The 573,943-nt window shown below is 39.7% G+C and overlaps 32 protein-coding genes, 1 long non-coding RNA gene and 1 other non-coding gene across 73 annotated transcripts; 16 read left to right on the top strand and 18 right to left on the bottom strand.

Moving 5' to 3' along the window:
- Positions 1 to 48,835: 48,835 nt before the first annotated feature.
- On the top strand, positions 48,836 to 70,960 carry tbx21 (T-box transcription factor 21). The gene is made up of 6 exons (XM_074619618.1): positions 48,836 to 49,589; positions 62,700 to 62,854; positions 67,772 to 67,893; positions 68,180 to 68,338; positions 69,679 to 69,740; positions 70,014 to 70,960. The coding sequence occupies exons 1-6, from the start codon at positions 49,096 to 49,098 to the stop codon at positions 70,825 to 70,827; spliced, it is 1,806 nt and encodes a 601-aa protein (XP_074475719.1). The 5' UTR covers positions 48,836 to 49,095; the 3' UTR covers positions 70,828 to 70,960.
- Positions 70,961 to 75,556: 4,596 nt separating this feature from the next.
- osbpl7 (oxysterol binding protein-like 7) lies at positions 75,557 to 90,493 on the bottom strand. 8 transcript variants are annotated; one of them, XM_074619615.1, is made up of 23 exons: positions 90,390 to 90,468; positions 85,949 to 86,102; positions 85,373 to 85,516; positions 85,231 to 85,284; positions 85,039 to 85,152; positions 84,814 to 84,960; positions 84,610 to 84,727; positions 84,069 to 84,187; positions 83,868 to 83,975; positions 83,650 to 83,673; positions 82,104 to 82,251; positions 81,830 to 81,936; positions 81,552 to 81,720; positions 81,304 to 81,450; positions 81,082 to 81,218; positions 80,636 to 80,773; positions 79,977 to 80,040; positions 79,782 to 79,860; positions 78,277 to 78,421; positions 78,033 to 78,183; positions 77,726 to 77,852; positions 77,482 to 77,604; positions 75,557 to 76,134 (listed from the first exon to the last, which is right to left on the bottom strand). In XM_074619615.1, exons 1-23 carry the CDS (start codon positions 90,413 to 90,415, stop codon positions 76,026 to 76,028), a joined length of 2,652 nt encoding a protein of 883 aa, XP_074475716.1. In that variant the 5' UTR covers positions 90,416 to 90,468; the 3' UTR covers positions 75,557 to 76,025. The 8 variants fall into 8 exon arrangements, with proteins under 8 accessions (XP_074475716.1, XP_074475717.1, XP_074475715.1 ...); XM_074619616.1 differs by having other exon boundaries at positions 83,877 to 83,975; XM_074619614.1 differs by having other exon boundaries at positions 83,868 to 84,187; positions 85,949 to 86,105; positions 90,286 to 90,493.
- Positions 90,494 to 92,173: 1,680 nt separating this feature from the next.
- mrpl10 (mitochondrial ribosomal protein L10) lies at positions 92,174 to 96,672 on the bottom strand. The gene is made up of 5 exons (XM_074620215.1): positions 96,517 to 96,672; positions 94,091 to 94,260; positions 93,812 to 93,976; positions 93,147 to 93,291; positions 92,174 to 92,769 (listed from the first exon to the last, which is right to left on the bottom strand). Exons 1-5 carry the CDS (start codon positions 96,554 to 96,556, stop codon positions 92,531 to 92,533), a joined length of 759 nt encoding a protein of 252 aa, XP_074476316.1. The 5' UTR covers positions 96,557 to 96,672; the 3' UTR covers positions 92,174 to 92,530.
- Positions 96,673 to 97,346: 674 nt separating this feature from the next.
- Positions 97,347 to 101,092, top strand: pnpo (pyridoxamine 5'-phosphate oxidase). Its single transcript, XM_074619768.1, has 7 exons — positions 97,347 to 97,556; positions 98,668 to 98,792; positions 98,882 to 98,981; positions 99,700 to 99,753; positions 99,834 to 99,962; positions 100,039 to 100,109; positions 100,241 to 101,092. The coding sequence occupies exons 1-7, from the start codon at positions 97,374 to 97,376 to the stop codon at positions 100,404 to 100,406; spliced, it is 828 nt and encodes a 275-aa protein (XP_074475869.1). The 5' UTR covers positions 97,347 to 97,373; the 3' UTR covers positions 100,407 to 101,092.
- Positions 101,093 to 102,080: 988 nt separating this feature from the next.
- On the bottom strand, positions 102,081 to 108,600 carry prr15lb (proline rich 15 like b). The gene is made up of 2 exons (XM_074619767.1): positions 108,429 to 108,600; positions 102,081 to 102,969 (listed from the first exon to the last, which is right to left on the bottom strand). The coding sequence occupies exon 2, from the start codon at positions 102,946 to 102,948 to the stop codon at positions 102,610 to 102,612; it is 339 nt and encodes a 112-aa protein (XP_074475868.1). The 5' UTR covers positions 102,949 to 102,969; positions 108,429 to 108,600; the 3' UTR covers positions 102,081 to 102,609.
- Positions 108,601 to 110,319: 1,719 nt separating this feature from the next.
- cdk5rap3 (CDK5 regulatory subunit associated protein 3) lies at positions 110,320 to 118,594 on the top strand. The gene is made up of 14 exons (XM_074619766.1): positions 110,320 to 110,467; positions 110,736 to 110,781; positions 112,389 to 112,520; positions 112,870 to 112,970; positions 113,121 to 113,169; positions 113,677 to 113,855; positions 114,081 to 114,217; positions 114,341 to 114,482; positions 114,760 to 114,867; positions 116,078 to 116,159; positions 116,268 to 116,356; positions 117,735 to 117,940; positions 118,027 to 118,198; positions 118,456 to 118,594. Exons 1-14 carry the CDS (start codon positions 110,462 to 110,464, stop codon positions 118,519 to 118,521), a joined length of 1,515 nt encoding a protein of 504 aa, XP_074475867.1. The 5' UTR covers positions 110,320 to 110,461; the 3' UTR covers positions 118,522 to 118,594.
- A 1,701-nt stretch (positions 118,595 to 120,295) lies between these two features.
- On the top strand, positions 120,296 to 130,630 carry nfe2l1b (nfe2 like bZIP transcription factor 1b). 2 transcript variants are annotated; one of them, XM_074619755.1, is made up of 6 exons: positions 120,296 to 120,537; positions 121,520 to 122,332; positions 123,648 to 123,869; positions 126,365 to 126,454; positions 126,555 to 126,713; positions 127,181 to 130,630. In XM_074619755.1, the coding sequence occupies exons 2-6, from the start codon at positions 121,775 to 121,777 to the stop codon at positions 128,555 to 128,557; spliced, it is 2,406 nt and encodes an 801-aa protein (XP_074475856.1). In that variant the 5' UTR covers positions 120,296 to 120,537; positions 121,520 to 121,774; the 3' UTR covers positions 128,558 to 130,630. The 2 variants fall into 2 exon arrangements, with proteins under 2 accessions (XP_074475856.1, XP_074475857.1); XM_074619756.1 differs by lacking the exon at positions 120,296 to 120,537 and adding an exon at positions 120,620 to 121,432.
- A 134-nt stretch (positions 130,631 to 130,764) lies between these two features.
- LOC141758401 (chromobox protein homolog 1-like) lies at positions 130,765 to 135,142 on the bottom strand. 3 transcript variants are annotated; one of them, XM_074619763.1, is made up of 6 exons: positions 134,905 to 135,142; positions 133,484 to 133,649; positions 133,041 to 133,206; positions 132,738 to 132,891; positions 131,592 to 131,686; positions 130,765 to 131,463 (listed from the first exon to the last, which is right to left on the bottom strand). In XM_074619763.1, exons 2-6 carry the CDS (start codon positions 133,620 to 133,622, stop codon positions 131,322 to 131,324), a joined length of 696 nt encoding a protein of 231 aa, XP_074475864.1. In that variant the 5' UTR covers positions 133,623 to 133,649; positions 134,905 to 135,142; the 3' UTR covers positions 130,765 to 131,321. The 3 variants fall into 3 exon arrangements, with proteins under 3 accessions (XP_074475864.1, XP_074475865.1, XP_074475866.1); XM_074619764.1 differs by having other exon boundaries at positions 133,041 to 133,204; positions 133,494 to 133,649; positions 134,905 to 135,136; XM_074619765.1 differs by lacking the exon at positions 133,484 to 133,649 and having other exon boundaries at positions 134,905 to 135,136.
- Positions 135,143 to 135,957: 815 nt separating this feature from the next.
- Positions 135,958 to 139,381, bottom strand: LOC141758400 (uncharacterized). The gene is made up of 5 exons (XM_074619762.1): positions 138,868 to 139,381; positions 137,884 to 138,129; positions 137,050 to 137,295; positions 136,534 to 136,628; positions 135,958 to 136,439 (listed from the first exon to the last, which is right to left on the bottom strand). The coding sequence occupies exons 2-5, from the start codon at positions 138,106 to 138,108 to the stop codon at positions 136,298 to 136,300; spliced, it is 708 nt and encodes a 235-aa protein (XP_074475863.1). The 5' UTR covers positions 138,109 to 138,129; positions 138,868 to 139,381; the 3' UTR covers positions 135,958 to 136,297.
- A 1,202-nt stretch (positions 139,382 to 140,583) lies between these two features.
- snx11 (sorting nexin 11) lies at positions 140,584 to 150,605 on the top strand. 2 transcript variants are annotated; one of them, XM_074619757.1, is made up of 7 exons: positions 140,584 to 140,777; positions 142,835 to 142,869; positions 143,142 to 143,228; positions 145,908 to 146,008; positions 146,232 to 146,327; positions 146,420 to 146,644; positions 147,181 to 150,605. In XM_074619757.1, the coding sequence occupies exons 1-7, from the start codon at positions 140,639 to 140,641 to the stop codon at positions 148,745 to 148,747; spliced, it is 2,250 nt and encodes a 749-aa protein (XP_074475858.1). In that variant the 5' UTR covers positions 140,584 to 140,638; the 3' UTR covers positions 148,748 to 150,605. The 2 variants fall into 2 exon arrangements, with proteins under 2 accessions (XP_074475858.1, XP_074475859.1); XM_074619758.1 differs by having other exon boundaries at positions 140,614 to 140,777; positions 142,830 to 142,869.
- Positions 150,606 to 150,776: 171 nt separating this feature from the next.
- skap1 (src kinase associated phosphoprotein 1) lies at positions 150,777 to 187,778 on the bottom strand. 2 transcript variants are annotated; one of them, XM_074619760.1, is made up of 13 exons: positions 187,522 to 187,778; positions 185,112 to 185,217; positions 184,514 to 184,542; positions 183,705 to 183,821; positions 169,173 to 169,253; positions 168,886 to 168,969; positions 168,674 to 168,798; positions 166,988 to 167,051; positions 164,207 to 164,410; positions 160,196 to 160,249; positions 159,963 to 160,072; positions 151,823 to 151,925; positions 150,777 to 151,508 (listed from the first exon to the last, which is right to left on the bottom strand). In XM_074619760.1, the coding sequence occupies exons 1-12, from the start codon at positions 187,559 to 187,561 to the stop codon at positions 151,833 to 151,835; spliced, it is 1,107 nt and encodes a 368-aa protein (XP_074475861.1). In that variant the 5' UTR covers positions 187,562 to 187,778; the 3' UTR covers positions 150,777 to 151,508; positions 151,823 to 151,832. The 2 variants fall into 2 exon arrangements, with proteins under 2 accessions (XP_074475861.1, XP_074475860.1); XM_074619759.1 differs by having other exon boundaries at positions 150,777 to 151,490.
- An 11,904-nt stretch (positions 187,779 to 199,682) lies between these two features.
- On the bottom strand, positions 199,683 to 202,158 carry hoxb1b (homeobox B1b). The gene is made up of 2 exons (XM_074620390.1): positions 201,417 to 202,158; positions 199,683 to 200,523 (listed from the first exon to the last, which is right to left on the bottom strand). Exons 1-2 carry the CDS (start codon positions 201,967 to 201,969, stop codon positions 200,213 to 200,215), a joined length of 864 nt encoding a protein of 287 aa, XP_074476491.1. The 5' UTR covers positions 201,970 to 202,158; the 3' UTR covers positions 199,683 to 200,212.
- Positions 202,159 to 202,624: 466 nt separating this feature from the next.
- Positions 202,625 to 207,289, bottom strand: LOC141758746 (uncharacterized). Its single transcript, XM_074620391.1, has 2 exons — positions 206,753 to 207,289; positions 202,625 to 205,094 (listed from the first exon to the last, which is right to left on the bottom strand). The coding sequence occupies exons 1-2, from the start codon at positions 207,003 to 207,005 to the stop codon at positions 204,523 to 204,525; spliced, it is 825 nt and encodes a 274-aa protein (XP_074476492.1). The 5' UTR covers positions 207,006 to 207,289; the 3' UTR covers positions 202,625 to 204,522.
- A 10,356-nt stretch (positions 207,290 to 217,645) lies between these two features.
- hoxb5b (homeobox B5b) lies at positions 217,646 to 221,398 on the bottom strand. Its single transcript, XM_074620423.1, has 2 exons — positions 220,567 to 221,398; positions 217,646 to 218,597 (listed from the first exon to the last, which is right to left on the bottom strand). The coding sequence occupies exons 1-2, from the start codon at positions 221,222 to 221,224 to the stop codon at positions 218,350 to 218,352; spliced, it is 906 nt and encodes a 301-aa protein (XP_074476524.1). The 5' UTR covers positions 221,225 to 221,398; the 3' UTR covers positions 217,646 to 218,349.
- Positions 221,399 to 222,536: 1,138 nt separating this feature from the next.
- hoxb6b (homeobox B6b) lies at positions 222,537 to 226,958 on the bottom strand. The gene is made up of 3 exons (XM_074620424.1): positions 225,648 to 226,958; positions 223,115 to 223,147; positions 222,537 to 223,030 (listed from the first exon to the last, which is right to left on the bottom strand). Exons 1-3 carry the CDS (start codon positions 226,117 to 226,119, stop codon positions 222,774 to 222,776), a joined length of 762 nt encoding a protein of 253 aa, XP_074476525.1. The 5' UTR covers positions 226,120 to 226,958; the 3' UTR covers positions 222,537 to 222,773.
- Positions 226,959 to 233,326: 6,368 nt separating this feature from the next.
- Positions 233,327 to 249,080, bottom strand: ttll6 (tubulin tyrosine ligase-like family, member 6). The gene is made up of 17 exons (XM_074620157.1): positions 248,907 to 249,080; positions 246,248 to 246,419; positions 243,306 to 243,460; positions 243,063 to 243,101; positions 242,393 to 242,511; positions 241,786 to 241,916; positions 241,534 to 241,690; positions 241,297 to 241,440; positions 240,267 to 240,352; positions 239,946 to 240,171; positions 238,848 to 239,026; positions 238,547 to 238,735; positions 236,966 to 237,128; positions 236,350 to 236,622; positions 236,122 to 236,181; positions 235,108 to 235,249; positions 233,327 to 234,102 (listed from the first exon to the last, which is right to left on the bottom strand). The coding sequence occupies exons 3-17, from the start codon at positions 243,457 to 243,459 to the stop codon at positions 233,831 to 233,833; spliced, it is 2,334 nt and encodes a 777-aa protein (XP_074476258.1). The 5' UTR covers position 243,460; positions 246,248 to 246,419; positions 248,907 to 249,080; the 3' UTR covers positions 233,327 to 233,830.
- Positions 249,081 to 251,992: 2,912 nt separating this feature from the next.
- calcoco2 (calcium binding and coiled-coil domain 2) lies at positions 251,993 to 264,227 on the top strand. Of its 6 annotated transcripts, none has more exons than XM_074620062.1 (15): positions 251,993 to 252,111; positions 253,166 to 253,336; positions 254,618 to 254,720; positions 256,230 to 256,390; positions 256,673 to 256,798; positions 256,902 to 257,027; positions 257,100 to 257,207; positions 257,931 to 258,040; positions 258,135 to 258,204; positions 259,812 to 259,979; positions 260,075 to 260,263; positions 261,472 to 261,588; positions 261,671 to 261,830; positions 262,699 to 262,724; positions 263,155 to 264,227. In XM_074620062.1, exons 1-15 carry the CDS (start codon positions 252,016 to 252,018, stop codon positions 263,314 to 263,316), a joined length of 1,893 nt encoding a protein of 630 aa, XP_074476163.1. In that variant the 5' UTR covers positions 251,993 to 252,015; the 3' UTR covers positions 263,317 to 264,227. The 6 variants fall into 6 exon arrangements, with proteins under 6 accessions (XP_074476163.1, XP_074476161.1, XP_074476164.1 ...); XM_074620060.1 differs by having other exon boundaries at positions 263,152 to 264,227; XM_074620063.1 differs by having other exon boundaries at positions 253,163 to 253,336; positions 257,943 to 258,040; positions 263,152 to 264,227.
- A 5-nt stretch (positions 264,228 to 264,232) lies between these two features.
- Positions 264,233 to 269,813, bottom strand: snf8 (SNF8 subunit of ESCRT-II). Its single transcript, XM_074620065.1, has 8 exons — positions 269,386 to 269,813; positions 267,841 to 267,891; positions 266,765 to 266,903; positions 266,569 to 266,673; positions 266,258 to 266,330; positions 266,022 to 266,163; positions 264,897 to 264,971; positions 264,233 to 264,694 (listed from the first exon to the last, which is right to left on the bottom strand). Exons 1-8 carry the CDS (start codon positions 269,437 to 269,439, stop codon positions 264,557 to 264,559), a joined length of 777 nt encoding a protein of 258 aa, XP_074476166.1. The 5' UTR covers positions 269,440 to 269,813; the 3' UTR covers positions 264,233 to 264,556.
- Positions 269,814 to 270,915: 1,102 nt separating this feature from the next.
- On the bottom strand, positions 270,916 to 272,904 carry gip (gastric inhibitory polypeptide). Of its 2 annotated transcripts, XM_074620057.1 has the most exons (5): positions 272,827 to 272,904; positions 272,524 to 272,606; positions 271,309 to 271,446; positions 271,137 to 271,224; positions 270,916 to 271,054 (listed from the first exon to the last, which is right to left on the bottom strand). In XM_074620057.1, exons 2-4 carry the CDS (start codon positions 272,598 to 272,600, stop codon positions 271,137 to 271,139), a joined length of 303 nt encoding a protein of 100 aa, XP_074476158.1. In that variant the 5' UTR covers positions 272,601 to 272,606; positions 272,827 to 272,904; the 3' UTR covers positions 270,916 to 271,054. The 2 variants fall into 2 exon arrangements, with proteins under 2 accessions (XP_074476158.1, XP_074476159.1); XM_074620058.1 differs by having other exon boundaries at positions 272,524 to 272,900.
- A 2,477-nt stretch (positions 272,905 to 275,381) lies between these two features.
- msl1b (MSL complex subunit 1b) lies at positions 275,382 to 282,509 on the top strand. 4 transcript variants are annotated; one of them, XM_074620142.1, is made up of 9 exons: positions 275,382 to 275,529; positions 277,391 to 278,085; positions 278,169 to 278,368; positions 278,562 to 278,923; positions 279,024 to 279,088; positions 279,203 to 279,270; positions 279,486 to 279,610; positions 279,700 to 279,772; positions 280,838 to 282,509. In XM_074620142.1, exons 2-9 carry the CDS (start codon positions 277,486 to 277,488, stop codon positions 280,926 to 280,928), a joined length of 1,584 nt encoding a protein of 527 aa, XP_074476243.1. In that variant the 5' UTR covers positions 275,382 to 275,529; positions 277,391 to 277,485; the 3' UTR covers positions 280,929 to 282,509. The 4 variants fall into 4 exon arrangements, with proteins under 4 accessions (XP_074476243.1, XP_074476247.1, XP_074476245.1 ...); XM_074620146.1 differs by having other exon boundaries at positions 275,403 to 275,529; positions 278,562 to 278,881; XM_074620144.1 differs by having other exon boundaries at positions 275,405 to 275,529; positions 277,396 to 278,085.
- A 768-nt stretch (positions 282,510 to 283,277) lies between these two features.
- Positions 283,278 to 287,973, bottom strand: chmp2a (charged multivesicular body protein 2A). The gene is made up of 6 exons (XM_074620148.1): positions 287,836 to 287,973; positions 285,933 to 286,100; positions 285,154 to 285,333; positions 284,936 to 285,066; positions 284,239 to 284,300; positions 283,278 to 284,144 (listed from the first exon to the last, which is right to left on the bottom strand). Exons 2-6 carry the CDS (start codon positions 286,098 to 286,100, stop codon positions 284,023 to 284,025), a joined length of 663 nt encoding a protein of 220 aa, XP_074476249.1. The 5' UTR covers positions 287,836 to 287,973; the 3' UTR covers positions 283,278 to 284,022.
- Positions 287,974 to 289,151: 1,178 nt separating this feature from the next.
- Positions 289,152 to 290,522, top strand: mrm1 (mitochondrial rRNA methyltransferase 1 homolog (S. cerevisiae)). The gene has a single exon (XM_074620147.1). The coding sequence runs from the start codon at positions 289,266 to 289,268 to the stop codon at positions 290,439 to 290,441; it is 1,176 nt and encodes a 391-aa protein (XP_074476248.1). The 5' UTR covers positions 289,152 to 289,265; the 3' UTR covers positions 290,442 to 290,522.
- A 1,990-nt stretch (positions 290,523 to 292,512) lies between these two features.
- On the top strand, positions 292,513 to 311,814 carry fbrs (fibrosin). 7 transcript variants are annotated; one of them, XM_074620135.1, is made up of 19 exons: positions 292,513 to 293,384; positions 293,587 to 294,965; positions 298,772 to 298,948; positions 299,259 to 299,285; positions 299,430 to 299,459; positions 299,624 to 299,672; positions 300,049 to 300,397; positions 300,501 to 300,727; positions 301,830 to 302,125; positions 302,263 to 302,307; positions 302,516 to 302,614; positions 303,807 to 303,890; positions 304,094 to 304,132; positions 304,588 to 304,659; positions 304,780 to 304,933; positions 306,042 to 306,122; positions 306,374 to 306,457; positions 308,007 to 308,223; positions 308,814 to 311,814. In XM_074620135.1, exons 2-19 carry the CDS (start codon positions 294,633 to 294,635, stop codon positions 310,390 to 310,392), a joined length of 3,942 nt encoding a protein of 1,313 aa, XP_074476236.1. In that variant the 5' UTR covers positions 292,513 to 293,384; positions 293,587 to 294,632; the 3' UTR covers positions 310,393 to 311,814. The 7 variants fall into 7 exon arrangements, with proteins under 7 accessions (XP_074476236.1, XP_074476240.1, XP_074476238.1 ...); XM_074620137.1 differs by having other exon boundaries at positions 293,286 to 294,965; positions 303,822 to 303,890; XM_074620136.1 differs by having other exon boundaries at positions 293,286 to 294,965; positions 308,010 to 308,223.
- Positions 311,815 to 313,883: 2,069 nt separating this feature from the next.
- On the top strand, positions 313,884 to 354,189 carry srcap (Snf2-related CREBBP activator protein). 3 transcript variants are annotated; one of them, XM_074620356.1, is made up of 35 exons: positions 313,884 to 314,125; positions 316,512 to 316,588; positions 318,580 to 321,722; positions 323,606 to 323,647; positions 323,991 to 324,257; positions 325,491 to 325,676; positions 325,779 to 325,919; positions 326,178 to 326,382; positions 328,200 to 328,369; positions 329,188 to 329,275; positions 329,419 to 329,508; positions 330,145 to 330,318; positions 330,477 to 330,694; positions 331,776 to 331,953; positions 332,124 to 332,260; positions 332,500 to 332,669; positions 335,370 to 335,699; positions 335,802 to 335,988; positions 336,080 to 336,249; positions 336,549 to 336,700; positions 337,397 to 337,612; positions 337,866 to 338,030; positions 338,773 to 338,904; positions 340,085 to 340,414; positions 341,755 to 341,930; positions 342,077 to 342,390; positions 342,488 to 342,690; positions 343,597 to 343,766; positions 343,966 to 344,162; positions 345,088 to 345,202; positions 345,751 to 345,879; positions 346,022 to 346,198; positions 346,381 to 346,464; positions 346,608 to 349,924; positions 349,967 to 354,189. In XM_074620356.1, exons 3-35 carry the CDS (start codon positions 318,819 to 318,821, stop codon positions 352,869 to 352,871), a joined length of 14,439 nt encoding a protein of 4,812 aa, XP_074476457.1. In that variant the 5' UTR covers positions 313,884 to 314,125; positions 316,512 to 316,588; positions 318,580 to 318,818; the 3' UTR covers positions 352,872 to 354,189. The 3 variants fall into 3 exon arrangements, with proteins under 3 accessions (XP_074476457.1, XP_074476455.1, XP_074476456.1); XM_074620354.1 differs by having other exon boundaries at positions 346,608 to 354,189; XM_074620355.1 differs by lacking the exon at positions 323,606 to 323,647 and having other exon boundaries at positions 346,608 to 354,189.
- A 1,589-nt stretch (positions 354,190 to 355,778) lies between these two features.
- On the bottom strand, positions 355,779 to 360,692 carry stx4 (syntaxin 4). The gene is made up of 10 exons (XM_074620357.1): positions 360,473 to 360,692; positions 359,951 to 360,055; positions 359,009 to 359,108; positions 358,747 to 358,821; positions 358,591 to 358,661; positions 358,369 to 358,477; positions 357,350 to 357,423; positions 356,815 to 356,952; positions 356,612 to 356,722; positions 355,779 to 355,920 (listed from the first exon to the last, which is right to left on the bottom strand). The coding sequence occupies exons 1-10, from the start codon at positions 360,500 to 360,502 to the stop codon at positions 355,840 to 355,842; spliced, it is 894 nt and encodes a 297-aa protein (XP_074476458.1). The 5' UTR covers positions 360,503 to 360,692; the 3' UTR covers positions 355,779 to 355,839.
- A 3,485-nt stretch (positions 360,693 to 364,177) lies between these two features.
- On the top strand, positions 364,178 to 444,123 carry LOC141758051 (rho GTPase-activating protein 44-like). Of its 7 annotated transcripts, none has more exons than XM_074619120.1 (22): positions 364,178 to 364,474; positions 409,035 to 409,074; positions 409,541 to 409,660; positions 411,000 to 411,076; positions 412,488 to 412,599; positions 412,939 to 413,015; positions 415,290 to 415,407; positions 416,799 to 416,867; positions 416,968 to 417,049; positions 418,242 to 418,369; positions 419,280 to 419,391; positions 423,204 to 423,285; positions 423,382 to 423,462; positions 425,545 to 425,658; positions 426,294 to 426,388; positions 426,484 to 426,664; positions 430,790 to 430,807; positions 431,604 to 431,798; positions 432,999 to 433,526; positions 434,317 to 434,423; positions 435,412 to 435,795; positions 438,015 to 444,123. In XM_074619120.1, exons 1-22 carry the CDS (start codon positions 364,422 to 364,424, stop codon positions 438,170 to 438,172), a joined length of 2,931 nt encoding a protein of 976 aa, XP_074475221.1. In that variant the 5' UTR covers positions 364,178 to 364,421; the 3' UTR covers positions 438,173 to 444,123. The 7 variants fall into 7 exon arrangements, with proteins under 7 accessions (XP_074475221.1, XP_074475217.1, XP_074475220.1 ...); XM_074619116.1 differs by lacking the exon at positions 432,999 to 433,526 and adding an exon at positions 436,051 to 436,103 and having other exon boundaries at positions 364,179 to 364,474; positions 438,015 to 438,155; XM_074619119.1 differs by lacking the exons at positions 431,604 to 431,798; positions 432,999 to 433,526 and adding an exon at positions 436,051 to 436,103 and having other exon boundaries at positions 364,179 to 364,474; positions 411,003 to 411,076.
- tex47 (testis expressed 47) lies at positions 443,777 to 448,851 on the bottom strand. 2 transcript variants are annotated; one of them, XM_074619124.1, is made up of 9 exons: positions 448,665 to 448,851; positions 446,955 to 447,027; positions 446,418 to 446,521; positions 446,272 to 446,336; positions 445,983 to 446,061; positions 445,641 to 445,778; positions 445,392 to 445,539; positions 445,181 to 445,237; positions 443,777 to 444,345 (listed from the first exon to the last, which is right to left on the bottom strand). In XM_074619124.1, the coding sequence occupies exons 1-8, from the start codon at positions 448,695 to 448,697 to the stop codon at positions 445,203 to 445,205; spliced, it is 675 nt and encodes a 224-aa protein (XP_074475225.1). In that variant the 5' UTR covers positions 448,698 to 448,851; the 3' UTR covers positions 443,777 to 444,345; positions 445,181 to 445,202. The 2 variants fall into 2 exon arrangements, with proteins under 2 accessions (XP_074475225.1, XP_074475223.1); XM_074619122.1 differs by lacking the exon at positions 448,665 to 448,851 and adding an exon at positions 447,410 to 447,944.
- A 254-nt stretch (positions 448,852 to 449,105) lies between these two features.
- On the top strand, positions 449,106 to 449,177 carry trnac-gca (transfer RNA cysteine (anticodon GCA)). Its single transcript has one exon. It is a non-coding gene; the product is annotated as a tRNA-Cys (tRNA).
- A 553-nt stretch (positions 449,178 to 449,730) lies between these two features.
- Positions 449,731 to 466,146, top strand: LOC141758054 (uncharacterized). Its single transcript, XR_012591806.1, has 5 exons — positions 449,731 to 449,849; positions 451,331 to 451,502; positions 453,285 to 453,396; positions 457,807 to 457,892; positions 465,730 to 466,146. It is a non-coding gene; the product is annotated as an uncharacterized LOC141758054 (long non-coding RNA).
- LOC141758052 (plexin domain-containing protein 1-like) lies at positions 450,741 to 467,166 on the bottom strand. The gene is made up of 13 exons (XM_074619121.1): positions 466,584 to 467,166; positions 460,113 to 460,273; positions 456,710 to 456,853; positions 456,538 to 456,607; positions 455,200 to 455,322; positions 454,994 to 455,112; positions 454,104 to 454,203; positions 453,836 to 453,931; positions 453,660 to 453,741; positions 453,519 to 453,579; positions 453,310 to 453,433; positions 452,485 to 452,645; positions 450,741 to 451,510 (listed from the first exon to the last, which is right to left on the bottom strand). The coding sequence occupies exons 1-13, from the start codon at positions 466,657 to 466,659 to the stop codon at positions 451,385 to 451,387; spliced, it is 1,443 nt and encodes a 480-aa protein (XP_074475222.1). The 5' UTR covers positions 466,660 to 467,166; the 3' UTR covers positions 450,741 to 451,384.
- Positions 467,167 to 482,622: 15,456 nt separating this feature from the next.
- LOC141758705 (dickkopf-related protein 3-like) lies at positions 482,623 to 485,175 on the top strand. The gene is made up of 4 exons (XM_074620331.1): positions 482,623 to 483,428; positions 483,644 to 483,818; positions 483,943 to 484,144; positions 484,887 to 485,175. The coding sequence occupies exons 1-4, from the start codon at positions 483,276 to 483,278 to the stop codon at positions 484,945 to 484,947; spliced, it is 591 nt and encodes a 196-aa protein (XP_074476432.1). The 5' UTR covers positions 482,623 to 483,275; the 3' UTR covers positions 484,948 to 485,175.
- A 3,982-nt stretch (positions 485,176 to 489,157) lies between these two features.
- On the top strand, positions 489,158 to 496,782 carry tectb (tectorin beta). Its single transcript, XM_074619111.1, has 11 exons — positions 489,158 to 489,233; positions 489,316 to 489,391; positions 489,656 to 489,846; positions 492,172 to 492,323; positions 492,433 to 492,505; positions 492,651 to 492,754; positions 492,847 to 492,930; positions 493,704 to 493,866; positions 494,703 to 494,781; positions 494,974 to 495,006; positions 495,327 to 496,782. Exons 2-11 carry the CDS (start codon positions 489,325 to 489,327, stop codon positions 495,398 to 495,400), a joined length of 1,020 nt encoding a protein of 339 aa, XP_074475212.1. The 5' UTR covers positions 489,158 to 489,233; positions 489,316 to 489,324; the 3' UTR covers positions 495,401 to 496,782.
- On the bottom strand, positions 496,768 to 509,419 carry gucy2g (guanylate cyclase 2g). Its single transcript, XM_074619104.1, has 22 exons — positions 509,090 to 509,419; positions 507,042 to 507,390; positions 506,854 to 506,963; positions 506,512 to 506,694; positions 506,280 to 506,424; positions 504,965 to 505,100; positions 504,766 to 504,869; positions 504,466 to 504,632; positions 503,522 to 503,662; positions 503,309 to 503,392; positions 502,754 to 502,858; positions 502,165 to 502,233; positions 500,940 to 501,108; positions 500,686 to 500,841; positions 499,421 to 499,598; positions 499,009 to 499,149; positions 498,689 to 498,881; positions 498,277 to 498,451; positions 497,890 to 497,988; positions 497,210 to 497,301; positions 497,009 to 497,116; positions 496,768 to 496,903 (listed from the first exon to the last, which is right to left on the bottom strand). The coding sequence occupies exons 1-22, from the start codon at positions 509,417 to 509,419 to the stop codon at positions 496,823 to 496,825; spliced, it is 3,315 nt and encodes a 1,104-aa protein (XP_074475205.1). The 3' UTR covers positions 496,768 to 496,822.
- Positions 509,420 to 512,249: 2,830 nt separating this feature from the next.
- acsl5 (acyl-CoA synthetase long chain family member 5) lies at positions 512,250 to 526,580 on the top strand. Of its 4 annotated transcripts, none has more exons than XM_074619106.1 (22): positions 512,250 to 512,401; positions 513,963 to 514,037; positions 515,873 to 516,038; positions 516,129 to 516,240; positions 517,376 to 517,440; positions 517,526 to 517,627; positions 517,715 to 517,814; positions 519,123 to 519,301; positions 519,395 to 519,427; positions 519,517 to 519,568; positions 520,400 to 520,473; positions 520,591 to 520,668; positions 520,770 to 520,904; positions 521,305 to 521,439; positions 521,533 to 521,628; positions 522,134 to 522,206; positions 522,866 to 522,954; positions 523,719 to 523,835; positions 524,084 to 524,227; positions 524,320 to 524,421; positions 525,271 to 525,342; positions 526,427 to 526,580. In XM_074619106.1, exons 3-22 carry the CDS (start codon positions 515,883 to 515,885, stop codon positions 526,562 to 526,564), a joined length of 2,052 nt encoding a protein of 683 aa, XP_074475207.1. In that variant the 5' UTR covers positions 512,250 to 512,401; positions 513,963 to 514,037; positions 515,873 to 515,882; the 3' UTR covers positions 526,565 to 526,580. The 4 variants fall into 4 exon arrangements, with proteins under 4 accessions (XP_074475207.1, XP_074475208.1, XP_074475209.1 ...); XM_074619107.1 differs by having other exon boundaries at positions 515,870 to 516,038; XM_074619108.1 differs by having other exon boundaries at positions 512,304 to 512,401; positions 513,934 to 514,037.
- Positions 526,581 to 573,943: the final 47,363 nt, after the last annotated feature.

Genomic DNA, 573,943 nt, shown 5'->3' with positions numbered 1-573,943 from the left:
TTTAAAGAACTACATCCTGAGGTGTACAATACAAACTTCAAGGCAGTACGGAGGTACTTGACCATTAAATCGAAGAGGGCTTTAATGACTCCCGATTATTCTATACTGTATGTATGTTCCTATATCACGCTATGTAAAAAAAATATTTAAAGTTGTGTACAGACAGGTATTTTGCAAGTGTGTAAGGCTAATGCAACATGTACTCTATTACTCAACAACTTCAAATTGGAGTGTCTGTAAATCAGTATATATAATCCTAGCCGCCACCACAACTACCAACACCACACTACGTATGAATTATATGAGAGTTATATACAAGTACACCTTTCCTCTTTTACTCACTACGGAGTGGTATGACCTCTAGTCAGCTAATATCCAGCTATACAGCCTGGTGGTTTTAAGTTGTGGGATGTGTGACGGTGGGCACTTTCAGGCTTCGTCACGTGTGACATCAAATGATCCCGACTACGAGTACACAAAGAGAAATCTAAAATGAATGTTTGTCTGAAGGTTATAAAGAAGAAATAAGATGCATATTTTTCTGGTCTGATTTATCGTGCAGCAAAGAAAGAGAGAAGCACAACGATCAAAATGTGTCTTCACTGACGATGATGTAATGTTGCATCATAAACCACAACTGTATTCAGAAACTTTTAAGTTACAACGATGTGCTTTTTTTTCATTTAAGGAAACATTTAAGTGCAGCGCTTTAATATTTAACAATATGTATTCCCCCCCCCCCCCTATCAGAGGACCTACGTTTGCTCACAACCAAAGACAACAAATGATTTCCTGTATTTTGAAAAACACGGTTTCTTGTTTATGTCAGTGGCAACATCCTGCACTGCGGTCAAAGGTGGTGGGAGGTTTCACAAACCACAACCTGTTGGCCGGCATTGATGCACGCTGATGTTTACGCTGCAGACGCTGTGCTGAGGTCCATCACGTGAACAAGATTATTTCCTTTGTGGTAACCGACTGTCAAGATCTCATTTGTTTTTCTTCTTTATTTTTGGTGTCCATACAGCAACACGTCTCTTTGGTTTAAGATTAACAGAGACACAAACCCAGTAGAGGAAATATCTCTCAGCGTTTGATTAATATTTCTTTATCATTAAATTTCACTCAAAATTTCCCTCAGATTTACTCAGGAGGCAAACCGCTAGGTCCAACAAAGAGTATCAGTTTAAAAAAAAAGAAAAAGCCTGATTTTTCATTCTTATATAGCTCCTCTCTGTCTTATAATGCGAGTCAGGTTGTTCTCCTGGGTAAAACTAAGCGCACATGAAGACCTCAGCACTAATGAGAAGTAACGTCTACAAAACTGCTGGCATCCAAGGACTTTTACAAGTGTGATAAACAGAAAGAAAGCAGCAACGGAGGTATATAAAGAGTCACCTTTTCTTTCTCTATCTGTTTGTAAATATTCTAATAAATAAACTGGAACATGCACTGAAATGATGTGTGAACTGCCGTCTTTATGCACAAATGATGATGTCATTTGCTGCATTTCACATCCTCTTTCTTTATTGATTTTAGAGCTTGTGATGCACGTGAATAGAAACTATTTCAGGAGTTACACAGTTTGTGTTGAGAGAATTTAAAAAGCACAGATCAGGGAGAAAATTTAGTAAAATATTTCAATTTACATGCTTTTAAAACTTTTAGAAGCACAAATATTGTTTACAATTACCTTAACTACAACAAATAACAGCTGTTTTTATTTTTAGATATTCATGTTCACATGCTTTTAAAACTAGTTGTAGAATAGATGACTAAAAAAAATTATCAAAAGCTTCAAATTCATGTAGTAAACTCCTATTTCTAATGATTTTTTGGGATGAAAAATCACCTAAAATGAAATTCAACCCTGAAATGTATCCACACATTTCAGTTTTAGAATGACCTGTTAATAATATGTTGTTAACAGACATCAGTCACCACTTGACAGATATTAGACAGAAGTAGGCATTTAAATTAGGTTTGATAACAATATTCAATCTGCACAATGCACACATGATACCACCACTCACACACACACAGAGGCTGTGATGGACGTGTGTTGTGGCTGCAGAGTCCTGAGGAGCAGTAATCATGTTGTTAGTTTCAGTCACCCGAGCTCGATGCTGCTGCTGAGATGTGCAAGCTGCTAGGTGTGCAAGAAAATATTTATACGCTTGCGTATCACGATATTATGTTTTGTGATACTGTAATCGATTCTCAAACTAAACACTATCGATCTTTTAATTAACAGTTTACATGCAAAGATTTGTTGCAGACAGCGGCTCAGATTGGACATAAAGTAGTGTTGTGCTGTTGGATGTTACAGGGAATGAGATCAATAAAAATGCAGATCCCTGTTCGGCATGAAAAATAATATTAGATTTTATGCAATTTTACAATTTTCCTAAAATTAGATTATTTTTAAAAATCGCAATATATAGCAATATTGAACGGTAACCCCTGTATCATGATACGTATCGTATCCAGATTTTTGACAATGTACAGCCCTACAGGTGCTGCTCACAAATCAATTAATTTGTTAACAGCTAATAATAATGTTTTATAGATCAGAGATAAAGATATTGCGTCAATAAAAATCATCTTTAGTTTGCCAGATTGTGAGCTCACATTGGAGTGAAGTGAGGTGGTTGATGTATAAACTTTGGGTTGTCTTCGTAGCTACTTAGTTGATTAATTACATCAATTAAATATATTAAAATCTGCACCTAAAGTGCAGTGAAGAGGATTTTCTTCTCTCTGTTAGGGGTGTAAATCACAAGTTTCATCACAATACGATATTATATAAATTCTTCGGACAACGCTACCGTATTTAATGATATCATTAAGTCTGCCACGATACAATTTTAATTCAATTCAGGGGCCTGCGATCGATGTGAGACGATATCATATACCCATTTAACACAATCAGTTACATAACTCACACAAAAAAAAACTAAAATATGATTTGACACATTTATTAATGGGCTCTTCCACACATTTAAATGAAAAACAATCTTTTCTTTTTAGTAAAAGAATAAAAATAGACCTGTTGTTCACTATAAAGTGCCACATTTCTCATGTTTAAGTGCAAATGTTTTTTTTTTTTTTTTTAAATCAGTTAAGAATTTCAAAATAAGGGCGTATCTTAAAGATGATGATATGTATCAATGTTTTCACTTTGCATCCAGATCGATAGATCATTGCACCTCTACTCTCTGCTTTGTTTAGTTGTTGTGCGTTTATTATATAAAAGATTATTTTAATGTTTCATCGGCATCACCGTACCGATCGATATCATAAAAAAAGATTACAGGTTACAACTTTAATAATGAAAGATCTCATGGACTACTTAACCTCGTCTTATGAATGTATAAAACATTTATTGCAGCAGGCTTGACGGCTATTTTTAACCCCAAAAGCCCCTCAACTATTTACTGATGATTTACTGTAATTTAGATCTGAAACTTGATGGTTTTGACAAATGAAACCTCGTCGGCTCCTTTCTTTAAATGTGTTTTATCGAGCTGAAAATCCCCAAAATTGTTTTTATTAGTCATTAGACATTTAAAACATTAAGTATTTATTAACCGTTAAAGGAGCCATCAGCAATGACCCATGATCTTTTTTTAACTATGTCTTTTTGATTGTTTCTGTTGCTCTTTGATCTGCACACAAAGCACGTCAGGCAACATGATTTCAGAACAGATCAATTCACTGAAAGTTTTTTTTATCATTAAAGCAAGGACAACATTTTCTAAATATTGAATTTTGGTGCACATACAAAGTAATCAAAGAGCAGACCAAAAAAAAAAAAAAAAAAAAGTCCCCCGACCCGCTTTGTGTGAAGTCGAGGTCGTTTTGTTTACCTCGCATCATGGCCTCCCTCCCTCAGCCGTCGAGCTTCAAGTTAGTTTCCTCCATCTTTAGCTGTGTGCCGCTAACCTCAATGCGTAGCCTACCTCAGGAAAAAGAAAAACGCACCCACCCATCCGGGCCACAAAACCACAAACCCTGCACTTATATATGAGACGTTATACACAGGCATCACATACTCAGCAAGTACTAACAGAGAAAAACCACACAAACTAAGTCAATAAGGGGTGAAAAGCAGCACTTACTGCTCACTGATCAAAAACAACAACTCCTCTGTAACTCACACACACACTGGAAATACACACATGCATCATCTTAAACACACACAATTCTTAGAAGTCACGTTTTTTTTTGTCATTTCTGTATTTCCAGTAATCCTCACCACATCACTTCGTGCCTGCAGATTTTGGCAACAAGGTTACTGCTTAATAAATCAAGATAACTTGTTTTAAAATGTGCATAATCAAGATTACATTTAAATTAATGCACGTTATCAATATAATTTACATGCAAAAAGAAGACTCCTTAAACATATTTGTCACCTCACATGCACATTAATATGTAAACATACCGTGAAATTTTGCATGAACCAAATACTGTAATAAACTGTTCCATGTTTTACAGGAATGACTCAGCTTGAGCTTCACTGTGTGATGAAAAACAAACCTGAGGTTAACGTCGGTGAATTTTCTTTGTGTTGTGGTCCGTCAGCGTTTATACACTGTTGTCACTAATAGTGAACTACTACAGGACCATCAGGACCATACTACAGGGCTCTTTACTTTGTTAATTCTCTTTTAAACTGGGATGTATCATGTTGATTGCAACTTCTTTAATCAACTGTTTTTGTTCTCAGAGCAGTGGCCATTCTCCAGCTGAAACATGGACCATGTTTTGAATGTGACAGTACTGGATACGCGTGATCAGCCTGTTCTCATTACGAGGGCGTTAAATAGTGATGCTTTGTCATGGCCGTCGGTGTGTGTTAACGCAACACAAGGCACCCTTTAACGCCAGCAAAGAACGTATTGCTAAGAAGTGAAAGTCAATTGTTCGCTCCATTGCAACATCAGTAACCAGCAGCAGAGCTACACTTCCGCCATTCTGGACTGAAAGCGACTACCGGATGCCAGTAATACGTCCGCCTACAAAGTGCCGTGCAAAAGTAAAATTGAATTATTTTTATTCTATTGTCATAATTAATCTCTCTACTGAAATGACCTGTGTTGAACAATAAAAAATATTCTAAATACTACATACTATTATAACTATTTTATTTTATTTAGTGATAGTTATACGGTAAGTTGCTGTATATATATATATATATATATGTATTGATTTAAAAATATTTTTAGAAGGATAAATAGAATTTGTTTAGACAGAAAGTGAAAGTCATTCTGCTTGCAGCTTGTTTTTATCTCTTTTCTTGGACATGAAGTGACAGCATGTCATCAGTATGGAAGCTGTGTAAACATATTTAAAGTTTCACCATTTGCAGGAAAAGAAAAACATTTTCCATCCCCGGTTTAGTTTCCATGTGGGAAGTGTTTCAGCCGCCCACTAGATGGCCACATAAACCACATAAACCACAGAGCTGTTTCCAACCACAGCAGGCCAAGTCATATTTACATGTTGTTTGTGAAAAAGTGAAAAAAGGCAGAGGCCATGTGGAAGTGGACTGTTCTGGTCCTCCTCATACATATTTACTTGAATTTTAAGTTGGAACAAATCATGATAGAATTTTATAAACAACACACACACAAAAACAAACATCCACTTTCACTTTCCATGACTTGACTTTGACTTCCAAATTTTTTTTTCTAAAAGTGTCTTTCAAACAGATGTCCTCACTGTCCAAAAGACGTTCTCACCTTCCCAAAATTTCCTCACTGTCCAAAATGTCTTCTCTATCCAAAAGAAGTTGTCACCTTCCCAAAATGTCCACGTTTTCCAAAAGGTTCCTGACTTCTAAAAATGTCTTTACTGTCCAAAAGATGTCCTCACTTAGCAATAATGTAGATTCCACTTTGACAGTCAAGCTCTTCTTCACCTCTTAGACTACGTCCACACCGAACTAGCTACTGTACATTTGAAAATGCATGTTTTTCAATTGCTTTTTGAAAACAGTCTTTAGAGTGAATGAATCTGAAAACACTGGCATTGTGTTTCAGTGTGTATGAGGAAAACACGGCTGGGGGCTTTCTGTGATCACTTATTTGAACCACCACCTGGTTTAACAGGTGGTATTTATGAGCCACATTCAACAGAAACAAGGAAATGTTTGAATGAGAAGAACGTCATTGTGAGTTTGTGTGTATTAGAACACAGTAGAGGGGATAACAGAGAGCAGGAAGCAACAGAACGGAGGTTAAACCAGGTGAGACTGCAGAGTAATCAGACCGTCTTTATCAGAAGTTGGCTGTGAAGAAAAATGTTGTTGTTTGTCTACCAAAATAGGACAAAGAAGAAGAGATTCAGCTTTTTTGGCTGGACCACAGAGGGCCAGCACTACAAACATAAAAGTCAGTCACTGAGTGATGAAGTTACACGATTGGTCGGCCGAATGTTGGATCGTTTAGACTGAAAAACAGAAAGTTTACGAGCGGACTGCCATGTTGTTTCCTGTTTGAAACGGCAAGCAGCAAACCAGCAACCAATCAGGTGCATGAACGGCCGGTTGAGTGGAGCAGTGCGTCCCCTAGTGTCCTCTCCGGACCTGGTGGACATGTACTGCTGGATTTAACATTATAGACATGACCACTGACTATTTGTGTTAGCCAGAAATTCACAGACTGACCAGACACGGTCCAGACAGATACTCAGTTTTGACAGTCTTGTTCTTATACTGGAATGTCTAAACTTTAGACATTTCAGTGTGGATGGAGATCTTTAAATGGTAAATGGACTTGCATTTATATAGCGCTTTTCTAGTCTTCTGACCACTCAAAGCTCTTTACACTACATGTCAGCATCACAACTGATGGCAGAGGCTGCTAAGGTGCCAACTTTGCCAATCAGGATCTAATCTAAATACTCATTCACACACCAATGGCTATGCCTTCGGGAGCAATTTGGGGTTAAGTGTCTTGCTCAAGGACACATCGACGTGTGACCCGGAGCAGACGGGGATCGAACCACCGACCTTCCGATTGGTGGACAACCTGCTCTACCCTCTGAGCCACAGCCACCCGTTTACTGAAAACCATTTCCACAAATTGCATTTCCAGATTGAGCCAGGTTAGCGGATACAGACTTGGAGCTGGAAATGTGTCACATGGATGTGCAGAAAGATACTCAGTGAAAGATCAACCAAGATGACTACTACCACAGTATTGATTGTTGCGTGACCTTTTCCTCTCAGTGACTGAGTTGTTCACAGCGATACAGCTGATCACAGATTCACCACCTGCTGTTCCAGTAGGAATCTGTGCTGGTCGTCCCACATGGACCACTGACAACATGTTCATTATGTCGACTGGCAGAAGGCCAAGGCCAGAGATCGAAACCCTCAGCGCTGCGGCTGAGTGAGGAAACACGCAAGCCAAAAAAATACATACAGGACGATGACACACACACACACACGCATACGCACACACTCTGACACTCCAATACACGTAATCTGCACGGGTAGAGGCACAGCGAGTGTCGGCGTGGAGCGGTGAACTGCGTTTGAACCGGCGACCTCTGTAACTCACCCATATTGATGGCGAGCAGTGCGTTCGCTCACAGCACAGCGCTTCAGCAAGCACAGCATCGCCCCAGGGACTGTAGGCGTCAATGGGGGGAAGGGAGGACGGAGGGAGGGAGGGAGGGCTGGATGGATGGATGGATGGATGGAGGGGTGACAGGCCAGTGAAAAATATCACCAGTCAAGTTTATATGTCAAGTTGTTAAGGTGGAATAACAGACACACAGAAGAGACTTACAGTGTGTTATGCCCAGTAGGTGTGTTTAGTGAATGGTGATGAAGAGGTAACACTGTGCTTTGTGCTTCATTGTTCTACTCTTTATCATCAGAGAAGAGGAGGAGACTAAATGTAATTCAGCAGCCCAGTCGCCAGGAAAAATTGTTGGCATTGTACATTTCTGCAAACCACGGATACGTTGAATGTCGATGTTTTTGCAGTCGGTCCATAGACTGTATAGAAGAAGAGGACTCTTGGTGGCTTCACATGAAACTTGTGTTTACAACATGGAAAGTCGTGTACACAATATGCTTGGCGTTCAAGTGGTTAAGTCGTGAGAACACTGCTGCTAAGTAACAACAATATTAACGTTACTGTCAGCGTCTAGAAGCCACAGTGGCTAACAATTTAGCAAGCCAGCAAGCGGGTAACATAATGCAGTAAATGCAAAGACATAATGACAGAGGAAAAAGATGAGGCCGTTGGGAATATCAACATTTTCCTCAGACATGTAAAATTACAAAGAATTACAATATACGACTAAAATTACTAATACATTAATGTATTATGCACCTGCTTTATGGTCTATCTGACTCTAAATGGGACCATAATTTACTAAATGAACATCATGCTGTATTGAAGAAGACTTGAAACTAGTGATCGAGATCATAAACTCACGTTTACAATGTTTACTGAGGTAATAAATCAAGTGAGAAGTAGACTCATTTTCTCATAGACTTCTATACAATCAGACTTCTTTTAGCAACCAGAGGAGTCGCCCCCTGCTGGCTGTTAGAAATAATGCAAGTTTATGACACTTCAGCATTGGCTTCACTTCTCAGACCCAGAGATAGCCCACTAGATAGAGCTAAATCTGAATTTTTCCCAGTTATTTGACCTCTCCAAGACCCCACATATCGGTCTCCCACCAACATTCGGGGTGACACAGAGGTAAGCCACCGTCTCCATAATTCATTCTCATGTATAATTGTCTAATTTTGCATTAGCGTTGCACTGTAAAGCCAAGGACATCCTCTACAATCCGGTATGAAATATTTATCTTCATGCAGTGTCTCAATGCAGAGCAAACATTCCTATGTTCTAATCCATGACACATGATCCATTATGGATGTTAGAAGGTTACTACAGTCAGTGTTAGGGTGGAGGTGCCAGTTCTTACTGTCAGCACTGCCTTCCGCTTTAATATTTGATCAAGAACAGGCAGCCGCTGACGTATATCACAAGGGTCTTCAGCAGGGTATCCACCTACATGAAATACCTCTCAGATGCCTGACACACATCTTTGTCCCACTGACATGGCGGGCCGGGTTACTATCATCCCTGCTGAGATCACGCTGGCTGAAAGAGGATGTTTTCAGAAACTAAAGGTATTGTTGACAGCAGGTTTCCAGGTAGGACACTACAAAACATTCAGGTATTAATACAATATAATATCAAAAGTTTGAGGACACCCATATGTGAAGATAGGGCTGCTCGATTATGGCAAAAATCATAATCACGATTATTTTGGTCAATATTGAGATCACGATTATTTAACTCAATTACTCATGGTAAACTAGACAGGGATCGTGTTTCAAAACGGATCAGGTGGTTCTGCTGACATTGCTGCTGCACTGAGGACAGTCCGCCTCGGTTGATAGTGGCACCGCGAGCAGGGAAAGAGGGCACAGCAAGCACTAAGCGGCGAGGTCCGGGCGAGGGGTGCTGCAAAGTGCCACCTTCACCCCGGACCTTTCCAAGGCGACCACGAGCCGACCCCGACGTAGGAAATACGCCCAACGAGGGCAAGCCAGTTTCAGTGAGAGTTCCCACGAGGGGATCCTCCCACACCGAGCGGCCGTCCATGACCCACTGAGCAGGGCAACCGCTGTAAAGGTAAAGGGATGTTTTTTTTCAGCCGAGACGCTTTGGTTGCGCCTGGTTGCTATGATACGGAATATCGCGCTCGGCATTCCAGTTCATCCCAAAGGTGTTGGATGTGGTTGAGGTCAGGGCTCTGCGCAGGCCAGTCAAGTTCTTTCACACCCAACTGGGTAAACCACCAATTCTTTATGGAGCAGCTTTGTGCACATGCAGGATGATTGGCAGGGCCTTCACCAAACTGTCGCCACAAAGAAGATATCATTGTATGCTATAACATTAAGATTTCCTTTAATTGGAGCAAACGGTCCATTAAAAACAAGCCAGACCAAAAGTACACTCCTGTAGACACCTAGTGTTTAGAAAGCTCTAGACTGATCTTAACCCTCCTCATCCTCATCTGCAACCGCTTATCCCGTTAGGGGTCGCGGGGGGGGGCTGGAGCCGATCCCAGCCGACATTGGGCGAAGGCGGGGTACACCCTGGACAGGTCGCCAGTCCATCACAGGGCTGACACATAGAGACAGACAACCATTCACACTCACATTCACACCTACGGGCAATTTAGAGTCCACAATTAACCTAATCTGCATGTCTTTGGACTGATCTTAAACCTTAAACCTAAAGAAATAATACAGTCCGTAGGTCGTTTCATTTTGTTCTAAGTGTTTTTCAGCTACACCTGCCAAGCTTCTAAAACTAGACCTATGGATCTAACAGCACTGGCAGAAGTGTTCTCTGTACTGCCATTAGTGATTATTAATTATAGAAACTCTGAGAACAATATGAACATTTCTGTGGAGCAGTAAACTTGACTCCGATCACTCGTTCTGCTACTCAAACAAACACTTCCAAATCATCTTTGAGGCAAACAAACGGAGGCAGGTGCTTGAGAATCTGCCAAATCAACCATATGGCCCCGGAGGTGGAAGTAACAGGAGTGAGTGCACAGAAGCTCTCGTTTCCTCTCCACAGTGAAACATTCAGCTCAGCAGACTACATCCAAGCTGTGGGTTCTGGTAACCGACGTGACAAAAGGTGTTGCAGCCCCGGAGCAGCCCGCTTGACCTCGGCTGCTTTGGGTGAGAATGTCTTCTTCGAAAAATAGTGTTGATCGCGTTTCAACACTTGTAGCTTTTATTGTCAGTTACAATATGGAGTAGAGCATCACTCTGGTGGAGAGTGAGGCTGCACTGGGCTCCACTGTGTGACAAGAGATGGAAATACGTCTGTCTGCACACATATCAACTCAGTGATTGGTGGGCATATTGCTCGACTCGGGGACTTTTCATCATTAGCCTGCACTGCATGGCAAACGGGTGGTGTGGCCCCTTTTTTTTCCCCTTACAGGCGGCAGTATCACAGCTCTGATCTGTCACCCTTCGCCTGCCTTAATGTGTGAAAGCAAGACGTGTTGCGCCTATTAGCACTTCTTGGCAAGGCTGGCATGCTGATCCCTCATCCCCGGGGAGCCCGGCAATATGGTGCCGCATGGTGACCGCCCGCCAGCCCTGGCTCCCGCTGTCACAACACATCACACATCCCCAACAACCACCGCCACCACCTCCTCTTCCACCACACCTCCATCACTGGGGCTGGATGAGTGACAGGGACGCCATACAGCCAGAGCCGGGGGTCCACTGGGTGGGATAAAAACAAAAAGTTTTAGGGAGAGGAGGGAAGAGGAGTGGACTATTTTTCAATTACTAATTTCATGTTTGGTTCAATGGAGAGAGTGTAGCTCAAATTAACTTAGATGAGGGACTGCAGCTCAGATCAGTCATGCCAGATATGTTTGTATCAGCTAAAAATTGCATTCCCATACAGCAAAACTGCATTGTTATTACATTTCGAGGGATTTTGTTGCGAATTACATTTTTGACGTATCACATACGTTTCTAATGATAGTCCATGGAAGACCATGTAGAGAGGAAGTTGGGGTGGATGGGTCAAACAAACACAGGACCTTCACCCAAGAGAGCGCTGTTCGTGTCCCGTGTGAAACTAAAAGTCAACGTACACTTATTTTTATTTGCGTCCGTAGCTTAATAACGTAACAAATGTAGTCATTCTAAGCCAAACCATGTTTTTTACCCTAACATAACCAAGTTTTAATTTACAACATTAACACCGGGCGACTCCGGGGTCTGAGAAGTGAAGCCAATGCTGAAGTGCCTTAAACCTGCATTCTCTCTAACAGCCAGCAGGGGGCGACTCCTCTGGTTGCACAAAGAAGTCTGATTGTATGGAAGTCTATGAGAAAATGAGCCTACTTCTCACTTGATTTATTACCTCAGTAAACATTGTAAACATGAGTTTATGGTCTCAATCGCTAGCTTCAAGTCTTTTTCAATACAGCATGATGTTCATTTAGTAAATTATGGTCCCATTTAGAGTCAAATAGACCATAAAGCAGGGGATGCTTTAGGGCGTGATTGACAGGTTGCTACCACGGCGTTGTCCGGTCTGGGAGTTGTCCGTGTTTTCGTCTTACAACTTTAACCCATTCACAGTGTGTTTTCAGTTCATGAAAGTTAATTATAACATTTTTGGTTACCTAGAAATGTCTTATTCAGCATTCAGTTGTACTTCTCGTGTCACGCCTGGTTGCAAATAACCAAGATGCAATGCAACGGTTTAAAACTGCAGACCGGGAGAAAATATGTTTCCCTCGAAACGTAATTGAGAATGCACTTTAGTTGTACGGGAACGTAATTTTGTAGGAGACAGGGTTGGTTTGTGTATGATATGCATCAATGCCTCCATTTACTTCTCCTTACCTAACCTTCTAACTTCTGGTTTGGAAACCCAACTGTTAGACTTATGACTCAAATTCTTAGTTTGGTAAAGGTGGAATGGATGATTATGGCGAAGCCCAACCACAGGTTTTTTGAAAAAAATTAAAATCTTTTTTTTGCCTTAATTAGCTAACAAGAAATGAGGGCAGAGGGAGATAGGTGCTCTGTTAGACTCGATCCGGGGATGTTGCAATTACATGGTCGGAAAGTTTAACACCTACACCACCAGTACACCACACTTTAACAGCGGGTATGTTTTTGTGTGTAGTGTGATTCATTTATTATTTAATTCTGGGCTGGGGTTTTGAAAGTGTGCTTTTACTGAGTATTTAATTGTGACATGTTTTTTTATGCAGCAATTCCTCTTTTCTTTTCTAAGAATATTTCTCTGACAGGAGACAATAAAAGCAACCTTAACGTTGACGTGCTGTAAGAAGTCAGCACGAAATTTAGATTTGGAGCAAACAAAAGATAAATGTGTGGGTAGATTTGACCCCAATCCAGCAGGAGAACATATACAGTTCAATAATCTTAGGTAGATAAGAGTATGCTACATCTTCAAAGGCAAAATAAATCACCAATATACTGTACAACCTGCAGGATAAAGGCTTGAGACACATTTCAGTCCAGTCTTTCTAAAACAGCGCCATGTAGGGTTGCGTGTTGAATCGCAATACTTTTTTTTAATACTGATCAAACTCTGTGTGTAGCACCAAGAATAAAAAAAGGTTGAGTACAAAGTGTTGGCATCGAATGTTTGGTCGAAATTACACATTCAGTATGATTTAAATCTGAATTTTGCCAAATTTAGACTATTTTAATTCAGGCAAAGCTCTTGTACTGCTGCTTGTGTTTCAGTGTCTGGCATGATGCCTGGCACTACTGTGGTTAACATACGCCCTCTGCACAACAGTATGATTCATGCGTAGAACACCGAGAGTTTACTGCGTGCGTTTTGGTCATAATTTCCATTTTAATCTAACTGAAAGCTTTCACTCCACGTCAACAACAAACCAGATTTCGCTGCCCACATCTGAGATTTATCTAGTGTTTACAATAAATGAATGCAGTGAAATTAAATGGTGTGATTATCAGACTAATTAACCATCAGCAAAAAACTGCAGCATCCAACCAAAGACACCATCTCCTCTCATGATTAACCCATTCATAACCAAAACACACTGCAGAGGTGGGACACCCACAAAGAGCCGAGAAGCTTGTTTGTGGGATGATGGAAAAACACTATATTTGGAGAATTATACATAGAAACTGCAAGTAAATACAAAAATGGCCAGATAGGAGACACTAGACAGGATATTAATGATAGTTTCCACTCTGTAGTCGCGACAACTATTACACAGAAGACTGAGGCCGAGTTGATGACTGTGCTGCCCTGGATGTGGACGTGATGATGAGTGGTCTCTGCCTCTCAGTTAGTGGAGATAATGTCGACTCTGTGAGTCATGAGGCTTCCACTGACTAACTTTGAGTATCCCCGACCACGAGATAACATATCAGCCAGTCGTGTGTGGGGGGGGGGATCCACCCACGATGTCTGTGTTTTTGTGGTGAGTAGATACTTTACAGTACGGGGAAATGAAACTATATTTAATTTTGAACACAGGTAGCTTATAATTTGTGAGTTTTACATTACAAGTTTTACTTGAATACCTAATGAATCCATCGGTACCAACCATGTCATACTAGTTTGTCGCGAAGGAGGTGAAATAACACTCCAACCTTGTGCTAAATTTTGGCGAAGAAAAACTGGCATGACCATTTTCAAAGGGGTCCCTTGACCTCTGACCTCCAGATATGTGAATGAAAATGGGTTCTATGGGTACCCACGAGTCTCCCCTTTACATCACATATGCCCACTTTATGATAATCACATGCAGTTTTGGGGCAAAAACCAAGTAGTTGTTTTTTTTAATGCAGCATAAATGTGTTATTTTCTCCTATTCTAAAATGGTGTATTTGAATATTTCTGCATACTGGGGTCCCTAAACGTTCTTGAATTACATAAATTGGGTATCACAGTAAAACTGAGACTCTTGTGGATCCAATGAGTCCAATTGTATTCATGTGTGATGATGTTGGTCCCCATAGTAGCCATTTCAAACCCGGTGACTTTTTTTTTCCTCAGATTTTATACATATGGTAGTGTGTTCATATTACTATGACAGTTTTCTTAAAATTAAATTTGAAAAAAGAGAAAGAAAAAATCACAATATATTGAATCATTACCCCTGAATCATGATACGTATCGTATCGTCAGATTCCTGCCAATACACAGCCCTACATATTAAACTGAATATCTTTGAGTTTTGGACAAAACAAGACATTTAAGGACATCACCTTGGACTCTGAGAAACTGGGATTTTATACGATTATACGATTAGTCTAGTCTCGATATTGAAAATAATCGTTGGTTGCAGCCCTACTTGAATACATTAAAGATCTGATCATGTCCGACTATGAAAACACTCAATCATTAAGGGAGTTTTGCAGATTTCACACTGTGATCCTCAGATTTTCATCACTGATCAACTCAAACTACCGGCTCAGATTAAGTCAAACAAATCAAACATGTTTAATACGATGTGATGGCTCCGACTGGTCTGAGGCCCCAACCAAGAGGTGGGAGTTTTTTGAACCCCGCTCTACAAGACTGCTGGCGTTCATGATGCCATATTTAGATAAGTACTAACTCGATCTACAAGATCTGTTATCACTGCAAAATCTGAGGTCTGCATCTGCTCCAGCGTTCAAACATTTTCACATTTCAGCATCACGAGAAGCATGAGAGAGTCTCAGCCACAAAGCCACGATATTTACTGTGTACGTGATGCTTTGCACACGTGAAAAGGTCAGCTTAACGGAGGGGCTCGCTACACAGCGTCAGCACACTGCACACCTGCATGTCACAACTACCCACACTGAATCTATACCCACCATATACGTGCTGCTGTACGAGTTAACGCCACAGGTTAAAGCTGCTGTGACTCTCATGGTTATCAGCCATGAGTGTGACACGGCTATCACCGCTGATCCTCTCTGCCACCCCGCCGCTGCCCACTGGGCGTCCTCCGGCGCTGTGATGCATCGCAGCCCGAGCACCAGTGACGGACAGGTTCTGACCTGAAATTAAATAAAAATCCCGTATGATGCCAGCGGTGATGCCTGGACAGTAAAGGATATTTAATCCATGTGCTGAAGGCAGGGACGCGAGGGGAGAGGTGGAGGCGGGTGGGGTAGCAGGGGTTCGTCTGCTGATCTGTCACAGCTCCACGCCTGGCTGGCCATGCTCACATTAACACTGACAAGACAAAGAGGTGACATATCCCGGCCTGCAGGGGCTCGGGTGTATGGACACGTTCATGCACATGCACATGCAGGCATTTACTCACATTCACATGTGCACACATGCATTTACAGTATATGTCAGGAAACAGGAAAACTATGCAAACTTAAAAAAGCTTTTTAATATTGAATTATAGTAGGGCTGTCTGTCTTAACGCACATTTGTTTTAACGCCACTAATTACGGTTGTAGTTGGCTCAGTTTTAAAGCTAGAGTGAAGATCATTTGAAACTACAAAACCTAATGAATCCATTGGTATCAACCATGTCATACTAGCTTGTCGGGAAGGAGGTTAACTAACGCTCCAAACTTAAGCTAAATTTTGGTGTGGAAAAACTGGCATGGCCATTTTCAAAGGGGTCCCTTGACCTCTGACCTCCAGAAATGTGAATGAAAATGGGTTTTATGGATACCCACAAGTATCCCCTTTACAGACATGCCCACTTTATGATAATCACATGCAGTTTGGGGCAAGTCATAGTCAAGTCAGCACACTGACAGCTGTTGTTGTCTGTTGGGCTGCAGTTTTCCATGTTATGATTTGAGCATATTGTTTTATGCTAAATGCAGTACCTGTGAGGGTTTCTGGACAATATCTGTCATTGTTTTGTGTTGTTAATTGATTTCCAATAATAGATATATACATACATTTGCATAAGGAGCGCTAACGCAGGTCCTTCCTTCCTGCAGCTGTCAGACTCCATAACCAGCACTGCTCCCAGTAGACCACTTACACACCAAGAACTGACAATAACTGCACTATACTGTATACTAACTGTGCAATATCATTACTACTCAGGTGTAATTCATACTGTGCAATGTTGTCAGGTGGAATTTCATTTCATTCTCACTGTGCAATATCATTTTTCCACTTGTGCAATTTTTTAATTACCATGTTTATTGTCAATACTGTATATACTGCTCCTATTTTTATATTTCCTTATATTTAAATTGTTCATATTTTGTTACACTTTGTTTAGCTTTTTTTACTGTGTTAGCTGATGCTTCTTGTTTTTTGCACTATCCTCTTTGCTGCTGTACACTGCGAGACTAATAAAGGAATATCTTATCTTATCTTATCTTATCTTATCAAGCAGCATATTTACCCACTCCCATGTTGATAAGAGTATTAAATACTTGACAAATCTCCCTTTAAGATGCATTATGAACAAATACAAAATGGGTGATTAATTTGTGATTAATTATTAATTATAATTATTATATTTATAATTCAATATTGTCATAGATTACCAGCCTTATCCATGTGTCTGTTGTGTTAATCCTCCCTCTTTGTCCCTCTCATCTTCATTTCTTCTTCATAACAGAATTGTTGCCGTGATTCAGAAGAAGTCAAGTGGAACTTTTGACACCCATAGCAGCACATTCACAGTATTATGCAAACATTACCACAAAAGAAAACACCCATATTTACAAGCTCAAAAACACTCTCACACACGTCTCTATGAAGCACAGATCACACGTGAAGTACAGAGGAGCACATTATGGTTCACAAGCGGTTTGGCTGACGGATGAGTGGTGGCAGAGAGCGATGCCAGAGCAGATTGAACTTTGGGACATCTCTGCTTTGGACAGCTTCAACAAGCAGAGGGCACGCGGCGGTCACTGGGGGCAAGGCACCGGTCAATGGGGGTTGGCACAACATCCTGAGGAGGGTGTTGGGCGGGGAGGCGAGGGGAGGTGAGGATGGCGGGGGGGGTGGGGGGGGGGCTGGGGGGGGCTGGGGGGGGCTGGGGGACGTGCGAGGCGTTGTGGTGTCACCCTAATGTCAGCCCGTGTCAAGTGGAATCATCGTTAGCTGTAATTTTCTGAGCAATTAGAGTGCTTATATTGAGAACGCTCGCCAGCTGACAAACACCGGGAGTAGCTGAAGGAGTTCCTCACAGCGACGCTGGACACACACACACACACACACACACACACACACGCTTCCCAAAACACACACACACGGTCTGAAAGGGCTAAACACACACTGAGACAACCGCTGAACTACAGCCAGCAATCAACACTTTCCTGCACTATTTTTTCCTCCATTGACATCAGCTCACATGAGTGTATTTACACTTATATTAACAATCTGTCATACAACTAGTCGTTTTCCAATACATCTTACCGAGCACTCCGATTCATGTATACTACAAAGTTACACTAAATTGAAGTCACTGAGTCACTGTAAAAATGAATAAGTTGGTTCAACTTAAAATAATTTGTAACCTGGCTGCCTTCAAATTTTGATTTAGGCAAGCTAAGAAACTTCAGTTGTTTGCACATATATCTGAGTTCCTTAAACTTGGAATACATAGTTGAGGTGACAAAGGTGAAGCTGACAAAATAGTCCCACCAACTTTATACTTTAAGTTTAATCAACAAGTGATTTAGTGATACAAACGACACATTTCAAGTTGTACAAACCTAAATCCTAGTTGAGACAACATATGATGACTAGTTAAACCAACAAACTTGTATCAATATCTTGAGTTGTACAAACATAATAATAAAAGTTGTATCAACTAAGCATCTTGTTGAATTAACTCATATTTTTAAGGTAACTTTTTAAGGTAATAGTTAATCTTACTTGCAATATTAAGTTAATTCAAAAAAATAAAAAAACGCGTAATTTGCCCACACAACTTAAGCTTACATTTTTCTAACAGTACTACATAAAAAAGAGGAGCGTTAACTTAGCAGCCACGGTGATGCGTGTAGTGTTGCCGTCATGCAGCCACTTTCCCAGTAAAAGTCTCCACCGCACATTTAGTTTAGTTTAGCAGGTTGTCAGTTGTGTGTCTGCCCGGCGTAACGATACTTTGTTTGCCCGAATTAACCATAGCGAGTAACCGACAAACAGTGTGTGTGTTTGTGCTACATTAGCATCTGTAGCTCTGCTGGTAGCTTCGTGTTCAAGGGAAATAACTCTGGATTCAGCTATTAGTGCGTTTTACAACTTTAAAAACTTAATTTTTAAAATAAGGGCTATTTAGGTGTTCGTACTGGGAAGTTGATTCACCCCAAAAAAAAATATCCGCTGAGTTACAGGCGTCTCTTTCCCAATGTAAGTCCATGGAGAAAAGTCTTTGTGGATCCAATGACAACATTGGACATTTCTTTTAACCGTTTTAACCAATAGTGTTAATCGGTTAAAATGCTTAATGTTGGTTAACGGTTAAACGGTTAATTATTAACATACCTAGAAAACACTTATCGGTCTCCTTTAAATTTTGCAAGACGATTTCAAACTCTTTTCAGGTTGGTTGGGAATAATAAACTAATCCTAAATCTGACAAATTAATGCAAGAAAACAAAAGGACAATAAAGCAACTTAAACTACTAAAATTAAATCAAACATTGCTTAAAGTGCACAATGTCCTCGTAAATAAAGAATATTTTGGTATAAACAAACTGGAGGTGTAGTTTTTACGGTGCAGTGGCGCTGGTGTCTGTGACAGGGACATGATTTGGAGAGGCCACCTCGATCTGACACAGTTAAAAGAGGGCCATGTGGTCCCAGTCCTCTCACTCACAAACTGGGTGATGACTGACTGACCCCCCCCCTAACCCTCCCATCATCACTTCAACCCCTACACACACACACACACAGTCACCTACAGTACGTGTGAACACACAGATACAAAAGCATGTGCAGAATTTGCACGACTCATTCACACCTTTGAAGGATAAACACTCACGTGCACAACTGCACCACATGACAGTTTATACTCACTGATCAGACATCAAATTGAGGAATTCATGATGTAAACTAGGGATGGAAAAAAAAACTTGATACAGTATAGTACTGCGTTATTTTGTGTGGCAATATTTTATCGATACACAGACATCAACTATGGATCTTTTATTAGATAAACTATAGGAGTGGGGGAAAAAAACGATTCACCTATGTATCGCGATTTTTTTAGGATTTTTTAATGATTTTTTTAATGCCAGAATCAATATATTTGCTTCGTTTGAGTCTATACGGAGGTAGTAGGAAGTTACTGCTTCTATTGTTGTAGTCTGAGTAACGTGACGTCATATCTGTTCCGTATCCGTCAACCAAAACAAACCAGCTGGCCGCTGCGAGCCGAAACGAAAAAGTAGAAAACGGCGGAGGGTCCACGTGGATACGACCTGCACCCTCACATGTTAAATCCAGCGTGGTAAACACTACACATCCAGTAAAGGATGGAAACACTTTGGGTTTCACACATTGACAGGAAAAGCAGAGCTAGACATCACGGCTAAAGCTGCATGCTAACTCTGTCACGGACAGGAAATGTTATCGTATCGCGGTAACGTGCGGTCCAGCCGGCCATCACTCTCATCTCCGTGGTCAAATTCTCCAACGCTACAACTGTAGAGCACCCAGATACTGACATTTATGTTAAATGAATTGAAACGGCCCCGATGGAGCTGACCATGGATGGATAAAGAGAACGGAGCTGACGGGAGAGCTAGAGACCACCTTGGAGAAGTTAGAGGAAGTAGACACGTGGGACTACGTCCGGTTTTCAAAATAAGGTGTTAACAAAGGGAACTGTATATACAAAATATACATATGGAAATAAGATTGATTTGATTATATTCACCAGAAGTATAAAACATTACATGTCCCTTATAAATTAAAAAGAAAATACCACTAAATTGTGAAGGAAATATCTTTATTCTTTGATTTTTGGGTTGCTGGAAATAATGTAATAAGTAATTCCTGACAGTCACTGATATATTTGACTTCAGGACATCTCTGACTACATACATGCTGAAAATCAAACATTTTTACTGTATTAATTGAAATATTTTCCAAAGTAAAAGTCCCTAGAAGTGTATGATTCAACTTTTCCCCAAGTGTTAAAAAAGTTTACAAAAATCACAGTAAATTGTAATATCGAATCGCCATACTTGTAGAATTGTAGAACAACGCCTGAATGTATCTACAACCACTGGTGAGGTCATCCTGATGAGGGTATATACTGTATGTGCTATGGATTAAAACAGATATATTTCAGTCTAACTCTCACTTTCTCTCCGTCTCACCCTCTCCCTCTTTCAGACTTTCAGAAAGCTTTAACATCTCCCACCACATGGGCATCCTCCCATGTCACCCACTGTTTTACTGACACGCGTCTATCAGGGACGAGTCGCTGCCCACATCCTGTCTGCTCACGTTGGCTGGTCCCTCGTCACCGGCATCCGTCTCTCCACCGACCTCAGATAGAGAGGGGGATTCAGGATATGACACCAGGCCGAGCCACCAGGCCTCACTAACGCTGCTGCTGCTTCAGAGAGTGAAGTGTAACTGTGATGCAGTTGTGGTTTTGCTCAACAGAGATGGGCAGCAGTCCAGGAAACAAGCAGCAGATAGATGCGGTCAAAGTGTGTGTTTGAGGCAGAGAAAGATCTCATGCACTTATATTTAGTATTTCTATTTAGGTTTAGCTCGGGCTGGGTACAGAAATGTGTCTGTTCCCAACACATTCTCACTCCAAATTCATCAAATACCGCCGCTTGGTCAGTGCCCCTCGGCATCGGAGACCGACGCACGGGGTACCCCTCTTGCGTTACTTTTGGTCGGACCAGGGACAGCGTGTCAATATACGATCGTTACATGCACAGTGTCCTTTCAAAATAAACTTTAGTTTTCACAGTAAGTTAGGTTTAGGCAACACAACCACTTAGTTAGGTTTAGGAAACGGTCGTGGTTGATGACTCACGTGACTCACAGGACTGACGATACCGCAGAGACACTTAACTAACGACTGATGCTTCTTATTTTATTGAAATTGCAATATGGTCTCTGCAATTTTCAAATCGCAATATTTGTTAAAGGTGAAATGTGTCAAAATAGCATTTTAAATTAAATATTGTGGTGCTGCAGAGACGTCCTGGCCTACACATCAGATACTAAAGACTTAAGAAAACATCTTTGTTTGGTACAGACCCCTGCAAAAGTCACACCATAATCCCTTTAATGGTTTGTCAATGAAAATGAGAACAATGATGTTAAAATCATCCTGTCATTCCCTCTAATAACACAAGTTATATCGCAGATGCAATATCAATTAGATATTTTTTTATAGAATGAGCCGTTTATATCTACATACAGAGCGGGTCCTCTTAACGGAGCTGGCCGCCATGTTTCTACACTACCCCGGAACGGACAAACCAAACACTGACTCTAGACGTTCTCATTTTTACGTTTTCGTGTCGGCCACCATAGTTCTCCGACACGCTTGGCACACGGGAAAGTTTAAGTTGGTTGCAATCTGCAACCTCACCGCTAGATGTCGCCAAATCCTACACACTGTACCTTTAAACACTACTGGTGATGCACAATGTGTTGACTTCCTGTTTTACTTTTGTGATAAAACCTCTGAATGGATTGAGATTAGCAAAATGTGTCGGTGACTGCTTACCAATAAAATGTTTTATTTGAGATTGTGCTATTTCTTCTTCCAAAAAGTTACATAATTTTGCTTTAAAAGAAAATTCAAAATATATGTTTTAAGTAAAATCACAATTGGAGGGGTTTACTCTCTAATCTGTGATCGTTTGTCTGATCCTGTATTTCTTAATGTGACAGTGAGGGAGGCAGAGAGACAGAAATAGAGAGACGAGCGGGACAAAGACAGAAGGAGGTAAACAGAGAGAAAGATTCCGGCCTCCTCCTCCTCCTCCTCCTCCTCCTCCCTCCATCATGTTTAGGTGCCGGGTGTATAAATACCATGCTTCCCCCCCAGGGCCAGCTCAGCCCAGCAGGACCCTCTCTGCCCCCCTGCTAGACCACCACCCCCCTCCCTTCTCTCCTCCTTGTCCAGCTCCCTCTTACCCCCCCACTCACCTCCCTCTTACATCGTCTAATTAGGATCTTGGGCCTCGTTAGGGCCAGCAGCCCCCGGGGGCCCGCGGATACAAAAGCTGATTCTATCTGACGTAACAAGTCAATGCCAAGGGGACAGATGCTAATTTTAATTAATTAAATGGAAGGGTCAGCTCGTGACAAACGAGGGCCAGAGGGAGGGTCGGTCGCCGGTGTGCTCGGACCAGCCAGACCGCGGTTCCTCTGGAGGGGCGGATCAGCCCCGTTGTTGTTATCGCTGCTGTTGTTCATCTCACAACGAGAGAGCTGCGTTCCCAGATGAGAACTTTACAGGCAAGTCATGGCTGGTAGGCAGAAGGTGATTGGAGCGGGGAGGAAAGAAGTTGGCATTCAACCTTGTTAGCGCAAATTATAAACACGCATAACCCAGTTGTGTGTGTGTGGGGGGGGGATATCAGAGAAAACAACGCTTTATCTCGCTACAGTCTCCCTTGCTAATTTTCATTAAAATGACGATTGTGGGCAATTATATTTTCTCTTTTTTATGACTCAGTTAAGTAAACCAATACAAGGAGAAATCTATGCTGCAACTACAGAGAATATTTCCATTAGGGCTGAAACGAGTTATTATTTTCATTATCACTTAATCTGCAAAGTATTCTTTTGATTAATCGATCAGCATATCGACTTTCTAAGATATGCCCATCACTGTTTTCTAGACACCAAGGTGAAGCCCAAAGATATTTAATATACGATGATATAAAACAGAGAAAAGCAGAACATCCTCAGGATTTTGCTTGATAAATGATAAATCGATTAATTGATTATCAAAAAGTAGGGCTGTCAAAGTTAAAGCCATAATAATGGGTTAACGCAAATCTGTCGGAGGTTGTAGCGGGTTCAGTTTCAAAGGTAGAGTGAAGATGCTGGCATCATATGAAACTAAAAAATCCAAGGAATCCATTGGTACCAACCATGTCATACTAGCTGGTCGAAAAGCGTTCCAAAGTTGCACTAAATTTTGGTGTGGAAAAATTTTCAAAGGGGTCCCTTGACCTCTGACCTCCAGATATTTGAATGAAAATGGGTTCTCTGGGTACCCACAAGTCTCCCCTTTACAGACATGCCCACTTTATGATAATCACATGCAGTTTGGGTCAAGTCATAGTCAAGTCAACACACTGACAGCTGTTGTTGCCTGTTGGGCTGCAGTTTGCCAAGTTATGATTTGAGCAGATTGTTTTATGCTAAATGCAGTACCTGTGAGGGTTTCTGGACAATATCTGTCATTGTTTTGTGTTGTTAATAGATTTTCCAATAATAAATATAACATACATTTGCATAAAGCAGCATATTTGCCCACTCCCATGTTGATAAGAGTATTAAATACTTGACAAAGCTCCCTTTAAGGTACATTTTGAACAGATAAAAAATGTGTGATTAAATGTTTTAAGCAATTAACACCCCTAATGCCATCTTTCGGTACTTCTTCTCTGATGTGTTCTGGATGACATCCCGCAAAACCTCTAAATGATAAAACTCTTCACATGCTGCCTTTGTCAGTATCAGTTGCCCTTTGTTTGTGTGGAGGATCTGCAGAAACAACCACAGGTGCCTTCTCAACAGTACGGAGCAAACCAACACTGACAACAAAAACCACAAGACTGTCATTGTCTTCTGGCTCCTGGTGTTGTCTATCTGATAAAACTGTCAGCTTTGACTTTGGTACAAATGCTTCAAAGTGGTGGATGATAATGGCGTATTTGACTTTATTCTGCTTAAGGTGTTGAACACTAAAATATTTTTCTAAATATTAAGAATCCCCCCCTCCCCGTCTCTTTCTTCCTCTCTTCCCACTGACCTAGTTTTGGCATTTGATCCTGACTGGAAGATCAACCCCTAGAGGGTGCACAGTGTCAGCCTTGTACCATGTCAATTCCCACACAAAGGGCACCCTTTGTCACTTCATATTTTCAAGGCTCCAAAAGCCTGGCTTTTTCATTGTTGTTTGTGGCAGGGGTCATTTGCTGGTGGTGGCCCTGCCTCCCCTGTTGTTCTTCCCTGTGGTGCACCTGCTGCCGTTGTTGACCATCACACCACGGGGAGCCAAATGTCTCCGTTCACAGATTATAGATCTGAACTTGATCCATCTTAGTGTTGGCTAGATTGATTTATATACGATATAAAAACAAAATATAGGCATTACAAGAAATTCCCATTCTCAAAAGTGCTGTAAACTTAGTGTAAAGTCTGACCTTTCAAAGCCAAAATAGAGATTTTGTAGCTGTCAGAATTTTTTTAATTTACATCCAATACTTAAAGGAGCAGTGTGTAGGATCTGGCGGTATCCAGCGGTGAGGTTGCAGATTGCAACCAACTGAAACTTTTCCCGTGTGCCAAGCGTGTCGGAGAACTATGGTGGCCAACGTGAAAACCTGACTGTCACTCTATAGGTGCTTACAGGACTAACAGTGAAATCAACGGCGATGCTAAGAGTATTTACCTGGGGGGGAACCGGAGGGTGGGTGCTACGCTTCCGCAATGGTGTTGTCGGTCGGGACGGCGTTATCAGCTGTAACCGCTGTATGAGCGCAGTGCAGAGTGGCGGACGTGAGATAGCCAGAGGGGCACGCTTGCATGCACTAAAAGACACAGTTGGCCCGCCCGGCTATGTCAACAAAGCATGGAGAAACTCTGGTTACAACACACACGGAGGGAGAGTGACTTCATTCTCTGCTCAGGTAGACATTACTCCACTATATCTTTACATAGACAATAGTTGTTTGCTGCTATATTAATGCTCTGGATATCGCATAGAGCACCTTTAAGCGATGTTGCCGTGTGCCCAGATTTTATCCTGGCTAGTAGTATATCATCATAACTGGTAGAATCGGTGACTAAATCTACAAGAATTAGATCCAAGTTCTAATAAATGACCCTTTAATTCTCTCTAGAAAGTGAGGAAATGTTTGTTCCAACTACTTTCCCGACACTCCCTCCCTGTCATCCATCTCCTGCGTGGTCGATGACTCAGACACACGGGGCATTTTAACAGGGTGTCCTTGATGAGGCCCTGCGCAAATTACCCAAAGTGCCATCTTTGCCATCGCCACTTGCTATTTGACATCAGGAGAGTGAGGGCTGCTCCTGGCAGGAAGTGAGCCCAGAACCTGGCGTTATTGGTGCCCAACACCGGCCAAACCGTCACGGCCAGCGCTCCGCCGGGGGTCAGCAGCCATCACACACGGCGGCCTAATGCTGCTGATGAGAGAGAGCCCGCCTCGCAGGCCTGCACGCCCCCGAGGTGTGGCCACTCAGCGTCAGCTTAACCTGAGCTGACAGACCGTCCACCACTCGGCACTCGCACAGGCGTGCACGCACTCACACATGCACCGATTCATAAAAATACACGCATGCACACACACAAATTCATAAAAATACTTATGGCCACACAAAACCTCCTTCTTTTACACACAAAAACTCACAGTCACACACACACAGGCATACAGTTCAACCATTAAAAGGACTATGAAGCAGTTCTACATATCAATATTCTGATATCACTTTTATAAGAGACATAATATGTTTGCATAGCGGTGGTTTGAGCTAAATGCAACATGCTCACAATAACAATGTTAACATGCAGGTATGATGTTTACCATCTTAGTTTAGCCTAATAGCATTCTATAACATTTGCTAATTAGCACAAAACACAAAGCACAGTTGAGCCTGAAGAGAATTAGTTTTGCAGGTATTTGGTCATAAACCAAAGTATTTGCGAAATAGTCAGTGTAGACTTATTTTACGTGTCCACAGGGGCGTTTTTTATCGCGAGGGATCGCCTCAATTCCCAGCATTGGGACGCTTGATGGGCTGCCACTAGACACAAGGCACCTGATTGGATGAACGCTTTCCCTCCGTGGACTGCTGCTCCAAGTTTTCGAACCGGAACCAACATGGCGGCTCATTTGGAAACTTTCTTCTCTTATATCACGAAAATAGTTCACCGAAATGTGTTTCTGAAAACATTTTATGTGAGAAATAATCTATGCAGTTACTGAATCTGTATTTTGGATCGACAACCATTGGTTTAAAGGTTTCCCTGGAGTTTCCAGAGGCGGCGAGTCGCGTCGGACGCCCCTGATTTGCATAAAGTAGCCGTGACCTCAACTTTATGCAAATAAGGAGCGGCCAATGTGACACCCCGTGTCTCAGATCGCGTCGCCACACTACCAGAATGCATTGCACAGCAGCTTACATAGACAATGAATTGGAAACGTGGAAAGGACGGAGGCTGTGGACACGTACCATCAGATTCCACTCCTACTACACGGAGTTATTTTTCCGACTCTTGTGATCCAAATAATTCCAATAACTCCGTCTAAAATAGATGTAAGCACTTCCAAAGTCCATGACATGTTTTTGTTCAATGAAAAAATCAAGTATCAAACCATATCTGTTAGCCTTTACTCTTTCAAAACAAACAAAAGAACTTTTCGCTTTGCCGCTGGCCACACACAATGGGAGGCACACACCTGAATATATGGTGCGGGATATGCCTTTCTTATGGCTCTACCTATACACAGTGCAATACTATGCAATTAAAAGAAGCAAATAAACTACAATTAAATAATGTAACCCCGGTAATATCTTGCCTACAAACAACATGACTAAATTAAATTATATTTATATTAATATAACAATAACAACAAAAAATCTGTTTTGGCTCTCACAGTCAGAAAATCAGGGGATCATCAAAAAATGGATCCTGAGGGCACCATGAATATCTGCACCAGATTTAATAAAAACCCATCCAATAGTTGTCGAGACTTTTCACTCAAAACCACAAATGTCAACCTCATAGTGTCAGGGGATCCCCAGAGTCTGTAGGTTTCATCCTCTTCCCTCCCTTTCACAGAAATCCATTCAGTATTTGTTGAGATATTTCAGCTGGTGGACTGACATTGCTATCCCTAGAGTCATTAAAAATACTTCTATAATAGTTCTATTTAAGTTTAAGTTAAATAAAGTTGATAAAATGACAATAATTTTATATATTTGCCTCCATCTGTTGTCTTGCTATTGACATCACCAGTAAACATGCACTCACACATTCACACAAATATAAAAGAGGGCAAAGGTCTGAGGGGATGTGATGGTTTTCACACCCAGCATGTTCACGTGAGCAACATGTGTGGTTAGAAACCAAATTAGAGACATACTGTACAGTGGAAACTGTTTTAGGTCAAACGTTTCTCTAGTAGAGTGCACTGTATTTACAATCTGACAGTTTGCAATGACTCCTCAAAAGGACAGTAGCTAATCTGTACATTACAGTGGATGATTTAAATATGGCACAATCTTATTATTTTTTAAAAGATCAAATCGACTGTGTTTAACATGGGGGAAACCTCTTTGTATGTCTTTCACAGATTCCTGCTGAAGGCACACAGATAATATTCCCTTACACACATCCTTTTACAAGCCCCACAGCAGGTTGAGCATCAGAGCTTTTGCTCAAGGGCACCTGCGAAGGCCAAGATGTAACACCAGACGCATGGCGCATAATGTACCCTGAAGTTTAAAATGTCACTTCAAAATGTCACTTCAGATCAGATCCTGCCGTCTGACTCATTAGCAAGCATCGATGTTCACACATGAAAACATTCAGGTCTGAAACTGAAATGTTGACGCCGACATCATTGTTGGCGTTTCCACCGTGTTACAGAGTCTTGCCTGAGCAGCAGGTCCTGACAATTAAAGTAGATTTGGTTTATTTAGTAGAATAAACCAGTGTTTCCCCAATTTATTTTCTGGGGACCCACTTTTTAAAACTGACAAATGACCAAATTCACAATAAGCCTTATCTATAAATCGTGAGAAATGTGAATTTGTGCATAAATCACCTTAGATTATCTTAAACCAGCCATGTCAAAGATAAATCAAATAAATATACTTAGGTGAAGTTGGTCTAAATATAGCATAAACTTAAACAAATATGGATTTTTTTTTAGGTCAGTACTCCTGTCTGGGGGCACAACAACTGTCATTTACTGCAATTAATACACCTACTATGGATAATACCTCATACAAACACACTTCAAAACACCCAAACTATCCCTTTAAATAAAAGACTATGGAAGAAATCCTGCAAATGTATTTGGCGACCATAATAAAATATCTTGTGACCCACCTGTGGTCATACTTTATATGATAAGTATACTAATATCAATGTACTAGTAGTATACTTGTAAGTGTACTACTTGAATACTTCTTGGGACTGAATTGGCCCACTTCTTAGTTTAAAGTTTTACTTTAAATGTAAGAGTACACAACTAGTTTACATCCAAGTTGTATTTTGTACTGCAACTATAATATGAACTATACTGCAAGTGAAATTATAGGTATACTGTATATTACGGTATTTAAGTATACTCTCCGTAAACTACTAGTTTAATAGTTTTTACTGCAAGTACACTTGTAAGTTTTCTTTAAGTGAACTTATAGTACTGTGAACTTTTCTGTATAAGCCAAGTATACTTAGACTTTTCTGTATACTTGTCAGAAAAAGCCATGTATACTTTTATAATTTTGTTAAGTGTATCTCTGATAAGTACATCAAAAAAATAAACTGAAAGCATACTCTCTTATTTTAAGTTTAAAGAGGTATACTAATAACACACTTGAATTAACTTACTTTTTGTAAGACTGGAATACACTAATATACAGAGTGATGTTCGGTGTCATGGCTGTAATGCCGTCAAACAAACACCAAGATCAGTAGATTGGTAAAAACCACATTAGATACAGAGCTATGAAATCTACTATGCGTGGTCGTTTCCAGACAAAGTACTTCAAACCATTACAGTAATATCTGCTATCTTGTGAGATAACATGGAAACATCCAAACCCAACAACCCACCTGATAAACTGCAGCAAGTTCAGACACATCAAAACCGGCACAGCAGCAGGTAATTAGTTGCTAACACATTAAATTCACAGGGATCCATCTCTTGAATGTAGTGTTGATAAGCAGCACATGACTGTCAGTATGTAAAGTGTAAATTTAGCATTAGCTGTGTGTAACTCAAAGAACAGATGCTATCACTGTGTGGATGCAATTATAGTAATTGGAATAGTAAAGCAAGTTCACACATAAACCCGCAGCTTCTAAATTTAAATTAAGCTTCAAATAAATGTAACTACGTTTAGTGTGACAAAAGCTATGAAGAATGAACTATGTGAACAGTCAAGACAGGTTAGTTTATATTTCTATAACCAATCCCTGCAGGAATAATTAGTTTGCAATTAGCAGTGAAACAATGTCAACAACTTAAAAGGGAAAATATATGCAATGCCAGCTCAGTATAACCATATAAGAGTATTAAAGCATCACAATGCACATGCCAAACAACAACCAGATGAAAACAAAGTGCAGCCACCACAAACAAATTAATGCAACAACCAAATCCAGTGCAAATATTAATGCACTTTGCAGCAGCATAACAGCAGACAGAGACACAAAAGCCAATAAAAGCAAACACTTAGCTTGACGAAGTGAAGCAGTGATGTCCGGCATCTCAGTGAAACCTTTCTGGAAGAGTCTCTGGTTCAGGAAACTCTAGCTCCAGGCTTGAGGAGTTTGAGGCTGAACTTTACAGCTAACATGACCAACAGGGTTGATAAATCCAAGCACCAGCAGCAGCACAGACTCCATTAGTTCCTCCACCAAACCATCCAGAAGCGACAGCATCGGCCTGTTGTGTGCAGAAACACCACATGATTAGCCCTAAACTATAGCGGCAAGTTAGTACAGTTAGCTAGCTAGCAAGGGAGCAGTGGATGACAGCAGTACAGCAGAGTGGGCAGGTCATTTCCATCTTAAATAGACCGCCTTGTGACAAAGGGTGTGTTTGATAGAAACTACAGGAAGTAGACTGTCATGTGTGGGTGTAGAAGCAATTAGTCTGTCTGAACTATTTTGCAGGTTTCAAAGATCCAGAGGAGTGATGTCTACCTGTGTGTTGTAATCCCAGTTTCTCTGTGCTTTGTTTATGTAGCCGGTCTGGCTGCATGTTTGTGCATTTCATGGTGCCTTCAAATGAAACTCGCGAGCTTGTGTTTACAGCATGGGAAGTCGTGTACACAATATGCTTGGCGTTCAAATGTGGCGTTCACTGTTTTTTACCTCCACCAAGGCCGAAGGCCTAGGAAGGAGGTTATGTTTTCACCGGCGTTGGTTTGTTGTTGTTTTTTTGGTTTGTTGGTTTGTTGGTTTGTCTGTTTGAACGATTACTCCAAAAGTCCGCAATGGATTTGAATGACATTTTTTGGAGGGGTGGGGTGAGGCACAATGAACAATGCATTAGATTTTGGTGGCGATCCAGGTCATGATCCGGCTTCAGGATTTTTTTTAATAACTCTGCGCAGCCTGTGCATTAACACCACAGGCTTTAAGACATGCACAGTTCATGAAACCTGCCTTGGCGGAGGTCTGCGCTCTCTGAGTGCACCTTTATAGTCACTTCTTTTACTACTTGACCCAGTGCAGCACTCCCAATTTTTTCTTCAAAGTATTAAGAATATTTGCATTGTTGGAAATAGATTTTTAAGGCATAATGAGGAAAAGCTGAACCAAAATCCTTCATTATAAACTGAACTGTGATAAAAGACAATATTGCGGAAAATTACAAGATGGGTAAGGACTAATGAACAGCGAGCCAGTCATTGTTGTGAAATAAACCCAGACAGTCTTGCATCACCCTGAAGGGGTTTATTTCACAACAATGACCCGCTAGCTGTACATTATCCCGCTTATTACACAGCGATTTACTTAAGAAATCAAATCATTTGACAGAATAACGGTCTGTTATAAAGAAATAACAGACCGTAGAACGCTGTGATTGACCAATCAGAATCGTGTATTCAACAAAGCTGTGTACCAATTAATGAGAAAACATAGTGACCAAGAACAGACAAGTCATAAAGTGAAACACACTCAGTCACGTCAATGTTGCACAACAATTTAGACTTTTAAAAAAACGGTGTATTGAATTGAGGAAGGATGAGTTTTATTGCTTATCATTTCTTCTTTTTATTTATAAGAGAAACGATCTTATCTTACTTCTTCTGTCAATAATGACATAATGTCATTAGTGTGTTTAATTTGATGAAGCCTGGGTGAACATTGGTCCTGTATTGCAGTGGTTCTCAACCGGGGGTCCGGGGACCCTCAGGGGTCCTTGAGGGGGTTTATTTTCACTATTTAATTCATGATAGAAGTGAGCCCAGTGTGAGTAAGAGTAACAAGAGTGACTATTCTGATGGTTTCACTTCCTCCACGGTTATCTCCTCAACTGTAAAAATGTTCAGATGGAGGTCCTTGAAGAGAATTCTTATCAAATGGGGGTCCGTGACCTAACGTGTATTCATTTAGGAGTCCTTGACACAAAAAAAGGTTGAGAACCGAAGCTGAATTGGACTCAGTATCTGGACCACTCTCCACTGTTATGGTAGATGTTTGTTGTTCAGATGATAACAAATTATAGTTTTTTTCTTGTTCAATAAAGATTTATTGAATAAAGATGGTGCTGGGTATCGTGGTGGGCTGCAGGGTGGTGGATGTGAAAGGAAACACCATGGCGTTGATCTCCTGGAATGCGGCATGTCAGAAAGCTGGCTCGACTGGCACCAAACCAAATACCTTCAGCCCCCCCCCAACACCACCACCACCGCCAACACCACTCTCACTCTCATGAGCGTCATGTCCCCAGTCCAACTCCCCCTTTCTCTCTCTCTCTCTCTCTCTCTCTCCCTCTCTCTCTTCCACAACCTATGAAACAGGAGAGCCGCCATCTCCGCTTCCTCCGACAGGATCAGCGTTCACTCTGCTCAGGCCTCCGGACAGACGGCATTCCTTCCCCCCGCTGCTGTTGCTGGCCGGCTGTTGCACCGGGATCCAGAATAGATCTCTGACGTCAGCCGGGTTACTAGAATACGCCGACGTCCCGAGAATCAAAAGAACACAGAGGATAGACACATACGCTTCACTTAAAACGCCAACAGATTCATTTATACAAGACAAAGGTCCGTTAAAGCACCGTAATGCTGAACTACAGTGTGATGCTGTGATGACAAACCATCATGACAACATCACACAGAGTGGCAGCCTTCAAATAGTCATGTCAGGCATCCCGGGGAGAGGGGGGGGGTGATGTGGTCTAAATAGTGACCAGAGTTTGACCTCATATCAATACTATCAATACAACAAACGGCACCACACAAGTTGAGCCGAGGTCCTCCATAGCTGATGCATGGATTTTTTTATGCCTGGTGTAAATGTCCAAACCGTGTTATGATGTGAGAAAAGGACGCCAATATCTATGTTTATGTTCTTGTATCCAAATTGTTTTTAGCCACACAACGCCAATATCGGTCAGTCCACCACTTTAGTTCAGGTTGAACTATCTCAACAGTTTGGTGCAGATATCCTCCATGATGCCCAGGGGGATGAATCCTCATGACTTCGGCGACCTCCTGACTTTGTATCTAGCGCCATTAGCAGGACAAATTTAACCCCTTTTGCTGAATTCACAACAGAGATCGGCAACCTTTGGCCGTTTGATTCTACGGCCAAACAAAAGTTTGGAAAAGTTCAACTTTTAGCGGCGAAGTGCAGCCAGAGAGGCCAACCATTAACCAGATCCTGTGATTCGTTACATGTTGACCTATGTTACAAAGAATTCCCGTTATCCAGTGTAATATCTCAACATCTATGGAATTTGGTACTTACATTCATGCTCCCCAGAGGATGGACCATACAGACTTTGGTGACCCCTAAACTTTTCATTTAGCGCCAACAAGAGGTCAAAAGTTTAATTTATCCAATTCTTTAGTTTCTGACCAAATAGGCTACCTGCACAATGAATGGCATTCTTTCAGCCTCAGGTGTAATTTGCATTTTTCACCAATTTGAAATGGGCTGGCGCCACCTTATCTAGCGGAACTCTTGCACCTTCATACTCCAGTTAGAGCACTGAAGTCGACCAATCAGATGCTCCTGGATGTCCCCAGAGCGAGGCACAAAAACAGTGGCGACCGAGCTTTTGCGGTGGCGTCCCCTAATCTCTGGAACACATTCATATAAAAACTGCTCAGACTACAGAAACATTTAACTCGCTGCTGATGACCCACCTCCTCTCGTTGCCGTTTGATTGAGTTAAGCTTGACGCTTTGACATCATCTTCTTTTGTGCTGCAATTCTTTTACTACTATTATGTTTATTGTTTTTCTCTATTGTTATCGTTGTTTGCTTTGTATTCATTTGTGTTTTGTGCCTGTTCAGCACTTTGCTCCACTGCAGTTGTTTTTAAATATTAAATATGCTATACAAATACATTTTGCCTTGACTTTTGTGCTGATTAGTAGTATTATTATATTAATAGGCTAAACTAAGATGGTGAACATTGTAAACATTATACCTGCTAAACATCAGCATGTTAATATTGTCAAGCATTTAGCTGTGCACCCTCACAGAGCTGCTAGCATGGCATACATTTCACAATCAGGTTTTGGTCATTCAAGTTAAATGGTGGAGGGTAAATATAGTGCACTATATAGTAAATATGAAGTGGTTTCAGACACACACTTAGTCTTCTTCATCAAGCAGTGATAATGAATCCATCAAACAAAATACAAAAAGCTGCTCTGGCTTTTATCAACAAACTTTTAAAAGGCTTGGGAGGAAACGAGGGAGGTTTTTTTTTGCAGTGGACGGCACGGTTGTCACTTTTGCTGGCGTCCATTGGCGTGATTCATGTTGACTGAAGCCCTGCGTTTGTCAGGGGAGGTGTCTGCAGTAAAAGTGCCACAGCCCTCCAGATTGACACTCATTAGTGAGGGGCTCCGAGGCAGAGGGGGCCCGCAGGGGGGCAAGAGGGCAGCGAGGAGGGCGAGAGGCCACATCCCACTAAAAATAAATGATTTCTAATGATTGATACAGATAGCAGTGGACTGATAGGGCCGGATGAATCAGAGGGCTGCGGTGGTGGCGGTGGCGGTGGCGGTGGCAGGCAAGACCTCTGGTTGGCAAGCTGTTGTCAGCTGAAACGCCGCTTAAAGCCAACGTGTCCAGCTAAACGTGTCTGATCTTAATCCCAACACACACACATATATATACACACACACCACCTCAGTACCAGTACACCTCCCCCCTCCTCCTCCTCCTACACTTGTTGTGTTTGACCACCGCTAGCAGCGCCCCTCTGCCTCCTGCCAATCAAGCCATATACACAAATACATTCACATCGCACACAAATGCCAGCGCTCGCCCAGGAGCAACTGAAACCAACAGCGGCTATACCGGACTCTTGTGCTTTAAACCCTGCTGTACTTTCCACGGCTTCACGTCCCCTAAAACCGCCGTGTCCATCACTGTGTTTGTGCACGGAGTTGGCGGCTCAGGTCATTCATCGCACATGTCTCAAGCTGCCAATCATTCAATCAATCCCGGCTTCATTACAGTGATTGTAATATCGAGGCCCGCAGCATCGAGCTCGCAGGACGTTAAGGAGCAAAGGGGGCAGGATTATTTTAATACAGCGTTCAGATCACATTTCCTTCAAAAGTAATTTTCTGCTGCACCTTCTCGGGCGCTGTTCTTCAAAGAGTGAGAGTTCGGGCGCAAGTAGGGGGGGGGGGTCAAAAGTTTTATGTGGATCTTCATTTTGGAGGCAATAAAGTTGATTAAATCTCTTGAGAGAAAGTTGGAATCTGACTATATCCGTTTCTCCAAAAATTACTACACTATAACACAATAAAAATACAGTTTCCCCGTTTCCAGTCTTCATGCTAAGCTAACTCTCTTTGCTGTAGCCTCCAGGTCAAAAAGTGTATTTATATAGTATATTTTATTGCTTAACAGGATCAAAATACCAAATAAACAAATATAAAACTAAAAGAAAACAATGAACTAGGGCTGTCAAATTTAACGCGATTGTTTTAACGCCACTAATTACTTCAACGCATTAATGCAACTTCAGATTTGAGATTAGGTTTTAGTGGGCTCAGTTTTAAAGCTAGAGATGCTGGCATCATATAGATATCATATGAAACTAGAAAACCTAAGAAATCCATTGGTACCAACCATGTCATACTAGCTTGTCATGAAGGAGGTTAAATAACGCTCCAAACTTACGCTAAATTTTGACGAGGAAAAACCGGCATGGCCATTTTCAAACAGTTTGATAGCTGTGGCGTGACCCACTAGCATCTCAACATGCAGTCATCTCAATATGTTTGTCTTCCTTTACCTCCACCATGTGAGATTTAAATGCATTTTCCTCAGTTTTACAGTCTTCTACGACACATGCCCTCCGTTAGCTCTCAGTTTGAGAACAATATTCAAAAGAAAATAAGATTATAACAGTGGTTATAAGTCTTAAAACTTCCTCTGCATGTTTTTGGGAGACAAATCAAATATTACATGTGTGTACACGAATCAATTCATTAATAGTTTGTGACTATTTCACAAACTGCTGTGCGACTGTGCTGAGAAATAATATGATGAAGCTGTTGCCATGACACAAAAATCACCATGTCGGACCACAGAGACTCAACTGTCCACAAGAGGAGCAGAGGATAGAAACCACTGTATGCATCCTCACATGATCTCTTCTCTGCTTCTCCCTTCATGGACCCCAGTGAAGTGACTAAATATACCAGGTGCTTAGCAGAGGTGTCGGAGGTAAACAGTGAAAATGTGGGTCAATGTGAATGTAAGGACGACGGAGTGGCTGCTTTGACGACCTGAAGCTGAAGTCTGGTAACTCACTATTCCTGTTTAGACAGGCTGAGGCTGACTGAGGTTTGGTTAAGACTTAAATCCAGTAAAAAAAACATCAGTTTTTGAGGGGACTGTGATGTAATTCACCAAAAATGTCATCTCATATTCCTGCTGGTTTCTCGTGAACGTCCTCTCAGTTAAGATACGGTAACTTTAAGGATAATAAAACCATTTCTCAAAGTGTCAGTGTGGGATTAAGAGGACATACAACTCAAACCATGTAAGGTGCCCTGAACCTGTATGAGGGTCCATCCATTATTAAATGGACAGACGTTGCCTTTGTCTGGATAGGTGACAGGGACCCGTGGAAATCCTCGGCTGAACTGAGAGCACCTGACACTTTGTCCTGCAGGATTTATGGTCTGATAATGAGGCTTTAGAAGAAGCGCCCATCAGCTGCCTCTCTGGATAGACAAAGACAACAGAGCTGGTTACTGGAAGGGAAACATCCTGTGTTTCTCCATGCCCTAAATAACTTTATTAAGTCAGACAGGCAGCATCAAATAAGCACACAGTTGAGGGGTGGGATGTACAGTTTCTTTAAACTTGGTTAAATACAAAACGTTAAACTTTCAGGAATTTCTTTGCAGATTTTAGTGGATGAGCAGAGATCATGAAGACAAGATGCTGCAGGACTCAGAAATACCAACACATTCTCATCTCAAATCGTCACATACTGACGCTTTGTCACACCCCTTGGTGTCACTTTTCGGTTTTAAACAGTTAAACAGTTTTAAAGATAGAGTGAAGATCCTGGCATCACCTGAAACTAGAAAAACCTGATGAATCCATTGGTACCAACCATGTCATAGTAGTTTGCCGCGAAGGAGGTCAAATAATGCTCCAAACTTGTGCTAAATTTTAGCGAGGAAAAACGGTCATGTTCATTTTCAAAGGGGTCCCTCGACCTCTGACCTCAAGATATGTGAATGAAAATGGGTTCTATGGATACTGACGAGTCTCCCCTTTACAGACATGCCCACTTTATGATAATCACATGCAGTTTGGGGCAATATTTGTCATTGTTTTGTTTTTGGTAATTGATTTCCAATAATAAATATATGCATACATTTGCATAAAGCAGCATATTTGCCCACTCCCATGTTGATAAGAGTGTTATATAGAGTGACAAATCTCCCTTTATGGTACATTTTGAACAGATAAAAAGTGTGCGATTAATCTAGATTAACTATGGACAATCATGTGATTAATCGTTATTAAATATTTGAATCGATTTACAGCCCTACAATGAACATAATAACATAATTATAATAAATTAATTCAGCACAATGAAAGATGAAGTTAAAGTGTCAAGTTCAACTCAAATTTAACGAAAACGAGAAGAGGTGGGTCTTTATCAGTAACTTAAAAGTGTCTAGGGTCTGAGCAGCTCTTAATGTACATGAATGGCATCAATCTTCTCATCTAACTCTCAGTAAGAAACAAGTCTTTCTCTCTTCTATCATCTCCTTTCTTTCACATTTAAACAGCTTCATCGAATAGTTTCTGTTTGGTTGAGTTCGGCACAAAATCATGGAAACATTCACCCTCATATTCTCTCTCTTACTCACATGAACACATACATCACAACCTGGCAACAAGCCCGGCACATACTCCGGGCCACCGGCCAATAGAAACGCGACCGCACAACCACAACCACTCATTCACAATTTCAGTCATAGGCAGAAAACGTCGAGGTGGGGGAAACTCAAGCTTTGAAAAAGTCAGTAACTCTGCATAGTTTCACTTCACAATGCCCTCCATGCTCAACCATCTATAAGCCTCTCATTCAGATGTAATTAAATCCCCGACAGTAGCTGCAGCCGTGCAGCTGACCCTGGACCAGCTGACCTGACAGTAGCACTTAGTGTAGCGGGGTCAGCTTGAACCTGACAAGGGTGATGATTTCTTAATGTAGCAAGAGGGCAAGTGGACGGCGGCTGAGGTGGCAAGTCTGTCTGCATATGAGGTGTGTGCAGTATGGGGGGTGTGTGCTGGAGCCTGTAAGGGCAGCCTGGCAGTGTTTTGGAGAGATTGATGAGAGGGGGGGTGATGTGCGTTCATGGAGCAGGCCAGAGGAATGTGTGGAAGTGCACAGCTGCCCTGTTTTGTCATAGCTGTGCACTGCGCTGTCCGTCTGAGTAACATAAAGCTGCCAGTGTTGTGTGCTCATGTGCAGGACCTCCCATGTATCGGCGGGCCCCAGATGCACAGCCCAGCATGAATGAACCTACATGAGCAGCAGCTAAACAGCGAAGGACTGGCATGAAAGCAACACCAGCCATCAGTCAGAACCTAGTTTATTTTAGTTGTGGCTCATCAGTCTGTCAAATCTAGTAGGTGCTTGTATGATGTTAACTTTCCCTATATGCATCTCTATTTTTCTGATTATACTGTTTAGATTCAAATTATCACAGTAATTAAAGGGACTGTATGTAAGTTTTTACACGTATAAACATTTTTTATTATATTTGTATTTCCAATATGTGAACAGGTTGTAACCTAACCTTAAAAGTTAGACCTTCCATGACTTTCTGGGTTTCTTCTATCAGCCTGTAGACTGCTTTTAATGTAAAGAATGCAGGACTTTTTTGCAAGAAAATCCGACGCATACGCGCTCATGATTGCCTTTACTTTCTTCAGCTCCGCTACAGGGCTAACAGTGTGCAACGATAGCTAACGTTTGGTTAGAAATGGAGTCTGCTAACGACAACAAACGACCAGCCTCAACCACAATTCAGACTCCAACACAAACTCCACGGTAACACAAAAAAAAAAAAATTATATCTTGTGTAGCCCGTCTTGCAAAACAGGAATGTGACCGACATCAGGCAGTGTGGGAGTGGCGTAGGTCATTTGGAGAATGTGGGAAGTGACTGGTGAAGCAAGAGAGAGAGAGCGGCGGCAAGTGTATGAGAAAACGAGCGAGCAACGGAGCAGAAGTTAGTTTTGCTTTGAGAATATAAGTGAATGTTTAGTGGAAGTTGCAGTTTGTGCAGAAATAAATGCTGCATCTCCTAAAGACCATCAGATGTTTACCGTGTTTTGTTTCCCTGCTGCTGAGTGGAGTGACGGGGGTTAACTCCGGAGCGAGTAACATTATCGACTCCGGCCCAGGAGACCACAACTACGGTGTTTCCCCTCTGTCTTCTGACCACGGTCAGGAGGCTGAAGAAGGAAAAGTTGCCATTCGGCTCAACATCGGCCGGGCCTTCGATTCATGAAGGGACCTTCGTTTGGTGAGCTAACATTACTGCCGAGCATGTTAAATATATTAGTGATATTGTGGGTTTTAACTGCTGATTTTGCTAACGTTAATCAATATGATGCCTGTCAGTCACGTTCAGTCTTCTGTGTGTCACCTCACTGTTTTGATCGATGCTCACTTGCGTCCACTAATGCAAGCGCAAGTGCGAGCAACAGGACGCTGACTATCGTTGACTTAACAGCCACAGGTGTCACTGTTAACAAGCAATTTCTGATTCTTACATAGAGTCCTTTTAAGGAAAACCTCACAGATTTTACTACTCAGCTGGTAAAAACACAGTTTATCTTCTCCTCACAGGTATCTTGGCTTATTGAGCTTGCAGACAACAGATTTGTTTCAGAAAGTCTGCGGTAAAAACTGGGGGTGTGAAGTTTGAAAGATGTGGACATTTACCAGGCAGGGAGGGTTTACTGAAAAGGTTGCATTATGGGAAGTGTAGGATCCAGTGTTTTTGGAGCTTGATCCATATTAGGATGTAATATTTAGGAAATTTCTCTGCTGCTTTAACCATTCCTATTTCTGAATTCTCTAACTTTATAAAAATGCAATACTAAATCACTGAAAATGAAAGCGGAGTATAACTTAAACACTATACTTCATACTGAATATCACTATATGTTTTGCATAGTACATACGTATGATGAAAGACCTGGTAATTTTGGAGGAAAGATGTGTTTTTAGCTGACATACTGTAAGTGGTTCTTCTGTGGAAAATAAGGTTCCTTTCAATTGGTTTGAAATTAGCCACCGAGGATTTCTTGAAAACCTAGAGATTAAATGAAATGCCTGATAGTCATAGTGAGAGTTCTGACATACACAAACATTCAATAGCTCATGTCTGTTATCACTCAGCATCATGAGTCAGACGGTGTGCAGACTCAGCTTCCTCTGAAAATGTGGCTGATGTAACATTGGTACAGTCGGTGTGCATCAATCACATAATAGGGTTTTTAATACTGTATCTGACTGACTACTAGATAGGAGTGCATTTAAAAAGAAAGATTATATCCCAAAACTACATTTTGCAAACTTGGAAAGTGACAAAGGCAACATGAGCATCTCTTTGAACTCATTAGTTGATCACTGGTGCAGCATTAAGGGGGACATATCGTACTCATTTCCCAACCGGTTCTCACTCCCAACTCGTCAAATACCGCCGTTTGGTAAACGCCCCTTGGCATCGGATACCGACGCACAGAGGCGTCCTTTAGCGACTGAAAGCAACAAACCGGGCTTTCAACTAACTCCAATGTAAACCCACCCACGTTACTCGACGGTCAGAGCATGTGACGTAGTATTAATAGTGTGAGAGTCCGCTCAGCGAGGGCGGAAGGGGAGGTGGATGGGTCATATATAAACACAGGACTTTCACCCAGGAAACCACCGTTTGTGTCCCGTGTGAAACTAAAAGTAACGGCTGCCCTGTGAGTCACATGATCGCGAGTCACATACGTCAGTGAAGTTAACGTCAATCACGACCGTTTCCTTACCCTACCTAAGTGGTTGTGCTTCTTAAACCTAAGTTACTGGAAGGATACTATGCATGTATCAAGCGTATATTGACACACCGTCCATGATCCGTCCAAAAGTAACGCAAGAGGAGTACCTTGTGCATCGATCTCCGATACCAAGGGGTACTGACCAAACGGCGGTATTTGACGAGTTGGGAGTGAGAATGTGTTGCATTTCCAGGTTCCTACTTGTATTTTGTGTTTCTACTAGAACATGTTTACATGCTTTTAATGTTCAAAAAACACATTTTTCTCATCCTGTCTGTCTGAATATACCTGTATTCACCCTCTGTCTCAATCACCTGTCTCTTTTTTAAAGCCTAAAAAGTCCAGTATGCTCTTAATTACTTGCAAGGAAAATATGGTGCACCTTTGCAAAGTTGTCAAGCTGTGGGTGGTATATTCTAGTGAGTCTGCATGTGACATAGGAAGGGGAGCCAAATCTGATTGGCTTGATGAATCACATGTTATCTGATCTAGACATCCCACAGCCAGTTTGTGGGTTGGTAGGAACTCCAGATACCCAAATGTATGTACACAAGCACTGAAAAAGTGATTTTTTTTCATGATATGTCATCTTTAAAGGTCAAACCAGACTTTGATATTCAACTATGATAGGTGTTGACCTTGAAAACTAAGCTAGTTAAAGGAATATGAAGTTGAGTCAGGTTTTAGGAGTTTGATATTTCCAGGCTGAAAGGTCACGTACATATCTGTGGAGTGTCAGCGCCGGAGAGCTGCTGCTTGTTGCCTTAAGCTTACACATAGCCTCTCTGTGTTTATAGGGGTTAGCGAGGGTTCATAGGCCAACTAGAGAGTGCACGCTGCCCCATTACTCTCCCACCACAACACTCCCCTCTCTTAAACAAGCTCCTGGAGAAAGTGGCAAATGTCTGGAGGAGTCACATGTTGCCAATGGAGATGTCCGTGAACTCCACTGGGGATCGGGGAGCTGGTCGTTTTTTTGCAAAATATTCTCAAAAGCTCACATACAAATATAAAGCTGCGTGGCCTTACTTGAACTTGTATGAAATTGGTTCATCCTGTTTCCATGTTTTTTCAGGCCCCGATAAGCAAAGGGACACTTTCCGAAAACATGGCTCAACGTCCTTTATGTTGGATTGTCATCCGAGACCTGAGAGTACAGCTGCAGGTCTAGTGTTGCCCCTCGATGGCTGGGGACGTCTGACAGGACAGAAACCCACCCAGCATTGATTACCAGCTAATTATAGGCTAAGGAAGTGGCAGCTTGTTTGTTTCTGGGTTGCTGAGGAATACATTTGCACTTCACCAAGAGTTCATGAGCTATCGAGTGCGAATTCCGCTGAGCACTAAGTGCTACCTTTTTCTATCTCACTCTGTCTGGAGCTCACAAGATTTTTCTCCATTTCCTCACTTAATTCCGCCACCCTCTGTTTTCACAGCCGCAGCGGGTGGTGCCTCCTCAAGCCCTCTTTCACACCCGTGCGGAGATTTGAATAAACATATGTTGCGTTAATTATGAAGCAGTGCCGCGGTGCGCCTCAGACAGGAAGACGTTCTTCGGGAGCCGCTTTGGAGCTCCAGCTAAGTCGGTCTAATGAGAAACGTTTACACGGTGATTATGAGGGACGTCCACACGCCTGCTTCTCACGGCGCCCAAACACCTGCTCCCAGCACTGCCTCGCAAACTACAGCCAGGCTTCATCACATTTTTACCAGGTTTTTAATAAACTTGTCAACGCCTCAACATGGTGCAGCATAAGAACTTCCTCTCGTAAAGTGGGTTTACAGTGTAATCTTGTATCAATCGGGTACCAATAAAGTTCTTAACGGTTCCTACTGGTACTTAAATGTAGATTCAGTGGAACCAAACAAAACTTTGGAGAATAAAGGAGTAACAATTGAGCATTTTAGACACAAGGAGAAATAAATTACACTATTAAAGTTACTACAAGGAACTTTCATTTAGTGTTGATTTTGGCGGTCCCTGTGGACAAAAGCGGTAGTGTTTCCAAGCACCAGAGTCCCCTTTAGAAAACCTCTCATTTTACCGCAGCAGGGCTCTGACAGTCTTCCCTGTGTAAACCTGGTTCTGGTTCTCCCGTGCCTCCTTTCCCTCCATCGAGCCCAGCAATACGGCCTTGGTCTCCAGCAGCGCGGTGGCGGTGTTGGCTCCCAGCGGCGACCGGCGGAGCATCGAAGCTCTGCTTTCAAATACTTGGCAGGTGATTGGATGAACAATCTGTCCATCAAATTAATGAAAGCGAAACTGACTGAAGGAGAAAACATCTGCTTCAATGCCGTTCTTTGCTCTTCTTTCCTATAAAGAAATACTCTCCAGTTCTGATGTAACTGATGCTATTACAGCATCTACGCTAACCTCTTCAGGAGCCACCATAGTTGTCTAGAACAAACAGTCGCATCTTCGTGCTGGATCTGCAGTAGCTCATCACAGGACGCTGATTGGTCCGTCGTCTGGCTTGCCGGACACAAACGCATTACTTGAAGCCTAACAAGATGGATTTTGGTGTGACATTTCTCGTGACATCGCGACAATCCAGCTGCTGTGCAAGGTTAGGTCACGCCCCCTCCTTTAATCTAAAATGCCCAATCATTACTCCATTGTTCCCCACAGTCTTGTTGGTTCTGGTTTGGTTTAAAATAATATATTGATGTCATTGAGGCTTAAAAATAAGAGTAGGAGTTGTTATACCAAGGTATAATATTTCCCTGCATATCAATAACAATTTTTCCAAATATATGAGGGCCAAGAGGTCATAGGATGAATCTGAAGGATTGTGAGACAAATTCTGTTTTATGTCTCGGACCTTTCTTTCATTTTCTGCTGTTTTTGGAATACCTGATTGTTTGACCTCTTTAGGCCTCTAAGAACTCTTCAAATGTGAAAAGAACATCCCTCATATATGCAACCTATGACAAGGAATGGGGAGTAAAACAGGTTAATAAGCAAAAATGTTTGGGAACAACTGCCTGATAACCTCAAATTATCAAGGTCAGGAGAAGTTTTACTATGATATCAAGACTGCTGAGTCGTTTTCACTTGTAAGCAATAAATCTCTCATCCCATATGAGGATAACGTCATATTTATTTTATTAGCCTGCTTGCTACGAGCACCAAACTGGAGCTTGGGTGAAACGAATGCCTCGGCTCAGCCTGTACGTTGGGTTTGATTTGTGAACCGTGTCAGACATGCCATGCCCACCCACATCGGCGAGATGTCAAGACGCGGATATTTATGGCCGTGAGGTTATGCACCCAAACGGCACAGTTGACTTAAAAAAGAAGAGCGAGGAGGATAACAGAAAAAAATTACACAAAAACACAACAGTAATTATTGTTTTGAAGCTATGAGGAGGTTTTCATTCAGACGCTTGTTGCTGAAATACGGTATATAGGAAGTGCATATTAACGACGAGCATCTATGAGTTTGACATAGTGAACATTGTGGTCATGAGTTAGAGCAACATGTAGCCTCCTCAGGTTTCAAATGGGGGTTGGTGGGCCTTCCCAGTGCAGATTCAGCGGGAACAAGCTGTAAACTAAGCGGTGTCGACCTCAAAACTTTATTCCTGCCTGAAGGGTACAGTTTGTCTCAGAAGAACTCAAATTATGTAGGAAGTCTCATCCAAAGACATCTGAAAGGAGAAAGTGTTTGTACGAGACTCCCAAGAAAAAAATGAGGGCATCAGAAAACGCTCAAAAAACGACGTTCAAACAAAGTCAGTTAGCAGTTGTAGGAATTCTGAATTTTGGAAACAAAGGAGCAGCCCAGACGCCAGGAAAAAATGGTTTTGGTTTTTGCATTCGGTCAGAGCAGGTGGCGTAGTATATAAAACAACAGTTTTTGAAAGTTACATTGTATAATCATCCATGGTTATAATAAGGAGTATAACAAGCCAGTGTGCAACCTCCGGTTCTGAAAAGTGAAGCCAAAGCTGAAGTGCCTTAAACCTGCCTTCTTTCAACCAGCCAGCAGGGGGCGACTCCTCTGGTTGCTAAAAGAAGTCTGATTGTATAGAAGTCTATGAGAAAATGAGCCTACTTCTCACTTGATTTATTACCTCCATTACCATTGATTAAAACCCAAGATGGCCACTGGCAGAAACCAAGATGACTAGAGCCAAAAACCAAGATGGCGATTGGCAGAAACCAAGATGGCGATTGGCAGAAACCAAGATGTTGACGGCCAAAAACCAAGATGATGTCAGCAGAAACCAAGATGACGATTGGCAGAAACCAAGATGGCGATTGGCAGAAACCAAGATGGCGATTGGCAGAAACCAAGATGGCGACAGCCAAAAACCAAGATGACGATTGGCAGAAACCAAGATGACAACGGCAAAAAAACAAGATGAGGATGGCCAAGGATGGTCCAAAAACTTCGAACTTTAACTGTTTCCACACACCTGGGCGACTGCTGCTTGTATCAGCGATCTTGTGTGATTTTTGGGTTCTGAAAATTACAGTAGTTGCCCCCAACTCCAACATCAGAGCGGTGTTTGGGTGGAGGAGGTTTCAGACACCGTTTGACCCTCTGACAAGCACTTCATCTGAAGTACACTGAGACCTTTAATGTAAACCACAGCGTCGCTTATAACAGATCAAATAAAACTTTAGTAATATGTCAAACCAGCTGATGAGTTCCTTCAGTCTCGTAATCATCACCACGTCTCACTTTTCACAAAATATCATCCATTTTAATAGAGCGGCCGGGTGTTAATGAAGACATGTTAAGATGTCCGCCGATGTCTATCACGTCTAAATCTGTGAACCCACAGAAGGCGAGCCAACTGCTCTTGCTTTTACTGCTTCATTTTACAGTTGTCAAGATTTTACATCAGTGTCCAGTTGCGTCTCATGTCTCCACGTATGAAGGAGATTATAGTTCATAACTGCTGCTCACACAGATTGATTTACAACACAGGCAGCAGCAGGAAGGTTTGATTCTTGAGGAATCAGAATCAGGAGCTTCATCAGGATTATTTGGATCATCCAGATTAAAAATGCTTCATCCTGTTCAGAACACCTGCATGTTTCTGTTTCGCCTCGGAGCCAGCTGACCTGCTAATAACACCACCAGGAGAAAATGAGAGCTGATTGTGCTTCACAAGGTGATGGCCTGGGGCTGGAAGCGGTGACTCCAGCCAGGAGGTGGAGGTGGTGGAGGGTGGTGGCGGTGGTGGTGGAGGGGGAGTGAACACGCCTGGCTGGCCGTGGCGGCGGTGGTGTCGCTCACACTGTTGCCCTCTCGCCACCCGTGTCAACACTGATGACTTCAGCGTGTGCCCTTATGAGCTCACCTTGCTAGGAGAGACACAGGAAGTGGGATGTGTCGGGGGGGATAACTGTGTCATACCTGCACTGGAGGGGGGGTTCAGCTATTAATGTGTGTGTGTGTGTGTGTGTGTGTGTGTGTGTGTGTCAGTCACACACATGCAGCTGCTAATACCTCGGGGTTATATCTCTTCTCTACTTGAGTTTATGAGTTTATGATTCAGTTAAACAAGCTGATATTTCTGGCCTAACACAGGCCTGTACTGGGAGTAATTAAAGGACCATTCTGGTGTTTTTCTGCCTGGATCTTCTTCTCATGTCTGTTATGACTGTCTGGGACTTTGTACTCAGTAAAAGAAACAATCTGCTTCACTTAAATAAACACATATCTTTGTTTAAATGACTTAGACACACACTCCTCTATTGTATTATTGTATTAACATTAAATTCTGACATGAATATCTGTACAAGGGATTTTTGAAGTTGTTGTTTTTTTAACAAATAAAAGAAAGCAAGAAATATTTTAAGTTATTGTAAATAAATTTATTTTTAATAAATAAACATTTTATATATGATATATAAAATACATAACTATAATATTTAATAAATATAAATAAAAAATAAATAAATGCTTTTCTTTACATGACTTGAATCATAAATAAAATAATTTAAAAAATAATGATTAATTAATTAAAAATTAATGTAAAAAAAGTTAAGTTTGAGTTTTATTTCCTAAAATGATATTTAGCCTATAAATTACAATTATTTTATTTTTGGGGTTAATTTCCACTTAATGACACAACTGTAATAACCTAATAATGAAATTAAAGCTATTTATTATTGACCCCACACAGCCAGCTCGGTCACAAGGCGTGTGTATTAAAAACTAACAAGATTACAGTTTTTCATGATTCAAATGGAAAATGAAAATAAAATCACATTGATGATGCCACGTGACACCTGGTCTGACAGAAAAAAGCTAAAACGGATCGATTTCATGAGAAAACTCTAAATATCCTGCGACATTAAAGAGGGGACGATGTTTTATTTCATTTCTGACTAAATAACAACAGACTGCAATATGTTGTTATCGAATAAGCTTTTAAAAGTGTCATTTAGTGATTTTTATGACGGGCTATGAATCATTTAGCGAAAATAAACAGCCATAATTAATCAATCTACTTGATAATTAGCTACATTTACAACATAAAGAATCGTCTGATCGGAAAACACATTAACCCAACGCCTAATACTCTGTTTTATTGTTTAATTATCAAGTGAATTTAATGTATCAATTATCATATTTAATTATTAATTTTAATTATAATATTAAATTATCGGCCTAATTAATTATGGTTGTTTTTAAATCACCTAATTGCAGCTTATTTTACTAACTCACCATCAAATTTATATAATACACAACACCATAATAACATTAATTATTCATATGTGCAACGAAAATGCAAAAAAAAATATATTCCCATATAGGGAGTTTTTTACATTAATAATTATGCATCAGTTATTTTCTTATATTTCTAATAAATATGTTATATTTCTAATAAATATGTTAAATATTCCCATATAGGGAGTTTGTGACATTAATAATTATCCATTAGTTATTTTCTTATATTTCCTGAATTTTAAATAATATTATACTAAAAAATATATTCAAGCAGTGTGTGTTTTACTGTGTGTTTTACTGTGTGATTGAGGAGGACGTCTCTTTCTTTATATCTAGAGCCTATCACGTCCTCTCCTCTCTGTGTGTCAGACACACCTCCAAAATATGACCGCTGGTTAGAAAACACAGCGTGTGTTCGGGTCACTGGAAGCGACTCCAGGCATCAGAAATAAGACAATCAGCTGCTCTAGTATAATAAAAAAGTTTTATAGATAAACAGTGTGATGAGACAGTGTAAGGGATGGTTTCAGATCTGAAATTGCAGGTTATTATACTAACTCACCATCAAATTAATATAATAAACAACATCATAACATTAATTATTCATATGTGCAACGAAAATGCAAAAAAAAATATATTCCCATATAGGGAATAATAATTATCCATCAGTTATTTTCTTATATTTCCTGAATGTCTTTATTTTAAATAATATTATACTAGAATATATTTAAGCAGTGTGTGTTTTCCTGTGTGATTTAGTGTGGGACGTGTCTCATATCTGGAGCCTATCACATCCTCCCTCTCTGAGTCAGACACACCTCCAAAATATGACCGCTTTACTAAATGTATATATCATAGGTTAGAAAAACTGAGCGTGTGTCAGAACACACAGCATCTACGCATGTCAGAAATAAGACAATCAGCTGCTCGAGTATAATAAAAAAGTTTATAGATAAACAGTCTGGGGGATTTTTTTTAGATCTGAAATTAGAGGCTTCAAAGTGACATGTGAGTGAGAGGTGAGGACAACACTGTGGTGACTTTTTTATTTAACTTTATTCTACATGCTGTTATTGAGCTGGACGCAGGAGTGGAGACTTATGCCATTACGCACAGACGCAGTGCAGGAGCGCGTCTGCAGATGGGCGGTTTAGGTGGCAACCTCCACCTCAGCATGTTGAATGGGACTGAAACGCAAACTTTCGGAAAGAGGGATCTAGCAGAGTTTAAAATGGGGATTCAGGACGCCAGGTTTTACTACCCGGACTCTGTTCCAGGCGGACAGGACTCTCTGGCTCTGCAGTACCACCACCACCAGGACCAGACTGGAGGAGGATACGGAGCGCAGACCGGCAGGTTTTACGCACAGAGCCTCAGTGGAGCAGCCGGGCAGGGTTACATCCAGACGGCTGCTGGAGGAGGAGGAGACGGGTTTCCTCCGGCTGGTAAAGACTTGTACTCTCCTTCACCGGAGAGTTACCCGGTGAGCTTCCAGCACGGCTACCAGCGACCACCTCTCTACCCTTTACCTGGCCTACAGGTGTGCGGCAAGACGCAGGCGCTCCTCAATAACTACCCGCTCTGGGCCAAGTTCCACAAGTTCCAAACCGAGATGATCATCACCAAACAGGGCAGGTAAGACTGACACACAACTCGCACTTATTTGTCCACTCTTTTTCCCCCCTAATATGTTTATTGGGTTTTCTTATTTTCACAAACACAATAAGATTTTAGGAAAGAAATAACAAATTACGCACAGCTGTCTTTTTGGTTTTACGCACTTTCTAGGCAAAGCAGCTTTATTTGTCGAGCACATTTCAACAACAGGGCAATTCAAAGTGTAAGACTGACACACAAACTCAACAACAACTCGTCCACTCTAACAAAAAGCTGGTTGTCCTCTCTTAAGGTCAGATTTTGGGAAAGAAATAACAAATTACGCACAGGTGTCCTTTTGGTTTTACGCACTTTCAAGGCAAGGCAGCTTTATTTGTAGAGCACATTTCAGCAACAATATATTTTAATGCTGAAAAATAGGATCTATCATTAAGTGTGTAAAAATGCAAGAATATAGTAAATAAATAATAATATAGATTAAATGCACAGTATAAATAAATGCAGTATTAATGCCAGAATAAAGCAGAGTATTGCACAGTTGGAGATTATTATGGGGTTACAGCTGCTGATAAGAGTGAAAAATAATAAATAAATATATATGTTGTGTAAGGCAAGGCAGCTTTATTTGTAGAGCACATTTCATTAACAGGGTAATTCCAAGTGCTTTACATAAACATTCAAGAACATTGCGACAAAGTGCAAAAGAACATCAAGACATAATTAAATCAGTTATAAAAACATTAAAGATTAGAAAATAAAAATAAAAGCTAGGATAGAAGCTAAAATAGAATATAACACACAAGAGTAAAAGCTCTAGTGCAGTATATAAGATCATTATCTGGGTTAATAAAAGGCAGCAGCAAACAGGAACGTTTTTAAAAGAACTCAGAGTTGAAGCTGCAAATTATGCACCGGTGTCTTTTTTGGTTTTACCACTTTCTACTTAAAAAAGTACCAAGCAATAATAGATTTTAACAGGTCAAAGATAAGCACAGTTCATAGTATATTTGTGTACACTGTTAAGAATGTCCAAGTAAAATAACAGTAAAGACCTGATGGCAGCAGGGTTGCCTTTATGTTACTGTAAAATTAACATTATTATACTGTCAGCTTTGTACTGTTAATGAAATACAGTTTTTTTTTATTAATTTCACAGTATTTTACTGTTTAAAGATACATTATATAGCTGTTTTTCACCATTCTTTTACATTAAAAAAAGAACATGTTGGTCAACACCAACAAACACTTTTACAGAAGCATTATATTTTAGCTGCAGTAGAAAATGATGCACATGCATTAACACCATCTAGAAATTTAAAACACAGATGCAATGAGTGCAGAGAGACAACTACAGCATGCACATTACAATCTGCTCCTTAAATACTCTTAATTCAATTCCCTGCACAGACAACCACAGCTGCATATAGAGCCTATATTGAATACCATTTTCCTGCCTTTTAGTAAGAGATGTTGTGAATGAGGAAATAGAGTGATTTAATATGACATTTGTCGTATTTGTCATATTTGTCAGTCTTATCTTAACTTACAATTTAAACTTGAAACAGTTTTTTCTGAGAACTGAATACAACATTGTGTCATGCTGCCTGGTAGTGATAACCGATTAGAGGTCAGAGTTTACTCATCTTTATTTTGCAGTCATCACCTGCAACACCACATCACATCGTCAGGTGACGGAGGTGTTATTAGTTGATGAGAATGACTTCTGAACAGGTTTAGCAGAATGTTACGCTTAGCTGCTTTTGCACAAAATTGGTCAGAGCTGAGTCATAATTAGACTGTGAATTTATGAGTTAATGTACTTACAGTGATTTATTTGAAATGCTTCTCAAGAACGGTGCTGCAGAATTTAAAATATTTCATTTAAAATGGTCCTAATAAACATTTCTCTCAGTAAACTCCAATATTTTTTGTTATTTCTTTTTGTAAAAAATAAAAAAAGCTTAGGGCAAAAAGGTTTTCATGAGGCAGAGACATTATGAAGTGGAGGTAATATCAGTTGCAGGCTGAGCTGATGGAAAACATTTTGACACCTCAGCTTGACCTCTAAAGTCACAGGGGTCCTTTCACTTTAACGCAGCAGGAATTTAACCCTAAAAAAGAGGCAAATCAATTAAATATTACCTCTTTTGTGGTGATAAAACACTTTATTATTACTTCATACTCCCTTGAGGCACTTTGCTACAATAACTAATAACTCTTCCTATGAAAAGTCATTTATTTCTCGTCAGATATCTGTTAAACACTCACTTTCTTGTGATTTAAATAGTTAATAAGCTCCACAAAATCTAAAATCAGTGCCAAATATTCTTACATATCTTATCTGCTCAGACTGAAAGAGGGCTTTTAAAAAGGAGAAACTTTTTCATAGTTTAACCTCAGTTATATCTCGAGTAGGTGACTGAAGAGAGGATGATAGTGAGATAGAGATCGGAGAGGAGAGGAGAGGAGAGGAGAGGAGAGGAGAGGAGAGGAGAGGAGAGGAGAGGAGAGGAGAGGAGAGGAGAGGAGAGAGGAGCTGCTGCTGCTGCTGGCTCCTCTTCTGGGTCACCGAGCATTAACACACAGTCACGTCGATGAGCATTAATTCACTAATACGCGACACTTGTGTTTGACAGAAGGTTTCAGGCCAGAGGTTTCTCATGAGCAGAAAACAAGTGCGCCGTCACAGAATAGGACACTGATATTTACACCTCACTCTGTCTGGCAGCCACACATTTATTTTATTTTAATTTTAAATTGAAATAAGCTCATATTTAAAACTTATTTTTACATATTTGTTTTGTGTCTTTCTAGTTTTAAAACCAGAATGGTTCACAGATTTAGAACAAGAATTTAAATTTATCAGCTGCAAGTTAAAATCTTGAAAAATATTCCCCTCTGACCTGCATGGTTTATTTACTCTCTGTTTAGGTTCACCTGCTGTTATATTATATATATATTATATATTCTGAGTGCAGTTAAATTACACTTTTGCTTCTTTGAAGTCTTGAAAAAAAATGCAATAAGGCTGTGTTTCCATGCTTCGCCTTATTGCATAAAAAATATTATTAATATTGATTATTTTTATATTGCATAAAGCACATTTATTAGAAATGTAAGGGTGTGCATGTGTAGATGTTGTGTGTGAGTGTTTGTCCAAGCTGAACGCAGAACGTTTATGGTGTTTCTAATTTTTTTCTCCAAGTGTCTGTGTGTCATTTGACATTAATCCTGGCAGTTTGCTCTCATATAATTATTAAAATTTGACAATTTCTTTTTAATACACAGCTATCCTCAAACACACTTGTGAGACTTTTCTGCACTAAAGTGTAAAAACTAGCTGCAGTAAGAAGAGGATGGGTGAACTGGGCGCGGAGGTGTTATCCTTCCACATGTGACAAAAAGAAACATTTTCATGTTGTGCAAAAACCACAAACCTCATGTTACCAAAATTTCAACATATTCTTTCTCTTTTATCTCAACTCGCTCGCTCACATGCAGAACTGCAGCACAATAAGTGATGAAGACTTCTTTTTTCTTTTTTTTTAAATATAACAAACTCCTGCAACATCTTTGGAGGAGTTGAGCAGAGGAGCAGTACAAAAAAAAAAGTTTTCAATATCAGAGGTGAAATCCTTCTTAAATTTTCATCTTGGGTTCAGGCTCCTATAATAATGTTGCTGTGATTTTAGAGAGAAGCCTGAGGGTGTGCAATGTTAATCAAAACCCAGGTATCGGGAGGTGAAAGAAGCTCCAGAGGAGAGTAGAGAGAAGGGTCAAACACCAGCGAGCCTTCAGATGGCCACGCTGAGGAGGTGAGGCACCTTTGAAGTTCAGGAAGTAAAAGACTAGATTCTCTCTTTCTTCAGCCTGCGCTGCACAGCCTCACTGATCTCTCAGAAGTTTTGCTCATGTACCACACCTGGGCTTTGAAATCTTAGAGATGGCCTGTAGCAAAGGGGAGGCGGGGGGGCGAATTCATCTGCACATCTCGTGAGCTAAATTCAGATCACCACACTAGTTGAGACCATTTCAGGCCCTGCTGTGTTTTAGACTCCGAGGCAAAGTTCATCGAGGCTGTTGCACACAGCGAGGAGTCAACGTCGACATAAACACAGCATCACTTTCTGTCCGAGAGGTCGAACAAATGAAGACAGAAAAACAGCAGAAAGATGCAAAAATAATGGGATTTTTCTGACATAGTGAAAAAGGAAATCAAGTGACTAAAACTGAAAAGAGAAAGTGAAGCTTTTTCATCTGTTCGACCAAAGTTCTGATCCTACACCTGGGCTGTGCTCAGTGGAGATATGAGTCAAACTTTTCCCTACAGTGGTTTCTAAGAAGCACATTTATTTAAAAAGGGACTTTTTTCTGGAAATTACAACTGAATTAGGGCTGTCAATCGCTTAAAATAGTTAATCACGATTAATCTCACATTTTTTATCCCCTCAAAATGTACCTTAAAAGGGAGATTTGTCAAGTATTTAATACTCTTATCAACATGGGAGTGGGTAAATGTGCTGCGTTATGCAAATGTATGTATATATTTATTATTGTAAATCAATTAACAACACAAAACAATGACAGATATTGTCCAGAAACCCTCACAGGTACTGCATTTAGCATAAAACAATATGCTCAAATCATAACATGGCAAACTGCAGCCCAACAGGCAACAACAGCTGTCAGTGTGTCAGTGTGCTGACTTGACTATGACTTGACCCCAAACTGCATGTGATTGTCATAAAGTGGGCATGTCTGTAAAGGGGAGACTCGTGGGTACCCATAGAACCCATTTACATTCACACATCTGGAGGTCAGAGGTCAAGGGACCCCTTTGAAAATGGCCATGACAGTTTTTCCTCACCAAAATTTAGCGTAAGTTTGGAGCGTTTTTTAGCCTCCTTTGCAACAAGCTAGTATGACATGGTTGGTACCGATGGATTCATTAGGTTTTCTAGTTTCAGTTTCTTTAAAACTGAGCCCACTACAACCTAAAAATCACAAGTTGCGTGAATGAAATTAGTGGCGTTAAAACAAATTTGGGTTAACTTGGACAGCTCTATTTGAGCTAAATGTAGATTATTAATAACTCACAAGTCATGCCAACAAAGTTCTGCATGATCATCTGAGTTCTAGGAAGGAGATAAGACCGAATTTGGTTCTCACCACATGAACACCTTTTCAGGGAAATAATGCAGAGCAACACTTCGGACTTTAGAGGAATCATGCTCCTCTGCTCTCTCTGCTCCGCTGAGTCCAAACTGTATCAGTCTGATGATGTGTGGTAGTTTTCAGAAAGGAAACAATCCTTTGATTTATTTTGCTCCCAAGAACGGTTATTACGAAGTTCTGCTATGAGTAGAAGTTAGACAGAAAAGCAGATCAATCAACATTAATGGGGGAATTCTAAGTTTCTGCTCTTCTACAACATATATTAGCACTTTTATTCTCTTAAAATGTATATCAGTACATCATTTAAATAAGAATATAGTATTTTTTAAATGGACTGCATCCGCTTAGTCCTAACTTTAACATTTTTGTACTTCAAGGATTCACCTTTTTTATACCTGTATTTAGGTGTTTGTAGTATTTACTTGTGTTTTTTATTATCTTATGTGTCGAGCTGTTGTTATTGCTTCTGCGGCAAAACCAAATGCAAATAAAGGTCTTAAACTTGAACTATATTTATACTCATTGAATAGTCAAGTTTCTTTCCAAAGTAGGTACAGTATGTCATTTTTTGGAAATTATCACTTCACATCATGAAGGAAATTAGAGTGGGCGTCCTCTCTGTTGAGACGTTTCAGTACAATGTCATCTTAAAACATGTCAGAGAACTAATTTAAGAATTCAAATTTCTTATCACAAGACGTCGTTTTAATAAATGTTTGGCGGTATATTAATTATCCTTCTGTGTGTGTGTCTAAAAGCAGAAGTGGGACCATTTCAAGGTTTTGACAGTATGACTTGTCACTTCCTGTTCAGCTGTTTATGTGTGCCTGTGCAGCTTTTCGCAGAAACATCTAGTGCCAATTTATTCTGATAGCTACGTGTCCTTCCTCTTCTCGTGTAAATAACCTTTTCTAATAAATGAGAAGAGGTCCACCGCTGTATGAGCCACAGGCCAATCCCCGCTGGCCTCAACGATGGTATTTTATCACCAGTTTCTCTTTATATTTGGTTTCTGAAAGGTTAATAAAACCTCTGAGGCTGAGAGGACTGAAACAATAGTCTGATAATTTATTGTGTGATTATTTAGATACCGAATATGAAGCCAGTTTTCTCACGCAAGTTTTTTTGTCAACAAATCTCATGAAAAGACCAAAACTAACAATTAATGCATCTACTAACAAGTATTGTGTGTGTATCACTGTGCCATAGAGCTCCATTGTTGTCCACAAACTAAAAACACATCAATGAGCCTCACTGTTCAGGCTGTTCTCATACATCATTCGTAGCTATACCTACGAAAAGTAATGCACTGTTATTTGTATATATCACACAAAATCAGTTTGTATGTAATCCACGTAACCGTGAACCAGGAAGTATAAAGAGCAACAAACTCTGCGTAGTTGGGTAAAAAAAATACCGGACTTTCGCCCAGGAGGCCGATGTTCGTATCCCGTGTGAAACCAGAAGTTATAGTTATTTTAACCCAAACCACGATCTTTTCCTAAACCTAACTAGGTAGTTTTGTTGCCTACACCTAAAGAAGTTGTAATTTTATTGCCTAAACCTGCCTGTTTTTTTTGCCTAAACCTAAAGAAGTTGTAGTTTTATTGTCTAAACATAACTGTTTTTTTTTTGCCTAATCCTAAAGACGTCGTAGATTTGTTTCCTAAACCTGAAGAAGTTGTAGTTTTGTTTCCTAAATCTAAAGAAGTTGTAAATTTGTTTCCTAAACCTGAAGAAGTTGTAGTTTTGTTTCCTAAACCTGAAGAAGTTGTAGTTTTAAATTATAAATTATAAATTATAAATTTCAACATATCTAGTCACTGAATTCCTCTGCAATAAGTCAACACAAGAGCGTCTGTGTTAAAGAGTGCTTGTGTCCGGCAGCAGCTGTAGACTGGCATGTTTTCGTCACAGACGATCAAGCGTACGCACGGTGACAAAAACTGGACCTGAACTCCTGTCTGGATGAATCAGCGGGTGCGCTCATGTAGAAAAGTCCTCTCCCTGGTGAATATCCAGTTCCTCTTCTCCTGCTTCTAACGTGCTTCCCCAGGACAAACCCTCCACCCCTCCCTCCCTTCACTCCACCCCCTGCTCTTTCCTTTTCCTTTCTCTAACCTCCGTTTCCCCCCCGCGGTTTCCCCTCCTCCGTCTACCCAACCCTCCCCCATTCCTCTCTCTCTCTCTCCCCAACATCCACACAGTTTATTTTGATTTCTTAAATGTCACCACCAGTAGCACCGTCTCTGTATTACTGGCTGGTTCACCACACTCTTTCATTGGTATTTAGTCTGAAGAGGAGACTACCGTTATGAGTATTCATGTGCGTATACACCTGGATCAGGCGGAGGGGGCGCCAGCCAGCCAGCCGGCCGGCCGGCCAGTTGGCGTTGCTGTCAAGGTTTCCAGTGAATCAGAGTGGCAGCTCGGTTAGGGAGTCTGTCTGGTAGAGCTGCGGGTTTGATTCCCTCTGGTGTTGAAGCAAAGTATTCATGCAACAATAAAAATGTGTGTCAAACTAGCCAGAAAGCTACTGTATGTCTCACTACCACGCCGCCACCACACTGGCAATAACTGCACGCCATTATGTGTTTTGTGTTTTTCAGCTCTCTGAACTCTGTACATGAAGCCCTTAGTGCCGCCCACACATGCAAATACCCTTCTGTGTTGTGTTTTCTATGGTTTCCCCCACTGCAAAGTTGTGATTTCCTATAAAAGGCTTTGTATAAGTGAATCGACAATATCAGTGGAGCAAAATCTACTTTCTAGATCTCGCTCAGCGTAGGTGGGTTGATTTGTTTTTATATGCCGAACAGTTTCTGTTTTCAGTTGTATTAAAACGCTGCAGTGGAAGAAGAGCCCTTTCACCTGTTCTCTGAGAGCCACTAAAGAGCTGCTGCCACGATTCGGTTTCAGCGAGAACTATGATTGATTGTTAAACTGGACTCGCCATGTAGCCAGAAAGACCCGACTGGGAGCACTCATGGCAGGGTTTTGTCTTACCACCGTGTGTGTGTGTGTGTGTATGTGTGTTCAGTCCACATGCATAAAGAGCCGTCATTCAAAGACACAATCCAGAATATATTTGACCGAGTGAATCTTCCTTCACAAAAGTCTGACACATGGAGCTTTCTGAGGAGTACGCACAAGACAAACTTATGTTGAGAGCATATGTTGACATATGCAATCAAATTTCTTCAATTCAATAACCCAAAGTATTTTATTTTATTAGATAGTTTTTTAATAAATATAGCAGTGTTAATATTTGTTTGTTTTCCTCTGCCTACAAAACCACTGGACAACCAGCCAATAGGTCAATAGGTAGGCTCTGGATAAATTATTTTGAGCGTCACAACCCCCACAAAATGACTTGTTTCACTATCAGAATTCGATCACTAGAAGAGCCGCACGATTGAATTATTTTATCCCAGTTCAAGTTAGCGTACAGCTAAACCGGGCTAAACCAAACTAAAATGGCCAGCGGAAGTCTAACTAACTCTTACTGTAGCATTTATATGCAGATGGGTTTACATTACAGTCTGTACAGGTCACATGGCGTACAAATGACATGTGAAACTCAATAAAGGCGTGCTTATTGCAGGCTAAACGACTTGTGCGTTATCGTGGCATTTATACGCCTTTTCATGCGAACAGGCTGCAATATGACATCTGCAACACATTCGCTCTTCTAGCGACTCCATGAGACTACAGATTTAATGTGACTATCGACTCATAACACTAGCAGGACTGACAGTACTAATGAGTGACTAATGACTGAAGTGACCAAATAAGTCAACGTTTTAGTTTCACACGGGACACGAACAGCGGTCTCCTGGTTGAATGTCTTGTGTGTCGGAGAAGTACGGTGGTCATAATGTGAAAACATGAAAGTCTCTCTCTAGAGTCAGTGTTTAGTTTGTCCGTTCTGGGCTACTGTAGAAACATGGTGAACTCTGTGAAGACGACCCGCTCCCTAAGTAGATATGAAGGGCTCATTGTAAGCTAACAAAGTGATTCTTAGTTTCAGGTGATTATACACTAATGAAAACATAGTTATGAATATTATATTTCATTTCTGCTAATAGATCCCCTGAAATGTTACACACTGGTCCTTTAAATGTTGTCCAAAAACAAAGAGCAGTATGAGAACTTTACCTAAATAAAATAGTCTACAATTGGCAAAAGCTTTATTTAAATCAGGTAAATCAAGTAAAAAGATTATGAATACAACCAGACGTTCAATGCCAACTTTCTTTGATTTGCGCTACTGATGCATTTCAGTCGCCACAAAAGACGTATTGAGGTTTGATACCCAGCCAGGCTCTTGTAGAGATAAAGACTAAACTGATCCATTATAACAGCATGTGTCAATGCACTTGTGTCATTGCTGTACAAACATGCATGTACACACACACAAAACAAATCCTCATCAACAAAAGACGCCGCTAGCCTGCTGTCGGTAGCCTCGAACGCATCGTCTCTTTACACACCTCACTAGTTTTTACACCACTAAATGACCAAACTGCTTCAGGGAGGACACGCTGAATATAAATGAGATAAATCTCCCTCCAGACGAGAGAACCGTTCTTCTACTTCGCCTAAACAGCTTAACCTGCACGTAGGACCTTTAACATGTTTCAGACTGAATTATTATTAGAAGTCCAACCCTTGTTTTTTGACCAAGAAGAGCATCAGCAGATCAAACACTTTAGACATTGTAGATCTTATCTATTTTGTTCCACCCACAACCACACGTCTGAGAAAAGAAAGAAGAGGGCGTTTTTGAATTGGAAGTTTTTCGTGTACAGTCTTTGCACTCAGTCTTTACAGTGACTAATTTAAGCCGAAACACAATCATCACTTCCATCTCAACTCTTTCAATGCATTTGTATTAAAACATTTAACTTATTCAACTTGAATTTAAAAACATGCAGTTGAGCTGCAAACGTCCTGCAGACAGGACGTGTAGTTTAATAACATAAAACTCACACTGAACTGATCACAGGGATGGAGGAGGGCGGTGCTGGATGCTGATCACTCTTTACAAATGCTCCATAGCCTCAGGTGCTATTAGCCAGAGTAAACCAGCTGGGCCAAAAGTCAAACATGTTGCCCTGATTTATTAACACCAACTAGCTGTGTTGGTGGCCTCATATAGACCCAGAAGTCAATGTAGGTTCAAACACATGACATTAATTATCAATCCTCTCAACTCGGGCTGGGCAATAAAACCATCTCTCAAATGTTCATGATAAAATCTTCCATGATAATGATACATTTATGAGATTTATCTTTATTTATGAATTTGTTTTGCTCTCCCTACAAACACACCAGACAACCAGCCAATACGTCTCTGTCGTAGTCTACAGCTGCAGCTGGAAAACGGTGGAGAAACTGTTTTGAGCGTCACAACCACCGTGAAATGACTCGTTTCACTATCAGAATTACATCAATTCAGTCTGATTACATTTAGAAAGTCTAGAAGCCGCACGATTGAACTATTTTATCCCCATTCTAGTAAGCGTACAGCTAAACTGGAAGTTACCAGCTCTGATAATAAATAATTGTATAAACGAAAGTTAACCTTCTGGTTTCTTTAAAACAGTAATATTATTAAATATTAGGGCTTGCAAAGTTGACACAATAATAATGCGTTAAAGCAAATTTGTGTTAACGGCACTAATTTCTTTAACGCATTAACACAACTTGTGATTTTTAGGTCGTAGCGGGCTCAGTTTTAAAGTTAGAGTGAAGATACTGGTATCATATGAAACTGGACAACTTAAGGAATCCATCGGTATCAACCATGTCATACTAGCTTGTCGCCAAGGAGGTTAAATAACGCTCCAAATTTATGCAAAGGTTTGGTGAGGAAAAACTGGCATTGCCATCTACAAAGGGGTCCCTTGACCTCTGACCTCTAGATATATGAATGAAAACGGGTTCTATGGGTACCCACGAGTGTCCCCTTTACAGACATGCCCACAATGCTAAATGCAGTACCTGTGAGGGTTTCTGGACAATATCTGTCATTGTTTTGTGTTGTTAATTGATTTCCAATAATAAAAATAAACATACATTTGCATAAAACAGCATATTTTTGCGATTAACTATGGACAATCATGCAATCAATAACGATTAACTATTTGAATCCACTGACAGCCCAATTAAATATACAGCTATATCATGACAATTATCAACATCCATCAATATGAAAACATATTGTGATAACACTTTTGGTGTTATCGTCCAGCGTATTTCCAAAATGTCAAACTATTGCAAGATGCCTCAGCCTCCTGCATCCTGCAGCACTAAGTGCTTCTCTATCAACACTACATATTCAGTGTATTCATGAATAAGTAGACCGTCACAAGTGTCTGAGGTTGTGTGTTCTCAGTGTCCATGTCTTCTATCTGTGTGTCTTTTTATCTCTCGGTGTAACCTCTCCTCTCCTTCTCGGGGCCGCCGTGGCGCCCGGGGACGCCCTGACCTCCCGGTTACCTCGTCTCACTGAAGCCTCGACTAAGTTCAACATGTAAAGCTGCAGCAATCAGGAGCAGCTTCTGGAGGCATCTTTTATTAACAGCAGTATTAAATATTCACCTACAGTATGTACAGTGGGTTGGGGGGGGGAGGGAGACTGCTGAACCATCAGGTGCACAAATAAGGACCAACGAAGCTCAGTGATTTACAGGAGATCACTGTGAGAAATGTGTCAGACTAGTAGTGCCTTAAATAGGCCGGTATGCTATACTGGCACTTCCGATATTTGTCTAGGTGTGAACCCCTAAACACCCGCGGCGTAATGCTGAGAAAACAGCTCTGAAAATGCCTTTGCATTTCTTCTCATATGCAAATTAGTCTGTAGACCAACAGATTCATATTTTAACTTTGTTTTGGAGCATAAATGCAATATTATATTTGTGCACAATTTTGATTCAAAAGCTACCTAAAAAGTTTTAATTAACTAAATATACATTAATTTGCTAACTGTGGAAATGTATGTACTGTAATCAATTAAAATATTTAATCACGATTAATCGCACATTTTTTATCTGCTCAAAATGCATCTTGAGGGGAGATTTGTCAAGTATTTAATACTTTAATAATACATGGGAGTGGACAGACATGCTGCTTTATGCAAATGTATGTATATATTTATTATTGGAAATCAATTAACTATACAAAACAATAACAGATATTGTCCAGAAACCCTCACAGGTACTGCATTTAGCATAAAACAATATGCTCCAATCATAACATGGCAAACTGCAGCCCGACAGGCAACAACAGCTGTCAGTGTGTCAGTGTGCTGACTTGACTATGACTTGCCCCAAACTGCATGTGATGATCATAAAGTGGGCATGTCTGTAAAAGGGGAGACTCGTGGGTACCCATAGAACCCATTTACATTCACACATCTGGAGGTCAGAGGTCAACAGACCCCTTTGAAAATGGACATGACAGTTTTTCAATTCACAATTCAGCCACTGCAGACTAGGAAAAGTTCTCATAAAAGAGTATTCACCACTGCACATAATATTGTCACAGTTTTAACATCGTGGTTCTCTTTGCTTTTATATAATTTGTATTTCTTTAATTTTTCTTTTTTAATTCATCAATAATAATTTATGCTAGTAAAAAAAATTCTACAATTTCAGTAGGTCAAATCCTCCTGGTAGTACATGCATTTTTTATCCCCATAAATTCACAAATACTTTGAGCATCAAAGTCTGTTCCTCATCTATTCACATTTTTAGTACAGCTATTTTAAACCAGTTGTACCGCGTTTAACAACTGTCAACTTAATCTACATTTTTGAGGCAACACAAAAAATTGTATGCAAAATGTTTTGGCATGCAAATTACAGCTTAATGATGTTTTTCTTTAGATGTATGTGAACAAAAGCATGTTGGATTAATCATATTTTCCCCCTGTGTGTTTACCCAGGAGGATGTTCCCCTTCCTGAGCTTCAACATCAGCGTTCTGGATCCGTCTGCCCACTACAACGTCTATGTGGACGTGGTTCTGGCGGATCAGCACCACTGGAGGTACCAGGGCGGCAAGTGGGTCCAGTGTGGGAAAGCGGAGGGCAACATGCCAGGTACACTTTAACTCATAACACAAAATAATACATAACACATATTTTCCATTGCTGCTGTCTTTATGATGGGAAACATTTCCAGGATCAGAAAATATAATTATTTTAATTAAAATACACTAAAACCCAACTAGAGAGTGTTGCAGTGGGTTTTCGAAAATTACTTTCAAATATGATTTAAAAGCTGCAGTAGACATGTTTTATTAGTAAAAATTAAACTAAACTAAATGTAACCATATTAAGAAAATACTAGAGAGCAGTGGCAGAAAGTAACTCAGTAGTTTTTTCACATACAGTTTGAGGAATTTGAGTTAGTATTTTGAGGTACTTTCCATTTATGTTACTACATTTTGGAGGCAAATATTGTACCTTAAACAAATCAATTATTTATATATAAAAATAAATTATATAAAGTAGTTCAAATTAACTCCACTTTTACCAGCTGCAACATTAAAGTAATGTAACTATAATGCATCAATAATTATAATCCAATAATATGATATATTATACTGTTTATTATTCTGAAATGGGCCTTCTGACATAATGAGAACTTTTACTTTTGATACTTTTAAATCTTTATATTTCAGTGCTAATACTTGTGTACTTTTACTAAAGTAAAATGTGGAATAAAAGTATATCTTCACTGTGTTATCGCTACTTTTACTTTAGTAAAAGATCTGACAACAGGTCTTTTTCCTCTTTCATTTGGTATTTCTTCATTTGAAGTGATTAGCTGAGAATGCATTTGTTATTAACATCAAATGGAATTTAATTTGTAAGTTTTTCTGTCACCCGTTTCTGCTATTTGGAACCACAAACATGCAAAATTTAATCAGAATGTTTCTCCATCTTTTACAAAATACTTAAGTTCTCCCAAAAATGATAATCACTCCCCACCAGCAGCCATAAATGATAGACAATAAAGTCCATGATCATCTTTCTGGAGCTTCCAATAACAAATACTGACACAAAATAGATGATCGAACCAAAGCTGATGAGAATAAAACCTGGTTCGGTCAATGAGCCGGAGACTCAACACGTGCAACATGGGAAAGCTTGAGGAAGTGGTTTATTTAGCAAACCTATATGCATACAGTAGAGAAACCAAGACATGCATCATGATGCACATCTAGTCTGTCTGTGAGGTTTCTGTGGACGTTCATGTGATATTTTTTTTGCTGAAGTCAGCAGTTTCATCTGTCGTTCTGCAGGGAGCGAGTAAACAGTACAGAAAGTCTAGATTAGTGGGTGAAGTATTCCTTTAAAGACAGATTGGCTTCACTTCTGATTAACGATGGAGCTTATTCATGTCCAAGAGAAACATCTAAAATTACATTTATTACAGTTTACAGTAGATTATATTAGTTTTATCAAACAGAATATTTATAGCAGCACTCCTAAATTCACAGGACGTTAATGTGTTTTAGGTTTCTTACATTTCTTTTTTTTTTCAGTCTCTGTACAGTACAATTTGAACACATTTTCACATTCACACGTCAGTTTTTCTTGATCCGTTTTGCAGCTATAAATCCATAAAAACACTTCAAAGAACCCAATATATATTAAGTAACGTATAAGGGGGGATAATTTACTGTATGCATGTAGGTGACACGATTAGTCCTATAGGGCGGAAGACTCAAACACAGGCAAGCAGGTAGGATGAAGGGAAACTTACTCACAGGTTTACAGGTTGGCAACAGGATGGCTGATGTCCAGACAGTTAAAGAAATCCCACAGGGGCACGACAGGTGAGCAGGTCAGGATCAAGAAGCAGGAACAGATCAGATTCATATGGCTGGGAGCAGGAGGAAATGGGCTGGCTACTGCAGGGCTGATGAGGGGAAGTGGAAACAGGTGGGCAGGTGAGCAGGTGGGCGGGGCAGTCAGGTGACAGGTTGGAAAGTCTGAGGGCATCTGGTGGATGGATGGAGAATGGCAATGCAGAGGGGGGTGAAGGGAAGGACAGAGCTGCAGAAAAGAAGTGGATATCATGAGAAGATGTTGGGCTTGGAAGGAGTTTAAGAGCGTGTAGGACGGATTCAATAACCTGATTTCATCAAAGTTTGGCTTTTTAGGTGCCCTAGTGCAGATGTTATCTGCTCTATCTCATAAAGTTGACTTGTTGATGTTGTATGAGGGAGGATCAGATTTCAACAAGAACTAGACTGATATATCGACCCATATTAGCTTATTGCAGATTAATCAGCATCGGTCTATATGTCGGCCGATAAGTGACAAGAAATGCAGGAGAGAAATACCAAACTAGGTTTGTTGTCAACTTTAAAATGTTCATCTCAGAGTGTATCTTAGTCGCATTATTGCTTAAAAAACAAATCTACAGGATTTGTATCAATGTTGTTTCTTTAAATTGAAAAATAATATCAGCTTATATATTATAATCTGCATTTTTTTTAAGCTTTTAAATGTTGATATCAGTCTACAAAATCTAATATCAGTCGGGCTGTATGTGTTTCGATGAAAATCCTGTATCTCCAATTTTTTGATTTTGCAGTCACACTGAAGGTTTAACTGTTTCTTTACGGGTCTTTTATTTCTTTAACCAAATAAATTATTTATGAACATACTGGATTATCTAAAAAAAAAATGCATTGTCATGTTGACATTTTGGAGATACATGGTTTTAATAGCATCCCTCGAAGCGTCTTGGAACGGGACATGTGAAGAGCTGCATTGGGATCGTTGGGAATATCATGAAGGAAGACGTCTTTAAGGGAACTGAACACGTCTTTACAATCGTTATAACTTTAGACATTAGCTGAACATTTTAGTCTGACTACTAACATTTTCTTTCGAACATGTCTGAACTGGTTTGGCTCCACTTTGCCGTCATCTGTGGTTGCCACAAGTATCTTGTTATTGCTTTTTTTTCTATTGGAACTCACATTAAGTGTTCAAATTGGTCACTGAATTGGGTTCTTATGTATAGACTACATTGGATTTGACTTTCAGTTTCTTAAAAGAACATGGATTAGGTTTTTACTCCTCCCTGTTCTCTCTTCCTCCATTCACTATTATCACCTCTCTTCATTATTATTCTTCCTGTTCACACCTCAGAGAGTAAAAAAAAAAACACAACAGCAAGTCAACCAAGACGATATTTAGTGTGTGATTGATGATAGACTAACCACAATAATATAAATGCTAGGTGTTGTCACACATGTGCCAAGTGTTGTGGAAAGGTGACTGCTGATGTGCTACAGTTGTGGAAACTGTGGTGAAACAACTTTACTCAATTAGATTTAATAGTGCACTTATGTGGTGCGCTCGTAGAAGGTTAACAGGTCGTTGTGGTGAATGCTGTGAAAAATCATGGCGCCGAGATTGTATCCTGCAATAAGAACACATCGAATATAAAAGGGATGGAAACAAATATCGTTCCTGTTGGCTGAAAGCAGTCGTTCATCTCAACCACAGTTTTTTTTTTTTTTCTTTAGGTTAAATATGATTTTTTTTTACAGCAGTTTCTCACCTCCCACTTGACCGCCACATAAAAGAGATTAATTGTTTTGAACAAATATTATCAGTAACATCCACAATATCTACAGCTGTTGAATGTACTGTGATTTATATATTTTACTGCTTGCACTGTGACGCGTTAGTTGCCAGTGGTGTAAAGTAACTAAGTACATTCACTGTACAATTTTGCGATACTTTACTACTTTACTTGAGTATTTCCATTTTCTGCTACTTTATACTTCTACTCCACTACATCTCAGAGGTAGATATTGTACTTTTTACTCCACTACAATTATTTGATACCTTTATTTATTTTGCAGATTATTAGTACAAAATGTAATCAAATAAATGATGATGTATTATTATGGATAAAGACGAAATTCACAATAATAAAATAAATATAAAATATATAAATTAATGAATGAGATCCAACTTAACCAGCTGCAACATTAAAGTGATGAAGACACTAATGCATCAATAATTATGATCCAATAATATATCTATGAATTATTCTGTATAATAGTACTTTTACTTTTTGTACTTTAAGTACATTTTGATGCTTATACTTTTATACATTTACTTAACGGTACAGTGTGTGTGTGTGTGTGTGTGTGTGTGTGTGTGTGTGTGTGTGTGTGTGTGTGTGTGCGTGTGCGTGTGCGTGTGCGTGTGCGTGTGCGTGTGCGTGTGTGTGTGTGTGTGTGGATTTAGTGGCATCTAGTGGCTTGGTTGCAGATTGCAACCAACAGAGTACCCCTCCGCTCACTCCTCCCTTTCCAAGACTGCGGTAACGTGAGCCGCCGAGTGCAACTCAGAGGCCATCCTCACAATAATAACAGAAGACAGACGGCGGCTGGCGGTACCACGGTTTTACACTCTGCGGCTCACGTTACCGCAGTTTCACAAGCGTGTTGGTGACGTAAAAATGCTAATGTCTCTCACTAGAGTCCGTGTTTGGTTTGTCTGTTCTGGGCTACTGTAGAAACATGGCGGACTCCGTGAAGAGGACGCGCTCCCTATGTAAATATAAACGGCTCATTCTAAGCTAACGAAAACACAACGATTCTTAGTTTCAGGTTATTAGGTTATAAATATTATATTCCATTTCTGATAATAGATCCCCTAAAATGTTGCACACTGTTCCTTTAAGTTAAATATCTGAGTACTTCTTCCACCCCCGTTAGTTGCAAAGAACATGCAATGAATCTCACAAGAAGGACAGTTAATAAACTAAACTGGTATTTTCTCTTCTTATCTAAAAAAGGAGCAGAAAGATTAATTTGAACATTATTGTGGATGATACATTCAAATATGCACAAACATTTGAATGAACGCGCGGGTTTTTCAGATATGGATGATGTTAGATTCAAGTGACCGAAAGTGTAAATAATTCTGGTTTTAGTAGTTTTCTAGGTTCCTCATGATGTGCTTCTGCTCTTACAGGGAACAGGATGTACATGCACCCCGACTCTCCCAACACAGGAGCTCACTGGATGAGACAAGAAGTGTCTTTCAGCAAACTCAAGCTCACCAACAACAAGGGCAGCACCAATAATGTGGCACAGGTACCGCTTCCTGTTTCCTGTTGTCTTTCCTGTATCCGGGCATCATATTAAGAGCTTCTGAAACCACTGCTTTGCATGCATTCAGTGCATCATGTTTCTGACATAGGCCAACTCAAAATTAACTTATTAGCTAATTAACTTATTAACTATTGTGGAAAAGTGCTCCAAGATGCATCTTCAACACCTCCGGTTTGATTCCAGCCAAACATCAATTCTCTCTGCCGTCGCATTTCCTGTCTGATTATTTACTTTAAGTGTGAAACATAACTGTCTCTCTTCTCTCCAGATGATCGTGCTCCAGTCGCTCCATAAGTACCAGCCTCGTCTTCACATCGTGGAGGTGAAGGAGGACGGCTCCGAGGATCCCTTCCTCTCATCCAAAGCTCAGACCTTCATCTTCCCGGAGACTCAGTTCATCGCCGTCACCGCTTATCAGAACGCAGACGTAAGTCGCATCATTCACAGGAATGTTTCTCTGCAAATTATAGTCAACCTCAACTCAGTTTTTTTATTATTATTATTAAACTCTGACTTGGGAAAAGCCTGAGAATTGGAGGTAAGCTAGGTACGTTTTACTGTATCTATTGTACATTGTTATCTTCATAGCTACGCTCCTATTACTGTGAAATAACGCACCAACGTTGGGGAATCGGCTCGTGGCTCAGCATCAACTGTTTGAGAGCCTGTGGATGTCAGAAATTCATCTGACTGTCCGACGGCCGGTCGGGAGGAGTTCATTGGTCCTCGGTCCCCTCCGTACACTGCACAGCACACTAAAATCTTGCTGCACAGCTTCAGTTAGGTTTAGGAAAAAAACATCATGGTTAGACTTAAAATGACTCAGTTTTTACAATGCAAACTCAACTTGACGTTATGAACATGGGACACGAATGAACAGCTGATTTTAAAATGAAAGTGAAAGTTAACGCAAGGCCAGAACATAAACAGCGGTATCCTGGATGAAAGCTTTGTGTTTGTTGGACCCCACCGCCCTGAGTGTGTCTCTTTCGCTCTTTAAACTACGTCACCAGCACTTTCTCTGAGCGTTTAATATTGATCCGGATGGGAAAACATTGTAGTTAATGGAAAGCCCGGTGCATCTCATACCGTCACTAAAGGGTGCCTAGTGCGTCGGTATTTGTCGCCCTGGGAATAAGAACGGGCTGGTATTTTTATCACATTTTGCACTAACGAGTAGGGATCTGTTACTTTGATTTATTTTAATTTAAGAACTACTGATTTCATAAGAGCATCTCTTATCCAGCCTCTTAATGAGGTCTCGACTTCAATGATTCATGCTTCAGATAGAAGCTTTCTGGTTTATGCATGCAGCGTGCATCAAAAATGCACACGCACTAATTTACATCCCTACAATCTACTGTAAGTGTTAACGTGAGTTACTATACAAGTTCAACTAAGAGTCACCTCACCTCAGCTGACCTGAGTACCGCAGCTCACTCTGTGCTCTATATAATATATCTATAACAGCTGTTCAAATACATTGTGGAAGAAGAGTTCAGAAGAATCCAAACACACTCACTCTGTTTGCATGTTTAGTCCATCATTATATATATATACAGTATATATGTGTGTGTTTGTGTGTGTGTGCCCACTCTATGGTGCTAAAGATGAATTCTTTCCAACAACAAGAGAACAAATTGCATGTAATGCTCATTAATTATTAGTCAGTGACCTCCTCTCTTGTTTCTCTTACGTGGTTGCTCCCTCCTTCTCTGTTTCGTGTGCCCACGTTCTCTCATTGCCCTCCTCCTATTCCTTACACAGATCACTCAGCTGAAAATAGACCACAACCCCTTCGCCAAAGGTTTCCGCGACAATTACGACACGTAAGTGAATTATTTTATTTGTAAAAAGAAACTACAGTAAATCCTCTCCTGTTAGAGAGAACATTTGATTTTCTCACGTTAAATAGTGAGCGTGTATTATTGCTGGATATTGGAATAGATGCAATGACTGCGCTGCTCGAGCATGCTGCAGTGAGAGGGTGTGAGGGGCTGTGAGATGGTTGATAGATTTGAGTTTGAGGTTTGGGCAGGAAATAACACCTTCTTCTGTTTTTTTTCTCTTCTCACACTCTCTTCTCTTCCCCTCCTGCCTAGGCTGTACGCTCCTCCCGACTCTGATCGCCTCACCCCCTCCCCGACAGAGAGCCAGCAGCTGCTGCCAGGGAGCTGCTACCCCCAAGGCTACCTCTCTGAGCAGTACATGAGCCCCCTGCCCCAGGGACGCTTCTTCAGCCGCGAGGCCATCGGCATGGGCCAGCAGCACAAAGACCCGTCCTCCAGCCCCGGTCCTCACAGCCGCTGGTACCTACCGCCTCAGCAGGGTGTGGCCGCCAACCGGCTTGACTTCACTTCCTCCTACGAAGGGGACTTCTCTGGAAACGGGTTCTATAAGCCCTTCCCCTTGCAGACGTCCGCTCACCATGCCCTCAGCTACTACCCAGATCACCCTTTTGCGTCTACCAGCGTGTCCGTATCAGGAGCCACCTCAGCGGGCTGGACCACCAGCCGGCCCACCCCTCAGTACCTCAGCCACCCGAGCAAACCTGGCCCCAGTCTGGGCTGGTTTCGACCCATATCATCTTCTTCATCCTCCTCCTCTTCTTCCACGTCACCTGGCAACCCTCGGCTGCACGCGCCTTCGCTCCTAGAGCCGCTGCAGCCGCCCCTGCTGCAGGAAAAACCCAAAGACACTGTGGAGGTGGTGGTGGAGGACCCATGGCTCGAACCCCCCTCTGTGAAATCAGCAACCTCGGCCGACTCGGGCCTGTTTGAGGGCGGCGTGGGGGACAACAAGAAGAGGAGAGTGTCGCCGTACACATCCAGCACTGAAAACTCCCCGCCTCCGCGCAGTGGAGAGGTCTGCGAGAAGGACAGCGATGCAGACTATTATGGTTATTACACCCACTGAAGTCTCCCACAGCGTCTTTCCATACCACCCTCATGAACATGCATCAGTCTGTCCAGTTAAGGGCTGGAACAGAACCAGAACCACACACCAGAACGTCACAGTGTGGCCAGCCTCTCTATAAAGCCCCCTTCTCAAAGTGTCAAACGATTACAGGAACAACTTCGAAGGTTACTGTCAAAGTTTAGAGTTGAACAGAAGTGGATGTGACTGGAGATCTGCCCTCGAGTCATATAAACACCATACAGACAAACAGACCTGTGACTTTAAGCCTTTGAAACATCTGGATCTGCATATCTGCCTGCTGACAGACGCCTGCAGGGATTCTGTCTGTTCTTTCTGCATGAAACACTCCGTCTTTGTCTCTGTCTGTCTCTTCCTTCTCACCCTCAACCTTTCACACATACTCTCACAATATGCTCACGGTCATTTTCCCCCTGATGATTCGGAGCAGAAATCACATTTCACACACACAGTCAAATCTGGCCCAAGAGGTTTAGTGCAGCGCCCACCGGTGGTGTTAAAGGAGCGCTGCAGGCCGACGGTGCCGAGGCCAGAGTGAACTGATGTCAGGAGGTTAAGAGGGTTTAACAAGCACATGTTCTACCGCTAATCTAATTCAACCCAGCGAGGACAACCAGTAACTCAGCTACCAACAGCAGAAATAGCAACTGGAGACAATCCAACATATCTCACAGGTGTAAGAAGAAGAGTTTATATCTGTGAAGTTCCTATGAACTTTCAATCTGGGATTACAATTTACATTTCATACTAACCTGCTGCCCATGTGGGGGTTTGCAAATCTATTTCTGTTTGCACTGTAATGGGATTAAATCCTTGCACTATATGTCCCAAACACAGAGACGATTAACATTAAAATGCTGGTTAACACGATGAAATCTCCCCTCAGACCTCACGAACAGATGTTTATATCATATAGCTTCATTGGTAGCTCCATATAGCTTCAGCTTTGAGGTCATTTAAAATACATGAGCATGTATTTGTAATGATGACATGTAGCAAAGCCAGCTGTACCAACACGTTCACATCCCAACTCGTCACATACTGACGCTTTGTCAGGACCCCTTGGCGTTACTTTTTAACACACTGGGAAACCCAGCTCCACTACGGTTACAGTAAACACGTGGTTAAAGGTGTGAATTCAAACGAAACCACCGGGTCGCGGGGCAGCAGCAGGCTTAGCGGGGAATTACAGACGTCCCTCTCCCCAGCAACGTTTTCCAGCTCTTCCCCCCGATGCGTTCTCAGGCCAGACGAGATATATAATCTCTCCAAGCGTCCAGGAGGCATCCTGATCAGACGCACGGACCACCTCAGCAGGCCTCTTTCGACACAAAGGAGCAGCGGCTCTACTCCGAGCTCCCTCCGGGTGTCCGAGCTCCTCACCCTATCTGTAAGGCTGAGCTGCATACAAGCGGCGGCGGGCCACTTAGTTAAGTTTAGGAGAAAAAAAACATCATGGTTTGGCATAAAATTACTACGTTTGTAAAGAGGAAGTGAAACTTAACTACGGTGGTGAAGTGAAAGTGAAACTTATCGTTGTGACCACAAAGACAACACGTTGTTGGTTTCACACGGGATATGAACAGCAGTATACGAACAGCGCCATCCTGGATGAAAGCCCTGTGTTTGTTGGACCCGTCCACCCCACTTCCCCACCACTTTCTCTGAGCGTTTAATATTGACGCCGATGGGCTCATATTGGAGTTACTTGAAAACGTGGTGCATCACATACAGATGCTAAAGTGCGTCGGTATCACACGCCAAGGGAAGTCACAAAACGTCGGTATTTGACGCGCTGGGAATGAGAACGGGCTGGCTGGACGCTCCGATAGAGTGAAAAAAGGCCCCATTATAACAAAGCCAGTCAGTCAGTGGATGTGAAAACGCTCCTGTCACCACACACACACACACACAAAACCCACGTTCAATACCAGCATCGATAACGACGTAACTGGAAAACAGTATTGGCAGAGGGAAGTGTGACAGCTTAATAGCACACACACAAACGGACTGCACCCACTGGACATGAACACATCGCAGTATTCAGATTAGACTACAGTCAATTTCCCGCCATCACTTCAGCTCAACATCTTAATATTCTTGGTGCTGCAGGTTTTCCCGAACACGCACAGTAGCAGCGGAGCAACAGTGCTGTAAAAAAGTGGGTCAATCACAACAACTACATGCACCTGTACAGGTAAACAGACGAGGCACTGTCACCCTCAGACCGCCACCATAAACAGGAAGCACAAAGTGACCAGACAGACACTCTGAATTTCCCCCCTGGTCTTCGGGCCTATCATGTCGTGACACCGGGCTGACAAGAGTCCCGGCTCCCGGCCTCGGTGACAGAAATGAAGAGTGAGGCCAACAGTCGGCGCTGATCAGAGATCTGCTTCTCATTCCTCACCAGGTGTGCTAATGGCCTCAGACAACACTGGAGGCGACAGACAGGCACTCGCTCGCTGCAGAGCAGGGTTACTTTAGTCTTTTCTGAGGGAGGAGATGAAATTGAAATGCCTAAAATCAGCCATAGCTCATCAAGAAATACACATAAGCTGTCATGAAAGCACAAATTGTAATTTTTACACTGTACAGATTAAACAAAGAAGTTATAAAGTGTTAAAGTGTGAGTTTAGAGGTGCTTTGGACAGAGCCAGGCTAGCTGTTTCCCTCTGTTTACAGTCTTTGTGCTAAGCTAAGCTAACATCTCCTTGCTTTATTTCCCATTTTATTGTACAAACAGAAAACTTTTCATCTAACTCTCAGCAAAAAAGTGAATATAAGCATATTTCCCACAACTATTTTAAAGTGATCAAAGCACATATCAACTTGCCGCAACCAAACATCTCATATGAGGTCACTGAGGTCACGTTGTCTGGACTTCTTCACAGAATTTGGGGGGTTTTAGGGACCAGTGGGTGTTTTACTGGTTGGAGTGTTTTTAGACTCAGTATATTTAAATTTGACGAGACTAGGCCAGCAAAAAGGCTAATTAAGAAGTCAGCGTGGAGGCAGTGGGGAGAGGACCTTTAGAGGACGTTTCATGTTGGGAAATTAAAACAGAAACCGTTAACTGAATTGGAAAAAATGAGAAAAAAATCCAAATAATTAGACAACTTTCCAGCTTTTGTTTTGCTGTCTGTTGAATAATTAAAGGTTGTGTTGGGGGATTGGACTCCTGACATTGTTTCACTTGGCAAAATGGTCTTAACAATGATGTTGGTGCAAAAAAGGACAAACTGTGTGACAGCTCAGTCCTTTACCTGAACATTTAAATAACAAAAATGGCAATGAAGTATTAATTTTATGCTGAAAACAGAATGGATATATTGTATGATGTTGTAACATTTCCAAAAAATTTACTAATTAATGTTTATGTTGACATCCGTCAGAGGAAATGATGATACGATGGACAATTCTTGTTTCAAGTGCAATTAATATAGAAAGTAAATTAGAATTTAAAAGACGGCATTGCAAAAAAACAACAATGAGAGCTAAGTTTAATGTGATCACTGGCCTGTGGACGATGTCAGTTATTTATTTTTAATGTGCTGTGGTTTGTTTGTACGTGGTTCACTCCTGCACCTACGGGTGCAAGATCTCACAGCAGAAGAAATGCTTTTCAGACGCCTCAGGAACGCCCCCTGCTGGATATCTCAGCTATTACAATCAGTCAATCCCTGATCCTTTAACCTTTAATACCTCCGTTTCCCATGAGTCTGTGTTTCCCTTGAACACACATTTCCCCTCAGTAAGAGAATAAGACTGTGTGGGAACTGTATTTCCAGAGATTTTACTGTATAATAAAGGAATAGAGGAGTGAAGAAGGGAGACCAGACAAGCTCAAGCATGTTATTTTTTTTTTGTGTGTGTGATCCATGTGCACTGTTTATGTCGAGGGAGCAAATCCTCCTTCGACTCTTTCAATAAGAGCTTATAAATTGCAAAATAAGACATGAACATTTCTGAATGGGGAAAAAATTTTATTTATTAAAAAACAAAGTGGCATAATTGTGTATTGTATTGTTGTTTTTTTATTCATGAAATTAAAGCTTACACATGACAAATCTCTGTTTTGATGATTATTTAATGTAGGTAGAACTTTTTATCCCAAAAAGAAAAGCTGCATATAATTTAATAAAAAAAATTATCAAGAATTAATTTGTGCTGTAATATCATTTTTAATCAACTACACATTCAAGTGCAGTTATAATAAATTAATTGATACCACAGAAACCAGTAGTGATGTCGACAGTTTAATGTACTGTATAAATACAGTATGTACATGTTTCCAACCAGCTGGATATTCACTATAAATGACATAAAAATACAGTTTAATATCTTCTTTTAAATATGTATATGTTGGTTATTGCTTTTTTTTAAATAATAAATTACAAAAAATCAAATAGACGTCGCACCACTTTCTGATCGATGTTAGCAATGATCAAAGTATTTAGACAGATACTGTCTTAAAGTTTATCATTACCTCTTTTAAGTAGGTGATAATCATCTTCATACTCAGTTCTCAGTAATGTGAAAGTCACAGATACCAAGTTGGAGTACTTCATATGCATTACGTCAGTACTAGATAAGTAGTAAATATACTGTAGCTGTGTAATTTTGCATATTCCCAAACAAATGTGCAATAAATCAAATTACCACAAACCAATAGGACCCCTTGCGGCTGTTGCCCGCTTTTGCCAAACAGTTGTACTCATCATAGGAAGAGGACATGATTTGATTGAATGTTTTTACATTTAACACTCTAATGTAATAGGCCTCTTACTAACCTGATAGAGAAACGCAATTTTCATTTCAAAGTCTGCAGAGTGTGCGTCACACATTCACTCTTTTCTGCAGAAAACTGTGAAATCCTCAAAAATATAAACATGTTGATTAAAGTAATCTAAAATTTCTCTTTTAAATGCATTAGAAAATTGATCGTGATGAGAAAGTTCTTCACCGGTGCTGGATGGTCTGATGGGACGACCAGGTGCCGAGCGTTCCCATGAACCAGTCATGGGAGCACAGAAGGAACAAGAAGAGACCAGCAGCACCATCTCCACTCTGCACGTTAGTCAGAGCGGTTCATACATGCTGTCAAAATATCCACCACGGATACTTATCAATCTGTCTCTCTCTTGTGTCTGGTGTTGATTGTCAGTGTCGTCTCATCACCACACAGTTATGTTCTCAATGTTAGCAAAACCTGGATTGTCTCTGAGCTTCCAGTACGTCTCGTTAGTCAACCACACGTCCCGTCCACAGGAGTCTTTGGCTTTCCTGAAGAAGAAGAAGAAAATCATTATTTACAAACTTTGATGTCGCTACGATTCATGTATTTACACAGGAACATCGTGAGAAAACCTGACAACAGAACATTTGTACAGCTGTTGCTTTAAAACTATGGTATCACAAAGAAATCAACAATTTGGAGCAAAGAAGAAACTTGCTATTATATTATTAATATTATATTAAAATCTATTTTTCAAGAGTGACCTGGCCAAGACACAAAGAATACCAAGAGACAAATACAACTGTTACACAATACAAGTGAATGAGCACAATATCCAGTTGATATGCAATAAAAAAAACAGTTATTATGCATTTAACGGGTCAATTTTAAAACAATTTCAGTGAAACATTTAAGAGCAATCATATTGACCAAGAGTGCTATTTTCTCTATCCTTTAAAATGGACTTAAATTCCCCTGTACAGTAGCATCAGCTCTGATAATGTCAGGTCCTTCTGTACATTATTCCAGGAAGAAGGAGCAGCGTATTTAAAAGCTTTTTTGCCTAGCTCCGTTCTAATCTTGGGGACCAACATCTGTAGACTATTGTGAGAGCGCAGGCCATATTGATTTAGTTTTTTACACATGTATGTGAACGCCAAACTACTGTTTATTGATCGATGATTTTTTTTCAAGCATAAATGCAACATTGATATTTCCAGGGTCTAAATTGTGATAATTTGCAACTTCTCTTGGTCTTATATTATAGTAAATTCAACATTGTTGGGTGTTGGACTTTTGGTTGGACAAAACAAGACACTGCATGAAGTCACCTCGAGCTCTAGGATACTGTGATGGGCATTTTTCACTGTTTTTCTAATCATTTATAGACCAAACGATTAATAATCAATAACAGAAATTGCAGCCATAATTGTATATTTTGTTTGTACTCCATACCATGTCATCATGAAATACAATTTCAGCCCACAGAGTTAAAGCCCAGGCTCCGATTAACAACCTGACGTCATGATGTGACGTCATGATTGACAGCTGTAATTGACAGCTGTACGAGAGAGTAGATGTAACCTTTACTTTCCATAATCGTCTTTGTAATAGACGGTTATGGAACGTTAAAGTGTCAATTTGATCATGAATGTAGTTATTAACAGCTACTGTGGTGCTAACACAGCAGCTAGGTGGCTCACGCTAACAAGCTGCAGCCGTGCTCGGCTCGTGATTGGCTCGGGCGGGTGTGTGGGCGAGACCTCGATACCGCAGCTGCCATATCCGGGATATTTAGGCTTCACTTTTGTACAGTGGGAGGAAGTGAAGACGCATCGTCCATCTTTATATCCGGTCTGTGGTAGGAACTAAGATTATAACAGACATGAACTTACTTGAAAAAACGTGGAACATGTTCTTGCCCTCTTTTGGCGAGCTCTTTTCTCCGCTCCCTCTGAAACTCCTCTATGTCATCTTTCTTTCTGTCGGCTTCATCCATCTCTCCCTCCTCCAGCATCCTATTAAAAAGAGGAAGAATTTAAAGAGTAACGTAACACTAAATCCAGTAAATTACATGTACAGTCACTTTATCATAGCCTATGCATATTTCTTTGCACCAGCGTCTCCAGCTCAGCTCACCTCTGGTCTGGGCGCAGGCGGCTGTCTGAAGGAGGCAGGAGAGGCTCCAGGTCCGGGGTGAGTTCATTCAGCTCCATGGCGAAGTCGGAGAAGCCATAGTACAGCAGGTAATCCTTTGGCTGGGGATCTGTGGGGTGACAGAAGCCTCTCAGGTGAGCTGCTGCACAAACGTGACGCCTGGATTTAACGCTGATTAGCAGTTTTGGCAACGGGGAGCGCTTGATCATTTCACGTCATTTTAAAGCCTCGACCGACACATGAAAAAGCTCAAGGACAAACACGTCGGTGAACACGTCTTAAGACTCACTTGGCTTCCAGACACACTTCGGAGTTGGCAGAGTGTCGCAGAAGATGCCTTCATGCCACAGACCTCCGAACCGGTGAATGACGCTCCCACTCTGGTCCATCACCGTGCCCTGCACCTCATTCCTGTTCATGTCTGAACCCCAATAACGAGACTACAACAAAATAAACACGTGTTTGTTAAAACCCTGAGATATGCTGTGGAACCAAACACATAATAAAGAGGAAAGGGAAGTCGCTTCGTTCACCTTGACGAAGGTGATCTTGCAGGTGCAGACGTTGCTTTTGAGGTTGCGGATGGTGACCTCTCCGTAATGCTCCAGATAGCGTTGCTGACTGAGGACGTTGTGGATGCAGGTCACTACTTTGTTCCACTCATAGTGGTCTCCAAACCTGGACAAAAACAGAAAATTCAGCAATTTATCAAGCAAAAATGCCAAAATAAGTTTGTCAAATGTGAAAGATTGTTGTTTTTCTCTGTTTTATTCTATTGTAAACTGAATATTAGGGATGCATCTGTATCTGTTCAACCAACTTAATGATCTGTATCCGTTTCCACACTCAGAATGGGCGGGGCTTAAACCTGAAGTTATTTTAAGTGAGAGCTGCGAGCTGTTAATCCCTGTGGAAAGAGTGGCTGGCTGTGACGGTGGTGAGATTGTGTCTGTGTGAGTGGCTGGCCGATACAGCTAGTACCCAAAGAGGATTTTCCTTCATCACGAGTACGGACATTGACACATTTTAGTATTCGGCTAAATCCTACTAATTATCTTTGGGTTTTGGACTGTTTGTTGGACAAAATGAGCAATCTGAAGACGTCACATTGACTTTTTGGAAATTACGACGGACATTTTTCATAATTTTCTGATATTTTTAGGGCAAAAAAGCAATAGACAAACAAATCCACAATGAAAATGATCATTAGTTGGACGCCCGGTAACCTAATGCTGTGTTCACACTACAAGCTACAAGTCACAAGTCATTATCAACTGATGCCTGACACTTGTTGCTGCATGACGGGCATAACGCTTTGTGCTGGTATAAACATTCAGCGCTCCAATGACACGGTGAAGCGTCAACCAATCATGTTTTTTTTCACCCTGTTCCATACAATGCCAGTTCCCAGTGCTTTTTAACGACATATCTGCGTCAACCAGTGCTTGAGCAACACTTCAACGGTGACTCAGCGATAATGTAGTTGGCCACGCTTGGCCGTTTTGTTGCTTTTGTCACTTGTAGTATGAACATAGCATAATGGTAATGGTTTTATGGTAATACCATAAAATGTCCCTTGTTACATTCAAGCCAGGGTCATTTGTTGCATGTCATACCCCTCTTTTTCTCTCTCTCCCCCGTGTTTTCTGTCTCTCTATACTGTCAATTGTTAAATAAAGGCAAAAATTTCAACAAAAATCAAAGATAATCATAGATTCAAGGCAGAATTCAGTTAATTCTTCTAATATTAACACACATTTGGGGGAATTTACTTCTACGTATTTCAGTATAAAAATGAAAGCCTTCATTGTGCATCAGTTATTACATCACATCATTATGTATACACGGTTAAATGTTGTGAGTCTGGAAGCCAACATGAGCAAAATATAGACGTTGTGATGTTTTAAGGTTTGTCCTGTATTATTTTAAAACAATAATATTCATGAAAAAGTCTCAATGATCTGATTTAACCTTCATCTCTTCACATAAAGTATGACGTTCACTCACATGTAACGGCTAGTGTGTTGTGACTGTTTACCTTGGAAGAGTGACGTTCACCATTCCTGTTGGCACAATCTCCAGCGACTTCCCCCAGAATTTATTTTTCCATCGCTGGTCTGTTCAGGAATATAAATAAATAAGTCAGCTGATCAGCTTCTCAAAATGCATTTCCAAAGGACCAAAATATATGTAACACCACTAACTAAAGAACACGATTAAAGAAGAGTCTCACCTTGCCAAAAGGAGAAGTTGTCTGAGTGTGCATGGCAGGCAGAGATGGGGGGATGATGGCAGACCTGATAGAAAACAAGAACCTCAGCTTTCAGATCTTCTGTCTCATTCAGTCAGAATTATAAAACAGATACTTCCAGTCTTTATGAGCGTGGAAGAAGAAGTGCTGAAGAGACTGAAAGCTGCTTTGAGATGTATTCTATAATGCATCTTCAATCTGCTGCAAACATGAAAGAAACGCACAGTAATAAGTGAATAAATATCAACGTGCCGACCAGAAATCAGATGTTTCCTGAGGAGCTGCATCGCTAAGATACTGCTCAAGAGATTAATTGCTTTGTCGAGGACTGGGATTTAATTACATTTCACTTAATTGCTATCACTTCAAAATAACATTCATTTTGATAACTCGATCAGTTGCCGTGATTTCATTAAAACAATAAATCACTGAGTGTTGACTCGTGCAGCTCTGTGTGGCCGAGCTGCTCAATTACACAAATGGGTGAGCCATCTTAATTCACCAGGAGGGGATTATGGGGGGCTAAATCCCTCATTGTCTTTCCCCAGTCTTATCTCTGGTCCCCTGCAGGAGCCACTCAGAGCTCTTGGAGATATCCCTGAATAAAGTATCGTGTAATAAATGTGGTGTTTGTGAGCTACCTGCTCACTGATGAGACGGAAGCCGCGGTCCTCTCTGACACACTCGTAGGTCTCCCCCAGCACCGGGTTAAAGGGCTTGTAGCGGCTCCTGAAGGTCGCCGTGGAGTAACCAGAGATAGCGAAGGCAGCAATGTAAACCTGTAAGAGATAAAATGACATGGAGCATTTTGTCTAATCTTTATTTCATCGTTAATAGATTGGTGTGTGGAAAACAAAAGGGACTCTAGCTGTTCCTAATCTATTTTTCTATGCCCACTTTGCTTCCATTGGAAGATGTTGTCGCTCAGTTTGCTCCACCCAGGTCCAGCATTTTTAAATATTATTTAAGTCCACAAATCAATGGGTGACGTCACGGTGACTATGTCTACTTCTATATATGAAGAACACAATCTAAGCAGGTGCAGATTTATAAGGGTATTACCATGTTACTGTCTGACTAGTCTTACCATCCTCTGGTAGGGGTCCTGTGTGTTGTTGGCCGTATCCAGCAGCTCGCTGTACTCCAGCTCTTCACACAGCCTCTGCAGCAGGTTGACGGGCTCATTGAGAGGAGCAGGCATGGACACTCGAGCCAAGTCTTTACCTGAGAGAAAAAAACACAGCAGATAAGAAAAACTGCTATGTGTCAGAAAATAATGTGCATGTAACTGCAGAGTGGTGTGACTTGCCTATGTTATTGTAGAGGATAGCCATGAGGCCCACGTGGCTGTTGTCAGGACAGTGAGCCGGCAGTGTGGTTCGCCGGCCGTTGCTCTTGGGAACAACGCTGTCAGGAGTTCTGGAGATGCTAGCACGGTACTTCCGGGTGGCTGATGCTGTAATGTTGGAGAAAGGAAATTAAAATGACATATTTCACTGACATTTTGTGCCTCTATGTCTATTGCATAGTTGAAGTTACTCCTGTGCATGTACCCACCATGTCCTTCCTCTGGCTCAGAGTTGCTGGTGCTCCCATCACTGAGTCCTGACTCATCAGACAACTCAGAAGAACTACCACAAAGGATGTCATCGCTGGCGTCAAAATACTCCGCCGCCGAATCTGCTGCTGAGGAAGGCCCTCGGGACGGATGCCTCCCTGCTGCAGGCTGTCGACGGAGGAAGAGGGAAGAGGAACAAGGGAAAAAACAGTCATTAAAACCCACAAGGGAATAATGAGCCAGAGGATCCAGACAACAGGTGCAGCATGAAGCTTACCTCAGCTAATGTGTTCGACTGGTGGATGTTGTTAGTCTCCCAGACTTCCTGCAGCTTCTGCCTCTCCTGGGACAGAGTTTCATGCACTGTCTTCAGAGAAGTTAACACTGAGGAAGAATCAGAAGTTTCAGGATGCATATTCATTTCAAATTTATCTGGATGTTTATAATATTTCCCCTCTTGCATAATCATCTCTGTGGACTCTCTGATCTTGAGCTACAATACTACCTTGTATGAACCTGAGTGTATACATGCATGTGTCTGTTTTCCTGACCTCGTAGCGACATGGCGCAGATGTCCTGCTGGATTTTCTTGCCCTCGGGCGATGTGGCAGTAGGAGGGGACAGCTGGGAGTAGACGTAGTCGGGGATAGAGGGGACGGATGCTCCGTGAGCCGAGCTGCCCAGGTGACTGGAGGACAGCTAGGAACAGAGGAAGATGGAAGATGATTTAACTTGTTATCTACCAATTTGCGTGTATTAACTTCCTGGAGTCTTCTTGTTCAGCTGAGAAATACTCCAGAATATAAACCCCCCATAAAACCGAGAGTGGTGTCAATTTTCTCATCTAATTCTCAACAATAAATGAGCATATTTCCCAAAATGTTAAAACTCTTGCTTTAATGCAAAGCATTTTTTGTCAATTTATCAATTTTGTGTTGACAGGAAATTATACCAAACGTGCACTGACTTCAATTTCACATTAAAAATATGATTTGTGAAACCCAGGTGTAATTAATTCATGTGTACAATTAAAATGCGTCGAGGCCTGTTGGATCCCCGGTACAGTTTTAATCATTTTAGTGTTATTGTGTGATGATTGTCTTGGTAAAAATCTGTTAAATTGAACTGACCAAGATGGAACGGAGTGATAATTAATGTTAATTAGTTACACCTGTGCTTTCCAAAAACCAGTGCTGTACTGTAAAGATACATCACTGTGATAGTAGTCATCTAATCAGGGACTTCTTTACACTTAGGAAACCTGGACCCCTAGTACCACAGCCCTGCAGGTTGTCTGTTTCTTTGGTAAGAAAGAAACCGTCAGAGCTGCAATACTCCAACTAGCTGGCAGGACAGACAACCAACAGCACTCTGGTCATTGCTATGCTCTGTTCACAAGATACTCTAGTATATAAAATGTGTTTATGTCTACTACGAATACACCACGCTGGAGCACACAGAGACACATTAATCAGTGTAGTTAAAACAAAACATATTTAACATTTAAAGTTACTACGAGGAACTTTCATTTAGTGTTGATTTTGTCGGTCCCTGTGGACAAAAGCGGTAATGTTTCCGAGCACCGGAGTCCTTTTAGAAGAGCTCTCATTTTACTGCAGCACGGTCTCACGGTACGTGTCCACAGGGGAGTTTTTTATCGCGAGGGATCGCTTGACTAGACACAACACACTCGGCACCTGACTGGACGAACGTTTTCCCTCTTCTGCAAGAAATAAGCCATCCATTTTATTTTGGATCGACAACGTTTAGTTTTAAAGTTGTTCGGGAGTTTCCAGAGGCAGTGAGTCGCTTCGGACGCCCCTGATTTGCATAAAGTAGTCTAGACCTCAACTTTATGCAAATGAGGAGCGGCCAATATGACGCCCCGTCTCTCGAATCGCGCCGTCACGCTACCAGAATGCATTGCACCGTTCATAACCAGTTAAAAGTTCCTTGTAGTAACTTTAATATGAAAGAAACACGTTCTTTCATATCATTATTTACACAGTTAAAACTCATTTTCAGGAAGCAACAGTGTGTTAATGGAGAACATTGAATAGTTTTCATGAATCAAGTCTCTGCCTTTTAGTAACTCACCGATTTAGTAATCCCACGAATAGGCTTTGGATTAGAAAATGTTACAGGAGGGATGGGATGTCAAATACTTGAACCCAGAATGTTCTTATAGAAAATTACCATTTATAAGACTTCATTTAGGATTTAATTTATTTCAAATTAAAACACTGGTATTGACTGATGTTGAATATTTTGTAATATGTTACGGTCTAAACACTAACAGAGAGTAAGTTACGGACCATTCTTACCATTCCCAGCGCCTCCACTCTGGATAGCGTGCGAGAGTGGCCCCACATCTTCGCTGACCTCGGCTTCTTCGGCTTCTCAGGCTTCTCAAGTGACAGATTCTGGATCAGAATATCATCATTAATAATAAGTATATTTTCATGTGGTTCTGCTGCCCAGAGAGGAGCTGCTCCAGACTGAACAGCCGTCTCTACCTGTATGCTGATGATGCGCTTCAGGTCTCCGTTAGTGACAGTCTGGCCCGCCTCCAGCAGCTGCAGCTTCTGGATTAGGCGGTTCAGCTCCGAAAGGTCCAAATGGCAACGGTTCAGCTCTGGAAGAAAACACATATATGTATTTAGAGTTTCTGTGTAATAAATCAGATAAGATTTGTGTGGTCATGATCACATTTTACGGTGAAAAAGGAAGTACGTAACGAAGTAAAATGTGTACGTGAACACGTGACAAACGTCACTAACGTAACTTAAAAATAACTCAACCACTCTTTGGGACACTAACACCGGTCTCCTGGTTGAAAGTCCTGTGTTTGTTGGACCCATCCACCTCCACTCCCGCACAGTCTTTCTCCCTTTTTATTCTACGTCACTAGCTCTGAGCGTAGCATATTTACACAGATGCGTTTATATTGCAGTCAGTACAGACTACATGGTGTACACATGAGATGCCAAGAGCAACAAAGGCGTTGTTATTGCGAAATGGTTTGGTGAGAGTTGGCTGATAATATAAGACACATACCTTGAACACAGGTGTCCTGGTTGTGACTTTGCTGCAGCCATGCCGACACTTTGCTGTTCACAGCGATGTTAGCGGAGGGCAGCACTCCTGCTGGAGCTCCAGCTGAGCCTGAAGAGCTCTGGTAACGTAAATATAGAGAGAAGTTAATCTGAGTTGTGAAGATTGTTGAGTTACGTTTGATTGTATTGCTCATTTAATAGTCACCAAATCTCCATTTCTCTGAGGTTGTCCGGCCGCGGTGCCAGGGAACAAAGTGTGGAGGAAGCCGCTGTGAGCCGCCTCATTCTTCTTGTACACGCGGTGAGCTTGTAGCTTGGTCACCCAAATGTAGAAGAGTTCATGACTCTTTGCCTAGGAGAGACAAGAAAGGTTATATATATATGACTTTATAATGTGAATGAACACTATTTGTTTGTTTGAAAGATTTACCTTCATGTGATAGAGAATGTCCCCTGCGTCCAGGTCAATCCGATTTGACTTCTTGTTTATGGACATGACTGCGAGGCCAACATCTAAACAGCCCTGGACTCGTCCTCTGGAAACCTTCAGTGGAAAAACGGTACGTTTTAAGTGTTTTAAAATCTAGAAGGTGAGAAATCCTGTTATAATGTTTTAACTTACGTCTTGTTGACTTTTGGAGTAACGCAGGTTCCCTACTTCCAACACAAAGTATCGCTGGAAAAGAAATCAAACATCAAGTTTTTAAAAACTTTATTCATAAAGTCAACATGTTGACACACAAGATGACGGACGGATCTCTCACCTTGTGCCAACCTTTCAGCGGCCACTTCCTCCTCTTGAGCAGATATCCTTCACAGATACCCGGAGTGGTCATATCGGGAGGATTGTCACCTCCTGCGTTGATTTCTCCCTGAAGGTCGTCGATCACTTCCCAGTCTTTGATAATCTATGGACAGCATTAATGGGAACAAAAACAACAGTAAACCCAACAGTGAAGTCCCATTTTTTTCTCCATTATACATACTATGATGACAAAAACCTTGAAATATTCTGGTGTTAATGCCGTGGTAGACGAGTGGTTATAATGCATGCCATATAACCGCAACGTCCCGGGTTTAATTCCGGCCTTGGGACCTTCGTTGCATGTCACACCCCTCTCAATTCAATTCAGTATGCTTTAGTTCCACTAATCTCAGTGTTTTCAGGTAAAATAACGACTATAATTCATAATGAAAACAGAACAATCTAAAACAAAAGTCAGACGTTGTTCTGAGGAAATCTTAACTGACACAAAGCAAAGACTTCCCTCATTAAGAAGAACAACAATGTACATACATAATACCCATAATCCCCTTTGTTCAGGTGAACTGTGACATACCTGTCTGGAGGATGACAGAGTGCTGCTGCTCCGAGAGTGGGACGGCTTCCACGTTGGCGAGGACTTCTCCAGGCCGCTCGCCAGCGAGTGGCTGCGGTTGAGTGAAGCTGAATCCATCTCAGAGACCTCAGACCCCCCTCCCCGCTGTGATCGGCTGCTTGTTGAGAGATTAGATTATTAATATTAATATCCCGTCTCCAGTCTGTATTACACACATCAGAGTAGCTTTCAAAGATGGAAAGAGAAATGTTAAGATTTCTGAGGTAAAGCAGCAGGATTATCTCATAATTACATTTAAAATTATGCATTTATTCATTTCAATTTACTAAAAATAAATACTTTTATTAACATACATTTATTAATAATTATAATGTCTTTATGTAGAGCTGGATAATGACCCTTGAGGACGAGCAAGAAACCAAATTGAAAGTGTTAAACAGGCTCAACAGAGCAGGAGACGAGATGGACTCGGTTTAATCCAGTTACCTAACAGAGCTACCCGGATACACGTCGTCCATCCTGGATCCTCATCTAGATCACTCTGGATCTTAAAGTCACTTCACCCAACAGAAAACTAAATACACTTCACGAATTCAGACAATTGATGTGAAGAATATTTGACATTTTAAACGGTATATTTCAAAATGAATACAGCTTAATTGAAGATTGTTTCCAGATTATTATACATAAGCAACTGAAGCTTTAACGTCTCTGTTATAAAAGTAACACACAGAGAGAAAATGAGTTTCAGTTGCCGTGATGTTCCTTTATAATACACTAGAGGTAAAAACAGGAACATGAAATGTGGAGTCATTCTTGTGGTTAACGTGTCACAGAATAATCTGTTAATCTTGAGTTTTTGAACATGGGTGGGGCGGTTAAAATAACACAGGAACACCCAATAACATGCTCCAATCTAACACAATAACCTGCAGTACACATACTGTGTTTTTGATGGTTATAATGGACATCTTTGAGAACATATTATTTACATGCAACATATTGGTCTTTCAGTTATTTTGATTCCTGGAGGCCAAAGAGAAATAGTTCAACATTGTTGAAAGGACAATTTGGAAATATTTGAGATGTCATTATCATTCTTTTTCCTGTTATAATGTTGATAAATTCAGTGGTTTAAGCTCTTATAGGCTCTCATATATATATATATATATATATATATATATATATATATATACGTGTGTGTGTGTGTGTGTGTGTGTGTGTGTGTGTGTGTGTACTGTACATATATATTAGGGTTGTCAATCGATATATAATATTTAATTGCGATTAGTCGCACGATTTTCCATAGTTAATTGTGATTAATCACACATTTTTTATCTATTCAAAATGTACCTTAAAGGGAGATTTGTCAAGTATTTAATACTCTTATCAAAATGGGAGTGGACAAATATACTGCTTTTGCAAATGTATGCATTTTTTATTTATTTTATTTATTTTATTTATTTTATTTATTTTATTTATTTTATTTATTTTATTTATTTTATTTATTTTATATTTATTATTGGAAATGAATTATCAACACAAAACAATGACAAATATTGTCCAGAAACCCTCACAGGTACTGCATTTAGCATAAAACAATATGCTATATTCTCTCTATTATACATATACTATATATATATATATTCGTTTTTCATGTGTTTATTTGTTTTTATTGGATTGTTTTCTACTGATTGGTTAGTTTTTCTGCTTATTTTGTGCTATTTGTTGTCATTTATTATGTGTTGTATTTTTCTAAATAATGTTAGCTTAGTTTTTCCTTTTTTGTTATTGTTTGTTTTTCTCCTCATGTTGAGGGGAGGTTCGTAGTAGAAGCCTGTAGCTTCTTGACCTCCTGTCACATTTCTTATTTTTTCATTATCTGGATTTTATGAAGTCTTCTGTATGTCCAAATAAAATTAAAATTAAAATACTGCAAGGTTTTGCACAAGCTGGTGTAACAGCTACTGAACAGTATGTGACTCCACGGCCAACACCGCCTGCGAGGAGAGGATTACTAACCTCTGCTTAATTGGTTTTTCAGGAGATGTTTTTAGCCTCTGGGACTTTGAGGAACACGAGGCAGAGAGCACCGACGCAACAGGACAAGTGGAAAGGAAACTGACCACAATCACAGTTATAGAAATGTAACCTTGTCCGTTGGATTGTTATCAAAACACCTTTAAAGTACCCGTTTAGGTGAATCTCAAATGATAATAGCTAGGGCTGTCCCCTCTTGGTCGATTAATCTGTTGTTGATTAAGATTTCTTTAGTCGATTAGTTGTTTTTTTATGCTTTTTCATACTGAATGACTTATTTCTAAGAAACTCACGAGCACATCTCTGGTAAACACCAGATTTAAAGAGGTGCTTTTGTGTGATTCTTTGTGGAGAAAATCAGTTTTACATCTCTGTCGATTAAATCAATTAATCAATTAGTCGACAAAATCATGAGTGTTAGTCGACAGAGTTTCTTTGCTCGAGGACGGCCTTAATAATAACAATATTCACTTTTAAAAAACAAGTTTACGGACATAAAAACAGAAAATATGCATTGCAATTCAAGTAGTTAGATGTCAAAGGTTTCTTTTTAAAAATGAAAACCTGATGCCTCCATAAAAGCTTGTTTGTGAGACAGTGACCAAGTTTGTCTGCATGCAGAAACTTTAATTTGCAGCATTTTCGGTGTGCATTTAACTTGCTTTTAGTTTGTTATTCACAAGAGGAAAGTTCAGACAGTCTGTATTTGTAACAACAGAAAATAATCACTGTGATGACTTTAGCACAGTGAGAATAGAATATAGGCCATCATCTCAATGGATCCAACATGGATGGGGCGTTACGTCCAAACTGACGTCCCTCTGAAACTGTGCAGAAGCAGCCCGGTCTGCTGTTATGTAAAAGGGCAGGAGAGGATGAGAAACTGACCTCAGTGAAGACAGCATGTGGTGGAAACAGGATGAAAGGATTTGCAGGTTTCTGAGCTCACTTACTCAGGAAGCAACACAAAGAGTATTCTACAAACTTTGTTTTGATCTCATTTGATGGCGACAAATGTTATGTCACAGTTTCCACATCTATTATTTGAAGTATAATTATCATAGTTAGATGCAGTTGAGGTCGTGCACTTTTAGGAAATGTAGATCAATCCCACTCCAAATAATTTGAACTTTTAAGATGCAATAAAGCATTTAAAGGTCTGTTCAAAAAACAATCAAAATAGACAATTCTTTGGTCAGAATTTTACGTTTCCTCATGTTTGACTAGAAGAAAGCAGATATGAGCTCATTATAAGGAAACGGGAGCCAACAGAACAAGTCGACCGAGGTGATGGATGCATTTTTGGCAACAGCCATCAAACTGCATTGTGCCAGTGGATGGGGTTAAGATGCAGAGATTATGACAGCTATAATCTCACTTTTGTTTTGGAATAAAAGCTGCAGCCAATAAAAGATCAGTTGAGGACAAAATATTTATGAATGAGTGTGGAAATTTCTCAACCTTACTCCATTTGCAGTACAGACATTTTAAAGAGTCTAAGTGAGGATTAAATCACACTACAAGGACTCAAAAAATCAGAGGTGAGAAAATAATTTATGTCTATTTAGAGGGAAGATTATTGTCTTCCTACAGCTGTAAAAGTGTGTGATTGTTAAAGGAGATAGGAGAGGATGTCTGCTACACTTTGACAGAGTATTCACTGACAAAGCACAATCAGGAAGCAGCTACACTGATGTGTTTTAGTGAAAATGTTCAGTCTGATTTCACAGGTCTTGTAGGGCCCATGTGGACTATTCAGGACTCCACAAGCTCTTATCTAAAGCCCATTAAGATGACACTGTCCCAGCACAAATTCTATTTTAACAACATGAACATGATGCATTCAAAACAGAGATTATCGTAGGTCATGTCACATATAATATCTAATATTCTGCTGGGTTGGTTCGGTAATTTGCATCAGAATTGAACCCAAACTGTCTGGCACAGTACTGACAATCAGGAAGCAGCTACACTGATGTGTTTTAGTGAAAATGTTCAGTCTGCTTTCCCACATTTCACAGGTTCTTTAGGGCCTATATGTGAACTACTCAGGGCTACACAAGCTCTTATCTAAAGCCCATTAAGATGTCACTCCCAGAACAAGTTTGGACTATTTCAACCAAACATTTTATTCTATTTTAACAACATGAACATGATGCATTCACAAAATATATTATTGTAGGCCATATATCATATAATATCTAATATTCTGCTGGTTTGGTTCGGTAATTTGCATCAGAATTGAACCCAAATTTTGTGCTTTCTGAATGAGCTAATGTTTAGGAAAGAAGTCTTACCTGAAATCCACTCCCTACTCTCATCATCTGTTGAGATCCTCTGCGCCTGATAAACTCCAACAAATGTCTCATTTGGTGTTAAAGAAACTAGAGGAGAAAATCACCTGTTTTTTCCTCTGAAAAGAGACATGTTCCATCCACAGATAATCACCAACTCTGATCACATAATCTCACCGGCCGTGGCCTCTCTGCCGGTGGGTGACACGAGCTCTCTGGCTCCAAATCCAAGGAGGCAGGCGCAATGTGTCCTGGACATTATCCGCATTAGCTGGAATTACGCAGCGTCTACAGGGATGTAGAGGAGGGTCAATCTAGCCACTATACACACCTAGTTCACTCTGTTTTAAAGCAAAGGGTGGCATCTTAAATAAGGCCTTATTATCAAGAGGGGACTTTTAAAATGTGGTATTATAAAGGGAAAGTGTGGGATTATATCTGTGCGTAAAACATAAATATTTGTTGATATTGGTTCTTATTTATCAGTCAGTAGTAGTTTGTAAAGGTGTAAAACATGTCTGCAGCTCCTGTCATTTTATGATACATATCAAAATAAAAGTAAATTATTTTAATTTATTTAATATGTCAATATAGTGACATCATGCACCTTTACTGCTGAAAAGTCAAAACTAAAATAAAATAAAAACTAATTGACTTTTGTTTGCTCAAATTAAATTTTCTTTTCAGGGTCATAATTTTTCTAAAGAATATAATTAATGTGCTGTAAAAAGTGGTCAAAATGTCCCATTGTGTGGTCTGAAATGATGCACAAATCTCATCTTAAATAAGGCCTTATTATCATACTAGAGGGGACTTTTAAAATGTGGTATTTTAAAGGGAAAGTGTGCGTAAAACATAAATATTTGTTGATATGGGTTATTATTTATCAGTCATTCAGTGCAGGTCATAATTTACCCTTTATTTACCACCATACCAATAGTTTATAAAGGACGCCACATGTCTGCAGCTCCTATCATTTTGTGATAAATATCAAAATAAAAGTTATCTGTCAATATAGTGACACCATGCACCTTTACACCTGAATCAAAATGTGTTTTAAGACAGATTTGACCCTCTTTTGCAGAACAAACACTCTGAAAACAAACTAAATAAGTGAAATAGAAAAGTCAAAACTAAAATAAAATAAAAAATAATTGAAAATTCAAAACTATTATAAGCTTGGTATGGACTACACAAACTGATATATGGCGTTATATTTGTATTTTATTTGAGAACAAAATAGACTTTTGTTTGTTCAATTAAAATTTTCTTTTCATGGTCATATTTCTTCTACAAAATATAATTAATGTGCTGTAAAAAGTGGTCAAAATGTCCCAATGCGCGGTCTGGAATGATGCACAAATCTCTTAAATAAGACCTTATTATCATACTAGAAGGAATTTATAAAATATGTTATTTTAAGGGGAAAGTGCGGGATTATATGTGTGTGGAAACTATACTAAATATTTGTTGATATTGGCTCTTATTTACCATCATACCAATAGTTTGTAATGGTGCCACATGTCAAAAATCGCAAAATAAAAGCATATGCAATTGTTTTAATTTATTTAATCTGTCTATATAGTGACACCGAGCATCTTTACTCTTGAATCAAAATGTGTTTGACATCCCCCTCTTTTGCAGAGCAGTGTGGTGTTGAAGCGAGTAATGTCCGTCTCCCTCAGAAAGGCGGGCCGTAATAGACTAACTGACCCAGATTAACATGCTGTAATCTGCAGATTAACGTATCAGGATCTGTGACCACTTGTGTTTATTTTGGCTGGAGTGGTTTTCAGTTGTGCCACTGCAGCTACTTTAGGCAAACCTCAAGATAACAACAAAAAAACTCACATTTTAAATGCATGTTTGACAAATCCTCCAACAAAACAGATTGTGTTGAAATAGTTTATTTATACATGACAATATCCTTAAATAAAGGAACTGCTTGGAACACTGACATCTTTGCAGCACTGTCCATCCAAGGCTTCCATTGAGAGATTGAGGTGCACTGAAAACGGTCCAAGTCTGCAGACTCCTTCCTTCACAAGAAGCCTCAGTGCTCCTCTGGCTGGATGCACATTAAACTGAATTTAGCACCAATTCAACTGCTCCAGTCAGATTTTTAAGATTAGATGAACCACCAACTTCTTTTTTGTCCTTTTTTGTAAATATGCATCCAACCCAACGGTCCCTCGTCATCCCAAGCAGCTGGAAATCTGCAACAGTCCCAGTATTTTCCCCTGCAGCTCTACGTGGCCTCCTCTGCTTTAGGAGCTCCCTCCGTGCCGACGTCAGGGCTCTGCTGTTTGACGAACTGCTGGAGGAGGGCGGACAGGTGGGCCGGGTGGCGCTGCAGCAGGGAGGCTGTTTGGGAGGTCAGCATCGTCAGCCCGCTGACCAGTTCACCCTGGACCACGGTCACCGACGGCAGTTTGGAGTAGCTCAGCACCCCCTGTGCACTCAGCAACGTGTTGTCTATACAGGCTCCTGTTGACAGGAGAGCAATGCATTGAGATCCAGGTGTATTAAATCTTCTTGTGCATTATTGCATTATATTATAAAACAAATTTCAACAAGAAGATATTAAATTATTCAAGTTGTGGTTACTCTCAAAAACCTTATTAGTTTTAACTATTCAACTGATGAAAACACACCCTTAGTGTACAAAATAAAGTTCCTATTTACTGGTATTTTACTACATTGTTATTCAATTGTCTTAGAAATCAGGATCAACACCCAAATCAAATAAAGCATTTCTTGTGTAAATCAGTTTGTTGCTGAGAAATCATATCACGCATGTGTGACCTTTGTCTGTAGCAAACATTATAAAATGATCATTCTGCAGACACAGACGATAAACGTACCCAGGAGAGTCATCTGTGGGCTGGACCTCAGAGTCACCAGCATCTCCTTCGCCTTCGGCTCTTTGCTAACAAACAGAACTGTAGGACCGATGAACAGAGGAGCCATGTTGGAGTAGAAGCTGTCTTTCAGGAACGACCGCACCGCCTGAAACAGAGCAGGATTAAAGATTAGAATAAACTAAACTTTGAGTGAATAACACAGAGGAGATCTCAGTCACGTTCTTATCAACTTTGAGAGGTTATTTTATTAATATGCAGTAGCTGTAGAGATGATGCATGTTTCACAGCCTGGAAAACTAAATCAAGAGTAAAATCCTGTGATAAAACAAAAAGCAATATGGTAAACGTTACGGTCCTTTATGACGGTGGAGATTCTCTCTAGGTAATATCACGTGGTTCCAGTCCATTTGTTGAAAAGAAATGCTACACTTACTGGATTTTATGGTTTAAAAATGCAAATAAAACACAAGATTGGGGTTCCCTGGTGGCCGAGTAAGGACCTTTGTTGCATCTCTCTCTCTCTCTCCCCCCTTAATTCCCCATCATCTCTCTACTGTCTGCTATCTAATTAAATAACTTCACCTGAGCTACAGAGAGAAGGCAGAAGGGCTGCTTGCATGGTGAAAGGGAAAAAATAGCCACAAATATTTTTTTTTTAGCATTACCTGGTTGGGGAAGAACTTGACAGTGATGCCATGTTTATAAAGTCTGTGCTTGAGAACCAACATGTCTTCAGCGTTGCAGGCGTTGTTCTGGACCACAGCAATCATCTTAGAGTCCTGAAACACGTTCTTCAAATTCCTCTTAATGACCACCATGAAGGCATCGTCCTGGTGGAATAAAAGAGAAGAGTTTATCTCACAGTCAAGTGGAGCTACTAACTTTTAAACAAGAAAAAATGTGTATCTGAGAGAGGAGGGGATGGATGGATGGATGGATGTTACCTCCTGGACTTGTCTGCTTTGGTGCGGATATGCTCCTGGAGGAACGACCCGTGCAGGAGGTATATACTCTGTGACAGCCATGAGCTTCTTCTTGAGGATGTGCATCGGTCTCCTGTGTCGGGTCACAGACTTGGAGCCGTGTCGAACCGTCTGCATCAGAGGAAGCCATCCTGAAAGACACACACAGTCTGTTAAACACCGGGGCTACGTTCCAAATTGCATACTTTTTCTTTTTACTTCTAGTAGGGGAGAGTGGGGTAAGATGAGCCAGTGGGTAAGTTGACCCACCCCCTCTATCTTGGCAACTGTGATTATGTTTTGTCATGTGACCATTATTTTAGGAAGTACCCATCATTTCTATCTTGCTGTGATGGAGTTAAGCACATGGGAGAAGTAGTAAGTACTTTTTTACACCAAAAACAGTTTTTTCCCATCAAAGTAAATTTTCTGCATGTCAGGAATAATGGATGTTAGGTCAAAGCAAATGTATCCAGGTCTAAAAAAATATATGATACATGTTGGTGATTTACTAAGATATAACACCATGTTAATCCCTTCGCTAAAGATTAGCCTGAATTGCTAAACTGGGCCATTTTTTCCAAAATGGTAGCTATGGGGCAAAGTGAGCCAAAGGCTATGGGGTAAGTTGAGCCACTGGCTCACTAATATTCTACTATTATTCCGAGCCACTGGCTCAACTTACCCCACCATAAATTAACCAAATGAATTCTCTGATGTATAAAATGGTATTACTGTTGAGTGTTACACAACTTGGTTTGATTTTTTTATATGTTAACCTTTATAGAAGAGGGAGATAAAGGAAGTAAAAACAGTTGGTTATAGTGGAACAGCAGAGGCAAAGAGGGTCCTCACAGAGGAGGTAGAGAAGGAGCTTGCAGACCATATCAAGAAGCTGGCTGAACAGTTCCACGGCCTTACTCCAAAGAAATGCTGTGAAATGGCATTGGAATTGGCAGAAAGAACAACCTTCCTGTCCCCAACAACTGGAAAGAGCAGGGTTTAGCAGGTAGGCCTAGGTCAAACCAAAGACCAAGACGAAAATCACAGCGTACAGCAGTTCTGAGGAGAGTGTGATGCCATCCCATTTGATGACACTTCTGAGCACGAGAGTTCTAATGATGAGAGAAGTGAATCAGACATCACAGATCTGTTAGTTGGTGACTTTGTCATAGTAAACTTTGTATCCAAAGGCAGAAGCTACCATTACATTGGCTTGGTTGAGAGCCTGGAGGGCAACGAAGTGAGTGCAAGATTTCTCAGAAGAATCCGGGGGAACACTTGACGTGAGAAGCCCACCTTTGTATTCAAGGAAAAGGATGAGGCATCTTTTCCACTGAGTGATGTGCTGAAGGAGCTACCTCAACCTCAAAAGGCTGGAGGAACTGCAAGGAGGGAGCAACAGTTCATATTTCACTGCAACCTTGACGACTGGGATATAGTCGAATATTGAATGATATTTTGATTGTTCAATGGTCTTGAAACTCACTGGTGGTTTGTTCTCACAAGTTCATAACTGTGAAACTGTTTGTTAACACACTTATGCTGAGGTTTAAACTTAAAAACTCAGATGTTCAGTTTACCTCACGATGGCTCAACTTACCCACTGACTCGGATCAACTTACCCCTTACCTGGGGCAAGTTGAGCCACAGGAGCACTTTTTTTGGGAAGGTCATTTTATCCAGACAGCTTTGTGATGGATGCATGCTGATCATTTCATTTGATAGGAGAGATCCTGAATTTAAGGTTCAAGTTTTCATTCTTCTTCTGTCTCATTTTTCCTAACCTCGAGGACAGCATAAGTACAAATTGGCTCATCTTACCCCACTCTCCCCTACGTACTGCAGCTGCCCTTACAAAGTGCGTACTGTTTCATGCAGTACGCATACTACTTCCTCATAACATTGCACCTTGAACTTTGACCCTCTTGCTCATGTATCCCCTGTGCAGAGGATTGTGGGTCAGAAAGGCATGCTGACTTGCATACTGCAAAATGTGAGCAGATGTAGTCATGATATTTTTTGGCATACTGCATGTGATATATTATGTATTGGGACATACTAAATCTTTTTCTGGCATACTAAACAGTATGGTAGTCTGTGTATTGCAACGCACAGTACGTACTAAAGGCACAATGTGATGCATACTGCATGCAACACTACACAGCTGCAGTATGCACTACAAGTAAAAAGAAAAAGTATGCGAATTGGAACGCACCCCATGTTAGTCTAGAGGATGCTCTAACACCGGTTAGCTGTCTATCACTATTATCCTCTCTGAATGCTGTTTAACTGAAGAGCAGCTCACACTGAGAGCTTCAGATGGTTCTAGACAAACAGGTATTAAAGTACTAACTCGTTACAGACAGATAGGTGAAGCTAGAAGAGCAGTATTAACTCAACTTTACCTTGTTTAGGTAGGAATCTAACACACAAGGTCGAAGCCATCTTTAACAGGAAACCTTATTCAGGAAGTGACACAAATGCTGCATTCAATGTCCTGTCGGAAGAAAGAGAATCACAACAGATTATTGTGGAAATCAACCCTTTAGCCAGTGGTGGAATATTATATTATATTATGAGTGTTATACTATTATATAATTATATTATTTGGTTATTATTAGCCTACTCATGCATTCATTTAAAAGTGGGATTTTATTACTATTTATTTTTACTATTAACTAATGATTATTTTCATTATGGATTAATAAAATAAAATATACAACAAAAAAGGAGTAATTGGAAAAATAAATAAATAGAATAGAATAGAATAGAATAAATAATAATGTTTGCCAATTTAGAATTTTTGAGTTTAGGTTTTCAATCATAGTCAAATATGTTTTAAAATCAGGATCTTTAAAAGTATAAAAGGAGGGTATTATTTCAAGTCATATAATTTTATGGATATACTATTTTGCTATTATATTAATAAAAAAATAATTATGTAAATTTCATCTACCGAAAAACTGGGATTGTTAAAAGCTATAATGTAGAACTAAGTGGTTGGTTTCCCCACTTGGTTACTCTAAATTACAGATATGACGTGAATGCAGCATGACGCATCGACGTCATCGCTTTTCAGATTTTATTTTTAAATAATATCTTCTGTTCACACAATCCTATATTTATCCCTAAATAAAGCCTACGTGTGAAAATATGATTTAAAAAAATATATATATAACATTTTTTGGTCCAGTTACAAAACATTTTGTAACATTTTACGTAAGAGTGGATACGTGGTGACGTCACAGTCAGTGTGACCAGCATGAGGCGCATAGTCAGTGTGGGTTTATTGAGGCAGATCAGTTTATTAGGTAGAAATCTGCCTTCTCAGCTGACAGCAGGTCAACAACGAGTCTGTTCTCTGAACTTCTGCAGGAAATCATCGAGAGACAACAACAACATGGACCTGAGTGACATGAGGAAGAAATACAAAGGAGACGAGGAGGTGAGAGGAGTTACCTGGTGAATTACACTGTGTTATATACTGTATATCTGCAAGGTTATTATAATTTAGTCCAATATTAGGTGTGCAAATACTGCTATATGTACTGTTGTTAAAATGTAACCTGGTTTCATTGAATGCAGCATGTGATTCAGCAGGTATCTGGTGTTTTCATGCTTCCAGATGTTTCAGACTTTGACTTCTGGCCTGTGCAACCTACCTAATCACTTTAACATCATCACACATGAGGCTCACTGGATCCACAAGAGTCTCAGCTTTACAGTGATACCCCATTTATGTAATATTAAGACTATTTAAGGACTCCTGCTTGCAGAAATATTCAAACACACCATTTTTATTTATATATTTATACTGCATGTTTTTTGCCCCAAAACTGCATGTGATTATCATAAAGTGGGCGAGACTTGTGGCTACCCATAAAACCCATTTTCATTCACATATCTTGAGGTCAGAGGTCAAGGGACCCCTTTGAAAGTGGCCTGCATAAGGTTTATGTAAGAATATTGTCTGTTTCCAGTGGTGGAAGAAGTATTCAGACCCTTTACTGAAGTAGAAGTACTAATACCACACTGTAAAAATACTCCTCTAGAAGTAAAAGTCCTGCATTCAAAACCTTACTGTATCAGCAACATATACTTAAAGTATCATAGTAAAACTGTGAAGTGTTTTAGTATTATATATATTGGTTCTGGATTAATATTAATGCTGCATTAATGTGTATGTTGCATTTTAACTCCTTTATATCCTGTTGGGTAGTTTAATCTGCAGCAATGCATCATGGTCTATAAGATCATCATGTGTTTGTAGCGTCGCTGTCCTGTGAAAACCACAAATCTCTAAAAAGTCCGAAAAACAGCCTGTTTTCAGCTTTGTGACGATGCATTTTCCAGCTGATCCAAGAGGTTTTTTAAAGAGTTTATTTAGATTAAGGAGGACGAGGATTTTCTCAACACATGAAGGAACACTTCATCCTTCAGTTTATCACAATTATTCAACGTCTAATTTCTAATTTGTAAAGTAAATTAAGCTGTCAGATGAATGTAGTGTTCTTTTTCTCAGTGCATTCATAAATGATTGATTATTTTGTCCCCAGTGTTTTGAGGAGAGTCAGCTGGTATCGCTGGACCCAATCAAACAGTTTGGGGACTGGTTCGATGAAGCCACAAAGTGCCCTGAAATCGGAGAAGCCAACGCCATGTGCATCGCCACAGCCACCAAGTAGGTCACAAACACCACGATCCACCTCTTGAAATTAAGTTTATCTTCAGTTTTTCACTAATGTCAACTTTATTGCTGTCTGCGTACAGAGATGGACGTCCGTCTGCTCGTATGGTCCTCCTGAAAGGTTACAGCGACGAGGGATTCCGATTCTTCACCAACTACGAGAGCAGGAAGGGTTCTGAGCTGGTAAATCACTGTTCTTCTCTCTCTGACTGTCTGTCTGAGCATATGTGACATAAAACCCACTAAAATATACTTTATATACTTTTACTCTTACTTTTATATACTTTTATACTACTGCAGGAGTGCAGAAGTTAACATTAATTTACATTTGCTTACATATGATGTTCATACTTACAAATACCTATCATCATTCCTACAATGTTTATACATTTTATAGTGAAAAACTATAAATTACAAAAAAAAATAAAGAAATAAATAAAAAAACAAGCAAGGAAAAAATTAAAGGATAAAAAAAAATAATAATAATAATTATAAAATCAAACAAAACACCCAGAAAAAAACAAGACAAGAAATTAAATTTAAATTAATTAATGATTATGATTATTATTATTAATGCTAATAAATAAATGATAAATATATAATGAAAATAACTGACTGGTTGTTGTTTGATCTATTTGAACTTATCTTATTTTTTTATCTTTCTCAGGTTTTTATATTTATTCTATATATATATATATATATGTATATATATATATATATACACAGTGTAATTTCCTCATAGTTCATTGCTCTTTGTAAGGTTCTACTTGCATTATTAGGCTATTATATTATCACATCAGGGGCATGAAATGGTATTAAAATAATCAAGTGTATAAATGATTACATTAGTAGGATATTGTTTTTTTACTTATTGCCTCTGATCTGTTCTTTTTGTCCTCAGGAAACCAACCCATACGCATGTCTGGTCTTCTACTGGGAACCCATCAACAGACAGGTCAGCGTCTTCCATCTGCTCATCAAACTCAACTGATTTTCCCACAATAATTATTTATACATTTTTATTTCGATGTGCAGATTCGCATCGAGGGCTCAGTGGAGCGAATCCCCTTCCAGAGCTCCAGCGACTACTTCCACTCCCGACCAAAGAGCAGCCAGATCGGCGCCGTCGTGAGCCGACAGAGCACTCCGGTTCCTAACAGAGATGTAAGAAACTAAACTTCACTGTGTTATGTAGGTAAATATCATAAAAGGCTCAATCTTCACTGTCTTTTCTTTTTAGTTTCTAAGGCAGAAAAATGCAGAACTGGAGGAGAAGTACAAAGACACAGATGTTCCAATGCCTGATTACTGGTATGAAATACCTTTTGTTTATAGTATATATGACAATCTGTCAAATTGTCCCATTGCACGGTCTTAGCAAGAAAGCGAATATGTTTCCACATTAAGACTTTCCTTCATGTTGAACTGTCCTTTGTTAACAGGGGCGGCTACATCGTCCGGCCTCACCTGATGGAGTTCTGGCAGGGTCAGACAAACCGGCTCCACGACCGCATCGTGTTCAGCCGGCCGAAGGACGGAGAGTCGGAGCTGGGGGAGTTCCAGCACGCTGCAGAGGGAGGCTGGGTGTACCAGCGACTGTCACCCTGAGGACAACCTCAGATATCAGACTGTCATCTGCAGGAAAAATCATACTTGAAGTAACCGCTCATCTCTACGTACTGAATCAAATAGGTGCTGCTGTGTGTAGATTCATCAACAAGCCGAACGTCACTGTGTTCTTGATGTTAGTCCACATTGTTCAGTGGTTACCATGGATACAAGAGGTGTGATGCAACCTGTACAACTTTATATGTTCCTCACATTATGAAGCAGAAATATGCTGTGTAGGTTTACAGAAAGATCAAACTCCACCTGGTCCTGTTAAATAATGACTGACAGTGACGTTGGTTATTCAACAGTGTTCTTGTTCTTGTTCTTGAGTCTTAATTCTTTAAAAGCACAACCTGTCCTACTGACCGTCCCCCACTGATGCAACTCTCTCTGGTCCATTTTACATGTTGAAATAATTAGTAACACTTTGATTTTACAGGTCTGTAATTTCCTAATAAGTTGACTAGAAATATAGTTTGTAATTTTATACTAATTACAAAGAAATAGAGACAAAAGTCCTGAGACAGCTGGTTGTGTTGAGTTTATAAATTATTAATTTTCAGAGGAATTGATCCATTTAATCCCAAATATATACACTGAATGGCCACTTTATTAGGTACACCTGTACAATCTAATGCAATCCAGTGTTAATTCAGTTGTTAATTTAATTGTTCAGTTGTGTTCATTTTGTTATCAGGCACTGTTTTCCATTTTTGTTAAAAATAATAATTGAAATAAATTGAATAAATAAAAAATAATAACATTTATATCAATGTATTAAATTAATACAAATAAAAAATATATTAATTCATTAAATTGATTAAAAAATAATAATAATAATCATAAAGAATTAAATTAAATGGTAAATTTAACTCTTGACAAATGCTGACCTGCTGAGCAGTTACTAAAGATTCTCCAGGTTATGTTATCATTTAAATTGAATGAATTAAAAGCGAATTGAACAGCTGTCTCCATTTGTCTTTATAATTAGTACAAGATTATATACCAGGAATCTTCTTATGAATTTACAGTTATATATCAGTATCTTTCTAGGAAATTTTAAGGAACTATAGGAGCCATAAAATATTAGTGTTACTAAATTATTCTGACTTTTTGATTGTAGCCGTCTTAAATGAAGACAGTGGGTCTAACTGCCTTTTAATAATGAGATTGAAAGAGCTGATGTGAATTGTGCCAACTGCCATAATTATGTGTGTGTCTTGTACTATTTGTGAATAATATTGTTGTTTATTTTGACTTGATTTAACAGTGGAATAGAGTAATAAAGTTTCATTTGTAACTGAGGACTAAGTGCATGTTTGTCCACCAGATGTCAGCAACACAACACCTGCAAACAACAAAACAGAATAACTTCAACGGACAAAGTCAACATCAACATCAACCTGCTGGTTATTGTTCTTGAATGACTGAGAGTCGGTCTGTGAACTGACGTAAGGAACATTACAAAACGTAGAAGCGCGGCGTATCAGATGTCGGTGTCTGCTTACTGTCACCATGACAACACAACCAGCACACAACACAGGCTCAGGTGAAAAAAATACACCTGTAACCTGAAGCCAAGATTAACACGCCAAGTCACTTAAATCATTGATCTACATGTTCAAATGATTGTGACACACCTATAAAACCTGCACAAACACAAAGCACTCCTTTTATATTAACTCATCTTACTACATTTATTAAAAACAAAATAAATTTTCTTGCTTTAAGATTCCAGAAAAAGATTATATAAACTGTATTTTTTTAATTATTAACCATACATGTAGAGTATCCACAATATTTCAATCAAAAAATCTCATAAAAATGTAATAAAAATTGTACTTTGGTTGCACTGCACACTTTTCTTTTTGTGTTTTGATTGTGTAAGACATAAAATAAAAAAATCGACATCCTTAATAATAAAAATAATTTACAACAATGTTCCTGTTCATTCGTTAGGATGTTTGCACAAGGTTAGGCAGATTGTGAAGATAAATAACAACAGTGTGAGCACAGAAAGAGAGACGCAAAGTCTCCGGTGCTTTGTTTAATGGTTTGCTGATACCAGTTGTTTGTACTGGTGTGAGTCCCCTGGTTACACTATCTACTGGGTGTGGAGCCACGGTGCACATGTTGTGCCTCGTGGTTGTGTATATTTAATCCTTCATCTATAATAAGTGTGATATTATTATTTTTTCTGCTATTTGTCAGTCTTCTTTTTATGGTTCTCGTCGCTGAGGTTGTGCTCCGCGAACAGGTTTGGGTTCTCGACCAGCGTGGCCCGGACCTTCTTCTTCTCCTTGAAGCGTCCAGAGTGGGACACTTTAACGTGGCGACCTTTGGTGGCAGATTTGTCCACAATCTTCTCCAGCCTGGCGTTGAACTGGCTGTCCATGTGGTCCGGAGGCGGGTTAGTAGCGCTCAGGTGCTCTTTGTTCCCGGTGTTGCTGCCGTACTCGGCCGGGATCTCGTACAGGACCTTAGACTCGGACTTCTTCTTGCGTGAGAAGGTCAGCTTCCACCAGCTTGGATCAGCCATGATGGGACGGGGAGGACTGACCTGAAGGGCACAGAGCACAGACTGAGAGGACTGAACTTTATATTTACACCTGCTATTTAACATGTTAGTGAGCAAACTGCAAAAGATGCATTAAATGTAAGAACAGCAGCAGTTTGAGAAGGTTCCTCCTCTGCTTGCATCTTTATTGTTCCAACACATTTCAGATAACTGGAGGAATCGAGGCCTGTAGGTGACGGTCTTTGCAGAATTTGGAGATTTTAACAACTTGAGGTGCACACAAATTACTCATGGTGGGGTTTGAAGGCTGATTTTAATATTCTTTTGACTAAATATCTTTAAATTTGAATGTTTTTAAGACCAAAAATATTTATTTTAACATATAAGAAAGATATTTTGTATTTCTTCACCAGAATTATCCTGAAAAAAAAACATCATTTATACCATCATGTAGAGAAATAAAACATTAATGTAAACATAAAGTGGACAGCCAGAGAAAAAACATTGTCCATTTTACAAAACTGCACATCTTAGCCAGGGAATAGAGGCCAGGATTTACTCAATTTACACTTTCGTATGTAGAATTTGGCCTTTAAAAAAATTAGATTAAAAGTATTTATTTTAATCATCCTCTTTGTAAATAAAGACACCAAAGAAAAAATGGTTAACACCCCATAAACAACCATAAACATGAACCTCCATCCACTCATGAAGGTCATAAGAATGTTTTTATTATTATTTTATCAAATAATGTGTCAATAATAAACCTTCAACCTGAAGTAGACTTAATATAAATGAATAAAATAATCTTATCTACATTGACCTTGACCTTAATTGTAGTTTCAAAATCAGCTGTAAATTTGGGTTTAATACATTCATGATTTGAGCTGCAGATATTGATATTATAAAGTTATTTAATGTGACATCTCTCTCTCTCTCATTATTGATCCACAGGTTGATCTTATTATTAAAGAACAGCACAGTTCACATCATGTATCAGAGCTCAGAGAGCAGACCGTCACTACAGACGGCTTCTGTTCATCGTCTCCGTGAGGAGGAGGTGTAACCTAAACCTGACACTCCGCTCTCAGCTGATAAATTAATGATCATCTGTAGAGTATCCTCTGACCCTCCATGTGATCTGATATGAAGTCAGAGAAGACTGATGAGGAAACAAGCTGTTGTCTTAATGCTGAACCAGGAGATCAGTTATATAACAGCAGAGTGAAGGAGACTCTGTTGTCAGAGTCACAGAATAACCTCTGGATCAGCTATTTATGAGATTTCAGTTACAGTAATTCATGAGTTTATCATGTAGGCACACACTTTATTATTATTACTCAGCTATTGTGATTCTCAGTCACCTGGCAACCGTACGGCTAAAATAACTTCCTCATGAGATGACTCATTGATGAGGACAGTCCTTGGATCATAAACAGGTTTATGATATGCTGTATAAAACATCATATATAAACATGCCCTCTTTACTCAAGGTCTACTTACTAGCTTTCTCCAGAGCTTTCAGCCAAATCACAGTAAATTTCTTGAACGGACCTGCCTACAGTAAGTATGACAATAAAGTCGTATCGCATCACATCATATTGTGTAGTATCATGTTGAATCAAATCGTATCGTATCGTATCGCATTGCATTGTATCGTGCCATGTTGTATCATATCGTATCTTTTCGCGTCGCATTGCATCGCATCGCATCGCATCATGCCGTGCCGTGCCATGCCGTGTTGTGTCGCATCGCATCACGCCATGTTGTATCGTATTGTGCCGCCTTGTATCATGTTGTATCACCTTGTAACGTATCACGTCTCATTGCATCGCATCGTGTCATATCGCATCGTGTCATATCGTATTGTGTCGTGCCGTGTCATGCAGTGCCGAGCTGTGCCGTGTCGTGTCAAATCGCATCATGTTGTATGATATCGTGTCATATCATATCGTATCGTATTGTGTTGTATTGTATCATGTTGCATGGTGTCGTATCGCATCATATCATGTCATATCACGTTGTATCGTTTCATAACGTATCGTATCGTGTCGTATAATAATGCATCGTATCGTATCATAACGTATCATAATGTATCGTGTCGTATAATAACGCATCGCATCGTATTGCAAACACGTTTTAGAGTTGCAACAATTAGTCGTTTGACAGAAAATTTATCAGCAACTATTTTGATCATCATTTAATCATTTCAGTCATTTTTCAATCAAAAATGCCAGAAAATGTGAGAAGTTGCTGCTTTTCTTGGTCTTATTTTATAGTAAATTTAATATTTTGGATTATTGTTTGGACATTTTATGAAGTCACCTCGGGCTCTAGGATATTGTAATGGGCATTTTTCACAGTTTTCTAATCTTTTATAGACCAAACAATTATTAAAATTTAATCTAGAAAAGAATCGCAAGATTAATGTATAACCAAAATAATTGTTATTTGCAGCCCTGACACATACGGTACCATATAATCACACAGCTGCAGACCTTTGTTGCATGTTCATCTCTGTCTGTCTCTGTGTTTCCTGTCTGTATCTGTCCAACGTCTAACAAATAAGGCAAAAACAAGCCCAAAACATGTACATTTAAAAAAACTACTCTCTAATTGTAACTTCCAAAAACACCAATAGATAAATAAGACAGTTTATAATTACAATTGTGAGGTTAGCTTGTAATTTCTTGTCTTCTTTCTCATAATTGTAGAATCATTTTAAATGCATTTCAAACTGGGATAAACTTCAAATGAAATAAAATAAAAAATTGTAGCTTATAAACCAGATTTATGAGTTTCATAAACGCTGTGATTTCTACTTTATGAGGGCTGACGGGAAGCAGAGAAGCACACTAATCCTCCTTTGGTGTGGTCATTTTATCGTGCAGCACCTATGCAAATACACCACCAGAGAGTCCATGCCCTCTGCAGAAACACTCATCTTACTCTTATCTGAACCACGTGATGTTTGGCACCTGGCACCAACCAGCAGCGCCAAGGTTCAGGAGAGACGCCGCAGAGTAGGAAACAATTGATTTAGTTTGAATAGTAACTTTAAAACTGTAATCTAAGCACACTTAGAGGAACATTTGATTACATAAGAGCTCTTGTGCTTTATTATTCTGGACCTAATGTTACTTCTTGGCTCTGTGGTGCTTAATTACTCTTATGTCAGAGCAGGTTGTGCACAGAGAACTCAGGTATCTGCAGCACCAAGCTCACATTTTACTAAGTTAAGTCTCTTTTCTAGGAAATCCAGCAGCGTGGATTAGGAAGAGACAGGTTCCTCTATCACTAATGGTTACAAAGCATTTACATGGTGCTGTTGACTTTTCATATTTCTGCAGAACAAAGTAGCTTAGAGGCAGCACTTTCTCACTGTGTTAAGTCAGAGAGAACACAGGCTACAATATGCACACATATTTCTTTTAGCATGCCATGTTTGACTTAGATGTGACCTTTGAGACAAAAAGCCCATGTTGACATAAAGGAGGCCCTCCATAGTTCTTTTTAATAAGTTACTATGTTCTGTTATGTGAGGGTGAAGCCTCACAGATCACAGCAGGAAGGGAACATGTTCGGAAATCACTAACCAGCTGCGACCAGCCTTTCAATAGCACAATGTTTGGGAGACGAGGCTCCAAGGGCACCGTGCGGTCCTCATAATGGAGCCGAGGGTTCATTAGATTCTCAGGTTTCCTCCCTTGTGCCAGCTTCACTGTTGACCCGTAACGGCAGAGTTAATGAAGAGCCCTGGGCGTTCTCTCCCTGGTGTTTATAATAATGCAAATGGGCTTTTTTATTATTTCATTTGCAGACATAGAAGTCACAGAGAGACGACTTTTCTTTGACGCTTCATGTGTGCTTATAATGGGACATTAAGTCAACAATCGTGATACGACTGCAAGGTCCAAAAGGTTTATCAAATTCATGACTTTATCACTTTCATGACTTTGCTTGCAATCTGTTATTAAGGAAGGTTTATTCCCACGCAAACGGTGCCACCAGCTCAAACAATCAATTTTCTACCCTTTTATTCCTATTTTCTAATATTTCTGAATGTCAGACGTTGAACGTCTCCATCTTATAAGAATCCGACCACACTAGGGTATTCTTTTTCCATTAATCAATAAATCATTTGTTCTATTAAACATCAATTTAAAAATGCCTCGCCTCTTAAAATATCTTGTTTTGTCTGACAAACAGTCCAAAACTCAAGAATATTAAATTCCCGCTAAAGTAAAACAAGGAGAAGAAGAAGTAAATTCTCACATTTGAGAAGCTGGAACCATCAAATGTTTGGCCTTTATTGCTTAGAAATGGTAATAAATTGTGAAAATAGTTGCAGATTAATCGACTAATTGTTGCATGATTAAATATTCTACTGTTTTACTTCCTATTTTCTAATATTTCTTGATGTCAGACACTGAACGTCTCCATCTTGTATGGCTCCAACCAGACTGTAGTATTCTTAATTAATCAATGAATCATTTGTTCTGTTACTTAAACATCAGTATTTCAAATGTCCATCACAGTCTCCTGTAGCTCAAGATAACATCTTAAAATGTCTTGTTTTGTCTAACAATAAGTCCAAAACCCCAAACAGGTTGAGAAAGAGCAGTAAATTCTCACATTTGAGAAGCTGGAACCATCAAATGTTTGACCTTTTTGCTTAATCAATCATCAAAATGTTTGCAAATAAATCAAAGAGATTGTTGGACTGTGAAAACACCAGGAACATCTGGCTTCATGTGAGCTTATTATGGGACATTATGTCAACAATCCTGCTGCAAGGTCCAAAAAATGTTTATGACTTTACCACTTTTATGACTCAGCAATCTTGAATTTAAGGAAGGTATATCCTCATGCAAACGGAGTCACCTGCTCAAACATCACACAAGCAATGACAATAAAATGAAATAACATATAACATTGTTTAGTCATTAAATGTTCTACCATTTTACTTCCTGTTTTACTTCCTTGTTTCTTCCATCTTGTAAGGCTTCAACCACACTAGAGTATTTCTTTCTATTAATCAATGAATCATTTGTTCTTTTACTTAAACATCAATATAAAAATGTGCATCACAATCTCCTGTAGCTCAAGATGACATCTTAAAATGTCTTGTTTTGTCTGGCAAACAGTCCAAAACTCAAGAATACTCAATTCACTGTAATGCAAGATGAGGAAAAGCAGCTAATTCTCACATTTGAGAAGCTGGAACCATCAAATTTTTGACTTTTTTGCTTAAAAACTGTGAATAGATTATAAAAATAGTTGCAGATTAATCAACTGATTGTTGCAGCTGCATTGAAAACACCAGGAGCAACAATGGAAATACGTCTTTAGGACTTTATCGTCCTCTAACAAAGATAATAAATATATTAGAAAGTTGTCATTTACTGGATCTATTCTGGGGTAAATGTGCATTATATTGTCAAGCACATAAAACCAACAAGAGCAGCATGTTAGAGACATAAAATATATATTTTTCTAACCTTGTTAATGACGAGCTGGCTGAAGGAGATTCTCTCAGAGGTGAAACTGTCCCTCCATGCTTCCAGATTCTTTACCTCCTCTCTGTTTTATTTTCTTCTTCTTCTTCTCAGGTGATCATGCACAGGTGCAGCATCTCTCTCTCTGCCTCTCTCTCTGTTACCTCTGTACTCCCCCCTCTGTAGCACACACCCTCCTCAAACACACACACACCTCTCTAAAGCCAGCACTCAAGTGCATGAGTGAGTAAATGTTGCAACCATGTGATTTAGTTGAGGCCGTCCCAGTCCACATCAAGATTACTGACATCAGAGGTAAAGTGAACTTGAGAGGCGAGCAGCTCTCCAAAACTGCAAATAAACCCCCCGTTATCAGCCTCGCTTTAAAACCCAGTCTGGTCTTAATGTGGAATTTGGACGCAGAATAAAGTTTGTATATGAGTTTCTCATCCCTGTTATTTAACTACAGAGAAAGAGAGAGATTGAGGAAGAGATGTAGAAGAGATGATCATCTGAATGAGGTCAGTGTTCCTTGATGTTTTGCATGAGTTGCGTGAAATCACAGACAGTGAATGGACACTTACTTTGCAAGTTTGGTTTACATTCAAATGACCTGAAATTAGGTCACTGGAGGAGGCACTGCTGCTGCGGCTGTACATGCAGGGATTTAAAAGGCAGTGTTTGAGCCTTTTTGTGTTCACTATAGTTGCCAAAGTGTTATCTTATCTTATTCCTTTGCTTTTGGTTTTCAATGAAAGCACATGACAAGAATGTGAAATAACAGAAAAGTCCCCTTTAATCCCTTCACAAATAGCAGCCTGCTGGTCGACCAATGATTAATGAAACCTTAAGAACTTTATCTTAAGTTCTTGTGGAGATCCTAAAGTTTCCAAAGACACCAAATAAGTCAGGTTGAAAATGATTCACAAGACATATAGAATCTGTTTTAAATAGTGTGGTTAAAGATAATTTTAACAACTTTAAAGCAACTTTATGGGGAAAAAAAGGCAAAAACTAGATGTTAGGAGGTTAAGATGACTGGAAAGTTGACTGTACACACATGTACACATGTGGCTTTAAAATGGTCTATAGAGAATAACCCAATTAGTGTTTTAGACATGCTGTTTCTATATAAGAAAATGTATTTCTGAATTATTTAGTGAAACAGTGGGAATATAGCTAATGTAATATTCAGTAGACTAATAACTTCTAATATATTAGCTTATTAACCCCATTATAATCAAGAGATCTTGAGGGATCAATCCATTGCAACATATTACAGTAAAATATGGTACTTTTTACTCCACTACTACTATACTATACTACTATATATATCACAAAAATGTTAATAAATAAATGATAAATAATGAATATAACTGACTTGTTGCTGTTTGATCTATTTTAACTTATCTTATTTATTTATTTTTTATCTTTCTCAGGTTTTTATTTTATTCTACAGAGCTCATTACATATTTTTATAAATATATATATTATTTGTAAGTCACAGGGGCCACTTTTCTGCAGAAAAAGTACTTTTACTTTTGAGTAAAGTACATTTTGCTGGTAATACTTATTCTTAGGATTTTGAATGCAGGACTTTTACAGGATATTATATATTGTTAGTATAGTAGCAGTATATTGTTTATATTGTTTGTTGTTAGTATATTGGTACTATTACTTAATGATCTGAGTACTTCCACCACATGCATAAATAAAATGTTCTTGCTTTGCCTTATAAACTCCTGATTCTCATCTCAGCTACAGGACGCCACCGCCCTCTAGCGGCGGACTGCTGCACTGCACCATCTGACCCATCCACCAATCAGCTGCAGGAATCAGCATACTGAGCTCTCATTGGTCCGTCCTTTAGCGGAAGGCAACGTCCTCTCTTTCTATTGGCTCTCCTTCTCGTAACGTGTCATAAACAGTGAAGTCTGTTTTTCTGACAATAATCCTGAACAAAAACGTGTTAAAACAACACATAATGAAGCTGTAACGACTTGGAATTGCTTTTGTTTTGAAGAAGTGAAGAAACAATGGAGGTAAGATGATATAAAGTCTCTCTGACACGGTTTTTAATAGCTTTAAATGTAGCTTTACCAGCTAATGTTAGCCAGCTGTCACAGTCAAAGTCCAGCTGACTGAATAATAAACACTTATAAAGCATAATAAAGAAGATAATCTGTCCTTTATGTTTACTGTTTAGCTGTTTAACGTTACATATTTTCTCCCTGTGTAAGGTAAAGCTGCAAAAATGATGTAAAAAAAGTGTAAATGAATAATGTTTTGACTGTTTTCTCACTTCAACAGAATATACAAAACCTCCCCATCGACATCCAGACCAGCAAGCTCCTGGGTAAGAGACAACTATATAACCTGTTGCTGTTAATTCAACATAATGTGCAGTTACTGAAGTAAAAGTACTAAACCACACTGTGGAGATACTCCACTAGTTAAAGTCCTGCATTCAAAACCTGACTTAAAGGTCCTATAAGGTCCTTAAAGGTCCCATATCAGGCTCATCTTCAGGTTCATACTTGCATCACAGCATACAGCATAAAAAGTAAGGTTCAATTACCTCAAAAAGTTCAGTACTTGAGTAAATGTACTCCACTACTGCTGAAAAATAACTGTTAGATAAATGTAGTGGAGTAAAAAGTACCATATTTTACTGTAATATGTTGCAATGGGTTGATCCCTCAAGATCAAATTAGTTATAATGGGGTTAATAAGCTAATATATTAGAAGTTATTAGTCTACTGAATATTACATTAGCTATATTCCCACTGTTTCACTAAATAATTCAGAAAAACATTTTATAGAAATAGCACACAAATCTAAAATACTAATTGGGTTATTCTCTATAGACCGTTTTAAAGCCACTCGTACATGTGTGTCTGTGTGTGCAGTCACCTCTCCAGTTATCTAAACCTCCTAACATCTATTTCCCATTAAGTTGCTTTAAAAGGTCCCATATCGTGCTCATTTTCAGGTTCATACTTGTATTTTGTGTTTCTACTAGAACATGTTTACATGCTGTAATGTTCAAAAAAAACTTTATTTTCCTCATACTGTCTGCCTGAATATACCTGTATTTACCCTCTGTCTGAAACGCTCCGTTTTAGTTCATTTCAACAGAATTGCAACGGAATTGTGTTGCTAGGCAACAGTTTGGGTGCATGTTTACTTCCTGTCAGCTGATGTTATTCACATACACTGCAACAGGAAATAGACTGGGACACATTTAGAATGTTTACGTTTAAAACCGCGTAATGATCTAAATATTGTATATTTGTGACATCACAAATGGACAGAAATCCTAACGGCTTGTTTCAAACGCACAATTTCTGAGTACGGGCTGTGTGTGTTTCTCCGTATATTGAGTGTTTTGATAGTTTAACAGTATTTATAAAACTATAAAAATTTAAACCCGCTTTATAATATAAAAGACATGAAAATTGCACCTTTTACAATATGGGACCTTTAAGTAAAAGTATTAATCAGCAAAATGCACTTAAAGTATGAAAGTGAAAGTATTGATTGAGCAGTAAAATGTTCCCTGTCAGTGTTTTACTATTATATACAGTATGATGTTTCTGGATTAATATTACTGCTGCATTAATGTATATGTTACATTTTACACAATATATCACAGACATTCAAAATCAACAAGATATGTGGTTTTCACTAGACAGGAAGGGATGAAAAAGTATCATCTAAAAAGTAGCTAAAGCTGTCAGATAAATGTAAATAAATAGTATTGAAGCACTCCGTAAAAAATACTCAGTAAAGTACAAGACCTGTAAAGTACTTGAGTAAATGTACTTGGTTACTTTCCACCACTGCTTATGTGTAGGGTCTTATGTTTCTTTTCCATCTACTGTTGCCTTCAACAGATGAATCAAATGATGTCAAACCCTCAGATATTATTATGAATGATGTTGAATCATTGTGTGTCCACAGACTGGCTGCTGGATCGACGTCACTGTAATCTGAAATGGCAGAGCGCAGTGAAAATCATCAGAGAGAAGATCAACGCCTCCATCCAGGACATGCCAGAGAACGAGGAGATCAAGCAGCTTCTCTCCGGCTCCTGTAGGTCCATTATAGTTACAGTTTGCCTTACTTATCGGTTTCGAATTTATCTCACAGCTCCAAAACAATAAATCGTGATCTGTTAGGAAGTCACATTAAATTAGGATGTGTAGCATGAAAACATAACTCAAAGGATATAAACAATAAAACAAATTGGCAGAATAATTTCAAACAAACTAACATAAACACTTAGACCATGCATTCTTGTTGCAGCTTTAGCCTTCAGCTGTAGTAGTATGTGTATTGTTATGTAGTGAAGCGTACTTCCTGTGTAGTAACCGTCTGTCCTGCTCCTCATCCTCTGTATAAATGCTTATACTTTGTTTTGTTTGTTTGTTTTTATTGACAGACATTCACTACTTTCACTGCCTGAGGATAGTGGAGATACTGAGGGGAACTGAGGCTTCCTCCAAGAACATCTTTGGCAGATATTCATCTCAGAGGATGAAGGTGAGCAGATTCAAACAAGCTGATGTCTTCTGTCTCGCAGCAGGTCTGTCGGAGTTTCTTATTAGTACCACAAACAAAGTGGTCCGAGGGGATTTCTTTGTGTCATGTTCCTCTGCTCTAAAACTGTCCTAAAATGTTTTGTTGTCACAGGACTGGCAAGAGATTGTGTCCCTTTATGAGGCAGATAATGTCTATTTGGGTAAGTGTAATATCTCTGTGTATATATATATACAGTATCATAGCATGACAACATCTGCATACAGTATTTGATTTATCATTCCTCTGTATTTTATAGAGACAATACCTGTTGTCACTGTTTCAAACCAGAAAGTCTAAAAAGATTATCACTTATTCTTAGTAATAAGGGCAGCAATAATTAAACAAATTACAAGGAATTGGTTAAAAGATGATAACTTCATTAACTCCAAATGGGCGGATCTTTTACATGAAATACGTAAAATGGAAAAAATAACCACAAAAATTAGAAATCAAGTTCATATCTTTAAAGAAAGATGGGAAAATGGGTGAGGTATACAAAACACAACATTTCAAATTTATCAGCTATCTGTCAACTATATCTTATGAATGCTGCTGCTCTCTGCATCGTTATTATTATAAAATATTGTGAAACAGCATCCAATTATAGAAACTAAATAATTGCATGTATAGAATTGTTTTAATAATAGAAGATGTTTGTGTGTCCCAGCGGAGGTGGCCAGCTTGCTGAGTCGCAACGTGAGCTATGAAGGCCCAGCTCTGAGGAAGCAGCTGGTTAAAGCTCAGCAGCTGCAGCAGGAGCTGAGCAGGCGGGAGACGGAGTGCCAGAGCTCGGCTGCAGACCTGAGGGAACGCTACTACGTCGCCTGCAAACAGTACGGCATCACGGTAAGTACAAGAACATTAAAACACTGAAACTTACCAGTCTCAGTGTGTAGACGTTTTTCATTCTGTTGCTCGATGTTGCCAGGGGCGGTTCTAGTCCAGCAGGGAGAGCAGGTCGTTCTTTAATTGCAAGGTTGCCGGTTTGATCCCCGGCTCTTACTGTGTGTTTATATGACAAATGTAATAAAGTTTGAAGTTTTATTTAAATTGATGTTTTTCCTCCGACAGGGAGAACATGTGGCTCGGGAGCTTCAGGCTCTGGTCAAAGATTTACCGGCGGTTCTTGACGAAGTCGGGAAAGATGCTGCGAAGTTAGAGGAACACATCCTACTTTATACTGCTTTCACAGACTTTGTATGTGACTGGTGAGTATGTCATCAAAATACACTCTGCTTTTATTCACGGCTTCCACGCAAGACGCAGAAAAAAAAACAAACATGGAAAATGTTCACTTTTTGTCACATGAGCTCACCTGTCCTGATCTGTAGGTCTGAACCCATCCTGCACATGTTGACATTCACCCAGAAGAGAGGAAACGCAACGTTCTACGAGTGGAGAACGGGGAACGTCCCCACAGTCGTTGAGAGGCCAGTGGAGGAAGCTCCTCCTGATACACTCACAGAGGATGCGGTTGGTTTTACTGTCTATATATTGAGTATAATCAATAGAAACTTCCTCTCACTTAAGTACATGTTTTTTACTTTTTTCACAACTGATAAATTGTTATTAAATCCGTCTTATTTTTCTTATACAACACATTTTTTAATTCAGATTATCACGGTTACTAAATGCATTTAAGAGTCCCTCTCATGTGAGATATTCAACAAATACCAGAATAGTTCAAATAAATATATTAATGTTTCTTTTCGCCACTGACTTTGATGTTCCTGTATTGTCTTTTAAACAGATTGACTGGGGTAGCTTTGGCAGCAGTGCAGACACTCAGGGTGTCAACTCTGTCATCACAGTTGAGGATGGGATAGACTGGGGCATCAGTCTGGAGCCGAGCTCTGAGGTGAGACACCTGGACACACCTGCATTTTGATTCTATATTAACATAATTAACTATTAATGTGAGGATATTTAGATAAATTAAGAACAATCTACAGAAATTATATATTAATACCTAGTTTACATTCAGTATTGAACAAGGGGTTGAAGAGAAGTTTGTGTTCTTGGTGCGCATACCTTTAGTTAATCCTTGGTCGCTGGCTTCTTCTTCCGTCTTGCTGTAGTTGTAGATTGCAGACTGTAGTTTCTTTAGCTGTGTTACTTGTGTAATATTTAGAATCTAGCTTATTGTTTTGTGTCACTTAATTGTGTTAGTTTTTGAGGAAAGAACCATGACATCTCCACATCCAAACACACTGAAACTACCCAGCTGTGTCTACTTATCACTTGATTGTGTGGCGTGATCCATCATCAACATGTTTACTGCCCCCTTGTGGCACAGCATACTATTATCCACAAAATGTAAACTAGTCTTTCAAAAACAAACCAAAAAAACACCCATATTGGCCACTGATGCACCATGGGTATGTGGTTTACACAGGCAAAAGAGTCCGTTGTCCATGCAAAATGTATGTTTCTGATGATTTATTTATCCAAAAAGCAAGCAAACGAAGCACAAAGAAAACATGGATGTCGCTGCTTCTCTTAACCATAAGCCTGCCCAGGTGCATGCTGGTCCTACCTGACTACCTACCAATATAACCACTGGTGCCCACAGTTACACATAAACAAGAGAAAACAATTTGCGTACCAATAACGAAATATACTAAACAAGAAAATAGTTAAACTAAACTAATGACTAGCAAAAGAAAACACTAGCAAATTTGAATCTAAATAAAGTAAACATCTAGATAATAAATCAAACAATACTAATTATTATTAGTAAAACAAAAGCTAAATAATAATAACAATAAATAGCTCTTACAGAATCCAACGCAGTTTAAATAGTTGGCAAAAAGTAGGAAATAAATGGTTGAAATGAGCAAATTCTGCTCCAAATGGTCGACAAACTTTAACAAACTGACCTAAACATTGACAATTCAACAGCAATATACACTTTTATGTAACTAACAGTGTTACGCAGTTTAAGAATAGTCATCATTGGTGATGAAGGGGTACTTGAGTTCATCTGTAAGGGGTGTAAAAGTTTTGGAACTTCTGCTCTAATGTTCCACTTTCTTTCGTTCTTTCTTTCTTTCTGCCTCCCTCAACAGGACGCTGGTGCTGGTGGGATCGACTGGGGTGACGGTGAAGCAGCTCCCATAGAAATTGAAGTTGTGGACACGGGCGCAGACTGTAACCACTTTACTTTTTATAAATCGCCATTATAGCTGCACAGTTTATCACAATCTCAGCTGTTGAAATATTTCTGTTTGCTAAAGACGTGGATGTGTCATGTTGCAGGTCCTGACGGTGTGGCCAGAGGCGAGGATGCTTTAAGCGTACTGGAGAACTCTCAGTCACGAAGCCAGTTCATTGATGAGCTAATGGAGGTAATGGAGGTGTATCCACTTGATCTTTATGTTTAAGGTTCTGGGTACCATAATTTGATTATAGTCCTAAATTGTAAATTTGTAAATTGTACATTTTATTCTTATTTTATTCTACGTTTTTATCTATTCTTTTGTTATTATACTGTTTGACTGCACCAACAAAGCCAAAGAAAATTCCTAGTGTATACCTCTTACACCTTTCTGATTCTGATTCTGATTAAAACAAACAAGCTTTTAAAAGCCACTGTACGTTACCTGATAGTCAGAGACTAGCTGGTGAACATACTGTAGTAGAGCATTTAGCTGCTAAAGAGAGTTGAGTTGACCGAACAAAGCTAAAAGGAGAGTGACAGATGGACTTATATTCTCTCTAAATGAATGATAATGTTTCTCTGTGTCTGCTGGATGTTTAAATAAGCAACTATTTGCTAACAAGTTCTACTGCCCCCAAGTGGTAAAAAAAAAACAGACTTCACCCACCTTTTTATCACAGTAACTGAGGAGAGGGGGATAAAGTGGGCATGTCTGTAAAGGGGAGACTCGTGGGTACCCATAGAACCCATTTTCATTCACATATCTGGAGGTCAGAGGTCAAAGGACCCCTATGAAAATGGACATGCCAGTTTTTTCTCGACAAAATTTAGTTTTAGTTTGGAGCGTTATTTAGCCTCCTTCGTGAGAAGCTAGTATGACATGGTTGGTACCGCTGGATTCCTTAAGTTGTAGTTTCATATGATGCCAGTATCTTCACTCTAGCTTTAAAACTGAGCCTGCTGCAACCTAGAAATCACAAGTTGTGTTAATGCGTTAAAGAAATTAGCGTTGTTAAAACGAGTTTGCGTTAACGCGTTATTATCACGTTAATTTTGAAAGCCCTAATATTTAGTTTAAGTTTGTTTTGTTGGGGTCGGGTATAATGTCTCAGAACTATGTAGCTACATATACAGTACATACAAAATACATGGCTGAAGAACTATGTAGGAATGGCCCTAATGTTTAATCTTCGCGCTACTTTAGTGTCCGATGTGAAGCAATTGCGGCATCTCCTGGAAGGTCAAGTCCGTTGAATTTCTGTGGTTCAAGGTCACGAGAGTTGACGGAATTTTGTACCGTCTCCTTTTTAGTGCTATATTATAACTAAAAAAAAATAAAACTGAAAGAAATTTAAATTCATTTTTATTAGTTTTTAACCAGATTATCGTTTCAGTTTCTTAAAGGATAGAGTTTCAGTTTACTAATAATATCTTTCACTGCTTATTTTCATTTTAGTTTCAGTTTGAGTTTACTGTAATAACCCTGGTGGGGTGCTGTTTACTGGAATAGATCACGTATCAGATTCACCCCAAACATGTGACACTGGTTTCATGTGTTTGTACAGCTGGAGGTGTTCTTAACGCAGCGGATAAGTGAGATGGGAGAGGAGGCCGATGTGGTCGCTATGAGCCAGTTCCAGATGGCCCCCTCTGTCATCCAGCGCCAGTCCCGTGAGCACGTCCGGGAGATGCTGTCAGAGGTGCGGGACCTCCTGGGCCGCCTCACCTCCCTCCGCATGCAGCACCTGTTTATGATTCAGGCCTCGCCACGGTACACTGCCACAGCTGATCCTCACAGTATCAGTTTCAGTCAGCATAAATCATCATTATTTTCATGTATGAAATGTGTTGTTTTAGGTATGTTGAGCGTGTGTCAGAGGTGCTGAGGCAGAAGTTGAAGCAGGCTGACATTCTGGTGCTGAAGGGCGTCACGATGGTTGAGAAAAGGCAGGAAGCCCTGGAGGAGCAGTCCAGACTGGAGCCACGTGTCGACCTGCTGGCAGGACGCACCCGGGAACTCCAGAAAATGGTATTGGATTACTGTTTCAATTTATTTATGTTCACGGGGTCGGCAGTTTTCCAGCTCACTCAAGGTTGTGTAGGATTTTTCTCACAGTAAATATTTGTCACAAGATCTTTAAATCCATGTTAATATATACTGAGAATTAAACAATTACGGATTCATTTAAAGTAATATAGATATATTACACAAAGGGCTCGTCATGAAAGATCTCAGTAATAATAATGAGTATTATTGACAGTAATTCTGATTGTTTGTTTTTGCAGATTGAAGCCGACATTTCAAAGCGATACAACAAAAGACCCGTCAACCTAATGGGGGTTAATATATAGTGAACGTTGTGACATTCACTATATTTAATTTGTCATGATCTACTTGGAGAAATAAAAGTGGTATTTATGTATAGGTCTTGTGTCTTCTTTACTTTTGACATTTAAGAAATATGTGTGTATGCTTGTCGAACCAGATTAATTATATGCAGACATTTCTTATTGTTGATATATTTAAAAGACAATATCATTTCCATATTAAGTAATGAATAATTCATATTATGAGAGAGATTTAGAAAACTTGAACTAATAGATATAAAATCTACCAAATAAAACTAATAAATTCACAATAACATCACACACTTTCATTCTTCTTCATTCTTGAATGTAATTACATGATATTTTTTTTTAAGATAATCCTCCAGTTTTTTCCAGATTACTATCAAAGAAACATAAAACATTTGTAAAATGATGTTATGTATTTTTCTTAATTTGTTTGGAATAAAAAATTAAAAAATACTGAAGAAGTTGTTTTTTTGCCACATAATATCTTTAAAGTGTGATTAAATCAGTCAGTGGTGGAAAGTAAGTAAGTACATTTACTAAGTACTGTACCTGAGTACTATTTTGTGGTACTTGAACTTTACTTGAGTATTTCCATTTCATGCTACTTTATACTTCTACTTCACTACATTTCAGAGGGAAATATTGTACTTTTTACTCCACTATACTTATTTTGACAGCTTCAGTTACTTTGCAAATTTAGATTATTAATACAAAATATAAATAAACATAAGTTTATATTACTATAGGTTAAGCTATCAGCAATATATAAATAATTTATGAGCTCCATCTTTACCAGCTATGACATTAAAGTGATGTACATATTAATTAATCATTAATTATTATAACCCATTAATATAATATATATATATATATATATATTATTCTGAAATGGGCCATTCGGCATAATGAGTACTTTTTGATACTTAAAGTATAGTTTGATACTAATAGTTTTGTATTTTGATTTTAACTTGTAACAGAATATTTCTACACTATGGTAGTACTACTTTAAGTTAAAGATCTGTATACTTCTTCCACCACTGCTATTATAGAATCATAAAACATTTGTATTATTGTGAGATATATTTTTTCTTAATTTATTTGTAATATAAATATTGAAGAAGCTTTTTTTGCCACATAATATCTAAAAAATTAGACTATATTGGTCAGTGGTGGAAAGAAAATAATTATATTTACTCAAGTACTGTACTTAAGTTCTATTTTGAAGTACTTTACTTGAGTATTTCCATTATATATATATATATATATATATATTACTATAGGTTAAGCTATCCGACAATATTTAAATAATTATAATTAGCTCCACCTTTACTAGTTACAACATTAAAGTGATGAACACATTAATAATTATAATACAATAATATAATATATATTATTCTGAAATGGGCCGTTCTGCATAATGATTAATTAATTTAATTACATTTTTCCATTTAATTTTATTTCTACGATTTTGAATGCAGGACCTTTACTTGTATTTTACACTGTATTATTACTATTGTAAAATGTAATTATTATATTTTATTATTATTATTATTATTATTATTATATATTATTACTGATATCATAGAATCATAAAACATTTGCAAAAAAATTTTGACATATTTTTTTTAATTTATCTGGAATAAAATAAAATAGAAGAAGTTATTTGTCACTGTATATCTTTAAAAAGAGTGATGCTATTCCTGTGTAATATCATCAGTTGGGGGATTTTCAGTCTTGTGATGACAGCCTGCTACTAGAATGTTCTGCGCATGCGCAGTGTGGCAGCGTGTTTTGGTGTCAAGCGGTGCTCCATGCTAAGCTAAGCTAAGCTAAGCTAGCCGTCCAGCTAGCTGTTCTGCAAGTCATGGTGGGCCATTCAGTGAGAGGACCGGCTGGAAGAGGCATTATCACCAACACCCTGCAGCTTTACATCAAACAGGACTGTGATTACTGCTGTTAGGAGCTGGAGGACGTTTTGTTATGAATGAAAACACAGTTAGCAAACCTTCATGTGTGAGTATTTCATCATTTAACTAGTAATAACAGCGAAATAACAGCTTATGCATGGATTATAATGATGCACAGTGTGTGCTAATGATAGCAGACACATGCATTAATACGTAGTATTAATGTGTGAATGATGACAGTCTTATTTTAAACATAAAATACTTTTAAAAGTGCTAAAATAGAGCTAGCTAGGTTAGTTAGCTTTCAATGCTAGCACAGCTGTTGAGTTTTTCCCCTTTAAGCCCCGCCCAAGCCTCGCTCCTATTGGTCAGGCTTCTCTGGAGTCATGTGTCGTCACCGCGCTTGAGCTCTGCGATTGGCTGTCGCGATGTGTCAATAATTTTTTTCACCACTTGTTGCTAGGGAGATTGATGGGAGAGTTTGATGCTAGCCAAAATATACCCAGTAAGAAAAGAGAGGTACATGTTTGTCACTTTGTGTTGTTTTTAAGGGGTAAATAAGGTATTATATAATGCATATTGTTATGTAACGAGGTGGTTATGAGTGTGGGGTGTCAAAATATAAGGTAGCTAATGGTTTAAACGTCATAAAAGGAGGAAGATAGAGAGGAGGAGAGAAGAGGAGAGAAGAGGGAGGTACCCAGCCTGCTACCTAATGTTGGTGTTGGTTTTGCTGCTAGCCAGCCAGCCAGCCTTCTCTCGACTCTCCCATTCACCTTCAGCAGCACCCACAAGAAGTAGTTTGTCCTGTCAGAGGGTGGGGTGATGCCTAAAGCTCTCTGTGCACCATCTCTGGGCTGCTGAATCTTCTGAGCCGACATCACTTCTTCTTCTAGTCTTTGGGAGGATGGAGATGGAAATGGAGATGGAGATGGAGTGGTTGCAGTGGGCTAGCAAGTCCTGATCTTTTTGTGTTTCATTAACATGTGTTTCATGTGTAGGTAAGACTTGTGTGGGGCTGAAAGCTGTGTGATTATCATGTATGAACTAATTTTGAAGTAATAAAATGTCTCACTTTTTGTTGTCAGGAATGGGAAGATGAGAACCGTATGAAGAAGAAAGCTTTGGACACAAACTGGACTCTCTCATCAGAGTGAACACCCCCGTCGTGGATCTTATTACATGCCTTTTAAACACATCCTGTTGAAGACCCCCCTCACTATCTTTCAACCACTTTTTTTAATCTTCATGTCTCCGGGTACAAGTACAGATCCAAGCTAGTTGGCCCCCCCGTTTTTGTTTTTAATTTTTTTTACTTTCACCTTTTGTTCCTTTGTAAAGAAATGCTTTACCTGAAAAAATACTTCACAGAGGGCCTGATTCAGTTCACCATCCTTCTGAGCCTCATTGGGGTGCGGGTGGACGTTGACACCTATCTGAGCAATCAGCTGCCCCCACTGAGAGAGATCATCCTGGGCCCTAGCTCAGCCTACACCCAGACACAGTTTCACAACCTGCGCAACACGCTGGACGGCTATGGCATCCATCCAAAGAGTGTGGACCTCGACCAATTCTTCACCACTCGGCGGCTGCTGAACCAGGTGCGCCAGCTGGATCGCCTCTCCGTGCCCAGTACCGAGCTCAACACCTGGCTAGTGCATCGTGACTCAGAGACTGTGGTGTCCACCAGCAGCCAGTCCAGCCCCAGCATCACCCTGGACAATGGGGGCGGCCTAGAGGACGTTAACAACCCTGACGCTACCCCGGCCATGAGGGGAGGAAGCGGAGCACCTGAATCCACGTACAACCTGAACGCAGCGGACAGCAGCCTGGGAGCCGTGGCCCCAGAGGGCAACCAGGAGCAGGGCAGCAGGGATGGCAACGACGACCTCACCAAAGAGGTACTGCAGCTCGTTTCTACTTTCACTCTGGGGAGCAGCTGTCAAAAAGAGGGGGCAGACACCTCCTTTTGACAGCTGCTTGGGCTGTACTCAATCAAAGAAATTCTTAGTCAACACTCGACAGATCTGTAAAACTGAGTTTTTCCACAGAGAATCATAAAAGCACCACTTTAAATCTGGTATTTACCAGAGATGTGCTCATACGTTTCTTAGAAATAAGTAATTTAGCGTGAAAAAAGAAAAAAACCCACTAATAGACTAAAGAAATCTTAGTCGACTAAGACCAAAACAACCGATTAGTCGACTAAGCGGGGGCAGCCCTGCACCACATTCACCTGCTGTGTCACAAAGTCATTGGACGAGCAGCATTTTTTATGTATTTATGTTGAAATAAACCCAGCACAGTTGAGAAATTCAATGTTAGTTTGGATGTACATTTTTTGAAAGGCCTAATTTAGTGGTAAACTAATCTTTCAAGTAGCATCATAAGCCACAGAAATAAAGTATATATTCAGAAAAGCATTTTTGTACACTTAAAATACCGTAACAACATAATCAGTTAATCATAACTACTATAAGAGTTAGTATCAGTTTCATAACTATTTGGGGGCATTGCAGCATATAATACATTCCAAAAACTTTAAACATATACACTGACTTTAAATGGATTTACAAATAGTATTCATGGTCCACACGGCCTTGGTCTTTAATCAGTGTCAGATATTTTTAGTCAAACCAGTTGAGTCACATTCATTACAGCTGTGATTCTTGTCACAGTCCATGTTGTTTATGAAAGTGAAACTTTTAATCCACAGTAAACAGTAACCTAACTTCATTTACTCTCTTAAAGCGGCCCAAAATAAAAATTTTTTTTACATTTGCTTGTTATTATTAACAACATTTCTGTGTATGATAGCGGTTTCTGTTTATTTTTAGTTCTTTGAGAGAACTTGCACATAATGGTGATATTGATGCAGCGGAGTTAGGTGTCACACAAAGTCATTGTTGGACTGTAATGAACTGAGACTTGTTCCCGATCACATGTTAACCACCATGTCAAAGTGTTTCTGTCATGGTTGCATCATCTGACTACATTTCTGTTACATGATCTGTCAAAATTACCCACTCTTGTATAAACCAACTGCTTGTTAAAAAAGATACAGTACAAGTACAAGTTTATTATCATATATAAGTAAATAATTCAATCATAAATGGCCCACATATAATACATCGAATGCAAACATGATACCTGGTTATTAAAGTAACTTTTCTCTGCACAGGGCCATTTCTCAATGGTTGCTATATGTTTTTCCAGGACATTGACTTGATTGACATCCTATGGAGACAGGACATCGACCTCGGTGCAGGAAGAGAAGTGTTCAACTACAGCAACCGGCAGAAGGAGAGCGAGGAGGAGAAGCCCAACCCACATGAGAACAAAGACGGGAATGAGGAACAAGAGAGCTGGAGAAATGGAGTAAACTTGCAAGGTGCTCAGCCGGTGGACGGGGAGACTGGAGAGAGCATCCCAGAGCAGGTTTGTACACTAAATGGATCTCGATATCCTAGTGTTTCATCCGGTGGGCAGGCGGTACATTTAACTGCCGTATAGTGCATAAAAAGAAAATAGAAACTTGGGAGCTGCACGGTGGAGATAAAAAATAATTTAGTCTGCTGAATATGAGTTTTTATTCATCTGGAGACATTTCCAGTTTGTCTCTTTCACCATTGAATAATTGTGTTTCATCTGTGCTCAGTTTGAATGCAAGAGATTCATCTCGTTGTGTCGCAGCAGTCAATGAGTTCAGTCTCAGACAGAGGAGGAAGAGATCAAGCTGTTAATTTTATGAGGTTAAATTACTATTAAATCACATTTTATTTCAGGGCTTAATAGAATTTTCCAGTAGTTCAGTGGTCATTCAGATTCATTAGCCGCCATGACGTATAAATGTAAACCTACAGATGCACACACGTGCAGCTTATCCAGTGCTGGTATTCGTTGCATCCGTGACGTTTTTATGAACCTAAATGTTGTTCTTTTGTTTATATTGTATTAGACAGAATGCTCTGTTTTGATCACAGTAGTTGAGCATTAAAAAGGCACAAAGAGTTTGATTTTCCTAAAAAACAACGTATGGACTGATACAAAAATAATCCCTCTCATCACTTCTGACCCACTAGAAGTGTTTGGTGGTGTCTGTATCTGCAGAGACCCTGCAGCTCTCTGTCTGGATTTTCTTATGTTGCTGTTGTTTGGGACGTTTCTGGGTGTCAACCTCTATAAAAACGTAGCGACCAGGAGTCAGATCGTAAGCAGGGAAAGCAACGAAAATGGCGGACATACAGTAGTGCCGAAAAAAACACAAATATTTCAAAACTAGAGTGAATCTGGGGTAGTTTGTTTGTGGTGTGAAAGCAAAGCAGACCAACCACAGGACTGTGTGAGAGGAGATATATGATTTTAGCATCAAATCCATCTGCTGGTCATGAGAACTGTTAGAGAGTGATCACCCGATCTGTACAAGCGATGTATAGTCTATATTTATGCAAGAGACCTTTTGCACGGCAGACATTTTGACATGTCATAGTAGGAAAAGTACAGGTGTATTCATAATGATAGCAGCATTCCTCACTGGAAAAGCTAACTGGGACACTTTTATCAAATTTTATCAAAAATTTATATGACCTACTGCAATTTTCAAATCGTAGGAGGCGTAATATTCGTTCAAGGTTCTCAGGTTCCTTCAACGATGCTCATAAAATATGTATAAATGAAAGGGTAAATGTAAAAGCAAAATGATAATCTAAGGCTTAAAATAGTGCAGTTAAAATAAATATAAACATAGATATAAAATAGTACATTTGTAATTTAGTTGAAGACAGTATTTCAGAAAACTGGGAGCTGGGATGTAGTGTATATATATATACATGGTGAGAAGTAATATATGTACACAGAGGTGTAGACAGGAATGTAGTGTGTTTGTCAAAGGTGAAATGTGTGTCAAAACACCTGTTTTAGGTGTAAACCTGGAGTCTAGGGACACCAAGTATCGGACCTGAGGCACCAGAGTTAGTGACCTTAGAGCCAGCAGATTCCACCAAAAAGGACTTTATTTTGACATGCACATCCCCTTTAACTTCATCAAGTGGTGGGCCTGTAATAAATACACAAACAGAGAACGATGAATGACATTAAGATATCAGCTCCATGTCTTCACTCATTGTAACCATCTTAATTATCAAATCCTCATTGGCTCTGAACAAAGTTATATAATATTCAAACAACACCTCAGTTTTACACTGGAATTAATCCTACATTTAATTAAACAAACACATGGCATTACCAAACTGATAAACCTTGAAGAATAACTCACTTTAGATGCTCTTGACCAGCATGAAGGTCCACAGGTCTGGTCGGTGGCAGCAGAGCAAACACAGTAATCAGGCAGATTAAACTCACCTGAGTCTAGAGTCTCTAAATCATATTGCAATATCAGTCTAAATAATCACAATTCGATTTTTTTTTTTAAAGCCCTATAATGGAACTGAGTCATCGTTATCAATTTCATGTGTGCTTTTCCTGCTATGACAAGTCAAAACGTCTGCTGTGGAAAAGGTCCAGGGCAGGATTTTTTCCCAATCAGAGTTAAAAGAGAGGCGTGTTGAGTAATGGTGTAACCACGCGTGTTCCAGGGTGTGTCTGTCGCACCCAGAGAAGCAGCTGGCTCACCCAAACATCAGGTGCAGAATGAATTTTTAGTTATAGCCTCACTAAAAGGAGTTGCTATTAGTGATCAAAACAACCCGCCATTATCCATCTGCAGACGTTTTATATTTCTACTAGCAGGAAAAAAAAACTCCTCGAAGCTTATATCAAACAAAAACGAGCCAACGAGATGCAGCAAGTGAAACTGGGTGTTCCTCAGACTAGCTTGTGTAGTCCACTCAAATAACAGTCATGATGTGATCACTATAAGAGGTTTACACTTTACCTTTGACTGTATTTCTATCTCTTCTGTTGTTGTTACGCAGCTCCCAGGTCTCGGCTCTCAGACTTCACTGTCTCTACAAGAATGCTTGAGGCTGCTGGAGGCCACTTTCCCTTTTGGAGAAGAATCGGAGGTAAAGACGTGTTGTTTCACCTGCATTGCAAGTATCATTGGGTTAGATAAAACGACAGTGAAGTTATTATAATGTCTTTGTAATGATTTTTTTCAATCAGTTTCCAGCTCCGGTTGTCACCCCGGAAACAGTTTCCAATGAAGGAGTTCCTTCTACGTCTCAGGGTCTTCCTGTGGCTCCACCGCTGCCCCCAGCGGCGGAGCCACAGTTAGACCTGGAGCAGCAGTGGCAGGACATCATGGCCATCATGGAGCTACAGGTATGGCCACTTTTTAAAAAAACACATCACTTTTAAACTTGTGAGATGTATTTGTTTGTCCTGACACCATTAATATAGTTGTTGTCTGGGAACTCACAGAGGTCATAACAAAACCTTCTGTATTTCAACACATATATGGAAGTATGAGGGTGTTTTCATATTAGGTACGATTGATCCGTACCCGAGTCTATATCTTAAGGAACCTCTCGCCTACCCATGCCCGAGTACAGTACGGAGCGTTCACACTAATCAAACGAACTGGACTTTAGGGTCAAGTGTACTCCGCTCCGGGTCCCTGATGTGAAAGCACCATGAAAAACTGCCTCTTTACTACGTCAAAGTGTGAAATAATTTCACCTTAAAAAGTAGAGAGAAATACAGATTTTGTCTCATAATAATTTTGCACAAAAACGTGCTTCGTAATCTGAGAAGTGTGTGTATATTTAACAAAATCTCTCTGTTCAAAGGCAATGGAAGTGAACAGCAGTTCGCCCCACAGCAACTCCAGCAGTGACAGCGGCTCAAGTGGGACGACTGAGTCAAACGATGTGGGAAACTTTGGAGTCTCTACTCGCCCGACGCCGGTGAACCAGGATGTCAGCCTCCACCAGGCCTCCCTCCCCAGCTGCAGCCAAGACTTCCCCCAGATTTTCACCCCCCAGTTGGACTCTACTAGCATCCCGCCGAGAACCACCATGCTCAGACTATCCTCCAGCAACTCCAGCAACATCAACTCCACGTTTGGAGCCACTAACCTGACCGGGATCTTTCTGCCGCCACACATTAATAGTTCTAGTACCAACATTACATCCACGCCTATCCTGCCCGATCCATTCAGCAACCTGCTGGAAGAGTCCATGCTCGATGAGATCAGCCTGCTGGACCTCGCCATGGAGGAGGGCTTCAGCCAGGCCCAAGCTTCCCAGCTGGAGGATGAGCTTGACTCAGATTCTGGTCTTTCCCTGGACTCCAGCCACAGCCCGGCCTCCCCAAGCAGCTCCGAGACATCCTGCTCTTCGGCAGCGTCTTCGTCTTCGACGTCCGCCACCTTCTCCGAGGAGGGAGCTGTGGGCTACAGCACGGACTCTGAGGTCGCCACCGCGGAGACGGAGGAAGGTGCTGTCGGTGGTTATCAGCCCGGGTACAGTAAGCTCTGCCGCATGAGCTATCAGGACCCCTCCCAGTTCCACGGCCTCCCTCAGCTCGACAGCATCGGCCACAATCATACCTACAACCTGCCGCTTTCCTCTGCGTTCGATGAGCATCCGGAGCTCCCCCTTTCAACCGGGAAGAAAACCGTCCGCGACAAACACTCCAAGCTTCAGCCTTCTCAGGACTTGCTCGACAAGCACTCGAGTCGCGACGAACGCCGAGCCCGGTCCATGAAAATCCCCTTCTCCAACGAGAAGATCATCAACCTGCCCGTGGAGGAGTTCAACGAGCTTCTCGCCAAGCACCACCTGAGCGAAGGCCAGCTAGCGCTCATCCGCGACATCCGCCGGCGCGGCAAGAACAAGATGGCGGCCCAGAACTGCCGCAAGCGCAAGCTGGACACCATCATAAACCTGGAGCAGGGCGTCCATGACCTGCGGCGCGACAAGGCCCGCCTGCTGAAGGAGAAGATGGAGTTCATCCGCTCCATCCGGCAGATGAAGCAGAAGATGCAGAGTCTGTACCAGGAGGTGTTCACTCAGCTCCGGGACGAGGAGGGCCGGCCCTATCCTCCCAACGAGTACTCGCTCCAGTACAGCGCCGACGGCAGCGTGCTCATCATGCCCCGCGGCGTGACGACTGCCGAGCAGAACCGTAAGCCCGAGAAAAAACAAAAAGACAAAAAGAAGTGAAGGGGGAGGGAGGCAAACTGCTGTTTATTCTATCACTTTGCTAAATCAATAAGAACGATTTCTGCAGATTGCAAGAGAGATGTCCTTTTTTCCTTTAAGAAGATTCTGGTGAGTAGAAAAAATGGCATTGTTGACTACTCTTCCTGCATTAGTTTCTCCCCTTTCATTCTGTTCCCACATTTTTTCCCTGGAAACAACTTTGAAGCAGAAGTAGCTCTTCGTTTGAGTACTGATATTTCATTATTTAGACGGGGGGGGGGAACGATAAGCGAGGAGACGAGGGACGTAAAAGGACATAAAATGAGCTATTAGAAAAATTTTAGCTGCTCTTGATCCTTTTGCACCGAAAACCGCTGAGGATGGATTTGTAGGGTAAAAAACGAGGGACTGGTGACGTGAAAAGTGGGAGTAAAAGAACACTGTCGACGAGGACGGTTGGAGTACCTATGCACCGAAGGTTTTAAAGGACAGATCACATCCCACCCTGGAGACTTTTAGTGATTTTTTTGTCACTGAGGCTTTTAAGTTCAGGCAAAGAATGGTTGTGAGAGTTTAGATACCAAAGGCTACAGGAAGTCCATCATTTTAGGATTAACACCTATACTAACCAAAGGTTGTATGGTGATCTGAAAACATCTTAAATGCTCAAACGCTGAACTCCAATTCTGTCGGTTTGTGCGTCGCAAAATCCACAGTTTTTGAGTCAGTCTGTCGGCGGCATCTAAGTTTAGAAGGCCCTGAAGAGATTGGGTTTGATGTGTGGATGTTGAGACGAGAAGGAGTTCAGAGGATGAGAGAGTGTTGCTGGGCCGGCCACTGCTAAAAGAGGCCCGGAGGTGAAGTCCTGCGAGAGGAGCAAATGGGATGTCTTAGGGAGGAGACGCACTGCATTGCAAAATGTATCAACTTCCTTATAAATTATACATAGCACTGTAATTTGTCTTTAAAAAGGCTTGGCTATATGCATTTTGCCGTGTCTGTCGCTGTTCCTTCGCTGCAGGTTTAAATACGGGAGCTGCGTTTAGGAAGGCTCTTATTAACTGTTCATAATCTGTAGTATAAGCAAGGTTATAGGTCACATCAGCTTCATGTAAAAGTCTACACTCTTTTTTTGTTGGTTTTAAAAAGCCTGTAATCATAAAGAAGATGATGGGCCAGGAGCTCCAGAGGTTTCCACCGACTCCGGGCTGTCAGTTCTGGATCATTATTTTTTGTTTCCTCTTTGACGCCTCGTTTTAAGCACTAATTTAATTGTCGCTGTGGTAAAGCGATATCCCGTTTAATTAATTTATTTGCCAACGTTACCCAACTGAAAGCCACTTGAGGCACTTTTTATTTTTAACTGCTGTAAAAGCCGAGTCGTTGGCTTAAATATTACGAGTCCTATGTTTTTAAGTTGTTTTGTGTTGATGATAACAAAGTGAGCCAAGTTATCAAATGAGATAAAAAAAAAAGGTTATTTGAATGTGTGAAATGACGGTGTGTGTCGTGGCCACTTTGATTTGAATGCCTTTTATTTCACTCATTATCTCTCACTTTTAATGTTTTGAGAAGTGAAGGTTCTCAAAGTAGAAGTGCTATTACTCGTCTATTTGAATGAGGTTCTGTCGGTACATGTTACATCGCCCTCTTTTAACAAAAAGAAAAAATAGGTCAGTTGTTGCAGCTGCGATACGGTTAGGCTAGAATATTTACGAGAGGCTGAACAGAACTCGCAACATTAAGATGATGTCCAAAAAAATAGTTTTTTGAAAGGAGAAGTGTCCTCATTAAATGTGATATTCAGGCATGAAACTCTGGTTAACATTCACGTCAGTGTAACCCAGTCGGTACGACACCCAACTATTTAGTACTGCTACTACTTAGTGCACTTTTCTTTTTTTTTTGTCTGTCTTGTTATGTAAATATTTTCATGTTTGTGTTTGTCATGATTTATGTAGTTTGTCAAATGTCTCCATAACGGTCTCACCCTCTGCTTTCAGTTTGGATGTAGTTCCCTCTGTTTTGAGATATTTGCCGGCAATCAAGAATTGTTTTTATTGATTAATAAAGTGTTTTTATTTTCACCTGTGACTCTTGTGTTCTAGTTGTCATGAATGTTAAACTGCACAATAGGGGCTCCAAAAAGCAGCTTTCTTAAGTTATCTAGATAACTTTATAAGCAAAATAAGTCCTCTTTAAAAGTGACACCAGCTGAAACAGCAGAGTAACAAAAAAGTGGTTTATTCTCCAAAACTGACAAGCAAGACGTGACAATGAAAAACACTACAAAGATCATCAATGACCAAATGAATCACTGAAAAGGGTTCGTAGCCATACACCAAACAAGTCCTACGGAAACAGCTGAGATGGACACAGTTTGGCTCTCAAAAGCACCGTTAAACCAAGTAAACTAAGTAAACCAAGTAAAAACAAGGCACACGAATGAAATAAACACATCACCTCACTGATACGATGTCACAGCAAGATGACCGAGCACTGGAACAAATGTTGAGAGAAATTCATACTGAAGTGGCCGAGAGTCGATACTGAAAATGAACACTGCGTTTCAAATGTCAGTTGGGCTTCGTCGAGCAAACCTGAAGCTTATATACAGTTAGATTATATCCAGATAAAAGTAGAATCAGATGAGTGATACTACGCCGAGACGAATGAGTCCAGAGGTGTCTTGCTTGTCTCTGCTGCCCCCCCCCTCTTAAACCCCCCCTGTCGACAATGAAGTTCAAAACTACACTTTCTTCCCCCCTGTCCCTTTCGCCCTGTGTTAGTTCTTGTCATCTTTTTTCTCGTCTTCGGTGGGATACGAGTGCCAAGTGAGTCTCTCTTCGTAGAACGCGATGACCACCTGCGGACACTTCACGTTGGCCTCCTTCGCCGCCACCAGGTCAGCTTCGTCGGAGTTTTTCCTGCGAACGACACAAAAACAAATACAGCTGACTTGCTTTTGGCGCATACAGACAAATATTTAACACTCAAGTCAGTATAATGTTCCAGTTTGAACAGCTGTTACGGTGCTATATGGTGCTATACAAACCATTTCATGAGGAACATGAGTTCTCCTGTAGAATCTGTGGCACCAATAATCCTTTCTGGATCCAGCGCTCGAGCAAAACCCCGTAGCTTCTCTGTCTGAGGACCAAACAACAAAACACAACTTCAATCAAGCATACAGAAAAATTCAGCATAAATACTACCTACCTACAGTATGTCACGGTTCCCGGCTGAATTTAAAAACAAATTGAGACGAACAGAATGCCATAAAAGCACGGGGGCTTTTGTGGAAACTGTGTGCAGCTTTTTTCTTCTACATATTTATAGGGCTGCAACTGACAATAATTTGCATTATTGATTAATCGTTCTATCAAAATCTTCCTTTAAGGTACATTTTTAACAGATAAAAAATGTACGTTTAATTTGCGATTAATCGTGATTCAATATTTTAATCAATTGACAGCCCTATTCCTTACCTTGATGTAGTTCAAGGTTTACCTAAACTACAATAAACACCTGCAACTCTTCATCTCACCAACTTACTGTAGCTGCTGTGTGTTTAATCATGTTGACCTAGTGATATTTTAAATTGATCTGCACACAAGAAAATGCAGAACATGTGGATTAAAAGAGTTTTATTTTGCCTTTTCTTTGCAAGCAGCAGACTGTGGGCAGACAACACCAGAGCAAAGCAAAGAAAACAGCTCAACAATGCCAGTTGCAACTTTTTACACATTATATATTATTACTGATGAGACTATTTAATCTAATTTAAGTAGTGTCCTCATGCAGGTGTAAAACATACCTGCATGTCGGTGGTCAGCTGGCCATTGGCTGTAGTCTTTGTGGTGCGTTCAATTGCAACTTTTAACAGAAGAATAAGCCTGTATTTGAGGTTGGCTTGGTGTGTCAGGGCCCTTAAAAGGGAACTTTGCTATTTTTCAACCCTTATTTTCACATGTTTTTGTGACTAACTGACTAACGAGGGTGACAATTTCTGAAATTGGTCCAGTATTGAGGGATAACGCTGTAACCTTAGACTGTAGGCTGTAGTCACTTAGACCCAAAATATGGGAGAATAGGTTGAAAAATACCAGTTACCCTTTAATACAGGAGTGAATCTTACAGTTATGCATATTAACCGCAGACCATTGATGGACTCTAACAAAAACAAAGAATATGGACTTACATCGTCTTTTTTCCTCTTCGATTTACTGTCGTCGTCTCCGGCGTCTCCGGCCGCCTTCCTCTTTCCTTCGTGTGCTGATTTCTGCGACTGCAGGAATTCTGCGATCAGATCTGGACAGTCCAGGTTGTCGGCTGGCTCCCACGTGTTATCTCCCCTGCAGACACAAGCACATACAGTATTACATTTATAACTTAGTCGTCTGTTAAATATGCCGGGGTCTCATTCTTCTGGTTATAATTTGGATGCAACATCAGATTTAGAGGACTGTAAGAGAGGATGAAGAGAGTGGATGATGTGACTCACTCAGAGAATCCTTTCCACTTGAGAAGATACTCTACTCTCCCTTTCACCACCCGCCGATTCAGGACCCTTTCCACCACGTATTCTTCCTCCTCCTCCTCTTCCTCGGCCACATCATCTGGCTTCTTGTCCTTCTTCTCGACCGTGGTCATCACTTTGCTCTCTGACTCTGGTGGGTTAGAACAGAGCAGATAGTTACTGATCCTAAAGATCTCTTTAACCCTTTCAACGGCTGCTGAGCCTTGAAACTGAAAACGTGTTGATATTGAAGACGTTCACACGTGTTTGGGACACGTAGCGGTAAATCATTCTGCTGAGAGCAGTTTCAAATGGGTTACAAACATTTACATTTGTCAACAGACATTATCACACACCTGACAGGGTGGACAAAGGACAAAGTGATATCACAGAGACATTTATGTTGGAAAATAATGATGCTTTTAAACCTGTAACAGCCTCTGTAACAGCTTCTGTAACTGCTTCTGTAACAGCTTCTGTAACCGCCTCTGTAACCGCCTCTGTAACCGCTTCAGTAACAGCGGGAACATCGTTAGGGGGGGGTTCTGTAGTCAGGCTCATACTCATCAGGTAGACCTGGGAACCAGCAGGTTCCTGGTCAACGTTGTGTGGTAGAGAGGAGAAAACAACATTGGAGATTGGGATTTATTGAGAAGATACCAGCTACCAGCAATCAAGATGTGTTCAACTTTGTGATATTTAAAAAAACAAAACATTATTTTTATAATAAAATGTGACTACTTATATCATTACATTAATATAAAAGCACGATTTTGCTGTTCTATCGGATTGCAACTAGTGATTATTTTCATCATGGATTAATCTGCTGATTATTTTCTCCATTAATGCAACAACTCTGCCATAAATTCTACCTTGACAGAGTTTATATAATGATCAGTAAATAATGTAAATGTATTATATTTCTATTCATATACTGGACTACATTATATTGAGAGGTGTTCCTAATTTTATGTCCTCCCTATTTATATTTTTTGTAACATTACAGCATGTAAACATGATGTAATAGAAACATAAAATAAAAGAATGAACCTGAAAATGAGCACAATACGGGACCTTTAAAGTATTACAAGTAAAAGTACTCAATGCAGAAAAATGTGACTGTACTATTATATATTATATCATTACATTCGACTGTTTGGTTTGTAAATAAATGGACAAATAGTGAAAAATGTCAAAAAAAATATATGTTTTGTATGCAAAAATCTTAATTTTTATGAGCTGTCAGATAAATATAGTAAAATAAAAAAATGGCATGAAAATAAAAGACTCAAGTAGCTCAAATCTGCACATTACTTAGTTACATTTCACCAGTTTCTTAGTGTTGCAAGTGTATAAAATATGTCCCCTGACCAAATTATTACTGATCACCTTCAACATAATAATAGCAGAGGGTCAATAATTGATCACTTCACTGATCAATAACACAGAGGTAGCATACAGAGCCATCAACAACAGGAGCTGTGCAACACCTGAGCACAATGTGACGTCAACATGCAGAGCTGATGATCACATAAACAAAGATTTGACCTACTTTAAATGAGCTCTGTAGTGGTGTAACATGCATCTCATTTATGAGTGTTTTTATTGATAACTGCAGAAACACAGATGAAAACAACAACGCCTCAGAGGAGCCTCAGCTAGCTGCTGCTGTCTGATCCTGCATGCTGATTTAGTGTTATCTAACTAATGTAGGATTATATAGATCATTATTATTAATGCATAATGTGGACACGTGTCTCCTGAACTAGACATAAAGCATGCACATGTATGCACAATAACAGCTAGCTCAACATGCACAATGAGGAGAAGAGATGAAGATCAAACTCACCAGTTACTATTTATTATGTTTTATAAACCTCAGCCCGAGAAGGAGATAAACAACAGGATGTTCTGAGTCTGCTGGTGATATATAATGTGGTAATGTAGCTGTTTGTTGTTGAATAGAGAGACAGAGCTGTTAGCTTCACTACAGAGGTAGATGAGTCGTTTCCTCTGTCTGCTGCTAGAGAGACAGAGAAGAAGAACAGAGGAGGCTGGAGGACCGACCAGCTGAGAGAGAGAGAAGAAGAAGACAGGAGGCTGGAGGACCGACCAGCAGAGAGAGAGAGAAGAAGAAGAGAGGAGGCTGGAGGACCGATCAGCTGAGAGAGAGAGAAGAAGAATAAACTGTTGCTAAATACATTAGTAAATACAGTAAATAATTAAAGTATTTTATTGATCCCACTGGTAAATTATTTGTGACACAATAATCCCTTAAAAATACAGTTAATTAATCATTAGTTAATCCCTGAAAAGACCCTAAAAACCTTTTATCTTTTATTATTATATTGTCATTTTACCTTTATATACTTTGACTTATTGTTTACATCTCCACATATACATGTATATATGTATATATGTATATATATATATACATATATACATATATACATACATGTATATATAAATATATGCATATATATATGTCCACACATGTATATCTACACATATAAGTATATATATATACACAGCTGTCGATTAAAATATTTAATTGTGATTAATCATATGGTTGTCCAAAGTCACGGTTAATTGTAAATTAATTGTAAATTTTTTTATCTGTTCAAAATATACCTTAAAGGGAGATTTGTCATATATTTAATACTCTTATCAACATGGGAGTGGACAAATATGCTACTTTATGCAATGTATGTATATATTTATTATTGGAAATCAATAAACAACACAAAACAATGACAGGTTTTGTCCAGAAACCCTCACAGGTACTGCATTTAGCATAAGAAACATGCTCAAATCATAATTATTATAAAATGTGATTATCATAAAGTTGGCATGTCTATAAAGGGGAGACTCGTGGGTACCTATAGAACCCATTTACATTCACATATTTTAAGGTCATGTTTTATTTAAAGTGACACCAGCTGTAACAGCAGAGTAACAAAAAGTGCTTTAATCTCCAAAACCGAAAAGCAAGACGTGACAATGAAAAACACTACGAAGATTACCAATGACCAAATGAATCACTGAAAAGGGTTCGTAGCCGTAACCCAAACGAGTCCTACGGAAACAGCTGAGATGGACACAGTTTGGCTCTCAAAAGCACCGTTAAACCAAGTAAACCAAGGCACACTAATGAAATAAACACATCACCTAACTGATACAATGTCACAGCAAGATGACCGAGCACTGGAGTCTTTCTTTCCCCCTGTCCCTTTTGTCCTGTGTCATTTTTTGTCTTCTGTTTTCTCGTCTTCGGTGAAATACGCGTGCCAAGCAAGTCTCTGTTCATAGAAAGAGATGACCACCTGCGGACATTTCACTTTGGCCTCCTCTGCCGGCACCAGGTCAGCTTCATCACAATTTTTCCTGCAAACAAACACAATTCAACTGATTTGCATTTGGCGCACACAGACAAATATTTAATGACACATTTTAATTCCCCAACACGGTGCATACAAACCATTTCATGAGGAACATGAGTTCTCCGGTGGAATCGTTGGCACCAATAATACTTTCTGGATCCAGCCCTCGAGCAAAGCCCTTTAGCTTCTCTGTCTGAGGATCAAACAACAAAACACAACTTCACAAAACAAAATTTCAACAGAAATACTAACTACAGTATGTCAAGGTTTCTATCTGAGTATTAGGGCCACATTGAGGGAAAAAAAATCGAATATTTCGAGAAAAAAGTCATAATATTTCAAGAATAAAAGTCGTAATATTACAAGAATAAAGTCATAACTTTATGAGGAAAAAAGTGATTTCCTCTTCCACAAAAGAAGCAATTTCCCCTTCAGGTCGGTGGTTCTTTCTTTGGAATAAACGCAGTTTCTTGCAAAATCTTTTCAGGACATTTTATGGCCTCAATGGAGTCAAAGTCCCGTGCAATGTGTTTGGATAAGCCCCAGATTGAGGAAAAGATCTATAATAGCATCTAGAGGCTGTGATGGGATTGAGGGTTAAAGGTCAATCCTACCAGAGTTGCAGCATCCTTTCTTCTCTTCCTTATGTTGCGCGCACGCGCTGCGTCGCTGGCCAGGCGCGCCGATCGCATCTCCGGCGTTTCCCTTGCCCTTATGTCAGCCATGCGCGCAGCGTTGCCTGCCAAACGTACAGCTCGTGCTTCGGCTGACTCAGCTGCACGTGCACGCCTCTTTGTCTCGCGCATCTGCTCCCGCTTGGAACGGGTACTTTTAGGCATGTTGGCATCAGCAAAGGTGGTCTGCAACAAAGATTAGATGTGACAGTCTGTGGTTAGTTTACATGCAGAGTTATTTTCCTCGGCATAATAAACGTGCATCAGACCCAGAGGACTCCAGAGGACTGCACCGCCCTGCACCGCCCCGCAACGCACCGCAACGCAACGCACCGCAACGCACCGCCCTGCACGCTCATATGACATATCCGGTTCTGCCAGCTTCCTGCTAGCTGTATGCGTCTGTAATAATGGATATATTGGCTGTAATTCCTCACTTTTATTATCTTATAATACACCCATTGGCTGTATGCTGTAAGCCTGTATCGTGGTGGATGTATTAACGTCTCTGTTCCCAAACAACTGGCTATCGGCCAGTAGCTAGTAGTGCTAGTAGCATGACATAAACAGAATTTAATGGTCTAGTTGTGTCATGGTTGCGTCCTCTAGCAATGCTACAGTCTACGCATCACTCGTGTGCAAAAGCTCCCACTGACATTTTATGGCCCCAATGGAGTCAAAGTCCCACGTAAAGTGTGTGGATAAACCCCATATTGAGGAAAAGATCTATAATAGCACCTGGTGGTGGGATTGAGGGTTAAAGGTCAATTTTACCAGCATCGCAGCATCCTTCCTTCTCTTCCATAAGTTGCGTGCACGCGAAGCGTTGCTTGCCAGGCGCGCCGCTCGCATCTCCGGCGTTTCCGTTGACCTTACGTAGGCCATGCGCGCAGCGTTGTCTGCCAAACGTTCGGCTCGTGCTTCGGCTGACTCAGCTGCACGTGCGCGCCTCTTTGCCTCGCGCATCTGCTCCCGTTTGGCACGGGTACTTTTAGGCATGTTAGCATCGGCAAAGGTGGTCTGCAACAAAGATTAGATGTCACAGTTTACATGCGGCAAGCCTATAATTTAATGTCAAATGTAATAAAATGGTTTTATATTTCAAGAATTGCTCGATAATGTTTTAACATTTTAATGTGAACTGGGTGACGTTATGTAAGGGAAAATGCCCTGCGTGTTAGCCTACAACTACATTCAATTCTGTTTATGTCATGCTACTAGCACTACTATTTACTGGCCGATAGCCGGTTGTTTGGGAACAGAGACGTTAATACATCCACCACGGTACAAGCTTACAGCATACAGCCAATGGGTGTAATATAAGATAATAAAGTTCAAATCAGGGCGATGTAAGACCGGTCGGGGTTTATTTCACAATAATGACCGGCTCGCTGTACATTATCCCGCTTATTACACTGCTACTTACTGAAGAAATTAATAATTTGACACGAAAACGGTCCGCCATCAGAACGGTCTGTTATACATAGCAACGGTCCAATATACATAGCAATGGTCCGTTATACATAGCAACGGTCCGTTATACATAGCAACGGTCTATTATACATAGCAACGGTTCAATATACATAGCAACGGTCTGCTATACATAGCAACGGTCTGTTATACATAGCAACGGTCGTCTGTTATAAAGCAATAACAGACAGTAGAACACCGTGATTGACCAATCAGAATCGAGTATTCAACAAAACCGTGTAATAATTAATTCATTATTAGTATTTTTTGTTGTCATGGCAAACTTACACAATTGGAGTTGCAATGGCAGAGTGGTGTTGTTCCTGCAGGCTATCCGCTCGTTGGCTCCAGGTGAGTGAAGAAGAGGTCGGTTGTAACGTTGGTAACGTTGGTAACGTGATGTCCAGCATCCAGCAGCCATCCAGCATCCAAGTGAGCTGGAGTCAATGAACAGTGGTGGAGATGAAGGTGAAGATAAGCTCCTCTGGACTCAGTCTGCAGAGCCCTGAAGCTCCACTGCTGCACATACTATTATTATTATTTATTTATTAATATTAAACCTGTTACGTATCCAAATTGCACCTGATTCTGCACTGCACGTCCTGCACAGGTCCTGCACCCTGCACAGCATGATCCTGAGCTCAGCAATCCTCTTCTTCTATGTTTACTGGAGGCAAACCAGCTTACAGGTGCATTACCGACCCCTAGTGGAAGAGTGTGGAGTAGTACATTGGCAGGAAAATAAAAAAACAAATAAAATCTCTCTATTATTACTGTTGCTCTAAAGTAATTAATTAGAAGATTGTATACTTTCCTTTATGTCTTTATGCCCAGCAAATTACCAAATGTAATATTGTGTTTTCCATCAAAAAACACCTGTTGTGATGGAACCTGCCAATATCAAAAATAAATAAATGACTTGATAAATAAATAACTATGTCATTAAATGTAGCAAAAAAATATTAAAATTTTGCCATTAATCAATTGATAACATGTGACATAAATTTATATTTCTGTTTTAATTCTCGTTTATTTATCTCTTTGTATTAACTCCACTATTTATTTACTCTTCTGTTTAATTTTCCCTTTTATTTATTTTTATTATTTTTTAAATGTATTTATTTATTCATGCATTTTTTTAATTTATTATTTTTTTGCATTTATTTTGTTATTTTTGCATTTATTTTTAATTTATTTTTTAAATGTATGTATTTATGCATTTATTTATTATTTATTCGTACTTTTCTTAACACATTTCTTTACATTTTCTTTATGCATTTCTGCCTCATTGTGCAAATGAGTGGGCTTTGGGGAATAAATAAGGGGTGAAATGCAAAGAGAAATTCGTGCATAAATAAATGCATAAATACATTAATAAAAAATAAATACATAGCTTTAAAAATAAATATAAAATAAATAAAAAATAAATAAATAAAAAATGCAAAAAAGAGACACATTTAAATTGAATAAAACTGCATACATAAATAAATAAAAGGGGAAATTAAACAGAAGAGTGAATACATAAGGGAATTCATACAAAGATAAATAAAAAAGCAAATTAAAAATGAAATATCAATTTATGGCTACATTTATTTTAAATATTATTTTTGCTACATTTAATGATATATTCATTCACTTATCAAGTCTTTTATTTATTATTATTTTTTCTCCATAAGTTTCCAGTTTATATCATATATTTTGACATAAAATCTCATAATTTTGAGTTGCCATGAATAGCCCTTTTCAAAGCATACTTACTGTACATTTTCAGGAGCTTTCAGGCACATTTTCTCCTCCATCACTGAGCAAACACCATCCGCTGATGTCTCAGTGAAACTTGTACTTAGCATTTTTTTTTTTTTTTCTGGCGTGAATTCAGTTGAAATACTATAGAAAATAATAAATGTTAGGTGAATTAAAAAAAATAAAAATAATAAAAATGTTCACTTCCACGCCCCTTTCCCGCGCCCTTTACAGACCGGAAGCAGATATTACGTCAGGCTGTGACGTATGAGCAGCTGACGCCTGTGACTTGCTAAATGGAGACAGGACATGAGACATGCGACAGGAGCTGCAGCTGCTGGAGGAAAACAAACCTCTTTACCGGAGGATTCGAGCTCAAATAAGAACAGCCACATCGACCACAGCTGGCTGGATGCCAACATTACCAACAGAAGACCACATTTCACCTCCTGAAAGTGAGTAGTTTAACGACTAGAGGTAGCGTCGAGCTCATGTTTCCTGTAGCCAGTGTTTAGAGGTGTGATCATTCAGGACAAATAATTAAAGATTATGTACCTTAGAAAGTCTGTAGCTGCTTTTAAATGACATTAAGATACCTGTGAATTAGTTGGGTGTTTAAATGATACACTATCTTTGTTTTATTGTGTATTTCTTTGAGTTTCTTGTTAGGAGTCTGGATAATTAGCTTCATCTACAAGCTGTTTTCTGAATTATAAACAGTTTCAGGACATAAATCACTAATTTCATTACAGAAAACATACATCATAGCTTGAACACTTGGAGAAATAGCTGTTAAAAGTATTAGTAACAGTGGTTGGTAAGATAGTGGAAGAAACGTGGTGATGGAAGTTAGTTTCTCTGTGTTATTGATGCTATTTTGACAATTATTACATTTATTTATAAAGGGAAATGCCACATATCCTCTAGAGGATTTGCTCTGTTTCCTTATTTATATTATTGTAAATTTATTTATTTATTTATTTATTGGGGGGTGTGGTCAGACAAAATAGCAATTTGGAGACATCACCTTGGACATTTTGTTCTCTATTTTATGACTTTAATTGTAAATACTTGTTATTGTAGATACTTCCACTGTCTAAAGCTGACTACACATGCTTTATAATTCATCCACTTCCCATACATTACATAAAAGAACTTTATCATTATGCAAGTTTAACAAAATTGTAAATTATAAACAGTTTTAGGACATAAATCACTAATTTCATTACAGAAAACATACATCATAGCTTGAACACTTTGTCTGTTTAATGGAGAAATAGCTGTTAAAAGTATTAGTAACAGTGGCTGGTAAGATAGTGGAAGAAACGTGGTGATGAAAGTTAGTTTCTGTGTGTTATTGATGCTATTTTGATAATTATTAAATTTATTTATCAAAGGGAAATGCCACATTTCCTCTAGTGTTAAGTTCTTAAATGTGAGGATTTGCTCTGTTTCCTTATTTATATTATTGTAAATGTATTTATTGGGGGGTGTGGTCATACAAAATAGCAATTTGGAGGCATCAACTCTGACATTTCTTTTCTATTTTATGACTTTATTGTAAATACTTGTTATTGTAGATACTTTCACTGTCTAAAACTCACTACACATAATTTATAATTGATCATTATAATTCATCCACCTCCCATACATTGCATAAAATATTTTTTATCACTGTGCAAGCTTAATGAAATTGCAATGGTGCATTATATTAAAAGGCTTAACACATATTTACAAGGAATAAATAAGGCATGAGTGAGATAAAAGATTGGTGATGAATATAAATGATAAAAAGTGCAGAATCTGAGCAGTATAAGTACACAAATATAAGCAACAGGAGTATAATACAATACTGATAAAATACAACTAGAGTGTGCAAACATCAGCAGCAGATATATGTGCTGATTCTAAAACTTACTGATAGGTTGTTTGATTGTTTCTTTTGTTAAATATATCATTCTATAGTATGCGATATATTATATTTGTTAGTTGCTTTCTGGAGCTATAGGCACAAAAGAACTTCACTACACGTTGTACTGTGTATGATTGGGCACACAAAACAGTACACAGATCACTTGATAATGAAAAGAACCGTTTGTTGCCGCCCTAATTGACATATCATGCCCGTCCTCCTTACTGGTGTGCCACTCCTGATTATTGGTATGTGTTGAGTGAGTTAGACTGAGGAATCTTGATGTACCAGCTGTACACTTGATCTGACTATAAGCTGCTAATGGAGAATTTTACAAAGCTGTAAAGAGACTCAACAAACTGCTAGAAGTCCAGGAGAGGTTACTCTGCTTTAAACTCTTTGGAACTGCTCTTAAGAGTCTGAGTCACTGACCATAACCCCTGAATTGCCTGCCAGTGACTCGGTGGATTTTCGCTGACCAGCTTCTCTTTTTGAGAATGAGTCATCATGCTCATGACAACACGATAGAAGACATGCATGCTGTTTGATCTACTTTATTGAATCCCCTCCTCATTGATTTCTCCTCTCTTTGCAGTGCAGCACACGGTAGGATGATCAGCAACCAAGAAGAAGATGTAAGTAACCTTTCCCTCTTTGTCTACATCTACTCTCGTTGGTGAAATCTAAAACTCCCCCTTTGAAACTTCCTGGTAACTAAATGTCAAAGAACAACACCCCATTGTGTTTAAAAGCATTTGGGGAACTTGGATGTGTTTGAAGAGGAGGCATGTGTCACGTCTACAAAGTTATTAACTGTAGATCTCAATCTGTTGGTTTAACCACGATGCAGCAAAACACACACACCACACTTTATATCTAAACTTGTGACACTGTTTTTGTTCTTCAGGAGTTTGTTGCAGTGCGGGTCCAAGATCCCCGCATGCAGAATGAAGGCCACTGGAATTCATATGTGGATTATAAAATATTCCTACATGTGAGTATTAACACTTAAATTACAATATATCTGTCAATTTTCAAGCATAAATATCAAACATTTTGTGGTTTCAGCTTCTCCCCATGTGAAGATTTGCTGCTTTCTTTGTGTTATTTAATTGCAAATTGAATAATGATGATGAATTTAATGTATACACTCACCGGCCACTTTATTAGGTACAACGTGTGCCTAATAAAGTGGCCGGTGCTAGTACCGGCTGGTCTTCTGCTGCTGTAGCCCATCTGCTTCAAGGTTGGACGTGTTGTGCGTTCAGAGATGGTATTCTGCATACCTTGGTTGTAACGAGTGGTTATTTGAGTTACTGTTGCCTTTCTATCATCTCCAACCACTCTGCCCATTCTCCTCTGACCTCTGACATCAACAAGGCATTTCCGTCCACACAACCCCCGCTCACTGGATCTGTTCTCTTGTTGGGACCATTCTCTGTAAACCCTAGAGATGGTTGTGCGTGAAAATCCCAGTAGATCAGCAGTTTAATACTCAGACCAGCCCGTCTGGCACCAACAACCATGCCACGTTCAAAGTCACTTAAATCCCCTTTCTTCCCCATTCTGATGCTCGGTTTGAACTTCAGCAAGTCGTCTTCACCACGTCTAGATGACGTAATGCATTGAGTTGCTGCCATGTGATTGGCTGATTAGCTATTTGTGTTAACAAGCAACTGAACAGGTGTGCCTAATAAAGTGGCCGGTGAGTGTATATCACACTTTAAAATAGAGTAAAATCTCAAGGTGCTTCATATAAATGGTAGAACAATCATAAAACAAGCTTTAAAACAATCAAGCGATTAAAAGCGTTGAAATACGATAAATAAAATTTATAGAGAAAATATTTCAAGAAGTTAAATTATAGTAATTAAAAACTCTAGGGGAAGGCTAAGATTAGATTTAAAAACGACAAGTGAGTCTGATATTTGTAAGTTTTGGACTGTTGGTCAGACAAAAGAAAGACATGAAGACATCATGTTGGTCTATGGAAGGTTTAGAGGGTCATTTTTCACTATTTCCTGAAATGATTTCTGGAAAATAATCAACAACAAACATAAATGTTGGCTTCTGATTACGTAGAATGTGATTTTAAGACGTGTTGGTAATGACTAAAATCCTGCATCACCCTATGAGTAGCCTTTGTGGTTGAAAAGTGCCACACAAATAAAGTAGCCTCACCTTAAAGCTAGACGATGTGATGATACTTAGAAAGAGTTTGTCGCCAGATAAGAATTACTGCCAGTTTTATACCAGTGTACACTAATCTACAAACTTACAGTTTTCTATTAAGCCTGTCTCATACTACAGAATACATTTGAAGGTAATAGGTAGGATTCAATCGCCTGGAGCTTTAGGTACAATACCAGAAGACGTTTGAGACCATTTTCAATTTCAGAGTTACCCAACTCCAATCTATGGAAACCACTGAGTTCGCAGCAGCGTGGATTCCTTACACTGTTTGGACAGGAGTTGATGTCGTTGTCTGGGCAGCGGCCGGTGTCGAGGAATGCTGAGTCAGCAGCGAGGCTATAAGCCCAGACGGATATGTTGTGTGGGTGTTGAGTCATGAGATTGGCAAAGATCATGTGACCTCACATGATTTGATGTCCTTTTGGGTGTCATCAATATGCTATTGTTTTCCACTGGTAAATGAGAACAATGTATGAATTAAAAACAAACAAGTAGCTTTTCTAGATATTTCATCTCCACACACACCTTCTAGAAAAACTCTTCTCACGGCTTTTGTTGGCCGTCACTAAACCAAAACTATAAACCTGCACAACATTTAACTCTTTCAACATTTTCAACCTAAACACTTGGACAAATATTTGTATAATATATTTTAAAACTCCTGAAAAAGACACCCAAATCCTGGAGATTATTTTCTCAATAAACTGATGAATTGTTTTGTCGATAAAATAGTGAAAAACTGTCTTATAATTTCCCACAGCCTAGTGGGACATCTTGTTTTGCCTGACCAACAGTCTAAAAACCCCAAAATATTCAGTTTATTATCATATACGACAAAGAAAAGCATCAAATGCTCAAATTTAAGAAGCTGGAACCAGCAAATGTTTGTTATTTTTGCTTATAAAAAGACAAAAATAGTTATTTTCTGCTGAAGAATCGAGTGAATTGATTGAAACAGGGGAGTCACGGTGAAGACGTGATGCTACTGAGGACTTTAAACCCTCTAATAGAATTTGTTTTAATGATGAGAACTTGAGCAACGCTGCTTGTGAATTGATCACAGGCCGTCAGAGCTTATAATGCAAACATCAGTTGACACGTCACTGGAACAAATCTGACATGTGATAATGTTTTAGTTCTGCCATAAACTCAGCAGCAGTTGAGTCATTCCAGTTACAACGTTATGTTGGCAAGAGTGTGAATACAATGTAATCCATTTTAAAATGAAAGGATACGGCTGGTGTTTTTATTGTCAACAAATCCCACGGATGGTAAATGGACTAGCATTTATATAACGCCTTTCTAGTCTTCCGACCGCACAAAGCGCTTTACATGTCAGCATTCACATTCATACACTGATGGCAGAGGCTGCCATGTAAGGTATCAACCTGCCCATCAGGATCTAATCTAAATAAGAAAACTATAAATTGCCTCATACTTTGGCTCTGTATAATAATCTCGTATTGTTTTTAATTCCCAGACCAACAGTAAAGCCTTCACAGCCAAGACGTCCTGCGTGCGTCGGCGCTACAGCGAGTTCGCCTGGCTCAAGAAGAAGCTTCAGAAGAACTCCGGTTTGGTGTAAGTTGTTGTGAAGAGTGAGAGCAGCTAGTCCTGTTCTACTCTTCTTTTAATGTATTTTCTTATGACATTGTGGTGAAAGAGAAACATATTGTTGTCACAAATTTGTCTGCATTTCACCATTGTTTTCTATCGTTGTTTGTCTGTTCGTTGTTTTGTTTTCATCTGTTTCTGTATCGTATTTATTCAAGCAAATATCTCACACCTGTTTTCATCCCTGTAGGCCGGTCCCAGACCTTCCAGGAAAGTCCTTCTTCTCCTTCAGCAACGAGGACTTCCTGGAGAGGAGAAGGAAAGGACTTCAGGTCTTCTTGGACAAGTAAGTTCTTGTTCTTTAAAAAAAAAAAAAAAGTATTTGATGTGCTGTAAAAATGCAAACTACCTTGATAACACATACCTTTGTCCTGGCAGCGTGGTGAACATGACAGTATGTCTGTCAGACAGCCAGCTCCACCTCTTCCTGCAGACGCAGCTGCCAGTCGGTCACATCCAGGACTGCGTGCAGGGCCACACGCCTTACTCCGTGACGGACGCCATCCTCACCTACGCCTCGTCCAATCGGGGCTTCGCTCAGGCTCAAGAGGACGATCCCATCAAGGAGCCGAGTCTGACTGTTTCTTATGAGTCCATGGAGAGGTACGAGTGATCTAAACTATTGACCGAACGGTGTGGAAATTACCAGTTACCTTTGCTTCATCCATTCTATTTATTTAAGATTATTCATGTGGTATCTGTGTCTGCCATGGTAGTGAAAGATCTCAAATGTGCTGCATAGTCGTATGTTGATTCTTAAGGGTTCAGTTCTACCACCAACCCTTTCACATTGCACAATCATTAGATCCAATGTTGATATAGAAAATATTGCTTAATGTAGGTTTTAGACCATCACATTGGCGTTATTTGTTTATGTATTGAATTAAAGAAATAGTTATATAGGCTCTCAGACAGAGCCAGGCAAGTGGTTTCCCTCTGTTTCCAGTCTTTGTGCTAAGCTAAGCTAACCAGCTGCCGGCAGTAGCTTCATATTTAACATGAGTGGTATTGATATCATCTAACTCTTGGCAAGAAAGTGAATAAGCACATTTCTCAAAATGTTGAACTACTTTACAAGTTCCTGTTCTGTTTTTGTAACTGTGAGTTAAAGTGAATGTTTTCTCTTTCCCACTCCGCAGCCCGGCTCCTCATCAACCTTTCCTACAACCTAAAGAGATCTTCAACCCCGAGCTTTTGACAGGCTGTGACTCTGATCCTCCAGAAGAGCTCTGTGATAAAGACACAGTTGAGTTTCAGCACAAGGAGAAGTCCTCAGTGAAGGTCCTCCAGAAAGACAACCACCTAGAGGCCGTCGTTGAGGACTGTGGCCCGACAGGGGTGACCTTTTTTCTGGGTGACGGCCAGGACATCCCTGAGAGTCTCAGCCTTGGAGAAGAGACCCAGCAGAGGAGCTGTCAGATACAGACACCGGTGGAGGTGCACTCGCCCATGGGGACCGGCTTTGAGGAGAACAGGGTGGACAGCCTGTTTGAGGAGGAGTGTTCAGTAAGAGAGGAGAGCGTTAAGACATTAGATACAGAAGAGGAGGCGGCTGCTCCTCAGGCTGATCAGTTGGAAAGTTCTGGGGAGGCAGAGATGGTAAAATGTGTGGATTCTGCAGTAATTTTAGATTTTAAGGACAGTGACCATAAGGAACAGGGAACAGAAAGCGACACCGGTTCACAGGAGGGTGTTCTGGAGGTCGTCTGCTCTGAGGAGCAGGTTTTAGAAAATGTAATCTCTGAAGTTAATGCTCTCGAACATGTTGATATCACTGAGGTTCACATGGAAGACGTCAGCTGTCCCGAGGAGTTTGAGGTCACAGAAGGACAAAAAGAGGCAGAGGCAGAGAAGGAAAAGGTCGACTTTGAGCCAGAAATATGTGTGAGTTCTGCAGCAATTTTAGATTTTAAGGTCAGTGACTTTAAGGAACAGGGAACAGAAAGCGACGCCGGATCTCAGGAGGACGTTTTGGAAGTCGTCTGCTCTGAGGAGCAGGTTTTAGAAAATCATATAATCTCTGAAGTTAATGCTCTCGGACACGTTGATAGCACTGAGGTTCACGCTGAAGACGTCAGCTGTTCGGAGGAGTTTCACGGACAAATAGAGCCAGAAAAAAGTGATGAATCTGAGGTCAAAGACGAGACGACACTTCAGTCAGAAATCCATGAAGAGACTCACAACGTGCTCAGTGTCCCAGAGGTGGAAAGCAGAGGCGGCGACGATGACATTGCTCGACAAATGGACCAAGTCGAACAGGAAGTGGATCTGGTTGGGACCATAGATGATAGTGACGAGGACAGTCACTCATCTTCCAACGAGAGCATCGTCAAGGTCAGCGATGAAGAAAGCGAGACCGAGACCGAGGACTCGATCCCGGCAGCAAACGGCTACATAAAGACGTCTCCCGAGGAGGTCGCTCTCTGGCCACAAGTAGAGGCCTCCACTATAAACATTTCAGACTTACACATGAACGCATGTCCTGTGGAGAAAGAGGACATTTCCGCCCTGGAGGACGAAGACCTGCACTACATAACAGACATCAGTAAATCTCTGGATTTGAACTCAACTGAAAATAGTGACTTCAGCATCATAGAGAGCAGCTGCACGCCTGGGTTAGCGGATAGTAAATGTACGGAGCAGGAAACCTTGTCCTCGCTGTCTTTGGACGCCTCAGAGGAAACTCATGAGGTGGAAGTGCATTAGTTAGACGGCTTAATGACACCACACCGCTGCACCTTCACAGAGCCAGAGAAATGGATCATGGGAGTCTGCCAAAGACATTCGATCACACTTACATAAAAAAATCTGCTCATTATCCACAGTCTTCATAATGTAGATGATCCGGTCTGTCACACATGTTGTAGGTCTTTTAAAAACATATTTTAAAATGTGCATCTTCATTTACACTCAGGTAAACTAAATATTGGCACTGTTTTTCTCCTCTGCTGTGGATGATTGGCTTTCTGTGAACAGCAGAGGGTGCGCAAGTTCACAAAAGCATCTTTTTAATCCATATAATGAGGATCTAATGGTTTTATTCTTGTGAAGCTGTTGATTTTAACTTTAATGTGATTTCCCCTGAAATCTAGTCATGGTATTTTTTTGGGGAACTTGTACAAATTATGTCAGAAATAGACACTTGAATTAAAGGATATGTTCTCATTTTTGTTTACAAGTCTATATTAACACTCTTGTGTACCTTTTTTAAAGAGCTTTTGGTTGTAATTGATCCTACTGTCCATACTGACTGTCTAGAGATGCTTTCTGTCCTCTAATGTGAGGCTTCAGTAGTCTATTTAGTACCCATTTCAATCTGTGTTTCCTTACGGAGCTCCAGTGGAGGGACAGTAAGGAAACAAACTTGAACCACTTAATTTGTCTAACTCAGACTACGGAAGCCTCATATTAACTGTAGTTAAACTTTGAGGACTACAACGGAGCTCTTTAATGGCCAGTAGAGACGGGAGAAACAATCACAGCGACCAAAAACTGTTTGAATTTACTCTGGAGAATCACACACATGTTATTCCCACTCCCATTTAAAGCCTCATTTAATGTGAAACCCTTAAAATCACTGTATATTTTGAGTCCACTACTGAATCCTGATAATGATGCATTTAAAACGTAGCTGGTCTTCAAAATATAGACCTGCTGCTCGACAACAATCCTGTTTCAATTGGCACGTCCTGTTTATATTTGTCTAGAGATGAAAGACCCGCTGTATCAGAGATCAGCATTGAACTGGTTTAGTATCCTGTTTTAATTGAGGCCAAGCTGGTATTTATTATCAGAGAGGGAAAATAAAATATTTTAGCCCAACAAAGCACAAATAAATATTTAGTTTTGTTGATGAAATTTGTTGTAATTATAGTAAATGATCAGAATAATTATAGGAACCCCTGTGCAATAGATACCATCACCTTTTCAGTCCTGTTACCCTGATAATAATGTGCATTCTTGTAATTTCAGTAACATTTTCTGCTCTTTTACTGGATTTTTTTTAATGATCATAACTCCCTAAAGAGGAAACAGGGTGACACCGTGGTTTACATACACTAAGCTTTATCATTGTTAGCCTGGACGGCAGTTTTCATGTTATTGGGTTCATGTTAGGGGCTATAATACTGCCTCTTTGAGCGTTGTTTTGTTTTTGTTTAGTCACTTCTGTGAGCACAGCCTTAATTCCAATTAGTCTGAAACTTGGCTTCAGTTTTACCTCCACGTTGTTTTCACACACTACTGCTGCTGCTTGTTGCATTTAAAAAAAGGGACCCAGAGTTTTATTGTGCCGTTGCACATAGAAACCAGCCTCGTCACAGCTGTGGCATCAACTAGGTGGATTGTACAGTACTGGGGTTTGCTTTCTTTCTACACTATACATGAGAACAGGTATTTTTTTTTTTGCAATGTTGCTTGTAAAAAGTTTTTTAAAAGAATAAAATTTCCCCCTAAGAAGGAGACCTCTATTTTATAACCTGGATCTACAAGGGCAACGATAACCTGGGAGACTGTGTCTATGTAACTGTAATTTTATTTCAAATAAATAGTTTTTCTCCTTTTACTGTGTTACATGTGAATGTTTATTTCTGTGCTTTCACCTTTTTATTATACATGTCTTAAGGAACACATCTCATGGTTTTAAGACATGATATTGGAGCTTTTGTGCCGCCTAGTGGCTGAAAATGAAACAGTTAAATGACCCCACACAGAAAAATCACACACAAGCAGTAAAGGCTGTTGATATTTTTAGGTATTTCTGTGTAAAACTCCAAATACAATGTAGTTTAAAATATATTTTACATAATTTACACAACACCTGCTGATTTTTTTTAAATGTATGTCAGTGATGAAATGAGAAAATAAGCGACTAACAATTTACATATTTCTAATTTTAACCAGTGAATTGATAAATGCATCACTACAATAATTCATCAATTTGTACTAGAGCTGCAACGAACAGTTATTTTCATTATTGATAATTCTGTTAGTTATTTTTCTGATGAATTGATTAATCTTTTATTCTATAAAAAATTAAAACACTCGTACAAAGTCTGAAAAATTCCCGTCACAATTTACCAGAGCCTAATGACGTCTTCAAATTACTTTTTTGTTAAACCGGCATTTAAAAACACAAATATATTCAATTTATAATCATACAAAACAGAGAAAGGCAGCAAATCCTTACATTTAGGAAGCTTTTCTTGATAACAATTATCAAAATAGCTCAATTTTCTGTCGGCTGACAAACTGATTAATCGACTAATTGTTTTAGCTTTGTACATTAATATACCTTTACCAATGATTTATAGTGTACATGAGTAAGTACTACTGCAGCAGATGTACATGATATAATTTACAGTCTTATAGCAGAATAATTTTCAAATGACTAGAGATTATTTTACGGGGCAATCTGTGAAATTCATGGCCGGACGTGTCAGCAGCAGCACTGTAAAATAAGAACACACTATCAGAGAAACATGCATTAATAATTCAGTATTCATTTCAAGCTGTGCTTATCTAACTGTATTAGGGAATCATTTTCTTAAATAGGACAACCGACGCTGTAATCACGCTTTTGTTGCACATATTTATTCTCACCCATTGCCCCGCTCAGATTGCTCTACGCAGTACTTTTTCCAGCCAGCAGATGCCATAAATGGCAGGTCAACGACTGAATATACCTCAATGGCAATCTGGATGAGTACCAGGGGGACCGTTTCTGTGTATTAGGCCACAGTAATGGTCCATAATGCTGATGATAAGCGAGTGCCTCGGTACCTGTTGGAGCTCAGAGGATGTAGGCAGGGTGCAGGAAGTCCTTGGGGACGATACCCACGGTGCCGTTCAGCTCGCCGACCCACCAGCCGTGAATGTTGTACTCCTGTTTGGGCCCGAAATGAACAAATAAAACAACCGTAAGTCCACGAGGGGCTCAAGGACAAGTCAACACAGCACCAATCTCACATTTTTATTTGATTTGAGTGCACTGTTTGTCTCATGTTATTAACATTAGAACAACCATTCGAATGATTTGAACTGCAATTACATGTGGCGCTGATCCCTTACAGTGGCTGCTACGATAATAAGGTTAAAACGGTGTGAACTCAACTTTAGTGAAGGAAATCCAGGAGAGTCTAGATCCCACCCACGAGACAGCCATGTACAATATTCTAATAGACACTGGGGCGCACTAGCCTCGAGGGTTTTTACTCAAAAATGGGAGAAAACAGTAAACAAGACTATTAAGAGAGTGTCTAAAATAATAAAGTTCTTTTTTTTTTACTGCTCAGAAGCCAAAACAACAGCCTGTTTTCCCAGACTAATTATAACAAGACTTCATGTCTGCACTGTGATTACAAAGGAAACAGGAGTCGTCCATTTATGCCTAGAAAAACTAAGATTAAATGCTCTGGTGACTTAAAAAAAAAAAAAAGACCTCAATGAAGTTAATAAAAATTCTCACTTTCATATCACCAAAAGTGGAATACCTTTAGGGCATAAAAGAAAATAAGCAGCTTCAGCAAATCAGTTGTTTTTTTTGTAACTCCTCGAGGGCATTTGCAATAATTTTGGACATTTTATAGACTAAATGTTAAAGACATAAAAACAACAAAGCATTATGCATCCATTTGAATAGTTTCAATCGATTAAGTTCGGAAAATAAAATAATTTCAAGTCATAAAAAAAACACTTCCACCTGACTTGCTTACGTAGTTAATAAATACAATAAAACCCTGGTTTGACTGAATTAAAAACACATTTTTGAGTAGGAGGAAAGTATGTATCCTACAAAGAAAATATAATTAAACACACTGAGCTGCTGTCGTTTGAGGCTAAAATTTGACCTTAAAAATAAATGTCACTCTTTTAAATAGAGCCTTATCATTTAATTATCGTTGGCTGAATCCGTAATGTTGCATTTTACAATTTACATTTGTGTTAATAAATGTCACTCTTTTAAATATAGGCTTAATGCAATGTTTAATTATTGTTGACTGAATCCGTTTTGTTGTATTTTACAATTTATATTTGTGTTTTACCTTTTTGGAAGTATCAAAATGAATTGAATTAAATTGTGGGTGAGATTTCATGTTGCGTGTAATCATCAGTGAATCACAATCAAACCCATGTTAGATCAAATTTATACTCTCCTAATACACAATTAATTGCTTATTAGGTTAAATAATAAAGATATTAATTGGAAGTGAAAATATTCTACAGTCACGGCCCATAAAGAATTAAAAACATGCAGATATTTTGTGCATTTTCCAGATCTAAAAAACTCTGTAACAACATTCATTCTTACATTTTAGGAACTGGAGTCACATCAACAACCACATGATCATCTGATCGCAGCAGTTGGGCTCTAACTAGATGTGTACTAGATCAATATTTGGCCAGAGACCAGAGGGGCGTTGAAGCCCAGCAGTCGGAGCAGAGGAGGCACCAGCCGGCCGTCATTTTCCTGCCCTGATGGAGCGAGGAGCCTGGCCACTCGTCTCTCCTCTGTTCTCCAGCAGATTGAGAATGGCTGCGTGAACAGTTTGTCTCGGCACTGAGCAGAAGACGAAACGCTCAACTACACACACATACTGCGTACAATAAGTTTTACATGTCTGAGATTGGAATCAGACTTCTTGCTCTGACAGGTTCTAGTTGTGAAAACACACACATACTCTGACATGACGAACGGCATTTTGTCAAAGGTTCAGCCCGTCTTCCAGACCTGACACCTCCCTCCGTCCAGAGGAATGAGGCCTGCAGCTAATGAGAGGTGTTTGGACAGCGACGATGAATGGATCGCTTAGAAAGTGATAAACCTACAAGACTCAAGTGTTCTTACAGCTCAAACAGGTACCCACAATAAGCAGATTGTCCATCCAGGCCTCATCGTTTTCCCCTTCGAGCCTCGCTGACAGCTCACACTGGGACGCTCCAGTGTGTTTGGCTGTCTGACAAACTCTGACTGACAATTCGGTGTGTGTTTGAGCTCATAAAGCAGGGGGAAAGTTAAGTCCGAAATGGCCTTTTTATGCTCCCCATAAGACGGTAAGAGGGAAAAGCCCAGTTGCGGAAAGCTGGCTCTGGTTCCCATTCGTGATAGCGTGAACAGAGGAGGAGGAATGGGGGAGACAGACGGACGGGGGGGGAGGCATCGGAGAGAGGGAGCGAAACAGTTTTTCTCTCCCTTGGGGGCGTCGCAGCACTATTCCACCAACCGTAGTGACAGAGAGTTTTATTTATCTCCGCGGCCCATCTGTGCAGTCGGTCTCAAATTCTCCCTGAGAAAGGTCTTTTGGATTATCAGCGCCGCCATTTTAATACAACTGCTACATCACAGAGTGGGTGCCAATGGCGGTGGAAGTCTGTCAGGCGTGCAGAGTCCATCTTCCTCATACTTGAAATGGGTTCATCCAGAGTACACCTGCTGTAATAGGGACATTCCAAGAGGCGTGGAGAGTAAATTATCCAAATGACAAAAACTATGCAAACTCCTCAATGTCCTCTTCCTTCTGTTTGTTTTCCCCCTTTTTGTCTTTTAGGTTGATTTGTTTTTGTGTGATTTTGCATTTTAAGCTCCGAAACGCCAACGCCGGGGCAAAGAACGGGCATATATCGGCTCATTGTGGCACTTTGTGGTTGTCTGAAATGGAAGATGTTTCCTCCAGGATGCTCTGGGGGTGATGGAAATCAAGCGTCTCCCGAGTGGCTGGGAGACGTCTGGTTTCATCTCATTAACAAGATGTAGCAGGGTACACAATGTGTTGTCTGAGAGGTGACACATATCAGAGCCGCTGTTTGCTGCAACCTGGATGCAGATCAGATCCACTCTGTGAGGGGGAGCAGAGGGAGGAATGGAGGGATGATGGGGTTGAGGGGGGGGTGCCAAACAGCGCCGTGTCGTGGCGGCTGGTTGACTCGTTGACCTCCCGGTGACTCCTCCGCCGAGAGAGCGGGGAATGAGCGTGGGCGGGGCTGGCACTGAGAGTGGGTTGCCATGACAACACCTGCAGTGTACCGGCGCGATCGTTTATTTACCACTCAGGGGGCTGGCTAATGGTGGCATTCTGATAGGCCCATCGCTCATGTTCCCGACCGGAGGACGGATTGACAGCTACCCGAGCCTGAAGCGGGGAGAAGGTGAGTCGAGGTTGGGTGGATGCGGTGAAAGACAACGGGGGTGAGGCGGGTGACGCCATCATCACCATCACCATCACGCACCTGAACAAAACACAAGCTTTAAAAATCTCTGGCAGGAAATAAATGCACCTTTTTTTGGGGGGGAGAAATGTAAAATTCTGTAGAGATTCACCCTCTTCTTCACCTCTTTTCCTTTCTCATCTTGTTCTCACACACATGCACACAGATGAAACACACACACATACACACACACACAATCCCAAATGCATACAAACTATGGGGAGTGCTAATAAGCCTGACACATGAGGCATCTTTCCTCGGCCACCAGCTGACTGAGGCAGGCCTTGGGCGTGATGGAGCGCAGGAAGTCTCTCATTGCCCTGCCGCTGAACCCGCCGCCTGGGTGTTACAATCTCTCCCTCCCTCCCTCCTTTCCCATCTCCAACCCCCTCCCTACTTTCCTCCCCTTCCTCTCTTTCCATCTCTCCTGTAGCAGCCTTTCCGCTTGCATCCTCTCTGTTGTTTTTTTTCTGCATCTCTTTCTCCTCTACATCGACTCATCAGATACACTGCAGCTCTCTGCAGTTCTTCCATCACTGGTCACTCTAACAAAGAAACATGGACACCTCTAACCAGAGATCTGTAACCCCACTATTAGGTTAGCGAGCTCTCCTCACTGCTCACACAGGTAACACCTGATAATACCTGAAAAAAAGGCTTATTTTGGGGCAGTTATAAGGATTCAGTGCCAACAGAAATCTTGTCGATATCCATCCAGAAATATGGAGGATAATTCTGCACAACCAGAGATCGAAATGGCTACTTAGTGTCCATTTTTTTCCAAGTGGGCTTTTAATTAAATCAGTGAATTGGCTTCAAATTGGAAACATGACAGAGCATGAGAACGTTTGAAAATATCTCAGGGACGATGAGATTTAATAAAAAGAAAACCTACTCGCTCCTTTCTAATGCACGCCTGGGATTACAGATAGCTCCTTAACTTAATAGCAATTTAAAGTGGATTTGTGTATGCCACTGAGTGTCTGTAATGATGGCTGTTTACGCCGCCCCTCATTTATAATAATTAAGCAGAATGGATTGGGGGTGGGTTGCTCGGACGCGGTTCTGGGCTATTGGCTTGGGCTGAATAATGACCTACTGTAGTTGACCGGGGGATGACCGCTGCCTCCTGCATGACCCCAAACCCCAGACTCACCCCCTGCTACTTTGGGTGGTAAATAGGATGTCTTGCCTGTCTATAGCGTCTTGGTGTCTATGGCCACAATAGCAGCCAGGGGTCTTTAAATGGGTGTGTGACAGAGAAAAGGAGAAAGGAGAGGGGGGCCAGGGTTCACACAAAAGAATAAAGGGATCCACCCTCTTTGTCTCTCTTGTTTGACTTTTCCCATCTGATTGTTTGCCCACTTTTCCTTTTCTTCAGCTGTATTCAGCCGGTGTGACCTGTGGGCAGCGGCCCAAACCAGCTTGTTAAACAGAGAAGAAGCCGGTTATGACCCTAAAGAAAGGCCGTCACAGGTAGCCGGGACAGAATACGAACACAAAATGAGGTTTAGAAAACTATTATTTAAATTTTTATACCATAACTTGTATTTATAAGAAGCTATAAATCACAGTATGTAAATCTATAAGGCTGTAAATCAGCTTTTGGGTTATAAAAATCGTCCCGTTACAAGACTCTGATAGAAACGGCCACAAGGTGTCAGTGGTGTCCATGTTCTCAGTGAGTCTAACAAGCAGCTGCAGCTGAACACTTTGGCCAAATGTGATGTGACGCTCCGCTTTGGGAGACGCACCGGATTGGCTGGCCCGTCTCCCCTCTCTGGTTGGACGGCGAGTGGGAGAGGGGGGAGAGGTGAGCAGGGCGATGGAGAGAAAGAGGAAGAGGTGGCAGCAGCGCTTGCCAGAGTTTTAAGGACCCTGGATGGGTTTGTGCCATAAATCTCTTCCCACTCCATCCCGCCGTTCTCCATGAGTGCCTGTGGGAATACAGGAATGTGACAGCTGACCTGTAGAGCCCGTGTCTTTTGATTCTGGACACATAAATTAAGAGGGCAAGAATGCAGGACAAGCGTACGGTTCAGTGTGGGACATGGCCGACAAAGTACACAGGCATTACACGTGTCGGGGAGAAGTGAAACAACAGCTTTAAGCCCCTGTGATAAATTAACCGACCACACATTGTAAATCCTAGAACAAATATCTGGTTGCATGTGATGATGCAGTGAAAATGTGTGCGAAACATCTCAACAATTTAAATAGAAAAAATCAGTGTGTGATATTGCAGAAAACCGAGCTCACCGGTATTTGTCATACGCACACTCTAATGTCAGCGTAAAGCTATAATGCGCATTAGAAAAATGCAAGCTCTCAGAAATGAAATGCCAGAGCAAAAAACTCACAAGATGGATTTAACGGTGTGTTTCTACCTCATGCATCAAGCGGCCGAGCATCGCCATCGAGCTCTGCGGAAAGCAAGTTAGGCATCGCTGGAACCGGCGGCGGAGGCAACACTACGAGATTAATTCCCTCGAACTAATGGGATTCATATGAGTTGTGAGGTTCCTAATTTATTTACTTTGTCAGGGATACACAGATATGCACACACACACAGCAACACACAAGGGAGAAAAAACACAAATACAGTAAAAATGCCCCCACTTTACAGTAAGTGAGAGATCAATAATGATGGATGAGGGCCTTTTATACAATCGGCATGTTCTCCTCAGTTCACAGCCATATGACACCGCGCCTGTGGCTATCCCATTCTGCACTTCAGCAGTCAATCACATCCCAGCTTTAAAAATAACAGTTTGTTAGCACCATTGATTTAGCACTTAGAGCGTGTCCTTATTACCTTGTAATTATGGTCAGTGTTGACATAACAGCACAGACAACCAGGCCTCCCACCCTCTAAGAGAATTTATGGGCCCTGGTTTTATTACGGCCATTTCATGTGTCTGGGTCCCCAGTTAAGCGACTGACTTGAGTTCTAGCCAAGGGCCCGTATTTCACTCATCGAGGTCAGGGTTCTCAGGAATCCCCCCGTAAAAACTGAACGCCGTCAGGGGCCTGCGTGTACACACAGAAGACGCAGGGAAGCCCTCCCCAAGGGCTCATTAAAACAAATAGCCGATTACAGGCTATAATCCAAATAATGCTATTCATGGGGGGAAATGTGATGCTTTTAGGACGCAAAATGGGACACGGGTGGAGTCGTGTCGTCACGCAAAACCAAACAGTAGGTCCGGAGATCACCTCTAAATAATTTACAACCAGACCCTCGCTTTAAATCCATTAGAGGATAGTTAGAATACTCTCTCGCAGTCTGTCACGATGTTATGACTTCGGCGTACAGCTTGACAAAACAAGAGTAATCTGTGTCATTAAGATTGGGAGATACTACAACCTAGACTTGCTTCCAACCTGGACTTAGTTTGCTTTAAAGGTCTTCGGTGAAGCAGTAATCTGATCCATACAGTGAAAAGTAACACGCCAGGCAGCGCTGGGGCTGTTTGAGGCGGATCTGTAGCACAGAGCCAGGTCCCCTTTGTTTCCCCAAGTACGCCGCCTTTGTCATCCTTACGTGAAAAATGGACGTGGCTGTTTTGACATTTTCCCCCTATCAACCAGCACGCACAAGACAGAGAAGGCTGGCATCTCATTAATCTGGCACTGCCAAGAGAACCTCAATTAAAAGTCCATCTTCTGTGAGGAGCATATTTCACCTGTGCCATATCTGCTCTTACGAACAAAAGGCTGCATTTCCTTCAATGTAAACTGATGCTGTTTGTTTATCCATCTAAACCTTGATTTCTTTAATGTACTATAAAAGTGACAACATTATTATTTTCTAGTTTGAGTGCAGAAACATCGCAAATAATTAAAATTCAGTGGCTGCAGCTACTGATTAAAGATGCAAGAAATCATGAGGTTGAAGACATAATTTGTCAATCTCTCCACTGCATAATTACCAACAAAAAAAAAAAGCTGAATATACTGTAAATTCTTCCTCCCTCCTCTCTTCAGATAATTTAGCCTAAACACAGAACATGATGGTTCAATTTCAAGCCGACCAATAGAAACGGTCTGGGAACAAGTCCCTGCACGCAGCAGAGTAAAAGTGCCCAAATTACAAGCCATTGATTTCCAGTAGGGTGGCTTTTCACTGGTAGATACTCTGCATGTAACTACAAGATGGCCATAAAACACGAGGAAATAGATTGAGAGAAAAAGAGCTGAGATGCAGTATGGCTTCACCTGCAGTTTGTGTCAAACAGAAAGGAAGGGCTTCGCATGGCTGCCTACTCAATTAACCCCTGTGATAGAGGCTCCATAATGAACAACAGCACCATTACGCAGCGCCCGAATGGCACTTCACCCTAGTGGCCTGGGAATAGACAATGCCACTGTTGGTGCTTCGCTGCTGCATCGAGACACAAGTGCTCACTAACAGAGGAATTTAGACGTTGGGGATATCAGCATGTTCACAAAGTAAACGAGGGCAAAGTGATTACTGGTATCGATGTTGTTTAACCCTTAAATAATTACTTATTCTACAGGTCTGCGTCACATTTTACTCATTTTAAACTAGTGTAATTGCTCCTGTAATTATGTCTTCGAGTCAAGGGTGCAATCAGGAGTGGCTCCCATTAAACAGTGATCTCCCATTTTAACTGACTGGGAGACAGTGTGTCCAGAAACCACAGAATACTGTTTGAATAACCTCTTTGGTGGTGATGGTGATGGTGATGCTGACCTTGCTAATGATGTAGATGAGATCTCCTCTCTGGAAGGGCAGCTCGTCCGGCTCGTCGGCCTGGCAATCCCATAAACCCTGGTAGTAGTTAGCGTAATCTGATGACCAAGCTGAGAGGAAATGCAGAGCGCAAATTTAAATAAAAGAGCAAGACAATGTTCTTTTCCCCACTGTGAACTATTAAGCCGGACATTTCCCTGGTTATTAGCAGCAGACTGTGATGAGGTTCTGACCTTGTTTGTTGTTCTTTTCACTGCTCTCATCTGTCGGATCTGGAAAATCCTCATCTAAACAAACAAAGCACAGCAAACACAACAAAATTATTAGGGCTGTCAAAGTTAACGTGATAATAACACACAAATTTGTTTTAATGGCACTAATTTCTTGAACGCATTAACACAATTTTTTCTCAAAGGTAGAGTGAAGATACTGGTATCATATGAAACTAGAAAACCTAAGAACATTTTGTTGAGGAAAAACTGTCTGTATTCAAAGGGCTCCCTTGACCTCTGATCTCCAGATATGTGAATGTAAATGGGTTCTATGGGTACCCACGAGTCTCCCCACTTTATGATAATCACATGCAGTTTGGGGCAAGTCATAGTCAAGTCAGCACACTGACACACTGACAGCTGTTGTTGCCTGTTGGGCTGCAGTTTGCCATGTTATGATTTGAGCATATTGTTTTATGCTAAATGCAGTACCTGTGAGGGTTTCTGGATCAACATCTGTCATGGTTTTGTGTTGTTAATTGATTTCCAATAATAAATATATACATACATTTGCATAAAGAAGCATATTTGTCCACTCCCATGTTGATAAGAGGATTAAATACTTGGCAAATCTCCCTTCAAGGTACATTTTGAACAGATAAAAAATGTGTGATTAATCGCAATTAACTATGAACAACCATGCGATTAATTGCGATTTAACATTTTAATCGATTGACAGCCCTAAAATTATTATTTGTAACAGAACATTTTAACTAGATATCAGGACGTAAACATTTTAATTTCATTATTTAACAGGAAAAAAACAGCAAAATAATGATAAGAAACATAACCTGCTGCTCAAGTAAAACTGTTTTTCAGAGGGTTTCTTTTTGTCTCACACATTAAGGACAAATGTGTAGTAGAAAAAAAAGAGAGCAACATGATAAAACAAAACAAACAAAAAACAAATAAAATGGATCATCAGCCAATGCTTGATGCATCTCTACATAACACATGATGACTATTTTTCTTTAACCAGACTGAACTCCTCAGTGAGGATCAATTTGTTCACATTCATCAGAGACGCAGGCAGGAAAAGTTAAAGAAAAAGAGGTTGTCTTTAAGGCACGCGGAGGCGGACGTGTCATTGACTGCGGGGCGTGGCACCCGGTGGTCTGAGAGGTGACACAGTGATATGCCTGCCCTCTGTCTCCCACATCCATCCTTAACAGCAGCAGGCTGACAGCCACGCCACAACCCGGCAACACTATCCACCTTCCAGCACAACCTGCGCCTCTGCTTCCAGGAAGACCGGGAAGGACGACACACACACACACACGCGCCCCACCCACACACACACACACACACACACACACTGTACATCCAAATGCATATTTGTGATTATGTGTACAGTTTGGATGCAGAGCGTGTATATGTTAGGGTGATCTTTTCTTCCTGCTTTTCTTTCTCAAGCACACACACTTTCAGGTTGATGCACATTACAAAATTATAATATTAAATCTCTGGCTTACCTAATGAAATATGAAAACGTCGTGCATTGTTACCGAACCAAAACGCGTAAAAAAAAGTGATTTTAATTCTGTTTGCAAAGGGTCCAAACATTTGTTCAGCACTCTTCACCTGCTGTACAGAAGAGCATCCCTCAGTCGAGAGGCCACCGCTATGGGCCAACGGTTTCTATATCAAAGTGATTTAATTTTCCAGTCAATAAAATCAGTCATCAGCACCAGAGCCAATACCGCCATCACTCTGCGTTCTGCCTGCGACTGAGCCATGTTCGGAGTTTTGCTCCGACAAAACTGAGGGGGCTCATCACAGAGAAAATGATGCTTCACTGATACTCAACATTTTTGTTCGCTTGTATGGCTACTGCACATGGAAAATGTATCTCATAAGGGGGCAATTTTGCAAATTCTTAATATTTTACAGATGTTTAATGCTAAAGGGACACTTTGCAGATTTTAAACTTACTTTGAATAGTTGCAGTATGAGTGGTATGTGCAAATGAGCGATGTTTGGCTTCCCACTGCTCTGTCATCGCTCTGCATTCTGCCTGTAACTGAGCCATGTTTGGAGTTTTGCTCCGACAAAACTGAAGGAGCTCATCACAGGGAAAATGATGCTTCACTCCTACTCGACATTTTTGTTCCTTAGTACGGCTACTGCACATGCAAAATGTATCTGAGTGAGTGCAATTTTGCGAATTCTTAATATTTAACAGATATTTAATGCTAAAGGGAAACAGATTTTAAACTTGTATGTGCAAATGAACGATGTTTGGCTTCTCTCTGCTGCGTGGTCCCGGAGCTCCGCGCTCATTCGCCTGCAATAATCCGCCTGATGACGTGAAATGGTCCGTTTCGCATCATCCGGCGAACTCTTACCAGTAAATGAGCGGGGAGTTCTGGGTGCCTGCAACACGGATGGAAGCCAAACATCGTTCATTTGCACAAACCACCCGCAACGCAACGACACAAAACCAGTTGAAAATCTGCAAAGTTTCCCTTTAACAACTTTGGGAAATTAATCTTTAACTTGAACAATAACTCTTGCAAAATAATCTTTAACGTTCATGTGAGCAATAAATGAAGTAAAGTCTAACAAATTTACAAATACAGTCATTACAAACTAGACTACTATCCAGGATGTTTCTATCTATCTGTGCAATATCAACATTTCATATTCACATGTGCAATAATGTGAACTCAACCACTCATTCAGTCTATCTTTTATATCTTGTTTTCTACTGTTTACTTACTTACTATATCTTTATTGTTTACTTGCTTATCTATTAGATGTAGTTTTGTTTTTTACTGATGCCTCTTGTTGTTTGCACCGTCCCCCTTTGCTGCTGTAATCCTGCAAATTTCCCCGCCGTTGGACTAATAAAGGATTATCTTATCTCATCTAGAAAGGAAGATTCTTCCAGTACAAAGACAAGTTTGTCTTTTGCAATTCTGATCAATGAGAATAATAAAATAATATTTAACAGTGTCTACTCACTGTGTAGAAGTTGTAAGTGAGCAAAGAGAGGTGCAGGATGATTGATAAGTGAAGGGGTGAGAAAGTGAACGAAAGAGCCCGTCATTCGATATGCCATCTGTGGTCAGAGTCTGTACCTCTTCCCAGATGGCTTTGAACGCCGGCGTGACAGTCTGAAGACTGATTTCCCTCTCACCAGTGATTTTGGCAAAGGTAATGTACTCAGTGAGTGAAACAGAATCTTGATGTATCTTATTTAATAGAAACAGTGATGGACGACAGCCCTGAGAAGATCAGATCACCCCTTTTGTCCTTCTCGGGATCTTGTAGCCACCCTGACACATGGGGCTGTCTCCCCCCTCAGTAGGGACTCACACTCGCCGGCTCGCAACATTCTCAATCAAACTCTAATTTCTATTAAACATGTGACATTAAGAGCTCCAGAACTATTTTAAGCCCTGAGAGATGCAGTTTTTGCTTCCTTTCAACTAAATTGCTGTTGCTAGGCAATTTTAGCCAAAACTCTGCTTAGCGGATTGAATTGTAGGCTATTTGTTGCCTGGCAACATTAGCTAATTGGACGTTCTATGACAGAGCATTCGGAACTACGCGGCTCTCGCTGATTTCAACAACATAACTGTTTCTCAACAGATGGCTCTCAGTGAGATAAGACCAGAGGAAGCTGATTTCTAGTCAGTGTAAGCAGAGTCTTCCCGTCCTGCCCTGTGTGCCTCTGCAGCAGCCACCTCAGTCCTGACAAGCTTATTAGTGTTGCTTGATTTAAAATGAGCGATCCGTCTGGGTGTTGTGGTGGTAGGGAGGTACCTGGCAACACAAATTTCACAGCCAGGGGAGATCATCACAAATATTTCTTGTTGCAAAAAATCCCTCAGGGCTGGAGTGTGCGTGAGGCACAGCGACTGGGTCTATTTGTCTGACTGAGTATCATGAGAGTTTGTGTGTGCGCAGCCTTCTTGTCTATTTATCTGTGTGTGCGTGTGTGCATGCGAGGCAACCACATCCTCATACCTGGCAGCACCTCGTAGATATCCTCGTCCTCGTCGTCGACCTCCCCCTCCTCGTGCCCTCCTCCCAGTTTGCCGCTCTGAGAGGCCCGGGCAGCACCGGGCAGAGGCGGGGGAGGGCCCACCTCAATGTCATCATAGGTCTCCTCTTCCTCCTCCGCATCCTCCTCCTCGTCATCGTCGCAAGGGATGGAGGTGGAGCGGAGATCTATGGAGGGAAGGAGAGACAACGTGATGGGCGGCGTTAGCGTCAAGACAGAGCACAGCGTGGCACAGAAGACACACACACATACATTAAAGGGTAAAGTAAGAGAAATGCTCGAAGGGTCCTGACTGCACAACAGGCGAGGACACGTTCCATACAGCAGCAGTGGCAACCACTGGAGGCTTGAATTCTGCCTGCAATTATGGATTATTTTCATTACCTATTAATGTATTTATAATTTGTTTTAATTAAGCAATTAATTGCGGAGTCTGAAATAGTGAAAAACAGCCATTATTATTTCCCAGAGCCCACGGTGACGTCTTCAAACTGCTTGTTTTGTCTGACTAGCAGTTCAAACCTAAAAAATAGTTAATGTACAATTATATAAAACAGAGAAAAGCAGCAAATCGTGAAATTTGAGAAGTCAGAACCAGCAAATGTTTAGCATTTTCATATGATAATAACTTGAATGCAATGTAATTTTCTGCTGCTAGGGGGGTCTCTCAATCAAAACAATAACAAAAGACGGAGTTTGGTGACGTCGTGAAGTAGCGTTGTTGTCCTCACTACCATTGCTGGCGTCATTGCAGTCAGCTTTTCCCAGTTAAGATTCCTTTAGTGTTCATCGTTCAGGAGGTTTTTATCACAGAGGTCTCCTCCGTTCCAAAACAAACGGACTCGCTGATTAAAACCGGTAAAAACACTGATTAAAGCAGCTTCACATTAAAAATCTGTGTTTCCCTGACGCTGTTTTCGGTAGACACAGGACGTCCCGGAGGGGCTGTAAGCCAAGCTGCTGCTAACTTTTGCTCAGCTTGTTTCTCAGATAACTTAAGATCCAGACGTCTGATGACTAAAATCCTTCATCTGGTTAAAATCTAGAGTTAAAAACAACCAAGATCTAAAAAAGTATTGTAAAAATGTGGCTTAAAACTGGATTTTGCACAAAGGGGATATGAAACGGGCCTTTACCTTGGTTAAAATTACGAATTTCTCTAGGTTTGAAAATTGGAATAACGTATGTACACAACTCAACAAAATATATAACATAGGTCTAGTCGATTTTAGACATTTTAATGTAGACTAGTTACATATTATACCTTTAAATATTATGCCTTTAAACATGCACTATCTACCTTTTAATATGCACTATCTGCCTTTAATCATGCACTATCTGCAACCATCTTGGACTCTAACCAATGGTGCACTTTACACTATACATCCTATATACCACTTTATAAACTGCACATATGTACATACTACATTTATTTATTGACGGACTGTACACACTATGTTCACCCATTCACTCTGTATCTTTTATATCTCTAATATTGTTTTTATAATTTTTGTATACCTTTACCTCTCCTGTGTTTCACTCTGTTTTCGGATGTTGCTGCTTTGACACCTAAATTTCCCTCCAGGGATTAATAAAGGTTCATCTTATCTTATCTTATCTTATCTTAAATGCTTCCCCATTTTCTCTATACCTTGTGTTAATCTTTAAAATCTGAATTTTGGGTTGTACGTTGTCCTAGCGATTAAGATGCATGCCACATAATAGCATCTTTTGTTGTATGTCATACCCATCTGTCTCTCCTTGCATTTCCTGTCTGTATTTATACTATCAGTATTAAAGGCAAATAAAGGCACAATGCCAAAAACACTACTGCATTTCCATAAAGTCCACAAAAATGAAAGTACATGTTGAACAGAAAAGTCAGCCTAATTGTGAGGTTAATTAAGGAGGTGATGAGAGTAAATAATAATAATAATCTGCATGTTCTGGATCAGGACTGCATTTGGTAGTAAAACTCGTCTGGAAGGAAGTAAGACAAACTGCAGAGTGTCTGTTACTTCCCGCAAATCAGTGGCCCGGGCCGAGCCCATTTTAGAGTAGACTAGGCACGACTGCTCGCTCAGATGGAGGAGCCGTCTCATTGCAGGCGACTGGCCACTGCAACACAGGGTATCAGGTCCTCCGCCGTACAGCAGCGGCCAAGCAGAAATCAATGTCACTGGAGGATAACCAGAACATCTACCAATCAATTTCCTGTAAGTTGGAATTCGGTAGGAGGGTTAGGGGAGGAGTGGTCGGGGGGGGGAAGGAGGAGAACTAGAGCTACATGATGGTGCACATGACATGGTGGGTGACATGTGGAATGAGGAGATTCAGGACTCGTCTGTGCAGTTAGTGATGGATCGGGTGGTTTTCATCTGAGTCAGAGATGATAAAGGGCTCCCTTTCATTTCTGACCTTTCTGCCCCTCGAAAACACACAAGCAAACTTTAGAGGAAAATTGAGAAAAAAAAAGAAGATAGGACGGTTTATACTGCTTTAACTGTATTTTCCAATTAACCTATGTGGCTTTTAAAAAATCAACTCAAGTCAATTTTATTTATATAGCCAAATATCAATTTGTCTAAGAGGGCTGACATCCTCTAACGTTGATTCAAATAAGGACACACAGAGAAAAGAAACACAAACTTTAGGAGAAGCAACAAAGCAAAGAACGCTCTTCCAGAAAAACTGCACATGATGCAATAGGCACCGGAAGAAATTACAAAGAGACGCTGGCTTACCTCTAAGTACAAAATTGATTTGGTCCACCCATTCTCTGGCCTCTTGAGGATTGCTGGCAGTGAACTAATGGGACACAGCGGCAATAATCCTGCAATTATCATCACATCCAAGGGTGCATTTATATGGATATAAATATCCTGATTTTTAATCTTCACCTCAATAAACCAACTCTCCTGCTAGCTGCCTAATAAGGAAGAAAAGGGGTGAATAGAAAGGTTCCCTTTTGAAATAGCTATGAGATTATCAGATCTAAAATATTCAATTAAGACATATAAATGCTGAAATAACTGTGTTATACTCAGGCAGTATGACTAATGTGCCATATAGAAGTGTGGATAAAATGTTTTCCAAATGGATTTAGATTAAAGCCCGACCGATACAGGATTTTTGAAGCAAATACAAATATTTGAGAGTTAGATATTTATTCATTTAAACATAATCCCATGTAGGGCTCTGACTAACAATTATTTTAATTATCGTTTAATCTGGTTATTTTTCTCATTTAATCCTTTGGTCCATAAAATGTAAAAATAACAATACAAAATCGTTGTCACAACTTTCTACAGCCTAAGTTGACGTGCTCAAATGTTTTGTCTTGTCCGAACAAAAGTCCAAATAACAAAAATATTCATCTTACCATCATAGAGGACGTAAAAAAACTGAAAATATTCACATTTGAAAGGTCTGAACTATCGAATTTTTGGCACTCTTGTTGCTTAAATAATGACAAAACAATTAATTGACTGTCAAAATAGGCTAATTAACAGGTTCATTTTTGTGTTGATCGACTAATTGATTAACAATGACACCATAGGGCCATTGTAGGTAAAAATAAATAAATAATGGAGCCGGTGGAGGGCGGTAATATTCAGAGAACATTTCCGAGATTTAATTTACGTGAGCCATCAAGTGCAAAACCACGGTACCGCCAGCCTGCAGCCGGCTGAAATAGTGTTATTATGGTAAGGATGTCCTCTGAGTACATATACGCATTTTCTTTCATTTTTTTTCTGTGTTTTTTTATGAACATAAATAAATACTAATATTATTAATATACTTTGCACTCGGCGGCTCACGTTACCGCAGTGTCTGGCGTCTGTGGTGTGATGAGGTTGATCCAACCCTGCAAAGTGAAGCTATGTGGTTCCATGACAAAAAAAAACACAACTTTTCCAAGATTTTTCGCACAAATTTGTGACTTTATAATCTCAGGAAAATTTTGTTTTTTTCTCGTAAATTTGTGAGTTCTTTCTCGTAAATTTACCACTTTAATCTAAATAATTTTTTATTTTTTTTGCCTACAATGACCCTCACATAAATACATTTCGATAAGGAGCCATTAAAATATTTTTTTTAGGAATTATGACCACTCAGAAAGTAGAAAAATTAACTTTTCACTCAATTACGTAATGAAGACACTGTTATGTCCGTCACAAAATACCCTCATAAAATCTTTGTCACTCATTACTGCAGTGTCTTGTTACTTACTGGACAACACACTGTATACACCAACATATGTGTAATTAAGATTTTAGGTAGTTCTGCTAAAGAAAAAGGGCTACTTTTGTACATTAGGACACTACCAAGGCCTCAAAAAGTATTCCAAAATAACATCTATTAAATTATATTCCCTGACACATACTATTAATTAGTAATCTGTACAGGCTTGTTGTGGTAATACACACCTGGTAAGACCGTCGACCGGGGCAAAAGAGCTCAAAACAGGACGTTTTTTTGGAGTCTTTTCTCAGGTTGGTCACCAGCTGCACGCTGTAGTCGATGATATAAAAGGAACCCTTCTGCTGCTTATCTGTAGGGATGAGTATACGTGGTAGGATGTTATCTGATTCAATTTACGAGCCTGTAATGTTTCTGTACGCTGGCATTTCAAACAAACCTTTTTCACTCCCAAAGTAGTAGAATATTGAATTGTTCAGGACACACCATCTCTTTTGCCACTCTGAGCCAAAGAAGCTGTGATCTAGAGGATGAAAACTACTGATATGACCAACGTTTGTTCAAATATATATTAATAAATACTTTTTATAGCTTCTTTTATTCTGCTCAGGTTAAAATTATGTAGTCAGCACCACTCATCTAGCACTCCGAGTAACTAAAACAAACGGCATTACTCGATAAAACCACTTCACCCAGGGCTGATATCTACAGTACATGCTGCTATACCTCTTCGTTTCTTCTCCAAGTGGCCTTGCTTCAAGATGTTTCCGAGGTCCTGGGCTGCCACAAGGGGGATGTCACCAAAGTCTGTGAACAGAAGCAGTTCATTTGTCCATTAAAAGGAACGTTTTATAGACAAAAGGAACCCATGGTGACTTCTTCAAATGTCTTGTTTTGTCTGACCAACAGTCCAAAACCCAAAGAAATTAAATTTATAATGATATAAAAGAAAGATAAAGTAGCAAATCCTCACATTTGAGAAGCTAGAACCAGAGAAAGTTTTCCATTTTTCTTGATTAATGCATTAAAACAATGAATTTGTTATTGAAATAGTTTCTGTCAACCAACTAATCAACTGATTGTTTCAGCACTAACTCCTAATACGCTGCACTTAAATGTTCCTCATTACCACACGCACACACACACAAACACACACACACCCTGAATGTAACGTCTCCAACCCTGTGGATCAAATACATCCCCGCTAGGCTTTAGGAAGCCGGGATCAATACATTTACAGTGCTGCTGAGCGCTGCAGTCCATTCATCTGCTCACATTGCACTTTTAATGGGAGCAACCTTCCTGTGGAAATCTCTCTTCAATTTGCAAAGTCAAATTTTAAACATGATAGGACGGACAATGGCACGACTTAAAAGGCTTTAGTTAATTAGTGCAGTTGTTAGGCAAGTACTGCACAATGCAGCTCATATAGTATTTAGCCTACTAGGCTATTTGTGCTGGAGAGAAGTTTGAAGAGAAGGAACTCCACACTGTTTTGTTTGTACTACAGTATACACATAATCACAGATTCTTGCTGGCATATGATGTTAATACAGGTAGAGTTGGTACGATACCAATACCAGTATCGGAAATGCGTCCGATGCTGCCCAAATTCGGGATTGGGTATCAGCGAGTACGTTGCAAACAACTACAGTGGGGTGCTAGTGGAGAGTGTAACGGCAATGGTAGTCGGAGCGAGGAAAACATAAGCCAATTGGCATATTTCAATAATAATAACTCTATATTTTTTTATCACAGTGGTATCGGATCGGTACTCGGTATCAGTCGGTGTTGTCCGTGTTTTTGTTTTACAATTCAGTTCTCAGTTCATGAAAGTTAATGACAACCTTTTCGGTTGCCAAAAAATATCTTATTCAGCGATCGGTTGTATTTAGCTCCACCCTCTCGTGTCACTTCTGGTGGCAAAAACCAACATGGCGACGGACAAAATGCCGAACTTTAGGTTTCAAAACGGCAGTCCACAAACCGATGGGTGACGTCACGGTGACTACGTCCACTTCTTATATACAGTCTATGGGGTGTAGTTTGCTATTAAGGTTATTTTGGTTGGCATTTTCACCTTCATGGGACAGTTGGAATCTAACCGGAAGCGTTGTACGGTAGTTATTCGACTCGACCACCAGGAGAGAAGCGGTTTTAACCAGCTGTTTCATGTTTTGAAGTTCTAACAAGAACTCTGTTTGTTTGACCTATTTGTCTAGCCTTTAGCCATTAGAGGGGATTTTGTAAAACTGACCCCAGGTCGGCCTTAAGGGCCGTCTTCCGCCCTGTGTTTCAACAGGGGTACCCGGCTTTTCCATGTGTCAAAAACAAAGCACAGCTTCCTCCGAATTCATTAGTCAACAGGCATTAGCCTCGCAGGGGAAAAAAAAAAGAAGCAAAGGGAGAGCAGGAACCGCCTTTTTAGTCTGAAACACAGGAACAATTTAAAGACCATTTACACTAGTCAGTGTGACACCCCATTCAGACCGCTGATGACAAGGGGAATGCCTGGAGTCCATCCCCCCCTCAGAAAGGACCTGTTTAACTGCTGGGAAAAACCAAACATGTCATCCCACATCTGGGCCCTCTGTTTAAACAAAGAGCATCGCCCAACTTTGGACAAACTTGAACCGCTTTCTCATTCATAAAAATCAGCAACATGAAAAAGCAGTTGAATACCGACGACGTCTCTGAAAGTTGTTTTGTTCTCAGTGAGTTTTCTCTGAATAACTTTGATCTAGAGAGCAAAATAAAGCTGATATTGGCTTTTTTTTTAACATTTCAGAGATTTAAGTTCACAACAATCCCGCCTGTGATCCCATAACCCCACACCACTTCAGCTCGTGGGCCTGACAGATGAGCGGGTCGTTCCAGAGCAGAGCCCCAGACACCTCACAGCACTAACACGCTCACATATCATCAGCCTGCCTTTGTGGATGGACTGACCGGTGACACTATAAATACAGAGGTGCTAAGGACTGTTTTGTCAAAGAGAACCTGATTCAGTACATCATAACAAACAGCGGTCATTATGTTCCCCCACCTCATCTATCTGCCGGCAGTCCGTCCATTTTTTTCCTGGGCCTGCTTCCCTGTTGCGGCCCACTTCTAATCCCCTCATCCGTCTGCTTCCCTCGCTCTTCATTTATCTCAAAGGTCGAGCCCGGCTAATAGATGAGGAGGTGCAAAATCAACACGGGATCACTCTGATCTGCCTGAGTCAATAAACATTACACATTCATGCATGTTTAACACTTTAACGCCGGGTGACCTGACCTCACTCGACTGTCCTGCTTTTATGAATCTCAAAACACGGGTACAACTTTAGTGAAAACTAGGGCTGTCAAAGTTAACGAGGTAATAACGTATAAACGCAAATTTGTTTTAACGCCACTAATTTCTATAACGCATTAACGCAATCGATCTTTCAGAGGTTGTAGCGGGCTCAGTTTTAAAGTTGGACGGAAGATATTGGCATCATAAGAAATTAGAAAACCTCAGGAATCCATTAGGTTTCCTTAGCTCGTCAGGAAGGATGATAAGTAACGCTCCAAACTTGGCGAGGAAAAACTAGTAGGGCCATTTTCAAAAGGGTCCTTTGACCTCTGACCTCCAGATATGTGAATGAAAATGGGTTCTATGGGTACCCACGAGTCTCCCCTTTACAGACATGCCCACTTTATGATCATCACATACAGTTTGGGGCAAGTCATAGTCAAGTCAGCACACTGACACACTGACAGCTGTTGTTGCCTGTTGGGCTGCAGTTTGCCATGTTATGATTTGAGCATATTTGTTATGCTAAATGCAGTACCTGTGAGGGTTTCTGGACAATATCTGTCATTGTTTTGTGTTGTTAATTGATTTCCAATAATAAATATACACATACATTTGCATAAAGCAGCATATTTGCCCACTCCCATGTTGATAAGAGTATTAAATACTTAACAAATCTCCCTTTAAGGTACATTTTGAACAGATAAAAAATGTGAGATTAATTTGCAATTTATCCCGATTAACTATGGACAATAATGCGATTGATCGCGATTGAAAATTTGAATTGATTGGCAGCCCTACTGAAAACATGCACACAATAGTTCTGGATTATTCCACGGGGTAGCAGCACAACCTGAAAGCATCACGCTGCTTAATGCTGCTCGCTCAAGTCCCTGATCCCCACCCTAAACAAAAACAGGCTCTGATTGGTCCTGAGTTAACAATGCCTCTTTTAATGAAAATTACACACTAACACCTCTTTGGGACCCGTGCGATTTTAAGTGGATATTCAGAGGTAATGTTATTCGAAAATGTGTAATTAAGGGCGTTAAAAAACCCCAACAACCATCATGGTGTTTGAGTTTTGAGTTTGACTACAGGCACGGAGAGACACATTAATGCATCTAATTAAGGCCTCATCAAAATCGCAGACAGACGGCACTCTTTCATAAAAATCATAAATTGCGTTATCAATTATTCAGGGCAATGCCATGACTTCATTTTCATCCCTTTTGCATTTTAATTAGCACCATCCACAGCTTTGGTATTGACATTAATTTGATGGCAATTTATTGATATTTCAGCATAACCTATTTAGCTGAGTGCAATTACCAACAAAGAGAAGCAGATAGATGTGATGTTAGAGCCGCACCACGTGCTTTGTAAATCAAGGTGAGGAGTTGCTACGGGCGACCCTAACTGAATCTAACTGCTCTCACTGGTCATCAGCAAGAAAAGATGCGAGTCACGCCATTTCTAAATGGAAGGAAATAATCAATAGAAATTGACCAGAGATATGCGTTTAATTGATCCTGACAAAGGGACATTTCCAAGCTGACCTGGGTGCTGATAAGCGCTCCGTTCTGTTGCCGTCCTGAACTTGTTTTAAACTCGAGGGGGGGGGGGGAGATACACAACAATGCATCTGAGCTGCCAGCGGTTTGCCACAGCCGCAATCTCTCATTTGGTTATTCACACTCTCTCAGCATGGTGTTATGAGCTCAGCAGTTGATCCCGCAAGAAAAGGCTGATTTATGTTAGCATGACCAGAGGGAGTTAATGTATTCTCTCATTAAAATCCACTTTACTTAGGCTGAAAGTCAATCAAAGGCTGGATGGAGAGTGAATCAAAGTGAAGGGAAATGGTTGGGTGGGAGGACTAATATGTTACATTAGATCTAACGGTGGTCATAATGCAACAAAGATGTTATGAAAACACAAAAAAATGCACTGAAGATGTTGATGGTGTGACACAAGATGGAAAGTGAGCGGTCGCTTTAGTGTCTTTTTCTGCGAGACGGTAGAGAGGCGGAGAGGAGCGACAGCACTGGCAGGGGAACATGTACTTCCAGAGGGTTTGAACCACTATTGTATCCGCATATAAAAACATTTAAATCAGCCACTTACATGGGGAAAGACTGCGAGATGAGGGAGGGAAAAAAGCCCTTTATCAGAATACAAATTTGGCTTATAACAAGCGTTCTCCTTTTGCTCTTCTGTGCCGCTTTTGAAAACGTTTTATATAAAAATATGTTACCTAAAATCATGCAGATGTATGCTGTTTATAATGTAATATACTGTAAACGTGTGGAGGATGTCTTGCTGCTGTATTTATGATGTTTCACACACAAGCAATGTCTTGTAATGGCGTGTGGGACGGGTGAAATGTTTAGAAAGACATGGAAATAAAATTAACTGATAATATTTTTATCTTGCTCCGTCCGTCAGTGGTTGTCTGGTTTATTTGAAGCCTGCATGTCTGTAATTTAGATCATTGATATTGGTTGTCTTATGTGCTTGCTCTATTTATTTATTTTTAGTGTGTGGGTCATGCGTGCTTAGTATCTGCTTTTAAAGTCTATATTTATGTGATCCTTTGTGAGGTTATACTGTATATTTGTAATGTTTAGCTGTTGTTGTTTGTGATTGTCATGAGCGCTATATGTGTTTTATTGGGTTTCTTATCATTTATCTTATATTTAACTTTATGTGCTTTGATGGGTTTCCGTTTGCTTTAGGGCTGCAACTAACAATGGTCTATAAAATGTCGTAAAAGAGTGAAAAATGCCCATTACTGTCTCCTTAAGACATATTCAAACTGTTTGTTTTGTCCGAACAACAGTCCAAAATCTTAAGTCAAAATACAACATTTTATTAGATTATAATAATTAAAAAAAAACAGCAAATATTTACATTTGAGGAGCTGAAACCAGTGTATTTTTGGTATATTTGCATTTAAAATAAATGACTTAAAATGATTATCAAAACTGTTGCTGATTATTTTCTCTATCGACTAATCAATAAATTGAGCGCCTTATCTGTCTGTTCTATAACAGCTGTTATTGTGTTTCTTATCATTTATGTTATATTGTACTTTATGTGCTTTTAGGGTTTTTGTCTGCTTTAGGGCTGCAACTAACGATGGTCTATAAAATGTCATAAAATAGTGAAAAATGCCCGTTACTAGCTCCCTTAAGACAGGTTCAGACAACAGTCCTCATCTTTAGTCAAAATAAATCAAGAAAACCAACAAATAATTGCATTAGAGAAGCTGAAACAAGTGTATTTTTTGGTATATTTGCATTAAAAAAATGACTTAAAATGATTATCCAAACTGTTGCTGATTATTTTCTCTATCGACTAATGAATAAATTGACAAATCTTTTCAGCTCTAGTCTACTTTTTGTCGCGCCTGTTTGTTTGTTTCTTTTAATTTGTAATGACTGAGGATGGAAATTATCCTTTTGTCTGGCAAATTTAAATCACACTAATGTTGTTTAACGTGTGCTGTCCCTCATAGATCAATAAATAAATAAATAAATAAAGTAAAGACGGAGAAAAATCCAGAGAAAAACGAAGCAACGGGGAAATACATCAGTTAACACTGGCCACTCTGGGATGGATATAGCTTTTGTATTTATGAGCGTGTAGAAGAGGTGACCCCCCTCACAGCACAGGTAGGAATCAAAATCATAAAGATATCATATGTTTTCTTTCTCCTGTGCTTAGTCGTTGAGCGCGGGGGGCTCTCACGGAGAGGTATTGCATTGAATGCAGCATCAGGGGGCAGGACCTGACCCCCACATGAACTCTGCTGATGAGGTGAAACAGAAGGCAGCGAGAGGCTCCCCGGCCCTGAGGGGGCTGCGGGGAGGAATGCTGCTGACTCTACAGACGGAGCGACAGAGACCGCAATCCTCTTCGATACTGTCCTTGATTAGGAAAAAGGATTCACTCAGTGCACCTTCACCCACCCGGCGCTCAATCTGCGAGCAGGCCAAAGCTAAATTGATACATTTTTCCTCATTAAAGAAGGAGGCCTTTGCGGCGCGTCCCTCCAGCGAGGCGGCCAGTAGAAGGGAGGAGAGAGACTGAGAGGCACTGAGGTTAAGGGCAGAATGTCTTCCCTGCCCTCCTCTCCTCCCCGTGATTTGATTAGGACTTCAGTCATCGATACATAAACCGTGTTTAGAACCTCCTAATGCATGTGTTTGAACCAAAGAAAACATGCAGTGCATTATATCAGGCTGCATGATGCCTGTATCCTCCTCTAATAATGTTTAATGGCACCGGGAATTTATGCAGGAGTGATTAAGGATTTTTTTTTTTAGATCAAGGATGTCAATCAGGTTAAACAACAGATGAGATAAAAGCTTTACGACTGAATAAAAACTTTAATATACGCACAAATGATCAGGTAAATATTTAATATCGCAGATTTGGATACTGGAAATATTGCAACTTTAATGCAGTGCAGAGATGTGTCGGTGTTTCTCTCTTTTATTGTCAGACTTAGTCTGTTACGCTTGATGCAATTTGGAAGAGAAAATAAATAAAGTTCTGTGCTTCTTCGCAGGATTAGATGTCAAGTCGTTCTAGGCTCCGTTTGGCTCTATTCCTACATTCAAACATCACAGGCCGGCCACTGTAAAGACACTAAGGGGCTAAATTTACTATGTGACATCGGCTTCCCCCTGGGCAGCCATAAGCAGCGTATACAGCGACCCTGAATTTCCCTTTTCTAGATTTACTACCACTATTGAAATGCTTAACTGCAGATACAATGATCCTCTAATCGCTGGGGATGGTTTTCAGCTGCTTCACTGACAGAGACAAAAAAAAAAGAAGGAAACAGTAGTAAGAATATAAATACCAACAATGGAGGAGTTCAGGCCCACAGGAGAGCCTGCATATCTGTGATAAAAACGGGATATAACACAATCAACGACAGAGCCTGGAGGGAAAAACACTCGGAGAAAATCGACACACTCGCTCTCTGAATGTACAGTTATTGCAACTTTAAAATGCTCCTGTTATTTCCACTAAAATGCTTTAAATATAATTTTAGCAATAATGGTAAGTAAGTATGTTCGTGAGGACCGTGTTATTGCACTGTGCTTTCTGAGCAATATCTCATGCTTATTACCTTTATATATAATTGGTCTTATTTTATAGTCACTGCTGTTACATATTATGCCAATAAACAATTATATGACGCTATCATTCTTTGACTCCTTTCATAAATCACCGTCCAATGGGCAACAGGTGTTACAGAAAAATTATTCTGTCAAGGAAAGTAAGGCCAAACGCTCAAAATCGGAGTGTAAAGAAGGTGGTTTCGTTTAAAATAAGAATATTAATTTAAATTATTTTCATATTTTACTTATTGGGATTAATATAAATTACTTTAAATAATATAATAAAAACAACATTTCCTATTAATAAATTATAAAAAGATGATTATTTATTGGAGCAAGTTTTTCCCAGTAAATGGCACTACATATTTTACTGGTTTTTTTTAATTTAAATTATGTTAATTCTTGTTAACTCTAAATTTCATTCATACTGTGATATTATGTCTATATTTTTAGCAGGTTTCCATTCAGTCTTTCATAAACAAATATGATTAAAGACGGAAAAATTACTTAATCTGGCCTTTTTGTAAAAAATTAGAATATTTTGCAGATCTGTTTTTGCTTGTTTTCCTATTTTTCAACAGGAAATATGGTTGATTTTTAAATAGCTGCAATAAAATACATCATATTATCAAGTATTTGCAGTATATAAAAATTAATATATATTATATTATATAACAGGTGGACACTTTAAAAAAAAGGATTTTTCCATTATTCATAATTGTTTATAATTTACAAACTTTAATTTACAACATTTCTTATATTTTTTATTGGATTCAAAATAATAAATCAGTAAATAAACCAGGAAAAAACATCTTTGTTGCAATGCTTCATTCAGAGGAAAACGGTTAACAACCTCGATGACAGTAACTGCAGCATAAGTCATTTAAAACGGATTTTATGACAACATACAAATGCATAGAAAAATATAACGCAATATAAACAATAAAACAATCTCAATATTTACTTTTTTATTATGTTTGCACACTTCTTTTTTTTTACTGTTTTACACACGCAACCAAAATTATAATCACTGAATATACTAAATTTAGCTAAATAAACCTAATAAATATAAAAATCAATAATAACCCTGTTTATTTAAGCCTGGCATCTTTTTTTTCTTTTTTTTTAAATATTGTCACTTTAACTGTAATAACATTTTTAAGTTTCGTATCTAAATACAGAATTTTTTTTGTTTAAATACAACTAATTACAGTTTTTTATACTGCCAAACTGTGTGAACAGTACAATCAAACGTTTTCCCAATCGCTTCTGATTCCATTTCTTTTAGATAAGCTAACTTACAGCATAAGCCACTACAAATCAATGGTAAAAAATTTCCATTGTAGATAAAGAACAAGCCCTCGGCAGCCCTGTCCCACTTGGCACACACACACACGAGGCTGACTTCTTCCAGCCGAGCGGAGATCCCGGCGTAAAGAGGGATGCATCCTCAACATCCTCGAATAACTCCACAAGGGCATGTTAATGACCTTAAAGTGCTACATTACAGCAACAATTAAACAGAGGGATCCCAGAGGCATTGGGAGCCGTCGTGTCACTGTCTGTGTACAGGCCAACACATCTCTCCCATCTCCATTTATTTCCCTAAGAAATCAGCGGGGCCACCTGGGCTTGGCATTGAAACTTCATTCATCTCCAGAAATGGATTCCAGTGGAGGGCAAAATCAAATTCTCATTTGCAAGGCAAGGGGAGAAAGAGAGGGAGTGAATGCAGGAGGTACCTGGGAACGCTAACCTCTGGGTGAACCCGCCGCATCTGATAGTTTTGCTATTTGTCTGTGACATTGACAGCTCTGGGGGAGATTAGGAGCCACCCTGCCCCAGCTTCCCACTTTGCATTCTGCCTATGTGCCTCTTTACAGATGGACTGCTGCACATTTACCTTCTCCTGTTTTCCCTGGGTTTCAACACGGCGCTACACCAGAGGCAACGGAGGGATGTAATTATAAGCAATGCAACAATAAAACAAAGCAAATGAGGGGAGAGCTGCATCAGAGGGCTTGCAAACCGAGAGGATGCAAAAAACTACACGGTGTGGCTTTTGGTGGGGGTGAAGCCGGAGATGAGAGTGATGGATGCCCTTCGGTTAAATACGTCCAAATCCCCCCTTCAAGCCGCTCTCTTCTTGCCAGGCAGTGTGAGTGAGTGTGTGAGAGAGAGTGTACAAGATTAATAGTGTAAACAGCGAGGGAGAGAGGGAGAGAAAGGCAGCGGGGAAAGAGAGAGAAAGAAAAGACTATCAGCATCTGCAGCAGCACAGTAGCCCTAGGGGAATAGTGTGAACTTTTGAACCCTGGTGGCAAGCAGTCGCAGCGATGCACAGAGCCTGCTCCTGCCTTGTAATGTGTGTGTGTGTTTCTACAAAAGCACACAGGCTTCAGCTGAGAGAGGAAAGGAAAGGAGAGTGAGGAAGACTGGGGGCTCATTAACATATTCCTCGCTTCCTCGCAAACGAGCTGCCGCTATCCAAATGTCACGAAATCCATACACCGATGAATGCCGTGAAAAATTAATCTCCACTTCAGGCAGATCTCCTGACAGATAGATACAGTAGATGGCTATCAGAGAAACTCCACATAAACTTTGTGACTGATGGGCGTCCTGTGACGGGAAGGCCAATCATTCACACAACTCTGGACTGAGTGCAGACAGGTCACAGGTTGGTCAAGCAAGAGGCCAAAGGTCAAGAGTTCAGTACGTGGGCAGACAGCATGACCACAGGCCAACAAACCTACGAGGAGGTCATCTATGCTGACCTAAAATACTGTCCAGGTGCGGCATACAATTGAGAAAAACTGTGATAAATGCTAAGTTTATTCACATTCTTGTCCTTTTATTTAATCTATTTTCTTCCTCTGTGAAGCACACAGAAACTTGCTCTTTCTCCATGACTTAATTTGCCTTCAAACACAGACAAGGGGCCAGTTGGCACTTTAAACATTGCTGATTAACCCTCTAATGGAGCATCAATCTGTCAGCTGGCAACGTTTTTTCCCATTTCACCAGCCAAGAGACCCGGGCATGCACCCTCAAAAGCACTTCACTTTATATAGCTTTTTCAAGCTTCAGCCAAAGTGACAAAATTTAGATTTAATATTCTATTTACCAGCACAGTGTAATAATGTTGTTACTGTGCATTGGCTCCTCATATTCAAATGAGAAATATGCAACAGCGAGACATAAATTCAAATTGGTTATCCAACTGCATTCTATTGCAAGTAATTGGTTTAGGAAATTGGGTCGGCACAGTAATCACAGACAGGAGTCACATTTTTGCATTCTTTAAATAGGCCAACACAACACAACACACCTGCCTTTAGTGCTACCGCTATTAACTGATTAATGGACAGGAATTAATCAGCAACTATTCTGATAATTGATTAAGTAATTTTTCAAACAAAGATGGCAATTCCCTAGTTCTCAAATGTAAGAATACGCTGCTTTTCTTTGTCCAATGTGACAGTAAACTGAAAACAAGCAATGTGAGGAAATTACTTTGGCCTCCAGGAAATATTTTTCGTACATTTTATAGACCAAATGATTATTTGATTAATCGGGAAAATGAAAAAATAATCAGTACCTGCAGCTAGAGCTGCAACAATTAATCGATTAGATGTCAACATTAAGTTAATCGGCAACTATTTTGATAATCAACTAATCGGTTTGAGTCATTTTTTAAGAAAAAAAGTCTGATTCCAGCTTCTTCATGTGAATATTTTGAGGTTGCTTTGCTCCTCTATGACAATAAACTGAATATCTTTGAGTTGTGGATAAAACAAGACATTTGACGACGTCGTCTTGGACTTTGGGAGACATTGATGGACATTTTTCCCCATTTTTATCGAGAAAATAATTGACAGATTACTCGACAATGAAATTGCCTATATCTAAAGTAAATTAAGTAAGTAAATTACACAAACAGATAAAGTGACTTGATGAGTATGGCAGAAAATAACATGCACATGGCATCTACGTTTTGATCAATTCTACCTCCACACCTGAGCAAAACACAATATGGTGCATCATAATAGAATCATTACGATCACAAAGAAGAAGAGGGAGATGTATCGAAAGCGTCATCTTTTCTGCACGCCTCCTGAAACAAAGCTCTTCCTGCGGTGCTCTGTCATCGCTGCAGCTTCCAAGCAAACATCCCCGAGCGCCCAGCGGTGCTCCCCCAATCAAAGAAAAACAAACAGGCCATTTCAACTTCGTAAACTTGACCTGCAAACAGCATGACGGGGCTAAAAGCCCCACGTCTCCGGCTGTCTCCTGGGGTCTATGTTTGTGTGTGTAAAAGAGATTCACGCCAGAGGGAAGCATTTTGTGCACATATTTGTTTATGTATGCAAAATGTATTGGAATGGCAGAGATGGAAAAAGAAATCCTGAAAATGTGTGTGAGCCCCAAATAGCAGAGAGAGAAAGAGAGAGAGAGGGGGGCAGACGAGGCTGGAGTGAGGATGCAGGCGCGGTCAGGTCACCGGTGCGGTCGGCGGGTGAAACTCAGTTCACATTACCATGCAGACACCCGGGCTAACAATGGAGGCTCCATCTGTTCCTGTCAGCCATTACAAATCTGGTGTCACCCAGTCCGCTGAAGACAACAGGCCACCGCATCTAATCAAACGGCACAGGCTCCTCCTGCGTGTAAAAGCAGCCATCGACTTCACACTCACTCACTCTCTGGTTAGGGAACAGAGAGCAGCGAAGGCAGGCAGTCGATTACCACGGATAATACATTCTCCGAGTCACAAAGTCTCTATTGTGTACAGTAGCCTCAAATAAAATGATACGATTAAACTCAACTTGATTTTCCACTTTCTCTTTAAAGCCAAATGCTTTTCTCTAAATCACAAAATTACCTTTCATTTTTGCATTAAAAGGAATAAAAGAAAATCGTCACCATGGATGATTGTTCCTCCCCAAAAATGCCACTGATTTCATTAAGTGGTTAAGCCATTATTTTCCACAAACACTCCCTCTTCCATTGAAGCAGACCGCCCAGCAGAAAAGTGTGAGCCCTTTCTTTCAACCGGCGGTGAACAGAGAATGAACTATGAACTCCACATGCCCTTTTAGTGAGGACACAGGCCATTCACTACGCTAACACGGTCGCTGCAATAAAGCTGCCTCACAAGCTGTGAGGTGTAAATTTGTCTTACAGAATCAAATGTTATGATTATTGATCCAACAATAAAATGTGTGTGTTTTTTCTTTTTAAAGTGTAGTTGTTTAGTGTCGAGGGGGGCATTCGATATTCAAAGCAAAAATGCAAATGAAAGAAAAAAAGAAGATTCTAGTAGTGCTGCATAATTGGCTATTTCTCACATTTAACGCCAAATATGGCGCGACACAATGTTCGCGCTTTAACAACATCCACAGTAACAGACGGCGTAGTTTGTGGTTGTGCGTATTATCGTTATGGCCTTAAGGGAATTTTTTAAAGCATTTTATTGTTTGATTTTGTTTGTTTCCCCAAGGAAATCTCGTCTTGTTTATTCTGAAATGAACAATTCAAAAAAATGAATTATCATTGTCTTGTGGTCTATCTTCCCACCATCTGCCGTGATATGTTTACTCTATTTTTCCAAAATTGAGAAAGGCGACGGTTACTCTTCTGTGGGCAGAAGAGTTCATTAAGACATTTCCAAATAAGGAGATTGTTTTTGACTACATCCAGCTGGCATTAACTATCACAAAACGACTGCAAACGCTTTTTTCTTATTGGGAAATTCCACATGATTCTGGCTTTACCTCAGGAAAAGGAGCTGAAAAAGAAAGCACAGGGTATAGATGGGCACCTGAGGCAGCCGAGTCAATAATGCCCACCTGCGGCATGTCACGTCAAGGGCTATTAGCTGGCACATAGAGTCAGAAATACAAAAACTCTGAACGGGAGGGAGGACAAGTCCAAGAGGGGAAGATAGAGAGAAAGATTGATAAAGGGAGAGAGGGATGGAACACACATGGCCCCTCAGGTACAGTGTTGTATTTCAAACCCGGTTGTGAAAGAATAGAGGGGCTCAGGGTCAATCAATCACTGCATTAGCCTGCAGCTACAAAGCCTCCTCTCTGTGTGGGCCGCCTCCACGCCTCCCACAGTCCGCACATACAGCTGAAGGGGACAGATCAGGAGCTGAGGATCCGCCACTGGAGGGAGCTCTAGGTCCCCAATCAGGCCTTCGTGAGCCTCCTTTTTCTCCAGCACCAGGACAGCCTACCTGCAGACTGGCCAGGAGGAGGAGTCACCAGAGCCAGGCAGAGGTAGGAGGCCAGGGAGGGAGGGAGGGAGCGAGGGAGCGAGGGAGGGATTCACAGATGTGGTCTGTTTTTTCAAATTAAGAAAGCGAGCAACAATATACAGGGTTTGACTGCGCTTCCTGTGGCGAGGTGTAGGTGTGCCAGCGAGGATGGCGAGGGTTGTTTGTTAAAACTGTTTAGTTTTCTCAGAGGAATACCGCATTGTCTCCTGTGACTCCTCCTAATTTCCTTTGTTGGTGCAGAATTCCTCGAACACTGTGGCCTTTCGGCATGTTCACACAGATGATATAGACATCTATTATCAGGGTTAAAATTTCCCTTCATTGTCCTTGGTTAAAGTAGATGGTATGATATATATATAATCTGGGCTAATGTGTGCTGCGCAAATTAAAAATTCTTGCCTTTTTTTCATTTGAGGAAAAAGCCATCAGTGCTGCTTTGCCGCACATAGACACCCACATTTAGAATTAGGCCTTTTAGAGCTCAGATCTCTGCACTGCGCAAATAGCCTCACACACACACACAGGGAATCAGAGTCAGGACTATTGTTAACTCACAGTCAGCGGCTCCATCATCCTGGTAGTCAGAGGCTACAGAGGCGTCGTCCGATGGGGCAGAGCGACCCAGACTGGAACTGCGGTTGTCATCAGAACCATCGTCATCCCGGAAGTCCGCTGGGTGTGTATGTGTTGGTGAAAATGTGAGAAATAGAGCAAATGTGAGTGAGTGTGTCACGTTAGAAAAGACTTTGACTTAACTTTCAGTAGTACATGATAAACCTGTGACTGATTTGTGCTAGGGATGCACCGATACCGAAACCGGATCGGATATTGAGTCATGACTGACTCAATGGGGGACGATCTATTCAATTCAGTTCTATTTTTATATACTTTATACATTATAAACTGGAATTTTAATTCCTGTTTAAGTTTCGACCAATTTGATTCTGCAATAAAAAGTTTACACTTGAATTGTAATTCCTGTTAATTTTAAAGATTTTTTACCAAGTTGCTGGTGTATTTATTTATTACATTTTGTTTAACAAAGTTAGAAAAGCTATGTTTAAGTAAAGCCTGATGTCGCCTTACACATAAAAGAATGATCCCATTCACTTCCACACAGTGAGCCATACAGCTCATTAATTAAAAACTGGTATCAGATCAGTACTCGGTATCGGGCGATACCAAAAACTCGGTATCGGGACTGCAAAAGACGGATCGGTGCATCCCTAATTTGTGAACTTTAATCTACCAGAGTATGTAATCACACACACATAATAGATATACACTCATAGCTGAAACAACTCAGTGTCGATACAGCAGTTTGTGTTACTTTGATGATAGAGATTCTGGGTAATTTTACTTACATGAAGGGAAGGGGAATTCTTGAGGGTTTCTGTAAAATCAGAATAAGCATATATCAAAATCTTTTACACTGAATTTTAAAGCTTTCTGTGCTTTCATTTTCAGACAACTCAGCTCCAGTGTTGCTTCAAGAAATTGAAAAAAAAAGCAATTGTTTCCTGTACAGAAGGTCACAAAACCACAAGTCTTGTATACCAGAGCATGCGCGTCTTATCGTGCAGTGCAGGCAACACCAGTGGAGCCGTTTCCGGAGTAAACTATCGTACTTCTTACAAGAGTTTTTTTGGACTGTTCATGCTTGGAAATTAAATCACATTAAGATTAAATCATCCAGATCAAAACAGATTATTCTACGAGATCTTTAAAAACAATAAATAAGAGCAAGCATGAAGTCTTGAAGGTGACACCATTAGACTAAATGAGTTCCTTCAAAAGTAATTTTGCCAACTGTGTTTAAAGCAATTACAGCAACAATTAAGGTTCTTGGTGGTATTAACAGCAAAAGTTAGATAATGGTGGCATGAAATTACATTGTGACACTTGACTAGTAAAGCTTTGCTAAACACTGATTTAATGCTGCTTCTGGAGGTGGAGTCCTACCTTACGTGGACGACCCTGAAGTTATTCAGTAAGACTTTCCGTGTCTCTTCGGCATTTTCAGTGAGGTCCTCGCCTTGAAGGATCTCTGCTACAAACAGCTCACAGTCTGAAGAGAACAGATAACACTGGTAGCATGGTGTTTTATCAAGGACACAATTTTGAAGCATTCAAACATTGAATAACACTTGATCAAGTTAATAATGTTTGTTTGAGATAAAACCCTCAGCATTTGCTCAAATTATTTACTAAGATAAAATCCCATAATAGAGTGGTGGAGGAATGAGTCCTAAAACCTGGAAATGAGTAAGCATTTTAGCACTTCTGGTTCCTTCGTCTGGAAGTCAATGTTTTTTTTTTAATGGGTTTTTAGTTAGACGCCTGAAATAAGGTCTGTGATTAACACAAGCTGAAGAGAATTCAAAGTTTTGTTCTACGATATAAAATACGTCAGAAATTATCTCACTTGTGAATTTTGAAGCTGTTCTATGAGTGTGTTCCAATCCGCGTACTTCTGTACTTACACTTACTATTTTGAGTGCATAAGTGCGTTCACACTGGGAAGTACGGCAAAATGCAGTGCACTCAAAGTACCCGGATGTTATACTCAAAACGGTCAGATTGTTGAGTGTGGAACGTTGGACACTTTCCACACTCAATTGTCGCCATCTTGGCTACGTAGCGGAAGGGGCGGGACCACGACCACTATTCAAACATATGTAGATAACAGAATAAAACAATACAATACGTAAACATACCGGTGCATTTTCAGCCAACAGGAGGACACATCGTAGGCGACGACGTAGGAAACGTAATTTCCACTCTGCTCTAATTTTTTTCTTCAACAAAGCAGGCAGATATTTTGGCGGGTAGCGAGCCGCGGTGAAATGTTGCGATCGTCATTTACGGTCAGTGCGCCGCATAGTATTCGATTTGAGACGACAACACTCCGTTGAAATGTACGCACTACTCAAGTAATTTCAGACTGCACACAGTGCACTACATTGAAGTGTACTTCAGGAAGTACGTGGATTGGAACACACTATGTCTTTAAAAAGGCGGTTGTTAACAACTTAGCAAGCTAAATGAGACTACTAAACGTCATCACGCCGACTTGTCCTCCTTTACCTCCTCGCTGTTTATACTCACGCTAAAAGTGGTGTTCATTTGTGGAGATTATCTTGCTGAACAAAACGTAAAGTATCATGAACGTTTGTTTGCCACATGGAAAAATCCCATTGGCTTTTTGTTGAGGGAACCAGGGCGATACTAACTTCCTGGTTGGCCTACAAACATACATCATCCCTGCAGCTCTCTATTAGGAGTTGCAGATCACACTTCAATCTGTCCTCCCGAAGTCTGATTGGTCATGAAATATCATAAAAGTCTAAATATAAGTTTGAAAAGTTTCTCACTTTCTCAAGTAATTTCATACTCGTACTGCAGATGGACACTGAACATCTGTACAATATAAATCCAACACAACAACCTTTCAGCTTTCAACACAACTTGTCTCTACGTACATACTGTATGTTTGATAATCTATTCTACATGTTTAATACATCTCGGTTAAAGCTTCTCCTTTACAAAGAGTATGGCTTTATGTTTGGGTGCCTGTACTGTACATATACTGTAATTCAAATGGAAACTCATAAAACACATTGGTAAAGTCTCACTGATGTAAAATACTCATTTCAAATATTCCAACTTTTTAAAAATGTGTTGGTTGTTTCTATAATGATGACTGGCGACTGAAATATTTAAGCTGTTTATAGTTTTACCACTACATTGCTTCTTCAGGGCCTAAAAGCATTAAACTCTTGTGTGGTTTACATGTAAGAATTAAATCCAAAGACATAGTGGTAAGACATTACGCTTTCAAATGTCTTTAGAAAGGAAGTATGATGAATATTTTCTTTCACCGTGGTATTGAATATTACTCAGTAAAGTAAGAACCATGTCTGTAAAACAGGTCGACCTACATCCCCATCTGATTAGATGTCCTTATGTTCTCCCACGCTACATAAAGGGACGGACATATGCAAATGTTCTTCCAAAGGCACTGGAAACAGTACATGCAAATGTAGTAATATACTGTATAGGTCAGCCTCTCATTGTGCGATATGTTTTTTATTTTATAGTTTTTCATTTGTAAAAATAGAAGCAACAGCAGCTGCGATAAGTTTCTGAGCAATAAAATAAAGAATAAAAAGGAAGATGCGACATCCTGTTTTTTAGGTTAGTTCGCTTTGTCAGTGTGTTCACAACCAGTAGAATCATATCATTTGTACATTTTAAATGTCATGTTGACGTGATAAGCATGTGAACTTACAGTTACACTCTTATTTAATCACAGGATTGAGAGATACTGTTTTAAAAAAGCATTATTAACAGTAAAATGTAAAGACATTACCATCCAAAAGCCGCCTAATGTCCACCGGGATTGTTCCCATCCCGTGCTTTCACCTGTCCAACTCCAGACACTTTGGTTCCCTTGATTTTCAGACTTTTTCCACCCCTTCACACTTTGGTTTTTACTCCACAAGGCAGCCTATGTGCACCCAGCCTCTGTCATACTGTTACAGCTCCATGGCAGATATAATAGCATGGCACAGCATAGCATCTAACCACCTGTGTCCTCTTGTTCTGAAACCTGACTTCCGTGCATGCATATAGATTTGCACAAAATGGGGTGGAGCAGGTGCACGGATGACAACTTCCTCTGCACTCTGGTTTCTCAGTCGAGACAAGCTGATGACAAGGTTTGACTAACACAGAGAAAACCCCTCTGTCTGACCTACAATAACGCTGTTGAAAACAAAGCCTGAGTGGGGGCCGTGATCCTGTACAGTGGATACCTTTAGCAGCATCGGAGCCTCGCAAAACTGCCTGTAATAAAGATGTGAACAAACATCTTATGTAGAAGCAGGTGTTTGTGGTGAAACACAAAATGAGCAACTTGAAAAACATGATTACAGCAACTTTGAATATGACTTCTGCTGAAATGACATGCATCTCTGCCTCTCTTTTAAAGCTTTCCCTTGTATATATGTGTCCGTCTGCCTGATAATCAAATGGCAATAGATAAAAGATCAAAGGAATTTGGTTTGTATAACTTGCCAACTAGTGTATAACCGTGTCAACATCTTTCCATATCCAGTTACCTTTAGAAGTGCTTTAAATAATGCAAAAATCCCCTTTGTCATAACTTCAAATCTTCAACCAAATGACCTGGGCTCACATGTCCAGGTTGGCGAGCATCTGGACTGCTGAAGTGTCCTTGAGCAAGACAGTGAATCCCTGCCAGCCAGCTCCAGATATGTTGCTGATCTTTTGCAGCCTGACCTCCCTGCAAAGTGGTGGGAAGACCACACAGACAATTGCCCCACGGGGATCAATAAAGTACCACATTATATTGAAAAAAAATACTTGTCAGCAAAATAAAACGCCCCCTAGGTGTTTTTTCAATTTAATAAAAAGCTATTTAAATCTTATAAACCGTTGAAATAATATCTAAATATCACTCTGAAATCAAATACTGCACCCAGCAGCACAGAAACTACCAGGGGGTGGAAAGTAACAAGTACATTTACTCAAGTTCTGTACTTAAGTATACATTTGAGGTACTTATACCCTACTTGAGTATTTTTATCTTCTCTAAATATTGTACTTTTTACTCCACTACATTTATCTCACAGCTTTAGTTACTTTGCAGATTCAGATTAACATTACAAAATATAACAAACAAATAAATGATGATCTTATTATATCAATAAGGGTTTATTGCTACCAAGGGGGGAAGTCACATGCTATCCAGCAGTATGTAAAGTAATATAGAAAATATATATATATAAATAAAGTAAAATGAGTTCCAGATGTACCAGCTGCAACATTAAAGTGATGAACACATTAATGCATCAATAATTGTAATCCAATAATATAATATATATTATTCTAAAATGGGCCATTCTGCATAATGACTACTTTTACTTTTGGCACTTTTAAGTTTATTTTGATTCTATTACTTTAGAATACTTTTAGTGAAGTAACATTTGGAATGCAGGACTTTTACTTGTAACAGAGTATTTCTAAACTGTGGAATTAGTACTTGTACTTAAGTAAAAGATCTGAGTACTTCGTCCACCACTGGAAACTACTAAAACAGGCAAGCAGCAGACCAGCATACCGGATGCTGGTGTATTGGAGAAATTATTCTGCATTACTTTTACATTAAGCAAAGGGGTCAACTGTGTTTTCTCCCTCCAGTACATGTTCAAGGTCATTATAACCTTGGTACAAAGTAGGGTTTTGGTCAAACAATGGTGCCTGGTTTATTTATAGATAGATAGATAGATAGATAGATAGATAGATAGATAGATAGATAGATAGATAGATAAAATATTATCATAGATAGATAGATAGATAGATAGATAGATAGATACAATATTATGATAGATAGATAGATATATAGATAGATAAATAGATAGATAGATACATAGATACATAGATAGATACAATATTATGATAGATAGATAGATAGATAGATAGATAGATAGATAGATAGATAGATAGATACATAGATAGATAGATAGATAGATACATACATAGATACATAGATACATAGATAGATACAATATTATGATAGATAGATAGATACATAGATATATAGATAGATAAATAGATATATAGATACATAGATAGATAGATAGATAGATAGATAGATACATAGATAGATAGATAGATAGATAGATAGATAGATAGATAGATAGATAGATAGATAGATACAATATTATGATAGATAGATAGATAGATACATAGATATATAGATAGATAAATAGATATATAGATACATAGATAGATAGATAGATACATAGATAGATAGATAGATAGATAGATAGATAGATAGATAGATAGATACATAGATAGATAGATAGATATATAGATACATAGATAGATAGATAGATAGATAGATAGATAGATACATAGATAGATAGATACATAGATACATAGATAGATAGATAGATAGATAGATAGATAGATACATAGATAGATAGATAGATAGATAGATAGATAGATAGATATATAGATAGATAAATAGATAGATAGATAGATAGATAGATAGATAAATAGATATATAGATACATAGATAGATAGATAGATAGATACATAGATAGATACATAGATAGATAGATAGATAGATAGATAGATAGATAGATAGATAAATAGATATATAGATACATAGATAGATAGATAGATAGATAGATAGATAGATAGATAGATAGATAGATAGATAGATAGATAAATAGATAGATAGATAGTAACTTTTTGCAGTGTGTCCCAGTTTTGTGGTTGAAACAAATGACAGACTATTAGTGTTTTGAATTAATCATTTAACGCTAGTAGTATTTCACCATTATTCATACAGCCACAAATACAACAGTTTTATTCTATTAAAAGTCGTCTGAAAGTGGTGAAAGTAATATATAAAGTAATATATAAAGTAATATCTAACAGCCCAAACCCTTTCCCTCATATCATTACCTCACTGCGAGCTAGCCTTCACAAGCAACAGCTAATGTGTTTATTCCAGTTATTAGAATGTGTCTGTCGTTATTGTAATATTTTAATTAAAAGTAAGTATGTGTATTTGTTTGTTTGAGACCTGGCTGGAGGTCATACCCACCTTTCTGTTCGTTATCCCTCCATCACTGGTCATCAGACTAAAGCTAGCTAACTAACGGTCACATCGCTGCTAACGTGCTAACTAGCTATAACTGTTAGTAACCATGGTAATTAACGCGCCAGGTCGTTAATTAGCTTAGTTTAGCTTGTTTAAGGTTACCTGGGCCTCTGACGGCAGGCGACGTCCCTCCTCCAACAACAATATTTCAGAGTAAGTTCATATTTTCCACCTAATGTTACAATAAAAGGTGGAAATTAGTTTTTAATAAAGTGGTTTCACTTGAATGCAGCACTTAGCTAGCTAAATGCTGCATTCAGGTACTCATATCCTCGCTAGCGGCTAATGAAGTTGTAAAATCGTAAATCAGAGTTGTAGCTAGATAGTGCTGCATTCAGGTACTCATCCTCCCTAGCGGCTAATGAAGTTGTAAAATCGTAAATCAGAGTTGTAGCTAGATAGTACATTCGGGCAATGTTTTTACAGATTCTTGTTTTTTTGTTTTTATTTTATTGCACACTAACAATGTTTTTCCACCACTTTGACAACGCTGGTATACATTTTTTTTTTGTGTGTTTTTAATTTAATTTACATTACATTTTGTGCAGATGCTGCCTTCATGTACCACTTTAGACGCTGTGAAAGTGTTGTTTGTGATGTTTTGCTGAAAATAACATAATATAGACCTGTAATAGAAATACAGCTGCCTTCTGCTTAAAGGTCCAATATTGTAAAAAGTGAGATTTTCATGTCTTTCCTATTATAAAGCAGATTCAAGTGCTATATAAATACTGTTAAACTATCAAAACGCTCAATATACGGAGAAATACACACGGTCCGTATTCAGAAACTGTGCTTTTGAAACAAGCCGTTAGGACTTCTGTCCATTTGTGATGTCACAAATATACAATTTTTAGACCATTACACGGTTTTAAACGTAAACATTCCAAATGTGTCCCAGTTTATTTCCTGTTGCAGTGTATGTGAATGACATCATTTGACAGGAAGTAAACATGGACCCAAGCTGTTGCCTAGCAACGCAATTCTGTTGCAATTCCATTGAAATGCACTAAAACGGAGCGTTTCAGACAGAGGGTAAGTACAGGTATATTCAGGCAGACAGTATGTGGAAAATAAAGTGTTTTTTGAACATTACAGCATGTATACATGTTCTAGTAGAAACACAAAATACAAGTATGAACCTGAAAATGAGCACGATATGGGACCTTTAAAGATAAGAAAACGCATAGGGATTAAACTGATGTTTTAGCAAAGCCATACAACAATAAAATATATACCAGCTAAGGCTCAGTTTACTAAATCAGATAAATTAATAGCTAAAAAGCACAGTTTTTCAAATTGGGTATCAGAAATCCTCACTTTCACTGTTTAAATCACAGTAATTACCACTTTAATGGGTCTTTGGTTTAAGCTTGAAAACTAATTAGGCTATTTCTGACAACACGTGAATGCGGCATCACTAAATTGGTCCCTCACTATATGTGACAGGGCATGGATGAATGGTTTATATTACCAGTAGAGGGTGAACAGCAATGGGATGGACAGGGCTTTTATATACACGGTTGACATTAGTGTAGAGGAGGTATTGGTGGTAGCAATACTAATAGAAATAGTGGTGTATGGAGTCTGACTATCGCTTTATTGATCCTGTATTACTGAAACACTACAAGGAAAGCCATCAAGGAACCAAAGCTCAATCAGACACTGCTCACATCGACAGAATACACCGGATATCAGTCAAAGCGAGGTTGAACTAATGTGTATTCAAGCTCACAAGATAATTATTTCATATCCTAAGCAACATCACACACATAAACACAACATTTATTGCCATTTCACAGACTAACAGGCCTGAGAATTTTAGCAGAAACGGAACATTTTGAAGCACATCTAATAAAATAAAAGACTGTGTGCATGGCTAATTTGCACATTAGGTTTGATTTTTTTTTTTAAACAAATTTAGTTTTTGCAGTACAAAGACAAAAAATAAGAAACTTGAAATGTTTTCAAGGTGCTGCAATAATCTAAAATTCTTGAATTAAACAGGGCAAAATGACTTCTTTCATGCCTAGTTTAATAATTTTCAGTATTTCATGTTGAATGCTTGATATTTCATGATGCTCTCCTTCCCTGTCACGTCTCTACAGGAAGCCACGAGGTCAGGGCGAGTTGAATCCCATGCCAGAATTGTCCCCACGTTGACCTGCGCCTGACTGGCCTCCCAGCAAAAAGCCCCTGTGAAGGTAAGAGGAACTGGGGTCCCCTCCCCTGGAAAAGAGGTTCCCTCCCCTTGACAGCTCCACAGAGCCCCAGCCACCTGCCTGCTGGGTCAGCCCCATATGAAAAGGGAAGCCCTTTGTAATCCGACGGGGATTACACCACCCAACAATGCACCGCTGAAAGAGCGACAAAAGCCCTGTATCAAACGCAGCTGAGGGGGAGCAAGGCTATGATCTCCCGCTACTACCAACACTGACTCCTCCGCCACCTCTCATCTCCCCAAGAGGCTCTCCACCCCCCCACCCCTCCTTTAGCATTCGCTGCTTCTGTCCTCCTCCTGCCCTCTCATCTTTAGGATCTGGCCTTTTATCAGCGCATTCCTTTTCATTTGCATTGCGGTGTGGGGAGGGACAGCGGGTCTCTCTGATCTGATAGAGCCAGGACAGAGAGTCAGGAGGATCCTCAGGGCATGAAGGGTGTGTGTGTGTGTGTGTGTGTGTGTGTGTGTGTGTGTGTGTGTGTGTGTGTGTTTGTGTGGTTGAGTGTGTGCATCCTGTCCTGCAAACACACACACACACACACACACACACCACATTGCATTCTCAAGATAGGCAGAAACTCTAGGGACAAATAGTGAAGCCTGTCTTTCAGGCTCTGTTTGTTTTTATCTGTATTTCAGAAAAGGAAGTGAAAAAGTAAGGAATTTGTGTACAAAATTGTTCGAGGACTCAAGTTGCAGATAGATCACTCTGTAAGAATAGGTGTCACCTTTAGAGTGCTACAGGCCTAGGCCTATTGAAAGAGGGTGGGACATGGGCGGACACAGGTCTTGGGGTATAACGCAGTGTAACTAGAGCTGCGGTCATGCATTGAGATTGGCTCAATTTCGGCGAGTGCAGACCAGACTTTATTGCGTATGTGTTGTACCCAAGCCCACCAGGAAGAGTGTCGGTTGTTGATCCCAATTTTCGTAGTGGCCAAACTTCCGTGTCCGTCACGTGATGCCATTGGGCCCAAAAATACTTTTCCCCATAGACTTGCATTGGGAAAGAGACGTCTAACTCCACTTTTTTTGAGGTAAATCAACCTCCCAGTACGAACACTCTAATAGCCCTTATTTAAATCATTAGATCCTAAAAGTTGTAAAATGCACTAATAGCCGAATCCAGAGTTACTTCCCTTCCTCCATTCATGTGAATAAGACCCAGACCGAGGCTGGAGCGAGGGCTGGGAGGCGGAGTTAGCAAGCTGTGACGACACCGTGACAGTTGGGACCATGTGACCAAATGGACGCTACTGCACCTGCTCCATGGGCCCAATGGATGCGGAAGATCCGGTTACTTTTCCAGTCGGAAGTCAAGACTTTTTGGCTTCATGCGCCACTAAGCAACTTTCATAGGAATGAACGGGAGCCCCGCCTCCAACGCTGTATCCAGTTCTCTTCATACAACCATGTTTGTACCCCAAAGATATGACTCTCCTCTTTCCACGCTCCTTGCCTAAAACCTGGAAATGAGTTAACATTTTAGCACTTCCGGTTCCCTCGTCTGGTGGTCAACGGGTTTTTAGTTAGATGCCTGAAATTAGCTCTGTGGTTACGACAAGCTGAAGAGATTTTAACGTTTTGTCCTACGACATAAAATACATCAATAAATATCCCAATCGTGAATTTTGAAGACGTTATACATCTTAAAAAAGGCGGTTGCTAACAAGTGGCTAAACGTCATCACGCCGACTTGTCCACCTTTACAGCCTCGTTGTTTATACTCACACTCATACGACCGTGGTGTAGTTTGCATTTACAGTTCAAAAATCATAACAATGGTGTTCATTTGTTGTATGACCAAAGTGGCGAGGGCTGGAGACTCTGGATATTTAGACAATGGACGTGAGGCAACCAGAATCAGGGAGAGAGAGAGAGAGACAGTGAAATTCCACCGAAGACGACTTTATTTCAGAGGAGTTTCCCCTTTAACCTCATCAAGTGGTTTATCCTCACCTAGTTGACTCTGAACAGCCTGTAGCTCCTCTTAAAGCTTATCAGGATAAAGGCGGACATGAATCACTTTCTAACATTTGTGAAGATTATCTTGCTGAAGATAACGTGTAAGTGTCATAAACGTGTGTTTGCCACAGAGCTTATTTTCAAAACCAAAACCCAATGGAACAATCCCATTGGCTTTTTTGTCTAACTTCCTGGTTTGCCTACAAAAATACGTCACCCCTGGAGCACTCTATATCTCAAGTTGGTGCTCAAATGTGTCCCTAATATAAACATGTCACAGCGCATTCAAACCCCTGATAAAGAAGAAGGTGTTTGGCCTGATTCTTAAGGGTCTGTTGTAAATGTTTGTGTTGCTCGAGGAGATAAAAAGAGGTAGTTTACTTTTCGGATTTCCTCAGAATCATTGTATTCCCAACCCACCCATTGCTCAAACATATGTCAGCGTTGGGGGGCTTTTGGTGGCGGTCGGAGTAAGAAAAAAAAGTGATGATAGATTGAGGACACAAAAGACAGAAGAGCAAATGTGTTGAGCTAAATCTACAACCTTCAGTCGGCCACATATTGACTGACTCGGAGGGGTTACCTCAGCTTGTACTCAAATCAATGTTAGCCCTGAGAGCATTGAATAGAAAATCATTCAAATTGTATTGTGTTAGGATATATGAGCCATTTCAAAATATTAATTCAGCATTATTTGAGGTGTCTGTTAAGGATAGCAGTTACAGCTCGCAGTGCGTTGACTCGACTGAGTGATTACATACCTCTATTACATGTGATATATGAATGTATGAGAGGGACCTATTTTTCATTACCAAGACATTGTCCCTAGAGGCAGTTGTTAAAGAAGAATCCATGAATTATCCCATTGGAACAACTGGCCCTTGTCATGAGCCGAGGAGAGGGGAAAGGGAAGGGAAAGGAAAAGGGGAAAAGGGAAGCGCAGCACTATTGATATCACTGGAAGGACGCCAGGAGAGTGTGTCTGCCTGTGCTTGTGATCCTGCACACTGCCGCCTCTCCCTCTGTCCAGTTAATTGGAATACAAAGCAGAGCGGGGTCGATGAGAGAGTGGCGAGGACGAGGAGGGGAAGGCGGGAGGCGGGGGGGAGCTGCTGTCTGTCTCCAGCAACGCTCAACCTTCACTGCTCGCTGGGAATTGACTGGGGAACCAGCAAGCGAGACCGACACACTGTCACTGGTAAAATGAACTGTCACCTTGCATTTCTCAGCCTCCTGGCAGCATCGAATTGGCCGCTTTGAACCATGTGACGTGACACTGATTGAGTTCTGGTTTTCCCCTCCTGGGCTCCAGAGGAAGAAGCCGGTTTAATTTCAAGTGTACAGCCTCTCCATGCAAAGTATCCAGGCAGGGGGGACGTGGGTGTGTTTCCCGCTCCCCGAACCTGTTTCTTTACACTTTCATGGGTGCTCCATTCTCCCTCACCACCCCTCATTATTTCATTGTGCTGCTTCGTTACGCCGCCTCTCAGCTAGTCTTGTTTTTCTTACAGCATATAGTCATGGCGGTCTGACAGGCACACAGAGGAGGAAAACTATTAGGGGTAGCCATTTGGATCCTGGAGGCAATCCCAGGGAGTATTAAGACGTTAACCCTGGCCAAGTCACTTGTCTCTCTCAGTTACTATGCTGATGGAGTGGGGAAAGGATGCAGTCGCAGGGGGGACCCAGGAGGCTGGGGCTTCAGGTCGACCGGCGCTTCCAGATCCAATAGAGCCTAACTCGGATGGGGGATGGTTGTCAAGAATCTCCCAGCCTGGTCTAAACAGAGCCTCAGTGCCATAACAAAGGAAGAAGAGAGTGTTCCATTCATAACTAGGCAGCACCGCTCCACAAGGCTTCAACAGTGACAGATCTGAGGAAATTACATTAATGTATACAGAATAAAAATCACATATGTGACAGGATTTCTTTAGTTTCTCCTTCTTAAGTGCTAAAAAAAGTGTAGTTTTCATTCAAATTAATAATAATATAAAATGCATCAATATCTAAATGCATTGTTTTACCTTTTAACCCATCGATGTTTGCACATTGAACAATGTCATGCAACCGTGGGGTTTGTGTCTCGAATACCTGCTTTAAAAAATATAATTTTTTTGCTTTTATGATTTAAATTTCCAGGTTTTACTTCTTGCTAGAGCTGCTATTAATTAATTAGAAATTAATCTGCAACTATTTGTATTAATTATTCCATTTTTCTCAAGCAAAAATGCCAAATATTTGATGTTTCCAGCTTCTCAAATGTGAGAATTTGCTGCTTTTAATTGTCTAACATTATAGTAAATTGAATATATTTGGATTTTTGGCTGTTGGTCTGATAAAACAAGACATTTGTTGACGTCACCTTGGACTTTAGGAAATTGTGATGTGCCTTTTTCACTCTTTTCTGATCAAACAATTAATCGAGAAAATTATCTGCAAATTAATCAATGACAAAGATAATCGTTAGTTGCAGCCCTGCTTCTTTGCTTTCCAGTATTTCTTTGGTCAGCGATCTTTATATATAAAACACCAGGGACGATGATGGAAATATGACTTTATTGTTCTATCCCTGAACAGGTCTGATATGTTTTATAAATATATCAGAATATTGTCAATATTGCTGTTTCTTTCACTTCAACAGATGCTCCATTTATCTCTGCGTCTTGTCAGCTAACTGTATACATGATAGATAAACGGTATTAAGCTAAATAGCTGTGTTTGATAACTAGCAATAAAAATGACTCCTCTGTGGTATCTCTTAGATGTCCAACCCCCCTGTTAGCCCATGAATACTGTATCTAGTTTCCCTTTGAAGCCCTGGGACCCTGCAGAGTGACATGCGACAGAGGAACTGGTAGAAAACCAAGGAAGTGAGCATGGCAATAGACTTGTAAAAGAGCCTGCAACAACTGCCAGCAGCATGGGGTACAAACAGCACCGGGTGCAGAGGGGAGGCGGGCCGGCTAAAGATGTGCAAGATATCTGAGGATGGCATCTGTATGTATTAATAGACCTCATGTTCGTGCAGTCAGGTGTTCGTGCTGCAGAGATTTTGATTATTTTTGCGACCATAAATGATCTTCCTTGTTGTCCCTCAGTGTTCATTAACCATCCTCTCCTCTCCTTGCCCTACATACGCTGGCAGACGGCAAAGAGAGCTGCGCTGATCCGAAGGTGAAAAACATCCTCCTCCTCTTCCCCCGGCTGAACATCTGTCTCCGTGGTGTTGGCTGCAGCACCGACTCTGACACCTCCAGATGGAGAGCCCGCTGGGAGCGCTGAGGTATTACCTACAGAGATGGCAGGGATCACACCTCTGGAATGAAGTCCCACACTTGTTTTCTGCACCGTCCCCTTTTTTAGTTGTTGGATCTGTCACTATTCACCATATCGATTGTCACCTCCCCAGTCCTTGGCCTTGTGACTCTTCTTTTGGCTTTTAAAGAAATGCATGACAACAAACCTCTCACCCCCTTTTTCTAATTTACAGTAATGGGCCGTATGGTGTTTCAACTGTAACTTCTATTAGTGGGACTGTATGAATTTTTTATATAGTCGTGGGAGAACTGCATACTCATGCGGATACATTTCAAATTGCTGATTTCCATTTCCTACAAACATCTTTTTTTCCAGTTTATAACAGTTTTTAGTTTGCATAAACCAGAACATCGACTAAACGACCCATAATCTCTTTGGTCTAAATATTAAAGCGTAACTTCACCCTCAGGTCTGAGCCTAACTCCACCCACTGCATCATTTTAAGTGGATGTATGAGGCAGGAGCTGCTCAGCGACATCCCCTGGGCTCTTCTGATTAGAGGTTGTTAGCATTCTTCTTTTATATAAATTTCATGACGTAGATACGTCCCAACCGGTCGAGATTATCTCAGCATTGCAAAGATCGGGGTTGATTTAAATGTAGTAAATGGTGTGTTGAGCCATTTTAACCCATGAAATGCAACAAAAAATATATAAATTTGGTAAGAAATGTCAATATTATTCATAGTCATATAATTTAGTTTACAGCTAAAGTGTGCAGTATCTCTTTACAACACTTGCAAACATCTGAAGTTTGAGAGGCCTCGGTCGACTTCTCCGAGCCACTCTGGTGTCTTGACAGATTGACTCTGCATTCATTTGTGCCTGAACTCTGTGTGAACCTCGGCTTTAGGGAAAAAGGGCACCAACAGGCCAGTGCTGCTCGGGCAGAAACTGTGTGTGCAAACCTAACACCCAGTGCAAATATTGAAACTGCTGCTGCCTCTTCACCATCAGATGAAACTAGGTGGTCAGGTCCGGCAAACGTTTACCCTCGCCACAATGAGCAACTTAAATGAGCAACTTAGCTCCTCTGATTTTTAAAATGTTTAATGAAAAGTATTTAAAATTATGTAAAATACAAGTGGATGTCATTGCAACCTGTGTCAGCTGTCTCCGAGCAGAATTTGGGTAACAAATCAAGGGTGAGACCTGGACTCCCTGGAGTTTGTTGTCATGTTTAGAGCCCCTGGAGGTATTTGGAGGTGAAAAGGTCACTGGGAACCACCCCATGTGTTGTGAAAGATTCCTCTTGTCACATTATGCAAGGGGGACTTTGGTGAGACTATTAATGGAAGGGAATATAGAAAAGAAGTTTAGGATACAAAACATTCATATTTAGAACAATTTATTATTTACATATATTTTTTTTAAAATAGCAGGACAAGATTTTGTCAAAGAGAAAATTCTGTATCAAAATTAAAAGTTTGATTGGACTTAATTGTGATTATGAGCATTTGTTACAGCATTTTTTCTTTTTACATAAACAGCAAATACAACACTTCTTTTTCATTTTATAAACTTTATTAAACTAAAACATCTCAGCAGTTGTTGTAAAAATACCCTGTAAATAAATAGTGCAAACAATGACACTGAGTGATTCAGTGCTCCAACATAAAAACATACAGCATGGCCTTATGATAAGAAGGTTAACAAATACAAAGAACGGATGAAAAGACATTTTTAAAAGTTTTCTCAGCATTAATCATTGCACTATAAGCAGACACAGACATACTCTGTATATACTTCACAAAGTCCACATGCATTTTCACAGTTTTTCTGGAATGGTGCGACTGAAGGAGAGAAGTGGAAAACTGCTCAGGCCTCCACAGTCATAGTGTTTTTTTTTTCAAAAGTCCCATCACGGCTCACAGTCTTTCCCTTTCCCCTTCGGAGAGCTGTCAGAGCCGGATGGTTTCTCCACAGGTGCTGCAGCGTTGATCAAAACGCAGCCGAGCTTCTCGCGTTTCTTCTGCTTCATTCTGCGGTTTTGGAACCAGATCTTCACCTGCGTCTCGTTGAGCTCCAGACTGGCGGCCACCTCCACCCTCCGAGCCCGAGTCAGGTACTTGTTGAAGTGGAACTCTTTCTCCAGCTCGGTCAGCTGCTTGGTGGTGAAGTTGGTGCGGATCACGTTGTGCTGGCCGGGGACACCGAACTCCGACAGGACAGCTGTGGAGACACATGGATGAATGAATGAATGGATGAATGCTTGATGGAGGAGGAAAACATGGAAGTCATGGAGCTGAAAAATGACGATTAGATGTAAATGATATTGAATAGAAAAAAATGCACAAAACATTAGTTGCTATATACATATTATTTACAACAATTTAGGCCTCATTAAATCAGCTGCATTGTGTTTTTACGCAGAGTTTACGCACAGGGAGACGCTGTGGAGAGACATAGATGAATGAATGAATGAATGGAGGATGGAGGAAAACATGGAAGTCGTGGAGCCGAAGAATGTAAATTATAATGAATAGAAAAATGCACAAAACATTAGTTGCTATATACACATTATTTAGATCAATTTAGGCCTCATTAAATCAGCTGAATTGTGTTTTTACGCACAGTTTACACACTGTGAGAGACGCTGTGGAGAGACATGGATGAATGAATGAATGGATGATGGAGGACAACATGGAAGTCATGGAGCTGAAGAATGGCTTTTAGATGTAAATGATAATGAATAGAAAAAATGTGCAAAACATTAATTGCTTAATACACATTATTTAGAACAATTTAAGCCTCATTAAATCAGCTGAATTGTGTTTTTACGCACTGAGTCAATATTACCTGCATAATATTGCACCTAAATAGATCTCCGATTCTCAAATGTGTCTCAGGATGAACCAACCTGTTTTAGGTGGATTCCTCTTCACTTTCATCCAGTCGAATGTTTTAGAAGTTTAGTTGCTATATACACATTATTTAGAACAATTTAGGCCTCATTAAATCAGCTGAATTGTATTTTTACGCACAGTTTACGCACTGGGAGTCAATACCTGCAAAAGGATCTCTAAATAAATCTCTTATAGCTCTGATTCTCAGGATGAACCAACCTGTTTTAGGAGGATTCCTCTTCACTTTCATCCAGTCGAATGTTTTAGAAGTTTCCTCCACAGGGTCTAGATCCTTCTCCTTGCTTTGGAGTGGTAATCTTGTGTAAACGCTCTCTGGATATTCTTGCTGCCTCTGATCTCCGTTTCCGAAATGTAGATACTGGCTGCCTGGTGGTGCAACTCCAGGCCCACAGCTGTCTCCAGTATAGGGAGCCATGTTTGTTGCAAGGGGAGAAACCTGAGCATGAATGAAGCTCCTGTCCTGCTCGTACTGGTGATGTCCGTACTCCAGAGGAGACCCGTACATGGAGCTCCCAGGTGGTGCAAACTGCAGATCCAGGTTGTGGTGTGTCTGGTGGTGCAGAGGGAGGCTGCTGGAGGTCTGGTGTGGAGCTGAAGTTGCAGCAACTAAACGCCCGTCTGCTGAGTAACTATCACTTGTTGCACTGCACGAGTTGGACATGTATCCATGGTTCAAATTGTGGTATCCGGCCTTTGCACTGAAAATATTTGCACCCCTGTTACACACTGGGTAGTCTAAGTAGGAGTTCATCCTGGACTCTGGCCTATTGTTTGTTCACAACTGATCAAGACTGAGCAGTCATTAATCTGTGCTCTCCTTGTGCCCTAACCTTCTAGGTAGTATGTCAAAGCTGTAAAACTGCCTTCCACCCTCATATCACCTTCCTGACACACCATGTGACCTGCTAAACTGCCAATGGCAAAGGACCTACAGCACTCTGTCAAGTCTGCAGGCTCGTCCATCAAACAGGCTCGCATTTACATGACAAATGCTTCAATCAGACTCGCTCATCCATCTGTTAAGAACACAAACATCAGGACACAGTTTCAGACTGCAGTGTTAGAGGAGCTCCAAATGACAAATTAATGACAAAAAAATAATCACTGTCTATATCTAACATAGTAGAAATAATATGGGTTTAGTATTATAAATGTTATGACCTCCAAAGAATAGAAAATAGGGCACAAATCATGCATTATTATTGTCTTGAAGATGTCAAAAGTTTCTACATGGAGTGCTAAATTATTCCTTTAACAGAGCCTGATTGCAATTAATAATGCAATATAATAAAGTCTACTTTTTATATTACCAAGATCCAAAACCAAATCAGGTCAAAGTACAGCAACATACAGAGCAATGCAAGAATGGAATTCACTCCCAAATCATAATACACAACAAAATACTATATATGGTTTTAAAAAAAACACTAAAAGAGCATTACTTAAGAAGAAACTTTAGTAATTAATAAGTATTCTTTGGTGTGTAAGGGTATTAAGGGCATTCCATGTTAAATGATGATATGTATCTGTTAGATCAGGATAGATTCAGTCTCTTTTCTTTGGGTTTTTGTCATTTAAACTGTCAGTTGTTATTGTTTTATTTACAGTTGACATGTATTACGATGTGTTATGTTAGTGTATGATGAGTAGTGTAAATGTGTATTTTTGTATTGTCACCAGGAAGAATAGCTGCTGCTATGTAAAAGCTAATGGGGATCTAAATAAACAAACAATATAAATGTTTTTAATTTAGGCCTTAAATTCAGTTTTAGCTGTGGATATTGTCCTGTTACGCACTAATTTAGCTTAATTTTAAAGCTTTAAGAAGAAATGTGGAAACTAAAAACTCTCTGAGTTTGGTCTAAATGTGTCTTGGCTTATTACCACAACATTTCTTTGGCTTCTCGTCATCGTGAATCCTGCAGAAGGACTCTGACTCAGAAGCAGCTCAGTGATCCATCATGAGCTCTTTTTCCACATTGACAGCTTGTGTGGCCCACTTTGCCCATAAAAGAACAAAAGACACATTTAAGAACCATAACGCCTTTTTTTTCTTTTTCCTGGCTTCTTCTTTTTCAACCACTATAATGTAATATCTTCCAAAACCCCTATCACGTCCACACTCATCCTGTAATTAAGTAAAGAGTTAATGTAATGTTATAGACCTCAAGTGCTAATTAAGCTTTAACAAGAAACAAGGAAAGTTGCAGTTTATTCCAACGTTTTTGGCTGCTTTACAGTCGTCTTTTGTTGTATACTGGCTCTGAGGAGTATTTACTGGAGAGTCTGGTGAAATCTCAACAAATTGTGTTTATTTATGTAGCTGAAATAACAGCAGCCAACATTTAAATCTAAGAGGGCTGGATGTCTCTGAGCAAATATTTAGAAGAGGCCCATGCGTAAAAGTCAACACAACAATTGATGTTAAATTAATGTATAAATAAAAATAAATATTTAGACTAATTAGTCCAATAAATAAATAATAATAAATACATGCAGACAGATCAGTTAAATCTTTATAAATTAAAAGGGAAAGTTATTTTTTTGGAGGAGTTCTTTGCTACAGATGAGTCAGTTTTGGAGCTTGCATGATTCTGATAAATAAAAATAAATAAGACAAATAGTTAGACTAATTAGTCCATAAATTTGGATTGTTTTCCACTGTTTGGTTAAGTTTTTCTGCACATTTTGTGTACTTCTTGCTGTTGTTTAACTTTTGTTGTATTTTTAAAATTATGTTAGTTTAGATCTTGGCTTCTTGACCTCTCCTGACACATTTCTTGTTTGTTTTTTCATTGACTGGATTTTGTGAAGTTTTATATATGTGCAAATAAATAAATAATAAATAAATGCAGACATATCAGTGAAGTCTTCTATATAAATTAAAGGGAAAGTTATTTTTTTTGGAGGAGTTCTTTGCTACACATGAGTCAGTGTTGATGTCTCTGAACAAATATTTAGAAGAGGCCCATGCGTAAAAGTCAACACAACAATTGATGTTGTTTAATCATTTTGTTTATTTGTTAAATTTTGTTTAATTTGTTTAATTAATGTATAAATAAAAATAAATAAGACAAATATTTAGACCAATTATTTCTATAAATAAATAATAATAAATACATGCAGACAGATCAGTGAAGTCTTCTATAAATTAAATGGAAAGTACATTTTTTGGAGGAGTTCTTTGCTACAGATGAGTCAGTTTTGGAGCTTGCATGATTCTAATAAATAAAAATAAATAAATAAATATTAATAAATACATGCAGACAGATCAGTGAAGTCTTCTATAAATTAAAGTTCTTTGCTACAGATGAGTCAGTTTTGGAGCTTGCATGATTCTGTCCTGAGTGCAGCTCTGTGGGAAATATGGATCCACATTTGGGTTTGCTGTGCGTGAGATGGTGTGCGTGTCGTACTGTGCATTAAACTGCGGGCCGTGCGTGAAGCCTGAAACTGGATATTTGGAGTAATCTGCAGGGTAGGCCGGCTGGGACTGCTGGTGTTGTTGGGACTTGACTGGCTGGTAATCACCGCCCAGATGGACATAACCCAGGCTGGACAGAGTGGGGCTGCAGGGGGAGGATGGGGGAGAGGAGGAGGACTTGGTGGAGGAGGTGGTGGTGGTGGTGTTAATGGTGGTGGAGGTGAGGTTCTGCACTCTCTCGTCCTTCTTCTGCTTCATCCTCCGGTTCTGGAACCAGATCTTGATCTGCCTCTCGTGCACATTGAGCAGGTTGGCCATCTCCACCCTCCTCGGTTTGCACAGGTATCTGTTGAAGTGGAACTCCTTCTCCAGCTCCACCAGCTGCGCGCTGCTGTAGGCGGTGCGCGTCCTCTTACTGGAGGCGCTCGGACTCTTCTCGGTGACTCCGCAGTCTGCAGAGACAAACACAGCGAAGGAAGGAAGGAGAGGATGGAAGGTTTTATTGGACTTTATTAGTTGTAACCCACAGAAGACATTCCACAAATGATCTGCAAATATTTCACTATCCACAAACATGTGCAAATGTTGCAAAATGTTGCAAATGTTGCAAAATGTTGCAAATGTTGCAAAATGTTGCAAATGTTGCAAAATGTTGCAAAATGTTGCAAATCAACCTGTATTTTTGTGGATGTGACTTTACACAACACAAATACAAAAATACGTTTGTGGATAGTGAAATATTTGCAGATCATGGTACACATTTGTGGAAAGTCTTCTGTGGGTTGCAACTAATAAAGTCCAATAAAAACTTCCATAGGAGAGAAGGAAGGTTGAACAGGTTGTAATCACTGAGTGGAAACGCTTAATGGCAGGTTTGTTTTTCTCCTTTTTATTTATGACTTCCAGATCATCTGCACCTTGTTTACCGACAGTTTTTCTGGTTTATTAATTGACTCTGCTGTTGTTAAAAGAGCATGCATGCTCAGCCAAGCTTACCCGTGTAAATAAAGGTTAAATAAATAAATATAAACTAGACAATAGGCGTGCAAATCAACAACAACATGGTGAGAGAGAGAAAGGGACACAGTAACCACAAAGACCACACAAGGTTGTTTGCAATAGGCTTCTTAGAGGTTTTTGTGGGTTATAAACTGACAGTATGGGATGTATAGGGAGAGGATGAAATAAAATGGTGGCCAAGACTTTATTGTTGTTGTTATGTTTTAAAAAGTGGTAAGTTTTGTTAATAAATTAAGCCAATAAGTGGTGGATATAAAGACAGATATTTGGAGTTTTTCCTTAAATTAAGATTCAAAGGTACAGATTGTACAGGCCTCTGGTTTGGGGTTTTATATATATATTAACTTATTATAAGGCCTCATAAAAAGGTGAATTATAGTTTAAATCAAGGGAAGCTTTCATATCCATGTTTTCTCTACTAAAAAAAAATATATATATATTTTTTCTTTTCACTTTTATCTTCTTTGTGTATTGTCCCAATCATTTCTGTTATTTTTATTTTATTTTTAAACTATATAAGTAAATGTTATTGTTGTGTCATTATGATTCTAAATAAAAAAAGATGTGAGCCTAAAAACTGAGCCAATGTGTGTTTCTCCTTCTGCTACTGTAGCTTCATTAATAGCTACCTGACCTTTTGACCCTGAAAAGAACAAAATATTAACTCATTTCCTCCATTGAAACTGGGAAATCTGATTACTTGAAACTTGATGAATTTAAAACATTAATGAAAGACCTAGAAGCAGAGTCAATCGGGAGCTGTCTGTGTTTCTGAATATTTTCACTTTAACGTTGGCTTCAAACACTTGATTTTAATGTGTTTTGTATGATATTATGCATTGCATGTATTTATTTTGCATTTGTTTTATGGTTGTGGCATCTGAAACTTTAATGTATGTTTAAATGCTGCTGTCTTGGCCAGGTATCTCTTGCAAAAGACATTCTTAATCTCAATGAGTACTACCTGGTTAAATAAAGGTTACATAAAATAAAGAATATTAACTGTATCAGGGCTCCTTTAAAGGGGACATAAATGAAAAAGGCCTCATTTAAAAAAAATAATGCTGACCCTTCTTTACATCATACAGACCTGCTATTCTCCTGCCGTGTCTCTGGTTTGAGGGTCTGGACTCTTTCATCCAGGGGAAAACCTTTTTGTTCATAGGAAACTTTGGGTTTTGCTGTTTTGACCTCCTGAGCTCAAACGTCTCCACTTGCTCCAGTTGTTGGTGTGATGCATCCTCCAAAGAAGACTCACTGCTGCTGAAGAAGAAGGAGTCGTGGTGGTGGTGGTGGTGCTGCTGCTGGATGTTTTGTGTCGCACTGGTTCTTTGCATTTCCATTAAATGGTGCACAGGGTTCCCCTTTGACCTTCTGACTGAGAGCTGGCAGCCAAATGTCACATGGCAGGTTTCCAGAGAGCCCTGCAGCTTCTAGACAGAAAGAAAGACAGAGACAGAATCAGGGAGGAGACCACATGATCCATCTTATCAACTCAATAGTGTGCTGACATGAATAGCAAAGCCTCTCCTGGCCTGAGAGGCAACGAAGAATAAGAGTTTGGTGGAAATAAACCCTCTGGAAAAACAACAAATCCAGGATAATCTGTGCAGAAATTAAATTATTTTCCTTTCCTTACAAGTAGTTTGGATCTCACTGACCTACAACGAGGCTCATTATTTATTTTCATTGTGTTGTAATGCAGCTAAAAAACGAAATATAATGATTTCAGACTATTATTTATTATAGGACTTTCATTTGTCTTAAAAAAGAATAATAAATTAGCAATAATGGCAACAAGAACAAATGGCAAATTGCACATAAACATACACACACAAATAGGCCCATAAATAAAAAAAAAAACACAAATACATTTAATATAAATATAAAAGTGCATTATTTTAAATATTTTTAAATAATAATGTTTACTGGAATTAAATCAGGCCTATTAATAAATAAAAAAAAATGTAAATTAAAAAAAAAAAAAACATTTAATGGATGTCACATTTTCAAGGAAAAAATAAATAAATGTTATAACACAATCTACATTTAATATAAATATAGAAGTGCATTCTATTAATGCTTTTTATATAATAATGTTTCCTGGAATTAAATCAGGCCTATTAATACATAATTAAAATAAATAAATGAAAATAAAATAAAAAACATTTAATGGATGTGACATTTTCAAGAAAAAAAATAAACGTTATAACAAAATCTACTAAAAAGCTCATTCATCTCCATCAAACACAAAATAATACAGAAGTCCATTGTGCGCTGCAGCTGTTTCTCTGCAAACGATTTAAAAAAAAACTAAAAAACATCTTATTTAATATCTTAATTTAATCCAACAGAATATAATTATTAAGCAGCATTTTTTAAGTGTGCAGAGAGAAGCAGAGAGAGAGAGAGAGAGAGAGAGAGAGACAATAAAAGTCTGGAGGCATGCAGCTTTATGAACTCTGGTTGAACCGCTGCTGGAGTCAGGCTCGTAAATCATAAAGACACATAACCGAGTCCTCTGCTGCTTTACCTTCACCACCTACATTCATCCAGCTCTGAAACAATCCTCACGCAAACAAACACACACACACTCACACACACACGCATGCATCCTCCTCTCACCTTTTCTCTTTTTTCTCTCCTCTCCAGATTAGAATAAAAATCCCTGCAGCAGAGGAAGAAAGAAAGAAGCTTCTCTCGCATTAGATGATGATGTGGCTTGTGGGGTGAAGCAGAGTGGACAGTGTTTCTGTTTCTGCAGCTCACACCGCCCTGCACAATGTCAGCCTGTCTGCGTGTGTGTGTGTGTGTGTGTGTGTGTGTGTGTGTGTGTGTGGTGTGTATGTGTGTGTGGAGAAAGAAAACCCTTTCTGCTGATCATGCAAGCTCAGTTTCATATATGGAAATAGCTGCTATACAAGATATGTCCTCTACATCTTTATGGCAATTAGAGCTGCATGGAAACCCTAAAAGGACTCTGGAAAATTAGATATTTTAGCTCATTTTAAGTAGATTTAGATAAGGAAAATAATCTGTTAAGAAGTCGCCTCCCATCACTACACTGTTAAGAATTTCCCAGTAAAATAACAGTAAAGAACTGGCAGCAGGGTTTCCTTTATGTTACTGTAAAATTAACATTATTATACTGTCACTGAAATTTACAGCTTTGTACTGTTAATGAAAAATACAGTTTGAACTTTATTAATTTCAAAAGCTATAGACAGACATTTTGGGAAAAGTGTCAACAAGTCTATTATAGCCTTTTTCCTAACAAGTGCCTTTAATTGTATTTAGTGTGACTATTCCTATGTCTGTAACCTGCTAAGTCTATTCATCTAGGCAACAAATAATGTTTATTAAAATGTAAAAAATAAATAGTGTACTAAAACAAATCAGTAAGATAATGTAAAAGAAAGGTGAAAAAACAGCTATATAATGTATTTTTAAACAGTAAATGAACTGTAAAATACTGTGAAATTAATAAAAAACAAACAGTTCTTTACTGTTATTTTACTGGGAAATTCTTAACAGTGTGGACACCCAAAGGAGGCTGGAAAAACTGATTATTTTAGCTTATTTTAAGTAGATTTAGATAAAGAAAATAATCTGTTAACAAGTCGCCTAGCATCACAAATGATATGCATTAAAATAACCCCAAAAGCTAAATTGTATTTTCACACTTACATGTCTATTTTCGTGTCCAGCTCTGTTTATAATAAATTCAAACATCCCCTTTAGGAGCGATGCCAGCAGAGATGCAATAAATTACTCCACATTTGTTTTGTTTTTTTACTCACATGCAAAGTGCATTATATGTAATGAGTTTTTTGTTTGTTTTCTAATTTAAATGAGTGAGTGATTTTGCAGCCCTATAGAGACAGACAGTGGTCAGCAGCAGCAGCAGCAGCAGCAGCTCCATTATAAAGCAGACTAATGAGGTCTGGATTAGAGGTTTGGTTTACATGGTGAACATCAGACTGCTGCATGCAGAGATTCATCGATTGGCGGCCGCTTTGATGTCTCATCTTCGTGTTTTGCTCGATCGCTCTGATTGGCTCTGAGAGGTAATATTTAACTAATTAATGCTAATGAACATCTTTGATCTCTGAGCCGTGCACGAGCGCCCAGAGAAACATTTGAATATAGAGAGAGAGCAGATCTATATGTGGTGTCCAAAAATACAAGTTTGATCCTGTTTCAGAGCTGCACAGTGAGAAAGATAGTTATAGTTACATGTAGGCTATATGCACTCAGTTGCCAGTTTATTAGGTACACGTGGTTAAAACTAATGCAGTCCAATGCAACAGCAAGGTCCACTTCCTGGACATTTTCAGGAGCTTTCAGCCAAATCTTGTGGGTTGCAGCTTCCACATGGAGCAGTGGTGGAAGAAGTACTCAGGTCTTTAAGTAAATATCCTGCATTCAAAATCGTACCGTAATCGTACATATCGTATCGTAAGTAAAAGTACAAAAGTATCACAAGGCCCTTTTGGTGCCTTAAGCGAAATTCGGATTCGGACCCCCAGAACCATAACTCCATAAACCGCAACACACATCAGACATCACAACGTTTTTAAGACAAAAATTAAGGTTTATATTTTCATAAATAACTGTATTTATGATAATATAAATAAACAATTGGTCCCTGATATTGCTGGCAACAAAACTACTTAGTTAGGTTTAGGAAAAGCTCGTGGTTTGGGTTAAAATAACTCCGGAAGTTACATAATTTAAGTACGGAAGTTACGTGAAAAAAACTACTCAGTTTAGAAAAAGATTGACTTGGTTAGGTTTAGGCAACAAAATTACTTAGTTAGGTTTAGGAAAAGATCGACTCGGTTGGGTTTAGGCAACAAAACTACTTAGTTAGGTTTAGGAAAAAATCATCTTGATTAGGTTTAGGCAACAAACTATTAGTTAGGTTTCGGAAAAGATTGACTTGGTTAGGATTAGGCAACAAAATTACTTAGTTAGGTTGAGGAAAACATCGTGGGTTGGGTTGAAATAACATCGGAGCTAGCATAATTTAAGTAGGCCTACAGAAGTTACATGACAAAAACTACTTAGTTAGGTTTAGGAAAAGATTGACTTGATTAGGATTAGGCAACAAAACTACTTTGGCTAAGAAAAAGATCAACTTGGTTAGGTTTAGACAACAAAACTACTTAGTTAGGTTTAGGAAAAGATCCACTTTGTTAGGTTTAGGAACAGATCGACTTGGTTAGGTTTAGGCAACAAAACTACTTAGTTAGGTTTAGGAAAAAATGGACTTGCTTAGGTTAAGGCAACAAAACTACTTAGTTAGGTTTATGAAAAGATGGACTTGGTTAGGATTAGGTAACAAACTATTATTAGGTTTTTCTACTGCGTCTTTGGTGTACTGCTGTAAAGTATCTCAAAAAGTATCTCAAATTGGCTCCACGTTGATGAGGTACAACATTAAAATGTATTTGTAGTCGTGATAAAAGCAGAATAATATAATTCTGCATACTTATTCTTTTTATACTTTAATTTTGCTGATGTGACATTTTTAAATCAGGACTTTTACTTGTAATGGAGTATTTTTAGACTATGTCTACTTTTACTTAAGTGAAGCCCCGGAATACGTCTTCCACCACTGTGTGTGTGTGCGCCATAAATCTCTGTGATAGCCTATATAGTGCTATAAAAAGAGCCATATAAATACAAAGAAAATCAGCAATAAGTGTGCCGTCTTAAAAAGTCTAAATGGTGCTGTGATATATGAGGCAGCCAGAGAAGAGGAGGAGGAGGAGGAGGAGGAGGAAGATGCAGATGGACTGACATGATAAGTCAGTGTATAAATATAAATTCATGTTTGATCCCTGTGGCCTGCAGCGGGTGACAGTTATTATTATTCAGATATGACAACATCCCTGAGCTGCACTTTACACCCCATCTTCATCACCACGGCGAGCTCCACAGCTCCACACTCTTCAGGCTGCCTGTCTGGTCTGTGATGGACATGTACACCCCCACCCTCTTCCTCCTCCTCCTCCTCTTCCTCACCACCACCACCTCCATCCATTCAGTCTGCTGCTGACAAACCTCTCTTGTCAATTAGCTGCAGGAACCACATGTCCACTAGGACGGGATTTATGGCTCTGTATTAATTCAAATCAACTTCCCACAGCTAATGTAAGCAATGACGCACATAAATGCATAAATAAATACAATTAAAATACAGTTCGAATTAAAAAAACATAGATTTTAAGTACAAAAAATAGCAAAAAAAACTTGTTTGCAGCTGAATTCAATAATCCCAAAACTCACCTTTACATTGAATATCTGATTAATATTGTATATCTTTAGTGTGTTGTTTTATATGAGCATTTTAACCTGTGTAAAGTGTCTTTGAGTACTATGAAAAGTGCTTTATAAATATAATTTATTAATGAGGACTTCAATTTGTTAACTTATTTGTTGAATGCGCCTCTTTGTAGTTGGGGTTGAGTATTGAAATTTAAGTCAAATATATATGTTTTTTATGTTCTACTCTTGTGGGATAAAAACTTATATTTACAAAAATATATATATTATTATTATTGAGGGGATTAATAAAGTAGTTCTGCTTCTTCATCATAAAGAAAACTTAATTTTCCACATCAGAGAAAACATTAAAACAGGAGCTTTAAACCACCAAGTCAGGCTTATAACACTTTATTTTATTATAACATGTATTAAATGCTTTATAACAGCAGCTATAAGTGTTTATTAATGACTTTTATTGTCAACAACTGTAACTGCTTTAAGTGAAAGCTGGTGTATAAACATGTAATGAATTATAAAGCACAGTTATATAGGAGAAGTTATAATTACAGACAAATACTGCCACTTAAAACTGTCGTTATATCAACCACATTACAGTGTGTTATAAACCATTTATTAATTGTTTGTTTAATACAAACTCCTCTTCACTTCTGTTATCAACACAGTAAAAATACATCTTTAATAAACTTACTTTTTGCTTCATCTGCTCTCATCTTGTCAGCAGCACTGCGTCCAGTCAGTTGGTGTTTTGGAGCTGCTCGTTGAGTTTCCTTCTCACATTTCCCTGCAAACTAAAAACTCCTCCTCGGCTCGACCAGTGAAAAGAAGATAAATGGTGAGCCGAACAATGCCCCACATTCAGGGGCCTGTTTTGCAGCTCTCACAGATGTCATATTCTCCAGCAATGTGCAGCTAAAAGAGAGAGAAGAGAAAAAACACTCAGAATAGTGCATGGAGTCTGGTGAGAGGCCTGCAGCTCCATTCAGAACAAAATCACAAAAACAACATTTTAAACATGTTAACAGGCCCAGAAAACATCAAACATGCAGCATTATTTACTATAAAATGATACAGACAGACACACAGAGAGTATTATCGTCTTGTTCTTCCTCTCGAGGTGAAGTGTCATCACCTACATACTCCCCAAGACCTGAACTTGTGGCTGCTGCTTTATTTACACAAATTCGGATCTACAGGGTTTATATAGATGACAGGTGGTCAGACATTCAGACACAGAGTCTGCAGCCTGCTTCAACTGGAATAAAACATCTCATTAATAATATACACATATTAAAAACAATGCACTCATATTTAAACCTCTTTATAATAAGGCTCCCATTATAAAAGGGGTTATAACTTACTATTAAATCATTTAGATCCTTTATAAGCAGACATAAGAACTAATTATGGGTTGCCAGGTTGTGGAAAAATCCAATTGGCTGGTGTGTATTCCTTTCTGTTTGGTAATAATGCAGTTATACATGTTGGTAATCCATTCACAAATGCTTGTGGGTTTATTAGTTTGTAATAAACCATCAAGTGTGCAGTTATACATGTTAATAGTCTTCAATAAAGGAGTTTAATAAATCAATGTCTGTAGTTATAAATGTTAATAGCTCATTAATAAATGGGTTTAATCCACCAAGTCTGCAGTTATAAATGTTAATAAATCATGTATAAAGGGGTTTAATAAATCAAATGTGTAGTTATAAATGTTAATAATGCATTATTAAAGGGGTTTAATCTACTATATCTGAAGTTGTAACCTTCCAATACAAAAGTTGTTATTATTTATGGTTTACAACGAATCTATAAAGAATTAGTTAATTATTTACTAACTATTAATAAAGTAATTTATTGACAGTTTTTCTGTGATAGTTGATATAATAAAATATAAACACACAACTCAGTATTTCAGTACAGTATACATGTACAGTAACTATGTGTACATGGTCTTTTACTGATTTATTTAAATATTTGTTGGTCGTACGACCCGAGATTCATCTCCCTTCAGGCTCACAGTGAGAACTCAACCTCAGAAAGGCCCTGAATAGTACTCAGAAGTACTCAGCTCATTTACCTAAATAAAAGTACCAACACAGCAACGTAATAATACTCCAATACAAGTAAAAGTCTTCATCATACTTACATACAATCATACTTAAGTAAAAGTACAGAAGTATTAGCAACAAAACACTTTAAAAGTATTTGTTCTGCAGAAAAATGTCCCCTGTGAATGACATTTTTATTATTTCACTGTTAGCTGCTCGAGGTGGAGCTGGTTTTAACTAGTTTCCAGTTTAGTCCAGTGGTTCCCAACCTAGGGGTCGGGCCCCTCCAAAGGGTCACCAGATAAATCTGAGAGGTCATGAGATGATTATCGGGAGAGCGAAGAAGATATACAAATTTATATTGTATTTTTTTTTGTACATTTCTCTAATCTTTGATTTTTTTTTGTGAGATATTGAATGATTTGACCTCTTTTGGGCCTCAAATTGTTATTTAAATTAAAAAATCTGAGAAGTTTAGAGGGAAATTGTCTAGTTGGTGTAACTTCCAACAACTTTTACACTTTTTTTGTATTTGTTCATGAGCCAAAAAGGTTGTGAACCACTGGTTTAATATTTAAATTGTATTGTATCATAAGCATATCCTCTTTCTTATGTAAAATCTTAACAGGCTGTCTTATAAATGTAGTGGAATAAATGTAGCATAAAATGGAAATACTGAAGTACAACTCAGCTGCTTTCCAGAATAATAAAGTGAGAATAAATTGAGTCTTGAACGTCCAAAGAGAGTTTGACTCTCAGCTCAGAGTGTGCAGGATTAAAGGTTTATTCCGTCCACTCAGCCTGGACCAACATGAAGAGATGATAACTAATATAACAGGCTCTGGTGTTTCTACATGTTATATATCCACATCATCATAAAGATAAAGAGCCTGAAGTCATCCATCATCAGCCTGCTCGGTCTGAGGCGCCCTCTGCTGGCTCAACATCTGCACTACATCATCACTCACACACACATCCTGCCAGATGCGCTTCCAGGACACGAAAAACTGGCCTCCAAAAAAAACACTGAAGGTGACATTTCTTTCATATATTTCATCATTATGATCAAATGAATGTGTTGAATTCCACGTAAGAAGTGACTGTTTAAACTGGTTATTATTATTATACATTAAGTTGTTTTATTTTTAAATACATTTCTTCATTTGCATTTAATTTCAGAACTTATTTGGCATTTTATTCTTTACATTAATTGCGCTTGAAAATGAAGCTGCATCAGGAAGCAGTGTTTAAATAGATGTTATATTAAGAATAGACCACATATGCAATTAAAAGTTGTGTTTATGGTGGCTTATTATTTACTGTATATATTGCACGACTTTCTATACACATGTTTAAACTATTAAATGAGTCTTATTGCAAAGCAGAGCACACAAAAGAGGAAATTCTGGCACATTTACGCAGCAGGTTTGCAGTGATTTTTCACCAAAATCACAGTATTTAGATTTTTAAATATGTTAGAAATAAAAACATACAAGTATATTAGCTAATGTGCAAAACACCGAGTTTTTTCTCGATCGTGACATTGCAAAGTCTGTCAGCAGCAGCAGCAGCAGATTCCTCCTCCTTGCAGTCTGTATCTGCAGTCTGTATCTGCAGACTGCATCTTCTACTGACCCAGCGATGATCCCAGTTCAAATAGATTTTATAATAAAATTATAACCAAAGGAGGTTAAAAACAGTGTTTGTGATGCTTTATTGTGGCTTTTTATTTACTGTATATATTGCATCACTTTCTATACACATGTTAAAATTATTAAATGAGTCTTATTGTAAAGCAGAGCACACAAAAGAGGAAATTTTGGCACATTTACGCAGCAGGTTTGCAGAGATTTTTCACCAAAAATGCATTTAGATTTTTAAATATATTAGAAATACAAATGTTTAAGTTTATTATCTCATGTGCAAAACACAGAGTTTTTTCTCGATCGTGACAGTGCAAAGTCTGTATGTGCAGTCTGAATCTGCAGTCTGAATCTGCAGTCTGTATCGTCTGCTGACCCAGAGATGATCCCAGCCAGCATGAATTATGCATGAGAGAGATCCGGGTACAGATTACCCCTATCAATATGCAATACTCATTACGCTGGTTAAATTGCCACTTAATAGTTATGAATATGTGGAAAATGTCTGGGACCCATATAGCACCACTGGTTTTAACTTTTTTTTTTTTTTTTTTTACCTGAAATGAAAAGACTTTGAAAATATTGCACAAGTCTCGTAAAAAAAAAAAGCTTTAGTTTCCTGGAAGGTAATTATGGTTTTATTAGACAAATGCATTATAAGCCTCGCATATATTGCCTGGAGATTTCTTTATGTTAAATCAGTGGAGCTTGTTGGTTGTCCGAGACTTCACCTTTGGCCGCTCTGTGACTCGACTCATCCGGATAAATCACTCCAAGACCTCGCTCAAGTTCGCTGCGTGGCAGCTGCGGAAAAGACTCCAGTTTAGTCTTAAAAGTGCAATAATTACATTAGGTTTTTTTCTGCAAAACATTTTTTTTTGCTAATTAGACCACTTTGTGTGCTTTTTTTTTTTTAATAATGGACTTGGACTTATAAAAATAATAGAATAATAAGAAACGAGCAGAAATGAAGGCCTTTAATGAGTTTTTTCTAAACTATAAGTTTAACATTTTTATTCTAACAAAATATTAAAAGTGTCATAATTAGAGTTCTTCTGCGAGTAGAAGTGTGGAATAAATCTGGCTTTTATCTAAGTTTAAATCTTAAAAGTCCAATAATTAGATTAGGTTTTTTTTCTGCAAAACATTTTTTTTTTGCAAATTAAACCACTTTGTGTGCTTATTTTTTTTTAATAACAAGAAGCGAGCAGAAATGGAGAGCTTTGAAGTGTTTTTTCCAAAAAAGTATAAGTTTTAAATTTTTTATTTGAACAAAACATTAAAGTGTCATAATTAGAGTTCTTCAAATGTGGAATAAATGTGGCTTTTATTTCAAATTATAGGAGTGTAGCAGCATTTGATGTTTTAAAATTTTTTTTTTTTTTAAATGAGCCACAATTTAAAAATCTGACATTTTAAAATAAAATATTTTTATAGTAACTGTTTTTTTTCTCCAAGTTTTCTCCAGAAGCTTAAACATAACTGGACATCACTTCCTTCCACCAGTCCAGCCTTTCCAGTCCCATCCATGCAGTTAAGCCGTCACTTTCATTCAAGGTTGTGAATTATATAGTACATTGTCTACTCCCCAAAACCATAAAACCAACTTTATGGACCTCACGTGACTTTTCACAGTCTGTAAGTAATATAGGCCTATACAATCTTTGGTAAGGGGGGATTTTTTACCAACTTCAGCCTTGCTTATATACCTGTAAGCCAAAAGACTCTTTTTTTTTTTTTCTAGGGGGGATTTTATCACCAACATATTTCCCACATGGCACAAACATCTCGCTGCAGGAGAATCACAGGAGGTAAGTTTGACAAAAGTTATGTTTTTCTCTGTCACTTTGTCTGTTGTTGTTCATGTGACGCTTTTATAATTCTCGCAGGTTAATCATTAGTGAGTTTAAAGCTATACGTGACTTTATTCTACTTGATAATACACTCGAGACAAAGCAATTGAGAGAAACTTTTTATTTCCAAGCGCTATGAGTTCACTTACAAATACAAAAAGCTTATTGGCGAAAAAAGCTCACAATCACTTTGCCTATATATCCACAGAATAACCCTTTGCACTAAAATTTTTATCACATTGACAGGTTGAATACATTTGCATTGCTTCATAATTATTCTAAACAATAATAATTATAATAATAATAATAATAATAATAATAAGTTGCACAAAATATCCTAAAGCTACACATTGGCTTGGAACTGTATGGATCTGGCCACAAGATAACCATCAGAAATAGCAGTAAAACTGACACTAAAGCGCTTTGAATGGTACATTAGGTTTACATTCAATGAAGAGCAGCATATGGTTTGGAAACTTTTTTTTTCTTTTTAACTGTACAATGAATTTTTACTCCTGTTAGACCGTCAAGAAGAAGTCACAATAAAGAGCTCAAGTTGAAACACTTTCAAGAGAGAGAAAGAGAGCAAGAAGCATGGACAATTAATACCCAGAATTAATATTTACATCTTATTTTTTTCCACCTAAGCTATCACAACAACAGGAAACTAAAAATGCATTTTTAAGACCACAGAATACTTCTTCTTCTATATCACAATAGCATGCTGGAAGGTGCTGCGCTTTTCAAATAGCTTTTACAGTACTCATGGATTCTTTTTTTTTATTCCTTTTTTTTTTTTGTTTAATTATTATTATTTTTTTTAACTCCCCCAAAAAAAAAAAAAGTGATTCAGTTGTGGAAGGCGCTACCTCCTGTTACCAGACTCATGCTTTTCAGTTTATTGTCCTTCTTCCACTTCATCCTGCGGTTCTGAAACCAGATTTTGATCTGTCTTTCGGAGAGACACAGAGCATGAGCTATCTCTATCCTCCTCCGCCTGGTCAGGTACCTATTGAAGTGAAACTCTTTCTCCAGCTCCAGAGTCTGGTACCGGGTGTACGCGGTTCGGGCCCTTTTCCCATCAGGTCCAGTCATATCTACAAGTTTTTAGCAGAAAATCCACAAAGAATTAGCAGCTGCACTGCAAAAACAACAACACTGCTGCACTTTCTTTTAGATTTGGCTTCACCATGAGGATGCACAGAGTTGCACAACATGAGATGATGCATGCAACCAACATATATAACAACACTCATATTGCCTTTTCTTATCTCAATCCACATTTCACAACCCAAGTTTCAAGTTTATTTGCATATGCATTTAAAAGTATGCAATGAAATACAATGAAATGCAATGAAATGCAATGAAATGCAATGAAATGCAATGAAATGCATTTCACCCTGGCTCTCTCTCAGCCCTTAAAATCTGTTGATAAATACTACAATAAATAAGACAATATCTGAGAATATAAATTATAAAACAACCTAAAAAACATCCATAAAACAATTCACAGCTCTGCATTCATTTAGTGCTACTGTTAAATCCACATTTCACACCCCATCCTCTCCAGAGGCAGTTAACCTGGACCCAAACAGCCCCATAAAGACTTTACAAATACTGCACTTTTTTCAATCATAACCACACCGACCTGCTCACTCATGCAACACTTGTGCCATCCTTCAAAACTAAATATTATTATTTTTAGCAGAAAATCCAGAGAATTAGCAGCTGCACTGAACAACAACAACACTGCTACACTTTTTTTTTTAGATTTGGCTTCATGACTGTGAGGATGCACAGACATTAGATGATGCAGAAAGGAAAGTATGCAACCAACATTATATTATTATATTATTAACACTATATTATATATATATCATATTGCCTTTTCTTATATCAAGCTCTTGCACTACTGTTAAATCCGTTTCAAGTGTATTTGTCATATGCATTTAAAAGTACAGTGTAATGCAATGAAATGCATTTCACCCTGGCTCTCTCTCAGCCCTTAAAATCTATAAATAATAATACTACAATAAATAAGACAATACCTGAGAATAACTCTGCATTCATTTAGTGCTACTGTTCAGTGCACATTTTCACAACCCATCCTCTCCAGAGGCAGTTAACCTGGACCCAAACAGCCCCATAAAGACTTTACAAATACTGCCTTTTTTTTCACTCATGCAACACTTGACAGATTTATGGCAAGCTGTGCCATCCTTCAAAACTAAATATTATTAGAGGTGTAAATATATACGTGTTGGAGGATGCACAGAGGGCTCACAACATGAGATGATGCAGGTAGGAAAGCATGCAACCAACACGACACACATAACAGCCCCAAAAAGACTTTACAAATACTGCACTTTTTTTTTTAACCATGCACACCGACCTGCTCACTCATGCAACACTTTTATGACAGATTTATTTATGGCAAGCTGTGCCATCCTTCAAAACTAAATATTATTATTTTTAGCAGAAAATCCAGAGAATTAGCAGCTACACTTTTTTTTAGATTTGGCTTCATAACCATGAGGATGCACAGAGTTGCACAACATGAGATGATGCATGATGGAGGAAAGCATGCAACCAACACCACACACATAACACTCATATTGCCTTTTCTTATCTCAAGCTCTTGCACGACTGTTAAATCCACATTTTCACAACCTATCCTCTCCAGCTGCAGTTAACCTGGACCCAAACAGCCCCATAAAGACTTTACAAATACTGCCTTTTTTTTTCAATCATGCACACCGACCTGCTCACTCATGCAACACTTGACAGATTTATTTATGGCAGGCTGTGACATCCTGCAAAACTAAATATTATTAGTAGGTGTAAAATATATACCATGGCTTATGTGTTGGAGGATGCAGGTAGGAAAGCATGCAACCAACACGACACACATAACAGCCCCATAACGACTTTACAAATACTGCCTTTTTTTGCAATCATCCATGCACACCGACCTGCTCACTCATGCAACACTTTGACAGATTTATTTATGGCAAGCTGTGCCATCCTACAAAACTAAATATTATTAGAGGTGTAAATATATTATACCATGGCTTATGTGCAGTTTCCTCATCCAGGGGAATATTTGTGGTGATTGGCAATCATTTGCTGTTGGAGTTGAAGAGGTTGCATTGTGGTCCTGGTGCTGCTGCTGCTGCTGGTTCTGGGTCTGGTTCTGCTGCCGAGGTGCGCTGCTGGAGCCGCCGCTGCTGTGCGCTCCTTCCTCGGTCTCAGAGGCGCCGGTTGCGTCCTCTATCTCCGTGAAATGAGCGTTGTTGTTGTTGTTTTTGTTGAGATTGTTGTTGCCACTGGAGGTTGAGCTCCGGTCGTCAGTAGGAGATGGGTTTTTTAGTTCCAGAGCATCCCGGTTGGCCGTTGCGCACGGATTCTGCACCGGCTGCACCGCCACCGGTTCTGGAGAGGAGAGCGCGCAGCTGGGCGTCTGTCTGAACCGGGCGTCTTGCACGAATCCCCGGGCATCCTCTCTCACTGCACCGAAGTGGTGGTTGCTGCTGCCGTTGTTGGTGCTCCGGTTCACTGTCAGGTCCATGCCATTGTAGTTGTAGCCGAAAGCCCCGGAGTGCATGGTGCCAGGCTCTCTGAAGGAGCCGCTCACAGCCGCTCCGGTACTCCCATAATTTAGCAGCTGATAGTCGGAGCCATTTGGATAGCGCCCTGAGAACGAGTTTACAAAGTAAGAGCTCATTTGCTTGGATTTTTAAAGCCTCAATTTGTAGATCTTTGCAGCTATAATCCTGTGTGCTTGCACGATTTATGGATGCAATCATGAATTATAAGCCCTCTACTGTACTTTGCCAGGTATATGCGGCCAAATATGGAGAGAGAGCGCGTTCTGGAGAATCACGTGCCTTTGTTGACCAGTCGTAAATCCTCCACTGATGACTTCAAGAGGTAATTCATGCTCCATGGTTACAAATGATGACGAAATAATGGTCGTTAGGTTTCCAGTCAATGGTGCCTCCCTGCTGCGCGCCGGAGAGCCGCGCAGGCAGAGAGCGCCATCTAGCGGACAGATGTGGAAGCGCTCCAGATGTGGAGGCGCGCTCCAAAGAGACGCGCAACATCGATCCATCATTTATGTAACGCGTCTGGTTATATAGGCCACAAAAGGCTCAGGTAACACATAACAAAGACTTATCATGCCACATTGTTGGCAGTTTAACACACAGGGTGTCAAAACTGGGAAATTATTTTAATCTTTACATGCTTTTTATGTGAATTTATAGGTTTATTGTTTAGGTTTATTGTGACTTCAGAAGCACCCTATAATAATAATATTTTTATTTATGTAACCTTTATTTAACCAGGAGTAAAAAACTCATTGAGATTAAAAATCTCTTTTCCAAGAGTGTCCTGGCCAAAGTTACACAGTTGTAGACATACAACAAAACATAACAATTGAAAACGAAGACAAAGAGTTAAAAAAATTCAAAATCATACATTCATCAACATTCAAAACATCTGCAGCCAGATGTGCCTGTTTTTCCAAATCTTTTAGAAGCATTTTAAAGATATTCAGAGAGAGCAACTCTCCAAGTTTCAGCTCATTTTATAGCTGATTCCAAGAAGAAAGAGCAGCAGACTTGAATGCACCTTTTTCCCAGTTCAGTAATAATAATATAATATAATAATAATAATATTTATAATAATGATAGGTAATATATATATGTATTTTTTTCTTGAGTATAAATGACGACCCACAAGATTTTCCAATATACATCAAAAAAAGCCTTTATTTCTATGTACAATTTTCCTAAACAAAAATATTGCACACAATATCCAGATGTGCATTGAAACACAACAATAAATAACATGTATCTCATCTGTACAAGTGTTTTTTTAATGGCAACAGCTGTAAAACAACTAGACGATTATAGAACAACTAACACCACAGTGAAGGACTCGTTTTAATGATAATAATAATAATAATAATTATAATAAAAACTCAGTAGGAATAAGATAATGAGGTAACGACATTGTCAAAAACTAAATTTACATTTTGGCTGATTTTTGCATATAGTCCCCTAAATAAAAGACACGAGCACAACAAGGACAAACAAGAGGGGGACTTGGTTTTAACCTAATGCATTAATGACATTATCACCGTGCAGATACTGGAATAATCACTCTCTAACATGGGATTTTGCAGCACTTTATCTACACAGAAATACATTTTATTTTGAGGAGTGTGCACTCAAACACACTCTTTCTTCCAGTGTCCTTTTTTTTTTTTTTTAGCTTTTCTTCTCAGCCTGTTCCTCCTCCTCGGGTGTCTTTGCAGGATTGAGGAGTTTGTTCTCCTTTTTCCACTTCATCCTGCGGTTCTGGAACCAGATCTTGATCTGTCTCTCGGTCAGACACAGAGCATGAGAGATCTCTATCCGGCGCCTCCTGGTCAGGTACCGGTTGAAGTGGAACTCCTTCTCCAGCTCCAGAGTCTGGTACCGGGTGTAGGTCTGTCTTCCTCTGCGGCCACTGTTGCCAAAAGGACCTGGAAGGGAAAAAAAAAAATACATAAATTCATAAATTAATAATTAAATGGTTGAAATTAAAGTGGTGGAGGAGAAAAATCTACCTGAGAGTGCACTCGAAATCTGTAGTGGTGTGTCTGAAAAAATACAATAAAGTGGAAATTTAGATCTTTATGATGTATTTCAAACTCCAAAATCACAGTCTTAATAATAATCTTATCGTCTTATAATGAGAATATTGCTATTGAGTGGTAAATTTTTGTACATTAATGACATTATTTAGGATGTTTTTGAGAATAAAATGCATGTAAAGGTCACTATAAAGTCACTATAATCTTTATAGTGACACTCTAATCCCACCACTTTTACGCAGCATCCACATTAAAGGCTGCATCCTATTGTATCCTACATTAATGACATTATTTAGCATGTTTTTAAGAATAAAATGCATGTAAAGGTCACTATAAAGTCACTATAAGACGTGTTTGGTTGTATAATAAAGATATATTATAGGAAAATATAGTGATAGATTTTTAAAAATGTGAATATTGCTATTGAGTGGTACATTTTTGTACATTAATGACATTATTTAGGATGTTTTTAAGAATAAAATGTATGTAAAGGTCACTATAAGACGATATAATATTTGTGTTGTGTGTAAAGTAGTAAATTATGATTAATTGTACTTTATTGTAGGCATTTTTTTTAATTCTCTCCTTTAATATGCCTCTTCCTGAGGTGCGTAAATGGCACTTAATAGCAATATTCACATTTTAAAAATCTATTTTCTTATAATATATCGTTATTATACATACGACACGTCTCATAGTGACTTTATATTGACCTTTACATACATTTTATTCTTAAAAACATCCTAAATAATGTCATTAATGCACAAAAATGTACCACTCAATAGCAATATTCACATTTTTAAAAATCTATCACTATATTTTCCTATAATATATCTTTATTATACAACCAAACACGTCTTATAGTGACTTTATAGTGACCTTTACATGCATGTTATTCTTAAAAACATGCTAAATAATGTTATTAATGTAGGATACAATAGGATGCAGCCTTTTAATGTGGATGCTGCGTAAAAGTGCCCTCATGGTGTGATTTCTCTCTTATGACAGCATTATATTGTTCTATAATGTTACAGTGAGGATGAACAAAGCTTATATAACATCTTCTTATTTTAGATTTTACAATTAATTTATGTTTTGGACATTTAAAGTGTTATTTAGTGTCCCTCTAAAACTGGAAAAAAAGGCCCATTCTGAAGATGCCATGTGACACTATAAGAGCTTTTAAGTTGGAGCTCAGATGGTGTAGGCCAAGTCTGTGCGTGTGTGCGTGCGTGCGTGTGTGCGCGTGTATGTGATGATGATGAAGCAGCCAAAAGCCCTTAAGCATCTCCACTCACAGAGCACTACATGGTTTCACTACAGCTTCTTCACAGCTACAATAAGACTGTTTATTAATCTACATTATTATTATTATTATTATTCACAGCTAGAATAAGACTGGCAATAAAGGACATTAAAGAGGGACACAAATACCTCACACCTCACCTCCATACCATTACTGACACACAGTATGTGTGTGCAATATGCTGCCTTCCACTGTGTAATTGTCTGAAATATATTAATTATTTCTTTTTTTAAATATTTTTATGAGAGCTAAAAGTTCTTTTAACATGGTCATGGAGCATATATATATATACTGTATATTTGTCATGGAGCATATATACTGTATATTTGTATTGTGGGGGTATCGTTCCTATGCAGAGGGTAGTTTAGTTAGCAGTACATTTTCTCAGTTTCTCCCAACTCCATCTACTGTAGGTAATACAATAAGTACCTCATACAACCTCACTTCAAAACAACCTGCAATCACAAAACATAACTTAATAAATAAATATCATTAAATGTAGCAAAAATATTAAAAAATAATAATTAATAATAATAATAATAATTAATAATTTAATCCTTTATCTATTTGTTTTTTTCCCTTTTATTTATTTCTGTATTTATTTGTATACATTTTTAAATGTATTTATTTATTTTTGCATTTATTTATTTATTTTTGCATTTATTTTGTACTCATTTTTGGAAGTATTTATTTATATACTGTATATATTTGTATTGTGGGGGTATCGTTCCTATGCAGAGGGTGGTTTAGTTTATTTATTGACTATACACTGAGGGCGTTTTACATTTTAATAATTTATTTATTTATTTTTTCTTCTCTTAAAGCTGACTCAGTGTAAAACTGCTCAGAATTCCAATTTACTTATATATTATAGGTGCAAATGGCAAATAAAACTCTTGAATCTTGAGTATATGGAGCGTGCGTGCGTGTGTGCGCGTGCGGTCGTGTATGTATGTGATGATGATGAAGCAGCCAAAAAGCCCTAAAGGTGCATGAAGATCCGTGCGTAATCACAGTGATCTCAAACTCTACTTTCTGCTCTCTAATCGTCTAATTATAGACGCAAGTTGGTTTAATATTAGTGCAGGAGTAAAAGGAGCTATCTGCAGCTGACAGGCAGCTCACTTCTTCATCCTGCAGAGAGAGACTCTTTATACCTCCAGGCTGCACAACAACACAGTTAAAGGTGTTTGTACTCACCGTTGGAGCATGCATTCATCCTCTGCATCCACGGGTAGATGAGAGTGGATGTCTTGTCCTCTATGATGCTGCTGCTCATACTGACAGTCTGCTCCGGACACTCCGCTTTGCGCTGCTCCTGAGAGACAAACAGCTGCTGCTCGTCTCTGCTGGAGAAAGAGCAGGAGCCCTCCGAGTCCTTGTAGAAAGTGCCCACCGGGTTGTAGTCGCAGTGTGCTCCTCCTGCAGCTCTTCCCCCGTAGAGAGCTGCAGCTGAGCCCGTCTGCTGGTAGTAGGACGCCGGGTAAACCTTCTCCTGCATGCTGTGAGCTGCTGCTGCTGCTGCTGCTCCATATGTGGCCGCGGTGGAGGAGTAGTGTCTTAACGGATCGGTGGTGTATCCGGAGGAATATAACGGTATCTGACCCAGGAGAGAGTCCTGTCCTCCCGGTAGAGACACGGGAAAAGTTGAGTTAACAAAATAGGAACTCATTGGGTGGACAACAGGGTGTGTGTGTTATACTCCAGGAGGAATATGATTTGTTGTCTTTTATAGTCCAAGTGGTTTTGCCATTACTTTATATCCGAGATTTGGTTTTTGCCTGAAAGAAGGGGGGGTTTGTGAGGTGCCACTGAACACAGAGGAGAAGTGAACCATCTGATCAACCTCTGGCCAATCACAGCAGACTGTGTGTGCACTATTGCACCCCCATTGGGGGTCTGGTTTCTTGTTGCGCTGCAGGGAATCCAAATGGAGCCTGTCGGGCTTTTACGCACGTTTACGCACACAGAGATGCGACTCATAGAAACATATAAAAACATGCACCATATAGAAGAACTGTTTGTGTCATAACTTTTATGCAAAAACAGTCCAATAAAGCAGACGTGCACAAACTCTCCCTCTCTCATGCACACACACAATGCAAAAAAAAAAAAAATATTGCATTAGTCCCATTTACGCACAGATTCCCAACTCCATCTCTCCTCCTCTTCCTCCAACCTTCACTTCCATATTGTTAAATAATCTAATAACTAATAAAACACACAAATAATAAAACACTCGTATTCTCAATTAATGCAGCAGCCAAATCCAAATGGAGCGCTCCAGCCTGTCCGTCTTTACGCACGTTTACGCACACAGAGATGCGACTCATAGAAACATATAAAAACCTGCTACATATAGAGCAACTGTTTGTGTCATAATAACTTTTATGCAAACATAGTGCAATAAAAAACACGTGCACAAACTCTCTTTTCTCTCTCATGCGCAAACACAATGCAAAAAGAAAAATGCGCAATGAAACACTTTGCGCAATATTTGCATTTGCGCACAAATTCCTGACTCCCTCTCCTCCTCCTCCTCCAACCTTCACTTCCATCTTGTTAAATAATCTAATAAACAAAAGAATAAAACACCAATATTCTCAATTAATGCAGCAGCCAGAAATCCTAACAATGAGGATTAATTTACGCACACAGAGATGCGACTCATAGAAACATATAAAAACATGCTAAATATAGAGCAACTGTTTGTGTAATAACTTTTATGCAAATACAGTCCAATAAAGCACACGTGCACAAACTCTCCCGTTTCTCTCGCTCACGCGCACACACACACACACAATACACACAATACACAATAATTGACTGATCTTTGAGAATTTTAGATTATTTTCAAATTTGTGCCTCGTTTATAAATTTCTAAATGGTTTGTCTCCTCCTCCTCCACTGCCTGATTTTGTGCATTCTCGCTTAGTAGATTCTATTAGATCCTTAAGAAGATCTTCTATGCAACATTGTGCTGTACCATTTCACCACACTGCATTTGGGCAATCAGCTTTTTCTATAAAAAGGCCACAAATCAGTGACGATGTGAGGAGCTGCAGCTCTATCAGCATTTTCAAAACCAACTTCTGTTGAAAGCTGCTCAGCTCTGTACTCACTGATCTTTATTCCATGGTCTTCATGGTCTTCATGACTTGCTTTTACTTGACAAGCATACTTTGTGATGTGCTGTTGTGTGTAGCTGTGTGTTTTGTATGTTCTTTCTTGTATGACTCTGTAGTATGTTTCTTTGTTTTGACCTGCCAAGGGACTACAGATGTGAATTATCTTTAAAACCATAATCTGGTAATCTGGTGCATCAAATGGTGACATTTATGTTTTAAACTGTACATGGTCTCTTTTAAATAAAATAAAATAATAATAATAATAAAAAAGAAAAACAAAACATTGCAATGAAAACACTCCTCTTCCTCCAAACCGTAATTTCCATCTTGTTAAATAATCTAATCCAAAATCGGTGCAGCAGAAAAAAAAGAAATGCGTCAATAATGTTGATATTTGACTTTTTTTTTTTAGAAAGTGTTAAAAGCTCCGACTGGGATTGAAGTCCGTGAAGACTCGCAGAGGGCACACTCTTCATCACCTTCATCATCATCATCATCACCCACCGTGATCAAGTGGAAACTATCGTTCCTCCTTTATTTAAAAAACTGTGAGTATAAATACATGAAATCCTGATTCAGTCACATATCAATTCAGAAACAATTAAGCAGATCAATTAACCTATTAGTGTAGCTATCATTATTATCATGCTCATTAACGGTACTTTTAATAGCTATTATTAATATTATGCACATTATGTATCAATTAAGTGCATTAGTTGCTTCGTATTATTAATAACCTTCAAATGTAGTGTCTTGTTCTGCAGTTAAAGCCCATTTGTTTTAAAGTTAATAATACAATTTTACAACATTTTCTTGCAAAAAAATATGTGAATTTGTTAAATTAAGTGTTATAATTTATATCTGTTATGTTTATAATTCCATTAAGACAATTTCTACCTTTTTAATTAGCTTTCGCTTTTAGAAAAGTCACCCTATTAAATAATAAATAAATAAAAATATCAGAATAAGGCACTGTATTGTTAGAATATTGTGAATCTTAAATGCATTGCAGTGTTGTGGATGAATTAGACAGGAAAATAAATATTTGCAGGATTTTAGTTTATATAAAAATGAATAATCCTGTTTTTCGTTTTTGCTTTTATTTAAGATCCTGGTGTAATTTTTTTATTTTGATAATATTCGTTTAGAAATCATTTTGATTTAAATGTTTAAATTATAAAATCTTAATGTATGGCTCCAATAATTAAACGCCTTTCAACCAAACAGCAAACAAACGAGATTAAACTGTAAAACAGAGAAACAAAAACCAGAATGCATGTTTTTATAACACCACATGATGTTATATAAGGTCTTATAAAACTGCAGAGGCGACCAGGACACAGAAAAACGCTGCAAAGGCGCCAGAAATAACACAAAACGTTTAAACGCTTCATTATTGACTTCATATTTTTTGCAAAAATCACAAATAAGCCACAATCAGAGCAAAAAATCGTCCAAAATTATAAAAGATTTGCGTAAAAATGAGGCGAAACAGCCCGAAGAGGCGGCGAAATATCAAGACTACAGCACTTCTAACACGTTTATTCTGCATAAAACAATAAAATAAAACAATATAAAATAACATTTAATGGTATTAAACCTCTCAGAAGAGTAAAAGGTGGATAAATTGAGCTGATTTTATAAGAAAAGTGTGTCTCAGCGGTAGAATGAGGCCTGTACGACCATCATCACCACCACCATCATCATCATCATCATCAAAGTCAAGCCTGTCTGGCTCAAATCCACTCCTGATTATATAACATCATTAAGTCTCCTATAAAAGGCCTCAAACCTGCAGCATGTTGGATAATTTTCACACATTTTTACGCACATATTCGGTATGTTTCTGCAGCATATCACAGAGCAGCAACTGGTTGTGAATATGACACATGCATAAGAAAAAGAGAGAATATGCTTTGGATAAATTGCTATTTCTTTAAGGGCCTCAAACCTGCAGCATGTTGGATCATTTTCACACATTTTTATTCACATTTTACGCACATAATCGGTCTGTTTTCTGCAGGATGTTGGATAATTTTCGCACATTTTTACGCACATATTCGGTCTGTTTCTGCAGCATATCACAGAGCAGAGACTGGTTGTGATAATGACACATGCATAAGAAAAAGACAGAATATTTGCATTGGATAAATTGCCATTTCTTTAACACTGATCTGCCCATTTGCAGTAATGTAAACAGCAGGCCTACACAGTGACAGTTCAGCCACATTACACTCCGAATCCACTCCTGATTATATAACATCATTAAGTCTCCTATAAAGGCCTCAAACCTGCAGCATGTTGGATCATTTTCACACATTGTTATGCACATTTTACGCACATATTCGGTCTGTTTCTGCAGCATATCACGTATATTAAACACACAGAGCAGCAACTGGTTGAGAATATCACACACAGTGTAGGAAAAAGAGAGAATATGCTTTGGATAAATTGCTATTTCTGTAAAGGCCTCAAACCTGCAGCATGTTGGATCATTTTCGCACATTTTTATGCACATATTCGGTCTGTTTCTGCAGCATTACGCACATTTTTACGCACATATTCGGTCTGTTTCTGCAGCATATCACAGAGCAGCAACTGTCTGTGAATATGACACATGCATAAGAAAAAGACAGAATATTCTTTGGATAAATAGCCATTTCTTTATCACTAATCTGCCCATTTGCAGTAATGTAAACAGCAGGCCTACACAGTAGTTCAGCCAACACAGCGCTGCAGCGGCGCACTTGTTCTGGACTTAATCTGCTGGTATATTATTAGAAACATGGTGCACCTTACCTTTGTTGATAATCCATCATGTCCATGTGATGGTGCCACTCTGCATGAAGAAGACTCTCCTCTCTCACCTTCCTCTTTTCACCACTTTGTTCAAGTGATTGCATGAAAGTAATCCCTCCATCCAGGAGTGTGATGATGCCTCATTTTCACGAACACATACAGGTATAGAGCCACATTAACATGGCTGCACACATGCACACTCTCCATGAAGCACAACGCGCCTTCCATCGCACCATTTTTGGTCCAAATTACGCACGAATTACGCGTATTGCATAAACAAAGAGCCAAGAAAAAGGTTGTGTTACTAGTGTTAAGTGAATGAGCGGTGGAAAAACAGCAGCTGCAATATAACCTCATGGGAAATAAGTTCCCATTCCTGCTTTCTGTCCACATGACCGCCAGCGACCAATCCAGGAGCCAGAAGAGTCGTAAACTTCCATGGAGAAGTTGTAAATTTTCATAAACAGCAGCCTGTTTTTTGTGCTTTAGACACGCTTTCTTTACATCGCCATCTTTATTTTCTGCAAAGGCCTGAGATGCAGGTTAAAAACAAGATGTTGAAATGTTGCAGAGAGTGTTGTGTGATTTATTCTGGATGTGCACTTGGTTCTGTTCCAGCTTAAAAAAAAAAAGGTCTGTACAGCTTCCATTGTTCTCTAATCACAGCTGCAGTGTTATTTAGTTATTTAATGAGAGAATATTTGATGATTTTGGCTTCAATCCTCCTAAATCTTAAACCTTACACGACCTCTTTCTTTGCATTTGTTTCACCTTCTATGTTATGTTGAAAAAAATATTCATCCTTCCTGATAGCATCCCACAAAATGTCCATTATGAAGCACAAAATTCATATTATCAAATCAGTTACAACCTTAAAACCTCAAACACTTTCAAACAAATGTGTTATCAAATGTGTAGTATACCTCGTTCATGTTTTATATGACACAACATTTATCTGTAACACAGTTGACAAAATAATGAATCTAAATGTTTATTTTAATTAAAATATTTTAAAAAGTCATTAGAGCTTTAAAAGCTTGGCAATTTATGAATTTAGCACATTTAGGGGGTATATTATGGTAACAAGTAAATTATTTATCAAAAAAGAAAACTGATTTCTTCACTTTTTGGTTGACATGAAATGTACCCCTAATTATAGAATGACTGACTTGGGTAATCTCAAAGCCTCAAACTGGATGATTGTTCTTATTTTCAGCCTATATCAAAATGGTTTCAGGCTAAAAAGAATCTGTGCATTAAAGACTATTATGGTCTCCCAAAATGGAGGATTTCCTCTCAGTCTGCAGATCCATTATGCTTTGACCACACAGGCCAAAGATGGAAATAGTGTTCTGCTGATTGCATTTCTGCTGAGGGGATTTAAGGTCACTAAAACCTTTAAGCACCACATTCTTCAACAACTTTTCTATTAAAATGATCTTAAAGTCGAATTAATTCTTTAAAAATGTATTTCTTTTTATTATTAGTAGTATTTCTAATGTCTGATTTCCGTTTTGGTTCGTTTTAAACGCTCCTTCTTTCAGTTGGCATCTGGTGATTCTCACCAACACAACGAGGATTTCAGACATTTATAGACGCAATAAAACCATAAATTCCTGAAATGCAGCACATTCATCCTTGCAGCTTTCATTTGTTATTTGTGGCCACAAACTCAAACAAAGTGACTGTCGTTTCCTTAAAATGTTGCATTTGTTTTAATAAAAAACAGGTTTAAAAAAATAGGAATCAAAGTTTTAACTGTATTTCCAAAATAAAAGCATTTTAGTTCCATCCTATAATCTATGTTTGTTAATAATCACCTCTAAATGTTAGAATAACAAAACCTAAATAACTAGGCCTTGTGAGATTCTGTCTAACTGTCTTGTTTTTGTAATATTTCAGTTAAAAAATTAAGTCGTTTACTAAATATATATTTAATAAAATCTTATTCGATTCAAATCAGTGCATGAATTTAGGTTTTATAGGTTTTAGACGCACGATTAGAAATTTAAATCTCTCTCCTGCACGATATCAATGTTACACACAACTATAATAATCAGCATTTTCTGCACACCTATACTGCACACATTATTGTGCTATTAGAATAATAATATGAAAATAATCTTTACTAAACGTGCAGCTCAACATTTCTCACAGCTTGTTGTTTTGGAGGATTTCGTCTTTTGTTGTTGTTATTGTCTCTTTCAGTCTTCAGTCTGCGACCAAAACAAAAGCAACCGGATGCAGAGATGCTGTAAAACTTTATGGCCTCTTTAACTTTCACTGAAAAGCTTCAATGAAACCACACAAACACGAGCGAACTGATTTTCGAACATTAATGATTTAACTTTGCAGCAAAAGTGAATGATATGAGAACAAAAATAATATACATATATGTGTATGTGTGTATATATGAATGTTTTTCTTCCTCTTTTCTCCTCAGTTATCCATTTACTCTTTGTTCTATCTTACTCTTCTGTTTTGTATTTACCACTGGCTGTATAAAATACAAGGAGAAAAAAATGAAAATATAATAATGAAAATATTGCACATATTGTGGATGTATACTTCATGAGTAATTTGCATAAAAAGTATTTAAAAAATAATAAAAAATAATAATATATATATTTTTAAGAACATGAATTAATAACTTTGCAGCAAACCTGAATGAGATGAGAACAAAAATAATAATAAATAATATATTTTTAAGAACATTAATTAATTAGTTTGCAGCAAATGTGAATGAAACAAGACCAAAAATAATAAAAATAGTATGTATTTAAAAAAATGAAAAATGAAAAATGCAGCCACAAAAAAAATGTACTGGAATTGTTTTTCTTGGAAAATTGATTGAAAAAAAATCTTCACTGAAGATGAAACTAAATCACATTAAATATTTTATATTTTATTGTTTATCAGTGCAAAAAAATGCAATACTTGACTGCACAAACAAAGTTTCCTTGAAGCAGAAGGCCTTTATTTTTAAAATCCCTCACTTCATCTTCAAATATGGTTTTAATCTTAATAAATAATACTCCCATATTAATTTGGTTTCACTGAGACATATCAGCTCATAATAATCAGTGAGTTTATTTGATCCTGGTACATTTTCTTCAGAGGATTTGGTCCACAGATGCTGTACGGTGTTAAATCAGCCTTTTTATTTTTGGCACTGTGAGGTTTGTTTGAGATAATTCGTCCCCAGAGCAAAATATAACACATATGTGAGCACACACAGTCGGTAGAAAAAGTTAAAAAGCCATAATGTTGTTGGAGGTTGTGTAGTGGCAAGCAGAGTAAACTGCAGGAGTCCAGATATAAAATCTATCTAAGAACATGAGATACTCATTGTAGGCACAGTGTGTTTTCTGTGTGTTCACAGTTTAAAGTCTCTCTACCTCCACTTCTCCTGCAGGTCTCCAGTGGTGGTAACCTGCCTGGTGGTCTGGTTGCTCCTCACTGGCCTTTGCCGTGCTGCTGCTGCTGCTGGGGGGCTCTGCGAGACGAGTGGTGGCCGATGTGAGAGAAGCCAGGCCTCCTGACCAGGGGGGCGCGAGCAGAGATGACGAGCAGGCTCTGCAGCGCCGCGGGGTCGTGGGACTTGTAGGCACAGCGAGGGTCTCCTCCTCTGGGGACGTGGTGGTTTATGACCGGGATGCTGGGACGGGACCGGCCGTCGTTGTAGCTGTTGCTCCCGGTGTCCTGCCTGACCGCCAGAGAGCTTCCGACTGATGAGGAGACACAGACACAAGATCTGAAATCTAACAACCAGGCTGTGAAGTTTAAGAGTGTTTCAGGACTTTAATTATCCAGAGAGAAAGTGTTGTTGCAGTACAAAGTAGGAAAGAGTGCAAATATAAGAAGAACATCAATAAACAGATATCCAAAATACAACAATGCTAAAAATATAAACAAGGTTAAAGTGTCCGTCCTTAAGATGTTAGTCCTGGTTGATTTAGATTTTCTATTTGAGGGAAAACAATGAAACCGTGCTCAGAGTTCAACAGTATTTTTGTTGATACATGAACATAGAAATAGAATATAAAAAAAGTATTTCTATGTAAACAAGCTTCAAGTTTTCAGAATTGTGTGCATAGTTTATTTTTTGTGTGTATACAACGGTATTTTTCTGGGACCCATTTCATAATACTGCAAATATATATATATTGCAATACTTTCATCAGGTGGGCCATAGGTTCAATCACCATTCTGTCACCTCATTTGACTTAAAAGACATTTATTTAAATGAAAATCGTATTATGTGTTTAAGAATGTGGCTCTTGCTATTTTTAAAATATCAAACAAAACTCTCCTTATACAAATAGTAATAAACATGTTATATCTAAATTAAGAGTACAAACTAATTATTGAAGTTGAATTATGTTGTGTAATGGATATGATGGACCCAGTAGAGAAGTCAAATGCACCTTTTTCCTCTTAAAGCATATTTAACTGTATGAGTTGTATGATAATAAAGAATATTTTTCATCACAAGCCAGTTTCTTTATTTTTAGAATATATTAGAACACACAGCATTTAAGAAGTGTTTAGTAAAATCATACAACAAATAGGTAAAACAGAAGCTAAATACTAAAAACAGTTGAGAAAAAAGCCCAAAGCAGCTTCTCATACTCCAAATCCGAAGATATAAAGACAGTTTGCCTGCGTGTAGCTGCGGTGTTGAGGTCACTTGGGTTGAATCCCAGCATGCAGAGTGTTTGAGGTGTGTTTACCTGGCCAGTGGATCCGCTGGGCGCTGATGGTCCTGTGTATTTCTCCCCCTCGGTTGTGGCTCTCGGGCTCCGACTCGTTCAGGCTCCTCTGGTCCACCGTGGGCCGGATCAGGTGCTGCTGAGTCATGTGGTAGTGGATGTGCTGCAATATACAGCGAATATACTTTAATTCTACTTCATGTTGACGTTTCATTACTGAAAGTAATCAGTGATATTCAGCATTAAAACACCCTGAGCATTAAACAATCACTGACAATGACACAAAATCTTTTCTTAATATTATGACTTGACTGCTGTTCATCTGTTCACAGAGCTGCTGCAAAAAACTACAAAACTCCTGTTTATTTTAACATTAAAGTCAACAATTAAAATGAAATATGAATGTGGATTTATATCTTTTGATTTTTAAAACCAACACATTTGCAACTATGCTTGGCCTCTGGGAGAACCTACAGCTTTCTTTGAAAACATTTCTCTTACACATAATCCTACAAAATTTGAGGTAGAAGTACAAGTAGAGCTGCAACGATTAGTCGATTGACAGATAATTAATCGACCAGTCGTCAAGCAAAAATGCCAAATATTCTCAGATTTTTAGCTCCTCAAATGTGAGAATTTGCTGGTTTTCTTTGTCTTATATTAAAGTCAATTGAATGTTTTTAGGTTTTTGGACAAAACAAGCAAACTGAAGACATTGTGAATGGCATTTTTGAACAATTATTCAAGAAAAATAATATCATTATAATGAAAATAATCATTAGTTGCAAATATGAAACTGTAAAACAACAAATTGTTCTTTTTTCTTTTCTTTTCTCTCTAAATTGTATGGAAATAAAGAAGTGCAGACAATTAAAGTGACTGTAAAAGGATTATTTTGCAGTAACTGAATCTGAATTGATTATTTTTGTATTATTTTTCAAAGGGGCGGGATACCGTACATCCATGATTTCTTTAAATAAACCAGATTTAGCAACAAAATATTGGATTATTTTGATTAGATTGATGTGTCTCTACCTGCCGTGAGATGCAGGGCTGCTGCTTTGTCCTTTGGGAAAACTGTGTCAAAGAGTCCAACTGAAATAAGAGAAAAAACAGCACAGTGACTGGAGGCTAAAGTGAGCAAAATTATCATCATTTAACTGACAACCAACAAGTGAAAACTGAGATCACAAAAGCCCTGATTTTCCACAAGTTATTGGTGTGTTGATGTTGGCTGTTTATGACACATTTAATAGTTCTCACCCTGGTCTGCTGTTTCTGATGAGGCTGATGTCTCTGCTGCTGGCTGCAGGCGTCCTGCAGGACTCCCCCTCTGTCTGTCAGGCCCTGCAGCAGCTGCCTGATCTGGTCCACCACCCCGAGGTCCTGCAGTAGTTTCTTCCTCTGGAGGAGCGCGTCGACCCGCTCCTGCTCCTCCACGTCTGCCTCCTTCTCCTCCTTTCCCTGCTCCTCCTCCTCCTCCTCCTCTTGGACTTCTGCAGCTTCAAAATCCAGCGCCACGCCGGACAGAGGCAGCTGCAGAGAGACATTTGATTCAATTTATTTTTATTGCCTTACTGTATATGTATGCATTTACAATATATTAGCAATTACTGTCACTGAATAACCTTGATAACACTGTTTATTTTCCCCCCGTCTTGACAATAAAAGATATTTGAATTTGAAATGAGAGACGTTCAATAGAAATTATCTGCAGGAATATTATTCTAGCTAATTTAAATTGGGTGAGAGTCCATTTACTCAGAGGGGTCAGCCAGAATATGAACCATTCATCACGAGAAAGAAGCTGTTTGACTCCCTCTTGTGGTTTCAGGTGGACACTGCATCTTTATTGACATACAAAATAGGACAGCCTCACCGGCTGCTGGTCACAGTCACGGTTTGGACTGGGGGGTAGTGATTGTGCTCGTCGTGGTTTGACTCTCTCCCCTGCTGTCTCCCCCTGCAGCTCTCTCTTCCGGCCTCCTCTCTGGTCTCTCTCCTTCTGCTCCTGCTTCAGACGAAGCTCCTGCAGTTGTTGCCTGAACACATAAACACACACAGAAACTTTAGCAGCTCTCTCTCATATTAAATACAAGCATTTCTTATAATAATAGTACTATATATCCTTATAGTTTTTAAGCTAAACCTAAAAAATAAGGTCATTTAAATGTTGATGTTGAATGAGTTATCTTATGAAATAAAAAACATTTGATTTGGAAAAAAATGATCACTCTTAGAAACTGTAAATATGGCAATAACTCCTGCTTCTTTTTTTTGTTTGAACTTTACTCCTACACATTACACTCTATATTTTTATATGTGAAATGTTTTCAACACTAATATTTAAAATATACACGTGATTTTTTTGTATGTCCTTCGGGTGAGGTTTCTACCACACCTTCAAACGCATTTTACATTCCTTTCATGTGAATTGTATTTTACTGTCTTTTTATATGTGTGAAACAAATAAACATAAACAAAATACACATAATCTAATGCTTATAATAATAATAATGATGGAAAGAAGAGCAAGCTTCCACCAAAGTTCATTCAGATATGTCAAGTTTTTCCCATCTAGCTGCATACAGTATGTCTTGTCATTGGTTCATGCAATTAATATTTCTACTGTGCAATGATGTTTTACGGACAGGTTTGAATTCGGGCTGTCAAAGGCAAATTCGTTTTAACACCACTAATTTCTTTAACGCATTAATGCAACTTGTGTTTTTTAGCTAGAGTGAAGGCATCATATGAAACTAGAAAATCTAAAATATCGCTCCAAAGTTCGGCTAAATTTTTGGCGAGGAAAAACTGTCATGGCCATTTTCAAAAGGGGTCCCTTGACCTCTAACCTCCAGATATGTGAATGTAAATGTGTTCTATGAGTACCCACGAGTCTCCCCTTTACAGACATGCCCACTTTATGATAATCACATGCAGTTTGGGGCAAGTCATAGTCAAGTCAGCACACTGACAGCTGTTGTTGCCTGTTGGGCTGCAGTTTGCCATGTTATGCTTTGAGCATATTGTTTTATGCTAAATGCAGTACCTGTGAGGGTTTCTGGATCAATATTTGTCATTGTTTTGTGTTGCTAATTGATTTCCAATAATAAATATATACATACGTTTGCAAAAAGCAGCATATTTGTCAATCAACTAATCATTTCAGCACTAGCAGGGTTGACTTTAATAACACCGCCCATCACTTGTGTCATGACTTCATGTAGCTTCAGTAAAGCTACAAGCTCAATTGTTTTTTGCATTTGAACACAACATGAGCAGATTAAACTTTCTAATTTTTCTGCAATGTACCACCCCATCTGTTTTTATTGGTGCTATTACAGCCCCGTTTGGTAAGAGTACTTTTCCACTGTTTCTGTGTGGACATCAGGTTCTATGTGCATCACTAACAGCTACTGCTCTTTATTGGGTGTGTTTGAGAGCGTGCTGCAGGTACCTGGCACACTCCTCTCTGGCCTTGGACGCTGCCGTCTCCTGGAAGAGCGAGCTGCTGTGTTTGAAGTACTTTTCGTACTTCTCCGCTCCCTCTCTGGGATAGATCCTCCTGAAGCCTCCCAGGTGTTTGGCCTCGTACCTCTCCATCTGCTCCACAGTGGCTGCCTGGCACTGACGCAGCTCCTCCGACCTGCACACACACACAGTAACAGTCACCTGCTTACGTTTACAGGAGGCACACGGGAGCAGGTGTGTGACCTTGGGGGGAAAAAACACATCATTTGTGGCTGACAGAACTTTACCTGGCCTCTCTGGTGCTGTTTTGCTGCAGCCTGTCCTTCACCCTGCGTCGCTCCTCTTTGGTGATCTTGCGGCGGTCGCAGGCGCCCAAGTTGATGAGTACCAGGGTGTCGTAGAGCAACGCGTCCTTCACCTCGCGGTCCAGCTGAGAGTCGGTGGTAAAACTTGGGGAGTGATTCACCTGGAACACAAATATACCAATTAGGGCTGTCAATCGATTAAAACATTAAATAGTGATTAATCGCATGATTGTCCATTTTATCTGTTGAAAATGTACCTTAAAGGGAGATTTGTCAAGTATTTAATACTCTTATCAACATGGGAGTGGACAAACATGCTGCTTTATGCAAATGTATGTATATATTTATTATTGTGAATCAATTAACAACACAAAACAATGACAGATATTGTCCAGAAACCCTCACAGGTACTGCATTTAGCATAAAACAATATGCTCAAATCATAACATGGTAAACTGCAGCCCAACAGGCAACAACAGCTGTCAGTGTGTCAGTGTGCTGACTTGACTATGACTTGACCCAGACTGCATGTGATTATCATAAAGTGGGCATGTCTGTAAAGGGGAGACTCGTAGGTACCCATAGAACCCATTTACATTCACATATCTGGAGGTCAGAGGTCAAGGGACCCCTTTGAAAATGGCCATGCCAGTTTTTCCTCGCCAAAATTTAGCGTAAGTTTGGAGCGTTATTTAACCTCCTTTGCGAAAGTAAATAAAAAAAAAAAAAGATATACAAAATTATGCAAAAGACGTAGAATATTTCCATTTGATGGGTGATAGAATGGTGCAGACTTAAAAAACACGGAGCTTTGGGTCTGAATATTTCACACATCATTTATAGTTCAATGTAGAGCTAAAGAAAGCTGACACAGAATACATATTATACTGGCAGACAGTGTGGAATAAGATTTTTTTTTCAACCTTAGAGTTAATTAAATGGGGAAAAATTGTTAAATGTTCATTCTGTTAATTGTACTTAATACAGAAGACTGTAAAGAACTTGAGAGCCTAGGATTGACAATAATAAATCTGCATATTCACAGTTGATATATTAAACAGAGGTGTCATGACCTCTCACCTCCAGCACCCAGGGTCTGAGCCGGTGATCCAGCAGCACGTCGAAGCCCAGGATCTCAAAGCAGGCGCTGCCGGTGGTGTGGTTCGGGAAGCACGTGTGGTAATTATGCTTGAGGATTGGGTGAGCGGAGATCAGAGTCTTTACGATCACGTCCTCGATGTCAGTCCACATCTTGTCTGTGTTGCAGCCGATGGACTCCAGCAGCTTGTTCAGGGTGGACAGCTTTCTAGGGGACAGAAAAAAAACCAACAAACATGCAATAAATATGCAGTATGTTAAGTAGTATTAGTACTACGACACAAGTATTGTCTGTGTGTTTACCGTTTGCTGCCAGTGTCCTCGTCACGGACAAAGTTCTCACTGTTCTTGTTGATGGAGTAGTTGGTGAGATGCATGCATACATCCTCCTAACATGAGGAAGACGAGGGAAGAGACAAATATCACACACAAGAAAGAAATATACAGTTAAAGGTTGTTAATGGAGCTGCAACAATTGATGAATTGATCGACAGAAATGTAATCTGCAACAATTTGAATAACTAAATAATCATTTAAGCATCTTTTTTATGCACATATGGCCACATTTTATTGATTTCAGCTTCTCAAATGTGAGTATTTTCTAGTTTTCTTGGTCTTATATGGTAAAGAAAATTAATATCTTTGGGTTTTAGACTGTTGGTTAGACATAAAAAGACATTTTCAAAGGTCGGAAAAATAAATGAATAATGAAAATAATCGTAAATTGCAGCTTTAGTTCTTCTAAAGGTTGCATCTGCCTACTTTAATTTTTGCACTTTATTTTTATCCAACCAGGATTATATTCTGGCATTTTATTGCATGTTTTAGAGTTATTCATTTCTCATTCTGTGTTTGTTTATAATCACAAGGATGCAGATTATCTACTACATTACTGATGACACAACATGATCAAATATGTACTTTTTCTTGTAACATTTAGGATAATGGTGATAATGAGCATGAATGGTGACTTTCTATGTGTTTGTTGTTGTCAACAAATCTAAATTAAAACCAACATTGTGTTAGTTTTTCTCTCAATGTGTAGTTTTTACCAAACGTTACTCAAACAGGAGGGAACAGTGCATTTGTTGGGGTCTATTTTCAGCGGCGGATTAATCAACATGTGGTGCTCTAGTGAGTATTTGTGGCAGCAGGACGGTGTGTGTGGGATTGAGTCTAAATAAACTACAGTGTGTGTGTTCAAGGTGATGAAGGAACATGTCACCCAGTGACACAGTGAGGCTCACTGATGTGTTTTTAATGGAGCTCTATGGTACAGAGGAAAAAGAGATATCAGGCTTTGAAACACACTCATTACTTCAACATTTCTTACCACGTTGCCGTGTGTTGGTTCGTTGTACTTGGTGGTGCAGAAGCGAACCAGTCCCTCCTTGAACATGAATATGCTGAATGGGTCACATGACGTCACCAGCACGTAGACACGCAAGTCAAACTTGTATCCGTCGATTATGAAAGGCTGAGGAGGGAATGAAAAACATGTATATACTTCCACCCGTGTGTGTGTGTTTCTGTGTGTGTGCTGTTAATAGCTGTTATAACAGAGCCTCACCCTGGAGATGTAAACCTGGCAAATCATATGTTCTCCAGGCTGAATGTCTTTACTCGACTTGGTGATGACGATGCCTTTCCCTTGGCAGCCGGTATCTGGCTTACAGATATACGTCTTGGATTTTTTGGCCCTAGTGTAAGCTTGGAAGTCACTGTAACTGCAAAGAACAATCAGATAATGAGTTAGTATATTGAAACACACTGAGAAAACAAAAATAGAAGAGCAAAGTCATAGTGAAAAGTGCAAACTGACTCTGCGGGGAGGCACCACGTTCTGGGGAAGATGTTGTAGTCTTTGGGGAAAAGCTTGAGCATACGGTTCATGTTTCTGGCCAGTAGATCTTTGCGGCAGATCTCACTCATCCCTGGGAAATGGTTTATTTTCTGCAGAGACACACACACACAGCTGTGTTTACAGGGGAAGTACTCTGTGGGCATGTGAGGATTTTTATGAAGTATTTTTATGTGCAGGATTGTTCGCAGTCTAAGTGAGATATGACAAAATAAACCGATCCACCTCGTTCATTCAGAGAGGAATCGTTGGTCACAACCTGATGAATACTTCCTGCACTGAATTATCCAATTAGATTACAAATTGATTGCTTGAGCTGAAAAGCTGTTATGAGCAATGAGAAAATGACGCAATCTCATAATCTCTCCATGGAAATCTATATGTTTTATTATTCCATGGGTGGGCATATTGAGCAGAAGAATTTAAATTACATGTCAGGCTGTTAGAGTTTGTCAGAGCAGAGTGACTACTCCCCACACCGTTCATTTGAAGTGAATTCAGTTTAATTAGTCTTCTATGATGATGGCAGTAACGTGGGTGCTGCTATGGAGCAGATTCAGTCGAATACCTGGTAACGCTTCATGTCCTTAACGCGGTCCAGAGACACGGAGCAGTCGGTCCAGAAAAGAGTCCAGTCGTCACCATCCATCACCTCTCTGAGGCCGTATCCTCGAGCAGCACGCCGCACTGAGACGAACAAACAGGAAGGAGTGTTTTTACTGGGATGTGTGTGTATTATTGAAGCAGCACGTGTCTGTAAAACGACAAGGACTGATCTAGAAGCAACGGATTAACCATAAAGTATAGAATAATAAATTAGGGCTGCCCCCTCTTAGTCAATAAGTCAACTATTCGGTTGTTTTGGTCTTAGTTGATTAAGATTTCTTTAGTCGATTAGTCGTTTTTTAAGCTTTTTTCATGCTGAATGACTTATTTCTCAGAAACTTATGAGCACATCTCTGGAAAAAACACCAGATTTAAAGTGGTGCTTTTGTGTGATTCTTTGTGGAGAAACTCTGTTTCACAGATCTGTTGATTAAATCAACTAATTAGTCGACGAAATCATTTAAGTGGGGGTGACAGGGATGTGTCCACATACTTTTGGCCATGTAGTATATCTAGTGCTTCCAGTACAGTCTCTGTTTTTACTCCAAGAATTCACTCTAAATGACTGAAGTGTGTGGTGCAGAGTAATATACAGGATAATAGAGATTCATGATTTAGTCATCCAAACGTACCACTTTCATATTTGCAGTTGGTGAGGTTGATCGACAGTCATCTGGAAGAGAAGAGACACAGAAAGAGGGACAGACATCTGCTTTGCTGCAAGGTCCTACAAATGCCTCATTACGCTCATCTGCCTTCCACCAAATGATGAAGACAAGTGAGAAAACAAAAAACTTAAGAGCCTCCAGGACAAGTTGCAAAACTGTCAGGGTGCTCAGAGGTAATGTCCTGGTGAGATCGTGCAGTAAAGTACCTCTTCTTGCCTTTCCTCTTCTTCTTGTTGATGGGCGGCGGGGTGCGGATGCAGGCGTCAGTTTGGCTGTCGCCGCCCTCTCCCTCTCCCTCTCCCTGCTCCTCATATCTATGTGCATCTTCATTTCTGTCTGGGCTGTCCACAGGTAGACCCATCCTGGATGTGCACAAACAATATGTGATGGTTTACACAAAACAACAAATTATGCCATTCCATATTTGACATTCATTTACTCTTTTACATGGGATATCTTTAATGGGATGTGCTGCACAGCCTCACAATGAAATTCAATCAAACAGAACAAAGAACATGCTGTAAGCGCGCACATGGACTCATGTTTCCGTTTCCATTTCTCTCATCAGGTGAGTGCTTTGGCTGTCGGCACACTGTCACACAGCGGCATTCAAGAGTTATTGTGGCAGGACGGATACAACATTAGCGAGGGGGAATTAACTCTAATGCCAAGCAGAACGTTTTAATGCTTTTTCATAATTTTGATACAAAAGGACAACATGTGTCTTTGGTATTTTATAAACTAGCATCTCTTTTAACTTAGGCTGTTAATCGATTAAAATATCTAATCGCGATTAATCGCATGATTGTCCATAGTTCATCACAATTAATCACAAATTAATCACATATTTTTTTACCTGTTCAAAATGTATTCTAAAGGGAAATTGTCAAGTATTTAATACTCTTATCAACATTGGAGTGGGCATGTCTGTAAAGAGGAGACTAGTGGGTACCCATAGAACACATTTTCATTCACATATCTTGAGGTCAGAGGTCAAGGCACCCCTTTGAAAATGGACATGACAGTTTTTCCTCGCCAACATTTTGCGTAAGTTTGGAGCGTTATTCAGCCTCCTTCACGACAAGCTAGTATGACATGGTTGGTACCGATGGATTCCAGTGGATCCAGCTGTTTTTAAACATGCTGTACAAATAAACTTGACTTGACTTGAAATGGAGGAGCTGCTCACATCTGGAAAAACTTTAAATAAATTGTGGATGGTGTTGAAACAGCTCCAGAAAGATCTTGTAAAACAAAAATAAGAAATCAATCTTAAGACATTTTTCTTTCTATTTGTGACATTCCAATGTCAAAATGTCATTTCCTGGTACAATAAAGTGGTTAAGTAAGTTGATTTTTTTTGTATACTGACTGCTAAAACAGAAACTATGATGATTATTATGTAGTGTGTACTAATTAGTATGTAGTGAATTAGTATGTAGTATGGATTTGAGACACAGCTTCACAGTCTACAGCCATGCTAGCGGCTTTGTGAGACTCTACTTGAACTACATGCTAATGCATGTTTATCTTTAATGCTTTTGCTAATTAGCACTAAACACAAAGTTGAAGCTGATGGGAACGTTGGCGGTAGATGAAAAATTAAGTTATAACAATTCATCCTGAAGAGAAACATGAATGTGTGTAACAATTTCATGGCAATCCATCAAATATTTGTAGAGATATTTCACTCTATACTAAAAATGTGAACCTTGTAGTGGCGCTAGGGGACAAGTCAGACGTCCAGAGTCATTAGGATTCATCCTCTGGGGAACATGAATGTCTGTAAAACATTAAATAATGATCCATTTAATAGTTGTTGAGATATTTCAGTCTGGACCAACTGACCGACACTGCCATCCATAGAGTCCTCCCTCCATCATGGATCTAAAGTTTATAGGAATAAACTAGTTTGGTTCCACTTATGTGTTGTTCTGTTAACGTCCGTCTGCACTGTGACCCGAGCACAGTGGCCGGCTATCGTCACAGCAGCGTCTCAGCTGTTGGCCTCTGCCTCCTATCTGGTGTCTTGTAGGGGGTGAAGGTGAGGTCAAGTTGATTCCTGGTAATGATCGTGATCGCGGTGGCAGCAAGGAGGGACATCCCAGGTACGCCGCGGGAGGTTACGGTGCTAGGTAACGGTATTCTGATCCAATGATCTGGATAATCCTGGCCCTGAACTGTGAGCTTTACACTGGGCCGAGACGCCCCACTGACCTCAGCCCGGGTACGGTTACAGCCCCGCAAAGGATTTCTCCCAAGGTTCTCCCTCAGCGTGCAACAACAGCAGGTACATGAATAACACCTTTTGTATTATCTGTCTATTCAGTAAGAATGGCTTGGCTAACTGTTCTGTGTCACTACATACACCTCGACACGCTATGCTGGCACTTACTATTGTCTAACAAACAAACCGCAGCACTAAATACTAAACTGTTTAGAGAGGATACACTTGCCATTTTAGACATATGGCTCGTTGCTACGGAGGTTGTCACAGTCTGTTTTATTGATATAATGTAATGGAAGCAAAGACAAACCTCTCAAATCTATATAAAAAACTAGAATTTCTACTTACAGCACACTGTCTCTCACATGAAAACAATTACAAAAGTGTTACCAAAGCCCAACGTCTCATCTTAAAATTGCTAATTTTGTCTGACAACAGTCCAAAAACCCAAAGGTGTTTCATTTGCAATCATGTGAAACAGAAAAGCAGCACATTTTTGCACATTTGAGAAGCAGTTGCACACAAATTATCTCTATTTTTAGATAAATTACTTGATCATAATCCCCATCAGCTAATTTTCTGTTGATTAACTTATCAATTATTCAACCAATTATTTCAGCAATAACTGGTTTGAGTGATGCAACTTGCCCGTTTACTAGATACACCTGTAGCTAAAACTAATGCAACAACTCTGCAAAACAAATCCTCTCTTCATAAAGGTTATAATGTTTTCATGGAAAGGTGTTGAGGTGCTGTTGAATTTAATCTAATATTTAGTCTGCCCACATTGATATAAATGGGGTAAACAAAACATTAGAAACACCTCTGCAGACTGCATAAGTTTTAGCTATTTGTACCTCATAAATTGGCAACTACCTTGTTCACCGTCACCGTCTTCCTTTGAGGAATGTCTCTTACTCACCTGCACTGTTAAGCCTACATTTGTGAGGACAAATGTGTTGGAAGATGCTGCCCCGTCCGTCCGTCTGCCTCTTTGATGCCGAATCTTTGTTTCAGGAGCCCTTTAAGACACTGTCACATTCCTCAGTAGACAAACCAATGAGCCACATCTCCACCTTGTGCACCGTCTGCCTCTGGAGAGGGAGAGAGTAGATTTGTATCATCACAAGGATGGCTCAGTTCAGATTGACTTACACACTCAAGCAACAGGCCCAGCGGTGGATCTGGTGACCAATTAGAAACTGAGGGGACAAACACCTGATCCCTCCTGACATGATGGAGAGAAGATGAGCAGGAGACCTCAGCGGGGAGCGAGAGGAGAGGAGATAATCCCTGATATTTGTTCACTGAAATAGGAGAAGTGTTTTTCAACGCCTCGACTTGTTAAATTTAAATCTGTGCTGAAAAGCGGCGTGGCGGTGTGTGGTGTAAGTGAACAGGCTGGACATCCATCTTGTTAGCCAAGTTGAAATAGAGAACCCTCAGTTGAAGATTAGCCTTCCATTGAGGACATTAAAAATGGAGCACATGCAGAAGGGGAAACGCTGATCGAAGAAGAAAAGAAAGTAGACAATCAGGACGCTGGATCTTATGTTCAGTAGCCATGACAGCCAACCAGGTATCAATCAGGTGAAACAAGACTGGGTGATAAGAATGTGGAAGAATAACACAAAATGACCAACCTTGGCTGACCCAATTTCATGATTAATCTACCAATCAACATTAATTAATCATTAGTTGACATCCTGAACCCTTCCACACTCACTTATCTACCTTTTGTTTTTCTTATGATGCTTTATAGATCACCTGCTGAGCTTCCAGCACTGATGTCAGCTGCTGAATTGACAAGTCATGATTGTATGCAGGCATTTAAACTACATGAGTGCAAACCTATTGTGTGTATTTGTGGGAGATAGAGAGAGAGTAACATGAGCAACATGAGCTCCCATACAATTACAGAGCAGAGCACTTATAATTTAATGTGACAATGGTGTATTTTTATAGAGATATTAAACACAGAAGTTCATGCGCTGTTTTCTCTTATGTATGAATAAAAAGTGCCCGAGGTGTGTTATTAAATAAGAAAGACAATGACAGACAACTTACAGTATTTTGTCACTCTGTTTGCCTGTAAATAAGTGCAACTTTGTGAATTGATTACGCAAACTGGTGATTCAAATCCTGCTCTACAAGATCAGCAATTTCATCTTTTTTTAATTAAGTTTTGTGCACCATTTTCTAATTTGTTGTGCATCTGGTAACAAATGTGCCAAAACCTGCTAATTAATAACATTCATTATGTGATCAGCTACCTAAAATCTTGCCAAGAAACCAGAACAATAAAACCCAATAGCACCATGCAATGTTGTGGCAGCCGCCCATTCTCTGGTGCTTGCTTGTTGTTTACCTTTTCCCTGGTGTTTTTTTGGTTTAATTGCTGAGTGATTGGAGGATTATTCTAAAATTATATAAAAGAGGAGGGAAACTGCACACCCAGTGTCATTCTGATCTCGCCTTCACTGAATGCAACATATCTTATCAGCCAAGCCAGAAACACTGGTCTGTTTTAGGCCCTTTTGAGATTCTGTGGTCTTTGTGTTTTGCCTATTGAGAGTGTTGACTATCCTAGATGGGGAAACAAAATAAATACCCATCAATTAGGTTACCTGCACTGGGACGTTTAGGTGCTATTTATGCAAGAATCTGGCTTGCCTCACGATAGCCTAACCTCTGCAGGCTTTATTTTGTTATTCTATTCATTTGTTGATTTTCACTGAAACCCTTTATACCCATTTCTTTTAGTCTATTTCATTTGGGGAAACTTTAAAGGAGGGTAAAAGGAAAAATAAAAACAATATTTCAGTTTCCTTAATTGTTTGTTATTGTAGAGGCATTTGTTCATTATCGAAGAGGCATTTGTTTATTATTAATATTATTATTAAGGAGGCATTTAATTTTATATTATTATGTTATTGTGTTTATCATGTTATGTCATAGTTAAAACATTTCTTAATATTATTTGAACTGATCAACGCATAAATCCCCTTAAATAAACAAGATTGTACTGAATTGTATACTGATTCTTTTTAATTGATTATGTGTTTTTATATGTGTATGTACTGCTTATGCGTATATGTATGTATATGTGTATACAGTATATATATGTATATATAAATACATTTTATTTTATTGTTTTTAATTATTTTTTTTACTTGTGTATATTCTTTTTACTTATTTATCTATTTTTTGTATATAATATTTTTTTCCTGTATCTATACTGGCTTATTTTATATTAATATTAGGTTTGTTAAGTTTCTTTGTACAGAGAATGTTATTATTGGGTTTGTGAATGTTTGTTCTGTTTCAAAATGAACAAAAAATAAATAAATATAATATTAAAAGAAAAAGAAACGACATTGATTGAACGTTTTCAGTGAGTCAGTGTCTTTAGAAAACAAGCTTTAACATCAACAACATGACATAGCTAACTATATGCTAACCACCTATATACACTGTGCTGTTGCCATGGTAACGGGATGCTGACTTCTCCCTGCCAACCGGCTAGCAAAGACACTATACAATTCTTTAAACGACTAAAAACGACATAAACGTGACATTACCGTTAAAAACAAGTGTTTCCTCTCGTTCCCGGTCAGTTAAATTAACCGAGTATCCTTGTGTAACGCTGCTGTTGTTGTCGTGGTCTTCTTGGTTTGACACACAAAGTGGAGACGAAACCTACAAATGTAAACACGAGAGTAGTCGAGGCGCGGCGCCTTTTCAGATGGAGCCTCCCACCCAGTCTGCTGTTAGCCAATCACAGCCCGAGGGGTGTGAGCATTCTCGTTTCTGATTGGGTGTTGGCTTCACCGATGAGAAAAGAGACATCTACAATCTGATCCACAGGTGCACCTTGCAGTTTAGATGGCTTCCACATAATGTGTTCATAATTTAAGATATAAGCAGGTAATTCTTATAGAAAATTAAACTTTGTCTCTCTGAAAATATCATATTTATCATTATATTGCAGTATTCAAAGAAAGCAAGTCCATCACACAACAAAACATATGTTTTTAGGTGTTATAAATCCTACATTGGCATCCATAGATGTATCATACAGTCAGTCATTTTACTAGATTTATTTATTTTAGAGGTAGATATAGTCTTTCTATGGTTTAAAGGGAAAAGCAGCTTAAAAATGTCTGGGTTTTTTTACATGGTGCAATAGGTTTTTCACTTATTTGGATTGATTTTAACCATAAGTGCACAATTTTCACATTTGCAGAATTATAATTTTATCTATATACATTTTACCCAAAATATGTGTTGTAACAGAAAATGATAAAGACCATCAGTGGACAGCAGTGCATTTTATTATTAATATTATGATTATTTTAACAAGGAACCTTGTTATTGATAAAATAAATGAATATAAATTGAAAATGCAAATCCACACTAAATCACAGAGGTAAGAAAAGTACCAGTTCTGATATGTTTAAGCATGTTACACCCTTAAGGTCACACCCTAATCACAGCAGGTGTTTTGTGTGATAGAAAACACCTGCTGTAGTTTGACATCAGTAACTGTGGCTTTATTTTGTGGAGATGTAAATAAAACTTTGTCATTTGTCATTTCTATCACCGCCAGTTTTTAGATGCCTTCATTTTAATGCTATTTGGCAGCAATTGAAAATAACTATATTTTTAAATTCAGATTATGCTTATGTCTAATATATCTTGTCAATCTGCACTCAGTTTGAAGACCATGAAAGTTACTGTACAGAGGTCAATTCTATTAGCAGTTTCTGTTGCACTTCAGCTCATTTTATTTCCAATTAAAATTTTTGTTGCCTATTGAATTTCAAATATATTTTATTAACAGTGTGCTAATAATTATGTAAAGAAAAATAGTGAGGGTATCCCACTTGGATTTGGTGTTTGCTAGTATTTAATTACTATGATCTTATAGTGTATTTTCAAAATTTGCCCAAATTCTGTCATATAGCTGATATGTTAGTAGCCTGTCATGCACAAATAAAAAGCAAAGATACAACCAACATAACACTGAGGTTTAAACTAAACAGTATCTATTTGTTTATTACAATAGAATATTATTATTATTATTATTATTATTATTATTATTGTTATCATTATTATTATTATAAGACATTCAGTGTAAGAAAGACGGTTTAATGAACAGGATCAGTTCCACGACGGAAAAGAGTTTGGCTCCCTCTTGTGTTTTTATGTCTCACTGCAGAAGAGAGGAGGGAGGGAATGAGGTGTTAAAATTCTCCTACATTTCCCACAATGCAACACACGGGTCTACCCATAATGTCAATACTGATGCTTTCAATGATAATCGGAAATAAGTGACTTTGATTCAAGCTCAATGTCCACATTTTGCTATTTTATTGTTAATTTATGTTTTTAAACAGCACTAAACAATTATAACAAATGTCCATGTTGCCTGTGGCTTGACTAAAAAATAAAAAAATTAATTGTTTTAGTGCAGTTTCTTTGGATTAAACTCAAATCTTTCTTTTTTTATGCATTTGAAAATGTCATCAAACACAATCGTACGTAAAAAAACATGCACAAGAAACAAAAATAACAGTAATAATAAGTCCATTCTATGTTATAAACAATGTAGAAAATAAAATAAAAAAACTACAAAGGGGTTTGTTGATTATCCATCCATCCATCTTCAACCGCTTATCCGGGATCGGGTCGCGGGGGCAACAGCTCCAGCAGTTTGTTGATTATATAAGATATAAAAAACTGTTGTGCAGCAGTTGCAGTACAAAGTGGGAAAGAGTGCAAATATATATATAGAGTGTGCAAAATATAAAATATCAATAAGGTGCGAATTAAAAATGTACACAATGCCAAAAATGTATTAATATATATACACATGTATATATATAAATATATATATATAAAATAATGACTTAATATTTCAAATTAATTACTTAATATCTCAAAATAAGGACTTTTATCTCAAAATAATAACTAAATATCTCAAAATAGTGACTTATTATCTCAAAGTAATGACTTAATATCTCAAAATAATGACTTAATATTTCAAAATAATTACTTAATATCTCAAATTAATGATTTATATTTCAAAATAATTACTTAATATTTCAAAATGAGGACTTTTATCTAAAAATAATAACTAAATATCTCAAAATAATTACTTAATATTTAAAAATAAGGACTTAATATCTCAAAATAAGAACTTATATCTCAAAATAAGAACTATATATCCATCCATCCATCCATCTGCAACCGCTTATCCCGTTAGGGGTCGCGGGGGGGCTGGAGCCGATCCCAGCCGACATTGGGCGAAGGCAGGGTACACCCTGGACAGGTCGCCAGTCCATCGCAGGGCTGACACATAGAGACAGACAACCATTCACGCTCACATTCACACCTACGGGCAATTTAGAGTCCACAATTAACCTAACCTGCATGTCTTTGAACTGTGGGAGGAAACCGGAGTACCCGGAGAAAACCCACGCTAGAACTATATATATATAATATAATATATTAAACAGGTTAACGATAAGGATCATATTTTAATTAATATATTAAGCCTTTTCTCTATAAGAGATTAAAAGTTTTTAATGCAGTATTATAATTAATTTAAGAAACCACAGAAGATCACTTTACCTACTTTACGCTACGTGCCTTATGTCGTATTTAGGAACATATTTTCAGGAACAAATGTCCGAGCAGCACCTGAACGCAGCACAGCCGCTGGTTTCTCTACCAGTGAATCTGACGGTTGATGTCGGAGCTGTGACCAGAGACCGTAAACATGTAAGTTTATCACTTTATCTCAACATTTTATCAAACATGTAGGTTTATTAAGACTTATTGTAGTAAAAAACAGCTGTGTGTATCAAAGTAAACATTATATAATGCTTCGGGTGCGGTCTGTTTGGCTAGATCACTTTCGGTTTCTTTATTATTAATGTTTAAATCACAATAACTGATCTTTAAAGTTTATATAACAGATTAAATATCATTTAAAGGAGAAGATAATCGTTTTAATATAAAGTGTGACAAGTTTCAGCGCTGGGGAAAGTGTTTTTGAGTTAATTATAAATGCGTAATCAGTGTGGAAACAAGTGAAGCTGTAATGTAAGTGCGCAGAAACAACAACAACAGGAAGAAGGAAGTCTGGCAATAAAGTTTATCATTATTATAGACACTAAGTCACTATTTTGAAATATTAAGTCCTTATTTTGAGATATTAAGTCCTTATTTTGAGATATAAGTCCTTATTTTGAGATATTAAGTAATGATTTTGAGAAAGCTTATAATTAGTTTTAGATACTAACTATTTTGAGTTTCTCGTTATTTTGAGAAATGTTCCCATTATTTTTGAGTCAATAAGTCATTGTTTTGAGAAAGTTTATCATTATTTTTAGATACTAAGTCATTCTATTAAGAGATCCTAAGTAATTATTTTGAAATATTAAGTAATTATTTTGAGATATAGGTCATTATTTTGAGATATTAAGTCATTATTTTGAGATATTTACTTATTATTTTGAGATACTTAGTCATTGTTTTGAGTTATAAGTCCTTATTTTGAGATACTAAGTCATTATTTTGAGATATTTATTTATTATTTTGAGATATAAGTCCTTATTTTGAGATATTAAGTCCTTATTTTGAGACATTAAGTCATTATTTTGAGATAATAAGTTATTATTTTGAGATAGTAAGTCATTATTTTGAGATATAATGACTTACTATGCTTGAAAACTTGAAATATTTTTAGATATTTCAGTCACAACACCTGCGGTCATCAGTCAGACTCATGATATGTTTCATCATCAATCTTTATATGTTTTTCTGGCAGCAGCTCAGCATGGAGGGCTTGAAAGAGGCAGCCGACCCTGAAGCACACACCTTCTCCCAGGTGGTGTTCACGGACACCCCTCACTCATACCCGCCTTCAGCCCCCATCACCTGCTGCTACACCCTCACTGCCACCCTCCAGCCCAACCCACGGGACTGGGTGGGCATCTTTAAGGTGAGCAAACATCAGAGGACAATCTGCTTTCTACAGTTAAATAAAAAAAATAAGATGAAAAGTTTGCCTTGTGATGAAAAAAAAGATCCTATGAGTCATTATATTAAGAAACTTTATTGAAATCATGAATTACTATCTCAAAATAATGACTTAATATTGCAGAAATAATGATTTAATATCTCAAGATAATGACTTAGTATCTCAAAATAATGACTTAATATTGCAGAAATAATGATTTCATATCTCAAAATAATGACTTAATATTGCAGAAATAATGATTTAATACCTTAAAATAATGATTTAATATCTCAAAATAATGACTTAGTATCTCAAAATAATGACTTAGTATCTCGAATAATGATTTAATATCTCAAGATAATGACTAAGTATCTCAAAATAATGATAACGTTTCTCAAAATAATCATAAACCCTCAAAATAATGACTTTGTATCTCAAAATAACAACTTATATCTCAAAATAATGACTTAGTATCTCAAAATAACCACTTATATCTCAAAATAATTACTTAGTATCTCAAAATAACCACTTATATCTCAAAATAATGACTTAGTATCTCGAATAATGATTTAATATCTCAAGATAATGACTAAGTATCTCAAAATAATGATAACGTTTCTCAAAATAATCATAAACCCTCAAAATAATGACTTTGTATCTCAAAATAACCACTTATATCTCAAAATAATTACTTAGTATCTCAAAATAATTACTTAATATCTCAAAATAAGGACTCAATATCTCAAAATAAGGACTTGTATCTCAAAATAAGGATTTATATCTCAAAATAAGGACTCAGTATCTCAAAATAATGACTTAATATCTAAAAAAAAATGACCTAATATCTTTAAAATAAGGACTTAATATCTCAAAATAAAAAAATAAATATCTCAAAATAATGACTTAGTATCTCAAAAATAATGAAAAACTTTCTCAAAATAACAAGGAACTCTCAAAAATAATGAGTTAGTATCTAAAACTAATGATAAACTTTCTCAAACTAATGATAAACTTTCTCAAACTAATGAGAAACTTTCTCAAAATAATGAGAAACTTTCTCAAAATAATGACTTAATATCTCAAATTAACAAGAAACTCTCAAAATGAGTTTGTATTTTGAGAAAGTTTTTAATTATAATGACTTACAGGATCTTTTTTGTCATCACAGTGGTGGAAACGGGCCTCCGTTGCTTTATTATATCTGTGTATGTGGTGTGTTAAAGAACTCGTCTCTTGACTTTTGTCTGAATGTTTCTTGTACAGGTCGGGTGGAGCACAACAAAGGATTATCATACCTTTGTGTGGGTGGAGCCGTGTCTGGATGTGGTCGGGCAAGAATCTGCCACGAGGCAAGCTCTTTTCAGGGGTGAGAAATAGTTTCACTTTTACCGCAGTGTGATAATGCTTGGTCATGTTTCCATTGTACACTTCCTGAACACCCTGAGTGTCTAATGTGTAAACAGTTTAAAGATAACTAGTGCCACAAGCTCTTAAAGCTGTTTTTATGAGCCATGATACCTTAAGATTTAGCCAAAAATAAAAAAATGTAGGGTGTTGAAACATTTTGATCAGCATGGTGGTGTTTATTTATCAATTAGTCAATAGTTTATTATAATCTGTTATTTCTATTTCTGATTTATTCTTCTCAAATGTGAGGATTTACTACGTTATATCATTGTAAAATGAATATTTTTGTTTTTTGGACTGTAGACAAGCTATTTTTTAAGACACAATAAGGAATTTTCAGTAATTATAACGGCCACTTTTCTGACATTTTATCGACTAAACAACTGATTAATTGATAAAATAACAATGAAAAGTGCCTAAATTGGACCAAAAATGGTGCCAGAACCTTAATTCAGCATTTGCATGATATGATCATTGCATGTGTCTTGGATATATTTATATTTATACGTAAATCTTGGTAATATATGTAATATACCAAGTGTATTTTTGTATGCATTTTATTACGCCTACATACGACATACATTTCCACAGTTTGTACATACATGTATATTTGGTTAATAAACATTTTTTATGTAGCTATTTATACAGATCAAACTGTACACAAATATAATATTGCATATATGCGACAATAAAACCAACTTAAAATTTGACATATGTTGGCCTACAGATTAAATTGGATAATTATCAGTATTAAAGGTCCCATATCGTGCTCATTTTCAGGTTCATAGTTGTATTTTGTGTTTCTACTAGAAAATGTTTACATGCTAAATGTAAAAAAAACAACTTTATTTTCCTCATACTGTCAGCCTAAATATGCCTGTATTTACTCTCTGTCTGAAACGCTCCGTTTTAGTGCATTTTGACGGAATTGCAACAGAATTGCGTTGCTAGGCAACAGCTTGGGTCCATGTATACTTCCTGTCAGCTGATGACATACACATAGACTACAACAGGAAATAAACTGGGACACATGTAGAATGTTTACGTTTAAAATTGTGTAAAGGGTCTAAATATTGTATATTCGTGACATCACAAATGGGCAGAAATCCTGACGACTTGTTTCAAATGCAGAGTTTCTAAATGAGGGCTGTGTGTATTTCCCTGTGGATTGAGTGTTTCGATACTTTCACCGTATTTATATAGGACTTAAGCCTGCTTTATAATAAAAAAACATGAAAATCTCACTTTTTTATAATATGGGACCTTTAAGTAAGCTATGTGTTTAAATAGAGACGCAGTTACGCAGGCGTTTAGGGGTGCGTACCTCAAAGTATATGGCAATAAGAAGTAAGGGAACTCATGTACAGGTGAATACCGGCCCATTTCAGGCACTGGTCACAGCTTTGCATCATGGTAATAAAATTAAGATTTTGCTCTCTAGCAGTCCGCTCTGTTCTTGTCCCTTCAGAGTACTACCTCCCTAAAGATGACATGGAATTCTACCAGTTCTGCTACGTCGACAGAACCGGTCAAGTGCGCGGCGCCAGCACTCCTTTCTGTTTCAAAAACCCAGCGGAGCAAAGCCTGGAGATCAGCCCGGAGGACGACCTCCTGGTTATTACAACACAGGTATCGAATGACAGAAGTGGAGCAAAAGCCAGCGACTGAAGCCAGCCCGATTATTTACACATGTTATCACCCAGCTCCACTGGAGAGCTGGCCGATAACACGTGTAAATCATCGGGCAATAAATGACTGTTGTGGATATATTTAAATATCAACTTTCTAAACTTGATTCTTGACTGATTAGATCTCTGTGTAAAAGTCACATCTGTTTATATGTAATGAAAACAGATGTCAGTCGGAAGGGCAAAAGTAAATAAAGCTTTATATTGATTGTGTTGAACCCAGGAGCAGGTGGAACAGAGCGTACGTGAGAAGGCCGAACTGCAGAAAGAGTTGGATCAGATAAGGGAGGAAAATGAAAGCTTAAAAAATGATCTACAGAAGGAGCAGCAAGAAGCCGCCAGCTTGAAGGTCGATAATGAACACATTTGCTCATTGTGAAATATAGAGAGAGAAATAGTCAAATAGGAATTGAACTTTGATATTTGACACGCAGTGTGATTTATTTCTACAGGGGCAGAATGAGGAGAAAGAGAAAGAAATGAGTCAACTGGTGAAAGACATGGATCAAATGAAAGAGCAAAATGAAAACCTGAAAAGCATCTTGCAGCAGCAAGTGAAAGAAACGGAAAACTTAAAGGTTCGGGTTTTTTTCAGTCTAAAATCAGCGCTGCAGTTTCAGTGTGAAAACTAACTTTGGTGTTACTACCAGGAGGAGATGCTGACTCAGAAGGCAAAGCAGGAGGAGATGCAGAAACGTGATGCTGCTGAGCTGAAGACACGAAGCTTGAGTTTAGACGGAGCATCGAGACAAAATGAGGTGAGAACATTTTATCTTTTTAGCAGTTAAAGGATCTGACAAAATCCTCTATTATACATGTAAGGGATAATGTACAGCGAGCCGGTCGTTGTTTTGAAATAAACCCCGACAGGGCGATGCCGCACCCTGACGCGAAGCGGAGGTCTTGCATCGCCCTGAAGGGGTTTATTTCACAATAATGACTGGCTCGCTGTACATTATCCCGCTTATAACACGGCTACTTACTTAAGAAATCAATAATTATATATACAACCAATGTGTTTATGTTTTAAATTAAGAGCATAAAATTGTTTATCTAGCTCTTATTGATGCTAATTTTGCTCTCAAAGTGCACCACATTGATGCATTTAACTTAAAAATGTAGCTAACAAAGGGGTAGGGTGAATATAACTGTATTTTTTAAATATATATAGCAGAAAAAGATATTGCAATGTCATTTTTTTCTTTTTTTTTCCAATTAATTTGTATATTATCAGGAATATAGCACAACATGAAAGTGAAAACAGTGCTCTGTTTATTTTAATGTGAAAGTGCTATAGTTGTCGTTATCAATATTGATCAAAATAATCGTGATTATCATTTTGGCCATAATCGTGCAGCCCTAAACTGCGCCCATAGCAACGGTCTGCTATAAAGAAACAACAGACCGTAGAGCGCTGCGATTGACCAATCAGAATCGAGTATTCAACACAGCCGTGTAATAATCGTTGTTAAATTTTTCAGACACACGCTCAGGAGAAGTACGACCGAGCTGTGATGAAGATCAACCAGCTGAAGGAGGAGCGTGAGGAGCTGAGAGTGAAGGTCGATGGTCAAAGTGGGGATATCGCCATGTGAGTCAAGTCTTTTATCTGTTTTCATCATTAAACTTGAACTTATATAATGTTTTCTGGCCACTAACAGCTTGTCTTTTTGTGTGTGTTTTAGGCTAAATTCCAAACTCAGAGAGCAAGAGAGGGAACTGTTCAAAATGAAAGACAGCATCCAGCTCCTTCAGGTACTTCACAGTGCGGCGCTTTAAAGGATAAAGCTGCTGTTATTTTAGCATTTCTGACTTCTCTACTTTGCCTGTGACCCTCATAGCATCACAAATATATAGTTTCATTCTTAAAAAGGCTGAATAATTTCCTAAAACAGCTGTAGTTTTTTATTTTTTGGGACTATTTTCAGCAGTGGATTAATTCAAATTTGCTGTTTTTAATAGTTTTTGGATAACAATGGAGCTCTACAGCACAGAGGAAGAAGAGATATCAGGCTGCACAGACAATACTTGTTAGTACTACTAGGGCTGTCAATCGATTAAAATATTTAATCGTGATTAATCGCATGATTGTCCATAGTTAATCGCAATTAATCGCAAATTAAGTGCACATTTTTATCTGTTCAAAATTCAAGATTCAAGATTCGAGATGTTTATTGTCACGCCGGTTGTACAGGTACAAATGTGTGGAATACTTTTTGCTGGGAAGCTCCATTAAAATAAAAAGTTATATTACATTGACATTACAATTATAAAAGGAAATACTTTATAAAAGGGCATATTAAGAACATATGTATTAAGAATATATACAGTATAAGATATATTTTTGTGTAAGAATGTGCCGAATGAATTATCGATTTAAAAGTCTGATGGCCTGGGGGAAAAAACTGTTCCTCAGTCTGCTGGTGTGAGTCCTGGGGGTCCTGTATCTTCTACCAGAGGGCAGGAGGGAGAACAGGCTGATGTGGGGGGGTGTCGTGTCCTTAATGACCCTCAGGGACTTCCTGAGGCACCGCTGGGTGTACAGCTCCTGCAGGCTGGGCAGCTCGCACCCGGTGATGTGTTGGGCCGAGCGCAAAACCCTTTTCAGCGCCTTACGGTCCACATTGGTGCAGTTGCCGTACCAGGTGGTGAAGCAGCCTGTTAGGAGGCTCTCTATGGTGCCCCCGTAGAAGTCACTGAGGATTTGTGCTTTCAGTCTAAAAGTCTTGAGTCGCCTCAGAGCGTACAGTCTCTGCTGGGCCTTCCTGACTACAAAAATGTACCTTAAAGGGAGATTTGTCAGATATTTAATACTCTTATCAACATGGGAGTGGGCAAATATGCTGCTTTATACAAATGTATGTATATATTTATTATTGGAAATCAATTAACAACACAAAACAATGACAGATATTGTCCAGAAACCCTCACAGGTACTGCATTTAGCATAAAACAATATGCTCCAATCATAACATGGCAAACTGCAGCCCAACAGACAACAACAGCTGTCAGTGTGTCAGTGTGCTGACTTGACTATGACTTGCCCCAAACTGCATGTGATTATCATAAAGTGGGCATGTCTGTAAAGGGGAGACTCGTGGGTACCCATAGAACCCATTTACATTCACATATCTTGAGGTCAGAGGTCAAGGGACCCCTTTAAAAATGTCCATAACAGTTTTTCCTCGCCAAAATTTAGCGTGAGTTTGGAGCGTTATTTAACCTCCTTCGCAACAAGCTAGTATGACACAGCTTGTGTAAGACATGATCTGACAAGTCATCCAGGTCAAGATGATAAAAAAAAGGTTATATGAAGATTATTTGGGTCCAGATTCAAATGTGTGTGCTTGACCTTTTGTCAGGTTGACCTTCAGAGCAGTGAGAAAGAGAAGGAGAGGCTCTCTGTAGAGCTGCAGAGGTCGCAAACCCTCGCACACAACATGGACGACATGAAGAGAGAGAACCAGGAGCTACGGAGGAGGCTGTCGCAGCAGGAGACGCTGAAGAACTGTCCAGATGACGATCTAAGGGTGGGAACAAAAGAAAGAGGCTGAAATCCTTCTAAATACAAACAATAACATGATGTTTCCTCTTTGCTAAATGCTTCATGCTACGTCCTCTTCAGATGCAGTGTCAGACTCTTGGCTGCCAGCTGCAGGACGCTCAGGTGAAACTGGCGGCCGAGAGAGAGGAGACCAAAAACGCCAAGAGACACGCTGACTTACTGGACAAAGAGCTGCTGCAGCACAGGGAGCAGCTGGAGAAGGTGATCATGGCATGTGAGCACGCAGAACGGACAAGTGGCAAACATGAGGTAAACTCAAAGAGCATCTGCAGAAATCTAGACCTTGGTTTAGATATGCTATGTGGCCGAAGGTTTACTTGTGGTCTGGAGCTGTTTTTTGCTATTTAAATCGAGGCCCTTTAGTTCCAGTGAAGGGAAATCTAAATGCTTCATGCAGCACACGATGATACTGTACTTTAGTATTTCACAATAGTGTGATTCCAACAGTAGGTGTAACGCCCTTTCCTGTTTCAACATGACGATGCTCCCGTGCACAATCAGCAAACTTAGTTTATGTAGCACTTTTCAAGTTACAAGACAGAGAAAAGGAGAGAGAATATGATACAGAGAAGACAAAATGTAAAACCAAGCAAAATGAACTCTACAACCCACAACATGAAAAGCTATAAATGTGAATTGATTATGTGATTATCATAAAGTGGGCATGTCTGTAAAGGGGAGACTCGTGGGTACCCATAAACCCATTTTCATTCACATATCTGGAGGTCAGAGGTCAAGTGACCCCTTTGAAAATGGCCATGACAGTTTTTCCTCACCAAAGGTTTGAAGTGTTATTTAGCCTCCTTCACAACAAGCTAGTATGACATGGTTGGTACCGATGGATTCATTAGGTTTTCTAGTTTCATATGACACCACTCTAGCTTTAAAACGGAGCCTGCTACAACCTCCAAAAGATCAGTTGCATTAATGCGTTAAAGAAATGAGTGGCGTTAAAACGAATTAACATGTTAACTTTGACAGCCCTAGTAAAAAAAATTAATAGAAAGCCGAAGAAAATAAATGGGTTTTAAGATGCTTTTTAAAGATGTGCACTGATGTGGCTTCTCTGAGACTTTGGGGGAGGTTGTCTAAGAGCTGAGCACAAAGCCAGCTCCATAAAGAAATGGTTTTCCCAGTTTGGTGTGGAAGAATTTGACTGGTCTGCACAGAGCCCTGACCTCAACCCCATCCAACACCTTCGGGATGAACTGGAACGCCAAGTGCGAGCCATCCAACATCAGTATTGGATCTCACTAATACTCTTGTGTGTGTGAACGGGAGCAAATCCCTGCTGCAGGCTCAAAATCTGGTGGAAAGACTGAAACCAGAAGAGTGGAGGCTGTTATAGCTGCAGATTAATGGACATAGTTTTGGAATCACATGTTCAGCAATCACACATAATGTTCAGGTGTCCACATACTAAAAACTGAGGCTTGTTTCCCTTCATTGTTTTCCAGCTACAGCTCGCAGAGGCACACGAAGCGATCGCGGATAAAGAAGAGTTGATAGAGGACAAGGAACACATGATCAGGCTGCTGCAACACGAGAAAGAAGAGCTGGCCAGAGACAACGAGGTACATTTACACAAACATTGATTCAAAAGGATCACTTTGTGATTCTAGACGTCTGTTTGTTCAACCGTATTTATTCTGTCAGAATCTCGTGAGTGATATGGAGGAGCTGCGTAGAGTTTTCGAGTCACAACATATGCAGCCTGACACCACCTCGCCAGCTGCCGCCGCCACATCACCCGCCGACGACTGGCAGCAGCAACAGGAGGCACCTGACCAGGCTGAGAACCTGTATGAGACCATAGGTGAGTTCATAAAAGATGAATCACAGTAGGTTTGTCTTGAAGTATAAAGGGTAAATTCACTCAAATCACAAAATTAAACACACAAAAGCGTGTATATATTTTCTTACCTGAAGTTTTCAGATATCTGAGACTTCTGTCGCAACGAAGTTTATAATAGTTTTGAATTTTCAATTCGTTTTTATTTCATTTTAGTGTTGACTTTTAAATTTTAGTTTAGTTTTAGTTCGTTTTCAGAGTGTGTCTGCTAGTTTTAGTTTAGTTTCAGTTTTTCAGAAAGATTTACTTTTGTTTTCTTATATATTTAGTTTTATAGTAGATAATGAACAGGGAGCCGGTCATTGTTGTGAAATAAACCCCGACAGGGGGATGCTGCACCCGCGTCGGGGTCTTGCGTCGCCCTGAAGGGGTTTATTTCACAACAATGACCCTCTCGCTGTACATTATCCTGCTTATTACACGGCTATTTACTTAAGAAATCAATAATCTGACACAAAAAACGATCCTCCAGAGTCCAAGTCCAGAACTGCGTCAATAGCAACGGTCTGTTATACATAGCAACGGTCTGCTATAAAGAAATAACAGACCGTAGAACGCTGTGATTGACCAATCACAATCGAGTATTCAACAAAGCCGTGTAATAAATATATATATATATTAATATTGTGATGCAAAATTACATTTAGAAGACTTAATCCATATCATCCACACCTTCTCCTAGATGTGTGTACATGAACAAATGATTCCTAAAAAAAAAAGTCAGGAGTCATTCATGATGAAAACAGTCATTAGCTGCAGCCCTAGAATAAACAATAAATAAACAATAGTTGTTTTAATTAATCTGGTGTTATCTGATTTCCCTTTGTTTCAGCGGACCCTGCAGACACAGAGGAAGAGGTGAGTCAAATCATTTTAGTTCGGTACTACACCACAACCTCACCTGTCCCATCACTCATTCATCCACAACATGTTGTCAGCGAGCCGTAGCTGCTCATCTATTTATATTTATCACTCTAATCATTCCATTCATGTTTGCATAGAAGCTCTTTGCATATTTCTCTGATACCAATGATGAAATGGTAGAGAAACTTGTAGTAGTGCCAGCTAGTTAATCAATTTAGCACAACTTCAATGAACAAACAAACCAACTGAGGTTAAAGAAGCTGGACTCGAGGCAGCTCTCATCTCAGGAACTCTCTGATATTCACACACGAGCCGAGTGACTCAGGCTGTTTACCGTTTATTTTCGTAGAGGACTTAAAACATAATCCGCTCCCTATTTCGTTACAACTCCTGACGTGCCGTCTCTATTTCTGCTCCCCAGCAGTCGCTGGTGTGCCGTCACTGCCAGGAGTGCTTCCCCTTCATAACCCAACAGGAACTGGACCAGCACGAGCAGAGCCACCGAGTGTGTCCCTTCTGCACCATGATCTGTGACGGCATGGACCAGACTGTGTTTGAGGATCACGTCTACGGCCACGAGCTGTGAGAACGCCACGCGCAAAGAAAAAAAACGTCTTACAAGTCGGGTGGTCATGTGTAAAAGTAAAAGGACCATACCGATAATTGCAAATTACATAGATTTTACATTACTGTCGACCATTTTCCAAAGCATACCGACGTTTTTGGTTGTTTTTTTTCCAGTCATTAGTGTGAATCATGCAGAAAGAATCCGCTGGCAGACATGAAACAGTCTGACTTACAGTACCTAATCCACCATAGTGAACATCACGTCCTCATTTATTTTGGTCAAAAGTTATCTTATCGTTGCACGTTAATGCATTTAAAAGTAAATTACCACACAACTGGGCATCAATTGAAATGTTTTGATACTTCCAGTGTTTCTGTATCGATACACAAAACCCTCAAAAAGTTCTCAAATGTTGAATATCGTCTAAACACAAGCAGACGGATTTTGCCTAAACAAAATAGGCAGATATTAGACAAGCGTTCACAAATGTTCTTTCTATTGTTAAATCACTGGCAACAGATGTTTATGGCTAGATTCTAAAAGAAACGTATGGTATGCTTTGAAAATAAACAGCAGTAATATGTATATATATGATTTGTAGTAAAAAGGCTAAAACATGCTTAAACAAGGGAATGGTCCTTTAAGATGAGCTTGTGATTTAAAATAAAGCTTGTCACATTTAAATCTTAATATATATTAACCACAACTCTTCACTTTCAGTATAACTTTGCACTTATCTCTCAGAGGGAGGTCTGATCTTCTATAACCAGATTGTGCCAATTCAAGTGTTTATTTAACTTTCGTTAATTTCTGCTGATTTTAAAATGTGTATGACAGAATGAATTGATGATATGAGACTGAGCAATGTAACAAGTGAGTGTATGTAAATGATTTAAATGGACATAATAAAAATCAAGTGATAGGATGCAGCAGATGTAGTCTTTAAAAGTTCTTTATACATGAAAAATTCAACAGTTACATGTTCTGTACATTGATCCGCCCATAAACCGTGACACCAGCAACACCACACTGCAGTTCATGTGCAGCGTAGTGTCTAATAGTCTAATAGTGAGAGTGCACTCGTTGCATAGAAGTTACTGGAGGAGCCGCTGAGGAAAGTTTCCCCTCCTCGTGTCCAGAAAGTGATCTCAGAGGGAGGTTCGCCCAGCCAACTCCGTCACATGAGCCTTCCCACCAGGCACATTTTGTTTACCAACATGTCTCTGAAGCTGCCACACAGCTGCCGGTCTGTCATCTGTTAAGGTGTCATCTGATTGGCCTCCTCTGGTGTGACATCACGGGAGGTGAGCTCAGAGAAGAGAGCGGGCAGCCAGTACTGAGGTTCTCCGGCTGCTTGAGAGTCCAACCAAGCCAGGCCTTCCTTCAGCAGGTGATCCTGGAAATATGAAGAGCGGAGTTCTACAGAGGTCACCAACTTACATTTAAGACTTCTGAAAAACCTATTTAATACCACGTAGAATGCAATTCAATACCTTCTTTCCTCAATCATATCATTGAAAGTTAAAAAATATGATAAAAAAGGCCTAGAATTATTTTTATTTTTATTTAAACATTAAATAAATATAGAATGCACTTACCAGGACGTGACACGCCCGTTCCTTCTCCCAATTGAGACTGTCCTTGATCTCACTCACTGAGACGTAGCCCTTTTTCTACAAGTGAACAAAGAAAATACAGACTCTCTTTTTGGAACAGTAAGCCATTTTCAGACAGAAAATCTGTACAGTCTCTGGCTACATCTTTCTGTTACAGTTATGGCTTCGTTAGCATTCCAACATGCGGGAACATTACAGATAGAGCTGCAAAGCTCATGCAATATTTGTCACCTGGTGGTGAGAGGAAGATAAAAAAAACTCCTTTGATTCTCACAACTATGATGGAGGACAGCAGTAAGTTGGAGAATAGCGACATCAAGTGTTGGACTTTAAAACTTGTTTTGCAGTTGAATTTCTTTTTATCACAGCGACTAAATTCTTAACTCTTATTCCCCACAACACGAGGGGGAAAACACATTTTATAAACTGATCTGACATGAGAAGAATCTCGTTATTTACTTTGAGCATAAGAGATGATTAAGTTAATTAAATTTTTTGCACATCCTGCACAAAACTGTAGAGCTCTCTCATTCTAGAGCAGTTATACTGTGCATATTTGTTAGTAGTATAGTATTTTTATGGTGTCTTTTTCATATTTTTATTGTAATTTTTTCTATTCTATATTTATGTTCTTGACTTTTGCAATACTTTTCCTGTATTTTTATTTCCTCCTAATATATTTATTGTATGTATTGTTTGATTCTGGTTCTGATTAAATGACAAATGTATTACAGTGCTCTTCGAAGGCGGAATATTTAAAATTTCTCTCTTTATATCCCCTTGTGCAGTTGTAGCTTTAATGATAATGACAATACATTTTTGGGATTTTGGACTTTTACCAAAAGGTGACTTGGGGATTTATTTAAAAATGAGACCATTATGTAAATATGTCTGCAATGTTACATGAAGTGCATGAGTGAAAGAGTCTTTATACTGATAAAGGCCACATCACCAAAGTTCAGTACCTCAGAGAACTGAAAATGTCAGTGATAAAACGACAGGAAGAATAAATCTGAGTGAGAAATTCATAGTCAAAGCAACGTAAAAACAAAGTAGTGACACCTGCTATATATATATACATTAATGAACCCAGGAGCTGCATCTTACCTCGGCCAGCTGCAGAACTACAGTGTGGTCCATGTTGAGCTCTGCTGGGACTGACTGGACCAGGTAAGAACCACCAACAGGAATCATCCCAAAGCCGTTCCCCATCACCTTCAGTTTCTTTATGGCTCTCATCAAGTCATCTCTGGGAAGCACATATTTCATTTTATCAATCATACTACTTAGGTCCGACACACAGGCATTAAAATGATCCAAATGTGATGAAATATTCAACTTACTGGCTCACATCCTGAGCGTATTTACCTCTTCCCTTCAGTACTCGCTGGTGGAGTTCATCCAAAGTAATAAGCCCTGAAAGAAAATACACGCCAACATTTAAACATACATATCAAACATTATATATCATGGTATCTACAACCTGCAGGTGTTCATGACTGGATTTATGGCATATTACTGTGTTGACATGCAGAATATATCAGGGATGGAGTTGAGATTGAATGAGTTTATTAATTTAGATCCCCATTTTGTCCCCTCTTTGTTACCAGTCAAACACGATGATTACAACTTAGTTTCCAGAGAAATTACAAACCTCCATTTCTGTGTTTCAGGGCCAGGCACACTTCAATGATCTGCACACCGAGCTCATAATAGAAGTCACCTACGCCGAGCATCTCAGACCAAAAACCTTTTCCAGCTGTGGAAGAAATTAGAAAAGTTATTTTCAACTTTAAAACATACATTTTTTTCTGATTTTTCTTACAGATTATATTCAAAATGTTTCTCACAGGCAAGAGGGTCAACTCCAATGGTGGCACACATCTCCTGAAACTGAACTCTGAACTGTGGGTTCTTTCGGATTTCTTGTTTATGTTTGCTGGCGAACTCCTCCAGGTTGGACTTGAAGGTCTCCAGCTGCTTCGACATCTGGCAGAAAAACAGAAACAGGTGAGTAAATGTAGAACAGGGGAATATCAATACACAAAAAACTTCATACAAAATAAATATGTGGCAGATATAGAACTGTAACTGGAGGCAGGGACTATATAAAAATATATATATTTTGATTGATTGTTTTAGGATTATTGTTTTGGATTTATGAATATGATATTTACCTAAGAGGCAAATAAGTCATACATTATTCTGTTGTTAACATAAGTAAATAAAAAAAAAACATGTTTTGAGAGATATTACGTAGTTTACTAAAGCAACTAAAATGTTTTTTATTTTAAGAACAAGAAGTTAATAAACAATATTGATTATATTTCTGATTTACAAAATTAGCATGAAGGAGAAATATAGCCAGTGGTGGAAGAAGTATTCAGATCTTGTACTTAGGTAAAAGTAGCAAAATTACAGTGTAGAAATATTTTGTTTCAAGTAAAAGTTCTGCAATCAAAACCATACTTAGTAAAAGTACAAAAGTATTTGCATCTAAACAGTAAAAGTACTCATTGTGCAGAATGGCCCGTTTCAGAATATTATATCACTGAATTATAATTACTGATGCATTAATCCCTACTTCACATACTGCTGGGTAGTTTAATCTATAATAATACATCATCATTATTATAGATTACATTTTAATATTAATAATCAAATCTGCCAAGTAACTGAAGCTATCAGATAAATGTAGTTGAGTAAAAAGTACAATATTTACCTCTGAGATGTAGCGGAGTAGAAGTATTAAGTAGAAATCGGAAATACTCAAGTAAAAGTACCTCAAAATTGTACTTAAATACTTGAGTAAATGACTTTCCACCACTGGAAATATCTTTATTTAATGAGGAATTTGTCACATGGATAAAAGTGTTTTTTATATCTAAAAAAAAAAATTGTATTCTGTTGACACACAACAACTCACTTGGACAATTTGGTCCTCTGCAAGAACATTTCCTCTTTCCTTATATTTGGCCTAAAGAGAAAAAAATAATAATCACAGATTAGATATGAAAGTTTATGTTCTTTATCAAAAATAACCCCTTGAGATGTACCATCTCGTTTTACGACAATAATACAATATAAGCACAATTAAATGAATCATTTAACCAAAAAACAACAAGATAATTAAAGGAAACCAAATGTTAAAAACAAACTAAATATAAATATCAAATAATAAGACACACAAAATCAGGAGATTCTTCTCCAAACAGAGCATGCAAATTGATAATTCATTCATAGACTATATAAAAGGTATTGTCAGTGATTGCATTAGCTAAGTAATACAGTTATAAAATACAATTATAAAGGTGTTATTATGGACATGTACAACTGATCCTATAAGTACTTTTCTAACATCTGTATTATCTAATAACATCTGTATTGTCTAATAACATCTGTATTGTCTAATAACATCTGTATTGTCTAATAACATCTATGTTGTCTAATAACATCTGTATTGTCAATAACATCTGTAATGTCTAATAACATCTGTATTGTCTAATAACATCTGTAATGTCTAATAAAATCTGTATTGTCTAATAACATCTGTATTGTCTAATAACATCTGTATTGTCTAATAACATCTGTATTGTCAATAACATCAGTATTGTCTAATAACATCTGTATTGTCAATAACATCAGTAATGTCTAATCACATCTGTATTGTCTAATAACATCTGTATTGTCTAATAACATCTGCATTGTCAATAACATCTGTATTGTCTAATAACATCAGTATTGTCTAATAACATCTACATTGTCTAATAACATCTGTATTGTCTGATAACATCAGTATTGTCTGATAACATCTGTAATGTCTAATAACATTTGTATTGTCTAATAACATCAGTATTGTCTAATCACATCTGTGTTGTCCAATAACATCTGTATTGTCTAATAACCTCTGTATTGTCTAATAACCTCTGTATTGTCTGATAACATCTGTATTGTCTGATAACATCTGTATTGTCTAATAACATCAGTATTGTCTAATCACATCTACATTGTCTAATAACATCTGTATTGTCTAATAACCTCTGTATTGTCTAATAACCTCTGTATTGTCTGATAACATCTGTATTGTCTAATAACATCTGTATTGTCCAATAACATCTGTATTGTCCAATAACATCTGTATTGTCTAATAACCTCTGTATTGTCTAATAACCTCTGTATTGTCTGATAACATCTGTATTGTCTAATAACCTCTGTATTGTCTGATAACATCAGTATTGTCTGATAACATCAGTATTGTCTGATAACATCTGTATTGTCTGATAACATCTGTATTGTCTAATAACCTCTGTATTGTCTAATAACATCTGTATTGTCTGATAACATCTGTATTGTCTGATAACATCAGTATTGTCTGATAACATCTACATTGTCTGATAACATCTGTATTGTCTGATAACATCAGTATTGTCTAATAACATCTGTATTGTCCAATAACATCTGTATTGTTTACCTCTGCCAGCTTCTTCTTGGCGATAGCTCCAGCTCCAACTCCTCTCCGATGCATCCTGATGATTTCTGGTCCAAACTTTAAAAGAATAATATAAACTAGGAGTGTTTAACGCAGAATAATATAAACTAGGAGTGTTTAACGCAGAATGATCATCTATCAGTCAGGTTAGATCATCTAACATGTAAAGTTAGCTGAGGTTAGAGCTAAGCTAACGTTAGCTGACAGGATATCTCCTGTTTTTAATCACTTTAGTTCACAATTCTCCTCTTTATACCAACTTATTCGATCTCTTTAGCTCTTATATTAGCAGTCCGATATTACAGTAAACTCAAAAGTGTAATTTTAGTTTGATTAATGCGATAAATAAAGATAAATACAGCTACTTTAGTACAACTGTTTCCATTCTGGTTAGCAATGAAGCAGGAAGTAAAGCTCTTCCGCGTTGGTGACGTCCACACATGATGTCATAGCGCCCCCTGGTGTCCTGGAGAATACAGCAGGTCAGTATGGGAACTACAACAACAACAACAACAACAACAGAATAGAGGTAAAACAACCAGTCAGTACTCAGATACTTTACTTGAGTAAAAGTAGAAATACCGTGCTCTAAAAGTATTCCATTACAAGTTAAAGTCCTGAATTCAAAATGTTTCTTAAAAATAACTTCCCATTACAGCTTTTAAATCAATCTCAATGTACTTATACAGACTAGAAATAACAATAAAGAATACAATAATAAAAATTTAAAATAAATACAAATAAAATGTCTATATACAAGTTGTGTTCGGAAGTTGTAAACAGTATAGATAGTGCAAAGACATAAATACTGGATGGATATACGTGAACTAGGTGATTATGTACAGCATGTACATGTATGTACAATGATTAGGATTTATATTGACAGTGACATGTATGTACATATTATAATATGTACATAAAGTGATAGATGTAATACTTACATATAACAGAAAAATGTGCATTAAAGACTGTAAATTATAATCTAAAAATATGCAAAAATGTGCATTAAAGACTGTAAATTATAATCTAAACGTGTGCTAAAATGTGCATTAAAGACTGTAAATTATAATCTAAACGTGTGCTAAAATGTGCATTAAAGACTGTAAATTATAATTGAAAAATTTGCAAAAATGTGCATTAAAGACTGTAAATTATAATCTAAAAATGTGCAAAACTGTACGTTAAAGACTTTAAGAATTATAGTCTATAAGAGCAGCAGTGTTACGGGGTTATTGACAGTGTATGACTATGCTTACATACTATAAATAACATTTACGTAATAAATTAAATGTAGTGGACTAAAAGTATGATGCACCATTAAATTATATGACTGAAGTAAAATACAAAGTACCTTGAAATTGTATTTGAGTAAAAGTAACCTTCCATCACTGATCTACAGCATTTCAGCCTTTTAATGTTTCCGAGAAAACAAAATACAATACAACTTAATTCATTCAGTCTCAATTCACTTTATTTTGATGTGTGATGATTTGTTTATTAGGTAAATTAAATATTCGCTACACACAAGATTACAGCATAGACTGTATAAAATAGGGATTACACACATCATCCAAGTTTTAAAAAAAATCAAAAGGAGGCCTCAAGAAGCTGTCTGGTGATTTTCTACAGCATCTCTGCACCTTGGTGAAGCCTTTAAGAACAGGAAGTGAGACAAGGTATTAGGTGTGGACAGAACATATCTGTTTATATAACGTGAATGAAGGGAAACACACCTATATCTTTCTCTTCTGCTTCTCGTGCACACTGAGCTTCAGCAGGTTGTTGTACAGCTCCTGATCTTCCTCTGCAGTGGCAGCAGGCCTGTGTGGGAGAGCAGTGATAATTAACATAAAGCAGTTATTCCTGCGTTGGCTTGAAATCTGTTGAAATCATTCAGTGACTCACATGCTTTTTTTCTCCCTTTGGTTGAGCAAGAACTCTACAAAGTTTCTCTGCATCATTGACTCCATGATTTTGCTGATTTCGCTCGCGATGGTCGACTCAACGTATCTTCTGCTCACATGCTGCTCATCTTCACTGACACTTGACAAAGACACAAATGTAAAATCACATAAGTAGAGCTGCAACTGGTGAGTATTTTCTGGATTATTAATGGATTGGTTGATAAATTGTAAGAAAATAGTGCCCATCACAATTTACGAAAGCCCAAATTGACATCTTCAAATTACTTGTTTTGTCAAAACCAACAGTCAAAACTCAAATATATTTAGTTTACAAAAACATCAACCAAAAAAAAACAGCAAAGGTTTGTGTGTTTGTGAAGTGTTCAGGGTTTCACTTATAGCCACCCTAAATCCACAAGCTGTGTGGCTTTTCACTGTTGATTTGCACGACACCCCAAGATGCCTTCAATCCAGATGTTCTTGCGTCACATATCTGTGCAAGAGTTGCAGGACCTGGCTATTTGCTGAGGTGTTAGCTGCAGTTTTAGACTAAGGTAGTGGCCTTCACCCACAACTCCAAAGTTATCTAAAACTTAGATTTCCTCTTCTATACATGCCCGTGTTTCTCAGTATTCAGATGTGAATAATTAGGTACTTTCATTGCATGTATCCCAGGTTAAAAGAAAAACAACTTAAACTTTATTTTAATCGTTGCAGACATTGAATTTGACCCTTTTTAACCCATCCTAAGTATTTTAGGAGCAGTGGGCTACTGTAAAGTGTCTGATATCAGCATAGTAACACATTTCTGTCCTGCTAAAAGAACCTCTGCTGAATTTGTTTAGTGTTTCCTTTGGCTTAGTTGTTAGTGAAACAGATTAGCTGTCATTTGTGTGTGTGTGTGTGCGGGCTGCGTAGGAAGTAGTCGTTACAGTTGCCCATGCATCACAGTTTACAAAAGCCCAAATTGACTTCTTCAAATGTCTTGTTTTGTCAAAACTCAAATATATTCAGTCAAACCAAAGAAAGACAGCAAATCCTCACCTCTCCTTTTTATGAGCTTGCCTGTATCTTTGAATTGCATTTAACCTGCATGAAAAGTGCTGTACAAATAGTTTGATTGATTTAAGTAAAAATCATTCAATTGATTATCACTAACAGCCTAGGATTAAACCTTCAGTGTATTAAGGGAAAACATAGTGTTAGTGAGACTAACCCCATCTGTTCAGGTTGAGTGTTTGCCTCTGAGAGCAGCGCTCCGAGCAGCCAGACGACCAAAAGTTCAAACAGCATGATGACCTATAAAAGACAGACATGTTTAATTAAATGAGAGCTGATCAAGAATAATTTACTTACTTTCCTGACTTAATAAAAGCAGATGGGAATAGCAGAAGTAAAGATATATAATGTAGCTTAAATCAGATGTGTGAACTAATAGATAAATTTTTAAGTACATTTCCTCACCTTTAAATGGAGATATCTTTAAAACAGGAAATAAGAAATACTTTAAGCTGCTTACCTTATAGGTTGCCTTCAGAAAATGGGCTCTTATACAGTTTCCTCAGAGGGAATATATATATATGTCAGAGCAGGAAACTGAGCTAGAAAAACAATTTAGTTCCGGCACATTAAAGCATTAATGAAACCCACATACACAGGTGACTACTGATAAGCAGCGGCGTAATAAATGTGGAGAGTGAATTGATTTTTACGTTCCTGGAGAGTTGGTGCTGAGTTAACATCCCACAGGAGGAGATTCATGGACCATTAGGCTAATGAAAAAGTGGCACTTTAGCAGCATATGAAAAACTAATGGTTTGTTGATAATACATGAAGATAAAGATGTAAAGTGTGTGCCTAAATGTACAGTATCAGGATGTAGGATGTAGATATGAGCAGTGCTGTAAGTGGTATTCTGATCTTTTACCGAAGAAAAAGAAGCACTAGCCAGTGTACAAATACACAACTACAAGTAGAAGTCGTGTATTCAAACACTTACTGAAATAGAAAAGTATTAGCATTTAATATACTTAAAGTAACAAAAGTAAAAGTACTCATTATGAAGATTGGCCCATTGCAGAATAATATAATACATTATATTATCTTACATTATTTTATATTATCTTATATTATATCATATTATATTATATTATATTATATTATATTATATTATATTATATCGTAAAAGTGTTGTTAATTAAATGTTGATACTGTATGACAGTAAAGTACAAGTACTTCCCCCTGCTGGAGCTCTCCTCATCAAAACCTTCAAAACACAAGAAATGGCCATCCAACAAATAATAACATATATTACGACTTTTTTTCTCGTAAAATTTGACCTTTTTTCTCGTAAAATTACGACTTTATTCTCGTAATATTACGGAAAAAAAAAAATCTGAGATTTCAAGAATAAAGTTGTAATTCTATGAGAAAAAAAGATGTGATATTCCGAGAATAAAGTTGTAATTTTACGAGAAAAAAAGATGTGATATTCCGAGAATAAAATCGTGGTAATACTACGACTTAATTCTCGGGATATCATGACTTTTTTTCTCGTAAAATTACAACTTAATTCTCGAAATCTCAGATTTTTAATAATGTATAATGTATGTAATATGTTAATACTGTACTCCAGTAAAGTACAACTACCTCAAAGTTGATCTTAATCACTTAAATAAATTTATTTGTTTCATACTACCACAGTCCATTACATAACAGTAGTATAATCATTACATAATCCTAGAATAAAGTGTATAATGTGTGTGTACTCTGTCTCCCCCTGCTGGAGCTTTTCTTGTAAAATTACGACTTTATTCTCGTAATATTATGACTTTTTTTCTCGTAAAATAACGACTTTATTCTCGGAATATTGAGACTTTTTTCTCGTAAAATTACAACTTTTTTTTCGCAAATTTATAACTTTTTTCTCGTAAAATTACGACTTTATTCTAGGAATATTACGACTTTTTTTCTCATAAAATTCCGACTTTTTTCTCGTAAAATTACGGCTTTATTTTTGTAATATTACGTCTTTTTTCTCGTAAGATTATAACTTTATTTTCGTAATTTTACCACTTTTTTGAAAAAAATGTTTGATACTGTACTCCAGTAAAGTACAACTACCTGTGTATAATGTGTGTGTACTCTGTCTCCTCCTGCTGGAGCTTTTCCCGTAAAATTACGACTTTATTCTCGGAATGTAATGACATTTTTTCTCGTAAAATTACGACTTTATTCTCTGAATATTACGGCTTTTTATCTCGTTAAATTACAACTTTTTTCTCGTAAAATTAAAAAAAAATTCTCGTAAATTTACGACTTTATTCTTGTAATATAACAACTTTTTTTCTCGTAAAATTTCGACTTTTTTTCTCGTAAAATTTCGACTTTTTTCTCGTAAAATTACGGCTTTATTTTTGTAATATTACGCCTTTTTTCTCGGAATATTATGACTTTTTTTCTCGTAAAATAACGACTTTATTCTCGGAATATTGAGACTTTTTTCTCGTAAAATTACAACTTTTTTCTCGTAAATGTATGACTTTATTCTCGTCATATTACGACTTTTTTTCTCGTAAAATTACTTATCTTTTCTCGTAAAAATTACGGCTTGATTTTTGTAATATTACGCCTTTTTTCTTGGAATATTATGACTTTTTTTCTCGTAAAATAACGACTTTATTCTCGGAATATTGAGACTTTTTTCTCGTAAAATTACAACTTTTTTCTCGTAAATGTATGACTTTATTCTCGTCATATTACGACTTTTTTTCTCGTAAAATTACTTATCTTTTCTCATAAAATTACGACTTTATTTTTGTAATATTACGCCTTTTTTCTCGCAAAATTACAACTTTATTTTCGTAATTTTACCACTTTTTTTTTTTTTTTAAATGTAAATACTGTACCTCAGTAAAGTACAACTACCTCAAAGTTGAGTTTAATCACTTGAGTAAAATGAACTTGTTTCACTCTACCACAGTTGATTACATAATCCTAGTATAAAGTGTATAAAGTGTGTTTCCTCTGTCTCCCTCTGCTGGAGCTCCTCTCCTCATAAACCTTCACAACACAAGACATGTCCATCCAGCTCATCGCGCATGCGCAGTAGAGGCGCTGTAACACAGGTCTTGAGGAGGGAACATGAACATGAAGGCTCTTAAGGGCTCCTGAAGGCTCCTGAAGGCTCCTAGAGGCAGGTGGACTTGAGATAACAGTCGAGGTGAGCTCCAAACACAACAACTACATGTTAGTAAAAACACCTCTGTCCTGTTATGAGTGTTTAATAACGTGTTCGCTGTAATAAAGTCTCTACATGAGGCGCATTATGTTAAACTAGCATGCTAACTAGCTAACGTTAGCATGCTATCTAGCTAGCTGTTATTGTTTTTCATGAACCAAAATGGAGGAGAAGGCTGCTCCAGTGTCCTCACAGCCACTCCCGAGTCCTTCTGTGAAGCCTTCAACACTGTAGTGTCCTCCCTGCTGCACCACATGGACTTTAATCCTCCAAAAGTGACTACTTTGTGTGTGAATTAGCTTCTGTGTGTGCTAATGTAGCTTAGCTTCAAATTCAAACCACGATTTTAGGGAGAAGGATGCAGCAGTCCTGCAGCTTTGTGAGTAGTTAGTGCGTTTATGTTTACTACCAGCTCAGAGACAAGCATGTCTCCAGTTAAACAGAAAGCAATAACATACGTCTTTGTGTTGTTGTAGTGCAGCAGCTGCAGAGTTCTTCTCATTATTGTATTAAATAGGAGATTCACATGTTGCCACTTCTGGTTTAGTGCTTTAAAACAAATACTTGACAAGACTAAAGGAGGCAGATAAACATATAACAGGTAAAACACACACACACACAGTTATAATAAAGCAAATCAAACAGGTAAAACATATGGCAGGTAAAACACACACACAGTATATAAAGCAAATAAAACAAGTAAAGTAGATGTAATAAATAAATATAAACAGAAGTGTTACACTAGAGGAATAAAATAGATGTAATATAATAGAGGTAATTGCACTTGTAAAATAGGTAGGGTAAATGTTATAAATAAATGTAAACAGAAGTGTTACACTAGAGGTTAAAATATAAAAATAGATGTAAACAGGTAATTGAACTTGAGGTGTATATTGCATCAAGGATATATTGCACAGTAGTTTCTTATTTAACCCCTTCTTAACAAATGGTGGTGGAACTATTGTCATCATTTACTTTAAAATAAAACAATTAAATGTGTTCAAATGTGTAGTGTTGTGTAATTGTATATAAGCATTAATAGTAAAATAAACATAAAGAAGTAAAAGTACTTATTATGTGATGATCTGTCAGTTGCATTATGTTATAATTGCATAACTTATATTGCTGCATTAATGTGTAACTAGCCTTTTACCGTAATATTCGGAGCTTGCTACTGTATTTGCTGTTTAGTAGTTCTTACATTTCAGTATTAGCTAACAAGGTGTTAGCAGGTGCTGAGCCACAATGGGAGACAGCAGTAGAATAGAATAGAAAGCTTTATTGTCATTATTGTATTAAATACAACGAGATTCAAAGTTGCCACTTCTGGTCAGTGCTTTAAAACAAATACTTGACACAAGACTAAACGAGGCAGATAAAACATACAACAGGTAAAACACACACAGTTATAAAGCAAATAAAACAGGTAAAGTAGATGTAATAAATAAATATAAACAGAAGTGTTACACTAGAAGTATAAAATATAAAAATAGATGTAATGTAAACAGAGGTAATTGCACTTGTAAAATAGGTTGGGTAGATGTAATAAATAAAATGTAAACAAAGGGAGTTGCACTTGAGGTGTATATTGCATCAAAGGATATATTGCACAGACAAATGTATTTCACATTCAGTGTATTAATATTGCACAGATTTATTGTTTGTTCAGTGTCCGTATGGCCCAGGGAAAGAAACTGTTCGCGAGTCTGGAGGTGCAGGCTTTCACTGCTTGCTGCTTTGTGCGTAGTTAGTGCGTATGTTTACTACCAGCTCAGAGACGGTATGTCCTCCAGTTAAACAGACAGCAATAACATGTCTTTATTCGTCTTTTGTGTTGTTGTAGTGCAGCAGCTGCAGAGTTCTTCTCATGGGAGGGAGCTGTGGATAAGATGCACCGCCGAGGCGCTGCAGGATGAACCAGTCGTTGTCGTGTTCGCCATGACTCTGAGGTCCACACTGTTTCCACACACCGGATTCAAGCAGGACACTGACACCATCGACTTCGACAAAGCGCATTTTGGGGCCGTGAGCCTCAAGAGGGAGTCCTGCGACTTTGTCATTGATGTTCAAAACGCACACGGGGGCGAGATCCCGAGCAAATCAAAGGACTTAGAGCAGAATTACATGACAAGCAAAGTTTCCGCCACAGTTGCAGAAGTAGTTCAAGGAGACAGTAAAACTGTGGGGGTATTGTCCCCTGTCAGACAAATGGGGGGTGAGGGAACCCCAGTGAAAGGTAAACCCCTCTCTGCTGACAACATGGATAACCCTCAGATGGCTCTGAACAATAACCCCAAGGATGCAGGTGTGGACGACAGCGTGAAGGGGCTCGTCCCCGGAGTCCTCGGCACCGCATCCATCGAGCTGTCCTCTGAGGGCAAGTGGAGGAACATCAGGAAGACCCCTGCAAATCCCCACACGCAGGCCAACTGCCTCCGGCAGATTCTCCTCCTCCAACTGGACCTCATTGAACAACAGCAACAACAGCTGCAGTCCAAGGACAAGGAGATAGATGAGCTCAAATCAGACAAGGAGACGGTATGTAAAAGTATTTTATTTAGCAGATATTTATGTGTTGATTTTGAAAGCATTAAAAGTTTTTTGTCTTCTTCTTTTTGCAGCTGCTTGCACGTATTGAGCGCATGGAGCGTCGCCTGCAGCTCACAAAGAAGGACCCGCCACGTGACAAGCGCCTTTTCCAGCCCCTGGAGCCATGGACCCCTGACAAAGAGGACATGTGGGATCTGGATGTAGAGGAGAGTCCACAGCCCAACACAGCCACTCCGCTCGCCTTTAGTCGGGGTGGCAAAGGTCAAAAGAGGTAAAGCACATAATGTTAGACAGAACTGGGCTTTTCTTATGTGCTTTGTTGTGGTATTAAATCAAAACACAGTAATGAAATTAATGCAGAAAAGGAGAAATTACAGTGTGCCACAGTTCATTTAAATGTTATAATCAGATTTTCTCTGTTCAGATTTTGTTAGTAACTCTAATTCTTTTCTTTGCATACACAGAAAATCTTGCTTTGGAGATGCAAAAGGCCAGAAATCGCGGGGCAAAAGCGCCAAGCTTAGCCCCCAGAAGTCTGAGCTTCAGCCCGGCTCTCCCAATCAAAGAGAGCTGCGCAGTAAGGAAACCCCAGAGAAGACCCTTCCCATGAGGTTGGGGGCTGAAAGGGACCTTATGCTCACGTGCAAAGAGGAGCCCGAGCTGGGCTGTCAGATCGAAGACCTGCCCTTCATGTCTACTACAGAGATGTACCTCTGTTGCTGGAACCAACCTCCTCTTTCTCCTCTGCGTGAGACTTCCCCTAAAAAGGAAGAAGAGGTGGCCAGTGAGTGGACTCCTCATGTAGTACATGATATGCTGATTGTTTGTAAGCGTAACCTATATCCCATCTTTCAATCACTTTATCCATCAAATGACCCGAACGCACTATCACAGAATAACTTACGTACCCTCTTTTCTTCCTCTAGTTCCATCTTGGAGGGAAAATCATATCGAGCCTTTGGAAGAGGACCCCTCCTGTAACCCCTCTGAAGTGAGACACATCTTAAATGATGATGCTAATCTGGAGTTTGAACATTTAATCCCACATTGAATCCAAAAGCATTTAACTGATGAATTAAAAGTGTGACTTTGTCTCCCCATCAAGCCGCTGGACGACAATGTGTTTTTGAAACGCCACTCGAAGCTGGAGTTGGATGAGAAGAGGAGGAAAAGGTATCAAACGCTGACTTAAGTTATTTGATTTGAATAAATATGTCATAAGTTTTGACCGGAGCTTGACTGATACTCAATACGGGAGATAAAACAATCAGATAGACTGACTGTGTCTCTAAGCTACAAATAATTAGGCGTTTCCTGCAGCAGTAAGGCAAGATGTCTCACTCGTTCTTTACTCTTGCTGCCTTTTTTATTATCTTCTGTGTTTTCAGGTGGGACATCCAGCGAATCAGAGAGCAGCGCATGTTTCAGCGTTTGCAGCAGCGCATGAACAGGAAGAAAACCGTCCCGGAGACTGAGCCAGAGCTCTCATCCTTCTATCCCGACACTGAAGATGGTACGTCTGCATAACTTGATATACAATTTCAATTAAAAATAGCAACATTTAAATGGATCTTTAACTTGTGTTTCTTTTATTTCTGACAGTTGAAACTATCGTGATCACTCCCTTCTTGCCTGTGGTTGCATTTGGCCGGCCGTTGCCCAAACTCTCACAACAGTAAGTTTGTGTTTCTTTAACTCTACATCATGACATTTTTACTGTGTGATTAGCTCAGGTTGGCATCATCCATAACGTCATTGATTCATCATCTAATTACTCTGGTGGTTCTGCACTGCGGGGCGTTCTGAAGCACGTTTTCAAAAATTGATAAAAAAAAAAGTCGTTAAAAAAATGAATCAGTGAAAGAGTAATGAGGGAAGAGGAGGAAGCCGGTGGGTGAAAGCAGCTGAGATTACTTAGTAAAAGCATCAATGTAAGGGCACTTTCACAAGCCATAGTCTGTTTGGTAAGTCCGAATCAGAGTGAAATTGATTCTCTATTTAGTCTGGTTCGGTTTCACAGTGCAAAAATCAAAGCAGACCAAATTTTACAAAAAAATAAGTTGCTGAGGGGCGTGTAAGGAGCGAATTTATCTTTTACATCTGGAGAGCTGCCACTTCTATGCAGGAATCATTAATGCTGTCGAGGTTTTTTCACTTTAACTCGGCACTGATCAACTACACATGAAGCCCTTCTCCTCCAGTTATGACTTTATAAACCATTTTTGTGGACTTTATTTATCATATTCTGTATGTTCTCTTCGCCCAGATGTCAAGTCCTCTCCCACTTATGTTAACCTGTCGTTTACCTGTGTCCATCTCAACAAACGCCTTCACAGGCAGCCTGCGTTTTGGTTCGCTTGGAACAGGTCCGAGTTTTGGTCCACGCCAGAATACGATTACTACGTTCACAACCGCCCAAACAAACCGCACCAGAGTTTGATTAAAGCGGACTAAATGTTGGCTTGTGGAAGCGCCCTGACACTTTTGTTTTTTTTACTGATTATGGTAATTAGATCATCTATTGAGCCTCGACTGAGATAACAAAAAGGGTCATTACTGTTCACGGGTGACAAATTAAAAGTAAAAAGCAACATAAAGTGCCTCCAGAATGGCCTCTGTTGAACTCTTCTGGAAGGACGAATTTGTTGATGTCATTTGTCACCTGTCTGTACTTTGCTTTTCTACGAGTTGAAAACGGGAACATTAAATCTTTGTACTAAAATGTTTATTCTTCCACCAGGAACTTCGAGCTGCCTTGGCTGGACGACCGAAGCCGATGTCGCATCGAGGTGCCCAAAAAACACACTCCTCACCGGACCTGTCGGAAGTGAAACTCTGATGTGTGTAACAGCGGAGAGGTGCCGCTCCATGCCCAGATTAGAAAATGCTATATTTGTCTTGCCTGGTGGGGGGAAAAGACAAGCCACCAGTCGCTATGTATAACTGCTGTTGCTTTCAGTCTGAAGTGTCACCACTGACCAGCTGATCTCCTGCAGAATATTATAGAAGGACGGGAGATGGCTTGATATTTTTGGTCTCATTTGCACTTATGAAAGGGAGATTAAACGCCTGATGCCACAAGATTACAGTCCCTGTGTTAGCAGCTGTTCAAGATTACACATCAGTTTATACTCTTAAATAAAATGTATGTTATCTGCATGTCCTGTAACATGTCTAAAATACATTTTGTAGCAGCTGTGCCATCCAAAATTGATTTTATCAACATAAAAGTGGAGTTTCTGTCACTTTTATGGACTCTAATCTTGGGTGGTAAAAAAAAACATTGGTTGCCATTTTGACTAAAAAGTAGCGCTTACGTCATGAGCAAACCTTCTTCTGGCTAGTCCTACCGCACTCATTCTCCCTGCGCAAGTGGAAAAAATATCAGAATCTGACTGTATCGTGCTGTGTATTGCCTATATCGTTGTTCGCACACAACTTCAAATACGATTTTTATCAATGTTTAGTGTGATATCGGGAGATTTGAGACACACTCAGCATGATTTCATATTAAAAAAACTGCAGTTCAGCCAATCCAATATAAGAAAAAGATAACAAAAAGCAACCAAATGATTGTTCTGTGTTGCTGGTTGCTTTATGAAAACAACGGCACGGATAATTAGACAGGTGGTCAACTTGGCGTGAAACCCAGTGTTCTGTTCCCTGTTCTGTTTCTATTAGTTTGTTTTTTTAATGTGAGTTGCATGGACTCTATTTAGCTGTTTCTAAAAATACATGGTAGCATGGCTTCATCCCTGGAATGGAGAATAATATCTGCTCACTGGGCTACAAAAACTACAAAATATTGTTCTTGAAAGCATGACTTCTAGCTGCTCTGTTCAGTGAGAGCCGCCGCGTTCATCAATAACGCCATCTGATAATAACAAAGTACAGTTTTGATCTTTCGTGTTTACAATCTGTAATACGCTTACATCCAGTAAATATTAGGCAAGTTGTGTGTATGCATCTGGTCTCTAGTTATCTGACATTCAAGGGAACCTTTTTAGACAATAAATAAGCTTTCTAGCTGTAGTTCTAGCGATGTTCACCGGTATGCTCTTTAACATGCTGCCAGTTAATCTCTCCCTCTCTGAGTTGACTTCTGCTCGTGTTTTCTTCCTCGCTGCGTTTGCTCGACCTCTTTTTACATATGATGCAACGGCTTTCTGCAGCTCCAAACTGCCAGGCGTACGTGAAGGCAGGTTTTGGAAATACAAAGTTGATTTTTTTTTTTTCTCTTTTTCTGTACATAGCTTCCAGAAACAAATGTACATAAAACATGGCTGTTATTTTTTTATTATTTAATGTTGGAAGTGTTGAGTACATTCAATATTGTTCTATGATTGTATGTTGATAAATTGACAGTTTTGAAAGTTAAATTTTTTTGGAATAAAATTAACATGTCTACGATATTTTGGGGATTTTGGTTGTGTACGTTTCAGGTTTGATAGAGTGGGAAGACGTTGGTTTTCGAGGCCGATAAAGATGCCCTAAATCACATCGAGGAAAATTCTGATAACATATTGGCCGATATTCATTTTTTAAATATAAATAACATTTTTGATAAGGACCCTTTAAATTTAGTTATTTAAGAATAACATGTACTGAGTGCTCTCTGGTTGACAAACCATTTAATGGAAAAACACTGAATACTACACTTCCCATAATGCAACTAGATAGCGTCTATCATTGTTACACGGCTTTGTTGAATACTCAATTCTAGTTGGTCAATCACAGTGTTTTACGGTTTATTATTTCTTTATAGCAGACCGTTGCTATGTATAACAGACCGTTGCTATGGAAGTAGTTCTGATGTCCGACTATTTTTGTGTAAAATTATTGTTTTTTTAAGTAGGTAGCTGTGTCATAAGAGGTCATTGTTGTGAAATAAACCCCTTCAGGGTGATGCAAGATTATTTCACAACAATGACAGCTCGCTGTACATCATCTCTTCCTTAGAGACTCTCTGCCTGGACACATCTTTCTCCAACAACTCCACACCAAACGCAGATTTTCCTTTTAAAATCCCCAAGCCGAGAAAACCCTGATGACATCACTATGACATCGTCAGGGTTATTTCTCGACAAAGCTCCTCCAGAGCCACAGCAGACATTATGCAACTGTTTTCACTGGCTGAGTACTTCATGTGTAAAGTCTTTTCAAATCAGACAACCAGTTCGTTAAATCTGGAAAAAATGTTTATTGAGTAAAGAAAAGCAAAAACAGGACAGTTTCTCAAACAAACAAAAACACCACTGACTCCTTATTAACATTTTGGTGAAAATCCTGCTGATCTTAAAAACTCCACTGAGACACGGTTACCAGGCAGCACACAGGAGTCAGCTGAACATACCGTTCTTTCTTTCGTTCATCCTTTATATATTTGTGTATAATAACCGTCCCATTAGACAGAAAAGATGTTGAGATAAGACACTTTTTGTACACCATCTTCAGCTGGACCCTGATGACTGTCGACTCCCACAAATAAACATAATCAAAAGTCATTAAAAAGCTTCCATCAGGGCTAAAACTGTATATTTTATATGATGATACAAAGAACGCCAAACCAGCCGGGTGTACAAAATGTGCTGACATATAAAATATCCACTTCCGTCCTGTTACCATCTGTCCTTTGGGTTCTTTTAAACAATTTGTTTTTAGTGTTAATCTAAATTGTGAAAACATCATGCCTTGAGGAGTTAGTATGTACACAGACTGTGAGATACATTTTCACTCATTTGGCAATGTCTTTATATGAGTAGGTTTTCTTTTTTTGATAAAATACACAATACACACATTAAATGAAAACATATCAGAACAGAAACCACACACCTTTTATAACACAGCTGAAACAGCAGCCAGTTATACCTTCAAAAGAATCAAGAAACGAGTATGTTTGTGTCAGTATCAACAACTTCATTGTGTTCAATCTCTCCGGAGGTTATTCAGCCGCTCCTCCAGGTCAGCGTCTGCGTCAGCCAGGGCGGCTTGGGGCTCGGCCTTCTTTCCTCCGGCCACCGACAAGCTTCCTCCGGTGCTCGGAAGACCTGAACGACACAACAAATATAAATATATATTCCAGACAAAAGAAGGCCTGTGTAGAATTTACATAATTGTGCTCAAAGTGTTGAATTTTCTTACTTGACAGTTCATCGGACAGATTGAGACCCAGCTCGTCCAGCACTTGGGACACGATGGCGTCACTGTGCATGAAGCAGACACATAATCACAAACAAAGCCTCAGAAAATGGGAGTTAAAGGGGCATTTAGGGCTGTCCTGAATACCATTTTTTGGGCTTCGAAGCTTCGGGGAGAAATATTCGAAGGTATTCGAAGCTTCACAGTGTGGTGCGGCGCGGCGCGGCGCGGCGCAGCAGGCTGACATATGTTTCAGTCTCCATCTCCCGCGTTTCAGTGCCCAAGACAGTGCCGCTGCCGCACTACTGTACACACCTCTACACACAACAAACCGCGATCTCCATCTGAGAATAACTAATAATTAATGTTGAATATGAATAATGTTGTGGGATTATTCCTTATTTTATGGGCTATTTTGGGATTCATACATTATTATTACATACTTTTATAAAAACATAAAAAATAAATAAAAGAACGGAGCTTTCGAATACTGATTTGGAGGTTGATTACCATGGCAACGTCGAAGCTTCGAAGCATTTGTGTAAGCCCTAGGGGCATTCCACTGTTTTAGTATTGTACTTCCATAAAATTGGGGGACTTGCCGGAGATTTAAAGTCCCAGTGAAACGGAAGTTAGAGAGTCGAGAGAATGAAATGTTTGCCTCAAAATAAAAAGAACTGTTTGGTCGCTCGTCCCTTACCTCTCCTCCTCATCATCCTCATCACCCATGGCATCGTCGATAGCGTCATTCATCATCTCCTCTTTCATGTCCATGATTTCACTCTGTCGTTCAAAGTCCATCATGATCTTCTGAATCTGAGGCAGTTTCAGCTGCGGAAATGGAATAAATATATAAGATCGTCAACATCAGGAGGTTTATTGTTTATTTATATGATTATATAATTTCTTTTGACAGACCTGTCTGTTCATGGTGGCCATGGCTTTGGTGACGCCTTTCATAGCCTGCGCCATGCTGTTGTTGGACTTGAGCGTCTGTATCTTTAGACTGACGGCCTGGATGTTTGCTTTCATCATGATGAACTTCTTGACGTAGCGCCGCGTGCGAACCAAATCCTTGGCCATGATCTTGACGGCGTCCTGCAAAGATTAAAATGAACAGACATTACAGTTAGGATTACAAATTATTCTCTCCTCATAAAACACATCGGATGCGTCCGAAATTCCAGACTAATATGATATTTAGTAACCTAAATCAGTATGTGAGATATTTTAGTATTTCCGAAACCTTAGTATGACACCAATAGTACGTGAATTGCATACTATTTCTGGTGAAATATGACAGTACGCAACGCTGGACACTACAGCAGCATAAATATCCAACAATGCAATGCGGCAGTAACGACAACGTTCATAACCGATGATGACAGACAGCTCTGTAACATCAATAATTCTTCAATTTAACTGTAAGTTTCCATTTAGCTAGGCGTAACAAACATTTTAAATTAGTTCAGACTTTGCTTCTCACAAACCGTTGTTTTGGTCATATGAGGTTGTTACGGGTTACCATGGTTACACATCTCCAACCGGCAAGGAGGCTCTCAGGAAGTGACATTGTAAATTCTTGCTCAGTGTGTCCAAAAAGATACACACTACTGTTTATTCACACTAAAGTATGTTGAACGATAGTACACATATTGAGTATGTAGTTGCATAGTGAGTGATTTCCTTCGTCTCACCATTTGTCCCTGTTTGGCCATTTTCTTTATGTCAGCGATGATCTTCTTCTCCTGTTGCTCAAGTTTCGATCGCTCTCGGTCCAGATCTCTCATGGCTCGGGTGAGCGCCCTCTGATTCTGCCTCAGCATCTCCTCCGGAGTCTTCCGATTCCCAAACAGGAAGTTCATCTGTGTGAAAATACCAAAAGCAATACAGTCAAGCTAAATAGGTACTGGAAAAGAGAACATATGATGCTTTTGTGCTTTTTACTTTAGTGTGTTGTGTAGTTTTTTTGTGCTTGTAAAACGTCAACAAAACCCAAAGTCCAAGCCAAAAACACTGCTCCTGAACTGCCTGAAACGCCTTGATTGAAGTCCTGCCTTTTCTTCCATAACGTGGTGATGTCACCAGGTAACACCTTTACATAATACCTACCAGGCAGCTAGTTTGGCACGCCCTCAAATCAAGGCCTATGGAAAGGAGGCTGGGTCACGGGCGGACATGGGTCTTGGGTATGACACAAGCGCAGTGTAACTGAAGCTGCGGTTGTGCGTTGCGATTGGCTCAATTTCGGCGAGTGCAGGCCAGATTGTACTGCGCATGTGTTGTACCCCAAAAGATATGACGCATTGAAGAAGCGTGACCCAGCCAGCTTTCCATAGGCCTTGCCTCAAACAAAGCTAGTTTGAGCGGAACTGGAGCGGAGTCCGAAGAGTTTGGTTTGGTCGACCAATCACAACAGAGTGGTCTAGCTGACCAATCACAGCAGACTGAACAATTCACAGTTCCAGCTTCACAAAATAAGAAGATTTGCTGCTTTTTCATTAAATAATGCTAATGTGTTAGTAATAATGTTGAGGTTTGGACTGTTGTATCAGACAAAAATGTGTAAAATATCAGTTAAATATCCTCCCAAAAATATTAGTAAAATATTTAAGTTAAATATCAGAAATTATTAATACATTATCATACAAAAAAATATAAAAAATAAGATATAAAATATCCCCAAAAGTCACTAAAAGTAGCTCCACCTTTACCAGCTGCAAAATGAAAGTGAAGAACAAATAAAATATCCCAAAAATAGCAGAAAATATTAGTAAAGTATCCCCCCAAAAATATTAGTAAAATATCATACAAATATAAGTTAAATATCAGGACAAACAATAAATTATCAGACAAAATAAAACAATTAAATAAATAGATTATTGTGCAGAATGAGTACTTTTAGTACTTTAAGTATATTTGATGTTAATACTTTAGTACTTCTACTTAAGAGTTTGAATGCTTGTGAGAGAATATTTGTACACTTCTTCTTCTTCTTCCCACTGCTGAAAAACTAGTGGAGGAGTAGTACAAAGTAGTAAATATGGAAAGTACCTCTAAGTGACAGTACTTCAAGCGAACAATACCTCAGTAAATGATAATAATAATAATAATACATTTGACTTATATAGCACCTTTCAGAAACCCAACAAAACAAAGGTTTTGGCTCTGGGTAATTGTGATGGCATTTCTCACTATTTTCATAATTTTTTTTTTACAAACCAAACAATCAATTGATTAATGGAGAAAATAATCAGCAGATTAATCCATAATGAAAATAATCAGTAGTTAAAACAGTTTAAAAAAAGCTGAAACTACAACAGTAACATCCTTTAACAGGGGACATTCTCTACTTTTAATACTACGTTTATTACGGTATTCTTACAGCCTTGTCAGTCTTGATATACAGTCTATTGTCCAGCCAATGACCTCATAGTTTCCTGGAGAGTATTACTCATCAGTTAGTGATGTGATTAGAGGCCTGAAGTCTCCTCCAGCCTGTTTCAGATCTGCCTCAACATCTCACAGAACTGTTAGTTTCACCACCATAAACTAAACCCAGCTTTATCAAACTCAACCCGGGTAGTATGTCACTCTCACCGTGAACGACTCTCCTCGTAAAAACACGGTAATCCGGAAGGTTAAACGGTGTTTTAAGGCGTCTTCTCTCGACTTCAACTCGACACAAATCTGAACGATTATTTGTTTTCCTTCCTTCACTTCCGTGTTGCGGTTGCAGGAAGTGACATAATCGCGTACGCATAACGTCAAGGGCGTCGAGGCGTCAATTGTCACGCACCGGCGGAAAAACAACACGAGCTTTTCAAAATAAAATCCTTCATTTCATAAATGATATTTTCTTTATTGCTGGCAGTGGTGGAAAAATAATCCTTTAATTAAGAACAAGTAGTAATCATGGATGTATAAAGAATACCACAATGTAAAAAATACTCTTAAATAAAAAATAGTACAATATTTTGTGGGGAATTTGTATTCTTCTTTTTTATTTATTTAATACCTACAATTTTAAATTAAGTATGTTATCAGCACTCTTAGAATAGAATAAAATAGAATAGAATGCCTTTATTGTCATTGTATTGTTAAAACCATACAATGAAATTCGGAGTGCTACTCATGTAAGGTGCCGTAAGTTAAAAACATAACCTTCACAAATTCATTCATACGGGTACCACACAATAATGATAATAATAATAATAAATAATGAATAAAAAATATTGCACATATAAAAACTGTATTTTGTGTATTTATTTACAAGGGTCAACGGTTGCACAAACTTATCCACTTAGATGATATCGGTGCTTCGGTTTTGTTAATACAGTTGGTGTGTGCTAGTGTACACTAGTCACACTTTACACTAGAAGTCTATATTTATAAGCGTAATTATTATTATTTAATTATTTTTATTTCTAATTATTATTTCTAATTATTATTATTATTATTTTAATTGTTTTTATCCATCTTTTAATCTACTCATTTATTTATTTTTTAATTTGTTAGTTTATCAATCTATTATTTTTATTTGTATTATTATAATTATTATTACTTTTGTCATTAATAATAGTAAAAGTGTATAATGCACATATAGTTATTCACTCTTCATCCTTATGCACTTCCTTGTTAAACCTGAAAATGTCTTGTGCATGTTTGCTATACATTTTATGTGCTTTATTTTTAATAAAGTATTGAAACAAAAAAAATGGCAAACGTTTGTGGCTTTTATTTTTTAGGTTAAAGCACCCAACATCCGGTTATAATATTGTGCACTTTACCTATCTGGATTGCACGTGTGTATTTCGATCGTTGAGGAAGGTTGTTAGTGTTGATGTTAGTGTTCCGGATAGATGCTCAGTGAATCTGTGGAAACAACATTTATGGATTAATGGACTTCTCAAGCAGCTGAACCACGTGTCTCTAGGTGTCTCTCTGGGTGTCTCTGGGTCTCTCTGGGTGTCTCTGGGTCTCTCTGGGTGTCTCTGTGTCTCTTTGGACATATTTCCAGCTATTTCACTATGTGGGTATTCAGTGTTGCACATCAACACAAGTTGCTCCTTGTGTGGGCTAGAAGATTGCACCAGCCTGCATCCATCTCAAGAGTGGGCTCTCAGTTTGCCTCCCACCATGTCTCAGCTGGTCTCCTGTGTCCAGAGGACAGCAGCAGCAGCATCAACCCTGTGGTGAAGAGACCACGCAGGGTGTTCGGTGTCCAACACAAGCCTGATGGAAGGCAGAAACATGAGAGGTCAGCTCAGAGTAAAGCGTGGAAAAGTGAGATCCCAGTGGTGCAGAAGCCCAATCAGAGGTGGGGCGATGACAGCAGAGTGTCATCTGAACTCAGGAGACTGAGTCTGGAGGACTTCCCTGAAGAGAAGGAGAGGCTGATGGGACAGAAGTCAACGCAGGACTCCAAATCAGAGGACTACGAGGTTGTTTTTGGCATCGCCCCCTGTGTCTTGGCTCTCATACAGGGTAGAAGGAAGGCCCATAAACTGTTTGTAAAAGACGGCGAGGCCTCTCACAGGGAGTCTGTGTTAAAGGCGTGTGAGGAGGCTCATCGGCGAGGAGTACAAGTCCAGCGCGTCAGCAAGAGAGATCTGGACAAGATGTGCTCTGGGCGAGTACATCAAGGAGTATGTCTGCAAGCAAGTCCTCTGGGCTACCTCACCGAAGACAGAGCACCAAACAAAGGAGAAACCCCTCTGTGGCTCGTCCTGGAGCGAATTCAGGACCCGATGAATCTCGGCGCCATCCTGCGCTCGGCTTACTTCCTCGGTGTGGACAGAGTCGCCAGCAGTCTTCGCCACAGCTGTCCGTTGTCTCCAGTGGTCAGCAAGGCCAGCTCAGGGGTCATGGAGGTCATCGGGGTGTACGGGTATGAAAACCTTGAGGACATGCTGAAGTTGAAGGTGGCGCAGGGCTGGCAGGTGGTCGGCACGGTGGGAGCTGAAGCAGACGAGTCCCAGATTCCCGTCACCCAGTGTTCAGACTTCCACATGACTAAACCCACGGTGTTGTTGATGGGGGGTGAGGGGGAGGGATTGTCTCAGCAGCTGCTGTCTCTGTGCCAAACTCTTCTCACCATCCCAGCTGGCAGAGAGCTGTTCCCTGGTATCGAGTCCCTCAACGTCTCTGTGGCTTCAGGCATCCTGCTGCACTCTCTGCTGTCCACCAGGAAGTCCACCAGATGATGACCAACTTTAATATCTGCCTGCACCTAAACCAAAGATGCAAGGGAACATTGAACAACAAAATCACATGTTGAGGACGATGATATCTACTATAAGAAGTATTGTGTGTGTGTATCAAAGCTTGATGTATCTTCTTCCTCTGTACCATATAGCTCCATTAAAAACTAGGGTTGTCAATTGATTAAATTATTTAATCGTGATTAATAGCAAATTAATTGCACATTTTTTATCTGTTCAAAATGTACCTTAAATGGAGATTAATACTTAATACTCTTATCAACATGGGAGTGGAAAAATATGCTGCTTTATGTATATATTTATTACTGGAAATCAATTAACAACATAAAACAATGACAGATATTGTCCAGAAACCCTCACAGGTACTGCATTTAGCATAAAAAACATGCTCAAATCATAACATGGCAAACTGCAGCCCAACAGGCAACAACAGCTGTCAGTGTGTCAGTGTGCTGACTTGACTATGACTTGCCCCAAACTGTTTGTGATTATCATAAAGTGGGCATGTCTGTAAAGGGGCGATTTTTTATTTTTATTATTTGTATTATTATTACTATATACAGAGGTACAAACAGATCCATAGACGATAGAAAACAAAAAGAAGGCAAAAAATCACTACATTTACATTTTATAATGCCAGTTTGTGTTATATGCATCACAGATAAAGCAGAGATAAAAGGTAATAATTATTATATTTAAACAAGTTTAGGAAAATTAATTATAGTATATGTATAGCTCAATAAGGAATCTGGTTAATTATTAATGAATGACTTATGGAGAAGGGTTGGAATTAAATAAATGTGTACTTCTCACTCCTTTTCAAATATGTAAACCGAGGCATCAAGTGTTTGACAATTTCTTTTACTTATGTTTTTCTTTGTATGTAAATACTACTTTTTTTCTGGCTGTCCACTTGTTTGTATGTTCATTCTCGGATTTCAATTTTTAATTTTTTGTTATTTTACATGTTCGAAATAAATTTTTGAAATGAAATGAAACAAGCAAAAATAAATAAATAAATACATGAAATATAGTATTTTAATAACGTAAAGGTCTTAATAGCTTTTTTGTTTTTAACATTAGATAAGATGGTGCTATATTGTTTAAAGGGACTGTTTGTAAGAATCAGAAATGCTTGTTAACAGCGACACCTGTGGCCGTTAAGTCAACGAAAGTCAGCGTCGGGCTCGCACTACATAGACATAAACGAGCATCACTCAAAACGGAGACCGTGGTCGGAAAGAACAGGGGAGACAACGGCACACGGTCCGAGACGATAACGTTTCTTGCTGCGGAGCCCTGTCACTTCACAAGACACGGGAAACCTCTGTTGGTCTGGAGAAGCTGCAGCATTTATTTCTGCACAAATGTCCACTGTACATTTACTAGATATTCTCAGAGCTACGAAGTCTTCTGCAGTGCGTAGTGAGCGCGCATGCACGAAAGAGTGGAGCGAGCTGAGTGAAGGCAGGCAGAGGAGCAGAGGAGCAGAGGAGCAGAATATAGCAGAGACTCCGGCCCCGGAGACCAAAGCTACGGTCTCCAACACTGTTTAACAGACGGGCTTCACTAGATACAACTTTGCGGTTTTGGTGCTTCCGTGTAGTTTGTGTTGGAGTCTGAGTCTGAACAGCGTAGCAACACGCGAGCGTGCATGGTTCACTGACCCGGGTGATTTATGCGTGTAAGAAGTTACAAACAGTCCCTTTAAATTAATTCATAAAGTGTAGGAAAGTTGGCTTGGTTCCTGACCATGTTTCTTATGAATATTGAATTTTCCCAAAAATAATAAATAGTTGTACGATAAACAGCATAAAGTATTTTCTATTGACTAAAATATAGCATTACATTTTATTTTTTTTGTAAATAAAAATGCATTTCCTCCAGGTAATGTTTTTTTTCTTCTGTTTGAGCTGTGATATAAAAATAATAATAAAAAACAATGCCTTGATAACGACAGGAATAACTCCAGCCAGCCTCCACATGGAGGCAGTGTGCAGCAGCAGAGCAGTGGAGCAGCAGGCTGCTGACTGAGGAAGAAGAGCGGCTCACACAATGCCCTGCTCGGCTGACTGAAGGCTTGTCTCCCTGATTTCACCATAAATCTACAATTCAGTGGAAACTTGTGAAGCAGCAGCAGCAGCAGCAGCAGCAGCAGCGGAGCCCTGCTCTCTCTCTCCGTCTGCTATCTGCACTCTGGATTTAGTAGAGAATAAGAAACATCTTTGACACCGGAAACGTCGGCAACTTTAATCCTAAACATTGGATTACACCCAGCGAGGCTGCATGAAGGAGCTGCCCAGCCCGACGGGGGCTCGGCCGACACCCGAGGAAATCCAGCCCGAGGCTTCGATATCTGGGCCTTGATTTGTTGTTTTGTCTTCATGATGAAGGAGGCGGAACGAGAGAAGAGCTGCGGTTAAAGAAGCGACACATTCTCATTTAATGGACGATTAGTTCTAAAAAAAACATTTACTTCCTGTTTCCTTTGAAAAAAAAAGGTTCTTGCTTGATGCTAACAGCTGGACCGGCTAACGCTAGCTAGCTACAGAAGCTAACGCTACAGTGCTAGTTAACTACAGTGCTAACTAGCTACAGTGCTAACTAGCTACAGTGCTAACTAGCTACAGTGCTAACTGACTAGCTAGCTACAGTGCTAACTGACTAGCTAGCTACAGTGCTGGCTACAGTGCTAACTAGCTACAGTGCTAACTAGCTATAGTGCTAACTGACTAGCTAGCTACAGTGCTAACTAGCTACAGTGCTAACTGACTAGCTAACTACAGTGCTAACTGACTAGCTAGCTACAGTGCTAACTAGCAACAGTGCTAGCTACAGTGCTAACTAGCTACAGTGCTGGCTACAGTGCTAGCTAGCAACAGTGCTAGCTACAGTGCTAACTAGCTACAGTGCTAACTAGCTATAGTGCTAACTAGCTGTAGTGCTAACTAGCTCAGTGCTAACTAGCTGTAGTGCTAACTAGCTCCAGTGCTAACTAGCTCCAGTGCTAACTAGCTATAGTGCTAACTAGCTGTAGTGCTAACTAGCTCCAGTGCTAACTAGCTGTAGTGCTAACTAGCTACGGTGCTAACTAGCTCCAGTGCTAACTAGCTACAGTGCTAACTAGCTACAGTGCTAACTAGCTGTAGTGCTAACTAGCTCCAGTGCTAACTAGCTCCAGTGCTAACTACAGTGCTAACTAGCTACAGTGCTAACTAGCTGTAGTGCTAACTAGCTCCAGTGCTAACTAGCTTCATGCTAACGTTACGTCTTTTCTTCTGATGTGATTCTTTCGCTCATCAACATCTCGACAGGAGGAGAAACGTTTGTTCCTGTTGGCAGCAGGTTGTTAGTTAGTTAGCTTCATAGTAAACTGTCCGGTTTCTTCGTCAGTCTTTACCAGACACGCTGTAAGAATATAGTTTTATTCTTAAGTCTCCAGTCTGCTGATTATAAATATAGAGATGTATTGAGTTAGCCGTGGACATGCTAACCAAACAACACTGATGCTAACGTTAGCATTAGCATCAGTTTAACTCAACCGTGTTTTACTCCTTTAGATTGTGAGTAGCTGTTAACAGTTATAATTTAACATTAATATGATAATACTAGTCAAGACTACCGGCGTGTTAATGTCTGATATCTGGCGTATTGGCCTTTGCTAACTAACAAGCTAACTAACTAGCATCATTTTTGCTAATAAATTTGTCAGCGTGTGCAGAAAACTATGAAAATCCTCCCCGAGCAATGTTGAGTAATTAATCTAGTAATGTTTCTAGTTGGGATTTGACCTGCTTTATACTAGACTTCTCTTTTTGTTTTTGTTTACATGCGTATATAACTTTAATTTCTTTGCTAGCTAGCTTAATGTTAGCACTTCTCCCAGCTATGTCCTGACATTTAAAGTGGATTTAAATGTCAATATGTGGAGCTAAAGTTTGCAGATCAGATTCTTTGAAATGACACTAAAATTCCGCCGAAAGAAAGAAGGCTCTGATGCCGAGAGACTGTTGTCAGAGGAGGGTGAATAATAGCCACTGGTTCCATTAACATCAGCCATTTTAACACAGGAGGGCTGCCTGTGTGGTGGTGTTTTTATTTGGTGCCTTCCACCTGGACTTGATATTAAAGTGCCTTTTGGGTCTCACTGGAGCTACAAAAGGAGGATTGAACATGGAGGGTCCGAGCAGGAGCACTGGGTTCAGGCAGAGCCGACGGTCCCGGTCACAGAGAGACAGGGAGCGGCGGAGGAGGAGAGTGGACTTGGCCGAGCAGAGGGCCACATCCCTGTCCTCAGGCTCCGACAGGGAGGCTTGTGGTGGGACGAACAGTGGGGGGGTGCCGGTGGGTCCCGGTACCGGTACCGTACCCGGTGGGAGAGAATGCCGGCCCGGGTTCGGGAGACACAGGCCTCCACGCAGGAGGAAGAGAGAGTCGGTGTCCTGCGAGGAAGACATAATCGATGGCTTCGCTATTGCGAGCTTTGTCAGCTTGGAGGCACTGGAGGTGAATATGCTTCATGTTTACACCAAAGCTGTCATTCACCAAAACAGAATTTCATTTTTAAAACAAATTGATAAGATTGTTTATTTTTGTTTTATTTGTTTTGCACAATTTAAGACTATACAACATAATAAACAAATAAATAGCTTTATTGTCATTGTAATAAATACAACGAGATTCACAGTTGCCACTTCTGGTCAGTGCTTTAAAACAAATACTTGACAAGACTAAACGAGGCAGATAAAACACAGTTATAAAGTAAATACAACAGGTGAAACATATAACAGGTAAAACACACACAGTTATAAAGTAAATACAACAGGTAAAACATATAACAGGTAAAACACACACACAGTTATAAAGCAAATAAAACAGGTAAAGTAAATGTAATAAATAAATATAAACAGAAGTGTTACACTAGAAGTATAAAATATAAAAATAGATGTAATGTAAACAGAGGTAATTGCACTTGAAAATAGGTTGGGTAGATGTAATAAATAAAATGTAAACAAAGTTACACTTGAGGTGTATATTGCATCAAGGATATATTGCACAGATAGAGGTATTCACATTCAGTGTATTAATATTGCACAGACTTATTGTTTGTTCAGTGTCCGTATGGCCCAGGGAAAGAAACATTTCAGCAACAGGGCAATACAAAGTGCTTTACATAAACATTCAAGAACATTGCGACAAAGTGCAAAAGAACATTAAGACATAATTAAAACAGTTATAAAAACATTAAAGATTAGAAAATTAAAAAAAATAAAAACTACGATAGAAGCTAAAATGGAATATAACACAAGAGTAAAAGCTCTAGTGCAGTATAAGATCATTTTGGTTTAATAAAAGGCAGCAGCAAACTAGCAGCAGCCCCAGTCTAGGGGCATTGATGGCAAAGGCCCTGTCACCCTTAGTCACCAGCCTAGACCTGGGTACAACCAGTAGAGCCAAGTCAGAGGACCTCAGTTTACGCGGTGGCACATAGGGTGAAAGGAGCTCAATGATGTAGCTTGGTGCCAAACCATGCAGAGCTTTAAAAGTTAATAATAAAATCTTAAAATCAATTCTAAATTTGAGAGGCAACCAGTGAAGTGCAGCTAAAACCGGAGTGATGTGCTCACTCCAGATTGACTTCTTTGGTCCTCTTTACTCCTCTCCCATCACATCAAATCATGCCTTCTTCCCCTCCAGCTAAAGGTGTGAAAAAGCCTTCAGATTGAACTCCTCAACTCTTGACACTATTCTTCGCTTCATCCACTCAGGCCAACCCCAAACCCCAAGGCATCCCTCTGATGGGTTCTGGAGGGGCCTCAATTATTCATGTCCTAATTCAGTGAGGTGTTGATGAGCTGCCAAATGGCTTTTCAGACTAAGAAAGAAATAATAATCCACAAGAAATAATTTAAATGGGTATAATTAAATATTAATCAACAGCAGAGATTCTGTTGTTTAAGTACTTGGACCTTCAAATTAGGGGTGTAAGAAAATATCGAATATCGCGATATTATGTTTTGTGATACTGTATTGATTCTCAAAACATGATTGATTTTTATTTAATAGTTTACATGCAAGGATTAACTCAGTCAATACTTATTTCATTTGCAAATATATGCACCTTCTTAGTGTACGTGCCCTCTCAAAGTAGTGCTATGTTGGATGTTACAGGGACTGAGATAAATGCAGATCTCACTATTCTGATTACATACAAAAAGTAAACTTTATTTTACTTCGATTTTTACTTATATGGTGTTGTGTTCTTTCCGTTTTCCTAAAATTAGATTTAAATATATATATGCAATATATCACCTTGTTTACAGTATTGCAATAATTGTGACCCCTGTATCATGATACGTATCGCCAGATTCTTGCCAATACACATCCCTACTTCACATAATACTTTTCATTCTCTACTTTCTCAGCTTAGTTGTCAATCAATCAATCAATCAAGACAAGAAAGGACACTAATGTGGATTAAAAAATCTTCATTTGTTTAGTTTCCACCACGCATTTAGAGCTTCAATACCTCATGCATGTGGCACAATTGACAATCTGATGAAGAGAAAATAATCTATAATATTAATACTCTGCCTTCAGGGTGGTCTGAAGCCATTTGACTTCTGCATCAGGACAGGAAACCAAATAATTTGTCAGAAGGTTATGTAAAACTGCCTATTTACATGCACAGACAGTTCCACTAAGTCTCCTCCTGGGTAACTTGATTTTACAGTCAAATCCACCAGTGAATGCCAAGATTTCTGGTTGGTTAATATTTCTGAAATTGCTAATGGATAAAAGTAAACATACCAGTAAAAAAAAAAAATACAGTGTTTACTGCTGGAATGGGGCAATTTCCTTTTTCCGAATTTCTAACTTCCTGCTTGAATTTATTAACAGAAGTGACTGCCCGCAGTTATTCTGTAGAAAATCATTAATTTAAAAACAGACGAGCTGTGGCGGCCGTCATGTTGCGTTACCTGCACTTCAGTTTTATGTGTTCTTTATTAAAAATGCAGCTATCTATTTTAGCCGCTGTATTTTTTAACAACACAAACTAAGTAACTTTGAAGGATCCAACTGAACAGAGTAACGATGATTAGAGCTGCAACGATTAATCGATGAGTTGTCAACTATGAAGTTAGTCACCAACTATTTTGATAATCGATTAATCGGCTTGTGTAATTTTTTAAGAAACAAAAAGTTCAAATTCTGGTTTCGTTTCGTTTCCTCTGACAGTAAACTGAATATCTTTGAGTGGTTGACAAAACAAGACATTTGAGGATATCATCTTGGGCTTTGGGAAACACTGATCAACATTTTTCACCATTTTATTGACTAAACAACTAATCGATTAATCAATCGAAACAATCAACAATGAACATGATCATTAGTTGCAGCCCTAATGGCAGTATGTGGCAGTTTTAAAATTACATAGTCATTTTTTAATGCATCTAAATATGAACTGGATTTAAAACTCTACCGAGTAGTCGTGAAATATATAAAGCAACCTGTAATTCAGCTTGTAATGTCAAGATGTTATTTCATTGATATATGCATTGGAAATATCTTAATTCAAATCATGTTTCACAACAACTTTCAAGGTTTAAAGAAACTGTTTGTACGCAAACTCTTTTCATACTGTATAAGTCACTGGTTTTGGCGTGTGACTCTATATAGCTAAGCAACGCCTACTAGCAGCCTCTCATCACAGACTGGTTTTTCCTTTTTAAAATTATTTAATTTTAATTTTTGGGGCCCTGAAGAGGTAGTACTTTACAGTATTTCACCAGAAAAAAATAAAAAAATGATATTTTGTGTAGCAGAGATGCTTTTTCTTTCTCTTTCCTAACTTGTTTTATCATCTCAGATTTATCCTCTGACCCCCTGAGGTAGATAAGTGGAGATAAGTGATCAGAAAGATGGGAACCTGCAATGCACTCTAATACCACTGTCCTTTTGTGTGTTTTCATTGTGGACATTTGTCAGAAGTATTGATTAAACTCTACAGTAGTATTTTTAGGCTGTTAGTTTTAAATGACTACAATACAACCACAAATACCGTCTCAAAACACACCGTATAATTGAGTCTACACAGAAACAGCTGACGTCTCATGCAGGCTGTTGTATTGCATTACATCATTCTGGTGTTTCTATTTTTGCCACGCTCAGGGTAGAAAGTATGCAGAAATTAGGTCCGCCAGGACATTAATCAGTATGTAGCTAGCCTATGATCTTTGCCCTCCGGCATACACATTCATGCTTATTGCTGGACATGTAAACACTGATTTTTTTTTGTCTCTCCTTATCAGATGGACTGCTCTCTGAAGCCCAGTCAGCGCACTGATATGCTGGGAAGGAGGAACAAGGGGAAGAGAGGGCCGGAGGAGAATGGAGGAGGGCCGCTGTCCGAGCCGGAGGAAGGAGCCCCGCACAGCTACTCCAGCAGCTGCTGGAACAAGAGCAGAAATAAGAGGAGAAAGATAGAGGTGAATGTTTCTGTTTGAATCCACCTTCATCTTGTCATGTTAGATGTTGAGCTAATTCTTAATCAAATAGCAAATGTTTACATTTCTGTCGTGCCGCTTACCTGTTTATCCTGTCATTTATAATGAGCCAGTAAAACTGGTTGACAACACCTAACATTCAAGGGTGTTTGTGTTAATGAAACAGTGCAGGGTGATTCCTAACAAACCAGGAAATATTGTGTTATGTAATTTTATTATAACGTTTTAAAGCTGTAATTTATATACATATTCAAAACCTATTTTAAAATACTATATATAATTTTTTCTCTAGGGACACCCTTTGGAGACTGGCTATATTGTAAGTTTATTTTCTAATATTATAGTGAACATGATGTTCTGATGTATAAATGTCCTGCAACACAGTGAAAGCTCATCTAAAACTTTACATTGCCTTCTAATAGATGCAAATCTTAATTTATTTTCTGTGGTTGTCTTCTTTCAGTGTGACACTGAGAGTGATACAGGAGACAAGGTGTGTACCTTTACCATTACTTGAAAAACATTACACCGTATTTTTGATATTTAATAAGATATTAATTTGTTAGGTTGTATAATAGACTTAATAAGAAATAGCTGATTAATATGTTGAATTTGGAGTATAAATTAAATAAATATTTGTTTCTTATCCCCATTTAGGCCTCAGACAACGACATGGACCCAGTCTTCACAGTCAGTACGAGGAAAGGTACGAGATATTCATGAAACCTTGAACTGATGTGTCAGTCCTCACAAGCTGTACATTGATGTGATATGACACAAAATATCCGTTGTTTGGTATTCCATGGTGTGGGTTTAGTCAATAATGATAATTTTCCAATTTTCCTGACTTTCCTCGGGTCTATTTGGGACCAGCTCTGACTGCCCTTGGAATTTGGATTTGGTCTCTTTCTTTGAAAATGTATTTAGGTCTAAAATTTGGAACTGTGAATCCCTCAAACCTTAAGCACTAGTTCACATTTTGGGTTTGTGGTGTCCCTCTCTGTTGCATTTTCCCACCCTCACTGCTGTCACTCTGTGCTGTAATGTGCTGGAGATGTGCTGACTGATGTTCTCTTCTTTAGTTGTGGAGCCTGCCCCCTCAAACATGGGCACATCCATGGCCAAAATCTGCCCGCCTCTCCCGGCCCGTTGTGGCGGTGTCTCACGGTTGATGGTGACCCCGAGAGTATCCGGCCTGGAGCGAAGCCAGGAGAAAAGCTTGGAGCAGCATTTCCCAGAGCCTGTTTCTTCTTCTACCTCTTCCGCCCCCTTCTCTTGCCTGCCTTCCCCGGTCACAGCCCCGGGCACAGTCCCCCGGTCCAGCCCGTTCAACGGAAACGGCAGCCGCCACAACGGCAGCCCGCCACTCAACAAACCCAAACCCTTCCTCACTTTGCCTGGACGATCTCACTCCATCTACAACATCAACAGGTCTATAAATTATGAGCACCTTTTCATAATATTCTTTTTTGATTATATGAGTCCCTGCTGGCTTAATTCTTTTATTCATTATTTAAATGTTCTTTCTTCTCAGGAGCAACACCCCAGTCAAACCTCCCTCATCTGCTTCATCTGCGTCTTCCTCATCCTCCATGCGCCCCCCGACTCCCTCCACCAGTGTGCCCTACTCCAGGGGCTTAGGATCCTCAGGGCCCCACCGACCCCCATCCCGAGCCAGCTCTGGAGCCTTGTTCACGTCCTCACCTGGCCTTCCTCCCCCTCCACCTCTGCTACAAGGTCCTGGCCACTCCACAGCAGCAGGTACAGTCAACAGGAATGCTACTTTTCACTGCTGTTACAGTCTGTTTCAGCTGTTCATGGGAACACAATGAGTAATATGCGACTGAAATAAACCAAAACCAGACTTCCTCTGGCGGTTGTCTGGGTTCGTCTGGGGGGTTGAGGAAGTTGTATATTGATGAAATGAGGTCTGATCGCATCAGCACTGCAAATATAGCATTCTTTCTGTAAAACGGAGGCTGCATGTTATACTGTATGTTTTTGGAGTAGGGCTGTCAATCGTTTAGAATATTTAATCGCATGATTGTCCATAGTTGATTGCACATTTTTTATCTGTTCAAAATATACCTTTTTAAAGGGAGATTTGTCAAGTATTTAATACTTTTATCAACATTGGAGTGGAAAAATATGCTGCTTTATGCAAATGCATGTATATATTTATTATTGGACATCAATTAAAAACACTAAACAATGACAAATATTGTCCAGAAACCCTCACAGGTACTGCATTTAGCATAAAAATATGCTCAAACTAAAACATGGCAAACTGCAGCCCAACAGGCAACAACAGCTGTCAGTGTGCTGACTTGACTATGACTTGCTCAAAACTGCATGTGATTATCATAAAGTGGGCATGTCTGTAAAGGGGAGACTTGTGGGTACCCATAGAACCCATTTACATTCACATATCTTGAGGTCAGAGGTCAAGAGACCCCTTTGAAAATGGCCATGCCAGTTTTTCCTCACCAAAATGTAGCGCAAGTGTGGAGCGTTATTTAGCCTCCTTCCTGACAAGCGAGTATGACGTGGTTGGTACTAATAGATTCCTGAGGTTTTTTAGTTTCTTCTGATGTCAGTATCTTCACTCTGAGCCTGCTACAACATAAAAATCGCAAGTTGCGTTAATGCATTAAAGAAATTAGTTGTGTAACGAATTTGCGTTATCGCGTTAACTTTGAAAGCCCTAATCTGACTTGATAAATTGCACCATAAAAATCCCAAATGTGTGTTAAAAGCAGGCACAATAATGTAGTAATATTTGTCATTTTTATACTGAAATTAAAGAGCCAATCTGTTTTGATTTGTTTTATTTATTTTCTCCCTTTATTTCCCTCCACTGTAGACCAAGAATTGTTGCGTCAAAACTTAAACTCCCACTTCTTGAATTCACAAGAGCGCGAGGGCAGACGCAGCGTCCCAGGGGCTGAAAATAATGCAGCAGCTGCGGGCCGCTCCACTCCTGGTGGTCCATCGGCATCGAACTCCACACCGGGTCCATCGGGTCGGACGTCTCAGAACCAGACGAGCATCCCGCCTCTGGCCTTCCAGTTCCATCAGCACAACCACCAGCACCAACACACGCACACGCACCAACACTTCACGCCCTTCCTGCACCCCACAGCTACCGCGCCGCCTCTGGTGAGATGCTCTCTGTTGTTGTTGTTATGCCGAACATCTGTGTCGTACTTGAAATTCCTGTGTGGCTGGAATGTGGACTGTGTTCAGTTTTTTTTTTTTTTAATGTTTTAACCCACGCACTGCTTTTTTCTTTTTAGTTTGATAAGTATCTAAGCAAATCGGACGGACTGTACCGACACCCTGTGAGTACTTTGTGTAATCTTACAGATTATGTTGGTAGTGATAATTTACAGATTAATATATTAAATTATAAAGAGAATACATTTCAGATTCATCCTTTAACATTTGAAACAATAACTAGATTTAAAGTGTGCTAAACAAAATTTATTTTATCAACTTGTTCAGTGGTCACTAAGCCGTATGTATATATGTGTGTGTGTGTCATGGTAGTTCTTCCCACATTACCAGCCGCCCTCAGTGCCGAGTATCCAGCCTGTGATTCCTCCCACTGGGCCTTTCAGCTCCTTACAAGGAGCATTTCAGCCAAAGGTGAGAAAAACTCTCTACATCTTTTGTGTTAAATATTCCTGTGTAGCCACTAGATGTCATGTTGTCAGGGGAAATCTCACATTACCTGATGTAATTATACTCGACATTGGCAGGAGAGACCGTTCAGTTAATTTGATCACCCACACTGCAAGAACACTGATGAAAATATGAAGCGTGTTTGATAACAAATAGGACTTCCCAGACAATGTTGGAAGCACTGGAGGGTAATTTAGCATTGACCCTCTCACAGCACAGAAGCTTCATAAGGACTCTTTTGTAAACTCTTAACCTTAAAGATAGGGTCGACGATGTTGGAAAGCTAGCATAATTTGAAAGTAGCATCGCCTCAGGAGCTCCGACTAAACCCCCTCTCCCCTTGGGGCTCCTTCCAAAGCAACGCCCCCCCCCCCCCACACACAAATGCACGAGCATCGCCGCATCGTAACTACTTCACAGACACAGAACGGAGAGAGGACCTCAACTCAACAACGCTACCTCATGACAAGTAACTGCGGCAGTGCTACTGCAGGGCTGAGTTTTCTCTTCCGTTCTCCAGTAAACGTGTGGCGGCGATGCGCTTTGAGTTCAGGCTGGTGCACGCCAAGGGTAGAGTACGAGCATGGAGGCATCCGATTGGTTCTTTCCAAGCGAACCGCGAGGCAGTGATTGGTAGACGTTTTTACAGGATTACAGCAGCTACAGATGACGCCTCTTTTCCGGTCCTTTTTCAGAACTCATCAGTAATTGATCGCTGTCGGGGTGTAAAGACCATTTCAACCAATATAACAAATAGTGTAGACTGGAGAACATCGTCAACACCGACACCGTACGATTCTAGCCCGTTTCTGGCCCGAATTTTTAGCCACACGACTCATTTTAGAGTCGGACCGTAATTCAGCTTCGTCTGGCGTCATTTGGCGTGCAGTGTACGGGGGAAGGGGGGGACCGAGGACGAATCAACTCCTCCCAACCGGCCGTCGGACAGTCGGATGAAACTCTGACATGTCAGAAATTTTGGTTGACCGTCCACAGAGCAACGAGCCGATTCCCCAACGTCAGTTTTTTTGGAGGAAAATTAATCATTTAGATGAATCGACTAATCAGTAAAATAGTCAATAGTTTATAGATCGAGGGAAAAGTAGGTTGTATAGGTCATGGCTCATGTGTTGTGTTGGCTGTGTGTGTGTGACAGCCTCTTGTCCCTCAGGGAGCGGGTCCTGATATATCTTCACGACTCGGGGTTGTGCCTCACCACCTGCAGCCCAAAGACCCCAGGGTAAGGACAACATCATGCTTACTTAGACAGATATCCTCCCTTTTTGTTTGCATTAGGTCTGTATAGATGTGGACAACCAAAGGTTAGGCTAGGATGTGCTGCAACATGGGCCTAGTCAGTGCAGTAAAGAGTGCAAAACTACTTCCTGATAAAAAGTGAGATATGTGGATTAAAAGTGGTTTTACACTTCTGTTTTCTTGTAGCTAACTGATCCATTTGGGACATCGTTGAGAATCAGTAATGTAAGCAAAAACAGATGTTTTTGAATCCCTTGGCTCCTTAAAACCTTCAGCCTGTTTTTACTTTCTCACTGCTTCACTCACTCTTTGCACTAATCTCACTTGTAATCTTGACTGCTACTGATCTATTCTCTGCCCTTGCACACCCAGTTAGATATTTCAGAAGCCAGACATTACCCCGTGTATGATGTACATGGTTGTTCTCTCCCCCTGTGATTTTCTTGTATCCTTGCTTATGCGTTTTTCACTGACTTTTTAAAAATATATTCCCTTATAATGAGCTCTAGCGGGTATCCTTATCTCCAGCTGGAAAACACCAACCTTGTGTTCCGGCTGAACGAGATATTTGTGAACAACAGGAAGATCATCTGACTCTGTGCAAAGGCTTTAAAGGTGTACATGCAAGATTCATAGAATAACAAAGTAAACCCCTGTGATTTCTTTTTTGTGCTGTGCAGAAACCAGGGAAGTGGTGTGCTATGCATGTGTATGTGGCCTGGATGATTCTGAGCCATCAGAAAAAAGTGAAGGTATGTGTTTCTTTATTGAAATCATGTGTTGTAATCTCCCAAATAGTAAATTGAATTGAATTGTATTGAATATTGAAATGGAAATCCCTTTTAAATGCCTGTTCTACTCGCCTCTTTCAGCTGATGCAGGCTGATCCTCACAAGTTGGACTTCCGTAGTGACCTGCTGGCCCGTCTTCCTGGAGCCGGGGGACTGGGCCCCATGGGGCCCATGGGAGGAGCCATGCCTCCCACTCATGACCTAACCAGACCTCCCAGTCTGTTCTCAGCTGCAGGTGCATTTATAAACATTTATTTTCTCTTAAGAACAGCTGACAGAATGTGAATTTATTGTTGATTTGGCAACTTAAAGTTGTGTAATGTACTGGGATAGTTTTTCTTCAGTGTTTCACATCTGCACACATGATTTTGACTGAATTCTTAAAGGGTTTTTGGTTTTTATATCATTCTGTAGCTTCCCAGTGGTGTTCCTTATGTGTTCAAATCCAAACATTCAAATTTGTCAAAGTATGTTTTAGCATCAAAATGATATTTTGTCAAGCCCTTCTAAAAATGTTTTCCCACGTGACCTGACGTAGGCTTCTGCATAATGATGCTGCTACATGTACAGTACATATACATCCTTATAGTCAGTGTATTAACATTACATACAGTAACTTAGAAGGCGGTCGGCATGCTCCCAGTTTGGAGAAGCAGACAGGAGTACCGGCACTAAAGTTAAGCAATGTACAGCTGTGGACGCTACATTAGTTCAGATCAGAAAGTCACACAATAACACAAACAGACTAACTGATAGATGCAGTGGTAGACCAGCAACTCCTGTGTTCTGCGAGGTAAAATGACTTTTTGTAAATGGAGTCTGGTCTGTGGCTTTCAAGACAGCGATATAATGCTTCAGTTCCCCGTCGGAAAGAGCTGTCTGACAGCGTGGTGAAGCAGTGAAAAGGAAACATTTAGTTTTCGGTGGCTAAAATAAGTTTTTCTGTTGCTCCCGTCCACAGCCGCTTTACCTCGCCGTCAGACAGCCCTTTGAACTGAAGCCGTTATATCGCTCTCTCCACAGCCACCAGACTACATTCACAAAAGCAGTACTTTTACTGCTTACTTTGATATCCTACGTCACTAACGGCTGAGTGGGCTTTTCCATTTAAGAAAAAAAAAAGGGAGCAGAACGCAGATGGACTCGCCCTTTTAAAGAACTCATAAATTCCTTCTCTTACCACCTGTCAGTATTTGCATTTTGATTTATTCCGTCCTCCCGTCCCTGAGGTTTGACAGCATTGCAATGTTGAGTCACGGCATGAAGTCTACGAGTAGCTCGATGCACTTGATTTGATGAATGGTGACATTTCTTTTTCTTTTACTACTACTTCTTTCCCTCAGGGGCAGTCAATCCGTCCTCCGCTCCTTTCATCTCTCCATCAACGCCCCACACCTCTTTCCTCGCACCAACTGCACACTTGGGTAAGAGCGACTTCAAAAGGCACATCTGTATGCTACTTGTACACCACGAACAACGTCTGTCACTTTCATTCACCCACTCCACATTTTACTTTGACCTTGACCTTTCATGAAAGAATGTAAATCAAGTTTCCATTACCGTTGTGTTGTTGTTGTTCTTCGTCTGACTGGAGAAGTTTCAGCACCGCTTAAAGCCTGTGTAGAAATGAGTGTTCGTATCATCACAGTATTTCTGACGTTTACCTGTGTTTTAGATCCGTATGGCCGATCCCCACCCTTTACCCCACTGGGAGCCCTTGGTTCTGGTGCCTTTGGAGGACTTGGCAGTCCAACACTGGGTCAGTTTCACAGCATCTCAACTCTTAAAACACAAGTCTTAAAGGATAGGTTCGAAACAATCCTCACAAAGTTCACTGGTTGCCTTCAATTTAGTCAAAGGATAGAACGTGTGTGTGGGCGGAAAACAATTAGTCCTCTCACCCACGTAGTGCAATATTTAATGTTTTTATAAATTCATAAATCGGTAACACATCCGTCTGAGTGGGTGACTATCGTAAGAAGAATAAATTGGCACATTTACTGTGATTGGAGAAGCTCTCCGTAATCTGCTAATGAATAATTATGATGAGCTTGTTGCAGCTTGTCGAGTTGCACCTTTGCTGCTCGATGTCGGCAATCAAGTTTGTTCAAAACAGAGCCGGAGCACAGAAAGCAATGCATTTTCATATTACGACTTTTTTGATTAACTACTGATCTCTAAGCATGAGATCAGTAGTTAATGCATTCTTTCCATAGACGCTTCCACAGTAAATCTGACATTTCTGTTTAGAACTCTGACTATTAAAATAGCAAAAGAAGATGAAGTGTTAATATCATGAAGGACAGTCTGTAAACACCGGGAAATAAAATGTGTAAAGAAGTCGAATAAAGAAGATTATTGTGAGAGTAGCATGGTAAAGGGAAGGGATTACTCCAATTTGATGCTTCCTCTACTGTATTACACTCAGCAGCTAATCTGCTAATGTGGTTTGGGTTGTAAAGCTAACTGTTAGCAGTATTGAAAACAGGAACTGGGAGAGGTGGCTGCTTCTGTTAGTTTCATTAGAGAGACGTATCATTGTACTGGTTATATGTTCCTCTATTATCAACGGATAATTCACAGAGAGAAGGATGCAGATATTGTATTGTGAGTGTTTCTTGTGACGGTGCAGTAGTTCATGGTATATATATTTTGTGAGGAACTGAGATCTGGTTCTGATAAGTCCACGGTCATAAATGTATGTCAGAGTGTTAAAACACAGCCTTCCTGCTTTTACTACTACCAGCGCAGCTTTGATCCAGGCCTGGGTATTGTTTGATTTATTTTTTTTAAATCCTTTTGCCAGTTTTAAGTATGTTTTCTGTGGTGTATAATCATCTGAAAAATTTTGTTTTCGTTACCTTAGAATGAGACATTTACATCTACATAGGGAGCAGGTTCTCTTCACGGAGCCGGCCACCAAGTTTCTACAGCAGCCCAGAACAGACAAACCAAACACTGGCTCTAGATAGGGACATTTGCATTTTCACGTCAGCTACCGTAGTTCTCCTACACGCTTGGCACACGGGCGAATCCAAATCCTACACACTGCTCCTTTTAAAGTTCCCATTGGCATTTGAGTAATCGCCTTTCTTTCTTTTTTAATGTGTAGTTTCTTGCCATATTATCTCCATTATTGATTGCAGAACTGTGACTTGATAATCATGCTCACCAGGATAATATCGGACGCTAACAACAAAGCCTGATGTTTATACTATAATACTTAATTTTAAAGTTTTACATCGCTTCTACTGTACTCTCTTTTATTCATATGTTTTCTAACAAAGAATACGTGTTTTTGTCCGCAGCAGGATCTGTTTTTGGCCCCAAAGATTCACCAGCTAATGTGGTTGGAGGCCTGTCCAACCCCAACCATCACGACCCATGGAACCGTCTACACGGCGGCCCGTCTGGGTTCGCTCCCGGCCCCAGCTGGGCTAAAGGACCGGACAAGCGGGACGAGAGGGATCGAGCGAAGGACGTGGAGAGGAGAGACATCCCCCACATCAAGGATGAAAAGGACAGGTATGACATTCAGCTGATTTCAACACTGGCTTTAATTTTAAAGGAAGAGCTTGGATTTTATTTATTTTTTTGACATACGGTGGTATTAGTAGGCAATAAGTACCCACATAAACACCATGCATTCCTGTGATCACAGATCCCCCAGTGAGATAGGGACCTGTCAGTAGCTTGCCGCGAAGAAGGCAATATAATGCTCCAAAGTTGTGCTAAATTTTAGCGAAGAAAAACTGGCATGGCCATTTTCAAAGGGGTTCTATGACCTCTGACCTCCACTCCCATGTTGTTAAGAGTGTTAAATACTTTAATAATCTCCCTTTAAGGTACATTTTGTCGTGGACCATCGTGCGATTAAATATTTTAATTGATGGACAGCCCTACTTAGAACCATTTGTTGACAAATTCAAGAGTGATACTATTGTTTATCATTGCGGCCAGTTACGCTTGTATTATAAATCCATTTTTTAAATACTGTATATGAATTTATAACTGCCACACAATTCACTGGTAAAAACTGTAGTTAAAGTGATAAATATAAGGATGGGTATGAATGATTTCCGTTATGTAACTGTTGTTTACATTATGTTTTGCAGAGACAATATGCTGTATGGCCGACAACCTGTGAGAATGTCTCCAGTCGCCCCTCCCTTCAAGGCCCGCAGTAGCACCCCGGTCTCCCACATTAACGGCCACAGCAGCGCCCAGGGGGGCAGCACCGGGCCCATTGAGGACCTGACACGCAGCTTAAGTAGAGACCGAGACCGCGAGCGGGACAGAGATGGGGACAAGAGGCCGCAGCCGACAGTGTCTTCACGGGGACCTCCTTCATCTTTAGTAGCAGACAGGGACAGACCACGGTCTTCCTCATCTTCTGTGCTCACCACTCCCCCGCCCTCCAACCGCTCAGCACCGTCTCCCATGGACCTTTACCCCCGCCCGATGGCCCCGACAGCACATAACCTCCACAACGAGCCCTCGCACTCCCAAAGAGACGGTAACCTCCCTTCTTCCTCCGCAGCTTCTGCCTCTGTCACTTCTTTGCCTCAGGCCAAGAAGTCTGACCGGACCACAACGCCTGTCTCCAAACCTCCCATGCTTCTCCCGCCAGTCAAAGTCAAAGAGGAGCGGAAAGAGGAGCCGGAGCACATCCCCATCACCCACCCTCCCCCAGCACCCAACCACAGCTTTGAACGCCCCAACAGCCATCCACACCACCATCGCTCTGGCACCCCTTCCTCTTCCTCCCTATCACTGACTCCCACTCCCGGTGTTCCCCACATGATACCCAATCAGAACCCGCCTTCCCACCAACACCTTTCCCTGCTGGACCGCTCCAGGGCCATTGAAGCGTATCTGGGCACAGGTGCTGCAGGTTTGGTGATGGGTCCAGGAGGAGACCGTTTCCACCATGGTCCAGGCCAAGGACCATCACACGGTCCACACGGTCCACACAGCTTCACATGGGACCCCTGGAGGGAGCTGGCGGCTCAGCAGCAACATCAGCATCGTAGGGAGGCTTTGGCACTTCGGGCAGACCCTCACCTAGCCCTGCGATCCGATCCACATCTGGCACGACTGCTCCAGCATCAGCGCCTTATGGAGGCAGAGAGGGCTGCGGCTGTAGCAGCTGCAGCCAACCCTCACCACCCTCCGACATCTACCTCTGCCTCCAACTCTGCTGTCCGCCAGGAGTTCAGCCTCATGGCCCATCACTTTGACCGCCCTCATCACCTTGGACCGGGAGGAGGGCTGATCGATGAGGAGCAGCGTGCCCAGATCCTGAGGGAAGACTTTGAGCGGGCTCGCTACTATGGGATGCACCCACACATCCCCGCTGGCGCTCACCTCTCAGGCCCTTCGCATGCTGCTACTGCCGCTCACCTGGAGCAGCTCCACCCTGGCCTTCTCGCCCACTCGCTCCCCCACGGAGCTCATCCTTCCCAGCACCACCACGCTGGCCTCTTCGCCCGCCTAGGCCATCTAAACCCACACCACGTGCCCAACGGCATCCTGACAAAGACCCCCGCAGGCTTGGTGGGAGCTCTGGCAGTTGGGGCGCCGCCTCCGCTCATTCCGTCCATCACCAGCCGGTCGTCCACACCACCCCGCAGACACGTAGGGCCGGCCGAGCTGGCACTGTACAACGCCCACAAAGACGGAGAGTCCAGATAGTACAGGGACAACACTGGAGGAGATTAAGGGAAATGTCAGGATCACTGTGCTGCTCTCAACCTGCCCCCTTTTTCCTCTTGCAGACTACTAAACCCTCTCAGTTACACAAAACCAGCTCCAGTCCACCCCTGAAAAAAGGGGGTAACCATGACTGGCTGGAGGTGATGGAAGGGAGGGAAATGCAAGACTCATCAGTGTGACTTGGAATATGCGCAATGGTTCTATCAGTGCAATTTAAAGGTACATGGTTTCTGTGCATCCTTGGTGTATTTTTTATTTTATACTGGCGGTTGGTTATTACAGTAGTCCATTTTGAAAAGCTGTAGGAAAGGCAGAGGACAGTTTTCTTTCATATTTCAGGTGAATTATGATCCATGCTTTTCAGCAAGCCTTTTCCAGGTGGATTGGACTTCCAGAGGGATGTACACTGTGAAAACACGTCAAAGGGTTCATCCTCAACTTGGTTAACTCATGGGATATTATTATTATAAAGCCTTCCTCTACATAAATCAACCCTGATTAGGTATTGTGGACGAGGGTCTTTTAGAAATAGTGGTAAAAAGTGGTGCTTTCTGTTCTGTCTGTGCGTCTTCGTCCTTGTGGAAAGACAGATTACTGATGAGACCATTTTTTTTTAAATGAAGATCAGTAAGCATCGCACCTCCTGCTTTACCCAAAAATCTAAACCCCTCAGCTTCACTGATAATGAGATTTTTATGGCTTTTTTTTGGTTGTTTTCAAAGGATGAAATGAACTGTGCTACACTGTGTGAGTGAACACAGTGATTTTTAGAGCTTCCTGTAACTGTTTCCCACTCTCCTCTTGACTATATGAGCAGGACCAGATTATAGTAGTCTAGAGAAAATTGCCTTTGTAATTATTATTCTTAACATTAATTATCTTCTATAATAATAAATATATTCACTGTTATGTTATTTGTCTTTGTTTCGGGTATCAACCAGTACTCTCTCCCCCAGGTAGTAATCTGTTTTCAAGTCATGCAGTGGACAAGAGCAGAGGGCTTGCGTCACAGAAAAACTGTTTGTGAACATTAAGCCGTCTCCATTGCGACCTCTGGGCCTCTTCAAGGATCTCATCTACGACTTTATTACGCTGAGAGGGAGGTTTGCCTGTGTGTCATTGGTTGTGTGTTATATCCATTTGGGACTATGGGAGCCTTGTACATTGAACTGTCGAGTTGTTTCATCAATAAAAATAAGTTATATACATGGATAAGTGGGACATCTGCTGAAGAACTGAATAATAAAAAAAAATATAAGGACTTGTGTCAGAAGACAACTAGACAGTGGGTATCCTGAGAGGGAAAAGACTGGGTCGATTATTTTAATATGACCATTTTATACCTTTCAAACCCCTCCCCTAGAGACCACAAAGATTAATTATTAAATGAATTGTTGTTTACTCTGTTGTGTGGGTCTTTTGTTCAGTCGTTTCTTATTATTAGGACAGCAACTGTTTTCATTACTGATTTATCTGCCAATTATTCTTCTTTAATTGGTGTATAAACTCAGAAAATTAAGATTTCAAAATCCCAAAAGTATTAAGTTTAACATCAGAAACGACCAGCATATATTTACATTTTAGTAGTGAATTTTGGGCCTTATTAAAAGATTGCTGATTAATTTTCTGCCAATGAATTATGTTTAATATCTCAGCTAAACCACTTCTTCACGCAGTCTGACAGAGTATCACTGCCACTTGAATTTACCATCTATTATCTCTATTATCCAAACAAACCAAAAGGGAATTCTGAAGCACCTCTCATATTAATAATCCTGCATTTAAAGGGCATGAGCAGCAAAGTACTCCACTTTCTCTAGGATTTCTCTAAAGTAAGGAAGTCTTACATACGTATTATAGCCATGACTCAAATGTCCAGGTACTTTAATCATACATTTATAAAAAAACAAAACTTGTAGCTAGTGGTGGAAAGTAAATTTACTCAAGTGCTGCAAATTTGAGGTACTTGCACTTCACTTGAGTCTTTTCTTTTCATGCTACTTTCTACTTCTACTCCACTACATCTGAGGGAAATTTTGTACGTTTTATTGCACTTCACAAATTAAGATTTTTGCATTCAAAACATACCGCGAGTTTATAAAATTATATTTTGTCATAAATTAAAAGTTAAAAGTACAGCCGAAACAATTAGTCCATTTATCAATTATATAATAAAACAGTTCATGGTTGTAGTGTCACAGATGCGAAGATTTGCTGCTTTTCCTTTTAATAATGTCAATAATTGTTAATGTATTAGTAATTATTTTGAGGTTTGGACTGTTTGTTGGACAAAACAAACATTGTAAAGGTGTCGCTTTGGGCTCTGGGTCATTGTGACAGCATTTCTCACTATTTTTTTTAAACAAATCAAACAATTAATGGAGAAAATAATCAGTAGATAATGAAAATAATTATTAGTTAATAGTTCAAAAATCAGCTCCACCTCAACCAATCCTTTTTTTACATTAATGCATGAGTTATAATAATCTAATGATGTAATATATAGTATAACAGTAGGGGGACATTTTTCTATTGAGTACTTTTAATATTTTAAGCACATTTTCCTGATTATACTTACATACTTTGACTAATAGTAACATTTCCAATGCAGGACTTTTACTTGTAACAGAGTATTTTTACAGTGTGGTATTTGTACTTTGAATATAATATAATATAATATAATATAATGTAATCGAATATATTATAATATAATGTAATGTAATATAATATAATATAATATGATATAATATAATATGATATAATATAATATAATATAATGTAATATAATATAATATAATATATAATATAATGTAATCGAATATATTATAATATAATGTAATGTAATATAATGTAATATAATATAATATGATATAATATATGATATAATATAATATAATATAATGTAATATAATATAATAATATAATATAATGTAATATAATATAATATAGTGTAATATAATATAATATAATGTAATCGAATATATTATAATATAATGTAATGTAATATAATATAATGTAATATAATATATAATATATAATAAAATATGATATAATATAATATAATATGATATAATATAATGTAATATAATATAATATAATATAGTGTAATATAATATAATATAATGTAATATAATATAATATAATATAAAAGGATCTGAATACTTCCTCTACCACTGCTTCATTACCATCTATTTGTCACTCAAGCATCCAACTACAAAAAACTATATATATATACAGTATATATATATATATAATAATCTAAATGTGATCCATTCATATTATTTTTTATATTAATTAAATATAATTCTAGCACTGTGTATGATATTAGAGTAAAAGGTGTAAATACAGTGATTATTATTATTGCAGTATTTCATCCAGATCTGCTCTAACATGAACTACAATCAGAAAATTTCAAGTGGCGCGCTTGCCGAGATCTCGCGAGATTTCTCCAGTGTTCTGTACTTTGTCAGCAGCAGCGGTCCTCTCCTCCATTTCGCTGCGTAAAGTCTCCTCCCCGCGACCGCTACATTCTGCGCCGAAAGCCCAGTCTCTCGCGGTCCGTATTTTAACTTCTTCCCACAGACCTAGTGGTACCTCGTTGGGTACCGGGAGACAGTTTGGATTACTGGCTATACGGATTGAGTGCGATTTTACGCGGATGACGACTCCTTCAACGAGAATTTAGTAAAAGAAAATCGCTCGGAAATTTCAGGTAGGTGGGAACTTAAGATGGCGGCCTTTGGAGAGGGAGGGGGGGCAAGGAGGAAGTAATGGGGGAAACAAAGGGGGGGTTCGGACACACGAAAAACGACACAGCCAGACTGCACTTCACTTGGTAGTATTTTTTTGAATATAATGCTTTGAAATTATACAACATTATATTTAAATCTAAACCAGACACCGACATGAAAACGCACAACATTGAAAAAAAATCGAATTTAAACGATTTAAACAATTAAACCATCATTTCCTTGCTGTCGCTTCTAAAGAGCCAAGCCGTGGCACCGTGTGGATCCTCCCCTAAATCCCCCCCGTATAATCATTGCAAAATTTATATGGAACTTTTATAACATTGTTTTTTTAGATCTTTTTTTATACTTATTCGTATAGCAACATATATTAGTGCTTTAAAGTAAATAATATTAACGTATTTATTTTAGTGGAATTAAAAGATTTTTGACCCCACGCAATGACGTCACGAGTGATTGTCCCCCTCCTGTATGGTAGTGCATGCTGCTGCAGAAGAAGAAGAAGCGGTGGTTTTAATGCGACTTTTCACATGCTTCTTTAGTGTGTGTCTCATAGTGAAGTTAATCAAATGTATCGGCATTAAACAGGCTTCTTTTTAAGGGGCTGGAGCATTACATAACTGCAGGGTGGAGGATGATGGGGCGCCTGCGCATCAAATGAACGCACCCTTAGTAAACTCTTCTACCTTAAAGCTAGTTAGCAGCAAGCTTTCCTTTTTTATTTTAGTGCAGGAAGACCTTGGAGAAGTAGGTTTATAAACCATTAATGCAACAGACTACTCAAACACCAATGCAGGCTAAAAAAACAACATTAAAGAGACGCTCATTCACACTGTTAAATGGTTACTGCGAGAATAAAACAGATGTGTAATCTTCTCTATACTTTCTTTTACAACTGTGCAATCCATTCATCAAAAGTCACTAACCCTCCTCAGATTGATTTGATGTAAAATAACAACTAACTACTTTTTAAATCACCAAAAAACATGCATAAACAGGAACTTTATAAGTCTGAGCCTGCACATACATCTCTAGTCATAAACGAAACTGAGTGACCACGTAGCTTATATAAACTAACATTATTTATAGCAGCTTTCTTTTGTTTTAGTGCAGGAAGACCTTGGAGAAGTAGGTGTTTATAAACCATTAAGGCAACAGACTTCTCAAACACCACTGCAGGCTAAAAAAACACCGTTAAAGAGAAGCTTGTAACACAACATCCCCATTCGTTATTTGATGTAAAATAGCAAATAACTGACTAAAAAAGGCTTTTTAAATCACCAAAAACATGCAGAAACAGGAGACTTTATAAGTCTGAGCCTGTCATAAACAAAACTGTGACCACATAGCTTATAGACTAACATAATTTGATGTGAGTAGAGCTTTAAAGGAACAAATTACACAATGTGATTCATATTTCTGCACTCAAGCAGCTTTCGCCTTTTTTAGTTGCCACCCAAAGCAGCAGTGTGTTATTGTGAGGAAGCTAAGAAGCTAAGAAGCTAGCCCAACCGGCAGCCGTTAAACGTCTAACGGCTACTTTTTTTCAAAAAAAGAAGCCGTTAAACGTCTAACGGCTTCTTATATTTTTTAAAAAGAAGCCGTTTAAACGTCTAACGGCTTCTTTTCCCACACGGTTCACAGCTTGTGGTGTTATTATTAACGTACCACTGCCGAGGCAGGAGTAACGTTACGCCTCCAACGCACACAATATATAACCCAACTACTGAATAGAGATGTGCTTTCTAACGGTAGATAATCAATGTATAAAGTTAATAACACAACTAGCCGTTACATTCACACGAGAGCACATATTTAAATGAATGAGTGGAGGGCCCGCGCGCCGCTCGGCTCGGTCACCGGCTTTTTGTAGCTTGGTGAGAGTGAGCGCGTGCTGCAGGACGCCTTCCTGTGGGCGACTGCAGCAAAATGCTACTTGAAGCTAGCTAGCTTTAGTGCTGCTTCACTGAGTGTTTTTATTACTTCCGCTGCAAAGATAGCCCACTAAAAGCACACATAACACCAACTGTAGTCCCGAGCAGCTGGGCTAGCATTAACGTAGTGCTGCTTCACTTAGTATTTGTATTACCGCTGCAAGATAGCACACTAAAAACACACATAATACCAACTAGCAGCTGGCTAGCATTAGCTATCAGAGTGCTGCTGCTGCTTCTCTCGTGACCTGGCATGTTACTCATCATTGTGTTTACTAAATGCATTCTAGCTTCTTTATTATTCCTCGCATAGCTGTGTAGTAGTGTTTGGGCTGTGCTTGTGAAGTGTACAGTTGTTTTGGTTTTATTTTATATAGTAAAGTTTACCATTTGTGTCTTATTTCTGCTTCCTCAGAATATGTGGAGGGGACCCTAATTTCAGCATCCTGGAAGTAGAAAGCACAGAAGATCTGTGTCTCACACCACAGACAGGTGAGAAGTTGTTGCTATGCACACACACATATTTGATGATGATGATGGCTTGCTTACAGACTTTCCTTTGTCTTTGATTTTCTTTTTGTTGTTGTACAAAATAGTCAACTGATTGTTTTAGATCCAAGCAAACCAAAATGTGGGACAAAGAGTATGTTTGTGTGGGACAATGTAGGGACACGTTACCATTACAGTTTGGATATAATGCCTATCTAACTTAAAGGTCCCATATCATACGATACGATACAACTTTATTGTCAGTTTACACCGAAATTCATTTTGCATCCATAGGCATCTCAGTTTGAGGAAAAGTACACATTCAATAGACATACTGTTACCATAGACAGACAGACAAGTAAGACTCATCAGACAAAAAACAAAAGACATCACAATTATTAAAACATAACCCATTACAAAATGACCATCTGTCCTCTGGAGTATGTTTGTGTGGGACAATGTAGGGACACGTTACCATTACAATTTTGATATAATGCCTATCTAACTTAAAGGTCCCATATTGTGCTCATCTTCAGGTTCATACTTCATACTACTTTCTAATAGAACATGTTTACATGCTGTAATGTTAAAAAAAATATATTTTCCTCATACTGTCTGCCTGAATATACCTGTATTTACCCTCTGCCTGAAACGCTCCGTTTTAGTGCATTTCAACGGAATGGCAACGGATTTGCGTTGCTAGGCAAGAGCTTGGGTCCATGTTCACTTCCTGTCAGCTGATGTTATTCACATACACTGCAACAGGAAATAAACTGGGACACATTTAGAATGTTTGTTTAAAACCGTGTAATGGTCTAAATATTGTATATTTGTGACATCACAAATGGACAGAAATCCTGACGGCTTGTTTCAAACGCACAATTTCTGAATATGGGCTGTGTGTATTTCTCCATATATTGAGCGTTTTGATAGTTTAACAGTATTTATATAGCACTTAAACCTGCTTTATAATATAAAAGACATGAAAATCTCACTTTTTACAATATGGGACCTTTTTAAATAATAAACATTTCTATTCTGCCCCTTATCTTGTAACATCTCTATGCTTTGCCCGAATGCATCCATAGATCAGCACATCTCTTTTTTGAGCCGCACGTGTCTTGTGAGACTCACATGAACTGTGTCTCTTCATGTCGTATTCCTCCCCTGTGTGAAATTGAAAAATAACAGGCAAATTTCACAAAAACTCTGAGAATCACCCATCGGTTTCACCCACTTATAAGTAGCCTTTGTTGTAGTTGCATTTCCTTTTCTTTGTGGTAGTTTCCATCATATTCCGCCTAAATCTGCACAGCTTGTGACTTTGCGGTGACTCGCAATTTTCCCCGTTGGGCATAGCGTGGCAAAGATGGTGAACTGTTAACCTGCACTTGACCCAAGAGTGCGCAGTTTGACCGTAAACAAGACAAGCCTTCCTTGCTTTCTTCACAGCCACATGGGATAAAAATGCTGTGCAGTCTCTCGTAAAGTGGGACACCTGGTGACCCTAACGAAAGTGTGTGCCTTTTTAAAGATAGGGAGGCTAGTAGGCGTTGAGGATGTCCTGTACTTAAATTAATAAAAACAATAACACAGCTCCCTATGTGTGGAGTTTGCATGTTCTCCCCGTGTTTCTCCGGTTTCTCCGGCTTCCCCCGACAGTCCAAAGACATGCAGGTTAATCGTTGACTCTAAATTGCCCGTAGGTGTGAATGTGAGAGCCTGCCTCTATGTGTCAGCCCCGTGATAGTCTGGCGACCTGTCCAGGGTGTACCCTGCCTTTGCCCAGTGTCAGCCCGCGACCCTGAATAAGATAAGCGGACACAGATAATGGATGGATGGATGAATAACACAGCTGCAGCACAATGACTGCCTAACTTATCTACAAAAGATGTTTTTGTATTTGTGCTGAGTTATTTGTTATCATGTCCTTGTTCTTTTCTTAGCCTTTTACTTGGTCCAGACACTTTATTAACAGCCTGTATCACCCACAGGTGCAGTGTGTAGCCGGGGCAGCACAGAGGAAGGAAGCTCTGGGGAGGAGGCGGTGCGGCAGCGTGCCTCTCCGGCTGTGGATGTGCTGGGTGGCAACCCCCAGGCTGCACAGAATGTGGCTGGGGAGTCACCTCAGCATGCCCCGCAGCCGGTCGCAGCTGCCCCCCGCCCAGTCCCTCCGTTCGCCTGTCTGTCCACTGTGCCATTGCCGCAGAGCAACGACTCAGCATTCCTCGGCATGGAGAACGCCCCTCAGACCAACTTGCCTGAGACTCTCCCGATCAGGAGCGACTCTAAGGACAGCATCTCAGAAAAAGTCCACGCCGAGGAGAGCGTTGCCGAAGTTGTCGGAGTTTCGAGATCCCTGCCAACATCCCTCAATGAGGACTGCAGTTCCTCCGCTGAGATGCAAAGGCTCCCAGCTCCTCTTTGTCCCCCGCTCGCCCCTGATACACAGATTGACAGCACAGTGCAAGAGTTGCAATACGGGTCACAAACTGATAAAGAGAAAAGCCACTCAAATAGTAAGACGAACCAGATTCAGCCACCTAGAGGAGGGGCTGGACTTGTTGTTATTACGGGGACAAAGGAGAAACAGTCCGTCACATTGGAATATAAACCAGAGACAGGAACAAACACGGAACTTGGTGGAAAAGAGCACACAGGCGGAAATATTCTCCTTAAACCCCGATCTCAAATCTGTTTCACAGCCTCATCTCCATCTGTCCCACAATCAAGTGTTGGTTTTAAAGTCCAAGACGCCACAGAACACGGGGCTATGGAGCCGTCTGACGGGGACCCGCTTATCCTCGCAAATCAAGGCAGCCATATACTGCCGCCAGGTGCTGCGGTGCAGGCAGGTGGTCACCAGGACTCTAAATCGTCTCCGCTCCCTTTACCCTCATCTGGCAACAGTGAGATTAAACAAACTGACCTGTCAAAACCTCAGACCATCAAAGAGATCTCAACTGATGTCAGAGAAATACAGAAAGAGAACTCTTTGGAATCAGTTGAGCACGTTAAAGAGCTTGTTGACACTTCTCACAAAGAAAGACAACCTCCATCAGCTGACATACTTGATACCCCAAAAGCGAGAGAATCGCCTCCTGGATTATTCACTTCTGCCGGAAAAGGAAGCTCAGCGACCAGCAGAGAAGATGGAAACATCCAGAGGAGCTGCGATCCACTCGAAGGAGAGCAGGTGGAGAGTAGCGTGAGAGAAGAACAAACTGACACCTCCTCATCTGACGTCACGATGCTGCCAGAGTGCTCTTCCTCGCAGGAGAGTTCCTCAAAACCCTCTGCTGCACCACATCTGTTTGACACCGGCCTGGTTGTCTCACTGCAGACGGAGCAGGTTGCTGAAGCAGAAACATCTCATCCCCCTGACCAAGTCCCCACAACGGAGACGCCGCTGACCGCTGAGCTTGTGCATTCAGCCGAAGCTCAAGAAATTGTCGTTGTCAGAGAGGAGGCTCATATCAGCGGGGACTGGTCGAACATGCACCTGAATCAGAGTTACCTCCTACAACGAGAAGACGGCAGCGTCTGTGAAGCTGCCATTGTAAACGAGCTGAGTTCTGATCTCTCTACCGGGGAACCAAAGCTGTATGAAGAAAGTGTTCAGGCAGATATTGAGTTGCACTCGCAGCCAGTAGAAGTGTATGAGTTTTGCACCCTGGTTGAGGAGGTTGCTGAGGAGACGGTCTGTGCCAGTAGTAGTGCACAGATCCCTCACTCTCCAGGATATGAGGTGAACTTATTCAACGCGTTACTCGATCACACTGACGTCTACACCGTCAAAGTGGACCTTGAAACAACTATTCACACAATAAATGAAAGTGACACTGTCTTTATTTCCCAGCAGCCCTTGCCTTCATCGCATGATGCAAATCAAACACAGGCTAGCAGCGATTCCCATAATTTGTCCACACAAAACACGAAGTCTGCAGCTGTCGGGCAACATTTGGTATTAGATGCTAACCAAGCCGTTGAAGTGGATAACTCAAGTGAGGTTTGTTTAGTTGAAGTAGCTGCTGTTACGTCTGACTCATTCGCTGTTGAACAGATGGACACGAGCCCACAAATCGTGACACCTTGCTCACAGGTCAATGCAGCCCTCTTGGACCAAACAGAGGTGAGTGATTCTCCTGTAGTTGAAATGATTCCCCCAAAACAGGAAGCAGGAGCGACAGCTGGTGCACTATCTCTCATATCCCCGGTGGTCACTGGTGAGGACACAGGGATGGAATCATCTGTTGCTGTTTCAGTACAGCCCTCTCTAAATCAGACTGTTGTAAGTGCCACAAAGCGTGAGGCCTGTGTTTCTTCTCCACATGAAGGGACCAAAGAAACCCCTGCTTTGACAGAGACTCCATCACAGAGCGTCCAGAATGTTGCTGTGCCTACAGAAACCAAACCGAAGGCTATCTGCATCACTCGCTCCTCTGGCGTTATAAATCCAAAGCTGCTCCTTCTTAAACCGGGAGAAACTCCCCTCCTGAAACACCCACCCTCCCTTTTGGCAAAGGTGTCCAAGCAACAGAATGCGGCCGGCGAGCTGGCCAATGCCCACAGCTCTCGGTCTGGCACAGCGTCTGAGGAGTGCCTTCCCCAAACTGTCTCGGACTCTTTATGTGCGTCTGTGGCTCTTAGCGGCCAGAAAGATCAGACGCAGTGCTCCGTCAATAAAACTTCTGTGTCAGCAGCTCCGCCTGGCGAGGTGCGGCAGCCCACTATGAGCGGTAACTCACTTCAACTTGACCAGACTGCATCTGTCACCCCCACAACCTCCACAAACAAATCTGACATAAAGGCCTTAAATGTTACTAAAACTTCAAGCGAAGCCGAGTCCTCGTCACAAGACGGCGTCGCCCCTACAGATGCTACGAAGCCTAACGCCCTTTACGTGCTCTCAGCATCAGGGGAAAGGGAAGACGCAGTCATGGCATCTACCAGCCAACCGGACTCCCTCTATGTGGAGGAAGAGAGCGAGGACATGGAGCAGGACGAAGCAACGGGAGAAACTGAGGCTCAGGAGGCCACCTCAGGACAAGTCAGCAGTCCAGAGGAGGGCAGCGATGAAGAACCAGACGCCGACAAAACAGAAAGCGAGATGACCACCCCCAGCTCTACAAATGAGGTATTTTCACGAAGAGAACAATTTTATGAAATCTATTTTATTTAAGATTTATGAATGTGCAGAGCAGCGTAAATGGAGGAAAGACCAGAGGCAGGAAGACAATTGCTACAACATGACACATTGAAGCATTGGGCCTCATAATACTAAACAGTTTGTCCTTGAATGCCAAAGTAAGGCAGTTGTATCAGACTCCACACGGAACAAGGACATAGCTGAGGTGAAAATCTGTATCTGGGCATCTTGTCAACTGTTAGATTGTGATTAAGATGAAGATAAAATGTGTTTATTAGCTGTGCATCTCATTGTTTCAGACAAAGCTGATTTTACTTTCTAATCTGAATCATCTATTGAAGCTAAATAGTTTGTCAGGTCACGCTATACATCCCGAGGAACAAGTTTTTTTTACTTGCCTGTAATGATGTGCCACACTCTGTAGCTGTACTTGCATTTTAGTGTATGACAGTTTATTGTAAGATAGAAAGATGCTCAATTTACAGTGCATTTGCAGTATTTAAGATACATAAACATTTTTGTGCACGAGAAAATAGATTTTTAAAAAAAGGAAAAATACACATAAGTATACAGATACATGCAAATACTTATTGAAAAAAGGATGATTATAAACATAGTGACACATCAACTTAAAGGCACAATGAGTAGGATTTGTTCGTTGCTGTTGGTAAAACACAACATTCATAGTTGGCCCCTCCTCCTCAGCTCAACGGGGATAGGGTGCTTGCCGGCGGTTGAAAGCCAACCCCAGATTCACTCTTGTTTTGGAACGAGCTTTGTCCGCTTATGCCTTGTTCACACTACACGACTTTAGCCCTGATTTTCCGCTCCCCGACAGTTTTCAGAGGCAAATCGGCGTTGGCTTGCCGCTCGTACATCAGCGCTCGAGCGTCATGGTGAACTGCTGAAAAACGTGGGCCGAGGGGCGCCATGGTAGCCTACCTGGTAAAGCGGGCGCCCCATGTACCAAGGCTTAGTCCTCACCGCAGCGGCCCGGGCCTGTAACAACAGGAACTTACTGTAAGGAGGAAAGTTGTTGTTGCACCCAGAGGAATAAATAGTAAAAAAGGTGTGAAAACAGACTATTTTGTAAACGCGTGCCAACAACAACATTAGCAATGTGCCTTGCGCATGGTATCACATCATTTACCGTGTATTCCTCGTGTGTGTTTTCGTGACAAAACATAGTTTGGAGACCTCATCGGGGATTCCTCCCTGTGAAAAGATCTTGTAGAGCGTGACCACCTGTCGCCGCTCAGTCATGTAGTGTGAAAACCACAACGACTTCAAGGCTCACGATTACAAGACAGCAAGTTGTGTAGTGAGAACAGTACAGCGATCTGACGACTTTGAAAATCTTGTAGTGTGAACTTGGCTTTAGCGTCTTGCCTCGCAAAATTCACGTTTTTTCGGTGCTGTGTCTGCCCTTTTCGTAGCTTCCTCCTGGATGCATGCTTAGGATCTTTTATAGAAGTTGACGCCCAGGAACGTCAACAAAATACAGCACACATACAGCAAAATAAGAACATACTGGTAGAGGGCTGCAGGGTCTCAGACACCGCCACACACTTCTAATGGTTCAGAAGTGATTGATTTTTGTCTATACATTTTTTTTTTAGGAAAATCCTACTCATTGGGCCTTTTTATATATAGTGTATGACACTTTTATGAAATCATTCTGTGAGCTGTAAATCAGCTCTAGACCTGAAAAGAGAACCCATTATGTCGTTATGCTTCTGTAATCAGGTATGCTGGCATGTTTTCACTGCATGTAGTCCATGTCAATGTCACTCATGTGAACAGTGTTTGTGTTGTTGAGTGATTTTATTTCTGTTGAGTTGGCCGCATGCTAAGCCATGTGTGTTTTCCAGCATGGACAGAGCAGGACAGACAGAAAGGCAGTGTTCCTCAAGGTAAGCGGTGGCTGTCAGACACCCAGATAGGTTTCCCTTTTTAACAGGATGTTCACGAGGCACTTCCTAGTCGGGGCGCTGTCACTGCTAATGACGGGGAGCATTTTGACTTAAAAAGGCACTCCTTTGACTTCTGCTATTTGTAATTCTGCATGAGACGAAAGCTGACAGAAAAGTCACTGATAGCTTGTTTATAATTCTGGAGCATGTCTGTATTTGCCTCTTGTAAACGCTTTCTCTAACCTTATCTTTGCATGCGGCTTTTATCTTCGTGAATCTTGCTGCTTTCACCTCGCTAATGTTTGAAATAATTTCCTCCTCATCTTTCTCCCTTTGCCTTCAGGTACGCCAGTGGATAGCAGACAGGGTCACCGCAAATTCATCTCCCGTCTCGCCCTCCACCTCCTCCTCTTGCCCCGGTCCCTCACAGGCCGGCGATTGGTCGGCCCTGCGACGGGATAAGTCCTCACCTCTCCGCGGTCCTCATGGGAAGTTTGTTTCTCCTGGCACAACCGCCGGCTACAGTTCCTCCTCTTCCCCACCAGAACAGCCCGCCCCTCCGCGACCCCGCGGAGAGCGCCACACAGACATGGCAGAGCTGGCGAAACATGTGAGTGAGCCTCAAGATGCAGTAAAACATTTTTATTATTCGGACATGCAAGAGGTGCTTGAGCTTAGAAAATCAGACATTTTTAATATTCCACAGGTGGTTTGAGGCGTCACAAACTGCTGCGAGTGCAACGCATGTCGGTCGGGGGGTGAAAGTAGTTTGAAGTTCTTGTTGGTACTACTAGGCTACCCCAACCTTCATCGCTTGATATTATTCTCCTCCCACCCCGAGCTTCATGCATCCCTGGACACATGATTCAATGCCCGTAAGGTGTAGAAAGAAATTAGAAACACTTGACATCATGTATAGCAAAAATATTTATTTAAATGGTGAAAGTGCTGCAAAATAATTTGTAAATGTTTACAAAACTTCAAGTTTTGAGTTGTTATTCCGACTTAAAGCTGAAGTAGGCGAGATTGGAGCAAATATGATTTAAAAAAGTTACTTTTATAAAACGGTCGCTGTAACGTGACAGTATGTGCATGACAGGTAACCTGAAAAAAACTCGTGTTTCCGATTATTCCGACATCACATGAATGCAGCACAAATGCCCATCTCACAATGTTAATGAAAGTGAAACAGCTTTGCCACAGGTGTCAACAAATGGAGCTGTGAATAGGGATATTTGACACACTGCACACAGTTGTGCCGGCAGTGATACATGAGGATACTTGATGTCAGAGTGTGATGAACAGAAAACCCCAATTTAGAAGCATGTTACAGTCTTCTGCCTGCATGAGGAAGATGAAATGATACTGACCTGACATCACTGGTGGTGAAGTCTCTTTTTGTAAAAACAGAAGTGTTCTGTAGTAAAGGGGGGGGGGAGGGAGTGAATCGCTCCTCCGCTGTGTTATTAACACCATACATCTCCAGCCTCTCTGCTGCAGCATTACTACCAGGGAAAGCCGTTGTTATCCAAAACGCTGTAAGGGCGCAGGCCTTTTGAAATGAAACAGAGTAATGTGACTGTTCACGTTCTGTGTTGCAGTTCGAGCCGGTCTCTGGGTGAAATTCTCATCCTTTCAAACTAAATTATTAAGTTATTAAATCCAAAATGCGCCCACACACTTTTGAAGATGAACTACAAGATAACTCTAGCTTGTGCGGTGCTGTACATCGTCTTATGTTTATCACCCACCCCTCCTTACTCACAGCTTCAGAAACACTGTTGTAGCTCACTAATGTGTCGGCAGGATTTACTGAGTGGTTTGACCGTTGTGTGTCCTGTAGGAAGCGGACATCGAACATCGGACCCAGACGCTGAGGCGAGAGGGCTTCTGGTCAACGAAGCGTCTCACCCGCCTGACGGAGCCGCCACGACCCAAAGTTCACTGGGACTACCTGTGTGAGGAGATGCAGTGGCTCTCTGCTGACTTTGCTCAAGAGAGGCGGTGGAAGAGAGGGGTGGCTAGAAAGGTGGGTTACGTTTAAGTTGTATGTGTTTTTACTAGCTTGCTTGAAAGATTAAGTATGCTATATTTCTGATTTATAAATGTATGTTTTCGATGTTGTTATTAGGTGGTGCGAATGGTGATGAGACACCACGAGGATCTGAGGCAGAAAGAGGAAAAGGCCAAGAGAGATGAGCACTCTAAAATCAGAAGAGTTGCCTCTTCTATCGCGAAGGAGGTCCGGGCTTTCTGGAGCAGCGTGGAGAAGGTACAGATGATTCACAAAAACCAAGCAAACAAAACATTCTGGTTCGAAGCTCAGCTGTGGAATTTGAAAGGATCACGGCCTCTCTTTTGTTGTTTTTGTCACAGAAATAAAATGCACTTTTCAGAAACTAGAATACATATACAAGCAAGTGAAATTATACTGTCTAATTTTGTCCAATATTCATCATTCAGGCTTTATTGTAGCTTCTATTGAAGCAATGTGTTGAGAGTGTTGGTGTCTTATCGTTTGTCCGTTAAGGTGGTGCAGTACAAGCAGCAGTCCAGACTTGAGGAGAAGAGGAAGAAGGCTTTGGACCTTCAGCTGGACTTCATTGTCGGCCAGACAGAAAAATACTCGGACCTCCTCAGCAAGTCACTCGCACCCTCCAGGCCTGCTGAACCTGAACCTGAACCGGTCCCCCAGACTCCCAATAAATCTGTGCCATGTGCCACTGATGAGGATGGTGAGAAGTGTTTTTATCTCTGCAAAGCATAAGGAGATTATGTGTTCTGTCGTGTGTCTGTCTGTCCGCGGCTAATCTCGCATACCGCATAATATTTTTTGTGCTCATTTATTATTATATGTTCAAGGACCTCTCGTGGATGCGGTGGTTGACTCTTTTGGAAAACATTTTTTTTTGTTGACTGTTTTATACCGTCATTGACTGCTTTTACATGCACACTAATATTCCACTATTCTGAATATTTACAATATATGGGTCATGCAAACAGCATATTCCATTTGGATATTCTGAATGGAGCATTTTACGATTAAGACATGTGGGATATGCTGATATTATTCAGGTTTTAGGAGCATTCTTTAGACATGTATACAGCGCATTCAGAATATACGTCCAAATTGGTTTTTTTTTACGGCAGTTTGTGACACACGGCCTCTTCCCCGTTTGCGCCCAGCTCTGTGTGTTGTACACAAACCAACTAGCCGACAGTTTGCAGAGATGCATGCTCAAAAGAAAAGCCTACATTTCTGGTCGGAAGAAGAAACACACCTACTTTTAAACATTATGAAAGACTTGGATATCAACAGGTTTTTGGAATATGTGCCAAAATGGCAACGCTGACCTCTTCAGGAATGTGGTTTAGGAAATGAAAGAGGGAGGCGGTGTTGTCAAACAAGTCCACCATGTAAATGTAAACGGGAGTATTAGTGGACTGCTCATTCTACTGGTCGGTAGGGACCACAAGTGTTCAGTTTAGAAGTGGAAGTGGGTAGGGAGCGGGTCAACTGCACCCCCGGTAGACACGAGGTGCTCAAATATTCCTTTAGCAAGCGGAAATCTGATGTTTTTAGCTAGCTACAAGCATTTTGCTAGCGTTTCAGCCCTTGGTTGCATGTTGTAGCGCCAATTGTTTTCCCTTCAAGTGGGCATAGTTTTCAGAGTAAGACGCTCTGTTTCTGTTGAATAAGATTCAACTCTTCTTTGATTGGGAGGGGAGAGGGAGACTCACCTGGTGGAGATCTGCACTCTACTGAGTGTAAAACCTGCACCTCATAAATAGAGCTTACTGTCTCCATGTCCTAGTATGACACTGCTTTCAGAGCTGAATCATTGGTTCATACCGGAGACGTTGTCATAGCTACACAGAGGTAAAATGTTTCATAGAGACAAAAAGCTGTTCTTCATTCTCAAGGTTGTTGCATCTTTGAGAGAGTCGCCTATGTTCTCACATGTCTGTGCAAATCCACCGGATTACCTGAGCTTCAATGCATCTCGACTAAGAGGATGTTGAGTTTAATAATCGTCAGTGCAGTTTAACAGCATATCCAGGGTATTGTACCGAGCACCGCTTGGCAACCGTCAGGTGTGAGACTTGTCAAACCTGTCAGACTAGTCTGCTGGCCGTGTTTATCAATGGCAGTTGATTCCCAGAGCATAGAGGTGACTTAAGTTTAAGGGTTGCTCAGTCAGAGGAAGGACAGACTTGGCAGTGATTCATGTCTGTGAGTCAGTAGTCCAGTCTCACTTAGATTTCAATATCTGGCAACATTTATTGTGGCGCTAAAGTGCAACGACAATCTGCTTAGCCATCAAGAATCTGAAATTTCCTCTAAATTGAGCTGTTTTTTAACCAAATTACTTCATAAGGCCACAATAATTGAAACATTTCTTGGCTTTGAAAAATGCAGTTGGGCCTCTGTGTGGTGCCTTATGAACCCAATCGATCCAGATACAATATATATCTTTCTGTTTCCTTACAGCTATGTACAATATTCACGAAGTCCTTTTCACTGAAAAACAATTCTTGTTTCTCCATGCAGACCGAGACTTTGAGCCTCCCTGTGAGGAGGAAGATGACGAGGCGACCATAGAGGTGGAGGAGCAGCAGGAGGGCAATGACGCTGAGAGCCATAGGAGGGAGATTGAACTGCTGAAAGAGGAGGGCATGCTGCCCCTGGACCAATTACTCAGCACCCTCAAACTGCCACAGGTACCTCCACAAACCTGATGGGACTGGGATTGATGTCTTAAAGTAGAAGAACACTGTTTTAAGTTATACTGATTCTGGGTTTGCTCCTCCTGCCGGTTAAAAACAACACATTTGGTCTTTGCAAGTGTAAATGATGTTTATTTGCATATAGAGCAGGGAAGTGAGATTCCATCACAAGTGATCAACTCAAGACGCATGTGGAGACGCATTCTAATGCCCGGTCTGAACAGGGCCTCTGATTCCATGCACATAACCTTGTTTTCATACACGTTCTGATTTCTTCTTGATGTTAATAGTTCTGAAAGAACCAAAAGAAATGAAGCACACTGTCACACCATCACTTGTGCTCACTTTATTTACAACCTTGCAGTCTTCAGACCTTCAGATTTTATGATGCTCTGCCGCAGTTTAACCGGTAAAAAGTCGTTCCCTTGTGATTAATGAAAATAAAACTGATAATGAAGACGGGAGCGCTGTGCTGTGCTCACGATGCCCTCTGAAAACAATTGCAGTAATAACACATATTAGTACAACATCGTCGTCTCTAATGTCTATCACACATTGTATTCACTGTACACACATTCATTTTAACCTTATGATGATATATAATTCAGATCTTTTTCACTTCCAAATAATTATTTTGAGTAACGTTATTTAATGTGGGATGATGCACATAACAAGTCTTAAATATATTTATTAACATAATGCCAAAAATACTGACTGTTTTTTGTGTATAAATCATATACATGACTACTGAGTGCTCTTGATACGGACCACAGATGTTTGTCATTTAATCACTGAATCATTGGATCACATAGGAGTCGGGCTCAGATGAAGAGTGCTCTGATGAAACCTCTTCATCGGTGGAGGAGGAAGACGGCGAATTCACTGCCAACGATGAGGATGGTAAGATCTCTCTCAATATAAGATACTAAAGTAGTTAATACTTGGACATATCTTGGAAGAAGGGGTAAAAGCATTGCACTGATGTACTTGTAATGAGTCTATTAGTGATGTAATATTTGTTTTCTCCCTCTTCCCATTTTCAGCTGAGGATGAGGAGGACACCATAGCTGACCAGGAGAAGGTAGAGGGAAATGTGAATCACGCAGAGGAGCTTGATGACTTGGCCAAAGAAGGTATTTATGCATACAATGAAAAGTGTAATTGCTCCCGTTGAGTAGCCTCTTGTTGTTGCTTTGAAGGTGTTTAAAGTGCTTTTCTCTCGGTTGAAGAGCTTCTTTTATTGCTGATTATTTGCCAAGTGGAATTACCTCACTGCTGACTTCAAATCACTTCCAAATACATTTGAGCTAATACTAATTAAATAGTCCGTCTTGCCTTTTTTCCAGTCTATTGAGACATGAATATAAAAATTAAACAACCATTCCAATTTTTGATCGTCTGATATCTGGAGTCAGCATGAAATAGACCTTAGTGATCTGAGCACCAGAATATTTCAGGGTTTAGGTGCACCATTTCCTGGAAAAACATTTGGTTTCCTCTTGAATATTTTTGAATCTACTAACCTGTATGGCCAGAGGATGAATACAAGTTCTCAACTGTGCAACTAAAGATCTTTTTGCTTCTAAATAAATGAGATATACAGTAACTTATGCGTGATGTGCCTATACTGGAGCCCTCCCAACACCATGCTTTTTCTGATTGCTGTTTTTAATGTAGTCGGTAATGTGGTACTCATTTTAAGCAGTGCCCTGTTTTTAAAAACAGGAGCAGTAAACATCAACGCTGACGTATCTCTGCTCCCCTTGTAGGCGACATGAGTGTTGAGGAGCTGCTCGAGAAGTACAAAGGAGCGTACGCCTCAGACTATGAGGCGCCGTCTGCGTCTGGCTCTAAAGAAAGTTCTGATTCGGAGGTGTCTGGGGATGAGGAGGAGGAGACCGAAGAAGATGAGAGTGATGTGGAAAGCAACACTTCCTCCTCCGGTACGAACCAGGTCACAGGGAATCAAAATAATGTCATATAAATTGTTTATCCGCTCCCACTTTTATATTTCCTTCTGTATGCTTTTTAAAGATTGTTTGCTGCTTTTAACGCATGCTGCTTATATTTATTATTAAATGACTTCCTCTGCTTCCCTCAGATTCAGCAGGAGACAGCGGAGAAGATGACGACAGTGAGAAGGATGAGGAGAGTGAGGAAGAAGATGATGGCTGTGGAGATGAAGGGATGGAAGTCTTACTAAAGGAGGGAGACAACAGCCCTCCTCCCGCTAGCTCACGGCCAAAGAAAGAGATCAGCCATATTGCTGCTACTGCAGAGAGCCTGCAGCCTAAAGGCTACACTTTGGCTACTACAAAGGTCAGTCTTGAATATTTAGAAGAATATTTTCTTCTTTTTAATGGCAAAAGACAATTTAGTAGCTTGGTGAATACAAGGAATTTGTGTCATTTGACTGACGGTGTGTTGTCAAAGCCTATCAGTGTTAAGATTCTCCTGTCGTCATTAAAGCTGAATCAGAAATGGAGGAAAGAAAATAGCCATCTGTGGGCACCCAGAGCGCTACGATAGTGCCTCACATTTGTACAGAGACCAGCCGAAAATCTATGTCTATAAATGTGTATAAACTGTAACGCCGCTGCCGAATATATGCCTAGATGACGTTACTTTGAGTGTTGATGGAGCTGCTACAATGTTAGCATAGCCTAGCCCTGATCACGCCAGACTCCATTCAGAAAACAAGCATTTTAAAAGTTGTTTGCTTGTCGTCTTACGGAGAGACCTGACAAAGCATGAATTCAGACTTTTTACAAATCTGCATCATGATGTAGTTATTTCGGCATCCTTTTGATCCGCTTACTGCAATTAAATCATACCAGAATCAGTTTATTTTGGGATCATACCGCTGTAGTAAACCAGATTAATTCAGCCGACGTGTGACTTGCTAAATGCAGTGGATACAGCTCCCTCCGGATGATGTTAAATGCTCTGAACTGTCTGTTGGTATCTATCTATCAATCAATCAATCAATCAAAGTTTATTTGTATAGCATCTTTCATGCAAATTAGCGCAGTTCAAAGTGCTTCACAGATGACTGACAAGCTGGAAATAAGACCGAAACAAAACAACAGAAAAGACAAAACAATTATGCTTTTTGATAATTTGAGACCAATGCTCACAAGACAATCAAATGATAAAAATGTTGTAGAATAAAAGCTATAGTAAAAGTAATAGTAGTAAAACAGTGTTTAGTAAAAAAAATAATAAATAACAATAAAATAGAATATATATCTAATTTTTTCACAACTTAAATATGTTGTTAAAAGGTGAGCCTCTCTTCCTGATCCTGCGGTGAAACTTCTGGTGTGAACACAGCATAAGACTTGGGTTACTTTTTGCCGTTCTGAACCATCATTTTCTCATCTTTTTCCCCCAATAAAAGGTCAAGACTCCCATCCCATTCCTGCTTCACGGCCAGCTACGAGAATACCAGCACATTGGACTCGACTGGCTGGTCACCATGTACGAGAAAAAGCTCAATGGCATTCTGGCTGATGAGATGGGTCTGGGCAAGACCATCCAGACCATCGCTCTGCTGGCTCACCTCGCCTGTGAAAAAGGTAACAAACCTGGTCCTGATGCTTTTTAGTACCATTTAAACATACAGCAGTTCATTGGGATTGTCTTTTTTGGAGTGCTACTCGTATCTTTATGCACTAAATGAACCCTGATGACCCGTCTTTTATGTTCAAATGCTGATGTATTTTGTCATTTGACTTGTTGTGTTCAGGTAACTGGGGCCCTCACCTCATCATCGTCCCCACCAGTGTGATGTTGAACTGGGAGATGGAGCTGAAACGCTGGTGTCCTGGGTTTAAAATCCTCACTTACTTTGGCAGCCAAAAGGAGAGAAAGCTAAAGAGACAGGTAATAAATAGTATTAATGGTAAACCTTATTATATTTAGCACAGGTGTGATTTTAATTTTTAATTTTTTCCTACAATTTGCAATATTTCTGGTGTGCAATTGTGTTTTTTTCTGCTTTAAGTACTGAATGACGACCCTGATGCAACCTTTTCTTTCCACTACATGTATCTGTGATGGATATTGTAACAAAAAAAACACAAATTTAATCCATATTAATTGTCCATTGTTGTTTTTCTTAGGGCTGGACGAAGCCAAACGCTTTCCACGTGTGCATCACTTCGTACAAGTTGGTGCTGCAGGATCACCAGGCGTTCCGGCGCAAGTCTTGGCGGTATCTGATTCTAGACGAGGCACAAAACATCAAGAACTTCAAGTCCCAACGCTGGCAGAGCCTGCTGAACTTCAACAGGTCGGTAGAGCTAGGTGTACATTTCTACTTCTGAGAATACGAAGCAAACTTTAAGGCTCTAAATGAACAATTAGTGTGGTATCGCTGCTTCAAACCTGCAATATTAAGGAGCACCACATAGAAGTCAGCACTGTTGATAAAAGAAACCTCAGTGGATCTGCAGACTTGGACACGTCATCAATGATGTAAAGATGTTTCATCATCTCTGAACGTTATGCACACACGCCCAGCTGGACCAGCCAGGAATGATTAGTACTCGTCTGTGTCCAAGGGTTGTTCCTTCAAGCTCGAACATGCTTCAGAACACGCACCAGTGTCTCTGTGCATGAGCTGTCCAAAGTCAGTGTAGCGTACTTACTTGGTGTACTTTGTCCCTGCGATTTTAACAGGAGAATACACATCAGTGTAGTTCACAAAAAACTCAGTTTAGCGCCTCCTTTTGGGGGAAAGAAGACAGAAGATTTCATAGACTTCAGTGCAATTTGATGTTTGAATTGTGATTTTGAAAAGTTTGTATGCATTTATCTCTTGTTGCACAATCGATTGTTTTATACTCAATTATTTTGCGATCTTGCCTGAACCTGAGCGGTTCCCCCAAAAGGGTCTGGGAAACATCCACATGTCCATTTTTCCCAAAAGCAGAGTTCCCTGATGTTATTATTGCTCACTATATGGCATAATAACCCGGTAGATTGAGATCATCATGGCTCCAGCATTCTTCTCGGAAATGAGGCTTGTAGGCGGAAAGTCTGAATAGGTGTCATAAGCAAGCATTATTTACCAAGTAGCTTTGTACAAACTAGTAATCCTCAGTGAAAACAATCTCTCTGACAGTCTGTGTAGTGCTTCAGAGCACATTCAAGGATGCCTCTCTGTCTCATCTGTGGGCTGCTGCCTGTCACAAACAGTCCGTGTGCATTCAGCTGTAGAGGACATGCCATCATTCAGTATTAACTATGTTAGACTTTGAATGCATCCTCGAAATTCACCAGAGCACTTCACTGTTTATCCACAGGCCTCAGCGGTGTGTGGATGTGAATGTTAACCAGCTAGTCTTACAAAAAGAAATGTTTTTTTTTTTCTCTCTCATCAAAGTGGCTGTAATTAGACTTAACTAGCCATCATTTGGCTGGTGGCCTGTTCCAGCTGGTGGTAATTTCTCACCGTTACACCGAGCTTCAAAGAGAAGCTTCTGCCCATGAGGAGGCACACACACACTGTTTTATTACACATAGATCTTCTTCAGGCAACGGGGTACATGGAGATAGAGAGAGCACTCACTCAGTGATGAGCCCCAATGCAAAACATCTGTGCATCTCAAATGCAAAAACCTTGAACTCATGTGTGGAATACAAGCATGGAGGCTGAGGGACGAGAACCAGGAAACACATTTAGAGATGTTCCAACACCATTTTTTCCTTCCCGAACTTGGGGTATCGGCCGATACGGAGTACAGTTCCAATATCAGCCTGGTTAAAAAATATATATAGTTGTTGTTGTTGTTGTTGTTGTTATTATTATTTGCTGTAACAACTACTGGCCGTGTTTCCACCAAGAAGCTCCTGGTAATTTTAGCACCAGGACTACTTTTCAAGTAAGGTTCCTTCAGCCCATTGTTATCTGCGTTTCCATAGCGGTGGTCACAGTGGTAAACAAACTCTGCAGCCTGCAGTTCAGTGTGCCTGCCCGTTTCATCTAAATAACACGTCTCACTGTGACGACGATGTTTACTGCTGCATAGTATTCACTGATGCACGTTGGATGTAATGAATGAAATGTAGAGGAGTAAAATGAAACGTAAGAGTGTCTGTCTCCACAGTAAATCATGTGTTGAATGTATGATGGTTATTTAGTTATGCTTTAGAACTTAAGAACTTTTTTTTCTCTCATTCACAGCACCGCCATGCTGTTGATCTCCTCTACCGCTTGCGCGACCTCTTTCTGCTCCCTGTTGTTTTTAGAATGAGTTGGGATGCCGACAGCAGAGCCTAACTGTAATTTTAATGTCATCATACAAAGAGAAATGTTCTTCCCTCGTCCTAATATGGTCCTATATCGATACTAGAGTACTTCCTTGTTTTATGAACGAAGCGGTACACGAGTTGAAGCAGTGACGCTGTGTGTGTGTTTCACCAATCAGCGACGGTACCTGTACTTTTCAGACAGTACTACCCCCATCCAGGGTCTTTTTTGTTGGGTAAAAAGGCTCTGGAAAATATCCCAGGAACTTAATATAGACCCTGGTCCCTGCGGTTGAAACGTAATGTGTTCCTCAAAAGGTGCCTGGTTCCGGGGGAAATTTCCTGCGGTCAAAACGGAGCTAAAGTGGAGCATTTAGCAGCTTAAGAGACAGATATTTCCCTCAGGAGTTGGTAGAGACCAAAATTAGAAGGAGAGTGAATACTGGACTGGACAAACACGACTCAAAATGATTGTTTATGGTTCTCTGGATCTGCTGGATGTGTAGATAGGCAGCTGTTTGCCATATAAACTTTAAAAGGTGACAATGTCAGTGTTGTTAACAGCGTGTTGCACCCAAGTGGCCAAAAAACATCAATCAGTGCAGGTTTAATGAGTCTTAAGCAGCAGCTTTGCAACCCATTTATATGAACTCCATTTCTTCTCCTTTGTCATCTATAATCCTAATTCTGTAAATCTTGCCACCTATATTTAAATGTCTACATCCTCTCCCCGTTACAGCCACCGGCGACTGCTGCTGACAGGAACCCCCCTCCAGAACAGCCTGATGGAGCTGTGGTCTCTGATGCACTTCCTCATGCCCCACGTCTTCCAGTCCCACCGCGAGTTCAAGGAGTGGTTCTCCAACCCGCTGACGGGGATGATCGAGGGCAGTCAGGAGTACAACGAGGGCCTGGTCAAGAGGCTCCACAAGGTGCTGAGGCCGTTCCTGCTCCGGAGGATCAAGATCGACGTGGAGAAGCAGATGCCCAAAAAATACGAACACGTGGTGCGCTGTCGCCTCTCTAAGAGGCAGCGGTTTCTCTACGACGACTTCATGGCACAGGCCACGTGAGTTACTACTACCCTTATCTTAATTATTCCTTGAGATTGTTGATCATATTACCAGTTTTTTTCTCTCCATTCATCACCTTTTTTGTTTCTGATTCACAGGACCCGGGAGACGCTGGCAAGCGGTCACTTCATGTCTGTGATTAACATCCTAATGCAGCTCCGTAAAGTGTGCAACCACCCCAACCTGTTCGACCCTCGACCCATCCAGTCTCCCTTCATCACGAAGCCCATTGTTTTCCATACGGCCTCCCTGGTGCAGGACGCCCTGGAGGTCTCTCCTATGAAGGTTGGCATGAAAGGAAAACAAAAAAAAGCTTTAATTTGGTCAGAAAATCAAGCAGACTTGATATTATAATATAATGTTTTTACATCCTCAGCGCTGCGACCTTTCTATGTTTGACCTCGTTGGTTTGGAGAGTCGTGTGTCCCGGTACCAGGCAGATGTCTTCCTGCCGCGTCACAAAGTCAGCCGACAACTAATCCAGGAGATCGTGGAGTCCCCTGAACCCCCTCCGAGACCAAAACCAGTCCGCATGAAGGTCAACAGGTACACAGCTTCAATGACTTTTAAAACCACAAGTTATGCAGACAAATTGCTCCCCCAGAGGAATACAGCTTTGCCTGCACCAGTATGCCAGTTGTGCATCCTCTCATCTGTAACTGTGGGAGCAACTTGTGTTAAGTGCTTTGCTAAAGGTCACCTCACAGACAACTCAATTAAATTAAAATTCAAAGCTGACCAACATTTGGCTGCCGACAAAAGTCTATCAGGATTATTTATGTTCTTTTGTCCCTGAATACAATGTTTGATCTTTTGTACGTTGGTCTGTCTGTCATCTGTTTTAGGATGTTCCAGCCGCCTCCTAAAAGTGATAATCGATCGGTTCTCCTGATAAACAAACCTACCTGCTCAGTACCTCCTGCAGCACAGACCCCCAAACCTTCTCCGGTTACTGAAGTCACCTCGACTCCTGCACCTGCTCCTGTAGTTCATCAAGGCAAGTGAAGAGGGGAAAAATTAAGCTTGAACATGATTTCTTTAATTCAATGGCGTATAAGGGCCATTGTAGGGAAACAAAAAAAAAGACAAAGCCGGGGAAGGTGGATAATATTAAGAGAAAAAAATGAAATTTTATGCTGTCAAAGTTAACACGACAATAACGTATTAACGCAAATTCATTTTAACGCCACTAATTTCTTTAACGCATTAACGCAGCTTGCAATATTTAGGTTGTAGCAGGCTCAGTTTTAAAGCTAGAGTGAAGATACTGGTATCATATGAAACTAGAAAACCTAATGAATCCATTGATACCAACCTTGCATTAAAGGAATTATTGGCGTTAAAATGAATTTGCATTAATGTTACTGTCGCGTTAACTTTGACAGCCCTAAAAAAACACTTTTTTCCAGATTTTTATCTCGTAAATTTGTGACTTTTATCTCCGAGAATATCTGTTTTTTCTCAAAGTCATTAGTTTTTTTCTTATAAATTTACGACTTTAATCTGTGAGGTTATCCAAGTTTAATCCCGGAAATGTATTCTCTGATTAAATCCACCCTCCCCTGGCTCCGTAGATTGATATTTATTTATTTTACCTACAATGGCCCTAATACACCATTGTATGTAGAAGCAATACATCAGAATGTATTTTGTAATTTCAGATCTTTTTATTATTTTTTGCTTTTGCCTTTAGTGGTGTGTTCAGTGGCGACCACAGCCGCTCCTCGCCCGGCCATGCATCCTACCGCTCAAACTGCAGTGAGATCCAGCGCTCCGAAGCCAGTGCTGACCGTACGGCCTCCCACTGCCTCCTGCACAGGCAGCATCCCGGTCCATACGAGTCCAAACCCCGGCAACATCCTGCCCCAGAGGGTCCTGCTCAGCCCAGATATGCAGGCTAGGCTGCCTTGTAAGTGTACACTTCAGTTGTTGGAGATGACGTATTATCTCCTTTAAACTCCACCCTGAATGATAGCTGTCAGATTTAATATTTTAGGAGTACTTTAGAGAAGCACACCTTTTTTACAACAAACATCACACACACTGGTCCTCGTGCTTCACTGTCGTAAAGACTCTTTTATCATTAACTCATAAAGAAACGATAACTTTTGCAGTAAAGTGAATGTTCTAATCTACGTCTTCTCTCTGTTTTGCTTCCTAAGCTGGTGAGGTAGTGAGCATCGCCCAGCTCGCCTCTCTGGCAGGGCGACCTGTGTCGTCGTGTCAGGGCAGTAAACCCGTCACCTTCCAGCTTCAGGGCAACAAGCTGACTCTGTCTGGAGCCCAGATCCACCAAGTCCCAGCAGCTTCTCCACGCCCAGTTCAAGGTTAGTGTTACACTGCTTTTCGTACTTTCTATGGGTGAATGAATAGACTAAGGGAGAGTTTCTTTTTGTTTGAGGTGAACGAAGTACGGGAATACCTTGAAAATAGCCCCTTTTTTATTTAACAAAGTGCTCAAAAAGTCCCTGAATTTCAAATGAGCCACGTAACGCTGTCTTATATTTTGACTAGGGCTGTCGATAAATTAAAATATTTAATCACGATTAGATTGTCCATAGTTAATCGCGATTAATTGCAACAATTTTATCTGTTCTAAATGTACCTTAAAGGGAGATTTGTCAAGTATTTAATACTCTTATCAACATGGGAGTGGGCAAATATGTTTGTTTTATGCAAATGTATGTATATATTTATTATTGTAAATCAATTAACAACACAAAACAATGACAGATATTGTCCAGAAACCCTCACAGGTACTGCATTTAGCATAAAGAAATATGCTCAATGATATTCACAGTGAAAACACAACATTGTTGTTGCTTCTTCAGGATGTACAAAAAAGAAGAGCAATGAAATAATTATGAGTTCTAAAAGTGAAACATTAAGCAAACTCATTCAGATGATTTATTTTGCAATAATTGTGCAGCTCCAGTTTTACTTATTTAAACCTGGTCCCTTAATGAAGGAATAATTGAAGTCATTAGGTATGATGTGTTATAATGTGGTTACTGGAGAGTCTGTGGAGAAAAACGTTCCTGATTATAACCTGTCTGACTCTCTCTGCAGCTAATGTGATGCACCTGGTGTCCAGCGGGGTGCAGCACCACCTCATCACCACGCCGGCCCAGGTGACGGTCACGAGCAGCACCTCTACTGCTCCACCTACCAATCGGCTGCCTCACAACGTCTCAGCGCAAGGTTGACCCTTTTATCATCTTACTCTATCTTTCACATTCTGCCTCTTAACAGATTATCAAACAATGTTATTTTATTATATTAATGACTTTCATTCATTTATGCCCAAACACTATATTTAATATGATTAGGAAAAATGCCACATTTGTTCTGATTGGTCAAAAGTCTTGACATTTGGTATGGACTCACTTTGAGCAAGTATCTAACAGTACAACGTTTTTCTTTCAGGATTCTTTAAAAACTTTCAATATAAAATATTTTTTTACACTGCAGATGTGTGTATAACTTTGATATTCAACATGTTATGACTTCGTAGATACCAAACACTTGATTGTGCTCCTTGTAGTTTCTGAGATATAGACATTTTCTTATCATACTATATCTAGTATTTGGGCACATAGGACTACTGTTTATTCCTAAAATATAATGGAGTCTATTGCAAAAACATAGTTTCATAGTCTCTTCTGCCCAAATACTAAGACAAACTCACTTTTTTGAGAACACTTCCACCAAAGGAAATACTAAATTTCAGTTGCGGGCACAAAAAGGTTCATTGAACGTCTGAATTAGCCAAATAATTATAATTAGTATAGAGTGCTGCAGGAATGAGTCCTAAAATCTGAAAATGAGTTAGCATTGTAGCACGTCCGGTTCCCTCGTCTGGAAATCAATGTGTTTTTAGTTGGATCAATATTCAATATTTTGAAGCTTTGACATGTCTTAAAAAAGGCTGTTAACTAACTAACAACTAAATGAGACGACTTAACGTCATCACGCCGACTCATCCGCCTTTACAGCCTCGTTGTTTATACTCACTCTGATGCAACGGTGGTGTAGTTAGTTTATAGCCTAATGTTAGCTTTTTACGTTGCATTCATGCTTCAAAAATCATAAGTGGTGTTCAATTGTGGAGATAATCTTGCTGAACAAAACACAAGTATCATAAACATGTGTTTGCCACAGAGCTTATTTTCTGCAATAATCCAAAACCCAATGGAACAATCCCGTTGGCTTTTTGTTGCGGGAACCAGACTGATGCTAACTTCCTGGTTGGCCTACAGAAATACGTCATCCCCGGAGCACTCTATTGGCTCTTCTGTTAAAGAAAAGATCCTTTAAATCCTGTCTTTTACCCTTTAAGAAGCCTTGTTTCTCACATCTGATATGTTCCATGTTTCCTCAGTGGTCCCCGCCATGGTGAGCAGCCCTGGCGTCGTGAAGATCGTCGTGCGTCAGACAGCAGGCAAGGACGGCGGGACCGTGCCCACCCTGGCAGTGGCCCCTTCCCCTCGTGTTGTTCCTCTGACATCCCCCTCCCCGCACCCCCACGCCATCACCACCACTGTCAGAAGCACTGCTCCACTGCAAATTGTCCAGCGCACCCCCGGTCCCGCCACTGTCCACTACACCATAGCTCCTCCCGGAAACCCTAGCCCGACCCCGAACCAGCCCCACCCCCCTCGCCCTGTCCTCAAAGTAGTGCAGCCTCCTCCATCGAGCGCAGAGCAGCCAGGTGAGAGAACGAGCTATAATTCACAACGCTGTGTGCATGCATGACAAGCAGAACTGGGTCAGAACATTACTGCAACTAATCTGTAGTATATCCTATCATCCCACTCCCAAATCATTTTAATCTGCTTAAAGTAGCAGATGTGTGCAGCGTGTCATGTAAGATGAAACATACAGGGAAGTTTAGGCAGTCACAGGAAAGTCTCTCTCTCCAATCTCGAAGCCAGTTTAGGATATTTAAAGATCCAGACATGATTTATAGAAATACTCTGCTTTGAATAATAATTTGTCTGATATGGTTTTTACATAAAAGAGTGAAATTACTTAGAGAAGTGACATCTACATCTTCTCCCTCATTGGAAAAATCCAGAAAATATCATTGTGTTTACATGCACTTAAGTATCCGGCTTCCTCCAGTAAGCTAGTTTCTGAAATGAGAAGTACAAACAAGGAACCTATTTTCTGTAATTTGGGGGTTTGGCATTAGAGAGTCCTGATTGCTCCTGGAGAATGGTGATTCCACTGCCATGCGTACAGGTAACCAGGTTTTTAATCGGCTTTTTACAAGTATGCATCTGCAGCACAAAAGACTGCAAGGGGAGGTGAAATGTAAGTAGAGGTCATTATATGGAACGATGTGTCCTTGAATTTACAATAACTCATCAAAAGTCCTGCTAAAAGTAACACAAGGTGGCCTCTAGAAGTCTAAAGAAGTAGTTTTTCATGGCTGAGCACTTTTCAGTGCTGCTGCAGGGCTGAGTTTTCTCTTCCATTCTCCAGGAAACGTGCGGCGGCGACGCGCTCTGAGTTCAGGCTGGTGTACGCCAAGGGTAGAGTACGAGCAGGGAGGCATCTGATTGGTTCTTTCCAAGCGGATCGCAAGGCAGTGATTGGTAGACGTTTTTACAGGATTACAGCAGCTACAGATGACGGCTCTTTTCCGGTCCTTTTTCAGAGCTCATCAGTAATGGATCGCTGTCGGGGTTTAAAAACCATTTCAACCAATAGAACAAATAGTGGAGACTGGAGAACATCCTCAACCCTGCCTTTAATGTTTTCAATGAAAATAAGAATAATTAAGTAAAATATCAGTCAAAAGAATCACAATTTGATATTTTTTCAAAATTTTGCAGCCCTAGTTGGTATAACATAATGACCCCATTCAATTCATTATAGAATTGAGCCTTTGCCAACAATAAATTCACAGATTTTTAAGACTTAATAGATCAGATCTGACAGACAAAAGTTTAGTTTTTTTGGGGAGAAATTGTTTCCCTTTTATTAGCTGTAATGAAATTCATGGTTATTTACAACTCTCTGCTTTCTCCTCCGTCCTCCCCTCAGCTCCGGTTCCGGTGACCTCCTCGGCCTCTGCGTCCAAGTCTTCAGCAGCACCACGTGACAGCAGCAGCAGCAGTCAAACACCAGTTACCACGAAGTCGAGACCCAGCACGGGCACAAAAGCCTTCCCTCCACCCAGGAGAGTACCTCGGCCTCCTCCTCGCTCTCCTTTCCACGTGGTAAGCAAGTTGTGTAGTTACATTCTTCCATATTTAAGGTGATTTATCACAACAGCACACACAACTATTGGAAACATGATAATGCTGTTTTAGCGTCTTGTGTTCCAGCTCTTCACCTCGCTAACGTAAACCCTCCTACTCAACAGTCATGGCTGGCAGACAGCCTTAAACAGCAGTGTGACAGCCGACTGGACTTCATCATAGGAGTCAACGAGAACCGCTGTGCAGCGAAGCCCATGTACGGCCGGGAGGTTTTGGACTTCTTGACTTTTCTCCCTGGTCCCCGTCCCTCGCCGGCCGCCCTGAGCTCCAAGGGCGAATGGGGCCGCTCGGGCCATAGCAGCGCTCTGTTCGCTCAGTGGCAAGACAAGTACGACTACTGGTTTCAGAGTCGCGCTGTGAGGAAGGCCATCCACAGCATGGATGACCGGCTGGAGCTGCTCAATGAAATGATAGACCGGTAGATCAGCTGGTTTTCTTGCATGACACTTTTCTGAGCTTTAACTTAAGAGGAAATATTTGTGATTTAACTGTTTATTTATTCTGCCCCTTTTCAGGTTTACATTTGCGATTCCTCCAGTGGAGGCTCCTCCGATCTCCATGCACTGCTGCCATCCTCCTCCCTCTCTGAGCCACCAGCAGGCCGTCTTCTCCTCCTTGCTGTCGACTCAAGTCACTCCGCTCACTCGCAGCCTCCATCGTATCCAGTGTTACATGAGGACCCAGTTCCCGGACCTGAGGCTTATACAGTACGATTGTGGTAAGATGCTTTTTTTTGCAGCATGTTTGATACCAAGAGCAGAAAAACTCAAAATACAGAGTATCGAAGCTCGCTGCTTTGAGTTTGTTTAGACTTAATCTGACGACTAAGGAAGCCCTGAGAGGCAAGTGAGGAATAACAATTCTGGTGATCCATTTTCTAAGGCCCTGTTCAGACCTGGCATTAACATCCGTCCTGATTGATCGGGCTCATAGGTGGACAGTTTTAGAATGCGTCTCCACATGCGTCTTCAGTGACCACTTGTAATCCCATCTCACTTCCCCGCTCTATATGCAAATAAACACGTAGTAAACACACGGCTAATACAGCAGACGTTGTGACGTAAGATAACAGGAATGTCAGTAGTAATATCCTACATATTCGTGAATTCTGGTACATTGTATTAACATCAAAATAAAAAGTTAGTGGGAAGTGTTTGTTACTAGAATATTAATTTCGTCCACAAGAGGGCATCACTATCCCATGTTCTAAATAGGACTAAAAGTATTCATGTATTCATCCAGATGAGTTTTAATTTCTCCGTGCGCTTTAAACACAGGGTAAGTTGTGTAAATTGCTTTTAGTCCCATTTAGAACATGGGATAGTGGTGCACGTCAGCCTCTTGTCGCCTCAATGACTACTATAACAACAAAAGTTTTCATCTGCCAAAATATTTTGTTTTCAAAGATGAAAAAAAAATGTAAGGAACTTATTATTCTGGTAAAAAACAACATTTTTAAAGTCATAAACACAGGAGAGAAAACAATTCAGATCAGAATTAGAAAATGGATCACCAGAATTTTTTTCCTCTCAGGGCTTCTGTATATATCAGACAATTTTCTACATATTATTTATCTGCAAAGTCATAAAATTTCCTGAATAGTTTGTATATTTACTGTGTGCAGGTAAGCTGCAGACTCTCCACACGTTACTGCGAAAGCTGAAGACGGGAGGCCACAGAGTGTTGATCTTCACTCAGATGACACGTATGTTAGACGTGCTGGAGCAGTTCCTCAACTACCACGGACACATCTACCTCCGTCTGGATGGCAGCACCCGCGTGGAGATGAGACAGGTTGGTGCTGACGGCGTTTTCAAATGACCACGTATGAAAATAGAATTAGATTTTTACTGCCTCACCTAAATTACAGCAGAATATTTAAGACTGAACACTGAAAAGAAAGGAAAATGTTAAATAAAAAATCACGTTAGGGTCTAGTCAGTCCGCCGTCTCTAACGCTTTTTCTCTGTGCATCTTCTTCCTTCTTCTTCAGTCCCTCATGGAGCGCTTCAACGCAGATCGGCGTATTTTCTGCTTCATCTTGTCAACTCGCAGCGGAGGCGTCGGGGTGAACCTGACCGGGGCCGACACAGTAGTATTCTACGACAGCGACTGGAACCCCACCATGGACGCTCAGGCGCAGGACCGCTGCCACCGAATCGGCCAGACCAGAGACGTCCACATCTACAGGTGACGGCGTAAAAGTGCTTTTACATGAGCGATACATTTGTGACGGAGTAAATTAATTATGGATATAAACAAGTAAAGACAACGATTAATGGAAAATACATACACCTTTTATTAGAAAATAATAAAAAAGTGCAACTTCAGGACCCGCTGCTTCAGTTCTCAAGATACAAGGCAAGGCAATATTTAACAAGAAATAAAATAAAGAACTTCTATTCAAGTTAAAGGGACTGTTTGTAAGAATCAGAAATTGTTTGTTACGATAACGTTTCTCGCTGCGGAGCTCCGTCACTTCACAAGACACGGTAAACCTCTGTTGGTCTGGATGAGCTGCAGCAGTTATTTCTGCACAAACGTCCACTGTACATTCACTAGATATTCTCAGAGCTACTAACTCTTCTGCAGTGTGGAGTGTGCGCGCATGCACGTGAGAGTGGAGCGAAAGAGCGAGAACGAGCGCGGTGTGTGAGTGAAGGCAAGCAGGCAGGCAGAGGAGCAGAATACAGCAGAGACTCCGGCCCTGGAGACCAAAGCTACGGTCTCCGACCGCGGCCAACACTGTTTAACAGACGGGCTTCACTAGATAGAACTTTGCGGTTTCGGTTCTTCCGTGTTGTTTGTGTTGGAGTCTGATTCTGAACAGCGTGGCCACACGCGAGCGTGCATGGCACACCGCCCCGGATTGATTTATAAGTGTAAGAAGTTACAAACAGTCCCTTTTAAATGAACAGTGGTTTAACCTGCTGCTTCTGTTCCCAAAACAAAGCGCATGGCGTCTCAGTAGGTGCGTGGAAAGATTGGTCGTGTTGCCGTTGTATTTTTCATCTGACCTCTGCATATTCTGTTGGCATTTGCTATGATTCCCCATAAAGACCAAATGTGATTTCAACAACATATTAATGTATTTTTTTTAACTGTTCCTCTTCAGGCTGATCAGCGAGCGAACGGTGGAGGAGAACATTTTAAAGAAAGCCAATCAGAAGAGGATGCTGGGAGATATGGCGATTGAAGGAGGAAACTTTACCACGGCCTTCTTCAAACAGGTAGGAATTTACAGTGCACTAATTAATTATTTATTTGACCAACAATAGCCTTTGTTTTAACATAATACTCCACTTTATGAAAATACATTCCCTTAAATGATATGATTTCATACGATGGGATGCAGAATGACACCACATCTCACTGTTTCTACTACCAGCTGCACATCATATAAAAGTGCAGGAAAATTCAACCAAGTATGTTAAAGTCTCTCTGGTGTGTGCTCGATGACTGAGCACATAAAGAGATGTTTTTCATAGCTGCAACACTAGAGGAGGCTAGAGGCTTTGTCCTCTTCTCCTTTCATTAAATGTCTTCAGATCTACCTTTTTTAAGTAATGCCACTTATGCTGTTTGAAGTGTGCCGACATTGAAGCCGTTTATAATGAATACTGCAGTAAATGACACCATTAGCATAACTGCTCCTTTTTGAGTATATTAACATCAGGACGTTAAGCGGTTCAAGTGCCTCCTTATTATTGTTGTTCTCAAGTACAGAGAACCATTTTTTCTTGAGCTGAATGCGTCTCGTTTTCTTTTTGTTCTTCAGCAAACCATCCGAGACCTGTTTGATATGAATGAAGGGGAGCGGAGGGAGGTGGCGGTGGAGCTATCGGTGCCCCAAGCCGAGGAGGCTGAGGAGACTGGCAACAAAACGAGTACCACCATCCTGGAGCAGGTTAGACGCATCACATGTACCAACATACACCGATCAGCCATAACATAATAACAATATCCCCGTTCCTTATAACCTGTCCAATCTGGGTAATATTATGATGATGCCATAGCATGACGTGATCATCTTGAAATGCTTCTCGCAGGCCCTGTGTCGTGCCGAGGACGAGGAGGACATAGTAGCAGCCTCTCAGGCCAAAGCGGAGCAGGTTGCCGAGCTGGCGGAGTTCAACGAGAACATACCGCTGGATGAGGGAGGCGAACAAGAGGAGGTGGAGGAGCTCTCAAAGGCTGAGCAGGAAATCGCTGCTCTGGTGGAGCAAGTGAGTAATCACGCTGTTCTGTTGTTGAGTTATTATTTTAAAATCAAGGGTAGAACATGGACGTTTTTATCCATAGCTGTTGTCCGTGAAGATGGGGGTATTTCTGCTGTGTATCTGCATCATGTCTATAGAGTTATTATTCTATGCTCCGTTAACTCACCATATAATCTTCCTATCTCCAGCTCACTCCCATTGAACGCTACGCCATGAACTTCCTGGAAGCCTCATTAGAAGACGTGTGCAAAGAGGAGCTGAAGCAGGCTGAGGTAACGCGCCACATCTTCTTCACCTTTTGCTTAGTTTGAATTGTCTCATCAGCTCAGCTTTCCAAAAATTTGATTTAATAAATTCAACTTTGACTCAGTTTTGTAATACCAAACTTCTAAACATCTGTTCTGTGTGTGTTTAGGAGCAAGTGGAGGCCGCCAGGAAGGGCCTGGACCAGGCCAAGGAGGAGGGCCTAAAGCTCCACGCTTCCTCCGATGACGACGCCGATGACTTTTTGTCGCCGCCAGCTTCTGTGGAGCCTCCTCAGCCAGCCCGCCGTGGCCGTAAACCCAAGGACAAGGACAAGATTGTCACCTCTACGAGGACCAGTGGTCGTCTGCGTGGGGCCTCGCCCGAAGCCGAGCCCGACCCCACGCCCACAAGAGAAGTGCCTGAAAGACTCCGCTGTGGTCTGAGAGGACGAGGAGCTGCCAAAGACACCGTGTCTACCACCCCGTCCCGCACAGACCATCAGAAAACCTCCTCATCAACCAAGCTTCAAGATTCCTCCAAATCTTCAAAAGCCTCCTCTCCTGCCAGAGATCACCAGACCATCAAAACCAGGACTCTGCCAAACCGCTCCCATTCCAGTCCAGTGCCTTCCCCTCCTACGACCTCTCCCCCTGAAGGGAAACAGCAGCAAGTTGGGGAGACTGACGGCAAGACCTCCAAAGCCTGCAAAGAGGAGAACGAGAGCAGGACGTCTGAGTCACCGCTAGAGTCCAGCTGCCCGGTGGACCATCAGGCAAAAGATGACGACCACAGCGCCATGTCTCCCCCCTCCACCAGCTCCCGATCGCCTCGCAAGCGCCAGTCAGCCGACGGTGAAGTCCTGCGGGGCCTGGTTGAAGACTCCCCGTCGGCCAAAGTCCTGCGGAAGCTTCCGGGGAGGCTGGTCACGGTGGTGGAGGAGAAGGAGCCGAAAAGGAGGAGGCGCCGAGGAAGCGGCACTGGAGGCGGAGCTTCTTCAGAGGAGGCGACCGTGGAGGAGAACACTGCCGAGGAACCAAGCAAAGACAACGCATCACCGAGCGCTGACAGCAAAACTAAAGGGACCGCTACCAAATCTCCTCAGGACCAAGACTCTACTCCTAGTCCGTCTGTGAACCCGCCGCCTGTCAGAAGTTATCCTCCATATTCCCCGCCCCACCATTCTCCCGACATGCCCGTGCTGAGAAATCTTCCTGTGCGGCGCAGGTTGGAAACTGAATCTCGCATGGCTGCTCAGCTGGGAGAGCAGAATCTGGGTCGAGGTAGAGGAGGGAACCAGTCCAGAAAGACTGACACGTCACCGGGCAAAGACACCACCTCTACAGAGTCCGGTGTGAATTCTCTTGTGACACCTTTGAAAAGAAAGAGGGGCCGGCCCCCTAAGACTCCCCCGAGGTTACCTGATCATGACAAAACAGGGGCCCCTCCCCCAAAGCCCACCTCGTCAAATGAGGCTGGGAACCCCCCTCAATCCCCAAAACGCAAGAGGGGTCGCCCTCGCAAAGAACCCATAACTACGCCAGAGACCGTCAGTGAAGGACAGGACTCTAAAAAGGAGACCACCACTCCTGGTGTATCTGGTGTATCAAAAACGGATGCTAGCATAAAGCCAACAGTCCAGCCTCCCCTGAAAGCTGCTGCTGTCACTACAAGTCAGGCCTCCCAGTCTACCAAAGCTGAGGACACTAAAACTGAGGTTTCAGCCCCTGCTCCAAATCCAGCTCAAGCCCCCAAAACAACACCAACAACAACAAAACCACCACCAACAACAACAGATAAAGCTTCCACACCAGTCGCAGCTTCAGTGCAAACACCCACTGCACCCCTTCCTTTGGTTGCCTCCACATCCGCCTCAGTTGTTAGTTCAGCTCCGGCTACAGTTCCAAGCCCAGACGCAGCATCCACCCAGGTGTCCTCCGCATCCTCCGTAACACTTTCTAAGCCTGCTGTTATCCCCGTCACCGCTACCCCCACTACCACAACTCCATCGCCACCTGCCAGCACTGTCACATCAACTCTTACAGGTGTAAAACTTGTGGTTTCCACTGCTTCTAAAGCTCCCATAGAGCCAAAACCTTCCGTTTCGACAACTGTGAAAACAACAACAACAGGACCTGCCAAAACCACCACAGTTGCCACACCAGCTGCTAGGACTCCTTCGACCGTGTCGTCTTCTGCCGCGGCCGTCAAAGCAGCTCCAGCGTCAGTCCTTGCCACAACGATCACGACAGCTACTGACGTAATATCAAAAACAGTCAGCGTTGCACCAGCAGTCACCACTACAGTGAAATCAGTCACAACTAAAACTACTGCTGGAAAGGACTTACCGCAAGCCTCCGCTCCTTCATCGACAACATCTACCCAAGCTGCTGTGACCTCCACCCTAGCTATTATAACCTCTGCTCTGTCATCGACAACGTCTACCCCAGCTGCTGTAACGTCTAACCCAGCTGCTGTAACGTCTACCCCAGCTGCTGTAACGTCTACCCCAGCTGCTGTGACGTCTACCCCAGCTGCTGTGACGTCTACCCCAGCTGCTGTGACGTCTAACCCAGCTGCTGTGACGTCTACCCCAGCTGCTGTGACGTCTAACCCAGCTGCTGTGACGTCTACCCCAGCTTCTGTGACGTCTACCCCAGCTTCTGTGACGTCTACCCCAGCTGCTGTGACGTCTACCCCAGCTGCTGTGACGTCTACCCCAGCTGCTGTGACGTCTACCCCAGCTGCTGTGACGTCTACCCCAGCTGCTGTGACGTCTACCCCAGCTTCTGTGACGTCTACCCCAGCTTCTGTGACGTCTACCCCAGCTGCTGTGACGTCTACCCCAGCTGCTGTGACGTCTACCCCAGCTGCTGTGACGTCTACCCCAGCTGCTGTGACGTCTACCCCAGCTGCTGTGACGTCTACCCCAGCTGCTGTGACGTCTACCCCAGCTGCTGTGACGTCTACCCCTGCTTCTGTGACGTCCACCCCAGCTTCTGTGACGTCCACCCCAGCTGCAGTGACGTCCACCCCAGCTGCTGTGACGTCCACCCCAGCTGCTGTGACGTCCACCCCAGCTGCTGTGACGTCCACCCCAGCTGCTGTGACGTCCACCCCAGCTGCTGTGACGTCCACCCCAGCTTCTGTGACGTCTACCCCAGCTGCTGTGACCTCCACCCCAGCTATTGTAACCTCTACTCTGTCATCGACAACATCTACCCCAGCTGCTGTGACGTCCACCCCAGCTGCTGTGACGTCCACCCCAGCTGCTGTGACGTCCACCCCAGCTGCTGTGACGTCCACCCCAGCTGCTGTGACGTCCACCCCAGCTTCTGTGACATCCACCCCAGCTTCTGTGACGTCTACCCCAGCTTCTGTGACGTCTACCCCAGCTGCTGTGACCTCCACCCCAGCTATTGTAACCTCTACTCTGTCATCGACAACATCTACCCCAGCTTCTGTAACGTCTACCCCAGCTGTTGTGACCTCCACTGCAGCTAGTATAACCTCTGCTGTGTCATCTACAACATCTACCCCAGCTGCTGTAACCTCCACCGCAGCTATTATAACCTCTGCTGTGTCATCTACAACATCTACCCCAGCTGCCGTAACATCCACCCCAGCTGCTGTAAGATCTACCCGTGCTGCTGTAACCTCCACCACAGCTATTGTAACCTCTGCTGTGTCATCTACAACATCTACTGCAGTTGCTGTAACCTCCGCCACAGCTATTATAACCTCCGCTCTGTCAGCTGCCGTAACCTCCACCCCAGCTGCTGTAACCTCTACAGCAGCTATTATAACCTCAGCTATGTCATCTACGTCTACCCCAGCTGCCGTAACCTCCACCGCAGCTGCTGTAACCTCTACAGCAGCTATTATAACCTCTGCAATGTCATCTACGTCTACCCCAGCTGCCGTAACATCCATCTCAGCTGCTGTAACCTCCACCCCAGCTATTGTAACCTCTTCTCCAGCTGCCACCCAAAAGGTTTCAGCTACAGCTTCACCAAAACCAACATCCACATCTTCCCCCGCTACAGCAACAACTGTGACAACCACAGTAAAAACAGTCCAAGCTAGTCCATCGAGCGCAGTTCCCACCGCAAGTTCAACCACATCTGCTTCTGCAACACCGTCCGTAACAACGGTCTCATCATCTGCTGCAAACACATCTCCTCCGGCCCGAGCAAGGACTAACGTGACAACTACCAAAGTCGCCACCAAACCAGTCTCAACTTCGCCACCAACAACAACAGTTCAAGTGGCTAAACAGGCAACCGCTGTTCCAGTGGCTGGCACCTCCTCAGCAAAACCTCCAGCTGCACCAACCCCAACCTGCACTCCTTCTCCATCTACAACATCTGCCAGTGTGACCACCACAGCCCAGGCAAAGACAGTTACAGTAACTACAACAGAGGGAGTCCAAGTAGTGACGCCTGTAGTAGTAGCAGCAGCAGCAGCAGCCCCTTCCAAAGAACACACAACTACCCCGGCCACAACTGCAGAAAAGACTGTCAAGATCTCACCCCCAGTAACAACTTCCACAGGTGCTACACCAGCTCCATCACCAACTACATCATCCCCAGAAAGGTCCATTACAGTTGCGACCACAAACATTGTCACAACTACCCAAGTATCCATTACCACAGCCACCCCGGTGTCAACAGTAGCAGCTACCACAGCTGCCACAACCAGAACAGTTCCTCCTGTGTCCACCACACAAAGCTCTGTGTCCACTGATGTGTCCAAACCAGCCCAGACAGAAGCCCCGCCCCGGGTACCCACGTCTGCTTCCTCTAGTGTTTCATCCGAGAAACAATCTATAGAGCCAACGCAGAAAGTGTCTGCACCTAAAAGTGACCCGGACAGGGTGACAGAAATGGAAGTAGATGCCGTGGAAGCTGGCGCAAGGACTAGCAAAGAGGAGGATGAGAAAAAGGAGGACGTCTGTAAGCCTAAAAGGAGAAAGGTGGAGAGTTCCTCTGAGACCAAAGAGTCGGGAAGGGAAGAAGCACAGCCTGCCCCTCAGAAAGAAGAACCTAAGCAAGAGGCGGCGGAGCCAACTCCAATCCAGAAAAGGCCTCTTAGTCGCCAGAGCAGCCAGGACTCTGCTCGCTCCTCTTCGTCATCATCTGGGTGCTCTACATCAACCCTCACACGCCACGCTCACCACAAGAGGACTTACGAGAACAGACATCCTGCCAAGAAGATGCGAATGGACGACAACTCAGAAACGGGGGAGGAGGAGAAGAACGAAGAGGGCGGGGAGAAGGAAGAGGAAGAAGGCGCTACCTCTCGGGGAAGGCGGTCCAGGTCTTCCTCTTCGTCCTCGGACTCAGACAACAGTGAGAGCAGGAAGGAGCGCCGGTTGACTCGCTCGGCAAAGCACGGGCTAAAAGATGAGGAGAGGAAAAAGGGCAACGCCCGGCAAGGAAAGAAACCAGCGCGCAGCTCTGACAAAAACGCATCAAACAACACCAACGCATCCACGGGTGGAGAGTCGGGCAGTGATACGTCTTCTGTTAGGATCCCCAGGAAGTCCGCAGGATCTCAGCCGTCACAAGAGCGTAAAGCTCAGACAAACAGCGCGCCCCCTTTGCCTCCTGAGCCCGAGGTTCTGGGGAAGAGGTGCTCGGCGCTCAATGCGGCAGCCAAGCTCCTCGCAATGAAAGGCAGGGTGGATACTCCCGGTCACACCACCCGGAGAGACTCTGGGGCGAAGGCTGCTGGGACTTCCCCTGCCTCTTCTTCTGACAAGAACCAAAAGTCTAAAAGCAAAAGTGTCCCTGCCTCCCCTCAGAGTAACTCTGTAACTCTTACTAATAATAAAAGCAGCGGCAGCAAACCCTCAACGCCCAATCAGACCAGCCGCCCTGCTTCCCGCTCCACCAGACAGTGCCCCGGTCCTCTGGTTCCACCCCTGGAAGTGGAGGTGGAGTACAAGAGGTCTAAACCAGAGGACAAGGAGAGGGGGAGCAGGAAGTCGTCAAGGGGAAAGGAAGGCGAGGCCGAGGCGCAGTCTTCGTCCCGGGGTCACAGCGCCTGCAGCAGCATGAGCAGCGACGGCGAGGGCGACGGGCGCGGCCGCAGCAGCAGAAGCCGCAGCAGCAGCAGCAACAGCAACAGCAGCCAACGCACCCACAGCATCAGCTCTCAATACACCGAGCACAGAGAGTCCCGCGCCGCTTCCTCCGGCAGCGAGCGGGATCGCAGCTCGGAAGGTAGTAGAGACAAAAGACACACGCGGGGACAGCGCCGGGAGAGCCGGAGGTCTCAAAAACACTCGCAGGAAGTGACCGGCGGTTCGGGAACGGAGGGGACGCCGGACAGGGTGCTGCGCAGCGTCGCGGCACTCGCGGCGGTGCAGGCCCGGTCGCCGGCCTTGAGCACCCGCTCCTCTTCTGGTCAACACCGTCACCACAAGACATGATCAGAGTGCCAAAGGGGGAGAAAAAAAAAATGGAAGCGAGAGTGCCGTCGCAGAGCATGTCACGACCTCCAAGGTTGCTGCTTTGTGTGCACTCTGATGAATGCAAAGGGAACGGAGTGCCGCACAAGCCAGGGACCTCACTGCCTCTTGGGCCCTCTCCCTTTCCAATTGGAGCTGGTCCTCTCACCAGATCAGCCATTGTCAGCTGGGGGGGGAAGGCTCAGGGACGCCGGACTGAGAGTGAGAAAAAAAAAATGTGGCGCCAATCGTCACGCGTCCGTAAACAGACGGGAGAGAGGCGGTGCGGTGGATAAATCCACCGCTGGGACTTGAGGGGGGACAAAGGTGCAAGAGGTTATAAAGGCAAGTTGTTAGTTCACATTATGTACTGTAATCATTTAAGACTGGAACACTCAGATCTTCTGTGTTAACATGGGATTATACAGCGCCCTCTATTAGGGTCATTAATGAAAAGTCATTTGTGTGACATTAAAAACTTATGAGTGACCAGTTGTATTGTAAGTTGGAGGTTTTAGAGAGTTTGGTTTTTGAAAAATTTCGTCAGCTGTCCTGACTATTGTTTCTTTGTAGTCAGTTGATAAGTTATATGCATATTTTATTATTTCTTCCAGGGTATTAGGAAGAGACCAGATCTGTCAATGTGATCTTTGCTGCACTATGCTGGAGCTTGTCTTTGCTTGGGCCCCCTTTCTTTTTGTTTTTTTTTATTTGTCATGTCTGTTCATTGGATTCATTTTTAAATCCAGCCTTGCATTTCTCATTTGCACATCTGATATTGTGGCCCCTCGGCTTTTTTGAGTACATTGTGGTGTAGTAATAAGTTTTTACATCAACTTCAGTCGATTAATTGGTTCCTGGTACCTCACGATGTATCTCTGAAAATGTATTAATTGAAGTTGTGCTCCTGAGACCACACACCTGGAGCAGCAGAAGAAATCTCTTTTTTCCTAATCGTCCCAAAGGCAGTTAATAGTCCACTTTGTCATGTATTTATATGGAAAAGGGCAAGTACATGTTGAAATTAAAGAGTGCCTCTTTGGCCAAATGGGTTTGAACCTCAGATTGCCTTGTGACGCACCTGAAGCAGGGGTGTTGAGCTTCTCGTTATTTAAAAAAAAAGCCAAACTAAAAAAAAAAACCCTAGAGAACATCAAGTAAAGCACCCTGTGCATCAGTGCTACCAAATTAATGTTTTATTTTTTGATTATTTTTTTTTGTCACCATCACTTCTTCATGTAAAAAAAAAAAAAAATTACTTGGACAAAATATGTGAATAAAATTTACTGGTACAGTTCCAGATGACTGTAAATTGTCGATTTACTTTTGAAGCTATTTTGAGCAGAGGTGATATTTGGGTGGAGGGTGGGAAGGGGTTCGGGTCGGGCGGGTAGTTTATGGTGATGGTCTTATTTTTGATTTGTCTCTCTCTCTTCATTTGTTGCATTCCTTTTGATCCCTTGTAATTCCACATTGTTTTACTTGAACAATTAAGACAATTACAGTTGAATAAAAAGACCAAAAATTAGTTGCCATTTTTCATTGTGTTGAAAGATTTTTGTTTAATCGTGGGTGAAATACAGATTTGTTTCATACTATACTGTAAAAAAAAAATACTTTGTGAGAAAATGCTTCTTTTCAATGGTCTGTAACAGCAAATTTATGGTACAAGACAAACAGAATAGAACATGGCAGTATTTTATTTAAAAAAACATATCTAAATTAAAATAAATGAGTGTGACAGTCGTAATATTACACAGTAGCAAAGTCCGTCTCTGCCCTCTGCTGCCAACCAGTTTCTTTCTGAGACTTGACGACCTTTAACAGTTTTTGGTTTATTTTTCTTTACAGATTTGTCAAATTGAGGAAGCACAGCAGGCACTGTTTCTCCATAAACGTGTTTTCTGGTCAGTTAACACATCGCAGGATTTACCCGCAGAATTAAACAAAAACTAGCAGGACAAAAGGAGTCTTTGCACAATGTGACAAACGGGTGAAGAAAAATAAAGTCTTAATATACGAGTATACGTCGTCAGCTGAAACACTGCTCAAATAGAAACAAAATTAAAAACTCACTCCATCCCTTCTTGACAATGTTAGTGCACGTCACATTCTCACATGGACATAAAGGAGAAGGCACAGTTTTAAGAAAAAAAAAAAAAAAATCATGTGTGGTTGCAGCAGCTTAACACAATAAATTGATTTAAATCATAAATACAAACTGGTAGGACAAATAAAAGTGGGCCTTTTATTGCAGTGCTGAGAAACCGTAAAATAAAAACAAAGGGGGGGGAACTGTTATTTCACCAAAACAATATTTACACTTGTTACATGTAGGCAAACTTTCAAGTTTTAAAAATCTGCATAAAGAATTTCTCATCACCAGCAATAGAGGTTATGTACAATTATATTAGTCCATCTGCCTATAAAAGAAATGTCTACTCTATTAAAATTATCTGCGCCTCTAATTCATCCCGAAACGACAACGTAACAAGAAGCAATGCACAGTTTCCTGAGGACAGTATGATCAGCGCCAGCGTGGGGGTTCAATACTGCATTGTGCTTTGCTCAAGGCCACTTATTTCCTCTTTCTTTTCTTTTTTTAAAGTAGGAGGGGAAAGGGCACTGACGTAACAGTTCACAAATTGTCTCTGAAGAATCTGACGGGAGGGAGTTTCCATAAACCAGCAGCACTACCTCATGAGTGGAAGTGGAAATGCAAAGATTGTAGTCATTTGTGAGTTAAAAGCACCTTTAAAACAAAAACAAAAGGCCTGATGGGAGGACAGTTAGGGGTTAGAGGGAGACGAATATGAAAAGCAGATGGATGATAACCGACTGAATTCACCCGTACATCCTGTGGGCTGAAATTATTTACATGAAAAGGTGTTTGTTTTTTTATGTGCTTCTGCTAAACCAGTCTACAGCCGACAGCTCACGCTGCCTGGTGTTAGGTGCCGAAGGCGGTGACCAACGAGATGACTAAGATGAGGAGGACGATGCCCAAACAGATCGCTATCCAGATCTTTTTCTGCATTGGAAGAAAGACAAATAGATTAACATACAAGCAAAATGAATCGCCTTAAAAGACACGTTAATGTAGAGAGGGATCATTGTAAAGTCTAAACCAGTTTAAAGGGATAGTTTGGATTAACTCTCTTCAAAGCCACCAGACTCCATCGACAAAAACAGAAATTTTACCTCGCAGAACACGGGAGTTGCTAGTCTGCCTCGTTTCTTTGAGTTATTGTGTGACTTTGGTGAGTCTGAACGAACCTTTTAAAACACCAAAGTCACACAATAACACAAACAAAGTAACCGATCGAGGCACCAGTGCAGCGGTAGACCAGTGACTCCCATGTTCTGCAAGGTCAAATTTATGTTTTTGTCAATGGAGTCTGGTGGCTTTGAAGCGACCATAGATAACAGCTGAACATTTTCTAAATATAGTGTACACTTAAATCGATTTTTATTCTTTTGGATGGCTAAAATACATTTAGCTGCTGCCCCGTCCACAGCAGTATATTGCTGTCTGTTTCTCCAAACTGGGAGCGCTCTGACTGTCATCTACTGTAGGTAATACACTGTCTATGCATAAGTACCTCATACGACCCCACTTCAAAACATCCAAACTATCCCTTTAAGAGGAGTAAGGCTATTTGGTTTGATGGGACGGGCAAGTAAGTGTCCATTTCATGTTGTCTTAAAGATTTAAATTGTACCTTGCGTGCTTTCTGCTGATACGTGACCGCTTTCTGTGTGTTTTCCTTTGCTTTCTCCACGTAGTTAGACGACTGTTTGATGTTGGTTTCAATCCGGTTGACCACCTCCCCCTGCAGGAGGCAGAAATATCAGAATCAGACACTCTTCGTAACCCCAAAACAAAAGCGAGAGAGAGAGACTTCACCAGCGTTGCTTCTTTTACCTGAGCCTCCACCTCCATGGCGAGGTACTGGAACATGTCGTGCAGGTCTCTGATGCTCCTCTCCAGCTTCAGGATTTCGTCGTGTCGGGACTCGATCTCGTTCAGAGCCTGTTTTGTAGCTTGAGCATCGATCAGGATCTGAAACATGGCGACGATATTTATTAGCTGCATTATAAACAATAGAAAAATCTGTCGTGAGGTTTCATCTAGTCTAACTGAGTGCACATCGAAAGCCAGCAGGATTCTTCACACTACGAGCTACTGAAACACTACAGGCATCACTAGGGGCTGCATGTGGTTTTCTTTCTTTGCTTACCAAATCTGTCGTCCAGTTGGAGCGGTTAGAAAGACTACAACAGAGCAGACCTGTCACCATTTCACACCTGACACTTAAAGTCACCACAACTACTACGACTATGACTATAGTTGGTGGTTGGTGCAAAACAAATGTCAATATGTGTTTTGCCTCAGCAGGTAACTTGTGGTTTCCAACATGTCAGTGTCGACGCCCTCCTTTCGTGTTGCGCACACTCACATTTTGTGTGAAAACATCCGTCTGGCCGCTCTCGAGCATCGCATCCAGCTCTTCGTCTGTCACGTTGGTCCCAGCTAAAAGTGAGAAGTACGTTAGATCAGTGTTTTGGATACAGGACGTTGTTGTTGCTGTGAGACGGGAGAGACACTGGAAATGAAAATATAAAAACTCCCTCTGAGCTCAAATCAAAAGAGCAGAATCGAAAGTAAGAATGTGTTTTTATCTGTAGTTGATCTGATTAAGATACAAAGTCTACAATGTAGAGCTGCAATTAACCAGATAAGTATTTTCATTACTGATTAATCTGGCAATTATTTTCTCGATTACTCGTTTGGTCTAGAAAACACCATTAAACTCCCCGTCACAATATCCTGGAGGAACAACAGTCCAAAACCCCAAAATATTCACTTTACTTTACTCTCGTATTTGAACCATCTAATGACTAATAAATAAAACAAATAAAAAAATAATTAATTAAATTAAATAATAAAAATGACTTAAATGATTAATCAATTAAGAAAAATAAACAATTTTCTTTCAAACACTTCTTTGATCAATTAATCAATTAATCGTTGCAGCTCTACTACCATAAAACTACAGATCCTTAACCCTCCTATTTAGCATTTATAAGCAGTATATTAATATTCATTAAATGGTTTATAACACATTATAATGTAGTTGTAGGTAGATGTTTATTTGTCAACAACTATATCTAGTAACGGCTGCTGTACAAACAGATAATAAATAAATAGCTGTAATAATATAAAATGTCTTCAAAGGAGAAGTTTTAATAAATGATTTATAACACACTATAATGTTTATAAAATATAATTCTATAGTACATATAAATGCTAAAAATGGTGTTTTAAAAGTGTGTAGAGTAGAAAGTAACAGAAAGAGAAAGGAGATGGCATGTGGTAAATGTCATGAGACAGAGGAGGAAGTGATCAGGCCAACGGTGACGATGGCCGCAGACCACAAACCAAACAAGAAATCAGAGCTGCTCTCCGTGTACTCACTGATTTTGAGTTGTCTCTGTATTCTCTCCACGTTACGGTCTCTGTACTGGGACTGGATGGTGTTACAGTGTCCCATCAACTCCACAAACTCCTTCGACAAGACGCCGTGCTGGAGAGAAGGAAACGTTTTGGTCACTTCACTGCTGTTTAGATCACGATAACGGGGTGAAAACAGCTTCATGCAGCTGCAGAGGTTGTTTGAGACTACAAGTTCTATCCAACCTGGGTCCGTTGCATCCGAGCGTTTATGGGTACATATTTTCCATCCTCTTCTCCTTTCTTCGGTTCAATACCTGTAGAAAGATAATTGATAAGTGTGAGTCAACGAACAAAACAACAACAAAATAAACTGTTCACTTGCTATCCTTCAATACTCACTCTTGAGTTTTCTCTGGATCTGAGTCGCCACTGTTTTGATCTCCTCTCGATGAGTCTGGAGCTCTTTCTTCATACCTGACCAAAGAGGGAAACAACATCAGACAATCTGAGAGACTTAATCAAGATGAATTTAGCAATCAACTACACAAGTTTATTATTGACTTTGTCCAGTTTCTAGCACTCGTCAGACACGTTATGCACCTCATGGATTTGATCGGTGCTCAGATCTGGACAGACTGATGGCCTAAATGAATATACTTACTCTCCTCCGGCAGCGCCACCCCCAGCACAGTTTTCTGTTTGTTCTCGAGGTTAGACACCATCCTCTTGAGACTCTGCAGCCCCTCGTGGATTTCTTGCACCTAAGATTCAGAAACAAGTTTTGCTGTTTATAGGCAGAAACATTGCAAACAGTTGCATTTTCATTCAATTAGTTGATCAAAAGAAAATGAATCCACAAGAAGTTAGTTAAACATTTAACTCATCTAAAAAAAATGATGAACATGCTCTCGTTTTAGGTTCTCAAATGGCAGATATATGCTGCTTTTCTCTGTTTTATATTATTAGTGGACTGCTGGTGGGACCAAACAAGTACTCTTAGGATGATACCTTGGGTTAGTTTCAGGCCTAGATGCAATAACACATAGGTTTGAAGTGAGGTATGTCATCATGATGCACGTAATAGTATGTAGGGATGCAACTAACAATTATTTTCACTATCAACTGATTATTTTCTCAATAACTGATGAATCATTTGGTCTATAAAATATTGAAGAATAGAGAAAAATGTTCATAAAACCCAAAGTGATTCAATCTACTATAATAGAGGACGAAGAAAAGTATTATTATTCAATATTAAGAAGTCATTTTTGCTGTAATAGTATGGCAATAACACTGGGTCATTTTTCAAGGACACTGGGATTAGCAGACTGGGATATTGACAAAATACAATTTAGAAAGTGTTGATAAGATTGAGACCATTTCTTGTACTTAAAGCCTCAGCAGTAGATATATTACTCAGTTTAACAATGTAAACAAACATGATTTTAACATTAAAAAACTTCATTTCCTAAGAATAAGTGGGTTATATAGATAGAACTATAACCTGAGGCAAAAAAATGCAAGACAAGACCAAGTTATCTTAGCTGATCTGTCATCTGCACCTTGATAAACATCATCATTATTATTATTATTATTAAGATACCTTTTTAAAGAAGGCTTCATTCTCCTTCTCCTCTTTGACTGAAGAGGTTCCAGGTTTGATCATCAGAGCTTTGACCTCCTCGTCCTCATCTGAAGCCTCTGCATTCTGCAAATGTGAAGAAAATAAAGACATCTGCATGTTAACAGCACATAAACAAACAAACAGACCAACATGCTTGCAGCCCAGCCCCTGTTGTCCTCATTCTGTCCTGGCCTGGTGCTTCCTTTAAGGGCTGAAACGGAAGTGGTGAGCAAAACAAAGCTATAGTGAAACAATCAGACACATAAACAGCTGCACTTTGTTGTTTTAAGCACTTTTAGCAACGTGCTTTCTCACTCAAAGCTGTCACAGTTCAACACTTTCACGTTATCAGCTGTTACTCCACTGGATTACTGTGGCTAAGTTAGCATGCTAGCTGGCTAATGCTAAAGCTAATGCTAACAGACTAACTAATGGGCTGTGGCTAAGTTAGCATGCTAGCAGGCTAATGCTAACGCTAGCCGTGTCTCTCTGATAACTCACGTTTCCTAGTTCTTTAGTTCGGTCCCGCATGTTTCCAGCAGCAGGTCGGAGGTCAGAGACGCTGCGACTCTACGGAGAGATGTGGTGAGTTGTTTCCAAAGCAGAGAAACAGAGAAAGTAACAGAACAAAGACTTTAAACTCTGATCTGCTGTCATTCAACAAGTTAACTACAGAGAGTAGCACTTCTTCTGCTGCTGCTTCTTCTGCTGCTCCTCAACACACCGAGGCGGCGACTCACTGGCGCCCTCTGTGGCCGCAGAGTGTAACTACACCGGCCGGATGAGCAGTGATTTATTTATTATTATTATTATTATTATTATTATTATTATATTATTAAGGGTGTTATAGCAGCAAACAACTATTTGCTATGTAAAGATATAGTGGACTGTGTATGTATGTATGTGTATGTGTATGTGTAGTGTATGTATGTATGTATGTATATATATATATATATATATATATATGTGTGTGTATAGGTATATGTGTGTACGTGTATATATGTGTATGTGTATGTAAGTATGTGTGTATATATATTTATTTAAATTGTTTTATTTTTTTTCTCTTCTTATTATTATTATTTCATAATATAATAAGTAAATATAAGTATCCAAAAATAAGTCTTGAAATAAGAAGAAGAAGAAGAAGAGAAAAAAAACAAAAACAATTTAAATAAATAAATAAATATGTATATATATATATTTATTTAATTTTTTTTAAAAAGAGATATAAATAACTGGATTCACAAACTGAATTAAAAATACAGGTTTTACAGCAGATCTTCTTATTATTATTTCATGACTTATTTTTGGATGCTCTCCCTGTGTTGTATTCTCTACAATTTGAATTTTATGTATCCATGATTGAGAATCAGTTCGGTCCTTTGTGGCCAGATGTGGCTGTCTGTGTGTATGTTGTTGTCAGGTATGATTGATTGATATCTTGTGTCATGGGTGAGTGTTGTTCAGAAAAACAAAAAATAACTTTCCCTGTACAGTGACTGTTCTGTTGATTATTGACAATTAATAAAAAGACCTTTGAAAGATATAGTGGAGTAATGTCTAACTTTATTTGAGTACAATTGAGCACTAATTGAACAATACAAATTTGTTTACAAATGTATTTATTAATCTATGAATAAATGGACTAAATTACAAAATGAATGGGCAATAAAATAAGAATTATTAAAATATTTTTTTATAAATGAAATATTAATCCATCCATAAATAGTTGATTTTTTATTTATTTTTTTAGACTATTGGTGCCTTTAAATGGGGTCGTATTTACCGATAATTATTGTATTTATTATTAATTTTTGTGTTTCACAAATATTCTCTGCCTGAAAAAACATATTGGTATCTTCATAAAGTGCAACAATATGTTCCTTGAAAATACAATAAAATGTAAACTACACTTTAGAATATAAAATAAAATTGATATGAATAATGTATTTTCTATTTTTCTAATTTTTTTTTATTATTTATATTTGACCACTTTTTTGACCACTTGGGTTGTTTTTAATGTGCCATTTAATTTGTTTCATGCAATCTTTTTTTATGATTTTTATTAGACATTTTGACAACTAACAATTGCCAACTCTTTAATCGCCACAGACGGGCATGCTTGACAAACTGTTTATAGATAAAATAACAACATGGGAATCTCTGTTTTTGGCTGATCTAGTGATTTAAACTTCTGACTAATTAAATACTTTATTAGGTAGGTTTACCTATCTATCTATATATACCTAATAAACTGGCAACTGATTGTATTATCAGTTCCAGTGTCATCACTGCTGACAGCCACAAGGTGATGCTGTTTGCCTGCACACACTGTATAGTTGCACCAAAGCCTTCACCACATCTAGTGAAGCTGTAGTTTACACTTTATATCACACACATTAAGACTGAGCTTAACTGTTCTTTTACTTTTACTTTTACTTTGTACTTTTACTTTCAAAATCGGTCATCAAGGCTGAACTTTGCAATAGAAAAATATCACCTGGATGAGCAATAAAGCCTTTGTGGATAATTAACAATGTCCTCATGCATATTCAAGTCTACTGACATTTCCTTTTTGTGGGCTATAAATAGGCCTATTATATTACTATATATAAGCTAATATGTCTGACATTTCAACTACAGACCTTCAGATAATTAACCTGCAAAACAGTAAATAGTCCAGATGTTTAAAGCATTGTTTGGTAGCTAAATTAATTGAGTTAGAGCCAGCCAAAACACATTATTTTATACCTTAAATGTCCTAAATTTCTTCATTAAATCAAGAACCACTATCAATTAAAATAATGTTGCTTTAAAAAATAATAGTTAGCATTCTGGGTTTCAAAGGATTTATTAATTTGCTGATTCACAGGCACCAATTTAGGGATTTTTTTGGTATTAAGTAGTCAACTATAGGCTATGGAGCGCCACAAGAATCACGTAAATAGTAAAAGCATTTAATTGATTAATAACTAATTGTACAATAAAAATTAATACATTTCTTTACAAATTGATTTATTAATCTATGAATAAATGGACTAAATTAAAAGTAATTCAATGTATGACATTTTAATGGGCAATAAAATAAGAATTATAAAAATAATTTACAAATGAAATATTAATCCATCAATAAGTAGTTTATTTTTATTTTTTTAAAGGGAAAATACATATAGGCATTGTTACACTTTAAAGTGCAACCGATGCAATGTACTGTATATAGGACTTCTAGTCATAGCTAATTTGCACACCGTGTCCCGGGTAGTTCAAATTAAAAAGGGATTTACAAAAACACTATAAAACAATCAATAAGTACATCATTTAAAAATACGTTAATTCATTCATAAATAAATAATGGAATTTAAAATAAACTATTTCAAATTGCAGTTTAAAAGGAGAAATAAATAACTGGATTCACAAATTGAATTAAGAATACAGGTTTTAATCAGGCATTTAAAAGGGAAACTTTTCCCACCTTACATTTCCCTGCTGCTTTTATTAAACCCATTAGCTATTGGATTTGCTAAGTTTGCAGATTTATTAATGGCTATTTTTATTGTATAATTAGTTATGAATCAATTATATGCTTTATTATTATTTACGTCATGTAGATAGTAATACAGCATTTAATTGATTAATAAATAATTGTTGTAATAATTGTAAATTGATTTATTAATCTATGAATAAATGGACTAAATTACAAAGTAATTAATTATTCGATATTTTAATGGACAATAAAATAAGAATTATAAAATAATTTACAAATGAAATATGAATTCATCAATAAATAGTTCAAATTAAAAAGGGATTTACAAAAACACCATAAAACAGTCAATAAGTACATTTATGAATTCATAAATAAATAATGAAATTTAAAATTCTATTTGAAAATGCAGTTTAAAAAGAGAAATTAATAACTGGATTGACAAATTGAATTAAGAATACAGGTTTTCACCTATTAGCTATTGGATTTGTTAAGTTTGTTTTTTAATAATGGCTATTTCTATTGTACAATTAGTTATTAATCAATTAAATGCTTTATTTTTATTTACGTGACTTTTGTGGTCCTCCATAATAGGCTACTATATTAAGTACTATGAATCAAAAGTGAATTAAAAGCTGAAATCATCAATGATGCTCTGTGCAGAAGAGAGATCTAACTAAACTACATTTCCCATAGTGCACCAGTGAGGAGCGTCGTGTCGTCAGCGAGCTGTCAGACCCGAGAGAGGAGGACTCGGTCCAGCATCTCTGGAGCAGCGGAGCGGAGCGGATGACTGAGACACATTCAGGCTGAAATGAGGAGCTTTTAGCTGAATGTTTCCTCCACAAACTGGATGTTTTAAAAGCTGGATGTTTACAGACTGACCCTCCTCGTCTGCCGTAGAACCAGACTGGAGATCTGACTTTAATTCTATCAATGAGATAATGTGGAGTGGCTGAAAAACACAAGATGAAGAAGCAGTTCAACCGAATGAGACAGCTCGCCAACCAAACTGTGGGCAGGTAAGAGCTGATTTTACCAAAACGCATATAAATCCACCACATTGAGCTTTGTAATTTGCTGTGACTGAAGATAGCCAAAGCAGGAGTTTATCGGCTGAGTTCGGCTTTACTCTCATTCAGTCAATGGGGCTTTTTTTTGCAGCTCAGCTGGTTTGATTTGCACAAAGCATTAACTGTCAGTGGAGGTCACAGTTGCAGTGTTGAGCGTTGTGTGATTGATTGAAGCCCAGCAGGGGAGGAGGAGCGTATCCGCACTGGATGATGATGAGGAGGGAGAGAGGACATGGTACCCAAGGAGCAGGGCTGCTGCTGCTGCTGCTGACCACTGACCGATAAATAGGCGTTATCAGTCGCTATAATCCCCATAGATGTGGGTCAATAGAGGCCTACTACACCCACTAGTAGGTTTTTATCATCTATTCACATGGTAGATCACTGAAAGAAGGTATACCCAAAACACAATGTTTTTCTTTAAACTTAACAAAGTGTTTGTTTTTTTGCCTAAACCTAAAGAAGTTGTAGTTTTATTGCCTAAACCTAGTAGTTTTTTTTCTTAAACCTAAAGAAGTAGTAGTTTTTTTTTCTTAAACCTAAAGAAGTTGTAGTTTTGTTGCCTAAACCTAAATAAATTGTAGTTTTGTTGCCTAAACCTAAAGAAGTTGTAGTTTTGTTGCCTAAACCTAAAGAAGTTGTAGTTTTGTTGCCTAAACCTGTTTTTTGTTTTTTTTGGAGCATCGCCCTGTCGGGGTTTCTTTCACAACATGACTGGCTCGCTGTACATTATCCCTTACTTAGCTGACAAGTATGATAAGTGATTTAAATTGTTTTGCTTAATCTGGCTTAACGGAAGCGTGCAAATGTTAATTAAAAAGGCCCGAGGATTGTGCCTTGGGGAACTCCAATTAATAGTGATAATTCCAGTAAAAACTGGTCAAACTCATGTTTCATTCATTTTTGTCCTTAATACAGATGCATTTTAGTGTATTTTTCGGACTTTCTGCATGCATGAATAACAACAAAATAATATATCGACACAGCTCTTGATTGATTTTAAATATATATTTGACTCAACAGTTCAGATTGTGAGAATTCAGAGAGTTGTTTTTGAATTTGTCCTCATAGTCATGTCTCTTTTGTACCAAGGAAACAAAACTTGCTAGGCACGAGGGTGACGAGTAGTTCTGGTAGGAGGAGGGTTTCCTCTCGTTCATGTGACCCATAACCTCTAGCTACGCCTCTGGGGAAGTGAGCAAGGATTGTAATAACCTAAGAAATGATAGGTTAAATGCCTGCAGACAAAATGATCTTTACTGTTCGCTGTCAAGCTCCAGAAAAGCTTTTTTTTTTTTTTTTAAATCCTGTAAGTTAAAGTACCATTAAAACATGGTGACACGTCACGGTTGATGATGGAAGTGATTAATCCTAGTAAATCCTGACTGCACAAAGCTGCATCAGATAGTAGTATGCAAATGTAAGGAAATGCTTTGGATTAATGTGCCTAGGTTTATGTGATTTATTTGTTATCAGTGTGTCTGTTTCTCTGAGTTTGTTTTAATCTCTCATATGGGACCTGAGGCTCAGTAAGTAATAGTCAGAAAGTGCATGACCCATTTTGGCTCAAACAAGCTCTATATATGCCTCTTTTATCATGACGCTAAGAGCAACTTGATGCTTGTATCTTTACTATGAAACTATGCACAAATGACTGCAGTTTTCTGTCACTGTTGTTGTTGCTTCTTTGAGCCTGCAGGCCAAGTTGGTTTGGGATCACAGTTTGAAGAGGTGTAGCGGCAGCTTGGTTCTCAATAGGTGCTTGCAAGTCTTTGTCTCTACTTCTATTTGTCAACCCCACCCTTAGCTCGTCGTAACTGAAAGTCAATGTCAGAGTGTCAACACTGCGCCTTTGGCAATTTGGATCGAGTGTTGTTTAATTTGTTGCATAACCCTTAAAACAGAATCATTGCTGTGTTTTAACTCAGCTCAGCCAAAGAGGACGCGTCAAATCAGGTTGATTTGCAGCCTGAATAACTTGCTCCAGGTTTCAGTATGCATTGCTGCGGTGATGTAAGTGCACTATAACCTGTTTGTTTTGCTTGGCTGACGGCAGTAACCGACGATGCTGGCGCACCGAAAGGATTTTGTGTCGAGCTATCTTGTACCTCGCTCACCCACACTCAGCCTGCAGCCAGAGGCGCTGATACAAATCAATGAAAAAGGTATTACTGCAGCTAATGCCCAGCAGAGTGGACTTGGCAGAGGTATCAGAAATCCCTTAAGGACATTTACCCATTACTAAGAAAAAATTACTGGAATTGTGCCTTGTGCTCCTTACTGGAGCTGGAAGGGACAACAGCTCTAATGCACTTCAACAGATAAAACCAACCAATTATTTGTAAGTATATAATCATAAAAATGTATGTGTGTGTGTGTGGAAGGCCAGGTGCTTGTTTATTTCCCCTCATCTGCCTGAGAGCCGGAGCACCGGAGCCCAGTGAGGCGGAACATCCTGGTAATGAGTTCTAACCCGTATCATAAGAGGCAGAACAGCAGGGGCAATTAGTCATATTTAGAGGGTAGAGACTCCAACATGACGCCTCACCGCTGGCCACACAGGTAATTGGTGATATTCCCTCCATGACCTTGGCAGCCCGCGTCACCTGGTTGGTGTTGAAGGTCGCAGGATCCTGATGTCCCACGGATTTCAGAAAAAGAAACTACACAAACCAAATGACATTTTGCAGTGTTGCCAGGTGTAATTATACTAGAGATGTTCCAATACCATTTTTCCTTTCCCGATACCGATACTTGAACTTGCAGTATCAGCCGATATCGAATACTCATCCGATACCAGCATGATAATACAAAATAAGGTTATTTTCATTATTATTTAACAGATGTATTTGCAACCTGGCAAACTGTACCTTGCCTCCGAATGCTCCATTAAGTGGCGAAATCCCACTTTCCCATTTTGTCGTCCAGAACAATGAATTCCACAATTTTGTTGTTTATCTTCGTCGCTTTTTTTTAATGTGATTTCCAACGTTTGCTTCTGTGGTTTCGTTCTTTTTCCCCCTTTGCCTCGGTAAAGTCGTCGTGCTCTTTCACGTGATGCGTCTTCAAATGTTTTATAAGATTGCTGGTGTTGAAATTGGCAACACTATCTGCCAGCCCTGGAAACGGAAGCCTTACATACTGTACACATCGCTGTTTTACTTGTTGGATTTTCAGCTGTGAAATATTGCCAAATGGCTGGAATTTTTCCATATTTCCATATTTTCTTACACCACTAAACATGATATAAAATGTGTAAATACTAGCTGTTTTCCCCATTAGTTTATCGTCTTCTGGCTCCAGCTTCGTATTGAATTGCCATGAGAGTGGCATCAGTTTTCTCATCTGACTCTCTGCAAGAATAAGCATATTTCCTCTTAATATATAACTCTTCCTTTAACTAAGTCATGTATTACGAGAAACTGATTCCTGACATAAACGATCAGATCACATCTCCTCTGAGATCTTGTCACCACTGACACCACTCACAATGTTCGTTTGGTGTTATCTTCAAATTTTGTCTGATATTGTTTATGATAAAAACAAAAAAACATCTGTAACCTATTTGCTAAGAGGATATTCAGTGTGTTCTCAACCTCTGTTCTGCCTGTGCGACAGTCTGGTATGAGTCTTGGTATGATTATTTGAATTTTAACACCTGACAACGTGGCTTAGAGCAACAGTTACACCCAAAACAGGAAGGATGAGATGCTTATCTAAACAATATAGGATTCATTCACTTCAAACCTTTTTATTCACTCATTTTGCCTTTACAGAATAATTATTATGATTTATTCAAACTATATTTTCAGTACATTTAAGGAAATCTGATTATGCACACTGGGTATACCAAGGCCTACTCTAAATATAGAGTTAATTTCTGAAGTGTTTTTAATTACAATTATATTGTTTTTCTCCATGAAGCGTATTTAAAACTTACTTACATGCTCATTTGAGATCTCATTTGTTGGTTCGAGGATCTGATTTGGATCACAGCAAAGGGAATGAAATTTAAAGTTTGGGAATATTTACATGCTTCATCTTTTTCCTCTTCCTTTCTTTAACATTAAAGCGACATCATTTGGAGCTTGCAAAATGCCCATCTGTCTTCTTTATAGTTTAACTCCGTGCAGGAAAACACGCACATGAGCATCCTGAAACTAATGAAGCGTCTCCCTCCAGGACGACATTGCTGCATTGCTCCAGTTGAGGATATAGGTCAAGAGAGGTTCAGACACAGTTAAATTCATCTCTAAAACAGTCAGCCTGCACCATTAATCCTGCGTAATGCTGCGTAAACTGTGTGGCTGAATGAAAATGTGTAACTCTCTGTGAGCACAGCGAGGTTATGGCAGGAAGGGGACAGGCCTAATCCTGTTTTTGGCTCTGTCACTTCTGCTGCAATAGAGTATTTTTAACTCATCTTCTCATTCACATTTTTTTTTTTTGGTGCGATAAACGAAAAGAGGCTTGTTATTTGACTTCAGAGCAGAAAAATCTCTTTAATAAAAACATGTTTGTCCAGGTTTCAGCACAGGAAGCTGATGAATGTCAATGCGAGATAAAACTGAAATCTATTAACGAGATGTTGGAAAATGGGTTTCTAATCTCCATCAACAGGCTGGGAAATTGTTTCTTTTTGTCACAGTGGAGCGTTCAGGCTGCAGGCGACAAAAACCCCACAACGTATTGTTTGTATTTGCTCCAATTCAGTCCTAAAACCATTATCAACTGTCAGTCTGTGAGCTTTGGTGATTGAAGAGAGCACAGTAAATTGTATATTTTTTCACGGTGGAAGAACAGGCATGCCCTTAATGGCTTCATTATTTTTGTTTATTCATTTCATGCATTATTGTTTCCTCCCGCCCCCGTCATATTCAGTGCTGCAGGAACAAATCGTGACTCTCTGATTGATGCGTGAACCTTTGGCCGGTGGTTTTCCTGGTGTTGACGTTGGGCTCGGTTGTTGCTCCGTTGGTCTCCCTTCAATAAAACCTGAGGAGTAACCCGTGTAACCAGCCACGGTTGTTAGGCTTTATTATTCGATATGGTGACAGCGGGAGGGAGGAAGACGGGATGTGTTGCCCTGCAGTGCCCACAGACCTCTTCCCCTGCCTGTCACACTGTTTAATCTTAGTCGCTGCTGCTCGGAGCACAAAGATGAACACTTTGATGATGCTGAGATTCATGGAGGAAGGAACAAAGTGCGGATACGAAGATTTTCCCACCATTTATACGTTTGATTGTTTATGTTCAACGGATGAACCAGATGTCAGTGAACACAATACCAGACCTATTTGACATAACTGAGATATGCATCCTCGTGGGTGTCTTGTATCCCCAACGGTCCCTGACCTCCTGACATCTGGACGTCTCATTGGTCACACTGCTGTCACGACCCTGTTGACATCCCATCAATGCTGAGCTTCAGTGTTTTGCTCTGGTAGAGAGAGATCTGGGAGCTCCTCCTGTCTTATACAGAATATATACATCCGATTACTACAAACGGCTCCATGAAGGCGAACATAAATTATGCATAAATGTTACCCTCCTCGACCGCCGAACCATTCAGCTGAAGATAATGAACCCATTTGTCAGACACGACGCTGTATGTGTGCGCACTAACTCCAACAACATCCTCAGGATTTGATAATTGATTGCCCTTTATTCAGAACATAGAGTAATTAGTATTCATAGCGAGGCTACTTTGCACGCTGAAAACAGAGTGAATAATGCTGTCCTGGGAGGAAAATGAAATAAATTAGTGTTAGTGTTAATGCTCAGGGTGAAAGGGTAAAGGAGAGACTGGACCGTAACCTGACATGCATGACTTTATATGTTTACAGCGTGAGGTGTTGCACCTCTGAGGTGTTGACTCACATCGTGGGTGGGAGAGGTTTTTATTATGAGCATCATTAGAGGCGTTATACTGTCTACTGTCTGAGGGTGTAAGTGTGTGTTTAAGTGTGTGTGTGTCTCACCTACCTGTCCGAATCGTCCTCATTAATCATGATGAGAGTCTGTTAACGAGGAATTCCTGCAAGCAGTTGGACGCTGACCCTCTCTGCTAACATCACGGTAATTATTCTGAGTCTATGAGAGATGCTAGCTGCCGGCGATGAGGGCAAAGCACACAATTAAAGGAATATTCATTTGGGGGCATAACGCGTATTTGTCAGGATGTGGTTAGCATAGCTTAGCATAATGACTTTGAAACAGCTAGCCTGGCTCTCCTGCTAAAATCTCTAAAGTTCATTCATTAACATGTTGTTCTATATCGGTTTGTTTGACCTGAACACAAACAGAAATGTATGCGTTGTATTGTTGTTTTTATTGTTAGAAACGGTTGGTACATGACAGCTTTGTTGCAGCCTACTGCTCCTGAAAGGATGCAGGTTTTTCTAAAAGTTTCTTTTTAGTTTAAGGCGAGACACGACAGGCAAAAACATCATTTTTAATGCACTGGTCAATTTTGCGATTTTGCACCATTTTGCGATTTTGCACCATTTTGCTTCCATAACACGTCTTCTTTCAGACTAGTGGAACGAAAACATCCAATATACACATTTAGGTTTATCTATTTTACTACTTTGTCTATTTGCGTCTGTAGATTTCTCCTAAATTCATCGAAAGTTTGCACAACATAACGCCTCATTGCATATTTAAGCATAATATTTTAGAAAACTTGTAATATAAAAATAATTATCTTAATCTAAGTAATCAACTGGGGAAGTTTCATGGTTACATTTTTACCCTATTCACCTGTAGTGTCACCCCTTAACTTTTACGTTTTTTTAAGTTTAAAGGTACTATATGTAACATTTTACATGTATTAATCACTTTATATTGCCAATATGTGAACGGATTGTAACGTAACTTAAAAACTGAGACCTTCCTCGACTTTCTCGGTTGCCTGTGGACTGATTTCTATGTAAAGACTTGGGACTATTTTGCTGATAAAATCCAAAGAAGCCGTTGATTGCTTCGTAACGTTAGCTGATAAAGTAATTTGCAAACTACAAGCTGGTTAGTATCCTGGAGTCAATGGTCCAAATAAATTATAGGAACATTACAGAACAATACGTAATGGATAATGCCCGACGAGGGGTCCATTATCAGGAATTAATGTTAGATGAGGTGGGATGTCAGGATGCTGACTGCAGTTCACTTAAGGTTCAGGTTATCATTAATAACAAGGATTTTCGGAAAGTTACATACAGTTTTTTTTTTTTTTTTAAATCAAGAAAATCTTTATTTTTAGGGTTAGTGTAGGAAATGACAACTAAGTTAAATAAATAAAAAAATCAGCACTTATGATCGGCAGTTTATCCATCTGTACAGAACTTTTGTGCAGCGTTTCCAGGTTGCTAAATATGATCAGTTTTTTGGTGTTTTTTTGGTCGTGCAGCCACGATGGTGTTAAACCTGGCGACCTCACTGGGACATCAAGACTTCAGGACGTTGTGTTGTTTGCCAAGAAATAGTTCTTAAGCACATAACTCCCCCTAAAACCACAAATTGTCATTTTTATTTCTGTCATGTTGTAAATACTTTAGAGGCGTCGGTAGGCGTGTGTTTGTATTTTGGACACAGCCAGGCTTCCTGTCTTTAAGCTAAACTAGGTTAACTAGGTCCTGACTCCAGCTACGTGTAAGGGGATTAGGGTTTGATTATATGACCTAAAATAACAAAAAGCATTTTTTCTTTTAGAACACATCAGTGCTTGATATTTCATTTCTTGTTGTGGCTCACTTCTGATGTCTTTAATGCATTGATTTCCACGTCTACAGCCATGATTCTTCTTCCTCTACTCGCCTCACACATTCATTTACCTGCCTCTCATTCTTCACAGTCCTCCCGTCCTCTGCAGCCTCTCTACCCTCCAGTGTAAACTTTACTTTGTGAAGCGCAGCACGTTCTGAAATGATGCTCTGTCAGTTGTACCCTGAAGCTAATCAGCATAGAGCGAGGAGGTGATGACTCTTTTTGACAAAATAGCTTCTTTTCGCACACTGGCTGAGGTGTGTGATTATATATTCACCTCGACGCTCGTAGAACTGGATCCTGTTTCAGATTTAATGACTCAATGTGGGGTTTATAATCCTGCAAATCAGCAGCAGTAGATTTTGAATTATAAGAGGCATAAAAAAAAGCATCACTGATGTGTTTTCTTGACTTGTCTGTCAGTGTTCTTCTGGGACGTCAGGGTTTTTGGGTGAAACCGAGGGAGTCACTCAGGGAGATGTTACTGCCAGTGGAGCGTTATTGAAGTCACTGGAGTGTGATGATGGAGACGCTGCTTCGGGTTGTTGCTGAGCCACCGAGGAGCCGGCAGACAGATGCACAACCCCCTCAGCTCAGCTCAGCTCTGCTGCTGCTGCTGCTCGTGGCATTTAGAAAATAGTTTTGCGTCTTAACAAAGTTTGGAAATCAACAGGATGTTTTTCTAAGCTGCCAGTTTATTCATTAAAATATAGGAAAGAGGTGGTTTTACATCGTTAAAATGTTTTCTTGTTCACCTTTAACCTTAAAATATCCAGAGATATCTACTGAGAACTATTGCTTTTTTTCAGTGGTGGAAGAACGTACTCAAATAGATTTTTTTAAAAGTAAAATTAGCACTACTACAGTGTAGAAACACTCAGTTACAAGTAAAAGAAAAACATACAGAAGATGTTAAGTGATTCAGAGAATGGAAGGAAGGAATCATCAGAGGCTAAGTCACGATACGATCTTATCACGATACTTAGGCTAAGTCACGATACGATCTTATCACGATACTTAGGCTAAGTCACGATACGATCTTATCACGATACTTAGGCTAAGTCACAATACGATCTTATCACGATACTTAGGCTAAGTCACAATACGATCTTATCACGATACTTAGGCTAAGTCACAATACGATCTTATTGCGATTTTAAACAGGTTGCGATGTTGCGATGAGATATATCGCAAAATATTGCGATTTATTACCTTTTTTTCAACTGCAAATCACGCAGTTTGTCAACATCTGTTTTATTGAATTCGAGTTTTTAAGAGTTTCTATTCACATATCTTGGAAGTGAGCGGTAATGCCAGTTTTTCCTTGCCAAAATTTAGTGCAACTTTGGAGCGTTATTTAACCTCCTTCGTGACAAGCTAGTATGACATGGTTGGTACCAATGGATTCTTTAGGTTTTCTATTTTCATATGATGCCAGTATCTTCACTCTAGCTTTACAACTGAGCCCGCTACAACCTCCGAAGGATCAATATGCGTTAATGCGTTAAAGAAATTAGTGCTGTTAAAACAATTTTGCATTAACACGTTAAGATTTAAATGCATATATTTCACTTTATCTACATGTTTAGATTGCAAAGAACATTGTTGTTTGACTCCTTACATCATAAACAATTTTACAATTTGACAGCCGTAATTAAGATATTACTTAATTTTGGGCCCAAACTGAAAAAACACCTGCAGACTCAATGTACACATGAGGACTGGGGTGTCCACATACTTTTGGCCACATAATGTATTAATTACCAACATGCAATGAAGTCAGACTGGCAGCATAAAAAGCAAATTTCCCACAAGTCCTGTGTTTGTGTGAGTGACCATATGGCGTCTTGTGACACACCCGTGTTACCGTCACCCGGTCCCTCAGTTCTGTTTTGTCGCTGACGTTACCCGCCCGGTCACCCAACAACGCTCCACCTTTTCCTGTGTGTCGAACACACCCGCCCACCGCTGAGCAGTCCTGGAAACATTAGCTCAGCTGTGACGGGATCCCACCTCGCTTTAAAAACAGCCTGCAGCCTCCGAGGACTGTTAAAAACACCCGAGTGCTTCAGAGCCTGAGCACGACAGGAAATGACATCACGAGTAGGGGACGGGAGGGGTAACACTCCCAGAGCTGCTGCAGTATTTGCACTGTTGTAATGGACACTAATTGGGAAGCCTGTTAGGGAAATTCCACTCAAGTGACCGCATGCTGATGCAGGCGTGCTGACGTCTCATTCAGAGCTGTCAGGTCGAGTGTTGATCCAGAGAAAACACATCGCGTCAACATCCTGTCGTGCCCTGATGCAGACTAGAGTGCTCGTGTTGGCGGCCACGACTCGTAAAAAGAACGTGATGGAGTGCAGCTTTGAGGAGATGCTGTTGATCTGTGGTGGCACACGGGTTTTCAGACTGTGAGGTCAGAGGCAGTGATATGTTGATAGGTGCATGAAGGGCTGCGGTCAAAAAGTATTTTTTGCTTAGAAAGGTTCAAAACGGAGTGAAATGACTCAGAAGTATCTCAGTAGCAGTTGTTGAGTTGATAGATGTGACTGATTGTGATATCATCTCATATCGATCGCAGGCCTCTGATTTGAATCGAATCAAAATTGTGGCAGACTTTGTGATTTCAGCAAATATCATATCGTTGTCCAAAGAGTCATTATAATATTGTATCATGATGAAACTTGTGATTTACATCCCTATCAGCGGTTGCAGCAGTGTCTGTAACACACAGCTTATGGAGGCAATTAAGGTACTTTAAGACACTTAAATTGAGGCCTGATTGCAGCAATTTCCATCAAAAATCATTCTCCTTCTCTGAGTCATAAACTCAATGCAACTTCCCCTTTGAGGTATCATTATCTCAAATAAATAATATCACGTATAAATGTCCATAACTCCGGCTATAACCCCAGAACTTGCAAGAGATTCTTCACATTTGTAGGTTTTCTTCACTATCAGAGTGATCCAGTGATAGTTGTATGTACATCCATGGGTACATTACAAAAAGGAGCTGCTAATAGTTAATTCGGCATTCTGTTAATGGTGCCAATTCGCCAGAATGTAAACAAATATAGGCTCAAGTTGCAGCCCTACTCCCAGCTGTCTTGATTCTGCACACAGCGTCAGACTTTGGAAACCCCCTGATCAGTTTAAAGTCTCGTCTGTTGTAGAGCACGGCTTAAAATCTCACTCACAACAAACAATGAACCTCCGTCTGAAATTACCAGTTGGGTTGACGGAGTGGAGAAGCCGTCCTCGTTATTTACACATTATCTTGTGTTGCCGGCCGTCTCAGAAAGAGGCAGACGCATTCATTTCCCACTCTAATGGGAGCGGTTTTCTACTCCTTCTCTTGTTACTCCCCTCTGTCTAAAGCACATCTGTCTTTAGGGAGATTTCTTGCAGAGATGCAGCAGGAATTGTTTTCATTTTCTGGGTTTATTTCAATCAAACGGAGAACAATTCTGTAGATAATTGAAAGGGCAATCACTGAAAATATCACACAAATTACATCATATTGTTTCAAATAGCTGGACTAATTTCTACAGTAGAGTGCGACTGTGTTTGTAGGTTTTTTTGTAGCTTCTAGGGCTGTCAATTGATTAAAATATTTAATTAATTGCGAATTAGTCACATTTTTATCCGTTCAAAATGTACCTTAAAGGGAGATTTGTCAAGTATTTAATACTCTTATCAACATGGGAGTGGACAAATATGCTGCCTTATGCAAATTTATGTATATATTTATTATTGGAAATCAATTAACAACACAAAACAATGACAGATATTGTCCAGAAACCCTCACAGGTACTGCATTTAGCATAAAACAATATGCTCAAATCATAACATGGCAAACTGCAGCCCAACAGGCAACAACAGCTGTCAGTGTGTCAGTGTGCTGACTTGACTATGACTTGCCCCAAACTGCATGTGATTATCATAAAGTGGGCATGTCTGTAAAGGGGAGACTCGTGGGTACCCATAGAACCCATTTACATTCACATATCTGGAGGTCAGAGGTCAAGGGACCCCTTTGAAAATGGACATGCCAGTTTTTCCGATGCATGTGAAGTTGTCCTCTTCACCTCCTGCCCCTCATCTCACACCACAGTCGGCGAGGCAGTGACAGTGACACCTGAGAGCCGAGGGTTTGACTTCCCATTAAAGTTTAACAGACATAGATAGGAGTGGTGGCGACACGGCAACAGGTACAGTAGAATCAGTCGAGTCTTGCACGGCAGCTTTGTGGCCACACCTTCACAACAGCTGGTCGGGGTTTTAACTCTGACTCCACTGACTTTACTTTGAATAATTAGGGAGGTAAAGAGTCCCACTTTGTTCCTTCATATTTGAAACAGAAGCAGATTTACATTTTACATCATTTTGATCATCGTGACAGGCAGAATAATTTCTCCACCTTTCCACCCGCTGAGTAGCTCACACTGTTATGTCAAGGATGAATTATCACTACAGGAAACCACTAGGGCTGTCAAAGTTAACGCCATAATAACGCGTTAACGCTAATTAGTTTTATCACTACTAATTTCTAAGGTTTAGTTTGTAGCGGGTTCAATTTTTAAGCTAGAGTGAAGATACTGGTATCATTTGAAGCTAGAAAACCTAAAGAATCCATCGGTACCATGTCATACTAGCTTGTAAATAATGCTCCAAACTTACGCTAAATTTTGGCGAAGAAAAACTGGCATGGCCATTTTCAAAGGGGTCCCTGCAGATGTTGTTGTCTGTTGGGCTGCAGTTTGTCATGTTATGATTTGAGCATATTGTTTTATGCTAAATGCAGTACCTGTGAGGGTTTCTGGACAATATCTGTCATTGTTTTATGTTGTTAATTGATTTCCAGTAATAAATATATACATACATGTGCATAAAGCAGCATATTATCCACTCCCGTGTTGATAAGAGTATTAAATACCTGACAAATCTCCCTTTAAGGTACATTTTGAACAGATAAAAAATGTGCGATTAATCGTGATTAACTATTTTAATCGATTGACAGCCCTTATTTTAAACATTATGAAAGACTTGGATATCAACAGGTTTTTGGATATGCACAAATATCGCAACGCAGACCTTTTCAAGAAGGTGGTTGAAGGAATAAAAGAGGGAAGCTGTTTTCACACGGTAGAACAACGTTAATCGGAGTAAGCACGACTCCATGTAAACAGGAATATCAGTGGAATATTAATTTTCATTAGCCATGTAAACAGCTTAGTAGGAATATTTTGTGCATGTTCTTTCATTACCATGAAAACACACACACTGTAGTTTATTTTGACTCATCCCACATACATCGTCCTCCTGAGAGTGACATCTTCAGAAGGTACAAATGGGCTTCAGAGGAGCCTCAGACAGGGTAGAGAAGTCTACTAACACATTAATGATTTTGGTCTTTTCATGAGATTCGTTGTCAAGAAGAAAAATATAGAACATCCAAATTGAAATTTAATTCAGTTTGCATTTTATGCTACATGTGTAATTCCACATATTTGTGGTTGAAACAGGATGCTGGAGAACATGATCCCGTTAAATCTTCATTACAGTCTGAGTAAAGATGTTGACTGTCAGCTGTGAAGCAAACACGCACAAATCACGCCACGGCGGATGGAGGAGTTATTATGAGCTTCATTTCTTGCCGTCACCCCCACAAGCGTATGTTTCAGTGAGCCCCAGTGTTTCTCAGCCATACATCACTTCAATGGGCCTCAACCCACACAGCCTCGTTTCCACGGCAACGGTTGAGTCATTTACTCTGGGAGCTGCCGAGATGATGATATAAACATGCTGATAGTGTAGGTGACTTAACCGAGTGTAATCATGACGGAGGCTGAGTGAGGAAATTCTGGCTTTAAACATTTGACTTTACTGTGTATATATATATATATATATATATATATGTACACTGTTAAGAATATCCCAGTAAAATAACAGTAAAGAACTGGGTTGCCTTTATGTTACTGTAAAATTAACATTATTATGCTGTCGCTGAAACTTACAGCTTTGTACTGTTAATGAAAAATACATAATTTCACAGTATTTTACAGTTAATTTACTGTTTAAAGATACATTATATAGCTGTTTTTCCACCTTTCTTTTACATCATCTTACTGATTTGTTTTAATGCACTATTTTCTCTGATAACTTAATATTTTCCCGATGTTTTACCAACGTTTTTCAGATATTTTACTAATATTTTTGGGATATTTTACTAAGATTTTGTCTGATAACTTATTAATATTTTTCTGATATTTTACAGTTTTTTTGGGGATATTTTAATAATATTTTCGCATATTTTATTAAGATTTTGTCTGATAATTCATTCATATTTTTCGCATATTTTAATAATGTTCAGGTCCCAGAATTAAAGAAATACTGCATGAAACGGTTACTGGTGATACTTTAGACAGTTGATCAGCAGTAAAGTGATGTTTTTTAAGAATGCATTATAGTTCAGTTAAAAAACGGCCTATGATGTAATTTAACAGGTTTTCTTTTGTATTAACAGTGAAGCACTGTTTTTAGCAATAACAGGTTAATACTGTTGAAATCCTGCTGTAAATTAACAGCAATTGTTTACAGTGTATATATATATATGCTATATTATGTTCCTGTATTAAGTATTACAAACACACCGGCAGATAAACCAACGCTGACTGCGTATTAATGCTTTGTATTTTAATCATCAGGTTGGGGTGCCAGCTGCAGTTAATCTTTTTTAAAAAGTATTTCCTCCTCTGCAGGAGCTCTTCAAATGTCTTTAGTCTGCACACCTCGTAAACAGCAGTAAGGCTGCTAATCTGCTAACTGAGCTGTTCAGCCCGAACCACAGCGGCTGTCCATAATAAGGTGTTATTTTTGGCCAGCAGTGGGAGAACAGAGCTAATTGTACTCATATAAAATGCAAATAGATTCCGGGGGTTCATTGCTGTTGAAGTAAAACTAGAGAAAGTGGGACAAGAAGGCAGTTATTTTTTGCTTTACTGTTCCTTCTTTTAGTAAATTAGTCTGAATCAAACTACATAAAACGTGTATAGCAGTATTTAATTGCCTTTTTTAGTTATAAATATCCAGTGTTGCCAAGCTGCAGCAGTTATACAGATCTGAGTTTCATGTATTAGACGGAGATCTGCAGAATCGTCCAGCATCTGCGTTCTTGTCTGGCAATATGGTTTGTTTCAGAGCATCAGGAGCGGAGGAAATTACAGGATTTGAGGGTGCTGGTGTTAGGGCTGTCACGGTGAAGGCATTTCCCCTGCGGTGATAATGATTGGCTCAACAGCGCGATATGCGATATCCTGATTTTAGTGCTATATAATTAAGCTTTATTGTTAGGCTATTATTAGGTATATTGTTGCTTTTTAAATGACAAAACTAATTAAACTACAATGAGGCTTTTTCAGCTGAGAGGCTTTGGTTGCGTCTTGTTGCTATGATACGGAATATCCGCAGGAGTAAAAACGGCGGCACAAGGTAGAGTAGTTGCTCTGGATGAAGAGAAGGCTGGAGCACGGAGGGAGAGATGACGGACCCGCCGGTCTATGTGCATTCATTTCTCCTCCATTGTTGTTGTTCAGCACTTGTAGCCTCCATGTAGGACGTGACGGTTGGTCTTTGTGGTATTTTTCCCGCTCCTCCTCCATTGTGATTGGACGACTGGGTAAAAAGTGACAGTGACGAGGTCAACATTTTACCCAAAGTTTTGTTTTTGTTTTTTAAATAAATAAAATTATATAAATCCAAATAAACAAAATAATAAATAAATATCTTAAAATAAATAAATTTAAAGAAGTAAATTAAAAGAAAAAATGAATAAATAATAAATCAAAATAAAATGAAATTACCTAAAATAAATAAACCGAACTGACCACAAAGACGTTGTAAAATCACCAAAATGTACATACATCTGTGGTAAACCCCAAAGGTCCAGGCAGGCAGGTGGTCATAACGCTAAAAAGTGCAGCATTTGAAAAATAAATAAATAAATGAAATTATATAAATCCAAATAAACAAAATAAAAATAATAAATAATATCTGAAAATAAATACATTTAAAGAAAAAAATAATAAATAATAAATAAAAATAAAATGAAATTACCTTAAATAAATAAACAAAACTGACCATAACTGATATAAGACAGTTTGAGTCTTATAAATCGTAATCTAGTGGAGTTACAGACAAGTTTTAAAATAAGTGAATCCTGAAAAAACAACATGCTGGTTCTTTGGGAGTGCTTTAAAGTTGCACCACCCTGCTGTAAAACATTGCAGCATACCCCACAGACATGGTTCCTGCTGTGAACCTTCAGGTTTCAAACCCCCGCACAAAATAACAAGAGTCAAATCCAGTTTGACAACAGACAGACGAGCAGCTTCTTCAGGTGTGATCCTGACATTTCATCACACACCTGAAGACGCACTCGTCCTCCCGGGAGTGTGTTTTTACAAACCGGGGGTAACCTTAGACAGAGTTGTTTTGTGTTGCCGTGTGTTGCTCTTCTTTTAGCTCCATGCACTCTACTTACCCTCGCTTCAGAAATGAGTTTTTGTCAGAGAGCAATCAGCAGAGCAGCTCTGTGATAAGACGGCTTAGTGGCACATAAAGATGTTGCTGCTGATAACATGATGCCTCTGTAACGAGCCATCGCACAACAGGGGTGCAGTTAGCCCCCATCCTGCTCCTCCTTGAGCCTGGGAAATTAATCTGACTCTGTCGCTGTAGTTTAGTTTAACGTATGGGAGGAGAGCAGCTTCTGCTCCATATTGGCTTCTGATAAGACCGAGGAATATTGTTTTATACTGAGGGTATTGAAAGGGGGAAATGTTTGGATGCTGACGGTAGAGATCACTAAATAAATGTCTCAGATGAAGGGATGAAACAAAGAAGAATATCATTTAGGAATGCCAAGTAGTTGTTTCAGTGGCAAAAATACCAAACATTTGCTGTAATTAGTTTCTCAAATGTGACGATTTGCTTCTTTTCTTTTTTTTACATCATTGTAAATTGACACACTTTGAGGTTTTGGACTGTTGGACAGAATAAATAAGCTATTTTAAGACGTCACTTTGCATTCTAGGAACTGCTGATGAACATTTGTCATTGTTTACAAGACTAAAAGATTAAATTCTTCATCCACAAAATGATCTAAAGCAAGCACGTATCAGCAACAATGCAATTCAGAGGGTTTTTACATAAGACTTACAAAAAGAATACATATAAATAAGGTTTTAAAATATGAAATACACAACAAAAATATGCTAAAATATGCAGTGATGGATATGATTGAATAGCCCCAAATGTATCTTTGGCAATATAGATCAATATTAGAATCACAGAAACAGAAATACAGCTAAAACAAGGGCAATCATAAACATTTAGTGATTATATACATACATTAAAAAGATAAATAAATATATAAATAAATATATAAACTAAATGATTTTAATAAATTATTAAAATAATTGTTACTTTCAGCTTTAGATTCAACTATTATTTTTAAACTGCATTGAAATGACATAAAAATTCCACCTAAAAATAACTGAAATAGGCAGAAATCTGCACACTGGACTGTAGAGCTGCAACGATTAATTAGTTATTAACTATTAAATTAATGACCAACTATTTTGATAATTGATTAATCAGTTTGAGTCATTTCTTAAGAATAAAAAGTCTAAATTCTCTGATTCCAGCTTCTTAAATGTGAATATTTTCTGGTTTCTTTACTCCTCTATGACAGTAAACTGAATATCGTTGTGGACAAAACAAGACATTTGAAGACATCATCTTGGACATTTTACATTTCTGACATTTTATAGACCAAACAACTAATCGATTAATCAAGAAAATAATCAACAGATTAATCAACAATGAGAATAATGGTTAGTTGCAGCCCTGCTGAACTGTTGATTCTCAGTAGGATTAGCTGCACGTTTGATTCAGTGTCAACACAAAACAAAAAGCCAGACGGAGCTTTAAAATGCTCTTTGCGTAATCTATATTGTGTAATATTAAATCCCACATATCTACAGTGAAGAATGAAGTGTTTGTGTTTGGCAGGTACTCTATGACTCAGCAGCTGAGTCATGAAAAGGGAACTCCTACAGGATAATACTCAGCTGGCTGCAGGAAACACCCCGACTCACTCCAACGTCTCTCCTGAAACACAACATTTTAAACATTTACCACACGCAGTTCAGGACTCAGGAGGCTTAAAGCTTAAAGAGTTTATGGTTTGTTTGATAGACTATATATGGACTGCATTGGTTGTTTCAGGGATCAGAAAGACGAAGGTTTGAGTAGTAGATCAGTGGATTTTAAGGCTTATCAGACGCCAAAACACTGCAGAGGTTTATAATACTGTGACTCAGGATTTAGTGCACAACTGTGGGACGTTTTTTAGCAACAATCATTTGATCTTCTTTCTCAACAGTTCATGTTATAAAGTCATATACCGGCAACATGTTTTTATATATAAATATTTATACGAAGGATTCATTTGCAAATATCTGTTTTTATTTATTTTCCTGAATCATGTTTTTTTCTGTGCAATCCAGTGACTATCAATCAAACTATTTATTAATTTTAAGAATGGCTTTTATGTGTTTTTGCTAATAAACTCTTAATATATACTGTAAAACTACAATTAATAGCCCGGGCTTTTATTTGCGTCAATCACTGAACTCAACCGGCGTATAGTATATTTGGGACGGGCCTTTAATGCCTTTTGCACAAAACTCATTTAATCATTTCCAAACTTCACGACATGCTTCCATCAAACAAAACACTCTGCTTCAATCCATATTTGTTGGTGTTCTTTCAAAAACTACAAAGGGAGGTATATGCACCTAATGGGGCGGTCTAGCAGCAATCAACAGCACCATAAATCTGAATAAATTATACTTTGGTGCTCATGGTTTCCCTAAAATGAACTGGATGATTGAATTGTGGAAAATCTAACCGATGGAATGATGTGTATCATGTCTGTATTGACAAAAGTTGATGTTGTCGTGTTGCTATACCCGGCGAGTAAATAGGGACTCAGCGTCTAATTGGTTCTCGGCTTTTAATTGAAGTTTTACGGTCTGTGTATTTGGATTAATTTGCAATTAATCACGATTAAATATTTGAATCGATTGACAGCCCTAATAATAAACAAAAACCCTCCGTACTGCTTGTGTTGTTTTTCTAACTCTGGTACAGGTAAGTCAGGATTTTTTTTACTTCAGGCAGTCGACCGTAAACTAAACCTAGAAACTTTAAAACATCCCAGAAATCTCACAGATGCACTGCAAGTTCTAACCTTACTTTAAAAAAGCATGCAAACCGATTGCATTGAAACAATAAAGTAAGGGTACCTGTTTGACTTAAGTTAAGTTTAATAAGTATTATATATTATATATTGTAGAAATACTCTTGACAATACTCCTGGCAAAGATCCCCCACCATATAATGAGACTTAATCCGCATTAGTCACAACACAAAGCTCCTGTAGATCCTCCTCTTCCTCTCAGGAATGACAAATCTCTGGTCCATTGATCCCTGAGTAGCTGCTGGGTTTATAGATACTGTACATGCTGTTCATCATGCATAGAGGTTTCATGTCACTCCATACCGCTCTTTGTCACTGTGACAGCGGCTGTTGAGCTGATTTACTGTCATTATAAGTTGGCTCGAAGGTCTTTCTGTGTACACGGCGGCCGCATCGCCGAGGCGTTCCGTCATCACTGATGCAGGAAGACGCCGAAGGACGGTGGTTGTGATGACGGAGTGGGGCGTTAGCGTCTATCAGAAGGCTATTCAGTGCTTACAGTATGGAGCCTGCATGAAAGGAAAACTCAAAGGTTATTGTAATAATTACATGTTGAAGCATAATTTGATGGAGAAAGTAGGAGATCCCAAATCAATCTGTTTCTTTTCATAAAGTTTACTTGCCCCAAAGTATCTCTGTGTGTGTGTGTGTGTGTGTGTGTGTGTGTGTGTGTGTGCGTGTGTCTGTGTGTGTGAGGGCTTCAGGCAGCTCCTCTGGCACACTTAACAAAGCTCTGACCCAGTTTGTTGACTGGATAAGTGGGTTTCTCTGTTTTTGGTTTCCTGCTTTTCTCACGTCCACTCAACCTGCAACAGCGACACACTTTTAGTAACAGTAGACGGATTCCTGAGAAACTCCGGTTTAAATATTGTAAAGTTTACAAGAGTAATCAAATAATAAAATATCATAGAACTGTTTATCTGTACCATTGCACCAATATTCTCTATTTCTAAAAACAGATGCTAGATTTGAGCCTCAATCAAATATTGAATATTACAGTAAAGTATGAGATCTCTATCGATGAAAACTAAATATGTTTCAGGTGATTATACACTTATGAAAACATAGTTATGAACAATTTATACACAGCTTTGTTGAATACTCGATTCTAATTGGTCAATCACGGCATTCTACGGTCTGTTATTTCTTTATAACAGACGGTTGCTATGTATAACAGACCGTTGCTATGTATAACGGACCGTTGCTATGTATAACAGACGGTTGCTATGTATAGCCGACCGTTGCTATGTATAACAGACGGTTGCTATGTATAGCAGACCGTTGCTATGTATAACGGACCGTTGCTATGTATAACAGGACGTTGCTATGTATAGCCGACCGTTGCTATGTATAACGGATCATTGCTATGTATAACAAACCGTTGCTATGTATAGCAGTCTGTTGCTATGTGTAGCAGTCCGCTGCTATGTATAGCAGACCGTTGCTATGTATAACGGACCGTTGCTATGTATAACAGGCCGTTGCTATGTATAACAGGCCGTTGCTATGTATAACGGACCGTTGCTATGTATAACAGGCCGTTGCTATGTATAGCAGACTGATGCTATGTATAGCAGACCGTTGCTATGTATAACAGGCCTTTGCTATGTATAACAAACCATTGCTATGTATAACAGACCGTTGCTATGTATAGCAGACCGTTACTACGGGCGCAGTTTTGATGTCGGACTCTGGAGGACCGTTTTTGTGTCAAATTATTGATTTCTTAAGTAAGTAGTAGTGTAATAAGCGGGATAATGTACAGCTAGCGGGTCATTGTTGTGAAATAAACCCTGCTCCATCTCGCGGCATTGCCCTGTCGGGGTTTATTTCACAACAATGACGGCTCGCTGTACATTATCCCTTACATATACCATTTCTGCTTATAGATCCCTCGAAATGTTACACACTGTTCCTTTAAGTATATCAACCCTCAGCCACAGAAGACATACTGACAAACTGTTTTCACCAGTAGTGCTCTGCATGACTAGTGTGGTGGTGTGCCCCTTTAAATCTTTATATATGATGCTTCAGGAATATGTATTCATGTAAATAAAGCTGAACTAATTCTTGGACTGCATGTTGAAGTCTGTGTGGGTCATCCTCAGCAGGCTCCGACTGTCTCCGTGTCCAGGCCGCCTGCAGGTACATGATGCAGGTGATGACTCACACAGCCAGGCTTCCCCCTCCGCCTCCTTTCATCTCACCATCTCAGGGTGGATTTCTGCAGAGCTGCAGCACACAGCCACACAGCTGACTGGAGCTGAGCACGTATAATGGGAAATGTCATTTATGTAACACTGTAAATAGCAATTAGTGCCGTGACACTAAACAAGAAAGGTTACTGCGCATTCACGTCAGTTTTATCTCCTGTTCTCGCACACGATGGAGAATGTTGAACTGGCATTTACAGTATGTAGATAAACACCTGGAAATGTTAATAACAAGTCCTTCTGGTTCCGTTGTAATGCAGTTACATGCTACCGGCTATTCAGTGAACCATAAGGACATTTTCAGCTTGTCATCATTACTATAAAATGAAGTCTGTTTGGCTGCAAAAATCAAACTTCCTGTGAGCCGTCCAGTTTGAGAAAACGCTGCTTGATTTCTTAAAGATCAGAGGAGCGTTTCTCTTTCATCCAGCTCTCTCACAGCTAATTTTTCATGCTCATCAGCGTACTGTCCGTGATCAGGAATTCTTTTGATGAAAGCACAAAAAAGGACGTCAGCTTAAAATGTGTTTTTTGGTTGTGACACGCTTTCTTGCACATCTAGGCCTTCACTGCAGTGTGGGAGTTTTTGCAGAGGAAATGGTGTTGTGATTTGAAGACATCACATATTTAGATAAACAAATCTTGGCCTAATGCAGTTGTTCCGAAACTTCTGCATTATAGGTGTGCAAGGACAGAAATAAGTCATCATGCAAAAAAGTCATCATGCAAACGGGACTTTTTTTGTGCTACAGAGGGGTTGTTCACCATTTTTTCCTACACGATACCGATTCCGACACCAGAACTTGCGGTATCAGCCGATACCGAGTACCGATCTGATACCAGCGTGATAAATATAATATCTTCTTTGCTTTTGGGCTATTTTTGTGGAACTTATCTCGTTGTTGGAATGGGGTTTCCAGCGTATTTAATCACGATTAATTTGCGATTAATCAATTCAAAATGTCAAGTATTTAATACTCTTATCAACATGGGAGTGGACAAATATGCTGCTTTATGCAAATGTATGTATATATTTATTATTTGAAATCAATTAACAACACAAAACAATGACAAATATAGTCCAGAAACCCTCACAGGTACTGCATTTAGCATAAAACAATATGCTCCAATCATAACATGGCAAACTGCAGCCCAACAGGCAACAACAGCTGTCAGTGTGTCAGTGTGCTGACTTGACTATGACTTGCCCCCAAAACTGCATGTGATTATCATAAAGTGGGCATGTCTGTAAAGGGGAGACTCGTGGGTACCCATAGAACCTATTTACATTCACTGATCTGGAGGTCAGAGGTCAAGGGACCCCTCTGAAAATGGCCATGACAGTTTTTCCTCGCCAAAATGTAGCATAAGTTTGGAGCATTATTTAACCTCCTTTGCAACAAGCTAGTATGACATGGTTGGTACCAATGGATTCATTAGGTTTTTTTAGTATCACAGGATGCCAGTATCTTCACTCTAGCTTTAAAACTGAGCCCGCTACAACCTAAAAACAACACACGTTGTGTTAATGCATTAAAGAGTTGTGTGTTAACGCGTTAACTTTGACAGCCCTAATAAAAATAGAAAAGTCCAGCGTTGCAGCATGGAAACCAATGGTCTGATGTTGAGTATCTCCAAAAAGGCAGATGACATAATTTGCAGAAGTATTCCTTCCTTATTCCCATCAATAAATCTTTTAATACGTCAGTTCCACTTTTTTGTAATGACGGATAGCTTATTTTCAGCTCCTCCTGTAGTGAAGCGCCCTCAATGACTTGTAGCTGAGAAGAGCAACATATGCTCCCTAATCACATAGCAGGTGCTCTTCCCAGTACATGCGGTGAAGCAGACTCTCTGTGGTGTGTTAGTCTTCAAAGTCTTCCTCCCCTCAGACTGTAATGCAGCGCCTTTTTTATTCCCGCCTCCGCCCATCAGCTCTGCATTAGTGCTGAATTGCAGAACAGTAGTAGTTCTTACGTAGCCTCACCTCGTCAGCCTTTGTCTCATGTATTACCAAACAAAGCGAGCGTGTGTGTGTGTTTGTGGACAGATGAGAGGACCAGGTTACACTGCCTGAGGCTCTCTCCTCTAAAGGCATCTGGTCTCTGGTTGGAGAGCCTTGTGACGCCTGATGAAATCACAGCTGACATTTTGAAAACAAAGAACGCGCCCAGGAGAGTAGATGAGGCGTAGCGACTGAAGGATTATGTTTAGTTCAGAGCTGAAGATTTTTCTCACCCGTGCGTCCTTCCTCTTGCACCAGCGACCTTTTCTGGCTCATGATACATGCATGCTTCACGCAATCATGCTGAAAATTGACTACGGTGAAGGGGAGATTAAAATCCAGAGCAACATGAACACACACACATTGTTTAAAATATTCAATGCTGCCTGATGCAGCGTTTCCAAAACACAACACCCGCCGTTGTTTGAGGCTTCCATCCTGATCAGCTGCGATAACAAGCGATGAATATTTCACCGTCACAGAATGTGGGTCGCAACGAGGAAGCGAGGCCTTGCGGGGAGCGCCATAAATATCTCTCTCTCTCTCTCTCTCTCTGGTTATAATGGTTTATGCTTTATTAGGGGCTGTGTGTCTCATAGTAACAGGTCCAAGGAAAGCCCCAGAGGAGCGTCGAAGAGCCCGAGGCAAGGTGTTGCTTCCTCTGCAGTCTTTGGAGGAAGAGAGATTTCTGGTCTTTGTATTTCGTCAGGCGATGCGGGGTTCCTTGAAATGACGTTTGTGTCGGTGAAATGCAGTGTGTGAGTGAAAGGGACGAATAAAAGAAAGGGAAAGACTCCCGCTGTGCTTGTATGTGTGTGTTCTAGTGTAAGAAAGAGAGAGCACAGTGTGAGAGATGCTGCACGCTGAGAGCACAAAATGATTTAGTCACACCTCTTTTTTATGAAGGTGAAACTCCTGATGCCTGTTGGGTTTAACCTATGAAATCTGCCTCATTAGTTAATGAGATAAAGGGACATTAATTTGCTTTGATGCACACTCATCTTTGCAGTTCAACGTCAGGAAGGTTTACATAACTCTTCCTATCTCACAGATCCTGAATCTCGAGCATCTGGGACAGTTTATCTTTACAGTTTAGCTAAGCCCGGCGGGTGTTGAGTCACGGAGAGTCAAAGTGAAACTGGAACTTCCAGGCTCTGATCCAGAAGTTAGATATTGTAATATTGCAAATTACTAAAAATAAAAAAAAAGTCCAGCATTACTTAACAGTATGTCATGCGGTTCACTCAATGTGACCAGAGAGGGACGGTTTAGTTTTTAAATAATGATGTAGAATTGTTGTTTATTTAATTTTTCTGTTTTTAAACTTAACTTTATTACATTCATCATACACATACAGGTACATATTTGAAGTCTGCATTTAACCCATCCTAAGCATTTAGTAGCAGTGAGCTGCTGTAAAGCGCCCGGGGAGCAACTTGAGGTCTCGCTCAAGGTCACTACGACATGCAGACACTAGGAACCGGAGATTGAACCACCAACCTTGCGGTTAAAGGACAACCTGCTCTACCCACTGAGCTACAGCCACTCCCAAGCATTTTAAGAACGCAGTTTTGCTCAAACCCAAGACGGTTGCAGGTTAAAGGTCAGCAGCTTGACAGTCTGTCACAACAGCAGGACAGGGTGGGTAGAAATGCATTGACGTTTACAACTAAAAAGCTGGAAAAATGGCATTAGAAGAGGGTGTGTGCTGGTATCATGGATAACAGAGAAACAGCATGTGCACTACTACTACTTTCTGAAAATCATGATAATGCATCATTTTGTAATGCTAACGAAAGATTTTTTAAAGGTGCTCTATTCAGAGCATTAATTTAGCAGCAAACAACTATTTTTTATGTAAAGATATTGAGGTGTAATGTCTACCTGAGCAGAGAATGAAGTCTCTTTCGCCAGTTACGGCGGATAACGCCGTCCCGACCAACCGCATCATTGTGGAAGCGTAGTGTAGCGTATCAACTGACAATTGTAAGTCCAATATTCTCTCTCTTTTAGCTCTGTTTTTGGTCTCCACCAGCTCCTGAGGGAAATATCTGTCTCTTTAGCTACTAAATGCTCCACTATGTTCAGCAGCTAGTCTCTAACTGTGTCTGTCTGCTGTTTGCTGCAGAGCAGGTAGTGTACAGTGGGTTCATCAGAGATTTTTTTAGCTTAAAACAGCTGCCTGTTGCTGCTGGAAACAAGGTTGATGAGTTTGTGGGTCGGAAAACCAAAACATTGTGCTAAAAGATGCTAAAATACAGTTTATATCACAAGATGGCGAATAGGACATTTCCTGCTAACATGGCTAAAGATATTGTGCAGCTTTAACTTTGCCTGGGAACACATTTCACTTTTTCGAGGAGGAGACAGTTGAAAGAAACCCTCAATAAGAGAATAAACTGAGTCATTGAAGCTATAGCTGCTACCTGTGTCACTAAACAAAGACGTGAGAGAAGAGTTGCCACCTGCTGTTTCGTGAGCGATGTGGTACTAAACAACAGGATAACAATAAGATCACACACTCATACACATGTATATACACACATCTTTAGCTGTCATACATGTTGCTGTCATCTCTTCGTCTTCTCCGTCAGCACCGGATGTAGAACCACATTCCCACTCGTAGGAGTCGCTCTCTCGTGTCACTCTGTTGTCACTTTCCCAATAAAGAAGACGTATTTATTAGATGCCTCAACTTTGGCCTCATAACTCAAACAAACACACAACATACCACAGCGTGCGACATCATGCTCTCATTACGAGCCTCTTGAAACAATTGCTGCACGGTTGTTTCACTCGATAAAACCAATTCAGTTTGGTTGTTATTACCAGTTGTGTTGTTGTCTTTCTCTGCAGCGATGGGAAGTAATTAACCTCCTCCTGCTGTATGTTAATTACTGTGGTGGAGAATATTGTAGACTAGTTTTCAAGACGCCTGTGGACTTAAGTTACTCCAGTGTTTACTTTCCTAATTCTTAGTACTTGACATCATTATGAGAAGTGAGTATAACGACACTTGGTGGAAGAGTGGAGGAAGAAGTATTCAGATCATTTACTGAAATACCACAAGTTAAATACTCCATTTAAAGTATTGCAATCTGTTGTATTTGCAGCACAGTGCCCATATATACCCATATAGTGCACCCACACAGGTGTTTATTTAGCCCAATTAGACCTCTATTCAGGATGTGCAGACCTAACCTGAATATCAATCACCCAGAGAATTTGGAAAACATCTGTGTGAGTGTGCAGGCCTTTAAGCATAAAGAATCATTTCAGAGTAGGACAATTAATCCAGTTTGATGCATTTAACTTTAAAATTTAGACTACAAGAATTCTTTCTAAATGCATGACTAAATCCTTGAGCATACAATCATAAATGAGCACAGAAAATATGAGACTGATTAGTCCAGCAGTATGCAATATTAGAAAGTCCAGCTGAGTCATAAACAAAAGCATTTGACATATTAGAAATTCAACCCCAAAGGTGGCGCTGGATGAAAAATCAGAGGATCACCAAAGAAAGTCATGAGGATTCATCCTGCTGGGATCATGAATGTACAAAATTTGATGAAAAGCCATCCTCTAGTTGCAGAGATATAACTAGAACCGCTAAAAAAAAAAGATATTTCCCTTTAAATGTAGCAGATTTTGAAGTATTGATAGTACCAGTCCCTTAAATATTGACAAGGATAAACATGGTAAAGTCATCACATGCACATCCTGATGCATCATTCAGCAATAATCATATGAACCGACCAAACTGCTCAATCTGAGGCCTCGTAAATCTATTGAATCGCCTAAAATTAGATCCCAGCAGCAGCAGCAGCATGAGTGTGTTTGTGACAGCATGCATGGGTGTGGCCGTGTATGTGTGGGTATGTACTATACTACTATATGTATGTGTGTGTGTAACTATAACAGAGGCCTTGGTTAAGTGCCGCTGACAGAGATTCAGAGGATTTCCCAAGGCGGCCATTAGCCAGATGCACAGAGGCTGCATGCTACCACATATTTTATACACATGTCTGCACCATCAGATGGGAGGTGCTGGGTGTGTGTAGTAGTGTGTGTGTGTGTGCGTCACAACGTACCTTCAGATCTATTTTCGGTCGTTGCCAGGCTCGCCATCATTTATAGAGGAGGATGGAGAACTAACATAGTTAATGTTCTTTATATTGGGTTGATTTGCATCCACTACTATGAGTTAACTATACTTCTTTTATCTTACACAGTATGCAGAGGGCAGAGGTTGAGAGCAGTAGAGCAACATTTATCATCATATTACTGTATTAAAAACTACCATTTTCCCACTACAGTATGTGGCCAAAAGTATACGGACACCCTTTTTTTCCAGATGCTTTTGTTGGATGGAGGTTGTTTCTTGTTTCTTGTTTGGTTGGTTCAAAAGAGGAGAAATCTTAATGTTTAAATCGACTAATAGTTGCAGCTGTAGTGTTCTTTCAACTTTGTGTCAACAGTTTGTGTTTGTCTCGTTCCTGTTTCGACACGACAATGCCTCCGTGCACAAAGCCAGCTCCTTAAAGAAATGGTTTTCCCAGTTTGGTGTTGAAGAACTTCACTGGTCTGCACAGATCTCTGACCTCAACTCCATCCAACACCTTTGTGATGAACTGTAACACCGACTTTATGTAGAACAACACCAGACATACAAGAACAAGAAGTTCCCCACAGATTTATAAATAAAAGATGTTATAACATGTAGAGATGACGCTCTCTCAGGATTGTATTCTGTCACAAGATGCTGCTTCTCTGGATCTTTGATTTCACGGGTTTCTCCTTCAGTCTCACTGCTTCCTGTGTCTCTCAGTACTGAAGACCACACATGACTTATTACTGTAAATAAGACTTATTGTTTCTCTGTGGAGAGAAGAGAGCGGTTTGCAGAACAATATGAATTTTCATAAAGCGCTATAGGCTGCTTTTTATACATACAGTCTAATCTGAAATTCTGCCTTTTTACCTGCCAACTCATCTCTACTTAGATGCTAGGTGAGGTACTTTCAGGCACTTCATCCACCGCTGGACGAAACCAACGTCAGTCAGTTGTTATTAAGTTTAGATTTCAGGCGTAAGATGATGGCTAATTTATGGTCAACTTTATTAGCCTACTGTCGGCAAAAATGGCCCCAAAAAGTTAATTATACTTATTAATATAATGTGAATTATTATTATTATTATTATTACTATTATTATTATTACTATTATTATTATTATTATTATTATTATTATTATTATTATTATTATTATTACTATTACTATTATTATTATTATTATTATTACTATGATTATTATTATTATTATTACTATTATTATTATTATTATTATTACTATGATTATTATTATTACTATGATTATTATTATTGTTATTATTGTTATTATTATTATTATTATTATTATTATTATTATTATTATCTGTTATTATTAATATCTGGTTATAAATTGTAGAAAATGCATATGACACAAGTCTTGTTTTATGCAGGCTATATAAGCAGATACAAAAAAAGTACAAATTTTGCAGAGTCAGGCTATTCAAGTGTGTCTATGTGTTAGATTACACATAAGCACCTGTGCATATTGTGGCAAAAAATTTCCACCAAAGTTAAAACTAGGACTGCCAAAGTTACTGCGATAATAACACGTTATTTTAAATTTGTTTTAACAGCACTAATTTCTTTAAAGCATTAACGCAAATTCGCGATTTTTAGGTTGTAGCGGGCTCAGTTTTAAAGCTAGAGTAAAGATACTGGTTTCATATGAAACTACAAAACCTAATGAATCAAGGGAAAACTGGCACGGCCGTTTTCAAAGGGGTCCCTTGACCTCTGACCTCAAGATATGTGAATGAAAATGGGTTCTATGGGTACCCACGAGTCCCATTTTTACCTTAAATGCTGATAATTTAAGTTTCTGAGGCAGAACAACTTGTAATTGTTATTTATGCTAAGTTGCCGTTTTTACAGCGCAGCAGAAATTACACCCGTTACATCACAATGTGCCGCGAGAAACCAGCTGAAACAGATGACGAAGGAACGTGTTAAGAGGAAGAACTGAGATCTGATTTGAATGTTTCTTTAAAGACGGGGAAGTGACTCAGCCTGCACAGCCGCGCGGCTCAGACTGAAACTTTAATGCCTCGTGGTTTGATGGTATCAATATTTCAGTACGGCTAAAAATACAGTCGTCTCAACAGTATCGTAAGAATAGGATGGGTGAGTGCTCAGGAGGAGTGCTGCAACAATTACTTTCATTATCAGTTAATCTGCTGATTATCTTCCTGATTTGTCGTTTTATCTATAATAAGTTCACTCCTTCAAATGTCTGTTTTTTTCTGATGAACATCCCAAAATATTACATTTAAATTAAGATATTTCTGCTTGAAAAACAGAAAATTTGCAATATTATGCATGTAAAATATTCAAAAACCTTGTGTGCCTTTATCATATAAGTTTTTAATCATGTGTCCAAACCTTATATTTTGAATGCAGGACTTTTACTTGAGTATTTCTAAACTGTAGTATCGTTACATTTACTTCAGTAAAAGATCTGAGTACTTCTTCCACCACTGGACAAAGGTAAGTCTATTTTGATCCAGCTGTTGAAATCTTGCATCTTTACAATAATAAGAAAGTGTGTTGCTCTGAGCCTGCATTCCTACAGACACACATCTGAACGTGATGCTCATGTGCGACCACAGTAACCAGCGTAGCCCGTCTCGTCACCGGCTGAACTCTCCCACACTCAGCTCGTCGAGCCTCCATCGTGTCGACGTGCGATTTGACCCCTTGGCTTTATGTTCGCGTCTTCACACAGCTGGTCTGAACAACACTGACGCTGCTTCTCGACACCAGAGACACTGAAACATGTTGAAATGTTTCGGCTCGGGACAACGACCTCAGATTCACAGACTGGACACCTGTGTGCTGACGTTACTGCTGCTTCTTTCTCACACATACCAAAACCCCATTCATTGTTCAGCGTATTCAAAGAGGATATTGTTTCTGTTGTTTTGAGTTCATCCCTACTGAAGGAAGACTTTCCAAACAGACGTACAATAACTATTCAAGGCTGCAGTGCCGTTAAGTACAAATAAGACTTTTATTTATCATAATGCTTCCCAAACTTTTTTACTTTTTTACCCTTTAAAAGTGAGTTTTATCTACTTATGACTCCTCTCCACAGATATATTGTCACATTTATTATTTAAGGGATAATGTACAGCGATGCCGCAGGGGTCTTGCATCGCCCTGAAGGGGTTTATTTCACAACAATGACCCGCTAGCTGTACATTATCCCGCTTATTACACGGCTACTTACTTAAGAAATCAAGAATTTGACACAAAAACGGTCCGCCAGAGTCCGACATCAGAACTACGCCCATAGCAACGGTCTGTTATACATAGCAACAGTCTGTTATACATAGCAACAGTCTGTTATACAGAGCAACGGTCTGTTATACATAGCAACAGTCTGTTATACATAGCAACAGTCTGTTATACATAGCAAAAGTCTGGTATACATAGCAACGGTCTGGTATACATAGCAAAAGTCTGGTATACATAGCAACAGTCTGGTATACATAGCAAAAGTCTGGTATACATAGCAACGGTCTGTTATACATAGCAACAGTCTGGAATACATAGCAACGGTCTGTTATACATAGCAACAGTCTGGTATACATAGCAACAGTCTGGAATACATAGCAACGGTCTGTTATACATAGCAACAGTCTGGTATACATAGCAACAGTCTGCTATAAAGAAATAACAGAACGGCGAACGTAGAAGAGCGCGTAGAACGCCTTGATTGACCAATCAGAATCGAGTACTCAACAAAGCCGTGTGATCAATCCCTCTCCTTTTCAAGGGGTTTCCCAAAAAGAGAAGAATAATTATCTTAGTAACAAAAACAAATAAAGCAGTAAAACATTTTTAAATAAGCCAAATAAAACAGAGAATTACTACGCACAGGTTAATTATTCCAATCCCAGATTATGACGTCAGTGTGGATATGAGTTGAGGGATTTTTAGTTCTCAGATTTTGTTTTCTTTTTCATATTTTATTTGTATTACTCTTTTTTATTTTTATAACTGTTTGATATACGTGTCAGGATTGCTACTTAATTATGATGTACTTTGTGCAATTACAATAAATTAATTATATTCTATTGTATTCTAGATTGTTTCATTTGACGGGTTTTTAAGATTCCTGAAGAGGACAAATGATTCAGTATTTTATGGGCATTTAAAGCCTGTATTAAACAGTAGAGAGATGACAGGAAGTGAGGGACAGTTCATGGTCAACGCCTAAACACCAAAATTATCCAGTATTTTGGAAGAAAAAGCAAACATTTTAGAACAAATAAACATAATTTGTTGTATCAGATCTGTTTTTCTTGTGACCCGTCTGGTAGGGCTGAGCAATAGGACGATATATATTGTCAAAATAATATAAAAATGTCTATCGTATATATTTTTCTATGTCGTTTCTATTAGCCCCGACCCACGGGTTGGGAACTGCGGCTTTAGAGCAACAAAATTATTTAAATGTAAAGATTCAGGGACTCTTTGTTTACATCACGCGGACTGTGCAGGTAACATGAACCATGTTGGACCAATTAGCCAGAAGCTTCTGTTAAATGCAAATCCATGTTAACAAATTCTGCTGGTCCCCGAGAAAAACTGAACATCTGGTGCGAGTGGCTGTTCTTCATCCAGCTATGTTGTGTTTATCCAGCCCTCCACCTCCTCCACCTCCTCCACCTCCTCCATCTCCTCCACCCAGCCCTCTCTCCTCAACAGGAGTTGGGTCAGAGCCAACGACGGAGTGTACGAGGGTCTCACATATCTTGGCGAGCCGATCGATGCTCTGACGCTGTGTTTCCCTTCGTTCCCTCACTTGTTTTTCTGCTCCTTGCATCTCCGTAAAATCCTTCAGCCTCTCGTCGTCACTCGCTGTCAACCTTCCCGGCTCCGTTGTAGCCGAGGAAACACACGGTGATCTGGCAGCCGGGCTGAGGACAGCTCATTGGACTCGTCTCTGCAGGAGTACTGGGCTTCTCTCTCCTGCCAAGTCCTCATCATACTCAACAATTACACAGAATGACTAATAACTGTGAGAAGAGCAGGAGGAGACAAACACCCAGAAAGCAGCTCCCCAAAGTTAGAAAACAACGAGGGTGAGAAACAAAATAAACGCCTTTTATATTCATGTTGGCATAGCCGGAGCCGTGGAATAACTGAAGCAGGTGACAGGCGGGATGAGACAATACGGTGCAGCGCCCTGGAGTAGTGACAGCATTGTCAGACTGACGGGGGTTTGCAGAGTGTTTCGCTGTTCATCCCGCTGAAGGTTTAACAATAACAGTGGTTCCTCCCTCGTCTCTCACATCTTCAGACTCTCTGTTTCTGCCGTGGCCTTCGGAAAAACTGAGGTCAGGCTGTTGCCGTGGATACCGTTGACCTAATCCCTCCTCGGTGATGATGCAACCAGAGCTTCGCTGCTCACATCAGAGCCTCAGACTCCGTCCTGAACATTTCTTGGAGTGACATTTCATGCTTTCAATCGATTCAAACATTTTCATTTTTTATCTGTTCAAAATGTACCTTTAATCCTTTTATCAACATGGGAGTGGGCAAATATGCTGCTTTATGCAAATGTATGTATATATTTATTATTGGAAATCAATTAACAACACAAAACCATGACAGATATTGTCCAGAAACCCTCACAGGTACTGCATTTAGCATAAAACAATATGCTCCAATCATAACATGGCAAACTGCAGCCCAACAGGCAACAACAGCTGTCAGTGTGTCAGTGTGCTGACTTGACTATGACTTGCCCCAAACTGCATGTGATTATCATAAAGTGGGCATGTCTGTAAAGGGGAGACTCGTGGTTACCCAGAGAACCCATTTACATTTACACATCTGGAGGTCAGAGGTCAAGAGACCCCTTTGAAAATGGCCAGGACAGTTTTTCCTCATCAAAATGTATTGTAAGTTTGGAGCGTTATTTAGCCTCCTTCACGACAAGCTAGTATGACATGGTTGGTACCGATGGATTCTTAGGTTTTCTACTTTCATAAGATGTCAGGATCATCACTAGCTAGCCAGCTTTAAAAATGATACTACAACCAAAAATCGCAATTTGCATTAATGCGTTAACTTTGACAGCCCTAATTGAGGATCGTCTGCTCTTTCATCTCTAAAACTGGACGTACATACTTGTCTTTTGTTGTTAGAAATATTCAGTTTGGAGTTCTGTGCTATTTCCAGGCCACAGCGTTTCGTCCCAGGAGGTGTAAAGTGAGTCTTTGGAGGCTTTAAAGAAGTGCTCAACCTCCTGCGGTAGATTATTTTTTTTTTTCCAGGCTCCGCTCTGTTTTGTTGCCTTGTCAATCGTGATGGCCGACGGGGGCCGAGGTACTCCGGGTGAATCTGGAATGAGTCAGGCCATTTCATTGTATTGAGCTGAGAAAAGCTGTGGGATTTAGTGCTCCTCGAGAAAAATAGCAAACTCTCTAGAGAGCCGGACCTGGACGCTCGAAACTTTTGGCTGTGAGCAGCATTTTGATTTGGAGGAACGGCTTTAGCCTCGGGATGTGTTTTTGTTATCTGGTGCTGTGTTGTGTTGTGGGCTGCTTACTATGCAGCATGTGCTCTGCATGGACACCAGCATCAAGGTGGTCCGTTGTAAAAAGCACAAGGCTCAATGTTGTCATGTGTCTAAGAGTTGGAGAGGATCCTCTAAAAGGGAACAGATTGGTGAGACGGAGCTGAACATGTCATTACTGAATAATTTGGTTTTAGCTATGTTGAAATACACATTTCAATATTGACCACCAATTCCTCTTTTTGACAGTTTTCTTTGTCAGAGGAAAAAAAAATTCAGTTCTAGGATTATGTTTTATTGTTTTATTGCTCTGACAATGATTGTGCCTAAACGAGTGACCAAAAACTAATTTAAAATGTAATTTTATCAGGTGGATTCGACTGTTTGTCTTTAAAATCCACCTAAAATGAATTGCTCCCTCGTAAGAAAAAACTCAGAAGCCAAAAGGAAGAAATTAAAAATATGTATTTTTATCTAAGGAGCCGAAAACAGTTTCATATGATACCGGTATTGTCACTCTAGCTTTAAAACTGAGTCCGCTACAACTGAAAAATCGCAAGTTGCGTTAAAGAAATTAGTGGCGTTAAAACTAATTTGCGTTAACGCGTTATTATGGCGTTAACTTTGACAGCCCTAATATTTTTTAACTTTGGAGAGAAGCAGGCTCGCTGTTTCCCCTTGCTTCTAGTTTATAAAGAGTGGTGTCAATCTTCTCTCTCGGCAAGAAACTGCATATGTTTTAATTTTCTATCAAGCCGTAAAAAATGCTTCCCGCAGTGCAGCGTGGTGGGCCTGCAGTATATTTCTCTTATTGCTGAGTGTTTTATGGTTCACTTCCACCAACAGTTTAGTTTCTTTCCAGTGACGGTCTGTAGTTTATGTCTGTTTGTGTATCCAGTTAGTTGTCCTGCGTGCCGTGTTTTATGTTCAGCATTGATCAAATTGCTGAAAATAGAAGAATCTATAAATAAAATATGGTTGAAAAAAGACATTTTATTTCTTTCATGTGCAACGGAGGAAACGCTTGACGAGTTTATGATTATTACATGTGCACAGATTTACATTTTAACTGAGACAGGAGCCTCTTTAAAGGCTTCATGATGATTTCTTATTCCACCCCCACTACACACAGTCGCTGAAGTGGGGCGGATGACCTTGAAACCAAGAGAAGATGCGATTGTGTGAGTGTGAGTGTGTGTGTGTGTGAATGCAAACCGAGAAGAGGAAGATACAGATCTCATCTTCTTCTTCTGCTGTTGTGATAAATGAAAGCTCGGCCACCGGCGTCGCACCGCAGGCTGCTGCTCGGAGGAATGACTCCACTTTACTCCGCCGCTTCATTCATCTTCACACGCCGTCTCCACTTCGACGTTTGATCCATCCATCCCCTCCGTCGCTGCCATAGCAACCCCAACCTCCTCCCCCCCATCCCCATCCCTCTCTCAGTTAGTGGCGGGAGAGGAGCATGCTGGGTAATCTGACTTCACCTGGAACATTTCTCCTGGGGGATTTTTCTGTCCTTGAACCATTTTTTTCCACCGATTCCCTTTCTTCGAATGGACTGAATTACATATTCAATATATAATCCTCCATATTATAATAATGCAGTCATTATATCCCTCTGCTCTGCGCAGTGATGTTATAAAACACATCACTCTTTTCTTCTCCTGCTGCTTCTCCAGACAGTCGGGGTTAAATGACCGGTCTACAGACATATAATAAATCTAATAAAGCCGACAAAATAATGGCTTTCTCAGGTCTGTCGTCTGCTGCTGCTTGTCCAGACAAACACATCACTGCTGCGGTATTGATCGGCGCTCATGGCGGACAGGTTGGCAGAGAAAATAATGGTAGAATTGAATAGTTTGAGTAAGAGCTGTGACATCTCAGAGGACCAGACTGTTTGTGTTGTTGTATTTCATCCCTGCAAATGCAAGTTTAAGGCACCTCAGCATTGGCTTCACCTTTCAGACCCTGGAGGTAGCTCACTGGGTGCATTAATTTTGCTGCTTGCACATTAATGCATCAATAATAATATGGCATAAACAAAGTATGATGTGATTGAGGAGGTGATCTGCTCCACTGTGCAGCTCTCGTCTCTCTGACGAAGTCCATCCGTCACCTCTGGGATTGTTCTTTCTGTTAAATGTTGATTGATGTTTGTTGTGAAAGTTTAATTCAGCAGAGAAAACATATCAAGTGTTAAGCTGCCTGAAGGTGACAGGAGAGCGACGCCTGTACGTTTCTGAATGACAGAAACGGAAACATTTATTCGAGAAATCAGCTGGAAAAATGTGGGAGATCTCGCTATAATACACATTTTTATGATGCCATATCTGTTTTTATTGCTCTGAATGGCTCTGGCAGATTATTTCATACTGTAGTCAGTTGATCTGATTTTAATATGATGATGAAAATTCTTTTACGACCACAACATCTTCATGCAGGTTGAGGCTTTGTTTGACCTCTGACCCTTCAGGGGTCGCTGGCATAATACATATTTTTCACAGGTCAACCTGTTCGCATGCTGTACAGCAACAAGCTTTGTGCTGCAAAGCTGTTGGGATGCTAAGCGAGGTCAAATCAGATCCCACAAGGTCAGCATTGTTATCTCGGCCAGGAGGGGATCATGTGTTTGGTCGTGTGTCTGTCTGTCTGTCCACGGCTAATCTCGCATACTACTGGACCCATCAGCCTGATATTTTTTGTGCTCATTTATGACTGTTTGCTCGAGGACCTCTCGTGGTTTCTGTGCAACAAAAGTGCACAATAAAAAAAAAAAAAAAGAAGACTGTTTTAAAACATCATTGACTGCTGACTCCTCGCTCCTCTAGAGGCCGCAAGTGATCAGCAACTGCTTCAGTTTGGACTCGTTTCCACTACGGATTAGGAATTGTTCCTGTCCAGATTTACACGTCTAGGTCCAGTAGTATTCCTGATCTATTTCTCCACCAACACTGATGCATATGATCGTGTCTCAAAGGGTAGTGGTAGTGTCTGAGCAGAGTGATGTTGTCTAGTGGCAGTAAATGTACAGCGCAGGTTACAGTTGAATAAACACTGCAAAAATACCCTTCAATACCCAAGAAGTTTCCGTCTCCTGCTTCCCAGTGGGATTGCAAACCGGAACAGAGTCCAGAGAGCAGCACACTGTGCTCCGCCCAGGTTGCAAAAATGTAGATAAATATATTATTTATTCAGTGTCTTTTTATTGGGCGTCAACCTGGCGTTAAGCGTGTATAGTCGATGCAGACGGCTGCGTAGATTAAAATGGGAACAAGGGGAAATATGTCTGATATGCTTTAACTATTAAAGTGTGTATCTTCTACTATTCATGTCTTGGCAGTAACCAAATGTGACTGTATACAGTCCTCAGCGATCACTGCCAGTCTTGCAGTCTTGGTGCATCAGTTTCTGAATAGAGGAAGTCGCCTCTGAACCAAACATCTGAAGGTTTCTGGTCTTCTGCCAAAAGTCCTGGACCCGAGAAAGAGGAAAAACAAAGAGAGCTGAGTCATTTCACAAGAAGAACAATCTGTATCCTCACCCTCTGTCGCTCCAGCTCCCGTCTCTAAATCTCTCAAAAGATTTACGACTGTAAAACCCCCTTTTTACACATCTATTATCTTCGTCTACTGCTTCTGTGTTCTTCATCACCGCCTCGCCTCCTCCCTCTCTTCTCTCGGTGCCAGTGGGAATCCCGGGTGTGACGACACAAGCTGATGCTGCAGTAAAGTCCTGAGTGCTGCTGAGGCTTTGATTCAGGACGCCGTAGCGCCCTTGATGTGTCAGACAATTAACAAAAAGGCTGCAGAGAGCGAGAGGAGAGAGGAGAGGAGAGAGCGAGTCACAGTGTCTTAGGAGAAAGATGGAGGATGTTCAGAATTAATATTCTGGATAGTCTTCTCCCCTCTTTTCTGAATCAGTTTCTTGCAAGCTTTTGAGCCCTTCGGATTTTGATCTTCTCCATCTTTTCCAAAATATGAACCATGTGTTGTTGAGCCTCTCCCTTCCTCAGCTGTGACCTGCCGTCATGCCGCGTTACGAGGACCAAAATCCCCCGAGTGGAAACGTCAGCAAAACAACATTAACAGCTGACCTTCTCTTCTCCTCTCCTCACAACACGTGCACATATGCAGAGACTCGGCCAAACACGGGGAAACGTTAGCAGCATGCATGTTTTATTTAAAAAAAAGTTTTTCAGTCAGAGGAAGGAGGAAAAAGGTGCATTAATGGCCTTTAGGTGGAGATATTTATGATTTAAAATGCATACCGCAACTGTTTTCTTATTCAAAATGTCTATTTTTACATCAGAAAAATATGCCCTGTGTGTCAAAATGTGTTCTCTACCTCTGATAGGCACTGAATACACACATTGTTCAGTATACAGCTGCTTTTTTCCTGAAAGCCAGCGTGACATTCAGCAGCACTGCAGTTACATTATGCTGCAGCTGCAGCTTTAAAATACAGTTAATATCACATTCATTTCCCTCGGGGGAGACGCATGGTCAAAGTATTATCAAATCTTGCCTCCTGCTGGTAATTGAGGACATGACAGTTCAAACTGGAGACATTTGAATCGTCTGCTGTGTGTGCAGATATTATTATACTCTATTATGCAGGTGCATTTGCAAATATAATACATTCGGGATTGGGAGGTCAAGAAGAAGTCGGTGAATATTCGTCGCTGGTGTGTGTGTGTACCTGCATGCAATCTAAACAACCGTCACGGAGGAAAGAAAATGACAAACAGCCTTTTGCATTGTGAGCATGTTTGGATTACCTGTGTTTGTCTGAGTGTGTGTGAAGGAGGTGTTGACTAATTGCTAACCTGCTCATTAGTGTGCGTGTGCATGTGTGTGTGTGTGTGTGTGTGCGTGTGTGCGTGTGTGCGTGTGTGCATAAGGATCATTATCCCCCTAGTAGTTAAATTCACTGAGCCAGTAAATCTTGCTCACATGTCCTTGTTGTCAGAGAGGAAATGAATCCAGAGACTGTCGGTGAATTTACTTCAAACCTCGGAGCAGAAATCCTGGCTTTGCAGTGTGTCAGAAATAAATTAGGTTAAATCAACACACGGGGACAAAGCTGCTGTGACTGTGCTAACAGAAACACTGTCAGTCTGCGGAAGCTATACACACAATCACAAAGCCACACAGATATGGACATGATTAAATCCCCCCTCTATAATGCACCTGATACGTATGCAGCTGGCGGTTGATGTCGGTCGATCCACACTTACACAGACTGAAATATCTCAACAACTACTGGATGGATTGCTGTGACATTTCGTAAAGATATTTATGTTCCCCAGAGGATGAATCCTACTCATTTTGACTTTTCCTCTAGCGCCACCATGAGGTTGACCTTTGTGGTTTTTAGTGAGATACGTCAAGAACTATTGGATGGATTGTCATGAAATGTGTTTGAGACATTCATGTCCCCCTCAGGAATGAATTAACTTTGATTAATTGCATATTAAAGGTTCTCTTTATGGTATCTAGAGTATTGATATAGCAGCAGACAACTATTAACTATGTAAAGATATAGAGGAGTAATGTCTACCTGAGCAGAGAATGAGCATGTGCCCCATTGCCTAGCTCACAGCCGCCGCTCTGCACTGCTCTTATACGGCGATTACAGCTGATAACGCCGTCCTGACTGCTGTTGTTAATGCTGCCATCTAGGTCCCACTCAGATACAACCATAGACTGTTTATAAGAAGTGGCCGTAGTCACCGTGACGTCACCCATTAGTTTGTCGTTTTGAAGCCTCAATTTCGTCATTTTGGCCGTTGCCATGTTGTTTTTTTGCAACCAGAAGTGACACGAGAGGGTGGAGCTAAGTTCAACCGAACGCTGAATAAGGCAGCCAAAATGTTCATATTAACTTTGATGAACTGAAAACACACTGTGAAAGGGTTAAAGTTCACGGACAACTCCCAGACCGGACGACGCCGTGGTAGCGACCTGTCAATCACAAAGTAGCCACGCCCTAAAGCATCCCCTGCTTTATGGTCTATTTGACTCTAAATGGGACCATAATTTACTAAATGAACATCATGCTGTATTGAAGAAGACTTGAAACTAGCGATTGAGACCATAAACTCATGTTTACAATGTTTACTGAGGTAATAAATCAAGTGAGAAGTAGGCTCATTTTCTCATAGACTTCTATACAATCAGACTTCTTTTTGCAACCAGAGGAGTCGCCCCCTGCTGGCTGTTAGAGAGAATGCAAGTTTAAGATACTCCAGCATTGGCTTCACTTTTCAGAACCAGAAAAAGTATTTTTGGGCCCAATGGTATCACGTGACGGACATGGAAGTTGTAGTACCACCGTTTGGCCCATATGAAAATTTGCTTCAAAGCTTGGCGCTCTTCCTGGGGGGCTTGGTCTGAGCCAACAGGGGGTATTTGATATTCAAAAGACGCATTTTTGCAGGAATATTCCTTTAAATGAGAGCACAAAAGAACCACACTTGCTGTATTAGCTGCATTAGCTAAGAGCTGAGTGTGAAAAGAGCCAGAGAGCCAGTCGGAGAGCTGCATGCTGAGGCTCACAGCAGCCGAGGAGACGGAGGAATGGAAGGAAAGAGCTTTTCCTTTCTGTCCTCAGCTGCTTCCAGCTGTTCCAACGCAGCCAGATGTATATTAATAATAATAATCCAGCCATGAGAGCAAAGGTGTGTGTTGGATGGGTTTAAAAGGTCAGCATCAGAGCGCTGTCTCTTATATTTTATATTATTTTCTTTATTGCAAACATCTATAAGTCAGTTTGGTAACACTTCATTTTACAAGTCCGCAACTTTCAAGTAACTTATTTAAAATTTCTTTGGAATTACTGCAAAATTACCCCAATATTTACCTCAAAATGTATCGAAAATGACTTTATTATAAACATTATTTAATAATTATATGCTAATATATCATATGATGGTTAAAATAGGGCTCTTAGGCTTGACTTATTGTAAATGTAACCTGGTAGCTGATGTCATGATTCAGGGAGTTTTTTTAAAAATAAATTTAAAATAAGTTATTTGCTAATTAATATCTATTTATCAGCAAACATGGAAATAAAGCATATCAATTAACTTAATATTCTTTTCCTGGAAATGTATTAAATAAATTACCAGCGATTGGTGAAATAGGGGAATATAATTATTAAATAATATTCAAATTCAAATTCAAATAAGCTTTATTGGCATGAATGTTCAGGTTACATTATTGCCAAAGCGAAATTACTTATTAATGAATAATTACATTTCACAAGAAATAATCACAAAATAATCACAATCACAATATACCAAATATATTCTAAATATACATTCTTTTACCGATGTAGTTAATCAGAAACATATTAAATAATAAATAATATTTATAATGAAGTAATTTTCGATAGATTTTGAGGTACATATTGGGGTAATTTGGCAGTAATTAAAAATAAATTTCAAATAGGTTACTTGCTTATTATCACCTAATTACCATGACATTTATGGACCTGTAGAATGAAGTGTTACCGTCAGTTTTTCTGCAGTTCAACTTGTTGATATGAGAGAAAAGAGGGTGATGAGAGAGAAAGAGTGAAAGGACCAGACAGTCAGGTCTCATTCTTCCTTCCCCTCACGCCCTCTTTCTTTCTCCTCCCTCCCTCCCTCCGTCACTCCTCTTCCACCTCCTTATTCATAATTATTGTCACTCGGCTGCAGCCTGAAGACAGGTGGTTTCTCCTCCTGTATGTCCGCAGGGGGGATGTGGAAGAGAAAGCTGCAGATCAGCAGGCCGCCTCCGTAAGTCCAGGGAGAACCACTACGGCGTTTTTATTATTTTAAATTAGAGTGAAGTCTGTTTGTGTCAGGAAGGATACGATCAGAGGGGATGAGTTGTCTGTGTTGTTCAGGAAGTCATGTGATGTATGAGGTATTGTATGCTTTGGATTCTTAAAAGCATCCATAAATAAGCTTTTATGCTCCGACTACAGTGGGTTTTGATTCATTGCACCGGAACTTTATAGCATGTATAGGTTTGCAATTAATGTTTAATTTCATTGTTGATTATTTTCTTGATTAATTTTAATTAAGAAAATGGTGAAAAATGTCAATCAGTGTTTCCCAAAAGCAGTTTACTGTCCTAGAGGAGTAAAGAAACCAGAAAATATTTGTTTTTTTCTTAAAAAATTACTCAAACTGATTAATCAATTATGAAAATAATTGGAGATTAATTTGTTAATTGACAACTAATTGATTAATCATTGCAGCTCTATATGTATTCATATATATTTGTATTTGTTTGGTTTCACTTTCTCATTAGGCAGCCTTTATTGGGGGTTTATAACTTGTAACTGATGGCTAATAATTAATTTACTTATGCTATATTGATCATTTATAAGCCATTGATTAGGAAAACTTTAATTAATTAATAAACATTTATAAACATTAATAAAACAATGTAAACTGTGTTAACACTTTATGTTACGTCTTCGTAGCTTTAAAATACATCTTTTAGGACGGAATAGCAAAACCTTAATATAATAATCTTAATATAAAACATATCTTAATAACCTAGTTGTACCTTTAGAGTCTCGATGACACAATTAATTGAAGCGTCTGTATTATCCTATAATTAGTTCCAAATTATTTGAATTCTTTCTGGGAACACACCCAGATTATTATTAGAAAATTCTGGTAAAATAAAGTGTAACAGTTGTTACTAGACGCTCTGCAGCATTATTTACTTATAGAGTAAGTCGTCAGCAGTCATTAAAGTGGCTGTCGTATAGAGTATGATTTATTAACCATTGATAAAGACATTAGTTTCAATGTATACACCGTGCATAATGAGCTGCTCTGATCGCTTTGCACAGTATTTCTTGGCTTTACATCCACATGATCAACCAGATTTTTAACTGTAGTCTCAATTAGACCCATGTGACCTATAATTTACGACTTCCTCTACCTGTTTAACGACTACCTGCAGGGCTGAAGAAGTTCGCCTCAGCTCATCCACACTCACCTGTTTATATATTCTACTATTGTTAAGGCTGTTGACAGGAGAGAGGAACATCGTGGACCATACAAATATGTGCAAAAATAATAGTTTTGTGTGCACAGACAGTGAAAAGATGCAGGGATGAGGTGGAGCTAGTGATCTGTGGACATATGTGGGTCAACATACTGCAGGCCTAATAGCTTCCAGCTGTTGCAGGGTGTGGTTATAAATCAGTGTACAGGTACACTCTGTTACCTCCAGGTTGTTCTCTAAAAGCAGAGCTTGAAAATGACGAATCACATGTTTTGTTGTCATACGCTTTGATCATTTTCTGTGTCTGCAGCTGCACTCATGTATTTAACTCTGAATATAACATGGCAGTAAAGAGATATGAGATGTTTTTGTAGCTGCAGCTTCATGTTTCTAGTTTTAATGTTGTGATTTTGTCTCTCTGCTGAGCTGCGTTTATGGTGTTTACAGGTGTATTGTTGATTGTTAAACCTGCTGGTAGCAGGAACAAACCACTTCGGTTGTGGTTGTGGTATTGTGAGTGAGGAAGCTGATGTGGTAAAAGGATTACAGCCGCAACGATTAGTCAGTTAATCAGGTAATTAATCTACGGTAAATTAACCTGCAACTATTTTGATTGTTGATATATCGTTGTAGTTATTTTTCAAGCAAAAGCACCAAACATTTGTTGTTTTTAGCTTCTTAAATGTGCAGACAGATGTGATGATAAAGTGAATATCTTTAGGTTTTGGACTGTTGATTGAATAAGATAAGCAGTTTGAATACATTATTGCGGACTGTTGGAAATTATAACAAGCATTTTTTCACAATTTGTGACATTTTATTGACAAATCAATTAAATAATCATCAGATTAATCCATAATGAAAATAGTCGTTGGTTGTATTTCTAATAAGAATTAGGATTCAATTTTCATTTCTATGTATTTTTTTGTTGACTGGAGGTTTATTATATATATTTGTTTTACCATTTTTGTGGATGAAACAATAAAAACAAAACTCTAACTTATTCCACTTAATATTTACTTAATATTCGTTTATATAATTGTACTTTCTTTACTTGATTTTTAAATTCTGCACTGCAAAGTGCTTATGATGAACAATCCAATCCATGTATGACGATGTTTTGCATTCCCAGTGTGACGATAATCTGTCTCTGGATGAGCAGAGTTTCAAAACAAAAGGGTTTCCTCAGGAAAAGGACCAGAGGAGGATCTCTCTTCCAGGATTAGAGTCATATAAACAAAGAGATTGACTGAGTCAGTTGCTTGTTGATTTCTGCTGGTGGTGTTGAAACACTGTTTTCTGTCAGATTTCCAACCAGAGACTTTGCAGTGTTTCTCTTTATTAGCTTGAGTCACTTGAAACAGTTGAAGAATAAACATTTTAGCTCCAGGCTGCAACGGCTATATTCTTTATTATGTGTGCATAAATTCAGTAAATGATGTTATTACATTGACTGAGTAGTGTGTGTGTCGTTATGTCATTTAGCAACCCCCCCCCTCCACACTAACAGCCTCCTTTTTCTTCTTCTCTTCTCTTCCAGGGCTGAAAAAACAGAAGTCTTAAGTGACGACCTACTACAGGTACTAATCAATGAAGTGCTCAGTATCTTTCTGAACGATGTTTGCTGCCTCTCACAGGAACAAAATCATCATCTGTGCAAAGTGTTCAGTGTGTATTAAATGACTTTTCCAAATGGCTTTTCTGAGCTGCCGTTAATGAGCGCCGGAATCAGACAAACAAAAGGCTGAACGTCCCCGCTGATCGACTCGGGGGTGCAGCGCTGTAATTGATCTGATTAATGGCGGCGACATCGGTTCCACCGAGTTGGTTTAATAATGAAATGAGAAGGCATTTAAGTGAGACAGGTAACGGTGTCGTATAAGTGTCAGCGGCAGAGGAGACGCTTGTGTTGACGCCAGGCAGACATGTTTTTAATCAGAATCTATTCAAGCTAGAGGCTGTAAGCACCTCCTGTATGTGTGTACTGTAATATGTGTGGTTGTGTGTTTACACTGTCTCATGTCTGTTCCTTCGTTCTGTGTTCAGGTGGAGAAACGTCTGGAGCTGGTCAAGCAGGTTTCCCACAGCACACACAAGAAGTTGACCGCCTGTCTGCAGGGCCAGCAGGGCGTGGAGGTGGAGAAGAAGTCTGTCAGGTCACCATCGGTGAGAAGCAACCCGAAAACACTTCTAGGGCCCGCTTAGTTGATTAGAGCCCGACACGGCCGTCGTAGGGTGTCGGCTCTGATTAGGAATGACAACAAGTGTCGTGAGCAACATTTGATCGTTTTATCTCGCGTAGTGTGTCACAGTAGACGACAACCGACGCGTTTCGTCATGACAGTCACCTGGCACGACTCTGAACAACGGCGAAGCAAAAGAGGAACGATGTTGGTGCTGTGCAGCCTTTTTGATGTTTCCTCGAGCGACTACCACGACGGAGTGAAAAAAGAAATAAGCTATGTTTTCGGGTTGTCCGTCCATCCTTTCCATTCTCGGGAACGCAATATCTCAGGAACGCCTGGAGCGAATTTCTTCAAATTTGACACCAACGTCCACTTGGACTCAATGATGAACTGATTAGAATTTGGTGGTCAAAGGTCACTGTTGGAGAACTACGGTGGCCGATGCAAAAACGCGAATGTCCCTCTCTAGAGCCAGTTGTTCTAAGAGTAGAGTGCTAAGAGTGTGTGTGTATGTGGGAAGTGAGTGGTGAAGCAAGAGAGAGCGAGCGGCGGGGACGGGAGCGAGTAACGGGAGCGAGTAACGGGAGCGAGTAACGGGAGCGAGTAACGGGAGCGAGTAACGTTATCGACTCCGGCCCAAGCAGGAATAGTTAACAGTGTTTGGGTTTGTGGTCGTGGCTAGAATGGAGACCGCAAACTGGGGAAACTCTCTCGCGTGATTGTTAAGGTTTGGCATTGATCTTGAGTAGTTAATGTTAGGATTGGTCGTCAGGCAGCGAGTCTTGCGAGAGTTTTTGCAGATCTCAGATCAGATTTTCGCAGTTTGTCCGTTACGAAACATGGCGATGCAACATGTCGGACTCCGCAAAGAGGACCCGCTATGTAGATATAAACGTCTCATTCTAACCTTACGACAACACAGCGATTCTTAGTTTCAGATGATTATACACTAAAGAAAACACACTTATTAATTTATATTCCATTTCTGCTAATAGATCCTGGATAAAGGATAAAGTGATGTCATTTTGGACGGTGGTACGGAGTTGTAGGAGCAGATAAAGCTGGCAGAGGAAAAGAGAGAACAACAAGCTTCATTACATGAAATGTGATTAAAAAAAGCAGGTGCCTAATTACAACGTATCTCCTTCATCACAATTAACAGCAAAACAAACTGATGCTATCGAACAGTTAAAGAGAATGAAAGGATGGATTTTCCCTTCCGGTTTGTGTCTGTGTGTGAATTCATGTGTGTGTGGTGTGACACATTCAGCAGACTGACTGATGGCTGATTCATTGATTGTCTGTTTGTTTGTGTGCAGAAGAAGCTTCCTCTAACAACACTAGCGCAATGTATGGTGGAGGGGGCGGCGGTGCTCGGGGACGAGTCTCTACTAGGGTGAGTACACACTGAAACACACACACACACTTCATTGATTATCTGCCACATTGGCAGCGCTTTCTCTCTAAGAACGCCGACATGACATGAATGTTTTTATCACCGAGAACTGTGTGTTCAGAAATACAGCCAGATAAGGACAAACCTTATCTTCTACTTCTTCCTATTCTCAGTTCAACCTTTATTTAACCAGGAAAGCCTTGTTATACGGCGGCTCTGAGAGCTCAACACAACACTGGAATTTCTATCTTTGATACAATACCTTGAAAAATATCCATATTCGATAACATTTTCGATACAACATTGAGCACAGCTGGTATCTGTGTATCGATACTGTGGAAAAATGAGTATAGAAACCGTTTCAGATATTCAGTATCGCTACAACACACTGCCACTTGACAAAACACAATTAGGCGAAAAACACTGCAAATATAGATGCTGCAAGTCAGACAAGAGGCACTTAACTGAAACTTGTTTTAACATTATGATTGTATGATGTATTTATTTTAGTGCTGTCAATCCATTAAAATATTAAATCGTGATTAATCGCATATTTTTTATCTGTTCAAAATGTACCCTAAAGGGCGATTTGTCAAGTATTTAATACTCTTATCAACATGGGAGTGGGCAAATATGCTGCTTTATACAAACGTATGTATATATTTATTATTGGAAATCAATTAACAACACAAAACAATGACAGATATTGTCCAGAAACCCTCACAGGTACTGCATTTAGCATAAAACAATATGCTCAAATCATAACATGGCAAACTGCAGCCCAACAGGCAACAACAGCTGTCAGTGTGTCGGTGTGCTGACTTGACTATGACTTGACCCAAACTGCATGTGATTATCATAAAGTGGGCATGTCTGTAAAGGGGAGACTCGTGGGTACCCATAGAACCCATTTACATTCACATATCTGGAGGTCAGAGGTCAAGGGACCCCTTTGAAAATGGCCATGACAGCTTTTCCTCGCCAAAATTTAGCACAAGTTTGGAGCGTTATTTAACCTCCTTCACGACAAGCTAGTATGACATGGTTGGTACTGATGGATTAGGTTTCCTAGTTTCATATGATACCTGTATCGTCTGAATGGTCTGACATTTTTAAACTCCTTTGCTGACACAGAAACGTCTGCAGATAAAATCATCTGTGTGCTTTATAGTTTTATATGCACATGTTGACGTCAAGCTGTATTTATCTGTCTGTGTTTATGCCCACCACTGTAGTGTCTTACACTGTGTTACATCACCTTGCTGCATTCATTCATGTTTAGGCATCACTGTTGTTTATAAAGCGCATAAATATCAGCGATTCAGAAAGAAAACATTGTATTATTCAGGAGGAACGGTGGTAGAGACGTTTCACATTGTGACGGATGCCCTCTGTTTGTTTCCTGTTGCAGGAAGATGCTGAAGCTCTGCGGCGAGACGCAGGACAAACTCGCTCACGAGCTCATCTTGTTCGAGCTCACCATCGAGCGGGACGTCGTCGAGCCGCTGTACGACCTCGCAGAGGTACAGAAACCGCACTGTGTGAAGGACCGCGTCATTAAAACAAACAGATTATAAGGCTTAATTAGAAAAGACACCAAACTGTAGTCCCTTTTTTGTAATTCAAGTTTGTTATTAACTTTTCCAAGAACAGCTAAATAAAAAATTCGCTACATCATCTTAAGTATCTATCTGTTGAAAAGCATGTACACTCTAATACAGGAAGTACTGTACATGATTACTGCCAGTAAACTAATCTTCATGAGACCCAGAAACAGGTGCAAAGCCTCTGACAATACTGAGTGTGTTTTTTCCTCTTTCACACCAACAAACAAACGACGACTCTCCGCTCCGTCCTCTCAGGTGGAAATCCCAAATATCCAGAAACAAAGGAAACATTTAGCGAAGCTGGTGCTGGACATGGACTCAGCAAGGACACGGTGAGTCTGTTACCGCTGTGTGTGTGAGACTGAGAGTTGGCCGTGATGTGAGAAACTCCATCCTCTGTGAGTGGACCGGTCCTGGAGCTTCCCACTGAATGGCACTGGGATTTCATTACACAAAGTGAAGTTGTAGCCATGAACGTCTGCAGTGTGAAAACCTTATTTTATTAATGCCTATTTGATTACTTTTTTCTTAAAGGTCCCATATCATGCTCATTTTCAGTTTCATACTTGTATTTTGTGTTTCTACTAGAACATGTTCACATGCTGTAATGTTAAAAAAAACTCTCATATTGTAAAAAGTGAGATTTTCATGTCTTTTGTATTATAAAGCAGGGTTAAGTGCTTTATAAATACTGTTAAACTATCAAAACGCTCAAAATACGGAGAAATACACACAGCCCGTATTCAGAAACTGCGTTTGAAACAAGCCGTTTGGATTTCTGTCCATTTGTGATGTCACAAATATACAATATTTAGACCATTACACGGTTTTAAACATAAATATTCTAAATTTGTCCCAGTTTATTTCCTGTTGCAGTGTATGCGAATAACATCAGCTGACAGGAAGTAAACATGGACCCAAACTGTTGCCTAGCAACGCAATTCCATTCCAATTCCATTCCAATTCAGTTTTGGTGCATTTCAACAGAATTGCAATGGAATTGGAATGGAATTGCGTTGCTAGGCAACAGTTTGGGTCCATGTTTACTTCCTGTCAGCTGATGTTATTCGCATTAGCACGATATGGGATCTTTAAGTGAATAACACTGCTAATTGTAGATGAAAAAGTGTGTTGTGGTCGTTGTGGCTCAAAAGCTGTAAAACGTTCATGATCTGTCAGTGTTGAACAGGTTCTTGAATCATCATGTCAGAGCAGATTTCTCTCCTGTCCAATCAGAAGTCTGTTTTTCTGAAGACTGAAACATACAATCACACAACACCACTTTCTTTGTGCTGATTCACTCTCATCTCAACTCTGAGCAGTGATGTTGAGAGAAATGTGATTTTCTTCACTGCAGTCCAGTCAGTCGGGTTTTTTTTTTTTTTTTGTGACCTAAATCTGCGACAGTTTTTCCCATCATCCTGCTGTGTGCTGAGCTCCTCTGGCAGCGCAACATATTATCTCCACCCAGAGACTCAACTCAGACAGAAAGCCAGACAGACAGAGAGGGAAGAGGAGGGTTTGAATTAGAGGAGGAAATAGCTTAAGTTGAATGAACGAGGATTCACGTGGATATAAAGAGAGATAGTCGAGTGTTAGCCGGAGACTCGAGTTGGCTTTTTAAAAAGACTGTTTTGTTTTGTTTGCCACTTTGTGAGTAGCTGTCGGATTTAGTTGTCGATGATTATCACTCTCAAAAACAAAAGTCTGAAGCTGCTGAAGAAGTCTTTCTTTAGTTTAACATGCTGTGTTCACATTCAGTCTACTACTACTCTACTAAAGTTTACTTTCAAGGTACTTAACTTACATATATTTACATATTATGTCACTAACTTTATACCCCACAACATCTCAGAGGTAAATATTGGAGTTTGGTAACACTTGTGAAATTAAATGAAATGAAATGAAATGAAATTAAAATAAATTAAATTAAATGATAATTAAAAATGTTTACTAATTATTAGTAATACTATAATTCATGTTATTTTAACAGTTTATTGTTGCACACATAACATTTTATATACTATATATATAAGTATTTGTTAATGATTAAGATATTATTAGTAAACCTTAAAGAAATAGTTTGTAAACCGTCTATAAACATTATTTGGATGTGTATTATAAAGTTGCAAATAATGATTATAATAACTTGTTAAATGGTTAATAAATACTTCGTAAAGCATTTATAAACATTATATAGATAGTTAATACTTTGTTAATGGCCTATAACTAGTTTCTGGTCCATCTATTTATGTAATGTTTATAGATGTTTTACAAACAATTTCTAAAATGTTTACAAATAATTTGGTAATTATTAAAAAATATGTAATATAGTATATAAATTGTTATAATGTGTGCAACAATAAACTGTTAATAAATAGTTTCCTAACGTAATCAGAATTGTTATCGTCTCCTATCAGCTATTATACAATATATAATTTAGCAACACTTTACACTTTTACCTAATTAAAGGTTTGAATGCAGGACTTGTACTTGTTGTAGAGTATTTTCACAGCGTGGTATTAGTACTTTTACTGCAGTAAAGGATCTGAATACTTCTCCAGTCCAAAAACATATTGTAAAAGCGAGGTTTATGTTGTTTCCAGGTTTTATCAGTCCACCAAGTCTTCAGGACTGTCCAGCAACCTGCAGCCAGCGGGAGCAAAGGCCGACCACCAGAGGGAAGAGATGGAGGAGGCAGCCAACCGCATGGAGATCTGTCGAGTCAGTGATCACCTTTTATTCACAATCAATAATTAACTGTTTATTCCCTCAAAGCTATAAATCAAGTGTTTTTATCATTAAGGTCATTTAGGAGATCCATTTGGGTGAAGCTGCTCTAATCAATATTTTATGTAAGAGAATTATCTGTTAGTGGAGCATTTAAAATACCAGGATGTTCTACTGCATACGGTCGCATTCTGCAGTATTCTGACCCACAATCCTCTGCTCAGCGGAAGATAGGTCACATCGACTGAGCCGCCGAGAGAGCACAGAGAGAGCACAGCTCATTGACAGATATTACATATATTGGATATATGAGCAAGAGGGGTGGGAATCACCAGAGGCCCCACGATACGATATTATCACCATACTTAAGTCACGGTACGATCTGATTGCGATTTTAAACATTTTGCGATATGATATATTGCAATTTATTACCTTTTTCTTATCTAATAAGATGCAGTTTTCACTCTGTTTATCTGAATTTTCATTCACATGTCTTGAGGTCAGAGGTCAACATTAGAATGAACATAAAACTTTGCATGCAGTTTGAATTTCACTTTAGCTATGAGGAATATGAAATGCCAAATTCATTGCCTTACTCATGTACTTCTTATGTGTCTTATGTGTTTCTGTAGTGATACGTATACTTTGTACGTATCAGCCTATTTGGTTTACGCCTAAAACTTAACTAGTTTTTTTCCCGTTATTATATTTCTCGGGAAACAGGACATAGTTTGGATTTGTATTCCCAAAAATCCTGTTTCCCAGGATTAAACCTGAAACACATGAAGAAGATATGTACGATACATATACAGTATCTGTGTAATATGAGTAATATATGCCATGCCAGTTTTTCCTCGCCAAAATGTAGCGCAACTTTGGAGCGTTATTGAGTGTTCTCCAGATAAGCTAGTATGACATGGTTGGTAACAATGGATTCCTTACGTTTTCTAGTTTCATATAATACCAGTAACTTCACTCTGGCTTTAAAGATGAGCCCGCTACAACCTCTGAGAGACTGAATAGCGGCTGGGCCCGCCGGCGGGCTGGCAGGTGGTTAAGAGGTTAATAGTTTATATAATAAAAGATCGATACTGGATGTCTGTGTATAAGTAATATATTGCTATTTTCCCCCACCTCTAATGAGCAAGAGGGTCCAAGTTAAAGGCGCAATGTTGTGACGAAGTAGTATGTCCCAGTTTATCAGTATGTACTTTGTAAGGGCAGTTGAAGTACGTACTCAAAGTGAGCCAGCGACCAAAGAAGAGCATGCAGCCATCAGTAGTGTAATTAATCGTGCTTTTCCTACTATCACATATCAAAATGTTTGCTTTGAAAAAGGTCTGTCAAACACATTTTTGATCTGTTTTTGTTTTGTCTTCCCTCAGGATCAGTTATCAGCAGACATGTACAGTTTTGTGGCCAAAGAAATTGACTATGCAAGCTACTTCCAGACAGTAAGTACAACAACGTCTCTCCGTGCTTCTAGTAGTAGAGGAAACAGAAATATATCCTGCTCGTCCATCACAGACTCTCTGATCTCTCTTTTCTGTCCAGCTGATAGAAGTGCAGGCAGAGTACCACAGGAAGTCATTAGAGCTGCTTCAGAGCATACTGCCCCAGATCAAAGCTCATCAGGGTGAGTTCCACTCCAACATGCCCATCATGCACTCTGTTCTGTCCTTCTCTGACATCAGGCTCTGCTGAAGTGTGTTAGTTTGCATGTGTTTATGAACAGTTTGGGGTCCTGCTGTTGGAATTTAACAGCTTTAATTACAGTTTCAACTCTAAAATCAACTGAAGAGACGCAGCCTTTATGTGTATAAGTCCTCAGCATTAGTAGAAATATGATCAATACAAGTGAAAGATGTACTTCTTGACCTTGTAGGTACTTTCACAAACAGGAAGAGATTATATGTTATTATTATTATATTATTATATATTTTATCAGCCAGTTTCCTCTTCAGCCAACATGTTTTTTTTAATAAGTTAAAGAACCTGAAAACCTTTTCTTAGGTAACATTAAATATTTGTGACAAAATTTTATTGTCAAAATACAATATAAACAGATATTCAAAATATTTGAATTAGAATAGAATAAAACAATAAAATAGGTAATAAAGTAGAAAAAAGTAAATTATAAAAATAAATTATGTTTACAAAAATGATATGCTTATATAATTATTATTATTTAGATATTATTTATCTCATGTTATGCATTCTATGTATTCTATTTTAATCTTATTTTTATTTTTTTAAGTGTTTTATTTTCCATCTTATTTTCCCTGACTGTAAAGCATGCTTTTCTTGTATGAAAAGTGCTATACAAATAAGTTTATTATTATTACTGTTGTTATTATTATTATTATTATTACTGTTATTATGATAAAATAACAATACAATTACTATTAATAACAATAATATATAAATTAATATATATACAGTTATAATAATTTATAGTTTAATAAGTTATTATTTATTACTAATTAGTTAACTGACTCTCTGATTGGTCAATAGATAAATGTGACATCACCTTTTCCAACAGAGCCCCGCCCCCTTCAAACCAGCGAGAAGAGCATCGACAAAAAAACACAATCTTTAATTTTAAAGTGTTTTTTATTATTATTTTTATTAACAGATAATAGTTTGTTCATTCAGGACCCCGTCACTTAGATAAAGGAGCTGAATAAGAAAATAGTTTTTTTCGGGGCCTTTAAGGTCCTCCAGAAAATGTATTTCCTGTTTGTTTTGGTAACTTCCTGCAGCCTGATGATGATGATTTTGGTAGCTGCTGCTGTATTTATGCATGTTTGTGTGTGTGTGTTTGACAGAGACCTGGGTGGAGAAGCCGTGCTACGGGAAACCATTAGAGGAGCACTTAGCGCTCAGCGGGAGAGATATTGCCTTCCCCATCGAGGCCTGTGTCACCATGTTGCTGGAGTGTGGCATGCAGGAGGAGGTCAGACTGCACAACAACACACACGCACACACACACACGCACACACACACACACACACACACACACACACACACACACACACACACACACACAGACACAGTAAACACACATATACTGGTGAGATGAAGTCATTGAAATGTGACGAGGTCCAGGCTACAGTTTGGTTTACTCAAACAAACAAACAATCCTTGACTGTTTAATTAATGCGTGGTGGTAATTTTATAATGTTATGAAGCCAGTGAGCTGTGCAGCTTTAATTGCTCAGCATGTAAATGATTGTTTAATGGAGACGTATTGAGAGAGCACAGTAAATGTTTTCCTTTATGAGATTAAAAGACAAATAAATCATTATGAATAACTTGATTTCCATTCTGCAGTCATTAGACGTAATGTGATGTTTGTTGAATATCATTATGGATAGTGTTTTGAGATGTGCAGCAGAAAGAGAGATTTGTTTAATTTCATCTAAAACTGACAATCACATTATTTCTTGGTGTTTTCAGAGTTCAGTTTGACGTGTTTGTTTGACAGTTAAAATAATTGATTCCAAACAGTCTGCTGCTGCAGTTGAGTTTCACGTCGTTAAAAGTTTTGCAAATATGATATGAATCATCCTCTGAAACTATGTGAATGATATTTATATATTTATATACATATAACGCTATTTATATATATATAAAAACTACAGAAATATACTGAAATATTCTGTTACAGGTAAAAGTCCTGCAATCAAACTTTTGCTAAAGTACAAAAGTATTTTCAGCAAAATGTACTGTAACATATCAAAATTAAAAGAGCTCATTGTGCAGAATGGCTCGTTCTAGTTTAATTGAAATATTTCCATGTTATGACTGTTCCTGTGAGAGAGGAGTGGAGGTTTGAACTCGTGTCGTCATGCTTTGTGTCTCAGGGTTTGTTCAGAGTCGCTCCTTCGGCCTCCAAACTGAAGAAGCTGAAGGCGTCTTTGGACTGCGGCGTGTTGGATGTTCAGGAGTACTCTGCAGACCCCCACGCCATCGCAGGTGAGCTGTCCAAATACAACACACACCACCCCCCCATCTCCTAGCTGTACCGTCTGTTGCCATCGTCCAGGAAGTGAAACTGGCCTTACAGGGGTAGATTCAGGAGTTGGCACCCGTTGCTCATTAGGAATCTTAATATTTGGCACACACTCTCTCTTACGTCCATGTGTTACTGAGACGTCTGCCACGCCACCTTCACTTCAGCACAAACATCATAACAACATGCATCATCCATCCATCCATTCATTTTCTTCCGCTTATCTGGAGGCAGCAGGCTTAGCAGGGAATTCCAGACGTCCCTCTCCCCAGCAACGTTTTCCAGCTCTTCCTGTGGGACCCCGAGGCGTTCCCAGGCCAGATGAGATATATAATCTCTCCAGCGTGTTCTGGGTCTACCCCGGGCCTCTTACCAGTTGGCCGTGACTGGAAAACCTCTAAAGGGAGGCGTCCAGGAGGCATCCTGATCAGATGTTGAACCACCTCAGCTGGCCCCTTTTGACGCGAAGGAGCAGCGGCTCTACTCCGAGCTCCCTCCGGATGTCTGAGCTCCTCATCCTCTCTCTAAGGCTGAGCCCAGCCACCCTACGGAGGAAGCTCATTTCGGCCGCTTGTATCCGCGATCTCGTTCTTTCGGTCACTACCCAAAGCTCATGATCATAGGTGAGGGTTGGAACATAGATGGACTGGTAAATCAAGAGCTTTGCCTTCCGGCTCTTCACCACAACGGTCCGGTGCAGCGCCTGCATAACTGTTGACGGCACACCGAACCACCTGCTCCATTTTACCCTCACTCGTGAACAAGACCCCGAGATACTTGAACTCCCTCGCTTGGGGCAAAGACTCACTACCAACCCTGCATCATAGAAATCCCTAATATTTAGTTTGATGTTTATTTCTCCTGCACACATGACTGATTCTGTCATTCGTAAACCTCAGCAGTGAGTTTCCTGCTAAAGGTTAATCTGAAAGTCTTATGTAAAAGGCCACACATGAGACATTACCTGATTAGGATTCATTTCGCTTCTCCGGATGCTTAAAAGAGAGATGTTTCTCTGTCTGTATTTCTGTTTTTATAAGAGACATTCAGTAATAACGATCCCAGAAAAGTCTGGAGATAAATGGCAGACATAACTGGGATTAGTGTCAGACAGATTTTTTTTTCCATCTTCTGCACCAAACAACCCTGATAGACGACAGAAGAAAGAACAGCTTTTATCATGCTGCTATTGATCTTTTTCTTTTGTGAGGAAGGTGCTCGTCTTCACCGGAGCTGACTGCTGCATAAGAAAACCTTATGCCTCCGAAACAACAAGCTAAAAATAGTCTACATAGATCCTTAAAAGTGCAGAACAATGCATTTTTAAATGTGTCGAAGTAATTATTAAAAAGAAAAATACGTCACTGAAGAAGCCCTCTGGTTCCTTCAAGTGCCTCCAGTGTCATTAACAAGGATAGAACCAATACAGTCAGTACATGTTTATCAACTGTAACACCACCTTTGTGGTTTATATCGGTGTAATTGCGTTTACATAGGACGCACAGAAAGACGCCTAAAGGGAAAGACTCTCCACCGTAACAGTAATGATTTTTTTCTTACGAAAGAGCACCTCCTTATGAACAGGTGATGTTCATCAGGCTAAAACAAGCAATTAAAGACAAGTTTGTGTTGCTAAAAGAGTTTGGTGAATCCGGCTATGAACGCTTGTACCAATAAACCTCACAGAAAAAAGGAAGAGTTGTAGGATAAGAAGACGAAAACAGTCATTATCTTCTACCTGTTGTCCCAGTTACCCAATTAGGACACACCCCTGAATGAATGCATAATAAAGGGTCAGGCTCTCTTTATTTGAACCCTGATGAAGGTTTACTGGTCCTTTTTTAAACTATTTCACCAACAAGTCATGTAGTTTTTTAATCCAAACTCCACATGCCGCTTCTCGTCTACATGTGAGTGCCGACGTTTGCATTTTTATATCTGTCGGACTCTTTGGAAACCTCCTCAGTGCAGCGATGAAAACCACACAGTCTGGAGATACGATGTCTTCACCTATCAGGAACAATATGTTCTTTTATTAAATATCAAATCAAAGTCAGTCAGTCAGCTGTGTTCACTGGAGCATGTGGAGAAAGAGAGAGGCCGTATCCCTCTAATGATCCCATAATAAACTGGGTTAGCTCCGACAGCAAATCTAATTTGTGAGCCTGTCCCACTGGAGGTGCGGGGGGTCATCGTCCATCAGCATCAATCAGACGCAGCAGGCCTTTCTTTCTAAATATAATAAACTAGAGGAGCGTCTACTATAGTTTCAACGTCACATTTAATGTGTTTATTTAGCACCAACGCCTGTATAGTAGACGCAGATCCAGACACACAGACACGTCCTCTCTCAGACAGAACCTCAGCAGGAGCCGTCTCCCAGTGAGGGATGCCCTGACTTGGTTGTTTGTCATCCATCCCACGTAACTCCCGGGGGAAATGAACGCAGCAGACCAGAGAGAGGAAGAGGAAGAAGAAGAAGAAGAAGACAAGCCCAGTCAGCCGTCGCTTTCCTCCTCAGCACTGGAAAATTACACTGGTGCCACCCACTAGATCTGATCAATCAGTGTTTGTGGAGTTTATTTTGAAGTGCTTGTTGTATTAGTGTAGGTGGGTCTGGATGAAGTTATATCTGTGCACAGAAAAAGCACATCTTTTTCTTAACGTTTTTTCACAAAAATCAATTCTGTTCCCAATAAATTTATTTGTGTGTTTGCTATAATAAATCTTCTTGGCTATTGGTAAGACTAGTGGAAGTAGCATTCAGATGAAGTTTCCTATCCAGTGATCAACTAGTTTAACCTGAGCAGATAAAATGTAGATATAAGGCCGGGTCACGCTGCAGAGTATCTGCTCTTTGCTTTAGGTGAAAGTAGGATTTAAAAGCAGCTTAAAGGTCAGAGACTAGTGACTGGTGTCACCTGTCAGAAGGTCTAGTTGATTTACGACCACACAGCCTGATAACCCACTGCAGGACCTAAAGCTGCCTCCACATGGTTTTGCTCTTCACTCACCGCGAGGTACTGTAGGACGCAGAGAGAAACATCTTCCCAAAAAGAGCGCAAGGAACACCATTCACTGTTTCTAGGCAACAACAGCAGTTGCAGCTGTTCTCATTGGTTGAAAGGTCAGCGGCAACTGAGGTCAAAGTTGAAATAATTTGAGCTTTGAGATAGATAGATTTCCGCCTAGTGAGGTGGCACCGCTCTCCCCAGAGGAAAACATTGGCACAACCAGTGCAGAGCGATTTTACTGCTGATCATGTGTAGACGGCTTAATGGTCAAAACATTATTCAACATGAATATTGGGAAATTCTGGCACTTTTTACCCTGATTTTTGTTTTTAATTTGTGTTCATTAATTACTAAAAATGATCATATGAAAGAATTTTATTTGAATTATATTGTTGGACAGAATTCAATGTGGAATTGATGATTATTAAAATGTCGTGAGAGGCTGCTGCACCTGTTGCATTATGCAATCCGATCTCATGGGGCACGACATCAAAAAGGACATTTAGCCTTTTTGCGTGTCATTTTTACGTCATGCTACAAAACTACAGTAACGGCAACAAAACCACTTAGTTAGGTTTAAGAAAAGCATCATGGTTGGGCTTAAAATAAGTACGTAAACTAAGTAAAATATGTACGGAAACAACGTAACATAAGTACTGAAAACATGTCATAAACTAAAAAAGAGACAGAAACATCCATATTATATATGCATTGTTTTTGCACACATTCATACATTTATGTTGTTATTTTGTTGTCTCCAGGTGCTCTGAAGTCGTACCTGCGGGAGCTCCCTGAGCCGTTAATGTCATACGAGCTCTACAACGACTGGATCCAGGCCTCCAAGTCTGTATCTTTTCATTTCATCGTGTCGTTGTCAGATCTTTATCTTCAAGTTTATACATGTTCAACCTCTGTTTCCTCTTTTCTGTCGTCCTGCAGCATTCAAGACCAAGACAAGAGGCTGCAGGCTCTCCTCAACGCCTGTGAGAAACTCCCCCCAGCCAACAACAACAACTTTAAGTGAGTCACTGTTTCCATGTTTCCCTCCTTGTGCTCCTCTCCTGCTGGAAGTCAGACAGCTAAAATCATTAGTCAGACTTCAGACGGACATTTAAATTCATCTGTTGCACAAAGCTGTCTCGTTCTGCCACTGGTCAACAGGTGTCGCTGATTATTAGCATGGAAACTCCAAACCTTCTTGATGTGCTTCTAATCAAGAGAAGAAACCTTCAGTCGTGGAACGGCGTTGAGAAAAGGTGTATTTACTGCTAGATTAAGACGAGTTGTTGATATTTGCCGACGGGCTCCATGTCCCAATGAAAAGGCCCAACGAGGAGAAAGGGACGGGAGGGAAATTGAAAGCGCAGAGATACTGCAGCACTTGTCAGTGTCATCATCGAATCGCACAAATAGGGCGTATTTTTAGACGGTTCTCCTCTGAGAAGACCTGTCAGACCTGTCCAGATGATCGCTGCTCGCTGGAATGAGCTGCCTGATGTTCATTCAACTGTAGTTCAGCACAGGATGAGTCATTCAGCTCCGCTGCTCTCACTGAGATACACTGGCCCATTTTTGTGTCTTAGAAATAGTGATAATAGTTTGCTGTTATAATAATAAGCTGTGGAAGAACACCGTTCCTGTTCTAACCACAGCCGTAACACTACATACTATTAAATCCTTATTTAAACATAAAGAGGTTGGGAAACTTGACCTGGATTACAGCTCAGTATTGTTCTGTTATTTCCCACATTTCTCACATTACACGTCTCATTTCACATCTATACACTTCTACTGAAAACATGACACAAAAGTAGATCTGTGGGAATGTGTCTTTATGTTTGGCTCAGTATCAACAGCTACTGTACTCTAACACAAACAGCCAGAAAGTATCTCACTAACTGAGCTGATAAATTCATGCATTTCCTGAAATGTTCAACCTCCTGCACAGACGCACTAATTTTTCTTTTCATACTTTATTTTTTCCCTTTTTTGAGGTTGTTTTCATATATGCAATTTACAGTTCGTAATTACAATAGTTTATAAACTAATTTTTTAAGTAGTTGAGCTTAGAGATGAACACAATAAGTTCACTAGAGAAAACAACTTCAGCATTCAAAATTTAAATAAAATTAAGAAAAGAAAAAAAAAAAATAATTTAAAAAATAATAATAAAAAGAAAGAATAGAATTAAAAAATTAAAAAAAAATTATAATAGTAATACATAGAGAAAAAAAGGACGCACTTTTAGTTTTTGTATATCGCAGCTGTCCAGTGAAAACTATGCAGCTCCAAATTTGGTGATTTTGTATTTTTCTGATAAACTTGTCTATGTTACGACCCAGCTCGTAAAAGGAAAGAAAAGCAAGATAAAACCAGATGTGTTTGGTAAAATAAAGTCATTTATTAACAAAGGAGCTTAGTTAGTTAATGCAAACAAAAATACGTGAGGCAGATGATGAGGAAGACGGGCTGGTTGGTGCTGTTGAAATCAAGGATATAAATATAACCAAAAGAGGGCTCTTAAAAATATAGCTACGACTAGTGTTGTCACGATACCAAAATTCTGACTTCGATACGATACCCTGCCTAAACATCTCGATACCGATACTGAAACGATACCACGGTAAAAATCTAAAACATCAGGAAAAGTAATAGAATAATAAATGACAGAACATGGAACTTTAAATTATTATTTTATTAATTAAAAAACCTTTAAATGTAAAAATGTATTCATTAAAAAAATGAAATGGCATGCAGTAATCTGATGTCCCCTGTACGTGAGGTTGTGATTTCTTTGATAGATAACTACTATTTACATTTATTTTTTGCGTTTATATTTGCGTTGGGATAGATGGTTTTCACAGGAGAGCGACACTATAGTACCTTTGATTTTATATAATCAAGTCAGTTTTATTTACAGTTTATATTGTAGCCAAAAACTCACAAATCACAAATTAGCTTCATAGTTTTTAGGTCAGATTTTCACATCGTGGCTCTGAACCCTTATGATGTTTCTCTTCTTCCTAAAAATGTACTTAAAATAAGTTGCTTTGGACAAAAGCTAAATGATTTTAACTTAATAATCTGTATGTGTATTCACAGGTATTTGATCAAATTCCTCTCCAAACTGACTGATGACCAGGACGTGAACAAGATGACGCCTGGAAACATCGCGATTGTCCTCGGACCGAACCTGCTGTGGATGCACGACGAAGGGTGAGACAACACAAACGCATAGTGACAGTAGTTTACTGACTTTTATTGAACAATATCAACAATATAAAATACAACGTTAAGCTGGTTAATTTTCAAGGAGCTCATTTTCAAAATTCATTCAAGAAAAGGCTACAGAATCTGTTTTTTAGGAACTCATGTAGCAGAGAGCTAGAGAAGAGAAGGACTCTGTAGCCACAGGGATTCTCTCATCGCAGCTCAGTTTCTCTATCTCATTTTTCTCAGTGGAGAATCTGAATATCTGCTAATATTCATGATGCTGCTTCGAGCTCAAAGTGCTAATAACAAAATGGCCAATAGGCACAAGGCTCCAACGTCTCCAGGAGACTATTTTAAATCATAAAGTGCACTCATGATGATGATGATGAGTAAGCAATTTGGAAAGGGTGAAGGACACCTCCCTTACATCTCTGTGTAAATCTTACAAACTCTTTATCCCTCTCTAACTTTTAATTAGTAATTTAATGGCCAACATTTCCGAAATGGTTTTAATTTCCTCCTTTTTAATGCGTCTGTAATATTAGGAAAATGAGCTCATCAGCGCCTGAGTGTAAATCCTAAATACGATCCTCTATGTCCCACCATTAAAAAAGTCTCCGTCTCCTCTCTGTCCACAGGAGCAACATCACAGAGATGATGACCACGGTTTCCCTGCAGATCGTCGGCATCATCGAGCCCATCATCCAGCACGCCGACTGGTTCTTCCCTGGAGGTGAGGAGAGGAAATAGATTTTTTATTTGGAAGGAAGATTGATTTCTTCACAAAATAAAACACTGAATTGTTTCTGCATCTCGTTCTTTTCTTAGAAATTGAATTCAACGTCACAGGGAACTACGGAAGCCCGGTGCACACCAACCACAACGCCAACTACAGCTTGATGCCGTCTCCGGACATGGAGCAGATGGAGCGGAAGCAGAACGACCAGAGTCGGCGGCCGCTCAGCGTCGCCACGGACAACATGATGCTGGAGTTCTATAAGAAGGACGGGTATGACCGCTCTATCTCTCTCCTGGGATTACATTACCAACACATTTAGCTGCAGTTTTAGGGATTATACACAATCAACAAGTCACTGGAGAAGGCTCAAGAAATAGTTCGACATTTTTGGACATATTTGCCTTTTTTGCCGAGAGTTAGACGAGAAGATTGATACCACTCTCATGTCTGGGAGTGGTATCGATCTTTTCATCTAACGCTCATCAAAAAAAGTAAATAAGTGTCCCAAAAGGATTTTTTGCCAGAGCAGCTTTTGTAACTGAAGCGTGAAATTAACTTCTGAATGTATATAAATACCTATATTCTCTCTCCTGGGATTACATATTTAACACATTTAGCTGCAATTTTTGGGATTATAAGCAATCAACCAGTTACTGGAGCAGATTCAAGAATTCTTAGTATAATACGATAAGTTACGATACGCAATACGATACAATATGTGATACAATACGATACGATGCGATACGATACGATATATGATATGATACGATACGTTGCGATATGATATGTTATGATACGATACGATACGATTCAATACGATACGATATGTTATGATACAATACGATACGATACGATACGATACGTTACAATACGATACGATATATGATATGATATGATATGATACAATACGATACGAAACGATACGATACGATACGATAAAATATATGATATGATATGTTACGATATGTTACGATACAATACAATACGTTACAATATGATATGTTATGATACGATACAATACAATACGTTACAATATGATATGTTATGATACGATACAATACGATATGATATGATATGATATGATACGATACGATACGTTGCGATATGATATGTTATGATACGATACGATACGATTCAATACGATACGATATGTTATGATACAATACGATACGATACGATACGTTACAATACGATACGATATATGATATGATATGATATGATACAATACGATATGAAACGATACGATACGATACGATAAGATATATGATATATGATATGATATGTTACGATATGTTACGATACAATACAATACGTTACAATATGATATGTTATGATACGATACAATACAATACGTTACAATATGATATGTTATGATACGATACAATACGATATGATATGATATGATATGATATACGATGAGTTTCGATACATTACGATATGATATGTTATGATACGATACGATACGATATATGATATGATATGATATATGTTATGATACGATAAGTTACGATACGTTACGATATATATTATCATACGATACAATACGATACAATATGTTATGATACGATACGATATATGATATGATATAGGTTATGATACGATATGTTACGATACGTTAAGATGTGATACATTACAATACAATATGCGATACAATACAATACAATATGTTATGATATGATACGATACGATACGTTACAATACGATACGCGATACAATAGAACTTAATTGTCAGTTTACACTGAAATTCATTTTGCATCATTAGGCAGTTTATGTACAAGTTGTGTCTGTTACCACATCTAAACGAGCTGCAAACATGAGCTCAGTATCATTATAAAACGCAAAAAATGATGGTTAAACAAACCAGAACAGTGAGATAAAACTGCTCCAACAATCCAGCAAAAAGTCAGAGGAAACTGGTCTTAAACCTCCCACACAATCATGTCACTCAATCAGCAGTCCTCTCTACCTCTGTGGTGTCCTTCCAGCTTCACTCAGGTTGGATCCTAACTGACAGCTCAACTGACAAGTTAGCTTTCATTGTTTTTTCCTGGACAAGGCCACTTCGAGGCACGTAAAGTTTCTACATGACTGCCTTTTGACAGGGTCGGACATGTGAAGTAAGAGTAAGAAGAATTCCCCTTTGATTACACAAAGTTTCATGTGAGAGGTGACCTCAGTGAGAAGCTCAGTTTCACCGTGAGGTGGACAGAAAGAGAACACCGTATCGCTCTTTATCTGCAGCCTAGAGGGGTAAGAAAGTGAGAAAAGAGAGAGATGACATTTAGTCTGTGAAATGAGGAATCAGACAATCCTCAAGCTGTGGAGGAGGATTAGCTGAAAATCAGTCAGTGGCTTTTCTTTCTCTTTTCTCTGTCTGTCTGTGTGTCTCTTTCTTTCATACACCCTCGGTCTTATCAGTCCCTGCGGCTAGACTAAGCCCTGCAGTCCTGGGACCGCATGTAGCCCAGCTAATTAAACCTGGACCCAGCGTATGTGAGTGTTGGATCTGATCAATAGAGCTCAGCTTTCAATAGGAACACACTCTTCAGAACCAGCAGGCTCGGCACAGTGAGGCTGCCTTTCAAAGAGACGTTTTTATGTACAAAAGATTTTTAGATTTAGATCTGTACATACTCTGTTTCTACGTACCAAAAAGATAATTGATGTTCAGACACTAAAATCTGCAGCTCTTGGGGATCTGTCTGTGCGCCGGCATGTGAAAAATAGAAATTACATAATTTCCCATCATTCTCAGGACCAGTTGAAGGACACACACTGCACTTACCCCAAAGAACGTATATTGCTAAGAAGTCAATTATACGTTCCTTTGCAATGTCGGCGCCCAGCAGCAGAGCTACGCCTCTGCCATTTTGGACTGTAATCGAGTCGACTACCATAATGAAGCCAGTTAAACGTCCGCCTACAACCTGCCGTACAAAAGTACATGTCAAGGACCTCCAGAATCGATGTCCGATCGTCCACAGACCATGGATGTAGAAGAGGTTGTGTCCTGTGCTTTTGCCCTGCATGTTAGTAAATAGCCTACAACTCCATTAAATTCTGTTTATGTCATGCTACTAGCACTACTAGCTACTGGCCGATAGCCAGTTGTTTGGGAACAGAGACGTTAATACATCCACCACGGTACAGACTTACAGCCTACAGCCCATGGGTGTATTATAAGGTAATAAAAGGGATGAATTACAGCCAATATATCCATTATTACAGCTGCATACAGCTAGCAGGAAGCTGGCAGAACCGGATATGTCATATGAGCGTGCAAGGCGGTCCCGTGGGTCTAATGCACGTTCATTATGCCGAGGAAAATAACTCTGGATTCAGCTATTTACGCCAGTTACTTTTAGGACATAATGATTTAAATGAGGACTATTTAAGTGTTCATACTGGGAAGTTGATTTACCTGAAAAAAAAAAGTATCCTCTGATTCACAGACGTCTCTTTATACATCCATGGCAATGGACTCATTGGCGTTTACAGTCCAAAATGGCGGCCAAGTTTCGCCTCTTTGCTTCTATTTTCTTTGCATACCTGGTCAGTGAGAATAATTTATAGGTAGTTTCTGGACATACAAAGCAGAATAAAACTGCATAGTGTGTTTATTTTTAGAGATTTCTATCAGAAAAATTATACTTAGCTCCGCCCTCTCGTTTCACTTCTGGATGCAAAAAAACAAGATGACGACGGCCAAAACGCTGAACTCTAGGCTTCAAAACGGCAGTCCACGAACCAATGTCTTACGTCACGGTGACTACGTCCACTTCTTATATACGCTCTATGGTCTTCCCTCAAACTGTTAACACAAAGTTGGAAGCACACTATCATCTAAAATATACTTACACTCTGTAGTGTTAACATTTACTTTGATTGGAACCGAAACATGAAGAGCCAAAGACCAAAAGAACACAAATGAAGGGAGTCCACATACTTTTGGCCATAATATTGTAGTTGAATATTTCATTCTCAGCATGATGCATGAATGTACCAGACTTACTCTCACAATTTCCTCTAATTTTTGGGGGGATTTTCTTGTATCCATTAGGGAAACTTTGACCTAATTAGCGCTAAAAGGAACGATCATTTCCTCTCTGGGTTTCGATGTGACTGGAGCACTTCAGGGAGAGCACATGTCACCCCTCAGATCGCTCTCCTCATTACACTCAGCGTGACTCTCGTTCCCTTGCAGCCCCCCTGCCGACACGGCCTCCACATTCTGCTCCTCCATCTCGGCTCTCGTCTTTAAAAGTTCCTCCTGCCAAAGTTGCTCTGCTGCTTTGATAACAGTGCTGTTAATGAGCCCGGGGAGAGACTCTCTGTGTCCTCCGTGATCTTTACTCCCTCTCCTCATTGTGCTTGTCTCTGTCTTTAACTACGCAGCATTAGGAAGATACAAAGGTACAGTATAGATCCTTCCTCCCCCTCCGAGTCATCCTCTCATCGGTCTATTCATCATCTGTTCGTCTCAGCTGCACGTTGACAGGAAGTGTCGGTCATTTGTCGTGTGTGTTTAACGCTCCAGTCAGATCTGCCTGAAGTGACACACTTGGACTCCTATAGTTCAATGTCTCCAACAGAGCGGGGTGACGAGGACAAAGCACGCCTTTCTCTCTGTGTTTACTTAAGTAGCTTCTTTCTGGCGCTGGATAGACTTGTTCATCCTGTGAGGACAATAGTCTCTTGTTGTTTAGTCTTAGTCATAGATAACTTCCTGTTTCAATTTAAAGTTCTACATTTTGGGAAATACACTTAATGCTTTCTGCTAATGTCTGTACATTAAATATTAAGAAAGTGTTTTTGTTTAATTCACAACACCAAAATGTCAAGCTAGTCTTTTAGTTCATTTTTTAACGCCAAAGAGACGATAACGTCTACTTCTTGTTCATTTCATCCGAACTGCTCTTGTGTTGCAGTTATCAAAAGATGTAACATCTCATCATACATCGTCACCCTGCAGGAGAACTGTAGATAAAATGTTGTTCTCTGTTCCTGCATGCTCAGGATCGTAGGTACCCCCATACAAGGCTGTGTGGGTGGAGTAGAGTGACCCTAGAGGCTGCTCCAGGGTCAGGCTTCTTTCAGTAATCCGTGTTAACAAGCCCTGTAATCGGTTCTGGGTGTGGAAACCTCCCCTGAACCCCACACCCACGCCCTCCCTTGATTTGATTGGCTGTGCATCTCTGTCCCACTGCAGCATGGGTGTCAGGGTGATGGACACTACTTGGGTGTCGCGCAGGGGCTCGTCTTCTTCGCGTAAAACCTCTTCCACGCCACCGAGCGTGCACTCCACTTTCCCGCCCACTGACGCTCTCGTCCCCGAACAGACTGTTGGGGATTTCTCTGCCTCCCCTTCCCCCACCCCTCCTCCCACTAACAGCGACCGAGCCAGGTAAGGCTGTCGTGCCCCCCCCACCCCTCCTCCGTCCTCCTGTTTCACCACCCTTCCCGACACCTCACACACCTCCCACCTGCTGCTGCTGCTCCCTTCCTCCCCGCCCGCCGCGTGTGCTGCTGCGCCCTGCAACTGACACCAGAACAACGCCGTCTGCTCCACGTTTTCTTTCTGTTCTGTTCCCCCCCCACGAAATGCTCGTCATCACCTCTGTGTGTCTCACCTCTGATGAAGCATGTCAAACTCTGTGATTGCTCTTTAAAGTGGAAGTGAAACGTTCAACCAAGTTAAGCTGGATACTAAATGGATTTCTACTCTAATGAACTATTATATAACAAACATGATACATGTCAACATTTAAAAGAAAAAAGCAGCTTTGTTTCGTCTTTCCTGCAGCTTTCGTGGCCCCCTCTTTTGTTTTCTTCTGTCCCGTGTCTCCTCAGTCTCCGTCTTTCACGCTCTCTACCGTTGTATCTGTGTAACTCAGCCGAGCCAACCAACCTCGTGATGTCACAGACTAGAGTACTGCAACATGACGGCGCTTTTGTCACGAAAGCTGCAGGAAAGATGAAACAAAGCTGCTGTTTTTCTTTTAAATGCTGACATTTATCATGTTTGTAATGTAATAGTTCATCAGAGTGGAAATCCATTCAGTAAACCAGCTTAACTTGGTTGGACGTTTCACTTCCACTTTAAGTTTCTTTTTCTTGTTGTTTATTTTATCATCTTTGAACTGTGTTGAAAATGAATTTTTCTGCTTGAGTGGTGTTTTTCACGTCTCTTTATGCTGGGTTTTTAACTAAATGTGGAGTTAAGTTCCTCCATAGTTCAGCTGCTGCACGTGCATGACTTGTATATCTTCTGTTTCTGTCATTAGTCCAAGCATCATTAACAGCATAACAGTCCATTGTCGCAAGGCGCTGCAATGGATGAGGTGACTTTTCTGTTTTATTTCAATTCTGTGATTTGAAAACCATGTAGCACCTACTCTTTATTTCCTCTGTGCTGTTCCCCCCTGGAGCCTTCTTTACCTCTCCCTCCTGACACAATAATTAATATTCCTCCCAAACTGATAAATCAATACCTCCCGCTGCTCTTAACCTCTAGATACTAATGAGTTCATCCACTTTAACAGCATTTCAGCCTCTGGAGACCAGCTCAATCCCCCATGAAACATTGACGTGTTTATCATTGCAGCTCAGACGATGCCTCCAATTGGTCGGACTCCTGTTACGCCTACCCCTCCCCCGAGGAGGAGAGGCCGCCTCCCCCTTACCCCTCTTCCTCCTCTTCCTCCTCCTCCTCCTCTTGCTCTTCCTACTCGCTCCCTCACCACCACTTCTACACCCGAGCACCTCCGTGTTTGCGTCCCGTCGCTCCCAACCCCGAGTCCGTGCCCCCCGGCCCGTCCCCTCCCTCACGCCGCTGCGGCTACAGCCCGTCCCCGCTCCCCCACCCCCTCTGCCCGTCCCCTCAGCCGCTTGACGTCAACTCCAACCCCAAACCCAGCTCCTTGCACCTGCCCAAACAGGCCTCACTGGCCGACGCTTCGCATGCGGCCCCGTCCGAAGCGAATGGCTCTACCCTTTACATCAAACCCCCGCTCGTTCTTACTCGCCACGATCTGTTCCTGGGCTCCCCCAAACCTCCCAACACCCCCCTATCTGCTCCCCCTCCATGGGCAGCCTGTGCCTGTAGCCGGGAGAGAGGAGCCAAGCTGACTAGGTAAATACAGAACCCCTCCTTTAACTTCCAACACAACTCACACACAGAAATGGAGAGATGAGGGAGGGATGATGTGAGGAGGAGAAACGGGGACGGGTGAGATTAAGATGCTCCTGACAACCCCACCCCCTCTTCCTTCTTCTTACTTATTGTGCATCCGTCAGTCATGGGAATTCTCTTTAGGAACGCCATTATCAGATCCATCTTTTAATATAATTGCCATGAACGCAATCCATAACTTTCCATGTTGCCAGGATATTCAGGAGGCGGTTGCCAGGCAACAAAGGAAATTCAAAGTGCATACCATTATAAGAAAAGTGGGCGTTAAATGAGTCATACCAGTGGGCCCAGTCAGCCCTGAGTGGTAGACTGAACAGAAAACAACACAATGTATGTTGATCAGCTAATGACATGTTTGATATTGAGCCCAGATGTGCATCGCTTCATCATCCATTCATGCCTCATCTGCTGAGAGTATAAACTGGTTTATGTTTTGACCTTCTTCTCATTGGCATTCTGGCTGCACTGCGCTGTAAAAGTAAAGAAAATCCATTAAGCCATTAGGGTTTATTTGGGATTTTTGAGCTGCTTCTGCTGCGCCGCAGTATAGACGACATGTTCGCCTGCAACGGTGGTCACTCAGGCAATTTGACATTGAAGTATGGGTGCTCTCATATTTTTTTTATTTTAATATGCCACGAGATTTATGGAAACAGGGTTGACGTGTTATTAAAGAGAGGCGGCTTGTAATTCCTGTGTGTGTTGTTTCTCCTTCACTGTGTGTCCTCAGTACTCTGAAGAACAAGGAGCTGTCTCCAGTGATCGGACAGAAGGGACTCCAGGGGACGATGACCTCTAGTGGACAGTGTGATCACAGCCCACTCACCCTGAGGAGAGGTAATGAAGCTGTGTGCTGACGAGGCGTTCGTGTTTTCTAACTGAAAGACATTTATTTTCATGTTATCCTCTTTTTTTTTTTTTTTTTTACTTTGCTGGCTTTATCTATCTGTTAAAGGAATTCATTTTAAAAGCCACAGAGACATGCACCTCGTTATGTAAATATGCCAATTTAAAATGTCAGTCAAGTTTGAATAAGCCCAAGAGTCAGACCTGCAACACTGTTAAAAAGTCAGAACTGAATGTTGTCATCCCGAACGACTTTACTGTCTTTCAGAGTTTTAGCAGATTCAGTTTTAGAGCTGGAGTGAAGGTACTGAAATCGTATGAAACTAGAAAACCTAAGAAATCCATTGGTACCAACCATGTCATACTTGCCTGTCAGGAAGGAGGTTCAATAACGCTCCAAAGTTGGGCTAAATATTGGCGAGGAAAAACTGTTCAAAGGGGTCCCTTGACCTTTGACCTCAAGATATGTGAATGAAAATGGGTTCTATGGGTACCCACGAGTCTCCCCTTTACAGACATGCCCACTTTATGATAACCACATGCAGTTTGGGGCAAGTCATAGTCAAGTCAGCACACTGACACACTGACAGCTGTTGTTGCCTGTTGGGCTGCAGTTTGCCATGTTATGATTGGAGCATATTGTTTTATGCTAAATGCAGTACCTGTGAGGGTTTCTGGACAATATTAGTCATTGTTTTGTGTTGTTAATTGATTTCCAGTAATAAATATATACATACATTTGCATAAAGCAGCATATTTGTCCACTCCCATGTTGATAAGAGTATTAAATACTTGACAAATCTCCCTTTAAGGTACATTTTGAACAGATTAATTTGCGATTAATCGTGAATAAATATTTTAATCGATTGACAGTCCTAACATGTTGATTATTAAATACTTGATAAATCTAACTTTTAACTATTTTAATCGATTAACATCCTTAATTTATATATAACCTAGATCTATTTTTTCTCTGCAGCAAAGAAGCTGGCCCCGATTCCCCCTAAAGTCCCGTACTGCCAGTCAGGAGCCATGTCGGACCAGTCGACAGGTCAGCCGTCTCCAGTCAGCCTGTCGCCGACTCCTCCCAGCACCCCGTCCCCGTACAGCTTCAGCTACCCGCAGGGATACGCCACCATCGGCTCCCCGGGACAGATCCAGATGGCCACCACCCCGTCTCTCTCCTCTCCGCCCTCACTGGCCGGGACTCTCACCAAGGCCAGGCCGACCCCCAAGCCGCCCCGGCAGAGGCCCAGCTTGCCTCCTCCTCAGCCCCCCAGCACGCCCGGCACCAGTCCCCAGCCTCTGGACCACTCGACGGGCCTCCTGGATGGTTTGTCTCCCGGGGAAAGCATGTCCACAGGTAAGGTGTATAAAACACATTACAACAGTGTACATCTGGACTGGACTGTTGTATTCAAGTACAGCTTTGAGGTACTTTTAGTTACTTCACTTTGTAATTGTACTTTATTAGATTTTCACAGAAAGTAATTAACTTTTTACTCAGTTTCTGGACTTAATAATCTATTTATCTATTTATTTACCTCAACGTCACTCGTAAGTATGTTTTCGTCTAATTTTCCCCTCTTGTCGACTGCTCTTATTGTCTCACTTACAGCGGTATGAGCTGAGAGGTTCAGTGTGAATCTATGTGTGAGAGGGACTTTTAGGGTAAGCAGGAGTTCCTGTGCTAAAGCCTCACCCCCCCATCAGCCCCCTCCGACCCCTCCGCCATCCCAGCCGAACACGGAGCCAGCTCGCAGTAGGGTGAGGTTGCCAGTAGACGCAGGTTTTGGATCAGGTTTCTATCTGATTCGCCGCTCCACGGCAGCCTCACTCTAGAGCCGCTCCTCACGTGCTGATACATGACTTCTCATTATGTTTATACCGACACTCAGCGGCTGTTCAGTCCAGCTTTAACCTCATTCTGTTGGCCTTTGCATGGTGGCTGAGACTGATGCGATGCATGGCTTACATGGGCTGAACAGACCGGGGCAGACGCCAGAAACCTCCAACCTTTTTCTGCCCTCAGGATTCCTACCCATAATGCCCTGCTCCAGCTGTCCCCCTCATTCCCCCTCACACTCCCGCTCCACTCCACGATGTTGTGCCTCATTGCCCACCGCTGTTCCTCAGTCAGCACACTTCCTGTCTGTGCAGTTGTTCATCACACATGTTACACTGTGGATGTCATCAAACCTATTTACCTATTAGCATCAAACTGAGGTCAATATATTAGTTTATACACCAGTATAACTAACGACATTGATCTCATGGTTTTGGGTTATGACAGCGAATTGATTAGTCTGAATCAGGTGTAACCAGTAGGGATGCACAATATCCACATTATTGCCAATTTCCAGTAAATTCCTTGCATCCAATATCGAAGTAACAATACTGATGAGGATATAGATATTCGTTAATTTCATCGCCACTTTATCATTAAGAAAAAAAAAAGTCTAAATTCTCTAATTTAATATTCTTAAATGTGAATATTTTCACATTTAAGGACGTCATCTCGGGCTTTGGGAAACACTGATCCACATTTTTCACCATCTTCTGACATTTTACAGACCAAACAACTAATTGATGAATTAAGAAAATGATAGACTAATCGATAAATCAACAATAAAAATAATCGTTAGTTGCAGCCGTACAATAAAGATATTACTCAGTTGCATTATGGGAATTGTAGGATCTAGTGTTTTTGAAGCTTGCCTCATGCTATAGAGACTGAAAGTCAGGATATTTCAGCCTCTGCAGAACCAATTTGACCATTATTTGTTTTTAATCTGACAACTTTATGGAAGCAATACTAAATTGCAAAAATTACATCAATTAAATGTATAAATAATACATTTGTATTATTAATACAAAGAAAAGAAAGTAATAATAAAAATACATTTAATAAACAAATAAGTTAATAGAATTTTTTTTTTTAAATTTTTTTAATTCTATTCTTTCTTTTTATTATTATTTTTTATTATTATTATTTTTTTTTTTTCTTGATTTTATTTCAATTTTGAATGCTGAAGTTGTTTTCTCTAGTGTACTTATTGTGTTTGTCTTTAAGCTCAACTACTTAAAAAATTGGTTTATAAGCTATTGTAATTACAAACTTTAGTTTGCATATATGAAAACAACCTCAAAACAGGGAAAAAATAAAGTATGAAAAAAATAAATAATAATAATTTCTTTTTTTACATGTTTTCTGCAGCTGGTAGATCATTGAAAACAAGATTTCCTCCAGTGAAAACAACACAATTTAATATTTTAACATCACGCTGTCACCAGGTGCTGCTAAATTTAAGTAGAAATAGTCTACATGTGAAATTATAATGCAATATACGTATGTATGCAGACATCCCTGTTGCATACTGTGGATATCGTGCACCCCTATCATGCATTATTTTTATTTATTCCTATGGTTTGAACTTATGATGACCCACCTGCTGTGTGTAACATCATCCAGCATCGATGAAGCCACATCTGGAATGATCTGTTTCACTCTACAACCTCTGTTTATTCTTAATATTTTATTTGTATTATCACTCACTGTCCCCGTGTTTCTGCTCTGCACAGATTCTCTCTGCAACCTGGACATCCCCGTCATTGACGTGGAACTGGACGGTATTTTTGACTTTCCTCACATCTCCCCCTTCAGGAACTCAGTGGCGCTGCTCGAATCCACCAACAACAGAGCCGAGTCGGAGGAAGATTGCGAGAGCACGGCGCTATGACGCCACTGAGTCCCCCCCCCTCATCCTCCGCCTCATCCTCATCCTCATAATGTTAGCTGATTACATGAAACACAACGCTGCACCATCTCGCTCAAAACCCCCCAACACACTCTGGATCTCATCGCCACGCCGACCCTGAGCAACTAGTAAAAACTTTGAGAAAATAACACCCAAAAAAAAAAGAAATCACACGAGGGGACGTTTGATCAGACACACAGTTTTATTTAATTTAATGTTTTACGTTTCTTTTGGCCTTATTTGATTCACTTGCAATATTGCCTTTAACTTCACACACGAGACTGGAAACAGGCTGCTGGGAGGAACGAGTGCTCGTCGTCGTCGCTGCTGCTTCTCATGAGTGAATTTTAAGAAGGAAGACCAACACGGTACCGTACATCTGTCCTGCCAACGCTTTCTTCTTCTTCTTTTGTTTATCTGCTCCCTCATTCCTCAGGGGTATCAGTTGAAATGCCTCGCTCTGGCACGTGGTGGCAACAACCCCCCCCCACCACCCCCGATATTTCTGTCCCACCTGAGCGTTCACTGTGAGTGTGCCAGTATGTCGTGCGTGTGTGTTTATATGTGTTTGGTAATTGTACTGTATGATGATGTTGCACTGTTGGTGTCGTGGAGCATAAACAGGAATGCATGTTTTAGAGATTTTAGGAAAATAACTACGAGGTTGCAAAGAGGTTAAAAAACGCCCAATCACACTTTTCTCTCATCAATCACTGAATATTTATTGTTTATATTGTACAATTTCAGAGTATATGATACAAGTAACATTATAAATCAGATCAGATCATATTTTGTATCTACAGGAGAGCTATTAAAGACACCGTTTCCTCCAGATAGAACACAGTAGATGCTGTCAGGGAGCTGTTAAACATATGAGATACATATATAGGTACAAAAAGGAAGGGTTGTAAGCTCATTTTTCATTTTTCCATGTTGAGTCACTTCAGCTTCAAGAGCGTGGAGCTGAATCCACAGAGAGACTACGATGCCTGGAGTGTGCCACCAGAACATTTTCTCAAATTAATAATTATTAATGATTGTCCAGCTTGTTATATTTTGGCCAATCAGAGCTCCTGTTGCTGCTCTGTGGGTTTCTTTAAAGGTGTCCCGTGGAGTTTTCTTATAAAGGCCCAGACACACCAACCAAACATCAGAGAACTAGCGGCGACGAAGGCTGCCTGTTGCGTCGCCTCACATCGCCTTTGTTTTGGCTGATGAAGTTGCACTCGACCACACCGCAAAGACCACAGCCGCTGGACAGTTAGCTCGTACGTTCTGCGCCTGCGTGAGAGGAAAGAACTCTCCACACCAGCAGGCGGCGGTAGTCTGTATTCAGCATTCAAAAAGGGAAACAGGAAGACCGAGGACGGCAGATATACGAGCCGTTGTTATGATACGTACATGAAACAAAGCGTTGTTTGCCGACCATTTTCACACCACTCTCACTCACCGCGTAGCTTCATTCCAGATGTTCATGTCGCTGTGAAAACATCTGCGTATTGGAACGATCAGATGAGATGAAAAAAGAGAAGAGCTTTCTGTGTTTTTCCTCTTGACTTTACTCGTTGGCTTGCTTTCCTCACTTCCGTTTCTCTTCTCGTGCACTGATTCGTTTAAGCTGAACAGCCGATCAGATTGATTTCTTTCACCGACGAGCTCCGCTAGCAATTCAATACGCTGAATTGGGCAAAAAACCTCCGTCACGGGCAGATTAAAGCCGACGGTGCAGGACACACCAAGAAAAATAGGCCGACGGCCCCAAACTGTCCAACAGCGATCACAAAATGGAACTTGCAAATGTTAAAGCAAGAAAGAAATGAATTGTGAGATGGAATATGATAGGAAGACACACAAGTCAGTGGAATAACAAAATGTAAAACTAAATAGCCTTTTTAGAATTTATTTTATTTTTATTTTTTTTTAATTCGATGATGAATTCAACAGATAGGATCTTTAACCACCTTTTAAAGTTGTTAGCAGATACAGAGCGACATTTCATTCATTAGGAGTCGTGTTTGTCTCCAACTGATGAATGTAAGTTCAATATTCTCTCTCTTTTAGCTCTGCTTTTGGTCTCCACCAACTCCTGAGGGAAATATCTGTCTTTTTAGCTGCTAAACGCTCCACTATGTTCACCAGTTAGTCTCTAACTGGATCTGTTAGTAGTTTTTAGCTGCTTGCAACACTATGAGAGAAACCAAAACACTTAACAAAACAATGTATTAAATGATTATAATTACTCCGATGGCACACTTCAGGCTCCATACATGACAACCTGTTACAAACATCATCTTTGGCAAGGCGTTGTTCAGCCGAGCGAGGCACTAGACTTAGTCCTCCTGCCCTGAGGTATAAAGACATCCCATCATATCATAACAAAGAGCTGAAAACTGTCAGAACAAAAGGTGCTATTTTTGTCAACAAAAAAAAAAAAGAAGAAGCTGCAGCCTCATTTGGCAAAAACAAGCGCACTTTTCTTTCTGACGGTGCAGTTTCAGTTCCCTCCCCCACTGCAGTTTATTACGGGAACCCTGTCTGATGATGCTGATATTTTTGGTCTATAGAGGCAAGTGCAAAGAAATGTGTATATGTGTTTATTTTGATGAGAGTATTTATACAGATATATTTCTGAATACTTTTTACTAGGTCTTGAAGAGTTGTGATTGTTTCCACTAACACATGAATCTCATCTGAGGATAAAAACAACATTGAAACACGGGACCAGAGTTTCCCTGCTGTCGCATCGAAACCTTTTCAGGAATCAGGAGGTTTGAGAGAAAAAACTTGAAAAATCAATAAAACCGGAGCAACGAGGTTTGCATACGACAGCAGCAGTTTGTTATTTGCCTTGAGGCGTCGTGACCTATACGGATATGAAAGATTTCGAGAACATCCGCTAACACATGGCCTCAAAAGTCACTGTGCTGCTCCGCCATCCTCTTTCTTTAAAGTGCGATATTATTCACAGGACTTCTGTAAATACCTCTGTACATACATGTTCTGTATATAGTGGCAGGGGAGAAATTTAAATAAATATATATATATAGAGATATATATGAAAATATTGTATTGAAAAATATAAATGACGAACATTATAACATTATATTGTACATATAATATTATAATGTTGCTGGTTCTAGCACAATATTGCCACATTCACACAAAATAACATCAAGTAAAAACTAACGTAGGCTCAAGGTTAAAGCTAGTTTGTAGATTTTCTAAATAAAACTGCTGATAGTGCTTGTTGCAGAATTAACCTCTTGAACCCTGATTGTAGCTTTACAGTTAGAAGACCACGATGTTTAATAATGTTTATGCTGTACATGCTTGTTCCAACACGTCACTGCAGCTACATTACATTTAACGGAAAATTGTCCCGTGCGTCATTTTATACATTTTTCAACGGTGCAACCTGGCGTATTTGATATTTCTAAAAATGTTGGGATCTTGTTCAGAATTTAAAATATTTTTTTTGTGGGTTTGCACAACGTTTGTCCAGCTGTAACGACGGATCAGACGCAGGGTTTAAGAGGTTAAAAGAGACTCTGCAGGGAAACTGCTGCATTGCTGTCCTTTAGTTTGACTGACAGCAGATAACGAATCTCCTCCGTTCAACAACGTGACTGAAAAACAAAAATATCTACAGTTATTGTCCTCCGTATTAGATATAAGATAGATGTTAAATAACGTAAAATTAGAACATGCAAAAAAAAGCAGAAAAACTACAGGACGTTTAGGGCTGCGAGTCGACTAACGATTTTATTAATTATCAATTAATCTGCCGATTATTTTCTTAATTGTTTGTAGGGATGCACCGATCTGATACCGAGTACCAATCCGATACCAGTGTTGTGACTCTTGATTGGGATCATTCTTTAAAGGTCCCATATTGTGCTCATTTTCAGGTTCATACTTTCGTACTTTATGTTTCTACTAGAACATGTTTACATGCTGTAATGTTAAAAAAAAACACCTTTCTGTTTCTCATGATAGTCTGCCTGAATATACCTGTATTTACACTCGGAATTGCATTGCTAGGCAACAGCTTGGGTCCATGTTTTACTTCCTGTCAGCTGATGTCGTTCACATACACCGCAGCAGGAAATAAACCGGGACACATGTTGGGACGGCTTGTTTGAGAAGCACAGTTTCTGAATACGGGCTGTGTGTATTTCTCTGTTGATACTTTCACAGTATTTATACAGCACTTAAATCTGCTTTATGATTTAAAAGACATGAAAATCTCACCTTTTTTTTTTTCAATATGGGACCTTTAATGTGTAAAACAACACCAGGCTGGACTTAAACATTTGCTTTACTAACTTTGTAAAACTAAATGTAATAAATTAATAGACATAGATATACATTCAGGGAATTATTTATTATTAAAATAATAAATTGTACACCAGCAACTTGGCAAAAAGAAATCTTCAAAATTAACAGGAATTCAAATTCCAGTATATAATGTATATGGTATATAAACATAGAATTTAATTTAATTACTTAAAAGTAAAAGATATCCGTTCCGGTATCGGTATCGGTGCATCCCTGATTATCTGGTCTATAGCCCAAGGAAATGTTTGGTTTTAAAAATGATGTTTAACGGTTAATCAGTTATCAAAATAGTTTCGTATTAATTTTCCGTCAATCAAATAATCTATTAATCTAATATAATTCATTATTCAATCAGATCCTCCAGCTGAAATCAATACAGCACGAAATGCTGTCACAAGTATTTATCATTTTAAACTTAACGCTGACCACAAAACAGTTTTTTATGAAAGTTATTGTTAGAATTTGGCCGTGCTGAGGTGAATGGTCCGTCCTGTCTGTGTCTGGATTTCTGTGTTACAATGTGCTGCTCTTCGTTTTGTACTAAAAGGGTCTCAGATTAAGGCTTGTACATACAGTATTCATCACCTTTATTAACAATAACCCTGTCGAGCAGAGACAGTCGGGAGAAAGTGACTCCAGTATTACAGCTTTTGCAAGCATGCCCTTTGAGCACTGAAAGGCCTTTTTTTACATGAATAGGTGGAATGTACCGGTAATAGACGATGTTCACCTCGTAGGCTGTGACGAAGGCGGATTGTGTGTGTTGTAGACAAAGTAAAAGAGGGTGGTGGGGTATTTGGTAAAAAGTGTTATGACCAATTTTAGGGAGGGAGGTGTGGGGGGGCGTTTGATTCAACATTGTCCTGTGTGAAACTCGGCAGCATGCTTTTTAACCATGCCTATGAAATGTGTCTCATCTTTGGTCCTATATAAATGTGCTTGTATTTATTTTTTATAAGTGAATAGATCGACCTTTATAAAAGAAGAGTAATTCAGTGACCTTTTTTAGTCAAACTCTCCATCGACTCTGCCAACATTCATGATTTTTCACCATCTGTGTTCCATTAATTCAGTATGTTTCACCCCCTTTTTATCTATAGCAAATAAGAAAAAGCACATCTGGCTCAGAACCACTGTCAGGAAATCAATCAGCTAACACGATGGGAGAGAAGACTGTTTGTGCCCAGAATACTGCATTGAAAAGTTCCTGTGACTTTACACTGAAATCACACAGCAAAACAAGAAAAATAACGTGGCGCATACAGGTTTGTTTTTAATCGTTCTGTTTGTAGAGTACACTGTGGTGCATGCAGCCATTGCAAGGACATCTTTCAAAAATCATCTTTTCTTTTTGCTTAAGTTCCAAGTAATGGGGGCCAAAAATAAAAAGGGAACACAAAAAGTGATCAAGGAATCTTTTTAAGAAGTTCTTTGTGTCAAACTGTCGTGACGCTGTGGACTCTTTAAAGTTTGGAGTAAAGAGGAAATGCCTTTTCTTGGATGCTATCTCCCAGTGGAACACAGTGTACAGTAAGATAGATATAAAATTAACCTCATCCGAATGTTGAAAAACTATTAAAAATGTTTTTATATTACTTGGATTTCCTGTGCTTTTGTTGTAAATGTGGTGTTCAATGTTATTTCACTCAAATACGCTTTATATATAAAGCCATTTGGAAGAAAAAGAAGCAACAACAAAACCCAGAAAGGTGCTTCAGGGCATTAAATGTCGGTATAAAACTGTCGCAGTGATTTCTCTCTGCGAGGACGTCTTCAGTCACATGACCCAAGGTGGTTTAGTGAAGGCCAAACACATTCTGCAGAGGCATAAAACACTTGATTACATTTTTGAATTGCAAGGTAAATCACAATGTCAAGTGTCTGACAGTGACGGCGCTGAAACGCTTTTGACCTGAGGATTCATCCTCTGGGGAACATGAGTGTCCGTGCAAAATAAAAACATGATGACAATCCATCCAATACTTTTTCAAATTCGTTTTAACGCCACTATTTTCTTACACATTACACGTTAACACAACATGAGATTTTTAGATTGTAGCAGGCTCAGTTTTAAAGCTAGAGCGAAGATACTGGTATCATATCAAACTCGTCGTGAAGGAGGTGAACTAACGCTCCAAACTTACGCTAAATTTTGGCGAGGAAAAACTGTCATGGCCATTTTCAAAAGGGTCCCTTGACCTCTGACCTCAAGATATGTGATTGAAAATGGGTTCTTTGGGTACCCACAAGTCTCCCCTTTACAGACATGCCCACTTTATGATAATCAAATGCAGTTTGGGGCAAGTCATAGTCAAGTCAGCACACTGACACCCTGACAGCTGTTGTTGCCTGTTGGGCTGCAGTTTGCCATGTTATGATTTGAGCATATTTTTTATGCTAAATGCAGTACCTGTGAGGGTTTCTGGATCAATATCTGTCATTGTTTTGTGTTGTTAACTGATTTCCAATAATAAATATATACATACATTTGTATAAAGCAGCATATTTGTCCACTCCCATGTTGATAAGAGTATTAAATACTTAACAAATCTCCCTTTAAGGTACATTTTGATTAATCGCGATTAGATATTTTAATCGATTGTCAGCCCTACTAAAAACCTATGATGAAGGTTTAATAATAAGATTCCTCACCTTTGACCTTTTGTCCGAAGCATTAAATTGTGTTGAGGCTGCTGCGTCTGGCTCGTCCTGTTAATCAGAATACAACACATCAAAGTGTGACTTTCCTGCCTTTGCTTCTTTCTTATCAATGCCTTGATTCATGTCAGAAATTAACACAATTATTTTAAAGTCTGATAACTCAGCTGAAATGCTTTGTGAGTATTCATCATACGCCTCTTACCAAAGTCCATGCTGATGTTTAACGGTGAGTTGTACATCTGGAGGTATTGCTGTGGAGTCAGGAGCTCGTCTCGGGTCAAAAGCTTGTTGAGAACCTCCTGAGGGACGATCAGCTCCGGAGACTTATCCAGCACTGACGTAGGAACACCCTTCAGAGAAAATCTAGTTCAGAAACTTCCTTTATTTGATGGCAATAGAACAGAATAACCTGGAGATATATACAGGTATATATCTATAAAAGAGAACACACCTTCTTAGATACCTCCAGGTGTTCACCCAGCTTCTGCAGCACTGACAGGACCGTACAAACCAGAGTCTCCGTGCTCTCTTCCTCTTCCTCCAGTCCCTTAGTCCCAGAGTCCCCGGGCCCCCGATCTGCACCGAGCACCTTCAGTCAACAACATCAGACACTCGGTGAAACAATACTCATGCATACACATTATAACTCATAAGGAAAACACACAGACGGGTGACAAATCAGACGGAAAACCCTGAATAAATGTGTGGAAAAACATATTAAATTTGTCACCCATCTGTATCTGCCTCATATTAATTCAATGTCAAAGAGCAGAAGTAAAGATAAAAAGCAAACCTTGTAGCTCCACTGTTGGAACAGTCGGCTTTGAGGGTTATGTACCACGAACACAACCTTGGAAGCTTCCACCAACGCTCTAAAAAGAGATGGAAAAATAATGTGTATGGTTTCATATACAGTATTTAACAGTAACAAGCTGAATGGAAGGGATTTTTAGACTTTTCTCTACTCTACAGTGACCTCATGAGAATGTAAATGGACATAGTTACACATGTGGGAAGACAGAAAGAAAGTAAGCTGACAGCAATAATTGTTGACCGCTAGAAGAAGAAGAAAGCATCATTACCTGTCTGGCCGTTGTTGAATGTCGTTCAGGTCTTTCAAAACAGAAAGCAGAACGTCCCTAGATGACTGGAAGAGAGCCACACAGAGAACGTTTAGTGCACCATTTCCCACTACACATCTTCATTACAGATCAACAGTAAAACTCACTTCAACGACATGCAGCAGACAGGATGGATAAATTAGCAGCAGGCCCGTCATAGGATCCCATATATGCTGTTTGCATATCTGGAAGCTGAGTTTTCCGTAATGACCTGTGTGGAAACAAACAACAGAAACAGACAAATGAGAAACAGAGCAGCCTGACAACATGCAGCTCTGTTGTCAACACATAGTTTCAGCCTTTGTGGGACTTTTATTGTGGACTTTGAAAAGCAGCAACCACAAAAAGCTCTTTCAAGGACGCCCTGCAGACTCTGTCACATAAAGAAAGCTATAAAATCACACAAACAAGGGAAACAAGACTGCCTTTTGCTACTCTGTTAACAACTGCAGCACATTTTTGTGATTGTGATTTGTAACATCCTTCATTTCCCCTAAAGGAAATCAGGATTCAATTAGTAAAAGGTGATTAGTTCATTGATTAAAATGAAGGGATCTTGTCAGTGGAATAGCAATGACTTATTATCAAGCACCGAGCTATTGTGCTGTCGGTCTTTGTAGCTCTAAAGGTAATTGCTGGCTGACCTCCCAGTTCTTTCCTGTCAGCAAGATCGTGGGGGAGCCGAGAAACCACTATCAGCCGCTGTAGCACGATCCTCTGTAGAAGAGACGAGAAAGAAAAGTCTTAGAAAACCTGCAGAGGGACAACAGAAAGTCCTGCAGGGTGCTCTGTCACATATTACACACATACAGGTAGGAACATACATACATGCACAAAGGGAGGATAAAGTTCAGTATATAAGGAGTTGATTGACATATTACATTTATTTATCTTAGAATTCAAGAGTAAAACAATCATCATTGGGTTGTTACCCAATCTTACATGTACCAGCATTGTTTTTAGCATTTCATCATGAAATAGCCAATTATATAAAGGCTTTTTATATTTTTTTGTCAGAAGAGTGCCTTGGACTCCCCCCTTTTTTGAATCATCATTTTACTTTCAATTCCTCTCCTCTTATCTGCAATTGAATACAAACCACATCTTCTTCCAGATCCTTCCTCTCTGCCATAACTTGGTGAAATAAACTAGTCCCAGTTTTCTCCTCTGTCTGATCCTCTGCTGTCATTTCCTCCATCTTACTTTCTCTAAGTCCAACTCAAGCACTGAGTGAGTGAAGCTTTAGCCCTCAGTGTTTATAAAAGCTTATATCCTAGAGACCTATTGTTCCCCAGATGCTATAAAACGAAACCTGCTGTGCTCTGATGTAGTTACAGATATATGTATACACACACGGTGAACACATGAGCCAATCCCAGTCCATGACAGCCTTGTAGTTCAGGTAATGAAAACCAATAAGAAGAAGAGGAGGAGGAGGTGTACATACTCTTACCAAATACAAGTTTAGTGTGCTATTAGTGTACTTATTTTAAACTTAAAATAAGAGAGTATACTTTTTATGTACTTATCAGAGATATACTTAGCTTATACTCCTTTTATAAAAAGAAGTATACTTCGAGTTTATTTTATAAAGTTAACTTAAGGATAGTTCAAGTATATTCCTAAGTATTTCCTTATTTTATGTAATAAGTATACTAATATCAATGTATGTTTGTGAAGGTTCTCAGTCATCCAGGTCATGGTATGCGAGTAAGGGTTAAATCAGCCGCAACTGGACTTGGTTTAGGCTCTTTTCAAGAACCTAAACCAAGTCCAGTTGTGGCTGATTTAACCCTTACCCGAATATCACTAGTACTAGTACTAGTAATATACTTGTAAGTGTACTAATTACTTACTTCTTGGGACTAAATTGGCCCACTTTTTAGTTTATAAATATACTTTTAAGTATACTTTAAATAGAAGAGTAGTAAACATTGAGTACACAACTAGTTTACATCCAAGTTGTATTTTGTACTGCAACTATAATATGAACAATACTACAAGTGAACTTATAGGTATACTGTAGTCATATTATTTCTTTATATTAATCTTGTCTCTAGGTGGAGGCTTCAGATAAGCCCAGTGGGTTTGTTGCCTCTTCCTGCACTTTATATTATTCATTTATTATGTTGTATAGTCTTAAATTGTGCAAAATAAATAAACAATACTGTAAGTTTACCATTATATACATGTAGTTAAACTATTAGTTTAATAGTTTTTACTGCAAGTATACTTGTAAGTTTTCTGAAGTGAACTTATAGTACTTATAAGCCAAGTACAGGCTACTTGGACTTAGCTAGTCATAGCTAACACTATAGCTGGATAAGGCTCCAGCAGGGCTCTCCAGCACAAACCTCTCTTATTTCCCCGAGAAACACATCAGACATGGTCACTGTGTTGCCTTCTTCCTCTTGCTTCCTCAAGAAAAGCTTCTGATTTACTGGTTAAAGTAAAGTTAGCTCAGTTAGCTAACTAGTTTGTTTTGGTGGTCTCCTCCTTCTCTCTGATAGTTACCATGACAACCTCTACCAGTTACCATGACAACCCATATCAGTTAACCAACGGGTACAATCAAACGGACGAGACTTCACACTTTAACTGTCGAGCAGCTCTTCCTCAAGAGGCGCTACGTTTTGTATGAACGTATACTATCGCTATCTGATAGTAAAGTGTCTCTCGTCCATTTGAATTTACCCGTTCGTTAACTGATAAAGAAACTAAACACTGTCTTCAAGCAGCAACGATCACTTCATTATAAGAAATAAATAGTTAGCGCTTCACCATATTATAGCATCGGGGGTATAGCTCAGTGGTAGAGCATTTGACTGCAGATCAAGAGGTCCCCGGTTCAAATCCGGGTGCCCCCTCTTTTCTGAACCACAATAACGTTTATTTTCGTTCTACTAATATATGACTTTACGGTGAATGTGAATCCAAAGTAGACAGTTATCGTAATGGTGACGTTATCTGCCAGTTAACGGCTAACGCACAAGCCCTACGCCATGTTAATGGGAATTACGGCTCTTCTTAGTGAGCCAGATCATTTGGCTCAGCTCACCAAGAAGAGCCGGCTCTTTCGGCTCCCAAACGGCTCTTTTATAATTCAGCCAAATTTAGCGCTGTTTTGACCTATGATTAGTATGTGTGCACATATATCACTTAAATTATGATCCTTGTCTGTCAACATCTGATTGGTCACACGGACGTCATTAACACAACATTCAGTCACAGTCAGTGCATGGAGTGCCCGTGGCGCGGGGAAGAACATCCTATCATTCTGCCTTGAATTAATTAAAGAAAGAAAAAAAAACGGCTCTCGGACGGGATCTGGCTCTTATCGTTCACTTACAAGAGCCGGCTCAAAGAGCCGACTCGTTCGAGACGACACATCACTATTCCACCCCCCTCTTGTTTAGAATGGTACGTTCCACCTGCCAGGTGTGTTGAATGTAAAAGACGTTTAAAAGTGCTTCTGTTGTTTAATTAATGTACTCTACAGGTGTGTTACTATCTTCTCTATAATGTGCGTTCATCGAACTGTAAGTGATTTATTTACATAATTATTTGTTTGTTTGTCATTTGCACAGATAATTTGACTCTTTTTGGTGGGATGCTGGTAGGCGTCATGCTCACTAGGACCAATTAAGAGCATTCATTAGTTTTTTGGGCGTTAGCTAATTAGTTAACTACAATCAGTCAACGTGCCTGAATGTTAGCTGTGTTATAATATCAATTTCTGTTTTAAACAAACACTATGGAGATATCTGTCAAGCTAGAATAACCTCAATATTGTTGGTGTCTGATTTTGGATCAATCTGACTATTTTCTGGGTTGTTGAATTTCTTATAATCTAATGACTCCATCGTGTGGCAGTGCTATGTACTGTCTGCTAGTCATCAATACCTAATAGTCTCTGGTTGTATTATATTTTTCTTTCTTTGCTTTATTTTCAAGTCATTCAGATTTGCTTCTATACAAGAATTCAATAATAAAGATTTATCCAACTTTTTTTTTACAGTTTAGCTTCAAGGAAGAGGACCCAAATATTCCCCTTAAAATAAATATGTATTATGAAATTACTTATTTTAGGTAGAAATAAGAAAAACAAATAAGGGTGGCACAAAAAATAAGAATATCATAATGCACACCATTCAGGTTAAGATAGACTTGCAATCATTTTAATTACCTCTCCTGTGCCTGAACATTTTGTATATTCAAAGTTTTGGTGGCAATGTAGATTAGTTAAGTATCTTTACACCACTTTTTATGAGTGAGAGCATTTAGAGCTCATTCACAGTATGTAAATTAAACAGTATGTTACCTGATGACACTCACCTGACAGCATGTTTATCCACATTTTGGTCTAAATATAGGCCAAGATAATCTGCACCATTTGTTTTCAACTCTTCACCAAGCATGAGATTAATATCAACACTCACCACCAGCTTTTATTAGAAGACATTTAAACAGAAAGGTTAAAAGAAAAACTCTCATAACTCTCTAAAATTCATCCAAACAATATTTCTCCAGAGAAGTTCAAGATCATCATCATTATAATCACTATCAGTTACATAGCTAAATATCTGTTATAGTGAAGTCCACAGAGAGATATAACATCTTATGAACCACACGTTGGTCGCGTGGAAGAAGTTTCATGAAACAAAAATAACTCCATAAACTGAATAAAAACACATTAAGTCGAGCTGTATGTTGGTTTGCAGTATGAAGGCTAGTTCGATTAATTCCCTGACATCCACTTGCAGTGATGTTTTTTTTTTGTACAGTTACACCTTTGCATCTCATCGTTTCTGTAGTCGTCTTCCTCTCAGACCCTCCAACCCTTGAATAAATGGCAAATCCCCTGTGTGATGGCAAAGAGCAAAAGACACAGAGAAAGCTGGCAAGAGCTACAAGAGCAGTTACAGCAAACACTGTCCAGCCGCCAAGGTTGGAGTAGGGACACCCTGTGTTGATGGTCGGCCTGATCGTCCATATTCATCCCATTGTAATATCTTTGCAGTCCTCAAGATGGTGTCCTTTCTTCTTCTGACTGAGTCCTGTAAGTCCAGGACTCTTAGCAGCACTGCTCAGCTTCAATGAAACCTTCCTTTTCATGACCCCCAAGCTCGACCTCGGCGTAGCTGGAGTGACAGCCCTGGTTGCGGAACTTCATGGAGGGCCAGTAGTTATTGGTGCGTCTCTACGAACAACAGACAGTAGTTGCTAAAGGCCAGGCAGCAGACAAAACGTGCAATAGTGGAGGAAGTATTCAGATCCTTTGCAGAAGTGAAAGTGCTAATACCACATTGTAAAAACACTGCATTGAAAATGTTAAAGGGACTATTTGTAACTTTCAGAAATGCTTGTTAACAGCGACACCTGTGGCCGTTAAGTCAACGAAAGTCAGCGTCGGGCTCGCGCTTGCTCGCTCTACATAGACGTGAACGAGCATCGCTCAAAACAGTGAGGCGACACACGTCAGCTAAAACCACAATATTACTCTATATTTCAGCTGCTTGGCAGTAATGTTAGCTGACCAGACGAAGGTCTCTCCATGAATCAATGCTGATCAGCCTCAGCCTCAAGGAAGCAGCGGGGCTCCACAGCGAGCCCCGCTGCTTCCGTAACGTTATCGCCTCCCAACCGCAGCCGTAGAGAACAGGGGAGACACCGGCACCCGGTCGGACATGATAACGTTTCTCGCTGCAGAGCCCCGTCACTTCACAAGACACGGTAAACCTCTGTTGGTCTGGAGGAGCTGCAGCATTTATTTCTGCACAAACGTCCACTGTACATTCACTAGATATTCTCAGCGCTAAACCAACTCTTCTGCAGTGAGGAGTGAGCGCGTGTTCACGCCTAGAGGTGGAGCGAGACAGCGAGAACGCGTGCTGTGTGTCAGTGAAGGCAAGCAGGCAGAGGAGACGAGAGTCCGGCCATACACGAGCGCGCATATGTGAGCGCGCATGTGTCCCGACCCGGTACACTTAAAAACTTACAAACAGTCCCTTTAAGTAAACACAGTAATAATAAGTAAAAGTAAGTATAAACGGGAAAATCAAAAGCATTCAAAGCAGTGTCAATTATACTATTATATATTATATCCTTAATTTAAACAGATGTATGAATAAATAAACTTGACTCTACAGAACATATGAATTGTTTTTTTCTCACCTGCATGAGGTAGAACGGCGGAGCAACTGTGGGATGTGTGTTGATGTAGTAGACGGCCAGTAAGGTCAGAATTACCAGCAGAACCAGTGCAGCCACTACACCTGCTATAATGGCCGTATTCTCTGTTATCCCCTTATTGTTCGGTGGACTCGTCTGTATATCTGAATGGAAGGAAAACAGAGATTCTTGTTTATGTTAAAGCATGTAGAAGTGGCCGGCTAAAGAGGTGACTGTAAACACCAGGGACAACAATGGCAAAAGTCCAGGACTTCAGGTTCTGTCCTTGACAACGTCTCGTATGTTGTGCTATTATAAATATATTCTAATATTGTCAAACCAAGATAACCATCATTATCTGTGGAGAAAGTTGAATCCAAGTCGCACATCAATTGTCAAACAAAAGTCTAGGGCTGCAACTAACAATTATTTTCATTGTTGATTAATCTGTCGACTATTTTCTCGATTAATTGATGTCAGAACATTGTAAAAAATGTCGATCAGTGTTCCCTAAAAGCCCAAGATGACGTCCTCTAATGTCTTGTTTTGTCCACAACTCAAAGATATTCAGTTAACTGTTATAGAGGAGTAAAAAAAACAGGAAATATTCACATTTAAGAAGCTGGAATCAAAGAATTTTGACTTTTTTTTCTTAAAAAATTACTCAAACTGATTAATCGATTGTTGCAGCTTTACAAAAGTCCAGTCCAGTGATTTGGATTAATCTTTCTCCAGACATGGAGACACCAGGATGATTGAGATGAACCTTCACTGACATACCTCTCTATCTGTTTCCCCCCTAGAGTCTGCTGCTTCAGAGGAGTTTACCTTTAGTGACGGGCTGGTCATCGATCACTGCTGAAGAAAGTGTTGGACCTGGAGAAGACAAGTTGAAGGAGGTCGTAGATCCCTCAGGTAGCACCGGGATGTAGTCCTCACATGTGGCTTTTGCCTGAGTGAATGCCCACAGGAATGAATCAAGAAAGGATGAAACAGCTGCTCATATCTCTGTAGTATAAATGGGAAATGTATCTCACCTCTTCAGGGCAGTTATAATCTAACCACTCTTGTCTATGCCGGTCGATACCGTCAGAACATCTGAAACTCAGAACAAAATGAGAAGAGCCAGGCTCTCCGCGGCTTCATTACAAGATAAACCTTTCAGAATTTCATCCTACCGTTGAAGTGTGTTGCACCAGCCGCAGCCAGTTGTCAGGTTGGATGATAGGCAGAGATCGCAGGTTGTGTGTTGAGGACAAGCTGGAGGAACCAGATACACAGTGTCCTGGAGTTAGAGAGGTGAATAACGAGTCTATGCTCTCATATATAAAGGCTGGTTTGTAAGGATACTTACTGGGCAGAGGTGTGAACTCAAAAGACGATCTGTTAGCAATCTTTGTGATGTTGATCTCAACACGATGATACTCGTAGATAGTACGGCGATTCGCTTCTTCAAGACAAATATCAAATGTTAGTGTGTTTGCAAGATTTATGTTTCTGCTCTTTGTGGTTTAAAGGCTTCACTGAAAAATGGGTTAAAAAAACAATAAAATAAATAAAACATATATTGTTATAACCAGAAATCATCTCCTTACTAAACTATACTTTGTTAGAGAACTGACCTGAGAGCTGTGAGGACGGGAGGCGTGCCATGAAAGCTTCAGACAGTCCCACTTTCACTGGATGCTCGGTGGAATTCATATTCTCCACCGGTATGGGGATCTGAAAAATAACAGCAGCGTTTGTTTTAAAGGGACTATTTGTAACTTTCAGAAATGCTTCTTAACAGCGATACCTGTGACCGTTAAGTCAACGAAAGTCAGCGTCGGGCTCGCGCTTGTGCCCGCGCTTGTGCCCGCGCTTGTGCCCGTGCTTGTGCCCGCGCTTGTGCTCGCTCTAAATAGACATGAACGAGCATTGCTCAAAACAGTGAGGCGATACACGTCAGCTAAAAGCACAATATCACTCTACATTTCAGCTGCTTGGCAGTAATGTTAGCTGACCAGACGGAGGTCTCTCCATGAATCAATGCTGATACTGTGTTGGCTTCTACTGTGTGTCACAGCGAGTAACGTTATCGCCTCCCGCAGCCGGAGAGAGCAGGGAGACACCGGAGTTTTGGTCGGAGACGATAACGTTACTCGCTGCGGAGCTCCGTCACTTCACAAGACACGGGAAACCTCTGTTGGTCTGGAGGAGCTGCAGCATTTATTTCTGCACAAACGTCCACTGCACATTCACTAGATATTCTCAGAGCTAAACTAACTCTTCTGCAGTGAGGAGTGAGCGCGCGTTCACGTCTAGAGGTGGAGTGAGACAGCTAGGACGCACGCGGCGTGTGTGAGAAGGCAAGCAGGCAGAGGAGCAGAGACTCCGGCCACACGCGAGCGCGCATATGTGAGCGCGCATGTGTCCCGACCCGGTACATTTATACGCTTAAAAAGTTACAAACAGTCCCTTTAAGAGTGTAGAGATGATGAAGAAACTAGTTTAGTTTAAATCCATAACTTACGTCTCTGTAGTTGAAGACAATGGTTCCATTTATGTGGAGGACCGCCTGGAAAGTAAAAGCTCCTTCAGCCTCTCGGTCCTTTAGCTGCACTTTGTCCCACTGCACCACAAATAGATTACCTGCGCAGAGCAGGAGACAGACGCTGGTCAAAGAAAACCAGGAGCTACCAAACAATACAAACTTCCCCAGAGGAGCTCCTCGCTTACCGTTGTCCGAGTACCTCACTGTTGAGTTTTTGGAGAAGCTGGGGTCAAAGTTGGCCATGAGGGGAGCGATGTACTGCGTTGCAGTCAGCATTCGATGAGTTATGTCCCCCATGAAGATGAACCCTGTGGCCAGTACAGATGTTAAAATCATATGGCATGTTTGTGCCCATTTACTACAAACTATGTCTGCTTTTTCTAATGCATGCTGTAGTTTCAATGCATTTTAAACCTCAAATCTTTCTTGGTACTGACCATATCAAAATATGGCAAGTACTGAAAGCTGGAATATGATATTTGGTCAGAAATATAATCTTGTTTACTACCTTTTGATTAGATAATTCCTAATTTAAATGCATATTTTACACTTTTATTCATGCAAAGTTCTTGTACGACGGCCTTGTGCAAGAACAACATTTAACTTTTTGTCAAATCAAAAGTTTTTTTATTTTGTTTATATTTCTCAAAGTATGGTATTAATAAATGTATTGTTTTTGTACCAAAACTCAGGTATTGTATTAGAATTAATAGTGGGAAAATGTCAAACAATACCAATCCCTTCTAGCAAGCAGCCATTGTCTTCCATTTATTTCTGTATGGGAGGGAAATCAATTCGCAGACTCCAGAAACTAGCCTAAGTTTTGTAATCCATCACACAGAACGACAAGTCTGTGTTGATTTTGTTAGTTATGTGATCGTTATGAGATGCATGTGTCTTGTTCACTGTGAGGGATTATCTATCTGTAGCAAGAGTTTGACGACTGATTTTTATACCAAATGGAAATAAACGATCACCCCCAATGTACAACTGGTTGGCATGATGTAACCTAACTCCATTTAATGTGCTCAGTTTAATGTAGCCTGTGAGATTTAGTTAAAAGCTCTGGAAAAAGCTAGTAAACGGACATGTGTAATATGTGATGAACGACGACAATGCTCCATGCAGCCATTCAAACAATAGCAATGTACTATATTGTACGGTGTGTTTGTGGCTGTTCATCTCACGGTATAAAGTCATATCAAGACATGGTTGCTTGATTAAGAAATACAGTTTGTGCAAGACAATATCAGTTTTTCATTTCTATCTCCTGCACATTCATTAGCATAGCATAATGTTGAATCAACAACCGACTCCATCTTGCATCATTATTTTCTTTGGGTTAAAAATGTAGGACAAGTCTTTAAGCAATTAAAATCATGTAAAAAAATGAAGGCATTTACAATTAACCAGATTCATTATAGCCTGGTATGTCTGAATATTTCCCCAGAGTCTCCTTCGGCACACTGGGAGACGTTCGATCTCCAGATTGGAAGAGCAAAGTAATGTAAAGCCAAACTCACCGCCAGTCGCTACGATAATTTGTCTCAAGTGGTGTCCGTAAAATGGGAAATCAAAAGAAAGCGCCACCCTCTGTGGAAAAGAAAACATGTCAGACATGTGGGTGCTAAATCAGACAGTTATATGTGTGTGTGTGTGTGTGTGTGTGTGTGTGTGCGTGCGTGCTCATCTCACCGCTGCCTGCCGGTGTGCGTTGGACAGTATGCCGTGGATCTGGACTTGGCTCTTGTGCAGGGTGTTCAGATCTACCCACAAGTCCTCAGTCTGGCTCTCTGTTGGACCAAAAGCCTGCCATGTGTAGTACCGCTGGGAGTCCTCCTGAGAGAAACAGGACACTCATTAGGAAAGTTTTCACATAACATTATTCATGGTGAGGTAGCTTAGAGTGGGTTTAACAGCCAGGGACTTGCATTATTAATCATAGAGAGTGGAGACGCTGGTATCATATGAAACTAGAGAACCTGAGGAATCCATTGGTACCGGCCATGTAAAAAATAACGCTCCAAAGTCATGCTAAATTTTGGCGAGGGAAAAACTGGCATGCACATTTTCGAAGAGGTCCCTTGACCTCTGTATATGGATATGTGAATGAAAAGTGGTTCTATGGGTACCCACGAGTCTCCCCTTTACAGACATGCCCACTTTATGATAATCACATGCAGTTTGGGGCAAAACCAATGCAGTTTTTTGCATGCAGTGCAAATGTGTTATTTTCGCCTATACTAAAATGGTGTATATAGCCCTGATACACTTTCACAATTTATTTTAATTAATTAATTAAATAAAATTAAAAACTAAAATATTGTATTTTTGTATCACATACTTGATTTTTAGGTTACAAAAAAAATTAAAAAATAATAAAACTGAAACAAACCTGCAGCTTTTTTGCTTCTCAATTAATCCTTTCAGTAATTTATCATGTAAAACATTTCAAACATTTGAGGATTTGATACTTTTCTTTGTCATATTTGATAGTAAACTGAATATTTTCATCTTCACCTTGGGCTGTAGGAATTTATCACAAGCTTTTTCACTATTTTCGGAAATTTTTTAGACAAAACAATTAATGAGATAATCGAGAAAATAATCTGCAGATTAATCCATAATGAAAATAATCGTTAGTTGTAGCCCTAAATCATATTTCATATACATCTCATCAAAAGAAACCTCAAGGGACTTCACCATCAGGCTGAAAACCATTGATTTACATTAATAATACCTTGACTAGAAGAACATTTATTGATTTATGTGTTTTGTGTATGTTTCCCCAGACGATGCCACATTAGGACAGGGGGTTCCCAACCTGGGGGTCGCCACCCTACAAGGGGTCGCGAGGATGAATCTAAAGAATTGTAAGGTAAGAAAAAAAAAAAATCTGCTACGCAACATCCTATACTTTTTCTCTACCTTTTGCTTTTGTTCTTGTGAAAAATACTCAGACAATCTGAGAAAAATCATCCTCTGATTGATCTGCTCATAAATCAAAGACAAATCCAAACAGGGCTATAAGAGCTGCTCTGTGTTAAGGGTTTGGTTGGGAACCACCGCACAAGACATCTGGGATTTATCTCCTCTATTTCTGTCCAAACAGTTCCACTTGGGGGAGCTGTTTACACATTGCACACGGTGCTTTGACTTGGTACGGATCTCCAGTCTTGATGGCATTATTAATGTATGCCACAGTTCAAGGTGACAGAGAGCAATGGTTCTGGGGTTTAGTGTGGGCTCAGAAAGTGGAGCAGTTAAATGCAGCGCTCTCACTGCCTCTCCGGCTGCTCCATATACAGCAAGTGACCCACTTTTTTCTCTCATCTCCACTGCCTGTCACCAGCCAATGTTTTCTAGAGGAGGGGGGTGTGGGATTTCTAGGTGAGGAGAAGGGAACAATCATATAGTTTCCCTCACAGCTGACTGATTTATTGAAGAGATTCCCATTGGACAAGAGGTGGAAGGTTTTGGAAATTGGGATCAGACCTCCCCCGAAAAAGGCAACAGCATCTTGTCCAAGTGAGTCATTCACATGCACGCTCACGCGCACGTACTCACGCTTAAACAAACACTGTAAGTTGGCAGGACGAGGCTGTCGTCTGCTTTCAATTTGAATTGGAGGGAGAGGGGAAATAAAAAAAAAAAAACTACAACATGATTTATTTGGGTTGAATTTTACTGAGGCTGATTGAAGTGAAAGAAGAGTCTGCGACATAAGACACTAATAAAACCTCATCATACACACTCAAACAAACACACACACAGATGCAAAAGGTAATGAGGGGAAAATGGCCCGGGACAAGTCCACCTGACGGAATAACAGTAACCTCCACTCAAAGCTTCTCTAGCTTGGCAGTGTAAAGATGATGACCCCGTAGTCAGGTCAAAGCTTCTACAATGCAGTTAAATAGCTCCTTTAAACCTGATTATAATCTATTAGTTTCACTTCATTCATTCATCCTGACACTAGCTGTGTTTACATTCAACTGTCAAGCAAATTTTAAGTGAATTTTTTAATTGTTGCAAAAAAAATAAAAGTGAATTAGGGGCGTTTCCATCAACTTGAATTGAATTTTGCAGCTTTTCTAATGCAATACTTCAAAATGTTCATATATATAAATATGAGAATGGAAACATGGTGTTCATTGTTGCTGATTTCTTGTTGTGAGGGGGAATATTTTTGTTTTGTGTTGACCAAAAATAAGCAGGAGCGAGTGACATATCCGTCATGCCTACATCATTTTCAGGCAAAACGAAAGCTACGGCAGCAACCTTTGTTTTTTATGAAGATCTTAGAAATATGCAATTTTAAGAGCTCTCATGTCTTACTCTCTAAGTCAACTTATAACAACCTCTAGAACCATTTTTGTGGCAATTTTTCTGTCGCTATTTTTCATGGATGCAGCTATAGTAGGTAGCTAGTTATATAGGATTTTTGAAGCATATTTTTGTAGTAGCAAAACGGTGTCACATGATGCCATTGGGCCCAAAAAGACGTTCCCCCGTAGACTTACGTGATCTCTTTTTTTCCTGCTAAAATAGTCGTGTCTAGAAGGTAACCCGCAAATTGCGAAAACTCTCGAGATTCGATTCCTATCTTAACCGTAACCATTCGAGGTCAACGGGGTCAAAGTCTTACCACAACCATCTCGCGAGAGTTTTGCAATTTGCGTGTTACCTTCTAGCCCCGACCAAAATATTGTCCATCAGGTGATATTTTTTTTGAGGTAAATCAACTTCCCAGTACGAACATTTCTGTAGAGACATTAAATATGACATTATGGTAGTCCACTCGATTACAGTCCAGAATGGCGGAGGCGTAGGTCTGCTGCTGGGCGCTGGCGTTGCAATGGAACATATAATTGACTTTCACTTCTTAGCAATAAACATTCTTTGTGAGACAGTCCATTAAGCAGGTTTCTCTAAAAAAAAATCTGTCATTTCACCCAGCAAAATCTACGATCATCAGCTAGAAATGAGAGGCTGCGTTTGTCTACGTTTGTCTGAAATCGAGGACGCGTTGTTTAAAAAACTGTATATGGAAAGCTTGAAAGGCGTAGCAGCAATGGGTCAGTTATTTGGATCTCACCACGACGCGTGTCATGTTGTCAGACAGGGTACTGATATCAAGTCCTCTTCCTTCAGTGTCGCGGGCTTCTCTGTGTTTGTGTGGGGTCTGCTGGTCCCTCCTGGTTCTATGAAAACCGGACAGACCCCCATCTGTCTGCAGAGGCGTCCCACTCTGTGCATCTAGAACAAGACAGACATTATGGTAACTGAACAGTTAACACACATGTGGGCCCTGCATGCAGAGACAATCCAGGAGGACTGAATCCATGAATGAACAGATGTTTCTTGAACTCTGCAGGGCCAAGATGTCTTTCTTGCCATGTTTTTGTCATGCTGTAGTAATTCTTCACCTGTTATTGACCATCAGATCCTCACATGAACAGATACATTCCTGACTGATTGACTTCTGTTCTTGATTTCAAAAAGTGTGAAAAGAGCTCTAAAATTATCTGGTAAAATCTTTAAAAGGAATTGGAACGGTTATAAACCCCGCGGTCACATCTGCTCATTATTGGTTGCCATAATTTGGATCATTAACAGACAGACACGTCCACAGAAAATATAATCCATGTTTAGAACAATAACTCACACAAAGACAGGAAAAAAACAGGAAAAACATTTTCACGAGTGCATTTCCTTTACATCTATCATGCAGAAATAGTGCCATGATTTCTTTCTTATTTCTACATTTTAAACTAATAATGTGGCGTGTGTGTATTTTGGCTGAACCACAGGTTATTAACTAATTGTGAATTATGATACAAGCTTCATTTGGAGTCAGCGTTCTTTATTGGCCAGTTATTCCCGTGAGTATTCCCGTCTCTGCTGACCACCTACATTTGTGTGGTTTCTTGTCATCTGTTCTACAGATCATAGATGGGTGTTTATATTTCTTCACATTTGGAACTTCTTTTTTTGACAATAAACTCATCCATGACTCACTGTCCCGTGCACGTTTTATGTGAGATCAGCAGAACTCGCTGATCGTTCAGCCGAGCCAAGGCTGTCTTCATACAGAAGAACAAGTTGAAGGTTAAATCCAGTTTGCCGTCTAGATTTTATGTGAGTTGTTATTGAGTAATAGGATGTTTATGAACATCTTGACAGAGGGAAAGACAAGAGCCAACCTGCGGTTCAGACCCCCCATCTCAGTCTCTTTGTTTTTAAATTGTGTTAACAACATATGACCAAAAGTATGTGCACTCTGGGTCCGGTCCACATATTTTTTTGTAGTTTTGGTCTGGAGCTGTTTTTCTTGGTTTGGCTTGGTCTGTTTGATCCAGTTAAGAGCGTCAGACAATCGTTTGCTTCCAGCTTTGTGGCAATAGTCTGGGGAAGGCCCCTTTCCTGTTCATGACAGTGGTTTCCTCAGTTCGGTGTGAAAGAACTTAACTGGCCGACCTCACAGATGCTCTTGTGGCTGAATGGGAGAAAGTCCCTGCTGCCAGGTTCAACATCTGGTGGGGAGTCTTCCCAGAAGAGTGGAGTCTGTTATAGCAGCAGACTAATGCCCATTGTTGTGGAATGGGATTTTTAACAATCACATATGTGTAATGTTTGGGTGTCCACATATTTTTGACCTGCATAGTGGAAAGTAAATGTTTTTCCTCTGTGCTTAATGGGTTTAGATGGCATCAAAATATTACTACGACTTATTGGATATTTGGCATTTGGACTCTCTTTGTTCACTATTTGTTGGATAAAGCAGATGTTAGCAGTTGACCGTTAAAGGAATAGTGCAACATTTCGGTATGTCACGGTGAGGAAATTTTCCCACCCGGTTAATAAACTTTTGAAAACACCGGTGTTGCATTTTACAAGAGAAGATGACGCTGAATGTATGTAGAGCGCTTACTTTGATCTTTAACATTGGATGGCTGTGTGTCTGGCCTATCTGGTCCAGCTTTCGCTGCGGGGGCCGCAAGTTCCAACCCGGCGCCGCTGTGCCACGCTCTCCGGCTGTGACCGCTCCGTCCTCTGCACGGCTTCATACCAAAAGTTTACGGGTTTATGGTTCCCTATTAGGTTTAAATCCGAAATATTGCCAAATAGGCGCTTTTGCTCTTCGCTTTGACACCAAATCCCCTGCCATCGTCCTGTCTGTCAACTCTCTCGTCCCGTGTGTGAAATCTGACTCCTGCTACTCTGAGCTGAGACTTACATTTTCAGTTTGTAGTGTCCATCGGCCAACTATGTATTGATAACATGGCGCTAACATGTGGAAATGAATGGGTTTTATTTCTATAAAACAGCGGGCAGGTAATGTAATCGGTGTATGCCTGAACACCGTGTAACACTGACTACCGCGGCAAGCCTACCTATCAGCGCCTCTAAAGCTCGCTTATTAGCATGTAATGTCTTATTTTAATCCATATAAAAATTGGAAGTGTACGACAAGTTGTGGTTATGTACAGGGTTACGTGTGGGACTATTTCTTGGCCAGACGCTGTAAACTGTTATGGTATACTGAATCAAATTGTAGTTATTTTTAGGCTCACTGAAGGATATATTGAGTTGCTCTTGTTGCATTCAAATTGAATGAATTGAATTAGATGCATCAAACAAGCGAAAAAGAAAAAAAAGCGACTTAGGAGACAAAATGGGACAAGAGAAAAGAAACATAGAGAGGTTATCACACACACAGGGGAAATGGATCTAATGAGGAATCTTGTTTGATTATGGTGCAGAGGAAGCTGTTTCCACGGCTTCAGAACAAGAGGCTCCTAATTGGGTCAGATTGGCAGCACTCATCATCATCATCATCATCATCACTAAACAGCTGAGGAGGCGAGGCGTCAAACAGCAGGGATGAGGAAGAGCTTTGAGGGGGAGGAAGACTGGAAGTGACAGATCAGGAACCATGCATTAGTTCTTATAGACGTCAGGTCCTTTAGGAATGCAGACATCCTGTATATGATTGTATATAAACCGTTTTTCATTTTGCAAACTTCTGAAGTGTTTGAGCTTCTTTCCTGGAGCTTCTTGCCTAACTGTCTGCATGTGGGCCTGGATGAACTACCAACAAAAAAAAGGGCTAAGAAGAGTTCAAGAGTGGGCTGGACTTTGCATAAGTGATGCTGACCTCTATAGCATGAGGTCTGGCAGACACATGTGTGTATGTGGAACCTGCTCTGGGAATGTACAAAGTGGGGCAGAAAAAACGTCCTTGTCAATTTGAAGCAGGGCCCAAAAAATCCAACGACTAAAATGACAGATGTGACCAATTTGCGGTTGGTTTAACAATAAATATACACTAAGATGCCCCCTCTATTGGAATAAAATGCATGGAGATTATTCTGACAGTCCTCCAAATTTAGAATATTCCTGGTAACTGTGTGAATTTCAGATTTCCGGCTGTTTAATCCAACATATCTTGTCGTGCCAGGACCGTTGACCTGCGTGAGAATTAAACCTCTAATCCTGCAGATTTATTTTTAATGATTAACAAACATACATCCGCTGTTTTAAGATGATGGTATCCACTAAATCTGTGTCTGCATTGCAGCACCCACCTTATAAATCTAGTGGGTGTTGGGAGCCACGTCGAACTAGGACGCATCGTTTTGAGCCATATACAGTGTGCTGTGGATATACACATTGTGTTCATTCATCCATTCACCATCTCCCACGTTCCTATTTCCCATTCCCTCTGTCTCTTCCTCTGTCTTTTTACATAATACCTACAGTAGCTCTGGCGTTCTTTCATTACTTGTTTTTATGTCTTTAGCAGAATTCAAACTATCCATCATTTCATGTTGACACCAAAGAAACATAATATTCCACATATTTTTGCTATTTGAAAGCAGCTTTTGAAGGCTAGACAGCAGCTGGACAACACAGACTAGATGAAAAAAGCCACCTTTCCTCAACTGAGACAAAAGCTAAATGGTCTTTCAGTCTGTTCAGCTGGATAAAGTCCAGGTGGTGAAAACAATCTCTGTCTGGTTAAATGCACAACACTTTGAAATCCAAGCACATTGGAGGATACACCGAGGGCACAAAGGCATGTACTTGGTCCTGGAAAGGAAAAGCGAATTATCTGCAAGCCCAACAAAAGAGAACAACATCTTTGCTCCAGAGACAGAGTCGCTGAAGAGAGTGAACGATTATGTACCGTCCAAACACAGCAGAGGAGACATGATTAAACCTCAAGATACAAACAAAGTCTTGACCCTGCGGCGGTCCCGTATCGTTAGTTCGTGTCAGGACAAGGATTAACAAAGCACCTGTTGACTTCTGGCAAACTCATCATTAGTGGAACAGTAATCACGACGCAACATCGCTGCTATGTATGTCAGCGTGTGTCATTGCAGTTCAGCACAGTGGTTTTATTGTCATTGGAATTTAAAAGGGTGATCTGTGTTAAACCAGCCTGGAGCTTATGGCGTGGGAGGAAGCCATTTGGCACCTTAACACTCGGAGGAACAGCAGTAACCACAACACACAATCACAAACACTGGCAGCTGGACTGATAAGGACCGGAGAAGAAAAAGGAAAAATGTGGCGTTTAGATAAATATGGACAAATGGATCAGGCTCCGAGTTTACAGAATGTTTAATTTACTGTCATGGAGTTGTTTCTTGTTTACGTTTGGAACAGATTTTCCATTTTTAGTGCAGCTGACATGTAGTTCCAGTTTGCAGATTGTTCCAGTTGTAGTCTGTTTTTTCAGTGTTGAAGTATTTATATTTTCCACAATAGGATCATTTTACAGTCAGGTGGTCCATCATGCAGGTGAAGTAAATCTGCATGGAGCTTTTGCGTAGAGTTTGGTGACAGTCTTGACGGTGCTGACCACAGACTGTATATAAAGATGTATGACATGAGAGCTCCCCAAACATCTGGATCGCCCCCTGGTGGCTGGCTGCAGTATAGATCATAAACCCGCTTCCTCAATGTTAGCGGATGGGACAAGTGCCAAACTAAAAAGGCAAATTGCACGTCAAATACATTTTTCCCAAAGATGGTTTCTATCATTTTAGGTAGTTCTTATCACGCTGATGTTTGTTCAAGTGTTTTCTGATAAGTTTGGTTTTAATTAGTTATTTGATGCTATAAAAAGGAGGTGAGACGTCATGATTGACAGCTGTGAGTCTCTCTCGCTGCCTCATCACTACTGCGCAGACTCTGGCTCCAAATGACATCAAAATCTCAAGATGACATCTCTCGTATCCAGAATATTTTCCCTTCTGTACAGTGGGAGGAAGTGAAGACGCGTCGTCCATCTATATATAGTCTGTGGTGCTGATCGTTTCAGAGAACAGGAACAGCCCTGCAACCAATTTGAACTCTGCGATGTGTTCAATTTGGTGATGTGGCATGGTTTGCAGTCGTGAAACCGGAGTGGATGGTGCAAATACATCCCCTTCAATCGAAGTGATTGAGAGCGTAGGAAGCCACCACAGCACCGCCTATTTAGCAAAGACCTGTTCTACTTTCTGGTGTGAGCTGGCACTGAGATGATCAGGCTGTGGGAAAAGAGCCCAAAATAGGGACACCTGCTGTGCAGCGGTGAGGCTGACAACTTGAACTGAAGCATTTGGTTTTAGTGTGTTTTAGTAGTGAAGATGTGCTTGGACATTTTGAGTTGTCTTATGTTAAGGGGGGGGATCTATCTATCTGTGGTGTCTCCGCAGTGTGTCGGGTCGTCCTCTGCAGAGCCAGGCCCCTGATCAGAGGAACTGGGACCACAGGATAGGCCAGAGAAACTGGAGCACCGCTGATTGTCGGAGGAGGAGCGGGAGCGGAAGAACGGGGGCTGGCTAAAAATAATGCATCTCCAAGGAGAACAAAAATACATACATGCGCGTACACTCGTTCAGACACACACACACACATAGGAAGGCAGCATACATATACAGGTGATGCACGGAACAACCAAGCACAGTATTTTTGGGTGATTAAATACAATTTGGGATGAGATAAAGCAACATAGAAAAGCAAGAAACTTTCCAAATTAGGCTCATCTGCTGCTCTCATTGATTTTTTTCTACTTTAATAAAAATTCCTGCTGGAATGAAAATGCCAGTCGTGATTTACTGGTTAACCTCAAACATTTATCTGCTAAAATGCAGGATTTCCAATCACATGATTCAAATTTTTCAGGCAAGTGAACCCCAGACATTTGGTTCTTCAAATCGGAAATACAGCGGTTTTTGGAATGGCATCCTGAGAAAATCCAGACACACACATACACACACATGCACACAGTCTTTCATACGTTTCCTGTGACTGACAGAGTAATGTCAAGGGACCTGATAGCTTCACACATATGCAAATCCATCATCAAAACAAAGTTCCCAAAAACACTTTTCAAGCTCGCCTGTTGCCAGAGTTAGTGGGAAGAATTCAGGTCATATAATATTTCTTTTAACCTGAATATTTGGAAGCAGCCTTGACAGTCTATTCTGCAAAAATGCAGTCAAAATGGTGTTAATATTAGAAGAAATATGTCAAATATGCACGTTGGCATTGAAGAACGGGGGCTTACCTTGATGCTCTTGAGCCCAGACTCTCCCCAGCTCAGCCTGGGAGAGACAGATGAGGAGAACAGCACAAAGCCCCATGTCCAGCCGACTCTTCTTTCTCCCTCCTTCCCCGACTCGTTATCACTCCTCTTCTTTTCCCTGTTTCCCCCTCTCACTTTGGTGGAAGGAACGGGGCGCCTCACTCCTCCACTCCCCTGTCTTTCTTCTCCTCGCCTCTGCTCTCCCACACAGCTGCTTTTTGCTCACCTCAGCCAAGGTTTACTGCTTTTCTCTCCCTCCTCTGTCTGTCTGTGTCTCTTCTCTGCTTTACGTCCTTGTTTTGCCCTTTAGAGTAACTTCAGGGATGACGGGGTCCATGTCAGGAAAAGAGTTGACAAACAGCTGGAGTGTTGCAGAGTGAGGTGTTTTCTCTTTGCTCTTCTTTTGCTCCAATCTCAATATTTTTTTTCTCCTTGAAATAATTCCTCACTCCCCCCTCTCTTTCTTTCTGTCTGTCTCTTTCCTTTCGTTTGTCTCTCTCTAACAGAGCTCTGGATTATTGTAAGACTTCCACAAAGAGGAAATATTTATACATTTCTACATTTTTTCATTCCTTCCAAACAGAAAAAGGGGGTTGGAGTTGGGAGGAGTTTGTCTCCCCCATGTGGAAGCATGTTGAACCAAAACAAATGATGGGATGTTGTTAAATAGTTGACATTTTGAGAAAAGCTTCCCCTGTGGTTGGTTTGAAGAAATGTTAAACAGATTAACGCAAAGACTTTCTTTTTATTTGTTCTTCTTTTACAAGAGCTCATGTTGAGAGTGGAAAAAAAGTTTTATACACAGGCACAGTTTGCGTTGGTTCAGGGGGCTCAATGACGAATAACATCGACCTTATTGTGTCGTCTTATTGATAGAATAAGAAACCAACAAGATAAGAAGATAGATTTGTGTTATTTTTATTTACTTATAGCCTAATAACATCAGACACCCTCTGTCTGCACACCGTTAAATATGCACTTTCTGTTACGTCATGTAAACAAACCACGTAAACCACAAGCTGTGCGCTCCAGATCAGACTGGAGACTTAACCACTTAAAAGATAGGTGAGTAGTACTTGCTCTCTCCCGACATTTGTGTTTTTTAAACAGAAAACACAGGTTTTATACTGCAACATTTACTGAAAATGACAATAACAAATACAATACAGCTAACAGTAGCCTGAGTAAACTTTCAGGCGATCTCCTGGAGCTCCAGCTGTCACCTTATTCAGGTGTTTGTAGTGAAATGAGGAGGTATTGTATAGATAACTCCTCATTTCAACATCAAGAATCAATCCTTGTCCATTGCAGCGCTTTCAAAGCGAGTGACAGGAATAAATACAAACAGGGCGTCCGACAAAAGTTCAGCTCAAAACATTGCGCTGTGCAGCCAGTTGGTTCATTCCAATAGAAAACAATGCAATCAAACTGATTTTGTCGCTGACGCTTGCTCGCGTCGTATCCTGTTTGGAGGGTGTAATATGTTAGCTACACACATCCCAGTACATTAGACCTCTCTGCGTTGTACACATTACATTAACTCTTAATTTTTTTGTGAACCCCCAACCTTAAAGGTCCCATATCGTGCTGATTTTCAAGTTCATACTTGAATTTTGTGTTTCTACTGGAACATGTTTACATGCTGTAATGTTTTAAAAAAACTTAATTTTTCTCATATTGTCTGCCTGAATATACCTGTATTTACCGTCTGTCTGAAACGCTCCGTTTTAGTGCATTTCAACGGAATTGCAACAGAATTTTAACGGAATTGCAACGGAACTGCGTTGCTAGGCAACAGTTTGGGTCCATGTTTTCTTCCTGTCAGCTGATGTCATTCACATACACTGCAACAGGAAATAAACTGGGACACATTTAGAATGTTTATGTATAAAACCGTGTAATGATCTATATATTGTATATTTGTGACACCACAAATGGACAGAAATCCTAACGGCTTGTTTCAAACGCACAATTTCTGAATACGGGTTGTGTGTATTTCTCCGTAAATTGAGCATTTTGATAGTAAAGTAGTATTTATATAGCACTTAAACCTGCTTTATAATATAAAAAACATGAAAATCTCACTTTTCACAATATGGGACCTTTAAAGTTTAAACTGTGCCTATGGTTTTATATCTTTCAAATCCATGCTGAAGAGTTGTTCCTGTTCATACAAACTGACCTGACTGATTGTTCTATCTTCCATTTGAAAGGGTGTGTTGATGTGGTTGGTATAAGAATGATCCAGATACCAACATTTTAATGTTTAGAAGAAGCACTTAGGAAGTGATGCTTGATGAAAACTGCTAAGAAGAATCCTTATATGCCCATTTTATGACCTCGTCCTCCTGGCAGTCTGGAGGGTGTATCTAGGCTAGTGACAGGGTGGTTATCAAGCAGCCTCAGATGTTTGGAGTCTGTTTCCTGCCGCCAGTTCTGTAATTAATACATTAATTTAATTTCAATGGAGACTGTCCAGAGAGTGTTTCTTTATTCATCAAATTGCTGCAGTTGGCAGGATCCCAACACAGCTGGACACGGATAAGTACAAGAAGGATTTATTTTCCTTTTGCCACTCGACAGGGTCCAAAAGTGAAAACTTCACTATTTGCCATAAGTAGTGCGAATCACTGAACTATATAATAAACTGTTTATAGACACTGAATTGTTTTTGAGGAGCTCCTGGAAGAATTTACACCCCGCTCACTGATTAGTAATGCAGAGCAGAGTCTGAATTGGACTGGTATGGGCTCCACAGTTATTTAATCCACAAATTAGTAACTTCTGAAAGTCTCCAGTTGCATTCAATGCTTTTGTGCATTAATGCATTAATGCTGCCTTAATCCAACATGTTTTTCAGGAACCTAGGACACCAGGAGCACATCTGTTGCATCCGTTACAAGAATTCCAGTCCGTCGTTGCTGATTAGTAAGTAAGAAATGGCCTCTTTTTGGGGTCCAACGGCTCTAAGAATCAGAAGCAGGAAGAATTTAAAGGTCCAAAAACCTAAAACACCTACAGCAGAGAATAAGAGAAACTCACCGTACAGATGAGAACGTCTGTGTTGCCTTGAAACGTAAAATTGTGTGTGCAAAAACTGCTTTTATATGAGTGTTTGTTTGGCAGCAGCTGCTGTCGAGTTAATATAGTCTATACATACAGTATCTGTGTTGACCGCCTTTGTGATGCTTTATTCTGCTGTGAAAGTGACTTATGGTATGTGTCCACAGCCTCCATGCTTTCCACGCCCCCCATTCATTGTCTATGTAAGCAGCCGTGCAATGCATTCTGGTAGCGTGGCGTCGCGATTCGAGAGACTAGACGTCACGACGCCCGCTCCTCATTTGCATAAAGTTGAGGGCTTGTCTACTTTATGCAAATCACGGGCGTACGACGCAACTCGCCGCTTCTCGAAACTCCCGAGGATCTTTTAAAATAAACGTTGTTGATCCAAAATAAAGACAGATTCAGCAACTACATGGGTTATTTCTCGCCTCAAATGTTTTCAGAAACACATTTCAGTGAACTATTTACGTGAGATAAGAGAAGAAAGTTTCCAAACGAGCCTCCATACTGGTTCCGGTTTGAAAGCTGGGAGCAGCAGCCAACGGCGGGAAAGCGTTCGTCCAATCAGGAGCCGAGTGCCTTGTTTCTAGGGAAATGGTGCATTTGTTTGGGACTATTTTCAACCGCGTGTGAATACATATTGGGTGCCCTGGTGAGTATTTATAGCAGAACTCTGTGTGTGGGATTGACCCAAAATAAACTACATTCATGGTAATGAATGAACATGTGAACATGTCACCCAGTGTGACTCATCTGTGTGTTTTTAATCGTATTTGGATAATTGAGCTCTATGTCACAGAGGAAGAAGCTATATCAGGCTACACAGATGACACGTGTTAGTGGGATCAATTCATTGTTTTGGTCTTTTCACAGGATTAGTTGACAAGAAAGAAAATTAAGAACATAACCAGCTGCATCCTTTGATATTTGCAGCACGCGATGTTCTTGATTATATCTCCCAGTGGGATGGGATGATGACATATCGGTACTATTATACCAGTTTATTCGTACCACACCGCCATGGCCCGGTGCATGCAGCTGCACGCGGAATACACAGTGATGTAGATTGATGCACGACATGTGGAACCAAAGTTCACAACCGCCTTTTAGCCGTATGCCATTAGCAGCAAATGCTGAGATTAGCACAACAAACGGGTTGGCGTATGAGTCAGTCACACTATGGCAACCGCTGTAGGATGTGAATGGAAACACATCCAACATGCTAATGCACATTCTATGGCATCACCCAGACGTGCCAATTACCGGGAAGGGTTAAAGGGGACATATCATGCTCATTTTCAGGTTCATGTTTGTATTTTGTGTTTCTACTAGAACATGTTTGCATGCTTTAATGTTAAAAAAACACATCATTTTTCTCATACTGTCTTTCTGAATATACCTGTATTCACGCTTTGTCTGAAACGCTCCGTTTTAGCGCATTTCAACGGAATGGCAACGTAATTGCGTTGCTAGGAAACAGCTTGGGTCCATGTTTACATCCTGTCAGCTGATGTCATTCACATACACTGCAACAGGAAATAAACTGGGACACATTTAATATGTTTACGTTTAAAACTGTCAAATGGTCTAAATATTGTAGATTTGTGACATCACAAATGGACAGAAATCCTAACGGCTTGTTTCAAACGCACAGTCTCTGAATACAGGCTTTGTGTATTTCTCCATGGATTGAGTGTTTTGATACTTTCACAGTATTTATATATCACTTAAACCTGCTTTATAATATAAAAGACATGAAAATGTCACTTTTTACAATATGGGACCTTTACGTGTTTAATGTTAAAATATAGCCATGGTGGAAGTAATTGAAACTCTGCTCCCATTTTTATTCTATGTATTTTCTAATTTCAGTTTCACAGCATAAGAGATGCTTTTCAGTTTTATAGCCTATTGTGACCTCTTTCCTTCTGGGAGAGTGTCTGTTCATTGTTCGTAGTTTGTACAGTGTAATACATAGGTGTTTTAATTGTTCCTTATTTTTATAATGAAAATAGTTTACCAAAGTTGCCAGTGGGCAAAATGCGACGTCAGTGTTTGATGCCTGCACTACTGTCTGTTCAAAATAAAGGAACAGAAACTTATCCTTATGCATTTGGGAAGGAACTGAGACTTTTGTGTACCGTTGTGTACCCCCGGTATTAAGATTCACACCGAGCAACTATGAAATGTGTCCTGAGCAGCCGAGTTAATCTTATATGCACGTGGACAGGTCGGAGACAGGAGGACGTCATGTAGAGAAGAGACGGGCCTTGTCAAATTCTTGCACAGCTGTTGAAGATGATAAAAAGTGTAACCACGGACTCTCTGTTGAGGAAATCTCTGGTACTCTTCCAGCATACACACAATATGTTATGGTGCTACACAAATACATGTACAAACAGGCCAAAAGGACGGTTGGTATAGGTAATACGACCAGGTGTTACAAAAAGACGGGGTGTGGTCTTGTTTTTGATTTTCTTTGTCACATCCATGGGAATATGTTCCCGAGGCAGACTAAACAGGTTTAATCCTGAGGGTAATAACCTTTAAAGGTCCCATATCATGCTCATTTTCAGGTTCAGACTTGTATTTTGTGTTTCTACTAGAACATGTTTACATGCTGTAATGTTCAAAAAACCCTCTTATTTCCTCATACTGTCTGCCTGAATACACCTGTATTTATCCTCCGTCTGAAACACTCCGTTTTAGCGCATTTTGACGGAATTGCAATGGAATTGCGTTGCTAGGCAACAGCTTGGGTCCATGTGTACCTCCTGTCAGCTGATGACATTCACATACACTGCAACCAGGGATAAACTGGGACACATTTAGAGTGTTTACTTTTAAAATTGTGTAAAGGGTCTAAATATTGTATATTTGTGACATCACAAATGGGCAGAAATCCTGACAGCTTGTTTCAAATGCAGAGTTTCTGAATACGAGCTGTGTGTGTTTTCCTGTGGATTAAGTGTTTCGATACTTTCACAGTATTTATATAGGACTTAAGGCTGCTTTATAATAAAAAAAAAATCTCACTTTTGTATAATATGGGACCTTTAAAAACTGGTTCATCAAAAGAGGCTTGTTTATGAAATACATCCACACAACCTGACTTATTTGTGGAGAGTCTTATTCTGAGATACTGAATATATAAATGTGTTGCTGAGAAACAATTTGAAATAGCTCACAATCCAGTTTAAATGAAGTTTAACAATAGTCATTGAAGGAGATGGCTGCCTTCTAGTTAAAGATGCTTGGATGTGGGATTCTGTAGTGAATCTGTGAAGAAAACTGCAGTTTAATCAGCCAAAAAACAAATCTTAAAGTCAGTTCGGGTTATCGTAAGGTCAAAGGAGTTTAGCTTGATGGTGAAAAAACAAAGTTGCTGTCTTGACATGATAAATTCGTTAATTTTGTGATCAATTGGGGAAAAAAACTGTTAAACAATCCAACACATCCAGGCCGCCCTGTGGGCAGAATGGTTTCTGTCTTGTGACTCCTCATAAACCTACATGATGTTTGTTTCCCTACACACAACCACAATGAGCCCAACAGCTTTTATGAATCCGGTAATCACCGGACTTTTCCCGGTTCCCTACTTTACAGACTATTTAGTTTGCTGATTCATGTGGGGAGTTCATTAAAAGCACATTCAGCGATATTTGTTACAACATCCAACGGCTTTGCCAACATCCAACGACTTTCCTGACTCAGTATTGATGTTGTGAAACTCAGCTGTGAACTGGGTGAATAATCAGTCGTCAGCTAAAAGGAGGTTTTGGGATTTGGGATTGGGATGTACATCTCTCTAATTTGAACTGGAATTTGCTGTCTGTACAATTGGATGCACTTAGAGGCAATAAGCAAGGGAATAAAATTGGGGTAAACCATTACGGCTTTCCATAAACAGTATCCAGAATAGACTACCATCTGTCCATATTGTTGAATGTCATCCTGCTGTTATTTAGGCTGCATTCACACCAAATCAGGTGTTACGGCGATTAGCGCAGGGTTGTGCGGTGGTGTGGGAGTGTCTGCACGACGATGCCACAGGTCGCTGTGCGTTTTTTTAGACATCCTACCCACATTCAAATGAATGGGAGGACTGGCACTTTCGCCACAACGCCTGATTTGGTGTGAATGCAGCCCAAGACACATAGACGGATTAAAGCTTTTAACCTAAGCAAATTCATAAAACAAACTTTTTTACAGTTGGTAACTGAGTGCAAGTGTATAGGGACAAATCTCTTCACAGTTCTCAACCTAATCATCTCTTATCTTCGACATGTACGGGGTTACAAAGGACGCTCGTCGAACCGCATTCTGCTGATGATGATGTTTTCACGCCGGAACAGCTCCCTGACGAGGGCTTGACGGAGAATATGAGCTTCCTTTTTCCCAACGTCTTCTCCTGTTGTTGATTTGGCGCACACACATGTAAAGCGTGTTTACATGTGTGCAATTGAAGGACAAAACTGAATAAATGAGTAGAGAAACATACAGTAACAAACGCTGGTGGGTCACGAGGGCTCACCGAATGTTTTGATAAGTATAAAAATGATGTGAATCATATTACCAGATCTCAAAGCAATTGTGAGCGCCTCTGGGAGATTTAGCGCTCTCCACCACCATCATCAAAACACCTTTTGGAAGAATGGTGCAGCAGAGTTCACAGAAGCTGTTCTGGAGGCCTTCCTAAAACCAAGCTCAGACTACAGGAGTTTTAAAACTGTTTTAAAAAACCTAAAACGGATTTTGAAATCGGGTTGCATCACACACATAAGGAGAAACTTCCCTGATGTTCTTCTCTCTAATCTCAAAACATGCACACACTACAAGATTTGAAAATAATGATGCATCACACTATTATTAAGAGTATCGTGCCAGAGGGAGCAATGCATCACCTCACATAATGTCATGGGGAAGCGGGTGTCGCCACTGACGTGTTCAACAACTTGCTGGAGTAATGCTTTGTGGTCAGGAAAAAAGAAAAGCAAAAGGCTTAACGAGTCTGGATGAGGAAATGGTTGGGGAGATGTGGTCAACACAGGTTGTCTGTTCTTCAGCGAGAACTGGGGGTGAGATTTTAACTGTCAGTTTTATTATCTGTCAACAGCAGTATGTTAGCTAACATTAGCCTTAGGGGCTAGAATGTTTACCGTTACTAGACAACACCAGCTGCTTTGGCTTGTCTCTCTCGTTGGCTATATGGTCCCGCTCAGAAAGTACTGACGTAATCATCTAGATTTTAACTCCTACATATCAAACATGTTTGAAATGAATCGGGACGGCACTGATGAGTCTGCGAACAGTTCCGGAGGTTTAAGTCTGGATCTGTAACCCGGTAAATCGGGGATAAATTAGCCCAAAACTCCTGTTGTCTGAGCCCGGCTTAAAGGGACTGTTTGTAACTTTTTAAGCGTATAAATGTACCGGGTCGGGACACATGCGCGCTTGCGTGTGGCCGCTGTACCCTGCTCCTCTGCCTGCTCGCCTTCACTCAGACAGCGCGCACATTCTCGCTTTTCACTCCACCTCTAGACGTGAACGCGCGCTCACTCCACACTGCAGAAGAGTTAGTTTAGCTCTGAGAACATCTAGTGAATGTAGAGTGGATGTTTGTGCAGAAATAAATGCTGCAGCTCCTCCAGACCAACAGAGGTTTCCCGTGTCTTGTGAAGTGACGCGGCTCAGCAGAGAGAAACGTTATCATCTCGTTACCGACCGGGTGCCGGTGTTTACCTGTTCTCTCCGGCTGCGGTCGGGAGTTGTAACGTTACTCGCTGCGGAGCCCCGCTGTTGGAAAAGCCAACACTAGGATCAGCAGTGATTCATGGAGAGACCTTCGTCTGGTCAGCTAACATTACTGCCAAGCCCCTGAAATATAGAGTGATATTGTGCTTTTAGCTGACGTCTGTCGCCTCACTGTTTTGAGCAATGCTCGTTCAGGTATATTTAGAGCGAGCAAGCGTGAGCCCGCTGACTTTCGTTGACTTAACGGCCACAGGTGTCGCTGTTAACAAGTAATTCTGAAAGTTACAAATAGTCCCTTTAAGACAATTCATGCAGGTTGGTCCTTTAATTTGTCACCCATATGTAGTTAGAACAAGCCTCTGATAAAGTGCTTTTGAAGACAACAATAATAGCAATACAAAGCTGATTAGCCAAGTATTGCTGATTCATCTGTAGAATAATTTGGGATGTAATTAAGACTAGAAAAATAAGGTAAAATGGAATAAAAAAATAGGGATAATACTAATTCTGTAGAGCTTGGACCACCAAAAGGCCACATAACAAACATCCAGGCTCGGATAGAAGTACCAGGGGGGTTTCCCAGTCGCTCATGGACCATGATGAGAAACAAGAAAGTCTGTTTTCTACTCAGATCTTTTATACTTGACAGGCTGTTTTCTTAGTGATTTTTAAATCCTAATAATGGGGAACAGCCTGATTTGTGTTTAATGGCCTCCAGTGACCCCTGTTCCAGATTCTCATCTTGCCCTCTCCTTCTCTTTTTTTTTAACCTGGCACAAAGAAAGAAAGACAGGCCTGTTTCCCATTACAGAGACAGTCACACTCGTCTGTCTTGTTTCCAATAGAAAACAGCTTATAGAGAACATTATTTACCAGAGATGCGGTTCAAACATCGGAACACAGGTTTGGTTTAGTTGAGGTCACATGTAATAGTGAGGTAAGTGTATTTATTTTGCAATGAGCACATTAATTTTTCTCCCCTTGTCAAAAATGTCTTTAAAGGATTACTGCCACCGTGTATAAATAATAATAAAGGACAGATGTGGAGTTGGTTCGGAGTCAGCGAGGCAGGCTCATACCATTATTGGAAACTGACAAGCCATTACGTGTAGTGGTTTCCTGGTGAACGTTTGAGCTGGGCACACAGTGTGCTCGTCCCATCCAAGATTAATCAAATTCAAGACCTTTGTTGTAAGTCATCCTTTTACTTTTTTCTCTGCCTTAAAATGCTGCATAGAAACTGTTTTGCCATATTTGTTTTTTAAAAAGGAAATCCGCCAGATCTTCCCTAAAGCGGCAATGACTAACTTAGAAAGAACCTGACAAACAGGTGTCATTAACTTCACCTGAGTTAACATCTGTGTATCGTCTTGAAGAGTGAGGTATCTTAATTAACCGAGACAGTTAATGACTGGAGGAGACATTACTGCATCATTCCAGACGGATGGAGTATGGGAGCTCAACTCTGTCCGTGTAAACAAAGTAACCAAGACAAGAAATCCAGTTTTTCTGTAAGATAAAAGTCTGAAAATGTTTATAAAGGCATGTTTTTTTGTTTTGTTTAATACAATGGTGATGATGGGAATGCAAAGAGACATGTGACTCAGGTAAATATCCTATAATATTCAGATTTTTTTACAATTACTGCCACTTTTTTCACCGCTAATACTAAAAATATTGCTTGTATTATTACTATCATCATGGTCAGATGACACTCAAGTTTCAGTTGATTATTACCATCATCATCCTGATTTTGATCTGGAGACATGGATTGTTTTGGTAACTCTATTCAGCATTTATAGTTAGCATATGAACAATTAATAAAGGGTTTATAACACTCTATAATGTTGTTATAAACAGCTTTAAGGGCGTCTTTATTAATGTGTTTGTATATGAAGCGACCATAACTAGTGTTTACACAATTAATTGTAATCATAAATAACAATATATATAAGATTTTAACTCTAACAGCTTTAAACTCACATATGAATTGTTTGTACATGCAGTTACTAAATATGCATGAATGGAGTGTGTAATGTAATGCCATTATATGATTACAGCAATGTAATTCTGTGTTTTTATGTCATAACTGTTAACAAATACATTAATTCATACTTAAATGTTTACTTAAACTGCTTTATAGTGTTATAAACTATTTATTAGATGTGCATATGCTAAATGATGGACAAAATTAAGTGTTATTGTTTGAATGTAAAACATAAATAAGGCATTACAGTAAAACAAAATATATAAACACATGTATAATTTCATTTGTGTCTCTTTGAGACCAACTTTGTTACGAAAAAAGTGAGTAAAAAGTTTTTACAAATGTTGCTCAAAGAGAAAAACGAGTTATTAGAAATGATCTTTATCCTTTTTGTCCTGAAAACCTACACTATGCAGTGATATGTTTTGTAAAATTGACCCTTGTTAGATTGATCCTGTTAGCATTTTCCATTCGCACGAATCTATCTCTGCTCCATTAACCAATCAGAAACAAGCTTTACTTTACTTTAAAGTAAGCACAGTCTTATACTATTCAACTAATGGTTATGTTTTGCTTGTGTTAAAATTTACTGGTTCATTTGACTTCATGAGGAGCGGTCGTAAACCTCTGCCCTGTATGTGGACGGTGAGGGATGTCTGCCCAGTAACACTGAGAAAGAGCTCTGCAGGCATTTCTCACCTCGTTTAAAATGTGACTACAATTTAGATTTAAGGCTGGAAGTAAATGTTAGAACATTGTGTGCTTGCACTTGGACATTCACACTGCCAGGTGTATTAAGGGGCCAGTATACTCCGTTAGAACATCTTGCCTGCCGTGTGGTTGAGTAGCTTTGAAATCTACCTTGCTGACGTCGGATTGCGGTTGTCCGACCATTTCTGTAACTTTCCGAACCCGACGATCCAACATTCACACCTACTTCATGCTGACTAAAAGAGCCAGGTCTTTTTTCATTCTCGACACTACTATTTCTGTCACTTTCCGTGTGCACAAATGAATGCAACGCTATGAATGTCGTCCAGGAGCATACTTGCCAACCTTGAGACCTCAAAAATAGGGAGGATTTCGAAATCAAAGTGGAGTGCCTGGTGGTCCTTCACAAGAAAAAAATTAGTTTCAGAGACTTTGTTTCCTGCATTCTGGTGACTTTTAAAGAATGAAAATAACTAGATGATAATTACACTGCAACAGCGTTATCTGTTAAATTTTAATTTTACGTCTAATTCTCAGGAAAGAAAACTGAATAATTGGCCCCCCTGGCGTGAATCTCTCCTATAAATTAGGTTAATATTCATTAGTGTTCTTTCAGTCAATACTTTTTTGAGTTTCTTTCTCTTAGTATTCTCCATTTCTCTCCTTCTCTCACTCATTGTGCTCTGAAACTTTGTTATTGCCAATGGCTTGCACCGCGCCACAACAGCTTTGCTGTGCTGCTGTGATGTGAGGCGGGTGCAGCTCAAACTACGCCCAAGTGTTGCAAGCAGCCTCTCCTCTGCCGGGAAAAGGTGTAGCTCTATTGCCGTCCAGGTGGAAGCAGTAGTTCTTATGACACTCTGTACAGCGCCAGAAACAGGTTTTGATAACAATGGGTGGGAAAAAGGTGTGAACATTTGTCATAAATTGGGAGAAACACTGGAGAATTGTGACCCTGGGAGTAAACCGAGGTATCGCGTCTCCCCTCTCTATGACGGCCGGCTTTTCACTCCTCTTTCGAATGAAACCGCTGAAGCATTTTCACACCTAAAGTAATACTGACACTACATATTGAATCTTCAAGAAACAATACCTCATTGTTCTCCAGTGCCCGGAATACACATTCCTTCATTGACGATCGTCCATCCATTCCTGCACCGAACATATTTTTGCTTCAGTGGTGGGAAGGCAGACTCCTCGTGCTCTCCACCATTCAGAGCTCCCCGTGGGGGGTCAAGGTCCATTACAATGGACAAACATCACCCTGCCCGTTGTTTTTGTTAGCCCCTAATTGCAAGACCCACAGCAATGTTGATTGTGACATTCATTACGAACGTCATTAGCAGAGTCATTAACACCGGGGGAGCATGTTAAGGAGCAGTTTGGAGACAGTTATCTGCTGTTGGCATTGGGTAAATAAGAGGAGGGATATCTGGCTCTAAGTACGATGTAGAACAAGAATACATGTTTGGAGGAGCATGATAAGGAAAGGGAGAGGGAGTTCATGTTGAAACTCTTGCAAAACACACAGCTGGGAATCTCAGAAAAAAAACATTATTAGGAAGAGAGGAGAATTTATTTATAAGTGAACGACTAGCTCGTTGATGATTTATCTGCAAACATCAAAAGTCAAAAATCTCTGTGACTCGAAGACTATACATTTGGCACAAATCCATTATTTTTCCATCCTTTCATTAATACATCCCTTACAGTACCACTAAGTGCTCAATACACTGCTCCGACGGTTGCATAATCACGCTACAATACTTATTTACACGTCGCTAATTGATCCAGTTGCTGCTATTGTGCCTTCTAATTGACCGCCCCATTACGTCATTAGTCTGTGTTAGCCTGTTTTGATAAGGTCTTAACTACCTGGAGCTGAGATAAGCGCAGACCCAGCGGTATCTACGTAACCAATCTGTGCTGTCTGCCGCTAAGAACATGTAAATTACTAACAATTATCCAGGCATCTACTGTCGGTCTGAGCCAAGCTACTGAATGTTAATGAAACAATGAATGCTAATGTTAAGTAAAGCTCAAACATAGAAGTTATGATTACTGACTTTACAGTTCCTCTACGCTGCACAGTCTTTGTTGGAGAGATCAACTCTCATCTTCCCAAATGAACATCTCCAGTGTGATCGCCATTACTTGATAAAGAGCAGTGAGCGAGGTACTGGGTGTAACGGCCTGCAGGCTTACTGAATAAGATAAAGTTTAGCATAGAGCCTTGCAGTGGCCATAGGAGACAACATATTACGGGCACTAGATGCTATTAGTTTGCATTTTACTCATGTTTTTGTTTGGTAAAGGCTTATAGTTGATTAAAATGTGCAAATGATTTTTTAAAGTTGCTTGCTTTAGTTTATTAAGTAAGTTTTAATCTAATTTACGAAAGCAAAGAAAGCAAATCTTGTTTGTATAGCACTTTTCAAAACAGTTGTTCCAAGTGCTTTACCAAAGAAAGTCAAGAGAAAGAAACTACAAACAATACAATTCAGTATATAAATAAAATGCATTTATAAAATCACATTTGAAAAACTTTTAAATTAAAGATTATGCACTGCTTTGGCTTCTCTGAGAGGTATAACTTCTAATGTTGAGGAGCAACAACAGTAAAGAGCTCGATCAGACAGACAACAGTACTGTGTGAAAAAACGCAGCCCCCTCATTCATTTGAATGGGGCAGTATATTAAAGTACGGAGGTCTGCCAACGCTGAAGGCTTTGGCAATAAAAAATGAAGGATCATCCAAAAAGAAAATTTTTGTGGGAGCGCACATTCCTGGTATATTACGCCACCGGCCTTGACCTTCCAGTGACCAGAAGTGATGCTCTGAACAGCAAAAATCCTTCGTACAAGACAACTCTCTAAATACTTTAAAGAGTTGTCGTGTACAAGGGAGTTTTGCATGCATGTTAAGTGTAAAAATGTTGAATAAATTTCCAGCAACTGCGTACCAATGGAGAGAAAGTGTAATTGCTGCAGCCGAAAAAGGGCAGAAAAATAAACCTTCAATCTCATGGATTTATTACTCAAACTGGCCAGGCAGTTCTGATTCATTTCTCACTGGTACCTTTCCGCCCGCACACTCCTTTCAGGTAAAAGCACAGCTGTGTAGGATGTCATAAATCACACCCACTTGTTGTGAGAAAAAAACTGTATAGCAGATGGAATTCAGACAGGAAGAAAGTAATACAGTATAAAAGATGTAAGACGAACATGTCGTTGCTGTCGACCTTGCAAGTCGAGAAAGTTTTACTTTTACTCCATGATGATGTGTCTGAAGCATTTCACCAGAACAGTACGTTCTTTATGTTCTCCTTGTTTTCAAGATATACTGGTAGAATATTTACAAACCTTTCACCTCAAACAATCACCAGATCTTAACCTCTTAAGCCCCAGGGTGCTGGAAGGTGTGGTTCGCCTAGACAGACATACCCAAAATAAATCAAGAATAGCTCCACAACGACCAGCTCTATATGCAGGATCTTAGTCTCTATGGATAGGTAAGACCTCAGAGAATTCATCCCCAGTGTCAGTAGGTGGATAACACTATTAAAGCAATGATGCCATGCACAAAGATGCAAGTGAATTCATTCAGCAACTCCTTGACTACAACTGTGCCAAAGCAGATATAAATAACACCAAGCACATAGAAAGGTTTTAGTGAGGATAGGACCAGGAGGACTCTCCAAATGGGGTTTTCTACCTCTTCAAAGGGAATCTAGCTCTAAAATACAACTGATATCCACTACAGGAGGCTATGTGCACACAATGGAGCCTTTGGCCATGACATGTACCCCGTGCATCATCACATTCTACCATTGTTCACAGTATAAAATCAATAAAAAGCAACTAAATTGTATAATTTTGACTCCAAATGGAGTCGTTTTATTATCAATCAAGTAAAACTTAGATAATAACAAATAAGATCAATAACAAGGTAAATAAAATAACAAAAATCGAAAGTTAAGTATGAACATTCAATATAAAAATCGTCAAAAATATTTTATTATAATTTCTCGTGCGTTGATTTTGTTACTAAGATATTGAAATCATTGCCAAGCAAACATTGTTTAGACCAAATACACTTGGAGTGTTGTTTTAGTAGCTTTAAGGCCTCGTCTTTTAGAAACAATTCAGAAAAAAGACACAGACTGCAGCATTTTATGACGTGTTTTAACACACAGCTCAGCCAAACCGGTACCGGGGTTCGTAGGGTAAAAGGGGTTAAGATGCAAAATTTGAAAATGTGAAATTAAGATATGAAGTTATTACTCTTTTATTTTATTACTACAGTGGATTATAGTTGGTATGGTTTATTTTAAACCAGAAATGTGCAGAAATTAATCTGTTTGTTTCCCTCGAGCAACTTGTCTCCCCTCCACTCACTCCCATTCTCCTCCTGAGTGCTAATGGCTGATGGTAATTACATTTAATGAGATCATGGGGTCGTTCGCAGGGTGCACTTCTGCAAATTGCTCTCAGCGTGGGGTCTGAAGTGGGATAGGGTAGGGGGCCGACGGGGCAGTGGAGGTCGGGGCCAGGAGTGTTTGCCCAGTGTTAAGTTAGGGGGCCGGGGACCCAACGGTGGCTTTACCTGTCACTCAGTGAGCACTGAAACATGTCATGCATTTGTCTGCCTTTGTCCTCCTCGTTTGTCTGGCAGAGATAACCAAAACAGAGGTGGTGCTTGTCTCGGCTCTATTGTGTGAAGCTTGTTGTCAGCCCATCACGCCCATCACGTCCATCCATCCCCTCCCGGCCCCCATCTTTCCCTTTCTCTCTGCTCCACAACTGGTCATTTCGCCACTATTTTCTGGCTGCGGGGGGTGACCCGGGCAATTTAGTTAATCCATTAACAACTAATTGTCTCCTCCTACCCTGGTGCTTGGACAAACAGCCTGGTGGGGGGTGAAGTCGAGCCCCTGGTGACCTATAAAAGTCACTCTGGAAGAGGAGGCAGCCAGTGTCGCTGCATGGATTCCCTGCAGTCCTGACTTTCTAAACATTTACTGGGACTTTTAATCTTCTGAGTTTTATTTGCTGTGGAGCCATAGACAAGTGACTCATCTTTTCTTTTACTTTGAGTCACCCTGTCTTGAGTTAATCATTGTCAGTCTTATTTATTTATTAATTTGTTGGTGGAAATGTTGGGTAATCTGTGGATGCTCTGCCTGGGTCTCTACTTCTCCTCGGCCGAAGCTCGAATATGGGCCTGGATGCTCAACATGCCCCACAGCCCTCCCAAAGAAGGAGCCAGGGCACTTAGAGAGAGCGTTCTTGTAGCCAAACCAACCGCGGTAAGATACTAGATACTGTGCATGATTATAATGCTTCTCTTGTATTAATTCATACGGCTAAAACGTGTTTGTGTCGTAAAACATTTCTTCTATAAGGTCAGAAAATGTGTGTTTAGAAAAAAAGGTTATACGCAGAATCAGTGTCACTTCTTCCTACAAGTTTTAATGAAAGTCTTGGTAAAGTTTTAAGATCTCGCCTGTTTTTTTTTTCCCAGGTTATGTGCGATCATGACAGGGCCTGTGGACGGGGTTTCTCCTGTGATCGTCACTTCGGTCTTTGTGTTCCTCTGCGAGGGGAGGGCCACTACTGTCGGAGGGACGCCCAGTGCGTCCGCGGACTCAGCTGCATGTTTGGGAAGTGCCACCGCAGCATCCCCAATGGACAAGAGGGTAAGAATGTAACAGCAAACACATTAAAAACCTATTTATTTAAAACATAAAAGAGTGTGTGTTCGTCAGATTGGAGATTGAAAACGACTGAACCTGAAATAACCGTTGTTTTCTCTTCATCCAGGAGCCAGATGTAAAGTCAACAGGGACTGTGGGACGTCCATGTGCTGCGCTCGACACCACGGCGAACATGTGTGCAAGAGACGTCTGATCCGCGGCGAGAGCTGCTATGTTCCTGATGGTGGCCTGGCATACAGCATAAACCAGATTTGTCCATGTGATGAGGGGCTGCTGTGTCGAGAAAACGGTGAATCACATCAGAGAGAGTAAGTACGGGAAATAAAGTTGAATCTAAAATGATTTACTTCAAATACCACAATCCAAGGCTATTAAAAGGTTGTACAGCATTTGATTCATTGCACATTTGTTATTGAATTTAAACCACTTGACTTACAATATCAAGTAATGCAGGTCCAGCGTGATTGGAGCCCTTTTGTTAAGACTTTTGCCGTGTCCAAATTCCTACTACATACTAAATCTCAGCAGTTTTGAGTATGTAGTGAGTGTTACTGGCAAAGTAGACTCAAAACAGTCACACTAAAAAACTCTTTGTGACTTTGTGTGTGTGTCTCTTGATGTGCACTATTGTCCCACAGTGCATTGCACAAAAGAAACGAAGGCGCTACTCACAGCTGGAAGAGATTGAAGTCAATTATGGCTGTCAGTAAAACAGCTCCAGGAACGGCTCAGAAAGCCAAAAAAAAGAAGCAATTAATTCCTTAAAAACATTTTTTTGTGACAATTGTGAAGTTTAATTGGCAGCGACACTCCAGCGTTTTATTTGACAGGCATCGGCACATGTATTGTATTATTACGTGTTAGTATAAAGCTCCTGTTTAATCACACTAAGCACACAAAAAAACGTGGTTGGTTTCTGGAACAAAGGAGTATAACTTTTAATAACTCATCTCTGTTTTAAAATATGCTTCAAAATGTTTAATGTATTTGTTAGTTTTCAGAATAAATAGCGTGTTTACATGTTCTAACCTCAGTTTGTTTGTCTTCCAGGAAAGAGTTCATTTACCAGCCAGAACGACCAAGTTGGAGCTGCCAAGTGCCCAAATCTTGATGCCTCAACATTAAAGCTATTTATTATGTAAATATGTTTGTATATATAAAATCATGTATGTATTACTACATGTTCTTATTAGAGTCTTACAGCAAGGATGTGTTTTTGTTTTTTTTATTTCATTTTGTACATTTTAACCAAAGCACTACTGTATGTAGCTCAACAATGCCATACAGTATCTTCCTCATTGTATATCTATAAATGTCTATTTGCTTTCAATTTAAAGAATAAAAAAAATGTTTTCCAAAAGCTACGATTCTGTAATCATTCACTGTTATCACTTTATTTTAAAGCTGCACAAATCACTCCTAATCAGTAATAAGAGTATAGAAGAAAAGGTTGTGCTGCTCTCTTGTGGTGAACATACAGGGGGATGTTGCATATGTTTGCATTAATTATACACACAGTAAAGTCAAATGTAAAGCATTTTGTTAAAACAGAACTTTTTCAACTGACTTTAACCCATTGTTACTCTGATGACTAAACCTCCCTTGATGCCAAATCATCCCTTAAATTATACACATATAAAAATAAGAAAAAGATCAGTTTGTTAACAGAGACTTTGACCCACTGTTTTGTTTCATCAAGTCACGATTGTAAGACAAAAGTAATAATATTACAAGAATTAAATAATGATTTTTAAGAATAATATGAGAAAGGAGGTCTCAAACATAGCTTTCCTGTAGTAACATTTGTCCAGAAATATTTGGGCACACGCATTTTGTTTGGATCATATTAACAGATGGAAAATAGAAAGTGAATCATGCTGCAGGAGTGGTTTGAAGGGCGGGTCCGTCTGTGATCTGTTCCCTTTTTTTCAAATGGAAATGCCCACTCAGCCGTTGCAAAAAGCAGTGACGTAGGTTACCACAGCAAGCTAATCAATACGGTTATGAATAATGTGAATGAATAATGTGAATGCTAGCACTAACTGAGTCAAAGTTAGCTGTGCTGAGTTTAGAAATAACTGAAAAGGTTTCTTCTGATTTTTTGAGGTGAGTTTGTATTCCCATGTTCGGTGAGGTAAAATCACTGCTTTTGTGAATGTAGTCTGGTGGCTGTAAAGAGAGCGATATAGCGGCTTCAGTTCTCAATATTGGTTTATTTTCACCGCTTTACCTCACCATCAGTCAGCCCTTTCCGACAGGGAACTGAAGCCATTATATCGCTCTCTTCAAAGCCACCAGACTCCATTCACAAAAACAGTCATTTTACCTCACAGAACACAGGAGTTGCTGGTCTACGGCTGCATCGATCGGTTAGTTTGTTTGTGTTATTGTGCGACTTTCAGATCCGAACTAATGTGGCCTCCACAGCCGTACATTGCTTAGCTTCCGTGCCGTTGCTCCTGTCTGCTTCTCCAAACTGGGAGCATGCAGACCACCATCTAAGTTACTGTGTGTAACGTTAATACACTGACTATAGGGATGTATATACTGTATACTATACATGTAGCAGCGTCATTATGCAGAAACCTACGTCAGGTCACATGGGAAACATTTTTTTAGAAGGGCTTGGATATGAATACATAAGGAACATCACTGAGAAGCTACAGAATGATATAAAAACTTAAAAAATAATAATCTAATGGACCCGTCCTTTAAGAAGTTTGGATACTTTTTTTACTTTTTCTTTTTGTCACGATCAGATTCATCTGTCGGTTGCTGAATTTGATGAAAGCTGACTGTGACCTCGTGTTTTGCATGAAGACCTTACAATAAACTTTTTACAGACACCTTCAAGTTTAGATGTTAAATAAATGTTTCACATTTAAAAGATAGATTTTGGGGGCAGTATCACTTTAAAGCTTTAAAGAGTGGACACACTGAGCACGTTTCTTGGATCGCAGGCCGCGGTTACATAACATGGCGGAGTGTTGCGGCTCCCGATTGTTAGCATCACCAGATGCTGTAACGCTAGCTGTCTCCTGACCCGTCTTTAGATCGATATCTCCCTAACAAATTCCCCCGTCGCTTCATTCAAATGCTAATCGTCTGCAGTTTGCCCCTTCTGTTGCTGGGTGACTTCAATTGTTCTGTGAAGGACTTTAGTGTCTAACCTCTTTGCTATCGTTTTACAGCTCTCATCATTGAGTCTTTGCAATGAGATTTTTAAGTTCGTGTTCAAAACAAGAATGATTTATAACTTTATCGGCGCATTAGAGGCATATGTAGATTGAGCAACTTCAGTTTATGCTATTTTAATTCCTTAAAAAAGTTTATTTAGAGCAGATAATAAAACATGCCAGCTGAAAAGACATCACACTAAAGCTACTGAGGCTTTAGGCAGCGTGACATAAACCATTAAAATGATGCAAACAGGCCGAGGAGAACACACACTTCACACACATACCTAAGACTGACAAGACAAAGGCGATATCTAATCGCACAAGACTGTGAGAAACCTGATAGTACTGAATGCTGAAAAACAGGCCTATCATCTCCACTTAAGAACACTAGTTACTAGTGTACGCCTGCTCTTATCTGAGCTGAAGGTATCCGTACATGTCTGTTTGCACTGTTTAGCTTCTTAAATGGTCTTCTGTTCCTGAGCATTTCGTCCTCTTTGTCCTCGGAGAACAAGGCCGTCTGTTTCTCCGTCTACGTCAACTTCTGTCCTCAAAATGCGTCTGTGACATTAACTGATGTGCTGTTGCGCTTTTGCATGTGTCTCTGGTTAAACCGATATTGTATCTCAAGAGATTTATTGGTTGAAGGAATAGTTTAAGGGCTCAGCCAGCAGCCGTTTAGCGTAGCTTAGCATAAAGAATGGAAACAAAGGGAAACAGCTAGCCTGTCTCTATCCAAAGGTATCAAAATCTACCTGTCAACACCTCTAAAGCTCACTAATTAACACATAATATCTCGTTGTTAAAGTCTAGGTCTCTAGTCTGATCCATCCATCCTCTGAATGCTCTAGGTCTCTAGTCTGATCCATCCATCCTCTGAATGCTCTAGGTTTCTAGTTTGATCCATCCATCCTCTGAATGCTCTAGGTTTCTAGTTTGATCCATCCATCCTCTGAATGCTCTAGGTCTCTAGTCTGATCCATCCATCCTCTGAATGCTCTAGGTCTCTAGTCTGATCCATCCATCCTCTGAATGCTCTAGGTCTCTAGTCTGATCCATCCATCCTCTGAATGCTCTAGGTCTCTAGTCTGATCCATCCATCCTCTGAATGCTCTAGGTCTCTAGTCTGATCCATCCATCCTCTGAATGCTCTAGGTCTCTAGTCTGATCCATCCATCCTCTGAATGCTCTAGGTTTCTAGTTTGATCCATCCATCCTCTGAATGCTCTAGGTCTCTAGTTTGATCCATCCATCCTCTGAATGCTCTAGGTTTCTAGTTTGATCCATCCATCCTCTGAATGCTCTAGGTCTCTAGTTTGATCCATCCATCCTCTGAATGCTCTAGGTCTCTAGTCTGATCCATCCATCCTCTGAATGCTCTAGGTCTCTAGTTTGATCCATCCATCCTCTGAATGCTCTAGGTTTCTAGTTTGATCCATCCATCCTCTGAATGCTCTAGGTCTCTAGTTTGATCCATCCATCCTCTGAATGCTCTAGGTCTCTAGTCTGATCCATCCATCCTCTGAATGCTCTAGGTCTCTAGTTTGTGGCTGTAAAGTTTCATGAGGCTGTGATTATCCTAGAGGTCACCACAGGTCATTTTATACAGGGAGGTCAAGTTTCAAAAAATGGTCTCACTAGAATGAAATGTCTCCTATGGGGACTAACATCATCACACATGAATACAGTTGGGCTCATTGGATCCACAAGAGTCTCAGCTTTACAGTGATACCCAATTTATGTAATTCTGAGACTGTTTAGGGACCCCAGTATGCAGAAATATTCAAATACACTATCTTTAGAATAGGCGCAAATAACACAATGATGATGCTAGTTAAATATGAAATACATTAATTGTCCTTCATGTCATAACTGTTTGATATTCACTGAGACATTTTCTTGTATGTCCGTCTCTAGAAAAGGAGACTTTATTGAGCATCCTGACTGTAATCCCGTGAGGCGCTGGTAATTTGAACGTCAATGTCCGAGCAGCACAGAGAGCTTTTGTGAGCAGCGACACAATAGAGCTCTTAAACCTGCCAGAGGGGAGAATGGGGGAGAATCGGGGGGGAGTTGATTACCTTCACCTGTGATGGTATAAAATGCCTCCTCAAGTTGTCAAGATGTTAGTTATAGAGTCACTCGTGCTGGTAGCTTGTTGAAGAGCCATGAACATCCTCTGACATCAGACTATTCAAACGTGTTATTTCCTCTACAGGTGAGTCTTTTTTCTAATGACAGATTTACATTATGATACGTTGAATATTCTCTCATTGCTGACCTCTTAAATCTCTCTGCAGCGTCACATTATGGCTTCTGTCGGTGCATTATTGATGCTTTTGCCTGTTGCGTGGACATGCTCTCCACAAAAAGCAGGTAACGTCACTGTGGTACACAGATAGCCCTTGATTCGGTTAAGGAAAAAAAGGCATAAAACTCAAATAGAAATGGCAGTAAATGTCTATATACAGATTACACTGAGTCAAATTACAATATGGAGAAACAGAATGACAATATTAAGTAAATAAAGCACATAATATTAAGTGTAATAAGTTAGTTTCAGGCAAAATGTAAAACTGTTTTGAGTGAAGACGCTAAATAATGTCTAAAGTTTGTCTCTCTGACTGTGTCTTATTTCAGACTACGTTATGGTGTCATGCTTCCCCAACGCCATCATTGCCAACGTCCCAGAGTGTCCTTACGGCTGGGAGATTGACCAGCTGTCTCTGGGTGGAGTCTGTTACTCTGGAGTACACAGTCCAGGATACTACCGCTTCAGCATCCCAGACCTGACTCCCAAAAACCATTCGTACTGCGGCACGCAGTCTGAGGTGAGGGTCACAATAACAACAGTATCTCACCATGGAGAGGAGGAGGTTGTGTTTTATTTGCCCAGTTTTTGACATATCTGCTTTGTGACATTTCGCTTTTGGTGCTTAAAACATTGAACATTTGACATTTAAACCCAGAAACAATGTCCCCTTTTCTCAGGTTAAAGCAATTATAGTAGGGCTGTCAATCAATTAACATATTTAATCACAATCAATCGCATGATTGTCAAGTATTTAATACTCTTATCAACATGGGAGTGGCTAAATATGCTGCTTTATGCAAATATATGTATTATTGGAAATCAATTAACAACACAAAACAATGACAGATATTGTCCAGAAACCCTCACAGGTACTGCATTTAGCATAAAACAATATGCTCCAATCATAACATGGCAAACTGCAGCCCAACAGGCAACAACAGCTGTCAGTGTGTCAGTGTGCTGACTTGACTATGACTTGCCCCAAACTGCATGTGATCATCATAAAGTGGGCATGTCGGTAAAGGGGAGACTCGTGGGTACCCATAGAACCCATTTACATTCACATATCTGGAGGTCAGAGGTCAAGGGACCCCTTTGATAATGACCATGCTAGTTTTTCCATGCCAAAATTAAGTGTAAGTTTGGAGCGTTATTTAGTCTCTTTTTCAACAAGCTAGTATGACATGGTTGATACAAATGGATTCTTTAGGTTTCCTAGTTTCATATGAAACCAGTATCTTCACTCTAGCTTTAAAACTGAGCCCGCTACAACCACAAAATCACAAGTTGCGTTAACGCGTTAAAGAAATCTGTGGCATTAAAACAAAGTAATATCAATATAGTCAATTATGACTAATATAACTTTAATTTTGGTAATTTTGGTTCATGTTGTAACAATTTGAGCTTGGACATACGTCATATCCGGCTACCATCTTTGTGTGGATAGAGAAACGTTGTGCAGCAAAAAGAATATTTCTTTATCAAGGTGGTTAGAACTGTGGTTCGCTTTGTTAAATGACCTTCTGGGTTCTGGTATTTATTGTTTGGTAAAATAGATGTTCTAATTAGCTCTGGATCTAATTAGAAAACCACATGATGACCTAAGAGCTCTAAATGCACCGTCAATGAGCAGGTCAGAAATATAGAAAGAGTTTTTTCAGACATTTTTCAGAGTCTTTTTTTTCCAGCATTTTTCAAACTTTATTTTTCAGACTTTTTTTTAGACATTTTTTTCAGACATTTTTCAGACTTTTTTTTGACACCTTTTTCAGACATTGTTAAACTTTATTTTCCAACAATTCCAACAATTTTTCAAATTTTTTTTCTTACATTTTTTTTTTTTTTTTTTTTACCTTTTTCAGACATTGTTTAGCCTTTATTTTTGACACCTTTTTCAAACTTTATTTTTCAAATTTTTTATTAGACATTTTTCAGACTTTTTTTTGACACCTTTTTCAGACATTGTTAAACTTTATTTTCCAACAATTCCAACAATTTTTCAAACTTTTTTTCAGACATTTTTTTTTTTTTTTTTTTTACCTTTTTCAGACATTGTTTAGACTTTATTTTTGACACCTTTTTCAAACTTTATTTTTCAAATTTTGTATTAGACATTTTTTTCAGACATTTTTCAGACTTTTTTTTCAGACTTTTTTTTAGACATTTTTTTCAGACATTTTTCAGACTTTTTTTTCAGACTTTTTTTTAGACATTTTTTTCAGACATTTTTCAGACTTTTTTTTGGACACCTTTTTCAGACATTGTTAAACTTTATTTTCTAACAATTTTTCAAACTTTTTTTCAGACATTTTTTTTTTTTTTTTTACCTTTTTCAGACATTGTTTAGACTTTATTTTCTAACATTTTTCAAACTTTTTTTTCAGACATTTTTTTTTACCTTTTTCAGACATTGTTTAGACTTTATTTTTGACACCTTTTTCAAACTTTATTTTTCAAATTTTGTATTAGACATTTTTTTCAGACATTTTTCAGACTTTTTTTTCAGACTTTTTTTAAGACATTTTTTTCAGACTTTTTTCAGACTTTTTTTTTGACACCTTTTTCAGACATTGTTAAACTGTATTTTCCAACAATTTTTCAAACTTTTTTTCAGACATTTTTTTTTCTTTTTTTACCTTTTTCAGACATTGTTTAGACTTTATTTTTGATTTCAATGAAAACTGATCACTAGGAAGATGTCTCAAAACCTGGGAACATAAAACTATCTGTGTACCGGCCCTTTAAGACATTTAACCATTTACATGCACTTCTGTCTCAGATGTATGTTAATTTTAAGATTATAGAAGGCAAAACTTTATTTATTTCATATTCCCTCTGACAGTTCATGCCCGGCAAAGACCCCAAGTACGTCTTCTACAACTCCATCGTGTCCAACGACACGTCGCTCACCGTCAGAAACCAGCCGGTCAACTACACCTTCAGCTGCATGTACCGGGCGGCCTACCTGGTTAACAACGCCGTGTTCAGCCAAAGGTAAGCATCCATCCGAGACACGAGGCGACCGCAGTCACCGTGTTGCAAGATAAGTGCATTCTGACCCAATGACTTGCAGCGTTTTTACTAAACCCTCTGCTTTTTACAGAGTGGCTACCGTTTATGTCAACAACGGGAGTTTAGGCACTTTTAGATCACAGTTGTCAATGATTGTGTTCACGGTGAGTAGCCGCTCACGGGCTCAGCTTCTCCAGTGGAAGCAAAATTAACAGTTATTTGCTGTACAACTTGTTGCAGTCTTTAGATACATGCAAATAAAAGATTGTCAGATGAGGAAATACAGAAATGTATATATTTATTTTGTAGAATTCAAAGTTCCTGTATGCTAAGGACTCTCCGTATGTGATCGACACTTCTGAGATCGGCTCTGAAGTCTTCATCGGCATCGAGGCAAAAGGACTAAGTAACAGGTATCAACATTTTCCTTAAACACTGAAAAGTATATTCCCGTACAGAGTCGATACCGCTCGATTTCTAACCCTGTTTTATTATCGCTTCTCAGATTCAAAGTTGTAATAAACAACGTCTGGGCCACTCCTACTCCTTACTCAACAGACAAGAAGAGGTGGAGTCTCATCATTAACAGGTGAAACATTAAAGGGTTTTTAAAGTGGGGTTGTATGAGGTACTTATCCGTAGTCGGTGTTTTACCTACAGTAGATGACGGTCGGCACGCCCCCCAGTTTGGAGAAACATACTGAACGTACGAAACGTATTTCAGCCACCTAAACAAAATCTACATCAGTTTAAGTGTATGTTATATTTAGAATATTGTCACCGCTTTACCTCGCCATCAGAGAGCCCTTTCTGACGAGGAACTGAAGCCGTTATATCCATCTATGCTGTCCTCAAACCCACCAGACTCCATTGAGAAAAACATTTTACCCTGCAGAACACAGGAGTTACTGGTCTACCGCTGCACTGCTGCATCGATCGGTTAGTTATTAGGTTGTGTTATTGTGTGACTTTGGTGTTTTTAAGGGTTAGTTCGGATTTACCAAATTCACACAATAACACAAACAAACTAACCTATTGAGGCAGCGGTAGACCAGCAACTCCTGTGTTCTGTGAGGTAAAATGAGTGTTTTTTGTCAATGGAGTCTGGTGGCTTTGAGGAGAGCATAGATAACAGCTTCAGTTCCCCGTTGGAAAGGGCTGTCTCATGGCAATGTAAAACTTTAATCATTTGTTCAAAGTCCGCCCATGAGTTGTAACGTGATTAATGCCTCTGATGAGTCGTAATAAAACAATCCTGTATGATGTTTTAAGGTGTAGTTGGATGTGAAAGAATACTTCTCTATGCCACTTCATGATTTGGATGAGTTCTCCAGCAACATTCAAGTCTTTGTCTTCCAACAGCTGCTCCTCCGACCACACGGTGACTATTTTCGAGAACGCCAAAGACAGCCGCTCCATGTTCAAGTTCAACTCTTTCCGCTTCCAGCGGCTGGAGAAGGTTTCCACCGTCTGGCTTCACTGTGAGGTCCAGATCTGTGATGGAGAGAGGCTCAACTGTCTGCCAGTGAGTACAACACTTATAAATGATATCAAACTTTAAAACACTGTGTGAAACTTTATGTTTATTTATCTATTCCAATTACAGGCCAACGTCTGCCCTTTAGAAATATCACATACAGTGTGTGTTGTCATTATATGGTATCACTCTCCAGTGGTGGAGAGTAACTAAGTACATTTTATCAAGTGCTGTACTTAAGAATAATTTCGAGGTACTTTACTTGAGTATTTTAATTTTCTGCTACTTTATACTTCTACTCAACTACATTTCAGAGGGAAATATTGTATTTTTGACTCCCTTTATTAATTTGGCAGACACTTTTGTCCAAAGTAACGTATCAAAAGTAATGTCAATGAGCAAAGTAAATAAATAAAATAAAAATAAATAAAATAAATAAAATAAATAAAATAAATAAAATAAATAAAATAAATAAAATAAATAAAATAAATAAAATAAAAGTAACGTAACAAAGTAACACAACAAAGTAACGCCACAAAGTAACGCCACAAAGTAACGCCACAAAGTAACGCCACAAAGTAACGCAACAAAGTAACGCAACACAGTAACGCAACACAGTAACGCAACACAGTAACGCAACACAGTAACGCAACAAAGTAACGCAACAAAGTACTTTTAATGGAGTATTTTGACATTGTGGTACTTGGTTGGTTAAAAAGAGTGAGAGGGAGGAGAAAATATGGAGCAGAGTACAGTCAACAACATTAACTTAAATAAGAATTTAACTGAAGTTATTCCTCCAAATATGGTGGTGAAGTTACGATACTCTCATTTATAGTTATTCTCAGTTTAATTTGACAAAATGCAACTTGTGTTTCCTCAAGGGCCCCTGCTCTTCCAGAAGTCTGCCATCAGAGGCAGAACCAAGCGGAGGGATCCTCACTACTGAGTTTCACATTAAAGGTACAAACATATAATATAATAAACATATGTTGGGAGACTTTAAATAAATTATAAATAAAAAACTGTAGCATTGTTATTTCCACTCTTTCAAATTAAGAGACTCCAATAGCTGACTGTTAAATTCAAGGTGTGTTTTTTGTTTTTACTGTTTAAGCTCTTATTTTGTATTATGATGTCTTTATCTCTGGACAGGTATCAATTCCTCCAATAATGGACACATAAAAGGTAAACAAAATGTGATGCAGTGATAACTGTGATTGAAATGTATTTAAAGTCTAATATTCCGTTCATTTATTCAGTTAACTGTTCAATCATTGTATATTTTGATGATTTGAATGCTGTTTCAAAGCCTTCACCACACCACCACAAATCACATTATGATGTGAAAATACTTGATTAATTTATTCGCTGACCTTAAAGTCATTACATTTAAAAACATATGAGAGAACATGACCTCAATGTTCGCTACGGTTCAGCTAAATACTGTTGAAAGTTGTTTTTCTGTCATCAACATCTGTGTCTTCTTTACCTTTTTTCCACCACAGGCACTTCACTATTCATCCTGCTGCTGGTCCTCATAAACACATGTTGGGATTTAGTAAATGGATCAAGAATGTAGTAAAGACTTTTATTCATGTCACACCCCACACTCCAATGAAGAGATATTCTCGTCATCTCACAGATATTATATGTAATTAGCACATTTATTGATGCTTTGGATAGTCTTCTAAAATGTCACACATACATTACTTCACTGCTTTCTCCAATAAATTAACATTTTTAAAGAAATTACCCTTGTCCCTGTTGTTTTTAATTCTGCACAAACCTTAAAAAACTCTTCTGGGAAAAATAAATATATTATTTTATTAAATCCAGAAATTAAAATCAGACTGTTAACATGACTGTAACACAAATTAAATAGCTAAACATTCTTTAAAGGTCCCATATTATAAAAAAGTGAGATTTTCATGTTTTTTTTATTATAAAGCAGCCTTATAGTCCTGATATAAATACTGTGAAAGTATCGAAACGCTCAATCCACAGGAAAACACACACAGCCCGTATTCAGAAACTCTGCATTTGGAACAAGCTGTAAGGATTTCTGTCCATTTGTGATGTCACAAATGTACAATATTTAGACCCTTTACGCAGATTTAAACGTAAACATTCTAAATGTGTCCCAGTTTATTCCTGGTTGCAGTGTATGTAAATGTCATCAGCTGACAGGAAGTACACATGGACCCGAGCTGTTGCCTAGCAACGCAATTCTGTTGCAATTTCGTCGCAATTCCATAGAAATGTGCCAAAACGGAGCGTTTCAGACAGAGGGTAAATACAGGCATATTCAGGCAGACAGTATGAGGAAAATAAAGGTTGTTTTTAACATTACAGCATATAAACATGTTCTAGTAGAAACACAAAATATTAGTAGTAAAAAGTATGATCCTGAAAATGAGCAAAATATGGGACCTTTAAAATGTATTCTATTCCAATGATACTACCCAGAACAAACTGTGAATGTGTAACAACATTGTTAATGGATTTATTAATATATACTCAACCATTTGATTGCATACAGCACTGTTGAATCTGATTTATCTGTATCTTATATATGCGTTCTAGGGAAGCAGTGATCATTTGTTGTTTGTTTGTTACAGCAGTACAAAGACAAAATGAAAACACATTATGAATGTCATTGCTACAAATTCATCAGTCCCCAATTTTCATAAACTTTTATAGTTTATTCTTTTTGTTTTATAATATAAAGCCATGAATATCTATAATTGTACCAAAATCACAAAGAATTAAGATTAAAAAGTATCTTTAGCTCCTTTAGCAAGAGTCTGAAATAGGCGTGTTTTCAGACTCTTGCTAAAGGAGCAACCATGTTTCTACAGTGTTTTATATATTATCACTCCCGTCTTTGTCTACATTTTGTCTCTAATTCAAGAGTCGTTTTTCCATTCTGTGAGACGGTACTGAATTTTCCTTTCCAGATATTCCTTTTATCCAAAATCTGGTCAGAACATCCGGTCGTTCTTTAAATGTCCACTGTGGTCATCATAGCTTTGGTCAGGGTTTTCTGGGCTCTTTTCTCAGCAACTCTGATCATTCCCAGTTTCTTGAAGAGATATCACAAATACAGGTGAAAATACAAGCACTTGATTTACATAAAATACTGTATTTACTGACTGTGCTTGGATATAGATTTGTCTCTGCTGGCTACCTCTGTTTGTAGTATGAGACTGTCAGCTGGTGGATAGCTGTGAGCAATTAGAGGAGGATTGAATCCCTGTTTGTTCAGCAGCCAGTAGGTCTTATGAGATCCTTTACCCTGTCATGGACATAAACACACACATGTCAAAAACACTGGTTGTTGTACATCTTATTAGAGAAAAACTAAAACATGCAGACTCTTTAGGTTCACCTTCATCTCAACTTCCCCTCTTTCCTCCAGCTCAAACGATCCAGCCTGGACCAGGATGTCAGCAGTGCACTGAGATATGTGAATCTTCAGGGCTGTTAAATACGCAGAAGACAAGTAAAATAAGTCAACGTTGACTTCTGGTTTCACACGGGACACGAACAGCGGTCTCCAGGGTGAAAGTCCTGTATTTGTTTGACCCATCCGTCCTCCACTCAACTCGCGGACTTTCTTGCTTTTTAAACTACATCTTTTGCTCTGACTAATAATGAAGTAGATGTGTTTACATTGAATTTGAAAAACATCATCTCAAACAGTGGCACTGAAGAGTCGGTGCGTCGGTATCAGACGCCGAGGGGCGCTGACCGGTGTTTGACGAGTTGGGAGTGTAAATGGGTTGGATATGGGTTTTTTTACCTGATGATGCTGCGAGAGGAAAAGACAGAGGATTCATCCTCTTGGGAACATGAATGTCTGTACAAAGTTTGATGGCAATCCATCCAATTGTTATCAAGATATTTCGCTGAAAACCTAATGGGATTCCCTACATTGACAATAATCCCTCAGACTTGCACAATAAAACTATATGTATGTTCTTATCCAGAAGGTTTAAACAATGAAATTGCGAATACTGATGGTCTCAATTAATAGCCTCTGCAAAGGTGCGACTTCAGTCTACTCACGTAAGCTGTTACTTTCCATTCGAGAGGCCGTGTTCACCGTGTCGCCAAAGAGACAGTAGCGAGGCATCGTGGTGCCGACCACTCCAGCAACCACTGGACCTACAAAACCCACAACAAACTGTTTGTATTTATGGATTCAAGCTTATTAAATGTCAATTATTTCATGTACAGACGTCAACAAAGTGTGTAGGACCAAGAACTGTGAAGGAACCACAAATCCTGTCGGCGGCTTATACTCGCTTTATTTAATTACAACTTAAATGTATAAAGATGTCCCGATTGTTAGCCACCTGAAATGATCCTGAAAACCTTCCAAAGGAAAAAAAAAAGGCAGCAACAAAACCAAATACTTCACCATTAATTAAAGAAATAACCTGTCTCTCTTACCAGAGTGTATCCCGATGCGGATTGAAAGACTCTTAGTAGGCATGTGGTGGATTTTGAAGACCTTGATGGCACTCAGGAAATGCAGAGCCATCGTAGATATCTCTAAAGCGTGCTGATAGCCGTTGCTGATGGGTAGACCGCTGGCTACCATGTATGCATCACCAATTGTTTCCACCTAGAGAAGAGGCAAAGACAATATTCAAAGTAACAATGGGAAAACTTTTTTTTTTTATAAAAACAGCACAACTTATAATTTTACATTTTGGAAAAAACGCTAGTTAGCTTTTAAAATACAGATACAAACAGTGTGCAGGTCAGCTAGAAAATCTTCTCGTGTAGATCTGTTGTAGATTTACACTCCCCTCAGTGCATAAAGTCGAATGAGAGACTAAAATCATTGTGTGTGACTCACTTTATAGACATCGTACATCTTGATGACGTCGTCAAAGAGACTGTAGAGGTCGTTGAGGAACGTCACCACCTCCATCGCAGAGCTGACGGAGCACATGGACGTGAAGCCCACGATGTCAGAGAAGAAGATGGTCACCATTTCGTAGCTTTGAGGCTCCACTGACTTCCCCGCCATCAGCTCATCTGCGATGTACCTGCGACCATTGAAGCACCAGCACCGACAAGGTGAGCAACGTAGTTGTGGACGGCCAATTCAACCGGCGCCGCCGTGGTCACATGATTTGAATGGGTTTATCATTTTGATGCGGTTACATCTGTTACCTTGGTAACATGCTGGAGAGGAGATTGTCTGCACGGGTCTTCTCTGCTGTGAGCTGATTGGTCCTCTCCTCCACCACCTCCTCCAAGTGATTTGCATATTTCTCCAACTTTTCCACCATATTATCCAGTATATTTGCATGACTACAGTACAGAAAATCATGATCACCTGCTTTAAGGAGTTTTCGGGTTGAGTTTGTTCGTTTGTTAGTCGCCATTTACTCCTTAACTACTGCACTACCTTAAGTGAAAACGTGGCACATGAACTTAGTTACTACATTTATTTTGAAGCAGATAACAAGTTTAGAGGATTTTACAGCCCTGACAAAGGTATGCGCTCTTTAAATGCTCTCTAATTTATGACATTTTGGAGCATAATATGGGTAAGGAAAAAGAAAAGTGTCAGAGGCCTGACCTGTCTGGGCTGGTGTCCCTCAGCTGTCTCCGTATAGATGCAAACGGCGGTCGGTGGTCAGGGTTTTCATTCCAGCAGGCCTTCAGCAGTGAGTTGATGTTCTCTCCACATAGCTCCGCAGACAGCGGTGGGCGGAGGGGTTCCCCTTGGAAAGGCGTCCGCAACTGCATGATAATTTCTGGAGGAAACATGTAGCAAAGTATCAGGAATCATCGCAGTTTTGGAATTTGGGTTTGAGGGCTTTTTAGCCATGTTGTTGGCCTGTCTACCACTTCTGTCCAAACTGAAATATCTATACAACTATTGAATGGATTGCCATGAAATTTGGTACAACCATTCATAACCCTCTCAGGATGAATCCCATGAATTTTGATCATCGCCTGACTTTTTCAACTGGCGCCACCATCAGGTCAAACTTTTAATTTGTCCCAATACTTTGGTTTATGACTAAATACCTGCTAAACTAAAGACATTCCCATCAGCCTCAGCTGCACTTTGTGTTTAATGCTAATTACAAATCATACTAACCACCATACACGCTAAGCTAAGACGGTGAACATGGTAAAGCATTGTAATTTTGAGCATGTTAGCATTTAGCTCAAAGCACTGCTGTGTAGCGTCACGTTGCAGGCTGTTCTCATACACCGTTCGTAGCTTTACCTACAAAAAGTAATGCACTGTAATTCGTAAATATCCCCCAAAATCAATTTGTATGTAAACCCCGTAATCATGAGTCGGGAAGTATAAAGAGCGATAAAAGCTGCGTAGGGAAGAGGTCGGGGTGGATGGGTCAAAAAACTGACATTCACCCAGGAGACCAACATTGGTGCCCCGTGTGAGGCACGTCACATAACTTTCATACTTAAGTAACGTTATTTCCGAAGATATTTTAAACCAAACCATGATCTTTTCCTAAACTTAACTAAGTAGTTTGTTGCCTAAACCTAACCAAGTTGTTTAATGTGAAGACAGATGTTTATTTTGAGAACACTGTATGCATGACCCTTGTTGCTGGACATTCCTCATGTGTTGCTGAACATTATTAGGAAAACGCACGAAGAATTAGGAATGACTTTGAACCGTTGTATGAGGATACCTTGCAAAGAGATTGAGTTGAACTTTGTTTAATTTCCAACCTCTTGTCAGGCTAGTATTTCTGCCTTCTGCCCAATATTCAGTATGCCTCAATACTTTCAGCCGTCGCCACTGTGTAAATGAATAAGTGGGTAAAGAAAATGAATTAATATGCTTTGTATCGTGCTAACCTTTAGGGCTCAGGTTGATTTCATGATACGGGCCAGACTTTGCGCTGTACACGAGCTCCCACATGATGATGGCAAAGCTGTAGACATCCGCTTTCCCCGTCCCATTGACTTGGAGACCGACTTGTCTCAGAAGCTCGGGGGCTATGTAGTACATCTCTACAACAAATCACATCACCTCACGTTATTTCCCCTTCACGCTGTGGATAAACATAAATGCAAATATATTTAAGATATATTCGAGTGCACCCACTGACCTGAATGATTGGGGTTTTCCAGTGGGATGATCTTCTTTTTGCTCCCGTATTTAAACTCCCACAGGCCAAAGCCAGAGAGTTTTATCTGGAGTCGACTGTCCACGAGACACGTGCTAGGCTTCAGGTTCCCGTGAAATCTCAGGTTACTTTTGTGAATGAACTCCATTCCCTAAAAACAGAAGTTCTTAATCTTTATTCAGCCAACGACCCCATACAATATTATAACGGGGAACTGCTCATGTACGTCACGTGGAATAATATGACATAGTCTGTTTTTTTTTACACTTCTATAGTTATGTGAAAGAATACAAGAGAAATGTATTAGAAAGATATTAGACACGTATTAAAAACATATTTGCATTTCCTAAGAGTTATAGATTTGTTAGATTATAATGTATTTTTTTAACTATTATACTGTCGATTTAAAAATTACAATATTATTTGTTGGACTATGAAGCCTTTGTAAAAAACATATAAATTATGTCATAATAATTAAAATTAATTAATGTGAAAATTGCCAAGCAAATTTTAAAAAAAAAATCAGTCCTGCACTATAACTGTAGTTTATGTCTGTTTAAAGGGTCAAAAAACATTTTTTAGTTTTATTTTGTTGACGTAGTTGTTTGTGTTTTTGTTATATACAATATTTATTCTACCATTGATGTCTCTGAGGTTGTATTTATTCTGGAAATTCAGTTGATTTTTTAGCAACCTGGGAGGAATTTATTTTCTACAAAAAACAAACAAACAAACATGGTGGGCATTTTATAGGACGATTCCAACAATTTCAAGACAATAAAATGACGACATTTCGACCCACAGAAAAATTGCCCAGACTTTTATGTCTGGCAGTGTCGAAAGCTTTTAAACACCATTTAGACCGTCATGTTGGGGAATAAACATACATAAAAATTTGATTGAACAAGTTACTGAATAAAGAAAATATGTAAAATCAAAATAACATTTTTGAGAACTAATTGGGGGATGCATTGGGTAGACTTTTATTTTTATGATTTATTTTATTTTTGATATTTTCATTTTATTAATTTTTGTTTTTTTGCACGGGTTTTATTTATTTATTTATCAATATTTCTATATGACTTCCTTATTTCTAAAATCCTAGCTAGTAATCTTAAAGTCAAACTTTGGTTTTATACAATGATTAAAGTGTCTTTCCCAACACTACATCATGGCAATAACATGCTGCTTGAATGAACTGACTCACATTGACAATGTCATAAGCAAAGGACAGCTTAAACATCCCGTCCAGCTCGACATCTTTCTTCAGAACGTCCTGCAGAAAAAAACAACAGCAATATTTTCAAGTTAAATATCTAATTACACACCAAAAATCACAGGATTAATATAGTACCGATAAATTACCCAGTTTATTTTTATGTTACTGTTGGATTATTTACTCAAACTAAAATATGGTTATTTTGACTCAACAAGCTCACATTTCACCCTAAAACTGCCACATATTTATTGTTAATTGTATAAAATGTAGTGCATATGATATTAAAAACGACAAAGGATACTCGTAACACAATATATGCAAGTTTAAAAAGAGCTGCATTAGATTATAACTGTTTTTAAACCATTTTACTTTGGTTAATAACCCAAAAGTAATCTACAAAATAACACAACCCCTTGTTTTAGGTGAATTTCGACCCCATGGGTTAACCCAGTAGTGCATTGGTGCTATATTGACCCAAATTTGGTGGCAAATGATGCTTGCACTGCAGGCTGCAGTGATGCTTTTTTCAATATGAAGTAGCAGTGTGTGTACATGCAGAACAGGCTGAGACACTGACCTTCAGACTGCCTTTCCTGCAGTACTGGATGACCAAACAGATGTTCGGTGGCTCGATGCAAACACCAAAGAACTGAACCAAGTTCTCATGTTTCATCTCTTTCATCTGTCTTAAAGAGTTTAAGATGGTTAGGCACACAATATGAAATTTCATGAGTGAAAAAAAAAAAATGCTTCTATTTTTCACTAATTTGTCTTAAAGGAACAGTGTGTAGCATTTCGGGGGATTACTACGTATAACTATGTTTTCATTAGTGTATAATCACCTCAAACTAAGAATCGTTGTGTTTTCGTTAGCTTAGAATGAGCCCTTCATATCTACATAGGTAGCTGGTGAAAATGATTTAGTGATGACATTTTGGACAGATATGGATGTAAGCTGCAACTTGACTGGCTGGCGGAGGCGTACTGTACAACCGCGAGGTGGTAAATCTAGTTAATCCTCTAGTTAAGTCAGTTATTTATTCATATTCTGTAAATCACAAAATGTTTTATTTGCATTAAACTTGAATATGTAAAACTGAAAACTGATCAAGAACAACATGAGGAACTTTACCACATTGAACTCTTCGATAATTGAAGGCTTCTGGAAATTACAGCTAACGTGGTTCTTGAGGTACTTGATGGCCACTTGATTTCCCTACATGGAGTTACATGACATACGTACATTATGGAAAAGCACATACAGTATTTTGGCATATGAAAACATAACTCACCATTAATACTTAATTGCCACTTTAAGGGCTCACTTTAAACATCAAGCTGGTACCTGGTAGAGACCGATGGTGGTGAAGACGTGTTCCCTCCCTGTCTTGTCTCTCAGGCCATAGCTGTTGTTGGAGAAATTAGACTGAGAGCCGCTGCTGCAGCTCTGACTGGCCGTGGTGCTCAGAGATAGAGCATGAAATCCCTGAAGGAGACACAAACACACCGAACAAACCTGTGAACACACAAACTCACTCATCCATGTACATATACCAGGGGTCTGCAACATGCGGCTCTTTAGCCCCTCTCTAGTGGCTCCCTGTGGATTTTTAAAAATGGAAATGAATAACTGTTTTTTGTTTACATTTTCAATTTTATTTATCATTGTTGTAGGTCTATGGTATGACAAAGTATTAGGGCCACATTGAGGAAAAAAAAAAAATCGGAGATTTTGAGAATAAAGTCATAATATTACAAGAATAAAGTCAGAAGTTTACGAGAAAAAAAGTCGTAATATTATGATAATAAAGTCATAATATCATAAAGTAGTAATTTTACGTGTTATTTTATTTTTTTCTTGTAAAGTTATGACTTTATTCTTGTAATATTACGACTTTTTTCTCGTAAAGTTATGATTTATTCTTGTAATATTACGACTTTTTTTCTCGTAAAGTTATGACTCTATTCTTGTAATATTACGACTTTTTTCTCGTAAAGTTATGACTTTATTCTGGAAATCTCAGATTATTTTCCCTTCAATGTGGCCCTAATACTCCGTAGTACATTGTCTCTTTGGCCCTCACTGCATTAGACTTATATACTATATACTTAGACTATAAACTGTGTTACCTTCATCACAATGCTCAAATGTTTTGCGGCTCCAGACAGATTTTTTTTTTTTTTGTTATCCTAAAATGGCTCTTTTGATAATAAAGGTTGCTGACCCCTGGCATATACAGATGTATGCTCATATTCTTTTTTCTTCTATATCTGTTTTAGTGCTCATACTGATTGCTCCCTGATGATGGTGATGTCGCTGTAGCTGATCAGCCACCAGCAGGAGTCATCCAGCCTCGTCTGGAGCCGTAGCTTCTGCAGAATGAGGACTCCGATGCACAAAACCGCCAGCACGCCGACGACGGGGAAGGTGACGAGCAGAGCCAGCAGGGAGACGTCTGCGTCCCATCAACACAGTAAATTATGAGGGTGGTTAGCTTGGCCTGAGTTTGTTTTACGAGTGGTTTAAAAGGAAACATAAAAACTGAGATAATTGGTGTATTTACTGGTTGCGTAAGAGGCCACTTTTACCATTAATGAGCCATTCGCAGAGTTCATTGTTGAAACCACATTCTGGTTTATCGGATGGAGGTCTTCCTCTCGGCCAGACCACCGAAGCAAATGCAGACGTTGGCCTGGAATTACATTTATTTGATGTGATTTCCCCAAAATGTTATTATTTATTGTATTAGATTGTTTGGTGGTAAATTTATTGATAAACATATTTTACCGGACAGCTTTGGTGTGACTGTCGAAATGGAGGATGGGTACAAACTTAGTGACGTCTCCGACATGCTGCAGGTCATAAATGGAATAGTCCACATTTCTCTCCCCGTCTTGGTCAAAGTGGACTAGTCCAGAGGCACCTGCAATGATAATCAGTGGGGGTAAGTAAATTACATTTACTCAAGTACAATTCTGACACTTTGCACTTTACTTTAGTATTTCCACTTTCTGCTACAACGTAAGTTATTAGTTACTCTACAGATTTAGATTATTGATACAAAATAATATAAATAAATAAATGCATAATGAGTACTTTTACTTTTGGTACTTTTACTGGTAACAGAGTATTTTTAAACTGTGGTATTACTACAAAAAACTACAAAAATGGCGCCGAAAAAAATGTTTAGCAAGGCGAGACGACAAGCAGACAAAGTTCCAGAACTAGAGTGAATCTGGGGTTTGCGTTAACCCGCTGGCAAGCACCGTAACCCCTCGTTGAGCCGGGCAGTAGGGGCCAACTTTGAATCTTGTGTTTACAAACTGCAACCTGACAAATCCTACTCATCGTGCCTTTAAAGAGGTATTGTCTGGAAGGGAACCCACAAGTTGCGAGATAGGTTAGGTTAGGCATTGAGCTTGAATAGTTTTGTTTTGGCGTTGACCTCAGGTTAGGATAGGTCGTCGGGCAGCGACTCTCGCGAGAGCTTTTGCAAGTTTTTGCCGATCTCAGATCAGATTTGGCAATTTGCAGGTTACCTTCTAGACACAACCCTTTAAAGGGATAGTCCGGGTGTTTTGAAGTGGGGTTGTATGAGGTACTTATCCATTGTAGGTGGCTTTGGAGGGCGCATAGATAAGTTTCACTTCCAGTTCAGTTCCCCGTCGGAAAGGAAAAGGAAAGGGCTGTATGACGGCAAAATAAAGTGGTGAAAATATTCTAAATTTAGCGTACACTTAAACAGATATTGATTTTTTATTTTTGAGTCATTCTTTTACGTGGCTAAAATCCGTTTTCCTGCCGTCCCCGTCCACAGCACCGTATTGCTTTGCTCCGGTGTCGGTGCTCCTGTCTGCTTCTCGATGCTGGTGGCACGCCGACCGTGATCTACTGTAAGTAATACACCTACTATGGATAAGTACCTCATACAACCCCACTTCAAAACACCTGAACTATCCCGTTACGTAAAAGATCTGCATACTTCTTCCACCACTGTTTAAGAGTTCCAAACTATATTTACTTCTGAGCAGATATTCTGTACTTTCCTTGTAAAAAGCTTAACGAAAACACAAACTTCTCCAAAAGGTGTCTGGCTACCAACCATTAAATCGAATGTTGTTTCTATTTTTTAATCTCTGCAGCAGCTGCCGTCCATCGTGAGGGTCTTTGCCGTCCTTAACGACTTCCTTCAGTCCCATCGCGTAAAGAAGCACCGCGTCGTGCAGGTAGGCAGCGTACGGGCTGACCTGAAATAATAACAAAAATAAAACGATTGTATCTGTGATTTTAAATTGGAAAGTGTTCCAACATCTCAATAATACGCGAATGCTTACCTGTCTTTGAGATGTCAGGTTGCTCTGAAACGGGTGTCCTTTTAGTCTTTCAAAAACTTGCTCAAAGAAGTCGTAATAGTCGTAGCCTTCGTAGGATTTCTGACCGATGATGAAGGTCATGTCAAAAGCTCTTATGGCGGCTTGGTTGATCCTGCTGTTCAGGGCATATTTCCACAAGTTATCCTGCTCAGGAAAAAGATTAATACAACACAAAAACATCTTAGTGAAGAGGTATGGAAGATAATAAGTTTGATAATTGGATTCTACCTGATGGTGCTGCAACAACTTAATATGAGTGTAACTGTAAACTGTAAAAGTTTTACTCACCACGCTGCCACTGACTTCAAAATGCTGTACCAGGAAGAACACGTAGTCGCCATTCATCAGACCCTGTCGCTCAGCCTCCAGCAACAGAGCCATGGAGTCCACGGAGTTTGTTAGCACCACAATCACTGCAGGACAACAGGACTCGTTTAGTCGCCAAATCAATGGTAAAAAAATGCGTTTTTTAAAGAGACAAAACTTTTTACCTCTGGCGACTGTCGAGACGAGCTTCACATTTCGATAGATCAGCTGAGGGTTGCTGGTGTCAAACTTGACCGCGGCAGCCAGTTTGAATTTGGCTCTCAACGGATTCTCAACGGTCGTCCACAAAGCGTCGACTTTGTCCCACGTGTTCGAATCCAGCCCCCCTCCGATCATCGCCACGTGACTCCATCCGAAGAACTCCAGTGTCTTCACCAGGACCTCCGAGCTTCTTTTGAGAGGGGGCACGACTTTGATGTACGAATCGTAGACGTCGCCGTTGTCCATTTTGGAGGATTGTCCCACAAAGCCGAACATGGGGATGTTCCATGTGGATGCGATGAGACCGGTGACCTGAAAAGCAGAAATAATGTGTAGCAAGGATGGGCATTTCAATCCAAAAAGTACCCTCTCTTTCGCCAAAATAAGACAGGCTTAATTGCCTTGTTAACTCAAATAAAACTCACCAAAACCATCTTGGTTAGTCTTTCCACTGTTCCGACAATCACCAACTCATAAAGTATCATAATTCATAAAGTTAGATGTGAAAATACACTCTGTTTCCCTGCTGTCTCTCTCTCTGTGACCGTTCTTCGGGGGCAGACCATTAAATTAACCATTAAACTGCTTACAGCTAACTAGCGCTCCTCCTACCGACCTGAGAAGAGACGCTCTGTTGTTGTCAGCGCTCGGTTACGGTTTTTCTCATCTTTTAAATTAATTATTAACATTTCTTTTAACTGTTTTAACCAAGTCATGACCGAAAGAACTAGATCGCGGGTACAAGCGGACGAAATGGGTTTCCTCAGGAGGGTGGCTGGTGTCTCCCTTAGAGATAGGGTGAGAAGCTCAGTCATCCGTGAGGGACTCGGAGTAGAGCCGCTGCTCCTTTGCGTCGAAAGGAGCCAGTTGAGGTGGTTCGGGCATCTAGTAAGGATGTCCCCTGGACGCCTCCCTTGGGAGGTGTCCAAGGCACGACCAGCTGGAGGACTAGGTGGAGAGATTATATCTCCACACTGGCCTGGGAACGCCTCAGGATCTCCCAGTCAGAGCTGGTTAACGTGGCCCAGGAAAGGGAAGTTTGGGGTCACCTGATGGAGCTGTTGCCCCCGCGACCCGATCCCGGATAAGCGGTTGAAGATGGATGGATGGATGTATGGATGGATGTTTTAACCGATAGCGTTAATCGGTTAAAATGCATAATGTCGGTTAAACGGTTAATTGTTAACATCCCTAGCGCACACACACACACAACCAAATACATAATCTCCTGGCGGCTATAATAAAGTCATACGAACTTGTCGGAAACTGCCTTTAAGACACTGCATCGGCTACCTGTGTATTTGTTTTAATTGATTTTAAATCTATTTTACTTGCTTATAAACTTTTAAATGACCTTGCTCCTCCTCCTACATCAGAGCTCGTCTTTAATTATATGTTGCAGCCAGATCGTTAAGGTCCTCCCCCGCTTCTCTTTTAAATGTTTTACTTACTCACTTAAAAGTGAGAGAGGTCCTTCTGTTTTTATAAACTTTGGAACTCACTTCCTCTGGATATTAAAGCTCTCTCTGTAGTTTTTAAAATTAAAGGAAATTAAAGACATATCTTTTAATCTGGCTTTTAATTTGGAGTAATATATGCATAGTTATTATGTTTTAATCATTGGATTTTATATTATTTGTATCCCTGGTGTTTATTTTTATTTTATTTTATTGACTTTTTGTTTATTTTCAACATTTTATTGTTGTAATTTTCAGTCTTGCAGAATATCTATTGTTATTTTTGTCTTGCTATGTGAAGCACTTTGGGTTGCATGTTTGTATGAAATAAGTTCAGAAACAAAAGGTACTTAAATATAATTTTTTTTTTTTTTTTTTTATTTAAATAAAATTAGATATTAAATTAAACTAAAGCTGTCAGATACATGTATGGGAGTAAAAAGTACAGTATTTGAGTAAATGTACTTTCCACCACTGGTTTTACTCTCTAAAAAGTGACACCAAAAAGACAAACTAAAGATGAATAATCAATTTCCAGGTCACATGAATCCTACCTCGGCTTCTTCAGGACACGCCGGACCAAACAGCGCTGACACATTTTCTTTCCACACCTGCTGGATGAATCCTCCCAGGGAAACTTTGGGATTACAGTCTGTATCCGTGTACACAAAGTCCAGACTGTAGTTGCCCAGGAAGGAGGGGTTGGTGTTGACCTTCTCCACGGCGATCTGTATGGCCGAGCCCAGCCGCAGGGCGCTGAACGGGAAGGACATGTTCCAAGGGGCCTGGAAGCCGATGATCAGCTTGTGAGACCCATCGGTGCCGTTGTTGACGACGATGGAGGCGGCCGTTAGTGTGAAGTGAAGTGCCAAAATGAGCCTCATGTCAGGAGAATACATCACTCTCATCCTATTAGTTGCTTTCATGTTAGCAGCGTTTAAATACCCAACTGATGCTGGACACATTGGTTAGGGAGGAGGAAATGTAAATATGTGGAGGAGAGTGGGAGGTACAGAGATGCATTAAGTCCGTCGTTTTCTTTACTCTTCATTAGAGAGTCATAGAAGGCCCCATGCTCTTTAATAGGACACATTAAGGAAACCTTTCAAAGGGTTTTAGGTTCTCAGAAACGTTTTTCCCAGAAGTAAAATGTTCTATGTATGTTTCCCTGCGTCAATATGTTGAAATCACCACAGCTTATAGCCTGCTGGTGTTATACTGCTCAATAGAGCGCTGCAGGAATGAGCTCGCATTTTAGCACTTCTGGTTTCCTCGTCTGGAAGTCGATGGGTTTTTACAACAAGCTGAAGAGATTTTAACGTTTTGTTCGACGATATAAAATACTTTTTAAGCTTTTACGCGTCTTAAAAAAGGCGGTTGCTAACAAGTGGCTAAATGAGACTACTAAACGTCATCACGCCGACTCGTCCGCCTTTATCACAGCCTCGTTGTGTATACTCGCGCTCATGCGACCGTGGTGTAGTTCGTTTATAGCCTGATGGTACGTGTCCACAGGGGCGTTTTTTATCGCGAGGGGACGCGACGCTTCCCAACATTGGACGCTTGGTGGGCGTGTCACTAGACACAGGCTGTCCCCACTTGACTGAACGAACGCTTTCCCGCCGTTGGCTGCTGCTCCCAGCTTTCAAACCGGAACCAGTATGGAGGCTCGATTGGAATCTTGCTTCTCTTATTTCAAGAAAATAGTTCACCGAAATGTGTTTCTGAAAACATTTGAGGCGAGAAATAATCCACGCAGTTGCTGAATCTGTCTTTATTTTGGATCGACAACGTTTATTTTAAAAGGTCCTCGGGAGTTTCGAGAGGTGGCGAGTCGCGTTGGACGCCCGTGATTTGCATAAATTAGACGAGCCCTCAACTTTTGCAAATGAGGAGCGTGCGTTGCGACGCTCTGTTTCTCGAATCGCGACGCCACGCTACCAGAATGCATTAAACGGCTGCTTACATAGACAAGGAATGGCAAGCGTGAAAAGCACGGAGCCTGTGGACACGTACCATAACGTTAGATTTTTACTTCTGCTGATTGCATTCACAATTCAAAAATCATAAAAGTGGTGTTGATTTGTGGAGATTATCTCGCTGAACAAAACGTATAAATACCATAAATGTTTGTTTGTTTGAACAATCCCGTTGGCTTTTTGTCGAGGGAATCAGGGCGATGCTAACTTCCTGGTTGACCTCAAATTTATGGGCAAGACAGTTTTCTTGAGTTTGATATTGATATTTCCACAGTGGCTACATTTGAAACGTCCATCTCACTTCGTTCTTTTGCAATTTGAACTGCGAAGACAGTCCTTACCGATCGCTCACAATGTTAGTTTATATCAAGAGACACACATACCCTGGGAACACACTGCAGGGATGATGCCCCTTGAATTCACTGGACGTCTTTAAAGGAAGCGTGTAGGGGATCTATTGGCAGAAATGGAATATAATATTAATAAGTATGTTTTCTTTAGTGTATAATCACCTGAAAATAAGAATTATTGTTGTTTTCGTTAGCGTAGAATGAGCCGTTTATATCTACATACAGAGCGGGTCCTCTTCACGGACACACTGGCTCTAGATCGGGACATTCACGTTTTTGCATCGGCCACCGTAGTCCTTCCACATGCTTGGTTGGTTGCAGTTTGCAACCTCACCGCTAGATGCCGCCAAATCCCATACACTGCTCCTTTAAAGCAAACGAGGAGGACTTCTTTTCAAATCATTGCTCTGAATGTAGATGATGATTAGATTAGTTTCAATAAGTGCTTACAATAAAAAGTACAATAAAACACATTTCTTTTATGGTTTCATGGCTCACCCTTCTTACCCAACAAAATCTGAAATAACTCTCATCTGATATCGTTGACAGACTCAGGTGAGATTTTATTAACCATAAATCAGTAAACTCCACGGAGTCTACCTTCAGTTATCGCTCATAAATCCAGAGTCAAAGGTCATCATAATCTCTTTCTATCTCTGACAGGGACACATGTCAACTGCTTGTACATGAGGGGAGTGGAAAATAGAAGGACTGTCAAAGTTAACGCGATGATGACGTGTCAACGCAAATTCATTTTATTGCCTGCCAAGTCGTTGGTGGAGGAAAAACTGTCTTGGCCATTTTCAAAGGGGTCCCTTGACCTCTGACCTCAATATATGTGAATGAAAACGGGTTCTATGGGTACCCACGAGTCTCCCCTTTACAGACATGCCCACTTTATGATAATCACATGCAGTTTGGGCCAAGTCATAGTCAAGTCAGCACACTGACACACTGACAGCTGTTTTTGTCCGTTATGATTTGAGCATATTTTTTATGCTAAATGCAGTACCTGTGAGGGTTTCTGGACAATATCTGTCATTGTTTTGTGTTGTTAATTGATTTCCAATAATAAATATACACATACATTTGCATAAAGCAGCATATTTGTCCACTCCCATGCTGATAAAAGTATTAAATACTTGACAAATCTCTCTTTAAGGTACATTTTGAACAGATCAAAAATGTGTGATTCAATATTTTTAATCAATTTACAGCCCTAGAAAATAGACCATTTTATTTAAAGAATGAGAGCTAATTTAATTAAGACAAATAAAAACACAGCAAAGTGAAAACCAAAGTGTGGTTGACCTCCTGGGAGTGTGATGTGCAGAAACCGGAGAGGGCAGGTCGAGCCTTGCTTGGTGGCAGGGAGAAGTTCACACACACCTGAGTGTAGTTTAAGGTGCTAATGACCACAGCTGGGCAGATTGTTGGGTGCATTAGTGGTGTTGCTGACTGCAGCTTCTTTTTTTTCTCCCTCCCAGGAGATCTGAGCTCAGCCTGGATCCAGAACCACCTCTGCTAATCCCACCAGGTAACCTCAATAATCTCTCTCTAATGAACCTTTATCTCCAGATCACTGTCCAGCAGAATCAGAGCCGTCTCACTAGGAGAAGAAAACATGTTAGATGTGTGTTTTACAGAGGAGAAATGTAATTTATATATCTGACATTCACTTAAATGTTTGTTTAGATCCTTAGACTTGACACAACTCTTGCCTTGAATTATTCATTCATCAGGCTTTTTAAAGATTAAACCTTCCTCTTGCAAATGAAAAGTTAAGATGTACAAGCGGGAAAAAATGCACCAGTGCACAAACATACCATACTATTGCCATGTCACTTTAATCACTTTAATCAAATGGGAGCTGCAATTACATCTCAACTTTCTCAGGTCAGTGTGAAGCACCAACACAGACACAATCTGCTGACATGTTTTTAACCTGAACAAATATATTTGAAGTTTCGTTCTTTATTTTAAGGTTGTCAATCGATTTAAAGTATTTAATTGTGATTATTCGCTAATTAATCGCACATTTTATCTGTTCTAAATGTACTTTAAAGGCAGATTTGTCACGTATTTAACACTCTTATCAACATGGGAGTGGACAAATATGCTGCTTAATGCAAATGTATGTATATATTTATAATTGAAATAAATAAACAACACAAAACAATGACAAATATTGTCCAGAAACCCTCACAGGTACTGCATTTTAGCATAACAAATATGCTCAAATTTGTAGTTTACATGAAAATTAACACTTTTATTAATAGTCAAAGTCAAGATTTCTTTTTTTTTAATTAAGAAAAACACTAACATTGAGTTTATTTTTATATTAAATATTGTTTTACACTCAGTATGTGTGCTGATCTTTGATATTCAACTTCTTATGATTTCATAGATGCCAAATACTTGATTGTGCTCCTTGTAGTTCCTGAGATAGACATTTATCATCTTACTATATCTAGTATTTGTGCAAATGTTTTCTTCCTAAAATATTACAAAACAGTAGTCCCATGTGCTTTTCAGTCACGGGCACAAATGTGTTAATGCAACTTAGGACAAATTCATGAAAAGTGAAGACTGACTTGTTTTATTCATGAAGGTTATGATGTTTGATGAAGAGGTGTTGGAGGCTGCAGTTTGTGGTGCTGTTGAATAGTATTAATTAGTCTTCAACAAATACTCTGCAGGTTGATGGTTAATTTAACTTTCAGCTTTATTTTAAAAGAGAATAGTCCAGTTTGACGTTTTGTTGTTGAAATGTGAGGACTTTGAACACGGAATAAACAGGAGATAAGAGTGTTGACCTTTCATCAGCTGCAGCATCTTGGCCTTCCTCTGACATCGACTCCGAAAAAGAGTTAAAGAGTTTATCTATCTGGACTGAAATTAAAGTTTATTGGTTGGCAGAGCTGACGGGTTTTAAAATAACCAGCATAATAAATTGCAAAATGCACACTTTAAATGACACAACGTTCAACTCGGAGCAGTTTAGACGTATGTGCTTGTGTTTCTTTATCAGTGGAGGTGAGGTTCAAAGGTTCCTTCTGCTTTTATAAGTTCTCATCAGTCGGTGTATCTCCCTTCAGAGCAGAGGAAGAGGATCATCACCTCACACCTGTTAACTGGGAGCAGCGTAGAACACCTGAGAGGATCGACAGCAGGTAGGAGAGCTGTGGTGATAATGAATTTGTTAAATCAGTGTACGGTGGCCAAAAATTTTATATAATATGAATATATGAAATAATTTTAATTGTTGCTGTGATGAGTTTTGCCACCAGGTGCATATTCTTTATTTTGACTCATTAGCTTCCACAAAGTGGTCTCTAGTCTTCCTGGGGTCCACACAGAACAACAATAATACTATTTTTACAGTAAAATAACTTTATATAGCACTTTTCAAAACAGCAGTTCCAATCTTAATAATAAGAATGCATAATAGGACATAGCATGAAAACATATAAAATAATAATAATTAAAAATGTAAGTAGTTACTCAACAATAAAAGCAATAACGAACAGAAACGCCAGGCTATAGAGAGCTGCAGGAATGAGTCCTAAAACCCTGAAATGAGTTAGCATTGTAGTCGATGGGTTTTTAGTTAGATGCCTTAAATAAGGTCTGTGCTTAAGACAAGCTGAAGAGATTTTATTATATGTTCTTTGACATAAAATACATCGGTAAATACCCCACTGGTGAATTTTGAAGCCTTTTATGTGTCTTAAAAAAGGTGGTTGCTAACAAATGAGACTACTAAACGTCATCACGCCGACTCGTCCTCCGTTACAGCCTCGTTGTTCATACTCGTGCTCATGCAACTGTGGAGAGAGCCTAACGTTAGCTTTTGACTTCTGCTGATTGCATTCACTCTTCAAAAGTCATGTTCATTTGTGAAGGTTATTTTGATGAACAAAACGTGTAGGTATCATAAACGTTTGTTTACCACAGAGCTTATTTTCTGCAATAATCCAAAACCCAATGGAACAATCCCGTTGGCTTTTTGTCGAGGGAACAGAGGGGCGATGCTAACTTCCTGGTTCAAAAATACGCCATCCCTGGAGCTCTATAGAAGTGGGTTCTTTTTTTTAAAAAAACATTTAAAATGTGGTACAGACAGAGCTGACCTGACGGTGAGGAGGAGCTAAAAAAGTAAAGAATATAATCCCCCTTTGTTTTGAGTCTGGACCGTCAGAAGATCTGAGTACTTTTGGTGCAGAGTATTGGGTTATAAGTTTAGAAATAGAAGATGTGATCAGGAGGATCTTCATCTGAACTATAAAGCATACAGGAAGCCAATGTAATAAGGAAAATAAACAATTTAAAATCACATAGTCTTAATAAAACAAGAGACAAAACAAGTCAAATGTAAGGATCAGAAAATACGTGAAATGGCTCCACAATGGAAACAAAATACACAAAATAAATAATCAAATATTCCAAAAACGGCAATGATCTTATCTTTTTTTTTGTCATATCGATGTTTCACACTGGAAATAAGCGACAATGTTTTACTTTTTTCTTATTACGATAAATTTTTGATGGTGTTGCACAATAAAATGTGCTTGTTCCCTATCCAAGTCTAGTATGTTCTCATAAATTAATTAACCCTGACCTCTGTAGAGTTCACAAGTGTGACTCACGACCCAATCTGTCTCAAAGGTCAAGAAAAAAATGTATGCTCATTAAGAAGATAAGAAGGCTGCATTTGTTGCAACTTCAGACATGTTTTTAATGTCATGCAGTTTAGCAGTACGTAAATACTATAATACTGTGCTATGATCACTGTATGTATAGACTGTATAATGTTGTTATTGTGAGCGTTGATGGGTTTGACTATCTGGAGTGATTATCAATAACTATTGCACAAGTCCTGTTGACTTTGACCTCAAGTTGAGACGATATCAAGAGCAGCGTGAAGGAGCTTCAAGTGTGACACTGAACTTTATGTGACTTAAAGGACTAAATGTTTTAATAGATCATTTCCTCTTCGTCCCAGCAGCCTTTGCACCATGGAGTTCCTGTTCCAGGTGCTGTTCTCTCCTCTTCCTCTCCCGGCCATCATCTCCCTGTTTGCTCTGGCAGCCGCCACCTTCTTTTACCTCAACAGCCGGCCCAGTCCGCTCCGCAGCCCCGTCGACCTCAACAAACAAACGCTGGGCATCAAGGTAAAAAAAACACCAAAACTGTCCCTTTTTCGAGGTTTATCATCAGTAAGAGTGTTGAATTACAGTTTGATTCTGCTTGATGTGTGTCAGGATGGAGCGAGGAAGACTGCGTTGCTTGAGAAAAACAACAACCTGATGTCGTATTACTACGATGACGCCACGACCATGTACGAGGTGTTTCAGAGGGGGCTGAAAGTGTCAGGTGATTTCTTTACTTCCTCTTATCGACGGCTCAACCAGCCGCCTGTTGGTGTTTCTCTGGTGTGCTAGCAATTTATGAAACTTTTCATTTATCACATGCAAACTATTCCAATAAAAAACAAACAAATGTGTAGCATACGAGAATAAAGGCTTCACCCTCCATTTAGTTGAATTTGTGTTGCCAGTAAGTTTTGTCAGGATGCTGATGATGTCTGTGACAAACTAGAAAATTGTGATTTTAATGGTGCATTGTACGGTGGCAAGAATAAGAAACTTAAGTGTTTAACTACTTGAGTCTTACACAGAATAGTTGAGATGCTTTCTTCTTTATAAACAGTAGAAATTGGTTTACAGGTCTTTTAAAATAAGAGTAGTTTGACACTTTGAGAAATGCCTTTTATTTGCTTTCTTGCAGAGAGTTAGATGAGAAGATCAACACCACTCATGTCTGTATGCTAAATATAAAGCTACAGGACACACTTAGCTTAGCTTAGCATAAAGCCTGGAAACAGGTAGAAACGGTGAGCCTGGCTCGGTCGAAATACATCTACCAGCATCTCTGAAGCTCACCACTTACCAAGTTATACTTGCTTATTTATGGGGGGTTATTTTGCTGTTGTACCGTGAGGAAAATCTCTAAAGAAAGAAATGGTTCAGCAAATATGCTCTCCAGTAAAAACTGCATACTTTTGATGGTGCCAAAATGTAAAGAAATATGGGCTGTGAACTGAAGGAAATGATTTGAATCAGCAAAGTGATTCGTAATTCACAGCATCTCAGTTTCTGTATGTATTAAATGAGATATAACGTCTTAAATGGTGAGTGTTTTTTTTCCCTCAAACTCTTGGAACAGTTAGGTTAACTGTTTCCCCTGGTTTCCAATCTTTATGGTATGCTTAACTAACCGTCTCCTGGCTGTAACTTCATATTCTCATAATCAATACACAGACATGAGACTGGTTTCTAACCCTCGGCATGAATAGGCGGATTTCCCAAAATATCAAACTATTCTTTTTTTAAATGAACGGCATCACAGTCAGCTGAAACATCTAAATAAAATATTGCAGTGGAACTTTTACTATTAATTTAAACTATTCTAATGCAGTACATGTAGTTTAATGTTGTGTCCTTTGCAGGTAACGGACCGTGTCTGGGCTACAGAAAACTAGGACGGCCGTACCAGTGGCTGAAGTACAAACAGGTAAATCAGCAACATGAACAACATGGCATAAAGATGAACTGTTCTGAACTCGAGCTGACCTTTACTCCTCTTCCTGTATATGCAGGTGTCTGATAGAGCGGAGCACCTGGGGTCAGGACTTCTTCATAAGGGATTGAAGCCAAACTCTGACACTTTTATTGGCATCTTTGCTCAGAACAGACCCGAGGTGAGTGTGGACGTTGCTGACGGGATAACAGGATGTGTTTTTTGGTTTTGAAGAACGTACTGTAAAAGCTGTCTCTCTGTGTCGCAGTGGATTATCAGTGAACTGGCCTGCTACACCTACTCCATGGTAGTGGTCCCTCTGTACGACACCCTGGGTCCTGAAGCTCTCGTGTTCATTATCGACCGAGGTAATTGGAGCTTCTCTCGCACGCTTAATGCTGCTAATTACAGAGTCCGGTAACTCGTCGGTCCCCGCAGGGATCCAGTGGGCTGTAATCTCTTCTCACTTATTTACCACACCAGATCCTTCAATCTGTGCTTCAGTTTGCTTTTGATTATGTGATCACTTCTGGACAAAGAGCATGATTATTACAGTAGGTCTGCTTATAAATCTTGTTTTTTACTCTGTGAATCTCAATGAAACTACATTAGTGTCAGAAAATTCAACGTAATCTAGTTCATTTGCTTGCCTCATTAAAGCCAGGGGTGGGAAAAAAAGTTTTATTTTTGTGGAGGTAGAAGGAAGTTACCACTTTTATTGTTGTAGTCTGAGTAACGTGACGTCATATCCGTTCCGTATCCGTCAACCAAAACAACCCTCAGCAAGCCAACATGACAAAAGGGTCTGCGTGGATACGATCTGCACCCTCACATGTTAACTCCAAAGTGGTAAACACTACACATCCAGTAAAGGATGGAAACACTTTGGGTTTCACACATTGCAGGAAAAGCGGAGCTAGACATCACGGCTAAAGCTGCATGCTAACTCTGTCACAGACAGGAAACGTTATCACATCGCGGTAACGTGCGGTCAAGTCAGCCGTCACTCATCTCCGTGGTCAAATGGGCCGATGCTACAACTGTAGAGCACCCATATACTGACATTTATGTTAAATACATTCAAACGGCCCCGATGGAGCTGACCATGGATGTATAAAGAGAACGGAGCTGACGGGAGAGCTAGAGACGACCTTGGAGAAGTTAGAGGAAGTATACATGTGGGACTACGTCCGGTTTTCAAAATAAGGTGTTAACAAAGGGAACTGTATATACAAAATACATATATGGAAATAAGATTGATTGGATTATATTCACCAGAAGTTTAAAACATTACATGTCCCTTATAAATTAAAAGGATAATACCACCGCTGGAAAAAAAAAAAATTCCTGACAATGACTGATATATTTGACTTCAGGACATCTCTGACTACATACATGCTCAAAATTAAAAAAAGTTAATGTATTAATTGAGATATTTTCCAAAGTAAACGTCTTTTAGAAGTGTATGATTCAACTTTTTCCCCATGGTCTAGTGTTAAAAAAAGTTAATAGAAATCGTAATATCCAATCCCAGTACTTGTAGAATCACAATAAATATCGAATCAGCACTCAAGTATCGTGATAGTATGGTGTATCGTTCCAGCCCTAATAAAAGCACTTGTCAACATTATACTGTCAGTTTAACTGGTAATACAGCTCACGTTTTCTTCTTTCAGCGGAGATCTCCACAGTGATTTGTGACAATCAAATCAAAGCAGAAACGCTGCTGCAGACCCGGGAGAAAGGCCAGACTCCAGTCCTCAAAACCATCGTCGTCATGGACGCTTTTGACTCTGAGATGGTCGAGCGGGGAACCAAGTGTGGGGTGGACGTCGTGTCGATGCAGGATGTGGAGGTAATGCATGGTTACATTACTTGTGTTTATACTGGTACATGACAAGTACTACTGTCAGAAGAAGCACTAACATGTTTTTCTGTTGTTTTCCAGGCTCTGGGGGAAAATAATCTTCAGAAGCCAATTGTAAGTTTAATTCTGATATATATTCATGTGATGTATTTTTATGAGCTTTAACAAGCTGTTCTGATGTGCTGACTTCATGTCTCCAACAGCCACCGAAGCCAGAGGATCTCGGTATTGTTTGCTTCACCAGCGGCACTACAGGTGATCATTTTCTATTTTATCTCCAGGGTTTGATTTTATAAATCATAAAGAAAAGGAAGATCACTAAGAACAATAATATGCCTCCATGATGTTTGAATCTAACGTCTGACGGCACAATGTTAACTCATCTCCAGGATCCTCATTGTAAGATATTGGTTAGATATTGGTATGGTTCAAATTGTAAAAGAACGATGGGAGATGGACGTTTTGAATACATGTTTGAATGGTAAAAATCCATTCAGCCGCTGTGGAGATATCAATGTCTAAAGTCAAGAAAACTGTCTGTTCGTACATTTGAGGGCATAGGTTTCAAGGAGTATAATATCATTAGGCTATAAACTGTAGGTGATTTCAACGTATCGACGCAGGGAAACATACATTGAACATTTGACCTAAGGAAAAAAAACATTGCTGAGAACATAAAACCCTTTGAAAGGTCTCCTTTAATGAGTCATATTAAGAGGATTGAACTGCGGAACATAGATATGCTGCCCTAAAATGCACATTGCTTTTGTATACCTCCTACTCATTTTGTACTTTCTCTATTTATCTGTACTTATATCTGTCCTTTGTTCTGCTGCCACAACCAAATATCACCTCGGAGGATCAATAAAGGCTTATCTTATCTTAAACATTGTACCTGCTAAACGCCAGCATCGTATCATTTAGCTCAAAGCAAGTACGGCCTCACAGAGCTGCTAGTAGTGATAGTAGCCTTTACTTGACCTCAGGATCAAATTAATGTAGATTTGATCATTTATGTTGTTTAAGTTATTATAAATGATTTCTTCTGTGTTCTTAAAAGTTAAATATTTCACTTCTCTTTCTCAGGAAACCCTAAAGGAGCGATGTTGACCCATGAGAACGTGGTCTCTGACGCTGCAGGTGTCATCAAAAGCTTTGATGTATGTTTAATAAGCATTACATGTCATTTTATATGGAATATTTTCAATATTATTTTCAATATGTATGTGTTATAGATCAACAGTATTGCTAACGGGGCCTCTGTGTGCGTCCCACAGGTAGCGGTTATCCCATGTCCCAATGATGTCAGCATTTCATTCCTGCCTTTAGCTCACATGTTCGAGAGAGTCGTTCAGGTGAGACTCTGATCATAAGAGTATGTTTACAGTCCTTGTATTTATAAATGAGACTTCAGAGGATGACTTGATGACTCTTTGTGTGTGTGTGTGTCTTGTAGACGGTGATGTACAGTGCTGGAGCGAAGGTGGGATTCTTCCAGGGAGACATCAGACTGCTGCCAGACGACATGAAAGCGCTGCAGCCGACCATCTTCCCGGTCGTGCCTCGACTTCTCAACCGCGTCTATGACAAAGTCAGTGGTTTACACACAGTGGTGGAAAATAACTAAGTACTGTATTTAAGAACAAATGGAGGTATTTGAGTGTTTTCTTTTCATACCAGTACATTTATTTTACAGCTTTAGTTTCTTTACAAATTAAGATTTTTGCACACAAAACATACAGCTCATAGAAGAGCTCATAAAATATAATAATAAATTGTTATAAATTAAACTACCCATCAGTTTATACAGTGTGTATATACAAGTACAGCTAAAGCAGAACATTAATTGGCATTCAATGAAACTTTAATTGGAATTTGTCTTGTGTACTCAGGGTAGACAGAAAACAACACCTCATAGACGTATGGTAAATAAAACATCAGCATTAATGTAAGAGTATTATTTAAAACGCTGTAATGAAACCTGTCTGCAGGTTCAGAGCGGAGCCAAATCTCCTTTCAAGAAGTGGCTGCTGAACTTTGCCGTTGAGAGGAAGTTTGCTGAAGTGAAGGAGGGCATCATCAGGAACAACAGCATGTGGGACAAACTCATCTTCCACAAAGTGCAGGTACAGAATACAAACAGCAGAATATATTATTACATAAAACAACACAGCAAGTCACTGAATGAATGTAAAACATGTTTTATGATCTGACTGTAGGAGTCTCTGGGGGGACGAGTTCGGGTCATGGTGACGGGAGCAGCTCCCATCTCTCCCTCCGTGCTCAACTTCCTCAGAGCTTCTCTGGGCTGCCAGGTAACAAACATTCATCCAGGTTCATGTAGCGACATGGAAATGTGTTATTACAAGGTCATGTTTACTGAACCTTCAATCACACCTGTTGGGCTGATTTTATATATTATATAATATGTTAATAGGTTGTAGTGTTTTCGTACATGTATATTTTATATTATAGTTCTATATTAAAGGATACCTTCTGTATTTTTCAATAGCTTGTGTATAGTTTATATTTTTATTTCTGTTCTTATTCTAGTTTTATATGTCTCCTTATTTATTTATGTATTATGCTTTTCTCTGTTAATCTGTTATTTTTGTCCTGATTTAGTTTTTTTTAATTTATTTCTATCTGATCTCAGCATTTCAGGAAATATTTTCAAAGTTGTCAAATTGAATTAGAATGACCTAAGAAAAGAAAAGAAGCTAAATTCAGTTCTCTAAATGTAATATTTTCTGGGATCTAATTTGGCGTCATGTCGTCATGGTAACGCTGCTCTTACTCTGATGTGATTGGTTCTGGTAGATCTTTGAGGCGTACGGTCAGACGGAGTGCACCGCCGGCTGCACCTTCACCACGCCAGGAGATGCCACCTCAGGTGTGTAGTTCCACCTCACCTGTCCCACATTTACTACTTTACTATAGCTGCACTATAAACAGTGGTGGAGAGTACTGTTAACCAAGCTGTACTTAAGTATATATAAGTACCTACATTTTTTGCTACTTTATACTTCTACTCCACTACATTTATCTTACAGCTGTCTTTACATATTAAGATTTTGCATAACCAATAGTGTATAAAATTTGAGCTTGCATGATTATTTGATAATTGATTAGTTGATGATTGTTTTGATAACTGATTTAAGTAATTTTTCATGCAACATTTCATGGTTTCAGCCTCTCAAACGTGACGATTTGCTGGTTTTTATTGTCTTAAATTAGAGAAAACTGAGTACTTTTAGGTTTGGACTGTTGGTTGGACAAAACAAGACATCTAAAAATGTCGCTTTGAGCTCTGGGTTTATTGTGATGGACATTTATCACTATCTTTTTTTATATATATTTTACATAAAACACAATAAATAGAATGGATTGATAATAGAAGAGTATTTTTACAGAGTGGTACTTAAGTAAAGGATCTGAATACTTCCCCCAACGCTGTCTATAAATCACTTTAGCTTCATTACTTTCAAATTTGTTGACTTAATATTTAAAGTTGAGATTAATTTCACTTTTGAAATGATCTTTTATCATCAGGTCACGTCGGGGCGCCGCTGCCTTGTAATGTTGTGAAGTTGGTGGATGTTGAAGAGATGAACTACTTCGCTTCAAATGGCGAAGGAGAGGTAAGATGATGGAGACTGAACAGGTGATGTGGAGGGATGAGAACATTAAACAACTACCCTGCCTTGATTAAAGCGCCAGGATCAGATCCAGGTGGACGGGTCACATCTCCAATAAATCATATAAATATCAGCAAAATGTGGTTTATCACTATCGATGCTATGTTGATCTGTTTGAGGTAACCAGAGCAGGAATTGTGGGAGATTTTTATGGTTTATTGCAGCGATTTGCTGTTTTAAATTAACGTAAATTGATTTTGTCTATTATTTACTTATTCTTTTTACTTTTATTTGGTGATAATCAAGCTCTCACTTTGTATAACTATGGTTACCATAATTTGGTATAATATAAGTATAAGGTTGCCATGTATTCAGTGAGTTACGCTGTAGGCTACAACTTTTTTTTAGCCCATATTTGTAAACATTTTAGCAAAATGGCAGCATTAAATTTTATGCCAAATCAACTATTAGTAGTTTCTGTTTGCAATGTAGTCGTTAATGCACATAACTATCACTGGATTACTTTAATACTAAAGAAAACTTAAAAACGTGATGATTCTCAGGCAAGTTCTGAAAGTATAAGCAGCGTCTTATTTCTATAATTTCTGATTATTTTAACATTATTTCATATTGCTGTATTCTGTAAAGAGCAAAGACTTGAAGATACTTTTCCACTTATAAAAGCTTTAGGAATATGCAGTGTTTAGAAGGTTTTAAATCAAATGTATTTAATGGTTGTATCGCTGTGTCTTGGTGATGTCCTCCAGGTCTGTATCAAGGGTAGAAATGTGTTCAAGGGGTACTTGAAAGACCCGGAGAAGACTGCAGAGGCCTTGGATGACGACGGTTGGCTCCACACCGGAGACATCGGAAAATGGCTCCCGGTAAGAACCAGAACGCAGATAACGTGAAGATGCCAGAGTAATTCCACTGTCTCCACTACATGTAAATTAGTTCGGTTCAACGTTTACCGGCACCGACTGAACGAGTACAACCACAAGCTCTCATGAACCAGATGTTTGTGGATGGAGCCCTCGAGTCTTATTGGCAGATTTTAGATTAAGTTTGCAGAAAGAGATTAAAGGTGAATATAAACAAAGTGATGTCTCCTATCTGACTGTTTTGTGAACAGAGTGGAGTTCTGAAGATTGTCGACAGGAAGAAGAACATCTTTAAACTGGCTCAGGGCGAGTACATCGCCCCGGAGAAGATTGAGAATGTGTACATACGCAGTGAACCTGTGGCCCAAGTGTTTGTGCATGGAGACAGTCTACAGGTAAAACAGTGAAGCATCTTCACAGTCAGTACATATGCAGTCGGTACATCCTCTCTCACTCCCTCTGACCTTATTTCTTCTTCTGTCTGTAGTCCTGCCTGATCGCCATCGTGGTCCCTGACCCCGAAGTCCTGCCGGGTCTTGCAAAAAATCTTGGGCGCCAAGACTCCGTTGAAGAACTCTGCAAAAACACAGTAAAGTTTCCGTCTGGTTGCCTCTCACACCTAATCCTAACTCTGTGCAGGACGGCCTTTATCCTCATGTTGCAGGGAACAAACGGATAATCTGGAGTCACTATAATACAGTTCAACGTGCAGCGGTGGAAGAAGTTCTGAGATCTTTTACTTAACTAAAAGTAGCAGTACTACCATGTAGACATGATAGAAAAACTGCTGCATTAAACATGTTACTTAAACTTATACATGTTACTGTGTATTTGATGCTAATACTGTACTTTTATTTAAGTACAAAAAGTAAAAGTACTAATTATGCAGAATGGCCATTTCAGAATTATAAATATGATTGGATTATAATTATTGATGCATTAATGTGTTCATCACTTTAATGTTGCAGCTGACAAGTGGAGCTAATTTTAACTACTTTATATACTACACGATCAATAGTTTTCTTAACCTATAATAATAAATCATATTATATTTTGTATTAATAATCAAAATCTGCAAAGTAACTGCAGTCAAATAAATGTAGAGGAGTGAAAAGTACAATATTTGCCTCTGAGATGTAGTCGAGTAAGTATAGTAGCATAAAATAGAAATACTCAAGTGATGTACTTTGCCTCAAAATTGTACTTAAGTAGAGTAAATGTATTTAGTTACTTTCCACCACTGTCAAGCTTACTTTTCTACTCAAACTTCAGCAAATAATATCTCCTGTAAACATGATCGTTAACACTAGTCTTGTATGCTTGCTGTAAAACTCATCAATCAAATTGAATATTAGAATCAAAGCAGTGCTTTTATATAAATTTATTTTTATTGGAATACTTCTAACCACGATTACCTTTTTTTTTTTTTTGTTAACAGGAAATTAAGAAAGCTATTCTTTCAGACTTGACCAAACTGGGCAAAGAAGCAGGACTCAAGTCCTTTGAGCAGGTATGTACAGTATGCAAGGTCTGCTGTTGTCATGGAAACATGCGGTTATTAATCCAATTTTAAGAGATTCATCAAATAAGACAAATTCATATTTAGTGTAGAGTTCTGCATGTATCTGCTCCCCTAAAACTGATTCTGACAAATAGTCATCATTTCTTCACATCTAAAAAAGGAAACGTTGGGAGGTTAACATCTTCTGTTCTGGTGCTTCACATTTCAGTGAACCTGGCTCCGTTCACCCTCTAGTGGTTTAAAATGAGCAGTTTTTTGTTCAAAGAAATGTCCTGATGTGACATCGAGACCATGCAGATGTCAGACACTCGACTCACTAACCAGAAATCCCCCAAATCTGTCCTCTTTACACCCGCTGTCTTAATACCCCAGTAGACTGTTTAGAAGTTGTTGCACCAGTTTAAACTCAAAGTCAGTCTTCTTATGCAGTTTCTTGAACAGGATATTGTATCCAAACTAGGGCTGATTAAAATATTTAACCGCATGATTTTCCACAGTTAATCGTGATTAATCAAATTTTTTAATCTGTTCAAAATGTACCTTAAAGGGAGATTTGTCAAGTAGTTAATACTCTTATCAACATGGGAAGTGGGCAAATATGCTGCTTTATGCAAATGTATGTATATATTTATTATTGGAAATCAATTAACAACACAAAACAATGACAGATATTATCCAGAAACCCTCACAGGTACTGCATTTAGCATAAAACAATATGCTCAAATCATAACATGGCAAACTGCAGCCCAACAGGCAACAACAGCTGTCAGTGTGTCAGTGTGCTGACTGGACTATGACTTGCTTCAAACTGCATGTGATTATCATAAAGTGGGCATGTCTGTAGAGGGGAGACTCGTGGGTACCCATAGAACCCATTTACATTCACATATCTGGAGGTCAGAGGTCAAGAGACCACTTTGAAAACAGCCATTCCAGTTTTTCCTCACCAAAGTTTAGTGTAAGTTTGGAGCGTTATTTAACCTCCTTGTCGACGAGCTAGTATGACATGTTAACTTTTACAGCCCTAATCCAAATTGAACCATCTGCCTCCTCCTCTTCCTCCCTGATGCAGGTGAAGGACGTGTACCTCCACCCGGAGCAGTTCACCATCGAGAACGGCCTGTTAACTCCGACTCTGAAGGCCAAGAGGGCCGAGCTGCAAACTCTCTTCCAGCCGCAGATCGACAAACTGTACGCTAACCTCCAATAAATGGAATGAAACTAAACCATCTTTGTTTTTGTCTTTGATTAAAACAAGTCACCTCTTGTGCAGCAGCTTTTCTAAACCTCCACAACAACACCACACTAGAGTTATGCTGTGTTTTGGCTTCATCAGAGGCCTCCGAGTCACCTGAGACAATGAGATCCTGTTAAACTCATCTTGGTGCAGAACAAATGTAGCCGTGCAGCCTGGGGGGGTTAGCTGGACTGACTCACTGGCTGCAACCTGAGTGAATCATCCTCTCACAGTCCCACTCGTTGGCTGGAAGCTCTCTGACCGCGGTTGGATGCATCAGTTCTGCTTCTTCAATTCACTTTGTGCATGTGTTAATGTACTTCAAATGCTCCTCTTAGGGCTAAGCCAAGGGTCAGCAACCTGCGGCTCCGGAGCCAAATGTGTCTCTTTAGCTCCTCTCCAGGGGCTCCCTGTGGATTTATAAAAATGGAAATGAATAATTGTTTTTTTATCAAATACCTCAATCAATATTGAGACGATATTGTAGAGTTGACTACCGGTGCTTTCACAACATATTTACACAATGTCCACACTACAATGAAACCGTGATCATTTTCCATTCATGTTATATACCAGTGCATATACAGTATCTCTGCTCCTGACAGACCTGGTCAAACAGGCCTTTACTTAGAGCTGAACATCTGTGGAAGCATTATATTTGGTCTGAAACGATCCATAAAGTTTAACTAAAGCAATAACATGTCTGCTTTTTGTTTGTCCACACTGCCCTCAAGTGTTACAACACAAACATTACAGGTGCTGATGCTGACTGGGCATCTTTATTGTTTATCTTATACACCAACTCCTGCACTAGCAATTTCCATAGTGAGTACTTTATTAGGTACGCTGATTATACTGCATTAGTGAGGGAAGAGGAGCACGGGCCAGATCTTGACTACTTCACAAATTGGTGTGAGAAGTCAAACCTTTTCCTAAATACCTCTAAAACAAAGGAAATGTCCATTGATTTTTAGAAAGCTACAATCCTCTAACGCAGGGGTCGGCAACCTTTACTATCAAAAGAGCCCTTTTAGGCAAGAAAACAAATTAAACATCTGTAAGGAGCCGCAAAACATTTGAGCATTGTGAAGAAGGTAACACAGTTTATAGTCTAAGTATAACTAAGTCATAACTTTACGAGAATAAAGTCGTAATATTACGATTATAAAATCATAACGTTATGTGAAAAAAAGTCGTAATATTACGGGAATAAAGTCATAACTTTACGAGAAAAAAGTTGTAATATGGGAAAAAAGTCGTAATGTTACGAGAATAAAGTTGTAATATTACGAGAATAAAGTCAACGTTACGTGAAAAAAGTCATAACTTTACGAGAAAAATAGTCGTAACATTACAAGAATGAAGTTGTAATGTTACAAGAAAAAAAAGTAATATTACAAGAATAAAGTCATAACTTTACGAGAAAAAAGTTGTAATATTACGGGAAAAAAGTCATAATGTTACAAGAATAAAGTCATAATTTACGAGAAAAAAGTCGTAACTTTACAAGAAGAAAAGGAAATAACACGTAAAATTTATACTTTATAATATTATGACTTTATTCTCGAACGAAAAATAAATCTGAGATTTCAAGAATAAAGTCATAATATTATAAAGTATTCATTTTATGTGTTATTTCCGTTTTTCCTTGTAAAGTTATGACTTTATTCTATTACAACTTTTTTTCTCGTAAAGTTATGACTTTATTCTCGAAATCTCAGATTTTCTTCCCTACTAATACTCGTAGTACATTGTCTCTTTTGCCCTCACTGCATTAGACATATATACTATATACTTAGACTATAAACTGTGTTACCTTCATCATAATGATCAAATGTTTTGTGGCTCCAGACAGATTTTTATTTTTTCTTATTTGCCTAAAATGTCTCTTTTGATAGTAAAAGTTGCTGAGCCATGCTTTAGGCTGTTCATTGATTCAGTGGAAGCTCCATGCTGCCACCTTGTGTTGAGTTTCTCAGCCTGATCTCAGAGTCTCTCTCCGGACTGCAGCTGGAGTCTGATCCGCGTCACCTGGAGCTTTACACCGGGACACACCGACTCTCTCACCTGGAACACCTGAGTCTCCTTCAGATAGTCAGAGAGAGAGAAGCTGAACCTCAGATGTCACCTCCTCTTTATGAGTTTAATGTGATTCTACAGTCGGTTTGAGGATCTGGTTGTTTCCTCCTCAACTCAACTGAGAGAGTTACCTGTGAACCTTCAACATGGCTTCTTCCGCTACAGGTGACCTCGAGGAGCAGGTAAAGCAGTTTATACTCTTCTATCTGCTGCTGTTAATAACAGTTTAACATGTTAAAGTCAGGATCAATCTGCTGGTTTGGTTTGTTGTCGGTTGTTGAGGTTGTGGAGTGAGAAGAGTGTTTGTTTCCTGCAAGTTTCCTGACTTCAGGTTGTGTTTCCCTCTGCAGGGGAATAGTCATAAATCCTGCAAAGTATTTCATTACAGCTGCATGTACAGTAGCTTATTTACTTTGGCATGCAGAGAGTGACATCCTCTGTCTGTAATAGGAGGCTGGCTGTGTTTTGAGTGAGTGATATTAACGTTTCACCATATTAATTCAAGTCAATGGTAGTTTATTACTGTCACTTGCTGGTAAAACGTCATGAAATGAAGCTGGATATACTGTATCTGTCTGACTCCCATGTTGAGACCCAGAAAAACTGGGTTTACTTATAAAAATCTAGAGGCTGTGTTTCCTGAAATAATGACATTAAAGGACCATATCAGGGTGTTTTTATTAGCCTAGATACAACCCCAAAACTACATACCATGTGTTCATAACTCATATTTTCATCTTTTTTGAAGTCTAATTTTTTTATTTATTTTTTTATTGAGTGAAGCAAGAGAAAACAGGTGGAATTTGACAAGACAAAAGAGAGAGAAATAAATAAATAAAATACATCGGGTGACATGACAGAATTAACGGGACAGGGCAACAGTTTAAATTTGTCATGGCAGTCATTGATTTCCATTCTTCTCTTTTTGGTAATTATTATTTTATTGATTTTTTTTTACATGAACATTGTCACAATTTGGTCAACAAATCAAATGACTCCTGTATGCAAAATAATAATAATAATAATAATAATAATAATAATAAAAATAATAATAATAATAATAATAATAATAATAAAAATAATAATAATAATAGTAATAATAATAATGATATAAAAAATTCATATATATATATGTATATCATGTGTTCATAACTCACATGTTCACTATTTTTGAACAGCTTTACATTTTTAATGATTATATCCCCATGGCAGTCATTGATTTCCATTCAATAATGTATGGTATTAAAATGAAATCGCAGACTGTTGAACGTTGCATCAGTTATTTATTTTTTTTACATTGTTGTTTCCTTGCATTTAAAGCTGAGATGATTAGTTTATTAATTGCTTTGTCAGTGTGGGCAACAGTTTTGATAATCAATTAATCCTTGAAGTAATTTTTTTTAGCAAAAATGCCCCAAAATGACTGGTTCCACCATCTAAAATGTGGTTTTCTTAGTCTTCTATTATAGTAAATTGTCTTTTTGGGGATTTTGACTGATGGTCGGACAAAACAAGCAATATGAAAATGTCAATTTGAATCATAAAGTGCATTTTTTTTACTATTTTTTATACATTTTATGGACATTGACTTACATTTTCATAATATATTATTATAAATTATTTAATTTAATTAATTCAGAAATCAAGATTGTAAAAAAACTGCTAATGAAAATCACCATCAGTTGCAGTCTGACTTGCATCGGACTGGATTTGAAACATCTGCATTGAATTATCCAAGTCTACAACTTAATTTTCATATTGTGCAGAAATGAATGGAAAACAATGGCTGCCTGAAACTGTAAAATACATCCACATTTCCAACACACAGTGAGCGTAGTTTGCAAAAACGTTTGTTTGGATTTAAAGTTGGTTTGTGGGCTGAAACATGCAAAACCACTAGTGTAGGTCTTTTCTTCATTGCACTTTATATCAGTAGCACATTTAAGGGGGCCGATGTCTGCAGCTATTGAACATAAATCCGTCTACCACCCTCAGACCTCAGCCTTGACACAGTGAATGAATGAGTTTTATAGTGGGAAGAACAAACGAGCAGGCCTCGTTATCAGTATATACAAATAATCAATGATACGCCACACAACCAGTCTGCAAATATCAAACATACGATCAGCCAGACTGAAGGAAAGACACCTGTGTGCTCAGGTGTGTTTCCTTCAGTGTGGCTGATCTTGATGTGTCTGTCTTTACTTTTCCTCTCATGTCAGCGTTCCTCGTGAAACGGCCAGATCAGCAGAAGCACTCGTAGTTTTGGCTAATCATCACTCTTAAAGCACAACACCGTCCAGTTAGAGTCACACATCAGTCGGCTTCGTCTGTTCTGGGTGTTTTATATATCTTGTGTTTTGTAATCGGCTTTGGTTAATGAGAAAGGGAGCACTGCGATATCCAGGATTTTATTGGATGAATAAATGAACTTTGTACCATCTTCTGCACATTTATAGAGTGAATATTAAGAAAGGAAAATATATGAACTTGGAGTACTTGGAGCTGAACAACTGATGTTCTACGTCCTGGTTTTGCACTGCTTCTTTTCTACACTATATACCATAAACCATATACTGATGTTTATGCACAACTTTGGCAGTTTGCATATAATAACTTTATGCCCGGTGTTGTTTAGTTATACGAGGAAATAATATGTGCACTGACAGACATAAATCAAGGAGCAACCTCAGAAGATTGTTGCCAATTTTCCAAGAGTTTGTTTTGTCGTCTCTCCAGTGTCGGTGTAGTAAATGCTCAAAACAAAGAGTTGATTTGTAAGTTTAATGTGGTGGGTGATGACTTTATGAGGGGAATCTTCTTGGGGCACAGTGGAAGTGGTGAAATGAAACTGGGAAATGCTTGGCACAGTTCAAACAATGACTTCTTGCTAGCAAGGGTAACGTTAGGATATTTAAAAAAAATACCAAAAGTTATCCTTTAAGGGGCTGTCAACTAGTAAAACAATGCAGTTTTAACCTGCAGCGTTTTGCATTCCATTCTTGAAACATGAGGTGGCACTTTTGTAGTAAAAATTACATTTTTACATTCATAAAATATATTTAAAAGGTCCCGTATTCTAAAAAGTGACATTTTCATGTCTTTATATTATAAAGCAGGTTTAAGTTCTATATAAATACTGTGAAAGTATCAAAACGCTTAATCCACAGAGAAATACACACAGCCCGTTTTCCGGAACTGAGCTTTTGAAACAAGCAGTCAGGATTTCTGTCCATTTGTGATGTCACAAATCTACACTATTTAGATCATTTCACAGCTTTAAATGTAAACATTCTAAATGGGTCCCAGTTTATTTCCTGTTGCAGTGTATGTGAATGACTTCAGCTGACAGGATGTAAACATGGACCCAAGCTGTTGCCTAGCAACGCAATTCTGTTTCAATTCCATTGATATGTACTAAAACGGGGCGTTTCAGACAGAGGGTAAATACAGGTATATTCAAGCAGACAGTATGAGGAAAATAATGTGTTTTTTAAACATTAAAGTATGTAAACATGTTCTAGTAGAATCCCAAAATACAAGTAAAAACCTGAAAATGAGCACAATATGGGACCTTTAAATACTTACTACACTGATTTTTAAAAGCTGGAATAGGCAGATAATTTACTGTTGCCTGAACTCACATGTCCTTTTAGAAAATAATAGGTGTGTACTGTATGGTGATTTCTTTTAGCCATATACTGTCTGTTGATCTCCGGCCCGTCTGTGCGCCTGTCTGCCCGTGGTTCCTCCCGTCTGTCCATTAATGTTTGACCACAGATTGTAATGGGAAATGGAAGGTTTCTCCGTGGTGGTAGTAATAACTGCCTGTTGTCAGGACACTGAGAGTGCGCAGGAGGTTTATTGTGGCAGAGCAAACACGGGGAGACTCCACTTATGTCCTGTTCAAAAGCAAATGGACAGAGATTACCCTCCACCTGCAGAGCCTGCAGAGCTGTGTGTGCATGTACAGCACAGTACAGTACAGTAAAAAGGCACAGAACGGGCGATGACACCCATGTATTCGTATCATTATTTTATCCATTGGTGTATATCGGTGCATCTCGACTGCTAAGCCTGGCAACACACCAACGTGTGCACATAGAGGATTTAGTAAAATAATGATTAATAACAACTCTGAAAGGTCACGAGAACACAAAAGGTCAGCCTCTTTTGTATTAATTTATACTGCATGGGCCTTTTCATAGTCCCTCTCATTGTAATGGGAAAAGTCTAGTTGAGCTGAGTCAGCATGCTGCAGGCAGGCGTGGGGGGGTGAGCTTACTGATTCACCAGCTCTGGCTCTCAGAGCTCAGTATTGTGATGGAATGAGTAAACATGACCTCAGTTGTGTTGAGGTAATGTCAAGTCACTGACTTTAGTGTTTGTTTGTGGAGAGAAGCTGAAGCTGTTATTTGGTGAACGCGTGTTGGTGGTGTCAGAACAGACACAGGTTATAATTACATGATATACTTCTGTCTATCTATCTATCTATCTATCTATCTATCTATCTATCTATCTATCTATCTATGTATCTATCTATCTATCTATCTATCTATCTATCTATCTATCTATCTATCTATCTATCTATCTATCTATGTATCTATCTATCTATATATCTATCTATCTATCTATCTATCTATCTATCTATCTATCTATCTATCTATCTATCTATCTCATTCATATTTCGTCTGAAAAGCAAATGATTAAATGGCTATTAGCCAGTACTTTTCTTCTGCCTTTCTTACACCTTTTTTCCATCATTTTTGGGACTTTTTTTGGCCTCTTTATCTGACATATTTCGGACATTTTTCAGACTATTTTCCCGACATTTTGCTGACTTATTTTCTGAATTTTTCTGTCTTTTTTTTCTGACATTTTTCTGACATTTCTTATGCCTTTCTTCCGCCTTTTTTGGGACATTTTTCTGACCTTTTTCAGACATTTTTCGGGCACTATACATGTAAATTAGCCCAGCTGCAGTTCATCTGATGAACATAAAATGCCCCAAAATATTAGTAATTCAGTTGCAGAAGCAGTTTCCTCTGCCATAGTGGTCAATAGATCAGGTGTTCAGGGTATTTCTGTAAATTTCCACTCCTATAAATTACATTTATGCACAAAAAAAACATGTTTTGAAGGAAAATTATGTTTCCTGTAAATAAACGTAATATATTGATACTGAAAGTATCAGTAAAATGCTAGTAATCCGACAACGCATTTCCCGCCAAAATATCCAATCTTGCAATATAACATCAGCTCGTAATGACTACAGCATTGTTAAACTTTTTATGGTTATGTTTAGGCAATAAACAAAAAATAATTACGACCTCCCGTTGTGTTGATCACGTTTACACACCGACTCTGAAACTTTCTTCAGTTGATTTCTGCGTTTTTCCGCATCTGTCAAAAGGCAAAAAAAGGTTGTTTGACCACTCAGAGCCAACGGCCGTGAAAATGTCATCATCCAAAATGTCATCTGATAAACTGATAAACGTCTTCCAGCACATTACAGCACTTTACAATAAGGAAATTAAAGAAAACAGAGATGTGGAAGGTGATTATGAAACAGCTTGGAATCGGAGATGGTTGCAAAATAAAGGATGTAAGAGAGATTAGACAGTAGTGATTGTGCTCTACGCAGCTAAACGATAGCTTCCTGCTAATGTCATTCATTCATTAGCCCTGTTTGGGACTAGCACCATCCATTGCTCAGCAACCACGTGAACAGTTTTGTCTCATATTGCGAATTCTTGAAATGAATAGATTAATAAACGCATCAGACTCAGTGAGCAAAGTTTCTGTGTGCAACGTTTTTTATCAGATGAAAAAATAAATAAAAAAATACAGACTTTTAAACAATTTAAACAAAATTCACAAAGTGACTTTGTGTTATTAAATATGTGTACATATTCTTTGAACCTTTAGTGATCCACTCAGAAATGGGCTACTTGTTGGAGACCCCTGGTGTATGGTGTATTCTGAGCTTAGTGTGTGTGTGTGTGTGTGTGTGTGTGTGTGTGTGTGTGTGTGTGTGTGTGTGTGTGTGTGTGTGTGCTGGTCTGTGACTAGCTGAGCCAGATACACAGCAGGCCGTGGTGAGACAGACCAGAGCCTGTGATAACTGAATGGTAGCTATTGACAAGGAGTCACAGTTACAAGGAAAGATGCCAGTATATCAAGTCTCTATTTACTATGGATTTGCAGCCTTTTCTTTAGACACTAAACAGTCAAATTGTGTTTGTCTTTACTAAAGGATCGCACCGAGAAACGACTTACAGCTGAAAAATTGCATGGTTTTAAACTACCAAGTCTCCTAGAAATTGCTTTATATTACTGAATTGTTTTCCCAATTTACGTTATGATGACATCCTGAGTCTCTACTGTGGTTCAGTTTAGGCAGCAAAAGCACTTTATCAAGATTTAATCAAAACCAGGATCTTTCCCAAACCATAGCCAAACACATTGAACTTCAGGTCACTGCAGACTTTTAAGTGAGCAACCATAAGTGCTTTTATTGCCTGAACATAACCATAAAAAGTTTGACAATGCTGTAGTCATTATGAGCTGATGTTATATTGCAAGATTGGATATTTTGGCGGGAAATGTGTTGTCGGATTACTAGCATTTTACTGACACTTTGAGGATCAATATTTAATGTTTATTAACAGAAAACACAATTTTCATTTCCTTTGAAACATATTTGTTTTGTGCATAAGCGGAATTTATAGGGGTGGAAATTTATACAAATACCCTGAACACCTGATCTATTGACCACTGTGGCAGAGGAAACTGCCACTGCAACTGAATTATTATTATTTTTGGGCATTTTATATAAATCAGATGAACTGACACTGGGCTCATTTACATGTATAGTGTCCGAAAAAAGTCAGAAAAATGTCCCAAAAAAGGTGGAAGAAAGGCATAAAAAAAGTCAGAAAAAATTACTGAAAAATGTCAGAAAGATAGTCAGAAAAATGTCCCCAAAAAAGCAAAAGAAAGGCATTATATTAGTCTGAAAAATTACTGAAAAATTACAGAATAAAAGTCAGAAAAATGTCCCAATAAGGCAGAAGAAAAGCAGAAGAAAAGTCAGAAAAATGACTGAAAAATGTCAGAAAAAAGTCAGAAAAAATGTCCGAAAAATGTCCAAAAAAGCAAAAGAAAGGCATTAGAAAAGTCATAAAAATTACTGAAACATTACAGAAAAAAGTCATAAAAATGTCCCAATAAGGCAGAAGAAAAGCAGAAGAAAAGTCAGAAAAATGACTGAAAAATGTCCGAAAAAAAGTCAGAAAAAAGTCCCAAAAAGGCAGAAGAAAAGCATAAGAAAAGTCAGAAAAATTACTGAAAAATGTCAGAAAAATTTATGAAAAGAGTCAGAAAAATGTCCAAAATATGTCACACAAAAGTCAGAACAATTTTGAAAAAAGGTGTAAGAAAGGCAGAAGAAAAGTACCATCTAAAACCCATTTACTCATTTGTTTTTCTGGTTAGGTGACAGGAGGGAATATTGGTTTTAATATTCTGCATTGATACTTGACAGGATGTTGTTGGTCAAAGCATTGTGAAAAGCCAAACATGGGGCAGCGTTTTTAAACCAAGAGTCTTTAACAGATGGTGCATTACCCAGATTTAGTTTAAGATTATTCGTAATAAGTAATTTCATATAAATAGCAAACTTAGTCTCCAAACAGTGACCATCACAATCAATGATTGTATTCTGCTGGCACCAATAAATGTGGATATGTTATAAAAGTGCAGATAATAATCAGGCAGTAATGATTAACCCGGTTTATTCCATTTATTGGCTGCACAAAAGCCCGACTTTAGTTGTTAATCATTGACAATATAAGGAAGGTTTTCACTACAAACAAATGTATTTATACATTAACCAAACAGTTGTGTTCATTAAAAAAGGTAAACAAATGCATTCTGCATAAACTCATAATTTAACTCCGTTATAATGACCTAATGTGAGCATAAAACAGATGTCCCTACCCTTGGGTGTGTGTTATATCTAAACTGTAGTTTGAATTTATGATGCCAAAGGTCCAAAAAACAAAAAGATACTGAAGCAATAATCATGTTAGTCTAGGCAAAGCTCCAGGTAGGATCATGGTTTGGATATGATGGTGCAATTTAGATGCTAAAAAAGTGCTTCAGTTGTGAAATGTATAAAGGAACACAGGACAGGTTTATAGTTTTAAAGAGTGTAAATTCATGCTGCAGCAACAGAATGAAACGTTGTATTTTAAAGAGCAGGCTCTGGATTCTTGGTTTACAATACATCTTTATATTAGATGGAAGTGACAGTGTTGGTTTAGCAGCAGCATGACTGACAAAAGAACGTCTGCACATTGAAAGAAAGGCCGGATCGATGAATGAATGAGTGCCAGTGTGTGTAAGCAGTAATGACTGAGAATCACAGGCTCATAGCACTGACTGACACCAGGGGGGTTTTACTGTGCTTCTGTTATATCTTTATGAATGGGTCAACGCTGAACGTGGGTCTGACGCGGGTCAACATGAATGGGTTCGTCGACGTGTGTTACCATCCAGGAACATGTCTGCAGTGGTGGAAGAAAGACGTACTCAGATCCTTTACTTCAACTGTTTGCTGTGGTAATTTGACCAGTACAAAAGAAAAAGGCGATTGTTGTTATGTTGACAACCAAACCCACATCAATAGGGCTGTAAAGTGTGTGGTTGCTGCCAGACGGGAAGAGAACCAAGCCCTAAGGAAGAGCGCCGGTCGTTGATCCCAACTTTCGTAGTGGCCAAACCGCAGTACTGCAACTTCCGTGTCTGTCATGTGATGCCATTGGGCTCAAAAATACTTTTTCCCATAGACTTACATTAGGAAAGAGACGCATATATTTAAAAAAATAATAATTTTAAAGTTGGAAAATGAACTAATAGCCGAATCCAGAGTTATTTCCCTTCCTCCGTTCATGTGAGTGAGAATCAGACCGAAGCTGTGACGACGGCGTGACGTTGGGACCCCGTGACCGAGTCATGTGACCAAGCAGACGCTACTGCGCATGTTCAATGTGCCCCAAGATCAGGGCACTTTTTTTGACGGAAGTTGAGCCATTTAGGCTTCATGCGCCACTGAGCAGCTTTCATAGGAATGAACGGGGCCCCGCCTCCAACGCTGTATCCAGTTCTCTTTGTACATCCATGGTACAACGTCGCTATGGTAGCGGTACACATACAAATTACCACCGCTCTGACCATCCTGTTACGTTGATTTGAATGGGAATGTCCGTTCTGCTCCTATATTCTATTTCTATGAAGCCAACATTTTGATACCACTGTTTTGATGTTTTATTAAGTTTAGTTTGGTGTGAAAACTACATGCTGCAAGGACAATGTTACATGCTATATTTATCATTAGGAAAATAAGGTTCATATCTGACATAAAATAGTTACTTCGCCAGCAATCTGTCTACCTTTTAACAGATTACGGCACGTGGGTTGATATTACACAATGTTTAACCAATGATTTGAAAGTGCCAAATTAAACATCAGTTAACCAACAGCGTTAAAAACACTGAACTCATCGAGGCCCCAGTTGCTCCCGAAGCTGTTGAATAAACTGAAGTTACCAGGCAATAAATAGGTTTAAAAACACTCCAGATGTTGCAGCTGTCGGTGGGTGTCGGGGGCAGAGGAAGCAGCTCGCTGGTAGAAAGTGAATCAGGATCCAACTTTCCAGCTCTGCTCCTGTCACCGTGCGGCTCACTGCCGTTGGCGATGAGACCATTTTAGGCGTGGAACCGCGTCCTTTTTGCTGCCATTAGCATTGTGTGAGTGCGCCGGTCCAGAGAGACAAAGACGGATTGTAAATCAAGGGAGGTTGGAAAGTCCATCTCTTTGTGACTGGTGTTTGTGTGTCTGCTCTTTCTCAATACTCGTGTGTGTGTGTGTGTGTGTGTGTGTCTCTGTTAGTTATTCCTTCTCGTCTGTGTAAATGAGCCTCTTTGACTTTACGAGGGGTTAGTTATCCTTTTTCATCTCGGGTGTTGCAGAAAAACAGGCATCTGATTGGTCAGTTAAAACAGATAAAACGCCACTCATAGTTTTACCAGGTAGAATAGTTGGAAAAAGCATGAAAATGTTTCTTTTTCTTTATTTTTGCAGATTTTTGTCCCCATTTTCTCCCAAATTTGACTGATCAATATCAATATGCACTGCAGAGGTTCACGACTCTCTCTCGCTCGCTCTCTTCTTCACTTCCTCCTGGCGAGGCGGCCGTCTGGCTGCTGCTGCAACGAGGAGCCGAACCACCGTACGCCGGCCACAGTGCACCGCAGGACGGATAGACATGTTGCAGAGGTCTGCCGTTTGAAATGTTGTTTCGGGACGTTTTGTAGATGCATTGTCCACCAGCACCGGCCCGCTCTCGCCTCCGCTCCCAGCACCGACACGGCACCGGGCTGCACTGTGATTCATTTATTTTTCTCTAACGGGACTTTTCTCTTGTTTTCTTTTGGGCTGAAAGTTGTGTGCTCCCCGTCGTCCGGACCCGTTAAAGGCCGGCAAACCTCCAAAACGGCATCGACTGCTTTCCGTTAATTTATCTCCAGCAGGAGGAGACGGTAAAGAAGAGAGCAAGTGAGAGAGACAGTCAGTGTGTTGTGGTAATTCTGCAGGTGGGATATCGTGTAATCCACTGTGTTGACTGCAGCCGTAGTGGAGTAAAAAAGTACAATATTTGCCTCTGAATTTAGTAGAGTAGAAGTATAAAGTAGCAGTAAAAGGAAATACTCAAGTAAAGTACAATTACCTCTATATTCTACTTGAGTAAATGTACTTTATTACTTCCCACCACTGATTGTTTGTGACATAATACTTCCTTTCCAAAGCTCTGATTGGTTCATCCAACAGAATTCTCACCGTTTATGTGGTTGTCATGGCGAAATCATGCCACATTTTGTGTTGTTTCCATGGGGATTCATCTATTGCCATGGCCACGTCAGACTCACTTCCTCCTGGCTGGTCATTGTCAAGATTATACCCATTAATATGCAGAGAGTATCACTGATAGGTACAGTTGAATACAGGAAAAATATTTGGACATTCAAGTCTGAGCTGTCGTGTGAAGCTACTGTTTTCATTGAGGAGGAAGAAGAGGAGGAGGAGGAGGAGGAGGAGGGAGGGGAGGTGAAGTGGCTAGATGACAGGAACGAAGGAGATAAAGGAGAGAAGTGGACAGGAGTTTACAGGAAATACAGATACACGATGAGTTTCTTTTTCTTGGCATCGGTTACATGAAACGTTGATCTTATCAGGCGGCGGTGGTTGGACTGACATTCCTGATGATGACATGTCAGGAAACCAGAGAGTCTGCTTTCATTCATGTCTTTTATTAACTGTTAAACACCTGCAACTCTAACCCTACAACTGTCACAGTATTTGTATTTTCACAAGTGGGACGACCGACTCTTTGTGTGTGTTTTTTTATTGTGCTATTAACTACAGCTTTGTCTCGGTTCAAGGTTCTTTATGTGCTATTTGTCAATTCCAGCAAAGCAGTCACTGGAAAATCTTTCGTCTCAGGTTCCTTCAACAATGCTCATAATATAAGTTTATATAACAGCGGACATCACACAAGTAAATGTAAAAGCACAATGATAATCTAAGGCATAAAATAGCGCAGTTAAAATAAATATAAACATTAAGTAAATATAAAATAATAAGGTCAATTTGTTGAAGACAGTATTTCAGATAGGAAAACTGAATGTAAACAGTAATGTAGTATGTATATGCATGATGAGAAGTAATATATGTATACAGAGGTGTAAACAGGAATGTAGTACATAATAATGAGACGTACTAAATATATATATACAGAGGTGTAACAGTTTGTAAAACAGTATATAAAGGTAGATAAAGATAAAGTGACGATGGTTAAGTCTATTGTTATTGCTGTGGATTTCACAATCTACATGCGTAACCCACAACAAGTTCACACCTGTGCTTTGAGGGTTCATCGGAGGGCATTTTGGGAAACGGGATGATCCAACACTGAAGTAGAAGTAGGCCTACATGTTGCAGTGAAAACTGCTTTAGACCATTAATCTGATCGCAGTTACAAAATACAGTCATCATTACAGGAATGCAGAGAACACGACAGAATAGTGATTTACAGAATAACAAGTGTACAAGTCTGGTCTTCTTCCATCGTGTCGGCCAGCAGCTCATTAGCTCACATCAGCATCTATGTCACTGTAGAAAAACACTCGGCGAGTTTCCTTCTCTCAGAAAACACTCACACGCACAAATCACAGGCTTCAGTGCAGAGCCACACCTCTCACACATTCAGTACATGTCTGCAGATCAGTGGTGTGTGTCCGATAGCGGACACCGACTGAAACTGAAAACAGGGAAACAAACACCTTCACACAAATGAAATAACTGTTAGAATCCATCAGAGCAACTTAAACTAAACAGAGAACCACTGTCAGTGATCTGCCTCTATCCTCTATCAGAGTTTACTAGCAGTGATATCGGAGTGTTTGCCGTTGATAAAACCCTCCCAGACAAGCAGACACAAGCCCATTGGCTGCACGTACTGTAGAGTCCTGTTGGTCTCGTAAAACACTTTGGATTCAACACTAAACCTCCCACGGCAAATAAGATGATTGATTTATTATAAAGATAAACTTGTGGATTCGTGGTGACGGATTAAAGTGAAAGTGTGAAGTTTATCAGTTCCACCGGCATGTGAAGCATATTTTAAAGTCCTCCTCCACTCTGAAATGTTGCTTCACTTGTTTGAGCTTCACTGTGCAGAATAATGTTTGAAACTAGGAGGCTGTTTTCACTTTATCTGCTGTATTGAAAGAGATTATCAGTAGAAAACTGCACTTTAAAATTCTTTTTGTGTTCAGTTCAATGTCCAATAAAAGAATGTTGGAAATAATTTCCTTTCATTTTTTTTATTCAACAAACAATTTGTTGTATTTTTGTAGCATACTGAAAGCAGCAGAAAGGAAATGGAGTACACTTTAATATCTGTTTATTTATCGCAAGTAATATCGTTATCGCGATGTTCAACAACGTTATCACATATCGCATATTGCATATTTTCGTCATATCGTCAGCCCTAATCTGCCGGTTCAGTATGCAACTATGACGGGAAAACTTGAAGCGTGCAGTGTACAAGCACTGCGAATGGATTTTAAGTCAAGTAGGAGACGTTTTGTTGTTTATTACTTTTAAAATAAATTTGCATATTCATAGAATCTGGATTTGTCAGTGAGAGAGAAGGAGTAGATTATTACAAATGATTATTACAAATGATTATTCCAAGCACAGTATTGTTTTCTTGCAACTCGCTCGTTGGGAGTTGCGTGTCGGCTTGGGAGTAAAACCGAGTTAGATAGTTAGTCATTTAGTTACCTAGTTTAAGGAGAACACGGGTAACATTAGGCCGATAGTGTCTCTAGTAGCAGAAGCTACCGGCAAGTTACGTAAACAAACGTTATAACGTGGGCTTCAGAATAAAGTAGTGCTTTGGACGTTTATTTTCTTAGCGACCTTGTCTTTGAATGGTCTGAATGAGACAGAAGAGGAGGATAGACAGGTGATCAGAGAGGGGAGAGGACGGGAGATGGAGAGACAGTCAGCTGTCGGAGGGCTCTTTCAGTGCCACTAGCCAGCGTTGCTGCAGTACTGGTCTCCGTTTCAGCGTCAGTTTATGAAATGGACTGTTTTGTCCTTGTTTTTAACATTGTAAAACTCATCTTTACATCTTTTTCTGTCCTGTGTCTCCTCAGTCTCCGTCTTTCACGCTCTCTACCGTTGTATCTGTGTAATTCAGCCGAGCCAACCAACCTCGTGACGTCACAGGCTGGAGTACTGCAACATGGCGGCGCTCTTGTCACGAAAGATAAAACTGAGCTTCTTTCTGAGCTTCTTTTTTCTTTTAAATGTTGACATTTATCATGTTTGTTATATAATAGTTAATTAGAGTGGAAATCCATTTAGTAAACCAGCTTAACTTGGTTGAACGTTTCATTTCCACTTTAAGAATTATCAGGAAAAAAATATTATTTTTTGTCAAACTGTTTATAAAGTAATTTCTTTTCCTCTTGAAATTTCAGATGTTCCCTGTCAGTTTTTATTATGAAATGTATAGTAAAATTAAGGTGGAATAGTGAATATTTTCAGAATATATCTCCAGTCCAGTGTACTAACCGTGTCTCTCCTCGCCAGACGAGTTAAAGCCACTTACTGTGTTTACTTCCTTACATCTGTGAGCACACACTTGAACACCATCATCTTGTTAAATGCTTCTGTGGTCAAAGTTCACGCCCTCTGTGACAAACACCAACCAAGCACACGAGATCGTGACTGTTTTTGTCTGCTGTGAACGTGCACGTGATGGCCGTCGCCTCAATGAGGAATGTAACATACAAATCTCACAGTATAAACATGCAGCTAAATATAGACCTTCTTCTTTACTGCCTCTCTCTGATCCGTCCCATCTGTCTCCTCTCTCGCTCTCTGAAGTTACACATGAACCATAACTGAAAGAAAACGTCTATCTATCTATCCCATATCTGTAAATTTCCATACTCATTTGAATATACTGTATATCTTCACGACTGAGCTGATTGTTTTGATCCCATTAGCAAACCCACAGGCGCTGACCAACCCCCTATCTCCTGTAACCACCACTTCTCTTTGCTCTATTATAATTGACGGTTATGGAGTTATAAAGCCACTCCTGTTTCCAGTAATGGCTGACTGAAAGAGAATATCAGCTATAAAAGTATTGTGTTACCTCAGGGCGCATGCATGTAACCGTTTTTGGAGGCACATTATTGCGTTTGTGTGAGTGTGTGTGTGTTTGAGGCTGTCGTATTGAATTCAGGCTGAGAGATGAGGAGGCGCATCAGAGAGACAGGGCGAGAAAAAGAGAAAGAAGAGAGGTGGATGTAAGCAGAAGACAGTAGAGTGTCTGTGGATGATACCAGCTGAACATGAACATGTTAGAGAAGAGATATCCAGTTAATGTTGTATGCATAATGTATAAAAACTACTGACTCACCTTTTAAAGACACCACGAAATACTTCTTTAATATGGTAGTAATTCCTGTTAAATCAGGATTCTAGAGAAACCAGTGGTATATTAATAAGTAGAGAAGGTTGTTTGGTTTGATAGGAGGGACAGACGGGCTGGATTACTTTAAAGAAGTTGCGATGGCTTTATTGATTTGATTATATGCTCACTCCATCTACCAGTGGCAGGATGAGGTCATTTCCAGAAAGGGACAACTTTCCAGGAAACTAAAGTGCCCAGCTGGGCCACAACTCAATACAGGGGTTTCGCCAGAAAAGTTGTTAAGACGGCAGCCAAGTTTTTTTTTTTTTTTGCCAGCAGCTTGCCACTAAAATGAGAATAGGTGGTCCACCTTAAAAGTCAGCCCACCTTAAAGCAGCAGTAGGCAGAATAGTTTTGGCATCATTGGGCAAAAATTCCATAATAGCCTCTCAGCATATTGTAATTCAAGTGTTCTGAGAGATAACTAGACTTCTGCACCTCCTCATGGCTCTGTTTTCAGGCCGTGACGGGAGACTTTGACCAATCACAGGTCATTTCATTGAGAGAGCATTCCTATTGGCTGTGCTCCGTTCATGTGACCGGAACTTGGCATTCCTTCACCAGAATTCACAATGGCGGTGGCCAAATGTTCTCATTTTACAGCTAAACCGTGCACTACAAGATGATTCTGAAAACATTTGAGGAGAGAAATAGGCATTAAGGTAACAGAATATTGATTCATATTTGATCAGCGCTCAGTTTGACCGTTTGGTCGGAGTTTGCGAGTGATTGACAGCCGGCTCTCATAGACGCCAGCTGGACAGCAGATCTCAGATCAGCTCTTACTGCTTGTTTTCCTCCGGTCTGTGAAATCTTGTAGATGTTGTTAGCAGCACTGGAGGACACAGAGGCACATGATTTTTTTCAGGTTACCTGTTTCATATACTACTGTATAGCGACCGTTTTATAAAAATAACTTTTTTTAATCATATTTGCTCCGATCTCACCTACTTCAGCTTTAAGTTTTCCGACTTGTTGTACTGGAACACAGTCAACTTGGGTCTGACGTCATTCCCAGCTCCGACTACCAAATTTCTGAGGTAAATGGAACGCAGCATTAAAGAAGACGCTCTCTCTGGTCTTGCTGCATCGATTTTGATACCTTTTTAAAATCTTGTCATAGAAGTGCAATGCTAAATTCATGGAGTAATAAAAAAAAAGTCAGTATGTAGACAAATAAAACACTTAATTTGTGTGTGTGCTGTGGATTTACACTGTGGTTACACAGTAAAATACACAAAGAAAATGAAAAAGATCCTCATAGCTGGAAAAAATAAAGCAAATTGTGGATTTGTGATGAGGAAGCTCCAGTTAGATCTTTAGTTTAAGTATTAAATCTTTGGAAAAACACTCTTTTCAAGTTTTATACTGTGTGGCAGTCCATTTCTTTTTTGTACAGAAATAGTAAAGTATATTGGTCTCTTGTATACTAACTTTAAAAACAGTATGCTATGATAATTAGTATATAGTACATACTGTGTACAATTAATATCTAGTGTGTAATTTAGTCAGAACATCCATTAATTGTACCTGTTTATAGTTTTTCAGGATGTTACAGATGGTTGTTGTTGTTGTAGTAGTGAGCCTCGGCCACAAGATGTCAGACTGGACTCTTCAGTTCAAACAGGAAGTGTCACAGTACAACTTGAGAATAGAGAGAGTCCCTCTCTATGAACAGTGACACTAAGAATACTTCAAACAATGATTAACATCGACTCTACTACGCCTGCAGGTGACCTATAACACATTAATCTGCATTTTGACGGAGATATCTTTGCAAAGACACCTTTATACTGCAGTTTATGTCAGTATGGTGTGTGCATGTCTTTACAGTGAGTGTGTGTGTGTGTGTGTGTGTGTGTGTGTGTGTGTGTGTGTGTGTGTGTGTGTGTATGTCTGTGTGTGTGTGTGTGTGTGTGTATGTCCTTCTCCATAGAGAGTAACAATAATGATTAGACCTGAATACAACCCTTGAATCCCAGCGCTTCTCAATGGATGATACAGTTATAATTGTACTGGGCAAACTGGCTCACACTGGCATAATCCACTCACAACACACGCAGAGCAATAATCCACATTGATCTGCCACCGGGGGTTTTCCTCTTTGTTCATTATTGATAAGGACGAGGCAGAGGGAGGTGTGATTGGGGGAGCTGTTGAGGCATTTTTATCCTGTTTGGCCAACTGGAATCCATCACTTCTTCTGTCCCTTTCTCTTCTTAAATTACTTTTACTTAGTAATAATCATATATTCTTGTGTCTCAATGCCTTTCTACCTCAGAAAGAGTAAGAGAGAGTAAAATAAAGACACATACTGAGAGGTTATGCAGTGATTCATCAGGAACATTTAAGTCAACTCATCACCCTTTTATACCCAAATGTCTCTCTGTGATTGGATTAGAGGCTGAATTAAAAATGAATGGCCGAACATTTCGATTAAAATATTTAATTGCGATTTACATTGTGATTACCTCACCCACCCCGACTCTTACTCTGACCTAAACCCATGTACATTTACTCAAGTATTGTACTTAAAGGGATAGTTTGGATGTTTTGAACTGGGGTTATATGAGTTACTTATCCATAGTCAGCGTGTTACCTTCAGTAGATGGCAGTTGGCACGCCTCCAGTTTGGAGAAACAAACAGGAGTACCAGCACGGGAGCAAAACAACGTACTGCTGTGGACGGGGGCAGCAGCAAAAAACAGATTTTAGACACCTAAAAAAATCAATATCAGTTTAAGTGTACGCTATATTTAGAATTTTTTCAGTGCTTTACCTTGCCATCAGACAGCCCTTTCCGACGAGGAACTGAAGCTGTTATATCCATCTATGCTCTCTTCGAAGCCACGAGACTCCATTGACAAAAACAGTAATTTTACCTCACAGAACACAGGAGTTGCTGGTCTATCGCTGCCTCGATCGGTTAGTTCGTTTGTGTTATTATTGTGTGACTTTGGTGTTTTTAGGGCGCTTTCACAACACAACATTTAGTCTGTTTTAATCGAACTCAACCAGTCCGAGACCACTTGTGAGAGGCGGTCTCGGACCATGCACCTGTGCGGGCATTTGTTGAGATGTACACAGGTAAACGACAGGTTAACATGAGTGTGAGAGAGGACTTGCTTGACATCTGGGCCGAAGAGAACACACATGATATTCTAAATAAAGTCCACAAAAATAGTGAACTTTATAAAGTCATTCGAGATAAATTGGGGGAGTAGTGTCACTGTGTCAGTGTGTGTTCTGACAGCTGTTGGGCTGCAGTTTGCCACAATATTTGTCATTGTTTTGTGTTGTTAATTGATTTCCAATAATAAATATATACGTACATTTACATAAAGCAGCATATTTGCCCACTCCCATGTTGATAAGAGTATTAAATACTTGACAAATCTCCCTTTAAGGTACATTACTTGTGTACATTTGTGATTAATCTCGTTTAACTATAGACAATCATGCGATAAAATATTTTAATCGATTGACAGCCGTAGGTTGGATACAATATTCTGTTCAAGAAGCAAACAGCATAAGAAACCTGACTTTGTTTAGAAGTTGCACCCAGTTTAAACTCAGTCTATTGGGTTAATAAGCCAGCGGGTGTAAAGAGGACAGATTTAGGGGATTTCTGGTCAGTGAGTCTGACATCTGCATGGTCTTGACCTTACTTCAGGACATTTTGTTGAACAAAAAACGCTCATCTTTACCACTAGAGGGTGAACTGATCCAGGTTTACTGAAATGAATCAATCAATCATGCACTTAATCACGATTATATATTGTAATCGATTGACAGCACCAATTCTGATGCTACTTAAATAAGAGTTTGAGTTCAGGACAAACAGCTCTTTGAAGTGAGGACTCCACTTTCCAAAAACTGTCCTCTAAAGCTCAAATTGGTCCTCTCAAAGAGGGATGAACCAGCATATTTTCTGTCTGTTTGAACTTGTTGAAGAAATGCACTATCACCTCTCTCTCTCTCTCTCTACACACACATACACACACACACACACACACACACACACACAACTGGCGATATTGATTGCTATTAATACTCAAGCCCCCGTAGCTTGTTGCTGCTCTGCTCTCACTTGTGGAGCGTGGGGGAGGCAACCACAGCCACGGACAGGTAGAAGTGAAGTGTGCGAGTCAGATCAGATAAAGAGAGAAAGAGAGAGAGAGCATGTGTGTGAGTGTCTCCATCGCTTCAGCCTTGTTGGCTTCCTCTCCTCGCAGACTAAATGTGTGTGTGTGTGTGTGTGTGTGTGTGTGTGAAAGTGGGTGTGAGCAGCTGAGCTGAGTAGGTCGCTGTGCGTGTTGAGAGTGGCCGCCACTCCACTCTTCTCCGCTCATCCATGCTGGATTAAAAACAAAGCCACCCCTTTTTTTGTTTTTTTGGGACTCATACACACACAGCTGTTTGGGACGCACACACACACACTGTCACAGCTGCTGAGATGAGCGAGGAGGTTAAAGAGAAGGCTACGGGGAAGTCAGCTCATCGCAAGAAGAAAGAAAGAAAGAAGGTAAAAGAAAGATTTGTAAACAACATGGTGTGGAAATGAAAGCTGTGGTTTATTTTTTTTGCACAAAAGTTATAGAATATTTTATAATTTGATATTAGAGGATGATATTTGACTGTTTTGACGTGTTAATTTCAGATTTATCTCCTTTGGAAGTTGTGTATTTTGTTGATGGAGATGGGGATGGAGAGCAGCTCTTTTGTCGTGGTCGCTGTCAGCTTTTGTTTAACAGACGATTTGATGACGGAGCTCTAACATGATGTAGCAGCTTTTGTTCTTCAGTCATCCATTAAAAAAGGGCAGATTATTCATTCAGAATACAATAGTTTTTGTTATAATGTTCATTGTGTGCAGGCTTCCTATTGAAGTAACTCATACAGATGTTTGTGATGTTGCTGGGAGACTTCCATGTATTTGGATTTGTTTTTCATGAGCTATATTTTTACATCCACAAATCCCACCTCTTATTTCAACATTTGTCCTTCTTTTGTTCTTATTAAGTTGAATACAAATGCTTTTTGTTGCACCACAAAGTGTGGCTACATGCATTAAGCACCTGTTAACCTGTTTATATGCTCAGTGAGAGCAGAGGATAAGAAATGAAAAGAGACATTACGTAGAGGAGAGGTGAAGAGGAACAGTATAGGACAGGAGGTCATAATGAGTGTTAAAAAGACACTTTAGTACATATATAAATATATAAATCAACATCAAAGAGCTACATTATCCTGCAAATATAATTATATTTACCAGCTTCTCTAATAAGGTCTACTTTAAAATCATGGTAACAACAAAATTGTCCTTTTTAGTAACAGCTGTGATGAACCCACAGCAACATCTTGCAGCGTTACAACATGAATGAGCCAATATGGCAATAATTTGTCATGATGATAATGCAGAAAGTGCCTTCTCAGCGGGGATTAAGATGGGTCTCCCTGCTTTTAGCGAAGACATTAGGATTTATAGTTCTACATTAGCTGGACGTCTGGCTGATTGAGGGGAGTTTTGTGTGTTTTAAGCCTCTAAAACACAAGAACAAGAAGAAAGAGAACCTGGAAAAGAGATCCCTGTTGACTTTATTAGGAGGAGAGGGGTCCTGTTTGGGGGATAAGAGAAAAATGATTTGTTCTACTAGAATGAGATTAGTATTTGTTTTTAAAGAGTAGGGTTGTGTTTTGTTTGACATTTTAATGCCTCCGCGCCAGCGTTTTAATGCCAATGCTATGTATGTGCCTGACTTTTGGCACCAGTACCAAAACGATATATGGCGCCTTCAAATGAATCTCGTGAGCTCATGTTTACAGCATCGTTAAGTGGTTAAGTCGTAAGAACACCGCTGCTAAGCAACGGCAATATAGACGTTACTGTCTGCGTCTAGGAGCCACAGTAGCTAACAATTTAGCAAGCTAGCAAGCGGGAAACGTAATGCAGGAAATGCAAAGGCATAATGACAGAAGAGAAAGATGAGGCCGTTGGGAATATCAACATCTTCCTCAGACTTATTATAAAATTACAAAGAATTACAAAGAAAAACAATATACGACTAAAATTACAATATATTCAGTTATTATGCACCGAAAAATGAACTTCCAAGGCCTCCGCCATTTCTGACAACGTCAACAAACACGTCACAACTCGTGAACTCTGAGCTTTCAGAAACTTTCCTCTTACGAGGTCGTGAATACCACAAGAGGGCGTTCATATGGACTCTTCTCGTGAACACGATCAACACAACCAATACTTCCAATATCTTACTTTGTTCTAATAATACAGTCAATGCTAGCTCTCAGTCCTCAGTGCTATATTCAACCAATCAAACCAAAACCAGCGTTAAAGTTTGAGACCCAGCCCTATCAGGGAGTGTAAATTGCTGTCCTCTCATGTCCAAACTGTGGTTGCGTGTTTCTATACATTGATATGGGCGTACCTGTGTATACAGTGTGTGTGTTCATGTATTGATGTACCTGTGTATAGGCTGTGTGTGTGTGTTTCTTTGCAGAGCCTACAATATAGTACTGCTGTGAAAAAGGCTGCTGGCTCAGCACCTTTTTATTCTATAAGATGCAGCCTTATGTTTAGTCAGCTCTTCTTAATTGTCTCCCTGAGCGCACGCACACGCACACACACACACACACACACACACACACACACACACACACACACACACACACACACACACACACACACACACACACACACACACCGCAGTCTTCCCTATTTATTTAGTGCAACAGGTTGTTTTGGCTCTCGGAGCAGGACAAAGACTTCAACATACAGAGTGTATGATTTAGTGCATCTTTTTAATATTGATGCTATGTCCTTTTGGAAGCGACAGTTTATATCTGTAATGATGGATCTGGAAGGATGCAAACGGGCGCTTCAGGGAGGATAAGAAGGGAAATGGAGCTGGAGAGAGAAAGGACCAGAAAAGTAGAGGAGGAGTCAAAAAAAAGGGGTGGGGAGGAAGAGATGGAGAAAATGTCAAAGTGGAGAGAGTCAGGAGGTGAGGAAGGAAGAAAGAGATGGAAATGTAATGATAAAGTAGAGAGAGAGAGAGGGAGAGAGAGAGAGAGAGAGAGAGAGAGAGAGAGAGAGAGAGAGAGAGAGAGAGAGAGAGAGAGAGAGAGAGAGAGAGAGAGAGAGAGAGAGAGAGAGAGAGAGAGAGAGAGAGAGAGAGAGAGAGAGAGAGAGAGAGAGAGAGAGAGAGAGAGAGAGAGAGAGAGAGAGAGAGAGATGATAACCTTACAATTCTGTTGTGAGACGGCGTCTCGACTGATGATAGGTGACTGTTGAGTCGCTGTGATCCTGCAGAGAAGAGACAGTCTGGGAGGAGAGGGGAGAGAAGGGGAGAGAGAAAGGACAGCAAAAACAGATGAAGAAAGGGTGGAGTAAAGTAGACGAAAAAGGGAAGAAGCAAGGAGGAAGATGAAGAGAAGGGTAGGCGAGAGAGTGAAGAGGAGGAAAACAGAGGAATAAAGAGGAAGGAAGGCTATTCAGGGAATGAGTAGAGAGATCAGAAAGTAAAAGAGAAGAAGATAGGAGCATGTTTTTGCTTTGATGAGATGAGTGTTGCCGCCTCTCTCTCCACCTGTTGCTATGGGACACTGGGGTGATTAAATCACAGTGAAACAGTAGCGCTGATGTGGATGACAACATGCAGCATGAGTAACCATCACATCTTGCAACAAGGAACAATTGAACGCTTGGATGTGGGTGTGTTCAACATAATGATGATATTTAGTGAGAGAAATTCTGAGAAGTACTTCAGTTCGATGAAGCACCACATGCCAGTAAACAAACAGTTGTCTCAGCTGAGTGGATATTAAGCAAGCTACCATTTAATGCTGCTTTATTGTTGCAACTTAGGCTTTGATATCAAACCTTTACGTCCATATTTTGTCAATGTGTCATGTGTTTTTTTAGAATGTTTTCACTGCTTTACTTTACCGTCTTCAAAGCCACCAGACTCCATTCACAAAAACAGTCATTTTGACTTGCAGAACAAAGACATTGCTGGTCTACCGCTGCCTTGATCGATTCGTTTTTGTATGTTACTTTGTTTTGCTCTTGTGTCGGTACTCCTGTCTGCTTCTCTAAACTGGGAACACGCCGACCGACATCTAAGTTACTGTAATACACACTGACTATGGATAAGGACAGAACGTCATCATGCAGAAACCTGCGTCAGGTCACATGGGAAAACATTTTTAGAAGGGCTTGGGAACAATATAAAATATCAATCCGTCTTATATTAACTTATATTAACTCCGCCACAACATTATGTTTTTGTTCCCATTCCAAAACTTTAAAAAAAAAAATTGTTTTAATTGTAATTTGGTGGAAAGCTAGGCGATGAACTTTGATGTGAATCCCAACATTTTTTAAAGGGGTATTCCAGCAATTTAGTGCCTTTTCGTTAGAGATGAGTCATGATTTTCAAATTTTTTAATCGTCATAAAATAGTAAAAAATCAATACTTTATGTGACTACCATCTTGTCTTTAAAATATATATTTGCCTTTGTTTTTAAAACTTGTGTGGCACGTTCAGTTCGGCTCTTCTCAGATTATCAAATAGTATTTTCGCCTGAAATGCCAATCCCTACTTTTCGTAAAGTTGGGGAGCTTGTGACAGACTGATAAAACAAAAGAAGATGGTCTAAATCAAAGCATCAGAGGCCGAGATATCCGGACTTTTACTCCCTGATATGGTTCAAGCTCCAAAAATACTGCAAAATCCTACATTTCCCATCATGCAACTCAAGAATGTATAATCCCCCTTGCCTCCATGGTAAACGCCCATGTCTTTCCCAACATCCTTAATTTGTAATATGCACTTAATGAGTGGGAGAAATCTGGCAAATATCTGTGAATGGTTAAATTTTGATGCTGAACCAGATCCAGATCAAACAAACGTATTAAAATGAAATGCACTTATCTTTTTCTTTATATCAGATAATTAAAGTTACTGCGAATAGTTAGCCTTGATAGGGTATAATGATCTCTGAGTGCTTTGTTACCTCAGCCAAGGGGGTTATGTTTTCAGTTCGGTTTGTCTGTTTGTCAGCAGGATTATAGAAAAACTACTGGTCCGATTTTCATGAAACTTGGTGGAAGGGTGAAGCACGGGCCAAGAAAGAACCCATTATATTTTTGAGTGGATACACACATTATTTTTCACTTATGGAAATGGCCTTGGTGGAGGTCTGCGCTCTCTGAGTGCCCTTCTAGTTAGTGATAGATTGTGCTCCATTGAAGACACTTTGCTCTATTTAAATCACTGTTAATTCCCCCATTGATAAAGCTAACAATTTTAAAGCAGTCTTTAATTGAATTCATGTAAAGGTCAATTCAAATATTCATGAACAAGATAAGAATATTTTAGAGAGTGGCAAGCAGAGTGTGACACATCCTATCGTCATATTTTTTTGTCCTCATCTGTCTCCTGCAGCTGTAATTACATGCCAGCGGTCTTGTTTTTAGGTCGAAGCCCGTGAAAGAGAGAGAGAGAGAGAGAGAGAGAAAGAGAGGGAGGCATGGAGGACCTTAGAGCTTAGCAGGTGTGTTAATGGATGTAACCATGACGACCAAAGACCCGCTGGGAGCAGGAGGAAGTGAGAGAACCAGTTAGGAGCTGTGGAAGTTAGTCATCAGGTAGAAAGAAATTACATACACAGCTCAACGTCAAACATCCAGCTGGTTTCTAACTGGAAATCTTTACTGGAGTACTTCAGTAAACACTCTCGGAGTTATGGAACTGGATGAACTCCAGTCTGGGAGGATAAAAAACAAATTGATATGGGCTGTCACGCCCTGCTCTGGACTCTGTGTGTTATTACTATGTAACTCAAACCCCCCGTGTGGTGGAGTCTTGTAACTGAGGAGGGAAACAGGAAGAGGTTGACAGAGGACGCCGCTTGTACCGAGGAATACCTCAACAGAGTGTGGAGGTGTAGATGGCCCCAAAAGGCCAAATAATTTGTTCAAAAATGTTGCTCGTTTGTCTAAAAATGGATGCAAACTTGATGATAACAGCTGCAGAGTACCTGATATTACCTGTTTTCTAGCTGTTTTTGGCTTCTAATAATGACAGCTCCACTTCAATGAAACATCCCATCTGTTCGAGGGAGGTGAGCAGCACATGCTGTATATGCATGTTGGTGTGTGTCAGTGTTTTTGTGCTGTTTTAGTGAGAGAAGTGGACTATTGCTTATGTAACATGACTGCCCACGTTCAGTCATTTTTCAACCCACACCCTCTCCAATGTCAATACTGTCAATGCCTTCAATAGGCATGAAGTGGTACAGTAGCTTCAGCACACTCGCAATCTGATTTATCCAAAGTGCAGAAAATAGACCCGAGCTGTTAGCTGGAAATTATACTTTGTAATTTCAGATCAGGTGTTCAGTAAAATCTTTATTGGTTGCTCTTTATACGTGAGAGACGGTTCATTCTTTCTTCTGTATTCTTGATTTGTTCATGTACTCTCAACAGCTTTAAAGTGATACTTCAGCCCAACATCCTTCTTTTGAGTGTGAAACTCTGACCCTCTCTGTGGCTGTGAAAAGCTTGTAGTAGTTAGTCCTTCTCAATGAACTGAAGCCGTCCTCAGCTTCGATTAATGGTAATTTCTTGGATTCCAATACAATTTTTACATTAGAAACAAGGTCAGCTTCTCAAACCCCTTCTGCAGAATAATCCACTTCCCTGACAATATCTTAATGTCTACTCTTAAGCAATATTAAAGCAGATAGTTACTATTTGATTAAATATCAGTTCACTTCTTTTTATTTTCACTAAAAGACTATTCCACTGATTTACCGTTGCACTCCTATAATAACATTGTTGGACTGGAGATATCGTCCTTTTTTTTAATTCCACACGTTCTTCTTCTTTGTTAAAAAAAACTGCTGCCTTCATTACCCACAATGCAACTCAACAGCAGGCGTTTTGGTTGGAGTTGGAAAGTGGAAAGTTTCTGAAATCTCTGAGTTCACGAGTTGTGACGTGTTTGTTGCTCCCAACAGCCTCATCTTTTTCCTCTGTCATTATGTCTTTGCGTTTCCTGCATTATGTTACCCACTTGCTGGCTTGCTAAATTGTTAGCCTCTGCAACTTCTAGACGCCGACAGTAACGTTGATATCGCTGTTGCTTAGCAGCGGTGTTCTTCACGACTTAACCACTTGAAGGCCAAGCATATCGTGTACACAACTTCCTCTGTTGTAAACACAAGCTCACGGGTGCAACTGTCAACCTGTCAACTCTGAACCCGACCGTCTTAAAACACGGACGCCGTCTCGTTTGCCACGCTTTATGAGTGACTTTTTTGCCGTGTCATCGCCACTCATATCCATGCAACCAATGTGTTTATGATTGAATTGTTTACTATAGAGCACAAAATTCTCGATAGACCTAGCCTCTTAATTTTGCCCTCAAAGTGCACCAGATTGATGCATTTAACTTTAAAATGTAGGCTACAATATTTTCTTTCTAAATGCATGTTTCCAAAGTCAATGATGATTATGATTTCTGCCATAATGGAGCAGCTCTAGCTCAGACACTCAGACTGAACTCAAAGGTCACCATTAACTCCAGTTCTTTCTGTTCTTTCCTCCCAGTTTCTCCTCTTTCCTCTCCACTCCCTCATTTGGTGTTTGGATAGTGGTGTTGGAGAGAGCGCTGTCTAAAATCAAAAAGGTTGCCGTAGGTGTTCAGTTGGTTTGAGATCTGATGACTGTGAAGGCTATAGCATATGATTCATGTGATGTTTCATAGTAATTAACCATTCAGTGACCCCGTGGGTATGGAAGCATCTGCATTTGTTATGTTTCTCTTATGTTTCTTGACTCATTTTATTCAGGTTTTTATTTAGATTTCTCCCCTGTCTGTCTGTAAATATGTTGAGAAATGCACTTAAACATGAACCTCAGGATTATAACAGCAACATATACCTGGTGACACATCATTGCAGTGGAAATGCATTTGGAAAGTACAGTATGTAAACAAAATGAGGCTCATCTAGCAGTTGAACCACATTCTTGTTCATACACTATGACTGGCAAAATGGGAGTATTTCCACTTTGGACTGCGTTTCGTCTCCTTTGGGTGGTGCTGGGTGGAGTCAGACAGGTTACTCTACACCAGGGTGTAATCCCAGCTGGAATGCCCGGTGCACAGCATTTCGCCAGCGTGGAGCTGGCTGCCCTCCTGCACGGTTCATCATTCCTGTTGAGACGGATGTTGCCAAAGGAAAGCCGATCACTCCTCAGGCACTATTACGAGCCATTGATAGAGTTTGGCCAGGTCGTAGTGTGGGTGCCGTATTGCAGGCACTTCTCTGGAAGCAGGAAGTGTTGGCTGGACAGTGTAACATTAACTGATGAGATTCTAAAATTCTGCTGGCTAGCTCAGAAACTCAGTAATGTTATACTCAACTAACACCTCCTGGTGTGATGTACCGACTGAAATCAGGGAAACCATCTAGCAGCACCAGGCGGCGCTGCAGCCACCTGGGAAGTTTATATATTTATTGTTATTTATCGTTAACGCCGGTGTTTTTCACATTGAAACAGAGAGATTGGTCAGTTTATGACCGTTGAGTGGCCTTCTGGAAATTGTTGAGCCCAGACTCTGCATCTTGTTTTGTGATTAATTTAGTGACTGGCCAACAAAAGTCACACACTCATTGAATATATGGCATTTGCTTTGTGTCTTTTGTCCCTGTAATGTATTATTTTTAGGGCTGTCAATCGATTAATATATTTAATCGCGATTATCTGTACAAAATTGACCTTTTAAAGGGAGATTTGTCAAGTATTTAATCCTCTTATCAACATGGGAGTGGACACATATGCTGCTTTATGCAAATGTATTTATATATTTATTATTGGATATCAATAAATTACACAAAACAATGACAGATATTGTCCAGAAACCCTCACAGGTACTGCATTTAGCATAAAACAATATGCTCCAATCATAACATGGCAAACTGCAGCCCAACAGACAACAACAGCTGTCAGTGTGTCAGTGTGCTGACTTGACTATGACTTGCCCCAAACTGCATGTTATTATCATAAAGTGGGCATGTCTGTAAAGGGGAGACTCGTGGGTACCCAGAGAACCCATTTTCATTCACATATCTGGAGGTCAGAGGTCAAGGGGCCGCTTTGATAATGGCCATGACAGTTTTTCCTCGCCAAAATTTTGCGCAAGTTTGGAAGATTTTTTAACCTCCTTCCCGAACAAGCTAGTATGACATGGTTGGTACCAATGGATTCATTTGTTTATTTCTAGTTTCATATGATGTCAGTATCTCCACTTTATCTTTAAAACTGAGCGCACTACTATTATAATAATAATAATAATAATAATAATAATAATAATAATAATAATAATAATAATAATAATGATAATAATAATAATAATAATAATAATAATAATAATGGAGTGGTAACAAAGTGGCCATTCAGTCTAAATACCAGGTACCTTTTCAAAGGATGATTTTAATAGTGAAGGACTCTTCCTGTGTGGAAAAGGTTACAGGAGCTGGAATAACACACATCAAAAGGTCAAGAGCTAAATTGAAGAAGCACTCCTCTGCACGGTGAGAGTAGAGTTTGTCGTTCAGCCTGCTGAGAGTCCTTGAATCCCCGAAGAAAAGCTCACACACAAAACGTAAAAGCAACCAGTTGATTTAGATGATGGGATGATAAGAGAAGTAGAGGCGCAGACTCAGCGTTAACACACACGGCGATTCATCATGCAGTGATTTTCACCCCCCTCCCCTGTTTATTGTCCTGGTGGATACTCTCGCCCAATAAGCAGCATACAGTATAATGAAGCTGATGATATTGTTTGGGGGGTGAGCGTGGCTGCCAGCGTGGTCCTTTAGAGCCAACATATTGTGTTTTTGCTGAGGCAGCCGTGGAGCAGAGTGCTGCGCTTGGCTCTCTCTCTCACACTTCACAGGAACAGGATGAAGCTCTGTTAGCACGGTTAGTTCAATGTACAGCTCTCTGTTTTCACCTCTCTCTCTCACACACACACACATGTAGAGACAAAGAGGAGTTCACTGGAGATGATAAAGTGAATGGGTTGAGATAGAGAGAAAGTACCACTTATTGGCCTGGACTCGATGGATCAGTTCCAAGTGGACATCGCTGTGTTTGCCTTGCTCAGCAGTTGACTGAGACCCAGGACTGCAGACCTTTTCCTCTCCTAAGATCTCTGCTTTTAATCAACTCCTCATCCTCAGCAAGAAAGCATATCTCTGCAGAATCCGTCTGTAATTACGCAGATCTTAGTTATAATCCTTTTGCGGCCCTTTATTGTTACTTCTGCAGACGAATGCAAGTTCAATTAACCATAAAACATCCCAGAATTCAAACTCAAGGAGGACAAAATACAAACATTTCACCTGTTTAATTGGCTCACGTCACAATAGACATATGCTTACGCCTTTTCGGCACGGAGGAATTTATACATTATTGTTACATACTTATATATAACAAATGAAAAAAAGCTTTCATAGGAATGAACGGGAGCCCCGCCTCCAACACTGTATCCAGTTCTCTTTATACATCCAACGGTCAGCCTTTGCGATTTCGATAAAATTGTTTGTCATTGCCCTCGAGAACGACACATATATGACCGTAACAAATCACTGTTTCAAAAATAAGGCTATGGTTAAGGTTTGGTTAGGTCGAGGCACAAAAACGACTTGTAAGGGAAAGATCATGGTTTGGGCTAAAATTACTACTTTGTTAAGGTTAATGGGTCATTCGTCGTCATGGTTACGACAATAATCACTTGGTTAAGTTCTTGGAACGACTGTGATTATGGTTAAAAGAAACCAACGTTCACTTGTTATAGTCCAACTTTTTTGTTGAGCCATCTTCCCTCTGAGGACTTTAATGTCACACAGCTTCCTGCTTCGCTCCTGATGGACTAGAGTCATAACTCCTACGATCGCTCCTACGATCGCTAGACGTCACTTGAACGTCAACGTATGCAGTTTTTTGGCATTTACTGCTCTACTCTTGTCTTGTTTCCCTGCTCAAGAGTTCATATTTACTATACCTGTGGTGTGTAATATCACATTAAGTTTGTTTTTTCACCATTTCAAGCCTAAATGTTTCATTCTTTACCGCATATTTCTTTCTTTCTTATTGCCTTTTTGAAGTTAGTCTGAAGTTCTCTTCCCTTATTGGTCTTTATTTTCTCTTAATCTTCCTCTCTGTTTCATCTCTCTGTCTCTTTTCTGACCTTTCTTCCTTGTACGTTGGGACTACTTACAGTATTTTACTGCTGACATCATCATGATGTCTAATAACAGGGTTTTCTGTTTTATTACAAGTGCTCTGCCTTCTGGTGCAAAAGACAGTGATGTAATGGTAATCAATAGTGAGGAGAGAAAATGTTTATATCCTGGTTGTTACAGATACAACTTATACAACCTCTGAATACAACTGGAGGGGTTATGCGTAGACAGTATTTGTACAAGAAAGTATCAGAGTTCACTATGAATGCAAAGAGTTTCCTGCTTTCAGGGCTAAAAAGGTTGTAGTTGTATCAGCTTAATGGAAAGGTCTGATGTTTCTGCACAGAGGCGAACATATTGAGCTAGTAGTCATTTTTATAGCTTATTCCCAGAGCTCATTTCAGTGTATATATAAAAAACCTACAGCTTAAATTTGCTCTTTATTTGCCGCGTGGAGCCGGTGTAGGTATAAAAGCAATAAATCCCACGGCTGAGTGAGGATATTGCTGAGAGAAAAGCTTCCTCTAGTATTACTTTGTGTCGCCAACTGTAGTGAAATGTAAAATGTGCACAAACTCCCGTATAGCTGGTGAATTAGCTTAATGCTGGAGTGACTGACTAAGCAGCGGCAGTTTCAGAAGGAGCCGCGGTTTGCAGAAAAGCTGGCGGAGAGTCAGCTATAGATCACTGTTCAGTACCTGCAGCAGCAATACAGTAATGTAGCTCTGCTCACATTCATTTATTATCAGCTATAGTGGACAGATCCCACCAGAGAGATCTCTGGGGTCAGGATAGGATAACTGTGGGAAAAAGTATTTCTGCAACATAAAAGTATGTTGTTTTTTTAGACCTTTTTTTTTCTAAATTAGAGAAAATAAGATACAACGTTATTCATCCAGAAGGAAATTGTTGTGCAGCAGTTGCAGTACAAAGTAGGAACTTATAGACCTACAACCTGTGATGAGTTTCTTTTTTCACAAGCCAAAAAGGTTTGGAGAACTGCTCTAAGGCCGGAGATATCCTTGCTTTTTAACCACACGTTTGCATCGCGTACGAGTCACGTTAATTTCTGACTACGTACACAACCAACACTCCAAACGGACGCAGGATATGCGAGGCAGCGTATAAAATAATCGGACCCCAAATTTGATGCTAATTCTAACGTCAGCTGTTGTGGCTACCCCTGTTCCATGACCAGCATATAATATTTGCAAGTGCTTATCAGCTACATTACCATCTTCATCATATCCCAGCTGGTCAAGCCATACGCACTCCTTTATTTGGTTGAGGTAGTAGTGTTTGTCGTACATTATTGGGTGTTGAGAAGGGGACGGTCCATTGTTTTTCCGAATCACCAATAGTCCCAAAAATGTCCTATATGGACCAAAAGAAAAAGCCCACTTGTTCGACAGCCCGTGACCCCGAAAACAAATGCCCATTGTTCCCAAAATACACACTCTCCATTAGGGGTATAAGAAAATATCGAAAAAATCGAATATTACAATAATATGATTTGTGATACTGTATCGATTTTTAATTAATAGAAAACATGCAAAGATGCAAATATAGACCCCACTGTTCTGATTGCTTAAAAAAAGTAAACTTTTTGTACTCAGATTTAATGCATATGGCGTTGTGTTCTTTATACCGACAGTTTCCCAAAATTAGATTTAAAAATCGCAATTGCTTATAGTATTGCAATATAGTGAATCATAACCCCTGTGTCATGATACGTATCGTATCGCCAGATTCTTGCCAATACACAGCCCTACTCTCACTACTTATGCAGAATGACGGCGATCAGTTGGAACAAAGGATTTCATTGAGCAAACATATATCTCCACAGGCAGAAATCTACGTAAATCAAGGTCCATTCAAATGTTTTTTCCTCCGCACAAATGTTCTGCAGGGGTGTGCAAGCATTCATAAGAAACCCAAGGAATCAGTTATTAGAAATTTCCGTGCAAATTTTCCAGATGCAAATCTGTGCTTGGTGGAAAAAGGCGAGGCTTGAAGCCTGGACCAAGGTCTATGTTAATGTTATGTAGTCATAGATTTACTTTTAGTTGAGCGATGCTATTGTGACTGAACATGCACACATACTTTAGCGGGTTGGTTCAATCACGAGTATTTTACATTAGTGGACCCGTGCAAAATAAAGTTTGCAAAAGAAGATAAAAGTTGATGAAGAGAGCAAGAAATTCAGAGAGAAATAAGCATTCATTCTCCCACAGTTCATCCCTAAAACTATATGTGCTCATTCTGCAGCTGCTTGACCAGTGAACCTGGATCTGTGCTTCTCATGTGACAGTCACTGCCCAAGTTCAAAGCACTGGTTACGGGCCAAACTGGGCCAATTCATTACCCCATGTCTACTGAATTGAACAGGGTATAAAAATACACTTTGATGTAATTGATGAAAGATATTTTTCATTTTTGAGTGTACCGTTTCTTTAATCACTTTTTTTCATTAGCACAGTAACTGCTTATTTTATAGAAACAGAACGGAGAGCTGTTGTGTGCATTACGACGTTGGCCTGTTACCAAACTGTAATGAAGCTTGCCCAGCTGAACTAATCTGCTACCAACTCAATCTCCAAAGTGCATTCAGAGCGTATCTTGGAAGCCGTCTTACGTTTGTTGGCCTTCAGGAGGGAAAAATATAAAGCAGAATAATAGTCAGAAAATAGGCCGCCTTTTATTCAGGAAGAGTCTGACACAGTCAGATGTACGAAGCCTGGAGTTGATGGACGGAGCTCGGAGAAAGGCTAAGTGAAGGTGCCAGACGGTAGTATGATTAGGCTAATGTGACTCCGTAGCCATGGCAACAGGAGCGTGCAGAAGGTGATGTAATCGTTTTCAGGGGAAACATCCATCTCTTTTCTTTCATATTTGTCACTGAACATGATTCAGTCTTTCTCTCTTTCTGTTTCTCTTCCTGTTTCTCTTTCATTTTCAGTCTCTCATTTATGTCTTTTCTTTCCTTTGTCTCACTCTCTTTTACCACATCCACCATTACCTCCTCACCTCTCAGTCTTTCTCTTCCTCTTTTATCAGATTTGTTTTGACTTGTATAACAGCAGAGAGGACAGACAGACAAAGACAGAAATATACCAGGGAGAAAGATGGACAGTTAGTTAGGTAGGTCAGTTATATAGGTCAGACATCTTAACCCTTTGAACCAACACATTGGTTTCCGCTCCCTTTATTTACAGACTTGTGGCATAGTCACCACATGTTATATATCCAAGCAAGCTGTTTCTGGTTTTATCAGATTATCAGGGAAAGTTAGGCTACTCAGAAATGCTATCATTTGCCATAAGAGTGGCAAAGTAGGCTACTATACTGAAGTGATTCCCATTTTTTTGTTTAAATGTACTCCCACAGCCCTTTAGATAAAGTTCCCTATCTTCTACACAAGCATCTATTTCATCCACTCATCCGATACTTTTAGCTAAATGTTTCAGCTGTTTAAAACTTTTGGCTAACTTCAATTGTTATCTCCACCAAGGCCAAAGGTCTATGAAGGAGGTTATGTTTTCACCGGCGGTTTGTTGGTTTGTTTGTTTGTTTGTTCGTTTTTTAAGGATTCCGATCATCCTGAACATTAAGACCTCTGGGTATAACACATTATGACCTTTTGACATTTCCTTGTCAAAAGGTTGTTTTGGGTTAAGTTTTCCCTCCTCAGATGAGAGGGTCGTATCCTGTACAGATTATAAAGCCCCCTGAAGCAAATTTATTATTTTGATATTGGGCTTTACAAATAAAATTGACCTGACTTGAATCAATTATTTTTAACAATTTCAATTGGTTCTTCAGACCTTAAGCTAAGCTCAGCTAACCAACTGCTAGCTGAAGCTTCACATTTCACACCGTACAGACATGAGTGGTGTCAATCTTCTTATCTAAGTCTCTGCAAGAAAGAAAATAAGTATTATTCCTTTAACAATACATGGAGCTGTATTGTGTGGAAATTTTGAGCCCGAGTAGTGCCACAAAATTTAAGATAATATATAATATATATTATAATAATAAAAAAAGGCTTATTTTCATGTATTTTGTCAGCCCTATTGTTCTTCTTTATTCATTTCCATATGGAGTAGATTTGTTTTTAGCGCTGTTGTTCCCATCAAGTGATGCCACGGAGTCACTAAATGAATCTGTGTGCGTCAGTCGGATGCCGCTGTACTGAAAGGGTGAACTGCCTCGTGCATTAAAGGCAGATGATAGAGCAGGAATGATAGATGATGAAGTAAGAAAGGAAGAGGAACGAGTGCAGCGATGATGTGATGGAAGGCAGAAGGCAGAGGGGTTTCTAGAACATTGAGAGTACTGGCAGGTCGCCTGCTGGAAATACCCAGACTGTTCCTCACACACACTGAGATGCACGTCATCATCGTCTGCATGGTTGTGTGTGTGTGTGTGTGTGTGTTACTGTGCAGTGTATGCTTACGGTTAATAGTGCCATCATCAATAGTGTGTCATATGAATAACAACCTCTTAACAACCAGGACATCATCAAAGAAGCCAGCATGCCCTCTCTCTTGCTCTCTCTCTCGCTCTCTTTTACTGTCGCGGTCTATTTGTCTCTGTCACTTAAGCGCGCACACACACACACACACACACACACACACACACACGCACTAGTATCCACCATGTAAAATCAGCACAAAAACAGCACACATGTACAATCAAAGTATTGGTTTCATTGCACAAATAAGTGCAAACACCACTTTTCTGAGCTGACTATATACTATATAAAAAACATATTAATACGACCACTCAGAATACTGATGTCAGCGCAGCATCCGTGTTTTTTGATGGCGCTTTAGATTTTTACATTTCTTGTGCACAGTTTTAAAAGAGAAGAACTGAACATGACGTCAGACAGAAGGGACATTGATTCTCAGATACGTAATCATGTAATATACTTGATATGCCGTATTTAGCCCCAATATTACACGGCATAAAACATGACATACTTCCATTAAAGCATAACATAAATTGTGTCGCTTGTATATCAAACACATAATCACACTTTCTCTGACAGTTTGCATTTTTCACCAGCAATTCTTGGCTGCTGCTTTGTGGCAGTAATACACGTTACACGACCATCAGAAACTCCCTTAGGTTGAGCTGGGCTTCTTAAACACTTCAATGTCTGCAAGGGTCGCGAGTGTTCGCGCAGTCAAAGTGACGTCACACCCTCAGACACAATCCTTCGCAGGGGTTCCTGTGCGGCAGGTTTTCGCCCGTCCGTGGACGTCACAAACTTTTCTAACTACGCAGATCGGCGGAGAAAATGTAGAACTTTGAGGAGCTTTGAGAATGTCGGTTTGCCGCGAGGAGAAACCTGCACGGAGTATAAAAGATCTAAACGTGTCCTTGTCACGATTCCACTTCAGCTCATGTCCGTGCGACCGTCCTTGCGGAAAGCAAAACAGAAGCTTAACTCTAAAAGAGACACTGTAAACAGACTTTCAGACTCCAGCCTATAGCAACAATAAGGCTACAAACAACCCAAAATCTGATGTCGTAATGCAATCGTGTAGTCCTTGAATATAAATCAGTAATCAGTCATTTTTTGAGAAAAACATCTTCTCATATTCATAATAAATATATATTCAGGCTGTGTAAGTCGTCTGTGCTACCAGCTTATTACGACGCATATTTATGTTTATTGTTAGGCGGCAACTTCTAGTGGTTGTAGTAATTATGACGGGATCAAAAGAGGAAGTCAGGTACTGTAGTATAAAGAGCAACAAAGTCTGCGTAGGGAGGAGGTCGGGGTGGATGGACGGGTCAAACAAACGCGGGACTATCACCAGGAGACCGTTGTTCATGTCATGTGTTGACTTTTTTTAAACTTGCGTACGTAACATACTTAACTTCCATCACGTACAAACCCAAACCACGATCTTCTCTTAAAACCTAACCAAGTACTTTTGTTGCCTAAACCTAACGAAGTAGTTACGTTAATCACATGTTTAAAACCAATGGTGATATATGTCGTTTTAGGAGTCATTGGCAATGAGCTATGAGGACGTGTTTAGTGTGATTTCCATACACCCATGTATGCTCACAAACCTTAGATAAAGGAAAAAAGATCTAATATGGAATAAAAAGATCGTACCCATCCCTAATAAATAGAGAAAAGATGCTGGCTGACACCTGGAGATCCAGTATCCTAGTTAACGAGATCATTAGCAGCTTTTTTCCTCCTTCATCACCTTCTCACCTCCTTTTTTCGGTCCCTCTTTTATCTTTTTCCTCATCACCGGTGCTTCCGTCTTCCTTTCACTCCCCCATTTTTCATTCCTTTCTTTTTTTAACCTACTACTACTCCTCTTCCCTCCCTCCTCCTCCTCTTCCTCCTCCTCCTCCTCTTCCTCCTCGTTGTCTCCTGCCAGTGGCCACACGCCGGCTACTTGATGTGTCGCCACGAGAGCCTGCCAAGGTGTCATCGCCAGGGTCATTTGCATACGCCCAGCAGAGTTAGGTCAGGATAGCCGTCCTGAAGAAGTGGCTGCATCCTATTGAGTGTTTGTTTGTATGGAAAGTAAATGCAGTATGTGTTTGAATACATGGATTAGAACGAGCTATCAGTATCTATAATGGAAAGTTCACGTCTAATTAACCTTTACTAATGTCAGGGAGGGTTATCGTTCCACGTGGATTAGAGGACAGCTTCAACACACCACACAGACAAGAGGAGTGTGTGTGTGGATATATCAGGATTACTTCTCCAAAGACGACCAGATGAAAGTGTAATGTATTCTGTAATTTCACATGATCCTTGAAGAGGTTTTTTTTTAGGTTTACTCATTACGCTGAGTGATCACTGGGGCTTCCACTGTGTTGATGAGCCTGAAATATTTATTAGATGTAATGTCGTCTTGTTACTGGGCTAAAAATAAAAATATACTACTTGTACTCCTGTTATGAGGGACTGAGTCGACCCAGAAGTTATGAAACTTGCATCATTTGCCTCCATGAGTATTTAATACATAGATCTAGCGCTGTAACTTACCCGAGAAATACCGGTTAACATTCCCCACAGCCTAAGTTAATCTATTTAGTAGGCCTGTCAATCAATTAAAATATTTAATCGCATGATTAGTAGTTAGTTGCACTTTTTTAATCCGTTCAAAATGTACCTTAAAGGGAGATTTGTCATATATTTAATACTCTTATCAACATAGGAGTGGGCAAATATGCTGCTTTATGCAAATGTATGTATATATTTATTATTGTAAATCAATTAACAACACAAAACAATGACAGATATTGTCCAGAAACCCTCACAAGTACTGCATTTAGCATAAAACAATATGCTCAAATCATAACATGGCAAACTGCAGCCCAACAGGCAACAACAGCTGTCAGTGTGTCAGTGTACCGACTTGACTATGACTTGCCCCAAACTGCATGTGATTATCATAAAGTGGGCATGTCTGTAAAGGGGAGACTCGTGGGTACCCATAGAACCCATTTTCATTCACATATTTGGAGGTCAGAGATCAAGAGACCCCTTTGAAAATGGACATGACAGTTTTTCCACTAAAATTTTGCGCAAGTTTGGAGCGTTATTTAACCTCTTTTGCAACAAGCTATATGGTTGGTATCAATGGATTCATCAGGTTTTCTGGTTTCATATGATACCAGTATCTTCACTGAGCCCACTACAACCTAAAAATTGCAAGTTGCAATAACGCGTTAAAGAAACGTGTTATTATCGTGGTTACTTTGACAGCCCTACTATTTAGATAGCTTATTTTATTCAACCAACAGTCCAAAACCCAAAGACATTCAGTCTGCTATCATATATGACAAAGAAAAGCAACAAATTGAGAGTTTGAAACATTAATTAAATCAAAATAGTTGAAGCTCTACTGAGATCACAATTTGCTTTACACTCTGTCAGTGGTTCCCTATAACCTAAAATGACCATTCTATAATAAATAAACTTAAACAATAAAAACAATATTATGAATTCTGACAAAGGAGGGCTCTCTCCTTCCTTAATGAGATCTATCTGTTGCTGTGGAGGGATGTGAAATGTGAAGGGGCGTGATGTGGTTTGATATGGCCCCGGCATGGCGAAGGGATACTCGGCTCGCCAGGGGATGCTATTTGTGGCTCGTGTATCCGGTTGCCTTGGAGACAGCTGGCAGAGCGCCAGCAGGAGACTGAAGTTGACCTCAGACAGTTACAGACAGTTACAGACAGACAGTTACAGACAGTTACAGACAGTTACAGACAGTTACAGACAGACAGACAGTGACAGACAGACAGACAGTGACAGACAGACAGACAGTTACAGACAGACAGTTACAGACAGTTACAGTTACGAATAAATGAATTAATAAATAAATAAATACCCAAACAGGCAGATGTAAACATGACAGGCTGAACACTGGTGATTGACCTGTATCTTTTTTTTATTATATATTATTTATTATATATTATTCTGTACTTTATAATATTTTATTCAATGCTATATTGCTGTATTATACTATATATTATTTTATATTATATTATAACATTTCACCTTATATTATATCTTATACCCCTTTATTATTACATTATGCACCATATCATATTTATATATTAATACAGACAAAACACTAAGGATAATTACTTAATCATAATATATATTATTCTGGTGTACTTTTATTATAGAGTAACAGACGAGTAGAGCTACAGGTGAAATGTGCATTTTAAGGGGGTAGTGGTGTGTCCTCAGTTGTCCTCACATATCCTGTCACATGGCGTTGTAGTCGTCCTCCTCCGCCCTTTTGGCTTCCTGCAGTCGGTCTCGTCACGTCTCCATGGTGATAACAACACACTAATCCTCACAAAGCACCTTGTCGGTACTCGCCGTGGCGCCGGGCGGGTAGTGCCTCCTTGATTGGTCCTGATTAGATTTGTGGCCAATTAGAAATAATCAGGAGGGTCTCAGTGTGAGTTTGCCCACGTTGATGGGTTTGTCCTGCAGCCAGACCTCTTCAATTAGGGCTCTTTGAAATTCTTCTATACAACAATACCTTTTTTGTACCGTAGATGAACTATAAACATGTTTTCCTACAGCGTCCTTTTTTGTTTGAGAAGTTTAGCTTTGAATGTTAATTTAATTTAATGAATAAAATAGATATAATAATAAAAAATATAAAACATATACATAATAATATAAATAATATGAATAATAATGTGAACAATAATAATAAATATAATATTAGAATAATAAATAAAATAATTAAATGAATAACTTAATTTAATGAATAAAACAGATATAATAATAAAAAATATAAAACAAATAAATAATAATATAAATAATATGATTAATAGTGTAAACAATGATAATAAATATAATATTCAGAATAATAAATAAAATAATTAAATGAATAGTTTAATTAATAAAACAGATATAATAATACAAAATATAAAACATAAATAATAATAAATATAATAATATAAATAATGAATATAATAATAATAACAAATATAATAATAGTAATAATAGTAAATATAATAATAATAATAATAATAATAATAATAAATAAAATAGTAAAATTAATCATTTCATTTTAGTTATTAATTTCGCGCATGTATGACCGTGCCTTAAATGTAGTCTAAAATGTTGTGTAGCACGCCCCCAGTTTGGAGAAACAGACAGGAGTACCAGCACGGGAGCAAAGCAATGTACTGCTGTGAATGGGGGCAGCAGCAAAACATATTTTAGCCACCTAAAAAAAATCAATATCAAGTTAAGTGTTTGCAATATTTAGAATTTTTTCGCCGCTTTACGTCGCCGTCAGACAGCCCTTTCCAACGGGGAACTGAAGCTGTTATCTCTGCTCTCTCCAAAGCCACCAGACTCCATTGACAAAAACAGTAATTTTACCTCACAGAACACGGGAGTTTCTGGTCTACCGCTTTTTCAAGCAAAAATGTTAAACAAATTTCTGGTTTCAGCTTCTTGATTGCAAACTAACTTGCAAGCCTAATTTGGCAGCGTAGATGGTGATTGACAAATTGGAGCATCACCAAACTTTATGTATTGTAATGAATAATAACTAAGAACACAAGCAGCGTATCTTCTGTAGCGTAGATAGCACAGTAGACTACAGAAAAACACAGCCACATCCCACTGTATCTATGTCATCTGCCTCCTCAATTACATCTCGTGTCTCTAGGAAGGCCAGCGGTCATTTGAGAAGCAGGAGTTCTCGGTTCAAATGTGATTATTCTGTTTTGACATTTGAGAATGAGTCAGCTGCAGTACCGCTGGAGGACAGAGGGAGGGAACCGCCATTACAGCAGTCTGCCCTCACAAACTCTGCCGCGTCGTTAATGGACATTTATCTCTTTTTATGGACCGTCTGAGCCGGGCCACACCCAAACTGCCTCTCGTCCTAACATGATCTAATCCTGCAGCAGGCCGGCAGACTGCAACCACCGTCCAACAGACACTTGAATATTCTATAATATAAGAGTATTATGCACTTATGAGCTTCCTCATCTAGTTTTTAAGTCCATTTACGGCGTGTCAGATATCTGGAATCTGCCTCGTCAGTGTTGACGGAGTGAGAGAGGAAAAGAAATAAAGTGCGAGAGAGAGACAGCGAGAGAGAGAGAGAGAGTTACAGAGACGATATCAGACAGAACAGAGAGGGAGGCCATGTTACGTCTGAACAATAAGAGCACTTCTTCTTAGACGTGACAGCTGAGTCACCTCCAGGGCTGCACTCGAATACTGGATTGATGAAGCCAAAATCAATATTGATATTAGAGAGTTAAAAAATCACATAATAATATAATTAGGCCTAGAATACATAAACCTTTCTCGTTAAGTTTGGTGATGAAAAGATGTCGACCAACATATAAAAAAGGCACAAAAGATGAAGGGTTCAAGGCACACAAGATGATGATTGTTTCATGGTGAAATGCTAAAAACTAGGGCTGTCAATCGATTCAAATATTTATTCGCGACTAATTGCATGATTGTCCATAGTTAATCACGATTAATTGCAAATTAATCGCACATTTTTTATCTGTTGCTTTTAAATTTAGCGTAAATTTGGAGCATTTTTATTTATTTATTTATTTATTTATTTATTTATTTATTTATTTATTTATTTATTTATTTATTTATTTATTTATTTATTTATTTATTTATTTATTCATTTATTTTTGTATTTTAATTTTATTTATTTCATTTATTTTATTGTTGTATTATTATTATTATTATTATTATTATTATTATTATTATTATTATTATTATTATTATTATTATTATTATTATTATTATTATTATTATTATTATTATTCCCAAGTATCACTATCAGTACCTGGCTTTAAGCTGAGGAGAAACAGTGATCTAATCACACCTGCTTCACTTGTTATTTTCACCAGACGTGACCTTACTGTACACACAGATTCACACATAGAAACTGTGATTCTGCTGTTATTTGAGACATTGCACTCAATGAAGGCTATTTTTCTCTCTTTCTCGTGTTCACACACACATTGATCTGAGAGAGACAAAGGGCTCGTTTTCATTGATGAAATGTCAAACAGAATTACAGTAATTTAGGGTTCAAAGACTGAAGGGCAGAAGCATCTCACAGCCTCGTAGTTCCTTTAGATTGTCCTAAAATACGCTGGTATCCATGTCTCTGTTTTTGCTCATTAGTATATTAGTTGCAAGGTTATCTGTGCCCTCACACACCGATATACAAATAGAGAAGCAGGCTGTTAGTGTGCAGGCTTGACAAATGCAGGAGCGCCGCTGTTTAACAGAAGGACGTCCGTGTGTCCTGTTCTTAGTGATAACGCCCAACAAGCAGCAGGTTTGCTGGTGTTTAGACAAGATAAGGAACAAATGGAGCTTGATACTGGTCACCAAAAGAAAACTCAGAGAGACTCGTAGAGATAAATCACCCCGATTTAAAAGCATCAGTGTGTAACCATGGTAACGCAGTGTGTTCAGAGTAATGTGTTTTTTAGTGTTGGCTGTGCTGAAATAAAAGACACACCTTTTGTGTAATTCAAAATAAAGTTGTTTGTCTCTGTAACTTCTATGATATAAGTACTTATGTTCATAAAAGTACACATTAACATCATGAAAGAAAACGTGTATATGTATCAGGGCTGGGACGATACACCTATCTCCCGATTTTATACTATCATGATACTTGGGTGCTGATTCGATATGTATTGTGATTTTTGAAGTATTGCGATTCTATATTACAATTTATTGTGATTTTTGTTAAGTTTTTTAACACTAGACCACGGGGAAGAGTTTAATCATACACTTCTAGGGACTTTCACTTTGGAAAATATCTAAATCAATGAAGATGTGAGATGTAGTGGAGTAAAAGTATAAAGTAGCATAAAATGAATATACTCAAGTAAAGTACAAGTACTTAAAAATTGCCAGTTTCACGTCCTGTTTTTTGATAGAATGGGGTCGTGGTTAATAGTCAGACGTAGTTCATTACCATGGCAATCAGATTACATGTTTTTCAACCCAGTTTAGATGAATTTACTGTTTATCAGACGACAAATGAGACAGAAAATTAGCGCAACACGCCGACTCTCTCTCACTCGCTCTCTTCTTCACTGTCTCCTCCTGGCGAGGCGGCCGTCTGGCTGCTGCTGAACCGAGGAGCGGGACTTTTCTCTTGTTTTCTTTTGGGCTGAAAGTTGTGCGCTCCCTGTCGTCCGGATCTGTTAGAGGCCGGCAAACCGGGCGAGTGAGAGAGACAGTCAGTGTGTTGTGGTAATTCTACCGGTGAGATATTGTTTGCCGCTGCTCAGACTCAAAAGAGAGAGCGCCTGCGCAAGCTTGGAGGATGACGTATGACTTGCAGGTTCTACTATAGTCATACGTCATATTCCCATTTTACCAACAACCTTCTTTTTTAACTTTTGAGCACAAAATTAAGTTATTTGTCAAAAAAATGGCAAACAGTATGGCTAATCAACTTAGACAGGAAATAACTCAAATATGAAATCTAATAGAAATGGCAAAATACACTGGAGGGGGGCTTTAAGTACAGTACTTGAGTAAATGTACTTAGTTACTTCCCACCACTGAGCCTACATTTAATCTTTAGTGAAGAAAATCTGCTGGGGTGGTGAGATGGGTTTATTTGCTTCTAGTGCAGCTCAGCTTTTGAGTTTTGTCTTGAGAGGATTGTATTATCTGGCTCCAGCAAAGTGTTTTTTTTTACCGTATCAGCATATATTTGTGCCTCTCTGTGAGTGCAGTAAGTTGTTTGTACTGTACGTGTCTCTGCTGCAACAGAGGAGAGCATCTCATCTCTACGTTCAGACTTGTGTTTTCTGGGTTAAGAAGAAGTACACTAATTACTGACACCAAGCTATATATCTAAAGTTTCTAAGTGGATCTTGGTGTCACAATGAAGCCGCATGTTGAGAGGATCTTAATCTAATGATGTACTTCTCTATTGAACCAGGATGTTGTGGTGGAACGTAATGCACGGTAAATGAGTGGGATGTCATGAGATTTGACCAACGAGATGGAAATGTTGTTTTTAATTTCACCAAACGGATTAGAGGTACCACATAGGACCGCACGAGTGAGCTGTACAAAATCACATTAAAGAAAGTTATCCCATGAGGTATACTTTAATGGAGCTTCAGGTTACACAACGCTAATGTCCTGATGTTGTCATCCTCGCCCACCTGGTGCTCTGAGCACGCTGAGACAAATCTCAAGAAGAACTTTGATCCAGGTTAAATGCTTAAACGTGTCCATGTCTGCGTGTTAACAAGGAGTATTGGGTTTTAATTAGACCGGAGAATACAGAGGTGCAATGGAACAGAACGCTAACATGATTAAATGCAGTAAATCACATACACACATTTTTAACCCCTTGAACCCCTTTGAAAATGGCCATGCCAGTTTTTCCTCGCCAAACTTTAGTGCAAGTTTAGAGTGTCTTCCCAACAAGCTAGTATGACATGGTTGGTACCAATGGATTCAGTAGGTTCACTAGTTTCATATGATACCAGTATCTTCTCTCTAGCTTTAAAACTGAGCCTGTTACAACCTCTGAAAGGCGTTGAAAGAATTTTGCGTTAATGCGTTATTATTGCGCTAACATTGCAAGAGTTTGTGCAAGTTTTTGCAGATCAGATTTTGCAATTTGCGGGCTCTCTTCTAGACACGACCGTGTTTTACGACACCTACTGTATGGTGGTGTTTTTATAATATTAAAATGTATATTTATGTATTACCTACACAAAGGCGTAAACATACTGTATACCTAAACTAAAAGAATAATAGGTGTTGCATGCAAAAAATAAAAACTAAATGAAAATTTAAGCATTTTTCATTGAACTATTTGCCCTTTTTGAGATACTATATTATATCTAGATAATATATCTTAGTCTGTCCCAGTGGTGCTTCTAATGATGCAACATTTGAAATGTAGTAAAATAACATCCTGCTTTATCTTAATCATTGTGTTACACCCACACTATACATATATACACATATATACCCACCTTTGACAAAGTGTGTAATTACTTAATACTGAAATCAACATTAATTTCCATACAGGATTAAACTCCATTAAGCCAATTTACAATACAAGTAGAGGAATCAAATCAATCTAATTCAAGTCTGCTTTTAAACAAACAAGAAAACTGCACGTTCATGGCTTTAAAACTAATTGTCAAGCACAGATCACATCAATTCACAATGAAGAAAACAGTGATGTAAAGAGAAAAACAAAATACTAGACATGTTATATGATAAAGAGCAAAATATTCTAATAAAAAAAGGACAAAAGCATTCCCATAATAAAGGCAAAGGAACTCTGATACTAAGAGATGG

Source organism: Sebastes fasciatus, chromosome 20 (assembly GCF_043250625.1).
Source record: "Sebastes fasciatus isolate fSebFas1 chromosome 20, fSebFas1.pri, whole genome shotgun sequence".
Lineage (NCBI taxonomy): Eukaryota > Metazoa > Chordata > Actinopteri > Perciformes > Sebastidae > Sebastes > Sebastes fasciatus.
This window is presented reverse-complemented; position numbering and strand designations above follow the sequence as displayed.

What these genes read in the sequence shown, in the direction of transcription:
- tbx21 (XM_074619618.1), top strand. Translation starts at nt 49,096, where the DNA reads ATGGGCGGTTTAGGTGGCAACCTCCACCTCAGCATGTTGAATGGGACT. An exon ending in ATCATCACCAAACAGGGCAG is followed by an intron (nt 49,590 to 62,699) that starts GTAAGACTGACA and finishes GTGTTTACCCAG; the next exon opens with GAGGATGTTCCCCTTCCTGA. An exon ending in TTCCGCGACAATTACGACAC is followed by an intron (nt 69,741 to 70,013) that starts GTAAGTGAATTA and finishes CCTCCTGCCTAG; the next exon opens with GCTGTACGCTCCTCCCGACT.
- osbpl7 (XM_074619610.1), bottom strand. Translation starts at nt 90,415, where the DNA reads ATGTCTCTTTTCAGAGGAAAAAACAG. An exon ending in AGTCGAACACATTAGCTGAG is followed by an intron (nt 81,721 to 81,829) that starts GTAAGCTTCATG and finishes CTCCGTCGACAG; the next exon opens with CCTGCAGCAGGGAGGCATCC. An exon ending in CGCCTGCGCCCAGACCAGAG is followed by an intron (nt 77,605 to 77,725) that starts GTGAGCTGAGCT and finishes TCTTTTTAATAG; the next exon opens with GATGCTGGAGGAGGGAGAGA.
- mrpl10 (XM_074620215.1), bottom strand. Translation starts at nt 96,556, where the DNA reads ATGGCTTCGACCTTGTGTGTTAGATTCCTACCTAAACAAG. An exon ending in TAGATTCCTACCTAAACAAG is followed by an intron (nt 94,261 to 96,516) that starts GTAAAGTTGAGT and finishes TGTGTCTTTCAG; the next exon opens with GATGGCTTCCTCTGATGCAG. An exon ending in TCAAGTTCTTCCCCAACCAG is followed by an intron (nt 93,292 to 93,811) that starts GTAATGCTAAAA and finishes GCTCTGTTTCAG; the next exon opens with GCGGTGCGGTCGTTCCTGAA.
- pnpo (XM_074619768.1), top strand. Translation starts at nt 97,374, where the DNA reads ATGAGGCGCATAGTCAGTGTGGGTTTATTGAGGCAGATCAGTTTATTA. An exon ending in AATACAAAGGAGACGAGGAG is followed by an intron (nt 97,557 to 98,667) that starts GTGAGAGGAGTT and finishes TTTTGTCCCCAG; the next exon opens with TGTTTTGAGGAGAGTCAGCT. An exon ending in GCAGGAAGGGTTCTGAGCTG is followed by an intron (nt 98,982 to 99,699) that starts GTAAATCACTGT and finishes TTTTGTCCTCAG; the next exon opens with GAAACCAACCCATACGCATG.
- prr15lb (XM_074619767.1), bottom strand. Translation starts at nt 102,948, where the DNA reads ATGGCTGATCCAAGCTGGTGGAAGCTGACCTTCTCACGCAAGAAGAAG.
- cdk5rap3 (XM_074619766.1), top strand. An exon ending in ATACACTCACAGAGGATGCG is followed by an intron (nt 114,483 to 114,759) that starts GTTGGTTTTACT and finishes TCTTTTAAACAG; the next exon opens with ATTGACTGGGGTAGCTTTGG. An exon ending in ATGATTCAGGCCTCGCCACG is followed by an intron (nt 117,941 to 118,026) that starts GTACACTGCCAC and finishes GTGTTGTTTTAG; the next exon opens with GTATGTTGAGCGTGTGTCAG.
- nfe2l1b (XM_074619755.1), top strand. Translation starts at nt 121,775, where the DNA reads ATGCTTTACCTGAAAAAATACTTCACAGAGGGCCTGATTCAGTTCACC. An exon ending in ACGACGACCTCACCAAAGAG is followed by an intron (nt 122,333 to 123,647) that starts GTACTGCAGCTC and finishes ATGTTTTTCCAG; the next exon opens with GACATTGACTTGATTGACAT. An exon ending in TGGCCATCATGGAGCTACAG is followed by an intron (nt 126,714 to 127,180) that starts GTATGGCCACTT and finishes CTCTGTTCAAAG; the next exon opens with GCAATGGAAGTGAACAGCAG.
- LOC141758401 (XM_074619763.1), bottom strand. Translation starts at nt 133,622, where the DNA reads ATGAGTATGAGCCTGACTACAGAACCCCCCCCTAACGATGTTCCCGCT. An exon ending in CGAAGAGGAAAAAAGACGAT is followed by an intron (nt 131,687 to 132,737) that starts GTAAGTCCATAT and finishes TTTGGTCCTCAG; the next exon opens with ACAGAGAAGCTACGGGGTTT. An exon ending in CTCATGTTCCTCATGAAATG is followed by an intron (nt 131,464 to 131,591) that starts GTTTGTATAGCA and finishes TGTCGTTCGCAG; the next exon opens with GAAAAACTCCGACGAAGCTG.
- LOC141758400 (XM_074619762.1), bottom strand. Translation starts at nt 138,108, where the DNA reads ATGCCTAAAAGTACCCGTGCCAAACGGGAGCAGATGCGCGAGGCAAAG. An exon ending in GGAAGGATGCTGCGATGCTG is followed by an intron (nt 137,296 to 137,883) that starts GTAAAATTGACC and finishes TCTTTGTTGCAG; the next exon opens with ACCACCTTTGCTGATGCCAA. An exon ending in GAAAGGATGCTGCAACTCTG is followed by an intron (nt 136,629 to 137,049) that starts GTAGGATTGACC and finishes TTTGATCCTCAG; the next exon opens with ACAGAGAAGCTAAAGGGCTT.
- snx11 (XM_074619757.1), top strand. Translation starts at nt 140,639, where the DNA reads ATGCGACAGGAGCTGCAGCTGCTGGAGGAAAACAAACCTCTTTACCGG. An exon ending in TCAGCAACCAAGAAGAAGAT is followed by an intron (nt 142,870 to 143,141) that starts GTAAGTAACCTT and finishes TTTGTTCTTCAG; the next exon opens with GAGTTTGTTGCAGTGCGGGT. An exon ending in TCTTATGAGTCCATGGAGAG is followed by an intron (nt 146,645 to 147,180) that starts GTACGAGTGATC and finishes CCCACTCCGCAG; the next exon opens with CCCGGCTCCTCATCAACCTT.
- skap1 (XM_074619760.1), bottom strand. Translation starts at nt 187,561, where the DNA reads ATGGGAACAATCCCGGTGGACATTAGGCGGCTTTTGGATG. An exon ending in CTACTTTGGGAGTGAAAAAG is followed by an intron (nt 168,799 to 168,885) that starts GTTTGTTTGAAA and finishes TCATCCCTACAG; the next exon opens with ATAAGCAGCAGAAGGGTTCC. An exon ending in TGAAAAGAACAACAAACAAG is followed by an intron (nt 160,073 to 160,195) that starts GTCAGAACCTCA and finishes ATTTCCTCTCAG; the next exon opens with CTTGGTCATCAGATTACGCT.
- hoxb1b (XM_074620390.1), bottom strand. Translation starts at nt 201,969, where the DNA reads ATGAACTCCTACTTAGACTACCCAGTGTGTAACAGGGGTGCAAATATT. An exon ending in GAGGAATCCTCCTAAAACAG is followed by an intron (nt 200,524 to 201,416) that starts GTTGGTTCATCC and finishes GTGTCTCCACAG; the next exon opens with CTGTCCTGTCGGAGTTCGGT.
- LOC141758746 (XM_074620391.1), bottom strand. Translation starts at nt 207,005, where the DNA reads ATGGAAATGCAAAGAACCAGTGCGACACAAAACATCCAGCAGCAGCAC. An exon ending in ACACGGCAGGAGAATAGCAG is followed by an intron (nt 205,095 to 206,752) that starts GTCTGTATGATG and finishes TTGTCTCTGCAG; the next exon opens with ACTGCGGAGTCACCGAGAAG.
- hoxb5b (XM_074620423.1), bottom strand. Translation starts at nt 221,224, where the DNA reads ATGAGCTCTTACTTTGTAAACTCGTTCTCAGGGCGCTATCCAAATGGC. An exon ending in GAAACTGCACATAAGCCATG is followed by an intron (nt 218,598 to 220,566) that starts GTATAATATATT and finishes AAAAACTTGTAG; the next exon opens with ATATGACTGGACCTGATGGG.
- hoxb6b (XM_074620424.1), bottom strand. Translation starts at nt 226,119, where the DNA reads ATGAGTTCCTATTTTGTTAACTCAACTTTTCCCGTGTCTCTACCGGGA. An exon ending in GATGAATGCATGCTCCAACG is followed by an intron (nt 223,148 to 225,647) that starts GTGAGTACAAAC and finishes GTATTTTTTCAG; the next exon opens with ACACACCACTACAGATTTCG. An exon ending in GATTTCGAGTGCACTCTCAG is followed by an intron (nt 223,031 to 223,114) that starts GTAGATTTTTCT and finishes TTTCCCTTCCAG; the next exon opens with GTCCTTTTGGCAACAGTGGC.
- ttll6 (XM_074620157.1), bottom strand. Translation starts at nt 243,459, where the DNA reads ATGGGTCTACCTGTGGACAGCCCAGACAGAAATGAAGATGCACATAGA. An exon ending in GAAGAGGAAAGGCAAGAAGA is followed by an intron (nt 243,102 to 243,305) that starts GGTACTTTACTG and finishes TCTCTTCCAGAT; the next exon opens with GACTGTCGATCAACCTCACC. An exon ending in GAGGACACTGGCAGCAAACG is followed by an intron (nt 240,172 to 240,266) that starts GTAAACACACAG and finishes TCTGTCCCCTAG; the next exon opens with AAAGCTGTCCACCCTGAACA.
- calcoco2 (XM_074620059.1), top strand. Translation starts at nt 252,016, where the DNA reads ATGTCCGAGCAGCACCTGAACGCAGCACAGCCGCTGGTTTCTCTACCA. An exon ending in CAAAGTGGGGATATCGCCAT is followed by an intron (nt 258,041 to 258,134) that starts GTGAGTCAAGTC and finishes TGTGTGTTTTAG; the next exon opens with GCTAAATTCCAAACTCAGAG. An exon ending in ACAGCATCCAGCTCCTTCAG is followed by an intron (nt 258,205 to 259,811) that starts GTACTTCACAGT and finishes ACCTTTTGTCAG; the next exon opens with GTTGACCTTCAGAGCAGTGA.
- snf8 (XM_074620065.1), bottom strand. Translation starts at nt 269,439, where the DNA reads ATGCATCGGAGAGGAGTTGGAGCTGGAGCTATCGCCAAGAAGAAGCTG. An exon ending in CAGAGGACCAAATTGTCCAA is followed by an intron (nt 266,904 to 267,840) that starts GTGAGTTGTTGT and finishes TTTTTCTGCCAG; the next exon opens with ATGTCGAAGCAGCTGGAGAC. An exon ending in AACGGGCGTGTCACGTCCTG is followed by an intron (nt 264,695 to 264,896) that starts GTAAGTGCATTC and finishes TCATATTTCCAG; the next exon opens with GATCACCTGCTGAAGGAAGG.
- gip (XM_074620057.1), bottom strand. Translation starts at nt 272,600, where the DNA reads ATGCTGTTTGAACTTTTGGTCGTCTGGCTGCTCGGAGCGCTGCTCTCA. An exon ending in ACTCAACCTGAACAGATGGG is followed by an intron (nt 271,447 to 272,523) that starts GTTAGTCTCACT and finishes GTCTTTGTCAAG; the next exon opens with TGTCAGTGAAGATGAGCAGC. An exon ending in CAAAGGGAGAAAAAAAGCAT is followed by an intron (nt 271,225 to 271,308) that starts GTGAGTCACTGA and finishes TCTCCCACACAG; the next exon opens with GCCTGCTGCCACTGCAGAGG.
- msl1b (XM_074620142.1), top strand. Translation starts at nt 277,486, where the DNA reads ATGACTCTGAGGTCCACACTGTTTCCACACACCGGATTCAAGCAGGAC. An exon ending in ACATGATATGCTGATTGTTT is followed by an intron (nt 278,924 to 279,023) that starts GTAAGCGTAACC and finishes TTCTTCCTCTAG; the next exon opens with TTCCATCTTGGAGGGAAAAT. An exon ending in GATGAGAAGAGGAGGAAAAG is followed by an intron (nt 279,271 to 279,485) that starts GTATCAAACGCT and finishes CTGTGTTTTCAG; the next exon opens with GTGGGACATCCAGCGAATCA.
- chmp2a (XM_074620148.1), bottom strand. Translation starts at nt 286,100, where the DNA reads ATGAACTTCCTGTTTGGGAATCGGAAGACTCCGGAGGAGATGCTGAGG. An exon ending in TGGCCAAACAGGGACAAATG is followed by an intron (nt 285,334 to 285,932) that starts GTGAGACGAAGG and finishes TAATCTTTGCAG; the next exon opens with GACGCCGTCAAGATCATGGC. An exon ending in TGGCCACCATGAACAGACAG is followed by an intron (nt 285,067 to 285,153) that starts GTCTGTCAAAAG and finishes CCATTTCCGCAG; the next exon opens with CTGAAACTGCCTCAGATTCA.
- mrm1 (XM_074620147.1), top strand. Translation starts at nt 289,266, where the DNA reads ATGTGGGTATTCAGTGTTGCACATCAACACAAGTTGCTCCTTGTGTGG.
- fbrs (XM_074620135.1), top strand. Translation starts at nt 294,633, where the DNA reads ATGGAGGGTCCGAGCAGGAGCACTGGGTTCAGGCAGAGCCGACGGTCC. An exon ending in CTTTGGAGACTGGCTATATT is followed by an intron (nt 299,286 to 299,429) that starts GTAAGTTTATTT and finishes GTCTTCTTTCAG; the next exon opens with TGTGACACTGAGAGTGATAC. An exon ending in CACAGTCAGTACGAGGAAAG is followed by an intron (nt 299,673 to 300,048) that starts GTACGAGATATT and finishes TCTCTTCTTTAG; the next exon opens with TTGTGGAGCCTGCCCCCTCA.
- srcap (XM_074620354.1), top strand. Translation starts at nt 318,819, where the DNA reads ATGGAGAACGCCCCTCAGACCAACTTGCCTGAGACTCTCCCGATCAGG. An exon ending in TGGCAGAGCTGGCGAAACAT is followed by an intron (nt 324,258 to 325,490) that starts GTGAGTGAGCCT and finishes TGTGTCCTGTAG; the next exon opens with GAAGCGGACATCGAACATCG. An exon ending in TGATGACTTGGCCAAAGAAG is followed by an intron (nt 329,509 to 330,144) that starts GTATTTATGCAT and finishes CTCCCCTTGTAG; the next exon opens with GCGACATGAGTGTTGAGGAG.
- stx4 (XM_074620357.1), bottom strand. Translation starts at nt 360,502, where the DNA reads ATGCGGGACCGAACTAAAGAACTAGGAAAC. An exon ending in GAACTAAAGAACTAGGAAAC is followed by an intron (nt 360,056 to 360,472) that starts GTGAGTTATCAG and finishes TCACATTTGCAG; the next exon opens with AATGCAGAGGCTTCAGATGA. An exon ending in GATCCAGAGAAAACTCAAGA is followed by an intron (nt 358,662 to 358,746) that starts GTGAGTATTGAA and finishes ATCTTTCTACAG; the next exon opens with GTATTGAACCGAAGAAAGGA.
- LOC141758051 (XM_074619120.1), top strand. Translation starts at nt 364,422, where the DNA reads ATGAAGAAGCAGTTCAACCGAATGAGACAGCTCGCCAACCAAACTGTG. An exon ending in TAAGTGACGACCTACTACAG is followed by an intron (nt 409,075 to 409,540) that starts GTACTAATCAAT and finishes TTCTGTGTTCAG; the next exon opens with GTGGAGAAACGTCTGGAGCT. An exon ending in AGTGTGGCATGCAGGAGGAG is followed by an intron (nt 418,370 to 419,279) that starts GTCAGACTGCAC and finishes TTTGTGTCTCAG; the next exon opens with GGTTTGTTCAGAGTCGCTCC.
- tex47 (XM_074619122.1), bottom strand. Translation starts at nt 447,508, where the DNA reads ATGGAGGAAATGACAGCAGAGGATCAGACAGAGGAGAAAACTGGGACT. An exon ending in TCCAACAGTGGAGCTACAAG is followed by an intron (nt 445,779 to 445,982) that starts GTTTGCTTTTTA and finishes TGTTGACTGAAG; the next exon opens with GTGCTCGGTGCAGATCGGGG. An exon ending in ACCTGGAGGTATCTAAGAAG is followed by an intron (nt 445,540 to 445,640) that starts GTGTGTTCTCTT and finishes TTTTCTCTGAAG; the next exon opens with GGTGTTCCTACGTCAGTGCT.
- LOC141758052 (XM_074619121.1), bottom strand. Translation starts at nt 466,659, where the DNA reads ATGGGGCTTTGTGCTGTTCTCCTCATCTGTCTCTCCCAGGCTGAGCTG. An exon ending in ACGCACACCGGCAGGCAGCG is followed by an intron (nt 456,608 to 456,709) that starts GTGAGATGAGCA and finishes TCTTTTCCACAG; the next exon opens with AGGGTGGCGCTTTCTTTTGA. An exon ending in TGGTGCAACACACTTCAACG is followed by an intron (nt 453,580 to 453,659) that starts GTAGGATGAAAT and finishes TCTGAGTTTCAG; the next exon opens with ATGTTCTGACGGTATCGACC.
- LOC141758705 (XM_074620331.1), top strand. Translation starts at nt 483,276, where the DNA reads ATGTTGGGTAATCTGTGGATGCTCTGCCTGGGTCTCTACTTCTCCTCG. An exon ending in TTGTAGCCAAACCAACCGCG is followed by an intron (nt 483,429 to 483,643) that starts GTAAGATACTAG and finishes TTTTTTTCCCAG; the next exon opens with GTTATGTGCGATCATGACAG. An exon ending in GGTGAATCACATCAGAGAGA is followed by an intron (nt 484,145 to 484,886) that starts GTAAGTACGGGA and finishes TTTGTCTTCCAG; the next exon opens with GAAAGAGTTCATTTACCAGC.
- tectb (XM_074619111.1), top strand. Translation starts at nt 489,325, where the DNA reads ATGGCTTCTGTCGGTGCATTATTGATGCTTTTGCCTGTTGCGTGGACA. An exon ending in ATGCTCTCCACAAAAAGCAG is followed by an intron (nt 489,392 to 489,655) that starts GTAACGTCACTG and finishes GTCTTATTTCAG; the next exon opens with ACTACGTTATGGTGTCATGC. An exon ending in TGGAGTCTCATCATTAACAG is followed by an intron (nt 492,931 to 493,703) that starts GTGAAACATTAA and finishes GTCTTCCAACAG; the next exon opens with CTGCTCCTCCGACCACACGG.
- gucy2g (XM_074619104.1), bottom strand. Translation starts at nt 509,419, where the DNA reads ATGAGGCTCATTTTGGCACTTCACTTCACACTAACGGCCGCCTCCATC. An exon ending in CGTGTCCTGAAGAAGCCGAG is followed by an intron (nt 507,391 to 509,089) that starts GTAGGATTCATG and finishes TCTGCTTTTCAG; the next exon opens with GTCACCGGTCTCATCGCATC. An exon ending in GAGGGGAAGTTGAGATGAAG is followed by an intron (nt 497,117 to 497,209) that starts GTGAACCTAAAG and finishes TGTCCATGACAG; the next exon opens with GGTAAAGGATCTCATAAGAC.
- acsl5 (XM_074619106.1), top strand. Translation starts at nt 515,883, where the DNA reads ATGGAGTTCCTGTTCCAGGTGCTGTTCTCTCCTCTTCCTCTCCCGGCC. An exon ending in CGTGTTCATTATCGACCGAG is followed by an intron (nt 517,815 to 519,122) that starts GTAATTGGAGCT and finishes TTCTTCTTTCAG; the next exon opens with CGGAGATCTCCACAGTGATT. An exon ending in GCCAGGAGATGCCACCTCAG is followed by an intron (nt 522,207 to 522,865) that starts GTGTGTAGTTCC and finishes TTTTATCATCAG; the next exon opens with GTCACGTCGGGGCGCCGCTG.